Source organism: Struthio camelus, chromosome 3 (genome assembly GCF_040807025.1).
Source record: "Struthio camelus isolate bStrCam1 chromosome 3, bStrCam1.hap1, whole genome shotgun sequence".
NCBI classification, from domain to species: Eukaryota; Metazoa; Chordata; class Aves; order Struthioniformes; family Struthionidae; genus Struthio; species Struthio camelus.
This window is the reverse complement of record NC_090944.1, coordinates 8740261-9211849: the sequence shown is the minus strand read 5'-3', so window position 1 is coordinate 9211849 and position 471589 is coordinate 8740261. Positions and strand designations below refer to the sequence as shown.

Here is a 471589-nt window from a genome sequence, read left to right as displayed (position 1 = left end):
GCACCGGCGGGAGTTAAAGCAGGCGTTTCGGGATTGCACGGGCGTTCACAGCCCCGGCGGTGCCGTGGCCGGGCAAAACCTTCCCAGACCCGAAGCAGCGCCGGGCCGGGCCGACCCCAGCGGTGCTGGTGTTTGGGTGCAAACGCGCCGGCTGAGGACTCAGAGCTGTTCTCCGCTGCCAGATAGGCTTTTCTGCACCTCGAAATCCTAATCCTGCCCCCGTGTCCCACACGTTGCCCCGGGGAAAGGCTCGTGGTGAGGCCAGGGGTGCTCCACACGGCGGCAAATGGGGGCGAACGCGGCCGGCAGCTGGGTTTTTCTCAAAGGATCCGGGCTTGCAAATTGAAAGGTGGATGAAGCAGCAAGGAGCGTCGCACCTGGGGAGATGGGAGCTTAATGGAGCTTAACGGAAGCTGCCGGGAGGCTTGGCAGAAGCCAAAACGGGGCTGCTTCTCCTCATTTTTGCTTGCTGGAGGCAAGAGCCGTGGCCGGGAGCCTCCAAACGGAGACACCTCCGACCTCCTGGGGCATCCCGCGGGCCGTGCTGCTGCGAGCGCCCGCGAACCGCTCCGTTTGCCCTGATTTCAGCCCAATCACCCTCTAGCCCAGTCCCAGCCGCTCTCACGACGAGGGCCATCGCGGGTGCTGCCGGACGCCGGCGGTTTGAGCCCCGGCCGCGGGGAAGAGCTGGCCAGCCCCGGCGGGCATCAGTGGGCTGATGTCGCGATGGGCCCGGCTGTTTTGCGGTGTGCACCCAAGAGCTTTTCCATCTCTTGCGCCTGCCCTGGCTCTTTCCGCTGTCTCTGCGAGGACAGGAATTGGAAGGGAAAGCTTTATTTCTGGCCTTTCTTTGAGAGCCTGATTGGTATCGACTAGCCGGGGCGTCCTACTCAATCTCAGCCTCGCCACGCGGCGTCTACAGCTGATCGCAATCTCGTGCAAAAGCTGATTGCTAATTATCATCCCCTCTCGGGGAACGCCGGCGAAAGCGGCTCCGGAGCTGCCCGCCTTGCCAGAGCCGGCAAATGTCATCCGTCAAAGGCTCGGGAGACGGGGCTGAAGGCAACAGATTTTTTTCCCCAGGGAAGAGCGGGCCGGCGGGACGCTGAGATGGAGCCGGCAGGGGGGGAAGCTGGCACCAGCTCGCTGCCGCCAAGCCCCGGCACGGCTGTTCCCAGCCCTCTCGGCGTCCGGTTTAGCGGCGCCTCGACGGCACTGGGAGCCTCGGGTGGGTGGTCCGGATGCCCGCTGAGCTCACGCTGGACCAAGGACCTGCAAACTCGTGTCGCTGGTGGTTGCGTCCCCCCCTGTGGCGCCCACCCCAGCTTCCGGCCTGCCGGCCGGAGCGCCTCGTGCAGCCGTTCCTTCATCTGGCGCCGAGCTGCTGTTTTGGCCCTCGAGGCCGTGCACACATATACACACGCGTGTGCGCACGTAGGGTGCATGCGCGCCCACCCCGCAGGCGTCGCTGCTCTCCCACCCTTTCCTCTCCGTCACCCTCCAAGCCCGGCAGCCCGCGCAACCGTCTTTCCCTGCCGAAGCAAGACTTTCCCGTCCCTTTCCCTTCGTGCCTTGAAACTTTTTCCGTTGGTTTTGCCTAAACTCCAGAGCTTTCGCCTCTTGCGCAGCCACCCGGCGCAGGCGAGCGAGGAAGAGGGGCAGGAGGAGGTAAGCGCGGGGCTTTGCTGCCCGCCTCTGCACCGGCGCGTCTCGGCGCAGGGTCGCTCTGCCCCGCCGCCAGGCTTACGGATGTGCTCGGCTGCGCTCGCGGCTCTCAGACGCGTCGGGAGAGCGCGCTGAATCCCTGCCGGTGACGAGCCGCACGCTGCAGCATAATTGGTGTCAGATCAATCTCCTGCCGCCACCTCCGCCATGCGGCGTTTCTAAGACGCTAGACCGAGATGCGACATTTCAGCCTAAAGAGTATCCGAGCCAGCACGGAGCTGTGAGGATTCCCATGGGAACTGCTCCACAGCCTTTTTTTAGCACCTTTGTTGGTGCCCGGGGTGAGGGTAATGCATGGACTGAGCCCCGTTTATAATCATGCGTAATGCAGGTGGGGTGGGACCGTTGGAGGTCTCTGGGCCAACCCCTGCTCAAAGCAAGGCCAACCTCAAAGCAGGTCAGGCTTTAGGCTCTGGTCTGGTGGAGCTCCCAGTGTCTCCAAGGACTGAGATTCATCTCTCCTCTCTGGGCCCCGTTCCAGCAGCTGACTACCATCACGATGGAGAGTTTTTCCCTTTATCTGACTGGAATCTCCCTGGTTGCCACTTGCGGCCGTTGCCCCTCGTCCTGTCTCTCAGAAGAGCCTGGGTCTGTCTTCTCTATTATACCACTTTAGATATTTGGAGACAGCAATAACTCCCTTTGCCATCTCTTCTCCAGCCAGCAAACCCAGCCCCCTCAGCATCTCCTCATATGGCCTGTGCTCCAGCCTCCAACCATCTCCGTGGCCTCCACTGGTCTCACCCTGGTTGGTTGGTCTTCTTGAACAGGGGAGCTGAAAATTGGACACAATACTTCAGATGTGGTTTCATGAATGCTGAATACAGAGGAGTAATCACTTCCCTCAACCTGCTGGATATGCTCTTCTTGTTCAGCCCCATATGTGGTTGGCTTCCGTCGCTGCAAGGGCACGCTGCTAGTTTGTTCTCCACCATGACCAGGACCTTTTCTGCAAAGCTGCTCCCCAACAGCCCCTGGCCTCTGCTGTTGCATGGGGTTATTCTTCCCAGATGCCAGTCTTTGCATTTGCCTGTGCTCAACTTCCTGAGGTTCCTGTCAGCCTGTTTCTCCAGCCTGTCGAGGTCCCTCTGAATAGCAGTGCTGCCCTCCAGGCATATTGAACTCCTCCCAGTTTGATACCCTCCTCAGCTGAATGCTGCTTCATCACCCAAGCTGGCAATGAAGACATTAAACAGTATCAGTCCCAACATTGATCCCTAAAGGCCACTTGTGAAGGCCACCAGTAGGACTTCAACCCACTGATCCCAACCCTTTGAGGCTGGTATTTCAGCCTGTTTTCCATCCGTCTTGTAGTCCACCCACCTGGCATGTGCTTGGGCTTCTTAAGTCCTTCCTGAAATTCAGCTATTCATGTCTTTCAGGCACCAGCCAGGCCAACTTCACATCGACATGCTTAATCAGTAAGAGGTAATTTGTGAAAGGATGTGTGATCTTCAGCAAAGGCGTATTGCTCCCTGCTCCAGTGCTAATAAGTAGCTGCAGAACAGTTTGAGCGACAGCTAAATGAGTGCAATTGTGTTTTCAATAAAACTGCAATTTGTAACAAGATGACACAAATACTTTGTGGCCTCATAAAGTGCCCACCGCTAACTTCTACCGAGAGCTCTAACTCCTCCTGAACAGCAGTACTCCTGTCTTGTTGGCAATATCTTGAGCTAATTTTATTTCCTGAGAAGCATATTAAAAGTGTTATAATGCAATCAGATACACATGGGTGCCTGGGATCGATGTCAGGATTATGACTGTAGAGTATTGCTATGCTGAAGGTTGCTATGACATGAAGGTGGTGCTGTTCAGAGAAAATTACAGGCCATTTGCAAACCAGCATGAGGGCCATATTCTGCCTTGAGGTTTCATAACAAGGTGGGTACATGTGTACATGATACATGGGATGGTGACAACTAACGGCTGTGTGCCCCAGGGCAGAATAGAGCTCAGGAGGGAAGATCAGCGGGGGCTTTTGGGGTATGTGCTGGCACAGGAGAACCAGGAGGAAGGTCTGTGATCCTGACATTAAGAGTTTTGGAGGCAGAAATCTCTCCGGAATGGCAAATTCAGAGACCTCTGAAGAATAGATGTTACCGACCTTTATTTTTCTTATAGGGTTCATGTGACAAAGTTCCCCAAACCAACACCGGAGGAAAGACACGGTGCTCCAGGTGCCAGGTTCAGCCACAAGCAAAGTGGTGCAGATGGAGGGTTTCTGATCTGGTGATTATTCTCACAAAGTCCTCTGAAAAACCACGGGCTGAGGATGCTCTCCATCGTCTTTCTGTGAGCGAGAGACACTCCTCAGCTATTGTTGCTCTCCAAAAGCTACTCCATCCTCTCCAGCCCTCCGATATCAGCTCTTGGACCAAGCTGTGGAGATAGCCATGTCCTGCTATTCCTGGAGGGATTGTTATGGGCAGTGGGGTTTGAAGGACATGCCTAACTCCTTCCCTTTTTCAGATTTCCTGGACCCTGCCACAAAGTTACAAATAGACAAACTAACCCCGCACGTTATTATTTTTAATAAAGGTCCTCCTTGCCCATTTCAGGATCCCCATCACCTTCCACCTTCCTTTGGGTAGAGTCAGAAAAATCACAGAGAAACACAGGTGGGTTGGGACCTCTGGGGGTTTCTAGCCCAACCCCTGCTCAGAAAAGGGCAAACCTCAAACCGGGTGAGGCTCCTCAGGGCCTGTCCAATTGGGTTTTCAGTATCTCCAGGGATGGAAACTTCACCACCTCTGGTACCTGTCCTCCTAAGGAAAAATTTTTTCTTTATATCCGGTCAGAATTTCTCTTCTGGCAACTTGTGCCTGTCACCTCTCATCCTTTCACTTGCTGTCGCAGATTAAAGCCAGGCTCTATCTTCCCGATAATCCCTTTTTGGGTATTTGAAGGCCCCCCTTCACCATCTTTCCTAGCTGAGCCAACCCAGCTCCCTTGGCCTCTCCTCGTATGCCCCATACTCCAGCCCCAACCACCTCAGAGGTCCTCGATGGGCTCGTCCACGCACCTGGGCTCTTTGGGCTGGTCCTCAGCCCCCCGCAACAGAGGGGTCCACGCGTGGGTGCAGCGCACCCATCCCATGAAGCACTAGTGCAGCTCCTGGGCTCCTCCGCACCCTCCGTCTGCAGAGAATAATTGCATCTGGGATCGTTCAGGATGGACCACCCTGTAAATCCCAAATTCGGGCTGACGCAGCAGGGCATGTGGGCGATGTTATCACTCCCATGATGCCAGAAACCCAGACGAGGAATTACAGCTGCTTTGCTGAAGCCCTACATGAAGAGCAGCTTCTGCCCCAGAGGCTGGTTTCTGCTCTGGCCCCCGGCCCTGTCACAGCCTCCTTCTGCCTTGCTGGCACCGGCTCTGGTGCCTGTCAGACCCCCTTCCTGAGCTTGTTCAGCTCACTAAAGTGGTGGAAAACCAACCTGACAAAAAAGTGGCTATTTTTCCACCCAGCAAATTGGATCAGCCCAGCCAGGAGGGCTGGCGGGCATTAAACCCAGCTCAGGGAAGACAGTAGATGCCTGGGAGCAGGAGGATGGAGAGGCAGGAGCAAGACTGGCCTGGTTGGCAGCAACGGGCCCAGAGATGCCATGTCGCATCCCATCCTCAGACTCTTCCCCATGGTCCATCTCTTTCCCAGACCCCAGCAGGTCACTGCTTCCTTCCCACAAAACCTAGATGCTCTGTGTCCACCCATGGACCCTGATATCCTCGATGCCTGGTAGGAGTTTGCTGTGCCTGCAATTACTACAGATTGCAGCCTCAATGCAAGCCACTGAGCTGAGATCTCTACCACCTTGTCCTCTCTCAGCTGGAGCCCCCAGCTCCTGAGTTTTGCACAACCCTCAACAGCAAAGCGGAGCTGGCATTTTTGCAACACATCGGCCCCCGGCATGCCGCTTGCCCCCACCAGCACCCTGAGGCGTCTATAGCGATCTGACCCGCAGTGTTTGGGTTTTAATTGCCTCCCAAACGCCGCTGCTCAGCACATCTGCTTCCCTCGGTGAGCCGGCAGGTTTCCAGGCAACCCGAGGCATCCTCAGCAGGGCTTCGATCACTCCTCGGGAGCAAGGACGGCCGCCACTGAGGGCGAGCTGAGGCGATGCTCTGGCTCCGTCGCTGTGCATGGACTGCAGGCAGACACCTCAGTTAAGGTTTATTGATATCAGAGCGAGAAAGGAAAGACACAGTCATCTCCAAATGGGTTCAAGCCGGGCCCGGCAAGTCCTTGCCTGCCTCCCGGCAGGGTTCATCCATCCACTGCGCTCGGCATGCCACAGGCCAAGAAAGGACAAACTGTGCTTTGCGCTGGCCCTAACTTTCTGCCCACCAGAGCACAGAGGGACCGAGACATTGCCATGCTCGTCTCCCCACCACCACTCTGGTGGAGAGCAGCCCCTCACAGCTACTGATTATCCACTTTTGCTCCGGCAACATTGTGCTGCAGGGCTGAGATCCCCCTGCTGAAGGCGAGGAAGAGCTGGTAACGCAGGCAAGCTTTGCAAGTTGCCTGGCTGCAAGCAGCACCGTCACCCTAGCGCGACCAGAAAATATCCCATCCTGGGGGGGTTTTGGTGGGGAACATCATTTATTGCAGCATCAAAACTTGTTTGAAAGTCTGGGAGAGGTGCTCTCTCTCTGCATCACCCATGAATGCACCCGATGGCACTCCCAGGATGGCTGCTTCTGGCTCTCGCCACTAGGACCCTCCACCTTTCCTAGCTCATTCGGCTTTTGCAGACCTCAGCCCTGTTCTTCTGCATCAAGCACTGCCTCGATCTTCCTCATCTTCCTGCACGTCCTCTCAGCAGGTCTCTGGACACCAAGAAACGTCCCCCAGCAGCTCCCTGCTGCCCTTCCTGGCGTTTATCTCCCCCAGATAAGGATAGAGCTCCCCGGGACAGGGCAATGAGACCCCTGCCAGAGCTCTTCAAAGAGCCCATGCATCCTACCGATGGCGGCCCTGGCAGCGAGCACCTAATTTGCGCGGAGTGCCTGGAAAATTGCTTCCTGCGCAGCGCTCCCTGGGCAGCTTATTGCAGCCGCATGCCGAGACCGGGAGAGGCAGTTTGCATGGGCGACGCGCAGGGAGGGAAATCGTTTTTCTTGATGGACTGGAGAAGACCAATTGTCACTGGGGACGGCTGCCCAATAACTCCCATTTTGAGAACCGCGGGACAGAGTTAATAGGAAAAATAATCAGGAGGCATCTGAAAGCAAACAGCGTATCTGGGGAGGCATCTCCCGGGCCGGGTATGTCCTCACTTCCACTGCTCGTGACATTTAAGGGATCCGTAAATCCAAACGGCCTCTTAAGGAAAATAAAACTTCCCCTAAGCAGAAGCAGGGCCCTGCACAATGAGATACGGCTCCTGTTTCCAACTCAAAGTCATTCCCATTTCAAGCATGCCCCGGCTCTGGAGTTTTCCAGCTCCCACATCCTCCTGGCAGTTTTTAAATCCTCTCAATTTTCCCCTCGTGCCAGCTCCCATCTGCTTTACATCCTCTTTATGAAAAGGGTAGTTGGCTTTTGCTGCTAATTGCCCATCAGCTCGAATCCTCCGGCTCTGCCCCTGGTGGGAAGCTCCTCTCCTTGAGCCCTATGGAGGAAAGCTCGCTGTCGGACTCCAACTTCCCAACAGAAAGAAAATGAAACAACTGGAAAAATAAACCTTAAAACCCCCTCAGATTGGTCTGAGGACAGTGGTGGCCACTGTAAGTCCAGGCCAGAAGCTGCCATCGCCAGCACCTGTTGATCTCCTCTGGGACACCGCTGAGTGAAGCTGCCAGATTTTCTGTCCTAATTTTGCAAAGGGGCAAATCAGCCAGAAATCCCAGGCGAGCATCCGAGCTGTTCACTGCCTGGGTGCTGCTCATGGGAAAACGCCGCAGGGATTTAGTTACTGGCACCCATAGAGACCTACTGTGCAAACAGGGGTGGTTCTCCTGCCTTCAGAGCGCTAAAGCTGTCAGGCATCCCGTCCCCCGTCCCCCCGGCTCTATTAGCAAGGCCATGAGTAACGTCATCCGATGTCACGGTCTGCCTCGTGGTCCTGCCAGCTCAGCCGCGGCTGCTAGCAAGCCGAGCATCCGAACGGCATCAAGATCACCCGCAGGAAAAAATGGCCCTTTGAGGTAATCTCTTTTTCCTAGGTGAGGAGAGAAATGGGTTTTGTTTCTGTGCTTCAAGGAACAGTGATAAGCAATTATTTTGGGGGCACTGGAGCAAATCTCAGCCTTGAAAGCTTCCAAAATTACCCCAAAGGCAAGGAGATGACAGAAGAAGTGCCGGGGGTACACACCCTTGGCAGGACTTTGTTGCTGGGTGAAGCTCTTGGCCATCCCAGCAGCAAAATTTTCCCCTCAAACACCCAAATTCAGGCTTCTCCTCAGCTCCCCTCCCATTTGCTCTTCTGGCTTCAGGCTCTCTCCCGCCACGCAGCCCACAAACACCCCTCGGTCCCGTGGCCGCCACTGCTCTCCGGCACCGGACAAGTCCCCGTCATCACTGCCATTGCTTCTGCAATGCAGTTTCACCACTTTTCAGTAATTTCATAGATTTCTGTATTTTTATGCCCCCCTCCAGGCACGCACATATCTGAGATCTCATACGGGCTATAAAATGCCATCATTTAATAGCCGAGGCACCGTTTGGAAACGAAAGGAAGCGTTGAGCACGCTGAGCCGTTTTTCTCCCATATCCAGGCCTTCCTAGGGAGTTGTTACAAGAAATTACTGTGATACGATCTCTGCGCAGCTATAGATTTTATTCTCTACTTGCTGAGGCTGGGTGGCGAGAGCAGCGCCAGGCTGGGCGGCGATGCCCCAGCTCTCAGCTGGGGCTGAGCGGGCACCAGCTTGGATTTTGTCAACTAGTGTAGGGACGAGAAGATGGGGGGGGACACCAGCTTGTCTGAGAGATGGGTTAAGGTGGTCTCATCCCCAACGCATGAATGAGAACAGTTCGGACCGGTGGCGGGAGCAGGCGGAGGGCTGGGACACGTGGCCCTGCAGGAAGCACCAGCTGGGGCAGTCAGGGCATGGAGGATCCTCCTTCCTCGTTTTCTTCTTGTCTATGTGGCTGATTTAGCTCCAGATCAGGCAGATGGCCTGCTTTCTTCACGAAAGCTTCAGCCAAGGGTCCTGGTCTCCTTGCCCACTGGGTGCTAGGAAGGAACGTCCCAAACCATGGGAAAACCCGTATTTGTCTCCTCTTGGGGACCTGGGCAAAACACCTTAGCCCCATACCATAATTACTGAAAATCCCCTTCTCAGAGTGCTGAAACCGTTTGTTTCAAGGCAACGAATGGTTTCCACTGGGGAAAACCAACCCAGAACTGGGGAAAGGTATTGTTTTATTTGGAAAGGACACAAAGGAGCGTTTTGGCCTCTTCCCCACTGGCCCATCCGGGTCCCCGTTTCGCGACGTCACTCGCTGTAGACGGCGCAGCTCCGTCTCGCTTTCAGCGAGGAGAAGGGTTCCCTTCCTCGGCAGAGAAAAGCAAAGCGTTTCGATCGCGGCGAAATGAAAAGTTTTAATTTCCCCCGCTCAGCCGCCAACCCAGAAATCAATTATTCACACACGCCCGGCCGCGATCGATGCGCGTCGCGCTCGTTAGTCGAACGGCGCCTTCCGCAAACGCGCCGGAGCGGGCTGGAAATGAGGCCGAGGAGCCCCTGCAACCTCCTCCCGGGGTGATCAGCTGTTTCGGGGAGGTCAAGGGAAGGGGGATGAGCCATGGGCGGAAGACCCCCCAAGAGGGCTGGAGCTCCCCGCTGGGTGCTGCGCGCCCATACAGGTCCCCAGGCTGCCCCTTGGCGGAGACTTGGCAAGTCCCCGTTGAAACCCGTTTTGTCCTAAGTGAGGTAGGGGACGAACGGAGCTGCTGCTGCCCTGCGGCCACCGTGGGGTCCTGGCCCCTGGCGCTGCCGGGGGGTCTGTGCCCCCCGCTCCTGATCGCTGGTGCACGGGGCTGGCCCGTGCATTTCGGGACAGACACAGCTGCATGCTGGTGATGACGGGGGCGATCTGCCCCCCTCGCCTCCCCGGGGAGGCAGGTAGAAGAGGGGCAGAGTTTTTTCGACATTGATGGAGCACGCTGAGCCCCTGGCAGAGGAAGCGCCGCCGACGGGACGGTTGGCCATCAACCCTACCGAGCGCAGACCGGGCAAAGCCCTGCTGCTAAAAACAAACAGCATTTGGGTGTTTTCAGGTTTTGGGTCACGTTCATGCTTCCCCAAGGCGCTGAGGAAGGTGGTCCTGGATGCTCGGCCAGCCCCGGCGCGGGGTCCGGCGCGGCGGCGCGTCTCCGCACAGGTCGGCGGGCAGGGGAGGAGGGGAGGGTGGGTTCGGGGGGGGCCCCGTCGGCGGCGCCCGTCAGCCCCCGGGGGTGGGCTCAGCGGCGCACGTGTTTGCAGGCTGGGGAGGGAGGTGTGGGGATGCGAGTGTACACCGTATATATATGCCGGCGTGGCAGCGGCGGCGCGAGAGGCACGGATCCGAGGAGCCCCGCGGCTGACAGCGCACCCTCAGGTAGGCGATTCGCTCGGCGGCTCGGCGTCGGCGGGGGGGGGGGGGGGGGGGGGGACTTTGCCGGACACTCGCACTCATCCGGGAGGCTTCACCGCATATACGTTTCCCTCCTCCTCAAGGGTTAAGGTCGATATCTTCCCGCAGGAAGGGATGCCTCCGCTTGCACGGCCGGCCCCCGCTGTAAGATGCTGGCCGGGGCGAGCATCCTGCGAGAAAGTTTTGCCTTTGCAATCCCGCTCCCTAGGAGAAGCCTGCTCGGACCGGGCGGCGAGACAGGCAGGGACGCAACAGGAGACGGCGCACCGAAGCCCACCGCCGCCGTGGCCAAAGCCCAGCGTCTCCCTCGCAGCATCGCTGGCGGTCCCTCTCCACCTGCTATTCCCAGCAGGAAAGGTGCCGGTTAAATGACAGCTCCCGGGTTCGTTTTCCCTGCGAGGCAGAACGGGAGGATTTTTTTTTTATTGTTCGTTTTCTCCAGGGTGGGTTTTGTTGTTGCTGGTTTTTGTTTTTTGTTTTTTTTTTTTATTATTAACAAAAGCTTCGGGCTTTGTGCAGCTCTCCTGGCGACGATGCCTCCGATCTGGCTGCGGAGCCGCTTAGCTGCCGCGCCGCGACTTTCCCCGCTCCGTGTTTGCGTCGTGCTTTAGAGCCGAAACAAAAAGGGGTGGCAGGGAACTTTGCAACTTCGCCGGGGTCACCGGAGGATGCTCCCGCAGCCCTCTGCCGCGGGAGCAGCCCCTTTTCCGCTCCGGAAAAGCACAAAAGGCAGCAAAACGGTCCTCGCGGTCCCCACGAGAAAGAAGGGACAGTAGGAACGAATGGCTGGGAACTGGGGGTACCGGCTGGACCGGGCAAGAAATTTTCTTCCTGGGGGTTTTACCTCTAAATAGCCTTTCTCAAGCCGTAGCTCCCATATCCGTGTTTATAGTCTCGCTGCAGCGTGTAATTTGGCCAATTATGGCCAATTACCTGCTTGAGGGGAAGCAACAAAAGGCAGCGCTCGGTTTTCCTGCAAGCGCCAGGGAACGAGATCGTTCTCCAGCCGGAAAAAAAAAATTACCGCCGGCTCACAAAAGCCGGAGAGCCCGATTGCCGCCCGGCCGGGCCGCCGGCACCGAGGCGCGACGCCGCGGGCGTCCGCCGGCTGCTCGCTGCGCGTTCGGGTCGCGCCGCAAAAGCCGCCGGAGCTTTTGGTTTCGCCTTATTCCCCCCGCAAGGTTCCCGGCAGCTGCGTTGTGCCGGCGTCGGGCTCGGAGGCTTTTCGGCCAGGCGAGCGAAGGCCGCGGCAACGTTGCGGTTTTTAACGTCGGGAGGCTGGGAGCGGAGCGGCGACGTGGTTTAGCCGGTGCCAGTGGGGGACACTGTTGGCCAAGATTGCGGGGTTTTTTGGGGTTTTTTTGGCCGGCGGCAGCTCGGCTGCTTCGATGCTGCGTCCCAGGCCGCTTCGCCGTGCCCTCAGGATGAGGCCTTGCTTCGGGCGTGAAGCGTAGGAATAAGCAGAGGGGAGGAAAAAGGAAAATTACGCGGGGCGAGGATTTCGTTTCTGCCCCAGCGCAGGCGGCTTTTCTCGTCTCCTCCTTCCCAGCCGGCCAGAGCTGCTCTTGCAATGCCCGCTCCAATCCCCCCCCCCACCCCAGCGCAGTGGGCAAGTCCGAAAATAAAATAAAATAAATGAAAGCACATCTCCGTAACCACCTGCTTGCCCTTCCACCTGCCTTCTGCTCCCTCGCAGGTTATTAACGTCCCGTGAGCGCGGCTCCGTTGCGTCCGCTGGCCTCTGAATTATTCTTTTTATGTGTATATACCTCCCGCGTCCTCTGCCCTAGAACAATAAACAGGAGCCGGTCGCCTTGACGGATAGCCGGGCTCCTGCGTTAGCTGAACCGCAGGCCAGATTTCGAGAAAGGCTGTCGTTTTATAATAATATCATCAAGATCAGGGCAATTCAACTTCATTGAAAAACCACTAATGAGGCAGCCTGCGCCAGCAGGGACCACAAAGCCGGTTGGAAGAAAAGGGTGGGTGACACATCCCTCCGTCCCGGGGAGATGGAGAGTTTTAGTTTTAGGAGAGGGAGGGAGGAAGGAGGCGAGGGCTTCACCCCGTCCCGCCGAGGATGAGCCGTTCCCGGGGGGCAAATCATGGGATTTTTGGACACTGGTCCTGGCAGCACCTTCAGGCTCCACCGAGGTCCAGGAGCCACTGCTAGACTCAAAAATGGGCTTTATCCCTTAATCTAGCCCCGGCTGCCCCAAGTGCTGCTTGCTCCAGCATCCTCGATACGGACAGGCAAGGGCAGCTGCACTGATTTAATCTTTCAGGAAGCTCCGAAGCGCAGGGCGGGGGGATATTCCCCCGTTTCCCACCCCCTGGCCGCCGTGCCCTTGAGCCTTATCGCCGACACGCGGCCGTCCCCGCCGATTCCCCGCGGGCCACTGCGTTCGCCGGGCGAGTGCCCGTGCCCGGCCGGCCCGCGCCGATAACATCTTCCAATTAGCAGGCGAGAAAAGCCGGGGCCGTAATCGCCGCCGCGCCGCAGCCAGATGTCACCGGCTTTTGCGAGGACGTTGTGAACTTGAAACCTCTCCCGGGGACGAGGAGGCGGTGGGGAGACGGCCTGGCTGGGCGCCGCGGGTCCCCATTACGAGCATCCGTCGGGGTGCCCGCCGTGGGGAAGCCCCTCCGCCTCCTTTCCGGGCACCGCGTGGGCGCCCTTCCCGTGGCTTTGCAGGAGCCGAACCGAAAAATCACCCTCGTCATCAAGCCAGCAGCCTCATTCCCCTGGCCTGCCCGGCTTTGGGGGTGGCCCCGTCCCAATGGCCACCCCTGGGTGCCAGGGGGACATGGGGACCCCATAGGCACAGATGCGAGTGGGGGGGCCCCGGCCCCAGCCCTCTCTCGGGAGCCTTCTGCCAATCCTCTGACTCACTCTGCCATCCAGTTTTAATGAGCCTCAGCAAAGATTAAGCCTTAATTCCTGCTCCTTATCAGCTCTGCCTCATCCCCTCCAGCAAATGACAACCAGAAGCCGTCAGGCTCAGTGTCACCGCCAGCTTAACCCTGCCTGCCTGCAGCTGGGGCTGGGGAAGGACCAAAGGGGTCCGTGATGCCGGCCAGAAATCCCCAGGGATGCTCTGCCGTGGCTCCCTCCCCTGCTCCGGTCCCACCGGTAAAGCAGAGGTCGCATGAACCCTTGGGGCTCTTGCCAGCTTCACTCCACCACCAGCAAGCAAATCCTGCCGTTGTTTCTTTAGTGCCTTGTCCATCCACTCTGCTGGTCGCTGAATGGCTCAAGGATCCCGAATCCGGCCTTTTCTGGCCAGCGCTCAGCTGTATTACAAGCAAGGGGGATGTTAACCCTGCCGGCGGCGGGGAATGAGCCCTAACCCGTTGGCTTTGCCCAGCTCTGCACCTCCTCTGGCCGCTTGAGTAAGGAAAAGTACACCCTCTCTCGCCACCCCCAAGATCTCCTGGAGCCTCCTGCTCTGCTTGCTTCCTCCTTGCAAATCAGGCCCGTGAGCACCCAACATCAGCCAGCGGTGCCCAGGACGAGCTCTTCTGTGAAATTCTCCCTAGAGTAGGACGCCAATGCGATGAGGTGCCCCAAAAACGCTGCTGTGGCCTTCCCGCAGCCTTTCGCAAAGCAGCCGCTGTCCCAGCGTGTGGGGCTCCCCCTACCGTGCGAAGCAGCTCGAGGGAGTGCTCCCTGCACACGCTGGAGCCCACCTTCCCCTTGGCCTGCAGGGAAACCGAGTCAGGAGAGAGGACGGGCCCTGTAGACCCAGCTCTGGAAACACCTTCACCGCTGAGGCCCTGGATTATAGAAGGGAGAGGGCGATACGTGAAGGAGACAGCACGTTTCTGATTGCAATAGACCTGGTTAAAGCAGAAGCCCTCGGTTTCTCCTCTCTGCGATGTCCTCACTGGGGGACTGTGGACATCTAGATGTCTGTGGCTGAGTCCCCCCGCACCGCCTGACAAGGCTGTGGAGTACTTGCTTCTTCCGGAGGATTGCCTGGTTTGCAGAGCCTTCTGCATGGAGGCAAGCGAGGGCTGCAGACACCACTGTCCTGGTCATTGGGGTCTTCCTTGCCTCCAAGGAGGACACATGCTCCAGCCTAGGATGGATTTCAGCCACGTGTGGCACTTGGACAAGCCCTCTACAGAGGACCCTGAGCCTGGCATGTGGTTCTCTGGTGCCAATCAGATTGCATGAAAGGCTGGGGACCATTTTTAGAGGAGAAAAGGGATTTCTCATAGCCTTATGCATGACTTTGAAGAGGCTTCTGGAGATCTTCCCACTTTCTCCTCACTTCCTTTAGCAGGAATCCCTTCTACTGGATGCAGCTTGCTCCATACTGCTGCAGATCCACGGGGCACCAAGGGACCCAAGGTGCCACCAAAGGCAGCCCCAACTTTCATCTCGCTGTCCTGCTCTGCTTTCCACCTCCACCTCTCCTTGTCCCTTTTACTGGCTTAGAAACCTCATGGAAGACTCCAGCCAAGCCTTGTTTCACACTGATGAGGGAAGCGCATGCTGCATATGGCATAAATCATCGGTGTGATGGGCACTGTCCACCGCTGTGCCCCAATGACCCTCTTCTCCTGCATCTCAGAGACTTGATCCCTTTTTCTGGCAGACTTAAAGCAAGAGGGAGTTTCAAGTGGACCAGGCCTCCTGTTGGCAGATGTCTGCAGTCATTCATCCATCATCCCCTATGGGACCCATCCCAGCACTGCCGTGACTGGGGCTGCGATTGTGTGGCCCAGCCTCGGGAGGGAAGGAGAGCCGCTGGTTTCATGCGATAGCCTGGGCAGTGGTGGCAGAGCCAAAATGTCCTCAAAGCGGGAAGAGAGCACTCGCCAAGGTGGCAGGGCTGGAAACATGAATCTGCCACAGGCAGCCTTGCATGGCTTTGGTCAAATCACTTAACCACCGCGTGCCTCGGTCTCCCTGAGTTGGCGTTGGTCTTGGAGGCAGTGTGAGAGCTTAGGCAGGGCTGGAAACCCGCCGTGGCTGAAAGGGGGCTTGAAACAGGGCACTGCAGCTCCCTGCTTCTGCAACAGGAAGGGAGCGGACATCTGCTTGCAAGGGCTGACCTGTGTCTCAGCCAGATCCAGGATAATAAAGAGCTGGTCATTAAATCTTAATGATCATCTATTCAGGTGGAAACACCTCAGGCCTCCAGGGGCTGGGGGATTTTAATGGACTCTGGCTGTGATTTCGAACATCGGTGCTCCCGGCTTTGTGTGCTACCGTGCTGGGGCCACAGCCCTGCCACAGCGCAGCTGAAGAGGGTGCATGTCTGCCTCAAACCAGCAGCAAAGGAAGATGGCTACTGAGCTTGGGACAGGGATGCCGGGGTCCAAACTGGCCTCCAAAATGGACTGGAAAGCAAATCAGAGCATGACAAGGACTGCAGAGAGAGCCTTTGCGTGCCCAGCTCCAGCAACGCTTGGCTAAGCAGTGTCATGCTCTGGGGCAGTCTGGGCTGTGCCGCTACGTCTGCGCACTAAAATAAGCACTGCCAGGGCCCGGAGGCCAGCTAGCCCCGTCTGGTCACAGCATGAGCTAGACTGGAAAGATTTAAGTTGGAAAATGCTGGGAAATGATTTGTTTTTGGGGGTGCTGGGAGGCAACTGGGCAGGGAGGATCCCTTCCCAAGAGGCAGGATGGGTTTGATGAGGTCTGCATGTTGCTGGTGGCCCATTTAGGAGCGGGCAGCTCAGGAGCAAACACGCCGCGTGTTTTGGGAATCAGATGTCTGGGGAGCATCCAGGTAGCCAAGGTCTGGTGCATTTTTGCAGGGGGTCGCCAGCTCCCGGCAAGCTGCCCCGTGCCAGCAGCTCCGGCCTCACCGTCTCTGTCTCTCCATGCTCCAGCTGCTGCGGTTGCCACCATGAGGGCCGTGCTCTGGGACCTCCTGCTGCTCTGCTTGTTCGCCCACGTGCTCGGCGACTGCCAGCGCGACTGCCTCAGCTGTGACCGGCACGCGTACAGCCAGTGGGACGGCTTCAACGTGCTCGTAAGTCCCTCGAGGCTCCCTGCGCGGGGCAGTCTCCTTCGCTGTTGGGTTTGGGTTTTTTTTTTTTAAGTTTTGGGAGCCCTTCAGCTCATCGTTGCAGCTGTAGGAGGTGACGAGCAGTGGCCAGGGGCAGGCAGGGAGCATTGCATCACGGGGGGATGGCGCCACCCACCCGCAGGGTGTAAATAGGCCTTGGGTGCCAAAAGGTCCCACCAGGACTGGATTTATGCCGGGGACAGGTTCACAGATGCATCGTGAAATAGGAGGAGTTTAGGGGAGAAAAAAGCTCTGGTACTGTTAAGCCAGCATGAAATGCATTGCAAATGAAACAGTTAATTGGAAAGGGATGAATCAGCATGTCAGACACCCCCCCCCCCACCGCTGCCGCCATCCCCTCCCAGCTGGTTAATCTGGCCCCTGGATGTGTGGAACAAAGCTGAGTTGCTGGGCGCCTTTCTGCATCACCCCACTGCGCTCGGCTCGGCACCTCCGCACCGCTGCCAGCCCTCAACCAGCCTCTCGCATCCCAATGCAACGTGCTCCACGGAGGTGCACGCCACCGGGCTGCCCCCGGGGTGACGGCAGGGAGCAGGCTCTGCTTGCGGAGCCATTTGGGAGCACGGCTTAGGGATGGCAACGGGCTGTCCCCCAGCTCCCTGCCTCGGCTGGGGCCTCACGCTGCATGGCATCACCTCCCCAGCAGCCATGGGGTTTCAGGCCCCCGGGAGCCTTGTTGCCGCATTTTCTCATTTTCGGAGCTCGGCTCCGCGTTCCGGTCGGCTGTGTAGCAAAGCAAGCCTCGCCTTGAGCGCTTGATTAAAGAGCGCGCGGTCGCGAGATCCATTAAAGAGCGCTTTTTCACAGCCGATGATGCTTTCTTTTCCTCTCCAGCGAGCCGTGGCGATGCTCTTGCGAGGAACATTTCTTTCGCTATTGTTCCCCCACCTCCGGCCGCGGGGGCAGGATCGATCGCGTCCCCCCTGCCCGTTTCCCTGTTTATTATCGAGTCTGCAAGGTATAAATTACCGCGGACTGTGACGGCTGCCTGTCAAGGGCCCAATGCCATGTCTGCTCAGCTGCTCCTGCAGGAGCCGGCAGCATGGGAAAGCTCCCGAAAAACCAGCCGGGCTGGGAAAATCTCCCTCCTAGCCAGAGCCCGTCCAAATTGCCCAGAGGATACCCTGCCCTGGGGGTAGGCTGGGGAGAGCAGATGGTTAACGCGCCCTTAAAAGGGACCGGGAAGCTTGCGCGATCGCCCCATCTCGGTGCTTGGGCACTGTGACTCATCCCAGCCGTCACGCGCTCCACCTCACACCGGCTGCTGGGAGCACAGCAGGAGCCCGAGGCCGCCGGGGTGCTGCGGCAAGGTTTCGGGGCTGAGCCAGTGGCCACTGAGGCATGGCAGCAATAAGCACAAAGGAGGTGGAAGGCAGGGCGGAGGGTAGGGAATTGCAGAGGATGGATGGGAGCAAGATGGGACTAGTGGCTTCCAGGGCAGCCACCCCAGCATCCCTCTCCATCCCCCAGCCGAGCTTGCAAAGCAGTGCATGCAACTGCACTGTGCCCATTTCTGCTTGCCTGCACTGCTGGTAAACCCTCCTCTCCAGTGGGAGCAAACACAAGTCTCTGTCTCCAAGATCTGGGGCAGAACTCTCCTGCTTTCACCCTGAAACATTACTTTCCAGCCCGAGCCCACCTCTGCAGAGAGCTACCCTTCCCTGCTTGGTCCCCTTTCTGGAGTGTGCAGCTCTTTCAGTGCCTGCTGGTGCCACATCATTAAGCTCAGGTGATATCCCCAAGCAAGATGAGTGCTAACAGGGTAGGGAAAAGCTCATATTTCCTGCTGAATCCTTGGCAGCCAGCCCCCATTCAGTCAGTTGCAAGCTAGAGGCAGGCTGAGCAGTGATAAAAGGGCATTTTGCTTTATACCAAGTGGCAAAAGCCACTCATGGCCAGTGAGATGGAGAGGAGGTGGGCTGGTTGGTGTCTCATGGACCCTACGGCATGGTTGTACCTCAAAATAAGAATGATTTGAGTCAAGACTGCTCAGGAGCAGAGGATCCTGGAGTCTTAAGAGATTTCATTTGAGGTAGAAGTGGTGTGATGGAATTTGATACAAACCCCCACATTTTCGAAGTAGTGGCCAAGTAAGTCCCATCCAGTCTTGTGCCTGGTCCATCCTCACTCGAGACTTTGGAAATGTAAAAGTAGTCTTCCAAGGGCTGCAGAGCCGAGCCTTCATAGACAGAAACAAAAGATCCCCTGATGTTAGGGGCACACCTTCACTGTGTAGCTGCTGACTGTCAGGGCAGGAAAAAGCTGATGGAGCAAGTCTTCAAGATGCAGCTGAATCACCTGCATCCTGGCCTCTAGAGCCATCCAGGGATGGTGCACATCCGTGGTGGTACAGCTCATGCCAACCAAAGGTTTTACACCCTGGCTTAGAGGGAGCTGCCCCAGGTAGTTTAGGAACCACTCACGGAAAAGCATTAGCCTGTGTTTGCCGAAGACTCCCAAACCTTCTCCCCTGCCCCTTTCCAAAGGCACTACACCTACTACACATGCCTGCTCATGTGTACTGTGCACGTCTGGCCACACGGACTGTGTATGTCTGTCCACGTGCCCTACGCACGCCTGGCCACATGTGCAGTGCACGTCCACGCAATGATCCTAATGCAGACAGCAGCACTTGCCCTTTGCAGGAACGCTTGAGCGACAGTGAAAGACTCAGTGACTTTCATTGGAAATGAAGCATTCAGAATTACACCTGCTCATCCCTGGCAGGGACAGGAGCTGCAGGGCAGCAGGTTGGAGGAAGAGATTCCCCAAGGGCCTTGAGGCGGCACTTCCAGCTGGGCAGGCAAGGATGGTCAGGACCTTCCTCCCTGCTCATTGGTGTGGAAGCTCAGCTATGCGGAGCTGGGAAGCAGGACGGGCAGCACATTTGAGCTGGTTTCTGACATGAGGATGACCCGGAGGGTCTCTGCGAGGAGGACAGGCTCTCCACCTGTTGTTCACATGTGCTTGCCGCATGCTCAGGGTCAAGCAAGTCTGACGGTGAAAACTCAAAGACAAATGAGAGCCTTGAGCTGAACAGGTGGCCGAAGCTACCGTTGCTGACTGGAAGTCATCTAACTGCTGGCCGCAAAAGTGGTGAAACTATTTTCATGTGAATTGAGGCAACTGCGTGATGGCAAAGGACCCCAGGATGTTTATGGTCCTGTTTTATGGTTGGGCCTTAGGACCACAGTCCCCCCGATGGTATTAGGCCTAATGCCTAGGGTAATTCCTTTTGAAGCATATTTAAAATCAGCTAGTGTTCAGCTGACAAGTTATCTACATGTAACCAGCCACCTTTTATCCCAGAAGTGGAGCACTGCAGGGATACTTTGTCTATCGTCAGCAGTAGACTCTGTCAGAAGGTTTTGAGATCCAGGAGGCAGCAGTCCTGGCTCAGCGCAGGAGAAACCCTGGGGTTTAGACAGAAGGACTAGACGCATTTCTCACTGCCAGAGCCCCCCATGCTGCATGTGTATGTCAGGGCAGATAACCCCACCGCAACGACAAACCAGCTCTGAAACCCATTAGGGGTCAAAGCCAGCTCCAGCTCCAGCTTAAGCACTAGGGTAACTTACAGGAAAGGGGTAGATCCAGCAAGGCAGTGTAAGTTTCTCCGGTCCATGTGAGAAATAGCCAGCTCTGGCTCTAAGCCTGGTGAGCAGATCATGCTCTTTCCACGTGTTTCTCTGCCAGGTGTGGATCAGGACTGGCTGGGGGCACTCGATGACTGTGGCCTCCCAGGGCTGCTTGGATCCAGGTCACAATGAATAGCTTCCAGATCACAACACCACCCAGATCCGTTGCACGAAGGAAAGGATACAAACATTGCCCATGCAACGTCCTCCTCATTGGGGTTTGTCTGGTTTTTTTCTCCTGTTGACTCAGCCAGGACATGTCCTGTTGCTGCAGGGTTAAACACTCAACATCAAAAAACATAAGATTGTACCCCTTTTTTTTTGCCCCCACTAAAAGAAGAACCGAGCTTGGCCTCCTGAAAGCTCTGCCACTTTTCTAAACAATGAGAACAGTGAGAGCAGTGGGAAACCTTTGTCTCAGAGCTGCAAAGGCAGAGGTTTCCAGCAGATGAGCTCAAGAAATGCCAGCTGGTGTAGCCACAAGGACTCACAGCTTTCCCAGCCATACAAGGACCCACATGACCACATCACTTTGGGACAACTATATGTGTGTGTGTGTGTGTGTGTGTGTGTGTGTGTGTATATATATATGTGTGTGTGTGTGTGTATGTATGTATGTATATGTATGTATGTATGTATGTATGTATGGGTTTTTTTGTTGTTCTGAAGTGCCCCTCAGATATCAAAATAGGGAATTGCACATGTCTGAGAGGCTCTCTTACAATTTTCTCCTGACTGGTTTTCCCTGGGTGCTAGGTTTCACAATTACCCTTTGGCTTCCCAGGCAGGGCTAACATCCCACAGCAGTTGTGGGGTCTGCCGTCTGGCGAGCAGCAGTGCCTAAAGAGGACAAGGTCTGTCTACAAATGAGAGGATGTAGACCTGATGGGATACACCCACAGGTGCTGAGGGAACTGGCCAATGTCATTGTGAGGCCACTCTAGATTGTCTTTGAAAGGTCACGGTGATCAGAGGAGGTTCCTGAGGGCTGGAAGAAAGCAAATGTCACCCCTAGCTTTCAGGAGGGCAAGAAGGAGGATCCAGGGAACTATAGGCTGGTGAGCCTCACCTCACTCCCTGGGAAGGTGGTGGAACAGATAATCCTGGAAACCATTTCCAAACGTATGAAGGACAGGAAGGTGATCAGGAGTAGTCAGCGTGGATTTACCAAGGGGAAATCACACTTAACCGACCTGAGAGCCTTTTATGATAAGACAACTGGCTGGGTAGATGAGGGGAGAGCAGTGGATGTTGTTTATCTTGACTTTAGCAAGAAATTTGACACTGTCTCCCATAACATCCTCATAGACAAACTGACAAAGTATGAACTAGATAAGTGGTCAGTGAAGTGGATGGAAAACTGGCTGAAAGGCTGGGCTCAGAGGGTTATGATCAGCCACATGAAATCCAGCTGGAGACCAATAACTAGTGGAGGACCCGAGAGGTCGATACTGGGGTCAATACTGTTTAACCTCTACATCAGTGACATTAATGAAGGGATAGAGCCTGCCCTCAGTAAGTTTGCAGACAACAAAAAGCTGGGAGGAGTGGCTGATACCCCAGAGGGCTGTGCTGCTGTTCAGAGGGACCTTGATAGGCTGGAGAGATGGGCAGAGAGGAACCTCCTGAAGTTCAGTCAAGGCAAGTGCTGGGTCCTGCACCTGGGGAATAATAACAACATGTACCAGGCTGGGGGCTGACCTGCTGGAAAACAGTGTTGCAGAGAAGAACCTGGGGGGAGGGGAGGAGGTGGGTAATTATGGGCAACAAGTTGACCTTGAGCTAGCAATGAGCCCTTGTGGCTAAGAAGGCCAATGGGATCCTGGGCTGCATCAGGAAGAGCATTGCCAGCAGGTGGAGGGAGGTGATCCTGCCCCTCTCCTCAGCCCTGGGGAGGCCTCACCTGGAGTCCTCTGTCCAGTGCTGGGCTCCCCAGGACAAGGGAGACATGGAGCTCCTGGAGAGAGTGAGTGCAGCAGAGGGCTACAAAGATGAGGAGGGGACTGGAGCATCTCTCCTAGGAGGAAAGGCTGAGGGAGCTGGGCCTGTTCAGCCTGGAGCAGAGAAGACTGAGGGGGGTTGTCATCAGTGTGTACAAGTATCTGAAGGGAGGGTGTCAAGAGGATAGGGCCAGACTCTTCTCCGTGGTGCCCAGTGATAGGACGAGAGGCAACAGGCCCAACCTGAAGCACAGGCAGGTCTGCCTGAACATGAGGACAAACTTCTTTCCTATGAGGGTGACTGAGCACTGGAGCAGGTTGCCCAGGGAGATTGTGAGATTCCCATTCTTGGAGATATTCCAAAGCCTTCTGGACAGGGTCCTGGACGATGTGCTGTAGGTGACGCTGGTTGAGCAGGGGGGTTGGACTAGATGATCTCCAGAGGTCCCTTCCAACCTCAACCATGCTGTGATTCTGTGGTAAACATACGGGAAATTCCATATAGCCATAAGAAAAAACTTCTTTCCTCTGAGGGTGACTAAGCACTGGACCAGGTTGCCCAGCGAGGTCGTGGAGTCTACATCCTTGGAGATACTCAAAACCCATGAAGACATGGTCCTGGTGAGCCCGTGGGAGGACGGGATGGGACTAGACCAACATGGGGCTGAAAGGAACAGTCTGGGGAAAAACAGCACCTCCCGCGTAGCGGGTGGGGCTGCCCCAGACCCTGGGGAGCTGCTGGGGGATGCCGGCGGTGGTGGCGGTGGCAAAGCCGGCTGACCGTCCCCTCTCTCCATCTCGCCGCGCAGGTCTGCGTCCTGGAGTGCGAGGGCAAGGCCGTGCCGCGCGCCACCTGGGAGCTCTGCGCCGCCGCCTCCGCCGGCCCGCGGGAGGTCGAGGAGGAGGAGGAGGAGGAGGAGGAGGAGGAAGAGAAGGACGATGACAACGCCGCTGCAGATGCCGCCATAGCCCGGCCCTTCGAGCCGGAGGCCGCCGGGCTGCGGGGCGCGGGCATGCGGCCGGCGGCGGCGGCGCGGCGGGCGGCGCAGGTAAGCGCGCTGCTGCGGCAGCGGGCGGCCGAAGACGGCGGCAACGAGGCGCCGCCGGAGCAGCCGGCCGACGTGGCCCAGCGGCCGGGAGCCTGGCCGCCGGCGGAGCCGAGGCGGCGGGCGGCGCCGGCGGCCCGGGGGGTGCAGAAGCGGTACGGGGGCTTCATCGGGGTGCGGAAGTCGGCGCGCAAGTGGAACAACCAGAAGCGCTTTAGCGAGTTCCTCAAGCAGTACCTGGGCATGTCGCCCCGCTCCAGTGAGTACGACATAGCCGCCGACCTGAACGAGCACAACGAGATCTAGCCGGCGCCCGCGCTGCCGCTCTCCCCCCCCACCCCGCCCCGCCTCGCCCCGACACCCCGCCGATCCCCTTTAGAGCGGCCAAAAAAGTCAACCCTGCCCTGCCCTTCCCAGCCCCAACATGGCGCCCCACACGGACCCGGCCGCCTCGCAGGGCGGCGCGTCCCTCTCCACGCCTGCCCTGGCCTCTCTGCCGGCCCCGGGGGGGCCCTCGCGGCTCGCCCCCAACCTGCTGGTGTTATTTTTTTATGTTGTTTTCAGCTTTGCCACTCAGCTCTGTCCCGTGTCCCCCCCCTCCGCCACCGCTGCTGCTTCTCCCCCGTTTTTCCCTCAGCGAGCACCATTTTGGGTGCACGGCGCTGAGGTGCCGTGTGCGCCGCCGCTGCGGCTCCTCAGGCCGGCCGGGCGGAGGAGGGAGGGGAAAAAAAAACCCCATGTTTTCTGACAGAAAAATGTCCCCATTTTAAATTTCAAAGCGTGTTTTTAAGTGTCGGCTCCCCAAGGGGGAAGGGCCGAGCGGAGCCGGAGCGCTTCGGTCACCCAGCGAGTGACCTGCCGCCCTCCATTTTGCAACGCAGCCCGGCCCCCGCTGCGGCTTTAGCTCGGTGGCCAGGGCGCCCTTTCTGCGCACCCGCGACTTCGCGGCGGCCCTAGGAGCCGCCCGTTCCCAGCAGGCCGAGACCTGGCTGAGGCTCATCACAGGGATAGGTTTTTATCCCGACCGCCAAACCGGTCCGAAGGCTGTTTCAGCCCCCTCCCCTCCGAAAAATAAAAAAACAGGAGGGAAGGGGGAGGGGGGGAAAAAAACCCCAAAATCTCACCCTTTTGCTTTTTAAAATGAAATCGTTGAGGGAATTCAAAAAAATAAATCTCCTTTTTTTCTTTTTTTCTTTTTTTTCCCCCTCTCCGGCGTGTCCCGCCCCTGCCCCGTCCCCACCGCGCCGGAGCCCCCGGGAGAGAGCAGCTCGCGGGCCGAGGCGCCCTCCACCCCCCCTCCCAGGCCCGCTCCCGCTCTCGGCTCAGCTGCTTTTTTTTTTTTTCTTTTTTTCTTGTGTTTTGTTTGTTTTTGTTGTTTTATTTTTTTTTTTGTAGCGTTCCGGCACCGCGTCCCGGCACCTGCCGCCAGGCACAGGCAAAATTAAACCCTGCTCCTGCCCACCTAAGCCAGCCTCCACCTCACTCTGACGGACCCCAAAGCGCTCCAGACTCGCACGCGTTCAGAAATCACTTTTCTCCCTACTCGAGAGCCCGCTCATGACCGCTGTTCGCTCGGCAGCCGTTTAAGCCAGGACGCGAAGAAGGCGGCCTCCGGCGGCGGCGGGAGCAAGGATTTCCCCCCCCCCCGCCCCGGGGGGGCGGCGGACTGCCGGGAGGGATATTGGCGGGGGAGGAAAAACAAACCAAACGAAAAAATTAAAAAAAAAAAAAAAGAAAAAAAAAGGACAAAAAAAAAAATTCTGCCAGGTTTTTTGCCAAATTTTAGTCCTGCTGGAAACATCTCAAATTAGAGCCGCAAGGGGAGGGTTGGGGGCGGGGGGGGGGGGAAACGGCAGCGGAAAACAGTGCGGTTCGGCTTTGCCTGCCCCGCGGCATTTCGCACGGCCGCTGAGAGTTTTCTTGCAACGCCTTCGAGTCTTCGACGCGCCCTGCTCCCAATCCCACCCCTGTGCCTCGGTTTCCCCCCGAGCGAGGCCTGGCCGCCCGCCCCGACTGCCGCCGCGCGCGCGGGCACGAGGGTGACGGGGCACAACGCGACGCCCCCTCCATTAAAGGCTGGTCCAGAAAGCACCTGGAAACATTTTTATTTTATTTTATTTCCTTTATTTTTTATTTTTTAATTTTTATTTTTTGGAGCGCTTTCCTTGAGGTTTTTGCAAGGACTCCGGGGTTGACTTCTTTGCTCAGCGATACAGCCGCGCCTGTGTTTGCGTTGCACCTCTTCCCCTTGGCATGTGTCGTGTCCCCAGCTGCTGTCTCCGTGCTGTCCCACCACGGGGAGGTGGGGTGGGGGGCGGTCTGGCAACTCCCAGGACGACAACCGGCGCGCTTTTCCTCCTGCCTAGTTCGCCACCGAAAGCATGACCAGTAAAGCGCCTCGCCTGGGTCTCACCCGCAGCACTGCCCTCAACCCTTTGTAAAAAAAAAAAAAAGATGACACACACACAAAAAAAAAAAAAAATCAAAGAACCTGTTCTTTTTAATTGTTTCATACAAAGATTTCTCCATTAAACTTGTACATAGCAAAATGATTAATAAATTAGTTTACTATTTCTACTATATCATTGCGACTGGCAACCAATCACTCGGGTCAACGCTTGCAGCGCAGGTCCATGCCGGCCCCCGCTCCCCGGGCGCCTCCTGCCTCGGCGGCTCGCGGTCCGCAGCCAGCTCCAAAAGTACGGGTAGGCTTGGTAAGAATAACATGAGTCGCTGCGAGGTTGGCTTAAAAAGCAGGATGTTTAGTGGGGAAAAGACGCTTTCGGTGCATCGAAGCTTGAGGGAAAGAAGGGGAATGCCCAAAGCAGCTGAGAAAAATCCGATACAGAGAGCACGGGCGCTGCCGGGCTCAGCTGGGGCTTGGAAACGCGAGTTGGCTCGTGTTCGAGGTCCTGGGACTCCTCCAGTGGAGCAATGGCGTCTCCGTTGACGAAAGACAGCGCAAAACAAAACCGAAGCAGCCATTACAAATTGGTCATATCATCCCCGCTCCTCCTGCACTTACTAGAAAGTGCCTCCCGTACGCGGGGATGTTGCAGTATGTTGGGATATCGCAATAATCTTGGGAGATTCAGGAAGGGAGAGGATTTCTAGCCAGCTCCCATCACATCGCGCGTTGAATCTCCTTCACGCTGCGAGACACAAGGCGGTTGCCCAGGCTGGGAGCAAGGCTAAACGCCAACCAAACAGGCCGGGAGTGTAACGCAGCCTGCGACACCCCCAGTCCCACCATTTTCCCCTGCAGGATGCAGAGGAAAAGGCTGCCCCGAGGCGCCGCCGGCCGCGTGCGGGGTGCCCGGGGAGGCTGCCGATAGCGCGGAGAGGCCCGCGCCCTCGCTTGCGCCCTGCTGAAAGGGTGCCGGGGGCCTTATAAAATGCCGAAAGCATGAATGATGCAAAGCAATAAAACCCTAATGTAGTCGAACGGCAATAATGAGCCTCGCTTACAGGTTTCCCGGGGGTTAATGGCCCGTGGCCTTCTCCGAGCAGGGCATCCATTCCCCTGGAAATGCCACGCGCCGCCTCGCCGTCCCTTTTTTCTCTTATGGCTAGCGAAGGCCAAAGGCAGCGCCTGGCCCCTCTGCCGGGAAGGTCCCGAGCATCTCCGGGGACGCCCCAGCCTTGGGGACCCGGCTCCCCGGCTGTGAAACCGGCGGTGTCCCCCCTTTCCCAGGCGGCTGCTCCCACGGGGACGCGCTCGGGCTTTGCTCCTCGCCCCCTTGCCCACGCGGCAGGGCTCCCCGGCTGCTCGCCCACCTATGCTTGTCTGATATTACACATCATTTAACATAATATCATCATCTCTGGTGTTTTCACGCCTACTGCCTCTCTCCGCTCCCGCTCGGCTCCAATTTTTCCAACCTCGCGGCAGAGCCCGAAGCCGGGCTGTCGCTCCAGCGGCCAGAGAAAGGAGAGGAAGCGGGGGGCGAACCGGGTGGATTTGGGGAGCCAGCGGTGTCTCCGCCGAGAGCGGCGAAGCTATTTTTAGCATTGCCATGGAAACCACGTCGGCTGGGTTGCACGGGGAGCCGGAGCGGACGGAGCGATGGGGAGGTTCGGCAGCCCCACGCCGGGTGCCGGGGGCAGCGCGGGCGAGGACGGCCGAGCCGGGCTGTCCCCACCGCCCCTGCTTTGCAAAGGCACCGCGTTGGCGAGGCTGCCGGCCAACACGGCCAACAGGCCCCGGTGGCAGAGGATCCGGCTTTGGCTGCTATCTGCCGGCACTTTGCCCGGGAAAAGGACTAAGGATGCCAGAACCAGAGCCCAGGTGTGTCCCGTGAAGGTCCAAGGAGGACACAGCTCCCACCGCTCTCCAGTCAGGGTTCCTCTCTTCTGGCGCTCCCTTCACCCCCCTACCTCCGTCCCCAACCTCTTCCTGCCCTCTCCTCCCACCTTTTTTTTTTTGGTTTGCTTTTCCAGATCTCCCTTAGTAATAATTTTAATAATAATAATTTTACCAGGCTTTTTGCTGGGGCCACGCAGTGGCTTGCAGGAGAGGGCTCTGGGCTGCAGGACCCATAACCAGACACCGATACCAACTTTGGGCCATTGAAACTCCCTCAGCCAAATAGGCAGTGGGCTAAGGGACAGAGCTCAACGCGAGCCACTGGGATACGGCAGAGACTTGCCCATCTCGGGTGGACCAGATGCAAAGCGGTCCTTCACGCTCGCGCTTCTCCCCAAATGCTGAGGCTGCCCGCAGCTGGCTTTTGCAGTTACCCCTTTGGAAACCTCTTTCTTCTCCCACCGGCCCCCCCCCAACGCAGACCCCTGCCGCTCCCTGCGGCTCCCAGGTAAAAAACTTGAGGGAATTTGGATTTTTCTGGGAGGAGACAACAACAACAAAAAAAAAAAGGCAAGGGGCACTGCCATCTGCCGAGTCGAAGCCGGCGCGGCAGCTCCCAGCCCTTGGTAGACACTGCTATCTAGCGGTGCTACAGGGCGGTCCGCGCCGGAGCGGTGCCGGAGCCGCGGGAGCCAGGGAGCTCGGCGACCGGCAGGACCCGAAAGCCGAAGCAGAGACAACGAGCGATCAGGCAACTTTTCCTTTTTTTTTTTTTATTTCTTATAAAATATATTTCATATTGCTGCTGTAAAAATTACATTTCACATTTTTATTTTTACAAAAAAAAATTTTTTTTTCTTTTTCCTTTTTTTTTTTCTTTACAATAAAAATAATACTTGGAAGACAGCTGAGAAAAAGCTCCAACAAGACAGAAAGTCACTGATACGGCATGTCCCCCGCCTCGCCGGATGGCCGGCCGGAGCGCGGCGACCAGCCCCAAGCATCCTACCCACGGCCGCAGCTCCACCGAGGACTAAGTTACACCCTCAACCAACCCAAAGTTTCCTAACTTTGGGCGATAAAACTTGGTTTTCCTTTTAGGGTCCAACTACCCTCGACGCCGGCGGGGTGTCACAGTATCCAGGCTGGAGAGGGAGAGCAGCCTCCAATTAGTGCCCAAGAGAGGTTCCTATATACAGACATATACATTTGCCGAGAGACAACCTGGCCAGGCCAATGCATAGGGGAGAACTTGCCCGGCTGGATTCACCGGCCAGGGTTACCCGCTCAGAAAGGTTTTAAAGACTCACGTGCCGGGAGGAAAAGCCAAATGTTGGTTGGAAGCAAGTTAAAAAAAAAAAAAAAAAAAAAGACACCATAGAAGTCCGCTGTCATTTCTGCAAAAATTTGATTGTTTTCCTAAGTAGAAAAAAAAAAAAAATCACACGCGCTCCCAAGCCATACAAAACACCCTGCATCACCTTCTCCATTAGAAAACAAGAAAACCCAATCGCCACAAAAAGTAAGAGAGCCCCGAGCACAAGGACGATTTTGTCCGGTTAAGTCCATACCGCGCAAGCCCTCGCGAGCAGAAGCTCTGCGAATCTCCCAGCCCTTCTCAACATCCGCTACAAAACGGGGCCCCCCCCGGCCGCGATACAAAATACTCCTACGCGAGACAACCCTCGTTCGCTCCTAGGCGTTAAGTGCTATTCGCCGGGGGACGAGGGCGCGAGCCCGAGGAGCGGGGCTGGGGCCGGCCGGGTACCGGCTTTCCCGGGCGCCGGGATACTCTGCGTTTTCCTCCGGCCGCGTGGACGCTCGCGTCTGCAGTCGGCCGCTTATTCCAAAATCATTTACGCTTTCCTTATTCTCCTCTCCTCCCCCCCCCCCTTTTTTTTTTTAAATCATAGTTTAACAAAAAGCAAAGCTTTTTTTTTTTTTTTTTTTAATAATATAAAAACCTAATCTCCTGCCAGTGAAAAAAACTGATTTTTGAAACAAGAGACCGGAACAGCTTGGGGTGCCGGATTGTCCAACGCTACACCCTGCTTTCGGAGGGAGAAACCCTTTGGGAGGCTGGCGGGGCCGCCGGAAAACGGCACCCGCGACTCCAGATGGCTTATTTTAAGTTTCCTGAGTGATCGCCCGTGGGAACTGCAGGGACCCAAGCGAGAGAGAGGGGCCCGAAGGGGCCCAGGGTAAAAGCCGAAGAGAGAAACACCGACTCGGCCCTCGTCGGAGCCGGCTTTGCCCGACTTACCGGGGCAAGAAACGGCACGGCAAGAGCAAAGCGAAGCCTCTGGCCCGTGCCGTCTCTCTGCGAGTCGGGGGAGCAAAGGCACAAGGTCTGAGGAAAGCACAGATTTCTTATTACGTCTTTTTTTCCTTTTACGCTCCGTGCGCGGCTTCCAGCCCCGTTTCCAAAGAGCGTTTGCAAACTGGAAACGCAGAGAGGCACCGAGCGGGGCTCTCCCGAGCGCCGGAACTGGGGCACCAAACACCGTCTGCAAATCCCTGCCGAGAGCGATCTGCATCTTTAGCAGTCGCTCGGGCCAGGCAAAGGACGGGGAGGGGGGGGACACGGGGCTTTTTTTTCCCCCCTGCTTTCCGAAGGCCAATTGTGCATCCGCCAGTTTAACGCTGAAGAGAAGATCAGGTTCTGAAACAATATACTGTTTATATGTACAAAATTACAAACAAAACAACAACAACAAAAAGTCAACAAGCACCTGTAATACACACACATATATATATATATATATATATATATAAACCCGCTTTGCCTGCCCACCCGCCGCCCCCTTTAACAGGGCTCACGTTGATCCAGGAGGGAAAAAAAAAAAAAAAAAGTCTCCCAGCCACATGATCCGGTTTTGGTTTTTTTTTAAGCAAGGAAATTTAGTCTGATCACATGGTCCTTAACACCACCGAGGCCCCAGCCTGCCGCAGACACCCGCGCTCGGCCCAGCGGCTGCAGTCTATGGCCTATGATTAACGAGAAACGCAGCAGAAAATCCAAGCACCACCTCCGCCAATGTGGGGGCGGGGGGGAAGGGAGGAAAAAAAAAGGAGAAAGAAAAAAGGAGGAAAAAAAAAAAAGAGGAAAAAAAAAAGCCAACGGGACGTTTGCCACCCGCTGCCAGAGCCCAACTCGCGGGGCAAAGCCTGTGCCACACCTGGGAAAACGCCGCGGCAGCGAGACGCGGGCTGTCGGGGTCCCGATTCTCCTCCCGGGCCAGCGCCTTCCGCACGGAGACCACCGCTACGACGACAGAAAACTAGGAGCAGTGTGAATAGTGTAAATATAAAAAAATATATATATATATATATTTTTTTTTTTTTAATTCATAAAAACGAGGCATCTCTCAAGCCTGCCTTCGCACTTCAGCGTTTCCTGGTGCCTCTCTCCTGCAGCACTCGCAGAGGTGCTTACGTCCCGCCAGGATCCGTAGAGTTTAAAAGCAAATATTTAAGTGTTTTGCTCAATCGGGGCCACGCTGCCACGCTTAGGGAAAACCTTCTCCAGTCCTCCCAGGTTACCAGCTGCCTCTACCGGACGAATCAATACATTTTCAAAACATAACTTGCTCAGCCTAGCTTAAAAAGACACGGTGAGGACCACGGTGTCGGCTTCCAAGGAGCTGAACAGACTTCCGAAGCCTAAAATGAGAATATCGGCTTTTGCTTTAAAAACTGCCAGAGCTTTCCTAATTAAAAGACTTCCTTTCCGAGCTCCCCAACGGCACGCGGAGTCACGAGCGAACGGCGCGGCGGCGGCAGTGCGAGGAGCTTCAATTCCTGCCGTCGGGATAATTCATGTGCTGCCAGCCACAGCTGAACTTTTTTTTTTTTTTTTAAAAAGTCGTAATTTTTATCGACACTGTCCCTTAAATAGAAACGATTTGCACCTTCTAGGTAGTCAAGGGCCATGGAAAGCTGCCTCCAGCGTCTTATGCCAGCCACGACGTGGAAATTCAGGAGATTTTAGTGATGCTCTGGGAAACTTGGGAACTTCTTTGGTCCCTAGATCACCTCTAAGCTCTCCTGAACACCAGCTAACCAGCTTCCTTCCCCTCGTCGCCCTCTCCACTGTTTTTACCATAAAAAGGTGGATTTTCTTCATTTTTGTTTAAAAAATTTTTGGAAAAAAAGTTTTTTTAAAAAAAAAAAAAAGAAGAAGCAACCCAGCAGATGTACAATATACAGAAGGAGGAATTTACAGGCAGCTCTCGAGGTCTCTTCGGGAGTCGCAGGAGACACCTCCAAGGTCCCTGGTCGCAGCGCCGACAACTCGGGCGCTCCCTCGGCGGAAGGAGCGGGAGCGACTTGACCCCCGGCGGCTTTGGGGCTCAGTCCAGGAATCGCTGGCAGGCCTTTTTCCACCGGCACGCCGTGCACCACTGGTCCCGGTGCTCGATGCCGTAAACCTTCCGGCACTTTTTGGCTTCACCGCGGACTTTTCTGCAAAGGAGAAAGAAATTTAATTCATCTCCTTAGGGAAGAAGTTCAGGCAGCTGCACGTCTAACACAGGCTAAGAGCATATAACCAAAGCGGAGGGGCGTTTTAGGAAGCCACCGGCCCTCGGCTGAGATACGGGAACTAACCCATCTTTTAGCACATGCAAAAAAACCACAGGAAAACGGAGCAGCTTCAGCCCGCAGGTAGGACACGGGGCTTGCTGAAGGGCCTCCTGAGTGCACCAGCTCGGCCCACGCTCGAGCCGAGGGCTTCCAGCTTGGAACAAGAGTCCGCAGCAGGGAAGCAACTCCCCAGCGCAGCCTGCAGACGCGATGGGACGTGAACGCACGTTCCCCAGGGTTGAGAAGCCCCAAGCCGAGATCCCTTTCCTCTTCCCCTGAAAAAGCCCTGGGCTCCGTGCAGAAACCGCTCAAGAACAAGATGCCGACCCTAAGGTGTTCACCAGATGGGTGAAGGCCACAGAAGGACCTGGAGACCCCATGGTAACTCCAGCACGTGGGCAAGGAGGGAGCAGGCGGTTTCGTACCCTGCCCTAGCTTCTGAGTTGGTGTGCTTGAAGCCCAGGGAGGCCACCGGGGCTAGCTTGGAGCAGGAGCATAGTCCACACAGGGAAGGAGGGTGGTGTAGGAGCAGCAAAACCAGGCCAGCTACCCTTCCTAGCACATTGTGTCCCTGGGGGGCTCCCAAGCATCCCACAGCATCAGGCCATCCCTGGAAATTGCCTATGAAAGGCAGGGGAGCTGAGAAGATGCGATTTGCACAGGTCCAGGGTGACTGGCACAACAACAGAGGAGAAGCCTCCTGCTCCAGCAGTGACAGGCTCCACATTCGCTCCTCCTTGGTCACCAACCCCATTCACGGCAGGCTGGATGGGCCCCGTGCCCATCACTCCCTGGTTATCTCCTGCTGAACAGGGCGCGCAGCCTCTTACCTGGTGCCAAGGGACATCCTGGGAGGTGACGCGACGATCAGGTGGGACTTCAACATCGGAGTCGCTGGCTGGGGTTCACTGAAGCTGAGCGACCGGCTTCGAACCTGCAGGAGAAAAACCCCATCAAACGTCAGGCAGGACCACGTCGCCTCTCCCCCGAGCAACCCTTGGGCCCTGCAACGCAGCACCATGGAGACCTCGACAACGCCAAGGCATAAACGTGGGCCGCTCCTCCCATTTAAGCCAGGCAATAAGTAAAGAGAGATGAGGTTCCCTCAAAAGCATCCAGCCCAACCACCCCACCTTCACCTGCAAACACAGAAAGGATCACGGAGAAACCAGATGCCGGGCAGGTGGGACTCACCGGTGACAAGGATGGGAGCGTCGAAGTGGCAGTTGCCCAGCTGATGCTGGTGAAGATGTGTGGGGACACCGGGATTTGAATCGAGGGCAAGGCCTGTGGGACAATAGGCGAGAAGCGGTTCAGCGTTAGCCCTGGGGAGGTTGCGCTTGTCATTGCAAGGACGGCACATAGGGCTTGGTGTCCACCATGCCCGGCTAGCCAGGCAGTAGCCGTGCTGTCCCCGTCACCGCACAGCTGACGGAGCCCAGCTGCAGGACCAGCAACAGCCTCTTCTAACCAGGACGGAGAAGAGGCCGAGAGGGACTGAGCTAAAACTTCAGCTAGACGCAACCACGAGCAGGGAGAGGTGGTGGCGGGAACCAAAACCCTCAGAGCCTCCAGCACTCGCTCGCTCCGACGCGGGGCACGACACCTGCGACCGGACGCAGGCTGGCCCCGTAGCTGGGGGCGCAGCAACCTTTCCATCCACGCAGCTGCGTTCGGTTGCAAAATCCTCCCCACATCACTGGGATCAGCCCATATGCACGGGGGTTTTTGCACCTATCTAAGTAGGTTGCAGAGCGTGCTTTTTGCTTTAAGTTGATGCAATATCCATTCCCTGGGGCGGGAGCAAGGAGCTGACGGATCTATGTAGTCTATCCTGCTCCCGTTAGGCTAACCTGCAGCTCCCAAACAACACTCGGCTCTCAGGCAGCCCCGGGACCGCACGGGATGTCAGAGAGCCGCAGCAGCGGCCACCACGCAGGACGAGGACCCTGCTGCTGCGGGTGAGCCCAGCGCCGAGGCGCTGCACGCGGCCGTCGCTCCGGCTCTCCAGGTTTTCTGTGCCTCAAAAGCACGCGAACTCCTGACTGGGCAGCCCGGGACGTGCCGGGATCCAGCGCGGCTGCATTCCAGCCCCGCGTTATCGCCTCGCAGGAGGGTGTGTTGCATACCGCCGGGACCTTAATTGCAGGGAGCGGAGGCCGGCAGCTCCCCCCGCGCAAGCAGCGGGCAACGCGGCAGCAGCGCACGAGCCCCGTGCGGGGAGGCTGCCGGAGCGGGGGCCGCCCCGGGCCGGGAGAGAGGACGTGGTTAAATCCACAGCCAAGTCTCTCCCTCGCGCTGCGCCGCCGCGGGGTGCAAACGAGGGGTCGAAACCACCGAGACCGGCAAAGCGTCGGACCCGGGAGCTCCCCGCTGCGAGGTGGCCGCGGGTGGCGGGTCAGCCGGACGCAGCGAGGAGGAGCAGGTCGCCGGGGGAAGCAGCTAGGGTTTTTGGCACGCGTCAGCCCAGGACGCTCGGCAAGGCGACGGCAACCATCGGCCGCGCGGCGCGCTCACCTGGTAGGCGTGATCGGCCTGGATGTGCCAGAAGGAGCTGGGGGCCGACTGGCTGAGCGCGCTGGCCGGCAGCGCGGGCTCCAGCGCCGGTGGCTCCACCAGCGGGGCCTCCGGCTTGACCGCGGCTTGCTGGATGACGACGGGGGCGGACGCCGACGTGGGGCTGGCGGCCGACTCCGGAGCGGGCTCTTCTTTCACTTGCACTTCGGTGTAGTAGAAATCCTCCTCCCTCCTCCGCTGGTCCGAGTCCGCGCCGTCTCTGCAGCGGCGACAAGGGGGAAAAAAGGCGCGGGTCAGGCAGCGGGGCGAGCGCCCGCCACGTCGCCTTCCCCGAGCGCCGCGCTCGCCCTCCTCAACGCCGCCACGGCCTCAGCGACAGCGCTTCACGCTCCTCAGGAAGACCCGACGCATCTTGCACGGCCTTCAGAAGCGACGCTGCGTCGAACATGCGCCGCTGAAAACCTCCCTGCTTTCTAATGTGGTTATTTAGCACGGCTAGGAGGAAAAAACTGTAAGGATAATCCCCGAGGTTCAGCCAGCAGGGAGCAGGATCAGGAGCCTCCTCTAGCGTTGTCCCAGGCGTTGCTGCCCGCTGCGCCTCCCTCGCTCCGTCGGCTTCCCCGGCGCGCTCGCCTTCGCCGCCCAACCTGTCCCTCTGCAAAGGCGCCGCCGGGCTCGCGGGGCCGGCACAGCCCCAGCGTTACACCGGGCGCGACGGCAGCCGAGATAACCCCAGGCTCCAACCAGCTCTGGCCGCGGGGGAGTGTGCGGGGCCGAAGCGCGAGCAGGGCTCCGGCAGGTCCCGGAAAGCCCTGGGCTCACGAACATTGAGGGCGGCCTCGGCGACACAGCCCGGCCGCTGGGCTGAGACCTGCCAAACTCGCTGCACGCAAGCCAAGGCTTGCCTCCCTTTCACACCGAGGACGTTCTCCGCTGCAGAAACGGAGAAGCCGCGTCTCTCGACGCACGCAACAACGACAAACGCGCAGATGTGGCCTCCGTAGCCGGCGTTTTACCGCCCGACCGGCGCTGAAAGAGGTGCGACCTCCGCCTTACCCGAGATGCTGGGTCTTCACGTGCCGCTTGATGCCGACGATGGAGCGCAGGACCTTGCCGCAGCTGGGCCACAGGCACTTGTACATCACCTTCACCGAGTTCTGGCGGAAAGACGGGTCGCGGTCAGCCGCGGTGGCATCCCGAGCTCCCGGCCGGCAGCGCTCGCCGGCCCCCTTCTCCCTCCCTCGCCCCGCGGCGGTACCTTCCTCTTGCGCGGCGCGGGCTCGTCGAGGAGGAAGGGGTCGGAGTCCGTCTCGAAGCCGTCGTCGGCCTGGGGCGAGCTGAGGGCCTCGCTCGAGTGCTTGGGGCTGGCCTCGGGGTGCGGGGGCGACGGCGTGGAGATGTCGCTGCCGCCGCTCCAGTGCCCGCTCGTGGTGCTGCTCCCGCTGTCCGAGACGTCGCCGCTCTCCTTCCAGGGATCGCAGGCCGCCCGCGAGGCTGCGGAGAGCGGGGAGGGGGGGGAAAAAAATAACGGGTGCCATCAGCGAGCGCGGCGTGACCCCGCTCCGGGTGGGTCCCCGAAGCTCCCGGTCCGCGGCACCGACGTGGGACACCACCGACGTGGGACACCACCGACGTGGGACACCACCGACGTGGGACACCACGGGCCGAGAGCCCTGCGTCGCGCCCGAGCGCAATCTTCCCTTCGCTCCCCCCGGCTCCGGATGGCGCTCGGCGACGTCAAACCCGGAGGCGGCCGAGCCGTTCCCCGGGCCGGCGCGCCAGCTCCGTCCAGGTGGCAGCCCGTCGCAACACGACCTTCCATCAGGGCGTTTTATTAATCCGATTTCCGTTTCTTCCCCGGCAGGGTCAGGGCCTCCGCCGCCGCGGGGCTCGCCGGAGCCGAGCCGGCACGGGGAGAGCGAGCCGGAGCCGGTGCCAGCGGCGGGGCCGGCACATTTCCCACGGCCGCCGGCTGCTATTTTTAACCCTCCCGCTGCATTTGACTCCCGGGGAATGAAACCTCCGCTAAAAAAAGGAGCGACCAGGCGGTGCTGCCCTGCCGGGGACTGCCGCGCCGCCAGGGAACGCGCCCCGGCCTCCCGGCTGCCCGCGGGGACCGAAGCCTCCCTTTCCCAATGCTGTTTTATGGTCTGTTGGTTTTTTTTTTTTTTTTTAAAAAAGGGAAACAACAGAGCAGGCACGCGGAGCAGACGGCAACACTAAGCCCGTACTTCAGCCACGGCGACGCTTCGGGGAAGGGGAAACTGAGGCAGGGAGGTTGCAGGGAGCAGAGGTGGGAGCCGCTGCGGTGATTTCTCAAGGCCGCCTCCGACGCGGCGCTTCTCCCCTCACCCTCCCCGCCGGCCCGAACGCTTCCCCCATGCCGGCGCTCGAAAAACCCAGGCGGCTCGCTTCGAGGAGCGGACAGCCCCGGGGGGACTCACGGGGGACGCCGCTCTCGCCGGCCGGGGGGCTCTGCACCACCGGGCTGCAGGACAAGCTCGTCAGCACCATGGCGGCCACCATCTCGTCCATCTCCACCGCCGCGTCGGCCTTCCTGCACCGGGAGGCAGAGAGACGTGAGACCGGGTAGGGAACGGCGGAGAAACCCTCCAGGAGATGGAAGGGCCCCGATCTCGCACGCGACGGACCCGCTGGGCGCCTACACCCGCGCCCTGCGCTCGCCCTCCCAGGCACGAGGAGGAGCGGAGAGCAGGGGACAGGACGAAAAGCTCGTTCCGGGCCGATGCTGCGGGTTCAGGCAAGCTGCAGCCGCAGCGAAGGGGTTGGGGGCGCCCAAAGGCCCCCGGCACGGCAGAGCACCACCTGCCCGGCAGCCAGTCCCAACACGCTGCCGCTTCCCCCCTGGCAGAGCCGGAGTCAGCTTCAGGGCACGTGGAGGAGCCTTTTCTCTCCTAAACCACCGTAACAAATAATTATAACAAAAATAAAAAATCCCCTTAATCCTAAATTCAACTGCCCTCTGGATAATCCCCCCTCTGGTGCATCGCCGTCACGTGGCCGCAGCTGCGGCAGGCTGCGGTGGGGAGAAGGCCTCCCGGGCTGGGCGAGAAGGGCCACCGAGGACCACGGGAGCTCCAGAACCGCGTCGCCGGCGCCCGCGCGCCGGCTCTCGGCTCCCCGCCGCGGGGTCAGCACCTCGCACCCGACGCGAGGGTCGCTCAGCCTCTCCACCGTGCAAGAGCCCCTCTCCCGCTCGGAGGAGAACCTGCCAGCCTCCGGCCAACCACGGGCACCCACCTCCTCGGGACGTCAATGCTGCTGGAGACCGATCTCCGGAGCGACTCCGTGCTGGCGGCCGGGCTGGGGCCCCCGGGCAGGGGCGGTCGCTGGAGCTCAGCTGGCCTCGCGTCCTCCAGCCGCCAGCCCCCGTGCAAGCCCTGCTCGGGCAGCAGCACTTTCACCTTGTCGCTCGGCGGGTTGTGCTGCTCCGCGGCGCCGGCGCGCTCCTGCCCGTTATAGGTGACGACAACCTGGAGGAAAAAAAAAAAAAAAAAAAAAAGACCAAGACTCAACTTATTAGCGCGATTTCTCACCCCGCAAGCGGCTCCTCGCGCTCTCCCGCGCACAGCAGGCTTCTCCTGCCATCCCACCGCAAAATCCCACCGCTCCGAGCAGGACCTCACGCCGCAGCGAAAGCGCGTCTTCAGCCTCGCCTCCCACCGCAGCATTCCCCCCTCCTCTTCCTGCAGCTCCTCACGGAAACCCCGGACCTGATGCAACGCTGCCGCAACAGGACGTTGTGCCAGATGACTAACGTAACGGCGTGGGGGCTCCCGAAGGGCTTGGAGGCCAAGGAGCAGGTGCATGAGCCCCGAAGAGAGGCAGAGAGTGCAAACTTCACTCCTGGAAGAGGGAGGGAGCGCTGAGTTTGGGCGTTCGAGAGGGTTAAGAAAACAAGGTTCGCTTTTCAAGCTGGGGAAGACGACCGGTCAGCTGAGGAACTGGCTCCCTTTTCCCTGGCTCCCTTCGGAACGGTGTTTTTCCATCAGCGGGAGGATGCTCCAGCCGGCGAGCGACCGGCCGGCCCTTACAGCAGGGGAACGCTGCGCCGTGTCCTTGCTCCATCCTGTGGCGGCGAAGGGACTGAAGGAGGCTTCAGCGCAAAGGCAGAGCCCGTCCCCAAAAGTTTGTACTTCAGGCTGCCGTCACAACAAACCGGAGCGGCTGCCTCGGCTCATCCACACCTGAATCCTGCCGCTGGCAGCGGTTGTCCTTCCCTGGTACACGCTCCCGGACGCTGGCAGTCCGAAGCGTAAGAATTTCCTGGGCCAGACGTTAGCCGCATCTCCAAGCACGACGACTTTGGATGGACTTTTCTCCAATGAATTTGTCTATTTGGTTTTGGGACCTGATTTTGCTTGGTCTTCGTGACATCGCGGGGCAAGGGCTCCCCCAATTACCACAGACTTTGCAGAACAGCACGTAGATCAAAGGATTACATGAAAGCCCGAGGGGGACAGGGGAATGGCGGTTTCCTGGGCGAAGCACCCCTCGACTTCTCCATTCGCTGCTCTTTCAGAGAGGAGGAGGCGTCCAAGCCTCACCTCCTTCTCTTTCATAGAGTGTCTCAGTTTCTCTTGATGGACGCATCCATGAGTCTATTTCTGTTAATGGAAATGTATCCGTGCCGAAATATGCTTCATGTGTCTCCAGCTATTTATAGGAACAAGAGCATCTCTTTCTGGAAAGGCGGCGGGCGTTGCACGAAGAAGTCAATATGGGATGGACAGAGCGCAAACGCGCTGTGTTCTGGGACCAAGGGAGCACGCGAGACCATCTCAGGTGGGAGAAACTACACTGCAGAAAAAGGAAGTCACTGCACCAGGGTTAAAAGGATCAGGGCCAGGTTCCCAGCCACAGGACGCAGAAGGTCCTGATCCCAGCCTTAGCCTCAGCAGTCCATGTCCCTTGATGATATTCCCAGGTAGTAAGGTGCGAGGCTTCCCCACGAACCCCACCAGCTGGCCCCCTAAACTAGGGCAAGCAACATGCAGCACGGGAGGAACATCTAACACCTCCTTAGGCTCCACGAAGCAACCGACACAGAATTCACTGGTAGGCAAAAACACCACCCGTAACTATTTTTATGCCATTGCCAGCAGCAAAGCAAGCAAGAAAAATCCTCAACACTGCAGCACGTAGGAGAAAACAGCTCTCACTGTCCTATGTTTAATAAACACGGGGCAGAAGGAATCTGCCCTCCCCACAGGACAGCACCGGGCACAGGAGCCAGAAAAACTGAACAGGGGCCTTATTTACACTTTATTTTACAAGCTCTGCCCAGAAAGGATTTTACAGTCCTGCAGGTAGACGCCAAGACCCTGGCTCTACGTCAGCGGCCCGCTGCTCCCTTCTGACAACGCTGCTTGGCCAGACGTTTACGGGAACCGTTCCCGTGGACCAAGAAGCAAGGCTGTGCCCTGCCACAGACAGCATCCAGTCCAAGGTCCGGCCCTCCTAAGCACGTCAGCAGGACCAGATCCCTTCCTGGGCTAGCCATCGCACCTCACTCTTCCCCAAGAGCTGCTTTACCAGGTTGGTCAACACCATCAACAAAGCGCAGTCCAAGCACGGTCTCCAGAGCATCCACCACTTACCCTTGTACCCTCAAGCCCGTACTAAAAAGCTGCTTCAGATTGAGCTCTGCAGCTCCCACCAGCAGATGGACCCAAACGTGGGCCCAAGATGGAGCTCCATGACTAAGTTGTGGGGCTCCCTGCCACTGGATGGGGAGCATTCAGAAGCCAACGTGGGTTAAAGGGGACATTAGACAAGTTCATGAAAGAGAAATCCACTGGGAGTTGTCAAGCATATGGAAACTACCTGCCTTAGCCACAAGCGATTGGAGGTTGGGAGAACACTGCAGGGAAGTATCACGTACTCTTATTCTCCCCTCCAGAAGTCCACTTTTGGTTAGGATTGGAAACAGGAGACCGGAGGAGATGGATCTCTGCTGGAGCCAATGCAACCACTCTTACACTCTCACCCGGTCCAAATGCCCCGGGCACGGCCAAGGCCGGAGCGCTACAGCCAACGTCCATCCCCAGCTTTCAAAAATTACAGACCCACGCTGGAACGCGAACCACCAAGGGGCTCGGGACTTTCCCCCTCCAAGCAGAATCACAGAATCACAGCATGGTTTTGGTTAGAAGGGACCTCTGGAGATCATCTAGACCAACCTCCCTGCTCAAGCAGGGTCCTCTAGAGCACGTTGCCCAGGATCGCGTCCAGGCGGGTTTTGAATATCTCCAGCGAAGGAGACTCCACTACCTCTCTGGGCAACCTGGTCCAGTGCTCAGAGCAGCCCCACCAGAGCACATCGCATGAGGACACAGACAGCTGCCTTACGTACTTGCTGTCCCGCGTGGAGCTGTGGCCGGTTGGGGCTCGGGAAGCGCGACGCCCGGCTGCTCTCCTCCGCTCGCTCCTTGCACGGTCCGTCCTCCCGCGGAGCTGCGTGGGAAGACACTCGGCTGAGATCGGCCGGCAAGCCGGGGAGCTGGGTGGTCACGAGCACCCCGTCCGCCAGGGAGCTGGGGGCAGAGACGCGGGTGCCGAGCAGGGAGCGCTTCCCCAGGCGCCTGGACAGCACGCTTGCCATCTCGGACACGCTGCGAACGACAAAGACACGGGGCCGTTAGCTCCGGTGCAAGACCACGCCGGTCAACCGGCAGCTTGGTGCATCAGCCAGCCCGGGGGGACCTTCTCCCCGGCACCCTGGGAGGCAGGAGCACACTCCTCCGGCTGCTCCCATTTCTCCACGCTCTTGCAAGCTCAGCACGTGGAGCCACCCACTCCGAGACACCTCCGAGATGGGTCCCAGGCCATACCTTGGCCTGCTGGGACAGAGGCAGCTCCTTACGCCTGGAGCCCTCCAAGCCTTACAGCTCTTGCCCCTTCTCTACACAGTCATTTCTGAACCCCTCTGGAAGAAGCAACCATCTGATCCCTTTACCAAACTTGCACCTTCCCCCCTTCCCCATTGCCCGTGTTGTAGCGGCTCAGTCCAGCCCACCCCGCTGAGATGCCCCACTGGGTTATAGGGTTGCTCAGAAGAAGTAGGCGCCAGTTTTGCCTGTTCCAAGCAAAAGCCTCCTCCTCCTGGTCACGTCTGCCGTGCTGCCAGCTCCAAGGACAGCCCCGCAGATACAACCAGGATGTTGCCTTTCCCCAGATGTTCTCCACTCGTGCCGCCAGCGCAGCCGCCGCCGCCGGCTCAGACTCCAGAGGCCGCCCGCGGCAATTCCCAACGTCTCCCTTGTCCAGCTACCACCCAAAACGGACGAGGCCCACCAGCTCTGGGTCACCACCCAAGCCAACCACAGACCGCCAGCACCAAGAGCAAGGGAAGCCAACGGAGGTGCACCAACACGCCGCCGCGCCTGCAAAGCACGGTCCCCTTCGCCGCCGGGTGCGACGGGAATTCCCGGCAGAGCGGGGCCTCGGCTTGGCAGGTCCCCCTCCCACCACCCCGTACCCCATCCCCTCTGGCTGCTCCCGACCCGGCGCTCCGAAAACCTCCGTCAGCGCTGACCTCTGCGCTTGGCTCCCGCCCAGCCGAGCGCTGCGATTTCTCCTGCCCGGGCGGCTCGGGATTTCGCAACGGGAGAAAAGTTCTCCGGCGGCGAAACCACGGCTCCTTTCATCTGCCACCGGGGCCCCGGCTGCGGCTCGACGCCCAAGCGCCGCCCCAGCCGAGCTGCCCTCGCTGGGACCTCCTGGCTCCGCTTCGGGGTTGTTTGGTTTGGGTTTTTTTTTTTTTTTGGGGGGGGGGCGGGGGGAGTCCAAATCCCAACTTTATTCCCTTGGTAATTATCCGGCGTTTTAACCCTCCGCCGCTCCGCAACCGGAGGACCGCGGCTGGACCGTCGAAAGTCCAAGCGCGAGGTGGGCCAGGGTGACGGCGGCGGTGGCGGCGGTTTGGGGGGGGGGGCTCGCGTGAGAGGAGGTGGGATGGGGAAGCCGTCGTCCCGCCCTCGCTACGGGGAAGGAAGAAGGAAAAAAAAAAAAAAGGAAAAAAAAAAAGGAAGAAAAACGACAACAAAAAAAATCCCGCGCCGGGGGCTCCCAAACGCTTTTGGCGTTTCGATCCCGGGGCGAGCAGCCGGGAACGTCACGTTCAGCAAGCGATGCCCGCGCTCCCCCCCCCACCCCGAACCCCGCGTCTCCCACGGGAGAGCATCGTGCCGCGGCACGAAGTTCATCGGTGCTCAGCGGGCGCAGCAGAAGCCAAAGAGCGCAACCACCGCTTTGCGGGGGGGGGGGTCAAGGGAACAACAGAGCGTTGTTATCTCGCTCGGGGTTTTTACGCAGCGCCGTCTCCCCCCGCGGAGCCCCGGAGGCGCCGCGCAGCCCGCGCCAGCCTGGGAAACGGCCGCCTGCAAAGTCTGCGGCTCCGTTAGGGCCAAAAAAAGGTTTCGATGGCTACCGAGAAACAGCTGCGAGCTGGGACGGGACACAGAGCCGACACGGGAATTTAGGCCAGAAAGGGAAAATTCCTATTACGCGGTCGAAGCGGCGGGAAAAGAAAAGCAACGTGCAGGGCGCACGCGGGAATTTAGCCCGCGCTCCGGCGAAAAACCGCCCGGCAAGACGGCAAACAGCCTCCCGAATCCGGAAAAGAGGCAGCTGGGCGCCGGCAGCGGGCGGGAAAGCCCGGCGCGAACGGGCGGCGGAGGCCAGGAAGGAAAAGGCGGCAGCGCGGTGCCTTCCCAGCTCGGAGCCGGCGGCCTCGGACACGGCGCCCGCCGACAAGGCAGGGTCCGGATGCAGCAGGAGGCGGCCAGGGCCTGCGGGCGCCCGTGCAACGGGAGCGGGCCCGACACGCGTGCAGCGCGCGCGCCCACGCAGCCTGCGTGTGTGTGCGCGCGAGTGCAACGGCGCATGCATGCTTGCAGCGTGCACGTGTGCGCGCACGTGCGTGCGTCATGTGTGCGCGTGCGTCTGCTGTGCTGCGCATGTGCGTGCTATGCGTGTGCGTGCAGTGTTGTGCATGCGTGCACGCGCATGCATGTGTTGTGTGTGCATGCAGTGGGGTGTGCATGTATGCACACGCCTGCATGCATGCACACGCCTGCATGTGCTATGCATGTGCGTGCATGCAGTGTGCCTGTGGACATACACGTGCATGTCGTGTGTGCATGCAGGCTTGCAGTGTGCATGTGTGCACGCACGTGCATGTGTTATGTCTGTGCATGCATGCAGCGTGTTGTGCATGCAGGTTTGCAGTATGTGGGCTCACATGTGCATGCGCTGGGAGTGTGCATGCAGGCTCACAGCGTGCAGGCGTGCACACACATGCATGTTATGTGTGTGTGCATGCATGCGGTGGTGTGCATGTGCGCACCCACGTGCATGTGCAACGTGTCCGTGCATACCCACAGCACGCACGTGTCACAAACGTGCACACCCGCAGCATGCACACATGCATGTATGCAGCACACATGCAGCACACGCATGCATGCAGCAGGCACACATCGCCGCATGCCTGCAGCACGCACACATGCATGCCCGCAGCATGCACGCGTCGCACACGTGCACGCCCGCAGCGCACACGTGCCCCGCTCCCGTACATGCACATGGGTGTGCGACGCACGCCTGTGTTGCCTCTGTGTGCGCTGTGCAGCAGTGCAGCTCGCCTGTGCGCGGGGGGGGGGGGGGCAGAGCCCACGGCGCGTGGGGGGCGGGCACGGCGGGGGGGAATCACGGCACTCCACGCCCCCCACCCGAAACGGAGCCGATCCCACTGCGCACGCGCGGGGAAGGGGACGACGGCGACGACAGAGAGACACGGGGCGCGCACCAACACCGCCCCCCCCGCGGCCTTTACCGCCGCCGCGCTCCCTCCCGTCCCGTCCCGTCCCGCCCTCCCTCGCTCCGCGCCTTGTTTTGAAATTCCCCTCCCCTCTCCCCCCCCCTCCCCTCCCCGCCCCGCCCGCCGCGGCCCGGCCCCGCCGCGCACGTCCGCGGCTGCCGCCAGCTCCCGGCCTGGATCCCGCCGCGGAACGGAGCGCGGGCGGGAGGCGCCCGCCTGGTAGACGCGGTCCCCCCCCCCCTTCCTTTTTTTTTTTTTCCTCTTTTTTTTTAATTTCTTTTTTTTTTTTCCCCCTTCCTCTCCTTTTTTCTCTCCCCCACCACGCCGGTTCCCCTCCCGGCTGCGGCGTCGGGCCCCCGCGGCGAGCGGCACCCCGCCCACGCGCGAGCGGCGCCCACGGCGGGGCGGGTGCGCAAGCAGCGCACCTGCGCAAGCGGGCACCGCGCCCTGCACGTGGCGGTGCCAAAGCCGCCGAGTTTCTCCTTGCAAGCGCCCCAAAGAATTAAATAAATAAATAAATAGAGCCAAGCGAGGCGGCGATGGCCCCAATATTTACGCTTTTCCTCTCCTCCCCCCTCCTCGGCCCCCCCCCCAAAAAAATAATAATAATAATTAATCCCCCTTTCCCTTTACCGCGGCCGCGCTACTCACCGCGAGCCGCGCCGCGCCCGCCGCCGGCCGGGTTAAAGCTCCCGGGGCCGCGCGGGTGTAAACAAGCTCCGCACATGCTCGGCCCCTTCCCGCGCATTGGCTCCTCCGCCGCCGCCGCCGCCGCCGCCGCGCCGCCCCCCCCCCCCCGGCTCCCTCCCCCGCCGGCGGCGGCCGCGCTCCGCCGGGCGCGGCGCTTGGCAGCGCTCCCGCTGGGCCGGGCTGCTTACTAAGCGCTATTGGCTCTTTTTTGCAGCCCTCCCCTCTTTTTTTTTTTTTTTTTTCCTATTTTAGTTTTTTCTTTTAGTTTTTTTTTTTTCGTTTTTTTTTACTATTATTTTCATTTTTCTATTTTGATTCCGTTTTATTATTTTCATTTCTCTATTTTGATTCCTTCTTATTTTTTATTAGTTTCTATTTTGATTCTTTATTTTCCATATTTTCATTTTTCTATTTTGGTTCTTTATTTTTTATATTTTCATTTGCCTATTCCAATTCCTTTTTTCTTATGTTCATTTTCCTATTTTGATTCCTCCTTATTATTTTCATTTGCCTATTCCGATTCCTTTTTTCTTATTTTCATTTTCCTATTTTGATTCCTCCTTATTATTTTCATTTGCCTATTCCGATTCCTCGTTATTTTCATTTGCCTATTCCGATTCCTCCTTACTTTTTATTATTTTTTAAGCGGCAGCGTCTCAGATTCGCCTCTGCCGTTTAGCGGCCGGGGGGGCTCTCGCCCAGGGGCCGCCACCCGGCCGCGGCCCCTCCACCACCATCACCCCGACGCGGCCGGTGGCGGCCACCAGTTCCCCACCGGAGACGGGGCATCGCGGTGACAACCCCGCACCCGATTCCGGGGCTTTTCGTCCTTTTTCCGAGCTCTGCCCGGTGGGTTGGGACGAGCCCACGCAGGCCTCGGAGGTTCGTCCTCCGCCCGGAAAGCCCGACCAGCCCCCTGGAAGCGAGTTAGCAAGAATTAAAACCAACATCGGCGATTCTCCGGTTGGGGGGGGGGGGGGGTTATACAGCAAGTTCAGCGCTTCGACCGCAGCTTTTCCAGCTTCCTGCCCCAAAACCTCCGCTTCTCGCCCCCCCCCCCCCAGCCCACGACCCCCTTTCCCGTTTTTGCCGCTCGTCCCTCCGTAGCGAAAGCGCTTTAGGGCACGGCCCGCCGTCCCCCGCGACGCTCTCCCCTTTTACCCAGGACCCCCCAATAGCGAACAGCATCGCGTCGGCGCCCCACCGCCATCCGCTTGCAAAGACAAAACCGGAGCGAAACCCATCGCTCCCGATCCAGCGGGGGAGGGAAAAAAAAAGAAAAAAAAAAAAAGGCATCTCTGGGAATAAGCCGAGACCGACTCTTCTCTTAACGCTAAAAATGAATAATCAATCACACGCGTGCTTCTGCTGTTCGAACGGGAGCCGCTCGCCAACGCCGCCACGCTCGACCCTATGTATTTTTTATTACTGCGACGTCTCGCGTCAGCCTAGCGCCAGGCTGCCAAGGATCGCGCGTTCGAAGGGAAACGCTCTCCGGATAAGCGTTATCGCCGGGGGTGGGCCGGGTTTTTTTTTTTTATTATTATTATTATTATTTCTAGACGCAGGGCGAGCAACAGGCAAGGAAAGGAAGATCCCTGCCCCGAAGGGCAAGCCCAGGGCTGAAACGATAAGTTCCCCCAGCGGCGGGGAAGGAGCCCGTCCGGTTTCAGAACAAGGCTTTGAAAAAAATAAATAAACAAACAAACCCGCTCGTGCCCCGAAACCAGCTCACCCTTACGCTTTTACATTAAAGATCAGCGCGGCGGGTGCCTGACGGCGGTAAATACCCACTAGCGCAGAGCAGCGCTCGGCGCCCGTCGCTACATCTGACTTCCAGTTTGAGGGAGGGGGGTTAAAAATTGGAAAAGTTAGCGCGATATCCTTCGCCTCCGCCGGAAGAGAGACTCGCTACAGGCCTGTTTCACCTATCCCCTTTAAAACCTCAGTAGAGGCAAGTCAATTTGTTTTAACATGTGTTAACCAGTAGAGATAAACTCTGGGCCCGTTTCCAACTTAGGGGGAGGGAGGAAAGAAGGGGAAAAAAAAAAAGCGTATTTTTACCATCTATTAAAAGTACTAACATGGAGAAGCTCGATGGGATTTTAATATGGTTGTCCAGGATAAATTCTCGAGCCGGGAACGGGTTATCATCCGCTGGTTACATGAAAAAAACTTAAACCTGTCTCTTGTCCACGTTAATGAACTCCTCACAACCTATCTATCTTTTTCGCCTGCTGAAAAGATAAAACTTGGGACGTGAAGGCAGAGCGATGGGGTATCGCCTTCGAGGCGCCCAAACGGGATCGGGAGGCAAAATTTTGACCTCGTCCCGGCGACGGGCTCCTAACCTCAGTCCTCAACCTGCCATGTCTAAGTCGCCGTAATACGGGTTAAACGCCAAGTTATTACAAGGGCGACAGGTGCCCGCCGCAGCTTTGGCCTGAGCAGCTCGCGGGCTGCGGAGGCCGCTCGCCGCGGGAGCACGCGGCCCCCCGAGCCCGTGGCTGCCCCCCACGCCCCCAGACCCCCCCATGGCTGCCCCTCACACCTCACAGGTGCCCCTCAAACCCCATAGCTGCCTTTCACCCCCCCACATACCCCATAGCTGCCCCTCACCCCCACATACCCCATAGCTGCCCCCCAAACCCCATAGCTGCCCCTCACCTCCCCACACACCCCATAGCTGCCCCTCATCCCCCCCACACCCCATAGCTGCCCCCCAAACCCCACAGCTGCCCCTCACCTCCCCACACACCCCATAGCTGCCCCTCATCCCCCCACACCCCATAGCTGCCCCCCAAACCCCATAGCTGCCCCTCATCCCCCCCACCCCATAGCTGCCCCCCAAACCTCATAGCTGCCCCTCATCCCCCCCACACCCCATAGCTGCCCCCCAAACCTCATAGCTGCCCCTCATCCCCCCCACCCCATAGCTGCCCCCCAAACCTCATAGCTGCCCCTCATCCCCCCACACCCCATAGCTGCCCCCCAAACCCCATAGCTGCCCCTCATCCCCCCCACACCCCATAGCTGCCCCCCAAACCCCACAGCTGCCCCTCATCCCCCCACCCCATAGCTGCCCCCCAAACCCCATAGCTGCCTCTCAACCCCCCCACACCCCATAGCTGCCCCCCAAACCCCGTAGCTGCCCCTCATCCCCCCCACACCCCATAGCTGCCCCCCCACACCCCCACACCCCATAGCTGCCTCTCAACCCCCCCACACCCCATAGCTGCCCCTCACCTCCCTCACACCCCATAGCTGCCCCTCATCCCCCCACATACCCCATAGCTGCCCCTCACCCCCCCCACACCCCATAGCTGCCCCTCACCCCCCCACACCCCACGGCTGTCCCTCACACCCCACATACCCCACGGCTGCCCCTCACCCCCCCACACCCCACGGCTGCCCCTCACACCCCACATACCCCACAGCTGCCCCTCACAGACACCCCCCTCACCCCCCATAGCTTCCCCTCCCACCCCCTACCACACCCCCTCGGCCGCCCACCCCACAGCTGCTCCCCCCTCCCCCGGCTGCCCCTCCCCCCGGACCCCGCCGCCCCCGGGGAGCCCCCCCGCACCCCCTCGGGCGTTTCCCCGGCCGCCGGTGCCGGCTGGCAGCGGTTCGGCCCGGCTCCGCTCCCCCCCCCCACCCCGGCCCGCGCTGGCTACGTGCAGTTCCCCACGTGGCGGCCGCGCGCGCCCCCCGGCCAGGGAACAGCCCGCGCCGCACGTTCGCGCCCAGCCAGCGCGCGCGAGGCAAGGGCGGGGGGCCGGGCGGGGGAGGAGGGGAGGGGAGGAGGGGAGGGGAGGCCCCCCTCCCTTTCCCCTCCGCGGGGCCGCAGCCAATCGGCAGGCGGCGGCGGGGGAGGGGAAGGGGGAGGGTCCAGCGGCCGGCCGGAAGGCACCAATCCAAGGCGGCGGCGCCGCGCGGCGACCAATGCCGACCGGCGAGCGGGCAAGCCCCGCCCCCCCGCCTCCCTCCCGCCTCGGCGCCCGTGGCGGAGCTGCGGCCGGGCGAAGGCGCCAGCGCGGAGCGGCTGTGGCAGCGCGCGGGCGGGAGCGGAGGCGGGGGGGGAGGGAGCCGCGTCTCCCTCCCTCTGTTCCTCCCTCCCTCCCTCCCTCCCTCCGGCGGCAGCGGCGGCCCTCGGCCCCGGCGGCCTGCGAGACGGCTCCCCCTCGCCCGCAGCCTCAGCGCCCGGCCCCCAGGCGAGGCAGGCGCCTCCCTCCCCCTCCCCCTCCTGCCCCCCTCACGGTGGCGCAGGCCGCTGCCTCACGGGCGCCTTTCCCGCCTTTCCCGCCAGGGCTGCGCAGGTCCCGCAGCGGGGGCGACATGGCGACGGGCGGCCACGGCCGAGGTGTGAATCCCCTTTCCCCTTCCCCGGCTTGCGACACCGGCGGCCAGCGGGAAAGGCGGACGTGGGGACGGCTCCTGGACGGGCGACAGCGCCAGCGCCTCGGCCGCAAACGGGCCCCGAGGGACGGCAGTTGACTTTAGTGAAAGAGGGAAAAGTTCAGTTAAAGCTTTAGGAAAGTGCTGGGTTTTTTTGGTTTTGGGTTTTTTTTTTTTTTGGACTTTGTTTTCAGTGCAAGGAGAGTTTGGTTGTGAGGAGCGGGCGCTTTTACGTGGCGAATCGCGTGTTTCCTACCTGCCCTGGATACCCGACCCTCCTTCCCCGGAGTACAAAATGGCCACAGCGTCTACCACAGCGCGCGCTTTCCTTTTCTTTCCTATTTACCCGGACATTTCTGCAGTCTTCACCCTTGTATTGAAAAAGAAAAAAAAAGCAGTTTTCAACTCATTAACAAATGCCATAAACTCAAAGAGAGCAAATGAATAATTGCGCTGATCGAGTATCTATCGTCAGTCTAGAAAAATGTCTTCGTGACCTTGGGAAACGCTTCGCTTTCTGAAGGAATTAGTGGTTCTCTCTCCTTCCCAGCTTTACTGATTCTTGTTAATGTTGCCTTTGCTGTCGGAGTTTGGGACTGATGTCAGGTTAAATCTCAGCTGAAATGAAGGAGGTTGAACAAATGCTAAATCGGGAGAGGAATAAGTACTAACAGCATCTGTACAAATTGAAAGACTCGGTGTAGCTGCAGTGAAGTTGCACAGGCTGTTTAATAATACAGCAAAAGCAGCGTGTGTGAGTGTGCAGTCATACTGCTTGAAAATACCCCAGACTCATAGTCCTAGGCAGCTAATTCCTTTGTATACCAATAAAATAATAATAAGGTCAGTGCTGGTACATAAAGCTTGTCATTAGGTGAATGTACCTGAATCCCAAACGGAAGGTCCATCGCTAGAGCCGGAGTTCAGAAGTGCTAATTACGAGTCTGTTATATATGTGTGTGTGTGTTGCGAGAAGTCTTTTGAAACCTTGGACTGAAGATTCATCGAGCTGTTTCGCATAAGGTAGACAGCTTTCTTTGCGGTAATAATTCACTTTTAATCTTGACAGCATCTGACTATCGGGTTTAATAGCACTAATGCACCTCTAATCCATTAATTTGTTTAGTCTCTTTTCGAACCCTTTTAATTCTTTGGGTCTCCGCGACATCCTGCCCCAGCAGGTTCACCGATGGCCATGCGTTATGTGAAAGGCGCTTTTGTTTGCACGAGACTTTTCTGTGGTGTCTCCAGCTTTTGTCTTAGGAGCGTACTGCATAATTATTCCTTATTTTTCTCAGCTATATTCGTGACTCCAGAGGACTTTGTCAGATTCTTCCTCCTTGCCCCATCAGTCGTGTCATTTGCCAAGTGTCCTAATCTGCTTTTTTTTTGGTCTTTCCTTATGTGGAAGCCGTCTTCTCCTTCTGATTATCCTGGGAACGCTTCCCTGTGACTTCAGTTGTTTTGCATGTTCTTTTGGAGGCGGACTGGCCAGAACTGCATCAACATTCAAAATGTGGTACAACACAGATTTATATAGTGGCATAACGTTTACTATTTTGTTTTCTGTTGCTTTCGTAACAACTGCCAACATTTCATTCGACTGCTGCTGAGCATTAAGCTGATGTTCCCCAAGAAATATCAACAATAACCCCCAAATCTTTTTTCTCCCCCCTCTGAGAGGTAATAGCTGATTTAGAGGCCATGACTGTATGTGTATGATTAGCATAATTTTTTCCAAGATGTGTTACTTTCTTCTTATTGACATTAAATCACATCTGCCGCTTTATTTCCTAATCGCACTGTGCTGTGTGATCTTTCCCCGATTTTTCACCGTCAGTTTCAGATACAGAGTTATTTGGAATAATTTTGTACGGCCTGCAAACTTTGTCACCTCACTGCTCACTCCTCTTTCAGATTTTGTAATGATGTGTTGAACAACAAATCACCCAGGCCAGATCCTTGAAGGATTCCATCTGTTAACCTCTTTCCTTTGGGAATGGATGTGAAAGTGTTTATTCCTGTGCTTTCCCCCCCAGTTTTTAACCAGTTACTGACCTATGAGGGAGCTTTCCCTTGCTATCCCACGATAACTTAATCCTCTTAAAGAGAATTTGACAAGGAATCTTGGTGAAGCTGCACAGACCGGTAAGTGAAAAATTCCAATAAAACATATTATACAGTGGTTTAGCCTATTTCACATTCTTTAAGTAGAACTAAGACATATCTACGTTTGTTTTCTTGACTGTTTGTCCTTAGAGTTTTTCCAATATTGCTATGTATGCAATGTGAGAAACATACCCGATTTTTTTTAATTAAGTGTGCAACATTTAAAAATAGGCAGAAAAACACAATGGAAAAAAAAATGTCATACATAAAAAAAAAAAAAACCACGTCCACAGGATGATCATTTGTGACAGCTTTAACTTCAATTAATAATAAATGTTGGCTGGAGTCTAACAATGCTGAGCAGTTGAATAAGTTTGGCTTGGTTTTACCCACCCCCTGCTCTCCCTGGCATTTAACTTTGGCCTCTGTCCATCAACCTCAACAGCTTCTTCATTTCTGAATATACAGGCTCAGGATAAAGTGCTCAACTGACATTTTAAATCTATTAACACAGTTTGTTTTGTTTTGATATGAGATGAATCAAAGCCAAGCGGCCAATACCAAATTAACCAAATAAATTGGAGTTTGCCCCAGATTTTCCAATGTGTCATTGCCCTTGGAATGGACCAACCCATACTATGATCTGAGCATCTCCAGACCGGGAGAATCCAGATCTGAATCTTAATGTTGCCAATTCCTGCAAACTTGTTGCAAGCATTGTGGAATTTGATGTTTTTAAAGGCCTCAGCTCATGGGATCTGGTGATTTACGGAGAATTTGGGTGAAGGGAGGATAAAATTAAATCGATTTCTAGCTACTATGCTACTGAAGAAAAGCATGAAAACATGAATGTTGGAAAGTTAGCAAGCAAATGAAGAGAGTCCCCAGTTTTAAGAGTTTGGCTTTGATGTCTTGACTTTTCAAGCTAAGTGCACAATTCTGGTTACCTGTCTAGCGGTTTCTGAACAGTTGAGGGTGGCAATGCTAAATACAAGTATGAAAGTCCGGTGGATTCATAATCGCTCGTCGCCGTTGTTCCCCAAATGGGGATCCCTCTTTCTCATGCAATACATGAATGCCTGGTGCATTGGTGCAAATGCAGCAAATAGTCCCTGAAAATCACGGCCTTAAGAAAACCGACAGAGTCTGGGGGGGAGGTTTCCATTTTCCCATATATTGGCCTCAGTAGCAACCGCTGTCTTAGATTAACAGTACTAAAGCCCGTGCTGGGGCTTTGAAGACCTCGGGCAAAGCCTGGCTTCGTCCACCCTCCTGAACTCTCAGAGCCCAGAAAAGAGCGGCTTCATCCGAACTGCCTCCTGGGAATTGGCCACAGCGTCTCCGGGTATTATTTGGAGACCCGCAGCAAAACGATGCCAAAGACCGCGCTAACAACGTGGCAGTGCGGGTGAGGGAATCCCAGCACTCAGGAGCATTGTCTAGACTGAATTTTCACCCGTATGGACAAGGCCGGTGGGACCAGGCTTTCACATGGATCTGCAGGACCATCTGCTCCGTCCTGCTCTGAAGCAGAACAGTATGTTCGTCCAACCAGGTCTTAAAAATTTCCCAAGTCTGTGAGAAGGAGGGGATGATAGCTGTGACACTGTCCTGAATACTTTCCGCCCGTGCCTCCCAGTCAGGAAGCACTCGAGCGTGTTCCTGGCTTTAAAAACGAGAGCGACTGCCGTTGAACAAAGCGAACCGCGTCTCAACGGGACTTTGCTTGCCCAACACAATGCGAGTTCTTAATTACCTTCGCGAACCGCGGCTTGCGAAACCGCTTCTTGGTGGGTAAGAGGCCTTCGGGAGCGGCAGCGCCGAACGGTTCGGCTCTGCGGGCTGCAGGAGGGAGCCGCGGCCGAGACCCCGTCCCGAGTGGGACTTTTCAGTGACGCAGGGAAAGGCTTTGGATGGGGCCGTCGGGAGAAGATGAACTCGGTACGTGCCGTTCCCGGGACAGGCGGGAGGCCGGAGGGTTGGAGGCTCTGCGCAGCCTCCGCGTCGGGGCGGACCACATACCCTTCCTGCGCTCGGACCCAGCCGGGCAGTAAAAAACTGGTGCGAGCCTCCCAGATTTACAAGCAACGAACAGCTACGAACCCACAGATGATTTAAAGCCGCCGCGATAAACACTGTGTAGTCAGGGGCCGGACTGAGGAGAAGGGAAGTAGGTATCAGGGAAGAATAATTTACGTGCTTATTGTTTTAAAGTGAAATAATCCCCGCTTCTGTTGTGGTCGCTGTTCTTCCTTTCCATGCTGCCCTGTGGAGTTTTCCTTTTTTTGCCTTGTTTTTCAGCTAAAACACGGTGAGCGAGCCGCTTACTGCCACGTGCCTTTTAGGGTCGTCGGGAATGAAAGGTGGCGGTCTGAGGCCGATGCAGTTTTAATGCGATTTCGATAGTTCTTCCAGGTGGAAGCGTACTGGACACCGGGCGGGATGTCCAGAGGGGCTTGACAAGATTATCCTCAAAGCCTCGGATCCTGAACCGAAAAGTCACGTTGGGACACCTTTCTGAAACGCAGGTTTTCACGGCATCTCTCAGTAACAGAGGGTCACAGGAAGCTCTGTTGAGTCAGCCGGGTTTGTCGTGTCAGCATCCACTGGGGAAACTCTGACCTACACGTTTCCTACTACTGCTTTCGGCAACTGCTGTGTTTCTAAATTAAAACTCCCAGTGAAAATTGTGATATACAGCCGCGTTTCCAAGTTACATAATTCTGCTGTTTGCAATTTTGCTTCCTCCCAGATGCCCTCCAGGCTCTGCTGCACATGACACACACAAAAACGCCTGCAAAGTTTCATCCAGAGGGCGGAAATCGACTGCGCCGCGGTACCTGTTGCACAGAAGGAGCTGCGTGGGCTCGCTGTTTCGTACGTCGGCTTTTCGTTTTTAGGGAAAACCGGCGATAGGGCTTTTGCGGCGTGACGCAGCGGAGCAGAGCTATCGCAGGCAAGGCGAGCTGCGACGGCCTCTGCACGCGCTGAGCGCGCTCATTCAAAGGAAGCGCGCCCTTTGTCTCATTGCAAAATTAAAACGAGCTCAGCTCGTTTGTCCGTATATAGTGCAATAAAGGGCTGCCCCGGCGGCTCGTCCTCCGCGGCGCGGGGCGCTCGGCGGCCGCTGCTGCCACGTTTCCAATCACGATGCAAAAAAAGGAAACAGGAAAGAGCTATGTCAACATCTGCAACGAAGGCCAGGCTGGCGGTGGGCTGCACGCGGCCGCACTCCCGCGCTGGCAGCAGAGCCCCGGCCGGCTCCTTCTCCCGGCCTGCTTTTTCAGGGCGGAGGGAGCCCTCAAAAGAGAAGAGGCAAAACCTTTGCAAATTCTGCAGCCGGGCTTCGCTGCATCCCGCTGTCTAGGACAGGGCAATCCAGGTGGTGCCGCGGCACGAGCGCAGGATAAATCACAGCAGTAACGAAGTAAGCGCAGAATTGCTTCACCACCGGACGTGGGTTTCAGCCGGCGCTGTTCGGGGCAGCATCCCGGCATTGGCTTTAGCAGGTGCTTTGGGCCGCCCCACCGAGCCCACCAGCGAGGGGAAGGCGCGTTGTTTCAATAACGTGGGTGCCCCCGATGACGGAGTGTCCAGCTGCCACCGGTTCAGCTTAAAAAAATCAGGTGACGTCAGGGTGGGTTTTGCAAGGCAGCACGCGGCTGAACGCCGCGAAAAGCAGCCCGCTGGCACGTCGCAAAAGTCCCGCCGGTTGTGCTCCATCCCCCGGCGCTGAGGGACCAGGAGGCAGCGAGTTTGCTGTACGAGAAGGGAGCATGAGTGGCTCGCAACATGCTCCAAGCCAAGCTGAGCCGTATCCATCTGGCAGCCCCTCGCAGAGCTCTGGCACTCCTTGTCCTGGGATGTTCCTGGTGCTAAAAGGTTTGCATGGCTCGAAAAACTGAAAGTGAATGGAGAAATGGAAGAAAAGCCCACCTGGGGCTATCAAAGGTAGAGGTGACGCTTCTGGCTCACAAAAGTGACCGACCTGCAAACTCTGGAAAGCTGGAAGACTCTTATGGGGGGGTGGCAGTAAACACTGGTCCTGCTCTTGATCTCCTCCCACCTGAAGGGGCCGGGACACCCACATGGACATCTTGCCCCTGGGCCAGGGGGAGGTTGGGGGGACACATGTGGCCTGGGACAGCATTTGACTTCTGTTGGTGCTTGCTGAAGGCTGGTGGCATCTCGGTGTGGTTCCCTGGAGAGGCTTTCAGGACCACAAACATTTCTTCCCAAGGAAATCTCACCCTGCCCTTCCCCACCGTCCCGGGCTTATTACCCAGCCAGCTCCAGGTGCTTCGCTCTGCTTATTAAAAAAAAAGAAAGAAAGAAAGAAAGAAAATTAATAATTAACTGGCTTGTCCTTTGAGCTGCACATAAAGAAGACCGCGTTTGCTGGCTGCTGAGAAAATCCGTAACACCTGCGTGACCGGCTGCCCATCGCCCGGGCCCAGGGACAGCCCGAGCGTCTGTTTGCTTTCCCAACATCCAGGCAGCAGCCGTCGCGAGGGGGGAGCTGGCGGTCCGGGATGGCCTCCTGCCTGCCCCCCCCGCTTCGCGCTTGCTTTGCAGGAACGTTTCTTTGCCACGTGTGAATCTTGTCCTACCAGAGGCTCCGCAAAGAGGCAGCCACCGACGCAACCCGGCCGGCTTGCAAAACACACTGTGGAGGCCCCGTGGACCTGGCGTGGCACCACGGCTCGTCCAACGCCGCCTCGGACACTCGAGCACCAGCGTGGCAGAAGAGGGGGATACCCCAAATTTGGGGGATACCCCAAATGCCCGCTTCCCATGGCAAAAGCCCACCTAGGGCCTTCCGGGGGCTGGTGGCTGGCGTTTGCAACGAGCCCCGTGGCTACCTCTGCTCGTGGAGCGCTGCTCCGCAGGTCATCATCTGATCTGATGATCTCTTATTTTAGATCTCAGGTGTCTTATTTTAGGTGTGTTACAGCAAAAACCAAATAGGTCTGGAGGAACCAGATCCCAAAAAAATCCCCCGTCATAAAGATTTGCCCTTGTGGTTGGCGGGCAAACGTGCAAATGCCCTAGCTCATGTCCCATAACTTTAGGCCGTTGTAAAGATGTCATTAATGTCAACTCTCTCCTGCTGCAGATCAACCGATGGGTTAATATTTATTAAGGGCCGCGGAGCATGCCAACACACAGCGTCATGAGACAGCCGGAGGGAACGGGAGCAAACAAGAAAACCTGCAGAATCGTTTTTCCGAGCTGTCTTTCTCAACACGTTGGAAAAAAAAAAGCTAAAAGCCTAGCGCCGTCCCTTCTGCGCCGTCCCTTCTGCGGCCCTTCCATCGCCTATGAGTTAGCCCATCGCTTGGCCGCCGAGGGTTAAACACACCCGCCGGAAACAAGGACCTCCTTGGAGGGGAGGGACGCAAGGAGCAAAGAGTTGGGAGGTGGTGCTGCTCCGGCAGCTAGCCGATGTTGGCAGAAGAAAGATAATTCCTGAAAGCTAGCGCTCGCCGTCCATTGCCTGCCCGGGGCTGGGCCAGCTGGCGAGGGCTTTTCGGCCATCGCTGGTATGACTGTGTTTTAGCCGCTTATTGGACGGGTGTTTCCCACAAAGTCCCACGAGCAGCCCCCTTCCTCGTTGCTGGTAAGGGGCGTTTCAGCCCATTTCAGCTTGTGCGCAGTCTTCACACAGCTGCTGGAAAAACATATGGACCCTTTTTTTTGCTGTCCTTCTGGGTAATCCAGAAGGGTTGAGGAGCTGCTAGTCCAGCCCATCAATGCGGTTCGGGGGTGCAGAGGAAAGGCTCAGGCGCCACAGCCATGCTACAGCCGCAGGGACGCTCAAAGTGGTGGGACATGGGCACTGGGAGCTCCGTTGTCAACACCATATATATATAGGCAAATGCAAGGATGTCCCCGGTCCCCTCTGCTGCTCTGCAGCCTGGCCGGGTCATCCTTGCCCAGCAAGCCAAGGCACTGAGGGCAGGGATGGTCGGGGGTCTGAGCAAGGCTCAGGCCACCCCATGAGCCCACTTACCCCACCAGGGGTGGTAGAGCAGCTAGCGGGAGTCGCGTCCGCTGGGCACGGCGTTTTCCTCTCCTCCGGCCGCGCCGTTATCTTATCGTGGCATCGCATGGTGCACAGTCACACGTCTGCCAGGTCCCTCACCCGGGGAGATGCTGTCACAGTTCGGTGACCTTGATTTAGCATGAAGCAGCACGTGGCCTGGGGACTGCAAGGCATCCGGTGGCCGGGGACGCAAGGGGATGTTCCCAACAGCTGCTCCGGCTCGAAAGGCAGATGAATGTCTTGAACGGTGGACCAGCAAGGCCAGAAAACGTGTGCTGGAGGAGGTTGAACGTTCACCCATCCCACGGCTGAAAATTGGGTCATGTCAGAGAGTTATCAGGAAGCACTTGGCCCGCAGGCACCTCAGAGGGAGTCGGACGGAGAAGTTGTGATTTTTCCGCTAACCGGCAGTAGGATAAATCCAAACAACATCTGACATTAATCAATAGGGGATCGTCATAATCCGTCTTAGAGGCTTATTCCCAGCTCTGCCACTGAGCGGTTGCGTGACCTTGAGCAAGTCACTTCAGGTGGATGTTATCTCCTTGTATTGTGGGTGCCTGAAAATTGGGTGTCCCGGCTCTGCCGGTCACCCCAGGGCCAGTCAATGGAGAAACGTGGCCGCCTCCCAAGGGAGCTCATCTCGCCCCGGCTTGGACCACCTCAGGGTGAGATGAGTCGCCCTCAGCAGACCTCTCGTTCCTTCCACTTTCGTCTCCATAAAGGAGACCAAAGTGAGCGGGTTAGCGGTAGACATCCAAAAACAAGCCAGACGACCCTCCAGCCCCGCGTTCAGCTGGCGGCTGCAGGGACGCGGGGCCGTGTCGTGCCAGCTGAACGCGGGCACGGCTGCTGACCCGTGCCAGCCCCGACCCTGCCTGGTGGTCCGGACTAAAACCATGCCGGGGTTTTGCGTGGACAATTTAGCCGTTGTAGCTACTGAGATCACGTGCAACCTCCCGGCCTCGGCACGTCCTTCTGTGAAATAGGGCCAACGGAGGGGTGGCCGCTGCCCAAAAGACTCCTCGTTTTGCAATCCATGGCGGGGGGGAAAAGAGAGAGAGAGAGAGAGAAGAGCAAAAAAGAAAAAAAAAAGCTCGTGTTTCCTCCTGGCCGGCCGGCGCTCTCCCACCGCGGGCAGAACGTGAGCGCCCGCCGCCGCGGGGCCCCCGGCGTGCGTGCCGACGTGACTCATCCGCCCGCTTCCAGGAGCACACGCCGAACTATCAACAAGTGAAAATAGCAACGTACCCGGCTCCTGAGCCAGGAATAACGCCGGAGGCTGCTGGGTTGTTGTTATGTTTTTTTTTTAAAGTGAAATCCCTTTTTTTTTTTTTTTTTGGGTTGCTCTTTCTGACTCAGCCCCGAGCAAGCGACTACGGCAGCGGCTCCCGGGGCCGGTGGGAAGCGGGGAGCCGGTGCCCTGCGACGTGCCGGGCCGGGCTGGGAAACCGGGCTGCTTCCACCGCCGAAGTCGCCCTGTGGCTCCGCCGAGCTGCAGGGGATGTTTTTCCCCCGGGGATTTCGGCGGAGCAAAGGATGCAGCGAGCGAGGCAGGTCTCTGCAGCCAGCTCGCCGCCCTGCGTCCCGGCCCCTCGCCCCGGCTCCCAGCTTTGGGCTGCAATCCGGCGCCTCTGCTCCGGCACCGAGCCGCTTTGGTCGCTTAAAGGCCTGGCAAGACCTTTCGGGTTATTCCCCTGGGTCATTTGGCCGCTTTGCTTGAACGCTGCTCGCCACCTTTGCCCGGGCCCGGGAAGGTGCGTGCAATTCGGCTGGGGCTGCAGATCTGGTGCCCCCGGGGCACTGGGCCCAGCCTGGCTTTGCACGCCCAGGGGGTGTTTTAAAACTAGGCTGGAGAGGGCACCGGGGGCAGCAGGCAGCTCGCCGCGCCTGCTGGGGAGTTTCCTGCCGTGTTTGGCTGTAAGGGGGGATCGCGAGCGGTCCGTGGCCACCCTGGCGTGTGTGCACACATCTGTGCGCACGCATACACACACACACACGCGCGCGCGCGTGTGCATGCACATGTGCATGCAGGCATGTGCACGGCCGCACGTGCACATATATGCGTGCCTGCAGGCATGCATGTTGTCTCACACACATGCAGGCATGCACACACGCATGCGTGCACACACTTAGAAACACATGCACACGCATGTGCAAACATGCACACACCCATGCATGCACACATGTGCAAACACGCATGCATGAACACCTGTGTGCACATACAGGCATGCTCACACACATGCATGCACACGTGCACACCTGCACGCACACGTGTGCTCACATACACATGCACACACCCGTGCATGCACACACCCATGCACACATGCACACTTGCATGGATGCACACACACACACATATGCACACACATATGCACGTGCATGCCTACATGCATGCACACACATCCACAGACACACACATGCGTGCAAGCACATGCACTTGCACACATGCATGCACACGTGTGCAAACACACGTGCACACACACACGTGCGCGCCCCCCGTACCCACGTCCCAGCAGCGCGGTGCTAGTCCCGGAGCCTGACCCTTAGCGCATGGGTGGGAAAAAGAGCAGTGCAAACACGAGCGACGCGGCAGGAGGTGTCGTGCGGCCGGGGCGCAGGCGGGCGACGGGCTGCGGCGGCACCTGGCAGCACCCAGGCCCCCGGCAGGAGCCTTTCCTGGCTCGCAGCGGCTCAAAGTCCCCGCGGCAAATCATTAACGAGGCGGCGGGCAGAGAGCAGGCGTGTGCACCCTGCACGCGGGTGTGCACGCGTGTGCACCCCGCCACGGAGGCACGCACACACGCGCGTTGCCTGGGCTCCAGCACCCCCGTCCCGAGCCGTCACCCGGCCGGTGCCCGGGGACCGAGACGGGAGCCGTTGTCCCCTGGAGCCGGCGGTCCCCCCCGCCCCGAGCACGCGTGCCCCCAGCCCCGCCGCCCTCCCGGCTCCGTCCCCGTCCCCGTTCCTGTCCCCCTCCCCATCCCCCTTCCCCGTCCTGTCCCGGTTCCTACCCCTGCTGTCTCCCTCCCCCATCCCCGTCCCCATCCCCATTTCTGTCCCCATCCTCCTCCATCTTCCCATTCCTCTCCCTGGCCCTGGCCCCAGCCCCAGCCCCATCTCCATCCCCATCCCTGTCCCCATCCCCATCCCTATCCTCATCCCCATCCCCATCCCTGTCCCCATTCCCATCCTCATCCCTGTCCCCTTCCCCATCCCCATCCCCTTCCCCTTCCCGTCCCCGTCCCTGTCCCCATCGTGTTCCCATTGCCGACGCTGGGGGGTGTCGGAGCCCAGGACACTCTGGCTCTGGCTGCTGCTCGCTCGGATCCCCAAACCTGCCGGCCCGGGTTGGGGGGGCACCACATTCCCAAAAAGCAGGACGGGCCCCTCCGGAGTGTGGCCGGGGGTGGGGGGGGAGCTCAGTGCTCCCACCCGCCGCCCGCCTCCGCTCCCTGCCCTGCCGGCCTGGCTGCAAAACCGCCGGGAAGCAGGGAAACGTCCGGAGCTGCTTCACGGCGGGACACGTCTCTGCTTCCCAGCCCGCTTTGCAGCTCCCCTGCCTGTGCTTGCCCCGTCTGCTGCCCGGCTCTGGCCCCCATCTTGTCCCGTCCCGTCCCGTCCCGTCCCGTCCTGTCCTGTCACATCCCATCCCGTCCCGTCCCATTCCATCCTATCCCATCCCATCCCATCCCATCCATTCCCGTCCCATCCTGTCCCATCCTATCCTATCCCGTCCCATCCCATCCCGTCCCGTCCCATACCGTCCCATCCCGTCCCGTCCCATCCCATCCTGTCCTGTCCTGTCCCATCCCGTCCCGTCCCGTCCCATCCTGTCCCATCCTGTCCCATCCTGTCCCATCCCATCCCGTCCTGTCCCATCCCATCCCATCCCATCCCATCCCATCCCATCCCATCCTGTCCCATACCGTCCCATACCGTCCCATCCCGTCCCGTCCCATCCCGTCCCGTCCTGTCCCGTCCCGTCCCATCCCGTCCCATCCTGTCCCATCCCATCCCATCCTGTCCCGTCCCTTCCCATCCCATCCCGTCCCATCCCGTCCCATCCCATCCCATCCCGTCCCGTCCCATCAAGGGCAGCTGCAAAGAGCCGGATGTGACTGCAGCGCCACCGTCCAGGCGCCCGTCGAGCAGCGCCGGTGTGGGGATGTGCGCAGGCCCCCGTCCCCACCACTGAGGCTCCCCCGGGGGGTTTCCTCCAGCCGCAGCCCTGGCTGAAGGACTCATTGCCTTCTCCCAACCAAACTGCCCATGTCCTGCTCTCTCCCAGATGGACTCCCCCCTCCCCCCCCGCTGCCGCCGCAAGCGCCTGCCGTGCCGAGCCGGCATTTCCACCTACGGAGCACAGGGCAGGCTGCACCCCTGGGAGGGCATCGCTACCCTGGCAGGTGTCCCAGGACCCCAGCAGGGCTCCTGCACCCCCTGACCTAGCACCCTGGAAGCCCTCAGGACCAGGAGGAGTCCCAGACACTCCCAAAAGGCTCCTGCACCCCCAGCTCTAGCTCCCCTGAAATCTGCACCCCCCCCCAGGAGGGGTCCCACATGCTGGCAGGTCTCCTGCAGCCCTGCAGGGGTCCCAGACCCCCAGACCCACAGCCCCAGGACAGGTCCCACATGCTAGGAGGTCTTCTGCAGTCCAGGAGGGGTCCCAGACCCCCAGGAGCATCCTTCACCACCAGATCCCCTCACCTCCAAAATCTGCACCTCCCAGCAGGGCTTGCACACCCCTGGACCCCCAGACTCCCAGCACCCTCCAGAAAGGTTCTGACCCCAGCCCCACTGTCCCCAGAGCAGCCCCATCCTGGCACCGCTGAGCCCGGCAGCCCCCTCCTGTTCTCTGAAGGGGGGAGGAAAATCCTCTGCTCCATCGCTCTCATCCTCAGTTCCCCCATCACAATGGTGCTGGCCCTAACTCTCAGCTCCCTGGCAGCTCACGGTGCCTCAGGTGCCCGTGTCCTGCAGGAGCAGCTCTGGCCGGGCAGCTCCTACTGGGGGAATCCAAGCTGGGACAACGGTGCCTTTCCTCGGTTGCATGCTCCTGCCCCCCATCGCACCCTGCTTTCCCCCTGCTGCCCCTCCGAACCCCCACTTCCCTTCCGCACTGACTGTCCTTTGTGTCCTGGATCCCTGTCCATCCTGGATTCCCATCCGTGCTGGATCCCCCTCTACCCTGGATCATGTCCATCCTGGATCCCCACACAGCCTGGATCCCTATCTGTCCTGGCTCTCTTCTATCCGGGATCCCCCTCTATCCTGGACCCTGCCTAACCTGGATCCTCATCCATCCTATATCCCCATCCATCATGAATCTCTCTCTGTCCTGGATCCCCATCCATCCCAGATCAACAAATTCATCAGTGACCTGGATGAAAGGACCCTTCGCTGATGATCCCAAGCTGGGAGGAGTGGCTGATACCCCAGAGGGCTGTGCTGCCATTCGGAGGGACCTGGACAGGCTGGAGAGCTGGGCAGAGAGGAACCTCCTGAAGTTCAACAAAGGCCAGTGCAGGGTGCTGCCCCTGGGGAGGAATAACCCCAGGCACCAGGACAGGCTGGGGGCTGAGCTGCTGGAAAGCAGCTCTGCAGAGAAGGACCTGGGAGTGCTGGTGGACACCAAGGTGACCATGAGGCAGCAATGTGCCCTGGTGGCCAAGAAGGCCAATGGTAGCCTGGGGTGCATTAGGCAGAGTGTTGCCAGCAGGTGGAGGGAGGTGATCCTGCCCCTCTCCTCAGCCCTGGGGAGGCCTCACCTGGAGTGCTGTGTCCAGTTCTGGGCTCCCCAGGACAAGGGAGACATGGAGCTCCTGGAGAGAGTCCAGCCAAAGGCTACTAAGATGATGAAGGTCCTGGAGCATCTCTCCTAGGAGGAAAGGCTGAGGGAGCTGGGCCTGTTCAGCCTGGAGCAGAGAAGACTGAGGGGGGTTGTCATCAGTGTGTACAAGTATCTGAAGGGAGGGTGTCAAGAGGATGGGGCCAGCCTCTTCTCCGTGGTGCCCAGTGATAGGACGAGAGGCAACGGGCCCAACCTGAAGCACAGGCAGGTCTGCCTGAACATGAGGACAAACTTCTTTCCTATGAGGGTGACTGAGCACTGGAGCAGGTTGCTCAGGGAGGTTGTGGAGTCTCCATTCTTGGAGATATTCCAAAGCCTTCTGGACAGGGTCCTGGACGATGTGCTGTAGGTGACGCTGGTTGAGCAGGGGGGTTGGACTAGATGATCTCCAGAGGTCCCTTCCAACCTCAACCATGCTGTGATTCTGTGATCCCCCTCCGTCCTGGACCTCCTTCATCCTGGGTCCCCCTCCGTCCTGGGTCCCCCTCCGTCCTGGGTCCCCCTCCGTTCCTGATCTCTGACCCCGTTTGTAGGGCCGGGAAGGGAAGGGGATTCCCGATCCCTTCCCCATATGACAGCTCTGAGGGAAAACCCAAATCCCTGTGCGTATTTGAAAGCTGCTAAATTTGCCACTGGGGCTCAGATTGCCTTTGCAGGGGGATTTCTTGCAGACCCAAGACCCGCTATGCCGCTGCCCGCCACCCGGGCCGGAGGTCGGCCTTCCGCTCCCCATAATGCCTTGCCCTACTGGGGGGAGACAACTGGGCATCGCCGCCCATTTTAGCGCTGAACTCAGCTCCTCTGGTGGACATATTTGGCATATAAAAGTCCCTTTCCTTTACCTTCCCCCTCAGCTTTTCCCTTCCCTCCTTCCCTTCCCTATTGCCTTGCCTTCTCTTCCCTTTTCCTTTCCCTTTTCTTTTTCCTTCCTTTTTCCCTTCCCTTTTTCCTTGCTTTCCCTATTCTCTTCCCTTTTCTCTTCCCTTTTCCCTTCCCTTCCCTATTCCCTTCCCTTTCCCTCTATTCCATTCTCTTGTATTCTGTTCTGTTCTGTTCTGTTCTAGTCCATCCTACTCTCCACTCTTGCTCCACGACCACCGCCAGCCCTTGATTTTCAGCAGCGTTCACGTTAACAAGCGGCGACGGGCTGTGCCAAGGGCCGTGCCCGGGGACGAGCCGCTCCAGTGCTGTCCGTGAAACCCGGGACTCCGGGAAGGGTTTACGGCCCGTTTCCAGTCGAAATCTGTTTTTTTCACAAATGCCGATTGCTCTGTATCTGCTTTTTACGGCATTAGAGGCCGTAAACCCTTTTTGTATTCTAAATAGCTTAGCTGCTTCTTTATGCTTAAATAGGATTGCTTCATATTTTGGCTTTTGCAATTACAGCCGGAGTGGGAGTCATTTTTCTTCTCTTCTCCCCAGCACTCAGGCTGATCTACCAACCTCTATACGTTCCCAGGCTTTAAAGCCAGGACTCAGCCGTTTCTAACACGCAGCGCCCACAATTCGCCCAGCGATTCCTGCCTGCCGGGAAGCGCGCATCCGTTTGCAATTTACGGGCGCTGGAGGTGAGCTCCGGTCCTCCGGCCCCGGCCAGGAGCAACCAAAACCGCTCGTTCCTGCAAGAAAGAAAACGCCACGCGCGTGGTTTTTTGGCCGACGCCAGAGCGGAGCATTTCCCCGGTCTCCGGGGGGCTGGGCTGAATTGTTTCCTTCTCCAAGTGTCTGTTCCCGATTTACCGAATTCCTCCTCAATCTGGACGGCGGAGGCGAGAGGAAACGTTTGCAGATGTGCTCGGGGGCAACGCGAGTCCGAGGACGAGCAGCGCCGCCGGTCCCTTGGCCGAGGGGTTTCCAAGAAAAACAGACCTGCAAAACGGCAGCCCAGGGGGCTGGCGGCAAGGGACGGGGCTGCGGCCACGCGTCCGCGCAGGGCAGGCGCTGCGACGGCGTGCCGGGAGGTCCCTCTCGCTTGGGTGTTAGCTGGCTTTTCTCTTGAGGAGCCTCAAAACACGCTCTTGGGCCGATGGCTCCGCATGGCGCCGAGCCGTGTCCGTGCCGCGTCCACCCTTGCTTCCGGCGTCCACGCCGGGGGAAAGGCGAGACGCGAATGAGCCCTCGGAAGCTCGTTTTGGGGGCAGCAAGCCCGGCCGGCGGAGCCGACGGCGCCTCGAGCCCGGATTTTCTGCAGAGGGCAGCACGACCCAGGAGATCGGCTGCAGCCTTTGCCTCCTCCTGCCGCTTCTCGGCGCCTGCGGAGAGGCGGCGAAAATCGGTCGAATCGACCTTTTTTTTCAGCAAAACGCTTTGCAGAGTATTCCGCTGCGGATGAACTCTCTTTCCTGCCAAAATGCTTTACAAATGGTTTTTATGAGATTTCATATTTTTTTCTGCCCGGTTATGGAGAGCGGTAGAAAGTTCCATTTTTAGCAGGAAAACTCCTGAGCATTTTTCCACTTTATTTCTGCGTGATAAACTCATGGGGACCTGGAGGGGTTTGGGGACGTCCCCGGAGCTGACGTCCTGCATAGCTTTGCTCCAGCCAGCTCCGAGCCCCTGCCCTGGGAAGGAGCCAGCGCTTTGGAGCGTATAGAAACTGAAAAGCAAATAGCTTTTTCCATGGAAAGCTTGAAATAAAGGTTTTTGTTAAAATAGAGGCATTCCTCCCACGGCGTCCACCTGCAAAGCCACCGGAGAAATAAAGGTCCCATCGCAGAAGAAGGAGCTCTTTTCCACCAGGCCAAGAGCAGCAAGCTTCAGTCCTGCCTCCACGAGGGAGATGCACCAACCTAAATTACGTCGGAGTTTGCATCTCGCCTCTTTTCCCGGCGATGGCGAGAGGGATTCGGCTAAAGCGGCCTCTCTGGGGGAGCTGGGCCCGAGCCGGCGTCCCCCAAAACCGGCCGCCGTTGCGACGTGTGACGGTCCTGGCCTGCCAGCCTTTGTAATTAAACTGTATGTCTCCAGCGGTCATTCGTTGCCCTATTTTAAGCCCGCCGAAGCTGATGTGCCATTCTGACGCTCTCACTTAAAAATTTAATGACTTTTAAAATTTTCCATGCGGCTGAGAAATTTTCACCCGGTATCCCAGCCGCGCAGAGCTAACCCAGAAGGTGCGTTGGGTCTCCTCCTTCCCCTTTTCTCGCTTCGGGGCCGCCAGCTCCCGGCTTGGGCAGGAGCGGGTTGAAAAGCAGCACGACCGCAGGACGGTCACCTGCGCCCAGAAGGTCCCGGTGGCAATTGCTCCTCGTGAAGCCAAGCTGAGTTTGTGCCGTTTTTGCGCTCGATGATCTTCCCGTAGGAGCAGCCCTAAGCACGCCGTCAGCCGTCAGGCTCGCGTGTGATGGGCAAACCGAGTTTGGGGCAAAACGCTCCCTTTTCGTCACCCCGCGCCCCTCCAGCGCAGGGTTACCCGAACTCTCGGAGCACCAAGAAGCTCAATACCAATTTCCATCTTACGCTTCTGGGGCTGACAGTCGTCTTCATGCCTTCATCGAATTTCTCTGCGTGCACAAAATTTTAATCGTGTTCCTACAGATTTTTATTTTTCCTTGATCGTTTATTTAAGAGAAGCCATTTGACTAAATATCATATCTTGCCAAGGATATCTCAATTTTTACACCTTCCCTTCGGGCATCTCTGCGTATGTTTCCGGCTATATATTTTCTCCTTCTGTACACACACACACGGAGGCCTGGTAGATACAGATTAACATGGCAGTTTGTATTAAAGTTTCTTCCTTTGCTTCAGCATGACCTAAGCGGAAAACAAACCCTCCCTTGTGTGTTGCAGATTCAGAAGGAACTAATAGTTTTGGCTCCTTCTGCTTTCAAATGCCCAGACTTGAAACGCTTCTAACGCGGCTCGGTATTTTCTGACTTTCAGGTCTACACCAAGCTGGGCGCTAAAATGTGATGAATTACCTTGTTAAAGAATTTAAAGTTGCGTAAACTACATAAATGTGCAGCTGCACTGAGCATCCGAGCCCTTGTAAAGAAAAATGGGGCATCTGTAAATACCAGCAGATGTGGACAGTCCTTGCGATATTTCAGAGGTTTGGCCCGAGTTATTGAAAAGTTGGACGTAAAGCTGCGCTAACCGAGCCCTGCCGCTCGCCGGACCGGCGAAGCGGGTCAATCCCGAAGCCGCCCGTTTTCCGGCCGCGGGGTCTTTGCAAGAGCCGGGGCTCCTGGCGGCCGTGCAAGCTCGCACCTCTCGGCGGCTCCCTGGACTTGGCAGTGTCCTACTGCAAAAGTAGAGAGGCTGCAGGGAATGATCTGCTGAAAGCCAGGGGGAGAGCGGTTCAAAGGCAGAAAATTGGACTCATGAGAAGCCCCTGAGCCGGTTCCTCAGCAGCGCATTGCTCCAAAGGGAAAGGAGGAGGAGATCCGGCGCCGACCGCAAACGGAAGGACTGACTGCTGATTTTGGGCAAGAACTGATGGAAAAAAACCAGGAGTCTTCAGAAAAAGACAGTATTAAGACCCTATATGGCGCCCTGATATTTTTATCCGAGGCCTTTCTGTCTTTTCCAGTCCTGAAAAGCAGGCAACGGGATTGCACATCCTTCGGTGGCAGAATCGACTGAACCCGGATGGAGAAACCTCCGCGATGTGTTTTAGGGCTGGTCGCGCTTTAGGCAGGCTGAGGGTGGGAATCGGCACAAAACCCACCGGCCACATCCATAGCGGTAGCCGAAACGGGCCAGGAAGCGGCCTGTGGTTTCGGGAGCCGTCAGCAGGTCCTGAGAGCCGTCAGCGGGGCTAATTCGCCAAGCGCAGCTTATCTCCGCATCTGGTTATGCCGCAGTAAAGCGAGTGTCAGTTTATGATAAAAAGCTCAACTCGACCTTGAGCTGAAGCAAGTCCTCGGGATTTGTCGTGTTGAAGGGTTTAGACAAAATGCCATTCGTCTCCATCTTCCAGCCAGGCCCGCAGAAGGTTAGAAAAATATTGTGCTCATTTAATACGTTTGTGGGAACGAGGAGCCCAAGGGTTCCCCCAGGCAATGAGGCGCTGGCACGTGGGAGTCACGCGCTGGGTCAAGTCAAAGGGCCGGAGACCCAAATCCTGCTCTCTCATTTACGCCAGCATCAATCAGTAGTCCGTCCCCTTACGCTGGTGGACACGCTCCACATTTAGGCTTGCGTAGCCAAGAGGGGAGCTGGGCTCAACTACGGAGCCAAAGGCAGAGCCGAGAGGCCGAGAGCAGGCGAATGCAGGAACCCGGCGCCTGCGAGCGAGAGCAAGAGCGCAGAACAACACAGAATTGTTAAAACGCCAACTGCAGCAAAGACGATCGGAGCGGTCGGCTTCCCTGCCGGGCGCTTTTGCACATGATGGAATATAAATAAAATAAGCTGCTGGCAGAGGCGATGGTCCTGAGCACCAGCGAGGAGCCCTCTGAGCCGACCTGAGCACCTCGGGACACGGCAGTGCCTGCTGTGCCTTATCCCACCAGCAGCCCCCTGGGCAAGTGTCCGCCCTGCCCGGCACGGCAGCGGGGCTCTTGGGGACGGCGGTATCGATCCCAAGCGGAAAGCACGCAGCGGTGGGCGGTGCGACAAGAAATCGGCCGGACGGCAGGAGGAAGGGGTCACATCAGAAGAAAGGGAGCCTACCGGTGTGTCGTGGCGAAGGTGCCGTCCCGTCAATATCGCCCTCGAGCCAAGTCCTGCGCCAGGTTGCCCATGGTCGCTCGGAGGGAAGCAGGGATCAGAGCCACCGCCGCAGCAGGCACACGCGATCCAGTGAGGAATATCTGTCACGCTGCTGGAAAAACATGCGGCGGGTACAAGGAGCCCCCGAGCGCACCCAAGCACAGGCGCCCGCCCAAGCTGGAGCCTCCCGGAGAACTAGGGGAGCCCAAACATTTGCACTGCTTTGCTCTTTTAAAGCTCCTTCCTATCATCTGGAAAATCAAAAATGGCAGCAGGGAATGGGCAGCAATCTAATCAGCAAGGGACACAGAAGAGCATTGTATTCCCAGGCCCAACCGTAACGCAGAATTTCTCAGAGACGGAAGGATTTTACAAAGTGGGAAGAGCCGGGATTTCCACCGGCAGCTGCCTGTTACCTGCCTGCAGGTACCCAAACTGCAAGACTTTTTGCTACGACTACTGGGATGGTGGGATGAGAAGAGCCACCGAGGAACAGGGACCATGTTGCAATGTGCCAAAAAGGCAATACACGCATGTGGACGCGCTATCGAAACCGTGATGCAAATAGCACGGGGAAAGGTCAGGTTTTAGAGGCAACTGATAGATCCAAATGTCTGGGCTGGTGGATAGCCAAACACAGAGGCTGCTCCAAAGGAATGCAAGAAGAGGAAGAATGGCACTGATGGTCCACTTGGAGAGAGCGTGGCCTCCTGAAGGTACCTAAGATCTTCTGGCAAAAGCTACTGTTTTCTGCTGCCTCTTCTGAATGTGAAATTCTGGGAAATGTGCAGAGGAGGCAGGAAGAAAAACAGAGTCCCTGCGAGCTGATACCGGGGAAAGCTCTTGCACACCTTGTGTACGAAAAAAAGCTGAGTTTGCTTTAGAAATACCACCAGGTAGCAGCAGGCTCGTGCCATAAATCAAAAAAGGCACATTGTGCATTTTGGTGTTGCTGAGAGGAGATAGCAATGAGGATGTAGACCTTGAAAATGGCCCCATGAAAGAAATATGAAGAAGTTTCTGTAGAAGCAGTGGCTGTTGAGGAGCAGCAGAAATGCTGCGCAGCAGATCAGCTTGCCTGGCAGTGATGAGCAGAGGTGACTTCGGCAAACTCTCCAAGGAGGCTGCGACTATTCAGCCACGAACATGCTTACAAAGCTCTGCTCGCTTGCATCAGGGAGCACGGTGAGCTTTGGGCTTAAAGCAAGGCAGGGGAATTAAGCAGTGTTGGTTCTGCCTCCACCTCCAAGGGTCAAAACGCAACTCTAGCTAAAGCACCTACATACACTGGAAGACAGAGTTGAACGTTTTCATCCAGGATCCTAAGGATGGAAGATGAGCAACAGAGAAAATAGCAGTCTGCATGAAGGAGTATGGCTGAGCGAGACAAGCTGCATCATGGACACCACTGGTGGCGCTGGTCCACCCTTCGCTTATGGTAAGCAAAGCATAGAGTGGCTCGCTTGGATGCAGATACTCATTGTCTAGACCATGGAGTTGAATCCCACCCGCTCATTGCATCCAGGGTGAGGAAGCAGCGCAGGTGTGAACATCTGGGCAAGGTGCTCCTCATGTGGGCCTATGCTCACTGCTGACCTGGGCAGAAGTCCTACCAGGGGCAAGTTAAGACCTTTCTAGTCCCTAAACAATATCCTTTTCAATTGGTGAGCTGAAAAGCGGCATTCTTAAGGTCAAGGAAATCAGGCCTGTGTAAAAGTCTGCTTCTCTCAGAGTCACCCTGTACACCGTCTAGAATGAGATAGCGGGCCAGCAGGAAACATAATCCAAAAAAAGAGTAGAGGGGGGGATTTGGACTGAAATTGCCTAGCTTGGCCTCAGGTTCTGAACTTCTCTAACTGCGGAAATGCAGATCTGCAAATCTGCTCTGGACCACTTTACCAGGACGACTTTTCTAACGGGTGAGGTGCATATCTGTGCTTCGGCAACTGTCCTGTACAATGTTAACTGGAGGCTTTTGCCAAAATTGAATTGGAGGAGTAACGTTATTGAAAACCTTTCCCATAGGTGAAGCGCCTGCCCTTCAGGTGCACAAATTTCCCCAGATCCGTGGGCAAGATGGTATTTTTAATTTGACTCAAAGTGATGTCTTGGGTTACTGCCAAGTTCTAATCAATCAAAAGTGTCCTAGGGCGAAGCAGGTCCAAGCACTGAGTACAGGTTTCTCGAGCGAAGGGTTTTTCAAAGGCAAACAACTTCTCCGGCCAAAGACAAAAGCTCCTCAAGGAACGTGCGGAAGTGAGAACGGGGGCACGCGGAAGAGGAGCTGGAGCAGGAGGCACGATGAACCCGGAGAAGTCTGGGACTGACAGAATGACACCACCGAGAAAAATCCGCCCCAGAATTAAGAAAAAATATAGCAAAAACTTTCCTAAAAATGGTAATTGCTTTTGTGAGAGCTGCCAAGGATCTGTTGGCAAGGGACTGAAAATGAGATGGAATAAAAGAGGAAAGGGAACGGCACAGTGAAGAAATTAATAGTGGGAGTGGTGCCTATTCACATTTAATCCTCTTTTTAAATTTACTGTTAGAAGTGGCCGTATTTTTTTTGGAATTCATTGATAGTGACACTTTGCAATTTTTTCTGCACAGCGCCGTTCAAAACCACTCACCCTTGCCACATCCTTATGAGAAAGGTAAACAAAATTATCCCCCTTTCAACACTGGGTCGCGAGAGCAAACCCGCGGTCAGATCCACGGGCCGAGGAAATCGGCAGTCTTAAGGGATTCACACCCATTTGCATCATCTGACAATTTGCCCAGGAAAGCTAAACCGCTGCTGCCGAGGCGCTGTGACAAGCGCGCGGCAGAGCCAGGAGATGAACCGAGGAAACTTGAACCCCAGCTTTGTTCTACGAGCAAAACTCCCCCCGGTTTTGCTGGGAACGGGGTCCCATGCACGCGCAGCCGAGGCGCCGCTGAGGAGCCCATGCCCAGCATTTTCCGCGAGCTGGTCCTAGCCCTTCGGAGGGGCCTTGGGAATAAGAAACGCTGCAGCCAGGAGCAGAAAACACCGTGGGAAGGCGGACCTGCGTGAAGGTGTCTGATCCAATTTTCCCCCTTGGGGGGGATCCCTTTTGCAGGAGTGGGAATCTGGAGGGGATTTTGCACCCACTTACTCCCCAAATGTAGGGGAGGTAGGTGAGCACGGAAAGGTCAGGAAATTGCTGAATGGGGCAGCTCAGGCATCCTGGCAGAAACCCTCAGTGGGCATGCGGGGTATTTCGCCGGAGTTTTCCCAACAGCCGAATCCATAATATCGTCCCAAATAGTGAGAAAGCTCTCCCACCGAGAAGGTTGCATCCACATTGGTGTTCCCAGCACATACTCACCGGCTAAGAGCGCGTTGTTTTTCACAGCCCTCTGCAAAGGGTATTTCAGCAGCTCTCTGTGATAGAAAGTTGTATGGGGATAAAGTGTTCTCCCTCGTGAATTTGTACTTTCAATTGGATAAATGCAAAAATGCGCATGATTTTGTGTATGTGTGTGTGTGTGAACATACCAGCATCCCCCTAAAACACCAGCCAAGTTCTGGCAACGCTGTTTGTCAGCGGTACAAAGATTCATTCATAGCAGCGCAATTTCCTTTTTAGAATAAAATTTCAGGATTTTCACGTCATTATCCTATAGGTCACATAACTTGGAATACCACACGGCTGACGTCTTTTAGGATGAATATGGCTGCGTTTTCCACGGGTGGTTTAGTAGCGGCCAAGTCTGCCTATGCACCGTGCCTAGCACCACGGTATCTAGAGGTGCCGAGGGAATTGTGACCCAAACCAAAGGGAAGACCTAAAACCAAGTGATGTATAAACTGCTCCTAGCCCCGGGACATTCCTGTTTTCATTTCGCTAATGGTTTTAAATAGATGAGTTTTCTGGCCCGAGCGTTTGCTGTTAACGAAAGGTTCCCGTTCATCTGCAACCGTAGCAAAGCTGTGTTGGAGGTGGGAATGCCGGCGGATGGCACACGCGGGTTGTACCAGCATCTGACATTTTGCTAGTCTATGGCTAGAGTCGAATATAAACTAGGACGTTTCTCATTTGCTTTCTCTTGCTTAGGGCTCTAAGGGGTGGCTTGAAGGCCAAGGATAACTTGTAGGGAGTTATTCTGAAATGCCCCCGTTCGGGTCAGGGCTCAGTTTGGGAAGGAGCATCGTCCGCTCCCGGCGGTGCCCTGGCCCGGCAGAGCCGTCGGGAGGGCCCTGGGCACGGCTCACCCACCCTTGCAGCTCGCCGCTGCGCCGCCGTCAGCCCCCAAGCCGCAAGTGTGTCAGGGCTATAAAAAGCCAAAGGGATGTGGGCTTTTTTCGCTGCTCGTCTTAGCAAAGCGTAAAGTCGTTCGACCTATGTCTTGCTGAGTGAGGATAAAGCACCGACTCGTGAGCGAGGCACTCTTGGAGAGCTCACTGAAGTAGGCCGAATTACCAGCATAAATAAACCCCGGCAGCACCGACCCCCGTTTCACATGAGTGCAGCGTTTCTGCCTCCGAGGTTTGCACCAGGGTGGATTTCCCCAGCGAGGCAGGGGATGCGCTGCCCCGCTGGGTGCGGGCAAGGTGCTTCCTTGGGGATCGCCCCGAGGGGTGCCCAGGGGCCACCACCATCTCCGCGTGGGACCAGAGTCCTCCTCCTTCCTGGGACAGTCGCTCGCTCGTATACAAACTTCAGGGAAATCTGCAATTGCACAGGCAAATAATTGCTGCAAAGTCCAGCTTTTCCCCCAGAACTGCAGAAAGCGGCGTTTCGTTTGGCGTATAAAGAATTGCATTTGTCATTACGGCTGCCAAGAAACATCTCCTAGGCACGAAGTCGGCTAAACCGAGTCCTTGTCTCTTGTAATTCAGTCGCTAGTGGAGCACCGGCAAAGGAGACACAAACCGTACTTTCGACGAGCCACGATTCATGCCAATGCTGTATACTAATACGAGGTTTGCACCCATCCAGCCGCATCGGTGTGGCTGTACTAATGATACGATCCTTGGCACAGGTGAGGTCTGAGGCAGGCTGTCTGCCTATTTTGGGAATATTGCTACAATCAGGTGGCAAAAAAAACCCCAAAATTGGTGCCGTTTGAACGTGCACACTTCAAGAGGAGGGCTGAGGCAAGCTGGGCGCTCTTCCCCCCTTGCTGGCTTGTTTCCACTTAGACTTCAGCAACTGGAGAACTATTATTGGATATTCCATACATAGCAGATGGCGCTGCATTTGCTGAATCCTAAATGAAAATCACTAAAGCCAGCAAGAAAATAATATTCCATTTTTCACTGTCCTTGGCCTTGCTGGAGTCTCTCTGGGAAGAAGTCGGAGCTTCCCCGGGGAGGCCAGCCTCGCAATTTGAGAAGCACTGCAATGGCAGGGACAAAGGGGAACGAAGAAATAATAAGTATTTCTCAGACGTGAAATGTTAGATGAATTTATCATCTGCACGGGCAGAGAGCGAGCTGTGTGACTGTAGCAGCAGCGCTTCTTTGATGTAGAAGATCAAGCACAAAGATGAGAAATCAAGCCTCTAAGGGGCCAGGGAGGTAGAGTTAAGAGAAAAGTAAAAAAAAAAAAAAAAAAGAAAAAACACACAACAAAAAAGAACTTGAGCTGCGTCACAGAGAAATCCTGACACAGGGAAAAGTTTCTTCCCTCAGCTACGACGTAACCCTGCAAAACTGCATGTTTTCTCATCACCTTTTATTTTTATGCCAGGATCTGAAAGCATTATGCAACTACAAATTAAACCCTGTAATCTTTTGCTTCAGCGGTATTGCTGTCCTCATTTTTACCAGTGAGGAAGTGACTTGCTCAGACTTTGAGGTCGTGTCTGCAGTGCGGCCATGTCCAGAATTCGTGATGCCCAGCCCTGTCCTTCAGAGGCCAAACCTGGGTTTTCCATGATTGTCCCGAAACGTGTTTATCGAGATGATTTCAATAGCTTTGAAACACTTCAGCAAAATTTCCAGGAGATGTGTAGGACTTTCTTCATCCATAGAATCACAGAATGGCCCAGGTTGCAAGGGACCTCTGGAGATCACCTAGTCCAACCTCCCTGCTCAACCAGGGTCACCTAGAGCACATTGCCTAGGACCCTGTCCAGACGGCTTTGGAACATCTCCAAGAACGGAGACTCCACAACCTCCCTGAGCAACCTGTTCCAGTGCTCAGTCACCCTCATAGGGCAGGACCCGGCCAAGCAAGAGTGTCCACATGCCACAAGCCAAGTAGCGCCACCCTGATTAAGGGAGACAATATGCGAGCACCAGAAAACAGGTTTCAATCCCAGCTAATACCGCCAGCTGCCGTGCCCCTGACCACCAGCAGAGATGTGGCCATTTGCCCACCAAGTCTCTTAATACATTTGCAAAAACCAGTAGGCCTAAAATAAATAAATAAACTAGTAAAATGACTATAATTATAAATGCAATTATCATATAAATAATAATAAATTATAGGCAATAAAATATTCAAGGTAAGGACATTTCCAACCGTACACTGTGGGTTCTGTAGTCTATTCTTTGTCTTATCTGCTATTTTGTAGTCTATATAATTTTTACTTTGTAGTCACTGCAATATCAGTGTGCCCATATGTGTTCCCATAAGGGAATGTGATATCAGTAACGATACTGCATCAACCTTTTCTGACAGTATTATTTCCTCTGTTTCTTCAGTAAGAAAAGAAATTGCAGGGAGGGCCTATCTAGACTAAGATTGCTTTCTAAGAAGCGGATCAACAAATATAGCACCAGCATCTGTAGCCCCTCAGCAGATTTTCCCATTAGTGGGTTTAACCCCACCAGCTTTTCACCAGTAGAAAGAGGATGATGTGCAACTTCCCAAGCATCTCACCTCCTCGCAGTCTGGTGTTGCTGGTGCTGCCCCATTTGTTTGTAAAGACAGAGCCAAAACCACTAATAAAGCTTGCATTCAAAAAACTGAATAAAGAAATGGAAACTCTCCATTAAAAAAAAAAAAATCACTTTATAGTCTCTTTGGGCTCTCCTTCTTTTTCTCTTCCTATTTTCCACTTCTGTTGTTGCAATTTTCCTCATTTAATGTGTTTTCCTCAGCCTGGTTTTCATCCTTGTATTGCTACTTTGCTTCTTTAAAATGCTTCCAATGAGATATACTTCTTATCTGACTGATCTCTAATTCTCCTTATTCCTCACCGGTTCCTTTCTCCACCCTCTTTCATATTGGTCCTCCTTCACGTCTCTACCAGCATAGTATTCAAATGCCCTCACTTCTTTATTAAATCACCCTTAAAACACTGCTAAAGGAGCAAAGTTCTGTCGTCACCATTTTGCAGCCCAAGCTGCAAGGCCCCGAGAGACTCAGGCACGGGTTTGCCCCATCTGGTGTTAGACACCAGGTAGTGGGGTGAAAATGAGAGAAATTAGAGAAATCGGAGAAATTACAGAAGGAGTTGAACACTTCCAAAGGGGGATCAGCTTGTCTGAGAGCTCTTGGCCGTTGAAGGTGGATGGGGGCAGCTTCCTTGGGAAATCTGGGTGCCGCATTGAGTGCTGAAACAAAATAGGATGGATCTGAGCATACCCAACCACCTAGAAGACTATGGGTTTTCTCCTACAAAAGAAGAACTCATGAACTCAAGATCCTTCTTTCCCTACTACTTCTCCTCCTACTGTTCTTCCAAACTGACTTGATTTCTCCTTTTTCATCCCTGATGCGGTCATTCCCCTTCGTTATGGACATTGCACACTTTATTTCTGCACCGCTAAGGTCTCTTCCTTCCTCTCTCTGAATTGTTCTTTCATTTTCTCTTCCTTTCTCTGTCTCCTGACAGCTGCTAGGCCAGCAAAGAGCTTACACGCACGCTTGAATCGCAGCATAGCACTGGTTCCTACTAGCAACAGTAGGGGAATAGTCATGGAGCTACAGTCTTGCATCAAAAAATTGGTTAAGAGAACAGAAATGAAAAGCAGAAATAAGTGGCTAATTTTCACTTCGACTAACAGGCTAATATTGGAGCTACTTAAAATGCTGCAGTGTGCTTAGTTTTTAATGTATTTACTAAAAACCTGATTGTGAGACGAGCCATAAAGATACAATTTGCAGGTGAGATTCAGTTTGCTAGAGTCTAGAGAAAAACGGACACTTTTCAAAGGAATCTATGCAAACCAAATAAGCAGGCAACACAGTGGTAGGAAAAGTTGGGAGGAAACTGGGGGGGAACTACTCTTAAACTGCATCTTTCAGGAAAAGGACTGGTACCTCACTGTAGACACATCTGTGAAGAGCTCTGCTCAGTAAGCTATTTGATAGAAGCAAACAAGCAAATCCTTAGGATACACAAAATATAGTATATAGAGGAATCCCATCCAGCTTTTAGTGGAAATTCACAGCTGCATGTCTCTAATCCTGCCTCAAGCAGGGTATTCCAACACTGGAAGAGATTCAGAGACAGCATATGGATCCTTTTAACAATGCTCAGATGAAGACTGCATGATAAAACTCAATTTATTTAAATTAGAGAATAGATAAATAAGAGGGGACATGATAAAAGTGTTTGAAATATTAAATAGTGCAGAAGGGCAAACTGATAGCTTTCGTTCTCCCTGTCTCGTAGCAAAAAAGCCAACATTAAGGCACTAAGACACTTGTATTTGGGGTGGGGGGGGGTCTGTCCAGGACACCTGGTGATGGACCTGGAAGGACAAGGGATGCTACCTATCAAGTCTTCCTCACATCTCTTGGGTTCTTCTGAGGTTGGTGACCACATGCTGGCTTTGGATGTGCCTTTTCATACATTTGAGGAGCTGACAGTGCTCAGTCTGTCCACATTATCCCACCTTTGGGGCTCGCCAAGATTTACTCGCTGCCTTTTATCTCCCCAGCTGAGTATCTTGACACGCTGCTGTAGATGTGTTCTGAGATCTTCATGACTTGTTAATCGAGGTTCCACCACTCCTTTCCGGTGCTTCCACACCTTCCCATTCATTCTCCCCTCAGACCAATCCTAATATTTCTATGATAGTTTTCTACAGCCCCCCCGCCCCTTGCTTCAGACAACGTTCACATTGCGATGAACCACCACGATAAACGCTGTGATCTGTTCCACTACCTTGGCTCTCTGGACTTCACAATGTTTCTTCAGTTCATCTGCGGTCTTCGGTCATTGCAATCATACAGCAAGGACGTACAAAGTAGCATATATTACACTGTTGTGACTGAAATACAAATAGGACAGTTATAGAAGGTAACTAGTACAGCTGTGGCTTTGAGCGATCATCTCTTAAAAACCAGTTTGCTGGTTTTCTAACTTCATACAAAGATTTCTTGCTTAGCGTCAACTTGTCAACGCTTTAGCTTCTCACTGCATTTGTTGCACCTCACTAGTAAGCTTACCCAAGTGATCCCATGTTTGATAGTTTTGACTATATCACCGGGTGAATACTGTATGTGTTTCACCTCTTTGTCTGCACATGAGGCATTACACACACATTTCACTACAGGTGGGGTTCAGTTATTTGATGTGACGCCAGCCAAACTGGATGCAGAGAAACAGTGTATAAGCAACCCTTTCCTGTGTCATATATTTGAGAATCATTAAGTGCCATTTGGTGCCATATACAAGTGGTGATTGCCTCGTTAGGAGCACAAGATTTTTCAAATTGTATTTCAGTAGGACGTATTTGTTACAATTCAATTTTTCACATTGAACCATCAGTACATCATTACCAATCTATTGAGCTTTAATACTGAGTAAGCACTGTGACTGGTAAATCATTTTGGGCAATGCTAAAGCAGTTTGCGCATACATACATTATTTGGCAGTCATCTTTCTTTTATGCATAACATCTTAGCTCACATATCTCTTAATAACGTGGTCCCATTTCATTTCCAGGATTGGAACTTAAATCAACCTGGACATCACATTTTACATAATATATGTTTATGGTGATAGGTATTTTTGTGCTAAGAGCATTACTGAGACAGCCTTCTGTGCTATTTGTCGTCTCAACAGCAAATGGTTCATTTGTGCACAAGCTTTAGGAATGCCAATATTTTTCAGTTTTAATCCTTTTTCTTGCAAAAAATTTACATATTTCTATTGATTTTGCCCATATTTTATGACCCTAATATGACAGTATGAAAGTTTCATTTGATTCCTAAATGTGATACTCCATGTCACTGAACATGATGTGACATCTCCTAATTTAGACAGTTATTGGTTAGAGTTTCTATATCAAGTGAGTTTAAAAGCTCTAGCTCCTCAAAAAGTATCAATTAGGTCTCTCATAATGTCATATCCTATTATACTCAACCCAGTCCTGAGTCCATACTCTAAATATTTCCTTTACCTAGGAGCCATGCTTTCTGCTGGACTTTGCTTTTGAAAAAAAAAAAAATTGAAAAAAAAAATATTTTATGTAATAATAGGTGACCCTGCTACCTTGTTGCCACTGAGGGGAAGTCTTGTATTGCTAAAACCATGGCTTTCATTTTCTCTGGAACGATCTCTGAGTTCAAATGGAAAAAGCCATGATCTAAACATGTCTCGTTCCTGGCTTTCATTTCCACTCTGTTCTGGGATTTTATGTTCAGTTTAACTTTAGTTTGTGGTATCCTCCATTCTTATGTCTCAGGTCACCTAGATGTTCAAGCTCAATTATAGTTCCTCTCAGTTACACTACTTATCAACCAGTCAGAAGAAGGAAAACCTGTCCAGGTCAGGTCATTACTGTTTTTAACCCCCACCTAGCACATTCCACCCAATTCAGAAACTGTGGTCTCAGCACCTTGAGCTGTTAACAATATTCCTGATCCACTGCAACAACCTTCTCTAACCCTCAAAGCAGCAGAGAGGGATGCCATTGTCAATATTTGGAGGCACAGCCACCAAGGGCAACAGTTCCCCACGTTTGAAGCTGGAAATGCCTCCAGGCTGGGGCCATGTCTCCTGCCCTTGCTCTGCTCCAGTTCCTCTCCTGCTTCTGACTTCAGCCCTAGCAGCTGACCTAAAAGGAAAGTTATTAAACGTGCACGAACAATAAAAGGAAAACAACCAAAGTAGAGAAAAACAACGCACACTAGTCAACAACTGCTCATTCTTCCTCTGTGCTACCTACAGTGGATAAAATGGAGAATTTTTTGCTAGTGCTCTATCAGCTTCACTTGTGGCAAGGGCAACCCTTTGCCAGTTGGCACTTTGTTGGTTTGATATGACAAATAATTCACAAAAATATTCAAAAAATAATTTATAACTGCAAACAGTGCTTCCATTTAGCCTGCCAACTGTATTCCTGAAGCACTACTTTTCACTCTTTTGTCTCTCCTTGATGGCTTCCTCTACTTTTTCTTGTATTTCTGACCGCTTCTGGTGCATCGGTTACCCAGGTTAGAATGTGTCCCTCTGCAGAGGTGGCTGGTTGCCTCTAAGACCTAATTAACTGCACGGGATTTCATTGCAGCCAGGAGTTTAGCAGACCCCAAGCAGGCTAAGATATTTTTGAGGATACCAGAGATGCCCAGAACCACTCATAATGGAGGTCAACAATTTGGGGCAGCGGGGAGGATCGTTTTTTCTTCCACCCCATGCAATGCCACTCCCAATTATCAGGCACTGGGAAAGATTTTGTTTCATACCTCTAGGGATGGGGCTACACCCACGAGAAACCGAGTGATCACAGCAGCGGTGGAAGGGCAGCGGAGGTACCAGTGAGGACACGGGACCTGGACACGGTGGGGTCTCTCCTCTTTTCCCTGGCACGCGGGTGGACGGAGGCGAGGAGGAGCAGCGGGAATCTGGTGCCGAGCGCTGTGGGAAGCTGGAGAGCGAACTAGACAGACTGACAGAGCTGTCGAACCGTGGCAACACTCATGCACCTCGTGCAACTACTCATGGGTTTAAAAGTAAGTACTTAAGTGCCTATCAGCTGCACGAGGGCTTTAGCGCTCTTCAAACTAGTGAAACGGATGATACTTCAAAGGCATTAAAAGTAGGTTAAGGAAAGTATTTCAGAGACTGAGTAGATACCTGAATAAAATTGACAGACTTTAAGTGCAGAGGAGTAAACAGAGGGAGTTCTCAGTGGGATCATTTCTATAGGGTTGGCAAAAAGCTCTGTTTTATTCCCTGTTCAGGACTTGGTCTCCCCAGCGCGATGCCAAAAAAGGACGAGTTAGATCAAAAGGACGAGAAGGGAGTTATCATCCCAGTTAGAAATGGATTGAAACAATCAGTTCTTCTTACACAGACCACCTAAAAGCCAACAGCAATCGAGAATCCTGTCTGGAGAGAACGAGAAAAGACTCTTTTCTTCTACATTCAATATTATCCAATTAGCCAAGTACATTACCAGCAGAGTTCGACCTTTTGCTAGAACATGAGATACCGGCTATTGAGAGAGGCAGAAACCTGGCACTGATGCGCAGGTGATCTGACCCAGCACGGCGAAGCTGCGGCAAGCCTTGCTCCCTTAACAGAGCTCAAAGGAGCTTTGTCACCCTCACCTTTTAACCCACAATCACCGAGAAACAACACCTAGTTTCTGATTTTTAACGAGTCCTCTTCAAAGGGCTATGAAGCATATTTAAGTGCATTTTAAAATATTTGGTACTTTGGTGATTAATAATATTTAAGATGACCAACCTCCCCCAAGTATATTTTCCCCACCTCCTTTTTTAGTCTTTTGCTCTGATGAGATAAGGAAATGAGGTTACTTGATTTCCCTTTAGAGTTTATGATCAGCCGCACTATTTTAATAATCTTCACTTAGTTCCACTTTCTGTTTCTTAAATGCTAGTACAATGTGGCAGTGTTTTGGTTGCAGACTCCACAGGGAGAAGTTTCTAATGCCAACAAACGCAATTACTGCGATTTTTTTTATTTGCATTTTTTCCTTTTAAATGTCATGAAATACTTCTACCAACCTGAAGTTTTGTAAGCCTTTTTAAAAGTAATTTAATTTCTGACCTTAAGCTTCCTAATGTTGTGCGTCAAAAGTCAGCTTTTAAAAAACACTCAGAATTAGCTCGAGCAATCTTTTCAGCCTTTAAGAGGGGGATCCACATCATCTGCTCTATCAGCACTAAGCACTATGCCTGGCAGTACATTTTTGCAAGGCTTGGTATTCCCTGTGGTAGTAAATACCTGGCCTTGGCATCCCTGACTTTAAATCAACAGGGATCTGCGTAAGCACAAAGGTCCTCCAAAATCAGGATACCTGCATATAACAAGCAGTATTTCTAATACTTACCACAGCAGTACAACCTCCTTTTTGCAACCAGCTGTGTCATTAACCTGTCCAGCATCAAGAAGAATGGCGTATTTACCCCATTAAAGACAGGAATTAATAATAGTAACAATAATAACTTTAGTTAAGTATATAAATATAAACACATTATTAATCATTAACAGAAATCAGCCCATTAATAAGGCTTCAAAGCTTTCCAGGAGAGGAACCGTAGGAAACTGAGATTTCCTCTATTTTTTAACTTCGGTCTCTCGTTCTCTCTCTTAATCAAACAAAAAAGTGATTGTTTCAGAAAAAAATCCGTGGCTATTTTGTATAGATGTCCCTCTTTTGACACCATCTGGGATCAGATTAAAAGCTGAGATCTGAACCAACATCTCTGCGTCTAATCTCCTGTTGATATTTCTGTAGATTGAGAGGTTAAAAAAAAAAAAAAAAAGATTACCAGGGGCCAGCCAGTTTTTCAGGTCTGAATTATATCGGTACAATCTTAATGACTTTCTTAAGTCAAATGTAAATATGACCCCGGAATGTGGAAGCATACATTTTTGTTCTCGGAGGTCTAATAAAAACACAAAAGCTTTCTGTGTGGTTCGACACGGCATTAGAAATGCTTTGTCACATACCCCCAGATCTGAGGCAGCTCGAGAAGCTGAAATTAAAGTAAGCCGAGCTTCCTGCAGGACATTAAGTGTTTTCCTCCTAATTGTTTACAATTTGCTCTCTGCTGTGCCTGTGCTTGGAGCCGATACCATAAAAAGTCACTGACAAATCCGAAGCGGGCGCTTCGTACCGAGCTGGGAAAGCAGAAGGAGCGCGCGCGGGGGCTTTTCTAGCGACAGGCAATAACTCCGCGGCAAAAGACCCAGCGAAGCTGCTAACTGCATACTTTTGCCCTTGCATCGAGCATAAAATAGGTCATGGCAGAGGGACGCTGTGTCTTTAAGTATTGCCCAGCCTGAGCCGGATTATCATTAGGTTACGTAACCCCACTGATGAGCTGCTTTTCATTAAGGCTTCCCCCAGCAGCAGTGCTGGGAGCAGGCGCCGGCCGCGCAGCCCCCAGCAGCCGTGCTGGTGACGGTTTTCCTCGCAGCGTGCCGCAGCTCTCCTCCAAGCCCCGGAGGCTGCAGCTAGGCCACGGGGCTCGCATGAATTGCCTCGGTGTCTGAAACGTAAAACACCTACTCGACCTTAATGGGGTTATGCATTAATCTCGGCTGAAGTATGTTTGCAAAGCTGTGAAAATAAGAGGTGTTACCTCAATGCGTTAAAAGTGTTCTTCTCTTGGCTCGGAGCTGTATTTCTGAAGTGCGTCCTCAACTGAGCAAAAATCCAGACCTCCTCACTTTTCGGTGGTCTGAAATGCAGGAAATGATGGGGCAACAAACGTAGCGCACCTCCACCTGAGACCTTGGAAGGGGGAAGGAAATTTGAAACGAGATCCATTTCAGTCACATCCTCATGCCCACATCTCCGGATGCTCACAAGCACCCAGCAGTGTCCAAGTGGTCCCTCCCGGTTCAGGCACCAGGATGCTTGTACCCAGGGCTCTGTCCCTTGGGATGAGCCGGAGGACGAGAGCTGCTAGCCCTCAAGCCCTCCTCGAGTCTCCTGGGTTTTCCTTCCACGTTCTGGCTTTTAACATCTTGTAGGAGCAGGAAGCGCTGCTTGGCTTTGTGGACAGACCTCCCCCCTCCGAGTCCTTTCAGGCACACGGGCTCCCTGCAGGCAGACGTGTGCTGCAATGCTGATGACCTGCTGGTCCAGATGCCATCATCAAATGCCACTCTTATCGCCCTTCTCCTGCTGTTTGGTCCTTCCGCTGCTTCCGCACCCCGTGTTCCCCTTCATGCCCCATTCAGACCAACAACCTTCTATCACAGTTCTCTACAAGACAGCGGAGTAAAAGGTTGATGCGTATCCTTCTAGATGAGGGTAAGAGCAGAACCAAAACAAGATAGCTGAACTGCACTGAAGAAAAAAAAGATTGTGCACAACTTTTAATGCTCTACAGCTGATTTTTTAAGGGATAGGGAAGTTAGCAGTAATGGAGGTGCTCAGTCCTCCTGAAGGGCTCAGCACTACACAGAGTCAAGCCCGTATTCAGAAGTTATGTGGAGCTCTAAAGAACCATATTCATATTAAGTGAATGCAATACTATCATCAAAGATTTTATTTATCGCTTTTTACAATGCTGAATTCAGCCAAGAAGCTTTAAGGAACTCCATACTACTAATCTTAACCTCTTAGATTAACGACTGTACCATGGATGCTTGCAATGTACAAGACACTCTTAAAATAATCCGCTTCATAAACCAAAATAAAGCCTGAAAATGCCCTTTAGCCCAAGCAAATTACATGGAACGACAGGCTAAATAGTGACGGTGTAAAACATGGGGTTTATGGCCACGAAGGGGACAACCAGAAGACCTCAGAGCTGTTTCGGCTGGTGATTCCATCACTCCCTTGTTGCTTGACCTCCACTTAAACCTCTAGAACACTGCTGCATATCTGTAAAATGAAGACAATCATATCAGCTACTTTTATAAAGGGCTCAGATTAGAAAGATAAAACAAAAGTAAATTATTTGTCAGTCTAAATCGAATGGAAATTAAAGCTGCTCTCACATAAAGTCTCACCCACTGCAGTCACACTTACATGATGGGAGAGGCCTTTGGATTTAATTCTCTGAAGTTTTGAAATAATTTCATTTTGCTGATGGATTTCATCTTCGCTGTATTTCAGCGAGACATTTAATCTTTCTCATAATACGTTTTGAAGTCTCATTCATTTCAATTGCCACAGCCTGACAGCACTGTAATGTACTTAAAAATGGCATTGTTTATACCTGTATTCCATTTGAAAATGAACTTGCAGATTAAAGTAATAAAAATGGCTTTATTCTTCTCACTGTTAATATCACTGAAAACTTAAAGTGTCCCTATCGCCTGAGATTAGCTCATATATTTCTTTCTTGTGAGGAATTCATGGAGGGGACTATTCTAACATCAAGCTCTACAACTTGGTATTAGCGGTGAAGGCTGAGCATTTTCCGCCTGCATAAAAGTAAAGCGGGCATAGCCTGAGGAGGCAGTGGAGAGCTGGCAGCACAGGAAAACGAAGGGACTTTTACACAGCTTCCTTCCCTTACTGCTGCCACGAAGCGAGCAGGACCAGAAGGAATATATTAGCACTTCCACCTAGATGTGTTGCAACGAAGAGTCATGCAGCAGCATGCAGCGGCAGTCGCTGTTGCCTCAGCCCCTATTAAGTCTGCAATTAAAGGAGAATCAGAAGTATTCCTTTGTTCACTCACAGGCTGTGCGAGTTTTGCACTAGGGAATTTGTTACGGGTGCACGATCTCACAGAGCTACTCTTCTCTGTCTTGTTCCTCTACTGCTTTCCCACTCATGTCCATGTCCTTATAGGCCTGAAATTCTTCTGAAAAAACAAAAATATCAGTGCAGTTACTATTTATCTAGCCAAAGAAGGACAAAACATGCAGCATTTTATACATAAACGCACCTACAGTTAACTATGTTGCAATGAATACAAAATAGGCCAGGAATAACAAAACCCAGCTAATACGCCTGCGATCGAAGTTCTCCAGCCCTATAGCTGACAGGCGAAGGGTTAATTCAAGCTCAGCTTGCCCATCCCCTTCACAGGTGCTCAAGAGATAATGAGGCAGTTATGAAATACATGCCAGGATGTTTTTTCCAGTTGGGAAGCAGGAAACATCAGAGGTAACTGTATGGAACCCAAGAAAGGCGAACGTTTCTGAGTAAGAAAAAATCCAGATCAAACGATTATGTGGGCGACTGCATTGGGTAGGTTTGAGATGTTGTGTGTTTGACTAGGCCTTTTAAGCCCAATTTGCGCGGTTGTAACAAATGCACTCTCAACACCCTGAGGACTAAAGAGCCCCCACGGAGGAAATGGAGCCACCTGAAGCTCTGGTTTATTTTAACTATTCAACCCACTGAGTTGTTTTGCCTCATGACACAGACATGTTTGGGGATTTCACAGTTCCACAGAGAAGATGAATAGCATAACAAGATATAGCCTGAATGCGATAAAATAGTTGAAAGAGCAATTGTTAACTGTTCTCCTGGCGGCGGTTTGTGTGGAAGGGGCAGAAAACGCTGGTGATGAGACCACACAGCAGGTCTCGCTCTGTGTTGGTCTACACGTGTTGGACCACAGGTTGTTCACCGAGCTTCCTCTCAAACATGGTGACCTCCGCTGATCCCGAGACGTATTTTAGACCACTTGACGCCTCGAAGGAGAACAAGGCTCTCGCGAGACCAAGGACGGCCTTGAAGTCTTCCTTGAAGAACCCGACGGGGAACACCGAGCGACTTTGCTAAACGACGGTCGGTCAAGCGGGACGAGGAGATCGGCGAACCTCACGGGGGCCGGTTCGTCCTGGACGGCCGCGGGGGGGGCCAGCCGGCCGGTGCCGTACCAGGCCGAACACCGTGACCCAGGCCGGGTTGGCTCCGCGCACCTCGGCCCCGTGCGCTCGCGCTGAGCAACGCGGTGCGCGGCGGCCGAGGAGAAGGCGGCCGGACGCCCCTCACGCGCAGCCCGGGCGAGCGGCCAGCCCGGACGGGGGGGAAACCCCGCGACGGCCGCCACCGCTCACTCGGGGGCCGAGCAGGGCGAAACGGGCCCCGCTATGGGGGCTCCACAGGCCCGGCCAACCCCCTCTGGTACCAAAATGGCGCCGGAGGGCCCCCTTCCCCCCTCGCCGTGGCGGCCCGGCCTGGCCTCGCCGCTTCGCCGCCGCCCCGGGAGGCCGCGGGAAGGGAGGGGGGGGGGAGGGAGAGAAAATGGCGGCCGCCAGCGGCTGAGGGAGAGGGAGGAGGAGGAGGAGGAGGGATCCGGGTCCGCGGCCTCCTCCGACACCGCCTCCTCGGCCCTCCGTGCCCAGCTCCGCCCCGTCCCGCCGGGAGGGAGAGCGGCGAGCGCGCCGGAGCCCCGCAGCCGAGCCGCGCCGCCGAGGCCAGGAGGGGCCCCGGGTGCCCCGGAGCCGCGCAGCGGGAGCCGGGGCCCCCCGCCGCCACCGCCGCCACCACCTCCTCGGTCGCCGCCGCCGCCGCCTCCTCCTCCTCCTCCTCGGCCGTAGCAACCGCGGCGGCGGGCTGCTGCCAGCCGCCCCCTCCCCCGGGGCCGCCCCCTCCCCGTCTGGCCGCGGGAGTCGCTGTCGCCTTAGCCCCGCCGGAGCTCGGCGGCCTCAGCCCCGCGGCGGCGGCGGGGGGGGGGAGGCCGCAAGCGGCTGTCACCCCGGCCGCGGCGGCAGGTGAGTGGCGCCCGCCGGCGGTGGTGGTGGTGGGGGGGGCGCCCCGCGGAGCCGGGGGGGGGGGGTGTGTCCGTACCGCGGCGGTGGGAGGGGGGGCGCTCGCCTGCGGGGAGGCGCAGCTGTCACGGCGGGGGCGGGCACGGGTTTGGGGAGGGGGGGGAAGACCCGGGGCCGGCCCCCCGCCGCGGGCTGCCATGGCGGCGGGCGGAGAGCGGAGCGGAGCGGGGCGGGGGGGGGGCCGCGTCCTTCCCGCCCTCCCCCCCCTCCCCCCGCCGCGGGCAGCCCGCGGCCCCCTGAGGAGGCGGCGGGGCGCGTCCTTCCCCCCGCGGCGCTGAGGGGGCGGCGGCGCCTCGGCCTGAGGCGGCGGCGGGCAGCCGCGGTGAAGCCCCAGCGCTGCCTTTCCCAAATATTTCCTGCGTGTTCACCTTTTTTTTTTTTTTTTTAAAGTTGATTAAAAAAAGTGTAAAAACAGTTTTTTTTTTTTTTAAACCTCCCCCCCCCCCCAAAAAAAAAAAAAATCTTTCTTTCCCGCCACGCCGGGAGGGAGGAATCGGCCCTGGAGGTGAGGGGGGGGGGGGTGCAAGGCTTGGGGGGGGGGCGCCCACCCTCCCCCGAGGGGGGGGGCCCCTCGTTTTGGGGCGTTTTTCGGTGACAGCTCTTTGTTTGCGTGTCGCGTCTGTGCCTCGGTTGCGTTCGTACACCCGCAGCTCCCCCGCGAGAAAAAAAAATATATTTTATATATATATGTGTATATATATATATATATATATATATTATTTATTTATTTTTTATTATTTGCGTGTGTCCTCCTTGGCGAAAGGCGAGCGAGTTGCGAGCCGGGGTAGTTTCGCGGGCTGAAGAGAGCCGAAGGCGGCGGCGGCGGTGGTGAGGGGATGGGAGAGCGGCTTTTGCGGCGTGATTTGAGGAGGAAACGGCTGGGCGGTTAGGGGAAACGTCTCGTTTTGGGGAGGCGGGGGACGGACGGACGGACTGGGGGCGCGGGGCGGCGGGTTGCGAAGTTGGTGGCGGCCGTCTCCTCGCTGCCAGCGGCCGAGTCCGCGCCCGAAACGTGCCCCGGGCCGAGGGGAGGAGGAGGGTTTCCGTCGTAGGGACTACGGACCGGGTGAATAACGGTGACTGTCGGACGTTGGCGCGGACGGCGGTGGTGGTGGGGTCTAGCCAGGGCGACCTGACGTTTAGCTGAGGCAGATCTGCGGCGGAAAAGCTGCTTCCTTCCGAGGTAGGTTGTTCCACGCGCGAAAACCCTCCAGTTTCCTAGGTGCCTTTTGACCTTTCGGTAGCTGAGAACTGGGTCACCGCTGCCTTTGCCGGGTGACGCCGCTCCCGGTTTTACACCCCGAGAGAGGTGTTTTCAAAGGTAAAGATGTGGAGATGCAGCTCTTCAGGGCTTCCCCCCCCCCCCCCCTTCCTTACCCTGGAAGCTTAATCAGCGTGCAGTAGAGATGGTATTTGCACTACCCAAATATGGCATAGTCAAAAAAGAGTGACACAGCAAAGTATATTATAGCTGGAAATTTGGACCCGCGTGGGTGGTGCTTGCACGTTTTTGGGCCTGTCTGAAGACTTGTGTTCTTCACGTTACCGCTTTTAGGCTGAAAGAGAAGGGGGGGGAAAAAAAAAAAAAAGACCTGGTCTGTGTGGGCTGGCAGTCTGTATGTGTAAATACACGTATGTACGTAGGCATGTGTGTGTGTCTGTATGCATATATATGCCAGTGAAAGGAGTGGTACACCTGTCTGCCGTCTTGCAGCGAGAGCTCCTGTGAGCAAAAAAGGCGTTTTGCGCGCTTGTACAGGGGTGCGCCGTCCTATTGCCCTGTAGGGGCCGCGGTCCTCTGCCTGCGTAGTATTTCGGCAGACTCATAGGCTTGCGCCGTGCCCGCCTTGTGTAGGAGAAGGTGAAAAACGCGTGAGCCGTGGAGCTACGCGTAGTACGTGGTACGTATATAATAATATAGGTAGGCCTCTTGCACAGCAGCAAGGAGAGAAATCGACTAGGAGAAGGTAAGCACGGCGCTACGGACGTGCAGAGAGACTTGGCCAGCGGTGGAGTGTCTGCAGCTACTGCTCCAGCCCTGTTTGGTGAAAATGATTGAAGTTCAAGTTGCCACTTAGAGGGGACAAACAGCTCTTGATGTTAGATAATAAACAGTAGTAACTTTGGCAGTGCTATACCTGGCTCGAAGCCGATGGGCATGATGAAATGTTAAATCTCAACTTATTTGCTCAAGATGGGTATCTGCTGTTTGAAACGTGTTGCCAAACAATATGGCAGCGCAAATCCGTGCTTCCAAAACAAATATCCTTCCTGAGAGCCGAGCGTGGGGTTCGGACGCTCAGGATTAAGGCCTTTACTTGTTATTCACTACGGTTTGACTTCGCTTTTAGTGCTCGTGTTTTCCCCGAGTCTTGCCCTCTGATAACGCTGAAACACATGCTCACAATTGCATGACTAATTCGTATAATTAGTCATACGCATCCACGGTAGATTTATTGGAATAGTATCACTGTCATTCTCACGTTGTGAAAGTCTGGGTTTGGGAAGATGTGCCCTGCGCTGATTTCCTTTGGTCTCTTGGCATGATTACGGGGTGGGTTGCTTACAAATGTTTGAAGCCTTGAAGATTATTAGACTTGCTTAATTATAGAAGCATATTTTCGATGAACAGATCTGCTGGAGATCAGTACCTTGTTGCTTGCTAATCTGAGAGGGTTAATTTGCATGAGCCTTTGCAGGGGTTGTCAGAAATGAAGGTTTGTGAGTGCTACTACTAAAAATACCCTGTCTCCTGCATAAATAGTTTGCCAGTTGAAAAACAGTATATTTTGTATAAGGAAACTATTTATATGACAAGTTCTTCTTGTTTCGCTTGGTTGACGGTGTTTCTTTGAAGCGTGGTTCTTATCTCTTTGATCAAAGCGGTGGAATGAAAAAAATACTTTTTAAAGTTAGATTAAAATCCTGTCTTTAAAGGAAGAAGCAAGGGAGGCTTGGAGTAAGAGGAACCGAGTATTGGAACCGAGTATTCCTAATATTGGAACCGAGTATTCCTGAAAGGGCCGTACGCAGTCTGCGATGTACAGCAGCATGTGGCTACCACATCTACGTACGAGCTTTAATTCCTGGCAGATGCAAACAAGCAGGTTTTTTTTGGTGGTTATGTGTTATTTGTATCGCTGCAGCACCTGGGAATCCTAGTCACGGACCAGGTTTCGGTGGGGTGGGAGCGATGCGAAAAAAGAACCAACGTCGTCTCTGCTTGCAAACAAACTTTCAGCCTAAACATAAGGCAAGAGATAGAGGAGCAGAGGAAGCAACAGGACGGTGCTGGGCAGCAGCTCAGCAGCTTGGCTATTCGGGGCTTTTTTAATAGGTATTGCAGCAAAAGTGCACTTTAAGGTCTGCTAGGAGGCTAACTGTGGCACGAGCCGTAGATCAGGCGGGCAGCCTGCCAAAAGATGGGCAAGAGGAGGTGGCTGCCTGCTGCTGTGCCGGAGCCCGCTGCTCCCCTCCCCGCTGCTGCAGCCGCTTGAGCTAATCCAGCTCGCCTGGGCTGGGGAGGACTCGCAGGAGTCGCTCTGCTGGCAGGTCTGAGGTGTAGCCGCGTACCGCAGAGGCCCGCGGCACGCGTCTGAGAACGGCCGAGGAGTTTTAGCCTCTTCCCCTGGCGTAGCAGGATCCTGGAGTAGGTCTTTTGCCTGTAGCTGGAATACAAAATATTAAGGCTCGCTTGCAGACTGATTCAACGTTTTGCGTGTATAGCATTGCCCGTGGGAGTCAGGCTGTTTGGGAACAGGTTTAAACCGCTGCAGCGCTAGCTGCGTGTAAAGCTGACCATTTAAAACGCTACAGCTTTGGTGTGGGACAAACTTTGAGGTGCTTTAAGGCCTCCGAGGCCTGGTCTAAATATACAGGATGTGTCAGCACCACGCAGTTTACCTGAGCTTCTGTCATTTCCGAAGGAAGAAACTGCTGAACTGGTTTGGAGATGCTTTAAGCCTGAACTAATTTACCTGGTTGGGAATGTAGGTTAGAAACTAGGCTTCGCTTGGCTCTGGGCTAGAGCCAATATGCGCTGCAGGGAAAAGGCAGGCTAAATCGAGTGTTGTGCCGATAATCCTCCAATGCTTTTCCTGCCGTGTCCCCTGCAAGACAGACAGGTTCTCGTGCCGTTGACCCAATTGACTGGGAAGGAATTGTAAACGCGCAAAGAACGAGGGGGATTTTCCCTCAGAGGCCCTTGGGTGAGCGCGGAAAAAGCGAGGACGCGGTTTTGTGAATGGACTTTGCAGGGAGAATCCTTGCCGTTGAGCCAAACGCCTGTCGGACGTGCCACGCAGACAAGGTCGCGTTGCCTAAACTTGGCACGTTTGTAAACCTTTTTAAGTAAATCTGCACATGGATAGCCTTAAATCTGTTTAAACACGCTTACCGGTTTACCTCGCTAAACTGTGGCAAGCTATCCTGGTCGTCATTTATAAAGTGGTGCAAGCGTGTCCCCGCGGAGATTTACCTTGGTTTAGTGCAGCCGGTGCAGGATGGTGAGTTAGAGCGAGGTGCAGTGAACGTGTAAATCACCAGGTCGCTGGTGTGCCTAGTAGTGAACTCCGGAGTATCCACGTTTTGCTGCAAATATGCATAAATTGTCAGTTCCTTGAGCCTGACTGGTGGGAAGGGATCTCGGATGCCTTTGCTCTTTTCTGCAAAGAAAAAAGGTCTTTAAATATTAAAGCCTGTCTTAAACAAATATCAAAAAGTCTTAATCAAGGCTGATCCGGCAACTAGCTATTTCAGCTCGCAAATCATCAAAACATCTGCTTTGAGCTTTTTGTGTTTACTTTGTGTTTATTTTGAATTATCTATCATAGCATGTCCTATGAAGCAAGCTATTTAGCTGAGAACTGGGTTTTCTTGGTTTAGCTTTTTTATGTTTATTTTTTTGCATTTGTAACTTAACACCTAGAATTCAAAGGGTCACTTTTTTGGGTTTGCAGAGTGTGAAGACTTTAAAAATAAAGCCATATGCAAAGCGAGGCAGAAAGTAGGCTCGCCTCTTATATTCTTATGATGTAAAAGTGAACGAGGAAGTGTTTAAAAACCAAACCAGCCCATAGCTTTCCCTGCGTATGTGACATTCGGTTCTTGATTATGAACAGAGGGATAAATTTAGAATCCCCCCCCCCCCCCCCCCGCTACCATGGGATCAAATGATTTTAAATGGTATCAAACAACATCAACATGTGTAGGTGTTGATAATGTTATAGACCTGCTACTATTCTTTTTCCTTCTGGTAATTTGGCATGGGCTCTCTTAGGAAGCTAAGGGCCTGGAGAAGGGAGAGAGGTTCCTACTCACAGCAGAGTGAGCCTCTTTCCAGGAGGTTTAGAGGAGTATTTGATAATATTTCAATGCAAAAAATAAAGGGATAGCGTCGTCTGCCAGAAAAGTGTGGTGTTGAGAGTTTAACACTGAAAACTGAAAGTCTTCTTGTTTTATTCTCTCCTTTCTGATAACATCCCGCAACTCCTGGATCGAAGAAATAGGAGAGAACAGTCCTGAACTTTTCAGACCATTAAACCAGATTCGTGTGTGCATTGTACAAGAAAGCTTGCATCTGGGAATCCTTAACTTTTTTCTTATTTCTTTTAAATACCAAACTTACTGTCTGTCCCCCCCTCTCTTCTTCTCCTCGCCCTACAGCCTGTATTTTCCGCTTCATCGGAGACTTTACATCCAGTTTTTTCAACGTGCTTCAAAGATCTTTGAGTAAGTTGAGCGATGTACTTTTTACTGGAAGTGCTCTTCAGCCTTTGTCTTTGAAGTTTAAAAAAAACAAAAAGTCTGACTAACGTGAAAAGGATTTTGACGCTTGCAACCGGTTATTTTAAATCATACTGGAAAAATTGTGCGTGAAGATAAACAACTCGCTAGGGTTAAACCTGTTGCAGACTGGGATGTGTAAGCTTAATCCCTTCGTCTTTCTTGTGGTTCTTAAACTTGATTGCTGACAATGAGAGTCCTGGGTCTTCTCACTAGCTCTGTAAACAGCTGGCAGTTACGGTACTTGCTTCTTTTTTACAAGCCAAGATTTCTGAGTGGACTTTTAACAGGGAGGTTATGAGTCCACCAGACTCTTTCTTCCATGCTGTGGTTGTGAGTAGCACTCGACTGAAAGGGGAACACCCGGCAAGTATTTTTAATCATGGGAGCTGCTGAGTTGGGATTTAAGGAATGGTAGGTGGATGCTCTGGAGGCACTTAGAGTAGACGCCAGTAGACCATGCTGCGTTCTTGGGTGACTTGTAGGTTCAAATGCAGTAGCGAAACGCTGCGTGCGTAGGACTGTTAGAGTATGAGGCTCAGAGTTTACAATATGTTTATATCTCAACTTAGTGTACAGTTGAGCACAAAGTCCAAATGTGTATTAAAACATAATTAGCGTGAAGCCTAATTTACTGTTGCGTGACTAGTTAGAATTTCTTGGAATGGATTTAGCGTGTAAAACATCTCTGCTGCTGTCTCCAGACGTCATCTGAAGAGTGCTGATTGATGGAATAAGTGAGAGCCCCGGGTGAAGGCTCAGGTAAAGCACCGCATCGTGCAGGCCTCCGTCACCCGCAGTGCAGGAGTAAGCACTTAAACTGGCTCTGCCTTTGGCTGCATGTAACAACTTCTTTTTTTTTTTTCATTAAGATTATGAAAATCCAGCATTTTGGAATATGCTTTCTATATGTTTGCAAGCTTTCTCGGTACTCGATTTCAGCTATAGCCTGTTATCCCAGGAATTATTTTTTTATAAAGGTCCTTTTGAAGCGTTCTCTGTGGAAAAAAATCTTCTATGTGAGTTTTCCTTGTGGGCCTGCAATTGCTTCCCCAAGTTCACATTTTGGTGTAATTGGGCTGCTTTCTGCGTGGAATATCCACTGGACGTGATGGGAGTTGTGGGATCCCAGTGCCTCTGACAACTAGATTAATAGTTACGTCCTTAACCTTTAAAACAGTTTACCCAGGCTTGACAGTTTTGGCATGAAGTTCTGTTTTTTTTTTTTTTTTTGAAGATGCAACAGTGGTAATCTCTTTGAAGGCCTGAAATAAATAAAAAATGCTTTAATGAATTTTAAAATGCCATTGAAAATAGCAGTTGGCCCGAGTTTATACTTTTTGTTGTTGTTGTTGTTGGAAACGGAAACAATGCTGTATATACAAGGCATGCTGTATGGAAAATAACTATCTGGCAAATACAATTTCATCTAGTTTTGCTTTTCAAATTCAGTGAAAATGGGAAAAATAAACTACCTAAATCAGGTTAATTAAATCTGTTTCCATGTGTCACAATGTGATAGTTTTCTGTTCATTTGATGAATGACGTTTAAACACAGCATGACAGAAAAGTACAGTTTGATACTGCAGACGAGAACGAAAACCTAGGAAATTCCATTAAACAAATCAGAAACTATCTAGTTTGTAAAGCTGAACATTCAAAAGTTAGGAAAAACAGATGCAACTGTAATTATAATTGTGTAGCCACATGATATTTTTCCATAGATTCTCTGACTTATTTGCTGTATGGGTTGGACTAACAAAGTGGAACGGATTAAGGTTGCACAGATGATCATAAATCTGTAGCTCTATAATTTTTAGTGCTTGATTTTTGCAACCTACTTAATTTTCTTCTAATATTTTTAGATGATAAGCTTTTCAATGACATTAATTTCTCTATGAACTGAGCATTGCACATGTACTGGCTACTTTTTGTAATGCCACTGCAAGGCAACAAAATATTACTCCAGTTTTTGCTCCCGTTTTTCGGGTGGATAAAGTAGAATCACAGACATTGAGTCATTTGTCCACGTAGCAGGGTGTCAGCGAAGGGTAAAAGGCACTTGACAGGTTATTCTCGAGTACCCAGTGCACTGGACCACAGTGGCTGCGTATGCAGATTTATTAAATTGGATGCAACGTCCCATGAATTTGCCAGCAAAGCTCGAGAGGCTTGGCTCGCGTGGTTTCGCCGTCACCGGCAAGCCGCCCTGATGACAGGCATCTGATGGCTTTCCTTCTGCAGAGCAGAGGTTCCTGGGCTGTGGTATGCATATGCTTCTGGTATGCCGCCCGCCTCACAACGGGACGTGTTGGGAGAAGGTAGTAACTCCCGATGCTGAATATGAGCAAGGTATTGCGGGATCCGGGGTAGGTGGGTCTGGGTCGTGGCAGTCAGAGCTGCCAGCACCTGGGGAGGCTCAGCTTTTTGAAGTTTGCAGGAGTGCTTACACTCCTGATTGAGGATGTAGATGCAAGAGAGCTAGCGGAGGATGGAAGGAGAGAGGGGGACGAGGATGCGCAGCGGGTCCTGATTTGGGAGGCTGAGGTGCCTGGGGAAGATGGGGAGCAAAGGTTTAGCTTTCGGTGGCTGGGAGATTGTGCAGTGTCATCAGGCCGGGTCGGTGGGTTTGCAGGGATGCAAAGAGGGATGATGAGTGTAGGTGTTGTGTCCTAGCTTGTTCAGAGGGAAGTGTGCTTTTGGGTGGGGTGGAGATGGCACTGGGGTCCTCATTCTGGGGCGTGGGGAGGCGGATGGCTAGGTCCTACTGGGGAGAAACCTCATCTAGAGGAAGGCAGGAAGGGGAGAACCTGGCTTGGGAGGCCGGGTTGCCTGTCCGTCCCTAGAAAAGCAAAGATGCGGTGCTGTTGATGGCATCCAAGAAAACGACGGCGTTGGTTCCAGAACGGAGAACAGCCCTGCGTGTCGCTGTGGTTGCTGACTTACTCAGAGGTGTGCGCGTATGGCACTCCATGCAAGGAGAGCTCGGGTTCCTGACTTCTTGCTGTTGCTGCAGAACATACGATTATAGAGATATCACGGGCTTTTTGACAACAGCATTAACTGACTTCTGAAGGCTTTTTGCGGAGATATTTTGAAAAGAAGAAACATGCTTTTACTCTTGGGTTTCCTTTTGGATGCTGGAAAATACCCACACTGAGTAATTCATATATTTCTCATGCAACTGATGAGTTGAAAATAAACTCTTTATGGCTTGTGAAAACAGTTTAAATGAATCTGGTTAAACAAGGCTGAAATTTCATTGCAGAGGTTTAAGGTGTGAGAGAAAATACACAGAACAGCCATTACAAATTAAAAAAACAAAACCAAAAAGAACGACTTAGCCTGGAAATATTTTCTTTCTTCTGTGCTGCCCATCAGTCTGCTGACTGGGGAAACTTTGATACTAAAACTAGCAGAGGTTGCTGCAATTTGGTGTTTGGCAGCTTGGTGCTGTCCGGGCTCTTGCACCGCTTGATCTGCCCCTGGAGTAAATTTGCTTGCCGCACATTTAGGCACCTTTGCGAAGTCCTGCGTGTCAAAACAAAGCCCCTCACTGTCCAGAGACTAGCATGGGCTTTTTCAGCGTGTAAACACCATCTCTGTGGAGTAAGAAAGTATTCCCGTTTCACAGATTGGCACAGGCTTGTCCGGCTTGCCACAGGGAAGTTCAGAAGTCTGGTATTTGACCTCTCTGTTTGCATTTACTTATTGAACAGTTGGTCTACAGCATTTGGCTTTTGGTTTAAACGTTCTAAATCCAATATAGCAATATAATTTTAATTTGTTTACTGAGAAGGTTCTTCAAATAGGCCTCCCAAAGTGTGAGGAATAAGAAACAAATGCCACTTGAAGACAGAGGAGCTGAGTTTGTTTCAAGCTGTTTAAAAGCCTTCGGTTCAGAGATAAGTGCGTATTTTACATCCTGATCGGCAAGTTGTAATGAGATTTAGAGCACTAAATGAGTTCTCTCCTAACCCGCAAAATGATGCATGTGGTTCAGCGCAGAGCTATTGTTCTCATCAGTCCTTGCCAGTGAAATCATTGGGGAAACTGGAATTTATGCTGCAACCTGGATTTAATCAGCAAGCCGTTTCCACCTTCAGAAGAGGTGGCCTTATTGGATACGGGGCGTTTCTCGACGTCCACGAGGGTCTCTGCGCAAGGAGAGGAGCGCTTGTGATCTTGGCAGTGAAGAAGGGGCTCTCTGGACCGTGGAGCACGCGAACGGGCTGTAGGATGAAGTGTTCTCTGTGGCGATGAGTGGAAGTTATGTCTCCCAAGCGCTGGGAAACGCGGAAGGGCTGCCCTCTTTCTCCATCGGTAGCAGATAATGAAAGGGTGCAAACGAGGAGGGGTCATCGCAGAGAACGCAAACATGGAGAGCAGAGTAAGAGCTTTTTTTCCCCCCACGTTGAAGAGGAAAAAGGAGATAGTTTTTAAAAAACTGCTAATGGGGTCCCTGTAATGTGATACGCCAGCGACAGGGTGGTCCTGCACGGGCAAGCTAGGGCGGAAGCATCTGCCTTTTGGGCTTTAACCCAACCCCATCTGAGTTTTTCTTCATGCGATGGCCGAGGTGCCGTAGTAGCTCCTGGGATGGCAGGAGCTGCATCGCTGCTCCAGAGTTGCATTCAGCCGGTACTTGACATTTTTATAATGTGGTCTTGAGGGCAACAGCAGGAGAATGAAATCAAACCGAGTATTTGCATCTAGGGGAAGGTGCTGCAGTACTTTTTAAGGGGATTAGATCGCTTACGTGCAAAGGTCAGACGTCAGTGGCTATGAGTTTGTATCGTCGGGCTCCTCGTCTCAGCCTTCAGCTCTTTCTTCCTCCCCGTTCACGGTGGATTGTCAAAATGGAAGATGGTCTCCCTCTTCTCCTGCCATCAGTTGTGTTTCCAGAAGTGCCCTTCCCCCTCCCCCCCCCCCCCGCTTAATATTGAAACCAAGCTTTGCTCATTCCAGTTTCATTTCCCACTTTATTGTCCAAGGCTACCCCATCTTCAATTCAAGGTCTCTGATAATGTTATGAAAAGTCTTATCTCTGTAAGCTCCTTGAATGCATCACAACTTTTGTATACCTGAGCATTTTGAACCTCGTCCTCATTAAAGAAGGAAAAAAACCTTATCTTTTCTCTCCCCCCCCCCTCCCGAAATGACCTACAAGAATTCTCATATGGGAGAAAATCAGTATGCATTTATTCAGCCGTTCGGAGACACGGCTTTCCAGTGCGCAGGCACAGATTTACTAAAGAAACAGGACTCAACTTGTTGCATTGAAATCGCTAGCTAGTGCTATCTACAGAATTATGTATCTGATTTTTTTTTTTTTTCCCCTCAACTGATGGGGAGAGCTCTTGGACCCAATTTCTAGTACCTATTTCAGTCATTTATGTTTTGAAATGGGATTTATGTTTTGAAAGAGTTACTGCAGCACTATCTGTTAACACAATACGGAAAGGTTCGAACTGACTGTGATGATCGCTGGAGTTCCGACTGAGGATGTGCTGCCATTTGATAAAGAACATTTTATGTTTTACTGGTTCGAATATGGCTCGAGGCCTGATTTTCTTGGCTTATTGAGTAATTTACTGGTCCTTGATTTTTCTCCTATGAGAAATTCACAAGTATCTCACTTCCCTGTATCAGGGATTAATTAGCTGTTTGCAAAACATCTTGAGCCTAACTGCAAAACATTACTGACATAATTTAAAAGAAAGACCTCTCTCTTTAAAGGGAGAAGAGTTCAACTCTTCTCCCCCTTCTCCCGGCCCCAAACTGTTGCAGGACTTGGCCTTACCGTATGATCCGTCATCCCGTGGATGAAGACTCGAATGAATTTCTTCTCGCTGTGAATGCATCCTTCTGAAGGATCTGTGTTGTACTTGTATTTCAAGAACAGGCAGACCACCCCCCCCCCCCCCCCCAGAATATTTCTAAACGTTAGTGACAACTTTAATGTGTTTCGTATATTGTATATTTTAGGACTGGAGTTCTCCATAAAGATCTATTGCTTGTTGGAGAGAAGAGCGTCTGTGTGTAAAATATTGTCTTCACCCTCACTTTGCACTCGCAACTGCTCCTGCTGAGCTTCTAAGATAGACTTGAAAAGGCATCTTGGCTTGCGTTATGGGTTAACCCAAATAAACGTTTAGTAAGTAAAAGCAATAATTAGTATTTATAATAAGGTAGTGACAGTCAACCTGAATTAGCCCAAGCTCCCATTGTGCCTGGAACACAGGAACAAACAAATAAGCTGCTTTGGGGAGGGACTGCCACGATCCAAGTACGTTTGTCATTTCTTACCTTCTGTCTGACATATTTTGTAACCTAATATTTAGTGCACTCCTCTCTTTTTTTTTTTTTTTTTTTAAGAGTCACACGGGTTAATATGTAATAATATCTGCAGTCTGTGTTTTGCTTCCCTTGATCCCTGTTGGGGTGATATACCTACGCTCTGTTTATGTTCTGTCTTCAACTGTCTTTAAATTCTCATAATACGTGTTGCAAGTAGTGACATAAAACTTGCAACACGTATTATTAGAATTTAAAGAAATTAAGAACTTCTATGGACCGTAGTCTTGTTTACTGCTAGCGTGACTGTGACGAAGGATTTTCAAACTGGAAGTATATCAGCAGTTTTCATAGGCACAGTGTTGAATTAGACATTTGAACAATGATCTAATATGTGTTTACAGTAGACAATTTTAGGGAAAATGGCAGATGAAGAAAGCTTAATTTATAGCTGTGTTTAAAAAAAAGCCTCCTGTTTTCTCTAGCATATAGAATTTTTCCCTCTCAGTTGTTTTTCAGTACTAGTTGCACTTTCCCATTAGAACAAGTAAGTTCTGGGCTGTAGGTCTTATGCAGCAGCAACAGTTTACTGAACGTTTTGGGGAAATAATATTTCAATATTTAGACCTGTGCTATGAAAATTACTTGGCGTGAGCTGTGTTGCACATTAGACCCTTACTAAAGCCAACCAGGAGCTAGACAAGTAGTGCAGTCACTGTATCCCCGTCATTGTAAAATATGGCATTTTTTGTGTTTATATTTTAATATGGACTTGTTCGGTTACTACTTAGCCACTTCTTTAATATATGCCGCATAAGTAGCGGGAAGTATTTTAATAGTCAACTGGAGCATCATTAACTATTTTTCATGTGCGCCTAATTTATTGAAGCTGGTGGTGTGTGTTAAACATCCATTCATCTATAGCCTGTTCCAGATGAGTAATTTATGTTCATGGCATAATGCTCTAAATATTTAAGAATGTACGTAAAAACTATTACTTAAAAATAACGTTGCTACCTTTTCAGTGGAGAAATGCCAGAATTGTTGGCTCCGCTCTGGCGCTGCTTTGGTGCCTGTAAACGCTGTTATGCAATAATATACTGTTTTTATTGCATCAGGACACTTGTCTTATTCAGAGGAAAGGACTGATGATGGTGCTTGAGTATCGGTCAGTGGCTCAGTTTTGTTTCCTCCCCTCCTCCGTCACTGTATGGTCTCATACTCGAGTTGTTGCACTGAATTTGAAATTGTATGAATTGCTCCATTGTCTTTTCCATAGTCCTCCCGGTGATGGTATTTGAGCTTCACAATCCCTAAATTCATGTGAATTTGTCTTTAGTACCTCTTGTGAGATAGGCAAGTACTGTAATACCTGTTTTATAGACTAAAGGCCCTGGGAGTTGAAGGCCAGCTCCAGAAATTCAACTGCAGATGTTTTTTTGGTTCTTAGCTTGATAGTCTCTCAGGGGTGGTTAAAGAGGTATTTATTTTTGGGTTTTTTTCCCCCCCCCCCTCAGGATATTCCTTCAACCAAAACAAAAAATCCGAACCGACTTCAGAGGTACAAGCTCCAGCCACCAAACCTGAAAATATTTTTCTTAAGGAGCTCAGTTACAGAAGAGTGTTTGAAAAGGTGTTACGGTGGAGACGCTTCATCCATTTAAGTATGGTTGCTTCCTAAAAATTAAGAGAAGATCATCTACGTTAATGAAAGCCGTAAATTAACCGTTTTGTGTATGAGTTTATTTGGGAGTAGTTATTTTGTGCTTCCCTAGCGTAAGTGGTGCGGTTCACTCCTGTCACTGAATTACTCTCCGACTCGAAAGGAACAGTGTTTTTCCGGATTTGGCTCCTGCAGACTTGCCCAAGATCGTAGAGGATGTTTATGGCAGAGCTCAAAAAAGAGCCAAGATCTTCTGAAGTGCGGCCCTGTGTTTTAACCACCGAACGACCCGTGCCGGCCAGCGCCGATGCGGGAGCTTCTCGGGCAAAGTTATAGATGTGGAGCAAGTTCACAATAAAGTAGCAACATCTTCTGGCTTTCCTGCAGTGGCTCTTCAATAAAAGAGACGCTTAAATATATCCTGAGAAATCTCTGTAGCTTATTGACGAGTGTGTATTTAATGGGGGCACTTTGAAGAAAAGTAGCACTGTAATCCCTGAATTGTGCTGCCTGCTTTTGTTGTTGCAACGCTGAAGAAATGCCTTTTTCTAGGAAAAGAAGCCAGTGGTTTTTTTTTTTTTTTTTTTACCTTAGCATACTGGCATGATCTGCGGGAGTGAAGTTTTGTCCGGTTTCTAATAAAGCCATTAAGATGCTGCCAGCGATTAGCATCTTTTAAAAATCGGCTTTTGCCTTTGAACATCGCTTTCTGGGCAAGCGCATTGAGAGAGGAGGACGCTGGGGGCCGTTCGGCAAACGGGCTTGGGGCGGGGGCGAAGGAGTTTTCCTGAAGTGCAACTCTAATACCGTTGATTAGCTGAGTAATTCTTAAAAGAGGACGGACGGAAGGACTTGCCCGTGCTTGTGCTTTTAGGACAGTCGTTACCGTTTCCACCTTACTCGTGAGAGACGCTTCAACGGCTTAGAAATACCGATTACGGCCGAGGTGAGTAACGGATTGCGGGTTGTAGCCCGAATTGGTGGGACGAGCTGCCAACGTCGCCGGGCTCTGCCTTGCCTCCAGCTGATGCGTGTGCGAAAGCTTGTGTTTAAATCCGTGAAGTTTACATAAGCTCCTACTTTCCCGTTAGGCTGCGTAATCTCGCTCTGCTCCTTGCAGCTGCCGTTGGCCTGAAGTTCGCTCACGGGTGGCAAAACTGATAGTAAGGCACAGTGAGCGGCGACCCGAGTGTCGGTTTTGTAGTCTTTTGCCGCTGGGAGTAGCGGTTGGGTGGTACAGGGTGGTGGTCGTTGGGTTATTTTTTTATTTTTAAATTGGCTGATCACATTTTAACGTGGAAGCCCATTAGCGAAGCCCCATCCCCAGGGTTTTACAACGCACTAGTTCACGGGGCAGCAGAGCTGAGCAGTGCCCTTATCTTGGAGACTGAATCCAAGCACGGTCCTTGCGACGGCGGTCTCGGGCAAGCCAGCGCTGCTGGGTTTGGTAGCGTGACGGTGCTGTTGCAGGGCTGTTAGTGCACCTTAAGCTCCTGCGTGCACCTCTCTCGTGTCACAAAGATGCCATGTGCCGCCGGGTATTTTGTGTAAAGGGCGAAGCGTAATTTTTCTCTCGGTATTTGAAAGCAATTCCTCAAGGGACGCCTGCTGTTGCATGGAACAAGAGTTGCACGAATGGGTTTAACTGCTACTGCGTAGTTTGTCAATACTGGTGTAAATGTCTTCATAAAACCCTTGTGTAATCCTCTTAGTCAAGCTAAAAATATGCAGGGCTTTATTTTATTGTATATGAAGATTTTATCCTGAGCGAGGTTGCATTTACTTCCGACAGATGCATGTGGTACCCATCTGTCTTTTTTTTTTTTCTTCTTTTTAATGTTTTGGCAACATTTGTTTAGGTTATTATACCCTATCAGGATGTCTGAATTGTCTGTAATTCCTGCTTGAAATGGCTTAGATGACATTTCTGCTGCAAATTTAATGGATGTGCATGTGTTATGTCAATGCAGTAAAAATTTATCTTTTGCAAATTGTAACTAAAAGAATGCTGTAAATAATTGATTTCCTTGTACTCGATAGCCTGCTGAGAAAGTGGCCTTTTTTTTTTTTTTTTAAAAAAAAAAAGGCGGGGGGAAGAATTGCTTTGATCTCCCAGCATAGGGCTGAAGCGAGCTCAGCCTTCCCGTGGAGCGGTGAGTCATAGCGGGAAGCCCGACGCGGTCGGTTCGGGCGCAGAGCGCTCCAGCGTTTTGCGCCTTGCCTGTTTGCTTCAAGCAAAATGGTGAACTGTGCACGCGGTCTGAAAGCACGGAGTAAGAGAAAAGCTTCCCAGTGGAATAAAAAAAGCTGCCAGTGCCTGCTCCTACCTATTTCCATTTTGATGCTAACACCGTAACTTTGAATTTTTAAGGGTTTTGTGCAGTCAAAACGTTGGCTGTTGTTGCGTCTAGTGTAGAGGGAAGTTCCTCGTTTTGCATGCAACGTAATCTTTGGGAGAAAGCATCTCCGAAGGGCTTTGTTTGGGACAACCTGGCCACGTTATTGCTCGCAGCCTCCTCGGGAGATGATTAAGAACCTGTTTTAAAAACTGAAATAGCAAAACATCACAAAGTGAAGAGGGCCATATTTCTTGGAAAGTCTGGATCGCTTTTCTCCGGACTTGGTACCCCGGATTGCATTCTCACATTGCGTGAATCGCTTTGAGTTTCTGTCGGTTTTCCCGTGACCTGGTTTGTGCATTTCCAGGAGAATATTTTTATTTCTTTCTTGTAATAAACAAACCAACTTGCAACTCCTTGCCTTTCAAAGGGATGTAAGCCTATGGCTATGATAGCCTTATCAACAGAAAAGGGTTATTGATGGAAATGACTGAAGCCAAAGTCTGAATTATGGATAAAACGCAGCTTGCGAGCGGCAAGCTCAAGTCGCGGGGCTGAGCCGCCGCGTTACATGGCCTGTTGTGTGAAATCGGTGCATTTTACACGTTGCGTTTCTGAAGAAATCGCATGTAGCAGCCTGTCGGAAACATGACCCTGCAACAGGCTGTTAGAAGGCAGACTTCTAATAGGCCTCATCTATCAACGGGGCGGCTGACACGTACGATAACTTCTAGAGAGAAAATTAATTACCAGCGTTGGTTGAAAGTATAATTTCTGTGCAGTAGGAGTTTTTTCCGCATAGGAGTTTTTCTGCTTGCAGCTGGTCGAAGCGTACGTTCTGCCGACTCCGCTAGGGAATGAGAAGGTAAAGTATGACCTGCTGGGGGGGAAAAAAAAAAAAGAGGAGAGAAAAGCAGAGGGCTTTGCTCCAATAAAACTGTGCAGGCTGTTTCTTTGTCAACGTTCTGTAAAGTTTGGTTATACCAGGGCTGCAGAAGCTGATACAAATATTCAGAAGTAATATTAACATGCTTCGATCTTGTACAAGAGTGCAACGCGTTTTTGCAGTCTTCCAAATATGTGCTCGGTCCCAAGAGAATTAAACCCCCTCCCAGGCTGGCTTTGGTAGCCGAAGGGGGACTGCGCTGCTGAGATGAAAGCCCCTCTGGAGAGAGTCCTTCCAGCTCCCTCGCCTCCGGCGCGCGTCGGCAAGCTTACCCCGCCGCGCCGGGATCGCGGGTGACACCTTCGTTGAGCTCAGTACCACGCAGCGAGTGAACCGCCGTCTGCTGTGTTGAAATACCCTTTTTCCCCCCCCCTCCCCGTTGCTACCCGCTGACGGTGGTTTCTCCACTTGGCTCGTTTGAGTTGCTCCTGGGCCGGCTAGTGGCTGCCTCGGACGCGTGAGCGCGTTGCTTGAGCCGAGACGTGGTGAGACCCAGGAGAGAGCTCCTGCCGGTGACCTTCTGGAGACGATGGCGTTAGCGCATCCCGTTAGGGTAATTAGATCACCCGCGAGTTGCAGCGCAGCACAACATTGCTGTCCCATGAAGAGCAGCCCAGCAGAGAGCACTCGCCGGGGGCTGTTCTGTTTTGTAATCTTTCCAAAAGGAGAACAAAGAAGGTTATTAAAAGGCCACGTGCATGGCTTCGCTGGTATAGCCATATCCTCTCGCCTGCTATTGGTGAAACCTTTATTAATATGCTTTACCCTGACACACCTCCACCCTGCGTGAAGTAAACTGCTAGCAAGAATGACGTTTACTGGCGTAAGCTGCCGCCGGTACCTGGCTTGACTTTGTTAAACCCTACAGACGGCGCCGCGGCATCCGCGCAGCGTCTGCCTTGCACGGACCGCGCTTTGCAAGCATGCGCGAGCTTGCTGCCGCGGCCTGGCCCGGCCTTTCCACTCGGCGGATGACTAACCCGAGTCACAAGCTTGGTGCAGCGAGGCTGGGGACTTGCAGCTGGCGCCTTTCAGAAGCTGGGCTGGATTGCAGCTGGCCTGACTCAACAATATTTTGCTTTAACTGTGTGATTGGCCTTTTCCCCTAAAGACAGGGTGGTATAACGCAGACCTGGGTAAACGCTGCAAGCATTTACCGGTTGCTCAATGCTACCTTCAATTGTTCTAATTTTCTCCCTTGCTCTTTGGAGAATTAATTCGCTTGCTGAAATGGCAGTCTAAACGGCCACTTTTCAATGTCAGTGAAGAAATGGGTTGACTTTTGTGTCAAAGCATAATTAAAATGAGTTTCAGGTTTTCTCTCAGCTTAATTTCGAACACATAAATGGTCATTGAGGAATGGTTTATTTAAAAAAAACCAGTAGCTATATATCTACAAAGGGATGCATGCAACGAAGACTCTCAATTTAGGCCGTTTTCCTCTGAAATTAAGAAAAACTTGTCACCTCAAACAGATGTTTACATAGCTTAATCTCAACTTGTGCATGTGGGGGGAAGTAACTTGTTTCAAGTCAGTATCTTAAGTATAGTATACTGGAAAAAAATAACAAACAGGAAACCACAGCTCATAACATGAATTTGTGAGGAGCTGGAAGCTGTAAGAACCTCTGCGGCTTAACCAGCTATTTCTAGAAAATAGCAGAACTTAAATCGTTTTGAAGAGCTTGCATCACTGCCCCTGTGCTAGTTGTGGAAAAGTGAACGATGTTTATCATGTCTGTTTACTATGTTTCTTCCCAGATGATACCAGTTGCTTAGTGTTTACTATGGGAAGCTGGACAGAGCACTTTAATGTTCTCCATCCCTTGCCCTAAGGGAAAAGCGCAATTGTTTATCCCTCTTCTTGGATGCCGAGCTGGAAAGATGCTCTTCAGTAGGCAGACGGCCGTGGCGTGCTTCTCTAAGCACTTGGTCAGCAGAAGAGAAATCATTGTCAACGCGGTGACTAGCTCATAGCCTCTGTAATTGCTTGAAGGACGGGTGTTACGTGCATCACTGAAGAGAAGCCCTTGGCAGGGGAAGGTTTCGCTCGTTCCAGTAACCCTCATCTTTCAGTTTGATGTTGGTGTCTTTCCGTCTGGCCTACGAGGTCTGCGTGGTGGTTGGGCTAAGAGGGCTGCCTGTATCAAACGTCTCGCGTTGGGTCATATGCATCACTTTTAGATCTTGGTCACTTCTGAACAGGTTTAGTCAGTTTAGTGGTCCAGGTCTTAGAGCATCTAGTGTGACTGACTAGTGGCTGTGGATCATGCATGATTATTCACCGTGTCAGAAGCGTTAGCTCGTTTTTCTTCTTCACCTCTTCTATCTGTTCATTTTTGTTTCTCCTGTTGATTTTCCTTGATTTTCCTGTAAGACTATTACGTGCTTTTCGGCCTAAGGATCGTCTGCTTCAGGCTCTGCATCCGTGATGCTTTTTTCTTCTCTGCCGTCTGCAGCAGGAGCTGAGGATGCTCCTGATCCTGTATTGATGTACAAGATATCCTGTTACTCGATACATCCTGGGAATAGGATGAAAAACAGTATCAGAGGATCAGCTGAGCAGAGTTTTTTTTGCTAAATCACACTTTTGTTTAGAAGACTGCGTTTTGCCTGTTCTTCCGTACCGCAGCGTGTAACACTTGCATGCCCGTTTCAGTGTTTGCTAAAGAAGAGTCAGGAGAGTACTTAAGAATATCTAAAACTTGGATATCTCGGTTTGACTTTTAGATACAGGAGAAGAAACTGTCAGGGTGAGCTGGCGCTGAGAGGGGCGGCTGGCACGGCGTTCCCCGCAAGACAAGGTCCCCGGCGTTTCTGATGGGCGCCCCGCAGCCGGCGCCCCTTGGCAGCCATTGCCGTTGAGTCCAGGTTCTGTCCTTGCCGCTGCTTTTCTTCTTCGTCTTCCTCACAGCCCGAGAGGGGCTCTTAGTTCAACCCGCTTCGGAAGTTGGTTAAAACGTTGGCTGAGGACGAGTGCGTCCAACACGAATAAACTTTTGTTAACCGTGGCAGCAAAGCCTGTTGCCCTTGTCATAGGCTACGTTGCTGTAATAATTTTAGCAAAAGTTGTAGGTGATTTGTGGCTGTAGCGTAGAGGGGAATTCGGGCAGCTTGAGCGGTAAAAATGAACAAGTCTTAAACCCAGCGTGCAGGTTTTGCAACTGGTGTGTCAGGAATGCTTGTTATCTCTACTCTGTCTCCAGCCAGATGCAAAAGCTATTTATTTAAACTGATTTAGATAAAAAGACCATTGCAGTACATCTGCAGGCTTGGTGTTCCAGTTCCCTGTAGATGTGTAACAAGAGCTGGATTTGGTCTTGAACGTAATCTTCAGCACAGGAGCACGATGTACTGATACCAGATTGTTCGGAAACTTTTGCAAGCAAGGTTAAACCGTTTAAGAAAACTTTTGGAAAAAAAAGAGTTCAGAAGTGTTTTACTTTTGAAAGGATAGCTGTCACTTGAAGTGGATGTATATTTAGGTTAAACTCAATCTTTATTGCACATAAGTATTAAACTGCTGTCTGTAATGTGATCCAGCAGTCTCCTTTGAATGCTTTCCTAAGCTCTTTGGCACACCTCAGCTACGGCAGAAACCTGTTAAATGAATAGCCTTGGTGCCTGATACTATTTGCAGCGCGTTCTCCCCATTTTGAAATGCTCTTCGAGGATCTGGGCTCTGCTCTTTCAGCTTTTCAAAACGTAGCATCGTGGTGAGGAAATTCAGTACGTCCTCCTGCGTTGCCTTTGCCATGCTTTCTTGGACGTGGTTGCAGGTTCTGCAACCAGTTCTTTTGATCTGAGCCTATTCATTTTCTAAATAAAGTTTCACAGTCATTACTGAATTTTTTTAATAATTTTTGTACCCTGAGAGGTAAATTGCTAAACCACAGTAGGCCTCTGTAATTAGGACCATTAACAAGTGAAGTAAACAACGGCACAGGTATTTTAATGTTGGCCCTGATTTATTCCGTGATTTTGTCTGCATTCTTTTGGTATTAATAATGTTTTTAAAAAAAACGTATGAACCTTTTTTTGTGCAGTGGGCACTCAGAGTGCCTTTTACGTGCCTCTGGGCAGGCAGCGTTTCAACAAAGCCTGCAGCCTTTGAAAAGCCCCTGCCGAGGGAGCTCCTTGTGAGCTTTGCTGCAGAAACGGTGAGCGAGCAGGAAGAAAAACTACCCCCAAAAAATCACAGGACGAGGAGGAGTAGTTTCTGTAGAGGAGAGGACGCTGCTTTGAACGGTATTTTCATACCGTTCTCTTTTGCGCAGACGAAACGAGGGACAACGGAAAGAAAAGGGGAAGGAAGAAATCCAGATACAGGTATGAGAGGAGGGGAACTGATGGAGAAGGAGGGCAGGCTGACACGGGAGGAAGAAGGGTGGAGGATAGATGGTGAAGCAGTTATGCAGCCGTATCAAATTGATTTCAGCCTTGTAGAAAAATCTCTCATTGTTCCTTTGCTGTTGGGAAGGGAAGCTTGGGTAGGATGGTGCAAATTTTGCCTGTGGCTGGGCCGTGTTAGGTAGGTAAGCAGGACAGGTTTCTTCTGGCTTTGGCTGAGGAGCCGAGTCAGCATTGCAGTAATTGCTCGATTTGCAAGGAATCCAGCACTAACGCAAATCTCTATCAGAATGACAGGGTGCTCTGGAAACGTTTCTAGGTGGCGGCAGTCACGGGCAGGAGGTAAAATTGTCAATCTTTGTGTAGTCTACTGTTACGTACGTCTTTCCAGCGCTGGGACAGATGGACGGGTACTGGCTCTGCGTGCTGTAGTAGTTGACAACTTGGCACCCTTTTATCCCCGGAAATTTTAATCTCCGAACAAGGTCACTGGTGCATTGGAAGCTGGTGATCGTAACCGGTGGTAATGAGCTACTAGATGCTCGCGTTTAGTAACAGGCTTTGAGTCTTTGAATTTAGCGGTGATAGGGAAAATATTTAACTTCCTTTTTGGTTTGTTTGAGGAATGAGAAATATGAAAGATATTTGTGGGAATAGCCTCGGTTGTACGATGGTTTGGATTTGATGCGTCGGTAGTTAGCGATGCGCTTGGTACTTCTCCTCCGTGGGTGCTGGCATTGTCCTCAAAACAACAGCAGGAATTTCTGGTGACCTATCTCTGAGGTTGATGCGGGAATGGCATTTACTGAAGGCTTCTCCATTTTTTGAATATTTTAGAAAACACGTTCCCCTCGAGGGTTGGATTTGTTTCTTCCACAGCCTGCTCTTAGAGTTAAAGGAATGTGAAGGGTCCACCTGTTTTAATTACCTTTGTGTAAGGTTTGTTAGGGCCGTGAAGCAAGAGTGAATTATTGTATAGCTGGTTGCAGCAAATTAGCTCTAAGTAAAAGCTTTACTTCAGTAGAGGGGTCAGAATATATTTCACAATGCCTTTAGCAAATTGTATTCCTCTCCGGTTTTGTGTTTTGTTTGGTAGCATAAGATTGTTTGCTCATTTTCTCGTAGTTTCAGCTCCTATACCTGTACTTCACATTTGAAGGCCTTTACTAGTTATTAAACATACACCTAAATTTTATGTAGTTTCAGCACAACGGCTGCGTTGAGAATTCTGAGAGCCTCCCTTTCCTTGATTTTGGAGTCTTGCTTTGTATTGTTTTATTTAGTCTTTTGTTTGAGTGTTTCAGTGATTCAGTTAATATTGATGTTAAAGAGTCCTCTTGGATAAGGCAAGTCTGGACTTAAGATAAGCTGTTGAGGAAGAAATATGGAAAGGATGGAACGGTAGAGAGCATGCAATTCTTGCAGCATTGTTTTTCATTTTGTGATAGTTTCTTCTGACTTCTCTAGAGACTGCAGCGGTGATGTCAGCCAGGATACAGTTTATATTCTGTCTGTCACCCGAGTGATAGATTGCACTAAGTGTTGCCAGACTCATAAATTGCCTGGGAGATTGTAGTAAGTTGCTGGTGGAATTCTGCAGGAAAGAGCCAAAACTTGAGAACTTCAGGAGAAGCCTCTTGAATAGACATCTCCAGGATGAAATCTTCCTCTTCCCTTTAAGAGCTATGTAAAGTCCCATCTCTGGACATCAGAAAGGTAAAACTACTTATTCATGTTGTAGTAATTAATACAACATCACCACTTCTAGTTGTGTTGCTTTCAAAACGTTGTCTCAACAGGTTGTGTAATAATATGATTTGGACCACTGTAACTCTAATAAGGTCACAAACTTATTTATTTATTTGGAAAAAGCCTAAAAGGTAGCTTGCAAAAAGGGAAGACAAATGAAGTGCCAGCAGTGAATGGGATTTATTTTATTTCTTTTTTTCTTTTTCTTCTCGGTGTACAGAAGTGTAAGACACTGCAAACTGAAGTTTGATTTCTACCTAGGGAGTTACTTGCAGTCTCAGAACAGCTTGGAGTCCGTCATAAAGTACCCTCGTTGCTGATGGCCTCTTTTAAAAGAGGTCGGAGAGTCCGGATTCTTGATTTAGTTAGCAAAGCATTATAGTCAGGAATTTTCTTTTGCAGTATGAGTTATTTCATTGTGAGCAACACTACAAAAGTCATCTCAGAATTGTGGAGTCTTTAAGAGCCAATGCATGTAAATAGTAAGTGACAATGTAGAGCATATAGCATAGATCACCTATGAGGAGGTGGATTAGAATGGATGAAGAGGACGGTAGTAGTCAAACTTAGTGGGAAGTGAGAGCATCAACATAGCAAAGAGATGAGATTTGAGGTACGGGGTGTGCGCGTGGGGAGGCAGGAGTGGAGAAGATCTCAGACGGTATAAATTACCCGTGGGATTTGGTGAGGCTGTGACAATTTATACCAACGGAGGACGTATGCTGAGGCAGTTACTCCAGCTAGAGATGTACACAGAGGAAATTTGTAGCACACTGGGGAGTGCTGCAAGCTGTAGAAGAGACCTGAAACATAAAAGGTGCTGGGAAATGGTCACAGATCAGGAAGGGGGCTGAAGTTGTTAGAAACTACGGGGGACCTTTGTATAGTCAGAAAGTGGATTTCCCCCCCCCCCCCCCCCCCCAAATGAAGTAGGATGATCAAAACCCTTCCTCATCACGGTAAGATTCACTTTGAGAAAAGGCAGCCTGCCACTTAGCCAGTACATTTTGAAAGCGTGAGATTTCCAGCCGCCGCACAGATGATTCTGCAGCAAGGGTATCCCACGTCGTTGCAGGTGTTCGTGTTGAGCCTAAGTGGTGTTGTACAGAGCGCCAGGAGTTTTCATAGCGAAAGAAATGAAGAAATGCATTTGTCAAAACTTTTGTTTTACAGCTCAATAAATGATGTTGTCTCAAGTAACGTTTTTAAAATAGCAAGTCTTTGCTAGTAAAACGTAGAAGACGTGAACTGAAAAGCAACTAATATAATGGCGCGAGCAAGAAAGGGAAAACTTAGAAGAGTTAAAAGCAATTACCAAGTTTTTAGTGGTAAGATATTTAAAGATAACTTGAGACAATTTTGACTACTTCTCTGCGAGATTTTGTGAATTCAGAAGAAAACGAATCAGCTTGCATGGAATAGCCCTTAAACACACAAAAATCTTCCAGTCTAAATTTACAACCTATAAAGTAAATGTTTCCTAATAGGCAGTTTTGCCAGTGTTGTGGTGGGAGCTTCGTTGCCTCATTTAACAAAGCACTTGAGAATAGATGATGGGAGCAATCCTGCTTTTGTGGCGAGGGTGATGCATCTGTAGAATTTTGCCCTCTAATGTCTGCTTCCCGTGAATTATATTTTCTGCTGTATGAAGAGTTAAAAAAAAAAAAAAAAAAAAAAGCTGTAGCGAAGGGAAAATGTCAAATCAAAGCAATCACTCAAAAATGCTCCCGCTTTCATGTCCGTAACTGTCCAACCATGATGAAAAGTCCTGTTGATCCCTTTCTTCAGCTGTTGTATCGCCTCCAGCTTTAGGCGTGCAAAACCCCCTCAGCCTTGCTGCAAAAAATAAAATAATCTTATCTCCAGGCAATTTATACGTCCCAAAGAGGAAACTGGGATTTAATTCTGCACAGTCAACTTCCTGTAATATGTCTAAACTTCTGCAGCTCTGGGAAGCTGCATAACCCAGTTCTTCTCAGCGCGTTTGTGCCGAGCAGATGAAAGGACGTTCAGTTGCTTTCTTGCTTTCAGGAGACGAGATGCACTGAAAAATTAGAAGCCAGCCGAGAGTCTGAAAGATATAAATTGAGGTGTTGTGAACTCTTTTAATCATGACTGCGTTGAAATCTCTCCGTACCGTTTCCTTTGACTAATGCGGCACTCCCTAAAAGCTGATCAGACGCGCAGCTAAAGGCTAAAAACTTCAGAACTGCTGTTCAGAAGTGAAGAATTTTGCATTCTGGATTATGAAAACCTCTGGGCAGGGAAACGGCTGCTTGGCGATTTGCTGCCCTGACCGGCAAGCAGGGGGTTGTGCAGCCCATCCTGCAGGTCCCCAGGAGGCTGCTCCCGTCAAGAGGTTTTAGAGCCAAGTCCCTGGTGATCTTGGGCTCATCTTCATGGTTGTCCTGTGTGACGCCGGGCACTAAACTTTTATTTTTTTGCCTCTATTCCTTACCTGGAAGACAGTGCTAAGAACGCAGCAGAGTTCTGAAAGGAGAATACCCTGAACATCGCAAAACGGTTGATGCACCTCACTGTTGGGATTACCTAATTGTTTTACAAAGGCAGTTAAATTTTCAGGCTTTCCCACTCGAATCCTGCACACCCGCTTCCAAGACAGGGACTGCTCTCTGCGCAGGTTGCAGTAGTCAAGGTTGCTACCTTGACATTTTTTCACTAGTGCTTTAAAGTTCCTTCATGATGTTGTCAGTACACCCCCACAGCAATGTGAAGGCTGCCAAAGCGGTTTGAATGCCGTGCTAGTTGCTAATAAAATAACGAAGAGCTCTGTATCTGCAAAGGAGAAGGTGGGTTAGATCACAAGCTCTCTTGTCTCAGGTCCCTTTTAAAATAAAATTAAATAGGTTGACTAGGAATATTAATTCCTTGCCTGCAGTATGCTCTAAGGAAGGAGCCTCATAAATAGGTAGCGAGATCGCTTTGTGAAATAAGTGCCATTCTTGGACAAAAACGGACGATCGGAACAATGCCTATGAGCTAAAAAGAGGCAGGATAGGTTTGCAGGAGGTCACAAAGCTTTAACGAACTTGTTTAATTGAGAAATAAGAGAAATAAGAAATATTGAGAAATGAGGAAAACAGGGTACAAGTCTAGAAATAATTGGCTTTAAATCTTCAGAGGGCTTTGGTTGTAACACAAGCAGTTCTTGCATTGGCATGATATGCTCAATTGGTTAAAAAAAAAACCTTTTATGAAGGATCTGGATGACTGATAATAAGCCATGAGTGTAGAAACCACTACCAGCGCTGCGCTCTCGCTACAAAAGGAGGAATTAAGAAGAGAGATGTTTAAGAGCTTCAGACGTGAAGTTGTAACCAGAAGAAAGTTGCCACAAAACCTCCCTTGACAACAGAAGACTTTGAATGAGGCTGAACCCAGAAGTGTGTCGCAAGCTGGCTTCATGGTGGGAAATATCTGCGTCGGGGCCGCGAGAGCTGGTTCAGCTGGAAGGGTGGCGCGAGCCGGGGAACGATGGCCGGCAGCAGGAGGGTTAGGAGCCCTGGGGGCTGTTCAAAACCCTTGCCTGAAATCGGTAAGGGACTCACTAAGGACAAATATTCTGTCTGCAGTGACCCGTGAAGAGTAACTGCTTGGGGTCCGACATTTCTCCTGTCTGCTCTCCAAAACGTTGCAGGCCTTTTTGATCCACCGTTTTGAAAATCTTTGCTGGCTGGCAGGACGGATCCCTCTTCGTCTTTAAAACCTCCAGGATTTTTAGTGAGCACAGCTCGTAGTAGCAGCGAGGCTGGATGGAAACTGGAAGAGCAGGTCGAGGATGGTGTTCTGTGCTGGGATGGCGCCTTCCGCGCGTGTGGACCCAGCTGGTATTGGCAGAGTTGCACCCTTGCGGGCACTGCTGATGGCACCCAGCTCCCTGCTTTAAAAAAAAAAAAAAAAAGAGGAAGGAAAAAAACCCCTTCTCTATGCCTCTTTGGCTGGTTTGACACTGCTTCTGCACATTCCTATAGCCTGAGCGGTAGCATCTTTCGGTGCTGCTAGGCTTTTCCTGGCCGTGCTGGGAGAGGAACCTGCCTTCCTTGGAGAGCCTTTGTGCCGGAGCAGAAAGCCCGTGTTGCTAGGGAGTTGGCATTTGCGTGGGGCTTGAACAGCCGCGCTTTTCTGATCTCCTGAAAATTTGACTGTGCAAACCTGCTTTTGTGCTTGAGGGATGAGCCTGAGTGCTGACTGGCGTTTTCCAAGACCCCTTAATGAGCAGAAATGAACCTTTTGTCATTTCCAGGAGACTGACTCTCCATTAGTAGCAGCTCCATCCTCATCCGATGCGTGTGCATGCGTGTAAATGCGTATGTGGAGTTAGAGCAGCAAAAATATTGGAGTCTGAAGATCCTCTTTTTCAAAATAGAGGGAAAAAAATCTTTCCTGAGCTGTTGCTGCTTCTATTTTAGGGGTCTGGCTGCTCCTCTTAGAAGCAGGAATCGAATGAGGAATGCTCGTGCTGCTGAGTTGGTGGAGCTGTGCCTTGAGGGGTACCAGCCTTTTGAGAAGGTTTTTAGCCTGGTCATACTAATGCAGCGGAGGAGGAAGTTTGTGTGTGTGTTTGTGCCCGGTAGTTATTGCTCTGAGGATTCAGAGCAGGGAGGAATACTTCTGGAGGCACGTGGGACCTCCACATTGCCCGGTGCAGGATATTGCTGAGGTCCACACCTCATTTAAAGAAAAGAAAAAAAGAAGACCTAGTTTATGAAGCATGAGGTCCTGCCGCTGCCCTTCAAGGTCCTCTGGGGCCTTCTTCGCTCCCTCTTCTGGGCTGGACTGAGCATCCATGGGGCGGAGTGCGATACTGTGGAAAATGACCCCACGTTAGTGCTTCCAGGCATGTTCTCTTTGCAAGGAGAATTTGCAGCGCACGAAACAGGCTGAAGCGCGAATAGGAACGGGCACGTTTGCTCCGCGCCTGGTCTAACTTGCCGCTGGCCTAATCTCAGCCCCTTCGTTCCCTCCTGCCGGAGGCCGGAGGAGGGGAGGCTCCGCGGCGGGGGGTTTCGTGGGGTGCTGCGAGCACCCGCGGCTCCAGGAGCGCCCGAGGCTGAGCCTTACCGCGAGCTCTGCTCTGCTCCGGGGGCCGGGCACGGCTTTGGGAGCGCTCGGAGCGGCCGGGAACAGCCCGTCCTTCGCGTCAACGGCGACTCTTAGGTCTTTCTTCTTCTGGCCTCGTTTCTCTACCAGCTTCTACCAAAAACGGACGGCGCCGAGAACGCTGAAGCTGCGACCGTCGCCCAAACGCCGCGCGTGCCCCGGTGAAGCCCCCGTTTCCTCTTGGCGTTCGTTCGCGTTCTCCCAGCGCCGGTGAGAAGCCTTCGGATGGCCAGAGCCTCCGTTTGTGCTTGTAACGGTCTCCGTGGGTTTGCAGCGCGCCGCGGAGCCTCCGCTCTCAAATGGATCCCGCTCTCCACGGCTTAGTTTACATAACATCTGCGCGCTGAAGCAGAGGCCTTTTGTAAATAGGCTGAGATGCTTACTAAGCTGGTTGCCTGCTTGTCTACATAACAAAGACGGGAGTTATGTAGTGGGTGTAGAGAAAGGGTGTGACATGTACTTTAACCTATTAGGCTTGCTAAATCTGGGGGAAAGGGCTCTTGCTTTATTCAGCGGGAGAGTTATCGGCTCCGCCGCGTTTTTCTCGACGCATGACGTGCAGAGAGCGCTTTCCCGCGGCGCGGTTCGGGTTCGAGCGCGGTCCCGGCCGCGTGGCACCGTTTGCAGGGAGAGACTTCTTGGACGGTCTTTCAGCGCCTCGGCTTTCGCCGAAGCGAATGTCTGACGTCGTCCCGTGCCCGCTGGCTTCTTGCTGCGGCCGCGCTGGCTTTAAGAGCGCTTTCTCGATTTGTTTTGTGTGCCCCCCCCCTTTTTTTGGGGGGGGGGTGTTAAATTTTCTGAAACGCCAAGTGCGAAGCGATGCAGCTGTACAGCTCTGCGGTCTGACAGCGTGCCCTTGCAGAGGCGGACGAGGTGCGCCGTGTTGGTTAGCGAGCAAATCCCACAGAAAAGGGGACTACTAGAAAGCTCCCATTTCGATAATGTTGGCCCCGGATCTCATTTTATTATTATTATTATTTTTTTTCTACCTTTATCCTCTGACTCATAGCGCAAGGTTTTTCTGCAGCCGGATTTGTTGTAAATGACAGCCTTTCAAATGCGGCTGCGAACTTTCCCATAAGCTATTTCTCAGCTGTTGCTGATGTTTTGCCTCTGTAATAGTAATCTTACAGGGGCGAAGCCTGGCTTAAAAGTAATTTCTTGCTGAAGATTATGGGAAATTAAATCAGGGCTAACTGCAGAGGCTAGGCTTCAGAAATTAAAATCTCCAGTCGCTGACTGAATTAGAAAGTCTGAGGGTGATTGCTTGAGGTCCTGGTATGTCTAAGAAAAGAGCCGGTTTGTTTTGCTGGCTGATAGCAAGCTAAAAAGAGGAGGGCCGGGGGTGAGCTGGGCAGCATTTCCCGCAGGAACCGTTGCCATGTGTTTAGTTTGGGTCTTAGAGTATGGGTTGTCTCGTTTTACCTGCTCAGCCACTTTCTTCTCCTTGTGGCCTTGAGGCTATGCTTGGTATTTTTAAGTGGATGTGTTCAATGCTTTCTGAGATAGAAATACATATTGTGGGGCCCCGTACGTTGCCGCAGTTTTGCCGGTGTCTTTCCCCATAAATACCCCCTTTTCTTTTAAGGGGTTTCTAAGTTGCCGGTAAGAAGCTTGCTTCTTCTGTTTTCTGTTAATGCATGAGAGCTCCTTTTAGGAGAACGTGATTTGAAATATTTGTATTCACTAGTAACACAAGCCACCCTGGCATTCTGTAACGAAAGACAAAAGCAAAATTACCGGTTAAAGTCAGTAAAACGACAAAAAGGAATAACGCATAAATGCGCTTAATGTACCCAGTACTGTAATGAAATATTCTCCTTGCAGAGTCTTGGTTACAAAGCACAAGTTAGATTGACATTTAGCTCCCAGGTGACTTTACAAGACAGGCTGTTAAGAAAAAAAATAGAAACGCCTTGCACGCTGAGCAGACTTGACATAAGTAATGCAGAGGGAAGCAATTTGCAAAATGGGGTTGCATTTTAAATTCGCTTTTCTTTATATACTGGCGAAAAGTCCTTAAGGACTTTCTCCAGGCAACTTAGGGATCTTTTTTTTTTTTTTTCCTATTGTTGCAGCGAGGACTCGGCAGCGTTAGCGTTAGTTGGTATTAACCACGTAAACTGCTCCTGACAGGGAGAGGAAAGGATCTCTTACTGCACGTACAACGAAGCAAGAAATTATCCGTAGACTGAAGTGGTTCCTGCCAGTCGCGCGAGAGCCTTTGGCACACGTATGCCGGCGCGATGGGAAGCGCGGACGTAGTCGGGCTTGGGAATATCGTGTGTAGTGTCGTGCGATGAGGGCTGTGAAAGCGTAGCTTGTAAATGTGCAGAAGAAGAGCCCGCGGTGTAGCTTTAGAGCCGCGATAGCCTTCTGCTGGCAGGGTTTACCTCCAAGCCCCACAGCTGCTGGCGCAGCACTTCAATTTTGCATGCAGCTTGCTCAGCCAAGATTTTTTTTTTTTTTTCTTCTTCTACTATATAAGTGAAATAATTTCAAACAGTATTTCATGCCGTTGAATATTTTACTCCCTCAGAAATGAGCTTATTTTTATTAAGCTGTTTGATCTATTATGTGTTAGAAAAAGAGAGACTATTGCTTTGTCGACCCAGTCCGCCGTCGTGCAAGCTTTCCCCTCTCCCTCGAATCGTTCTTCTTCCACGTGCTGAGCAACTGGCAAGCGTACCTCTTGCTGGAGTGAAACCGGACTGGGATTTGCGTTTGCACGCTTCGTCCGTAATAGCAGCGCGGCGTTTGAGAAGCAGGTGGGTACGGCGTTTTTGTTCTCGACTAGCCTTGGTGGCTACCTCCCTTTCTTTGGTGAAGTTGCTTTGCTGTGGTTCCCGTTCTTCTTTTCTTTGCTCGATTATTTGCCGTTTGAAAGCCCAGCACTCGCCGGGTCGTGGTTGCGGGGCCTGGAGGCTGCTCTTGCTGCGTGCAGCCCCGGCGATGAAGGAATTAACGCCTGTCCGAGGCGACATCTCCGAGGCGAAGCCGCTATTTCCAACCTCGGCGCCGTCGCAGCTCTGGGAGTGAGATGCTGAGATAGGACCTCCGCTGTCTGTTGAAGGAGCTGTTGATTTCCAGTGGCATAAGACAGTCCACAATGGGAATAACAGGCTGCGATGGCCTACTGGCATGCGATGCCTTTGTGGCAAAATGTTTGACAGATAGTTATGACCGTGAAGGATCAGTCCTGCAAAAAGACGGAAAGTATAAACAGCAGATTGGTGAGCATCAAAAACAGCACGACTGGAAAGCTTGGCTTGGACTTGGTTGCCCTTTGAGTTATATGCCTTTTTTTGTGTATTTTTCCTTAGTTTTAGATGAAATGCATGTGTTAGTTACTGATGTTTTTCAGCAACTCGCTGCAGGGTTGAAGTGTTTTAAGGAGGAGGGATGGAAACATTGAATTGAGGTTGAGATGAGACTTCTGGACTGTTTCCGCTTTCGGTCCAGAAAGGCGCAGGTTGTGGCGTGTGACGTGGAGAGTTTAATATATGAGAACGACTGGAGGAAGTCTTGAGGAGGCGATAACCTCAAAAATTTAGGAGATGAGTGGAAAATTTCAGGATGTGTTCTCATAAAGGGGAATCCTATCATTTCTGATTTTACTCATGAACTCGCTCCTTCTGCTCGCCCAGGCTCCCCGAATAAAGGCTTCTGCTGGCAGGGAGCGTGGTCCTCCCATGCTGTAATTCACAACAGCAGCTTCAAAATGCGTCTCTGATTTGACTGCAAGCAGTTGACCACAGAGTAGATCTACACAGAATTAACTCAAAGGAGAAATTAGGAATAATCTTAGTATTGTGGTCCTGCTGCATCGCCTATTATCTTGCCTTTTCCGTTTTTACAGTTTCAATATATCTGCATTACTATGCATCTCTGTTAAGCAGACCTTCTGCTATGCTGCTTTCATATTCTTTTAGAGAAAAAAAAATCTTTCAACAAGCCTAAAATTACTGATGATGTCAGGCTGCATTTTCATTATACCTAGTATAGATTTTTATTTTTCCACAACACAAAAAGTCAGAAAAGGGTAAAGCGAATATATTCTTGGCAGTTGAAGCATTCAGCAATCTGGAGTTATTTATATGTTTGGAATGCAGCAGACTGCAATCATAAAATATTAATGCTACTTTATAAAAAAAAAAAAACCTCTGTAATTGTATTGCCAAACCAAAAAATAAAAAATAAAAAGGACTTTATTTAGAAAACACAAAACAGGCTGAAACATGTAGTTTGTTTGACTGGCCTCCGGATAGTGCCACGTGCGCGCAGCCTCAGTGGTGGGGCATGTCCCGTTCCTGGCAGCTCCTGCCTTCCAGGTGCTCCCACGGCTCGTGGTGCTGTGCTGGAGGGCCAAAAAGCTTGGGGAGGAGTTGTCGTGCCGTAGCTGCTCTGGGTCCTTCCGGGCCAGATTCTCCTCTCCTGCTTAGCTCGTATTGTTTCACGCCAAACAAATATTTGTTCTAACATTTATCTTCGTGTTAGAAAATTCATAGTGGTTCTGTGTCATCAGTAGCAGTGCTTTTAAGTACAGTATCAGTGTTTACCTAGCGTATTTGTCTTCGCGAATTGGTTGTATCGCCGCTAGCCATCGGGGCGGTGTGCTACTTGGCCTCTTGTCCTTCTGACTTCTAAGACTTCAACGCAACCACCGAGCCCATCATGGAAGCAGATGCTTGTTCGGGGTATGCCGCTTGTAATCCTGCTCAGAGGAGGAGGAAAAGAGAGGCAGAGTTGGGTGTAGGTCCTTCTCTTCCAAGAAACTGTAACAGCTAAGCTTGCTGGATTTCTTAGCCCACCTCTTCAGGGAAGGAGAAGGAGCTTCAGTAAGACTGCAAGAGGAAGTCAGTGTGAGGCAACTGCTTTTGAGGCTGCATTGTGGGATTTTGGGGCGGGAGGACCTGCTGAGATCAGAAGTCCTAGGCATTCGCGAGGCAAGGCATTTCCAGATTCTGCTAAATGATATAATTTCTTATTTCATGCTGGACCTTTTGGAAGCGCTGTATTTTTGAAAAATGTCATTTCTGTTTGATTTCTGTTGATGCATTTGCATCAACTCCTCCTTGGCCCCTGCTTTTCCCCTTTCCCAAAGACTGTCTGGGCTAGAGTTTGTCCATTTGTTTAAGGACAAGTTATTGAAAAAAAGAAAATACTTGCCAAGTAGAGAAGGTTCATATTCAGACCGAGTTCCTCCATTTGAGCCTTTTTTCTGTGTTTAGAAGATTCATAAACTGTTTCTTGTCCTCAGAAGCTACATGACAGGGATTCATATCTATGCTTATTTGAACTAAGTGAATAATTTGCAGGTTCTTTCATGAAAAATAACGTGTTGCAAATACCTTATTAGGTAGTACCTTTAGATGATCTCGCAGACTCTTTTTTTTGCAGGAAGGTTTAAGGTTTGGGAGCTGCACTGTTTGCAAGCTCATGATATTTAGTCTTCCACTTGCGTGTGTTGCCACGTATTTTGCAGCTGCAAATACAACATGAAAATAGTCCATGGGTCAGCAAAATCTCTTGAAAGAAAATTATATAAAATATTCTGGAGTTGAGAGGAAATTGTAAGTTTTTAGCGTGTTTTGTTTCCTCTCTCAGGCTCCTCTAGGAGCATTTCCCGTGTTTGGAAGTTAGCTTCCAACAGTAGCTGCCTGCGCTACGAGTGACCCAGGGCTGGAGAGTTCTTGGTCCCAGCCTTGCACGAAGCCCTGCGGTCTTGCATTTAACGAACAGGAAAAACAACCTTGACCGATGAGTTAAGCAGAACGATGAAGGGCAATCAGCTCAATGAATGGTCACTGAAAGCTTCATATTAAACAGGAAATTAACTTGCTGGAATCGTCTGAACCTTGAGCACCTCCCAGCTAAGGAGACTGCAAGAGATCTCCAAGGTGATGTGAGGAAGGCGGAGAGCCGCGTGCTCGATCATGGAGGCGTCCTCCGCTCTGGGACGCGGTGAGGTCGGCGTGGTGGTTTCTGCGTGACCTTGGGCCCCATGACAGGCATTCCCATGCTTACCCTGTGTCTCGGCTGTGCTGTGGAAGCTTCTCCAGTAGGTCAACCTCAGACCTGTCGGTCCAGCTAAATGGTCCGCTCTTCTACCCAGAACGAACTCTCCTCACCTCACACGGACTCCAGTACTGCTGCGAATGCACTCCATCGGGGATCAGCACTTTCCCAGCAAATTGTAAAAGTTACTGTCCAAGTTGGCTCTTTTTCCTTGCATGGAAAAGGTTCATAAGCTGGGAAGTATTAATAGGGTCGCTTTGTGGATCCAGTCTATACACAAATGTTAGCGTTACAAAACCTCAGGCCTGTGTGGAAGAATGCATTTATTAGACATTTCTTATTGATGTCAGTTTGTTGTTATCCATGAAATTAAACAAATTCTTAGTTCTTGACCTCTGCTCTCATAAGAGAGGGCTCCATCTTCTCAGAATCTTAGCTTGATTCTCACATAATTAATGAAATATCCATTTAAGCCAGGGGCAAATGTTCTTTATTTCATTAGTTGACTAATGCCGTATTCTTGGCTGCAGTCACATCTGCGAGGAGAGCTAGCAAGTTACAGGCATTTGTGTTGGATCCACCGTTTACAGGTTTTGCGCAACTGTGAAGCCATATGTCCTTATCCCATGCGTCCCTTACCCCATTTTGTTGGAGGTAGTTGCATGTTTTCTTGGAAATCAAATTTGTGAGTATCCCTTTCCAAACGCAAGGCACACAAAGGTGAAGCCAGACTACACTGTTCAGATGTGGAAAGAGATTTAGCTTATCTTTTTTTTTTCTTGCCTAATAATAACATCATCTCTAAATCTGTTATTTCCTATGCTGAGAATGAAACTCCTCTTTCTCTAATAACATCCATAGGGAAGAGGCTTGTGAGCTGTTTGCCATCTCTTTTCCTTAAAGGCTAAAGACCTACTCTTGCAGAGCCAAGGCAGCTTTCGGAGGATGTCTCAGACATGTGCCAGATGGACATCTGTAGAGCTAGCGTTCGGATCTCCGTCTTCCTTTTTAGTAAATAATACTTGCTGAACTTAGCATCTGGGTTTATGATCTAGTTTGCCTGACCCACCCTTCAGTCATTTTCTAATTTGGATTCTTCTTGCTGATTTCTGCACGGCCCCACTCTTCCGGAAGAAGATGTGTTTGGTTACTTACTGCAGATTTTCTCTGTGATGAATTTTGTGTACTTGCACCAGTTTGCACTAGCCAGTTGGATAGGTTTCCAGTGATGGCACAATCCACTTGAAGATCACATTTCTACATGGAAATAAATAAAAATATTTTCCTTTGCTCATTTAATGAAATGAGTACATTTCGTGTATCGCCAAATTCTCTGTCTCCTGGTTGATCTTTTTTCTTGCTGCAAGCAGATATTTATAAGCATATTAAGGCTTACTAACACTCGATTGGTTTCAAAATACTTATTTGTAAAAGAGCACTCTCAAGGCATATTAAGTTTAATTTCTGTCTGCCAGGGCAGTCTTTGATCTCTGGTTCAGCTCTTGACATTTGTGTCCTTTATGTTGCGTGACTGCCGAGGCCTGTGGAAAAAACCTTCAAAACGGAGTGAAAAACGCTTAGAAAACAGGATCTGAAGCCAGGGCTCTCGCGTCGATGTCAGGAGCGTCACCTCTGTTCATGAGGACTTTGGGGCTAATTTGTAAGCACTTGGGCATAAGATGAAGGCACAGAAACGCAAACTGCTGCTGCTGCTGAACCCTACGATGATGTTCGTCACAGTGCAAAGTGGAAACAACAAAAGGAAGTGATGAGCAAACTATTTTTTTCGGTGGCTTGTATTTTTTATACATGTTTCTGAAGCTTGGCATAACTTGCTGACGCTGGCCACTGCTTTCTTCTAGGATGCCCGAATTATGTCGGCAAATCATCTTCCTGGAGGTCCTGTTAGTTTGTTTTGCTGTTACTTTTTAGTGCAACTCTGTGCTCGTCAGCCCTGCTGTCCGCGTGGACGCTGATGCGCGGAGCTGCCCCGAGAAGCCCGCGGGCGAACGCTGCCCCTCTCCAATGCCCAGGGCGCTCTGAGATCGAACGGCTCCTTAAGATGCCTCGCTTGGTCCAGCTGGAGTAAAAGCATCGCATTGTGCCAGATCACCAAGGAATCCCAATTTTTCAGCCTGGCTTAATAAAGTGGGAGAAGTGCACCCGCCTGGATGCGATCCTGGGCAATATGCTCTAGAGGACCCTGCTTGAGCAGGGGGGTTGGACTAGATGATCTCCAGAGGTCCCTTCCAACCTGAACCCTTCTGTGATTCTGTAATTCTGCGCATAGCTAAGAAAACTACGCGGCTTGCTCGAGGACGTAGTTTTGGCATATTATTGGTTGAAATTTCTCCTGTTTTTGAAAAGCCTGCCCGGCCTCGCGGTGATTGCAGCTCAGCACGCTCACTTCAGACTTCAAACACTCGGGAGTTCGCTTGCTGTAACATGAGTGAAAACACAAAACGTTTGTAGCTGGTTTGCTCCCGAGATGAGTAATTTCAGCAACTAATAGGCACTTTACAGCAATTTTTTTTGCAATGGGCAGATGCTCTGACACGGCGTCCCCATGCAGATGTCGATTTGCATGGATAATGGTTGGATTTTCTTGCAAATCGATGGTTGAGGATACCTTGGAAAAACCAGACAACGCCCTGCCCCCAGAGGGATACTGCTAGGATAGTCATCCGGCACCTTGTGGTGCTGCTGAATGGCTTCAGTCTTCTGGGCAGTTTGTGTCCTGCTACCTGTCCTGTCCTGGTCAGCATTCGGGAACCTCTCTAAAACAAGCAAAAGTGAATAAATCCCTTCAAACGGAGGAGCAACATTAGAATATTTGTTAGTGTTTTCTCTGGACAGATATTTTTAGGTTCTAGTAAGGTTCTGATCACAAGGAACTTTTGTTTAATCTGAAAATTCCTTCTTGAAGGGCATTTTACACTTTTGTCTTGTGATGTATTTTCTTCTTTGAGGAAAAGCAGTTCCCTTCAGTCTGCGGATATTACTGTTCAATAACATTTTTTTTTAAAATCACGATCTGTCTACGTTTCCTTCTCAAAAAGTGATCTGAAGTGGAGAAATTAGATTTTTGCAGTAACCAAATTAAAAGAAATAAACTTTGTTTTTAAAACTTCATGGAAAGCTGTTTTAAGTTGAGGGAGTAGTTATGTGGGTAAAACCTCCAGGTCTACCACATACTAACAATCTGTTGCGTGTTTTGCTTTACAGTGTGATAAGTGACTTTAAAAGCAATCATTTTGTGTCAGGTATCGCTCTACAATTTCCATGGACTCCCTGCTGCAAGTCACAAAGCAGGAGATGTCTTTATCGTAATATCCCAGATTTGTAATTTTCCTACTGCCTCTTCAGAAATTAAATCGTCTTTAATGCTTCTTGGCAACGTTCCCAGTGATGGCAGAGCTAAAATAGCAGATCCAAAAGAACGTATGGATGAATGGCCTGGATGATCCAGTAGAAAGTCATGAGTTACCAACCGTATCTCCTCCTCAGTTTTGGATATCGTTCCTAAACAGCAGCCGTGGGGCATATCTACTGCCTCCACACGGCGCATCCATTACGGCACAGTATTAAGCTAAAGTAACTCAAACGTGAAGCAGGAGCTCGTAATTTGTGTTGTAAATGCAAATGGCAGCCTGACTCGGACCTGCTGGAAGCGTTGGAGGCTGCTTCAGTCCGGGGCAGAAAACCCCAGGCTGCCAACGCGCTGTGCTCACGGGCTCTGCCAAGCAGTCTCGCTTCCAGGTTGGATGGCTTTGAAAATTACTTTCCTTTAATTTTAAGAAATGATCCTCTTGAAACCGAGGATTAGGATGCCTCTGGCAGTTTTAGGAAGATAAGCAGGACTGCAAATAGCAGGGGTGTGTAACTCATTTTCTGTATCTTAATTCTATTATAACACACCCCTACTCCCAGTTGGGTGGGACCAGCACTTGCAGGGGGTTATTTTTATGCAGTGTATAGGGGAGAGAAAGAACGGTCAAGAGGTGGGTATTGGAGGAGGGAGGATTTGAGGCTATTAGGGCTTGGCTCCTGCGGGTGTGTTAAACAGAGAAGGGCTGGCTGCTGAACACACATTCACTGCTCCATGTAAGTCTGGTTGTCATTTTATCATACTTGGGCAGTTCAGGTCATGAAAGGCACGACCCATTTCTCTGAACTGCATTCACCCTTCTGATTGAGTGGTTGATCTTCCAGCTTGGCTCTTCTGTTGATATGTTGACATCCCATGTGAAATAGTATTTCTCTTTTTTGGTAAACTCAAACACATTTATAAGAGGATAAAAATCCCAGTTTCGAGTGTAAGAAAAAACTAAGGTGGATAGGTGACGGGTCTTGGGTGCTCAATCGGCCGGTTGACTGAGCTAGGCATGAAGCATCGTCTTCGTGTGGGTCTCCAGCTCCCAGCCCTTGCTGAGTATCCGTTATCGTGGGGGGCCTCTCCATTCCAGAAGGAGGCTAGCCTGTTTTTCATTAAAAGTACAACTACAGAAATCCTTTCCCAATGGAAAAACTCTTCTCTAATAAGGGTTGCTAAGCAGAAAGAGCTCTAATTTTGCACAGTTTTACTAGTTTTATTCCTCGGACCGAACACACCACCGCTGTAGCTTGATTTCCTTCAGTCATGAGGGCAGTCATTAACACGAGTGTTTAAACGCGGTTGTATAGCTGTTAGTCATGGTTAGCAACGTGAGCACGGCCCCTGACTTCTCTTTTAACATCGTGAAAAATCTGTTTAATCTAATAGCTGTCTCATCTGGTAGAATGATAAAATGCTTTCTTGTAGGCTTTAATTCACGCTATGACTTTCCTAGCTGTCGACGTTAGCTTGTCATTTTCTACAAGCATGTGCAATCTGTTCTTATCAAGTGCGTGTTTCTAATGCCTGTGTAAATTGTAAAAATATAAAATGAAGTTTTGCTTAAGACTTAATACATACTGTATATTATCAGAAAAACAATAGCTAATGGTACGAAGCACTTCGAGGCAAGAATGGAAAAATCTCTTAAATGCTTATAAACGGCTTTGGAAAAATAAGTACTTAGTCCCATCTAATCCATGGTAACTTGCTTGGAGGTAACCATGGAGATTTTATATATATAAAGCTCATCTCCAAACAGTTTATTTTAAAATCATATCTCGTATAGTGCAATACCTAACAACCTTACTGGCATGGGGTAAGACTTTGGTGCTGTCCCTTCGCATTTTGTGTGCTTAAAAAAGAAAAGAAAAGAAAAGAAAAAAAAGGAAACGCCACCAAAACACTCCACTAAGCCACAGGTCTGGTTATGTGATAGTCCAGCAATTTTGGCTGCTGATAAATGAAAATCTTGCCCCTGAAATGAACCACAGATGCTTTTATTTGTACCCGTTTGCATTTTGGGAACGTGACCAGAAGTCCGTGCCGCTGCACCGCTGGTTCGCGGGACTCGTCGAGGATGGGCGTATAAGGGGGCTGCAGAAACGCTGGCAAGCCGTTGGAAGACCTGCAATGACTTAAATTATTTTAAGGCTCAACTATTACAAGTCAGATGTGCTTAGATTAGCAGGATGGAGATGAAGGTGTTACATCTAAATTGAATCGAACTATTTTTTTGACTTAAGCCACTGATGGTTATATTGTTTATATGATTTATGTGATTTATTTTTACTAAAGAGAAATCTATTTCCTCTGACTGGACAACCAGAAGCTAACATTTTGATTAGTCCGTCTGGATCCACATAACTTCCTTTACAGGTCTGTGACAGTTTTTTGAAGTAGCTTATGTGGGAGCCATTGCCGCTTTATGGGGTGAAGTAAAAGAAAGCAAATCACGTGGCACTTCCCAAAAGGAGAGGTCTGTCGCGAGAGCTCCCATTTTGCCCCTGAAGAATCACAGAATGGTTGAGGTTGGCAGGGACCTCTGGAGATCGTCTAGTCCAACCCCCCCCTGCTCAAGCAGCGTCACGTAGAGCACGTGGAAGAAGAAACCCAGACAGGAGGAAGCTTGCCCAGGTTTCCAAGCTTCCCTTCTGCCTCCTGTTTTAGCCTGCACGTGCAGCCTCCGTGAAGTCAAGAAATCGCGCTGCCGGGTGCGAGAGCGTTGGGGTTGATGCGCGTAACGCTGGGGCAGGTATTTTTTTGCTGGAAACTGCAATGTTCTGTCCCTTCTTTTAATGTTCCCGTGCGGCACATTGCAGCTGGAGCGCTCTCGGGTTAGAACATAAACCTGGCTGGACCACTGTGTGGATTAAGGGTGGTGGATGCTTTAGTTGAGCTCCGCTTTGTGCGTGCGGGCGTGTGTGCGCGCGCTCCCTTTCTCGTTATCTAAATGACGTATAATCAGAGACTATCGAAATTGGTGTGTTTGGTGGAGAAATCACTGAGCAAAGCTCAGCTCTCCAGTAGGCTGCTGGAGACCTAGGGGTGCTTCCTCCCCACCCCGGCGCCTTTTGCTCCGATAATCCTCGGTTCTCCTCTTTATATTTAGTCCTTTTTAAGGATGCAGGTCTGCAGCGCTGGGTTGCCCGTGCGCGCCCGGTGCCTCGCAGGGGCCCTTGCTCGCAACACGGGCTGTTTGGTGGCTGCTGGTAGATCAAAGGGCTTTGGAGGCTGCGCGTCATCCAGGTTTCCAACAGATATTGGAGGTGACACTTCTGAGTCCTTCGCTTTGCTGTTAGCTAGTTTGTCAGAAAAGGGTATATCAAATTCTCCCCTCGCATGGAGACGCGGGGGAGTTATTTCAGGAGATAACAGTCGCTACTGAAGTTGCTTCGACAGAGCGCGTCTTTGCACCACCTCCAGCCTCGCCGCTTCACGCTGGGCTTTTTCCAGCCCCTTTCTGTTAACGCTTCAGAGGAATATTGTCTAAAAATGCCAAACGCGCTGTGGTTGCACAGGTGCTGCTGGAAAAGCAGGGAGAATTTCCCCACTCTGGCAAAGCGCTAAGCTGGTCGGGCTTGGCGGTATGATCGCGAGGACAATATGTTTCGGCTGGATAATGAGGGATGTCCGATCTCAGGAACTGTTTAGATAACCGTCTTGGACTGTATGGGCTTTGATTTGTTTGCCGTCTGCTTTTAATTCTGGAAGCGAAACACAGTTTTCGGGACAAGCGCAAGGAGCAGTGTGGAAATAGGGTTGTTCAAATTGCCACGAGCCCCAGGTGGAAATTGCCAGCGAAATCCCCTGTTGTAGGAGCTAATTGCACTGAAAGGATAATAGCAGGGAGCTTGGGCTTTAGCTTTACGAGAGGAAGCAACTCGAATGTAATGGATTTGTTTGTCTGGAGGATTTGAAGTTCGGAAAGAGAAAAAGAAAAGAAAGTTTGGAAGAAAACAGGTCTCAGTGCATTGGCTTAATGCAGTCTATTTTATAGAGTTACCTTCAGCTTCCATGCCTTCCTTCAGGAAGCTGTTTCTGTAATCATCTGCTTCTGAAAAGTGCTTTTCCTTCCCTGCCCAATGCCCTCTTTTGGTTGCAGACGGCAGAGGAAACGCGTTGGGCGCTGTATGTTCAGGGGGCTCCGGCCTGGGGGTGGGACACGAGGTTCGCGATGGAGCGCGAGCGTCTCTGTGCTGCTGCAGTCCCTTTTTTGCCTGCCGTGTGCCCAAATTACCGGAAAACGGGGTCAGAGGAGCCTGGCTGGCTCATAGCGCGGAGCAGGCAGCACGCGGGAGACGGCGCTTTTGCAGCGCTGGCTCCCGCGAGCCCGCTCGCTCCCGTCAAGCGTTACGCTCCGATAGTTCCCCCCGATAGTCGGGGAGAGAGCTTCAGATTTTCGTTGGGAATAGATTCGGGCGAATCGTTCGAATAGCTAAAGTTATGAGCGTTGATAAACTTGTGGCATCTGGAAATGGCTGGATTTTTTTTTAAATGAGAAAGCCAAAATACATGCAACAGAAGACGTAAAGCTTCTAAGTTAACTCCAGCTTTTCTGTGTAAGCCCAGGCTACTCCCAGTAATCCTTTATTCCTGAAGCAGCAGTTAGGCGTTCAGGCTGATAAGCACGTCATCTTAAAAGCTTTGACTCTTACGTTCAAAGCTGCCTGTAATGGTCCTCGCCCACCGTGGCACCTGTGCTGGGGCAGCGGCAGCGTGCGGGGTGATAACTGCGCGCGGGGGACTTACCTCCTCCTGATTCCCACCTTTCCCCTGTCTTTCCTCCTCTCCGGTAGGAGACACAAACCATTTCCCATCCTTGGCCCTTAACTTTGAAGCCTTCTAGAAACGATCTTACACCTGGAAGTAATTTAGCTTGTTGGTAATTGGTAAAAATCTTTTTTTTTTTTTTTTTTCCTCACAGCGCCATACCGAAATATTTTAAAAAGATAAATGTGTGCTTTAAAGGGTTTAAACAGCGTTATATTTTAGCGTGCGGCATTTCAAGGGGCATAGCAGTGATGAACGTTTTGCTGTGCATTTTTTTTTTCACTCATTGCAGTCCTCAAAATTACCTTTTTACTACTGACTTTTCCTTCTGTAGCTGTAAGAATAAGTTCATATTCTTATATTATGCCTATATGGAATTATGATATTCCATAATATATGAAGTTGTAATTCCAGCATAATTGTTTTCTTAGTATTAATATGCTTCGTGTTATTTAATTGTCAGCCAGGGAGTATGGTAAACCTGGTACTTTTCTGTTCGTATCTAGTCTGTTTATATGCGTTATCTGCATTGTAGAAAAATCTCAAATGTAATGATGTAAGTAACGGGGGCAGAGAGAGAACTGCAGCTTTGCAAATCTTGAAGGACCAGTTGTTTCTGAAAGTCGTCTTCATTTCTTTTCTTCCCCTTCATCATCCCAATATATTTAATCATTAAGACATGACACTTAAGAAGTGTCAGAGAAGATACTAAAATTACTTCATGGGCTTTACTTTTTAAAGAAACCTATTGAGTCAGCTTCTCAGAAACTTCTAAATTGCTTTTGGATGTAACGAGCTCTGCCACGGTTTGGATTCAATAAAGATGATGAGATACAGCTCTGAAATCACGGGACTGAGGACAGTGATGTTTTTATTAGAAACGCGTATGCTTGTTGCCGCAAAATGCTTTGCCTCTTCAGCTCGGGCTTGCTCCAGAGCCAAGAGCTCCCGGCTCTGGTAAGGTCGGTGCGTTGGCAAGCTCCAGCACGTTCCTCCTGTCTCCCTTCCCGAACCGGCTGTGCTGGGTCCGGTCACATCTCCTTCCCTGAGTCACCTCCCAGTAGCTCCTACTATGACATTTTTACAGGCTGAATTATTTATTTGCAAATGTATAGAAGGCTCCTTGAGGTGCAAAACTCAGCGTTCACGTTGCCAGCGTTGGCCGAGAGCATACGTACCTCGGATGGCTGGAGTATGGGCATGTGAACCGCAGGGAAGCGCCAGCGTGGAAAGCACGCCGGTGGCGTTCTTCCCCTTGAACAGCACGGCCCAGGCCCTCATAAAACAATATCTGAGATCTAATTTAGGTGGAATTCCAAATTCATTGAAACCAAAGGGATTAGGGTTTCACAATGTCTTTAAAAAAAACCCAGAATCATTGTTTGTTTGATGCCATGACAGTAAAGCATCCTAAAGCACATACCAAACACTGCTAAAAATGTAAGCCTGTGATAATTAAGAGCCAGAAGTCCAGGCTTCTGGATTAATAGTAAAGCTGTCACTGTTGGATTCCAGTACACCTTCACTGTGTCAACAAATTAACGAAGGTTTTTGAAATCTCACATATATATTTTACGTAGAATATCCTTGATGTATTGTATACATCATGTCCTTTTCCCTTAGATCTTTTAAAGTTCCATTTTGTTTAGCGGGGAGAGGGGAGGAAAGGCAAGAACATCTGTCCCAGGCTGCTGGTGTTTGTTATTAAGCACGTTTTCGTGATGGATAGTAAGAAAGTAAACAGTTTGAAGTAGTGCGCTGCACACTTGTAATCCAGCGGGAAGCTGCTGGAGTGCTGGGGACGGGTGGCATCCGCCACCGTGCCTGTGTGTCGTGCTGTGCATCAGCACATTTGCAGAGCTCTTAAGGGTTACTTAAGCAGTGGCCTGTTCCCTAACGGCACCCGTACAATCCTGTTTTTAACCATCGTCATTGGCTTTGAGTAGAGAAAAAAGGTGGGGAAGAATTAAAAGTCAGTCTCAGGTCCCTGAAATCAAGATCGTTCTTTGCAGCAGACGTCAGATGGGTGGTATAGCAGCAACTGCTGGTGTTGGAACTCCATCAGTTCCAACTTGAGACAGCTTAAATTCCCCTTTCGACCAGGTGCCTTCCTTCCAGCACGTGGAATTAACATTTGCACAAGTCTTCAAACCAGTTATTCTTTTCTGTTCTGGATCATCTCTGCTAGATTACTTAAAGATAACTGTAAGCATAGCCCTTCTAGAAACGTAATGCAATTTCAGCCTTTCCAAAGGGCTGACATCCAGAAAGCAAGCAGTTATCACCCTTTGGCATCAGTGTGACAAAATAGTTTGTGAATGAAAGTAGACTCTTTTTAAGATAACTCTTAGGCTTGGGAGGAAAAGGAACCTGAGCAATATAGGAGTACTGAGCTGTGGAAATCACTATTTATATGTAATTTGTCTTGGAACCAAATCTGTCCTGATGAAAGAAGCTGAATAGTCTCACTGAGAACATGGATGTTCTTCCAGAAATTAAGGTGTTCACAGAGTTCAGATTCAGCCGATGGACGAAGAATAAGAGTTTGATCTAATCTATTTCAGGAAGTTATTAAAAACTAATATGAAGTGTGCAGCGAAGGTAGTTAATGACTTGAGAGTTTTTTGGACATAAATTTGATGATTCCTTCGCTGGCTAGGAGCAGGCGACGGATTAATTCTGCAGTTACTAGCAAAACGTAGTGAACGGGCACCTGGGGTGCTAGATTGTGTGTGGCTAGAAAAATAGTTTAAGTTGCTCTTGGGTTTTTTTCCGCTTGGAGCACAGTACTGCTTTCAGGCTGTCTTCTTCTCAGCTCTCTTTGGTAATTAATGATGTTCCTACATTACATGCCAGTCAGGACTCGGACATGCTCTCTGAATTCTGGTGGGCGTGCTGAAGAAATTTCTTACCCTAGATTCGCGCAATTTAAAAAACAACGCAAAATGGGCGAGCTGCTTGCGTGTACCGTGGCAGGGGGGGCTGAAGCAGGAGGAAGCACCCTCGGAAACCTCCTCTGCTGAAGAGCTTGCTGGTTTATTCTCTTTGCTGCAGAGAACCTGCAACAGGTTCGTTATTCCCCAGAGCTCAGAGCAGTAGATAATGCTCAAGTCCTGACACGGGGGAGATTTCAGCTTGAGTAACTTCTGCTGCCTTTTTTGAATACTAGCTCCTTCCTTAAGTGTACCAGCTGGCTGATGGTAGCCAGCAAAGTGCTGCTACAGGTTTACAGCTCTTGTGAAATTTTGAGCTGGTTCAAAACGATAGCAATTTGCATAAACACCAAGACTGAGAGCTCTGCGCTTTGTGTTGCGAGGAGCCGGGGTGCATGACGAAGAGCCAGCGACGGTGTAGCAGATTGATGGCAGGGTTGAGTGTACGTGGGTACGTGAGACTATTCTGGAGACCTGCCGAGAGATGCTCTTTTATACTCAATTTTGAATACATAAATACAGCTCTTCCTTTCCGTGGAGGACTTCTTGTCTTACGGGCCACCTAGAGAGAGTTGGGGTTTGTGAACCCAGCAGCCCTCTCTCGCTCACTTCTCCTGGCTTCTCTCTCAGTAGGGCCCAAACCCAAATTATGTAGCAGTACAATTCAGCCTGGCCTCTTCCGTCTTTCAAAGACCTCCAGGGAGGACTACCAGACAGTCTGTCAAGATCCCCAGAGGGCTGAATGGTGACCCACGGCACGTTGTTGCTGCTGCTGCTTTGCCCCAGCCTTGGAGCTCCTTCTGCCTCACTCCTCTCGCCTGGCTGGCTCCAGCAGGGCTGGCTGGGAGCCTGGACTAATAAGCCCAGGTATTTCCATCTGGAGCTGCCCTAGCCTCAAGTCGGTGAAAATCTGGCAGGGCTGATACTGTGGGCGCTGCGACGTGCCTCTCCTGCTTTATGGGGAGCCCCTTGCTCTTTGGAAACGGGCACATTAATTCCTGGGTCTGGATCCGTAGCAGTCGGAGCCACCTACAGATGTAACTTCAGCAATAGCATTGCCGATTATTGGTTGGCCAAACTAACAAAACCAATCAATTTCTTTTTCAGATTCCTTTTAAAACCCATTTTACACTTTCTGCTTTTCATTTAAGCCTTGCAGTTTCAACTAGGACGAGTAAGATCCCCAGAAGACCTGGCGTATGTTCAAAAACCTTAGAAGTACAGAAAGCTGTTTATTAAACTTCCTCACGAGTAGATAAGACAACTCATTTTACTGGAACAAATTTACCTTTTTTTTTTTTTTGGTTGAGTTCTTAGCTGTGTGAAATTATTCTTTCCAAATACAGTGATTGTTTTTTTGACCTTTTAATTTGCAACAGTTAACTGGCAAGCAGATTTAGCCCTCTTGCAAAATGGCTTCTCTCTTTCTCCTGCAACGCTTATTTGGTGTTGGGTATAACTCAGGCAGCAGTATATGAAAAAGTAGACAATGAGAAAACAGGCTTTCCAGATGTCTAAAAAAGTATATAACTTGCTTAAGCAGAAATTAAATTTAAACAGCACCTGAAAGTGTCTACTTTCGGGGGGAAAGTAGAATTAGCACTGCCTTGGAACTGTTGTTCCTAAATGTCCTTATTTTAGGGAGGTTAAATATCCCTTGAAAATGTGGCATTTACCCTGGCCCAAAGACCTTGGAGTTCGGAGGAGTTGCAAAAAAATATTTGATACTGCCTCTTACTTGTAAGCAGGCCACTCTCTTTATGGAAATACAGAGAAGGAAGGTCCTTTGTGGGAGGCTCTCTGCAGTCTCTCGTAACAAAGCTGTTCTTTTTTTATTATTAGTTTTTAGCGTGCCCTTTTAAATCTGGTATTGCAGTGAAAACAAGTAAATAAATTACAGATTTTTGTCAACGCACAATAAACATCAAGTCCTTCCTTAGCCCATTCTATTTGTTTTATATAGTTGGGTATAATTTATTACCTACGTTTGCTGAAGCTAAATTAAATAAATTTATAGATAAAAGATAAAGAGGATCCTACGGTCACAACATAGGCCAAGGGTATACAGATGTGGAGTCATGAAATTCTTGTTTCCCTCGGTGGTGTAGGCTAGAGCTCATTCATTTAAGTGATAAGAAGAATGCTGTTTCTGATCCTGGCTCCACGAACTGCCATGTATGCATTTAATATAAAACAGTCACTGATAAAATATTTGGGGTCTTACGTAAAGTCTAACAAGGGCGATATTGAAAGATGCGTGTTTCACATGCTAAATGATGACTGCTTCAAAGGCGCATCACAGGCTGTGGGAGACCTCCAATTGCAAATAGTTTATGCCCATGGCTGGACATTCAGTAGAAAGCATATGACTTTGAGGGACTGGAAGATGATGAAAGGCTTTGTCTGAGATCCAGCTTGGATTAAAATGGCAAGAGATTGTTTCTTGTGGTGGCTGGAACGTATGAAATGGTTTAGTGGATATATTTTCTCAAATACATGTTAGCAGTTTTGGGGGGGCCTTGCTAGATTTTAGCCTCCTTTAGACTACTAAAAACTCAGAGTAGGTGTGCGAATGGAAAGGCTAATGGATCCAGTAACCCAGCTGGCACTCCTATGTGTGTTTGAACACTTCTTCGCAGGATTATGAGAACTTTTGAGATGCTGTGTGTGCGTATATAATATAGCTGTGTAAAGGAACTGGTTGAAGATGGTTTGGGTGGAAGGGACATCAGGAGGTCATCTGGTCGGAACCCTGCTCAAAGCAGCCTCAGAGGAGATACTTAACGAGGTCTCAGATAACCCACGTCTTGCCTTCAACTCAAACCGCTTAAAACTAAGGTGCAGTCCATTCTGTCTTCTTATGTTGGCTGTTTGTTCTAAAGAGTACTTTGTTGGGTGGCAGAACTGGAGGAGAAACGTGGACACCCTGAAAGCAAATCACTTCAAACAATTCACTGAAAGTTGTCAATAGCTTGAGCAAGAAATGCTGAATATAGGATTTTGGAAGAAAAGAGAAGAGCAAAGATCACCCGTCAGTGCAAACTTTATTGAAAGGGCCTGACTTTTTGTGTTGAAAATCTCTAAATACAAACTGCTTCTAATTAAAAGGCCTTTGATGAAAGGGAAAAAAACCCTGAGCTGCTGTTGTGTATTATCTATGGGTACTTATTTCTAATTTCTGTCCTCCAGATATGTTTTTAGCTTAAACTGAAGGCATAGTAACTGAAGGTATAGTAATACTTGTAAAGTGTCTTTTATTATTGTCTCAAGGTACTATGTTTTGGAAAGAAAAGGCAAAATACTACTACTCTTAGTTCTTACTGTGATTCATGGACTACTGGCAGTGGTCTGCAGATAGGAGGCATAGTAATGGTGGTTTCTCCGGTCAGCGGTGGGTGATTGATTCATGGCCTACAGGAGAGGAGACTTCCTGACCCGCAGAAGCATAACAAAACCTTCGTATAGTTGGGAACAAGAAACTGTGGATGACGTTGGAGAGCCTGAGGCAGTAGAGGGCTTCTGGCGGGGAATTACATGCAGCAGTTCCTTGCTGCTCTCTGAAGTGGTTCTATATCCCAGGAAGACCTAGTGATGTCTGGCTTCACAGATCTGCTTTCTTCTGTGGTATGGATTCAGATCATCCAACAGCCCTGGGACAGCATAGCCCTGCTGCTAATTATGCCACATAGCTGCAGTATGGGGGTGACTTTGAAGCTACTTTTAGTGGCATTTAGTTTAAAAGCCACAGTTTCTCCAGCTCTGGAAAAGAAGAGACTGTTAATGTTATCCAATATGACCTCCTCTAAGAGAGGCCATAGGACCTCCCTGAGTTCAGCTTTGTTTGAAACGGGGTTTGTTGTTCTTAGATGTCTAGTAGCATTTTGAGAAGTTCACAGTGGTGGAGAATGCACAGCAGCACTTACTGAGCTGTTTTAAGACCCCATAATTGTTCTCGCTCCTAATATATTGTGCCCGATGCCTCATCTGACTTTGTTTAGCTTGGTGTGCAGCCACTAGATCTTTGTTTCCTTTTGCCTGCTAGTCTTAAGTGCCCGTTACCTACATTTTTCTCCTAAGACTCGTGTTTACAGATGGCAGTGCAGTTGCCTGTGATCTTCTCTTTAATAACCTGAATAGCCTGTGCTCCTGCGACCTTTCGCCATAAGCTGTGTCTTCCCAATCCTTCAACATTCTTGCGAGTATTTGCATTTTAATTTGTGAATCTCCCTGAGTTCTTGGAGGCCAGAGCAGGAAGTTGCTATTTTAGTAGTGGCTAAAATATAGTGTCAGGCGCAGGGGGAGCATAGCACCTGCATTCAGGATTTCTCTTTTTGTACGCAGGGATGATGTAGGGCTGCTGCTAAAGGGACCAGTGCTGGCAAGTCATATTCAGTTGTGGATCACCATCACTGATACTTTTTCCAAAGTTACTGCTTTGCAACGTTCTGTTTGCTGTTGTGTCACGTAAGACTATAAGAACGACAGTAATGGATCAGGAGAAAGATCTGTCTACCCAATACCCTGTTTCTAAAAGCAGAGACTCCAAAAGGACAGGAGAACTGGACAGACAAGTGCAATACTTCTCCACTTCTCCAGCCTCTTCATGTTTAACATCTCCAGGACTTCCTCAGCTAGACATGATTTCTGTTAGTAACCATCAGGAGATTTCTTCTCTGTGACATACCTGGTCTTCCCTTGAGCTCATGCAGATTTACCATGCGCAGCATCCCGTGGCAAGGAGCTGGGCAGCTTAGCCAGATAGTGTGTAAGGATCTGCTGTCCCTTGCTTGGTTTTGGGTTTACTGCCTGCTATTTTCATTCGTTCCCCCTTGTCCTTACGCTGGAAGATACAGGGACAGTCAACTGCTGACCGCTCTCTCCAGGCTGCTGGTAGCTTTATAGGCTGCTGTTGTGTCCCTCCTCTGTCATTCTCATCTGGATTGAAAAGTGTCTTTGTTCTTAGGTGCAGGCTCGTGTTTGATTAGAAAGACATGCAGCTCCTTTGCTTGCCGTCGCTTTGGTAAAAGATCTAGATCTTGCACTCGTCAGTGTTTACAGCTTTCAGCGTCCGTGGGCTGCGGTGGCTTCCACTCATCCCTGCGGGGAGGGGTGGGGGGAGGATAATGCAGGTCACGAAGACCGATTCTTCTGGGATTTCAGTGCACTGACATGATTAATGATGATCTAGCTATATTTTATGACTTGTCAGTTGGCCAATTATTAATCTATTTAATGTATTCCGTGTTATGTAATGTAATTCCAGTTATTTGAGAAATCGTACTGTACAAAGGTAAATGATTTACAGAGCTGCAAATGTGTTGCATCAGAGCTCTTACAGGTTGCAGCCAAACTTGGGATCTTGACAAAAGCACATACCAACTGATTTAAGATGTATGGCTGATGGCTTATTTACTTCCTCTTAACTCCTAACCAGGTTTTAGGTGAGCGTATCCCTCATCTTCCTGGGATGTCAGTTGGACAGATAGCTTCCAATTGAATCTGGTCCTCCTGCTCACCCGTGTCAAACGTTGCACAGCATCAGGTTTCCTTCAATTTTATGGACCCTCCAGAGCTGATGCTTGCTAAAAACTCAGTTGAAAGGTCCAGAGGGCTTCTCGTCCAGCTCCTTTAAACCCCCCCGGGATGCAGGTTAAGATCTCCTGGCTTAAAAATGACCAACTTCATTACCTGTTGTTTCACCTCTGCCTGAATTGTTGTTTGGAATAGACAACCTTTCTGTACCACCCTGTGACACGACGAAACCATCTGGTTTCCTTCTTAATTGATAAACGGAATATTTATTGCACTCTTCTGCCCTTCCCATAGTATTATTGGTAGTTGTTATGTTTCTGTGGAGTAACAGTCCTCAGCTGTCATTGGAATTCCTTGTTCCTGGATGATTTTTAAAACTTAGTATACTAAAAGCTATGAGTAATAGGTTTTTTTTCTTGTGCCATTTCTGCTGATTCATATCACTTCTTGTTTCTGGCGTATTTTAATATGCCAGCAGTTTAGCCTTTATGCCACTTGTTCTGTGTGTTTTTATTGTTAGAGTTGCTTTCCTTTTCATGAAAGCCAGCTTGAGATGTGTGTTTTGGTTTTTCAAATACGACCACCTTTCCTTCTTAGCTTCAGGAGCTTGATCTGCGCCCCGCTTCCTCAACCCCCCCCCGAATCTAGAAACGTATTCTTAAGGTTTCCATTATTGTTTATGTTTTTCTGGTTTTAACATTCCCTCCTTTGAATCATTCGATCTATTTACTTTTCAGGGTTGTGAAAGCAGGCCTCTCAGCAGGCTGGGGAGAGATGGTGTTGCTTTAGGTTTTGGTCTGTTTTCACACGAGAAACGCGATTGTTGCAATCGCTGACACCGTGGGCGCTGCCCATGCCCAGCTTTGATCAGTGTTTTCTTGCCTGTCCAAGAGGCTGTCGTGAGCGTAATTAAAATGCGGTTTCAAGGACAGAGCTCTTTAATGAGCTGGGACATATATATATTATTTAGCAACGCAAAGAGTGTTTTCTGCCGGTGGGATAAAACTCTCAGGTTGGGCGCCTCGGTGGTGCAGTGGGTTGTGTGCGTGCAGGTGGGTCCAAAAACGGGTGCTGGAGAAGCTGGTCATGCCTCCGCGATTTGCTCAGGTCCCGGGCGTCCCTGTGGCTGGCGGTGTTCCCCGTCGCTGCCGGGGTGCGAGCCGAGAGCAATTTAGCGCCCTAAGGTCCACGTTGGCCATCTCCATGGGACGCTCATGGGCCTACTGCTTTTTACTGACTGCAGGGGGAACCCGAAACTCCCAGCTCACGTTTCCAGCGGCTCGTAGGTGTCTAAGTTGATTAAGATTAATTGCATCCTAGAGCTACTGCAAATAAAAGTTCAGAAGTGTTGTGTGGCTTCTGCCTCTCCCGGTTCGATTTGGTACCTGGCGAGCATGGCTGCTCCCTGCGCTTTGGGGAGCTTGGAAACCATTTTCTTGACCTCATCTAGATGCTTCCATAGCTGGTTCTTCTTTTTTTTTTTTTTTTTTAATGACTCACTTTTTCGTTAGAACTGAGGCAGTGCTTCGTAGTAGTGTTCAGAGTGCAGTTTTAGAAACTTTTATTTTTCTACCACGTAAGGTATTTGGAAACCGCAGCTTTGTTAGCGCATTAGCATTTGGAAAGAGAAAAACAAAGTTCAAACTGGTGTGACTCCAGGAGAGTTCGGGGCTGAAGAAAACGCACGTGCTGCAGTCTTTTAATATCTTTTTATGGCATGTGTGTTTCAGTGGAGAAATATTATCTATCCTCATCGTAGGTTCAGAGGCTATGGGGCTTGTCGAAGATGACACGGAAAGTCTGTGGAGGAGGAGGAACTCGAGAAACCCCCTTGATCCACTTCTAGCTTAATGCTTAATAACAACAGCAATTTACTCTCGTACCTTTGTGAGGCAGGGAACGCTCTAATTATCTTTGTGTTTTATGAGTTCGGTGGTGGTCTGTGGCCTGTTGGCTGTAAACACCAACTGTAATTTTCTGGTGCTAGGTTTTATCTCCCGTCCCGTGTAGCTGATGTCTCACCACGGCAGATCTGCTACTAGATCTGCGCTGTATTTTTTCTGGAGGGTAGTCTTTATTTCTTAGGAGTGGCGCTGGCAAAGAGGGAGGGGAGAATTAAAAACACCCCTCAGTAGGATTATTAAACTTCCACTTATGTTTATTTCCCCAAGTGACTTGAAGCTTGAGGAGCTCTTGCTGCCTTGATGAATTCTTTTGCAAGGAAATAAAAAATAAGACATCATGAAATGTATAGGATTGATAAGGCTAACAAGCTATTAATGATGTGAGTTAGTAGTTGACCTTAACTCCTGTGTTTTTCCACTGATGCTGAAAATTGCATCTTGTGATATTTAATTATTTGGGAAATAATGCAAACAAACTCTCTTTTCTTCCTCAGGATTCAGTAGCTGATGCTGGTCCCCTATCAGAAGAGTTCGTTTGAAGACTGCCCATAGACAATCGATGCCTGCGTTTGCTGAAGTTCTAGGATTCTTCTGTTTTGCTGTTTAATTAACTGAAGAGTCCATTGTTTTCCCATGAACCATCTTTCACCTCTGGAAGAGAGAGGTAAGTTTTCAGGTCTCTGTTTTTTTCTTTCCTCTGGCAAAAAAATGTTTAAACCTGTCACAGAGGTTGCTTTTGTTGAAGCACCTCTTCATGTGGAATTAATTATCGAGGATGCTGAAAGCAAAAGTCATTGTTTCTCTCTGTCCTTGGCATCCTTTTGGGTTGTTTTCCGTACATGAGATGTGTGCTCAGTCTGCATTGCATTGGTGGCTATGAGAATTGTTTTGAAAGCTCATAAAGATGGAATTATTGCCTGAATCAACCGGGTTGTCTCAATATGCTTTGCAAAATTGAATAGCTAATTGCAGCTGTGGCAGAATGCTATGCAGAGGTTTTGTCCTAAAGAATGCCACATGTTTTTGGTAGGCCATGGTAGGCTGGCTTGTAGTGTTCCAGGCTTCTGAACTGGCAAATTGAGTCCATAACTAGAGATTTTAAAAGTCACAAAGTTGGGAAATCATAATGTTTTATGGCAAGGACTAATACAACTTCCAGAGCAAGAACAGTGTACTCAGCATCCTCGGAGCCCTTCCTTGCCGATGCATGTAACGACTCGAACACTTCTGTGGTCTGCCCACAGTCAACAATATCTTAAAGGAAAATTGTTATAATGGAGTGATAACTTGGAAAGGCCGTAGAATATATTTAGAAAAGAACAAAATGGTAAAACAAGTAGCAGTTGAATGTGGATCAACTGCAGCTGCTGTGTGAGTATGGGATTTGCAGCCACCCTCCAGTGGCAGTGCATACTGCTGTAGATCCTGAGGCAGGGAGACCTGTACCCCTGCTAATTCCACTGAAAAATCAGCTTCTAACTGACATGCCGTGAGGCAAAAATTATACGTATCACTACAGCTGCCTTTGTTTAATGAGCATTTATATTGCTTGTATTCCAACTCCCTGTATGAGCTTAGCTGGTCTTGCGAGATACTTCTGAGTGAGGCCTTGTTTTGGGTGGTGTAGAAGGGACAATGAGATATTTCCTTCTGACTTGAACATGAGTTGCTGTTACACTCTGCTTCTGTGCAGTAAAACATGGTAAGATGCTGGTGTTGATGTCCTCCACAGGCTGCTTTGGGCTGAGGGAGCTGGACCACCTGATTGCTGTATTCGCTGGTTCCCTGAGCGGTGGTCGGATGATCCCTGCAGCAGGGACTGCTGTGATTTTATGATGTCAGTGTCACTATTCTGGAGGCTACTGTCAACTTCCCCCTGCCTGTGGAGCAGGAAAGGTCACATGCAGAGTCTTCTGCTTCAGTGCAAGAGGAGCTGGATTTGTGCAAGGGGCCGCTGGAAGTGGTTTAAACCAAGAGAGTTGAGTTTTGCATGGAAGCAGGGAGAAATGCTCAGCTCATCTGTGGGGTGGACAAAGCAGGGGTAGATACCACCACCTGAGCTGGGAAAGAAGTAATGGATAGCACGGGAGCCTCCACCTCTCACATGGCCCCATCTAGTTTGGTTGTGATAGTCTATTTGAGAGCTTCCTTGTGTGTTTTGGGTAAGTTTGGGTAAGCTTTGGGTAAGCTCCGTGCCTCAGTTTCCTCCGTTTGTGATACAGATGATAGCATGGCTGTCAAACTCAGATGTTATCACGCTCAGGATTGCTGTGTGTTACTGTTGACTACCCGTTAGGTTTGGAGTTGCCCGTGGGAAGAGGGCTCTGTGGTCAGTGGATAGCAGGGCTGTCCGTGGGCTGAAGTTCCCATGAGTATATTTGTTAAGCTATAAGAAACCAACAGAGCCCCAATTGAGTGATAGAAGTGGTGCTCAGAGTTAATTATTAAACTGTGCTGGCAGATTTATCTAATAAATAAACAGTGGAATTCGGGATTTTTCAACCACAAAAAGATCACCTTTCCCTCTGGACAGAGGAGCTACGTTTTCATTGGAAGTGGGTGAACCATATCACCAAGAAACAAAAACCTGAGCTCCTGGTACTCTGAGCCTTCATTCTTTTTTCTCCAGTATGTGACCAGGGGCAGTCTTTGAGGTGGTGAGAGCACAGGATCACCCAAAACGTCCTCCACTGCCAACCTCCTGCTTTTAGGGCCTGGGCTACTGCCTGCCCTGGTCTTGCGACCACCGGCAGAGGCACTTCCGGTCGGATCGAACTGTGTCCCAAACCGTGTCCGGGTAGCGGCCGTGAAGGACCTGGGCTGTACACAGCTTTTCATTTTCTTCCTCTCTTCCAGGCAATGAGTATGAATCACATAGCTGGTGGTGGGCATGCGTTACCTGAGGTCAGTCTGAACATCAGGCAACTTCCCAGATGCAGCCCAGCCAAGTACGGGTTAAATTCTGAATTGTGAAACTGCATATCTTTACAGAGAGGAAAACGAACCAAGAAAATGCAGTTCTAGATTAAATATAATGACGAGGTGCCTTCTTGGATGCACTGGTTTTCCCCCTAATTTAGGAGACACACACTACCCGCCCCAGGTAGTTGCTGGGGAGAGCTCTGCCTTCACCCAAGGTGGTTCCTCCCATCCGGCTTTTTTTCACCCGCCTTATTAAACTTCATTTTTTTCCTCTAGCAAATGGACTTTTTGGCTTTGTATTAAACCAGTGCGTGATGACTGAGTTCCCTTCCCCTTTACCCTGCGATGGGGCTTTGAGATGAAAAACCGTACATACGATAGCCGGGACGCTCCCTCCCCCGCCCTAGCCCTAGGTCTTTGCCGAACTGAACCTCCCATTTTATTCCTTAATGATCATATTCTTTCCACTTTAAATAGATTTCCTGCTGTTAACAATGTTTTCAAGTGTTGCAACACTTCATAAATTGCATCTCCTGAGAGGTGTTTACTGTACGCGCGTTTCCTTGAAGCCGTAACCTCTCGCTTGCCGTTTGCTTTTCGCCGAGCCCGCTGCAGAAGCAGAAAGGATACAGATGACAGACCTGGCAGTTGCAGGCCTCCTAGATCAGCCGTTCTCCTACACCTTGTGTTGGTTTGAGAGGGTTATGTTGTTTCAGCCATGCGTTTGCAGTGCGGTCGCGCCGATCAAAACAGAGATGCGCGCAGCGCTTTGGGGACCTCGGGGAGAAGGACTCTCCTGCAGTCGCGACGGCGCGCGGGAGGGCAGAGCCCCGGCACGTTTCTTCTCGTATTCGTAGCCAAGACCTAAAAAGCTTAGACAAAAAGCGTTCACGCTATTAAAGGTGTCCAAGTTGTTGGGTTTTTCTTTTTGCACTTGATCATTTGATTCTGCTGCAGCCCTTAGCTCAGCGCTGCGAATCGTTTGCTTAGGGCCGAAATGCCTTTCTGTTAGATGTTTATGTTAAATGTTGCAGAGGGGTCTGCGCAATGCTGAAGACAAAGGCTTCAGGCGTACGTGGAGAAGAAAGCCGTTCGTAGGAGTTCACGTGCCTGCTGGTGACTTTGGCTTTGCGATAAGGAATTAAGGAAGAATTGTTTTGATCAGGGAGATGTTTTAATTTCACGTCGGAGAACTTGTTCTGCTCTTTTTTGTTTCTAAATACCCGTAGGTGCTAATGTTTTCGCCTGTACATCCTATAGTTGGACAGTCAGATTGTGTGCTTTGTTTGTAGAGAAAATATTTGGGACGCCCACCTCTTCCAGGAGGTAGAAATTTCTGGTGCTTCGCGCTTGAAAAAACTCAAATGTCTAACTAAGGGTTTGCTGGGCCTGCGTTAAATGTTGCTTGCTGCTTGACCGTATCTGTTTTGGCCACTTTGTCCTGACGGCCACTGTCCCGGACTAGGTTGCAGTTTTGCTTTTCTTTTGGAACGAGCCACTTCATCAGGGTTCCTTGCTGTCTCTAGCAATTGTAAGCGAATGAAGCTTTTCCTTAGGCTTTCAAATATCTATTCAGATCCAGCTCTAATTCTCAGACCAGAGTGAGACCCCATGGACGTCCGAGATGTCACTTCCCCGCTGCCGTTGGTCCCTCCTCACGCAGCTGAGATCGCAGCTTCAGGGCGTGCAGCCGACGGGATGCTTTGTGCCGGCGCTCCTCCTTCATCAGCGCCAAGTCCGCCAGGCTGCCTTGAACCGTGTCCGGCGGCCGTCTAACCTGAGCTGGCCACGCTGTGCTGGAGCAAAGCGAGGAGCGTTCACGTGAAGCCTTCTGCTGGCTCAGCTCTGAGCACTGGGCCCTCTTTGCAGGGACGACAGCGTGGTGGGAACCATCTAACCTGCCCCAGCCGTTTCTGCAGTGCTCAAGTCACCGCAACCTTTTTCGCGTGCTGCTGCTGCGTTAGCGTAGAGGCAGAGTAGATGGGGTGGAAATGGGGTTGCGTATTGGTTGAGCAGAGTTGTAACCCGCGTCCAACAGGACAGCAAACGATGCTCGGTATGTTAAAGGCTTTTTAGTCTGCTGGCTTCTCCGCTGCCCTCAAGGAAATTCTGCTTCCTGGGCTGCAAAGATGATGTATCGTATAATTGAAAACCACACACTCCAGCGGGTCCGTGAGTTTTTTGGACGTAATGATTTGCTGTTCTTTGCCCAACGTAGTATGTGCTGTACAAGCTCTTCCTGTGGATGCAAGGTTATAAATTGATAGCTATTTACTTTTTTCCGTTCTTTTAGCTATTTTGGTACGTCTTTGTCAGTTTGTGTTAGCCGCTTCTCCGACCCTCTCAAGGGCACCTCACTTCAGTGTTCCCAGTTTGCCGCCGGCCCTCCCGAGGCGCGAAACGCCTGATCCCGGGCGCTCCCGGATGCGAGGCACGGGCTGCTGTCCCCCCGGCCGTTGCCACCGGCGGTCGGAGAAGCAATAGATGTCCTGCCGTTTTTCTGTTCGGAGAAGAGGTTTATCCAGCAGCTGGTTGGACTGAATGAAGCAGAGGCCTGTTCATTCAGCATAAAGGCATTTAAGAGAAAATACCGTATATAAATACTTGCGTGAGAATTTGCCTTACTGGGCAGCCTCACATCTTTGTGGGTGTAGACCCTGGCTGTGGTCGTGGTGTGATGGCTGTCCCCTCCGGAGCGATTCCTTCCTTCTCCAAAGCTAAGGCTGTTCTTCTGCACAGGTTTCTGTCTTTTGGCTTAAGCCTCTTGAATTGAGGCTAAACCAGCTTGGAGCAGAATAATAATAATACAATAACTATATGCTAGGTGAGTAGCAGGTGCTGCTGGTGGGTACCCATGTTAATGCCTGCCCCTCGCTGTCTTGCTCTTCTGAGCAGCTTCTGTGGCAACGTGGGACAGGCCGGTATCTGGAAAGGGGGCCCTTTTATCTTCTAAAAATAACAAATAAGTTTGCTCAGAGCTGCCTTTTGGTTTGTTTTATTGCTTTTGATCCGTCTTGGAGGGAGGAAACTACAAAGGCTTGAACCCTTGGTAGAGAGTATTTGTGCTTTTAGTTAGAGATTTTTTTTTTCCTCCCCACTTATCGCTTAAACACATTTTTAGTGCTGAAAGGGAGTTGTGTAACCGCTTGTGAATGATTCAGGAGTGGTGAGATCTGTTTCTGATAAACTTTTGAAAAATAAACACGGAACCCCCCCGGCCTACCTGTTGGCTGAGAAGAAGTGAGAAGTTTTCTGTTATTTTTATTTCTTGATGTTTGTGCATAGCTTTCATATGCACCAGCCAGGTTTTGCTAAGTATGTGGCTCTGTTTGCTTCTCAGAAAGAAAACTGTCAATACCCCGTTCCTGGTGTTTGAAGTTGAAGGTACATGTTAATAAATACACACACGTGCTGCCACCGGCGCTTTTCCCAGAACTGGGGACCGCCGGGAGCCGCTGCGCTCCGATGCGGGGGGGAAGGACCGGGATTGAAAGCATTTGCTGGCCGTTTTGCCTGAATGCTGGATTAAGTGATTATTATCTCCTCTTGAGTCAGCCCTGGGAGCTGGAGACGGCAGAGTCATCGACAGTACGACTTTCCAAGAACCAGAAATACTGGTAGATAATTTTCATTACACAACCCGCCCAAAATCCTGCTGGTTTGGAACGCCAACCGAAAGCATTCCTCCCCGGCGGATCGCTCTTGCCTTGCCTGAAGGCTTGCCCGACACGCCAGCCTCTGAAAGCGCCTTGAATGATGCTTAGAGCTCCCAAATACATTGCTGGTAGGACTCATCAGCCGGCTGGGGTGAAATGCAACGCGCGCAGGGAGCGTGCGGAGAAGCCGTCGGGTGCCCCCTCCGGTGGGCTGGAACGGCTGCAAGAGGCTTTCGCCTCCCTCTTCGGGCACGGAGGTAGTTAATGCAGAGGCGTTAACTCCCTGGACTCTAATAGATGCGAAGGCAAGTGATGTTTTTTTATGAAATCTGGTTTTTCCCATCTATTTGCGACACTTGCTCTCCTCCTGAACTTTCAGGCACCTTGGGGAGTTTTGAGTGGAGGGGTTAGGGCAGCGCTGGCTGCTGCAAGGAGGAGGAGATGGTAGGAGGATGGAGCGAGCTCCGGAGAGATGCTGTTTTTTCTTGCAGTTTTGCAAAGACCTTAGACTCTCCTTGCAGACTTCAGAGAAATCTCGTGAGGTTAATAAAGCCTTAGCTGCAACGTGCTTCCCCTGCCCACCTCTGCTTCCTTTGCCTTGTTATCCCGGCGTTCCTAGGCATACATTTGTTCAGTAGAGCTGTCACACCTCCCCGCTACCGACGAACTGCGGAAAGGATATTACAGTGTATTTGGAGAAGTTGAAATGAAATTTGAAATCAAAGGGGAACTGCCCCATGGCTTGTTGGTATCCAAACGTCACCTGGGAGCGTGCGTTTTCCTTTCAGAAGCGCGAATAGCTTGTTGAGAAGGGACCGGCTTCGTCCGTGGGGAAATTGTCTACTGTCTTAAGCCCAAGTGTGCAGAGCGCGAGGCTAACTAATTAGCAAATTTTAATAACAAAGAAACGGTATAGCGGATGGGTTGTTTGTCTTTTAGCGTTATAAGTAAAGCCGCAGGTTTGTACAGCTGAGCAGTTTCTGCACATCTCTTAATGCGTACCAAACGAAGGGAAAATCTTTTATTAAGATACTGGCATGAAAGTCTGAAAGTAACAGCAAGGTATTGGAAGGAAGCCTTAAATTTGGGGGAAGCGCAATAGTGAAAATTTTAGAGACAGACAATAAGTAAAGCTGCATGCTTTACATGGCAGGATTAACCAAAAAAACCCCAACACCAACTCCGACAGAGATTCCTGGAGGGACGCGGTACGAATCTGAACGGGCAATTCAAAAATCGTAATTTAAACGAACGAAAGGATGACAAACAAAATCGATGTTCTTAGGCCAAGAGAAGGTCATTGTTCGAGGAAGGGGCCGAGGGCGCGGGCTGGCGCGGCCGGGAGAAGGGGCGGCCGGCGGCTCCCCGGCTCCGGTGCGGGGACGAGCGGCAGCGGGTGCAAGCTGGAGCAAGAGGAGTTTGCACAGGATGCAAGGAAAACCTTGAGGAACGTCGCGCTCAAGGAAACGCCACCCAAACCCGTGAATTGCTATTCGCCGCTCCGTGGCCGCGAGCCCGAAGCTCCCCGGGGTCCAGCTCCGCCGGCCGAGCGCAGCTCTGCCTAATTGCTGCGAAGGCTGGGGGCACGAGGAGCGTATTCCCCGGGCGGCGGCGGCTGCGCGAGTCGGGGAGGACAGGTCTTTGTCTCCTCGCGTTGGCCGTCCCCTCGCCTCCTGCAGCCTCTAGCCCCTCTCTCCTTTGTCTTTAGTTCGTGAAAGTAAGTCAGCGGAGACCCAAGGGCATGTCCAAGTGATGACATACAGATACAGCTGCAGCTTTTTTTTTTTTTTTTAAAGTGTAATAGCGTTAATGTCACAAACGGGCTGCCTTAGCTCTGCATTGCTGTGGACTCCACCTCGCTTTAGCCGGAAAGTGCAGCTGCCGCGAGAACGGGCCGGGAGCGTTGGGCAGCGCGCGTGAGCCGGAGGGACAGCGCCGCCGCAAAGCACCGCGGTAATGCCGTCGTGTCCGGGCTTCGCCGGCGGGTGAAGAGCCTGCGTTAGGACTAGGCGTTGTTTGCGGGTCGCTCCCGGAGAGGGCACGCCGTGGAGCTCGAGACCCTTTCCGCCCTGCCGTTGTTGACGCCAGCGTTGGCAGCGGGCTCTTTCATCCGTCGTCTGTCGTTACTGTACGCCAAGTCTGGTTTTGGGGTGTTGCAGTGGTCTTTGAACACGACGGAGCGATAATAGAAGGATGATGGGCTATAAGCAGTCTAGGAACTATTTGGCGTGTTAAACCTGAAGGACAGGTAAATGTGCAGCTGTCAGCCATGATCAGAGCATCTGCAGACAAGCAGAGAAGTCATCCTCCCCCCAAATCCTTCGGCATACCACTTACCCATCAACACCGTGCCCGTACGTGGAAGTAGATGATTTCAGTAAGTACTGAAAGCTTATTAAAATTTTTTAATTAACTCATCAGCGGACTAATAAATATATCATGACAGCTAACTACATGTCTGCTTTGACGTCCAAGAACGGCATCCACCTCGACCGAAGACGTGGTGAGAGCCGTTCGTCTCGCTCATGAGCGCTGCGCTTGGTTACGCGGGACTTTCTCTTGCAGCGGTGGGAAGTGTCCGCCTCTGACGCGCTCTCCTTTGGAAGCCGGGCTTTCGGAGAGAAGGACAAAACCAAAAAATATTTTCGTACCGCCTAATTCTTTGTTGTTCCTAAGGGCAATTTAGCGAATGAAATGACTGATTGCCCTGACATTGGGATAGGGGAGGGAGACTTGTCAATTAAATTGTCGGCTCATGCTCGCTCTTTGCTATTTATTCCTGTTAGGGCTGCAGTTCTCAAAAATCATAGTTTGGTGTTTCCCCCCTCCTGTTTGTAACGGTGATTTCCTAAGACACATTAGATGCGTGCAAATGATCTTTCTGCCTCGCGCCCAGTTTGGGTCCAGGCGTGGACTGGTGCAACCCAGCCGCACTCGCCGGCCTTTGGGAATACCTGCTACAGACTAATTTGACCCGAATTTCTTACTTGAATGGGACTTGGTGTCAGTGAAAGTTTTGTTCCTATAATGGTCTTAAAATGCAGTATTTCTGAGGAAAAGAGCCCTCGGGGACAGACATTTTTAACGTTAATATAATTGATGTAATTCGGCTGTGATTACCCAGGTCCAGTAGCTGCCATCTCCTGCAGGAAGGATCTCCGTTCCCAGCCTTCGCCCTGCTGCAAGCGCCGTGCTGCAGCTGAGGCTTTTCATCGCTTTGTTTCCACAGGCTTTAATTACGGAGGGGAAAGGCTTCAAATAAAAACAAGCCCGTTACTTGTCTCATAGTTTGCTGGTATCAATACGGAGCTGGTGGTATGCTTGTACCAGCGGGGACTTTGCGGTGCAGTTCTGGAGCCGTCTCCTTTGCCCGCGTTTGTGCAGCCGTAGGGACTGCAGGCGCGTGGGTTTAGCAGTATCGAAATTCAGCCCCTTCCACATTTACGCATCATTGTGAACTAGTAATTTTATTGATTTCTTAATGTTTTAATAAATACTAGGTACTTTCTTTTTCGCATTGAGTTTCATCTTAAAAAAAAAAAAAAATCGCAGGCAGCTTCAGCCGCGTTGTTGCAGAAACGGTTTTGCAGTGCTGGCTTTACAGTTTTCACCGAGAGCGTGCTTGCTGTGTGCCCAAGTTCTGGTGCGTAAGCTGGCCTTCAAACATCTGTAATGTTGGAGCAGTGGCCATTTGGCAAAGTAGCACTTGAACACTTTCTCCTACTTTCAGTATTCATCATTTTTCCAATTTGTGCAGGAAGATGATTTATCTCCTACTGGATTCCAGGGGGACGGCGCCAGGTTTATAGCCAGGTAGCCTTTTCCCATCCCTTTTCTGGTTTCCAGCTGAAGTTTTCTTTAAAAGATTGAAGTTTTAAGCCGTCTGGACACGCTCCTGGGCGGTGTGCTCTAGGTGACCCTGCTGGAGCAGGGCGGTTGGACTAGATGATCTCCAGAGGTCCCTGCCAACCTCAACCGCTCTGTGATTCTGTGATCTCCTGCTTGCGGTCCTCATGCTTTTTTGGAGCCGTTTAATCGATCGGTGATAATTTCTTGCTTTGTCCAATGACTCAGTAATCGTTTCTCTGGCGCTCTTTCACAGTGCAGAATTTTTGGGAGAATGAAACAAAAATGCGCCTGGGTTACTTCTAGCTCGCAGCCCTTTGTCACTCACCTCTGTGGCATACTCTGCCTTTCAAGGGATGCCCTACTTTTTGGAAACATTTGTTCTTATGTGGAGCAGCCCAGCCGTTTTGCTGTATTTTTCTCTAGCGCTCGCCTATTTTTGCAGCGTTGAAACATCTCGTTTTAAGGACCAGCAGGTAGCATGGGGAAAGGGTTTTAATGTAGCTTCTTCTCTGGCTGTAATGCTTCACGAACATCTCTTTCCGTCCAGACTTTGTCCCTCTTTCCACCTGGGGGGATTGTTTTCGCCCTGCCCCTTGCTCCGTGCTTCCTGGAGCACCCGGCGGCCTTGCAGCGCCCGCGACGCCCGGCACGGCGTTAGCGGGGCTGGCGCTGGCGGCCGGAGCGTCTTGTCCATCCGTGTTGCGGTCTCGAGGGCTGCTGCCGGGCTCGGCCGCGGCACCCAAAAAACGTCACCTGTCGTTGGGTCTGGTGCTGAAATTCCGCTATTTTCAACTGCGCGGAGGGAGATTTTCCAGCGTGCACCCGGCAGGGGCAGCTTGCAAAATAACTTTGCGTGAAGCATGCGGCCGGATAAGCAGCAGCCGCGAATGCCGGGTGGGCCGTGCCCTCCATTTCACCAGCTAATTGCAGATCTCTCCCGCTATTAATATCTGTGATTTAATAGGCGTCATTCTGGACTTATTTCTGCAGCACGGTGCTTCCGAAACTCTCCCAGGGCGCGTGTGTTTTAATTGGGTTAGCCTCACGCTCCCTCCGAGCGGGAGCTGATCCCCCCCGACCCCTCCTGTTTCCCCGCTCGCCTTGGCGCGTACGCGCGCCCCCTCGTCTTTGGAAAAGCCGTTCCTTTTCCCTTTTTGTTGAGATTCTTGCACTCTTTTCTGTGGCGTGAGATTGCCACAGGACCTGCCGCAGAATTGTTGCAGAGTTCACGCTGCCGTCCGCTTCAAGGAGAAAGCTGAGAAGGGACCGTGAGTAGAAATGATGTAATGAAGAGGCAGATCGATCTTGCTCTGGTAAAGCGAAAAGGGGGGGGGGGAAAAAAAAGGATAAATGGGCTGTTGGATAAACGTATTGCTAGACGGCCGCCGCAGCATCGCTGCCGCGCCGCTCGCCCGCCCTGCGGATGCAAAGTGGTGCAAGTGGAGAGGGAGGTTTACACGTACCCTGGGCTGGGGGTCAGGGTTTGGACCTGACGCCAGGGACGGGTCTTTAAGAAAAACAAACAAAGGACCAAAGACCTTAAAAATCCTCGCGTGCCTCAAGCGCGTTGCTTGGAATAGATGTCCGCGTGAAGATGCACCGCGCTAGACGGGTCGAGAAGGGGACGAAAACTCGAGCGCAAACTCAAAGGTAGAGAAAACGTTCCTAGAGTTTAAAACAACGGTGGGGGGGGGGAAAGCGTGGCTTTTTATTTGTTAAACGCCTGGATGGAAAAGAACTAGGTAGGGACGTTTGCAAACTCCGCAAACGCGAGTCACCGAAACGATGTCCGGGTCATCCGTGAGCCCCCTCTGCTCTCTTCTGGCAGGAAGGCGATAACTGGGTGGTTTGCCCTCTTTCGCCAAATCTCCTTTAAATGCAGGTTCGTGCCGTGTGAAAATATGAGCTGGCTGGCAAACTCGCGGTGTCCCTTAAAGCCGGAACGCGGTAGCGTAAGTGTAGCTGGATACAGCGCTTTCGCTTCAAGCAAGCAGAAACGTGTGCTCCGGCTGCGTTGGGACTGGCGTACGCGGTGGATCGCCGAGGGCACGAGGAACGGTCCGGCTCTGCCCTCCCGGAGCCGGCCTGCCGGCGTACCGCATGTTTGCATACAGCCTTGTCGAACGTGTTTCCTTGTACCAGGTCTTGAAGGTTAAGTCGCTCCATAAGCTCGGACATGCCTTGAGAACTGCAGCGACTGAAAGGCTGAGCGATGCCTTCTTCTGCGAAGACCGTGCCTGAGGAAGCGCCCGCATTAAGAAGCCACGCGAAGGCGTCGCTTTGCGTCTTTGGGCTCCCCTGCCTCGGCAGCTCTGCAAGCTGTATCGCGCCGAGCCGAAGCGAAGCGGGGCTCGTCGGCCGTGCAGTTACCCAGAGTAACCTTCAGCCCCGGCTACGGGAGGTGGAGCGGCGGCGGCGCACGTGCGGGGCTTGCTGACGTGATGTTTGCTCTGCATACACGCACCCTGCTGCTCCTGTCCTGGACTCAAACACCCTAAAGGGCGGCAGGCCTCAGTGCAAACAGGAGATTCATGACCTGCGACGCGCGTGTCTTGCCCTCGCGTTTTGCTGGGGAGCGCCCAAGTAGGATATACGTGCTGGTAAATGCTTTCGTACCTGGGTGGGGTGGAGGCGGGGACTTGAGGCTGGAGTTTTGGCCTCTCAGATGGGTGCTTTCAATCTGTTTGCAAAGGTGCAGAGCGTTAGCAGCTTCCTTTGCAGCCCTTTGGAGCTTGGGAAGTTTAGCATCTCCACATAGCAGGCTTGGGAGGTGCAAACAGCACTCAGAAAATTGCTCAGTTAAGCAGAGGACGGCTCCTCTCCAGGGCAACGTCGGATTTAGCTTCTGTAGCGTTTCGGCCAAATAATAGCAGTTCCACTTCTTGCCGATCGGTAACAAGAAACAGTAATTAATACAACATTAGGCTGATAAGATTTTCCTTCCTGCTGTGATTCGTTTTCGTTCTTCGAGCATTTATATGATGGCTGAGAGTACATTGGCCATTCTTGTTCCTCCCAGACTGGCATTTAAAAGCAGGGTATTGCAGTATGCTATTGCACGGGGAGTCAGATGTGATCTAGAGATTAGATTGCAGTCATCTAAGGTCAGAAATTTGCTTTACCATTGACTCAGTACTTGATCTTGGGCAGGGAGCTTAAACTCTCTTCCTGTGTTTTCTTCTCTGAAAGCCCATATTCTTTTCCATTATCAGAACAGTAGAGATTTATTTGAATCAGAGTATGGGATTTCTGCTCTCGTCATCCTCTCCCAGGCCAGAGTATCTTGCATGCAAGTATACGATTATGCAAGATCATATTTTATTTTTATTTTCTCTCCCATATCGCTTCCAAGGCGCAGTAGCTCATGTGTCTCAATCCCAGGGAGCATTTTAAGTTGTCCTCTTTTTTGGTAGTGCATGGGCATGAATCGGAAGACGACTTGCTCCGAGTTTCACCCCGTCAGGATCTTGTCTGCCCCATCTGGATCTGTTTACAATCCTAGGGAGATGTCCATGTTTTGAGACGTGCTCTTTCAGGTTGTGTTTTATCTTTATTAATTATTTGGCATTCCAAAAAGCCCAATCTCCTGTACAGCCCCTCTAAAGGGCAGAGCCAGCTACATCTCAGCCCAGGTTGGCCACAAGGCTGAGAGTAGCCTGGTGTTGTCTAAGGCCAGGAGAGGAGAAAAGCTGGCATTCATCCACGGCAGAAGTTTCCTGCTGAGAACATCAAGTACCGACTTAACTCTTTCTTTTTTAAATTAAAGATCTTCTTACCATTTCCTTAATGCTGCTATCTTAACTCCCTCTGACGAGTGGCACAGTTGGTGAGATGGGACAGGGAGCCTCCCCGTGGTCCTGCTTGGGGAACAGAGCTTCGAAAATAAAATGGTCCGTGGAAGGGAACGGATGTATCTTTCCGTTCCCTTCTGAGGCAAAACTGGAATTTGCCAACATGAGGCTGTTACAAAGATTTATCCGAACGAACAGGAGCGTGACTAGCACTCCTAATTTTCTTTAAAAAACAAAAAAACAAAAAAAAAAACAAAAAAACACCCACAGCTTTGGAAGGAGGAGCCTTCTCTTGAGACTTGTCTGCATGGGGATTTCTGGATAACGAATGGATCTTCTTAAGCCAAAAAAACCACAAAAACCAAAAATCCGGTCTGCAGTAATTTGCGCTTTTTTTTTTTTTTAACCTTTTTCTGCTGCAGAGAGAAAAGACTGGCTTTTGAGCAGGTTAGGTGTCTCCGGGTTATCTGCCCTTAACCTTGAGAATGTATTCAGCCCTTAAAACACAAACTGCTCATGAAGACAGTCTCATTCGAGTTTTTCCCTGCATTTCTTCTCAGCTTCTCAGCTGTTGTTGTTGTTTTTTCTTTCTTTCTTTTTTTTTTTTTATTTTTAATGCCAGATAGTAGTATTGTGAAATGAATAAGATATTTTGATATGGTCACCACATCTATGGAAATATGAAAGTTTGGCAATAAACTGATTTTTCAGTCTACATCCAGGGAGAGGAGACATCCAGGGGAGCAGGTTAGGATGGACTTAGTTGGATTCTGCCGAAGGACCTGTTGGGCCATAAGAGAGGAAAATACCGACCACTTAATTTAAGCATTACTCTCAGAGATTTTTTTTTTTAAGGGGGTTATGCTCTGTAAAGCAGCAGAATGGACCCTTGAAACAAAAGTACTTTGTATTTGTCAGGCGATTTCTTTCGCCCTACCCATCTTTTAAAAAATGAAATCCCCAAACCCACGGGATGTGGCCAACGCAACAAGCCGCTCTGGGCAGCCTCTCAGGGTGGCTGCCTGGTGTCTCAGCCTTGCAAGGACGTTCCCAATGCCCTAGTTTGACATGTATTGTTTTTTATGAGTATGCATGCTGGTTCTGCAGCAAAACCTCTTCTGCGAGTGGTTTCCTGGGCCTGTTTTAAGCGCAGAGCCACGCGTAGACTGAAGCAGAGCTCAGCATGGGTTCCTGTGCATGGCCCCTTCCGAACCGCGACTTGGGGAGTGGGGCAGTGTGCAGGTTCAGTTTAGAGGGAAACCCTCTACCAAGCCCCCTTTATAAAAATCGAACAGGAAACCCCAAAGAAACCCCGAATGCCTTCCATGCTGCGCTCCCATCACGTGAAATCTTCTTCCTACTCTTGCACATCGCAGATGATTTTGTTCCCTACAGCATATGCAGCTGGTATCCTTGCAGTGTTTTGCAAGTTTTGCCAGTGGATTTTTGTTGTTTAAAACACAATTTAGGATATTTCCGATGGCCGAGGGCATGCTAGGGGATTTTTGTTGTTGAGCGAAGGAGGTTAGTGAAGGAACTTCTCAAATTTGTTTCCAAGCCGAGCATCTTTGCTTGCCTCCTTCCCTGCCTGCTGTGTGTGAACTTTTGGCACAGAAAATGGGTGCAGAGCTGCTTAATTTTTTATATTGCTGAGGTGCTGCTGACTCCCTCGGGTAGCGCTGCGATCTGCTGGGGTACAGCAGAAACCTCGGATGGTCCTCACGCGTTTGGTTTCTGCTGGTCGAGGGAGCGTTCCCAAATCCCGTCCAGTCAGTTTGACCTAACTCTGCAGTCTGGCCCAAGAGCTACGGCAAGTTCACCTAACAAACGCTCTTTGTACGTTTTTGCTGTATCGCTGGCCTTTCCTTATCAAACGTGCTTTTTATCAGTTACTGTGGCTATGTAGAAGCAGGTTCTCATGGTGGAGCTTCTAGGTGCTGCAGCATTAAACCTACTGGGGATAGCGTGCGTTGCCTGAAGACCTTGCTGAAAGGCGAGAGCTGGAAAGACGGTGCGCGGGCTCCTGCCAGCCCCACGGGGTTTTGGGGCTGTGCTGTCGCTCACTTCCCTTGCTGCCAGTCCCACCAGGCCAGCTAATTTCGGATAAGCCTGCGGAGGGGAGGTTTCTGGATTGCCACAGTTAGGAACCATATTTAATTAACAACATGGAAGGGAAGTTTTGGTATATTCGTTCTCCAAGGCCTGAGGCACAAAACTCTTTTTCTTTCTTCTTCTTCTTCTTTTTTTTTTTTTTAAATCACTGTTTCTATAAAATGCCGTTTATTTCACATTGCTAGTTGTAAATAGGGAACGTGCCGCTCTCCTCTGGCCAGCAGCTTGCACCGTCTTTCTTCCGGTGCGTGGCAGAGCAAGCGCTGGGCACGTGGTTTTCTAGTGAAATGCGTTCTGGGCAAAATCTTCTGCTGTTTTGGCACAAGCAGAAGGCAAGAAATCACATGTATTTTTATCATGTCAGAATGCGCTGACTATTTTTACTCTAATCGTTTTGCTGGCTGTGCTTTTTCGAGAGGTGGGATGGGCAGCCTTCCTATTTGCGTGTTGAAGGCACCGGGGTGTTTTTACAAGGTCTAACCTTACGTAACTAAACTTTTGCTATACTTTGAGGAACTATTAACTCGCTCTGCGATTTCGCAATTCCTTGCTCGCTGCCAAATCTATGAAATTTCTCCAGGATTTAGCCCATCCCTCTTGAGCGCAATTAAGAGAGCCTCTTTAACACCCGCTAACTAATTATTCACGTGTGAAAGGCATCATGTTGGCTTTGTTCACGTCGAGCGGTGCCTTATGTCTGCTCGGTGTCGAAGGATGCTTGACGCGGGGAGGAAGGCACTTCTGGGAGGCTCTTTCCGTGCAAGTCCAAAAGTGGCACTAGCAGGACAAAGTCCTTGTTATTTTGGTGTCCGAGAGAGCCGCGCTGTAGTCGGGTGGTGCAGCCCGGCGTAGGAGCCTCCTGACCTGGCCTTGTCCTGATGCGCTGCTGTAGGAAAGCTTTTTCCTCCTCCAGCGTCTGCCTCTACCTTGTATTTCTCATGTCTTCCTAGGGTTAAACAGTCCAGGAAAAGCATTTTTTTAGGTATTTGTGCGGGGCCTGGCCCAGCAGGGACCTGGGCACGATGCAGACGCACGATTCACCGAAGAGCCGCAAAGAGCCCGATTTTCCCAAAAGCGCACCAAGTGGATTTCATCGGTAAGATTTGTGATTAAAACCGTTTCCCGTGCCACTTCCGAGATTCTCTGGATAGCTGCAGCCCCTCTCCATAAACTGGATTATGCACGAGTGATATCTCCTGTTTCCTTTGCTGCGCTCGGCGCGCCGGTCTCCGAGGCCGGCCGGCCGGCCGTTGGGGGAGGCATGGGCCGGCGAGGGCTCCGTGGGATGGACCCGCGTCTCCGGTGTCCGTCAGCCTCGCCAGCACGTACCGAAACTGTAAACGCCAGGAAAGGCTCACTTGAACACATGGCGGTTTCTTCCTCGTTTAGCAGCCACCATCTTTCTAAGCAGCTCCAGAAACTGCACGTAAAAATCCAAGCTGAAATCGAGAGAGAACAGGGAAAATAAAAATGATGGTGATCCTAAAACGCCTACGCGGCCCTGGCTTAAATAGACAGGGCAAGGCCAAGGGCGTCTCTTTATCGCGAGCATCACGCAGGCCGTTGCATTTCTGGCTCGAGAAGGGTGAGCGCTGTCAGATTGAACGTAACGTCATTTCGACTGAACGATGGACAACGAGCCTTCTTGAAATTCCCATCAGGGAGGGATTTTTTTCTCCCCCCCCCCCCCTTTCCATTCTTTTTCCAGGCTGCGTTACAATGGCAATCACTGCGGACCGGTCCACGGTAGATTCAAAAGGTTTTAATCCTCGTCTAAATCGTCGAGATAGTGTTGCACAGCGGTGGACGCCTTAGAGCCACCCAAAGTACGACCAGCTGTTGGCGCTTACCGCGCTTTTCCTGCTACCTGCGGCCGTTCGGCGCTTGCCGGTGCGCTGGGCGGATGAGCGAGGAGTCACGCGGAGAAGTCTGCGTTATTTTCCAGCGCCAATTATTAGATCAGCAGATGCTCGGGGGAGTGCTTATTAGCGAATGTCATGTTAGCAGTCCCAAGGTGTAATTACGCTTGCAGATTTTTCTTGCTGCAGCCGCGTTGACAACATGCTCCGATTAAGGAGAAGAGGAGGGGAGGGAGGCGCGGGGCTCGGCGCAGCCGTTGCGCTCTGCGATGCTGGAGGGGTAGAGTTTGTCTAACAGCTCGGTCTTCGGATAGACCAGGCTTCCCCAGGTGGGGCCAGTTTTGTGTAGGAGCGTTGCCTCTTCGGCCGCATCAAGGGTTTTAACCGCGGCCGGGCTACCGAGACTTAAATGTATATGATTATTGGCAGTTAATGGAATTAAAAAAAAAAAAAAAGAAAAAAAGGTGTGAACGGTGGACAGGCAACGTGAATAAAGAGTTAAGAGCGTTGCTTCGGATGAGTTGGCTGGGGAAAAATAAACACAACCTGGTGTGCGTTGTTAGGGCCTTATGTACGGTATATAATTAAAACAACGGCCACGAACGGGAATCTTGCGAAGGCTGCGCTTGGAAGGAAAAAGAAGGGTTTTCGAAAAGAGCTTTTCAGCGCTGGAAACGTCAAGCGCCGCTAAGAACCGGGTAACGATGAGCCGGTGAAGTGTTTAATTTTTGCATAAGCAAGAACGAGCGTTCAAACTGTACGTTCAAGTATTTTGACACGTAGCAAGGTAACCGCCGTGAAAGTTAATAATTATCTTAATTCTCTGTAATTTTTAATTTATTATTTAACAGGCGCGCAGACAGGTCTATGGCAAGAATGCCTTTCTGTTCTGCTTGCTCTTCAGTTAAATCTCATAAAAACACATTTCTGGGTTTTTACCACCATGTACAAAAATGGATGGAAAACCCTGAATCTCACTGGTTTTAGGTATACTTCCCCCCCCAAAAAAAGCCTTAACGTCGGGATGCCAGCTTAGGCGGTGAAATGCGGTGATGACTTTTGCAGAAGAGATTAGCAAATATGCTTTGCAATTTGTGAGGGGAGTTTCCATTTTGCGGTCGCAGGACAGCCCTGGGCTCAGCGCTGCCGCCGGCTCCCTGCCCTGGCCCGGCCCGCCGCTGGACGGCTCTGGCGTGGGAAAGCGTGGAGGAACGGCTGCTGTTCAATCGAGGTTAAAAAACAAAACAAAACAAAACAAAACAAAAAAACCCCAAATGCGAATCATAGGGTGTATGGATTTCTCCTGAAAGTCAGGGCCAGAAAGGAAGAAAATCCATGCGTCAAAGTTGCGGATTGTAAGGGATTAAAAAAACGAACAAAAAAATTATCCAAACGCAAAACTGCGGCGACAGCTGTTCTACGCAGAATAGGTTACATTGCGTCGCGCGGCTCCTGCAACGGGCCGCTTTCCCGGCCTTTTGCCAACCGGCCGGAGGAACGCTCCTGGTAGCCCAACTCACGTGTTTGCTATTTTTTTCCGGTTTTGCTTGGTTGGTTTTTCTTTTTTTTTTCCCCCTTGCATCGTGCAAGCCTGCTGCCCGGCCGGCTGCGCTGTGCGCGCTGTCGAGGTGCAACATACCCCTTCAGCTATGTGAAAACTTTTAATCCGATCCGCGGGCGGCATGCCTTTATCGTGCCGCGATTACCCTTGCCGAGAAGAGCGGCGGGACAGGAAAGGGCCGCCTGCCCGGCATCCCGGCCCGGCTCCCTCCTTGAGGCTCCGGCAGAAAGTTTGGAAGCTCTGTTAAAAAAATAACTTGCTGCTTCTTCCTAAGTCCCCGGCTCCCGTGGGTGGTGACGTCTCGGACGCTCGGGCCGGGCTGCAGCGCCCCCGCTCACCTAGCGTCCGGAGGGATCGATTGCGGTGTACCATGTCTAATCTGTTACATAATTATGCACTGTAATTGTAGTTTTTGCCTGAATAAACTGTTTAATTAGGACGCAGGCTTCTAATACTTCAGGGCGTGCTGAACAGCAGCCGAACTGATTACATGCCGGGCCGGTGTAGCGACCCTGAAGTTATTCTGTAAGGACCCATAGCTGCGTTTAATCAAACGTTGGCTAAAACCAGCTGCTGGGTGCATAGTTTTGGCCCGTGCTAAGTACCAATTTAACGATTACCGAGCGCTGCCGAAAACAGCCGTGTATTAGCCGGGCCCCCCTGCCCTGCGTTTCCCGCGTCCCCCCCCGGCTGGCTCGCTCTCGCGGAAGAAGGTCGCTCGACAGACGCGATGTCCGAGCGCTGCAGCCGTTGCGTCAGTTCTCCGCCTTCGGCAGGTTCCCTAAGGCTGTTTGTAGCGCGGCCAACTCGCCTTACCCCTACGTTAACGTTTTTAGGGTGTAAACGTGGCCGGTTGCAGCGGATCAGCCACTTGGCAGCCCCGGAAACCTGCCGATCCCATGTTAAACTCGGCGTTGGTCTGTCCTAGCGGGAAAATGGCTGGCGGTGGCAGCGGCCGCGCCGCCGCTCGGCGAAACGCGCGCTGGAGCTGCAAAACCTGGCGTTTGCCTAATTAATTAGCAGGAGCTTTTAAAAATCACAGCAGAATATGCCGTAGAGGAAAAGGGCGACTTCTGCGGTCGTGGTCGTGACAGCCTCGCTAACCAGCGAGCTCAAGAGCTGGCCTCGGTGTGTTTTTAAGTGGTAGGCTCATCGCTTGAGATTGCTTAAGCCTGCTAACTCCGAAGATAGTTTGGAAAATATCCAAAGGCCACAAAATTTGCATGGAAGCTTACATGCTCTTACATAAGCAAAGGAAATAAGCGTACACAGGGATGGTCGCTTGAACTTGTATCTCCTTTCTTAGAGGAAAAGTTGCTGCATATTTCATTCCCGAGTGGTGAATCGCATCCCTGGGAATTCGCGCTCCTTGTCCTTTCCCTCACCCGTGTCGCTCCGTGTGCAACGAGTTACGCCGGTAACGACTGGTACCGCTTCCTCCTGCCTTTTATTTGTCTAGATCTTGCACGGCCATTTCTCTTTTGTCCAAACTTCTTCTTCTTTACAGAATACTTTCCCAACTAAGCGGTCATGTTAGCCTCCATCCTCGCGTTTCAGGCCTTTTTGTCCCATCAAAGTGAAGCTAAAATAAGTAAATAAATAAATGCAACCGTTGGGTGGTCCGCATTCCTAAAAAGATTGATGGCCAAGTCGCTGCTCTGGGTCTGTCCCTCTTCGCCGTCTGTCACTTCTATGCATTCTTCTGCATCAAATCCAGATCCTGATCGCCCAAGCAGGTCTGCCTCAGCTACCCTTTGGGGGAGTTTATGTGGTTTCAGGAGTCAATCGGTGACAGCCTTATTGGAGGAGGGTGTCATGCTCCATGCTCTGTAATGCTGGTGGTGTAAATCTTGGTATTCATGTGAAACATCCAATGATAAGATAATGTAGAATACGTTGTTTATCTAACTTGGCATTAACGAAGAAGATGGGAGATGTCACTAAACGTAGCCACCTGCCGCTGAGCTAGTTGTCAAGCTGATGCCTTTTATTGTCAGCTGAGAGAAAAACGTGCTTGAAGATTGCAAGAGAGCTGGCTTTTTTTTCACAAGAGGGATCCTTCCCTAGAAGTGCCCCTTCCTCTGCGGGGATTGTGCAGGGGGCTTGTGGTGGCCAGTGCGGATGGAGGTGTCTAAGCTGAGGTAAGATGAGTCCCATCTAAGGTGCTTGCAAGGAGCAGCTAGTAGTGATTCAGTGATTAGATGATGGTTGCCATCTCCCTTAGTGGCCTAACCTCTAATGCAGAAAAAACGTGACATGCTTGGTAGCTTGCAAACAGAAACTGTGAAAAGAGTAGCTGATAACCGCTGTTAACCTTTCACAGGTTAGGTAACCTTCAGCGTGGAGTTACGAACTAAGTAAGTGACCTCGTTTGATTTCTGCTTTTTGGAAGAAGAAATGTGGATACCAGCTTTCCACTACCAGAGTAGTTGCACTTTGATTACTGTCTTATCGGGATTTCTCATCCATCTAATTTCTAGGTTTGTAATTGTTTGTAAAGGTGCGCAAGTAGGAAAGGAGGGAGCTTCAGTCCTTGGTCTGAGTGAAGTTCCCGGCTGGGTGACAATTTGAGAGTTCCTCGTCTCCTGCTGTAGTTGTTATAAATTTGGGGTTCCCCTTTACTACCTTTTGACAGGGCATGTGCAGTACACTTGCTCTTCGAGCTGCTCTGCAGACCCTGGCACCAAGTGTAATCTGTGCAAACTGAGATCTTCCTCGTGCTCAGGTCATCCATCCCCCTGGAGTTACGCGGGGTTTGCTGGGATAGCTGCTGCCTTTTAATAGAGCCACTGATCTAACATGAGAAAAGCAGACAGGTTTGTGGTGTACAGGCTGTCCTTTGGGTCTTTTATGTTGAAAGTCTTAAACCCTTCTGGCACTTCTTGTTCTCTCTTCTCTCCTGTTCCAGCTGCAGGAGAGAGCCTTAGCGCTGGCGGGCATCGCTCGGGCCCTGAAACCACCGCTGGCCCGGGGCAGCTCCCCTCTGCGAGCTGCTGCGTAGTTATTGAAGACAGACCTTCAGAGGAGCTCCACAGCGGTGATGGACAAAGCTGGGCTTGCAGATTTCTGCTCGAGTAAAAGACGTGTCTAAAAAACAGCTTAGTATTCCTAATTCCAGCTCTTACCAGAAAGCCTCAAGAGGGGACTGGAGCGCTGCAAGTCTTGCCCTCTCTCGATGGCAGGCTCCTCGCCCATTAGGTGGGGTTTGCCAGTATCTAGACTGGGTTGTGCCGCTGCTTTTGCAGAAACCGTGGGGATCCCAGTAAGTCCAGAGAGCTCCATCTCGGAGGCCTCATCTTCTCAGAAGTTCCCAGTTCCGGTTCGCAGGAACCTCACCAGTTTCTGCTAACATAGCTGCGGGAATCGTTTCTGAAAGTGGGGCAGAAAGTCAAGAGTAGTAGACAATAAAACCTCCTTTTCTTGGTATTATTCATTAGCTTTTAAGTCTTCCTTCCTTTCTTAAGAACATAGAGCTCGGTCTCTTCCTCTCGATTTTGAAATCAGGTGACACCTGGTGATAACCATTCATGAGGTTCCCTGCAGGCTGCTGGGCCTCCTGCGCGTTCCTCTGTCTGTCTCCCCCATCCTTTGCTCTCTCTGTATGTAGTCCAGAGATACGTTTTCCTTCCCGGCGTCATGACACCTGACACACAAATTTAACAGCCGCGTAATTATGTGCTAAAAGACAGCGTGGCTTCTTATTCAGGCCTCCACCTCCAACTGCGGGAAAGCATCCTTTAACTAATTACGTTTGTGCATGGGTCCCTCCTCGAGCTCTTGCACTGCGGAAGCAGCAAGCGCGAAGCAAAGCGTCTACAGCGATGCCTCGGAAGCCACCTGGGGTTCGCAGGCTTGGGCAGTCACGCAGGGCACGTTAGCGAGAGCGAACCAAACGGGCTTTGCACTGGGGGACAGCGCTTAACCCGTCCCCGCTCAGCACTGCTGCTTGCCCTGCTTCCGCTCGGTGAAGTGAACGCTCTGCCTGGTGCTTTTACGGTCGAAATTTGGACGATGTGTTTTTTCCGATGCCCGGCTTGTGGGTCTCTCTCGGCTGCTTCGCTGCTGCGAGAGGGAAGGGGTCGACACGCGAAAGGTCTCTCCCTCTCCTCCTCCCCCCAGCAGACCTTGCACAACAGTAATATGATCCCAGGGGAATATCGAGACGATTCGAAGGATTAGATGGGACCGGATCGTTTTTTAAGGGGGCACTGTATGGGTGAAAAGCACTTGCTTGAAGTAGTGATCTTTATCACTACTTGACCTGTTGTTGTTGCAGTTTTGCATGCATGGACACGCGTGGTGGCGGCTGCGAGTGTGGAGCGTGCCGTTCGTCCCTGCTGTGTGTACGGATTGCTGGGGGCATCCTGGAATCATGTTAAAACACTTTATTTCTCTCTCTTTCTTTGAACGATAAAAGCGCCCGGCTTTGGATCCGGCCGCTTTCATGGCCGTGCCCTCCTTTGGGTTTGCAGAATATTCCTGGAGAGCTTTCACGTCCGTAAAGGCGAGCGGCTGGAAGGCAACGCCGCAGGAACGTCTTGGGCTGACACCTCGCAAAGCTTGGCGGCCGCTCTTCTACCGAGCCCGCGTTCGGAGCCTGACCGGTCTTGCACGTCCCAGGTTGATTCGCGGGCCGGCCGGGGCGCGCGGTGACGGGGTGACGCGTTGTCACGCAGCAAGTCCGACGTGCAGTGTTCGCCAAGGCCGTGGCGGCAGCGACGCGCCCGAGGAAGGGGGAATTTGGCTCGCTAGTGACTTCTTGTGGCTGAACGCCGAGAGCCGCGGTCATGCCCCCCCCGCCCCGTCACCGGCGCGGGAGACGGGACGGCGGGCGCGCAGGCGGCCGGGTCGGGCTCGCGCGCGGGTCCCGTCCTTTCCTCGAAAGGCGGGGAGAGACGGGAGACGCCTCTTTGGCGGCGCCGTGCGCTGAAATAATCCCGGCGGGTTGGAAATCGCCTCCTCGCTTTGTAAATCTCGTTCAGGGAGTGGCTGCGCTTGCAAAAAAAAAAAAAAGCCCCAAATCCCTCTTCTGGCATGGGGTGCATCTTCCTCGCAGTCCGGGCTGACGCGGCCGCGCTAACATTGCTTCGGCATTGCCGCTCGCTTTTGCTGTTAGCTTCTGTAGGTACAGGCTTGAACCTGTAAAGAAGAAAAAACAGGACGTTTCCTCCCTTATTCCTAGGAGCAGGATGCTCCGGTTTGGCATCCAGGCGCGATACCTGCTTTGCTCAATATTGAGCGAAAATCCATCTCGCGCCAGCTCCCGTGTGAATCCGAAACAGTCCCGCCGTTCTTCCCTTCCTTGCCTGTGACTGGGCTCGTGCTGGGACCCGCACTGGGGCAGGGAATGCGAAAATCTCTCAGCATAGAGCCGTTCGCAGGGTCAAGCCCAGTTTTAAAAAAAGACCCAAAAAACCAAAAAACCCAACTTATAAACTTGTAGTGCAAGCGTGTCCAAAAGAAGTACTGTCATGCGGCTGGAAACAGACTGTGGCTGAGCTGATGTGAAGCGTTTATGAGCTTAGTGAAATTCCTTCGGCAGGCTTTCTTACTATGTCTTGAGCAGAGGAGGAATTTCTTGATCCGGAAACCAAAGATGTACTGTTTGCGAGTGTAATAGAAATTCATATATGTTCATAACATTTGGTTAAGATGCAAAGCTTTTATAGTACCGAGGCTCTTTGGGAGCCATTAAAAGTATTTTTAAAAAGACTTCACCTCCTCCCCTCTTATTTTTAAAGAAGAGTAAGCAATTTGAGATATAAAAGAACTTGTAAATACATTTCACTTTTAGCATAGCTTTACTGACCAGCTCACTTTTGGTTTCAGTTTCCGAATTCCCAAGCAACATGATATTTTTGGACTTTAGCATTAAAGCAACAGTTAGAAAATCGTTTCCGCAGCCGGTGCGAAAGCCCGCGAATGAGAAGAGGAGAACTCTTGCTGTTCTTGAGCTCTGTGCCACGTTCCAAGAGCTGCCAAAAGTAATGATTTTATTGCAAACTTTGTAATATGTGAGTCTTTCAAGCCTCAGCCTTCCAAATCAAGCTATTTTGGGAATCTCAACTTTTGTTTAAAATAGAAAAAGAAGAAAAGCAAGTTCTAGACTCTGTGTTTGCGTAGAAAACCTGGTGTCAGTTAAGGCTCAGGTGTTGCAGACGAACGAAAGGAACTTCTTGCTGGGCTTCGGAACCGCTAGTTTTTATTTGGCTGTAGGGCTTTGGGGATGATGGATTTTGGGGCGTTTTGTTTTGTTCTTTGGGGCTGGTCGTGCTGCATTCCTGCTTCCGTGGCGTTAATTAAGTAGCATTCTCAAGCTGTGCTAATTGTCGTTCACATGGGGCCGGAATAACAATGCTTAGCCAAAAAATCCCTTATGCAGCTCGGGTGAGGACCCAGATGGGAGCAGCAAGAGAGAAGGCTGTGTTCATCCATGTCCAGTGCTGTCCCACGCCACCGGCTGCCAGGGCCAGTGCAAGAAACGATGCTCTTAGGTCCAACCTAGGCCCAGCAAACTTCACCCTTGGTCCAAGGTAGGCCACTGAAACTACCAGGCGGCACATTGGGAAGTGCCCGCTGGTGGGTCCTTCACCTCGGAAGTGGTGAGAATTTAGCTGTGGTGTTTGGGGAGCAGGGCACTTCGGTGAAAAAAACCTCTTGAGCGGCAGAGTCATTTGTCACTGCGTTCAGCGTATCTTCCTCGTCCTTATCGTCCTACGCAGTTTGGCATGCAGAGTTGCTTACTCCCGGCAGGAGCTGCACAACCTTAGCTTGGCGGCATTCGGGGTATTTTTTTGCTGAGGCTCCTGCAGATTTGATTGCGCTAATCTTCTCTGCAACCTGAAACCGAGTTTGGGGAAAGTGGCTTTCGAGTCGTGATTGTTTTGACTGCGTGATTACACCGGGCGTTTTTAGGGACGGTTGTTTCTAAGTCGGGAAGGACGCGTAGCCGGAGGAATGCTCTCAAGGTCAGGGGCTGTGATCTACTCCATTGCCGCGCTCCTCGGGCAGGCTCCTGGTGGCCAGCCCTTAGCTGCATCAACCCGAAAACATGAGCTTTGGTCCAGACTCAGGGGAATCCCGAGTGCGGTGGTGGACCCCTCGCAGGTGTTGCACGTGCTGGCCTCGGAGGCTGCTGTGTCCGCGCCCCTCGGTCCTAGCGGCGGGATAAGTAACCTGCTGGCTGCCGTGCCAGCAGACCTGGGCCCTGGGCGGTCTTGCTCAACGCGGGGAAAATGTTGCTGGACCTGCTTGGCAAGTGCACACGGTTGAGCAGAGGGAATATCAAATTCGAGAGAGTAGAAGTTAGAGGCGATAAACTGGTCGCTGTTGAGGGGGGGAGGGAGGGGGCCGAAGCGTTGTAGAAGAGAGGAGCATTGGCTCCACCTGAGAGTTGCCTCTCCAAGGACTTCTCTCCACCGCTGCTGCAAGCCTTCTCCATCTCTCATGTCCCCGGGCTTTCGTCCGTCTGAAACCCGTCTGTTCATGTTTCAGGAATAAAAGACTTTCCCCCCTGAAATTTCTCAGGAGTTGGGCTGGGTGTGAACACGGGGTAGCGTGAGTGTAAGGACACACGTACCTCGCCTCGCGGCAGCTCTGCTTCATGAGCGTAGCGAGACCCTTCGCCAACGTGGTGCGCCTCTGGGAGGGCCAAACCCCCAAAGCTGGCCTCTCTGCTTCTTGGAAGCAGAGGAGGGGCCGCGCTACGCCGTTCTCCACCACGAGCAACACGTTCCTCAGCAGCGGCGTAGGTTGCAAAATCATGGCTGTGTTCACGGGTTGCTCTTTAACTTTTTAGTTTTGCTTTGTAAATATGAGGTGGAGGTACTGCTGAAATACTACATGATCTGAATCTGGAGATGATCTTGACTGGGTAGATGAAAACTGAGCGGTAACCAGGGAAGAGGTGAGCATGGCTATATGGAGTACTTTATTCATTTGGCTCTCTGGTCACCTGAATAGTTAATGGACCTGGACAGAAAGAGGGTGGAGAAGAAACTACGTGTTTGGTTAGGGACCTCAACTCAGCCTTGAGATTTGGGCCAGCACTACTAGACTCTTGTAGGCCTTTGGCAAGACGCTTAAATCTGGCTGGAGGCTCTAGTTATAAAATGGAGATGGTCGGGTTTTTTTTTTTTTTTCCTTTTACTTGTCTAATGTATTCAGGTCTTGACATCCAGGGCAGGGACAATCTAATTCTGGGTATTTCTACCGTGCCAATCATCATAACGCTCTGCTCTTGGATCTTCTCGGTACGGTTGTAATACACAGCTCGTGCAGATTTGGAGCAGAGATCTCTAATCTGATATTCCCGCTCTGATGGTGGCTGCTTAGAGGAGATGCAAAAATCCCTGGAGCAGGCACCCTGGATTATCCTGCCCTGGGAAAGTCTTCCTCCTAATCGCTAATGGCCAGGACATACATTTATGCTCTGAAGAGCAAAGATGAAGACTCTATCTCAGAACTATTTGTTATTAATCTAAAAATTACAGTGCTGGTGTTCTTATTAGCTATCAAAACGTCTAGCTTGCTTTTGGATTTTGCTAGTCGCTAAACCTGCAGCCCAGGTGAGCCTTTCCTCTCACATCTCAGTGGATTCATCGTTGACTTTAATGGCAAGGTTTGGGTGAGAAAAACAAGCAAGGGCTGATTTGGAAAGAGTGTCCTGAGACTGCATAGCCAAAAAAATCTGCCGTGCAGGTAGAGCTAGCTGTGGAGGCACAGATGTCTGCAATATCTGTAAGTACTCTTTCTCTGTTTAATACAGACAATAAGAGCTGGTTAGTAGTTTCCCCGCTTACTGAGTGAGTTTCTTTTAATCCGTTTAATCGGTAGCAATTTGAGCATTCGTTTTTTATTTGCTTTTTTCAAAACAGTGCTTGTAAGTAGGGCAGCAGTGAGATATTTTGGTGCTCGGGGTTGGGAGAGGACTTCTGTGCCCTATCTGCTGAGCAGCTCCCTGTCACGCAGGCAAGATCTCACCTCCGAGAGGCAAAGGCTCTGGGGTCCTGCTGAGCTGTGCAAGTCTCGGAGCGCCGGTTTTACAGCAATACTGCTGGTCAGCAAAAAGAAGAGGTTCCCAATGCCTGCTGCGTCCATTGTTCAGTGAGCGCTAGTTGTCCCTGCCACTTTCGCCTGTGCCCTCCTTTTTTGCTGCCTGGTGAAGATGCAACCCTCAGCTTAATGCAGAAAATGGTCAGGGGGCTGGGGTGTTTTTTGTGCACAGAGTTCAAGATTAAGCCTGTGCCTGTTTGAATCTTTAGAAAATAATTAGATTGAGATCGCTAAGGGTTGATGAGTTTTGTCCCTTTTTACGCATGTGTCTCTTGCCTTCTTCAGCACTGTAAGGGTATGCTCTTCTGTAATGCAGCTATTTTATAAAATTGCTTTGCCAGTAGTATATAATTTTGATCTAACTGCTGTTGATGGCAGCGCAGAGAAGATCATTGGCATGCATATCTTCCTTCGAAAAAAAGTCATCATAGACCAGGCTGGCTTTTGGCATTCTTTGGATGATGGCTGGGCGTAGGGTGGCCCGGCTTGCCCTGCACCTTTGCAGGTATGTGCTCTTTCTGGGTTGCATCATGCTCTCCGCACAGTGCTTAGCACCTGGGCTGTAGTTTTAGTCTCTTTTTATGAGATTTGCAACGGGAACCAAGAGACCTCGATGTTCCTTGCGGAGGATCCATCCTACCTGTTGAAGATGCCGTAGGTGCAATGGGTTTCTAAGCGTGCTGGTGGTCAGACTGGGGTTACTTCTGTCGTGGCACCAGTGCGCACGTGTAGCTCCGCGGTTCAGTGGGCAGTGCAAAAATGCTTTGCACTTCCAGCTAAGGAGTCCAAGAGTAATATGCACATTAATAAGTTACTTTCTTTCCCCTTTTCCTTTGGCTATTGGGAAGCATTATCCTGACTTTACAGGATGGAGAGGGAAGGGGATTAGAGGGGATCGCACGAGAAGTCCATCTCCACACCAGGGCGAGAACCTGGCTTTTGTGATTCTCAGTGCTGAGCCTTAGTCGTGAGACCACCACCATTTTTCAGGGTTTATTGTTACAGGTATTGTTGAATAGGAAGAAAACGCAACTGAATTAAAACAACGATGCCATCGCCGGAGCTTTAATTCAGAAACGTAACAAGGCTTTTTGATGTTGCGGCAGCGCGAAGGCCTTGCGTCTGTTCCTTCCCTCTGGGCAATAAACGGGGATCTCCAGATGATGCCGACTGAAGTGGGTGCGATGACCTCCTCAGCAGATCGGCTCTTGTTTACCCGAGACGCAGGCATTAGGCCCGTTGTGCAGGGCGCACACCGCCGTCACAGCTGGCTCCCAATTAAGTTTGGTTACCTAAGCCGTTACAATTAGATAAGAATAACAAAGGCGATACATTTTTACAAGCGAGACCTATCCCGGGGTGTCTCTTGATTGTTTTCTCTTGTCGCCTAATTGAACCCTTAGGACCTCTCTGCTCCACGGGAGGTAAGTTATTTTCATAACCAGTTTATAATTATTCCTGTTGCGGAGCCTCTTACGAGGCATTGAAACTGAAATCGGACGAGCGATGAGGTCTCGATCCCTTTCTTGGCGAGGGGAGGGCTTGCGCGACGCCTGTTGCTTCCTACGGCGATGTCTGTGAGGGGCTTTGGGGCTTTGGGGAAGCGCTGCGAGCGTTAATAACGGCGCGCTTCTGCAGTCGGACGAGCGCAGGTTGAAGCAGCAGTGCATTGATTCAGAAGGGATCGGACGGCAGGACCACAAACCCACGGGCAGATCCCATTAGTGCACCAGCAGGTTATTCATCTCCCCCCCGCAGCGGTAGGTTCTGCCTGTTTCTGGGCTGCAGGTGAAGAGTCTGGTGTTCAGGGAGGCTCGCAGGCAGGGAATTGTCCTTTATTTTATATATATATATACATATATACACCCACACCCACACCCTTTTTTTTATATATATGCACATACATGTTGCATATTGCAGTAGATCTTGCTCCCGACTCAGTAAATGTCTCCATATATTTGTAGGAAGCAGAGATAAAATTGTGTTTCCCCGTTGTATTGGGGTGCTCCTCTGTCCGGCGTGGACAACGCCGAGCTCTTCCTCCCAGAGGACAAGCGCGTTTCAGCGGCAGGTTTTGGTCAATCTCTGCAGGTGTCGTTTTGAACGGGTTTCCCAGGGTCGTCCTTCCGGTTAACTAGCTCGCGCTTATCCAGAGGAGGAAGTTTGGCGATGCCTGAGGTTCTTCGGTTGTGAGCTCGTTGGAAAAATTCAGGCGTTTGTGTTTGGATGGCTTGGTCACTGCTTCCAATTCATGAGGGTTTACTAGACACTTAATGCGTTTGGCCATGGGCGTTTTAGGGATTCAGCGGGTGGAAGCCTGCCCTGGGTTTTTTTCCTGAGTTTGTACTTCTTTCTTCTTGCTGCTGAATGCCAAGACTGCACCACTGCCGAGTTTATAACACACACCATCCGCTCGGGAGAACATCTTTTGTTTTTGTCGCTTAGCAATTCCAGGCTGAGTTTCAATTTCAACAGCAAAATTCACCCTTGCCTTACCCAGAGCTAGCGAAGGCTTTGCATCGTTAGATGTATTTTCTAGCCATTATATTGCAAATTATATGTATGTAGATAATGTGCATGTGTGTGTGTGTGCGGTTATCCTGGAGCGCGGTGTGAAGCGGATGATACGATGTTTAGATAATGTCACACGTGACTTTGAGATAGTCCTTTGGGAAGAAATGCAGACTCTTACTCCAGAACATCCTGGCTGAAACCCAATCTGAAATCCGGAGAAAAAGGTTCAGTTTCAGGGTATTCCTGAGTGGGTAGAAGACTGGATTACAAAACCAGCTAGCAAATTGCATAATTTGCCTACTTTGTGTGTGCGACACCCGGAGCTGACCTGTTTCTTAGTGTTGACTTCATTTTCTTTATCCTTAAAGAACAGAGCAGACCTTTAAGACCTCAAGGTGGATATGTGCAGAGGAATTTGGAGCTGCTCAGGTGGAAATTTGGGTGGGTAGAAGGCAAACTGTGATTTTAGCCCTGGTAATCGTGTTTTAACGTTCAGACGTGAGCGATTTGTTTGCTGGCCAAGCTGGTACTGAAAATGAGCTCCAGCCTGTTACCTAGTAACTTCATTTTCAAGTTGATTTGTTGGTGGTGCCCTGCAATGTTAGACTAGCAGCACCAGGTAGGCAAATGCAGAGGGACGTATTGTCCACCTCCCTTTCAGGGGAGGGCACGAGGAATTTTTGGTTGGTCGTTTGAGAAGTGATTACGCAAACCAGACTAATCCTGAAGTCTGATTGTAATCCGTGTTTCGCTTAAAAAAAACCCCGCGTCGATGGGGCGAACTCGCAGGTGCGGTTGTTGCGTTCGTCCTCCCGGTGGTGCTGGTGACGGGGGTTGGTGGCAAAGGAGTAGCCAGGGCAGCGGTTGTCCATGTGGCCACCACGCAAAAAGTGGGAAAAGGTGTTTCGTTGTCGAAGCTTCAGCTCCTGTGCATTTGCTGCAGCCACAAACGCGCGCGTGCACGCAAATGCAAGGGTGGGAGCCGCTGCCGTAGGGCGCCGACAGAGCCACCGTAGGGTACAAATCTAAGAGCGCTGGGGCTGAATTTTGTTCTTTCTTCCTTCGTAAAGCCAGGCTTTGGACTGGGAGGGAGCTTGGGCTTTTAGGGGGTGGTGGCACAGGGGCTGGGAAAGCATCTCGCTCGCAAGTGTAGCAGGCGTGCCCTGAAGAACGCGACACACTTCGTTAAGTTCAGTTTTTATTTAAAGTTTGCTCTTTTGGACTGGAGTAAATAGAAACATTAAGTGCTGACAATCGCTTAAGCTAGACATTTACCACGAGCTTCATTTCCCAGATGCAGAAACGGAAATAAGAATCTAGCCAATTTTTAGGTTTCTTACAGCTTTTTTAAGTGATAGAAGAACACTGGGCTGGAACATCCTGAATTTGCCGGCTTCAGCAGACACACAGGCTTAAATGCACATTTTGCTTTTGTTTTGTTTTGTTTTTCTTAAATAAAGCAAAGCAATTCTGCTCTTCCATTCAGATGTTCACCTTGAATGCTCTGCGTCTGCTGCTCCCTACCTGGAGAGGATGGGAAACCTCTCTGGAGCTGCCTGTCAAAGGATGTTACTGTAATCGCGTGGACTCGGAGAAGTGCTGAGCCTGGCGCGGTGGCACTTCGTTCGGTGCCGCGTCCAGCTACCGTCCACGGGCGCTCGCAGGTGGGCCGGAGAGGTGAAGTGTGTGTCAGTCTTCAGGGAGAAGCTTCAGCTTCCCAGAAGACTTTCTGGCGCCACTGAGGCTCACGGAAGATGAATCTTTTGGTGGAGTGTTTGTCTATAAATAACGTGTAGGTTATAACAGTGATTTGGCTTGAGCGAAGGGCAAGGGTGTTGAGTTAGAAGGAGTGGTAGTGACTGAAGCGGGTGGTGAAGTTGAACGGTCTGATTTTATTTCATTTATAAAGGACTTGGAGTTAAATCTGAACTTCTGCTGCGAGTCTGCTTTCTTGCTAATGTCAGGTTTGGTGTGGATGTAGTAGGATGGTTGATGGTCAGTGTAGGGTGATTGGTGGCTTTCGTATAGAAAGCATAACGCATTAAGTGGTGACTCTGGAGGTATCTGTTAGTCTAAGCTGATGTACGGGTGGGTGTTGCTAGGTCAGCTCCCTGTGTCAATAAAGGCTCGTGCAAGCTTTTCCAGGAGGGCTGCTGGCAAGGTCTTGCTCAAGTTAGGTCAAGCTGAGAGTTTATTCAGGCAGGCTAAAAGCTGAAGGACGTTCTCCCTTCCTTCATTCACCATGAAAAAAATAGTTGTCCTTGAAGGCCTCCTCTCAGGGTCATCCGCTCACTGCAAAGTGGTCTACATCTCAGATAAACTAAACCTCGTTTTCCCTCTGTAACCTGAAAAGACATCTTTCAGGATGCTGTTAATCAACGTGGCTTTTAAAGGTGTGTGGCAAAAGGTTTGTGTGTGTGTCTCTCTGTCTCTGTCTTGTCTCTCTCTCTCTCTCTCTCTCTCTCTCTCTCTCTCTTTCTTTCTCTTTACCAGCTACCACTTCCGGTATTATGTTAGGGCTAGGCTTACTCAAAATTTGTGCATACTACTTGTTCACTTTTTAGGACTCACTTAAACCAGGAAAGCTTACCACTGCTGGCAGGGGAGAATTCCCATGTGTGGTGTCTTCCAACCGTTAGATGCCATTGCCTGTAGCCGTGCAAGATCAGGCTTGAGGTATTTTGAAGGGACTCTACAATGTTTTGCCCATGATCATGAAACTTCAGATTTCTCGGGATGCCTGCAAATGGGAGCAGCTGGACCACAGCGTCTCACACCTGTGTCCTAAACGTGCAGAAACATCACGCTGGCGGTTCGTGCTTCTTCGTTGGTGTCTTGGATCTAAGCGTTACTTGAAGCTTCAATTTCTGAGTGCTTTGGGCAAAAACTGCTCTTCACTGTGCTTGTGCCAGTTACCCCATCAGGGTGGATGAGATGCACTGGGTGCTATTGCTGTTGAAATAAGCAGGAAAGCCAGAGCTGTGATTTGTTTGGGGTTGCGTACACTGCTATTTCTCTCGAAGACAATCATAAAAGTAAATATAAATGAAAGCGAAACCTCCGTTGTGAGTACCCCGTCTAACCAACCTGTAGGAATATTTGGCAGAAGAACAGATTTGACTTCATTTTTTTAAATTTCCTTTCCTGAAAACCTCTACTTGAGCTGGAGGTTTAATAACCTGCCAGGGTTGTCATGCTTCAGAGTAGTGCTTTGTGGTGGGCTCTCTGTGATTTTGGTAGTGCCAATGGGTTTATAGGGCGGAAAGCTCATTAAAGTTAAAATTTACAGGGAGCTGGATGTCATTTCCCCTAGATAAACTGTTTAGAGCTCAAAACCTATGCTTGATTCAGGAGAAAACAATGAGAAACAAGTGTTTGTATAACGTCAATGGAGAGTCGAGAGCAAGGTGCGTCACTGCAAGCCCCGCGGTGTGATCTGACAGTATCGCTGAATTGCCACATGGTGGTTTTTTTCGTCTTTTTAATGCAGAAAGGTTCTCAGTTTCCAGTGTCGATTAGCAAGTCTTCCGCAAAAAAAAAAAAAAGATATTTGTAAGTAGGTCAGCCTGTGTTTGGAGAGTTGTCTTAGTGGGAATGGCTGAAGGTCAGGTATAGTTACCGGCTTGTTGGCAATTTTTTAAGCTGGAGGCGTGAGTTGTCGCTGTTGGCAGTGGGTAGCCTTTGTCTGGGATTTGCCAGCGGTACGGGTGATGGATCGGTGGTGCGAGTGCACCAGGGCACAGGGCTGCCGGCAGGGAATTCGCTTCCCTCCGCTCTCTTGTTTTCCGCAGGCTTCATAATTAATCACCGTGCTCAGGAGGATGAGCAAGAAAATGAAACTTGGGCTCCTTGCAACACTTCGGTAGCTCCTGCGAATTCTTCTTTGTATTCTAGAGCGTTTGTCGTCTTCTACTCTGTAATGGGAGATCTAGTTTTGTGGAGTTTACTTCCCCTTTTATGGTGACACTGCATTAGTTTCTTCCCATCTGACTCTTTCAGATTGCCCTGAAAAAAATGCGAATCACTGCATCGAACAGAGACTGTCCGGGGATCGCTGAACCCCCCGTTAAACGTTTTGTGTGGGGGGTGCATCCCTCTGCCCGAGCCGGCTTTTGCTGCCTTGTAGGAATAAGAGGAGACAGAGTGAAAAAATAGCTGTCCTTGCTGAGGCCGCGGGGGTACTTGGGGTAGTGAGAATACCAAGTAACGAAGCGAGAATTTGGTGGTTACGCCCAGGTTGACACCAATGGGCTCTGCTGCTGGAGAGGCAGATGCAGCTACGACAAAGCCATCTATTAATCATTCATTTAACGCAGCAGCTGTAATCAAATTCATTGCTGGAGCCGGGCCATTCCAGAAAGGGTATTTTTCCTGCTGAAGTCATAAAAATGATTGAACAGCTGAAGGGGTGGAATTTGTTGGTAGACTCTTGAAGCTTAGCATATTTCTCTTCTTTTCTTGCGTTGTATCATGCCCTTATCCATTCCACTAAGGAAATGGGTATTTTCTAGGAGATGCAGCGTAAGAGTTAAGCAGTATCAGAAGAGGTTCCGAGACTACAGAGAGCAAAAAGCTGGAAGTATCCCCTCAAAAAAGAGCTGTACTTTGGGATAATTTAGTCAGAAACTTGTTTGTTGAACAGGTGAGTCGGGTTTTGTCGTTAGCAAGGTTTGTTCCGCAGAGGGAGAGGGAAGAGGGTCTTCAAGCGGATGCTGGAGTTTTGTTAGAATCGCACCTGAGTTTCCGTTTTGCTACGTTCCCCTGGTGCTGTCTTTGTACAGTTGTAGCGCACAAGGTCTCTGGAGTCGATGCTCGAGACCTTGGTTAGGCTGTCGCTTGTAGCTGCAGTACCTGAGATTTTTATATTTGTTTGCGTTTTTTAATATGCCTCAACATTATTACTCCACCTCCTCTGACAGTTTGTCATGCTCTTTGTCTCCTTTTCTATGTGACTGTTCCAAGTCCAAGATCTTGCAGACCAGGCCATGCACATGACAACATCCTCCCCCGGCAAAACATGCCACCTCGGCGCTATTCTTTAATGGAGTTAAGTTATAATCATAACTATATCGCTCTTTGGTTCTCCAAGACTTGCTTCCGCATCTGCCTCCGGCACTTTTTCTCCGTCCACCCTTTCTCATCGTTTCCTTCATTGGGTTTTTACGTTGCCTGATATAACACAGCTGAGGTGGGTTCAGGCGTTTTCTCCTTTGCTGACTCCTGGAGCAGCACTTCTGCAACTCTCCATCCTCCTGACGGGCTTATTCCAAACTTCTGGTTAAGGCTTCCTGCCTCCATGGCTTTTTTAGTTCTTTCTCCTTCTGTTCTTTGACGTCCGTAGCTGTGCTGTGCAAGTCCTGGTGTGCAAATGATTCATTCACCTTTGGGTCTGATGAAGAGAATTGGGAGAAGAGAATTGAAGAGAATTGTCCAGCGGAGGGCTACCAAGATGATTAGAGGGCTGGAGCATCTCTCCTATGAAGAAAGACTGCAAGAGCTGGGCCTGTTCAGCCTGGAGAAGAGAAGATTGAGAGGGGATCTCATCAACGTGTACAAGTATCTGAAGGGGGAGTGTCAAGAGGATGAGGCCAGCCTCTTCTCCGTGGTGCCCAGCAACAGGACAAGAGGCAATGGGCAGAAACTGAACCACAGGAAGTTCCATCTGAACCTGAGAAAAAACTTCTTCACTGTGAGGGTGACAGAGCACTGGAGCAGGTTGCCCAGAGGGGTGGTGGAGTCTCCTTCGCTGGAGATATTCAAAACGCGTCTGGATGTGATCCTGGGCAATATGCTCTAGGTGACCCAGGTTGAGCAGGGAGGTTGGACTAGATGATCTCCAGAGGTCCCTTCCAACCTAAACGATTCTGTGATTCTGTGATTCTGTGGGATGCTGGTCTTCCTCCACCAGCGATGGACAACGGGGGCAGCAGCGGAGGAACCTTCTCCTGAGAACCCGTAGAGCAGATACCACGCTGGGGGCAAAACTGGAGTTACTTGGATTCTGACCAAAACAGCCATTTTACAGCCCAAACACGCTAAGGTTCCTCTGTTTGTGCTAGTCCAAAAAATCACCTCTAGCCCTCGACAGCGTCTGCGGGGTGACTCTTCGCTGCACAAAGATGCAGCGATGTCCCTCTTCTCCGGCCTGCACGTCAGCGGCCGCTTGAACCCGGGCCCGTTCCCGTCCCTTCGCTCCAGAGCAGAAGGGTGACCTGGCGACACGTTTGCTCTAGGAAACTGGGAAACGAAGGGCTCGCCTTGCCTCGCGCGCTGGGCGGTGCGAGGTCGGACGCCCGGCCGGGCTCCGGTGTCCCACGCCGGGCGGGATCGCGCGGCCGGCGCTTTGGCCACGCGTCCCGGCCGAGGGCCGCGGGACCGCTGGCGTCGTCCTTCAGACAGGTCCACGGTGGCATCGCAAGGAGCCGCTTTGCCGAGCTGTGCAATTAAAAAACTGGTTTGAAAGCCCGCTTTTGGGGGAAGAGCCGCCGTGTCCGCGGCCCCCGGGTTGGGACCCCGGCGGTGGATGTGCCTGGGGGCTTGCTGATGTGATTCGGGTGAAATGCTTTTTTTTCTTGTTGCCCCTTAGTTTTGCTGGCTGCGCGCTGGCAGCTCCTCCGTGCCGCGGCGGAGGGCTGCGCGGCGGAGGGCGCCTGCAGCTCCGGCGCCGCCCTGGACGGGCGCGGGGATTAAAAAGCCGGCTTGGGGCCGAACCCTGGAGAACGGTGCAGGCAGCGAGGACGTCGCTTTGGCTTGCAAGAGATTTTGTTTCTCCTTGTTGGACGCGAGCCTCGCTGAGACCGTGCTAGCTCCGGTTTTAATCAAAGCAAACTGCAAACAGCGCTTCCTTTTTTTCTTTTTTTTTTTTCCCTTTCTTTCTTTTTTTTTCCCCCCCCCCGTTTCTTTCTTTTTCCACCCCCCCCCCCCCCCCGCTAAAGCGGCGCGCTGCTGCGCCGGAGCCAGCTCACGCTCGCCGTGATTAGCAGGCAGGCGGCGTGGGAAGGGAGCGCGGCGCCCGTCATGGCAGCGCCGTGCGCCGGGCAGCCCGGCGGGCGACGGCGAGCCGGCGACAGCTTCCCGGCAGCAGCGTAGTCGCCCGCGCGCCGGCTCGCTCGGCCGGGCGGCTCGCAGGTAAGGAGAAGCGGCTCCCCTCTCTCCGCCCTCCTCTCGCAACCCCCCCCCCCCCCCCCCCCGGGCTCCGGGACCGGCTTTCGGCGAGTTTTCGGCCTTTCGCCGGGAGCCGCTGGCCGGTCGGCGCCCGAGCGGCCGCTCTGCCTCCCGCTGCCCGCAGCTGCGCTCGGAGACCCTTCGCCGGGGAGCGCGCGGGGATGCTGCCGGCGGCGGGGACGAGCCTTGGGCGTCCCCTTTTTCCAGGCTGTGTCTACCAGCGCAAAGGGAAAACCGGCTCATGAATTATATTTACGTTTTCCAAGGCCGCCTTACCCCGAGCGTTTTACCTCTTTTATTGATTGGACTTATTAAGAGTGCTGCCTGCCCTGCGCCTTTGCACGTGCCCTTGCTGGGGTTTGGGAAAGCCGTGCGCTTTCGGAGTAACGTGCTAAGTAGAAAATTACATATTTCGGCTATGACCTTGAAAATCAATGTGTAAATGTTTAAGCCGGGTAGATCTGGCAGGAGTCCTCGCGGCGACTTGCAGAAGTAAGGACATTAGTTTTAAAAGAGAGAGAGAGAGAGAGAGGGAGCGTGTTCCTCGTTAAAAGAAAAAATGCTGGTTGCTTAATGTTCGTTAATCATTGATGGGAGAAGTAAAAGCAGCAGATGAAGTTAATGATTTCGCATGTACATGGGGGGGGGACGGGACTGGGTTCTCTTTAGCAAACCGCCGCACAATTTGAAGAAACTCTTCCCCTGGGTAGAAGTTGCTTTCGATTGCTGTGCAGCTGGGCTCGCAGCACCGCTCTGCGCTCCAGCCTCTTCGCTCCGCAAAGGCTTTGACAGGTTTTAAAAGAACTAGGGAGACAGATTTGAGAACCTAATTAATGCGGTAGATGTACATCTCCTCGGTTGCCAAAATGGTCTAATCTCTGACGCGGGAAAAATGGTGAAAAAGGGCTGGTTGGCAACGGCGGACCTGCAGGCGGAGTAGGCTGTGCACGCGATTTCTGGAAGGTTTGTCTGCTGTTAGTCTAGATGAAAGTATCGACAACCTGCGTGTTCTCCTGTGCAAGCACAGAAAATCTGAACATGAAATCCTACCTAGGTCGACGCGGAAAGGAGCGTTTACCGACACAGAAAAATGGTTGGTGTAAGAGCTGGACTGTACGTGCAGCAGAATACAGTATCCATGAAGTGCCCTTCTAGATGCTGCACTGCCCTTTTTTTACAATATTTGCCTATACTGTAGGATCGGAGTAACCTGAACTCTGGATCGCAAGGTCGGGAGTTCAAATGCTGCAACGGAGTTTGGGTGCAGAACGGAGTGGCGCGCCGTAACGTCCCGCGCTGGGGTTTATTCGAGCACAGCGCAGCGCTTCGAAAAGAGCCGGGGGAAAACCTGCTGTCCCCGTCCCCTGTCGAAACGGAGCTGGCTATAAAATCGGTGGCTGAGCAGGACCGCTTGGACGCCTACCGTGTTAACTTGCTCGCCGGCCCCGGGAGCGTATCGGCCTGCGTGTGGCAGCACCCACCGCTCCGGCAGTGCTGGAATACGCAGAAGGAATAAAAACGCAGTCACTGCCTCTAGCACGCTGCGTGGGGGAAGGTATTTTAGTGCTTTGCACAGTAAATCCTACATCAGCGGTGCGTTCGTTTTTGATGTATGTCGTCGTAACGGGCTGGATTGATGGAGAATATTGTTTAGAGTTTATGCAACCTGTAAACCTTTAAAAAGCTGCATAAATTCTTGCCAGAAGCCCTGCTACACCTCTCTGGAGTGGCAACAGAAAATTGCCATTTCCAAACCTCGCTGCCTCTCTTTTCAGTTGTTTTGTCTCTGATGACATCAGCTCATCGCCAAATAGCACAAGAATAATGTCCAAGTGTTTGCTCTCATGATGCTGCTCCTCAGTCTTACACTGCTGCCTGTATTTTCAGAGGTCTTTTGTTATCCTTTTCTATTCTGTTATATATGTAGGTCTTCAATCAAAAGGGGCACCGTTGCACTAAAAGAACCTCTTTTTCATGAAAATCTTATGAGCCAGACCGGTAAGACAGAGTAGCAGGAAGTGTTCTGTGCCTTGGAGATGGCAAATTGGCTTTGAAGATGGTGCAGGGAGATGATAATTTGCCGAGGCAGCCGAGAAGAGCTGTGACCTGAAATCAGGCCCCCCAAAATCTCAGGCTCACGTTGGTCACAAAACTGCTCTTTCTCTGTAATAACGTAATAGGCAGCGTTACTATATTTTTAGCTGGGTACCTCTTGCCCAGCCTTTAATAGTCTTACATACCTGTTCGTTATAACAGTGACCGGGGAGAGATGTTGATGAACAGCGAGTGTTGTGGGAAGTCATTGTAGAAGCAGTGTAGCAAGTCTCAGTGCAAAGGGATCTTAGTTTCTAATAAACCCAGTCCCAGGCTGACGGAGAGGCCAGCCATCGAGTCCTCCCGCGTCTCCTGGGCTCCTCCGAGGTGAGTGACCAAGAGCTGGCTTTGGATGCGCCGTTCCATGCCTTCGAGGAGCTGACCGTGCTTGGTCTGTCCGCCCGGTCCCACCTCTGCAGCTCACCAGGATTTACTCACCGCCTTTTGTCTCCTGACACGCTGCCGTAGACTTGCGCCAAGACCTTGATGACCTGTTAATCGAGGTACCATCAATGCCTGCCATTTTTTAGCCTTTCTGCTGCCACTTTCTTCTGGTGTTTCTACCCTCGACCTCCCTATTCCTCCTCTGTTCACACCAGTCCCGACATTTACCGTTCTCTACAATTTTGAGAGTTCCCTGATCCTTGATTTACACCTCACAGCTCTGATAAGAGACGCAGGGAATTAACTAGCCTTATGCTAGTTGTTACCAAGCACTGTGGAGAGGGAAGTCATGGCTTTTGGGGAGCGCCGTGTGAGTCTGTGACTTCCCGAGATTCCTCCTTGGGTTGCGGCAGGGAGTGGAAAGGAAGGAAAATGTCAGGCTGAAGTGCATGACCTTCAGTTCCAGTATTCGGAGGGGTCACCCTGGTCTTGGGCAACAGCTGATAGTTGCTGTCATTGGCGCGTGCTGTGCTCAGCGTTGAGAGAAAGGACCGCACGTTGAGTGGAGGATGCGCGTGGGTGCTGGCTGGTCTGGACCCTGATGGAGAGGAGAGGCCTTAGTCTCTTCTGCGCCGGAGTGGGAGCGTGCCTCTTAGCTGCGACGTGGCTTTGCTCTGACGTTGCCGGCTAGAGTAGCAGAGAAGAGGTTGCTTCAGTGCTAACATGTCAATCCCAGCAGAAAATACAGGACTTTACTGCCTACCCATTGCCAATGCTCCGGCGTTTCCCTGCCCGCCGGTGACCGTACGATGCTCGGGGTGTTGGTCGTACGTGTCTGGAGTTACCCGCCGCGGACGGGCTGCTTTCTGCACAGGAAACGTGGGATTCTCCGACGCCGGCGCGGGATACCGTTGCGGTGGCAGCCCGGGACTGGCTGCTCCTCCGCCGTTGTGGTGCGGATGGATGGCGTGGGCTTGGGCGCGCGTTAAACGCCGAGGCGTTTCCGTGCGAGGGAGGTGGAGCTGGCGTGTGCCTCCGAGCGCTTTATTTTAAGAAAGGTGGTTCTTCTCCGATGGGCTCGGTGACAAATGGTGCTGGGCAGCAGCAGGGGAGCCGGCAGGGTGCTCTGGCTTTGCCGCGGGGGAGAGAGGGCTTTCCTTGTGCATGGCAGCGGCCAACGCGTCAGGCTTGAGGTGAGCACGAGCAGCAGAGCTGGAGGGGAGGACAGACCCCCCCCCCTTTTTGCAGCTAGGCAGTGCTTCAGGAAGGCAGCCGTTGGGCAGGAAGGTTTGGTAATCAAAAACGTCTGTGTTAACGGAGCCGAATCCCGGTAGGGTCCCGGCACGCTTCGGATGTCCGCGTTGCGGGCGAAATCTCTGCCGCGCGGGCTCAAGAGATTTTTCTGGGGTCGTTCAGGTGAATGTGGCAAGCGGGCTTGAATCTTCTTCATCGCGTTAAACGTGGGTAGGTGCGCTAGCTGCCTGCTTGCAGTATCAGAAATGTTTCCAGAAATGCCTGTTTCCACAGTGCCCCATTTTGCTGCTCGGAATTAAAGCTTGAAAAGGAAAAAAAGAAAAAAAAAAAAACAGTAATCAGCTTTTGCACCATCAGGATTGCGCCCCAAATGACAGCGTGAAACCTGAGCTAGAAGCCGAACGCTTCCTAACAACTCATCAGGCTTTTAAAATTTTCGCACGCCGTACGGCGGGCGTCTTCGTTGCTTAATTAGTTTGCCTTTCCTTATTCTTCCTGGCAAAAACCCATCGGCATCCAAAGGTTGTTCAAAGGGCGCAAAGTGGCGCAATTATATTTGCTCCTTTCTACCTTTCCGAGCAGGTTTGCATCGCTGACATCGTACTCCTGGGAATGCCGTGCTCAAAAGTCCTCTTGTACAACGCTTTTGCTACCGGTTGGTTTTGAGCGTGTTTTAGGCTGGCTTGTCGCAGAAGCGTTTGTTGCGATGCCAAACGCGGTGACTTGGGGCGGGGGGGGGGTTTGCAGGAGCCCGGGATTGTCGCAAGCTCTCTCGCTGCCGTCGCGCGCGCCTGGGGCGCTCTTGGGAGTACAACTGCGCGAGTTTTAACAAAACGTGCTTCCCGAGCGCGCCGTCGCTTGCGACAAGCCCTTTCCGCCTGCGAGACTCGGCCGCTCTTCCCCGAGCGCTCCTCGGCGGCCCTGGGGCTTAGGCAGGGGATGGCGTTTGGCGCCGCCGAATCCCGCCCGGTCTCTCCCAGCCGGCTCAGCCCCCAGCCCTCGAGGCAGCGCGGGGCTGCAGGCCCCTTTCTCCCGCTTTGCACCTTTAGGAGACGAAGATCTCTTTAGCCAGCAGGGCTGCAGATGAGGGGATTGGCCGGAAAGCTTAATTATCCAGGCTGCTTTGAATTAAATGGGTGGCTTCAACCGTGAAAGTAAAATATTTGTAATTTGAGGCACCGGCTACAATAGCTGCGTCCTGGGCCCGAGATGAAAGGTCTCCCCGGATCTGATGGCTGGAGGTGGTGCGGGCGATGTTGTGCCTGGCCGTTGCTGGGCTCTGCCGCGGAGCTGCGCCCGACCGCGCGCTTCCTCCCCGTCCTCGTCCGCTCTCTGGTGTTCGGCAGCAAAGAATCTGATGTACAAGGTAGGCTTAAAAAGCTTGTCTTCTGATTCGTGGCTTAGCCAAGACTTGGTAGCACCAGGACGGGTGGCTTGGTGGCCTCCGGCGTCCGCCAGCTGTCCTGCACAACCCGCCAGCTGTCCTGCTTTCGACCCGCCTCGCCGGAGGCTCCGGAGGTCCCCAGGTAGCTGTCGGCCGGCGCGCGCGGCGAGCCCGTCCGAGGTGAGCAGCGCGTTCGTACGAGAACGGCCGGAACGTGGCGCGCGGTGGATTTTATGAGTTAACACGAGTTGTCCGCTTTTGCAGCAGCGTTTACGTGAGCCGCTTTGGTTTGCGCGCCGCGGCGAACGTACGGGCACCGGCTTGCCCCCGGGAGGCTGCGTCTCCTGCCCTTACGTAGCTCCGGCGGCGGAGGGAACGGAGGAGCGGCGCAGGACAGCCTGAGGCTGCGTCTGCACTCAGCGCTTGCAGGCTTTTGTCTGTTTGTACAGCGTCATTTCCAGTAGCGTGTCTACCCTGGACTGCGGTTCGTCAGCTGAGCTACTTTTGCCCGTATCTTCGCAGCGATTCGAAGTAAGCGCCCCGTCCGCCTGGTCGGGCAGCTCCCGAAGCCGTTCCCCGCCGCCGGCAGCGGCGGTGAGCTCTGCAGGGGCCGGTGCTTCGCGCCCGCCGGGCGGCGGGATTTGTGCCCGGGCTGCCTCCTCGCCTTGTTACCCGCTTGTCCTCCAGCAGCCAGAAGGTGCCTTTCCGAAGCGCTCCCCAACAGCGGGCCGGAAGCGTGCCGGCCGGGAGGCCGCGAAACGCAGCGTTTCCAGCAGATAACGTCGTCGGGCGCCTTGGCGTCATCGCGCCTCTCCCGGGTCGGCCGCTGTTTTAACCGCGCCACCTGCGTGCAGAAACACGCCGGTCTCGGGTTGCGTTTTCCCGTGGCGGCCGTGCTGTCGGCTGGTGCCGAAACCGTCGCTTCCGAAGCGCTTCCGCTTGGCGTATGCCAGGATGGCTGCCAAAAGAAACAGTCCTGCCTTATTTCCACCCCGCTTGCCCTCTCCCTCTGTCGACATGCAGCGACAGCAAACCCGGCAGGGAACCGATCCAAACCGGCGGCGTTCTCCTTCGGTTGGCTTTCTTCGCCCGTTCTTTTTAGCCAGATGAATTTTGCGATCCCGTTTATTGCCCAGCTGCGTGTGCCGGCCTTGGGAGAGGGTGGCGAGGCAGACGGGGTGCCCCTGGCCGTCGGCGTGCAGATCCGGGGGCGAGCGGAGGCATGACCGCTGGGTAAGCGGGAATATACCACAGATGCCTTAACTCCTTGTACGCCGGAGCGCAAACGTAGCGTCCAGCTGGGCAGCGGCTGGAAATACGGAGAAGCGGTGGCAGGGGGTGGCGCTGGGCAGGATGCACTTTAATGTCAACTAGGTGTCACCTCTGCAGAAGTGCTCAAGATAATTATGTTTTTCTTCTCCTCCCTCCTGCCACTACATTCCCTGCTGTCTCATTTACCTCTTAATTATAGGGCATCTAGCTGGGTTTGCAAATACCTGAGGGCAGGGATGCGTGCGGTTAGGAGGTGCCTGCTGCCGCGTCAGGTAAGGTAGTAATAAAGACTTAATAATGATGGTTCAAGCCGTGACTCTGTCTCCGTTGTGCAGCACTGTTGCTGGGTTTTTTTTTTTGTTCCTTTTCCTCCATATGGTTACTCTAAACTATCAGCTGAAAAGAGAGGGAGGTCTTTGGAAAACTGAGCCCTACACAAAATAAGGAGATGAGAAAAAGAAGAAATGATTTTTCAAGTGGCACTTGCCGCAGCTGGTCCGGTCCCGTGGTTGCTCTTCCTCCTCTGAGAGCGGGTTCTCCAGCCCGGTGTCTCGCCGTTCCTTGCTCTGCCCTCTCCTCCTGTCCTGCCTTGGCATGTCGTTCCTGGGGGTTGCGGTAGCTGTTGGCCTCTGAAATGCCCAGCTTAGAGATGGAGAACTGAAAAATATCTAGGATGGGTCTATGTAAAATAAGAGCCTCTTGCTCCAGTCTCTTGTCTCATCGCCGTGGCGTAGCGGCCTTACGCTCCAGCAAGCATAATGGAGTTGGTAAGTGAGGGCTTCTTGGAGACCTACCTAGCGCCTGATCCTTGCGAGGGCATTAACAACCCAACCCGAGCTGAAAACCAGCAGCTTTTATCAAATGCCCACCCAGGGAAACGGCTGTTATTTGTGTCTTTGCTCCCCAGGGCTCCGTCGCTGGTGCGGTAGTACCTGCACAGGTGGAGAAGTTCTGCTCTCTCTCGGTAGATATTAGACCACAAAGCTGAATTTCTGCATCTTGCTAGAGCATTTGAGTGTCTCTCCAGAGACAGGTCCTGGCCTGCTGCGTGACCTCAAGCATACCGTCTCCATCCCCATGTCTCGGGCTTTGTAGCGTACTTCGTAAACCACTCCAGGATGCGGCCGCTGCCTCTTCTCTGCAGCACCCGGTGTCAGGGATCCCTGTTCTTGCTTGGGACCTCTAGGTATTGCTATCCTGCAAATAAATATTAATGAACCCAAGCCACCTCCTCCTGGTTTATTAACTGTCGTTTGTTGCTCTTCGGAAGGTTTCTGGAAAGCTCTTTCTTTTTATGCTCCGCCTACTTACAGATGCCTGAATATTTGCACTGAGCACGAGCAAGCAGCTACTCCTCTGAGACTCGCTCAGGCAGTTTTGTGCTTCGCTGCGGCTCCCTGCACACCTTCGCCCTGCCGTGGAGGGTCTCCTGCCCCCGCCGCACGTGAGGGTCTGTCTGAGAGGCAGCTCAAGCTTTAAGGTAATGTAGCCTTCGTTCCCGGGGCTTGGTTCAGCGCCGTGCAGATTGCGGTAACCTGGAGCACAATGTAGTTTAAATGCAGGAGGAGTGAGAGGCCTGGGGGAGCAGGTCGGGCTCTGCAGCGGTGGTGCGCAGTGCACGGCTCAGGCTGGCGCGAAGCCCTGTGGTCGGATGTTGCAGCGCCGGACTCTGTGTTGGATGGGGCTTCTGCTCCAATACAGGTCTGCATTTCTGACGAGGTTGCGCTGATTGATTTCTGAAGCGAACTACTTTGCAGATGCTTTCACAAAGTGCAAATAAGCCTTTTGCTGGTCTACTTCACCCCTCTTCGCAAAGCAAGATCTTAATTAGTTTAAATGATTCATGTACCTCTTCTGCCATGCTCCCTGGGAAATTCCTTGACAATCTGACTTTTCCCATGGTCCAGATTCTGCATCCCAGTGGGTCCTGGTTTGAAAAATCTCACTCTTTGCAGAGCTGCTGAGCCCAGCGTATGGACTACTTGTGCACGAAGGTACTGCGCAGGCTGAGTTTGGCCAGCGATACGTAGTATGTAATTCAGACCTGTGGAATTAGAGCTGCTTCTCCTTTTCACTGAAGTTTGGTCAAACACCACTGTTGTTTTAATCTTTTTCTTACAAATCCCTCTAATCGCTTTGTTGAGTATGGTGCTCTTTTATGACCACTTGTTGATATCTTTCTGTTGAGAAGGTGATCTCAACTGTGCATAATTCTCTGTTTAGTTAGCTAATTATGCATAGATAGCTACTGATGCTGTCTAAAACCTGAACCCTTCATTCTCCATGCTCTGATGACCCTGTTCAAATAGGCATGAATGCTGTGTCATGCCTGTATTTTGTATAAGCTTGCATCCAATGTCTTGCTCAGTATCATGAGTAGTTCTGACTCCCGTTTAAAAAAAGAAGAAAAAAAAAAGACCACAAACCAGTAAATTGTAGCAAGAGCCATTTCTCCATGCATCTTAGCTTATTTCCCCCTCAGGCTATTGATTAGGACTGTGTTTGATTGAGTTTCAATTATATTTCCTGCTCATATTTTTTAACTCCCTGAGTTGCTTCATAATCGGTTTTTGTTCTCAGTGGTGGTTACATCTCTTTCAAATCTTTGTATTGTATGCAAATTTCAATGGCTCTCTGATCCCTAATTGAGTTATTAAATACAAGAAGGCTTAGCCGATATCCTCTGAACACGCCATTAGCCACCTCTCTCACACACTGCTTAGCCATTTTTCAGGTCCCTGTTTATGGCCTGCAAGCCTTTTCCGGATGATGAGAGAAGAGCTCATGTTCAGACCGGTCTGAGTGATTGGAAGGGCTAAGCTCTTCATTGTGCAAAAAGCCAAATGAAGTTGTAATGTAATATAAAGAGCATTTGTATCTGAGTTATGATCTGCTCGATGGAGAGGTCTAGCATGATACATTGCTTATTGTTCATGTTTTCAAAACCCCACTCCCTTGCACGCACTTGGGGAACTAAAAGGCTGCAGCCGCCTTTCTTTATAGTGGGGTCAGCACCAGATGACAGCAGTCTTCATCTGCTTTGGCAGCAGAATAGAGGGTGATGTATTATCCAGAATAGAGCCTTTCCTTCATCCTTGCTGGGAGAAGGATAGTGCATGTCATCCCACCTTCTAAAAATAGTTAGGAGCACAGTCACTGTGGGTGATCTGCTCTGCTCTGGCTCAGTCAGAAGTTGCGGTTCTGAAGCTGATTGAGGTCCTCCAGCTTGTGGTAGGAAAGGTGCGTGGTCATGAATGGTCTTTGAGAGCTTTCAAATCTGAAAATCAAATACAGGCGTTCGGCAGCTTCGTCTGCAGTGCATCACTTCAACTTTGGTACACAATAACGAGAACAGATGTGTCTGCATCTTGAGAATGTTTCTCTAACACCAGTAATTCAGTTGTCTAGGCATTTCCATGCCCACATCTTCTCCGTGTTTCATAAGAATTTGACTTCATTTTAAGGAGGCTGTTAATCTTTTATTCTTCAAGCTACATTTTTATGTGTGGGGTTTTCTTCCTTCTATGTATTTCCTTCTTTGTCCTTTCAAAATATTTATTTTTGGTAGAAAAGAAACCAAATTCAGTGTATGTTTTGATTCTAGCTTACTAATGGTTTTACTTCTATTGAAAAAGCTGCAGTACCGCACTTTGAGTTTGTTGTGCTGATATGGTTAGTTACGTGAGGGTAGGACACTAATTGTGAAGGTGAAGCACTCAGCTGCTTTGATGGATTGTTGCTTTGGTCATGGGTAAATTAATGCTCAGTCATAAAATACCGGTGAGCAAAAGCTTGTGCTTGCGGTACCACTGGAGAGGGATACCCAGACCTGTTGCCGTTAGCATAGATAGGATTGTTTGAGAAAGCAGAGTAGAAGTTTCCATCCTCTGAAGTCTTTTAAATGCACTGGGCTAAAAATGCCTTTTAGAACAGCGATTAATAATTTGTTTAAATACCTCGGGCGTGGTATTCCTAGGTATACCTAGGGAGCTGGCCTACGGAGCCCAGTTCTGCTGTCTGTGCTAGTTTTTACAGCGTTTTGCCCTCCTAGCTCTTCTGGCCGCTGCTGCACTGGAGGGCTCTTCGCCTTCGGGAGCATCTTGGGGCCTGACGTTCGCCTCTTCCCTCTGCGCTTGCTTGAAGCGAGGTGGTGGCACCCTGGCGCTTGGCACCTGGAGCCCCGCTCGGGGCTCAGGGAAGAGTTAACATGTGCAACAGGAGTAAAAGAGGTTGTGGAGTCTCCGTCCTTGGAGATATTCAGAAGCTGCCTGGGCGTGGTCCTGGGCAATGTGCTGTAAGTGACCCTGCTTGAGCAGAGGGGTTGGACTAGATGATTTCCAGAGGTCCCTGTCAACCTCCACCATTCTGTGAAAGGCTGGGAGAGGAGAACTTCAGAGCCTCCTGCCTCCACTGAAAAAATTGCGTGTTGCTGGGCTTGTCTGACAAATGCCAACAATTGCAGTTAGACAGCAACGTATCTAAATGTCGCTCTAAAAAATGAACCTGACCATGGATTCGGGTGTTGGAGACTGCTAAGCTTCGCTCAGCTCATAACTGGAGAAGGGAAGTAAAGCTCACTTCACACGCACGCACACCCACACGCACGCACACCCACCACAATATCAACGAATCATGTTTGGGGTAGAGAATCGGTCCTCGAACCTTTTGCGATACACTTCAAATGTGGACAGCGGATAAGGACTTGAGGAAGCAGATGGCTGCTGTATCTCCACATTGAGGCAGGCAAGGTGCCGTCCGTCTTTACCATAAGTTTCTCTAAAGCTTTGTCTTCGCCAGTCAGGCCTTTAAAAAGAAATCTGTGGTTTACAAGAAAGAAGTGTACATTTTTTATACTTGTAAAAAATCCTAGTGATGACCAACACTAACCACAAATGGTTAAGCCAGGGGATGATAATATCCCTGCCTTATGGGTTTATCCGCAGATAATTAGAGATCAGGCACTCTAGTTAAAATTCCATAAAAGGGTATGATCAGTAGGTTAAAAATATATTCTTTCACTTTCTGTGTGTGTGTGCTTGCTGCATCTTGGTTGGCTTTTGTGTTACCTTAGCTATCTTAGTTGTAGCCACCTAGACTTTTTTCAAGGAAGCCAGCTCAGAGCCTACATCTTTAGAACTGGGAGGTGCCAGTCAGGAAGTGGGCATCAAATCTACTCAAATGGATTAATTTCTTTGCAGTGAACCCATAGCAGTTTTTTCAAACAAATTCTATAGTGCAGTGCTTTGTTTTGGTAAATGCAAAATTCTCTCCAGTAGATAAAACGTCATCCTTTGGAAACTGACACTTCAGACGTTTTCTTCTGACTCTCTTCCTTTCCATGAGCGCTCAGAGAAGCACAGTGTTCCCACAGCATGGGGCTTTCGTATCCCTGCGTGCAAGGGTGAAGAGCCTCAGAAGTTTTTGCGGCCTTGTGTTGGACCTGCCCTGCCGTTTGGCTTGGCCTTGTATGCGATGGCAGTAGAAGGGATTGTCTTCAGAAGACTTGTCCAATTGGAGCGTGTATTGTAACTCTTCTTCAGGAAAATTGTTCCTGCTTCTTGTTAGGACTCCTGTTCTTGCTGTTCGAGTGCCTTAAGAGAAGCAGACCAAAGACAGAGAACGAAAAATAAGAGATCTCAGATGGTGGTAGGAGAGGCAGCAGACTGTTCAGCCCATTGCACGTTTTCTGCTGCTTTCCGTCAGAGACACCTGTGAATACTGCTGCTGATGGGAACCTGCAGGAGAAAGCAGAAGTAGTCCAAAATGTTTGGCTGAAAGTAGGAGAAATGCTAGCCAATGAAATAAAAAAGAACAGAAGAAAAAGACAAAGGAGAAGAAGAAGAAAGCCTGGCCAGAAACACTGTTGGTATAATAGCCCTCTTTCAGATTTCTTCAAAGCATGATTTCAAGATTAGTCATTAGATCTGAGGCTCCAGCCCTCCAACAAATTCAGCTTATTGGTATTTCCGGTCTTCTTAATGGCTGTCTTTCATATTGCAGTCAGTGTATGGTGTCTTCCCTTCCGTCTCGGCCGCCAGGACTCTTGAGTTTGCTAAAGCGCCTCGCTAAGACACAAAGGTATGGATAAATCCCCCTCGCTGCTTTGCTTTAAGCGAAGGCACGTCATGAAGGAGCTTCCCCCGGAGCGTTTCCTCTGCAGTCAATGCTGGAAGACGCACAGCTGCGGGGGGATGATCCGTCCCATGTAAGCTTTTGGCTTGTGACCGTACCCTTCTGTTGGCTGGAGAGCGGACCTGGAGCGAGCACCTTTCTTACGTGGCTCAGCTGACGAGAGGCTCACGTCCCTGACGTTTTTCCTTGGGCGCAGTGGCAGCGGTGAGCGTATAGTTTGCTCGAATGGAGAATTGAATGTATTGTGGTGGTGCCGAGGTTGTCCTCCCGAGGGCTGCTAAATATTTGCCTAATGCAGCATGCAGACCTTGGACCTAATGTTGGTAGCAATAGGTTTACCAGCCATTTTGGTAACGTTTATTTTCAGACGCTTCTGTACTGTGATCGTGGGTAGTCCTGCATGGACAGAGCCAGTGGGAAGCGCTGCTGGCTTGGCAGGACTTGCAGTTGAAGTTGACCCAGAATGGCGATGGGTTGGTAGGCATCAGTTTCTGTATTTTAAGGAGCGAATTTTAGTCTCTATCATTCCAGCGTAAATGATAATTATATACGCTTTGTGCTCCAAAGGTGTTGAGTGGCTTGGCGGTTGTTTCATTAACGTGCACAAATAGACGCATCTGAGCTGTTTGACACTGAGCCGCAACACATCCGAAATCCTGTTAATTGTGTCCCTGGAAAGGAGGGAGCCGGAGTCCAGGCTTGGGACTCGTGCACAGCCGCTGCCGGGACGTGCTTTGCAGCTGCTGGTTCACAGGGGCCATGGCTCCAGCCGCGATGAAAGGGCTCTTTCAACGCCCCAAACTGCAGAGAAAACTCTTCCCTGGCAGGGCAATGGGCAGTGTCTCCGCTGAGCGGCGAGGGCTGCAGTTTGACGCCATACCTTCCCCAAAACGCTCTAACGCATGCGCTGCTGGATGGTGGGGTTGCTGGAGCCCCACCGCCGACAGTAATGTGGCTCCTGCTTGGCCAGTGGAGAATCGAGGTTCCAGTTTTAGCAGCTGAAGGCGTTTACCCAGGGATGGCCTCGCGTGTGTTTTCCCTGGAGGTCCAATAGCTGTGACGCTGTCGCAATGACTGTAGCACAAGGGAGGCTCCAGGTCTCAGCGGCAAGGCTTCTGCAACAAGCTCGTCTTCTTCGTTCATATTTGCCGCTAAGCCCTCGCGTGTGGTTCTTTAATCCACGCATTTGAGGCGTCTGAGACGTTATGCAAATACAGAAATATGAAAAAATGAAATTATATGCAAATGAGTACATCCTACAAATATCGGGTGGAAGGGAGCTCTAGGCCAGCCTCCTCCTGGCAGGAGGACAGCAGACCGGCTCGCTTACGCGTTTTGCAGTCTGCACAGAGGCACGCATCCGCAGAGGCGTTTTTCTGTTTCTTATTAGAATTAGGTCCAGTTGGAGCAGAGCTCGTGCGGCCTTGGAGTACAGATCCCCGAGTCTGTACCCTGAAAACCCTGGAAAGGGTTATTTTCTCCCTCCGTCCTACTCGCACCGTCTTCTGTTGAAGGTGCTGGGGCCAGCGTCGTTTGGGGAGAGCTGCGGGCTCGCAGCTGAGCCCTGCCGCCAGCCGAGCGCCCTTTCTGCTGCGGGAGGTTTCCGTGACATTGCATTGGTGGCATCGCTGCCTGCGCGTTACTGTATAACCAAGGCAGACGTACAGTAATTTTTATGAAGTCACATGTGCCTCTACCGCAATTTAATTTGTGCTACCTGAGAACCCGATGTATTTGTACGTGCTGCCAAATGCTTCTCTCTCCCCATAGAGAAAATTGTGTAATTGCAAAGTGTAATTCACAAACGTAATATGAAACTAAGTGTGTAAAGTTCTGTGACTACGGGGGAATTAATGTTATTTTTTCCTTTCAGAGGCTGTATAAATTAACCCACTTTTCTTATCAGTTACGGGGAAAAAAGGTTACGGTTCTTGTAGTTTGGCTTTGTACCTTATCTCTGCTGTAAACGCTGCCAGGTGATACCTAAGACTGCACAAAGGTGGCATCTCTCGTGCATATCCGTTTCTGCACCTCTGAGTCACTGTGGTTCATATTAGTTAGTTATTTGCAGCATACTCTCATGATTAGTGCAAAGCATTTGCAAAAATAAAAATAACCACATCGATGTCTTGACATCAGCAAAGATCAGAGTTCCTTCCTACAACGTGGAAAAGCGCGTCCTGTCCCAAAGCGATGACAGTATGAACAGGCAAAACAGATGGAAGATGGGGATGGAGAGCTGCATGTTTTGCCCAGCGTCCTGTAGCAGAATGAGAAATGAAGCCTGCCTACAGACCCCTCCAGTGCTTCTTCAGTGGGAGATGTCCTGCTTCTCCCTAGTTAATTCTGCGCAGATCAAAATCCTCCAGAGTTTGCAATGTTTAGGGTCTGAACTCAGGCCTGGTTTTGATTTTAAATCCTACCTTGAATCTGAATCCGAATTGATTTTTTTGAGCCGCTGTTTGTTTTTGTGTGAGCACGGAGCACCAAGATGAGCTCTAGGAGCATCTCCTTCAAGAGGCATGCTGGGTGCTTGTCCCTTCCCGGTTTCACCGCAGGCGCCCGGCTCCGTTTGGAGCGAGCACGGATGAGGCATTGCAGTATTTGGGGAGATGCCCCTCATGCAGAGGCCCAGCACGAGCCTGGGGTGCAGTGTGATTTTTAAGCATAACATTGTCGCTTTTGCCATCTCCTGGCTAAATTTCACCTCCTCTTGCCGATAGGAGTTTATTTGATGACCTCACAGAATCACAGAACGGTGGAGGTTGAAAGGGACCTCGGGAGATCATCTAGTCCAACCCCCCTGCTCAACCTGGGTCACTACAGCACATCGCCCAGGACCCTGTCCAGAAGGCTTTGGAATACCTCCAAGAATGGAGACTCCACAACCTCCCTGGGCAACCTGCTCCAGTGCTCAGTCACCCTCATAGGAAAGAAGTTTGTCCTCATGTTCAGGCAGACCTGCCTGTGCTTCAGGTTGTGCCTGTTGCCTCTCGTCCTATCACTGGGCACCACGGAGAAGAGTTTGGCCCCATCCTCCCTTCAGATACTTGTACACACTGATGACAACCCCCCTCAGTCTTCTCTGCTCCAGGCTGAACAGGCCCAGCTCCCTCAGCCTTTCCTCCTAGGAGAGATGCTCCAGGCCCTTCATCGTCTTAGTAGCCTTTGGCTGGACTCTCTCCAGGAGCTCCATGTCTCCCTTGTCCTGGGGAGCCCAGAACTGGACACAGGACTCCAGGTGGGGCCTCCCCAGGGCTGAGGAGAGGGGCAGGATCACCTCCCTCCACCTGCTGGCAACACTCTGCCTAATGCACCCCAGGATCCCATGGGCCTTCTTGGCCACCAGGGCACATGGCTGCCTCATGGTCACCTTGGTGTCCACCAGCACTCCCAGGTCCTTCTCTGCAGAGCTGCTTTCCAGCAGCTCAGCCCCCAGCCTGTCCTGGTGCCTGGGGTTATTCCTCCCCAGGGGCAGGACCCTGCGCTTCCCTGCACACCCTCAAAATGGTGTGTTTGGAAGGAGTGCTTCTTTTACAAGCGCGAGCGCTAGGCAAAAGATAAAAATTAGTGGAGTGGTATGTAAGTGACATTGTACAAACCTCACCTTGACTCACCTTTTCAGAGGGTTTCTCTCCTCGTTGCTCTTTCTCTCCCATGCCGTATATTCGCTCTTCTAACCTTGCTACTAGCCTTGCTGCTTCCAAAAAATCAGAACGTGCACATGACGCAGCCTTCGGGGGAGCGTATGGGTAAAGTGGTTGTGACTACTCCCCGTCCCCTGCCTCCCTGCCCGTCCCCTAACAACGTTTCAGGCAGCTCAAGGCAAGACAAGATAGTCTGGAAAAATTCCCTGGGCTCCAGTGCTTCCGGCTGGAAAGCAACATAGAAACTCTCCTGGAAAAAAAACGAGGCCACGGCAAGAAAAACATCTGCTGGATGCTGTCCTTGCGCTTCCCAAAGCGGAAAACGCTCGGGAGTCCAAGAAATCTGGTAGTGCAGTAGTTAAGCCCAGATCTAAAAGGCTTAACCCTCGCAGCCTCCAGCACTGCCTCGGCTGGAGGGAAATCATCCGGGCTGGCGGGAGCTCTCGCCAGCCGTGGGAAGCGGCTCCAGGGCCCCGCAACTCCGTAGCCTCTGGCTCGCTTTTGGGGCTCGGTGTCCAAACCCTGCCCGTTTGGCCACACGCCACTTGATTTCCGCATCTCTTTTTTCCACCCCTCTAAGCCCAGACCTTTTTGCCCCGTGTTTGTATTTTTGATTACGCTGAGCCCTGGTCCCGGATGAGAGAGAAAACAGGTACTCGCTTTTGGGCTCGCTTCACAAACGCGGTCCTTAGCTGTGCTTGAAATTTTCGCTCTTTTAAGGTGTTTTCTGTGGTTGTTCAGGCTGTGATAGCGGCGTTGCGGAGCCCGCGTTTCCAAGCAAGATGCAAATCCTCTGCGCTAGGTGCTGTGCACGCACCAAATTGCCCAAAGCGGAGCTGGAGAAGCCGGTGACCTAGCTTAGAAATACGTCGTGCTATCGTGTGCGCTCTGGCGCGGAGGAATAAAAATGAATAGGCAGGTGTGGTTGTGGGGCTGCTGCCTGCTGTAGCAGTGGAGATTTGGGGCAGAGGTGGAAAATAATGAATTTAGGCGGAGTTGGGTGACTTGGGTGAAAGTCTTCACCCTCTTTCTTTCTTTCCCCTTTACATCTCTTTTTTTCCCGCTGTCTCGCTGCGGAGGAAGGTCTTTGGTGTTTGTGTGACATTTAGCCCCGATCCGCGTTGCGTAAAGACGTGAAGAACAATAAAAACTTGCCCAAGCAACGCTTGGTTGTTTTGTTTGGTGTAACTCGGGCAAACCCAACATCGACTTTCCATTTATTGGCTGTCCTCGCAGAGGGCACGCGCGTACCCGGGAGAAGCGTTTTTTATATATAACCCTCGAGAGCGCTTTGGAGCCCGCCTCGACTGGCACATCGCCCGGCTCGCCAAATCTTGTTCAACCCGTAGGCTTTCAGCTTTTCCCTCCCGTGGACGGCCGCGTACCTGTTAACAGCAAGCAACTGTTTGGGTGCCTCTTTTTGCGCGTATAATTATACAGATGGACGCGCTCAGGCAACGTGCGCTGACGTTCACGGGCGGCTCGGTACGAAAGCGGTTTGGGGGAAAAGAGCTGGTGTAAGGAGGAAATCTGAATTTCTACAGGGCTTCTAACGAGCGTAACAGAATAAAGCGCTCTTGATTTGGGGAGATGTTTAAAAGAGTTAGGAACACCCGAGCAGCGTCATCCGGGGCCGGCGGGGCTGCAGGGCACGAGGGCTGCCCCGTGCTCACGCTCGCGCCGCCGCGCTCCCGGAGGGCGATCGCCGGGTGCCGCCTGGGAGGGATCCGCGGAGGCGAGGGGCAAAACCACGGCAGCTCCGAGGTGGGTGCCACCTGTGGTGCAAAGAGGCCCAGGCAGGAGTTCGTGCTTGGCAGTGGTGACGTTTCGATTGCCGCGCGGGACGTTGCTTCACGCCAACGTTTCGAACGGCAGCGTTTGCTCCGGCGCTTCTGCTCACGTTGGTGGGTTGGTTTTTTTTTTTTGGACGAGGGAGATGCTTCAATGACATCCCATAGCTGCTTCTGAGCTCTTGAGGCGGCAAAAGGAAGGATGTCCTGAGCTGTCGCCTCCTGGGGAAGGGCTGGAGAAGCCTCTCAGACGGGGCATCCGAGCAGGACACGCTCGATTTCAACGCGGCTAATTAATCAGGAGCCTTTCGGCGCTCCCGAAATTAATGTGGAGAGACCGGGCGGGAGGCAGCGCCTCCGAAAGCCTCGCTGGAGCCCGGGATCGCCTTCCTCGGCCCAGGCAGCAGCATGAGGAGACCGGTGCGAGGCCAGGAGACCTTTTCGGCTTTTCTGCGTCGTGACGGAGCGGAAGGAGACGTTTGGCTTTCACTTTTCCCCCGTCGTTGGTTTTGTCCCGTTTTTGGCTTTGGGAGTTATCCGCAGGCTAGAGGGGGATGCGGCCGCGCGGCTGTGAGCTGCGAGTTTAACGCGGATGATTGGCACACTCGTATTCGGGGTTTCTCTAAGGTCTTTGGACCGTCGCATCTTGAAGGACGATGTCTGGTCTGCAGGACGCCGGTTCATGTGGCTCTTTCTGTCCTTTTTGCGTTTTCTAGCAACGCGCCGCGTGAAGAAGAAGCACTTGTTGAATTGCACCTTGAGCAATTCACTCACGGTCACTTATTCTGCGCTTCCGTCCCAGGGGAAGAAGGCGCTTTGCCGCGTGGCGGTGCGTCTGCTTTTGTCACCTTGTGCAGAATGACCTTTGGTCAAAGAGCTTCAACGTCATTGATCGCCCGGCCCGTGTTACCTTTCCAAAGCTAAGTACTTCTCGCGGGCAAGAGATGAAGCGGTTGGGAAGCCCGCGGCTGGAGAGCACACCCTCGACTTCTCCGGAGCGCGGCCGCGGAGGCGTTGCTAGTGCTCAGAATTAAAATCACGCAAAGAACTGCACAGGCTGCGCTGGAGACTCCATGATAAAATAATAATAATAGCTATTATTGTAATAACGATAGAAAGAGCGACGAAGATGGTCACTTGATGCTGAGAGGGGATTTTCAGGCCTAGGACTGTTGCACAAAACAGACGCGACGTTTGTTTTTGACGACTTCAGCAGCCAAAAAAGCAACGTTTCATCAGGACTGTGAGCCCTTCTCCTTTTTTCGTTAGGGATGGAGTCAGAAAAAGAAGGTATTTTTAAAAAGCCCAAACCTTGACGACGCATGCAGCAGGTTAACGAGCGACTCACTGTTTCCCATCCATCGCTGCTTCGGTGTCCGCGATACGGTTTCGTTGTTCCTTCTGTAATCTGCAGGAGTTAAAAATGTTAGCATTATGTTGTAAGCACTTCTCTGTGCCAAATTCATCCAAAATGTGGAAACGCGTTTTAGAAATAGGCAGTTCTGGTAGTATTAAGTATTCAGGGGCCAGCTCTGTCTTTTTATTCTTTCGGTGGTCGTGGGCAAGATCACTCGGGCTGTTTACGCCTGCTGGAGGTAGTGACGGCTTGTCTGTGCCAGGCTGCTGGGGATCTCTTGATATAGTTCTGAGAGCATGAGCATTAAGCCTTAGTCACTGATACGCTTTTTCTTCCTTTTAGTCATTTTTCGTTAGTATGGAAATTGCATTCCTGCGAAGGCCTGCAAGGTGCTGCTGGAATAGTGGTGTGGGCCAGAGCTTGGTCCTCTGTGCCCCCGGTTAGCAAGGCTCTTGTCACCGTTGGTGTATTCATGAGCGTCCATCCAAAAAGGCTTCCTTTTGTCATCCACTCCTACCCCACTATTTTTTTGGGTTGATCGATGTCTTTGAAGACATTGTCTCCTGGAGGAACGGCTTCAGAGGTGCACCATGGTCCTGATAAGAGGAGGGACCAGGATTGGGGCCATAAGCTAGAAACGCAGAATCAGAGGGAATGTGGATTTGGAGAACCGTCCCTCAGAAGCAAGCGTTGGTGCTGCCGACCCTTTGGCCTTGGGCGTCGCTTGAGTTGAGCCCTGGTTTCGCTGGGGTCGGGGAGCTGCGGCTGGGATCGCCTGAGCTCGCTTGGCTTCCAGATGTGCAAAAGCGCAGCTGTGCTCGCCTGCGGCATCGCTGCAACGGCTCTGACGGCTGCATCGGGCGCGCGCGGCGCCGAGCCTGAGGCCGGGCTTCGTAACGACCTTTCTGCAGCCCGACCGAGTTGGAGATGAGGCTGCTTCGGCGCGCGGCCGGCGCTCGGTGCCTGTTCACGCAGCGGCCCCACGGCTGCCAGGGCGCCCGTGCGGCGGGCAAGCAGCGCCGGCAAACGCCAGGGCAGCGTTTTGTGCAGTCCCTTCATACAGTTCTGGTGGTTAACCGTCGTGACAGCAAGGGAGCGAGCGTTTTATGGGACAGGTTTGCATCAGCGGGAACTTGTCCGAAGCCGGGAGACCGCTTCCCCCCGCTCCCTCTCCAGACTGAACTAATTAGCTTGTGTTGATCGCCGTCGCGCTGCGCTTCGTCCGTCCCTGTTTGCTTTCCGGAGCGAGCGGGGACGTTGCCGTTTTCACGAGGAGCCGGCGTGCGGAAATCAGGTCGCTGGTGCAAATCCCCCCGCGCGCGGTCAGCCCGTGCCCGCCGCGAGGGCACCTCGTCGCCGGGCTCCCGGCCTCGCTCGTCCCCACCGCCGCTTCTTCGCCGCCGAGTCCTCCCCGTTATTTTTAGACTAGGTTACATTTTTGGCCTGTCGGCCCTGGCAAGTTTTGCTGTAAAATAAACGGCTTTTACAATAAAAAGAAACACTGAGCGTGTTACATCAAGGGCTTAAGTCGAGCCAAGGATTTCAGCTAAGGCTGCAGTTTTGTCCTTACTTCACCTCTGCGGGGCGGAGGGTGGCCGTGGCCAAGGCCGGGGTCCTGCAGCGGAGCATCCCCGGCGGGCGCTGCGTCTTTGCCTTCCGCCTCTCCCGTCCTGCGCCACGTTTTTCATTGCAGTCTGCTGATATGCAAGATCGGGACCTGCTGGAGCAACAATAATTCTCGAAACTCAGTATTTTGGGTGGGGGCGGGGGGGAAGCAAGTGAAAGTTTTAATGTCGATGTTGAATTTTCTTGAGGCGCGCGTAGCGGGCTGGGTAAGCCGGCAGCAAGCCTGCGGGAGCTAGAGTGCTGCCTTTGCGGGTATCGGATCGGGAAGGACGTAATTTGAAAGCACAGTCAACTTGCCTTAAATCCGAGCGAGCCCTTGTCACCTGGCGCAGATGATGCAGCAGTTTTAGCGTGACACTGATTTTTACAGAGTTTGGGTTTTTTTCCCGTTAATATTTGGCATCGTTCCTTATTTCAAACAGGCGGAAGAGGGGGAATAAGCCCAGATCCCTGGTCCTGGCTAGCCGGTCGGCTTCTGAACAGAGTTTTCTTGTTTCCTTGCTCGCAGCTTAGAGGCAGCTAACCCGGCTCCCCGCTGCTGCTGGCAGCGCGGAGGAGTTATTGCTCGGCCGCGCTGATATTGCTAGCGTGACTTCATCTTGCTGACAGTGACGCAAGGCGTTAGCAGAAGCGAGCGCGTGCTGCAGGACGGCCCTTCGCTTTCCCTCCGCGCCGCTGGTTAAATCCACGTATCGCGCTTGGTTTGGAGCTGGCGTTTTAAACGGGGAGCATCGAGCGCAGAGATGGGTCGCTAGGTAGGTCGCGATCTGGAGCATTTAACACCGCCCCGGACATCTCCGCTGCGTGAGATAACGCAGTGGACTGGTCGCACTGGGGTCTCTTTAAGCATCCGGGCAGGTAGGTGACCCGCTGCGCTGCACAGAGCGCAAAAGCAGCCCGTCCGGAAACGTGCTTTGGCGACTCGGGGAGAGGGGTTTTTCAGAAAGCGGTGGAAATTTTAGCATCGTTTCATCACAGCGGAGCGCCGGGCCGGGCGGCGAGCGGGAGCCGCCTTGCCTCCAGCGACCGCGCCGGGGTCCTAGCAAGCTTTGCTTCGCAGCACCGCGATTCTCGCCAAAACTGCGGCTTTTCCGAAGTAAGGCAGGACGTGGGGCGAACCGGTGCCTTTGATGCCTGGTAGCGCGGGAAGGCGAGCTGGATATCTGAGCCCGTTTACTCTCTACCCACGCAGCTCAGTTCTTGTGCGGGGTCCCGTTGCTTTCTGTCGCGGGTGGCGTACCTTTTGAGAACTGCAAATGCTTCTAGAGAGTCTAAAACAAATAACGACTTTGGAGGGTAGTGATTCGCAGGATTGCCTCGCTGCGATGACTGGAAGGATCCCTGAACCGCTTTAGCAAGGCAAGTGAAGCAATGTGCCTGGCTGCTTTCTGTTCGGGGATCGGGCCTCCCTGGCCTTAATGCGTTGTGCGAGTCCTCGACTCCGTTGCGTGACACGTTTAGCCCCGTTGAGGCCATTTCAGGTAGACATAAAATGGATTTGCAGGGGGGTGGGGGGATTTGCCTACTGCGGAGGAGCCCTCTGCAAGGTAGAGCTGCCATCACGGCGTCTGGACCACCTTCTTCCTGGCTCCTGCCCCCGAAGAGCGAGGCGGGATTGGATTTCCCATGAGGATTTTCTGCTTTGGGGCGTCTGAGGCTGGTCAGGCAGGGGACAAATCCAGCTTCCCTGAGGACAGCAGGGCGGCGGGGGCTCTGCGGACACACGGGTGCTGCCGTGCCTCGCTGGGGGTGGTGGTCGCTCAGCCTTTCGGCGATGGCATCACTGCCTGGTCTGGGGAGCACCGGTTCCTAGGAGAAACGGAGCCATCCGGCTTTAATTAAATCGGCAGCGGAGGAGGTACCGTTGGTGAGCCGGGGCTCTCAGACGGGCATTGCAAGGAAATCTGTGCTCGGCTCTGAAAGCATCACGGTCCTTGGCCAAACCCCTTTAACACACCTCAAGGTGAAGAATCCAGTAGAAGTCCTGGTGTTTCGGCCCTACGTCATATTTTTATCCAGTTAAAGAAAAAAAAATACGTTATTCTTTATTGAGGAACATCCGCACGTGGGGTATTGCAATTTTATGATCCTTGTGGTTTAATATTCTCGCTGAAGCTGCTGGACCTTTTTTGTAGCGTAGACCTCTCGTTTGCCTTAGCCTGGACTAGGTTGCCCGCAATCCCTGCAAACACCTCCCAGAATTACACCCTGAAAAATAACAGTGAAGTCTCTCGGGGTGTAAGAGAGCTGGAAACGAGAAGGTGCCCGTGCTGAGAGCAGCCGTTGCGAGGAGGAGCCCACGTGGCCACCAAGCCGCTGGGCCAGCTGGTGGCTGGTGGAGGGCTTGGGCCGGTGGCGGCCCAGGCTCGTGCGCGAGGGTGGCGCAGCCCGCTCGGCCGGCCGGTTGGCAGCGCTAACCCAAGGCCGAGCCGCGGGCCGCGGAGGTGGCGGGGGCAGCGGGCGCGCAGACGCAACGCGCGGGGTGGAGCGTCCTTAGAGAGCCGTGAGTCAGAGGAGCCCGGAGGAGAGGAGAGAGAAGCCGCAGATTGGGGAAAAGCGCACGCTTGCAGGAAAATGAAACAAAACAAAAGAAATCACAGCGCTTGCATGTAAACAGAGCGCTGAGGCTGCCTTTTTGAGCGCTTCCAATCGGGCCGTGTTTTGAGAGATGGGTGCCGTTCGGGGCATGGGAGAAAACTGCAGAACAGCAATTGAAGTGATGTAAGGCCGGGAAGCTGAAAGCTGGGGAAACGGGGAAGGGAAGAGCTCGATCTGTAACGTAAAGACGAGGGTGTCGGTGGCGAGGGCTTGCTTGGCAGCAGGGTGATGGAGGGAAACCAAAAGGAGGGTGGCGTGATCAGTTGTCGTCTTCTCTTTGCACCGTTTCCTTCGTAAACTGCTGAAACGAGGCAGAAATTCGAGCACTTAAGTTCTGATGAGCTCTCCTGGAAGAAGACCTTCCACAAATAAGGATGACTTGCGTCGGATTAGTTACCTCTTCAAAGGTCGCTCGCTCTGCGTTTTCTGGCACCGCCGCGTATGCATCAATCATTCGGTAGCTGCAGAAAGCTTGTACTTAACTCTGGCTCTCTTTGGTTTGCAGGTGCAAAGTAGGTCAACATGAGTGGCCTTGGGGACAGTTCAACGGACCCTGCCAACCCCGATTCGCGGAAGAGGAAAGGCTCGCCGTGTGATACGCTGGCCCAGAGGTACGTGTGCCGCTCTGAAGCTGTTCCCCTGCCACGGCTACTTTGTCATTCTGACTGCATCGTTGTGCCCCGTCTGCTCGAGCAGATGGAGCCGGGTTTCAGCCACTCAGAAATGTTCACACTTCCCACCAGAACTTCGCTTTGCTTTTATCAGTGGCTGTGGTGGAAGATGGAACATGATGGAAATACAGCTCCCCATCTGCTCTGCTTGTTTTGAGGTGGCAAACGATGATTAGAGTCTCGTTATCAAAGTTAATGTATTGATTTTGTAAATTGAGAGCACTTGATCACACAGAGGAGCATCAAGAAAGTTTTGTTGGAGTAAATTTGGGACAGATACTTCTGACAAGGGCAGGAGGGTGAGGTCTGCAGATCATCCCGAGCCTTCTGCCTCTTCATGGCAGATTCTCAGGAAACGCACGTTTCTGTAACATTCAGAAACCTCTGTGGAGACCCTCATACTCCATGGTACAGTTGTGAAACAACTTGTGTCTGAAGTACGTTCATTTCTGGGAGCAGTGCAGCCTGCTCTGAACCTCAGCGCGCTGCAGAAACGCTCCTTGTGCTTGCGGCTGAACGTGCAGCTCCTAGCTGCGTTGCCAGTAGGTGTAGAATAAGAAGTCCTGGATATGTACGACTGTGACCTCCTGTTCGCAGGCTTTTGCTGGTGCTCTGTGAATCATCTGGGTCTTTTTGCATTGCGATGTAGCCTATTAGTAAGGATGAATTTACAGTGCCACTGCTGACTCTGTACATCTCCTACATGAGATGCTGTTTCGCTTGTGGTTGCAGAATACTGATGCATTAAGCAAGCTCCGGTTGTATTTTTTGTTAATTACAGCATGTATCTGACATGCTGGACAGTAAGTATAAAGGCTACAGTGTGCTAATAGCGTAAGGGAGGGAGACATTAAGTGGTTGCTTAAGAATTTCTATTTATTGCGGTTCTCAGTGGTCACTTCTCTCCTCTAGTGCAGCAAATTAACTGCAGAGCTCATGTACCTTCTTACAAAGCCTCTTGAACTCATGATTTAGCTGTGCCATTAAAATGAGTGATAATAATAGAGCCCGTTTTGATAGCGCTTGTTGCAGTTGTCTTCTTCCCAACAGACCCTTTAGTCATCGTGTGAAATATCGACCATTTCTGGCCGAGTCATGCCAGTCAGGGACCAAGGCAGTAGGTATTTGAGCTCTGCAGCCCTGGCTGTCTCCAGGCTGCTCTCATCGCCAGCCCTCGTGCCCCCGGGACGAAGCCTTTGTGTCTTGAGCCCTTGTCTCGGAGCCTGGTGGAGCAAGGCAGGCTTGTGCATCTCTCCTCGATGGAGCTGCCGTCTAGAGAAATGAGCATGCACCTGCCTTGGCTTGATCCGTTCTACCTTTGGAAAGAAAATCTCCTCTGTGTTTTGTTTCCTGAAGCACTCTGAAAAAGCTTTGTGCTGCAGACATCAGAACTCTTTCTAGGTACCCAAGGTAAGGAACAAGCTGGTCATAGAGAGTCCGAAACTTCTGGATGAAGAAGTGTCCTTCCTTGCCCATGCGCAGCGATGTTCTACACCTGCAAAGCACTGAAAAGTGTTTTTAGAAATGCCGATGGGAATACTTGCAGGCAGAGGTAGCCTCTAAACGCAGAACGGAGGGACTGAAGCATGATGTTAGCCAAGCTCAGAGAGGCCCTTGCCGGTGCTGCGTTTTCCTTCCTTTGGAAAATGATTTCCCCTAGCTTCCAGCGGCCGTGGGGAGGGACCTCTTCCTACTTCACCTCCTGGCCAAAGTCCGCTCATAGCGTAGTCCGGAGCAAAGTGAACTTCAAAACTCCTTTGTTAGAAACGGGAAGGTTTAACTAGTGCTTTTGATGATACTTCAGAGTCATAAAGAACAGCCCACTGCTGTAATATTCTCATGATGCTTTTATGTAAGGAAAATTGGCCAATTCTCCCTCCTACAATTTGAAAGTTGCCACAGCAACAGTGACATTAAGTTTTTTCAGGGAATGAGCTCACCCACAGCAGAGAGGGATTTTTCCCCCCCCTGCCCGCTATTGCTTTCTGATTTGCAAAGAGAGCTAGGAATTAATCTGACCTTAACCAAAATACTCATTCAGCTATTCGGAGGAGCATTTGCCTGCCCATTGCCAGGTAGCGCGCATGCCTGCCTCGGTGCGCGCGCTTTGTTGAGTGATTCCCGGCCGTCGGGTTGCTTTCGGTCCTGAACCTGGGTGCTCGGCTCCGGGCTGGGCATGGTGGCTCTGTGACTTGCCTATAAAGCGAGCCATCAGATTGGCTTGAGTCGTTTTTGCAATCAGTTTGCTTGCGGTTCTTTTTTAATTCACTTTTAGCACTTAGCTTATGAATTCTTATTTCTTTGGCATCTCGCCTCGCTTCTCTTTTTTGGTAATTTATCAAAAGAAAAAAAAAAACCACTGGCCTCTTTACAGCACATTCTCTTGAGTGGTTACGGGGTGTTAATGGGAGCACATCGTTTGATACGCTGACGGGAGGGAGAAGATGGCACTTTTTGGATAGATTTGTCTCTTTCTCATATAATCCAGTCCCTGCCGAGTGCGTTAGGTCCATAGAGGCAGCGTAACTGGGTACAGGTTAGCGCTTTCTTTGGTGTAAATGAGTCACTTCTGAAAGCCCACCTTCCCGTGCAGTTCTGATTTCCCCCATACCTTCACGAAAAGCGGCTGAGGTCACTGCCCAGACCCAACAATTTTGCACAAGTTGGAAATCAAACCTGCTGCAAGTCCGCTCCGATTGCCATAAACCATTGGTGGCCCGAGCAGAAACCCAGCTTACGTCCTCCATACCTGGCAGCTAGGTTTTCTGGTGGCCTATTTCATTTCATTTTATTTTATTTTTGGGGGGGATTCTGCTGATCCACTGTGTCCATCAAGTGAAAGGCTGTTCTCTTGTCTCTCTGGCTGGCCGTGCCTGCATGGAGAAACAAGGACAGAGCTGAAACGAGATGTTGGAGCAGGATGAAATTTGGTTTAACGAGGCCCGCATGAGCGAGGCAATGAAACGCTCAGCAAGAAAGGTGTGCATTCAGTAATCCCTATGCTTCTTAGATATTTACGTGCTATAAAATGCCCAAGAAACGATGCATGCCTTCCAGGCCTAGCTATTAAGCTGGAATTAAGAAAGAATAAAGACCTGCTTGTGTAGCCTACCCGCAGAGCTCCTGCAGGGGGGAGGGCAGGTGTTGACTTGGCAGTTTTGGACAGATGTGACTTCTCAGTAGTAGCTGCAGAGCTCTCGGGGTGTTAGGTAGGGTGGCTTGTGCTTGCTGTGTGCCCCCTTGTGCCATCTAAAATGGAGGGGAGCTCTTCTGGAAGCCTTCAGCTGGTAGTGGAGCCTCCTTGGCCACGTAGCGCGACTTGGAGCTATCTGCTGCAGCAGATGGGATGGAAAGCGCCCACTGGGCTGGACTTTTGCCTCCATGCCTGTGACTAGGGTATTCTCTTCCTGTTGCATGTCTCTTCCCGGGGAGCATTAGGGGTTTTGTAGGACCTTTGGAAACTCTGGCCATATTCACTTGCAGAATTCTGGCCTCTTTGAGGGCAAAGCCATCTCATCACGCCACGTGCATCTCATCAGCTTCTTGATATCTGGTAATTTTAGGCATTTTTAGGTAGGACTTTATAAAACAGTGTGTTGGGTGTCCTGCAGAGGTTGCAAGAAAGATGATGTGCCTTATTGGGGAAAAAAAATTGATAAAAATACACTGTAGATTCACTGACCTGTACAGCTGTGGGCATTTTGAGCTATTCTCATTTCATCCAGTAGTTGCTATAGCGGAAGGTGTGTTAGGGAAAACGTATATGTTTGTCTTTCTCATATGCTCAGGCAGAGTTTTTTGGTGCTTTTGATGCTCTATCTTTGGCAAAGGAGTGTCAAAAAACAGCAAAAGCTTGAAGCAGTTCCCCAGTAATTTGGAGGTGTTCAGATGATAGCATGGTTGAGACTCTAGCCAGGACTTGTGTTCTTAAGTATTTGTCCAGTGTACAGCTGTGGCTAGACTGAGCAGGGGAAAAATCATTAACAAGACTTTTAATTTTCCTTTCTTTTTTTCCAACAGCAATGAAAAGCGGCGACGGGAACAGGAGAACAAATACTTAGAGGAGCTGGCGGAGCTGCTGTCTGCAAACATTGGGGACATCGACACTCTGAGTGTCAAACCCGACAAATGCAAGATCCTGAAAAAGACGGTTGATCAGATCCAGCAGATGAAGAGGTTGGAACAAGGTAAAGCTGCAGCCTCTTGACTTTCATTGTCTGAAAGCTCTAGAGTGAGAATATTCTCCTGGTACCTTTCAGGCACTAAATTGCAATGAATAATCATGACTTAGAGGCATTTCCATTTGTTACAGTTTTGCTTCTCCCACTTTTATTAATGCATTAACATGAAAAGGTGTCTTTGCTCCTGTTGCTTAGCTTGCTGGGAATAGCATCTGTGTTCCTGGTGCTGTCTGTCCAGTGGCACGAGTGTACTGTTAGATGGCTTGTTACAGGGCGCAGTGTTCGTGATTCATCCGGAAATCATTCCTTAGATGAGAATACTCGGGAGTGCCTTTGAAGCCTTCAGGATCAGACCCATTAAGTGCTTATCAGCAGTACTGTTATTAACTGGTTTGTGTACAGAAAGCCCATTTTATACTTGGGTAAGAGGAGTAACAGATAGCTCTGCCCCATGCTGTGCAGGATTTTGTGAAGAACCATTTACCCTTGTCAGGTGTGTTTTCCTGCCAGCAAAATAGATTAGAGGGGCATTAATCCACCTATTGCCATTGAACGCGCACACTGTAAGCAATAAACAGGGAAGAGATGCTTGAGAAGCCATATAAAGGTTAAAATTCACCCCGAATGTCAACTTATAGGCTGAGGTATGCAAGTCCAAAGGGCTTGTGTAAGGCACACGAGAAAATAGGTGAGCTGTATTAGGGAGTGTACGTGTCCAAGGCTGGGATTTTTTCGAGTCCTTGCAGCCCGGGCTTCTCCTTCGGAGCCGTAGCAGGAGCTTGCTCTGCAGCCTGTCAGCTAAGGGACGGCCACCTCAGATACACGAGTGTTTTGTCCTTTTTGCACAAGGTGACTGCCGTTCATTTAGTATCAGTGCTAAGTAAGCTTGATCAGTCAAGTGTTTCCTTTGCCAAAACTCCCGCTGCACACTGTGAGCGTAGCGGTGTTGCCTGATGACAGATGCTGGAGTTTTCGTAAGCCTCGTAGTTGGCACATGAGCATGCGTGTGCAGGCACTCGGGCTGGTTCAGCCTCCTTTGGTTCTTCAAGGTGGTCACAGTTTTAGGCCGTATGGGCAGGAGGCATGGGTCCTCCTCGTTCAGTATTACTTTAGGCACTGGTTTGTGGAGCACGGGCTCCTTAGAAGACGAAGAAATGGTTGCAAAGCATTTGTCTCCCGTTGCGTGCGCTGCCTAGCTACGCGGCCTTCCTGAAGAAGCAGGGAGACCGTTTTTAGATTTCATTCACGTTATGACTGAATTCTGAAAGGAATTTCATAGTGGGTAAGTACTTCTGAGGTTCTTGCTTACCGCCACTTCAGTATTCATTAGTTTGCTTGACATTGCACAGCAGGGCTGAACATTAACTAGGACAAGCACCGCTCAAAAATATTGTTCCTTGAGCTTTGCTCTGTATTACCGGCTTATCTAGTGCTGCACCAAATTACTGGAGAAAAGAAACTTCACCTATAGTGGTTCCTAGCAATGCACTGCAGCAAATTTTACAGGAAGAGGTAGGAGAAATATGTCTAAACATCAGAACGTTTGTACTGCGGTCAAAGACAATTTTCTGTACTAGTGCTTGCATGAGATATCATACAGATAAGTGTTTCCCTCCCTGTGTCCTTCCTGTTTCTCCTCCTCCTCTTTGTTTCTCAACCGCAGAACGAATTAATATTTGCTAATATCGAGGTTGTGTTTTTTTTGTTGCCGGAGCGGTGTGAACGGCGAAGCAACCTCTGGCAGAGCTCGGAGACCTCGGGAGGGATTGGTTTGGGGAAGGCGGAGGGAGGGATCGCGTGCCGTCCCTCCGGGCCGCCAGCGGTGCCCGCCTCTCCGGCGCGAGCACGTCGGCAGGAGCGAAGCAGCCGCCACGAGCGCGTTTACAGCTTGAGAGGACGAGGCCAGAAAGGCGAGTTCTCTCGTGCTCTGAAGAGGAGCTAGCCAGCCCGGCGGTGAGCCGCAGCGATAGGCAGCAGGGATGAACGGGGCAAGCCGGACGGCGGAGGAGCTTGCAGTGAAACAAGTAGCAAGCCTTCTTTTATTGGCCTCGTTGAGAAAATCGCTGCGCGGGAGCAGCGCGAGCGAGCCCTGCGGACGGGGAGGCTGGCCAGGGAGCAGCGGAGCCGGCGCCGCTCGGCCCCGTCGTGCCGGAGCGCGGCTCCCCGGGAAGCGCCTCCTTGTTGTCCGCTGCGGCGTGTCCTGCTGCTCTTGAAGCTTTAGAGGTCACGTCTTGCCAGCTCTGCCCCCACCCCACCTCCCTTTCCACTGGGGCACCTCTCGTTGCTAACCCGCAACACAGCGGAGGAGCCAGAAGGAGCGCAGAGAGCTTGTAAATGCGTTGCGTGCAGCAGCGAAGCCTCTCTCCCTTCCCCCTGCGCGCTGGGCTGCTATTTAAAGTATGAAGCAAATGCTTTTAGAAAAGATTCCTAGGTTTGGACACCTTCCAATGTTAGTAATGTACAGTTGGCAGAACAAGCAGTTTGCGGCTGTGGCAGCAACCTGAACTTCATCTGCCAAGACAGCAATAAATGCAGCAGAGGAAGGGGCCAGACAGTTAATTTTTCAACGTTCATCTGTCCCGCAAAAGTTTTGAGATTTAGAGTTGTGTGGTTTCGGGAGTGCTGCTTTTGGGCCCTCGGCCGCACGTGAGCCCAGTCCCTCAACGGGAAACGAGAAGAAAGGGCTGCTGAAGTAAGCCAGGCAATGAGGAACTTAGCAAAGAGAAAAAAGCTCCGAATGTCCCACTAAATAACAGACTTGTAATGGGCTTGCTACTTTAGTAGGGCCCGGACTGATTCTCGTGGACTTCCCACCCCCAGGCTGGGGCAGTTTGGAGATGTAGGTGGAGGACGATGGAGATTGGAGAGACGGTGGAGACGGATTAGATGGAGATGGGAGAGATGGCAGAGATGGAGTGGACAGAGATTGGAGAGATGGTGGAGACGGAGGACGACAAGGCTGAAGCCTAAACTCTTCATGTTTCTGCTCTTTGCGCCAGGAGGCCGATCTGGCTGAGGATCTCGTGGTCTCCAAGCTCTCACACCACCCCTACAAGACCCTCTGATGCTCTCTGGCAGCGGCTTTCCCTGTTTCTCTCCTCGCAGTCTGCTGTGGGTACCTGCGTGGGTATCAAACCCGAAGTGATCCTCAACACACCTGCGTGTTGTGTGTTACACCAACATCCTGTCATGTAAAATGTCTTAGTTTCCTGCACTACAAGAAAACCCTTCATAATCTGTATTGGTCAGGAAAAATGAGGCATTGGATCATACAAGGAAGTCATACGGTGTGAGATACAGGGCCTGAGCGGTGCCACTCCTGCCCCAAGGAGAGGCTTGGTCGACACCGGTTGCATCGCTCCGTCCTGCGATGCCAGGTGGGGGCTTTCACCACCTCCAGAAGGGACCTTCCTTCTTCCCCAGGAGAAATTTTAATTCAGCACCTCCATTTTGTGAGGAGATGACCTTGGGCTTACGCAAGAGCTGGAGGCAGATGTGCAGAAGGGCGTGCAGAGGTCTGAAGGAGCCGGCGAGCCCGGGGCATTGGAGCCTGCTGCCGGCGGAGGGGCACCTCGTCTTTCCTGTAGGCCTGCCAACCTTGGGAGCGTCCTCTTTACGATTAAGTCACTACGTCTTTTCCCAAAAGCCCTCTACGCTGATAGGGTGCTTAATTTCCTTCCAGAGCAGGAATGGAAATGCAGCATCTTAATAGAATAAATCAAATAATATTGAACTTCTCATTACGCTGCCTGCAAACTCGAACAGCCGCAGAGGGTTGCCCTTGAAACACCTCCTCATGTGCTACAAGTAACTCTACAAGCAGGAGCCTTCGCGGGACCTCCTTCCCCCTGTCCTTCCTGTGTTTGCTCTTTGCCGCCTGCCTCCGGCTGCTCCTGCTGTGCTGCAGTATGTTACTTTTCCGCCGAAATTGGGGCTGAGAGCCGCAAGCTACCTGGAACCTGAGCTTCCGCAGCGCATCTCTCGTCCCAGCCAGAACCCTTGGGGTGCTGGTTATTAGTTTCCGTCCCTGTCAGGTCCAAAAGCCCCAGTAGTTTTACTCTGGAGTTGCCAAAAGGAAGGATTTGTTCCGGGGTTGCTGGGGTGCGTGCAACTTGCGTGTATCACCAAGGCCCCTGACTCGTCTGCGTGTCGGTTCAGTGAAGAGGGTTTTACGGCAGCGGGGGAATTATAAGAGTGAGCCGTTCCCTTTCGGTGCGTGTTGGTAGAGTTGCTGGATTTATTTTTACAGGTATGGAGGAAAAAAAAAAAATCCAGCTCTTTAGATAATGCAATTTTGTTCTGTAACAATGTTACAGAGGACTGACCTGATTAGAGGACGTTTTCGAAGGGATTAAGAATTAGCTTTCTTTTCTAACCGTTACTGCGTTAACCTGGAAAGAAGATGACGCCCGAAACAAACATGGGCTACCTCGGGCACACTTGTGCTGCTCTGTCACCGGGGAACCTATCACTGCATCAACCCCAAATGAAGACAGCCCTGAATTTATGACCTCCCCCCCACCCCCAATTTGTAAGTTAACCTACTTGGGGAAGTAGTTTTCCTTTTGGGTAAATATAGGAGGTTAATTAAGTGTAGTGTATGAAGTCATTATTGACTTTGGCTGCTCTATTGCATATGATCATTGGGCTGTCAGTGGCTTTGCTTTAATTATGTTTCCCTGCTGTCTAGTCATATGTTCAGATTTGGCCCTGGAATTATTTTATTATAAACATGTACAACTTCTAGCACAGAGAGGTCCTGAGTCCTTGGTGGGTCAGAGAGAAGCCTCTTCTGTACAAGTACTGAGTTTCTTCTTGGGTTTGTGAATGCCAGCACACAGTGACCTGAAAAAAGAGAACCAAAAAAGTCCTGCCTTTGTATGTAGCAGTGATCAGAAAGTGGTGAACTAGTGGCCTGGCAACAGACTTTTCCCATGGCGGGCAACGGCAAGGGGAGTTTTTGCGAGTCGGAGAGGAGGAGATCCTGTCCTCTGGGCCAAGAACCCCTTCTTGTCCTTGCGGTGATGCTGGCACCTGAGTGATGGGGTACGTTATTAAAGAGCATAAAACTGCTCCCATAAAGCCACGAGACAAGTAATCATGTGCCCTGCCAGGAAGCGAGTACATGGAGACTAGGACCCTTGGCTAGCTTCACCCCGACAAACGCGAGAACCCAGTGCAGAGCAATCAAAGGCCTTTGGAAAGTGTCTTTTCCAGGGCCAAGCATTACACCTCAGTCCGGGACGCTTCGTGCGCGCCCAGGGGGTGCTGCGCGAGGTGGACTCCCTTTCTGTAGTTCTGAGGAAGTGTCTAGTCCAAGTCTGCATTGCTGAGTTTGCGAATGGAGCTAAACATGAAGTTTATGGGCTTTTTTCATCCTTTAAAATGAAGGACTGGAAGGGGCCTTTGGGATCTTCTCTCTTGCGTGGGCTCACCTCTCCCCTGTTAGCTCCTCTCTGTTTTGCCAGGATAATTAAGTTAAAGTCTTCATGCATTTTTTCTGTTTAGGATCCTGTGCTCCAACCGTCTGCATATTCTTCTTTCACTGATTCCATATGAATTCACGTTTCTGTACTATGCATGGTTTGTAGGCAGTATTTCCAGTTTCTGATTAAACTTCTCAGGTCCTTAGAGCGAAGGCACTGCTACCTGCCTGTCTCTGCTAGAAGGACCTTGCACAGAATGCCTTCTTTGCCTTTTTTGTGGTTGTAACCCGTGAGTAGCTCATGGTCATGCGGCGGTGACTGTGGTTAGAAATTGTGCCTAACTTTCCAAGTTCCTGCTCCCTGGGTCTTTGTCCTTTGTTGTTCATTCCCACTGTTGAGTTCCCAGTTCTCAGTTTTATTGCTTCTCTCTAACTGCATATTCTTGCATTTTTGATGTTGAATTCTGTTTTGTTTCAGCTCTTCCCTCCCCCCTGTGTTGTAATCCAATCCTCATCCCTTGACTTTGCATCAGCAGTAAATTTATTTTAAAACATTCCTAGTTGTTGTGTGAAGATCACTAATGCAAACGTTAACTTAGGTTAAATACGGGTCTCTTGGACAAGTCTAGCGTTTTACCTGGTTGATGACGATCTCCGCATCGCTTTAGAAGGATCTGTAGTCCGTGAGTGTTATGGCCATCTCGTGCGGTGTCATAGAGGAGCACGAGCCTGACGGTGTCATCACTGAGAAACGGGCAGAACCGATGAAATGGGCAGGCGTGCAGGATCTGGTGCTTTCACTCAGGCTTTGCCTTGTTTTCATTAGATTTAGAAAGATTAAGGAATTCCAGCTGGGTTATTAACTTTGTGGCTGTGGATGAAACCTGTCAGCGCTGCGTTTCTCGGAGCTGGGCTGCGGTCAGGAGCGCAGCGTGGGACAGGCTGGAGGGGAGCTCAGGAGGGCTCGGATCCAAGCTCCTGCTCCCAACGAGCTCGGCTGTGGCATCACACCCAGCTCCCCAGGGCTACACCCGGTCGGGGCTTGAAATCCTTGAAGGACAGAGACTGCCAACCTCTCTGGGACAGCTTGACTGTCCTCAAGGTTTTCCTCTTATCCCATCTGGACTTCTCTTGCTTCAGCTTGTACCCGTTGGCTCTCGTCCCCCCACCGGAGCCCGGTTCTGTCTCTTGTCAGCCCCTCTCAGGCGCTGGGGCTGCCATCGGCTCCCCGGAGCCGTCTCTTCACTGAACTCACTCCAGTTTGTCTTGTATTGGGAGGCCCCAAACCAGACGCGGTATTTAGACGTGATCGAGCGAGCGGTGAACGGGAGATCTCATCTCTTCGCCTCCCGGCTGTGCTCCTGTTACACAGCCCAGGACACTGTTGGCCGTCTTTGCTGCTAAGACACGCTGCCGATGTTCAACTGTTTTAAAGCATTGAAATTACGTGGTACTTGTGGGTCTCATGAGTCTCTGTGAGCAAATCAGAGAGAGCTGCTCACTCACGGCACTGTGAATAGGCAAATGCGCTTGCTGCTGTGTTAACCCAAAATGGAAGACGACTCCCGATATTTAGTTGGGGAAAAATATTCTCATCTTCCTTAAGCGAAAAAGTTGCGTAAGGAGGACCCAATTGTCCACCCGCATAACAAAGGCAGAACATAAAAGCTGGCTCTAGTGCCCAGGGCGGCCAGACGAACGGAGCGGGTTGAAGACAGAAGCTGGTGGCTGGTCTGGTCTATTGGGCACAGATTGCCGTGAGGAGAAGCAACGATGGAGAGCGATCCCAGGAGGGCCCAGCCCCAGGGACATCCTGCTGCGCTCCCACGTCACACCTGAGCGCCTTCTTTTATAGCCTGGAGGACCTGCCCAGGTGGGTATTACTGTCCGTAGGATACAGTGACAACATGTCATCGCTGCTGGTCTTCTCCCTCACCTGCGAAGAAGTTCAGGTAAATTGACGATATTAAATTCAGAGAATTTGAGTGCAATTTTTGGTAGCTTTGTAAGTCTCCCAGAATCTTAGAACTGAACCTGAAACAGCAGATCAGAAACAGCTAGAGATGAGAGGTTCAAGTGCAAAAGTAAATGTACCAGAGGATAAAAGGATCCCGTATGCAGGAGAAACTAAGCTTTGTGAGGCTGGGAGGAAGTATAAGGTGGCAGAAGCCAATGTCAGAAGATGGAAGCTGTCAGAGCAAAGCTTTTATGTCCTGGCTCAACACAGAGATCCTCCAGCGGACCCAAGAGAGGACGCTTTCATGCAGCAGCAGAACAAGCTGTAGAATTTGTGCATTCTCAGAGAAGACATAGAAGCCACGTTGCTCAGAAAAGCATTAAGCCAGAGGCTGGAGAAATAGCACAAGCTCAAAGCATCCCAGAGCAGGGCTTACGTGCCAGTCGGTGTGAACGAACGATGCGCCGCAACGGCTTTTGCTCACAGCGAGGGACTTGCTCCGCAGAAAGCGCTCTGCGCCCCGGCAGTGTGCAGCGAGGGGAAGAGAGGTGAGACACCAGCGCATATGGACATGCCATCCGGTGGCATTACATTACATTGTTACCTGAATGGAAGATGAGGTTTTCCCTTCACCCACCCGGGTAACTCGACTTAAAAATGGGGGAAGAGGAGCATGCATTTGAAATTCAGTTTTGTGTACCTCTCTGGTTTAATGCAGTCCTTGCAATGGGAACTGGGACAAAGATGGTCTTGGCTGTTTTTCTGTTGATTTCTATTGTTTCCTCAAGCGATGGAGTTCTTACGCCAAGCTGAGGCAGCTCAGTAACATACCTGGGCCATGAACAAAAGTTTAGGTCTAACATTTTGGGTTTCATTGAAGAACAAAAGCAAGCAGCCGAACAGCATCTGAGGAGCAATGCACATGGAAATGTCTCCTGGATATGGAGTAAATTAAAACCGCTTTAAGGGGTTTACATTAATTAAAGGATTTTTAATTAATTAATTAAAACCACATTAAGGTTTGTGTCAAGTCTAAAAGTAGATCGTAATCTCTTCAGGCTACAACTGTCAGCCTGGTTCTGCAGTCTCTGCTGTAAATGCATTGACTTTATTGGAGTTATCCTGATTTTGTTTGCTTTAAGGGAGGTCAGGAAGGGGAGCTTTGCTTTTGTCTTACGAGAGCTCTTCGGCGGCCGCCGGGTCAGCATCGCTCTTGCGGCGCCTTGGCGGGTGCGTGGGAGAAGACCTGCAACCTGACCCCCAAGCCAGCGCTTGTACCAGCCCTGCGTGCGGGCACGAGCCGTTGCTCCCCTGCCTTGTGCCGGGAAGAGCGGAGCGACGAACTCCACTTTCATCCTGGCTCCGGTGCCAATTCCGTACTGTACCTCCTAGGGCTATGCAGAAAGAAAAACAACAAAACCCTGGGGGCCAGGGTAGACGGCAGAGGCGAGGAGGAATTCCTCCTTGGCTTCGGTCGGTGCCCCCTGTGAGCCCTGTAGTGGGAGGCTGATCCAAAGTAAATAGAGAACAAACAGACCCAGCTCGTCTCTAACTGGTTAGTTCATCCTTCCCGGAACTCCTTCCAGTTAATGAGGAGGCTCCCGCAGCTCCTCGGCAGTGCTGGGGGGCGCTGGTTGTGTTCCTCGCTCTCTCCAGCCGCTGGGAATCACTCCTGAGCTTCCCTCTTTGCATGTTTAGAAACTTGCTGCTCATTTTCAGTTGGACTGAATTTCCAGTGGGTTTTGCTGCCCTTGGCATTAGCCTGTTCTTCCTTCTGTGTGTTAATTGCTGCCCTTCCCAAACATACTTAGAAGTCGTGGCACTGGTTCTCTACCTTCCCTGGGCTAGAGTCCGACCAAACCGAGCTCTCTTTAGCTCTTTATGTCAAATAGTTAGGCTTTTCCTTAAATCACCCTAGGAACTCTTTTCTGAACTTCTTCCAATTTAGGTCCATTTTTCTTGAGTTTATTGGGCCAGACTCCATTGAGATCTTACCACTCCTTTTAGGTCGTTGCCAGCACCGCCCCAGCCATTCTTTCCCGTAGCCCCAGACTATTCTGGCTGACTGTTATCACCTCTGTCACCTCTAATTAAGGTGTCCCCAGATTTTAGCAAAAGCTCATCTTCTTGGATGCCGGGTGCATGACTTTGAAGTAGCAGAAACTAGGTGAAACTTAACAGCACACTTTGGCTGTGCAAACATCTGTTTTTTCTACCATTTGGTCCTCCTCCATATGGGCAGGTCAGTCCACCCCTGAGCTATATGTCTGTGTTTGCTCCCTGCATGATTAACGAACCTCCACAGGTTCCTGAGGAACGCTGCTAGGAAGCTCTCCTCTTCCCATTGAAACACCTTTTTTCTGAAGAGCGAGTTTCGTGGAGTTTCTCAGAAGTCTGTGCTAGACCTTAATGCTGTTCAGCACCTGCACTGATGTGGAGGTAGATGCAAAATCATGGCCAGTCAAATCTGCTGTTGACTCTGACTGGCAGGTTATTGCCCTTAGAGTTCAGACAGAGCAGTTGGATCTTTAGCGGAGCTGGGCCCATAGAGACAAAATGTACCTTGGGAAGTGGTGCTTTTGGAAGCCGTCTGGAGATCCTAGGAGAGCAGAAAGCCGTGTGACTGATGTGACGAAACACAAAGCGGACTGAAGTGGTCCCTTGGGTATCGTTAGTGCGTGTATGATATTGGTATGAAACTGGAACGCAGAAGGCAGATCTGGTGTCCGTGCTGGAAAAAGGAGGTGGCAAAGTCTGGAGAAAGTGGAGAGGAGAGCCGCAAAAATGATTCAAGGGCTGGAGAAAATGTACTGCAGCTTAGCAAGCGGAAGAGCTCTGTTGAGTACACCCCCCAAAAAAAAAGAAAAAAGCAAAAGGGTGGGGGCAGGCTGCTGACACCGTATAAGCTCTAACAAGAATGGAAAATACGGGCTGCTAAAGAGGTTTTTAAATCCAGCCTAACGCAGAATGACTCAAAGCTGAAGCCAGACAAAAACAAATTAGGAGTAGGGCCCAGATTTATAATTCTGCGAGTGATTACTTTTGGAGCAAGCTGCCAAGGGAAGCGGTGAATTGTGCAGCTCTGTAGTCGGGTTTTAGCCAGGCAGAAAGTTAAGGGCTCACTGTGGTCTGACGGGGTGAAATTCTGCGGCTGGGCGATATTCAGGAAGTTAGACTGGCTAATCCTTCTGCTTGCTGGGCACAGCGTAGATAGCCCGCTCGAAACGCAGATCTGCGTCGTGCCCGAGGTTAGGGGCCTCCCTCCGTGCTGGCGGCGGACCTAATTCCGCCCCGTACGCAGCGCGCGAAGAATCCCTCGGAGCCGAGTCCGGGAATTGCACGCCCTCCTCGTCTCTTCTCCTCGGCGTGCTTCGACGTGAAGCGTTAAACGGGCTGAACGTCTGCCTCGGCCGCTGCAGACGTTGGGGAAGTCTGTCTCTCTAGGTCCTCGGGAATCTGCTTTATATCGGGGATTGATTTCAGATACAAACTCCCCCAGGTCAGTGCTATAAAAATCGCTGCCTGCGCCGCGACACCAGGGAGCATCCTCTGTGTATGTTTATTTTCTAGAGCCCTACCACCTACAAAGCATGTCAATAAAATTTTCATTCCTCTTCTGACAGTTTTAATCTAGCTGGCAGTTTAAATATAGCACAAGGGGAAGGGGAGGCTGCTAAGAATTGCACAGGCCTCTCCAAACACTGCCTTTATTTTAACAAGTGAACATTTGGTTATTATATCCGCAAGCCTTTAAGCATCTCACACTGTCAAGAACTAATAAATCCTTTAGCACCTAACTGTAAGAAAAGGATCTGATAGGATGTAACAGGCGTGTGGATCACGCAGAGAGTCATAAACCACCTGTAGAAATTACTCCTCCTCTTGCCTTCTGCCGTGCTGGATTAGCTCTTTCTTTTTCTTTTTTTTTTTTTTTCTTTCTCCTTTGATTCAGTCTTGTTTTTAAGAAGGGCAGAAAACGAGAAGGAAAAGATCCCCTTCCTTTCAAGTCCTTTCTCCTGGGCCACCTTACCCCTCCTGGAGAGGGACAAAACCTGTTTACAGATTCTTCTACCCTAGACGACGGCAATGTCGTGCTCGCCCCGGGATGGTGCCCAAGCAGGAGTTTGGGCTGCTCTGAGTTTGGCCCCGCTGTGTTGGGGGATCCCGTTCACCGGGGGGAGGAGGAGGAGGAGGCCAGGCCATCCCAAGGGCCAACCAGTGCGGCTAGCAGCCATCCACTTGGCACGTGGCCAGCAAGAAGAGCGTTCGTCTCACCTCTTCTGGCTGTCTGCACAGAAACGCATCATCCAGTTTTCTGGGTGAGCAGCAGGGAGAGAGGGATTTCCACAGGGAGGCACTTCCCACCCGCCGTTGGTGGGGGCCAAATGAATCCCTGGAAGCACCTATCTCTAGTGACCCTCAAGAGAGCCCTGATGCCTGGAGCAGAGCAAGCCTGGAGCAGCGGGCTGCTGGAGCCCACCAGCAGTGCCGGAGCACAGGTACCTTGGTTACAGCCTGGTTTCATCCTGGTGCGGTTTGCTGCGCTAAAAGAAGAGCCAGAGCCTTGGAGAAAGGAGCTGGCGGCCTGGCGCCTGGCCAAGCTGCGGACACCGTTGGAAGGTTTTAGGTGATGTTTGCTGCTCTTCTTTCTGCCCTTGCTATTTGGGAAGCCAGCTTCCCTCCTGCATCCCAGGACACGTGTTCCTTAATTAATTGAACTGCCAGCCTCAACTAACTACCTTTTAAATCATTAACTCCATGCTACAGCGAGCGGTGCTGAACGCTGGAGTGGGGGACTCGGTTCCCGCAGCGGCCGGTTTGCCCTGGGTTTTGAGCCGCTGCGAGAGGAGGGGAGCTTGCCCGACGTGCGCCACCCCGATCTCGTTAGTCTCCGCGGCATTTCCTGTGGGTACGCAGCAGAACGAAGGCTCGCTATTGAGACAAGCGGCTGTTAGTCCTTCGTCCCCTGGGCACTCGTCTGCTGCGGGAGCAGGAACCTAAGAGCTGTGAAGATCCAGGAGGTTTTGGAGGTCGTGGTTTGGATAGTGGTTGCACTCAAAGATTTAAAGTTCATTTTAGAGATGAGGGCCTCATTGAGTAGGCGCTGTGCAGACCTACCGAAAAAGCAGGCTCCGCCTGCGTGACTTAGCCCACGTTCTCCAGGTCGCCCCTGGCCTCTCGGGGCTATTTCGTAGCCCGGAGCTACAGTTGCACCCATTGACTACATAGACGCGTGCACGTTACGGCTGCCCTTCTGGGCGGCTGCGCTGCGCTGGAGCAAGCCTGCCCTTATCTCTGCCAGATCGCCGTTGCATGGAGCAAAAGCGAGTCGATCCCTGTAATAGCTGCAGACTGCCAGTTTTCCCTTTGCAACCCAAGAGAGGCAGACGGGAGGCGCGAGAAAGGCGATTTTGGAGGAGAGGCGCTGGGTGGGGAGATGCCGCTTTGTGAGCAGGATGGGAAGTGTCAGCTCCCCCCTCTCGGCGCTCGGGTTTTACATTGTCTGCACGCTTTGGCAGGCGTTTCTTTGCCTGCGCAGTTAACGTATTTGACGTGCCTGTGCAACTTGAACATAGAGCTGATTTAACAGTTGACACGAGTGAATTTTTAATCGTAACTTTATGTGGACTTGTGTGTACAGTGCGCAGGGCTTCAAGATACTACATACCAGCGGAATAGCCAAGAAAAGACAGTCAGTCTAATTCTTTGCAAAATTAATTAAATCGGATCATTAAAGCCATGTTGTAATGTATTTTATGCCTGCAGGAGGAGAATAAAGGCTACGCCAGGGTTGAATTAAAGTTGGGGGGGGGGGGAGCTACACGCATTCTTTTCTCATCTTTGCAGAGTTGGCCACGCCGAGTTGACACAGTTTTTGAATGAATTAAATTCTTCAGATTCAGATAAAAGTTTTTTCTGCCTTTATTCCTTCCCACAGTAAGATGGAGATGTTCTACCTGCTTGATCTAAGAGCTGACTATAAAAAAGTCTGAGCTCCTTATTCCTGTTCTCCTGTCAGCATTCAGTGCTCATTAATTTTGCATTCAGTCAGCTCCGTATAATTTTTCCTGACACTGTTCAGACAACCAGCCTTTTTTACTTAAGACATCTATACACCATTAATGCTTAACTCTAAAAGGTGTGAAGATGGAAAGAAATTCCTTTTCCTTCTGTTTTAACAGCAGCATGCTTTCCTCTGCTCTCTGCGCCATTAGACAAGGCTTTTGCCAGAAGCAAAAAAACAGATTTTTCCGCTTAAGCTAGCCAAAGGAAGCAACGTTGGTGGGTCGGAGCAGGGCCTGATGCCTCGGGTCCTAAGCTGTAGTCGTGGTGCTGTCATACGCCAGTGGGGAGAATACGCTGTGCCTCGGGGCATAGACAGCTGGGTTCTTGCAGGTATATCTGGAGTCCTTGGGGAGAGAACCAGCTGGCCTGCAACTGGGGCGAGTGACCCACCGTGATGTGCGAACGTAGCACCCGTTGAAGCTAGCGCCGGTGACTTTGTGCTGTAAAGGACTCGGAGCATTCATGCGGGCTGTTGCAGCATCTCCGCTGAGAGGCTGGTAATGAACTTTCTAATCTGCTCCGGCAAGATCTGCAAAAGCACGGCTGGTTACGCGTCAGTCTTTGCAGCTGTAAAATGGCAGCGTTAATGGTGATTTATGCCTATGGCTGGTTAAAGGGAAGCAACTGTCCATCCTCCCTGAGCTGCTCAGATGGAAGGATGTCATAGAGTGCCACTTACTCCAGTGCATAGCAGTTGTTTAGGGGGAATGCAACGCTGGAATATGTTCTTTGCAGTTTACAGAAAAGGTCAAATGTGTTCAACAAGTCTGTATTGATTGATTTGCATTGTATAGTCCTAAGGAACTTTGTTGTGCTTGTTACTGTGTAGCTACATGAACAAAGATAATGGAATTCTTGCCCCTAAGAGTCTTATTCTCTCCCTGGAGAAGGAGGGGAGATACCAGCTGGAGGAGCAACCAAAACTAAGGACTTGCCCGTGGCCATGTGGAAGGTACTTGGCAGAGGCTGGAGTGAACCTGCATCGCCTGCAGTCCAGTGCGGAGGCTTCTTGCCCGAAGCCAAGAAGAGCCACGGTTAGCTTCCCTCTCCCCAGCCAGCCTCTCTGTTGGTTTGTGGGTCCGCTGGCTGATTTCAGCCAAACTTGACTGTGAGATAAAAATCTCAATGACAAATTGAGTTTCCACATTTCTTGAAAACGTGACAGTATGGGTGGGTGGAGGAGGAAGTCCGTGCCATCACTGGGGGTTTTGTGCTTACTAATGAGCACTTGTTAAAGAATTGATGACTATTTGGTCATCATATGTTGTGTTTGCCAGCAGATGTGTGGCTGGTCTGTACCTGCAGAGGTCCACGGAGGAAGTCTTCAGAGCTGAAAGGGAAACTGCATTATGGCGATGGGCAGAGAACAGGCGACAAAGGATACAGCATGGAAGGCGAGCAGACTTTGCTAGCTCTGCTCTTTATGGATTAATTCAATTTTAAAACTCATCTTTTTGCAGAAATGCAGAAAGGTACAAGTTCTTGATGAAGATAACCTGAAATTATGGATATAGCCATTTTGGAATTCTAAACTCACGTTTGTAAGACTATTTCTACCCAGGCAGGCATCTACTGAGCAGGGTGATTTCCAGGGCCTGTGACAAGCAGGTTGTGTCACGGGCTGATCTCCCCCGTGGGAGCAGGGATCCTCTTACGGATTGAAAAGAGTAACTCCTGAAAACAGTAACTCCTCGAAAACATTAAGTCCTTGCTGGACTGCTGCACCCTGTTTCACTGAGAAGCTGTTAAGAGATAATAAATACAACTGTCAATATAGAAAATGGGGGAGTGTTCGATATGGGGTCACTAGATTGAAGACCTACTCCAGAGCCAGGTTGTTACCAGCCCAAAACGGCCGTTTTCAAGGGTTGGCTTGTCAGCGTGTTGGAGGCTGCTCTAGCCCTTGTCCTGATAGGAGTTACCATCTCTAGCTGCTGTCACCTGCGCGTGGCAGGTTGCACTGAAGCGTGGTGGGATGTTGTCCCGGTTTTGAAATATTAGTTTTGAAGGGCTTTTAGGGAAAGTGGAAGGGAAAATCAAGCTGATTCTGTTCATATAGACACTGGTCTCTTGTATCTTTAGCTCCTACGGTTTAAAAGGTACCTTGAAATCACTATTTTAACCTTGATACATACCCAGTATTCTGCCGGGAAATCTGTGTTGGTGGAGGAATACAGTTTTGCATATTCTAGTCCGTTAGATTTTGTTTCCAACCACAGCGCTTTCTGCTATGATTAGTCCATGGCTTTCAGTGAGACTTTCCATGATGGTACGTACTGTGTTTGCCGCCATGGTTTTGTAAGAACAGGCTCTACGTTTGCAAGCCACAGTCAGTGGTGGAAATAGCTGCTAGACCATTGGACTTCTGCTGTTGTCCCCAGCAGCAGCACCACTTGATTGTGTAGCTCCCAGGCAAGGTACGAAGGAAGGAGCGCAAGCGTGACATGGGAGCGCAGCAGGACATGCCCGGGGTCTGGCCCTCCTGGGATTGTTCTCTGCTGTTGGCTCTCCTGCACTCAGTAGACCAGCCACCAGCTTCTGTCCTCAATTTGCTCCGTCCGTCTGACCTCCCTGGGGGGCTACAGTCAGCTTTTATACTCCCAGAGGCTTTATGGTTGGGTGGATGGAGAGGTGCGTCCTCCTGACGTAGACCTTTATATGCACATTGATAGAGGAATAAGGGTTCCTGAAGGGCTGCTCGGGTCTGTGTCGGGGAGAACATTCTCCGATAACATCTAGAAATGCTCGGAGCTGAAGTGAGTGCTGTGTTGCCAGCCCTGGAGATAGGCGGAGGTTTTCTTTCAGTGCCAGCACTGGAGCTAGGTGATGAAGTCAAATTCTGGCTTTCACTGTGAAAGAGAGGTAGAGGGAACAAAACTGATTGTCCTCACCCGTTGTGGAGGAAGGCTAGTGGATGAAAATAGCTATAATAAAATAAAATTAATCTTAGAATCCGTCTTAGAATAGGCATTGAAAAAGGAGCAGGTGAATCACCCTGTAAAAGTGCCTTTTTCTCAGCTTCGACTGTGAGGGGAGGGTGAGGTGCCAAGCTCAGGTGGAGACCTCTCCATCCCAAATGTCTCATGTTCAGTGAGATGAATCTCCCCCGTGATGTCTCAGGGCTGGAGCCTGGCATTGCAGCCCGCTGTTCGTGAGCACCCTGTGGCTTGACGCTGATAGACTATCTCGATGGGTGGTGTAAAGCGGGCTAGTGCCAGCCTCTGAAGCAGCCGTGTTGATTTATGGAAGCCAGGATCTGATCTTCTCTTTCTCGCGCTGGTATTTGCAAGCTCTGTGTCTCACAGATTGTATTTTTCCACAGTTTTTTTTTTAAATTCATAGATCAGATAGTTTCCTTCCTCCTACTGGGATAAAAAGTTATACAACCTGAGAGCTGCTGATTTCCATGCAGTGTTTTATGGGAATCTGGCGCTTGTGGAAGTGAAGACGTGAGGAAGCCGGGCTGGGTTTTCTGCATCTGTCTCCTTGGGATTATGCTGACTTTACAGAGGTGGGTGCTGGGCGCAGTTCTGCCTGCCGAGCTTGAACGCTCGCTTATAGCGTCTCAAAGGAGGTCGCTGCCGTGAGCGGCGCGTGCGTGCCCTGTACACTGCTGGGGACGGTCCTCCTCGGAGGTTTGCTTCACCCCAACCTGGGGTCAGTGGGAGGGTTTCATTGCACCGGCTTCTGCAGGTGATAAAAATATGGAAATAGTTGATGTAAAGAGCACCACCTACTAGCAGGCAAAGCTTCATAAGTTAGTAGGTTCACTAAAGCTTTTATTATAGCCCGTTGTGAATGACTTCCTGAACCAAATTCTTCAGCACAATGCTCCACGCGATGCTTTAGTCCCCACGCCTTGGTTTCATGAAGGACCCAGGCCATCTGCCATCCCCGCCCAGGCACTGCCAAGCATAGCGCAGCCCCGTCCTTCCTCTCCCGGCAGAGCTGACTAATCTTTTCCTACTCATTAATGGCTAGCAAACGGGGAGGAGAGAGCTCAGACATCCACAGGACTCGAGAGGAGGCTGCACCTGAGCGCTCAGAGGGGTGAGCTGAAGACCTCGGGTCTCCGCAGGTGGCTGGGCAAGCACCCCTCTCAGCAGGGAGTGAAGCTTGGACCCTCTGGGCTCTTCCTCTTGCTTGAAAGGTAGCGCTGGATAAGCCTTCCTGGCTGGGTAGCGGTTAAAAATGAAAAAAAGGCTCCCTTTCATACTGCCGAGATCCTCTCTCATGCTGCTTCCGTTGTATTCGTGCCATTGTCTTCTCCTCTTGCGGCTTTTTGAACCGTTCGTTCTTGCCGCACTGAAAGGGGCGTTCAGTGCGCTCAGCAAACCAACTGCCAAGCAGTTTATTTTTATGGCGGTTCTTTCCTGTTGGGTTTACTGGCCCGATGAGTCCCGTAGTAGGCACTAATTAATGGCACAGCTTTCTGTCGCGCTCTCGATCCGTGGGTGCACCGAGTCTGTTCCATCTGATTTTAATTAACTAAAAATCAAAGCTCCTCGTTTGGGGAAAATTGCAGATGTGAATTCGGTGGCCTCGCTGATCTCTTCGAAAGCGGATCGAGCAGATCTTGGCTGCGGTCCACCCGGGGTCAGCCTTTGGGGGGGAACCTGGGCAGCTGTGGCGGGCGGGAGAGAGGTGGCGAGTGCCGCGTCCCGGGGCTCGGCCATGTTCTCCAGCCGCCGCAGCAGCCTCCGCGCCGCTCCCCGGCCTCTCCCGTCCTCGCCGCCCGCCCCACGGCTCTGCTCCGAGGCCCCGCTCCCTTCCCTCGGCGTCCCGGGCAAGGCTGCCGCTCCTGCTGGCTTGCACTTTTTCTCCTTCGAGCTATTCATTTTTTTCCATGGAAAAGCCAAAGAATTTTCAGTCTTCCAACGTAAGTAGTGAAAAACAAACGTTTCCCGTAGGGACGTTTGGTTCCCCGCTGCTTTGGAGTCCGGTCCGTTATCTCAAGCCTGCGCAATTTCTGCTCTTCGAGCTGGGGCTGCTTTGCAGCGCCGTGTGCGGGCTGGGCCACTGGCAGTGAGGGCAGTGCAAAACCAAGTCTATTAAACTTTGCTTTTGCACTGGGAAAACGCAAACAATCATCCTGATTTCGGAGGGGGAAGGGTTATGTGTTAATAAGCCTAATTTTCTGAGCAAACCCCCCGTTTTGGGTTTCTTAATCTGATGTCCTGTTTTAGAGTACTACACGTGAACGGCTTTGTTTTTCAGATACGCCTTTCCTTAACACTGCACTGCTGTTGGGGGCGAGGGGGGAGTTTCAGCTGCAAAATTTCACCTCGTCTAATTTTAGCCAAAGGACAGAATCGGCTTGTATTGCCCCATTTTAAACGTGCGTCTCTAAGGGGTGGAGAGACACGAGCGCTTGCCCTGGGTGGCGACTCTGTCCCGGGCTCGGAGCAGTCGTGTCCCCGTCGGACGCTCCCCGGGGCAGGCGGTTCCCCACGGAAGCACTTGAGCTCGTTGTCACTTGGGGGTGACGTTACCCCGTCGCTGAACTGAACCAAAGCGCCGGGTGGGAGAAGTTTGGTCTTTCCCGTCTGTAAATGCCACGAGCCGTTTTATTCAGCTGGCCCCGATTCCCGTCGGGAAAATAACTCACAGCCATACGCAGCTCCAGAGAAATGCCGACGCCGCCTTTTGGCTCTTGCTAACCAAAGCAGGACTTTGGGCATTCGCCTGGGTCTCCAGCCTGGCAGGTATCTCCTTGGGAAGGGGCTGCTCATTGGGGATGAGTGAAGGCCACGCGGTGGGCCAGGAGGCAGGACAGGCTGCTGTGGCGACCGTTCGGAGGGAATGCCTCTGCGGTTGCTGCTTGAGGAGGTGGAAACTGAGGCTGGCTGCAGGTTGAGGCCGGTCCGAGGTTGTAGTGACCTGCCCGAGGCAGTCCATAGAGAATCACAGAATCACAGAACGGCCAAGGCTGGAAGGGACCTCTGGAGACCATCTAGTCCAACCCCCCTGCTCAAGCAGGGTCATCTAGAGACGTTGCCCAGGATCACATCCGGGTGGGTTCTGAATAGCTCCAGGGAAGGAGACTCCACAACTTCCCTGGGCAACGTGCTCCAGTGCTCAGAACCCATGGCAGGGTTCAGCGTTCAGGCATCTCAGGGGTGAAGTACCAGCTCATAAAGTCATGAGGCGCCATTGCTTTGTAAGCAAAGCCATCCAAGCAGGTGGGTGCCACTTGCTCTACTGCGCTTGCTCAGGTCCTGCGTGGAAACAAGGTTGGAGCACGCAAACCTGGGGCACGTGCTTGGTCACATTTTAGTATTTATTTGCGTGCAGAACGACACCTGAGGCCTCGTTCCCCTCCTGCCCCGTGCCCTCGAGCCCATTGCAGCAGGGCTTACATGAGCAGAGAGTGAGAAGTGCTCCTGTTCAGCTGATTTATTTTCAAAAGAGGAAACAGCCTCTGGGTGAGAGGGAAAGCAGGCCCAGAGATGACCCGATAAATCAAGGGGGAAAGCTGGCAGCCCAGCTCGGTGCTCCAGCCGTGGCTGACCTGCTGTGTCGCCCTCCTCGGCATGTGTTTCCCTAAGAGCAGTGGTGAGTGGATGGTTTGCAGAGCTCGTCCCTCTTACAGTTGTTTTACAGGCGGTGCACGGGTTAGGAAACCATAATCCAGAATGTGCCCAAAGTAAATTTGAAGAGGGCGAAAATCCCAGCAGGATGGGGTAGTGCTGGAGGACTGCGGAGTGGGATCTTGGGGGAGTACTGGGGGCTGGCCTCCAGCGTGACCTGAATGAAGGGACAGACTGTGTCCTCAGCACCCTTTGCTGATGATCCCAAGCTAGGAGGAATGGCTAATACCCCAGAGGGCTGTGCTGCCATTCGGAGGGACCTTAACAGGCTGGAGAGCTGGGCAGAGAGGAACCTCCTGAAGTTCAACAAAGGCCAGCGCAGGGTCCTGCCCCTGGGGAGGAATAACCCCAGGCACCAGGACAGGCTGGGGGCTGAGCTGCTGGAAAGCAGCTCTGCAGAGAAGGACCTGGGAGTGCTGGTGTGGACACCAAGGTGACCATGAGGCAGCCATGTGCCCTGGTGGCCAAGAAGGCCAATGGTAGCCTGGGGTGCATTAGGCAGAGTGTTGCCAGCGGGTGGAGGGAGGTGATCCTGCCCCTCTCCTCAGCCCTGGGGAGGCCACACCTGGAGTGCTGTGTCCAGTGCTGGGCTCCCCAGGACAAGGGAGACATGGAGCTCCTGGAGAGAGTGCAGCAGAGGGCTACAAAGATGAGGAGGGGACTGGAGCATCTCTCCTAGGAGGAAAGGCTGAGGGAGCTGGGCCTGTTCAGCCTGGAGCAGAGAAGACTGAGGGGGGTTGTCATCAGTGTGTACAAGTATCTGAAGGGAGGGTGTCAAGAGGATGGGGCCAGACTCTTCTCCGTGGTGCCCAGTGATAGGACGAGAGGCAACGGGCCCAACCTGAAGCACAGGCAGGTCTGCCTGAACATGAGGGAAAACAACTTTCCTATGAGGGTGACTGAGCACTGGAGCAGGTTGCCCAGGGAGGTTGTGGAGTCTCCATTCTTGGAGATATTCCAAAGCCTTCTGGACAGGGTCCTGGACGATGTGCTGTAGGTGACGCTGGTTGAGCAGGGGGGTTGGACTAGATGATCTCCCGAGGTCCCTTCCAACCTTGTCCTTTCTGTGATTCCGTGACTGTCTGCCTGTAAGTTTATTCCCAGGAGAAATCTGTGGTGCCGGAGCTCCCTAATCAGCCTACTGCCAACAGGAGCGTAAAAGCAGCAGCGTGGAGTTGAGCACTTCTCAAGCGCAGCTGTCGCAGCCCAGCCAGGTCTTAGCTTTACCCCACGAGCTAGGAGCCCAGAGCGTTCGCCAGGGTTATGGCAGCGTCTTGGACGAAGCGAGCGCTGTTGCCTTCCTCTGCTTAATCGCAGAGCCCTGATGGCAAGTCCATCGCACCGCGTTAGCAGTCTATATCCTGAAATCAGCTCTGGTCCTGCAAGTGTAGATGGGTAAGAAAGTTGGAAGGAGCGTGGCGCTTGGAGAGTTTGCTAGTCTAAGTCTTTACCAACTTCAGCTTTGGAGGTAAGAGTTGTTTTCCTGATCAAATGGAGAGAGCTTGGTGCCAAGAAAACAGAGTTAAAAAGCTTTGGGTTAAAGTATTCCTAAATGACTATGTCATCAAGGTACGCGTGTTTCCGGGGAGCTGCTCCTACCTGCGACATCCCAGGTGGTGGTGCCCCTTGGTACAACAGGCAGCTCTGCTGCATGACTCTACAGAGAAGTTCACAACTTGCTGTGAGACCTCTAAAAACTAGTTCAGGCCATTTTCTTCCTTCAGCTCCCAGCTCCGCACATTTTGCGCTTTTGCTTAGCAACGCCATAGTTTCCTGGCAAACACCAGGTTTTCACTCCCGCGGGGTGGAGGACGCAGAGCCGCAGAAGGTCCAGCTGCAGAGCTTTGACACTGTCCTCAGAGCGGCCAGCCGCATCCCCGTCCGAGGACCTCTCTGGTTGCTAATAGTTACACAGAAAGAGCACAGCTTAACTTTCGGCTGCCACCCTGAGCTTGCGGTGCTGGTACTGGGAGAAAGCTTGTGAACGGTGCAAATTTGATAGAGTTACTGAGGAACAGTCCCAAGCGCCGAGCTGTTTTTTCCCCCTAGCCACGGAGACTCGTTTTGATTTGCACCTAGCCATAAACTGCATCAAGGTCTTCCGTGAGTTCGGAGTAAGGCTGTTTCAGGACCCCTGCGCTCAGTTTAGCACGCGAGTGGCTGATGACTTCCTTTGCCTGTTTAACATGCTGCTGAAGTGCAGTATGTACCATCCGGGCGCTCCAGGCGTCCTCCAGATCTTTAATTTTTGCTTGATGAGCGCGTGAAGCGCATCGCTGAGCTGTGGAAAGCTCTGCTGTATCGGCATGGCCGTGCCAGCGCCGGCTGAGCCCGCTGCGCCAAAGGAGCCCGTGCAATGCAAAATTTGTGGTGTGCGGGGGGATGTTACGGCATGTCGGGTCAAAGTCCGTGCAGCTGGCGGATTTTGTGCTGGACTGATGCCTCCGAGGCCGCTTCCCCGTGCCTGCGGCATCCGCGGCTCCCGGGGCGCTTGGCAGCACGGGGCGGCGCGAGCCGTGGCGGCGGCCGCTTTCCCCGGCAGCCCCGCGCCCGGGCTCCGCCTCGGGAATTCCTCCTGTCGCTTACTCCGTACCGGCATGGCCAAAAAGTTCCAGAGTAAATATTGTAGCCTGTGCTGAACCGCGTACACAGTTTCCTTTTCAAAATATTGATGTTGGATTTCTCTAGTCTGCTGCTCAAGATGGTTTTTTCCTTCCTGCTAGCGGTCGACTGTGATTTAATTAGCGCGTGTATTTTGCTGTGATTAAAAATGACATTATCTCTTTCTCTTTTTCCCCTTCACTAGATCGAGGGGTTAAAGGAAAATGCAAAAGTCACTCCGGTGCGCGTCATCCGTCGCCTCGGCGCGCAGGGAATATGAAGTTCAGCAGTCGATATCTTGTTTATTTTTGGTAACGTTTCAGTAGTAAGAGCGTGCTTCTTTTGGCTGAAACGTGCCTTTTCCTTTGCTCCAGAGAAAGCAGCCGATGACGAAGTGCAGAAGTCGGACATCTCGTCCAGCAGTCAGGGAGTGATCGAGAAGGAGTCGCTGGGACCGCTGCTTCTGGAGGTAGGTGCTCGGCCGCCACCGGCAGCCTCCTGCCCCCGGCACGCGGCGCGCTGTGCCAAAAGGGAGAATGCAGAGCAGGAAGGCGGTTGGGTTTTATCAGCATGTGCTCGTGCTAACCGTGTCCTGGGCCTCACCAGCAGGTAAACTCATTTTAGTGCTTCGCTCGAGCACATCATGTAGAAGGTGAATCTTAACCCAGCTTGATGGAGCGCGGTGGAACGGTCCAAGCGCGTGCTTGAGTGCGCTGCGTGAAATCCAAGCTGGGCTGCATAAGCTGCTTAGTATCAACATGGAAATGCTGAGGTTACTCTACGTGGGGATGAAGTCAAGCTCCTGAAAAGTTAGCGAGCGGTCTGCTCACGTGCATGAATGGCTTTGGGCAGGTTTCCCTCCTCCTGTCCTCTGCCAAACGGGGAGAATTTCCAAGTTCCTCTTGTTTTTGGTAGCTCAGCAATAGTCAGGCGTCAGCAGGACACTCAGCGCAGGGCTCAGCCCGTGGGGCCGCGCTCGGCCGGCGTCCCCGGCACTGGGGTAGAAACACTGGGTTGCGCTGAGTCGAAAACGGGTCCGCTCGTCGGCCGCGGCGACAAACTTCGTATCCTGAAGCGATCGGCCGCATCGCCAGGCAGAGGCAGCGCCTTCCTGGAGTGACCTTGTTTGATTTAAAGTGGCTTATAAAATTGCAGGTTCGAAGACCAAAAGAGCACAGGATAATAATCCGTTTCATGTAATTAACTATAATAGCATAATTGCTGACATAACACAGTCCATAGATTTACCCTGCGATTTCTACTCGAAGCCCAATAAATAACTAGTAGGTGAAACGTAGTGTGTTTTTTGAGAAAGGCCAGATTTTGTGACACCTGGTGGTGAAGAAACTCCTCTAATTCCTTGGTGGCTGTTGGCGACGTTATCCAGACCCAGTCTGGATCCCAAATGAGGAACAGGGGAGAGAGACACCCCCCTACCCCGCACTGTGTTTTGGCCTCTGTTGCCTCTCTCTAAGAGGCTCCGCGGCGACGGGGAGTCGTCCCACGTTTCTCTCCCGTCGTGCCGAAGCGCCTGGAAGATGGCACGAGAGCCGCCGGAGCGCTACGAGTACGGCACTGCCTCGAGGCTGCCGCGCTTAGCGATCTCTGCGCTGGATCTCGCGACCAAGGTCAGCAGCGCTCAACGCTGATGGGAGCGACCGGTCCGCTGGCCGCCGCGGAGCTTTGCCGACAGAGCTGCAGGGAGCTCCGAAGCGGCACTGGGATGGCGGCGGGGGGAATTGCTGAAGAACGCCAGCCAGTTGTTGCGTGTTCCCAGCCTACCCGAATTTCTTTGGGGATTAAAGCGTGACTAAGGCGTCTGCTTTGGCAGTGTGTCAGAGCAGATGCGCCTGAATCACAGAGTCACAGAACGGCTGAGGTTGGAAGGGACCTCTGGAGATCGTCCAGTCCAACCTCCCGGCTCAAGCAGGGTCGTCTAGAGACGTTGCTCAGGATCGTGTCCAGGCGGGCTTTGACTGTCTCCAGCGAAGGAGACTCCACAACCTCTCTGGGCAACCTGCTCCAGTGCTCAGTCACCCTCACAGGAAAGAAGTTTCTCCTCATGTTCAGATGGACCTTCCTGTGTTTCCGTTTCTGCCGGTTGCCTCTTGTCCTGTCGCTGGGCACCACGGAGAAGAGACTGGCCTCATCCTCTCGACACCCCCGCTTCAGATACTTGTACACGTTGATGAGATCGCCTCTCGGTCTTCTGAGAGGGTGACCTGAGTCATCCCCGAGGTTGCCCTGGAGGTGGGAAAGTTTTGCTAGCCCCTTTCCGGGCACCCTGTTTCCTAGAGATGTGCCGGAAAACTTCCTCTTCCCGGGTGGGACACCAGGAAAGAGAACGAAAGCCAACGAGACTGAATACGGAGGGCGAAGCAGCCAGCTGAAGGCATGCCTTCAGGGGTAACAGTGCTGCAGCGAGCCAGCGGATGGGTTAGCTGGGTGCAGTATGAAGAAAGTACAGGACCCTGGTGGCATGGGATGGTAGCGGGTTTGGTGCCGCTTTGGTCTAGGTGCAGAGCAGGGGCAAACGCCCAGGCAGTTGGTGGCTTTTGTCGGCTGACGAGACGGTGCAGTTGCCCGCGCAAAGTGCTGGCGGAGCTACGCCATGACTTCTGCAGCGGCGGCCGAAGGCGCTTGAAGAAGTTGCTGAGGAGCGGTCCGGCCGTCCCCCAAGCTGGTGCCTCGGCGGGGACAGGTTCGAACCGCCAGGCAGGATCTGCTTTGCGAAGAGGATGGGAGACGGGTGCTTGCAACATGGCCTGAATTATTTGGGAGTCGGCAGCCCGGCCAAGGAGCTCGTCTGCCCAAACCCTGTTTGGGTTACATCACGTCCTGCGAGAGCAGCAGCGGGCTGAGCACAAACGTAAGGGGGAGCAGCGTGCGTAAACCTGCAGTGAATCCACATCATTTGTAGCGCAGGCTCGGGAACGCACCGCTCAGTGTCTTGCGCTTGAATTATGCCCGGGGGTTTGGTTTGACAGAGCCCGGTTTCATTCGAGCCTTGCTAAGCCCAGCTTTGTGCGTTTGGGTCACAGCGAAATGGGCCCCGCACTAAATAGGTAATATAAGTGGCACTGGAAAATCGGGAGTCACTACAGAGAAAAGGAAATTAGTTAAATCGGCTAGTTCAGGGCTAAAAGTTGTACTCCGTGCTTGCACTGGGTCTGACTGCGGCCTCGCCGCAGGAAAGGACACGAGGGCACGTTACCGTTCAGGAAGGGCTGCTTGGTAAATACTCTGTTGTGCACCGTTTGATTTAAAATCCCAGTTATTATTGATGCAGAGCGAGGACGGATGCCGGCACCGGCCTTCTGCCGCAGCAGCACGCCAAGCTGCAGGGCAGGGTTGCTCGGAGAGAGGTGAGGGGTGATGTGCCGCCGCCGCCGCCGGGACGTGCGTGCTGGAGCCCAGCTAGGGGCTGCCGGCCGGGTGCCGCAAGAGGTTGTAGCTGGGCACCGCGAGGGGTTGCACCCAGGCGCCACGAGGGTTTGCACCCAGGCACTACGTGCACCCAGATGTGAGGGTTTGCACCCGGGTGCTGCCAGGATTTGCACCCACATGCAAGGGTTTGCACCCGGGTGCTGCGAAGGTTTTCACCTGGGTGCAAGGGTTTGTACCTGGACACATGGGGGTTTGCACCCGGGTGTGAGGATTTGCACCCAGGCACGACAAAGGGTTGCACCCACGTATGAGGGTTTGCAACCAGACACTGTGAGGGTTTGCACTTGAGTGTAAGGGTTTGCACCCAGGCATCCAAAGGGGTTGCACCCGGGTACTGTGAGGGTTTGCACCCGGGTGTGAGGGCTCTTTTTTGGGTGCCCGAAACGCAAAGGCTGGTTGTCTTGGCAACCAGCAGCAGCTGTGAATCGGGCAAATTGCGGCTGAGCTGCCAGAACCGTTTCGACAAAAGATTTCTCTTTTTTTTTTCTTTCTTTTTTCTTTTTTCTTTTTTTTTTAACGCTTCCTGCTTCTGGCATTTAATGCCGCTCTACGGCAAAACCCGATTTTTAGAAACGGCGTTGCATAAAAAGGAGCCGCGGGGCAGCTCCCTGCCGGCGCGGGAGAGCGGCGCGGGCGCAGCGAGCGGCGCAGGCGGGGAGCCGGGCTGCCGCTGCCGTCGGGCCGTGTTGGTCCTCCTCTTTGGCGACTTCCTGCTGGCCTGGCGCAGGTCGGAAGGTGCCTCTCGCTCCGGGAAGGCGCCAGCCAGATGCCGGTGCAGCATCTCGCTCGGGGAGAGGGAGCCCAAGCGGGCAGACCCCGACTTGGGGGGTCTTGCCAGGCGTCCCGACTCTTCCTGTGAGCGCCGCGCTTGGCAGCAGAAGGCGCAAGCGGAGCAGAGCGGGAGCGGAGCGGTCTGAGAGGCTGGGGTGGCTCGTTCCCAGCACAGCACCCGGGTGTCCTGCGCCTCGGGGCCTCTCGGGGTGGTCCGTCCCCCTCCTCGGCGGCCACCCGCTGCCCTCACCGGCTCTGTTCCCCTTGCAGGCGCTGGACGGCTTCTTCTTTGTGGTGAATCGCGAGGGGCGCATCGTCTTCGTCTCCGAGAACGTCACCAGCTACCTGGGCTACAACCAGGAGGAGCTCATGAACACCAGCGTCTACAGCATCCTGCACGTGGGCGATCACGCCGAGTTCGTCAAGAACCTGCTGCCCAAGTCGCTAGGTAAGGAAGCCCTTGTGCGCTGGCTCTTCCCTCCCTTCGTTCGTATAAGGTGGTTTCGTTCCAGCTGCGGCTTCGGGTTTTCCTAAGGTGGTGAGATGGTTTTCCTGGTGGTTTGACTCTGGGAGGTGCTGAGCTCTGGCGCCGGCTCCGTTTCTGGGCCGTTGAAAGCTCCGGGCGCGTTGTCAGGTACTGCAGTAGGGTTGCGGTACGGGTATGGGTATGGTGCCCCGCGAGCAGCAGATGGGATATGGCACGGAGCCGGGAACTTCTTGCTCACTGGATTTGTTTGCCGGCGATCGGAGAGCACTGTCGAAAACGCTGTTATGTCCTCAGTGAAGTTCGCCTTATGACGACGGGTGTTTTTGCGTGGTTTACTGCGTACTCAAATACACAGTCCAGGTACTGATCCATAGACCTTCGCCGCGTTACACACGTCCTATAAGTAGAAAACGAATACTAGATTTTGAAGAAATAACAGCCCCAGTGGATGGGACAGGAAGCTGGTGGGCAGTATTAAAGGATTTTTCGGCTTGTCCTTCACTGCCGAGGAAGCTTTTGCACTCAGCGCCGTGGCTTGGGGATGCGGCTCGGCACAGCTGTGGGTTTTGCGCGCGGGAAGAAGGGAATCGGCTGCTCCGGGTGGCGGCAGCGGCAGGTGTGAGGGACTGACCAGCGTCAAGAATCCAGCCTCATCCTGTCGGCCAGCATTGCCCACGCGCTCGGAGGCGGTGGTGATCCCTGCGGGCTTGCGGGGAAGCCGTTACGGCCTTAGTTCAGCCCTCCTTCATTCACAGACTGCTGACCCGGGTCACTCTTGGAGCCGTTGCCATCTTCTCGGTCAGCAGAGTTGCCCACTTGGGTGGAGCTCTTCTCCAATAATAGTTCCTCGATGTTCTCAGGTGTTTACTTAAGGAGGGTTTTGAGGCATTGGTTTGGGGGATCAAGGCTGGGTGCTTTTCCAGGTCGCACTCCTCCTGCTCCGCTGGCGTGGCTGCAAGCGGCCGGGGCCACGCACCGTGCGGACGGCAATGTGACGCACAGCTGTCACGGAGAAGTTGGCTGGGCTGCTGGAGCAGACGAGCTTCTTCCCCAAGGAGGTTAACTGCAAAATTGGGGTCATCTCAAATGATGACCGTCTTGCTGCGGGGCAGGACCGCGGGAGCCCCTTGGGTGACACCGAGCACACAGGGTGGCCCTGCCGGCAGAAGGCACTAACCAGTGTGACCAGAAGACACTTCCAGCGGTGAGACTGGAAATACAACATGATAGAGGCATGTGTGTGATGGCAGAAACCATCATTCCTTGACTCGATGTGGAGATCCTTGGGTTGCCCCAAGAGAGGACGCTTGCATGCAGTAGAAGAACAAGTTCATGTAGAAGATCGAGTTGCAGAATACAAGGATGTCTTGAGCCTCAACCCCTACATTTGTAGACACTCATCGTGTTGAGCCTGTAGAGGCTCTGGCTTGGTCTTATCTCTATGGTTACCCAGTTTAAGGTTATGAACGGCTGTTTTTTTTTCTCGCGCTTGGATGTTATGAATCCCTCAGCCCTTCTGCTAGGTCAGTTTATGTGAAAGCTTCATAATCTGCTGACAGCAAAATCGCTTGGGGTGAACGCAGAAACCCCCAAAGAGATTTTTATGAAGCGTCAGCACAATCTGCCTTTAAATTGGTGCACGGAAGTTTATGGAGAAGACGAGGTTACACACAAAAATCAAAGCCAGTTCTGCAGGCCTTACCAAAAACGGGTGGTTTAAATTCCAGATTTCTGCAATTCCAAACCAGCTAAATAAACTCTGCAGAACGTTTTGCTGCTGCTGGTTTTCCCGTCGCTACTCGGGGGGGTGCGAGCTCCAATGCCTGGTCCCAAAGTAGAGTGAATTTTTGGAGCTGAGTTACCCTCCTAAAGCAGCAGTTGATAGTAGAAATGCTGACAAGCCTGTAACTGTATGATGGGGAAGTGTGGAATGGGCCGCTGTGGTTAAACCACTTCCGAGGAAAAACAGGGGAAGGTTTTTCGCTGCTGTGCGATGTGCCACCACGACATCTCCCCCGCGAAGCTTGTCGCCGGCTGTAGGGAGCGTGATCCGCGGTCGCTCTGACGGACGCCGGGAGGCCTCGCTGCTGTGCGAGCGACGGCAGTCACTTAGCTTTCCGTCGGCCACGTGAGTAAGAGGGAAAGAGGAAATTCGTTGCGCTGCGTGGACGGCCAGCTGAAAGCCCGTTTGCTGCACAAGTCCTGGCAGCATCGCTGCAAGGGGGGTTCTGCTACAAGGCTGGGAGCCTCCTGAGCTCTAGAAGAGACCCTGTGGCCCTGGGAGGCTGTTTGTGCCTCAGTTTCCCCATCTGTAAAATGGAGATGATAATACCTGCCTGCCCAGGCCATATAAGGAACAAGCCATTCATATTATGATGACTCTCATGACGACAAGTTGACCTCCGCTTGATTTCTACACGGCTGGGACCATGCAGGACGGCTTTGGTGAGTTTGCCGGTCACCCCATAGCTGGGTCTCCTCCAGGTTAAAATCAGCAGAGATCTCTTTTCCCTTTGATCTGGTGCTTGTCAGCTGGAGTCTCGGTCTTGGATGCTTAAGAGCTCATTTCCAGGTCCTCAGCTCCTGACGGTCACCGACGGATTTTCATGACGGCTTGGCGGTGTGGTTTAACGTCTGGTCTGTCTTCCACGGAGGAAGAGGGAGGTTGTTTGCCCCCGAAACGCAGCACGCCGCTCTGACGGGGATTCTGCTCCGCGAGGAGAAGCTTATGGGGGCATCGCTCGCGGTTCTCTGGGGCTGCTTGACCTTGCCGCCTGGCTCCACAGGCCCCGCGGGACGTGCATGATGGATGCAGGTGTGGGTGCTGGCGGTGCCGGCGCTGGTCTCTAGCGACCGTTCTTGGGGCCGCTCTGCAGGTGCGGACCCTGAAGGTGCTGGGAACATGCCAGCTCGTGTTGGCGATTTATCAGTGGTTGTAACTGGAGAGGGCAAGGAAGCTGGCTTTGCTGGAGCATGCTGCACGGGGAGCCAAAGCTGGGTTGCATCGCCCATCACTGCATCGCTCCGTGCCTCAGTTTACCCGTTTGCCCGGACAGTAAAATAATCCATGTAGCATGTCTGTCCTGGAGGGTGCTGCAAGGCGCAATTTGCTAACCTTAGGGCTCACTGGATTTGTGATAAGGTACCGTGGATGATATTCTTCCAGTGCTGTCCACAGAAGTCACACGGGCCACTGGGGAGGGCATTGCTCTGGGCTCAGTTCTTGATTTCTTCCACCGTGCCGGCGCTTTCCCCCCCCCGTCCCTTTATCGGAGGTGTCCGTTGGAGCAGGCAGCTCTCCTGTAACCCTCCCTCTCTCCCTCCTGTCCCCCTCCTGTGCAGTAAACGGAGTCCCTTGGCCTCAAGAAGCGACGAGACGCAACAGCCATACCTTCAGCTGCAGGATGCTGATCCGGCCCCCGGACGAGCCGGGCGCGGAGAACCAGGAGGCTCGCCAGCGGTACGAGGTGATGCAGTGCTTCACCGTCTCCCAGCCCAAGTCCTTCAAAGAGGAAGGAGAAGGTAGGGCAGGCGCTCGGTGGTTGCCCACCCTGCCGAGGGGGACGGCCCGAGCGGCGCGAGAGGACCGAGCGCCCGCGGCCGTTCTCGCGCGCGTCTCCCTGCCCGCGGCCGCGCCGCCGCCGGCACGGGATCCGAGCTCTCCGGATCCGCGCTGCCTTGTTGCATCTGGGGTAGCGCAGTTTGGCATCCATCCAGCCGCGGTCCCGGCGGGTTCGTTGTTTCTGACACGGCCCGGAAAATGCCTCGGACTGGGGCAGGGAAAGGTGGAAGATGCCTGCAGTTTGCTGCTGGCTTTTCGCTACCCGCTTTGCTTTGCAGCGGCCTTCGCTGCCTGCTTTCCATTTTATTATCCGGAAATTTCATTTTATTATCAGGAAAAGAGCTCTGGCTGGAGGAGCACCCTTGTTCAGCTAGCTGGTGTTGCACCCAACTTGGCAGCGCATGAGCTAGGCGCCCTGATGACCCGTCTCGAGAGCCCTCTCCTGCCCCTTCAAAGTTGTGCCCCTGGGAGGCCCGCAGCGTCCGGCAGCTTTTGTGGCACGGTTTTGGGCTGAATCGGCTGCCTTTCCGCAAATCTCCCAGGGGCCTTTGGATGGGCAGGGTCGCCCCAGGCGTATCAGGGCTGCTGGAGGTTTCCACTCCTGGGCGTCTGCACGGGAGAGCAAAAAAGCTCTCCTGCAAATGCCGTCGCTCCCATCTCTGTATACCAGCTATTATTTTCCAGTGCATTAGCTGAATTAATCCATTGCGGTTTACACAGGAGATCATGACTGGAAGGAATAAATTATGGTATTTTATGACCAAATGCTTTGCCTGAAGCTGACAGTTGCTGGCTTTTAGCGCTGACTTTTATTGTGCGACGCTGCCAGATCCGAAAAGCCTTTACAATTAATTTCTCCAAACACTGGAAACCCCTCTCTTCCAGCAAACTTTATGGAGTTCAGCGAGAGCCTCCTTGCTTTGAAGGACTGGATGATCGCTCGGGGTAAACGCTTCCAGGGTGGGACGTGGCAGCCGAGCACAGCAGTGTTATTTTAATTAAAACGTTGAGCTGCAAGCGGTAGCTGTAACATCTGACTCTCCTATTCCTCCTCGCTTCTCCCTGCTCTGTTTTGGCAGATTTCCAGTCATGCCTGATCTGCATTGCGAGAAGATTACCTCGACCCGCAGCCGTCCCCCCTTCCGAGTCCTTCGTGACCAAGCAAGACACGACAGGTAACGTCGGAGAGGGGCCGGCGGCGGGGTTTGGGGGCGGGGGGGGGGGGACGCTGAGCCGAAACAGCCCGGAGAGCGAGCTGGCTGGAAGCGGTGTCTCATCCCGCTTCCGTAAGCGTAATGAATCCCAGCGTGTTCCTGAGGCTCCGGGGAGGGTGGGGAGCTCTCGGTGCAGCGCCGCTGCCGAGAAATGCTGAATTTGGTGGTTTCCGTAGCGAGCTGAAAGGCAGCCGGGGAGCGCTGGCCGTTCGCCTCGGAGAGCGGTCCGTCAGCGGGCGGTCGGGGCAGCCCGCGATCCCCTGTCGTGACCGCCGTAAGCGGGAGGGGGGCACGTGGTTTGCATCGGCGCGGATCGGCTGGGGTTGGAGCAAGATCGAGCCGCGAACACGCAGGAAAAATGTCTGTATGCTTCAGAGACGGCAGCGTTACCTGCCGGGGTCGCTGCGGTGCACACTGCTAACGGGAGAGATTTTTTTTTTCCCTCTTCTTTCTGTGCTCTTTTAACACCTTGACTGCTCAAAGGCATCAGACCCGTTGCTTGCACGCAGGCGCTCTCTTTGCCGTTTAGCTCCCGAGGATATCGCGGCTGCTGATTAATGGGAACGAGATAGTGCTCACCTTTCAGCTTTGGCTTTGCTCTCAGCCAAACGTTGCTTTCCTTTTATTGTAGCAGGTCTTCGGAGAGTTAATCGTCGTCTTGGTCCTCCCTGCAGCCTTCATGACTGCATCCCCGGCTCCCTGCCCGCGCTTGCAAAGCCGCCCGCGGGTGCAAGGCTGCCTGGTTTCTCCTCCCAAGGGGAAGGCGCGCGGGCTCGGGCAGGGGGGCTGGCGGCTCTCGCCCGGTGCACGCCGGGTCGAGTCCGCGGTGCAGAGACCCCCGCGGGGTCTGCTGCCGCCTCGGCCCTCCGCTCTGCCCAGCCGAGGCGCGCGCGTGGGGCCCGGCGCGCTCTCTAGGCGCCGCTCCTTCGGCCTTTACCTCCTTTTCCTGGCCCAGCTGAGGGCATCAAGTATGTATACATACAAGTAGGTATGTATATATATCAAGTGTGTATATATAGCTGTAGATACACCTATGGATAGATAGGTATCTACAGTATATTTACATACACAAATACGCTCTTGTCGCCGCCCGCCACATACCCGGTAGGATACGGCTGGATTTTCCACTGTTGACCCGGAGCGAGACCGAGGTCTCGTGGCTGAGATGAGATGTCTGCACCGGGGTTTTTCCTGCCCGGGGCCAGATCCCTCCCTCTGGCGCTCCCGAATAGCCCCTGCGCAGCAGGGTTGGCGCAGCCGGCACGTGCGTGCTTTGAGATGAGCTTTTCCTGCGCGGCTTGCAGTCCTCCTCCTTCGCAGTCGAGCTTGTTGACGTGCGCTTGTCTGCGGGCCTGTTTGTACCACCGGAGTCGGAGCTACGCGCCTTCCTGTGCAGCAGTTCTGCGCTTGAGTAACGCGGCTCTTCTCTCTCCGCCCAGGTAAAATCATCTCCATTGACACCAGTTCCCTGCGAGCTGCCGGCAGAACAGGCTGGGAGGATTTAGTGCGGAAGTGCATCTATGCTTTCTTCCAGCCGCAGGGCAGAGAGCCATCTTACGCCAAGCAGCTATTTCAAGAAGGTAACGGGCTCCTCCGCTCTGCGCGCTCTCGCTCACGTTGAGCGGTAGTAGCTGCAATAAGAAGTTGATGCGTGGTCCTTGTTGCTGCATGAGTGCTTCCTGGGAAAGCAAATACCGCAATAATAATCGCAAAGCGCCAAAGGAAGGAAGCGCAAGGGCTGAGTAATGCTGGAGTAGCTCCTCCGGCTGGAGAGGCTGGCTGCGGAGACGGCGGCGTGCAGCTAGCTGCCGTTCGCGGCAGCTGCCTCGGCTCGGGCAGAGGAGTGGCCCAGCGAGCCAGGGAGTTAGGGAGAAGTAAAACATCAGTGTAGTCAGCTCCCGCTCGGACGGTCACGTCCCGTTGTGTCCTGTCGTGCTTCCCATCTCCTCCGACAAGCAAAGAGAATTGCATTTGAGAGCCAGCTTTTATGGCACGCTCTTTAGGTCTTCCTGAAACACCCGCTGCAGGACGCTGGGTCAGAGCTGCAAAAAAGAGCCGCGACAGTATCTGAACCACCGTCGCCTGGCCAGTGGGTCACTCTTACCTTCATCGCTTGCACGCACAAGGCTGAATCTATGGGGTTAGCCGAAACGCGCAGTGTGTGGTCGTGGCTGCTGGGACACCCGGTGTTGCCCCGTGCGTGGCCGTCCGTCTCTTCTCCCTCTGATCCAGGGCCAGTTTCTTCCTTTCCTTCCTCCATCCTCCTCCCGAGGCTTGCAGGATGCCGTAGGGTCTGTTTAAACTGCTAAGGAGGGTGCCCGTGTGTTTGTTTTTCTCCCTCAGTGATGACGCGTGGCACAGCCTTCAGCCCGTCGTATCGGTTCACCCTGAGCGACGGGACGGTTCTCAGCGCCCACACCAAATGTAAGCTCTGCTACCCTTCCAGTCCAGAAATGCAGCCCTTCATCATGGGCATCCACATCATCGACAGGTGAGCTCCCGGGGCCGCTGCTGCCGAGCGGGGCTTGACGGGAAAGAGAGTAACGCCAGGCGGAGGGGAGGCGAAAGCAGGGCCTGGGAGGGTGATCCCGAAATCAGAGTGCTGGTGCGTGGCAGTGGAAGGAGGAGCCGCTTGCGGTGCTGGTTCGGAGATCTAATTCCCATGGGGAGCCTGAAAGCCAGCGTAGCGGCAGCTCTGCTGCTCTTCACTGATTATTCCCGCTTTGCAGAGGGGGAGCGATGTGTGGAGGTTTAGAGGCATGCCCCAGGCTTCTGCCTTGCCCTGGAGAACGTAGTCAAAATATCTCAGGAGGGAGAGGCTCTGAAGAACAGGTAGAACCGGGTGAGCTGAGTCTGTGGACCTGGACTGCGTTAGAGGAAGGCGAGTAGGTTGGGTTGGAGGGGAGTATTATCGGCAGTCTTCCTCCAGCAGTGTGAGAGCGTAAGTCCAGAGGAGGTGAAATAGATCCGAAAGTAATGGTTGGAACGGGGATGTCTATCACCGCCAGTGCTTGCAAGCTCCTGCTCTCCAGGCTTCATGCCTGCGTAGAATAAAGAGGAGGCAGAAGCAGTCTGAGCTGTACTGAAGGTTTGGGCCAGGCACCGTGTGACTTCTCCTCCTCTCCTTTCCCCTTGTTTCCTCCAGGGATCACGGCATGCTCTCTCCCCAGGAGAACACGAACTCGGGGCTCTCCCTGCCCCGGGTGAGCCCCTCGCTGAATCCCAGCATCTCCCCAGGGCAAGGCATGGCCCTGCCGTCCTCCATCCCTCCATCCAACGGCAGCATGTTGGCGACCAACGTAAACCAGCAGCCAGGCTCCGGCCTCCACAGCAGCAACTCCAGCACCAGCCAGACAAGCTTTGGGTGTTCACCTGGTAGCCAGATAGGAGCCAACGTTGCCTTAAGCCAGGGACAAGCTGGTCCCCAGAACAGTAACCACACTTTAAACCTCAGTAGCTCCCCCATGAATAGTCCAGGGATTACCCCGCCGCAGTTCATGTCTCCGAGGCATCGGGTGAGCCCGGGACTGGTACCGAGGCCCCGAGTGCCCAGCAACAACCCTTTCTCCCCCACCATGCCCACCATGCACTCCCCCGTGGGGATGGCCAACAGCGGCTGCGGCGGCGGGGGCGGCGGGGGCGGCGGCAACGGCGGCAGCAGGCCCTTCGCCAGCGCCCCGCTGAACTCGATGCAGGGGCTCAGCGAAGGCCCTGGCACGCCGGTGGGCTACTCCACGCCGCCGCCCGTGCTGCGGCAGCTGAGCTCCCAGAGCTCGCCCGGCCGCCTCGGCATGCAACCCATGAAAGCCGAGTCGAAGGACAGCAAAGAGATCGCCTCCATCCTCAACGAGATGATCCAGTCGGACGGCGGCTCGAGCGACGGCAAACCCCTGGACTCGGGCATGCTTCATGCCGGCGACAGACTCTCGGAGGGGGAAAGCAAGTGCTCGCAAGCCACCAGCCACAAGCTGGTCCAGCTCCTGGCCACCACGGCGGAGCAACAACTGCGGCACGCCGATGCCGACACGAGCTGCAAAGACTCCCTCGCCTGCGCGGGCGCCGCTGGCGGCCTGGCCGCCGGCAACCCGCCGAGCAGCACGTGCCCTTCCTCCCACAGCTCGCTGACGGAGCGGCACAAGATTTTGCACAGACTCCTTCAGGAGGGCAGCCCTTCCGACATCACCACGCTGGCGATGGAGCACGACAAAAAGGATAGCGCCCCGAACCCCGCCAGCACCCCCACGGCTCCCAGCCAGCTCCCGGGAACGCCGGAAATCAAACTGGAGCCCGAGGCGTTGAAGAAGAAAGATGTCAAGGATCACCAGCTCCTGCGCTACCTGCTAGACAAGGACGAGAAGGAGCTGGCCGCGGCGCCGGCCCTCAGTCTGGACGACGTGAAGGTGAAGGTGGAGAAGACGGAGCAGATGGATCCGTGTAACACGACCCCCGTCCCGCTGCCCAAGCCACCCGCCGCAGAGGAAGTCAAGCTGGAGTCGCAGGGCCAGGTGAGTGGACCCTTGCGGATCCGGGCCGGCAAGATGCTCGCTGGACCTCGCTGCCGCCTGACGGGGGGCCTCGGGGGGGTCAGCGGTATCGGCAAGTCGTGCTTTTTAGGCGCTTCCCCCGAGAGCTTGCTCCCTCGGTGGCAGTGTGAGCCAGGCGGGAGGCGCTGGAGCAGCCTCCCGACCGGGTACCACCTTCTGCAGCATCAGTGCTGCTCCCTCTGGTCCGGACGCTCCACGTTTCGACGAGTCAGACCTCCAAAGCAGTGGTGAGAGAAGGAGGAAGGAACTTTACCGAGGTAGATGAAACTAAGGAAGAAACGTGGCACGTTGAGGCAGGTGGTGGGCCTGAAGGAAGAGGTGGCCTTTTGCAGGGCGTTTGTCCGCCGCCAAGTGAAAAGGTCCTTCATCCTGCATCTGCGGGCGCGCTCAGGGCTCGTGTCCTAGGGAATTTTCAATCTGTTGCCCTCTTGTTGGCTGAGATTAGCAATTATATGGGCCTTTTAGTTATCCCAGAAGTATTATTAAATTGAATAATCCAGTGACAGATCTCTGCAATAGAGATTTGGGTGTATAAATATTCATTACATGCAGCTATGAATAGAAGAGATTTCTTATTTTTGAAAGCCAGGGGAGATGGTAACATGGATAAGGCTGCTTAATCCTTTTTAAGCAAATAGTACCGAGAGTCTGACATGAAGAGCAAGCCTGATAGCCTGCTTACTGACTGTGTCAAATCAGGCTGCTGAGTTTTAGAGATACAGTATGAATAACAGAGCACTTGGAAAGCCTCAAATGACAAATACACAATAAGTCTCTTAATAAGGTTAAGGGCTCGGTTCGCTTGGGAGTCTCGGTCAGCTGCGCTACAGGCGAGCGGGAACCTAACGCGTTACCGCTTTCTCTAACGTCCTCTGCTCTCCGGGTATCGTCTGCTCGCTAGATGCATTAGGCAGTCCTTTCCTCGTCGTCTCTCCTCGGTCAAGATCGGCCATCCGGATTAATGGGAATTGCCGCCGGACGAGGAAGACGCAAGCGAAGCTGGGCCTGTTTTGGGAGGAGCGTTGGAGCTTGCAGGCGGGGAGCAGAACGCCACCAGCTCCGTGCAGCTGCCCCGGCGCGCTGGCTGCAGCCTGGCCGTAGCAAAGGGGCGCTCCTGCGCGCCGCTGGGCACGTGGCAGGCGTGCATGCGCTCGCCGGCAGCCGTGCGATGGCCCGGGGCCGCGGCCCGGCCGGCAGCTTCCCGCTCCGTCGAGCGGCCGTCCCGCTTGCACCTTTTTTTTTTTTTTTTTTTGTGTCCTGGAGAGGGTATTAAAAACCGCGGTTAAGTAAAGGGCTTTTGGCAGCTAACGGCGCGCAGAGCGAGCGCCCCGCTCTCTCTGGCCTCCGAGACGGCCTCGGGCTTGGAACGAAGAGCGAGCAGGTCTTAAGCGCTCCGCCTCCGGGGGCCGAGTCTGGCCTCGGCCTGGTTCGCGTCGCTCCGGCTGCTGCAGTGATGCTTGGGGCCGGGGGCTGCCGTGCCGAATGAGATGGAGAGCTTGGCGCTTGCGTTTCCTCTTGTAAAGGTTCCAGAGAGGAATTAGGAGCAGCTCAACTGCTCGGCTGCAGGCCGCAGAGTCGTCGTGTCCCTTCTGGAGTCATCCTAGGGAAACGCCACGAGTTTGGTCAGAGGCCGGAGCCTCCTGTCCGCGGAGCGAAGAGAACAAGAAAGACGCGGCTAGGACTCGGGAAGGAGCGAGGCTTAATAGGAATTACAGGAGTTAAGAAGTAGCAACCGAGCGAGAAAGGTTTTGCAAGGGCTCTTAGTCCTTCTGCTTTAAGGCATGAGCCGAACCGCCGCTAGGTTAGGAGGACACGTCCGTGCGGGTCAGGGCGTCCTGCAGCCGCCCGTCCGCACCTTCGCCGCAGCGGCCGGCGCTCGGTTCGCCGCACCGTGCCCGTAAAACCGGAGACCGAGGGTCCAGAGGTAGAATTTTACCTTTTTTTTCTGTCATTTACGTTTCAGCTGGCTTTCAGCGGCGGGTTCGCGTCCTCCTCTGGGAAAGGAGACGGAGCGAGCGATTAAAAAGCTGAGCTCTTTGTGGAAGGAGCTGCCCGCAGGAGCAGGGATTTGCTTTACAGCAAACGCGACGGGAGCGTGCGGTTTGAAATTAGGAGTTCTGACCTTGAGGAGTTTTCTCATCGGCTCCCGCCCGGACTCCTTTGACGCTGGCGGAAACGGCGGCCGTGTTGTCGTCCCGTAACCGTTGCGGAGCGGACGCGCTCTCTCCCGCTCCGTCGGCTCAGAGCACGCTGCTGCTCGCCGCCGCTCGGCTCTGCGGCGCGTTTGCCCGACGCGGGGCCTGCGGCGTTGGCCCTTCCCCCCCCCCCCCCCAGCACCGTCCGCGGCTGCTTGGAGAGGCCGCTTCCCGCGTGCGGATAGCCAGCAGTCCTTAGAGGCAAGCAGAGGAGGGGATTTGGGGGGGGGTTTTGGCACAAAGCCGGTGCCGAGGTGCAGGAACGGGGCTCCTTTCCCTCTGTAGCTCTCTTTAAAAAAAAAAAGCCGGAGGGGACCGTGCTATATTTCCGTGCCCGAGGCCGGTGCCGAAGCAGAGTTTTGGGCAGCTGCGCTAGGAAGTCGCTTGTATTTCTTAGCAGAGGCCGTTTGTTATCGTCCCAACTTCAGCCAAAGCAAATGTATGTTAAAGCAAATCATCTCCCGCTTTAAATAGCTGTAGGTTATATACGGCCCGTTCAGTAGCGGGCCGCGGGAGCCGTTAATAATTAGGCTAATTGCAACGCGAGCTCGTCTAGAAGCGGCAGCTGGGAAGAGGGCTGGGTGGGGTGAACCGCGCACGGGGGGCGATGCTCCTGCCTCCCCAGCCTGCCGGCCGGCCCGGCAGGCCAGCGCAGAGGCCGCTCGGGTACTGCGGCGGGGAGGACGGGAGCCGGAGGTGCGAGTTACCCGCGGTTATACTAAACCCGTCCCAAATCCTGGTCCCTTGAGATCCTGAACGCGCAGCGCCATCCGCTCCGGGAGGTCTCCTGGGTGCGATTCGGTGGCGATTCGTTCCCACTAAATGATTTTTTGGGTTTTTTTTCCCCCTGCCTTCCTGCCTAAAGACCCGGAGGTCCCAGCGCAGACGTTGGCGAGAGCGGAGCAGCCAGTCACGTTCGGCCGCCGCCGCCGAAATAAGCCCGGCCGAGGGGGTCCGCGCCGACGCGAGGGCCGGCGGGTCGCTGCTGCCGCTTCGGGGGGGGAGGCGCCGGCGGGGGCAAAAGCGGCTCCTGCTCTCGCTCGGTGACCGACCTGCGATCTCGTTTCCTTCCTCAGTTTGCTGCCGAACTGGAGCAGCTCGATCAGCTCCTGCCGTCGCTGGAGAAGGCGGCCCAGCTGCCCGGCTTGTGCGGGCCCGAGCGAGCCGAGGGCGGCGTGGCCAGCGTCGCCGTCAAGCCGGAGATCCTCGCGGCCCCCCTGCAGGCCAGCGCCGCCGCCAGAGCCCCCGCCGGACTCAACCGTAGGTGCCCGCGCCGGGAGCGCCTCGCTCCGGTCTCCGATGCGCCCGTGGCAGGGGAGGAGGGCAGGGGTCCCCCCCCCCGGCACAGGCTGCCCGGTCCTGACTGCAGCCCTTGGCCGTGCTTGGCACATCGGGATTTCCCCACCTTGCAAAGCTCTCTGCCGGTCAGCACCGTGCTGGCGTTGCAAACAGCCGTGACATGAGGCAGTAGGACAGGGATGCAGCCCCCATAGGGATGAAGTCACTGCAGGACAAGCATCCAGTCCCCTTGGGGTGCAGTCCCCATAGGACAGGGATGCAGTCCCCATAGCGATGCAGTCGCTGCAGGACAGGGATGCAGTCCCCATAGGGATGAAGTCCACCTAGGAGGACAGGGATGCAGTCCCCATAGGGATGAAGTCCACCTAGGAGGACAGGGATGCAGTCCCCATAGGGATGAAGTCCGCCTAGGAGGACAGGGATGCAGTCCCCATAGGGATCCAGTCGCTGCAGGACAGGGATGCAGTCCCCATAGGGATCCAGTCCCCATAGGGCAGGGATCCAGTCCCAGTAGGTGTGTGGCTGGGTTGCAACAGAGCACATGCTCAGCGGGAAATGTCCTTTAAGGTCTCAAAGCATCGCTGTCACTTCCAGATGGTGCTTGGAGACAGATGCAGCATCTGCACCTTTGTTTAGGCACCGGGGGGGTGGGGGGGAAAAAAGGCCTGATTTTTTCTCTCAAGTGAGCAGTTTTAGCAAAACGCAGGGTTTCTCCCCTGGAGGAGACCCCAGGCAAGTACTCAACTCGGGGTTTCGTGGTGGAAGTGCCTGCGGACCCCGTGTCCTGGAGCCTGAGGTGTTGTCCCCTCGGGTGGACCTCCTGCAGGCTGTGGCCGTGCTGTGGCTCTAGCAGAGGCACCGCCGTTCACCAGCAAACCGGCACGGCTGCCTGTCACATCTTCCAACGAGCAAAGCCGGTTTTTACCAGCCAGAGCCTAAATTTGCCTGGCTAACCACATCAAGCGGCTTCTGCCACCGCGGCTCATCTTGGTCGGAGAGCAGTAGCCGTGATGGACATCTCAAGAGGCAGCCCCAGCCCTACGGCGCGCTGGGCTCACGCAGAGCTGCCCTCGCCCGCCGGCGTCAATCCTGCGCCCGGCCTGCAGTTTTTGCTGGAGAAGAGGACGCGCTGGCGAAGGAAGAGCCAGGGCGAGGGGGTGCGGAAGGGAAACGCTGACGGCTGGCGGAATAACGCTAGCTATAAGCCAATTAGCCGCCGTTTAACGCGCTACCCAGGGAGGGATAATCCGCCCGTTACTTCTTCAGCGAGCGGAGATAATGAGGCTTTTGGCTGTCGCTGCCGTCTCCAGGAGAGGCCGGGAGGAAGCCGCCGACGCGGCTCTGGCGAGCCGGGGGTAAACGGAAAGCCTGGGCTGTTTTCCTGGGACTCGAGGTTGTCCGTCCGGGATCTTTAGAAGGGCCGAGGTTTTGCGGCAGAAGGAGATGGTGTAAGCAGGGGGAAGAGAGGTGCCCTCAAGGGGCAAAACGCTGCAGGCTCGGAGGGCCCTGCTATCGCCGCAGGAGCAGATGCGGGTCCCCAAAATTGCGATAGCAACTGCCGGGGGACGTGCGGGAGCTAGCATCGGGGCAGGGCGTAAGCCGTCGGGCGCTAAAGCCTCCGAGGGTTTGGAAGGAGCCGTCGGCTCGGCGTCTGCGGCCGCCTCCCTGTCGTCCCGTCCCCGCTGAGCTGAATGACCGCGAGCCTCAGGCGGGAGCTCATCGCGCCAGCCCTGCCGAGGACGGGAAGGGACGGCCTCCGTTAGTCGTAGGGACATTCATACCGTGGTGGCCCGCCGAAGGTAACGAGAGCGGGCTCGTGGTCTGCGGAGAGGAGGGAATCCCGCGCCCGTCACGTCAGCTTGCTTCCGGCGGGACGATTTCTGGAGTTGCTGCTATGAGACTGAACTAGCTGCCGGGCTGAAAGTGGTCACCAAGGGCTGAGAGACCGCCGGGAGGGCTGCGTGGCAGGTGATCACCTGGGGAAGCGCCCCGGAGGCGCTGCTGGCGCCCGGGTTTGCAAATCCGGCCGGTGTCTCCCTCCGAGACAGGTTGCTGCAACGCGCGCTCCGTTCAGCTTTCCCTTGCGCGCGCACACGTGCGATGCTTGCTCCTTGGTGGCCAACTGCAGCAGGATTGGTTAAAAAAAAAAACCCAAAAAACAACGTCTATAAGAAAGACGATGATAACGCGAGGCCTAACGACAGCATCTTCCTGTTTCATCTGACGCTCCTCTGACATCCTGCAAGCGCAAAGCCGAGTGAGCCGTTTCGTCGCGGCTCCTCGAAGAAGCCCGGCTCCCCTGGCGTCACCGTTTCCTACCAGCTTTGTTCCGTCTCGCTCAACGCCCCGAGCGCTGGTAGCGGCGGCGGCGGAGGAGACCTCTGTCCCTGCGTCAGAAGTGAAGGAGCGCTCGGTGGCTGACGCCGGGTCGGATGCGGCAGCTCAGGCAGCTTCGCTCTGCCGAGAGCAGGATGTGGTGCGCCTGCGAGCCGGACCCCGCACCGCCTCCTGCTGCGAAAGCCGGCTCGAGTTGGCCAGTGAGAAAGTGTGCTCGTCGCCGGCTTCAGCACTGCTACCATCCCTGTCCCCTGGCTGGCCGAATCCGGGCTGGCGGCTCCTCTCCTGCTGCGACGGTTTCCCCCGAGCCGGCTCCCCGCGGGGCTCCTCCGCGGACTCGCCTCTGCGTCATTGCAAAAACAGTCAATGAAGTCATGTGCTTTACTGGGAGAAGAATTAGCCCAGCTGAGCTTGCTTGAAAAGAGGAATGCGTTTCGGCTTTAGCCGCCTTGGTAAGCGCTGCCCCGGGAGCTGCAGGCCCTCGGAGCAGAAGTGGATGGCGAGAGCGTTTCCCGAGGCAGCGCCGCCGCCCCGGCCAGCGAGGCGCTTATCCCGCGGGTTTCCATCGGTGCGGATCTCCGAGGGTTAGTTGAGCCAAGATGCCGTTAAATCCCAATTCCCATTTCGAACGGGATGATGTGAAGTCCCCAGCCTCGTGAATCTCTCTGTCCCGGGCTTGGGCTCAAAGTTCTGCTAAACTGAGTTTAATTGCATTGGCTCTTCTCCCAGCGCAAATGAACTTTTCTCCAATATCGAGAGTCCGAAGGTGCTCGTGGGCGTGTGCTATTTTTTAAGCTAAACTCTCCAGTAGTAACAACTGACCTTCAAGGACGGACCCTGCAGCTCGGCTGGGTTTGGAAAACGCTGCTAGAACTGTTCTGAAAAGAGCGGCTTAGATGGGGTCGGCGTTTTTATAGCATTTGTACGCGCTGCGTATGCAGGGGCGCACACATCCGCCGTGCCTAGGCTAGCTGCGTGCGTTGTCACCCGGAAGCTCATGCCTATAGCTCCCGGGAGGGCACATCTGATGGCTGTATCTTTGGGGCCGAGAAGCGCTGCAGCTGGGGAGCCCTTGCCGTTAGGCACGCAGCTCTCAGGGACTTACCGGGCCTGGGCAAGCTGTGCAAGGTAGCATCTCCGCTCTCTGAAAACCCGTGTCATTTTTTTTCAATCCTCAAGAAGTCTTTTTCCTCTCTTCAGCATTTATTTCGTGCCAGTAAATGATGACGCCCCACTAGCATCCCTGTCCTGTCGCAGCGAAACGAAGGGAGGCGATTGAGCGGGGCTGTTTGGGCTGGGGGAGCCGTGAATTAGCCTTTCCAGGAACACGTAGGGGCTTCCCGGCGGCTCGCAGGGCCGTGCGTGCCGCTGTCCGGAGCCCCCTCGTCCTCAGCACGGAGGGTGTTAGGTGCCCGGCTATCTCCAGCACTTTCTGGAGCCTCCTCGTCCTGCTGACCGGTTTCTCCTCCACCTTTGCTTTTCCCATCAGGAATGACCGAACTGGAGATGGGGGTGCCGGAGCAGCAGTTTGGACAGCCGAGCCTGGGGGAGCAGATGCCGTGGCCGGACAACAGCATGGCCTCCATGAGCCGCGGCGCCCTGAGCAAGCCCGAGGAGTAAGTACGACGGGGCGACATAACCGCGGCTGGTCCTCCGGGCGCCGTTCGGCTCGCGGGGCCCCCGACGGGCACCGTCACCGCTTGGTTACGACGGGGTTGCGGCAGGCTGTCGGGAGGGAGGGAGCGACTTTTCAATTGTTTTCCGGTTGGGGATCCGAAAGGATGGAGGGTCCCGCTGGTCCAGCCCTGCGGTTGGTGCCCTGCCATGCCGCAGTGTCCCCAAGGGGATTTAAGACCCGGTGCGGACGCAGGGATCCTTTTCCAGCCCGCCTTGCCCGAGCCCGGCCGTGCTTCGTGGGCAGGCAGGATTTCCGCTGCTCGGCCGAGGCCTCCGCAGATGAGCGCAGAGTATCTGATTTCAGACGCTGATGAGGTCGCACGTAAGAGCTGGAGCTGAGCGAGGCGGGAGCCAAACAGCTTTTTCCTAAGGGCTAAATGTGGATTAATTTTTAAAACTCTTTGCTCAGCCCAAGAGGAGATTGGCCTAAGTGGTCTCCTCTGCTGCAGTTTGATCTTGGACTCGTGCTCGAAAGACTTAGCTCGGAAGAGCCGAGGTGGGTAAAACAAATCCCTGCTTAACTGAGGAGCGGCACGTGCAGCAGCCCGCGTCCTCGTGACCGGGAGGACGCGTCCGTCTTAAATCAGGGCGCCGTCGCCGCTTCTTTGGTGGGATACGGTCCGTGGCTCGTAGCTGGCCAAGGGCAGAGCGCATCAACACACGTCCGTCTTGCTTTTGAGCTGCAAACGCTCCTTGCGATGCTGCTTTACTTGCTGCAGCGGGTAAAAACAGCCTTCCCTTACGAGTCAGAAGGGAAAAGCGCAACCCAGCCTGCGGCCAGAGGCCACCGGAGCAGCGGGAAACACGGGAAAACGCCATGGACTGGGGTGGGCAAGGAATAGGGCTGCTGCCCCGGGGCCCTCCTTGAGCCCGAGGAGCCGCTGCAGGTCGCCCTGGCAGGAGCGTCCGCACCAAGGTCTGTCCGCTCCGTCCCGGCCTTTGCGCCAGGCTCAGCTTGCCCCGAGCCGTCCTGGGGCGCTGAAGAACTGCAGCACCGAAATGGCAGAGATCCTTCCGAAGAGCCGCAGCGGCTCCTCCGGCTTTGATCTATAAACGCTTCCATCTAGCGGTGCAGACGTAAACTGCCAATCTCAGCTTTGGCTTCAACCGGGAGCAGCGATTTCTGCTCCGACCAGAGTTTTCCGCTTAGGTCTGAAATACGGAAACGCTCGCGCCGTCGGAGGCACCTCGTCCGAGCGACCCGCTCTTCCCCCCGAGGAGGCCGCGCTGAAACCAAGTGGGCAGAGTCGTGCCGTCGCAGGTGCTGCGGGACCCCAAAACCCCCCCTTTAGATAAGGCCCTGCCTCGCGAAGGCCATGAGGACGCTGAAGGGTTTCTCGCCGACCGCCAGCAGCGCTTGAGCGCGCCGGGGAGTTTTTGCTCCTCCTCATGAGGTTGCGCCTGAATTTGGAGGGGCAGCAGCTCCCTCTCACCATAACCAGACGTCATCCCAGCTAATTTTGCAGGCTTTCCTTCCTGTTACACGCAGAGGGCACCTCTGGGCCAAAAGAGGATTGGATGAAGATTCCTAAACTAAGGTTTACCTAAAGCGTAAAGGAAATTGAAATCCTGGCTTGGGACCTTGGGCTCTCCTGAGGTTTGGGGACGGAAAAGGCGGAGGGCAAAACTGCTGGAAGCGCGCGCGTGTCCCGCAAGCTGGCCACGCGTCGCTGGCGTCGCGCCCCTTTTCTCGTTGACGGGCCCCATCACGGCTCCGTCGGACTCGTGTGTTCGGCTGCTCCCACGCTCCTTCGCTGTAACGCACCAAGGTCAAACATGCCGCCCCGGGCTCGATCCGGTTGCCTGACCGCCGGCGTCCGGAGCCGTCTGAGACGTGCCCAAAGGCTCGCCCGAAGCCCATCGTCGGCGCAGCACCGGAGGAGGGAAAGCTTGCGGAGGCGGCTGCAGAGAAGGACCCGGAGCCAGTTTCTTGGCTCCGTAAAACACGTTGTTGTCCCCGATCTCTTTGCAAACCGCTGGCTGTCCTCAGCGCAGCGGTGCGGCGTGGGCCGAGGAGATGGCGTCCCGCTCAGCTTATCCTCTAGCCACATGTTAACGCGGAGCTGGTTGAGGGTGTTTTCCCCACCCTCTCGTCGCAAGAACGGTGCGTTACTGCAGCAAACGCCGTTCTTTGGCCTTGACGCTTAAAAACTCGGTTTGATACCAAACAGCAAGTAGCTGGGCTTTGGCTATAGCCTGCAACGAGCCCCGTTTTTCACCTCTTGTCTCCCGGCTCTCCTCTCCCCTGCTGCTCTGCAATTTAAGAAATCCCAGCGCCGAGTGTTTCTTTCACTGGATTAAGTTGCGTGTGTTGGCTGCAGTGTTCCCGGTCAGATTGGCTGCAGTTCCTTACTGTACATCTGGTCCTCATCTGGAGCAAAACGGATAAACATGTCTGCTGCTTGGGAACTGCTGGCACGTTCGGCCTTCCCTCCTTTGTGCCTTCCTGCGAGCGTGATGTGCCGCGGCGCCCCTCATTGTGTCCGACCCGGCAAATCCCATTGACTCCAATTAGTCACGTCACTGGAATGTCTCTCGTTACATATTAATCTTATTCCCAAAGAATATTGAGAGCGCTTTCCAGAAATGTCGTTTTTTTTGCAGCCGAAGGGTTCCCGGTGCCTTCAGCTGCTTCGCTTCCAGCTGCTCCAGCTCCGTCCAGGCCTCCTCTGCTCTGCCTCCTGCCGTCCTGCCCAAAACGCTCGCGGGCGCAAAGCTCGGGAAAAGCACGGAGGTTGTCTCCGGCCGCTCAGCGCCGCGCCGTCCTCCCAACTCACGCCTCTCCCCTTGCCTCCTTGTCCCCGCAGCCCGTGCATCACGTCGCAGCTGGACGAGCTCCTGTGCCCCCCGACCACGCCAGAGGGCCGCAACGATGAGAAGGCCCTGCTCGAGCAGCTCGTCTCCTTCCTGAGCGGCAAAGATGAGACGGAGCTGGCCGAACTCGATCGAGCGCTGGGCATCGACAAGCTGGTCCAGGTAGAGAGATCGCCCTTGGTGGCGCTGGGGCTGGTGGGACGTCCAGGCGTGCAGGTGCCTTTGAAGGAGCTGGGTTTCCCTGAATAACAGGGCATGGCGAGGGGAGAAACCTGGCTGTGGGAAAGATAGAAAGGGATAGGGATGGAAAACGAGATGGCTTGCTCGGGGTTTCTCTTAGCGTGGTTTCTTTTTCCATTCTCTGTAGTACTCGTGCAAATGTTTCTCCCCCCCACCCAAAATGAAGAGAACCGAAAGTCTATTAGTCGTTGCAGTGCCGTAAGAAAGAAGCCCCTGGGCTTAGGCGAGGCTCAGGTTGCTCTAAGGCTGAACTGCTGAGCAGGCCCATCTTTTCACGAGTGACTTGGGGGAGCCGGTAGTGAGTTGATTTCAGAGTCGAGTATTTCCCTTCTGAATATCAGGTCCCCTTTCTCAGCGGGGGCATCCAAAATCACTAGCTGCCTTTTCCCTGCGGGTTTAGCTAGGGGCAGGAGGCCCAGCCTCTCCGTTGCATCCCAGAGCCCCTTGCTGACGGTGCGGCTGCGACAGCTCCGTGTTTTCCTGAGGACGTTTCCCAGCTCGGTTGGCACCGACAACCCGCTCCCGCGCCGGGCAGCTTCCAGGGCCGTGTGGCTGCTGGGTGAAGATGCCCTTGACTGCGGTCCCTGGTCATCCCCACCCCGCTCCAGCCCTTTCCCGGCCTAAAAACACCTGGCTCAGAGCACTGGCTCATGCTTGGACTCGAAACCCAGCTTTCCTCCCATCCCATTTCGTTCATACTCATCTTGGGCTTTTTCCAAGGCTTCGGAGGAATCTCAGAAATATTTAAAATAGTTCCGTGAAATATTTGCTTGGCGTACAAGCATAGAGAAGCAACAGGTCAGCGTACAGGTGTTACGGGCAGTTTGTATCTCCTCGGGGAGAGTTTGGGGCCCGTGTCCACCGAGGTGGCAGCCCACATCAGGAGAGGGCCGGTGGCGGGGGCGCGGGGAGCCGGGGCTGTGCCGAGCGCGGCGGCGAGCCTCCCCTCCCGTCTCTCCGCGCAGGGTGGCGGGCTGGAGGCGCTGACGGAGAGGTTCCCGCCCCAGCAGGCTGCCGCGCCGCTCCTGCTGGAGCAGAAGCCCGGCATGTACCCCCAGCCTTACTCCTCTGCGTCACCCACCGCCAACCTGCCCGGCGCCTTCCCCGGCATGGTGCGCCAGAAGCCGTCCTTCGGGCCCATGCCGGTGCAGGTGCCACCGCCGCGCGGCGCCTTCCCCACCAGCATGGCCATGCAGCCCCGGCAGCCCCTCAGCCGGCCCCCGACGGCCCCCAACCAGCTGCGACTTCAGCTGCAGCAGCGGCTCCAGGGCCAGCAGCAGGTAACGCATCCTGGCCAGTCTGGGGGCGTGGGCACGGAGGGATCTGACGTCCTGGCCAGTCTGGGGACGTGGGCACGGAGGGATCTGCTGTCCTGGCTGGTCCAGGGATGTGGGCATGAAGGGATCTGCTGTCCTGGCCAGTCTGGGGACATGGGCACAGAGGGATCTGCTGTCCTGGCCAGTCTGGGCACATGGGCACAGAGAGATTCACTGTCCTGGCTGATCCTGGTACATGGGCACGGAGGGATCTGCTGTCCTGGCCAGTTGGGGGACATGGGCATGGAGGGATCTGCTGTCCTGGCCAGTTGGGGGACATGGGCATGGAGGGATCTGCTGTCCTGGCTGGTCCAGGGATGTGGGCATGAAGGGATCTGCTGTCCTGGCCAGTCTGGGGACATGGGCACAGAGGGATCTGCTGTCCTGGCCAGTCTGGGCACATGGGCACAGAGAGATTCACTGTCCTGGCTGATCCTGGTACATGGGCACGGAGGGATCTGCTGTCCTGGCCAGTTGGGGGACATGGGCATGGAGGGATCCACTGTCCTGGCCAGTTGGGGGACATGGGCACGGAGGGATCTGCTGTCCTGGCCAGCCCGGGGACGTGGGCACAGAGGGATCTGCTGTCCTGGCCAGTCTGGGCACATGGGCACAGAGAGATTCACTGTCCTGGCTGATCCTGGTACATGGGCACGGAGGGATCTGCTGTCCTGGCCAGTTGGGGGACATGGGCATGGAGGGATCTGCTGTCCTGGCCAGTTGGGGGACATGGGCATGGAGGGATCTGCTGTCCTGGCCAGCCCGGGGACATGGGCATGGAGGGATCTGCTGTCCTGGCCAGCCCGGGGACGTGGGCAAAGAGGGGTCTGCCGTCTTGGCCAGTCTGGGAACATAGGCACAGAGGGATCTGCTGTCCCGGCCAGGCCAGGGACGTGGGCACGGAGGGATCCGCCATCCTGGCTGGTCCAGGGGTGTGGTCATGGAGGGATCCGCCATTCTCGCAAGTCCAGGGACATGGGCACGAATGGATCTGCTGTCCCAGCTGGTCCTGGGACATGGACACAGAGGGATCCACTGTCCCAGCCTGTCTGGGGACATGGGCACAGAGGGATCTGCTGTCCTGGCCAGGCCAGGGATGTGGGCAGGGAGGGATCTGCTGTCCCGGCCATGGCCCTGCGACACGCACTGTGCGATTGCAGGAGGTTGAGGGGACTGCAGATGGCTTGCGGGTGGGAAGCCCTGTAGGCGCAAATGAGCGAGGGGGAGAAATACTCCTGAAGCGGCCGAGTCTGAACCGCAGCGAGCAAAAATGCTTTAAGGTCTTCCTGATTTTTTTCTTTTTCCCCTCTCTCCGCTCTTCAGCTGATCCATCAAAATCGGCAGGCAATCCTCAACCAGTTTGCAGCAAACTCACCGGTCGGCATCAACATGCGGGCAGGCATGCAGCAGCAGATGACGCCCCAGGTAAGGGCATGGCAGCGCTGGGCTTGGGCTGGGCAGATGGGGTCTTAGCCCCCACACTGGCGCTGCCCGCCTGCTAGCGTGCCGGGGCTCCTTCCGCTCTGTTAACAGGAGAGAAAAACTACTCCGCGTGAGACGGGCAGCTTCAGGTTAGCTTCTCTAAAGCTGCCGTGTTTTCCCCAGCGTTATTCCAGCATGTCCACCTGGATAAGGTAGAGATACTTCATTATTGAGGGTGACTGAGCACTGGCACAGGTTGCCCAGAGAGGTTGTGGAGTCTCCTTCCCTGGAGATATTCAAAACCCACCTGGACGCGATCCTGGGCAATAGGCTCTAGAGGACCCTGCTTGAGCAGGGGGGTTGGACTAGATGATCTCCAGAGGTCCCTGCCAACCGCAACCATTCTGTGATTCTGTGATTGCTTAGAGATGAGCATGCTAAGGTGTTGAATGGAGAAGCATCTTTGGGAAATAGATGCGGTCCTTTAAATACCAGCATCTCTAGTGAATCTTCTTAATGATCCTACAAATTCTCAGGCCCTAAAGTTCTGCTTCGCTTCTAGTAGAGCAGAGAAAACATCTGGTCGGTACAAAGAGAGGTTGGAAAGCAGAGCTGAGCTCTGGTAACTTCATTCCGTTCCTCCAAGAAGCCTTTGAATTTTATTAAGCGTCACGATGTCTGTAGCGTTCGGTCGGGAATATGAGCTCCAGCAAAGAGGACCTGCCCATTTCCATCATGGCCCCGCTCTCGGCTGCTGCAAGCTTTGTCGAGCTCGCGCTTGCCATGCTGAAGCTTTCCTAGGTGGTTAATTCCTTCCCATCTGGTTCAGCCGTATGGGAAATGAGCCCGTCAGGAAGAAAATTCTTGCGGGATGTTTTTTGAACGGCTCCTGGTCAAAAGCGTTGAGGTGGTGGGCGCTGAACCTCAGCAGGCCAGTGAGAGCCGTTGCCATACAAGGCGCAAGAAGGGGCCTTTGGGGCGTCCCACTGCGAGCGGTGGGGGCACCGCAGCAGGCCGAGCGCTTGAGGGCGGCCGCGGCCACTGAGGGCATCCACCTGCTTCTCCGCAGCCTCCGCTCAACGCCCAGATGCTGGCCCAGCGCCAGCGGGAGCTCTACAGCCAGCAGCACCGGCAGAGGCAGCTCATGCAGCAGCGAGCCATCCTGATGAGGCAGCAGAGCTTTGGGAACAACCTGCCGCCCTCGGGCGGGCTGCCCGTACAGATGGGGACGGCCCGCTTGCCCCAGGCGCCCCCGCAGCAGTTCCCCTATCCCCCCAGCTACGGTACGAACCCAGGCAACCCGCCCACCTCCACCAGCCCCTTCTCACAGCTGGCCTCCAACCCCGAGGCGGCGCTGGCTAACCGCAGCAGCATGGTGAACCGGGGCATGATGGGCAACGTCGGCGGGCAGTTTGGCGCCGGCATGACCCCCCAGATGCAGCAGAACATCTTCCAGTATTCGGGATCAGGTAGGTGCTGGCAGTGCCCTTGGAGTGGGGGCAGCCTTGGGAAACGGGCTTTGTTGTGTGCTGCTCTGGGTGCCGGATTTGCTCGTGCGACAGCCCTGGCGCTGAGCTGGAGGTGACGACCCACCTCACGGCCGCGTCCTCGGTTGGAGGGTTTTGGCAGAGGGAAGCGTGGCCTTTGCACGTGCGAGGGCAGGAGAAACGCAGTCCATGAGCAAAGGCATTCCAGAAAATCGCACAACTTGATTAAGCACCACCAGGAGAAGGTTTTACGTAAAACTAAGCAGTTGGCTTCATCTGCTCTCCTTGGAGAGTGGTCCCGCGGTGGAGGCAGAGGCAGTGGCCCAGCTGTGGCTCATGAGGGTCTGGGCAAGCATGGACAGAGCCCGGCTCTGATGCCATTGCCATGGTCTTCTGGCCATACCAGGGCTGTTCACAGAGGGCACGCAACTTGCCTAACGCACTTTCTGGCATGGGGTCCTGGTCTCCAGTCTCCATGTCCCCAGTGGACCTTTTCCAGTTGAATCTCCAAAAAAGATATCATTTGGGCAAATAATTACTTTTTCTCTCTCTCTCTCTCTTTCTTTGAAAATAGAACTGCAAAGCAGTCCTCTAAATTGCACTTTCCTAAATGTGTGCGCCCTGGAAAAGACCAAATCCTTGCCGCGATGTCTGCCATGGGCTGCAGGCAGAGCTTGTGTTTCTTTGGCACAGACCTGGGCACGCAGCTCTGAATAAATGGGTGTGCTTGCCCAGGACTGCGTGCCGATGAGCACCGTTGCATTGGCACTAGGTCAGACGCTTGAAAATCTTTACGTTCCAGCCTCCGTGCAGGCTCTCAGCAAGGTGCACGTAATTGATGAGTAGAGAAAACTGCTCTGTGGCTGCAGCAGCCCCACGGTAGCCAGCTGAAAGCCACCGCTGGCATTCTCTTGCCGTTGCTTTGGCAGTTTTCCATCCAGGTGTGGTAGGAAAGAGAAACACCTGCCGACAGAAACCACTTTGTGGGGGTTTCCCTTGCACCTTCCTCCTTGAAATATTTGCACTGGAGTGATATGGTTGCTAGAAATAAAAACCAGAAACTCCCCGAGTGAAAGCCGAGGCTGATGCTTGTGGTTCGAGGCCAGCAGTTGCATGGGGAGGAGGAGGAGGGACGGGTGGGTGCCGGCAGGGGGTCCCGTGAGCCTCCACGGAGACGAGGCGTGATGGGGTCAGCCCCTTCCACTGCGTGGACAGCACGGGGGCCTGCGTGCGGCGGTGGTGACGCGGTCTGTCCTCCCCCAGGCATGGGCCAGCAAAGTGAGCCCGCCTTCACCCCGTCGCTCAGCCCCAGCAGCCCCCTGATGTCGCCGCAGCTTCCTCCGTCTCAGAGCCCCATGCTGCAGCCGGCTCCACCGACACCAGGCTACCAGTCGCCTGACATGAAGACCTGGCAGCAAGGAACGATGGGGAATAACAAGTAAGATGATCCAGCGTTGGAATAGGCTGCATGCGGAGGTGGGAGAGTCTGGCACGTGCAGGCTCGTGCAGGCACATGCAGAGAGCTGAGGAAGTGAAGGTGACACCAAGGTGCCGGTCACCTTGTAGGTTGTTAGCGGGGCAGCGTGCAAGGTCCCGTGCCGATCTCAGATCCTGTTCCCGTGCCATGACATCCAGAAGTCCACAGCACGTTCGTTTGACTAAGTGGACGTGTCGATGAGCAAGACGTGAAGCAGATCTTCGGTTTTTAATTAGACAGGCGGCTTGATTAGGTCTTGTGAAAGTGAATGGACTTGGGAAGGGTGACAGTAAATGGAGTCATGGCCTGCAGTTACCCTGGCTCGGCAGGCCCAGGTCACGGCATGGCCCACGCAGGTGCCTCTTGAGCAAAGCTTTATCCAGATCCAGCTCTGACTTAGGCAAGCAAACGGGAGGAATCACCAGACTCCTTGCCTTTCCTGTGTCCGCTCATGTTTGAGCCTGAAATGGGAAGAAAATCCCCCCAAACCGTCAGCTGTGAGATGCTCTGCTTGGTGTCTTGCCTGTAGCTGCGCAGCCCAGCTGACCTGGGTCAGGCAGCGTTTAGCAGGAGGTTTTTGTGCTGCCTGCGATACGTGGGAGCTTTATTCAAGGCAGGGCTGTTCCACCTCACCCTTCGATGGAGAGGTGTCGCCCCTGTCGTCCAAGCAGACATCGGGAAGGTCAGGCAGTGAGGAGGGCAACACGGAGGAGTGCCGAAGGGGAGACCTTTCGGTGAGAGCTTGGTGTCGCGTGGCCCGGGGCTCGGCATCCTTTCCAGACTGGTCCCGCGTCCAGCCTGGATTCCTGCCGTAGTGTCCTGTCTTGGCACCGTTGTTTCTCGTGCTCTGCCTCCACCAGCCCAGCACATCATGCTGGTGAGTCTTGTTTACGGCAGGAGCAGGCGGCAAGTCGCCGTGTCTCCAGGGTTTCCTCGGGCTCTTTGAGTCCCTGCGCCAGTTGAGCCTCGTTCTGCCCAGCACCTCTTCATTGTCCAGCTTTTTCTCCCTTCCAGGATTGCTACGCTTAATAAACTGTATTTTAGAATAAATACCTTGAGGCTTCAAGCAGGCTGCCACGCCAGCTCCGCTCTGCCGCTTCCGGGTGGCCGAAATAAGGTTAGAGCAGCATGGCAGGTCCAAGCCGCGACGTGCTTGGCAGCGGTTCGGCTGTTTGTGCTGCGTTTGGGGCTGGGAGCGGGACAGAAAAAGGTCCCAAGCCAGAGGGTTTGGGAGTTGCTCTCCTTAAGAGACTGCAGGCCTTTGCGACGAAAAAATAAAGGGCTATTTGTCTCCCTCGGCGGAGAATTTCTGCCTGGTGGGGGAAATTGTTGGGGGCAAGCCGTCTCCTGGTAAAGCCCAAGAGCTTTTGCAGAAGGGGAATGGTATGTCCTGCGAGCAAAGCAGCAGCCAGGGACAGATACGTGTATTTAATCCCGCCCTGAGCAGCAGGCATCCACGAGCCCTGGAGGACACCTGAGTGCCGCCTCTGCCATGCGTAATCCCGTTTTTCCTTCTCGGTTAACAGCGTATTCAGCCAAGCCGGGCAGAACCAGCCGGCGCCTGCTCAGCAGGGCATGTACAACAACATGAGCATCACCGTGTCCATGGCGGGAGGAAACACCAGCGTCCAGAACATGAATCCCATGACGGGACAGATGCAGATGAACTCACTGCAGATGCCCGGGATGAACTCCATGTGCTCGGAGCAGGTCAGTGCCGCGCGGCGCTCACTCGGGAGCGCGGGCGGCGGCGGGCGGCTGTCACTCATCCGGCTCCCCTTGGTCCTTGCTTTTTGAACTGGTCTCTCTGGCCTCGTTAGGTTAATGCTGTTTCGGGAATTTCAACCATTCAGCAATTGCAACGCTGCCCGCCTCTCCCGGCCCGGCAGATGCACTCCTGCCGGTCCAGGGTCTTTTCTCCTCCCTCTGCTCCTGGGCAGCAACAGATTTTGGCGGTCCCCTCCGTGCGTTCACTCCTCCGGCCCTTGGGCCGACGTTGCGGCCAAGGTCTCTGCCTCCGCCACCAGCGCTAGTTGTAACCTCAAGCTGTGTTGAACCCGATGCCGCCAACACCAACGAGTCAGGCTCGGAGGAAGCGGTGGCGTACGTGTGCTTGAGGGGCACAGGGACCGTGCCAAGCTGCTCCGGGTCCATGCTGGGGCCTCCTGGCTGACCCCCGGTGCTCCGGGCAGGTCCGTTTGGAGCCGCATGGCGCCGCGGACTTGCTGAAGCTGGAGGCGTGCAAGCGAGGCTCGCACAGCCCGGCGGTTTTATCCTCCTCGTGGCATGATCTTTGGCCCGAACTCCCCCCGGCTGGGCTCGAGAGGGTGACAAACGGTCCCAGCGGCAGCTGGGCCCCATCGCTGAGCGTTGCTCTTGCTTTCGACAGGTAAACGACCCAGCGTTGAGACCCACTGGCCTTTACTGCAACCAGCTTTCCTCCACTGACCTTTTGAAAACAGAAGCAGACGGGGCGCAGGTCAGTAAGAAACTGCTAAGCGCATCTCAGGTACCGAGAGGGGTTTGACGCGCGGCCGGTAGCCACGAGCGTCCCAGGCGAGGCCGCCACACTCCCGCTTGGCGACCGCCCGCCTCCGAAATCCCGCTTCGGTGTCTCTCCAACGCCATTTGAATCCAAGCTCACTGCATCGCCCCAAGCGCTTTCGGCCTTCCTGCTCGCGCCGAGGAGCAGGAACGTAGCCGGGCTGGGAAAAGAGTTGAACGTCGGAGGTGCCGAAAGCCCCGCTCGGCCCCGAGGGCAGCCTCAGCCTGGCAGCGAGCGAGGAGGGTTTCTTTCCTAGGCCGGCATCGTCTCGGCGAGGCACTGGCGCTGTTTTCGGGAGGGCTTGGGAGCCTCCCCACCGCCGCCCTCGGTTTCCTGCGCTAAAGCGGCGTTTAGTGGAGCAAAGCGACTCGGGACAGGCTGGGAAAGCTCAGCCGCGACGTCCATCCCAGCGCCCAGCAGCATTGCTCGTAGCCCAACCGAGCCAGGCGCTAACTCACAAAAAAGCCCAGCCTCCTTCCAGCGCTGCCGCCTGGAGCAGAAATATCCGGCTCCGACGCCCTTTGGGTTTTTTTTTTTTTTTAAATTCGCGTTGGTGGAGTCTGACAGCGACGACTCGATCCATTTCCTTCTCTTCAAATAGCCGTTGTGGCTTTCGTCTCCCCGGCCCGTAGTGCGGTGCCGGTTCGCAGAGGCCAGAGGGAACATGCCAGCAGCTCTGCCAACCCGCCCGCCTCAAGTTGATTAAAAACAGCCGTTTCAGACCTCGTTCTCGCCGCCGCCACGTTCCCTTGCAGCCAGGGCGACGGTGGCATGCCCGGGCCGTTGGTTATTGATTTATTTATTTTTCAAATTTTTTTTCGATGCAAATAAACGTGTGAACGTTGCCGAGCTCTGACCCGAATGAGTGCAGCGGTTTTCTTTTTATAGGAAAAGAAGACAGAAGAGTTCTTCTCTGTGGTGGCTCCAGACTAGAGGAATTCTCTAGTGAGTTTCCACTTCACGTAGTTCCCAGTCCGTCGCCGCCGGCCCCTGCCCCCTCCCCGCTAAAAGCCCCTCTTGTCTTTTGTGTCCCAGCAGGTACAGCAGGTTCAGGTGTTCGCGGACGTGCAGTGTACGGTGAATCTGGTAGGAGACCCCTACCTGAACCAGCCGGCTCCCCTGGGCGCCCCGAAAGCCGCCGCGGTGCCGCCGACCCCGCAGGGCCAGCAGAAGAGCCTCCTGCAGCAGCTACTGACTGAATAACCGCTTTTCAGAGGAATGTGAAATTTAAATAATAAGACGTACAGAGATATATAAATATATATATTATATATTTTTCTGAGATTTTTGATATCTCAAAACTTGCAGCCATTCTTCAGCTCGTAGTGTTTTGGAGCAAAAAGCGGGGGGGGGGAGTTGTTTTGTTTGGGGAGGGTTGGGTTTTTTGTTTGTTTCGTTCCCCTTTTTTCCCCCCTCTTTGTTTTTTTTCTGTTGTTTTTTTTTTTTTTTTAAGCGTCCGATGTTGGCGAAGCAACGGGGCGGGACAGTTGGTTTCTTGAGCCAAAATTACAGATGATTCTTATTTTTGTAATCAGTTGCTGGCTTCTTAATCTGGACGAAGGTTTCTCGGGGAGGCGGGGAGGGAAGGGGGGAGAAGGAAGCCTGAGGGCTGTGTTGGGAGGAAGATGAGGAGGAAGATGGAGGAGGAGGAGGAGGAGAAGGAGAAGGAGAGGAGCAATCTCAGTTTCAGCTGGATCTGTCACTGATCACATCTCGGCTCGGGGACATAGTGGGTGGGGGGGGATGTCGACGCTGGACTTCTGTGCGAAAGGCCATTTTTATTCATGCTTAAACAAAAAAAAATCCTTCTCTCCCCTCTGCCCCAGCCCGCTTGTGCGTACAATCAGCTTTTTCTAGCAATTGTGAGTTTGTCGGTTTTAAAGAAAAACAGAGTATTTTGACCCACCATTTTTTCCATGTTTTATGCTGGTTTAACGCCTCCTAGCAAAACGGAGGCGACAATGTGTATATTACAACCGGAGGAGAAAAAAAAAAAAAAAGACAAAAAAAAAAGAACAGTTCGGGGAAAAAAACTGCAATAATTTTTAGGGGGAAGGATGGGGGGGGAGGGTTCTGTCAATTATTGTAGATAAAAATTTTCTGATTAAATATTAAATAAAATTAAGCAGTCGGTTCTTTCTGCTTTGATTGTGTTTAACAGCTGAGGTAGCTTAAACTATTTAAAATAATAATAATAAAATAAGAATAATAATTGAATTCTCTGTTGGGAGATAGCTCGTTTTTTTTTTCCTTCCCCCTCCAGCCTGTCACTGTAAATAGCTCTGATCTCTGTATAAATTTGTTTCCTTCTCTTTTAGTTGGGATCGCTTTTAATATTCACTGCTGACTTTTATCGGGGGGGGGGAGGGTTTATGGCCTTTTCCCCCCCCCCCTTCCTCTTCTCTCTCTTCAAATCACGCTGGTGTGTGGAAAAAAAAAAGTGTAGCTTTGTTGAGTGACCTTTGCAAGAGTTAAATATGAGGAAAAAAAAAAAAAGGAAAAAGACTGGGTGTTGCCAGCGTTTGGCTGTTTTGTTGCTCCCTCCTCAGCGGGCCGGGCCGGAGCGGGTCGCGCAGCGCCGGGTGAGGTTGACATCCGCCCTTGGCTTCCCCAGCGGTTTCATCCCCAGAAATGAGAGAAATGGGGGGGTTTGGGGTCCCCCTCCCCACTCTGGGGTCGGCATGGCTGGCACCTCGCTGCGCCCTGAGGGCAGGGTGGCAGAAGCCCCAAGGGAGGAAACGGAGAGGTGGGGTGGGGGGGGGAGGTAGGGCGAGGAAACGGTCTGCGGCCGGCTTGGGTGTCCCCACCGCCCGGGACCCCGGCCGCCATTTCGGGAGGGAACGAACCCACACGGCACGACATGGCAGCCAGGAGGGGGTTTAATGCCGCCGGGGTCTCACACGAGGAGGCGGAGGGCGCGGAGGTGCTGGCGCACCTGGTGGCGGGGGTAGGGCCGCAGGGCCAGGCAGGTGGCCACGTCCTCGGGCTGCTCCGTCCACACGGTGTGGTCAACGCCGTGCTGCCGCAGCCGCTCCGCCAGCGCCCGCAGGGCCGCCTCGTCGGCCGCCTGGGGGTGGGGGGGGGAGAGGGGGCGGTGAGGGGGCAGCCCCTCCCCCCTCAGGGCCCGCCCACCTCATGCAACCGCCCCTCCCCCACTCACCTCACGCACTGCCCCTCCCCCACCCTGCCCCGCCCACCCCTCCCCATATACCTCACGCAACTGCCCCTCCCCTGTTCACCTCACACACTGCCCCTCCCCCACCCACCCACCCCTATTTACCTCACGCAACCGCCCTCCCCCACTCACCTCACGCACTGCCCCTCCCCCGCCCCGCCCACCCCTCCCCCACTCACCTCACGCACTGCCCCTCCCCCACCCACACAACTGCCGCCCCTCTGCCCCGCCCTTCCCCCACCTACCCAATGAAACCGCCCCTCCCCCACTCACCTCACGCAACTGCCCCTCCCCCAACCTGCCCCGCCCACCCTCCCCATCTACCTCACGCAACCGCCCCTCCCCCACTCACCTCACGCAACCGCCCCTCCCCCAACCTGCCCCGCCCACCCTCCCCATCTACCTCACGCAACCGCCCCTCCCCCACTCACCTCACGCAACTGCCCCTCCCCCACCCGCCTCCAGCAACCGCCCCCCACTCGCCTCGCACTGCCCCTCCCCCGCCCTGCCCCGCCCCCCTCCCACCTACTTCACGCAACGCCCCTCCCCCACCCCGCCCCTCCCCCACCCACCTCACGCAACGCCCCCTACTCTGCCCCGCTCCTCCCCCACACTGCCCCGCCCCTGCTCCTCCCCCGACCACCTCACGCTACGCCCCCCCACGTTGCCCCACCCCCACCTACCTCACGACACGCCCCTCCCCCGCACTGCCCCGCCCGCCCCTCCCCCACCTCGCCCCGCGGCCCGGGTGGCCCCTCCCCCAGGCCGGCCCCGCCCACCTCCAGCACCACGGTGCGCATGGCGCCGCCCTCCGCCAGGTAGGCGCGCGTGTCCGGGTGGTCGCGGTGCGCGTGCGCGGCGGCCAGCGCCGCGTGGCAGCCCTGCGCCACCAGCGCGCCCAGCGGCCACGACAGCGGCGCGCGGCCCAGGTCGCCCCGCAGCACCACGTACTGCACCAGCGCCGCCTCGCCGGGCGCCGCCATGCCGCCGTACGGCCCGCGGAGCCTGCCGGGAAAGGGGAAGGGGCGGGCCGCGCGGGGAGTGCCGGGAGGCCGGGTCCGCCTCCCGTGAGCGGCGCCGCCCTGCGCGGGGCATGCTGCGAAGCGCAACGGCGCGGACGCCGCCATCTTGTTGTACGGAAAACAAAGCCCGAGCGGCTAGGCGTGTCGGGAAAGGGCGCGGCGGGGGGAAGTGACGTAGAGGAGGTGACGTGTTTCTGGCGGCGCTGTCGCGCGCGGTTTGAGCGCCGGTTGTTAACGGTGAGCGCGGGAGTCGTTGGGGATCCGGGCCGGGGATCCTCGCTGTTTCCTCCTCCTTAATTCTCCCCGGTGAGGGGACCGGGCCTCTGGGTCGTCCTGCCTCCCCCCCTCCCCGGGATCCCTCATAGTGGGGGCCCAGGCGTCCGGGCCACGTTCCCCTCCCCCCATTCTCTCACAGCGAGGGGGACCCAGGCGTCCGGCTGCCGTTTCCCCCCCCCCTCCCCCACCCGAGTCCTCACTGGGGAGGGACCCAGGTGTCCGGGCTGCCCCGTCCCCCCATCCCTTATTATGGGGACCCAGGTGTCCCGGCCACCCTACACCCCACCCCCAGGCCCTCATAGTGTGGGGGGGGTCTCCAGCGTCCAGGCCATCCTGACCCCCCCCCCCTCCCCTTACCTACCTGTGTTGGCTGCCCTCCTGCCTGATCCCCAGCACTGGGGGGACCCAGGCTGCTTTCCCCTCCCCCTCCCTCCGAGGGTGGAGGTGACCCAGGTCTCCAGGCTGGGCTGTTTCCCCCACCGCCACCAGTCCCTCTTGGTGGGGGTGACCCAGGTGTCCAGGCTGCCCAGCTCCACTTCTCCTGTATGGGAAGGACCCAGGCTCCTAGGGGGTCACTGTATAGAGACTTCTCTGGGGCTCCGATAGCTATGCGTGTCCTGCCAGCAGCTCCCCTGGGGTTGGCGAGTCCTGCCCAGCCCCGCGCCGCAGGGAGGTTTCCTTGGGGGGCTGGTGTGAAAGCGCAGTTTATAATAACAGTGGTTTATAATGTGCTGTTTCAGCCATTATCCCGCAGGCTTATCTCTGTGCGGGGCCTACCTGGGAGCTAGGCCTCTCCTCTGGGCTTCTTGGAGTCCTGTCCCAACAGCGCAAGGAAAAGAGAGGTCCTGTGGAGCAGAGCTCTTGCTGCCCCTACGCTGCTACATCTTGGGACAGTGCCTGGCAAAGGAAGGCTTCCCTTGGCTGATATCTGCGTTTCCACTTGCTCGAGAGCGGCAGAGGAAAATGGAAGAAAGGAGAGCATATTCGCAACATGGTGAGCTGCCCTTTAAGGCAAAGGGATGCCAAGGGTGCAGGACCCACTTGGTGCCTAAGTACAAGCTCTGTTTTCCTGCAGGATATTGCTGTAAAACGCCTGGGACCAGCAGTGATCTCCTGGCTTGCCAAGTCGTGCCTTGGTTCACTCATGGTCAGGTTAGGGTAGGGGACTTCTGACAAGTCACCTAATTGCTCTGCCTCTCAGGTTAGCAAAGAAAACTGGGAATTATGGGTCTCTGGGGATGAAGACTGGTGCATTTGCTACCTTACTCTGCTCTTCAGGAAGTTAGCTAGCTGGTATGGGTGTATTTAGTGTCTGCTAGCACCCGATTCTGCTGTCTGAAAGGCCCAAAAGCCTCTTTAGCAGATATTTGCCTTTTCTCTGCCCCACTGGAGGGTTGTTGTGAGTAGTTTCTTTGTGTATCTATACTGGGCCTACTTTGTTTCGGATATCCCAGTGCAGACAACTAATAGACACAGCCTGGATTTTTGAGCGTGTCACGTTCTTCCTTGCAGGGGTGTTATCTCACCTGGAAACGTTGGAGGCGCGGGCTCACGAGTTAGCCCTAAAGCAAGAAGAAACTGAGCAGCAAGAAGAGAAACTTGCCAGGCTGAAAGCACGAGTGCAAGAGCTGAGGCTTCAGAGGGATGAGCTACGGGCTAAAGTAGACCTGCAGCAAAAAAGGGTGAGAAAGAGCTCACTGCAGAGGCCTGGTGGAGGGCTCTGGCATGCTCCTGTTCTTGTAAGATGGATTTACTGAGGTTATTTATAGAATACAGCCAGCTTCTACTTTTTATTTTCCTCTTATAAGTGACATACAGACCGAGTGTCCCCTGTTTTCAGTACACAGGCGGTACTGCTGGGTCGCCTTGCTTAGAGGTTATGTGGTCATTTCCAAACTTTTTTTTTCCCCTTTTCTTCAGGAAATGCTATCTTGTTTGTCTCAGAGCTGGGTTACCTCTCTCTAGCCTGACTGCAGTCCCTACGAGTGACGCGTTTTTCGTCAGTAATTCTGAGCTGTGGTTCTCATCTTCTGCTTTTTTAGCTCCTCGGGAAAGAAGGCGTCATGACAAGTGGTGTCCCAGATGCAGCCCAGCCCAGTGATCGTGCGGTTCTAGAGTGGAAGATAAAAACCGTTCAGGCCATGCTGCAGGTCTTCTACCTCACAGGTAATGTCCCAAGATCTGTTTGTGGTCAACTAATGGCTGCATTTCTAGGGTGCTGAGTTTTGGAGGATAAACTTGATGTGAAGTATAATTTCCCTGCGAATATGCTTCCGTTGGGCTTGGAGCCTTTAAAATCTGAAGAGGCTGGAGGAGCAATCGCGTTGTAATACCCTATCCCACACAAAAGGCCTTTGGGGCGTTGCAGAGGTTATTATTTGCTGAACTGTATCATTCAGACTGTGATCTAGATTCTGGAAAGTGTGCAACTGCCTTGGTCCTTGGGAGTTGGGCAGTTAAATAGCTGGTGGGTCTGAGTCTTCTGAGCAGGCTTGCAAAGCCAGCATGCTCTTTTCACATGTTCCTGCACCTTCTTTGTATTTTTGGTTTCCGATGAGACTTACCTTTGCTATCCCTTCTGATTGTTAGAAGGAGAGTGTGGGGAAGCAAGTCCTGCCGTGATGCAGATGGCTTGGGCTCGTAAGCGTTCCTGTCCCTCTCGTCAGCAGTGAAATGCTGTATTTCTGCACTCAGGGCAGCCTGGGACACTGGAGCAGCCTCTTCCCCGTGGCACGCTGGAGCCAGAGTGTGTTTGAAGGTGGCAGCATAACTCAGTTATTGGGAGTTTAAGCTACCACTCACTAATGTTTGTATTCATTAGGAGTCCCTTATCAAAAAGTTGCTGTCTTCTATGTCCCTAAACTCTTCTAAGCCTTTAATCCTCTTAGGGACCTCTCTGAGCTGGTGTAACTTATTTCATGTTCGGGGATACAGCTCTTTTTGCGGTCTGTATTGGCCCAGCAAAGCTTCCCTGTGGCAATAAGCTATAGCGATGCTGAGTAAACCCTCTCTCTGGACCCAAGGCATCAGTGGGAAGCTGACCAAGCGCGGCGTGTGTTTCTGCGTCAGCACTGCTTACGAGGGCACCTACCTGGATTCTTACTACGTGGACCTCATCATCAAGCCAGCGGTGCAGATTCATCGCCACTCTGTCCCGGTCTTCATCCCCTTGGAGCAGTTAGCCAAGAAGTACTTGCAGACAGACATCAAGCGCTTCCTATCTGTGCTGTCCGACCACCTGAATGCTTATGTTGGGAGGAGGTACCAGGCCGACCAGTTACAGGTACCAGTGGCCCAGCAGTGATGTTCACCTGTCCTTTTCCCTTTGGAGTAGCAAGAGGTTTTTTAGATGACCTAAAAGTTAGCATCTTCCCTTCCCGTTTCCCAGTTAAATGAGGTTATAGCTCAAAACCTATGTAGCAGTGAGTGAAGTGTCATAGGCGCAGCTCATGCGTTCCTGCGTTCTCGAACTTGGTTTTAACAAAACCATAAGTTATACTGTGGAGTAAGTCCCTTAGCTTTTACTGTGGTCTCTGGCAGGATGCTCTGAGTGCTAACGTTTGGATTAAGCTCTCCGAGGGCAAGGGTTTACTACCATTGCAGTCCTATTCTGGATGTTTGTATATGTGTGAGCGGAAGGATGGGGAAAACGGAAATAGATTTCATTTACATCTTAAAAGCTGTACGAGCGTGTATGTCTCAGAAGCGCTGAGGGAACCTAGGCAGAATTTTTACGTGGAGCTCTTGCAGGACTGGCTTTTAGACCTTCCGCCACCAATTATTGCATGGTTATAAACTCAGTTGCCTGTTTCGTTGATTGTCATGCAGTTGGATGGGTTGTTACAGGTCACTTAAAATCTGTCGTATTCCAGGAAAGCTGCCCTCTCCCTCCAAAAGTCCCTAAACTGAAATAGCTGTGCTTCTGTAAAAAGCCTCTGGAGGACATGGCTTAAATAAGTCTTTTCAAATTGGGTAATTTGTTAGGATTTCATGTACACCTTCCGATCTTTTCTGCCCAAGGCTTGCTCAAGGTACCGCTGTCCCATAGGATGGGACACACCGGCCTGGTACATAGGGTGGGGGCACTGCTCTTGGCAAGCTCCCAGCCCCCTGCTGAGGGACTCTGTTTGTGGCTCGGTGTTATAGAGGTTGTCTTTGTCCCTCCAGGAACATTTTTCAGACCATCTAGAAGGAACCTTGCAGAGGAACTCCTTGTGTAACGTGTTGGCCTTTAATTACAATGTATCAGGAAAAAAAGAGACCTTTCTGTTCAGCGCAAAGCTGCTTTATGGAGATCTCTGTCGCAGCCTCCCCACTGAAGCCATTATTTCATGTACACGTAAGTGGATGGGCCTGAGGTCTGTCTGGGGGTGCTGGATGGGCAGATCGTTTGCCCTGTAGCTCTGCAAGTGGACGGAGTTTCTGTCCAGTTGAGCGTGTGGGCAGAAAGGAGTAAGCTATCTTATTTCTTTGTGAGAAAGGGTGATAGAAGAGTTTGAGTGCAAACTCTGATGTTGGTACAGTCCCAGCAGGATCAAGATGCCGTTTCCACATGTCTAGCGGATAGAGTCCTGCCTGTGTTGGCACAGTCTGCACAAGTGGGAGAGCCCAGTGTACGAGTGCGGTCAGAAATTCAGATGTTGTCGATCTTAGTCATAGTGATAATTTGTTCCAGTCTACTTACGGCCTTGGACTCATCTCTGGTCTATGAAAAGCTGGCATGGTCTCTGAGGTGGGGTGGTGGAGGAGTTGTAGGGGAATAAGATCGAATTTTTTTAGTTCCAGGAATTTCTTTTTCTCAACGCAATTGGAGAAATGATTAGTGAGTGTTATGCAGACGCAAGCGGAGCCCAGGTGTTGAGATGTCTCGTGTTGTGCAGCTACACCCTGATCACCCCTACTATGCCATTAGGTGTGCTGGCATGTGTGTGCAGTACAACAGCATAGAGAGAGTCAGGAGTGAGGTTTATGACCCCTTTGAAAAGGCAGGGGTACTTTGAAGTACTGAACAGGTTCTGCCTGAAAAGCTTTCCCCAACACCACCTACTCCCTCCTCTTTTATATCTGTTACGCTGCCTGCTGATATGGCAAAGACTGACTGCGGTGTTGGATTTCGTGTGCGGCCCTAGCAATGTGTCGTAGATTAATCCTGGATCTGTGCTTTTCCATGACTGGTTACTATAGATGTCAAATTGGGCTGAGGAATCACTTGCCTGTTTGTCTGCTGGTGGCAGTGGAGAGCTGTGGGCTTGCTCCAGCCACCTGGGCGTCCTTCTCTGCCCAGGCAGGCTGGCTCGGCTGGGAAGTGCTCAAACCAAGGCGCAGCTAGATGGAGCTCCAAGAAGAGCAGCTCAGGAGGCCTCCTTCAGCGAGCTGCACCCACCCACGGTGGGTCACTGTTGGGCTGGAGGGGAAACTGTCCTGTGTAGACAGTTCTCCCTCTGCTTTCCCCACAGTAGCCAGCCCTTCCTAGGGGAAGCTCTGCTTTTGCTCACCAGTTTGTGTCTTCTGAGCTGGGGAAGCAGCTGGAGGGCTAACATTCCCATGTTTTTGTCACCTCACAAACAGCCCTTCAGCAGCAGGTGTTTCTGAAGCACTTGCGCTCTCTGGTGCCGTTCAGATCCCTTACAGGTGATGTCGGACACAGTGTTAGGAAGGAGAGAGAAGGGTTATGAGAAAAAAGATAGTAAAGGAGAATGGAAAAACTCCTAAGGGATAAGGGAAGAGTTCGAAGCAAATAGTTACTCTATGCTGGTTTTATTGTGTCCCCTTCCCCACTGATGTGTTGGCTTTTCTCTACCAGCGGATGCTCCCGCGTCTCTATCAGAGAAGACAGCAGCTCACTCGGACGTGTTTCGCCGCGTGGCTCTGCACAAAGCCTTTAACTCGTTCAGCAGCGCTGAAGAAAGCCTGGATCAAGCACCGTGAGCGAGTCCAACTCTCCCCAATAATGCATATTTCCTGAGCTCCCCAGCCTGTGTGGAGCGGTCTCGAAGTGCAGATGTTTTCTGTGGGGTGCAGCACTGTGGCTGGGAAGCCAGTGAGGAGCAGTTGACCCAGTTTGGGCCCTGAGAGCAATATTTCCTTGAGGCTTTCAGGTGTCCATTCCAGGTCAACTTTCCTTAGTGCCATGCTTCTTGCTTGTTGTTTGAGAGCTGCTTGCAGTGTTTCTCTGTGGTTGGTGCCATGGCCCCACAGGACTCCATAGTCACGGGAAGCATCTCGCTCTTGGAATGAGAAATTATCTTAGAACTTTGATATCTTGGCGCTTTTGGGGCAACAGCTCTGTGGATCACCACCATGCACTTATGCAGACAGCAGACCTTGAAAAGCAGGGAGCGTGATCTGTCCCCTGCTTAAAACGGCCAGGAAAAGATGTCACGTTAAAACTGGGGGTTGGGGGACAGCAGGGATCGTTATGGTAGGCCACTGAATTGGGTTTGGACAGAGATGAGCTTTGGTTGTTGGCAGCAGCACCCCGTGCCCTTCAGTGGGCTGCGTAGCTGGAGTGAAATCCCCAAAGCATTAGCATTGAACTCTCTAGAAGATTTCGCAGTGGCTTTGGACATGCTGTTTCCTTCCCTTTGGGCATAGGGCCACTTTCCTGATGTCTTGGCTTCAGTTCTGATCCAAATTTGGACCAGAATCTTTAAACACTTGCTGTTTTGTAACAGTCCTGTTTTAACTTGTAAATAAAAATGCTGTTATGGAAATTGTAGTACTTAAATCTCTTTTTAGCTTTTTAAACTTGTAAATAAAAAATACTCTGTTACGGAGATTGTAGTACTTAAAAATCTCTTTTTATTGATTTCTTTTAGCCTTTTAATGTGTGGTTTAGACAACAGTTTCCTCTCCTGTCTCATTTTTAAGCTGGTCCCACGTGTGATATGCTGGGTGGCACAGTGACTTATGGTTTTTTTGTTCATTTTTTATTTGCTTGTGCCTCTCCCTGTAACTGTTAGCTCCTTAGCCAGATTTAACTGAACTCACAGATTTTACTTTAAATGTAACCTGTGACTCACTCTGTTCTTGCTGGCTTTCAGTACCACAGCTCCAGGTAGTGATTCCTGCCCGTTGTACTCGGTTACGTGTGGAGGGCAGCTCACAAAGCTGACGTGCCATGGCTGAAGCTGCTTTAGAAGAGCTGACCGGTTGTCGGGGTGTTTGTGGGATGAGCGTTCTCCTGCTCATTCACGTTTAGATAAGCCTGGACTTGAATATCTTTGCTCCTGATACCAGCTGTGTATCCTCAAAAGGCCTTTTCTTTGCCTCTTGGTGCGCAGTACTTCTGCAGTTGTGTTTTTCCCTGCTCCGTTCAGGGTGGTTTTGACTCAAGCAAGCATCTCACAGACGTGCGCTTGGTGCAGGAGGGCAAGGAGGTCCTCTCTTTGAGCAAGGAGCCTCTGGCTCAGCAGGTGTAATAGTCGTCACTGCAGCCTGCAAATTCCTAACAAACCCAGCCAGACCATTTTGTCCGTACGCCCGGCTTCACTGCCTGGGTGCGGCCTTGCTCCTGGGGCAGTGGGCGAGGGGATGGGGTAGCTCCCCTCCTCTCCCATCACAGCAGTGCTGTCAAGGTGACTCCACCAACTCCTCTCCCCTTTTCCTAGCAGGTTTCACACTCTTCTTCGAGCTACCTTATTCCCTCTGAAAAGCAGTTAGGCACAGTGAGATGGAGACCAGCAGCCTCCCTGCTACTCACAAGCTCTTTCCATAAGCACTTTTGTGGAGGACCTTTGGAAAGCAGATTGCGAAAGCAGGGTCGTGCCTGGACCCTGCTAGGTGCACAGGGGAGATGGGAGCTAGGTACTGAGCTCCCGCGGAGGCCCACTGCTGCCTGCAGCTGGCTGGGCTGTGCTGCACGGCAGTGCAGACGTCGGTTTCTTCCCTACTCTGATCTGTTCCCTGGTCTCGATGCGTCACCCCTGCGCAGCTCCTGCTCCCCTCGGATGCGCTTATCACCATCAGCCAGGTGCTGAGACTGCAGAGACAGAGCAGCATGGGCAGCGGATGTGGATTTTCTTTCCTTCCGTATGATTTTTTTTTTGGGGGGGGGAGGGGGTTAAATTCATATATCATAATACAGTGTCCAGTGTTTTACGGTGCCCATGGGGAGCAGGATGCAGCCCTGACACCCGACAACAGCGAGGGGCAACCGGTGCTGGCAGCAGGGCGCACATTGGGCTCTAGTATCGACCTCCCTTTACGGCCCCCTCCAAAGCCAAATCGCCTCCAAACGGTGGTCAAACGCGTCTCACCGCATCCGTAACCCGCAACAAAGCAGACACAGAATCAGCCTTTGAAATTCAACTGCTTCTATTCAAGAAACTAGTGGCATAATTACACGCCGTGTGTGTGTGTATGTCTCACCCTTCTCCCATCAGCCCTGCCCCTCTTGGGTTGAAGGCATTAATAAAAGTCCTTTTCTTGGCCGGTCCCTGGTCCTCTCTTCCGTCAAGCAGCAGCACAAGTGAGAGCAGCCGACCGCAGCGTGTGCGAGGCAGCGTCAGGCTGAGAGAGAGCCCCGCCGCGGGGACTCAACGGTCGCAGCTAAAAATATAAATGTCAATCTGTACTTTTTATATATATATATATATATATATATATTTATATATCTGAAATACACAATATTTTTTTCTTCTTCTCCGAGTCAAAGGCGACACGCTCTCTCTTCCACCCCAATCTCCTAACTACAGTGGCTTGTGGCGAGGACAAGCGTTGCATGAACTAAGAGCGAACCCCAACCGCTCCTGCTTTTCGACTGCCGCTCCCGGCACGCAGGAGAGACGTGGTGTCTTCCCACCCGGCCCTGAGTTTGGATCTCCTCGTGCCGAGCGCGCCGCGGTGCTACTTTAGCGTCACGCCGTTCCTCCCCTACCTGGCGCAGCTGCCCGCCCTGCAAATGCTGAGACGCCCCAGTGAGGGCCGTACACCGCCCCACCGTGCCCGTCAGAGGCCGCGGGCATGCGAGCGTCTCCTGCCTGCTCAGCCGCAGACACGGAGATGAAATCGAGCGCATCGCCAGAACCAGAAACCATGGCGTGTTTGGGGGTTGGTTGGAAAGGATGCCGGGAGGCGGTTCGGTTCTTGAGTTCGGTTTCCAATCTGGACATTGGTCGGCAAGACGCGGCCGGCGGCCGTGCGGTGCGAGCGGCAGGCACGGGGAGCCGTCTCCCCTCCGCGCCGGGGAGGCGGTGGCTGTGTTCCCTAGCGGACGCAGGACACCCGGGGTCCTCACGAGCTGTCCACCACTTGGTGGGGCAGGGTGACAGAGGAACCGTTGACGAAGGAGCCCTGCTTCTCCCGGCCCTTGAGGAAGAAGGTGAGCAGCTCCCCTTTGCCCTTGACGTAGATGGCCCCGCGGCGCACAAAGCGGAAGCCGTATTCCTTCAGGATGAGGTGGGTCTCCTCCACCACCTGCGGGGGCAAGCGGACACAAGGGGAAGCCAGGAGGTCCGTACCTGGCACCTGAAACTGGGTTGTCATGCAGGGGTGTCACCTACCTGTATGTTCCCCATCACGCCAGTGGACTCCATCCTGCTGGCCACGTTGACCGTGTTGCCCCAGATGTCGTAGTGCGGCTTGCGGGCGCCTATCACTCCGGCCAGCACGGCCCCCTTGTTCATGCCTGCACCAGGGCGGCTGGACGTCACCCCCGCGTTCAGGGCAGCGTGGACAGGACGCCCCATGTGAGCCCGCGCCTGGGACGCCCCAGCAGGGCCTGCAGGTGGGCTCTGCCTGTGCTACTCTGCCTGGGGCAGAGAAGTCACCGCCCAGCCCCACTGCCTGCAGCTGCAATCACGTCTCTAAATTATGGCTGCTGCCAGATGTCCCTCTGCTTGCGGGAAGATGAGGGTAGGAGGGACAAGGATGCAGAGGAAGGCCGTGCCCTCCCAAGGGGGACCTGGAGGCCTTCACCTCCCTTCCCCATGGCTGGACTTGCCTATGCGGAGCATGAAGTTGTTGAAGGACTGGTAGTTGATGTTCATCAGCGTCACCTTCATGGCTAAGGCAAAGTCGGCCAGATCAGCTAAGTGCTGCCAGCGCTCCTTATCCGAGAGGGACTCCTTCTGCAAGGGCAGTGGGGGGGTCAGGCGTACCCTCCCTCCTCGTCCGCCCTTCCCGCCGCACGCCTGGCTGTGGCGGTGCCGGCCGATCCCCTTACCTTGGTGGTGTAGCCGTTGGCGTTGGCGTCGGGGGTCACTCCGGAAGCAGCCATGTAGGTGCTGCCGATGGTTTTGATCTTGGTGATGCACCGGAACTGGGGTTCGTCCAGGAGCTGGGCCACAGAGACCAACCCTCAGGCACCCCGGGGCCACGGCATCCCTGAGAGCGGGCCAGGCCAGGGACACGGAGACCCAGGGCCTGTGGGGTGGGAACACGGGGACCCTCTGCCCCCGGCTCCTGCGAGCTGCCTCTTCACTTTGCAACTTATTGTGGCTGCCTGCAGGACCAAACGGCACCCCAGACACTGCCCACCAGGGCATGGTGTAACCCAGGCCAACGTGCCAGGCCCCGACCCATCCCCAGGTAGGGCTTAGCCCAGGCCAGGGCATTTCTGGGCTAGTTGGGTTGGGTCGTGCTTGAGACGAACGCGTGTGGGCAGGAGATACCCACATGCGCCCTGCAGTAGACATTGGCCAAGGGTAGCCTCACGCAGCCCTGGTGGCCAGCTACAGCCCAACTTACCGCGTCGAAGTCAGAGATGATCTCGTTGAGGAACCGCAAGCACTCAATCCCCCCGTTGTTGATGCTCTCCTCCGTGTAGAAGTCGGCAAAGTTGGGGAGGGAGGCAAACATGACGCCGATCTCATCGTAGGACTGGCTGTACAGCTCCTGGGGACAGCACAGCAGTCAGTAGCGTGAAACCAGCACCTCCAGCGAGCCCACACCCTCCCACAAAGTGCCCCCAGCCACCAGTTCATCTTGCCATGCATGAAAAAAAATGAGGGTGACCTGCAGGCCTCTCCTGCTATGGCAAAGCCATCACCTTCCTCCAATTGGAGCTGCCCAGCTAGAGCCCTGCACAAGTCCAACAGAGCCATCTGGGTCTGGATGCCAAGCACAAGAAGTTGGTTGGAAATCGCTAAGTTTTACCATGCTCTGGGACCCCCACAGCAGCCTCTGCTCGTGGCACCGGGCTGCACCCACCCCGGGCGGCTGCGGAGAGCTGGTGTCTGCTCCCCCTTGTCCCCTCACCTCGTCCCGCTTCTTGGAGCCCAGGAAGTGCCGGGCCACGTGCTCAGGCAGCATATTGGTGACGAGGGCCTCGTTCCAGCGCCTCATCTCGTAGACCCGCTCCTTCTGGTCGTGGACATCGATCTTCCAGAGGAAGAGGGTCCTGGCCAGCTTCTCCACCTGCAGGTGGGAGGGAGAAGGGTGCCACGGCACTGCCAGGTGCCCCCTGGCCGTGGGGGCTCCTCTTGGGGGGGGGGGTGCTGCAAGCCTCCTGGATGGTACAGGACTGCCCCAGCGGCGGAGATGTGCTGGATGGTGGCTCAGGGATGAGGTCAAGCCCTGATGGGAGATGTGAGACCTGCTCCAGGGGAGACAGAGCTGCACCGTGGTGTCCCCAGGGCAGGCACGCATCTGGGGCCACCACACTGCTGCCACTCGCTGCAGCAGTGCCATCCTGGTGTGGGAAAACGGGGTGGCTTTACAAGCTGGTGAGCTACACAGAGGGGGCCAAGGCATCGATGGAGAGCAGACCTTTACCACAACCAGGTGCAAACCCTCGGTGGGTGCAGAAGACCCAAGGGCAGGCGTGGGGCAGGAGGTGGGCGGGCAGGTTCCTGCACGGACAGAGGCAATCCCATTGCAGCCCTGGGGAGGGGAGCGGGGCCGCAGCACTCACATGGCGGGAGAAGTAGTAGAAGCTGAGCATCACCACAAAGATCATCGCCGTCATGGAGTACTTGGAGGGCACCAGCACGGCTCTGCCGGGGAGATGCCAGCGAGGTGTGGGTGGGCGGCAAGCTGCACCCAGCCGTCCCCATGCTGGGCCACCCTGCGCGCCCCCACCGCGCGCCCCCCCCCGTGGCCCCTTACGCGCTGTGCTGGCCCCTCCGCTGGTCGTACTGGTCAAAGAGGTGCTCCCAGGCGTAGATGTTGACAGCACCAGCCGCCCCGGTGATGAGCACCATGAGGGTCAACTTGACCATGTGGCTGACCTGCACCAGCATGATGGTGGCCACCAGGGCCAGCAGGGCGATGTAGCTGTAGTAGGTGGGCTGCTCGCCGCAGCCGCCGGCCCGCGGCGCCGTGCCATTGCCGAGCCCGGCGTAGTCCTGCCAGCAGCTGAGCTGGGGGCCGGAGGGCAGGGTGAGGATGGGGCAGCCCGGGGCAACACGGGGGCTAGTCACTTCCCCGTCAATGCTACCAAAACCCGCTTGTTGCCGGTGACCATCAGCCGCACTCAGAGCCGGGCACAGTTATGGGCTCCTGATGAAGGCATCAGGCACCGGGACCCTGGGAGGTGCCTCCACGGGCCTGGAGGTGGCTCACCATGTCCACGATATCAGCCATGGTCACGATGACGATGGCCGCCATGGCCCAGGTGTTGCGTGCCCAGCGAGTCCGGTCGATCCAGGTGGAAAAGGCCACGAGTTTTTTGGGAAAGACCTACAGCAAGGAGAGGAGAGACGTTTGTCCGGGCAGGAGACAGCCCGTATGCAGCCACGTAGACCCTCCTCTCCATAGTACCTCCAGCCTTCCCCACCCAGCTAAAGCTATGCAGCTGCAGCAGATGAACCCCTCACACACGGGCACAGCTCATCACACCCACCGCACTGAGCCCCTCCGGTGCTGCGAGGCCTCAGCACCGCCCAGGACGCGGCCGGCCGCGCTCTTACCCTAGGGAAAATCGCAGCCAGCGAGCAGACGGTCAGGATGAGCAACAGGATCTCCCCCACCACGAACGTCACGTAGTTGGCCACCAGCCTGCAGGGAGCACGGGGAGGGGGACGTGTTGGATGCCCTGGGGCGGGGGGGGGCTGGTCGGACCCCTCTCCGCCGCCCGGACCTCCCATCCCACTTCACCAGGGGTCGATGCAGATCTCCACCAGGGCGGTGAAGAAGAGGACGACGCAGGAGCAGCTGAAGGCCGCGCCGCTCTGCTTCTCCTTCTCCACCGAGTAGCGCGTCTCCATCTCGGGGTCGATGAAGCGCATGGAGAGGCGAAACGTGCTCTTCCCCTTCGACCTGCCGGCGGTACCGTCAGCGCCCGCTGCGGCGATGCTGCGGAGAGGGTCGGGGTCGGAGGGGTTGGGGGGGGGCCGGCACTCACGCCTGGACGGACTCGCGCTCCAGCAGGGCTTCGTTGAGCAGCTTGTTGAGCTCCTGCTCGTTCTGCGAGGCGTCGATGACCCGCTCGGCCAGGTCGCGCAGCCGCAGCCGCCGCCGTGGGTTGGGGAAGGAGGGGTTCACCGCCTGGGCCGGGGAAGGCAAGCCGTTGGCGGGTGCCGTTTGCACCGCGGGATGGGGGTGCGGGGAGTGGGGGGGGGGGGGACACAATGCAGTGCCGGCGGCAGCAGCGGGCGCCGCACCTCGCCTTCCTCCTCGGCGCTCTCCGGGCCGCCCCTCACCCCGGCATCGGGCTCGTCGGGCTCATCAGGGCCGGCGGCGCTGCCGTTGGGTTCCTTGGCCTCGCCGAGCAGTGGCGAGCCGCCGTGGGACGAGGTCAGCGACAGCTTCTGCAAGGAGGCAACGGGCGCGGGGCCTCGGGCAGGCTGCGCGCCGCGTGGCGGAGCCGCCTTGCATCGCCACGGGGGGCTTTGCAGCGCCGCCGGGGCTTTGCATCGTCATCAGGGCTTTGCAATGCCGCCGGGCCCTTGCATTGCCACTGGAGCTTTGCAGTGCCACCAGGGCTTTGCATCTCCGCCGGGGCTTTGCATCGCTGCCGGGGCTTTGCAGCACCCCAGCGCCCCACTCACCACCCCGTTGATGCCGTTGCGCAGCGGCTGCTTGGGCACCACCACCAGGTAGGTGACGATGCCCTTCTCCTTCAGGTACTCGCAGCGCGAGCCGCCCTCGCCCGGCTCCACCTCGAACTCGCCCCTCAGGCAGTCCATGGTGCTCTGGGAGATGTGCACGCGCCTGCCGGGCGGCGAGAGCCCGCTGAGCGCCCGCCGCTTTGCAGCTTGCACCCGCCGGCTTCGGGTTAGGGGGGGAGGCAAAAAAAAAAGAAAGGGAGGAGGAAAACAAAACAACAGCAACCAACGAACTCACCCCGGGATGCCGCCCGCCTCCATCTTGTTGGCCACGGTGACGTCGGTGGACCACACGTCGTACTGCCAGCGCTTCTGGCCCAGAACGCCGCCCAGCACCGTGCCGCTGTGCACCCCGACGCGCATGTCCACCGCCGTCCGCGTCTTCTCGCGCACGTAGCTGCGGGGGCCGGAGGATGAGGCCAGCTGGCAGCCCCCCCCCCCCAACCCGGCCCGGTGCCCCCCAGCTGCCTGGCGCATCCCGTTTGCTGCGAGGAGCCCAGCACTGAGCTGCACCGCGGCGCTGGGGCGTGGGAAACTCTGCCTACAGCCATGGGAAATACCCATTCCCGGCTCTTCCCCGGTTCTCCAAAATAACCCAGGGCGATGCCAGGCAGTGCACGCCGAGAGGGACAATTTATCCTTGCAATAGCACCCAATAACCCGGGGCGATGCACACCGAGAGGGGATGTTTATCCTTGCAATAGCACCCAATAACCCGGGGCGATGCACACCGAGAGGGGATGTTTATCCTTGCAATAGCACCCAATAACCCGGGGCGATGCACACCGAGAGGGGAAATTTATCCTTGCAATAGCACCCAATAACCCGGGGCGATGCACACCGAGAGGGGAAATTTATCCCCGCCGGCATGTACAGCAAGGGCCGCCGGGGCAGAGCCGGGGCTCGCGGCGCCCTTACGAGATGGCTTCGACCATGGCCAGCCCCATCATGATGGAGCAGACGGCATGGTCCTCGCGGTAGTCGGGCAGCCCGCAGATGCAGTAGTAGCAGTCGCCGAGGATCTTGATGCGCAGCTGGTGGTGCTTCTGGGGAGGGAGGACGCGGCGTCAGCCCCCACCGGCTGCGGGAACGCGCCGGCTCAGCTCCCCGGCCCTTTCCCAGGCGGCCGTCTCCGGGCATCCGGGAGGAACGCAAATAAACTCATTTTTCCATTCCCCTCCCGCGTCCCTGGAGGGCAGCCGGCAGCTTTCCAGCCTGGCCCGGCTTCACCCCTTTGCAAGCTGCTTTTTGGCAGCTGCAAGAAAGACAGAGCCCCACGACGTCCTCGGCTCCCCAAATCGCTCCACCCCTGTCTTTATCCCCCTGCGTCTCCCCGACGCGGCTTTTGCCTGGGGTCACCCCAAGGAGGGAAGGCAGAGACCTGCCCCGCTCGTTGCATGCCAGGCGTCACCCCTTGCCCGGCCAGGGAGGGGCGGGGGGGGGTCACTCACCGCCGCCAGCTTGTCGAAGCGGGCGAAGAGCTCGTTGAGCAGCTTCACCAGCTCCTGGGCGCTGCAGGACGACGACAGCTGGGTGAAGCCCACGATGTCGGCGAAGAGGATGCTGTGGGAACCCGGCGTCAGCACCTGCTGGGTCTCCATCGGGTCCCCGTCACCGCCCAGGGTGGCCCCGGCGCGATGCCGGCATCCGGCGCAGCCCGCCGGCCCTACCTGACGTTCTCGTGCCGGTACATGTACATGGTGTTGAACTGCTGCATCTCCTTCTGGCTCGGGTCCTTCTTCATGTCCTTCAGCATCTCGTCCGCCACGTGCTTGGGCAGGATGGAGAGCATCAGCCGCTCCTGGGGAGACGGGGGCCGGTTCGCTCTGCTCCCCGCGCCGCGGCCTTCCCACCTCCCACATTGCCGTGTTTCGGTGGGTTTCGCACCTTCTCCCACCGGCCAGGGGCGAAGCAAGAGCTTGGTTGGCCCCGGCCTTCAGCGTCCCCCTTGGCCACCCGCGGCGAGGCAATGGGGGCGGTGGGAGCTGGGGCCGCAGCCGGGCAGGGAGTCACCCCTACTGGTCCTCAGCAGTGGGGATGGAGGTGGGATGCCTGTCTCACCGGCACGGTGCAGGGCTGTGCTGCAAAGCTGGGGGCACACGCAGGAGGGGACACGCACGGCGTAAACGCATAGGCTAAGCGCAGCCTGCAAAGGCGCAGTGCAAATGCAAAATCACAGAACTGTTGAGGTTGGAAGGGACCTCTGGAGATCATCTAGTCCAACCCCCCTGCTCAACCAGCGTCACCTACAGCACATCGTCCAGGACCCTGTCCAGAAGGCTTTGGAATATCTCCAAGAATGGGAATCTCACAATCTCCCTGGGCAACCTGCTCCAGTGCTCAGTCACCCTCATAGGAAAGAAGTTTGTCCTCATGTTCAGGCAGACCTGCCTGTGCTTCAGGTTGGGCCCGTTGCCTCTCGTCCTATCACTGGGCACCACGGAGAAGAGGCTGGCCCCATCCTCTTGACACCCTCCCTTCAGATACTTGTACACACTGATGACAACCCCCCTCAGTCTTCTCTGCTCCAGGCTGAACAGGCCCAGCTCCCTCAGCCTTTCCTCCAAGGAGAGATGCTCCAGGCCCTTCATCGTCTTAGTAGCCTTTGGCTGGACTCTCTCCAGGAGCTCCATGTCTCCCTTGTCCTGGGGAGCCCAGCACTGGACACAGGACTCCAGGTGAGGCCTCCCCAGGGCTGAGGAGAGGGGCAGGATCACCTCCCTCCACCTGCTGGCAACACTCTGCCTAATGCACCCCAGGCTACCATTGGCCTTCTTGGCCACCAGGGCACATGGCTGCCTCATGGTCACCTTGGTGTCCACCAGCACTCTCAGGTCCTTCTCTGCAGAGCTGCTTTCCAGCAGGTCAGCCCCCAGCCTGTCCTGGTGCCTGGGGTTATTCCTCCCCAGGTGCAGGACCCTGCACTGGCCTTTGTTGAACTTCAGGAGGTTCCTCTCTGCCCATCTCTCCAGCCTGTCCAGGTCCCTCCAAATGGATGCACAGCCCTCTGGAGTATCAGCCATTCCTCCTAGCTTGGGATCATCAGCAAACTTGCTGAGGGTGCACTCTGTCCCTTCACCCGGGTCATTGATGACTACATTGAACAAGACTGGACCCAGGACTGACCCCTGGGGCACACTGCTGCCTACAGGCCTCCAACTACACTCTGTGCCAGACCACAACCCTCTGAGCTCTGCCACCTAGCCAGTTCTCAGTCCACCTCACTGTCCACTCATCCAACCCACACTTCCTGAGTTTACCTAGGAGGATGTGATGGGAGACAGCGTCCAAAGCCTTGCTGAAGTCCAGGGAGACAACATCCACTGCTCTGCCCTCACCTACCCAGCCAGTCACTCCATCAGAGAAGGCTGTCAGGTTGGTCAATGCAGGCGCAAATGCGCAATGCAAACGCCGGTGCAAATGCACAGTGTAAGCGCACGGTGCGAATGTACGACGCGAAGGCGCTGCATAAAGGCGGGATGCAAACGCACGGTGCATGCACCGCAGTCCGAGCACTTCCCTCCTGTGAAGGAGGGAGAGGAACAAGGCGACATTTCCACGTTCCCAGAGCCTGGCCACCAGGGCAAGCCCAGCCTGAGGTTTAGGCCAAGGATCTCTCAGTCACCCGGGGCAAAGGAGCGGAGGGATGAAGTCGCATGCGAGATCAGAGCTTTTCTCCCGGGCAGGGAGCATACGCGTGGGGCAATGCGGCGTCAGTCCCGGTGGCGCTTCGCTCACCGTTGGGCGTTGCTCGTGATCAAAACTGGGAGTGCTCGGACTAAGGGATCTGCTTCTGCCAACACCCGCGTCACGAGCACGCCAGGCATCAGCCCGGGTGGCTGCGGGAAAGCAGCCGGGGGCTTGCACGGGTCCCAAAGCAGGGAGCTTCCTGGCGCCCTGCCATGCTGGCCGGGACCCACCGACGTGCCGGGCTCTTTGCTCCGGGAAGGACCCGGGAAGCCAAATGCGAATTTGCAACAGAAGCCCCACGTCCCCTTTGCCTTCCCGGCAGACTCCAAAGTCTGGCCTTGAGCCTTGTTTCTGCATTTTTGCAGCCCCTGATTGCCCCCGGTGCCCGTGCAGCCCCCGGAGCAAAGGACAAAGGCAGCAGCGATGCTACGTGGAGCTAAAAAGCGATATTTCTTCCTGGAAAACGAGCAGGGATAAGGAAAAAAAGTGATGAAAGCAGAGCAAGAAGGAAAAGCGCTTGCCCGGAGAGCTGCGCTTTCCAGCGGGTGCCAAATAATGTCATTACGGCCACTAACGCAGCTGGGCACGGCCGGCTGGATCGTGGGCATCACGCCGGAGCGGCGCACCTCTCCGGGGGGCTCCTGGGTGGGTGTGGGCACCGAAGGGTGCTGAGGCCGGCGCGTCCTGCCCCGTCCCACACCCCCCTCCCCGGCTTTGGCCCGAAACCCCCGGAAAAGTCACCGGCATCCGTCTCCCGGCCGGCGGCGCGGGATGTCGGCTGGGGCTGCCATGGCAACGCGGGTCCCAGCCGGCGATGCTCGGCCGGGGATGCCAGGCGCAGCCTCCGGCGTCGCTTGCCCCTGTTTCCCCGGCTGGTGCCGAGGTTTTTTGCAAGCGGGAAGAGGACGGGCGGCCGCCCGAACCCCCCGTTACTCGCAGGGCGGCGGCGGGCGCGCCGCGCAATTCGCTTTTGCCGAGCCGAGCTGGGCGCCTCGCCACCAAGCCGCCCGGGGAGGCGGGCGGTTTCCAAGCGTTTTGCAACCAAAACCAGCCTCCCCAGGTCCCCGAGACCCCCTCGGGGGGGGGGGGGTCTGACCCACCTCCAAGGGTCAAACCACGCCAGGGCCGATGATAACTTCGCAGCCCGCCGGGTGCCCGCAAGGCAGCGCGAGGACGAGGCGCAGGCGGAGAAGGGCGCCGGCACCAACCCGGCACCGCACGTGTCCCCGTTGCCATTGGGAGCAAATTGCCGGTGGCGAATGAACCAGATAAGAGACGGGCCGGCGAGGCCCCAGCGAAGGCGCTAAAATTAGCCGCGCTCATCACCGGACGCCGGCTGGAGGCAAGGAGGCTTTTAAACGACCTTGGGGGGGGGGGGGGGGGGGCGGCGCGGCGCTGGAGCGGGGACGCGGGCGCCAAGCGGCAAACGCCTGCCCCGAGCTGCGGGAGCTGTGCAGCCGGCCTCCTACCTGCTGCTGGCTCTGCTCCTCCAGGTTGAGCTTGACCTCGAGCGACTGCCGCGCTTCGAGGAAGGCCTTGCGGTGCTTGCGGTCGGCCATGTAGTAGGACATGGTGCCCACCGTGATGGCGCACAGGTAGATGGCAACGTTGGACAGGAGCTGCGGGGAGGGGATGGAGAGGGAGGGCGGTGAGCACGGCCGGCCGCCCCGAAAACACCCGCGCGCCCACGCAACACCCGCGGCCCAAACCTCAAGAGGTGCCCTTGCCCGTCTCCCTGTCCCACCACCCATTGCAACGGCCACAAACGCAGGTGCGAGCTTGCACGGCCGCCGCGGGCACCGGGATGCAGCACCCCCCCCCCCCGCCCCCAAACCCCTGGGGCATTTCCACGTTGCACGGAAAGCCGGACGGGCCAGGGGCCGCGGGAAGAATTCGGGTTGTTTCATCCGGAAAGGAGAAGGCTGCAAGGGAGGGCACCACGGCGGGCTGCAAACACCCCGAAAGGAGGGGAGCCCCCGGGGTACCCCCCCGCCGTTTCCGAACAGCCTCCGGGTCGTCACGGCAACGGGTCGCCGGGGGTGCCGGGTACCGGCGTTTCTCCTTAACCCCCCCCGCCCGGGCCGGCGCGGACCCGCTGCGGTGACACCCGCCGGCCGGCTCGGGCTATTAATAGCCGGTCCCCGGCGGGAGCCCCGCGGACGTCGGCGGTAATCAAGCGCCCGATGTTTATTTCTGGACGCGATGTTCCGCTTTTGCGGCAGGCGGAGACGGAGGCGACGCCGCGTTGCCAAGGTTTTCCCGGCCCTGGACTCTCCGTACCGCAGGAACGACTGACGCGGCGCGGGAGGGAGGGGGGGGATGCGGGATCGGTCTCTCCGCCGGGATGCTCCAGGGTTGGGGGGGGGGGAAACGTTTCGGCACCGGGAAAGCCCCGGTGTGGCCCCCCCGGAGCAAAGCAGAGATAAAACCCGACCCCTCCTCAAGAGGTTTCCCGCGGCGCCCAACCAGCCCGGCGTAACGTCTGCATCCTTGGGAGCAAAACCCGGGAAAGCGGCTGTTGCACGAGGATTTCTCGGCCGGGCATCGCTGCGGTTGGGGGCGGGGGGGGGAACAGGCCGCCGGGACCTCCCGACCGCGGTGCCAGCGCCGAGCCCGGGCCGAACCGGCGCCGTCGCTTAGCTCTGCTTTTTGCAGCAGGGAGCCGGACTGGAGCATCACCGCTTTGCCCAGCATCCTCCCACGTAGCGCACATCATTAACGGGGAGAGCGCGTGCTCCCGAGCGGGGTTTTTCCCCCCTCCCCCCCACCACCATCGGCCGCTGCCGTAAGGAGCCCCCGGCCCACAAGCTCGCGGCTCTGCCTTTGGAGCCGGCCGGGCTGCTGCCGTCCGCTCGCTGCCGCCGGGCGAGCGCGGGACGTCAGCCGGAAAAAGGGGTTGCAGGACGCCCCGGCTTCACGCCGGTTTGGGGTAGCGAAGGCAGGTCCGTCCCGAGAACCGCCAGGTCCCCTCCTTTAGGGGCGGCCGTGCCTCGGTTTCCCCAGGGGGAACGGGCGCTGGCTCGAGCCCTGGGACGCAGGGCTGGGGAAGAAGCCGGTGGCAACCCCACGCGCCGCCGCCACCGTACCTGTCGCAGCAAAGCGCCCTGGTCCAGGGCGTCCTGGCGCTGCTGGGCCACGGCGACGCCGAGCACCAGCGTGTGGACGCCGCAGGAGACGGCGGTGAGCAGCACGATGGGCGCCAGGCGCAGCGGCAGCGTGATGAAGAAGGAGAAGACGAAGAAGGCCTGCCAGCCCACCGTGTCGCTGGCCTCGCGGCGGCGGGCGAAGTCGAGGCCCAGGTAGCAGAAGACCTGGCCGAGGATGAGCACCCAGAGGACGTAGGGCAGGAAGCGGCGGGCCAGGCGCTCGGGCAACAGCCCGGATTTGCAGAGGGCGAAGAGCAACGCCTGGGCCGCCAGCCCGGCGGCGGCCGCCACCGCCGGCGCCGGCCGCTCGGCCGCGCACGTGGCCAGCACGTAGCAGTCGAAGAGGGCGGCGAAGACCACCAGCACCAGCAGGGTCTCGTGGCGCTGGCGGCGGAAGTAGGTCTGGTAGAGGTTCTCCAGGGAGTCGGGCGCGAAGGTGAGGCGCATGAAACGGGGCAGGCAGAGGCAGGGCCCCGAGCTGCGCACCGTCACCTCGTGGGTCCGGCCCACGCCGCCCTCGGCGTCCGACGGCAAGCTCACCGAGTAGTCGGCCGAACACTCGGCCGAGTACTCGGGCTCCGAGAAAGCTCCGTTCCTGGGCATCCTGCCGGCTTCTGCGCCGCCGCCCTGCGGGAACGGCTGGCCGCCGCTCACCGGCCCGTCGCCGCGGGGGTCTCCCCCCGCCAAGCCTTCGGCCTCGGCAGCCGAGCCCCCCCCCGCCAAGCAGGGGATGGGAGACGCTTATGAAGAAGTCCGGGCGCCGCTACCGGCCCAGCTCTCCCTCCCCGAGGCCCTCGCGCGCGGTCGGGCGGGCCCCCAAAAAACCCTCGCGCCGCCTCCGCGCCCCTCCTTCGAGGGCGGCGGGAATCGGGGGTCTCCCCGAAAGCCGCGCTTGCCTTTCCCAGCCCGGCCGCTCCGGCTCGCTCCCCCGGCGCCCCGCGGAGCCTGCTGCAAAAGAAGGGGAAAAAATAATAATAATTAAAGGGGGGGGGTGGAAAAAAAAAAATCAAAGACGTTGGGCAAAAAAGGGGGAAGAGGAGGAAGGAGGGGGGGGGGGAAACCCCAAAAGGGAGGAAAAGGTGCCGGGAAGGAGGGGGGGGGAGCAAAGCCCCGACTCGCACCTGGCCGCGCTGCTCTCCGCCCCGGAGCCTCCTAACTGTTGCTCGCAGCCCGGGCGCGGCGGCCGCGGGGGCAGGGGCGGCCCCGACCCCGGCCCCGGCCCCGGCTCCGGCCCGGCGGCCCCGGCAGCATCCTCCGCCCGCCGCTGCCGCCGCCGCCGCCTCCTCTGCGCCTGCGGCTCCGCCGATGCCGGCTGCGCCGGGGTGGGGGAAGCGGCCGGTGGTGTTGGGGAGGGGAAAGGGGGTGATTTTGGGGGGAGGAGGGGGTGGAAAGAAGGGGGGGGTGCGGGAGCGGGACCCCCCCCGCCCCCGGCCGCTGCTGCGCCCCGGTGCGTCTCCGCCCCCCCCCCCCCCCGCGCAGCGCAGCGCAGCGCCCGGCCGTAACCCTGGCGGCGCCGGGCCGGCCCCGTGGCCCAGCCCCACTCGTGGCCTTTCCTCGGCCCCCGGTGCCCGCCCGCGGCGTGGGGGGAGGAAGGGGGGAGAGGCACGGCTCCGCCTCTGCCCGCCCCCGCGGTCCTCTGCGCCGTCTCAGGCACCCTAAATCCCCCCCTACAAGAGGAAGGCGCGCTTCCTGCTGGCGCCTCCCCACTCGCGACACCTCCCCACTCGCGTGTCCCCGGAGTGGGTTTTTTTTTTCCCCCAGCTGAGGTTTTTCCTCGGGAGCCCACGGGCTGCCGGCTCCGTCCTGGCCGTACACATCCCCTGCCCCGGGGAAGAGAGGCAGCATCCGGCCAGCCCGCGGCAGAGGCGAGGCCGTGCGGGCCACGGGGAGAGACGGGTCGCGCCGGCTGCGGTTCGGAGCTGCTGGAGATGCTCGGCATCAGCCTCGGACCGCGCTGGAATCGCCGGAAGGACCTGGAAGGATAAGGAGGCTTCGCCCGCCGCTCCCCGTTGCGTCCCCCTCGCCCGAGCCTCAGGCCCACAGCTCGGAGGTGTCGAGAGGCAACCTCAGCTGCTTCTCCAGGGGAAGTAATTGCTTCTGTGCGGTAATTAATACCCAAATGAGAGAGCTAAAGCTGCAGCTCTCGGGAGGGCTCGGGGCTGGTCCTGCTGCGGCTGAAGAGGAACGCAAGCGAGCCGGGGCGGCGCGGGTCCGCGCCACGGAGCCGGCCAGGGCCCCAGGCCAACCACCTTGATTGACGCGTGTCTATCCTGCCTGGCTACATCCACGCTGCTAAGTTAACCACTGCCAGGGCCAAGGATGTGACACCTTGGCCACCCATGCTGGGCCAGCGTGCCCGGCCCCAACCCTCCCTGGACAGGGGCTAGCCTGGGGCAGGGCCATCCCTGGGGCAGTTTGGACAGGCCCTGCTTGGGAAAAGGTGATAGCAGAGCTGTGAACCACTCTGGACCAACTGGTCTGAAGGCCAAAACGGGGACCTGGCACTGGTTGGTGACCTAGGGTAGGTGCAGCCTCATCTCGGAGGTGGGTTAGCTCCCCAGGCGCTCCCTAAGCGTGTTACTGGGTATGAGCCTCGAGCGGCAGCAAGGAGCAGACCTGGCAGCAGCTGTGGGCCGTCACCGGCCCCGTGGCGCGGCTGTTGGAGAGGAGTGTGGACGGGCACGCATCACCCGGGCAGCTCGCCAGATCGGAAATCCTCCTGTCCTCCCCACCTGCCAGCTCCACTGAGCGCTGGGAGACGGGCAGAGCGCAGGCAGGCAGCGCCCCTGGTCATCTGTCACATGGATGCCGAGATCTTCGAGGTAGCTCCTGTGTTGTGGGAGGCAGAGCAAAGTCCCGCTCTGGTTGAGATCGGGATCCTGGAGCCCTCACTGCAGGATGGACACTTCAGTGGCAGGACTCGCTCTTCGCACGAGGCAGGAAGAAAGCGGGGGCTGGATCATGCCAGCCTCGGGTGGCAGCAGGTCCAGTCAGAGAGAGGTTAGGGAGCCACATTTCGGGGTCCTGATGGAGGGGGACAGGAGGAAGCACACAGCACGAGCGAGCCCCGGTGTGGAGGTGCCCGTGCGCAGAGCAAGGATGCAGCTACCCCTCTTCCTCTGCGCGTTTATGGGTTCCCTGAACGGAGCCGGGGTGGGCTGCAGGCCCCGCCGCAGCAAGGTGCATCCCACATCGCCTCCCAGGCTGGTTCCTCCCCCTGCTCCCTCAGCCCAGCTCCCACTCCTGCAGAGCTGATTCACAACCACCATCACCCTCGAGGGCAGTTCTTCACCACCAGCCTCAGCCAGACCCGGCTGGGGAGGAGAGAAATGAGTCAAAGGGCAATTAAACATTAACAGCAGGCAGTCACGGCGGGAGGACAGCTCACAGGGCTTCCTTTGTTCCAAAGGGGGTTTAATTTATAAAAATAACACAACTTAGAAGGTCACTGGCATCGCTAGACGTGACATGCGTGTGCAATCATCTCCAAACATCTGGTCAGCTCTGTAAACAGACAGGAAAAACCCCAGCCTGGCAGACAGAGTCACCTGAGGAGCAAACAGCATTTCTGCAAGGAGAGTCTGGGCACGGCACAGCAGACCTGGAGAGCCCCTGACCGACAGGAACCGAGGAGGCATTTCAGCTACTCCAGGCACCCAGATCTCTCCCTCAACGCAAAGTGCACCATTCAGCAGCAGGATTGTTTACCCTCCTCAATGGAAAAAGTGCAGAAAAATGGGTTTCAAGCCAGAATCAAGTGGTTTCCTTCGCTAGACAAGTGGGGAGGTTTCCAGTGAACTCTGGAGTGCTATGAAACGTCTACAACAAGATCCTCTGTTAGTGTAACTTGCTGCAGCTCCAATGCCCGTCCTGCTGATCTCCCCCAGCCCAGCTTTCAATACATCTGGGAGAGGATAAATAAAGCTATTTTAAACACTAACCTTTCGTAGCAACATCTCCCCCCTTGGTCATTTCTACGCTGGAGAAGCAAAAAGTGTTTCCCAGCAGGGCAGCTTATTTCTGCCTCCCAGCAACTTGGCACCAGAAACCAGGGAGAGATCGAAATGATGCTGGCTTCACAGTTCCCCTAGTGCTTGCTGCCAAAAGGGGAGGATCTATTATTGATTTCTAATACATTTTGAAAAGGAAACACAGAAAAGCTGCCTTGAAGTGAAAGGCAATTGCACTGACCGCAGGAGAAAACACTTCTGAATGAGATACGTTTGGGGCAGGGGTAGGACGGACACACACACGCACTCTTAGTGGCTTTGAATAACTTAGTGTCCTCTCTCTCTCTCTCTCTAACACACACACACACACACACACACACTCAGTGGCTTTCATTTCATAACTTAAGTGTCCTGTCCTTCCCTGCCAAGCTCACACAGCAGCAAAGAAATAAAACGGGGTCCTGCTGAAATTGTGGGACCTTAAGGGATCTCCTATTTGCGCTCCCCTAGAAGCCTGGCAGCTCTGACCTCTCTCAGCGTCGCAATGGCCAGATCTCAAGCCTCCACACACACCGCTTCTTGGGGTGACCAGCCACGATCTGTCTCTATCAACAGGAATATCCAGAGAAAACAGTAACTGTGTGATTAGCATGGAGCGACCCAGACCCACCTGCTGATTAATGAGCAGAAACAGACCCGTTATCCTACCAGCAAAGCAGGGTGATACGTCACCGCTGTGAGAAAACAGGGTTGGGAGAAAACATGCCCCCTTCGCTGCTTGCCTAAACCCGAGACAAAAGGCCAAGCGAGCAGGCAGATCGACGCACAGCCTCGCACGGGTCGCGGTGCTGCATTTTTCGGGTCGCCGTCTTACCCGGCCACTCCTAAAGCGTTCCCCTCAGGGATATAACTCAGTGCTGGATTTAGCTCCCTTCGAGCAGGGCTGCAAAGCTGGCTGCTATGTACAACCGCATGCAGATCTGCGGTGTGGGCGAAGCTCAGGAGACGAGGCTGCTGAGAGGGGGAAGAGCAGAGCTGACGGAAGGGGTGTGCAGCCACGCTGGGACCTGAACTACCTCCTCTTGGGCAGCACCTTCATCCTGCCTGCAAACAGCCAGGGCCACCTACAGCACAGCTCCCCCCGGGGCTGGCGGCACCTACCCGGAGCTCGTCAGCACAGTGCAAACAGCTAGCAGAGGGTCCGGAGAGAGGGAGCGCTCGGCTTGCGGGACCGCACCCTTTGGGGCCCTCTGTGCTGAGTTTAGCTCAGGGAGATGGAAGGAAGCAGTGGCAGGAGCCTCCACGCTGTAATTAGGAGGTGAGTGCCCTGGGGGAGAGCCCGAATCTTGCCAAAGCCTGGCAAAAGGCACTGTTCTCAGCACCAAGATAGCCCAAGGAGGAAGAGGACAGGCCAGGGAGGAATGGGACATGCCTTCGAGCCTGCTCCCCCCTGTGGAGGCTTCCTCAAGCAACCCCCTTTTCCTCACACTGCCGAAAACGGTATCGTTGGGTGTCAATGAGAGGAAGGAGCCAGCCTCACTCAGGGAGCTGGACCATACCAGCGTCGTGCGGTGCCTGTGCAGCTTTCAGCCCTGGCAGCCTTGCAATGGTGGCTCTAGGATAACCTGGAAGGACCGAACAACACACAGCCCCTCCGGGGTATTCACCACCACACAGCGCCAACGGCAACAGCTTTTGGGTCAGACGCTGGGCTCAGCACCTGGGCACAGCCCCCTTGTCCCACCCTGCGAGTTAGCCTTCGGCATAGGGCTGAGGTTTGGCCCCTATCCCTTCATTCATTTCCATCCCACACAGCTTTGCAACCGAACTGGCTCTGCCCTTACTGCATCCGCTAGAAGGAAAAACAACGGGCAGGTCTGGCTGACGACAAAGCCCCTGATCTGAGGTGGCTAACGGAGAAGCCCCGAGGCCGTGATACAGCCCTGAGCCTCCCTGGGCGCGCGTGGTGTGAAGAGCAAACCCCGCGAGAGCTGGCTGCCTTGCCAGGCCTTAACACAGATGGAGAGCCAGCCCCAGAGCTGCCGCAGTCAGGTGAGCTACAGCCACAGAGCAAGGGCAGCGCTTGCGCCAGGCTGTTGCAGGCAGCTCTTGCTCTGGCGATCAGCAGCGAGAAGCGATAGTTTAGGGCTTCGTGACCGAATCCCTCCAGGGCTGGCAGATCCCGGGAGGTGTAACACAGCTGAAAAGGCTGCAACCCCGCTGCTTTCAGCGCTGCCATGCTGCTTACGCTAACCACAACCGGAGGTCCCTCTCGCCTCCTCAGCGCTCTGCCCTTTTTGTGGCACGCCCCAACCATGCTAGGGTCGGATGCAGTCCTGCTCCCAGGGCTGGTGCTGGAAACGTCTGTGTCCATGCCAGCGGGAGGTCTGAGGAGGAGAGAGGCGACTCATGGACGTCCAACTGCCTGGGAGCTAGTGGGGAGGAGGGGAAGGTTTCCAGCTTTGGGTAGCTCCGTTCCCTACTTGATGTTTTTGAGAAGCGCGGTCCGGGCGTTCACCACCGCTTTGAAGGCATCCTCACTGCCGGGAGCCACACACTTATCAGGGTGGAGCAGCACTGCCAGCTTCCGGTAGGCTTTGTTCACTTCCTCCCTAGGAGACAAGACAAGAGCGAGGGGACCCAAGTAGCAGGCAGCCCGGCTCAGCCTTGTCCCGGCTGTAAGAGCAGAGCAGGGCCAGGAATTCCCCAGTGCTAAACACCCCTGTGCAGATGCTTTTGAACCCTTCCCTCGCTGGCACGGAGGGTTTCCAGCCTTACGGAGAAAGAGCTGAAGCAAAGCGCACAGGGCACTTCTCAGCATGGCGCGAGCAGAGGAGGGGGAGAACCCCTCTCGTGGGGCAGATTCACCTTCCCCACCTCGGCTGCGCAGGCACGAATGCCAGACACGTGCCTGCGACACGTGCCTTGGTGTGCAGCGTCTCTGGCACCACGAGGAGAAAGCTGGGAGACAGCGTGGGGGCACACGCACTCTGACTCAGCTTCGCATCAAACTGCCTACGCACTCCGGGCAAAGGCATCACACATCATTTCAGCCCTCTAAGCCTTGGGTGTCTGGTCCAAGGCAGACGCCTCGGCTCTAGCTACGGGCCGCGGACAGAGGGTGGCATCTCCAGAGGGAGGTGAACCTGCACGTGCTGGCGATCTCAGTGCAAACTGCTCTGCGGAGCTGCCAATCTCTCCCCATGGATGAGAGGAGGCTGGAGGGAGGAACACCTCCATTTCTGGCAGCTGAAGGAAGGATGCATGAATCCCAAATGATATAAGTTACCCAAAGATCTGCTCTCCAGGCCCTCCAAGGTAAGTATTTGTCATGTTCCGAGAGAGGAAAGAGAAGCACAGCTCTGGGGGTTTGTTTGGGCTGCCCAAGTCATACAGCAGAACTGGGAGATCCCAGATTGCTCTTACCCAGGCAATGACCAACTCCACCTGGCTAGCGGTCCTCTGAGGAAGACAAGGGAGAGCTCCTCTTGTGAGAGTACCGTTTCCAGGTGGAAGAACTGTATCAATCCCTTTTTGGTCAGGTGGGCAGCAGCCTTACAGTAGCCTAAAAGCTTCTCCAGACCTGGAGAGCAAGGAGGATAGAGCTGCTCCTAACACATCTGTCAGTGAGTAACCGGAGATGGCTCAGCCTGGAGGCTGAGGCAGCTGACAGGGCTGAAGATCTCAGGTGCAGCACTCCTCCCTTGCCTTAAGCCCGGCTTCTCTGTTAAAAGGGGAAACGCAGTGCTCCGGACAAAGGGTTTCTTTTGCATTGCCTCAGTTTTGTGCCTAAATACAAACAGTTTGTGCCTGGCTGATATATAAACCAAGGTGAGTTTATCAGCAAGTAGATCACTAAAAGATCCCAGCTGCAACCAGCCTGCAGCTGCAGGATAAGACAGTCTATGGATAGTCTGGTGCACACTGAAGACTCCCTCACCTTGTGGCTCCAGGTTTGACCCCCAGCATGTCCCAGCTGTCCTTGCTGTTACGGATCCTGCGAATGGCATCCGCCTGCTCTTTGGTGAAGCCGACCCCCATGCTGGAGGGGGGACGCTTCCCGCCGTTGTCACACAGGTCGATGATGGCGGAGTAGAAGGTCTGCGGACGCAAGGAGGAGTTAGTGAGAAAGAACCATCACCAAACCAGAGGCAGTGATGGTGCCCTGAGACCCCACCGCCCTCGCTGACTGCTGGCTCATCATCGGACGCATGGGGGAGCATTTGCACAACTGCTGAACGCCCATGGTCCATTCCCCACTGCCTGCGGTCATGGGGGGCTGGGATATCTAAGGTAAGGGGAGATCTGGTCCGTGCTAGGACCATGGGACAGGCTGAGGAAGAAGTCAGGCCACCCCAAGTGGCTCTGTGCTCATCTCTCATCCACTCCAGCTCAGTGGCGGACCTGAAGAGCAGAGGTGGGCATCTCTGCACTGTGTTCGCAGCAGAACGAGAGGGATGTCAGCTCTGAGCAACGTCGGAGGGCCGGCTCAGGACTGGGAGGACCAGCACTAACCTTGAGCTAAAAAGTTATGCTTTCTCAGGGTGGTGTTTCATTAGGAAGACCCCTTCGAGACAGAGGGCCAATAGGTTTTGTGGGATCCAGGCAGTTCAGAGGATATTCTGCCATCAAACTCCAGCTCAGTATAGTGTCTCTACCCTCATCGTCTTCACTCCAAGTTACCTGGAACATCTCGTTGATCCCTTCTCCTGTTTGTGCTGAAGTCTCAAAATAAAGAAAGCCCCGGCTCTCTGCCCAGAGCCGCCCCTCGCTTTCGTCCACGCTGCGGTGCTTGGTGCAGTCAATCTAGACCAGAATAAAAAGCAGAGGTCAGAGTAAGGCCTGGGTCTGCAGTGACGGATGGAGGAACGCAGCTCCGAGGCTGACTGCCTAACAGCAGATAAGGGGCCTGTCTGTTTGGAGAGGCTGTTTGTTTCTCTTGAAGGAACAGAGGCAGCACGGAATGAAAGCACAGAAAACACAACTGAAAAGGCCTTTGAAAGTCCATCTAGTCCAGGGGTAGGGTTGGCTCTACTGGATCCTTTCCTGACGGATGTGTGGCCACAACATTCTCAAAATCCTGCTGAGATGTGGTCTTCAGTCCTCCTCTAAGGCACGTCTGGCTCTTAGAAAGTCTACCCTATTACCTAGCAACACTTCTTTTGCTGCAGCTGCAGCTCAGTAGCTTAGGCTTAAATTGGGAAGAGCACTGAGGGCCTGAGATCAGGGTGGCGCCACAGCCCAGCTCCTCAGCATGGCCTACCTTGTTCGCACAGACAACGAAGACAATGTTCTCCATATTCCCGTGGGGGCCCAGCTCCTGCTTCATCTCCGCCAGCCACGCATCCAGCGCATCAAAAGAATCCTTTTGTCCGACATCGTAGACTAGGATGACCCCCTGCGTATCCTTGTAGAACTCGTTCCTCACCTGCCAGGACAAACGCAGGGCGCTGGCACCAGCGACAGCCAGGCTGAGAGCGCACAGCCTGGCAGAAGAGCCTGGCCCCAGAAACCAGCCCTCAAGAGATGGGCGATCATCGTTGTCTGGCACCTGTGATAATCAGCTCGTCTCCACAGGCGCAAAGGAGCACAGAGGCACAACGGCAGGCAGGGAACCCCAAAAACCCAGCCAGAGACCTGGTGCCCCCAGGGCTGTCCCAGGAGAGCCAGCAGTCCCGAGTGCCAGGGGTGACGCTCATTGCCACGAGTCAGCGGGAGAGGGTCTCCCCCGATCCTCTCACAGACTGAGGGGGGTTACTGCCTAGGGGTATGGGATTCCTTATGGGGTGCAGGGAATGCACTTTGGGATTGTACAAGACTTATTATGGGATGTTTAGGGGAGGACCCAAAGGAGAGGAAGCAGAGGAACCAGGGTGGTCTGGGGAGGAGCAAGCATGAGAAAACAGCAGAGCAAGGGGATAAAAGGGGCCAGTCGCCTGTAAACAGGGCCTGGTCGTATGCTTGTCCGGCCATGCCCCGATCAGCACAGTCTGTCCTGTCGTCTCATTCAACTCCATTTCTAATTGTTTTCCTGGGTGAGGGACTCTGTTCTATGCGCGTGTGGCAGTGTGCAGAGGTCAAAGTGCCAGTAACTGGAGTTGGACCACAGGTCACTGGGGCCTCTGTGCCTGGGGTGCCAGCAACGGGAGAGACCATAAGGTCTGGGGATCAACTGAGAGACCCATTTGCATGCGCCTGCATCTCTGTGAGGCAGTTGGGGGAGTGAGGATCCAGGGGCAGCTACTGGATGGACTGTGTATCCGAGCCCAGTTCCCGGAGGAATCCACAGCGTGTCTGTCTGCGCGTGTGCAAGAGGTCTGCACCAGCAGCTGGGATGGCGCTGTGAACCTTGGGGACTCGCACGCCCAGGTGCCAGCAACTGGGGGCTCTGGGGATCCTGGGCCAGCTGGGATTACTGAGCCTAAGCCTAATTACTGGAGAGATCTGTGTTGTATTGATGTGCATATTTCCCACTAACGGACCTTCCTCCTCATCAGAGGCTGTCGGTGCTGTACGGGTTTGTGTGAGCACTGAGTATTTCTGCGCTCATCTGTGTCTGGCCACATGTATAAGTATATATCAGTAGATACATTTGGTGACCCTGCTTGAGCAGGGGGGTTGGACTAGATGATCTCCAGAGGTCTCTGCCAACCTCAACCATTCTGTGATGGGTTGTATAGGTGTGCCTGCGTGTGCACGCACTGGGAATACACACTCAGCCTTCTCTACTGGTTGGACCTGGGGGTATGGAGCTGAGGCAGCCTCGCCTCTTTTGGGCTACCGGATCCGGCAGTCCCTAACAGCATCCTTTTGCGTGGTCAGCATCCCCCTAGCACCAGGGGGTCACTGCTCACAGAGATGGAGAGGGGTTTTCGAGTGCTGGCCTGCGTTAGGTGTCTGGGGCTGGAAGGAAAGGAGCGTATCCTAGTGGAGAAAGCTCCTAAGAAACGTATTTTGAAGTTTGCCACCAACTTTTGACAGAGCTGCAGAAAGTTGAGGGGTGCCGAATGCTTCTGAAACAGGCAGGCTGAAGGCAGCCCTTCAGCATGCTGCCAAGAGCCGGGTTTGCCTTACCTCGTAGAAGAACGGGTGCCCTGCCATGTCGAAGATGTTCACTTTGATCTCTCGGTCTCTGACCTGCACTCTGAAAGGAGAGGTGGGAAACACTCAAGAGGGCTCCACCTCAGCCCTTGCACAGGCTGTGCCCCCACCCAGGAACACCCCATCTCTGCCAACCCTTTACAGAGAAAGAGCTGGGTAACCAGAGCCAGAAAAGCAGAAAGAAGTTCCGAGTGCTGGGGTTTAATGGCCAGAAACCTGCCCCTAGAGCCAGTGAGAGAGGGAGGGCAGCACCAGCTCTGGATTTAACGTGGCAATGGGGAGCTATGCCGCCCAGCGGAAGGTGAAATGCAGATTATCTGACTGTTGTGGAAGCTGAGCGGCCTTGGCAGAGGCTGGCTGCACACCTCGGCACACCTGGCTCGGGGCACGCGGTCACGCAGGAGCAGCAGGATGGAGGACGGCCTTGCTGCGCGTTTTCCCTCTGCCCCTGCGGGGACCGGTGCCGGCTGCAGCAGACCCGCGCCTGCTGTCTGCGGCCATGTGGCTCGCCCCACTCCTCTTGCAATTGTGGCTTCTCCCTAGAGCAGTACTCACTTTGTGACACCATAGTCGATGCCAATAGTCGCCAGGTATTTGGGAACAAACCTCTTCTCGCAGTAGCGCTTTATAATGCAGCTCTGGAAGAAAGGAGACGGGAGAGTACCGTATTGTGGGTTCCCATTACTAGTGAATTTGCCTGCTGGTTAGCTGCAGAGACATTAACTCTGCCCTTAGTCCTTAAATTAACCAATCAACTCATCTACCTTTCCTGAGAGCAGTTTTCTTCCTGCCAGAGGGAAGAAATAAGATCCCAGGCCCTGTCTGAGCGTTTGTTATTCCTTGTCTGTTTGGGCAAGGAGGCTCAAAGCCCTGGGCCTGACCCGCAGGACAAGTCCCACTAAAGAGCTGCGGATTGTGCTGAAGTGACTGAGAAAGGGACACATCAGACGTGGAGACAAGGACAAGCCGAGTTAGGACACAGGGCTACGTGCAGCGCTGTGAGTCATGGCACGGACAGCTCTGCGGTGCACCTAAGGGAAGACCATGTGGTCCAGGCATTTCTTACCTCACAAACTCCCGCACAGCCAGACAAAGGCACATTCATTGTGCCTGTTACAATAGAAGTTCCAGAATTTAAAGCTTGTCTTTGGAGATCAAAGGGGTGTGCCAAGAAACTCTGGTTTATTCCCCTACGGAAAACACCTAGCCTCAGCAAGCTGTTTGTTCAGCGGCCTTACGGGAGTCAGTTCCCAAAGGGCCATGAAGAATGTTTTGGCAGTCTGAGCGGAGAGTGCAAAAAGTGCCTGCAAAGTCGCACCAGATGCCTCCAGCCTGTTCTGCCTCTGACCTGGCAGATGAGATGCTCCTTAGGGAGAACAAGAGAGCTGGCTGCTATCTGCTGTTCAGAGAGATAAACACCACACAGATGAACATCACCTGCCACATCTTCACTCACTCACTCAGTTCTGCAAGATCCTACTGGAGTTCCTCACCATCAGCGAGGCATTTGTCTGCCCGGCGGGAGTCTTCCTGGTATCAGCAGTTTAAAAGGACTGGATTAATTTAGCAAACAAAAAGGGCAGCTCCTCAGAGCGGAATCTGGCTGGGAAGAGAAATGCTGTCCTGGGGAACAGCTGGGTCATTCACCACAGCAGGAGGATGGTGGGCTCCTGGTGAAACCCTGACTAAAGCCAAAGCTGGAGAGTTAAGACTGGGATCGACTCAGATACCTCCTAGGTGCCCTTGAGGAAGGCTCTAGGGCCTTGCATCCCTATCTCCTGACCGCAGCCACGGAAACAATATGCCTAGTGCAGGAGCGCTGGTCGCCTTGTCGCAAACAAGAGATGGACATCTCCAGAGAGACGACTGAGACCTCGATGGGCCAACTCGCGCTCCGGAGGTGCCACCGGCTACACGGCGTTTGCAGGCGGGGGGGAGGAGGGGGGAGCCTGGAGCAGGGAGGGACATGGCCTCCAGAGGGAGCGAGGCCTCGAGGCGGGGGACAAGCCCCCACCGTCCCTCCGGACAGCACAGCACTCCCGGCCCCACTACGGTCCCCCCGGGGCCGCCGGCTCCGGCAGCGCGGGGGGAAGAGGGAGCCCCGGTCACAACCTCCGCCCCGCAGTCCGCCATGACACCAGCCCGGAAACCCCGCCCCGGAGCGCTCCGACCCCTCCCCCGCCTCGAGCCAGACGGCCAATCAAAGCGCGCTCCCAGGACCGAGTCCCGCCCCCGCCGCTGCCACTCACGCCGCCAACGCCGTCCCCGTTGGGTGAGTGGTGTGAGGCGCGCACCAATCGTCCGCCGCTCACCACACAGCGCCCGGGGCTCGCGCGTGAAGCCCATTGGCTCTCGCGCCGCCGCAGCCCGGCGCAGCGGCCAATCCGCGGCCTCGCTGCCAGCCCGGCCGCTGCTACCGAGCTCCTGATTGAGCCGCCGGGCTGTCAGTCAGCTCCCGCCCCGCCTCACCTTGCCCACCTCCGCGTTGCCCATGGAGATGACTTTGATCCGCAGCGACTTGCGCGTCTCCTTCCGCTTCGGCACATTCGCCTCCATGGCCGGCCGGACCGGGACGAGCCCGCCCGCCACCGGGCCGGGCCGGGCCGGGCGGGGAGAGGGGGGTGCGGCGCGGAGGGCCGAGGGGCCGCCGCGCCGAGCCGGGCCGAGCCAGGCCGCGCTCGGCCGCGCTCGGCCGCGCTCGCGCGAGGCTTCCGAATTCTCGCGAGACCTCGAGAGCCGGCGGCAGCCGCCTTCGCCTGGGGGGCGGGGCCAGGGGGCGGGGCCAACGGCCGTAACGGCCGTAACGGTCAGCGGCGGGCGGCGCTGAGGGCCGGGCGCTGGCGTCGCTGCCTGCCCCCTTGCGAGAGATGGGTTTGGTCTCGGTTAGGAGCTTTTGGGGTCGGTGTTGGTTCACCGGGGGAAATAATCTCTCCTCCGGGACGGGTCTCTCATGGGAAACCCTTCATTTCCTTCTTCAGGGGAGGACGACGCCGGTTGCTGGGACGGGAGGTGCCAGGGCCTGACAGCAGGCGGCACCGGAGCTGGGAACGGTTCTCAGCACCCTGGGACGTAGCCCACCAGCTTGGGTCGGGGTGCCCAGGCCAACGCATCCAGCCGTCCCCAGGGGGGGCCCATGTTGCACGTAACATCTTTAATTGCTCCTCGTTGTCCGTTGAGATCCTGGCAAGAAAGGGCAATCTTTGCATCATACCCAGAAGCAAACCCCAAGGCGCCGGGAGGGGGACGCAGCAACTCTGGCCACCCCTTCACCTAGCCTGGCTGAGGACCGTGAGGCAGGAGAGCCCACGGATGTGTGCAGGGATGTGTTCCCCTGGGCGGTGGTGCATGAGGAGCTGTTGGCAGCGTTTGAGTCCCCCTTCCCAGGTCTGGTCATGGCTGTGTCTTGGGGAGGAGATCCCCACACAAGGCTTGGTTTGAGCATCTCTTGGCTCTCTGGGGACTCGCTGTCAAGGTAGGGATGCACATGGGAGGGGATTTTCTTTGGCCAAAATGCTCTGAGCTTAGTGATCCTTCAGTCTCCCGTCAGCATCCTGCTGGGAGCAGTTGTCTGGCTGGCAAGAGTCTGGAGTTGGGGATGATAGAACGCTTCCATGGAAAGGCGAAGAAGGTGACTTTTCTCTTAAAAATCTCAGAGCAGGTTGATTGCACTTGTTTCTACCCACGTCCTCACGCGCGCCCACATGTGGGTGCTGGGGTATTGCCAGGGTCACTAGAGTGCAACATGGATGAGGGATGTTGGCTGTTGAGTCCCTGCAGCATCTCCTGGCTTCCTCCTGACCGGTGATGAGGAGCTGCTTTTGACAGATCTGTTATGTGCTTTTTGGGATCTTCTGCCTCATTATCTCATCTCATAAATCTTCACCAAAAGTCCCAAGTCTCTGTGTACTTCTGTTTCCCATCTCTGGGTGTTTTATGCCTCCAGCTCTGTTCTTCATTTTCTTGTCACCTTATCTTTAGTTCTTCATCTTCCTGCTGTCTGCTTGCCTGATGAAGCCAGGCACACGATGCTCTGTGGCCATTAAAGCCGGTTCCTTTAACCCTTCCTGATACATTCACGTACAGATGTTTCTGTTCATATGGATGTTAATGTTTCTTACAATTCCTTGGCCCGCTTGGCTGCTGGTCGCAGGCTGTGTGCTGCTCGCGGGGGATCTTTATGGAGAAACGCACTCTGGGGATCCAGGTCCACCTTGTGGGTTTTAGGAGGCCAGTAAATCCCTCCTCTGTTACTGGGGGGGCCCACGGGGCATCGCTGCTTTGAAGGAGGAACATGTTGAAAGGTCTGTGCCCTCTGTGCAGGTCGGGCTTGACCCCATGGATGCGGTAGGGGTTTGTTACTCATTTTGGTGCAAAGTCCGTCTTCTTCCTAGCTTCTTCCTGTGTGACAGGCGGCCTCCCACGGTCAGCACGCCGCGGGTTGCTGTTCCCCATGTGTGCCGTTTTGGCTGCGGCTTTGCGCGTGATGCAGGCTCCCACCATGCTTGGGAGGGCTGGATCGTGTGGCCTTCGGGGAGCTGATCGAGTGGATTTAACCCTTCCTCCTCGAGATCCCAGCAGGGAATGTCTCTGGGCAGCTCCTCACCTCGGCCTGGGGCGCTGCAGCCCCTTCCCGAGCCCCGGGGACCCTGTGTGCTCAGTGGCAGTGCGGGAGATGGGCGTTTATTTAGTTCCCACTGCCACGCCAAGGCACATGTTCTCCAGATTGCAGCAGCACGAGGGGCGACCTTGGGGCTTTCTTTGGGCATCTCATTCTGGGCCACGCTTGCCCTTTTGTTTGGAAAAGAGATCGGTGGAAAAATAGAGTCACTTTTTCCTTTTTGCATGCCAGACGTGCCCTCTGTGGGCTTTTCTCTGTGTCAGGAGGGACACGGCCCCCTCCGTGCTTGGGCAGGAGGTGGAGGGAGATAGCTGAGCACCACGCCTAGCTTCTTGCCTGAGTTTGGGCAGAAACCCACACGCGGCACCAGCTGCTTGTCAGCTCTGGCTGCTTCTTTTCTCACTGGTATTAAAAGCCCTCAAGGACTAGGCCAGGAAAATCAGAGGGCATAAACTGGGCACAGTCCTTTGGAGACACCCGTAGCCTCGGGTCCCTTCCCAGGGCAGCGCAGGTGGTCAGACAGGGTGAAGGGCTCCCCACGCGGGGATCGGGAGCAGCACCGTCCCTGTTGGATCGACCCCTGAACGAGATGCTCAGTGTTGATGTATCTGCGCTGAGCCCTGTTTGCTGATGCAGGCCGAGCTAGTGTTTCTGGCTGGCAGAGGCTGGGGTTTTTTTTTGCCTCCAAGGCTGGGTTGGCCCTGCCACGGTCACCCTGTGCTGTTTGACAAGTCTGGCGCGGTTGTGTACGAGGACGCGAGGTGTCTGTAGCGCCGTGGCGGTGGCGGCCTTGCACGGGACCCTGGCGATGGGGTGGCCCGTGGGGTCGAGCTAGCTGGGAAGTTAGGGCCCGAGAGGCACAGCGTGACTCAGTTTCCCCTTCTCAGAGCCAGGGTGTTGGCATGCTGGGTTTCCCCAGGTTGGGAGGCCGATGGGGTGACCCACCGTGCTGGCCCCAGCTCTGGGAGCCGCGTGGGTTGGGCAGAGTACCTTAGCCCTTGCAGCCCCCAGTGTGAGCGCAGGGGCTCCCTGAAGGTCTGCAGGGAGCTCCTCCTCCGCGCAGCAAGGGCTGGGGAGGTGGCGCAGGGTCCCACCAGCAAGGACTAGCCTGAAATCAGCCCAGAGCCGGCCAGGAGAGGTGTCCCTCAGGCTCTGGGGACCTGTTGTCTCGCCACCAGCATCTCCTAGAGCTGGGGCGTCTCCGGCTGATACTGGTAGAAGGAGCAGCGCTGCTGAGAGGGGTGCTCATCCAGCTGCCTGCGGGTGCGCCCCTTGCAGACCGAGGGGTGGTGGTGGCCAGTCTTTCAGCAGAGATCCCTTGTCATGTGCGGGTGGCATCACTTGCCCTGCCCGGTGCTGTTAACAGCGACACGGTGCTCCTGCTCCTTGATCCTCCTGCACCGGGCTCGTGCGAGAAGCAACACGGACACATGCAAGACGTGACATGTTGCACACGAGCGTGCAAGAACCAGCAGGGCACGCGAGCAGCCGGATGCGTGCGTGAGCAACCCGTCCCTTGAGCGTTGCACAAGCAGTGCGAGGGCGTGTTGGTGCCAGAAGACACGGTGGGTGTGCAAAACTGGCGCAGATGCCCCGCGGCCGACGTGCTGGAGCAGCTATGGAGAGCTGGCGGTCGCCTCCCTGGGGTCGGGGCCCACCCCGGAGAGCCGGCTGGGACAGGGACGTGTGGCCCGGTCCCCAGCCGCCGCTGCCTTTGCTGCGGCAGCTCCGTGGCCATGGAAACAGCCGCGGCAGAGCGGGAGGGATGCGAGGAAGGAGGGAGCAGACAGACCGGGGACGGACGTGCCTGACAAAGGAGGGCCGGTGGCCCAGGCGCCGGCGTCACCGGCTGCACGTCTCCCTGTCGTCTTCCCGGCATGACTATTGCTGCTCCGGCTGCCTCCAGGTTGCTGCGGTCCCCGAGTGCTCGCGAGCGAAGTCCCCTCCGAGCCGTCCCAGAGCAGGCACCGGCGTCTCGGGGGACAGCGGTCCGTCCCGGTGCTGCTCCGGCCCGCGATGCCGAATCCTGCACGGCGTTTCTGAGCCCTCGGCGGGGAAGGGGACACGTGTCCTGAGAGCACCCCTGGCCCCGACCGACTCGGCATCCCCCCTCCCTGTGCCCGCTTGCTGGCGGAGAGGCGAGGGGCCGGACGGATCCTGGGCGCGGGGACGGTGACCGCGCCGTGCCGGAGAGACGTGCTGCGATCCCTGCCAGCCAGGCTGGCGTGTCTCGGGGTCCCTGTCGCGGCGCGACCGAGCCTGGCGATGACAGGTAGGGGCTGGCGGTGGGGAGGGTTTAACTCTTCTCCTCCCTCGTGCCGGAAATCGGGAAGAACCACGTGCCGGAGATGGGCTGGATGCGCGGCCTGGCCTTGCCCATCCCGGCTGCGGCGGGATGGAGCAGTCCCCGTCGGAGCCGACGGCCGGGCCGCGCTGGGGGGGCAGGATCCGGCCCTGGACACGGCGAGGACGCTGCGGGCCAGCGTGCCGGCCGGCACGAGCGTTCATCCGGCGTTCCCGGGAGCGGGGCGCTGCCATCCTCCCCCTACGCACCCCAGGGACGGGACGGGCTCGGGATGGGGCTTCTCGGTCCTGGATGGGGGGATCCACCGAACTGGGCGTCCTGGGAGAATATCCCAGGGAAGAGCAGCGTGCCGGCCCCGCGGCGCTGGCCCGCTTCCCTTCGCGGTGAGCTGACGGCCTCAGATGCCCGTGAGCAACGGGATGAGGGTTTGCGGCCGGGGCGTTCGCTGCGTCCGGCTCTAGCTTTAGGCTCTTCCCTTCAAACATCTCCACCGCCCGGGGAATCGGCAACAGAGATGCACTCCAGAAATACTTTAATTAAAACGTGATTTCCCCGCGAGGAGGATTGCGAGGCGCCAGCTACTGCCTAATTAGAAAGCGAAGGCCTGGCCCGATCGGCGCGGCGAGGGCTCGAGGAGGGAGCGATTCACGGCTGGGGAGAAGAGGCAGAAGAGGTGCAAATGGGTGGGAAAGAGGGGAAACGGGGTCGGGCCGGGGGCTGGTAAGGCCTTTTAGTGGCCGCCTGCTTCGTGGAGCGGATTCAGGTCGTGCAGCTGGAGCCGTCCGAGGCGCTGGGGTACGGTGCTGTGCTGGGGTGCAGTGCGATTCGCCGTGCCGTGCGGGGCCAGGCTGCGTGGGGCGGCGTGCTGCTGTGCCGCGGGGTGCAGTGTGCTCTGCGTTGCACGCGGCTGTGCCGTGCCATGCTGCGCGGTGCAGTGCAGTGCTGTGCCGTGCCATGCAGTGCTGTGCCATGCCATGCTGCGCGGTGCAGTGCCGTGCTGTGTTGTGCAGTGCTGTGCCATGCTATGCTGTGCCATGCCATGCTGCGCAGTGTGGTGCATTGCTGTGTTGTGCAGTGCCGTGCCATGCAGTGCTGTGCCATGCCATGCTGCCCCCGGTGTGGTGCATTGCTCTGTTGTGCAGTGCTGTGCCATGCCATGCAGTGATGTGCCATGCCATGCTGCACGGTGCAGTGTATTGCTGTGTTGTGCATTGCGGTGCCATGCCATGCTGTGCAGTGCGGTGTATTGCTGTGTTGTGCAGTGCCGTGCCATGCTATGCTGTGCCGTGCCATGCTGCCCGGTGCAGTGTACTGCTGTGTTGTGCTGTGCCATGCAGTGTTGTGCCATGCCATGCTGTCCGGTGCGGTGTACTGCTGTGTTGTGCAGTGCAGTGTGGTGCTGTGCCGTGCCATGCTATGCTGTGTGGTGCACTGTACTGCTGTGTCGTGCAGCACAATGTGGTGCCATGCAGTGCTGTGCCATGCCATGCTGCCCAATGCAGTGTACTTCTGTGTTGTGCAGCGCAGTGTGGTGCTGCGCAGTGCTGCGCAGTGCTGTGCCGTGCCATGCTGCCCAATGCAGTGTATTGCTGTGTTGTGCAGCACAGTGCAGGGCCATGCAGTGCTGTGCCATGTCATGCTGCCCAATGCAGTGTACTTCTGTGCTGTGCAGTGCAATGGGGTGCCATGCAGTGCCGCGCCATGCCATGCTGTGCAGTGTATTGCTGTGCAGTGCAGTGCAGTGCGGGGCCATGTGTGGTGCTGTGCAGCGCCCTGCGGTGCCGTGCCACGCTGTGCTGCGGGGCGCACTGCTGTGTTGCGCGGCCCCATGCCATGCTGTGCCATGCTGTGCAGCGCGGGGCGGTGCTGCGCCGAGCCGTGCTGCATGGTGCACCACGGTGTTGTGCAGCGCTGCGCCGTGCTGTGCCGTGCCCTCCTGCCGGTGCCACGCACAGGGTGCGGGGTGCGGGGCCAACCTGCGGGCACGGGACGGGGTGCGGTGCAGGATGCAGACGGGGGCACAGGGCAGTGCGGACGGTGCAGCCTGGTGCAGGGTGCAGTGCGGTGCTGGCGGGAAGCGCTCCCACTCTGCCCAGTGTGCAGACGTCACCGGGGGCAGGGTGCAGGGTGCAGAGCATGGTGCAGGGCATGGTGCAGGGTGCAGGGTGCAGGGTGCAGAGCATGGTGTAGGACATGGGGCAGGGTGCAGGGTGCAGAGTGCAGGGTGCAGGGTGCAGAGCATGGTGTAGGGCACGGGGCAGGGTGCAGAGTGCAGGGTGCAGGGCACGGGGCAGGGTGCAGGGTGCAGAGTGCAGGGTGCAGGGTGCAGAGCATGGTGTAGGGCACGGGGCAGGGTGCAGGGTGCAGAGTGCAGGGTGCAGGGTGCAGAGCATGGTGCAGGGCATGGTGCAGGGTGCAGGGTGCAGGGTGCAGAGCATGGTGTAGGACATGGGGCAGGGTGCAGGGTGCAGAGTGCAGGGTGTAGGGTGCAGAGCATGGTGTAGGGCACGGGGCAGGGTGCAGGGTGCAGAGTGCAGGGTGCAGGGTGCAGAGCATGGTGTAGGGCACGGGGCAGGGTGCAGAGTGCAGGGTGCAGGGTGCAGAGTGCAGGGTGCAGGGTGCAGAGCATGGTGTAGGGCACGGGGCAGGGTGCAGGGTGCAGGGTGCAGAGCATGGTGTAGGACATGGGGCAGGGTGCAGAGTGCAGGGTGCAGGGTGCAGAGTGCAGGGTGCAGGGTGCAGAGCATGGTGTAGGGCACGGGGCAGGGTGCAGAGTGCAGGGTGCAGGGTGCAGAGCATGGTGTAGGGCACGGGGCAGGGTGCAGAGTGCAGGGTGCAGGGTGCAGAGCATGGTGTAGGGCACGGGGCAGGGTGCAGAGTGCAGGGTGCAGGGCACGGGGCAGGGTGCAGAGTGCAGGGTGCAGGGTGCAGGGCACGGGGCAGGGTGCAGGGTGCAGGGTGCAGAGTGCAGGGTGCAGAGCATGGTGTAGGGCACGGGGCAGGGTGCAGGGTGCAGAGTGCAGGGTGCAGGGTGCAGAGCATGGTGTAGGGCACGGGGCAGGGTGCAGAGTGCAGGGTGCAGGGTGCAGAGTGCAGGGTGCAGGGTGCAGAGCATGGTGTAGGGCACGGGGCAGGGTGCAGGGTGCAGGGTGCAGAGCATGGTGTAGGACATGGGGCAGGGTGCAGGGTGCAGAGTGCAGGGTGCAGGGTGCAGAGCATGGTGTAGGGCACGGGGCAGGGTGCAGAGCATGGTGTAGGGCACGGGGCAGGGTGCAGAGTGCAGGGTGCAGGGTGCAGAGTGCAGGGTGCAGGGTGCAGAGCATGGTGTAGGGCACGGGGCAGGGTGCAGGGTGCAGGGTGCAGAGCATGGTGTAGGACATGGGGCAGGGTGCAGGGTGCAGAGTGCAGGGTGCAGGGTGCAGAGCATGGTGTAGGGCACGGGGCAGGGTGCAGAGCATGGTGCAGGGCATGGGGCAGGGTGCAGAGCATGGTGTAGGGCACGGGGCAGGGTGCAGAGTGCAGGGTGCAGGGCACGGGGCAGGGTGCAGGGTGCAGAGTGCAGGGTGTAGGGCACGGGGCAGGGTGCAGGGCACGGGGCAGGGTGCAGGGTGCAGAGTGCAGGGTGCAGGGTGCAGAGCATGGTGTAGGGCACGGGGCAGGGTGCAGGGTGCAGGGTGCAGGGTGCAGAGCATGGTGCAGGGCACGGGGCAGGGTGCAGGGTGCAGGGTGCAGAGTGCAGGGTGCAGAGCATGGTGTAGGGCACGGGGCAGGGTGCAGGGTGCAGAGTGCAGGGTGCAGAGTGCAGGGTGCAGGGTGCAGAGCATGGTGTAGGGCACGGGGCAGGGTGCAGGGTGCAGAGTGCAGGGTGCAGGGTGCAGAGTGCAGGGTGCAGGGTGCAGAGCATGGTGCAGGGCACGGGGCAGGGTGCAGGGTGCAGGGTGCGGAGCACGGGGCAGGTGTGGGGTGCAGGGTACACGATGTGGGGAGCCGAGCCGAGCCCTGGGGGGCGGGGCCGAGCCGAGTCCTGGGGGCGGGGCCGAGCGGAGCGGCCCTGGGGGCGGGGCCGAGCCGAGCCCTGGGGGGCGGGGCCGAGCCGAGCCCTGGGGGGCGGGGCCGAGCCGAGCCCTGGGGGGCGGGGCCGAGCCGAGCCCTGGGGGCGGGGCCGAGCGGAGCGGCCCTGGGGGCGGGGCCGAGCCTTGGGGGCGGGGCCGAGCCGAGCCGAGCCGAGCCGGGCGGCGGTGGGGGCGGGGCGGGCGCTGCGGCCGGGCCGGCGGGAGGAGCCGCCGCTGCGTTGCCGCCTCCGCCCGGTGCGGGGGGCCGGGCCGAGCCGAGCCGGGCCGAGCCGGGCCGGGCGAGCGGCAGCGGCCATGTACGGTGAGTGCCCGCGCCGGTACCGGGCAGCGTGCGGAGCCGGTACCGGCAGGGGCAGCGACACCCCGGACCGTGGGGACATCGACCCTATTTCTTGGGAGCGTGCACCCCGGTATAGCCGGGGGGGGGGGGCAGCCAGCGCCGGCGGCAGGTGCGGGGGTGTCGGGCTGCCCCGGGGTCGGCGCGTCTCCCTCCCGCACCGTGCGCCTCGTGGGGAACAGCTGGCGGGCACAGCTGGCCGCCGCCGCTAATCCGCGCCGAGCTGCCCTTTCCTTTTTTTGGGTTTTTGTTGTTGTTGTTATTATTATTATTTCGGACGGGTTGGGGCGGCCGGGTATTAAATCCTCTCTGCCCCGCCGCCCGAGCATCCTTTCCCACGCACGTCGGCGGAGGGAGCTGCCCGGCCGCGGGGGTCGCCGAGCCCATCCCCGTGGCCTCGAGCCCGCCCGCGGGTTGTTTCGGTCGAGCTCGCTCTTGGCCGGGTCCCGGGGGTGAGTGCGGAGAGGGTTTGGGGGGTGGGCAGGGTGCCCGTGGGATGCCGCCTTTGGAGCGGCCCGAAAGGTTGGGAAGCCGCCGGCCAGCGGGTTCGCCGTGACGGGGGGCGAGGGCTGGTCCCCGCCGGCAGGACGCCCGGTTTCCTCTCCTCGTCGCGGTGCCGGCTCCTCCGTGGTGGCCTCTGTTGAGTCATTCAGGTCTCCCAGCTGGTATTTTTCCACCCGCAAAACGAGGAGGGGGGGGGGGGGACATGCTTCCCACCCACCCACGCCTGCCTCCTGGCACGTCGTCCCCCTCCCTTGTCACCCCCCGAGCCGGGCCGGCCACGGGCAGGGGGACGCCCGTCCCGCTCCGGACTCGGAGCATCCTCACCCTGCTGCCGAGACCTGTCCGTCCGGCGATGCTCCTGGCCGAGCTGGCGAAGGAGGGTGCCCTTGGCAGGAACCAGCTCAGCCCAAAAGCTCTCGCCGGTGCCTGGTCGCATCCAGAACGGTGCTTGGGGCTGATTAATATTTTATTTATTTTGGGGGGGAAGGGGATGATTTCTGCCACTCGCACACAGGAATTTGTGGGGAGCTGCTGTCGTCATCCGAGCTCTCTGCAGCAGCCCCGAGCACGTAATAATCCTCCCCGCTTGGGAGCTGCGGGGGACCCGGCCCCGCTGCATGTTTTTTTGGGGAAGGGGAGGTCCTGCCAGCCAGCGGGGGGGACAGCCGGCTGCTCCGGTCGCCCCTCGGGCTCGGCGTTTGCCTCCGGGTGTGCGTGCGGTGGGGAAACGCCGAGCCGACGATCCCGGCGCCGAAGCCGGGACCGTGCCTGTACCCCGGTGCCCGGCGGTGCCGGTTCGTGGCGGCTGGAAAGCGTCCAGGAGCCCGAACGCTCCGCCGGATGCTTCGCATGAAAGGTGCGTTAGGCATGCCCGGGATTATCGGTGTCTTTTTAATCTCTCTTTTAACTGTCTCTCGGCCTGCGGGAGGGATTAGACGGTTAACGGGGGACGTTTCTCACCCGTGGGCCGGGAAGCGGAGGGGAAATCGGGAACGTCCGCCCCCCCCCCCGTCTCCGGGTTCGCGGCGCGGGAACCGGGGTGCCAACCTCCCCGCACCGTCTCCGGGAGGGGGCTGCCTTTAACGCCGAAACCCACGCGAACGGCTTTCCGAACGGGGAGGACCGGCGGCGCCCGTGGGCCGGGCCGGCGCGGGATGGATGGAGCCAGCGTCGCCTTGCCGCCCGCGGCCGCGTCCAGGACGGATGTGCCCGCGTTTCCGACGCGCTCCCTCGCTGCGCTTTCCGCCGGGGCTGCAAATAGAGCAGGTTCCCTTTTTTCGGCGGCGGCAGCTGGGACAGGGGGAAGTGAGGCTTTTCGGGCGCCGGCGAGGTGGCACGTCGGGCGCTGCGGCGTGCCACTGAGTCACGGCCGCCAGCCGCCCGTTCGTACGGTTTCGCATTAAATAAGCGGCGCTCCGTGGGACTGGATGGCTCAGCGGGGGGACGTGAAATGCAATTAAGATTTTTTTTTTTTTTTTAATCCCTGTGTTTAGTTAAAAAACGCTTTGCAAATTAATTCAGCGCCCTTGGAGGAAAAGGGGGTTGCTTCTGGTGCTGGCGGCGCTTTCCCAAGCCGCGGCTCGCTTACGGCTCAGCTTACGCCTGCGGCCGAATCCGGGAGTTTTATTCCCAAATTGGATTCGAAGGGCCCGTGCAGGCTTTGACGCCCGTGCCGCAAGAAACCGCGCAGGAAATGGTCCTTGCGGAGATGCTCAGCTCGCGCCCGAGCCCTCCACGGTGCCGTAGCTCCGCCGCGGGTCGGCCCCGGGCGACCGCAGCCCCCCTGGGGCGGCAAACAAGGCAGAAAAGGGGGAAGGCAAGGGCGACAAGAGGCGTTTCCCCACCGCTTCGGTCCCTCTGGCAACGAGGGCGTTTGGGAGGGTTTTCTGCCAAAAAAGCCACCCGGGTGTAACACCCGCGGACCTCCCGGCTCGGCCCCCGATGGGTCATTTCCTCCGCGTGCATGGATTTAATGCCCGAGTCTAATCACCGCTGCGAAACGTTAATTAATTTGGCCGCTACTGAAGCTGCGGAGCCGGACCGGCAGGCTCGCTGGAGCAGCGACGCGGAAACAACGGCGGGCCAAAATCCGTCGGCGGTGTGAGCCGAAGGGTCCGCGCTGATTTACGTCCCGACGTCGCCAAGGCAGGATCTGCGAGCGCCTCGCTGCCGGTTTTTCCCAAGACCGGGGCACGATCGCTGCGTGAACGGCTCTGCACCTGCCCGGACCGAAACGCAGCGTTTAACCCTGAGTTTAAGCCGACCCCGCGGGGTCCCCCGTCTCGTCGGGGCGCCCCTTCCTCGGCGCCGTCCCCGGCGCCCCGTTGGGCTCTTTTAAACGCGATTAGTGAGACGGAGCGGCTTAAAGGGCAGCTTTGGCGGCCCTGGGAGCCGGGCGGATTTGCATCGTGGATTTGCGTGGGCGTGCAAAGGGCGCTTGGGTCCCGCCGGAGCTGGGAAAAGCTGGCGGCGCGGAGAGAGGGGTCACCTGGAGCTACCGGGGCGCCCTACACGGGATGAGGGGTTTTGCATGGTTTTTAATTCAGATTTATTCGCGATCGGTCGGAGTGCCCTTATGAAGTCAGTTGCAGGCCTCGAGGAGCGCGGCCGTGAGCTTCCTCCGCGCAGCGTTGGTTGCTGAGCTGCAGTTAAAGCAGGGCACCTCCCCAGTTTATTTAAGCGGCTGCTCCCGCCCCGGCCGAGCATCCTCGGCGGCGATGCTCCGGCCGGGCTGGTCCTCGTCGCCGCTCCGCGCCGCCCCGGGAGACGCTCCGCGCGGGCCGCGGCAGGTACCGTCCCCGGACCCGGCTTCGCCGCCTGCCACCTCTCCCCGGCGCGGGGCGGCGGGGAAGCGTTTCAAGCTGCCGGGAAACCTTTTGCGTTGCTTTATTTTATTTTTTTTTAATTTCTTGCTTTGCCTGGGGCACTTGGTGGGCGCCCGGCGGAGCGGTGCCAGGCGCTGCCTTGCTCGGGGCTGCGGCACCGGCCCGGAGCTGGAAAAAGGAGTTAAGCTGCGCCTGGAGGAAACGCTATAAAGGCAAATCTCCGCCTGCCGCCCCACCGCCTGGCAGAGGGCGGGTTAGGCGACGGCGGCGTTGGGCTTAATTATGCAATTATTATCGATGGGATCCTCGCTGTGCCTGCTCTCAGGCCTCCCGAGCTCCTGCCTAGCTGCAAATCAGCTGTTTGGCATCCCGAGACGCCCGGGATGGGGCGTCCAGCCGCCGCGATGCCGAGCGCACCCCTAAAAGCGGGGCCGGCTGCGGCCTTCGGCGACTCCGGCGTGGGAACCGCGGTACCCCCGATTCTGGGCGGGTTTTTTTCTGCGGCTGCCGCTCGGGGTGAGCGCGGCCCCGGCTGAGCCGTCCCTCGTCCCGCAGGCGTCTGCGGCTGCTGCGGCGCCCTGCGGCCCCGCTACAAGAGGCTGGTGGACAACATCTTCCCCGAGGACCCGGAGGTAAGAGCGAGGCGGGATGCTCCGCTCCGACCTTTCGGGGTGCGCGATGCCTCGAAACGCCCGCGGGGGGGAAATCCCGCCGGGGAGACGGGCGACGCGTGGCGGCGGCGGGGGGACCGGGTGCCAGGCGGTGACGTCCCGCCGCCGCTGCTCTCTTGCAGGACGGGCTGGTCAAGACCAACATGGAGAAGCTGACGTTTTACGCCCTGTCCGCCCCGGAGAAGCTGGATCGCATCGGCGCCTACCTCTCCGAGCGCCTCATCAGGGACGTGAGCCGGCACCGCTACGGGTAAGGGTCGCGCGGGAAGCAGATGCCTGCCCTCCTTCGAAGGGCTCCTTCCCTCGGAAACCCCTCCGGGATGGGTTCTCCTCGTCCCCGCGCGAAGCCGGGAAGAGAAAGGGCTGGCGGTGGTCGAAGGAGGTTTTTGCGTGGCCTGCGAGCGGTTTGCGGGTCGGGGTTTCTGCCTCGGCAGAGCTTTCTGCGTCCATGGAAAAACGCTTTGCGGGTTGCGTTCGGCCGGGACGAATCGGCGTGGGAAGAGGACGCGCATCGGCGCCCAGTGCCGGCTCCTGCCCGTTGTTTCCCACCTAAAGCCGCCTTAGCCCCGGCTTTGCACCGCCGCGGTTATTCCCCGGCAGCTTCCCGCCGAGCGTCTGCAGCAGCCTCGTTCTCCAGGAGCAAACCCTGCCCGTCAGTGGCCTTTCCCTGCCTCCCGGGTGTTTCAGCGCAGCTTTTCTGGGGCGCCTCGGTCCGACTCCGCCAACGGCGCGGTTCATCCCGTCCCCTTCTCCCCAGCCGGGATGCTGCGATGCTCCCAGCGCTCCCCCGTGGGATGCAAAGACCGTTAGGGCAAGGGACACCCGCAAGCGGCACGGGAGGGATGCAAAGTGCCGCTGGCCCCCCTGGTCCTGGGGCTTGGTTGGGCGGAGGGATGCTGAGAGTAGCCAAGTCCACCTAAAAATCTCCCGGATGCAAGCTTCTGCCCTCCAGGATTACCCGGGAACGAGGTTGGCGTTAGCCTGGCTTTGCTGGTGAAGCCTGGGGCGTGCTGGGAGGGGGGCAGTGGTGGGGGGGGACGGTGCCCCCGCGGCCGCGGGAGGGTGACGCTCGCCTGCTGCGCCCCGCAGGTACGTGTGCATCGCCATGGAGGCGCTGGACCAGCTCCTCATGGCCTGCCACTGCCAGAGCATCAACCTCTTCGTGGAGAGCTTCCTGAAGATGGTGGCCAAGCTGCTGGAGTCGGAGAAGCCCAACCTGCAGATCCTGGGCACCAACTCGGTGAGCGGCCGCCTGACGGGTGGTGGTGGTGGGGTCCTGCTGACCCCGCTCCGTGGCTTTCTGCCCTCCCCGGGTCGCTGCACGGCACCGGGACGGGCAACAGCCCCCGTCAGGACAGGGTTTGGGTTCGAATGCTGTTTTCCCCCTTTGTGGGGTTGGGTGGGGGGGGGATTTGGGGCTGGGTGGCCTCCAGGACTGCGGCGGTCACCTGCGGCTGGGGCACCCGGAGCGTCTCCGAGCTAATTCCCGCGGGGCGCGCGTGCCTTTGCCTCAGTTTCCCCTCCTGACGCTCTTTACCCGCGTCCGCCGGGAGGCTGAATGAAGGGGAAAAGGGACGAGCCTCTGCCCCGTAGGCGCCCCGCGCTGTCTGCTCTCGGTGGCCCGTCGCTGCTCTCGGCCGCTTTCGCTAAACGAGCCCGAGGACACGCGGGGCTGTCAGCAGTTTTGGGACAAGAGACCAATTCAGGAGGTGATGCCCTGCGGATTTCGGGAGCTCTTTGTGCGCTGAAAAAGGGGTGGCTTAAACAGAGCCGCTGCTTGCAATAAACAGCTTAGCCGGACCGTTCACAGCCGTTCGGAGCTGTAAAACGCGGGGAGAAGACAAGCGCGGCCGAGTGACGGGATGCGAACCGCTGGTGTCCTCCGAGCGGTCAGAAGCGGCGCGCGTCCTGCGTCCCGAAACATCCCTGCAGGCGCGAGCCCAGCTCCCGAGCCGAGGCGGGGATTCGGGGAACGCAAGGGTCCTCCCAGGGGCCGACGTCCCTCCGAGGCCGAGCGTCCTCCCGGTGCGAAACGCAACCCGGAGCAGCTCCGCCGTGAGCGGATGCTGTCCCGCAGGTTTCCTCCCGCGCGGAGCAAACCGCCTGCCTTCGAGCATCCTTGGGCACCGCGGCGGGGAGCAAGGATGCTCCCGGGCCCCGAAGAGCTGTTTCCTTGGCGTCGCTCTCGCTGCGGTCCGGGATCGGTAGCGGATGCTCGAGTGAGGAGCCTGGAGCAGGAACGAGACTTTGCCGGCTGCTTTTTTTAGGAGGGAGTGGGGTTGCCGCCCGCTCCGCCTGAGTCATTCCCGCGGCGTGAAGCCTTCGCCGCGGAGGGGGCGATCGCGGGGGGCCGGAGAGCCGGCTGGGCAACGCGGCCTCCCCCTCCCCGTGCGAATAAGCCCAGCGCGTAATCCCCGCGATGAACATATGGCGCGGCAGCCTATAATCCACTTTGGTTTCTCCATCCTCGTTATGGGGCAGCCGGGCAGCATCCTTCCTTCGGGGTGGGAACCGCCTGATTTCCAGCTCGACGGCGTTCCCGTTTTGTTTTTGATCTTTAAATTTAGCAGCTCTTCCTCCCCCCCCCCCCCCACCGCCCTCACCACCTCCTTCGCTTTCTGACGCGTTCAGGTCTGATGCATTCATCGGTGGCTGCGTTATCCCTTCCCGGCCGTCGTTTTGTGTCGCCGAAGCGGCCGGGTTTTCCCCCCTCCTCCCCGGCCCCGCGTGTCCCAGCCGCTTTTCGGCTGCGGTTGGCTGGCTTGGAGCGTGGGAACCCCGCGCCGCCTGGCAGAGAGCAGGACCAGTGCAGAAATAACACCGGCGACCTTTAATCGTTTCAGGCTATTTTGTCAGCCGGCAAAACGGCAGGCGAAGCTCTTGCGCCGGGAGGCGGCGCGGCGTGGGAGGTTGCTGGCCTCGGGCCGCTCGGCAGCGGCCGAGCGGGGATGCTTGGCCAGAGCCTTGCTCCTTTGCTGGAGCCCTCGGCCGCTCGACGTCCCCGGGCTTGGCCGCGGTTTGCTTGTTTGGGAGGGGGTTTTACGCGTGTTTTTTGGCTTTCCCTCACTTTGCGCTGACTTTCTCCCCCACCCCACCCCAGTTCGTCAAGTTTGCCAACATCGAGGAGGACACGCCGTCGTATCACCGCAGCTACGACTTCTTCGTGTCCCGCTTCAGCGAGATGTGCCACTCCAGCCACGACGACCCGGACGTCCGGACGAAGTGAGCGCGCCGCTAGCGGGGCGTCCGCGGCCGCCGGGCAGAGCGTCGCGGCGGGGGGGGAGCTCCCAGCCTCGCTCCTTCCCCGGGGGACGGGCCGGCTGCTCTCCGGAAAGCTGCCTTCGCGCCCTGGTAGCGATTCCCCAGAGCTGGGTGCTCGCTGGAAACTTAATTTGGATTAACAAGACGATTGCCGTCGGCCCCCGCCGTGCCCTGCTGCCGGCTGCTGCTCCCCGACGCCCAGCAGAGCCCGCGGACGGGGTTACAGCCGTGCTGGCTGCCGCGCACCAGGGTTTTTTTTTTTTTTCCCCTCCCCTCCTTAATAAGGAAATAATGCAGGAGGCTCGTTATTTCCGCCTGACCTTGAGGGCACCGGTGATGCTGCCCAAATTGCCTGGGAGGCTGGAAGGGAGAAATTCTGCAGCTCCTGTAATTAAAGAGGAGCGGCGGCGCCGCTTTCCCGGCGGCCCCGGTTCTGCCGAACGGCCCGTCCTCGGGAGCTGTCTCTCGGTCGGGTCGTTGCCTCGATGGCATCTGCAGGACGCGTTAGGGAAACCTGAGAGCCGGTTATTTTCCCGCGGGTAAACGCTTGCTGTCGTTGTGCGGGCGTCAGCGGTGGGCACGGAGGGGCTGCTTCCAGGGAGTCTTGCTGCCGGCGGAGGTTTTTTATCGCTGACTCTTGCAGGCTAAACCTGAGTCCGGATATTTGAACCCAGAGATGCAGATGGCGAAAGGCGTCTAGGTTTCCCTGCTGCCTTGCACCCCTGGGTGCACCTCAGCTCTCCGGCTGCTGGGATTTGGGGGGGGGGGGGGGGTGCAACAAAACCCACCATGCATTACCGTATCCGGAGAACAGAGACCTGCCGGAGCCGAAAATAATCCACTGGAGAGGCCGGACCCGCTGATGCCACCCTGCATCGTGGGTAGCGCCCGCTGCAGGGACGAGCGCTTGCAGCTCGCCCGGGGGGGCTTCCCGGGGGAAAGAGGACGCGTAGGAGCCGGCTGCTGCCGCCAGGACGGTTTTAGCCGGCTGCGAGCGTTCGCCGCTCGCGTCCGTCGGGCCGCGGGGAGCCGCGGCGTGCTGGGGTGCCCGGCGGGAGGATTGCCGCCCCGGCGCGCCAGGCCCCGAGCTTGGACGTGGGGCATCGCCCTCCAGCGGGGCAGCTTCGCCCGCGCCTCTGCGGCTGCACCAAAAATAACGCGCAACCAAAAATAACGCGCAACCAAAAATAACGCGCTCTCTATACGTTACATGCACGCGTATGACACTCCTGTGCCGATCCGTTCGCCAGGATCCGGATGTCCGGCATCAAGGGGCTGCAAGGCGTGGTGAGGAAGACGGTGAACGACGAGCTGCAAGCCAACATCTGGGACCCGCAGCACATGGACAAAATCGTGCCCTCGCTGCTCTTCAACCTGCAGCGCGCGGAGGAAGCCGAAAGGTGAGCGCCCGCTGCCGCCGGCGCGGCTGCTCTCCGCCGGCTGCCGCCTCTACCTGCCTCCTGCCCGCCGGCATCGGGGGGGGGGGGGGGGAAGAAAAAAAAACCCAAAGCGGTGGAGGTGGCCGGGGTTTGGTGCTGCTTGCCCCGCCGCTGCCGCGCTCAGCTCTGCCCTCTGCTTTGCCCCAGCCGCTCGCCCTCGCCGCTGCAAGCCACCGAGAAGGAGAAGGAGAGCCCCGCGGAGCTGGCGGAGCGGTGCCTGCGCGAACTGCTGGGCCGGGCGGCCTACGGCAACATCAAGAACGCCATCAAGCCCGTCCTCATGTAAGTCCCGGCCTCGTGCCTAGTCCCGCACCCCTCGTTTCAGGCTTGGGGAGTGGGGGGAAACTGAGGCACGGCGGTGGGGATGGCGCTTTCAGGCTGCGCCCCGCCGGTTTTTGGGCGCAGCGGGGAAGGCGGCGCTGGATGGATAACGTACGGTGGAGAAAAGTCGCCCCCCCGTGCGTTGGGTGCCGCCTGCGCCCCTGCGGCGTCGGGGGCACCTAGGGGTGCTGGAACCGCCGCCGTTTCCGTCCTCTCCGCAGCCACCTGGATAACCACTCGCTGTGGGAGCCCAAGACCTTCGCGATCCGCTGCTTCAAGATCATCATGTACTCGATCCAGGTGGGGGACGGGGGACACGCTGGCGAGAACCGAGTCCCTTCTCCCCGGCGTCCCCGGGATTAACCCTCGCCGCCTTGGATCCGAGCGGCCCTTTCGGTGGTTTTCTCCTGCGCCAAGGGCTGCGTGCTCTTGCTCGCTGCTGTAAAACAGGCTCCCGCCGGGTGCCCCGTCCCGTTTGGTGGGGTCGGGGGGGGTGGTTCGTGCCCCGCGGGCTGCGGGAAGGGGCTGCGCCCGACGCTCGCCCTCTGCCTCCAGCCGCAGCACTCGCACCTGGTGATCCAGCAGCTCCTGGGGCACCTGGACGCCAACAGCAAGAGCGCGGCCACGGTGCGCGCCGGCATCGTGGAGGTCCTCTCCGAGGCGGCCGTGATCGCCGCCTCCGGCTCCGTGGGTAAGCGGCGGGGAAGGATGCCGCGTCCGTCCCGTCCCCCCCCGCCTCCCCTGGCCCTTTGGTCGCCGCCGGAGAGGCAAAGAGGCGCGAGAAATTGGGGCCGGGGACGGAGGCGAGAGGGCAGCCGCGATGGCCGTCCAGGCGCGTGGCTGGCGCCTGGATGCGATGCCAGCCCTCGCCGCGGTGCCGGGGGCAAAGGCACCCTCGGCGCCCCCTTCCCCGCCTCTCGGCCCGCCGTGCTGCCGACGCGTCCTGCCCCCCCCGCCCCCAGCGCCCCGTTTCTCCTTTCCCCAGGCCCCACGGTGCTGGAGGTGTTTAACACCCTGCTGCGGCAGCTGCGGCTCAGCATCGATTACGCCCTGACCGGGAGCTACGACGGCGCCGGCAGCGTCACCACCAAAATCATCAAGGAGCACGAGGAGAGGATGTTCCAGGAGGCCGTCATCAAGACCATCGGTGGGGCGGCCCGCGCTGCGTTTCTGGCCCCCGCGCGCCCGCAGGCTTTCCCGCGGCCGAACCGCGTCCCCTCGGGCGAAGGGGCTGTGATTTATGCGCGACGGCGGGTTATCGGCAGGTGGCATCGCGGCGATCCCGGCGGGAAACCGCAGCCCTGGCGAAGGGGAGGAGGAGGAGAGGGCAGGCGGGAGCAGAGCCCTCCGGGGACTGGGATGCGCTGCCCTCCGAAAGCAGGAGACGGAGGATGGTCGTGCCCCGTGGCAGCGGGGCCAAGGCAGAGGGTTTTGGGGAGGAAGAGGCGTTTTGCAGGGCCCGTTGTAGCTGGAATTTCTCAGGACTTTGGAAAGCCCCAAAGGAAGGAGCAGGGGCGCGAGAAGCCGCTTGCGGGCGCCAGCTCCGGGTGGGCCACCGGCTGCGCCCCGCACGCTGCCAGCGCGCTCTCCTCCCCGCAGGGTCCTTCGCCAGCACGCTGCCCACCTACCAGCGCTCCGAGGTGATGCTCTTCATCATGAGCAAGGTGCCGCTGCCCTCCCTGCACCAGGCCATCGAGGCCAGCAAAACCGGGTGAGAATGGGTGCTTTTCCCTCCCTCCTCTGCCTCGCTCTCCCGCGAAGGCTTTGGACACGCGGAGCAGGCAGGCTTGCGCCCGGCGAGGATGGGATGGTCCCACCGTGTCTGGAGCCGGAGCCCGGTGGTGGTCCTTCAAGGTCGGGGTAGGAGGTAGACGCGTTTTTGGACAGGCTGAGCTTTGCGAGCTCCCACCGGAGACTAAGGGAAGGTGGCGCTGCTGGATCCTTGTTTAAAATCCTTCGCTGCCCGGCGGTGAGGGATTGAGGCTGCTTGAAACGTTGGAGCATCACGGGGAGAAGGGGATCGATACGGGCAGCGATGCTGCGGGTGACTCCCCCGCTCCGGTTTGGGGACCCGTCGAGAGATTTGGCTGTCCGGAGCTCAGTCTTGGGGCTTCACCCAAAATTAGTAGGGAAGAAAGAATAAAAATTAGGGGAGCGACCTGCGAAGGAGGACCGGCCGCTCTTGCGGCTGCTGCCTCCCCGGGCCGGCGCCGCGGCCCCTCGAGCATCGGCCCCTCCGAGCTGCGTCGAAGCTTTTGTCGACGCCGAGCGGGAGCCGGCGTTTGCAGCCGGCACAGGAGGAAGGGCAGGAAAACACCCAAACATAACTGCCGGAGAAGTGTGGGAACGGGATATGAGAGAGCTATTTGGAGCGAGGGTGACGGCGCTGAGACACGTAGGTAAAGCAGCAAACAGATTTGCGTGCTATATTTATCTTCAAAGCAACGGTCTGGCTGTTCCTGCTTGTCGCTGATGGGAGAGAGACTTTGCCGGCTGACGGGAGCCGCGCTGCGAGCCGGCAGCGATCCCCGTCGCCCGCTCTGCCTCGCGCTCCCGCGGGGGTAATTTCCCAGCACCCAAATTCGCTCCCGGTTGGCACGAACCTTCTCCGTGTCAGGCTGGACGTGCCGGGCTGTTTATTGGAGCAGCTCGCGAGCTTGCTCCGGGAGAGTGAGTAAATCACATTTGATGCTGTCTGAAGGATGGGGCTTGTTCTGGGGGTGTAGGTGAGCCAGCAGGTTGCAGAGGAGCTGCCACCTGCAATTTGTCCTCTGGGGATGCTGCTGGTTGTGGTGCACGTCAGGCCCTGGGCAGAGGTGGGCAGCGGGTCTTGGGCGATGGTGCAACTGGGACGTCCCTCAGGAGCTCTGCATGTCGCAGTACGGGGTTGGGAAAGAGAGCAGAGAATTCGGGATTTCATTTCTTTGCATAAAATAATGCGCAGCCCGCAGAGGGTGCAAGCGCTGCCTGGTTTCTGGTGCCTGGAAGGATGAATGCAAAAAAGCAGCATCGCTGCAGGCTGTTGCGTCTAGAGCCCCATTCACCTGAGCGCTTTGCAGCATGGCTGAATGCCATGGTGACTCTTGGGGAGCCGCTCCTGCCCTTTCCCAGGCTTTTCCACCCTTTGGGTGCAGAAGGAGGGTTGATTTGTTTTCACCCAGATTTTAACCATTCGTTTCTTCTCTCCCTGGCAGCGAGAACCGGAATCGGCTGACGCAGATAATGCTCCTGAAGTCCCTCCTCCAGGTATGGACAAGTCGCCGTCCCTGCATCCAGGGAGCCTAAACTACTTGGTCTTCTCTGCCTGCAGTTCTCCGGTGTGTTTTAACCCCCCAAGCGGCATTGTCATGTTATCCCTCTTCCTCCTTGACACCACAGGTCTCCTTGGGCTTCCAGTGCAGCAACATGCTCACGGCCCTTCCCAGCTCCTTCCTGGACAGGCTGCTCTCCGCTACCCTCATGGAGGATGCTGAGATCCGCCTCTTCGTCCTTGAGATCCTCATCAGCTTCATCGACCGCCACGGGAACCGCCACAAGTTCTCCACTGTCAGGTATCTCCCAGCGTCTCGAGCATTGCCTCCTCGGTAGCTTTGTCAGCTGTGGCGCGTCCCTGCAGGCTGGCCTGCGCTGGCTTTAGTGAGCTGTGCTCCAGAGAGGAATGAAGCTGGATCCTGAGGCCACTGTAATCCCAGATGAAGATATCTCCTTGGGGTTTGATGAGGTCCTGCTAACCAATTTTGCACGTGCTTTTTTGTTACCAACTCGGCCTGGTATTTCCGAGTGCTACTGAGCTGAGATCCTATGGTGATTTGACTTGATACTCCTGAACATCTGAATTGCTCAACTGGATTTTAAAACCCACTACTGGTTTTGCCCCTCGGTTCCTCTGAGGCAGCTCGTTCCCAGGCACGTGGGAGGCGTGTGGGGAGTCCGCGTCCTCCCTCCATCTGTGTCTGAGCTTCCCCTTCCCCTCGGCGTTTCCTTGCAGCACCATCAGCGACATCTCTGTGCTGAAGCTGAAAGTGGACAAGTGCTCGCGCCAAGATACCGTCTTCATGAAGAAGGTAGTGCTGCGGTCTGAGGTCGAGCTATCTTCGCGTGGACTGGTGGGAGGACTGTGCCTCGGTTTCCCCAAATCCCATTGAGCAGGTGCCTCTCAACCCGAGGATGTCCCTAGGTGGCATTTGATCTCCATCAGGGCTTTGGCCTTTGGGGTCCTCCCCAAACCTGCTCTTTTCCCCAAGGAACGACTACCCCAGGATGTGTTGCCATCCCAAATGCTCTTTATCAAGGAATTTTCAAACTTTCCTGATTTCCCATCCTCGTAGCACGCCCAGCAGCTCTACCGCCACATCTACCTGACCTGCAAGGAGGAGAGCAACGCGCAGGCTCACTACGAGGCGCTCTACAGCATGCTGGTGCTCATCAGCATCGAGCTGGCGAACGAGGAGGTCGTGGTGGACCTCATCCGCCTGGTGCTGGCGGTGCAGGTAGGCTCGTGGCAGAGCCGGGCTGAACGCCTGTGGGGCGCACGGACCCCATGGTGGCCCTGTGGCAGGGTCTCCGGTGGGAGCTCGTGGAGGGCGTTAACGAAGCGGGCTCAGAGGTTTGCCTGGCTGAGGGCTGGAGGTGGCCTTGTGGTGGTGATGCTGGCCAGGGACAGCAGCCTGCAGTGAGGGGCTGAGCCAGTTTGGGAGCCCCAGTGGGGATTTTACACCAGTTTTGGAGTCTGGGCATCTGAGCTGGGCTGTCCCAAAAAAAGGTGATGGAAGGAGTGACGGAGCCTCTGGGAGGGGGGATATTTTGAAGTTGGGGACTCTGAGGACGGAGGATGCGAGGGCGTCCCCTGCTCCCAGCTTTTCTTCCCACCACGAGTCATGGCACGCAACGGGATGGGGTCGGCCCCGTGGAGAGAGACCCTGGTTGTCCCAGGGGCCTCTGAAACACCATGGTGGGACCCCTCTCCCGCACCTCGGCCCTGTCCGCCCTACAGGCTCTGTCTCTCCGCCGCAGGAGATCGCCCAGATCAACGAGGATAACCTGCCGGCGTACAACCGCTGTGCCCTCTACGCCCTCGGCGCAGCCTACCTGAACCTCATCAGCCAGCTCACCACCGTGCCCACCTTCTGCCAGCACGTCCACGAGGTGCGAGGGCCCGGGGCCGGGGCCACTCTGGATGAACCCGGGGACCGGGATGAACTTGGCTCCCCTCTTCCTTTTTGCAGGTCATCCAGATGCGGCAGAAGGAGGCTCCGTATCTGCTCCCCGAGGACGTGTTTGTGGAGAGACCCAGGTAAGAGGCTCTGCTGGAGAACGCCCGCTCCTGCCGGCCGGTCCTGAGGGATCGGCAGCCCCGAGAGCGCGGGCGCTGGTGGGATTAGCCGGCATCGGGCTCTGCTCCGTCCCGATTCGGCTGTGCCTTCCCCTCTCCGGCGGGAGGACGGGTGCAGCTCCAGCACGTGATCGCCCCGCGCCTCTGCTCTGCCGGCCCGAGGATGCCCCCGGCGTGCTGTGTGTCCCTGGGCTGGGCTCCCCGTCCTGCTGGGACGCCCTTGCACGGGCGGCGTTCGCTGGCGAGGTCCCTTACGGCGCGACTGCCCCGAACGCTAGTGCCGCTGTCTCGAGACGGCCCCCAGCTCGGGACGATGCTCGGCGGCTGAGCACAGGCTGGACCCGAATCCGTCGCGCTGGGTCGGGGCCGCTCGAGGGCTTTTCTGGTTCTCTCTGCTTTTGTGCCGACGGGCGCGGAAACAACGCGGCGCGTCCTGCCGTGCTGGAGCTAAGCGAAGCCGTACGAGCCCCCCCTTTCCTGCCCCCTAAAGGGCTGGCCACCCCCACCCCGGCGCGGTTTCAGGAGAGTTGCCGCTGTCTCCGCTGGGTTTTCTCCCTCCCCGTAGGCTGAGCAGGAGCCTGGACCGCCTCGGCCCTGAGGTCTTCTTCCGGCAGAGCAAGATCAGCGAGGTGCTGGGAGGCAGCGGCTACAACTCGGACCGGCTCAGCACGCCCTACATCCCCCAGCTGACGGGTACGTGCCTCCCTGGGGCGTCCCGTAAAGCCCCGGGGAAGGGGACGCCGTCCCCGAGCTCCACGCCGTTACAGCGGTGCAAAGCGCTTGTCCATCTGTCCTCCTTCGGAGGTTGCAGACTTGGGGAAACTGAGGCACGAAGCGGTCGGGGAGCTTCCTGGGGTGACCCCCCATGCACGGCTGCCTGGACTCGAGGAGCCTGCAAAACCCCATCGAGACTCAGGCCTCGATCCTGCTGGTTCGGATGAGTTTGGGTGGATGCCCGAGAAGATCTAGCGGTGGCACAGAGCGCGGGGGCCGTGTCCCTCGGGGGCGCTCGGCCCCGCTGCCCCTTGCCCCGCGCGCCCACCGCCCCGCCGGCAGAGCCGTAGCCTGGGCGCCTGCGCTCAGCTCCTGCGCCCTTTGGCTTCCTCCGCAGACGAGGATCGCCTGTCCAAGAGGAAGAGCATCGGCGAGACCATCTCCCTGCAGGTCGAGGTGGAGTCGAGGAACAGTCCCGAGCGAGAGGAGGTACCGTGCCGCGCCGGGGCAGCAGCATCCCTTCGGCACCGCACGTGGTTGAGCCCTCTCTAATTTTCCCTTCGGCTGCACGAACGAGCTGCCGATACCCCCCCGGCCGTGTCCGAGCTGGTCCCAGCCCCACCGTCAGCCCCCGGCGTGCGGGAGGAAGGCTCTCGCTTTATTTTCCCTGTTTTGGAGCAACGGGAGCCTTTGGATAGGCGCAAGGCTGGGTTAATCCAGCCTGGAAAACCGCTCGAGCAGAGCCCGGGTTGCCAGGAAAGAGGCCCGCGGGCCCCGGACGAGCGGCGTTTCGAGCCTCGGCTGCTTTTCCCCCTTCCTTTAGAGAGCCCCGGCGGAGGAGATCACCTACGAGACGCTGAAGAAGGCGATAGGTAAGCGGGGAGGGGGCCGGCGGTGGGGGGTACCGCCGCTCCGGCGTGCCCCCGCGAGCCCTCGTCCCACCGCGCTTCGGTAGACGGCGTCGCCGTGGAGGAGCAGGAGCGGGAGCGGAGGAGGCAGGTGGTGGAGAAGTTTCAGAAAGCCCCTTTCGAGGAGATCGCCGCCCACTGCGGCGCCCGGGTGAGTTGGTCCCCGGCCTCCCTTCGGCCCCCGCCGCCGGCTCGCGGTCCGGCTCGCGGGATGCTCAAGCCCTGGCGCGGCCGCGACGGCCGCCCTTGCTCCCTTGCAGGCCACGCTGCTGCAAAGCAAGCTCAACCAGATCTTCGAGATCACCATCCGGTGAGTCGGGGCGGCGGGGTCCCCGCGCGGCTGCCCCCGCCGCCCGGAAAGCTGCCGCCGCCGCAGCGGGGTGCTCGCCGGGTGGCGCCGGCTTGGAGCGGGGGGGTCAGGGTGACGGAAGGGACCAAGGGGGTCCCTCCGCTCCGGGAAGTAGGTGGCACGGAGAGGCCACCACCGTGCATGGATCTCCCCGTAGGTCGCCCGCGGCCGCCGTGCCGAGCGCCTTTTCCCACTTTCTTCGGCTTCTGGGCCGAATGCCTCCACGAAACGTCTCCTCCTCTCTCCCAGGCCGCCGCCGAGCCCCTCGGGCACCGTCACGGCCGCTTACGGCCAACCCCAGAACCACTCCATCCCCGTGTACGAGATGAAGTTCCCGGACCTGTGCGTGTACTGAGAGCGGCCGAACCGGAGCCCCTCGCAGCGGGAGGTCGGAGGAGGCCGCCGCCGCGGCGCGACTCGCGCCGGAAGACGTCCCGGGGAAAACCCGCGTCCTCGGCCGGCGGCACGCGGCGGCGAACCCCACGCCGGGCTCCCTTTCGCCGCCTCCGCCGTCCCTTTGCCGGCGGGCTCGGTGGCGCGGGAGGCTCGGGACGGCGGGGAAGGTTTCGGCGGCGGCCACCTCCCCGCTCCCTTTCGCCGGGCTCGCGGCGGAGGGATGCGCGGCGGGCGGCTCACGCGCGCTCGGTTAGCAAGCACCCCGGCGCGGCGAAAACCGAGCCGCGCTCGCCACCGCCCCCCCCACCGCCACCATCACTGGATGTTGTCACTTTAACCCGCTGTTTTCGCGCTTTTCGGATAGGAGAAAACCGGATCGGGGCCGAGTGGCAGCCGTGGCCGCGGAGAGCTGGGCTTTTAGGGACGTTCCCGCGCGCTGCCCTGCTTCCGCCGCTCCTTCAGGGGTTTCGCTCCCTGCCCCAACGCGGAAGCGGCTCAAAGGGCTTATTTTCCTCCATCTGCTTAGGAAAACCGCCAGCAGCGCCGCCAAAAATCAAAGCTCGCCCTCGGGGGCCCTGCTGGGAGACGGCGCTGAGGAACTGGCGTTTCGGCCCCCCCCCGCACCGCCTCCGCGAGGGGCGTCAGATATGAAACCGAGGGAGGATGGACGAGTCCGCGGGAGCCGGGCGGCAAGCCGGGGGGGGGGGCAAACACGTAGGAAAGGGGCAGGAACAGGCCCTCGGGCTCGGGAGGCGGCGGGGGCTCTTCGCGTCGCCCTTTTTTTGCGAAGCGTTTCGGGGTCGGGGAGCGAAAGCGGGGGCTGGCTGCGCCGGCCCCTATCCGGCCATGCCGTGCCGGGGCTGCTTGGGAGAAGGAGGCTTTGCTCACGTGGCTGTTTGTTTGTTTGTTTGTCCGTTGTCCCCCTTAATTAAGCAAAAAAGCACGAAAATTTGTAGCAAAACGCAAGGGGAGAAGCTGCTAACGGGAGCGGGGAAGGGGGTCGGACGGGCTGCGGACGGCTTTGGGCTGCTCCCTCCCGGCCCCGGGCTTCTGCCGCCCTCGCTCGGCTCCGCGTTGAATTTTTTTTTGGGGAGGGGGGGGGAAAAAAAAAAAACCCCAAACTCCACCCGTGAATGCCACAGCATCAGTGACCCCGTTTGTACGTCCCGTTCAGCGTAGATACTCGTGGATGTATATATATATATATATATATGATGAAGCATCTAGCTGTCCAGCGGGCCATCGGGTGCACGCGCCCCCTTCCCAGCCCGCTGTTGCGGTTTCGGGTGCGGCGGCGGAGGGGGGAACCGGCCCGGCGCCTGGAGGCATCTCCCAACGCACCGTCTTTCCGCCCTTTTCCAATAAAACGTTGATGTGGCCACGCTAAGCGGCTCTGCTCTGTCTTGCGCCGGCCCGCGGGAACCGCGGCCACCGCGTTGGGTGGCTCCCGGAGCCGGGGTGCTCCCTGCACCTGCCGCGGCCCGACGTCCCCATTTGACACTTGCAAAATCGCCCGTTTTCCCCTTGCCTGACCCCATCCCGGCTTTTTGGCCTCCCGCCACCCCCGCCACCTGCAAGATTTTGGTTTCCGGCTGCTTTTCTCACCCCTTGGCCACGTCAAACCCTTTGGCCAAAGCCGGCGGCCGGGCGCGGAGACGGGCGATCGGCTTGCCAAAAAAAAAAAAAAAAAACCCCAAAAAAGTATTTTCAGAATTCGTTTTCATCCATCATTTACAGTATTATACAGCTGAGTGAAAACCCGAAAACGATCCCGCGCGCTGCAGACCGGCCGGCCGCGCGCCGGCGTGTTTCTCCCGGCGCCGAACCGCTGCCGACGGAGGAAGAGCACGGGAGCGATGTGTTAAGCGGTGATTTCCCCCCCCCCCTTCTTTTTTTTTTGTCCCCCCCCGCCGGTTTTGGCCACGGTGTCTCAGGGAAAGGCATGCCCGCGGGGCGCTCCCCCCGGCCCCGTCACTGCCCCTTTTTGTAGGCGCTTTTGACGATGGCGTTTTTGAAGAGAGTCACCAGCGGCGCCCGGCCGCGCTCGGAGCTCATGAAGCCCCCGTAGCGCTTGTCCTTGAGGGGCGCCTGCCAGCGGAAGTGGCGCATCCGGTAGGAGCCGCCGTCCTCCTTCTCCGCCTCGCCTTCCTCCTCCTCCTCGCCTTCCTCCTCCTCGGCGGCGGCCGGGAGCATCGCGGCCGGCGGCAGCGCCCGCCTGAACTCCAGCGGGAAGCCCTCCGAGGTCTCCTCCTGCACGCCGTTGGGGTAGACCTTGACGGGTCTCCTCTTGCGCCCCACCGGCTTTCCCCAGCGGAAGTGCTCCATGGAGTAGGAGCGCTTGCTCTCCTCCCTCTCCGGGCCGCCTCCTTCCTCTTCCTCGCCGGCGCTTCGGCGGGCGCCGGGGGCCGACGCCGAGAGCGGGCCGCCCGCCGGCTCTTCCCGCTTGCGCCCGCCGCCGCTGCTGCTGTTGCGGCGGCCGAACTTGTTCCAGCGGAAGTGGCTCATGACGTACTTGCGGACGCTCTCGGAGAGCGGCTGCAGGTGCCCGTTGCCCGGGTACACGGGCGCTTCGGCCGACAGGTCCGCCCGGCACGCCGCGGCGCACGCCTGCCCGGGCGAGAGGGGGAAACGCTGCGGCCGGGCCTGCCTCCCACGCCGCGGCGGGCTCGCCGGCCCCCCGTCGTCGCCGCGCGGGCCTCAGCCGCGGCGCGTAACGCAATGGCGTGGGCGCGCGGGTGTCGCGACTCAGTGGCCCGTGCCTAGCTGTTGCGACTCAATTGCATGTGCACCTAGGTGCTGCAACCCAGTTGCACGTGCCTCGGTGTTGCAATTCAGTTGCACGTGCACCCGCATGTTGCGACTCAATGGCTTGTGCAGCCGGGTGTTGCGACTCAATTGCACATGCCTGGGTGTTGCAATGCAATTGCACGTGCGCCCGGGTGTTGCGACTCAATGGCATGTGCACCTGGGTGTTGCGACTCAGTTGCACATGCCTGGGTGTTGCAATGCAATTGCACATGCACCTGCTTGTTGCAACTCAATGGCATGTGCACCTGGGTGTTGTGACTCAGTTACACATGCCTGGGTGTTGCAATGCAATGGCACATGCACCCAGGTGTTGCGACTCAATTGCACGTGCCTGGGTGTTGCAATGCAATTGCACCTGTGCCTGCATGTTGCGACTCAATGGCGCGAGCACCCGGGTGTTGCAATTCAATTGCACGTGCACCCAGGTGTTGCGACTCAATGGCGCACGCCTAGGTGTTGCAATTCAATTGCACGTGCACCCGGGTGTTGCGACTCAATGGCTCATGCCGCCAAGGTGCCCCGGCTCCAACCCTCCCTGGGTGGGGGGCCACGGTGTAGCCCCAGCACCCCTGGGGTGCTTTGGGTGGGTTGGCAGAGATGCCAAACCAGCCCTACACCGCTGCAAAAAGGGGACCCGCAGGGGGACCGGGCAACCCTGGGATGCCAGGTGAGTCGGGTCCGGGGAGGAAGCCGCGGTTCGTCGGGTCCTCGTGGCAAACTCGGCCCCTGCAGAGGGGGAGCCCTGTGCCTAGCGCCCTTCGGCGCAGGGCGAAGGCGACACCCCGGTTGCGGGTTTGCACCGCGCGGGAGGGATGCTGGAAGCTCCATTTTACTTTTTCAGCATCACCCAGCGGCCAAGGCGGGAGGCGCGAACCCACCGACGCCTCCGGGCCACCCGGCCCCAAGCGTCCCGCGGTGCCCCGGTCGGCGGGCGCCTTGCACTTACCAAAACCCCGGCCTCGGTGGTGAGGTCCTGGCATTTGCCGCTCTCCCAGCAGGGCCCGTGGGCGGCGGCGGGGTGGCCCAGCAGCAGCCCCAGCAGCACGGGCAGGCTCCAGAGTGGGCTCGGCATCCTGGCGGGCCGCCTGGGGAGACAGGGCAGGGCGGGCAGCCGCCTTTGCAAAGGGCCCGCTGCAAAAAACCCCTCTGCTGGCGGCGGGGAGGGGGTTTTCCTGTGCTTCCTTCCATACACTTTTCCCAAAGTTTTTCCTCCCTCCTCCCCTTTTCCCGAGGACCTAACAGCTCCTTGCAAAGCGGCTCTCCCACCTACGCTCGAGGAGCACGAGGGTAATTTTGCAGAAGGAGAAGGCAGCCCGTAGAGGAGCGAATCCGCGCTCCGAGCGGGCCGCGGGGTCCGTCCCGCTGCTCCGTGACCGGGGAAAAACCGGCAGTGCAACCACCCCCCCCCTCCCCAACCCGGACTCCTTCTCTTGCTTCCCGATTTAAAAAGCATCTCTCTGGAGCGGGGGGGTGGGGGGGGGTGTCTCGCGCTGCGCCTGTCGCCGGTGCCAAAGCCCGGCTTAGCGAGTGATAACCGCTGTCTGCCAGGATGGCTGTCGTCTCCCCGGAGCCGCCTCGGCGTGAGTTATGCTGCGGGTGGAAAGTGCTCCGAGGCTGTCTTCGGGCTTCAGCCCACCCCTCCTCGCAGCCTGCTTGCGAGCCGGTTAGTGCCCAAACCCGGTCTCCCTCCCCGAACGGGGATATCTGCCCCGCGAAGCCCCTCGGACAGCTGCAAAACCCCTGGCGTGCTGGCAAACGGCAAGGTAGGATTTATTTATTTATTTATTTTCCCCCCCCCGACAGCGTTAAACGAAAAGGCAGCTCTTCGCCTTTTCTAGGAAATCGTACCAAAGGCGACTGCTTTTTTTAGGAAGGGCGAGGGCTGGGCGGTGTTTTAGGAGCCTCCCAGCGGGGCTCGGCGGTCCCGGGCACGGCGGGACCTTGCAGTCCCGGCCGGCTCAGCCCGCGGCAGCTCCCCCAGCCACCGCCCGGCTGCCAAAACTCACGCCGCCCCCGGCAGAGCCGGCCGGAGACCCCCCCCCCAGCACCCCTCCTTCTTCTTCTTCGGCTGCCCGACGGCCGAACATCCGCAAAGCGGCTAGTTTTGGGGCGAGCTGCCGGATGGCAGCAAAGCCGTGCACCCGGCGATACCGGCGTTTGGGTATATATGAGTTATTTGGGACCATCCCGTCGCCGGCGATGCAATTAACTGTTCAGGTGGGGTTTGCCAAAAAAAACAAAAAAAACAAAAAAAAAAAGTATTAACTCGCTGCAAGGGGGGGGGGGGGGCGTCTCCAGGAGGAAAAACCCCATCCCACAGGCAAAAAGACAGACAAATCTGGCCGTGGCCCCGAGGGAGCAGTGACATGACCGATCCCTCTGGCTCAGCACAGGGTAATGCAAACAGCAGCCCCTGAACGGAGGCAAGCGGCGAATAAGGGCAGGGACGTATGAACTCGGCGCTGAACAGCCGGCGACGTCCCCGGGGGCGGCAGCACGGAGCCCGCCGGGACCCTCGCGCCGCCGCCGGCGCGACCCATCACGGCGACGTCCGCAGCAAAGTTGTCCTTCCCCGGCGCTTCGCTGGCCGTCGAGGTCCTTTTTTCCTCTCCTTTTATTTTTTTTTTTTTGGGGGGGGTTGGGGGGGAAGGTTTCCAGGCTGGGGTGCTTACCTGTGGCTGCGCGCTTGGGAACCTGCCTTCCTCCTCCTCCTCCTCCTCTTCTTCCCACGCTGCCCGCGTGAGCGTCTGCAACTTCGCCGCAACCTCGGCGCTTTTTATACCTCGTGCCGGGCTTTGGCGTGGGGCGTCACGTCCCCGGTGATCTTCCGGGCAGACCTTTTGAAAAAGGGACCGGGCTGGGGGGGGGAATAGCAGGCAGGAGGAAGGGGGATGGCCAGCGGGGACGTTCCAGGTAGGGAACAAAGGATTAGCAACCGGCTCCTGCAAGAAAAGGCGGCCGCGCCGTCCGCCGGGGATTATCGTCTCCCCGCGAGCCGCAGCCCGGGGCTCGCGCCCGGCCGAGTTTTGCTGCTCGTAATTGCGTTTGCAGCTCGGGGTTGGGTGGGCGCGAACGACGAGTGCTAGGCGAGGAGGAATTAGCCGGTGACAAAGGTGGCGGCGTGGGAGATGCGCCGGACGGGAGCAGCGGGAGGGTCGCCTGCTCCGGTGGGTGCGATGGATTTCGCTTTATCTCTCGGCAGGATAAAAGTGGATTCTCCCCCCCCCCCCCCCCCCGCCTTCAAAGCAAATCTCTTAGGGCAAGAGAGGCAGCCCCCGACCTGCTTTCTAACCCTAAGAGGGTCCCAGCTGGGGCAGGGCGCACGCAGACCCGCGTGCCCAGGCGGCCGACCGGCAGCTCTGCGGGAGAGCGCAGACGGGGCCACCGTGCCGGCAGCTTCGGGTGCAAAAGCCACGCAACGGGAGAGCGTTTTGCAGCCTTGCTGATGTCTTTTCCAGAGCTGCCCCGACTGCTGGGTCCTCTGCCATGGGGGCCACGTCTACGTGCTTGGGGGGGGGTGAGGGGGGACTGCTATAAAACCCAAGGCTGTGCAAGGCGAGGTTTACAACTCGCTTTCCGTGCCCAGACCAAACCTTGGCCTCGCCGTGGCGAGCTGGACCGGCTTTTGGCCAGGGATGCTTTCCCTCTTGCATAACGGACCACGGCCCAGCCTGACTCATGCTTGCAATGGGGTTGGCCTTGGAGGCTGGGTGTTTGAAACGAGGTGCTGCTAGAGTTGTGGTGGCTTCCCGGCATCTCCTTCAAGCGCCGTGACCAAGCTTTGCACGGGCGAGTAAAAAGGAGGGTCCTTTCTCTAAAACGCATGCAGGGAGGGAATGCGCAGTGGGGCAGGAGAGCTGGGCAAGCCTGAAAGAGGACTGGGGGTGGCGGGAGGTGGAGGAGATCGGAGGGGTCTGGAAACTCAGCTGCATCTCTTTATAAGCCAGCTGAGCCAGCCAGGACCAATTTTCCAGCCCTTGGGCCAGCTGGCCTGGCATGGCTTGCGTCTGGAGGGCTAAAGTCTCTTTTCCACCCAAAATGGAGTAGCTGCACTCCAACCACCCCAGGGACGGCCCTGGTTTGTGCTTACTCCTGACCCTGCCTGGGGATGGTTTTTTGGGGCAGGACTCATTGCCCCGAAACTGTGCCCCAAACCGCTCTGGCTCATTCGTGGGCAGTTGAACAGTGATAGCGTTCAGACCCAGCTTAGACCCAGGTTGGTTTACCAGTCTATGCACGAAGCCTTTTAAACCCAGCGTCTTGTGCGGGAGCATGCCTTTGAGGCGGATTTGCACCCTGTGCACCTCAGACCTCTTTGGTCCTAACATCACCTCCAGCTGCTGGCTCTCCACAAGCATCCTGGGATAACGGGCCCCGTCCTTGGACGCACTTTGGGAACGCGGGCTCCAGGATCACCGCTCCCACAATGGCACCGGGCAAATTTTGTGATCTTCTTTCCCGTTGTTGACTTATTCAGGTGGAGAAGCACTTCTGTGCTGGGATTTTGCTTTCCCAGGGCATAGCAAAACCCAGGACCATGGGGTAGTCCTTGAAGGCCAGGGCAGGAAGTCATATCGCAGGGGGACCTCAGGGTGGTTTTTCCTACGGTCCAGACCGGTCTTGATTTTTGTCTGGGCTGGGCTGGTCTTGACTTTAGTCAGTCGAGAGGTAGCAATGGGCCATGGGCGTCACTCCCGTGTGTCCCCCTGTCCTGAAAACAAACTGCAGGGTATGGAAAAGCCACATAGTGAGGTTTTCCTGTGTTCTCACCAGTAGGGACCCAACATGGTGCTATCCTGGGTGGGCTGAAGATTTGCTCATATTTCCCTGGGCATGGCCTTCTGCAAGGAAAGGAGGGCTCCCAAAGTGCACCTCCTGGAGAGAAGCAGCCCGTAACCACCCCCTCTGAGGGTCAAAAACAAGACAAGGGTAGGGCACGGGCTGGACCGACGTCATGGCAGAGGATTTGCTCCTGTGAGCACAGCCTGGGGACGTGGGATTTGCCTTCGGACCAAGTGCCTGGCTGAGCAAGGTATGTTTCCCCTAGAGCAACATAAAGAGAGAGCAACATGTCCAGCGCATGACTGATCCACCTCTTCTAGACATCTATCTTAGGATGGATAATCATCCTCTGGAGATGCTTCCCACTTTCAAAAGGCCAGAGAAGAAGCCTGGGGAGGCTCAAAATAATCAAAAAGGAGGTGGATTGTCTTTCAGCAGACTGCAGACGTGTTCCTTTCCTTGCCAAAGGATATTGGGGGGGGTAAAACAAATTTACCTGAGTTCCCTGGGACTGGACAAAAAGCTCCATAGAGGGTTACTAACAGGCAAAGCACAAGGGGTTCAAGAAATATCCTGACCTAAAAATAGCTGCAGGTTAAGGTGGTATTAAGAGGAGGTATCACATGAGCTTGCTCCGTTTTTCTCTTCCTTGGGGATCTGTTTAATGGTGTTGCCTTAACAATACTGGCTTTGACAGCCCCTTGATCTGAACAGGACAGTCGTTCTCACTTTAAATCAGCTGACAGCATTTTCAACCCAAGTCTCACAGTGAAGGAGACCACCAAGAGAAGGCAGGAGACACTCATGGCATTGCCGGCATAACTGGAGGGTCAACTCAAAAGTCCCTGGTACTTCTGGGTAATAATAGCTGGGGATGTGCCCTGACACAGACAGAAACGTTCAATGCATGAGTTAGTCGAACAAATGCTGCTGAGGGTAAGTGAGTGCTCGGGAGCGTTCAGCAAGGAGGGAAATAGGAAGGTCCTTCCTCCCTTGTAGGCATGGGCACCTGCTGAGCTCCTATCTCTGTTTGCTCTGCTTTGGCGCTGGTGGGGATTTGGCCCCAGGGCTAGACCCTGTCCCAGACCCATTGCAGCCACCCGGGCAGGAGGAGGTGGGCAGGAATGGACAAGGTTGGGGCCGGCTCTGAGCTTCGTGGTCCCCTCGGAGCTCTGGGCAAAGGAGCAAATGTGCCTTCAGCGATAACAAACCGAGGAGATTCTGCAAGCTTCATGCATGGACGGGAAGCAGCTCTTCCACCCGTCCACTGCACTGGTTTTACCTGCGTTAGCATTTCAGTTTGGTTCATGCCTTCTCCGGACCCTTTTCATCTCCAAATCCAGGAGCTGCCCTGTGCCACAAGCAATCCGTGTCTTACTGCAGTGCCCGTAACAGCATTAGCTCCTCCGTTCTCCCTGACAGATCCCCTGACTTGCAATATTTTTCCATGACGGAGAGCTATTCTGAGATGCTTTATGGCTAAAATGGAGCTATGATTTCCACTTTAAAGGCTCTTTCATCTTCATTAGGCCAATCTGAGTGGTTTATTTTTATAAGGAAGACCTGAAATCTATTTACAAAAAGCCGGAAACCTCATTGAGCGGAGCGGTTACAGGTGAAGGGCTGAGATGAAGGATTCCTCTCCCTGGCTTCAGCAGCCTGGGCTGGATGCCTCTGCTCTCTCTGGCCTCAGAGCAGCCCTCACCAACGACTTCCGCTTGCAGACCTCTCTCTGCCAAGCTGGCCAGGTCCCACCATACAGAGCAGCGTCTTGTACTGCCGCTCCATCAGCCCCTTTTTCCCTCAAACTAGAGGCGAGTTGAGTGCAATGTTGGGACCTTAGGTCAGAGCCCTCCAATTTGGAGACATCCCCATAGCAGCTAAAGAAAAAGATGGGTGCTGTGTTGACTGGAGTGAACTAGCTATGCTCTGCTAGTTCGATGTGATCTGAATAGAGCCAAAGGTGTATTTTGAAGTTGCTGTTCCTGAACTAGTCCATGTTCAGGAAAAACCCACCAGGATATTCAGTAGTGGTCCTGGATGTATAAAGCTGTATAAAGCCAAGATGTCAAGGAAAGGACCATGGAGTGGAGCAAATCCAAGAACCTCATGATTTTGTCCCCGGAAGAGCAACACGCTCAGGGCATGCAGCCCTGTCCCGGTGGCACGGTGGTGCGTGGTGGTGGGCGAGGCGTCTCTGGATGAGCGGGCTGATTAGCCGTGTGATTTTTGGCCTTTCCATCTCAATCTGGAGAACAACTCGCACCTCTGTGTGAATGAGCTCCGGGGCCAGGTGTGAATCTGGCGGCTGTGCTCAAATCCAGCAGGCGCGGAGCCGGAGGTGACGGGGAACCGTCCCCATGGGCACAGGGCCGTCAACAGCCACGTCACGGAGGCCAGCGCTGCTCTTTTGCACCTGAGTGGCAAGAATGACTCCTTCCTTGAGCGAGCAAAGCCTCTCGCTTGCCCTCAGGTAGCTCAGATTGGCTTGATGTCAGTGCCTCTGGTTTGCATTATTTTTTCAAGGTTATTTTCTTTTTGCAGCATCAAAAAAAAAATCAATGCAGGTTTGCTGGTTGGGAGTCCCAAAAAGGGCTAAATGTCTGCCTCTGGTGGTCTCCCGCATGTGCACTTAAAATTTTCCTCTGGCTTATTTAAAAACAAATGTGCGGCAGTGGTTGGAGAAATGAAGGTAAAAATGACAGTCCCTTTTGCAGCTGCTCGGCACCGGCCTTTTTTTGGACTGGTCTCCTGCTGTGTTTCCGATCCCTGCTCCTTTCGAGGGTGCAGCCGGAAGAACGGGCGGTAGCGCTAAGGCCCGCTCGGGAGTTTGGGGAGTGCAGCTCGCTGCCGCTCCCTAATGCACGATAAAAGCCACCTTTTGTGTAACCTCTCCGGCTGGAGCCGTCAATTACACGATGCACAAAAGGAGCCTTTCTGCCAAGGCCGTGTGCGCTCCGTCGCCCCATGCACGCTGATGTGATTTCCAGCTCAGGAGTTGAGCTGGAGGCTGTGCTGAGTCGCAGGAAATATTTGGAAGAGAAGAGAGGTTAGAAAGGGAAGGGGTGGGGGGGGAAGACTTGTTCCTAAACCTGAGAGGTTCATGCAAAGCCTCCAGGGTGAGATGGGGCTGCAGGGGCGGTGCGGCCGTCATGTCTCCTGCTGCTCAGCAGTGGTTGGGCGTGAGTCTTGGCTTTCTAGGACCAGAATGAGTCCTGTTGGGGAAATGAAGGCAGTCCACATCCATCGCTGCCTCTCCAGGCTCTGGGTCATCCAAGCAGCCTGTTTCAGAGCCAGCCAGCCTGAGGGCTTTGAACCATCTGGACCATCTTCCTCTCATATTTGCTCCCCAAAGTAGCTGCACTAAAGGCTTTCTCAGAGTATAACGAGCAAGGCATCCAGGTGAAGTGAAAGTGGGACTGTCAGTGCAAAAACACCTCCAGTGTTGCATTGCTTTCAGATTTTATAGCCAGAAGAGACACTTGCTGATGGCAAATCTGAGCCTTGGAGTCAGGGACCAGTAAATCTCCATCCCTGGAGATATTCAAAAGCCATCTGCACTGGGGTCCTGAATAACATGCTCTAGGTGACCCTGCTGGAGCAGTGGGTTGGATGAGATGATCTCTCGAGGTCCCTGCCAACCTCAACCATTGTGTGATTCTGTGAAATTGCTGGTAGGATTAGGGCCCTTCCAGTGCAGAACTGGAGCCAACCACATCTGTGCTCACTTGGAGCAGTGGTTTTCCAGCCAGCTTTGATGAACGGGTCCTCCTCCCTCTGAAAACCTCCCTGCCTGCATTGTATCTACAGGGGGCAGCCACTGGACCGGGTGGTGACATGCAAGTTGTGAGCTTTGCTCTCACAGCAAAATGCTACTTTTGGCTCAATTATAGTGTTACTGTAGGAGCAGGAGCGTCTCTGACGTTGAGGACCAGGTATCCACCACTGATTCCTCGGCCCATCACCATTTTAAGTTGACCTGAGGACTCCTGAGCTCCACAGCAACAGCAACCCAGAAATGCCTCGAGTTGAAAAAAATTCATTTCTTTGGCACCTTATTGGATCACAGAGCACGTGAGTCTTAGTGCACAGAGGGGAGCCCTTTTTTTGCAGGTTGCTTCCTTTCTAATAGGGTCAATGATTTTCCCGCTGACTTGTACAAAAGCAGGATCAGACTTCCTAAAATGGAAGGAAGAGATGTTGGTGCTGTGCGTTAACCTGTGGAACTCTCTGCTATTTGCTATTATTGGTGCCAGTACCTTCTCCTTGGGGCTATTTGCCCCACGTCTACTACATCGGGCGATATCACCTCCCCCAGGTACCTAAGGCTATGCTGCTGTGGGAGTAGTGCTGGAGCAAGAGTGAATGAGGGGTCAGATACGGTTCATTTGGAAGGTGAGAAGCACAGGCTGTGAGGTCTTCTGCAGTGAGCAGTTTGGGCTTGACAATGTCAAAATGTTCTAATACCCCCAGAATTCCCTCATCTCTCTCGCCTTAGTTTTTCCAGTCAGCAAATTCATTGCGACTGGCCAAATCCTTTCTGGGAAGCCCTTCCCTGCATTTCTGTCTGGATCCCCTTTGACATTATGACAAGAATCTGCAGCTTGATTTTTCCATGACTTTGGAAAGTTGGATTCTGGTTCATTTTGGCTGTTGCAGCTGAGCTGACTGCATTGTCCGAAGGGGTTTAAGCTTTACTCCTAGGATTCCTCCAAGGGACTAAGGAGACAGTACTCTCCAGCAGGGACTGCGCTGGCTCAGAGGAGGCGCTCAGCCTCAGGACTAATGCCTGATAAGACCCACGATGCTTTCTCACTGTTACTTTCTGCTCTACTTCTTCTGGCAGATGAGTCCAGTGCTTGGGGTTTTTTACTTTGTACTGTTTTGTCCTTCATGCCAATCTGCTTGGACACCAGTGAAGGGACAAATAACACTGTGACCTTTCTCCATGGCACCTGATCTTCTTGAGTAAGCCAGCCTTTCCTCTCCAGGATGCTAGAAACAAGGCATCTCCTTCACCAGGGTGAGTAAACTCCCTGTGCTCCGTTTCAGCTTTCCCGCAAGCACAGTGATGCAAAGCAGAAACTCATGATCATCCCTCCCCACCATTGCTATTTATATTCCCATCGTTAAGTGTGTCTGAGGGAAATGTAGCGGATTTTTCTTGGAAATGCAAAGGATCAAAAATACCCCTGTGATGCCCCAAGACAGACATTGATGTACTGGAAGTACAAGTCCAGTGAAATGGTCATAGGGCCAAAACACATGAATTGCAAAGGGGAGCTGAGAGAGCAGAATTGTTTAGCCTGAGGAAGAGATGGTAAAGGGGGAGGTGATTGCTACCTATAACGATCTGATGGGGGCTATAGAGAAGATGGAGCCAAACACTTCTTGGAGGGGAACAGCGATAGCACAAGAGGTGATGGGCACAAACTGGAACGTGGGAAGGTCCACCTGGGCATAAAGAAAAAAGCTTTTCACATGAGAGTGGGGAGTTGGTGAAGGCCCGAGACAGGGACTAGAGAGGTGGTGGGATCTCCATCCTTGGAGACATCCCACATTCCGCTGAATAAGTCCCAGAGCAACCTTTGAAGTTTGCCCTGCTTTGAGCAGGGAGTTGTTGGACTACCATGGATTGCAGGTCCATTGATGGACTGTAAGCCTGGTGGGGCTGTAGCCCCGGCAGGGAATTACAGGGAATTACATATACATCACATTGTATATGAATAAGTCTCTTTTCTCCATGAAGGCTCAGCCCTCTCAGGTCTGGACTGCTCTACTAGCAGCACTGGAAGAGAGAGCCTATCTCTCTCAAACTGGGCATGCAGATGGCCATCAGCAGTGAAGCAGGACATAGCATAGGAAACTCTCCCTGAGGTCCACCTCCAGCCCTGGGCGATGAGGCTGAGCAGTGATTCCCCACAAGCCATACAGTTTCATGTGACAGACCCCAGATGCAGACCCTGTCAAGGGAAACCTTGCTGGTAACTGAAACTGTGGCTAGGATGGACAACTCACCACAGTACAGGGCGAACTGTCTTCTCAGTCAATTCCCATGGGTGGTAACAACAACAACAAAAGGTAAATAGATGCTGCACCTTGCTTTTAGGCTGAGCTTATCTCACTTCCTCCTGGATGTGGAAATTGTTCTGCCTTCTCCTGGGCTGGAAGAACCGAGTTAGCAAATCTCTGCCCTGGGGAGGGACACAGCGTGGGGCTATGCTCCTCCAGGACTTGCTTGAGGTGGGTGTCCCGTCCTTGCTCTGGTCCTCTTCCCGGGAAGGACACCCCTCCTGCAGCCCCTTCATGGGTCCCAGCCACCCATCTGAGGACGCGGAGGTGCCCTTGGGGCCGTGGGTCCCTCTCCAGTGATAGTGCAATGAGCCCAGACAGTAGGCTTGGATGAGGTGCTTGACTTCCAGAAGGCTAAAACTGCTGGCAATAAATCCTGGCTTCCCTCCAGGGCTGTGATCAGATCATCCTCTCTGTCTTGGCATGGATGCACCCGGCCAACGTGCAACCCATCCCTGGGCAGGGGCAGGGCTGAGCCCAGAGCAGGGCCATCCCCAGTCCTATTTAGCATTTTGTCTCCTTGTTTACGCTACCTTTCTTCTCTTTTTAACCCAGTTGTATACCTGTGGAGACGCACACTTAGCCTGGCATGACTGCACGCACACGCGGAGGTAACCCCAACCACACACACATGCACCTGCTGCCCTCCACAGTGGCTGTGCACATGCACGCACACATGCTTACACACCCAGAGCCAAATCCCTGATTACTGCCCGTGCCCCAAAGAGGGATTACAGCTTCTTAGAGGAGGAGCTTGCCTTTAGCAGGGTTTAAGTGCCCAGCAGGGACTTCCTGCAACCAAGAGTCCATCATGCATTTAGGGGTCCTGTGGGATGCAGAGGGATTGCACCCAGCCCCGTCTTCAGTCTCCCCCTGCATGACGCTAATCGGGGCCTGGGAAGGTGCAGTAGGAAGTTTCCTAATGCAATTGGTGAAGGCTGGTGCCAGGCTCTCACTGCACGGCTCAGCAGCAGAAGGCTGAAGGCAAAGCTGGTGGCCACAGGGATTTTATCGCAGCAGGGAACACCATAAAGCTCAACCTGATTCAGCTGGGAAGGGCCATGTCAGACCACCCCAAGCCTCTTGCTCAGTGGTGCGGGAGGCTGGAAGGCTTTTCCTGATCCCGGTGGTGACATGCGAATGTGCCCTTGGGCCTTGGCTGGGTGCCCCGGCATCCCACTGGGCACACTGCTGTGCTCCGCTGTGCTAGCTGGGGTTTAGCAGGGTGGTGCAGGGTGCTGTGCTGCTGCTGTCAAGCAGAGGGGAGAACAAAGGACCCCCTGCCGGGTGAGTGTCGTACCCAGCTGGCAGCAAGTTTGAGGCTGGAGGGGGATGGATACAGCAAGCTGGGAGAGCCCCTGGGGCGCATTGCACCGGGTGGATGAGGAAGAGCCCGGTACATCCAGGACAGCCGCTCTCCAAGTTGTTTTCCTGCTCTCTGCAACTTCAGCACTCTTTAAACCACAAAACTGGGGGAGAAGTTGTTTTATGGGCATGACAGGTCAAGAGGGGGGATTTGGGAGGCTGCAGAGAGCCAAGAGAGGCGCAGCCCCATGAACGGCCTCATTCACCCCAGTAAGATGCTTGTTCTGCCCTGGCCTGGTGGAAGATTAAAGCCGAAGGAGCTTAGCAAGGCCCCTGGGCAGAGCCAGATCCCTGCAGGATCTCTGAGACCTGCTCTTCGAACATCGCCTTGTTTCCCTTCCTGAGGGCAAGGTCCTCCCTGGCTCCAACTGGATCCTGAGTCTCCAGACCAATGAATCCAGCCCCAACGCATCCCCGGGCAGGGGTTGGGGTCAGTCTGGCATCCCCAGGATGGTTCAGATGGGCCCTGACTGGGAGGTCAGGCATTGGGGATTTGCACCCAAAGTTTGGAGGCTGATGGAGAAGCTGAGGCTTGGTAAACTTGTGGTGTGTCTATCTGCTCCTGCCTCCTTAAGGGAGAAGCTCTGACTTTTCCTGATGTTTGCGGAGGCATCACCGTGGGTGGGTGGGAAGCCTGCTGTCTGCCCTGTCAGTCCCAGAGCAGCTGCGATGGAGGAGCACCAACATTTACCCTGATTTAAGGGTTCTCTGGTGGTCTTTAGAAGCTTCTGAACCATCTCTTACTGCCAGTTATTTTATTGTGAATCATGTAGGTCTTTTAAAATTGATTAATGGTGGTAGATAATTAGGATCACTGAAATCTTAAAACGGCAAGCGTGTGGAATGGGTAGATTTGGGTCAATTTGTCCCTTCCTCCTGGAGGCCAAGGCAGCATCAGGGGATGGTAAATTATCTGGGGACACTTGGGTGGTCTCTTCACTCCTTTGAGCAAGTACCAAATGGGCAGGAATGAGGAATGGACAAATATTGCATTTTTAAACTGTTCTCCCTCAAAGAGAGACCCAAATGAGAGCTGGTGGGTTGTTTGCACACCAAGCACATGTTCAAGCTCTCGAAGACTGGCCAAAGGTCAGTCACAAGGGTCCAAAGTCTGCAGTATATGGGCAGTGGCAGCAGGAACCTTGTCTTCTCTAGAAATGAGCATGGACAGACATGGCCCTTGCCTGATACACGAGAAATTTAAGAGCTGTGCCGATCAAAGACTATGGGCCCCCCTGCGTGCTGTGCTCTCTCACAGACGTTATTTAGAATTAGAGGCCTCCGGTCTAAACACAACGGGAATGTTGATCCCAGGTGGTTATCTGCATAGCATCAATACATTGCCCATCATACCAGGGCAGGAAAGAGTAGAAAGAGCGGGAAGAGCAGAAATCACATGCCTGCAGAAATGTGGTGTGGCTGTTTTGCTCCTGTATTAAGGGGAAAGCAGAAGAGTTCACAGAAGGGGATGGCAGTGATGCGTCATGGCGCTATTCTTCACAGCAAATAGAGGAGATGCTTGCTGAACAGTAGCTACTCACCTGGGTGCTTGAAAATCAGTCGGATGGTGCGACCTGCATCTATGACCTTGGAAGGAATTGGCCAATGAGTTCTTGGGACACTTGGTATTGGTTTCAATTAGTCCAGGGCCGCTGGAGGAGATGCAACCCCGCAGTGTGCCCAGCCTGGGTGAGTGCTCCATGCAGTGGAGGTAAGTGGAGGAGGCTCCATGCAATGGGAAGAGCAGAGGACACGTGTGGGGAATGGGTGTCTGGCACTGCTCCCAGCTGGGAGCTTGAGGGTGGCACGTAGCAGCCCAGGAGGATGGCTGGGAAAGGGGTGAGGTGGAAGTGCGCTGGGGAGGATTTCAAGAAGAGAGCTGGGAGGTCTCGCCACATCGCAGAGAGCATGGTGTGTGATCTCCAGCCCATCCTTGGCAAGGGGCTTGTCCGAGAGTGACTCCTATCCGCTCACCTGGACGTGGTGAAGAGGAAGGGGGCACAAACATCTCGAACGGTGGGAAAGGATGCCGAATGCGGGCGGGCGAAATGCCGAGCTCGCAACCCCGGGTCTTTCACATCCGTCATCTCTTTGGAGACTATTAGCATTGCAGCCACCTGCCCAGACTTTCTCATTGAATTTAGCTCCCCCTCCCTTCTCTGTCTCCTCTTTGCTAAATGCTCCCCAAACAGCTCAGATATGAATTGAAGGGAGAAGAAACGTCTGCTCTTTGTTTCCCTCAAGAGGTGACTTTGCAGGCTAAATCCGCCCTGCGCGGCCAGCTGCCCCGATGGCGCTGCCGAGTAGGGCCCATTTTCACATCTTGCTTTGTGAAGGAGCAGCCTTGAGCGAAACACCACTCGAGGGGCATTGAACGAAATGTACGTTCACCTCTTCCATGTGGCACTCAGCGCCCGTCTCTGCCTCTGACGCTAATGATACGGACGAGGTTTTCTGAGTATAATGGGGATGAGAAATGAAAGGGAAAGGGCCTGGGGGAGGGGAGGTTGGATCCATTTAGGAGCCCAAACATTATTGAAAGAGTGCCTTCTGAGTGGCCGCACAAAGGACCTGGCTGTACCTGGCTCCATCCTTCCTCCACCTCTTCTCCCCCGCCACCTCCGGCCCTGAAAAGGAAACCAGAATTGTAGGGCCTTAGCGAAAGATGAGGATAATGGATTTCATTATAGACAAGCATTTTAAATGTCTATCCACTTGTACGCAATAAAGGCCTTTAGCTAATCATGCTGGAGAAGCTCTTGGCTGGGATTTGAGAGCAAGACGTTCCCCTTGCCCGATTCCCTCATGATTCCCCATAGACAGCCAGCCGTGGGGTGCAATTCATCCTATCCTCATGTTGGTGTCTACCATCGATCAATCGCATCCTATTTCTCTCCATTGACTACGGGGATACTCTCCTGGGTGGATGAGCCTGGAGCACAAATGGCTACGCCTGGTCGGAGGAAGCTACCCTTGCTAGCTGAGTGGGGTTCACTGGTGCAATGGACGAATCAAGCCCAAAGAGGCCAAGTTTCAGCCCTAAAAAGTCTTCATGGCCGTTACAGCAGGGAGCCATGGGCTGTCCCTCATGCCTGGGCAAGCGTGTGAGTGGCAGGGAGGCTAAATCTCTAAACTCAGGTTGGATGCTGGGTACCCAACCCGTGGACAACCTAAAAGGAGAAACATGGATGGAGAACATGCAAGTCACTAGCTCTGAGACCTGCTTTTCAGCCCCAGCTGCAGAGGTTTATTCACTTTGTTTCTCAGCGAGCTGAACAGGGATCCGAGACACCCAGTTGCCAGGTCTCCAAGCCTCAACTTTTACCTCCCCCAGGATAATGTCACGTGCAGAGTTTGTAAATTATTCACAACTCAAGGGGCATTTTCCTGCCGAGGTAACATTTTCTCACTAAACAGATGATTCTGTAATTTTGAAGAACAAAGTAGCTCCATTTCTCCTAGTGCCCTAGCCTATCCTGGGGCCCTTCCCTGCCCCAAGCCCTGGTTGGGCTGGTCTTGGCCAGGCTGGGAAACCCTCTTTTCCCAACCAGAGGCCATCCAAACTGCCCTGAGGATGCTCTGCCCTGGGCTAACCCTTGCCCCCGGCCAGTGTGGGTTGGGGCCAGGCACGTTGGCTCGGCCAAACCCGTTTTAACAACTTTGTATGCAAGATAGTTCTTGTGCTGGTGCCTGAGCCCTGCTGCTGTTTAATTACTCGTGTCATGGCCATGACACCCACCGGGAACACCAGCTTTCCAACCCTGACAAGATGCACTTAGTGCAATGGCACGAGCTGGGCAAAGCATCCTGCTGCTCCTGACACAAAGCATCCTGGCAACTTTGTTCATGGAGGGATTACTCCAAAAGCTGAACTTATCAATGTGCCTTGGGAAGAAAGGAGGCACTGAAATATCCTGCACATACCAGAAACAGCTTCCTCCAAGAGCTCGGACAGTCTGGTTGGCCGTAATGGCCCTGTGCCTGACACTACGTGATGCTCTGAGCACCCATGAGCAAAGGGGCCAGAGGGCAAAGGCCATTAATGCATGCCTGCAGCGCTCTCCCAGGTTTTGAGCTTGCACGCAGAAGAAATCAGCTGCTTTTCAGTGCTGCCTCGCTCCCCACTGTCTCCACTTCACTTGCTACTCGGCTCAGTGCAAACAGACCACATCGCTCAGGAGTCTAAGTTCAGCTCCAGCTCCCTTTCAGGAATCCCCTTTCCCACATTGATATTTTTCTGGTCTTTTTTCTCCCCCCAGTCCCCATTTTCCCAGCCTCTGCCTGTGGTCGCCCTCACAAAGTGCTTCTCCTGCCGCTCCTGTCTGCATTTGCTTACGGCAGAGCTTTGCCCATTGATCTCAGGGCCTCTCTCACACAGCTGTACTCTTATTTATCTGGTGCTGCTATCAAGGCTGAGCATCCGCTGCACTCACACAACTTCTGACAGATGCAGGGCTTATGCTTCGGCCTTATCTGCTTCAGAAGGAGCAGAGATTGGCCTAGATGGAGGCAGCATGTGAGAAGAGGTGTGCTTTCCCAGCAGTCTAGGTCCCAGCTGCCATCTGGCAGCAATTCCACAAGATGAGCTGTTCTCGGGAGACCTCAGCCGTCCTGGGCTTTCTCTCGATGAGCAAAACCTTGGGAAGAACAAACAAAAAGTCTTCACAGGAGTGGGGAGAGAGAGTAAATGGGATGTCTCCATCAGTGTTGGTGACTGTGGCTCCATTCCTCGTTCAGGGAGAGATATTGGTCCTCCTAGGTGTGGAATGACTTCTAAAGCAGGCCGGGTGTTTGCTCCCTATGCAGGCTGGTTTCTCCTCATTCACCAAAAGTGTGTGTGTTTGGGGCAGCATCCATTTGTCCCAATGCATTGCTGCCAGGGCACTCGCTTGTAAAAGCCGCCCCAGGTTGCAAACAGGCACATGGATGCCGGCTGTGTTGGAGGTGCAGAGGTCAGCTCAGTGGCCTCACAACAGGCCCTGAGCTGGCGGGACTCACAGAGAGGTGGCATCTCTCTGTGGTGCTTGGAGCCCTCGGCTTTGCCATGACCAACACCCTGCATGAGACAAAGAAAGTGAAAGCCCATCCATCTAGCATTTTTGCAAACTTTTGCAGGTGGAGGGTAACGGAGGTGGCTCAGCAGGGCTGGCTGAGGGGCTGGAGGTACCCTATGGGAGATGGGAAGGGCCCTCCAAAGGCTGGTTACTTGGCTTTGGGGTATCTGCTGGAGGACTGGTAAACCCATGCCCTCCACAGTTTTGGGTCTCTCCAATTCACTGGAGAAGAAGTTTGTTAGTGAAGTTCCCCTTCTCCAGGCAGTTCCCCTGCTTTTTGGGACCATCTGAGCTGGTCTGAATACGTTTCTTTGTTGTGAGTATAGTCTGGAAACTCTTTTATAAAGTGAAAAAAACACCCCAGCAACACACTCTTTTGTCCAATATAGAAATCTCTGGTTTCAGCTCACATTCCTACGGTGAAATGATTAGCATATGTAATTAAGCAAACCCATTGACATTTATAGATAATTACTCTTCATTCTCCCAAGAAACGGACAGCATGAGGGAAAAAAAGATCAAAATTGCCACTACCCTCCAGAGAAATGCTTGAAAACAGATCCATGTGCCCAGCACTTCCATATGCCGAGTTTGTGCATAACTCAGGGACAAAGCCTGGGAACTGGGAGCAGGACTACCCTTGTACTGCTCAGCAAACCCTCTTTTCTTTCACCATCCCTTGCAGAGGAAAAGGGCAAGCCCTGGGCTAGCGAATACAATAAATGATGCTTGTTCCCTCCCCGAGCTCCTGTCCAGGCTGACGGAGGCCAGGCTGGAAAACTCTCCCCTCCCAACTGAGGCTCATGCAAGCTGCTTGGAAAGGGGCAGGGTCTCACCGCTGGCTCCCCAATGAACGACCCTTCTCCCTGAAGCACAGCCTCAGGATGGGACAGGGATCTTCTTGGAAAGGAGAAGTCATGCCAAGATGCCGGCTTAATCTCCCACACGCTAAGAAGGTCACACTGGGACCTGGGCTCCTCCTTCCGGTGAACTGTCTGAGACTTGCAGCTCTCTTGGCCCTATTTTTAGTGCCGTGATAGGATCAGTGGGAATAAGCATTTAGTGTTCCCTGAAACACACCCTGCTTCCCATGGCTGGTCCATGCTCACTGCTGTCTCTTCTCACCACTGAAGCCAGCCTAACCAGGAGTGCGCAGCCAGTCCTTTTGGAGGTACGTAGGGAGAAACCTTGGCAGGAGACACTGTGATGCTGTAGCAGTGAACTGAGGTGTTGGGTGGGGACGAGGGAGGCAGCTCTCATGGCAAGGAGAGCCTGATTCCTCTGCGGGGAAGAGGAGCCCGGGGGTTCCCATGCAGCAAAAGCTGGAATCAAGCATGGAGCTCAGGGACTGAGCTGACGGTTCTTTGGGAGCTCAGTGCTGCTGCCAGCGACATGCGGTTAAAGGGGAGATTACGGAGGGCTCCAGCTGGGAGATCGCATGGGGAAGGTTAAATGTTTGAGCTTCACCCCAGGTCCTCTCCAATCCTCACTGCTGCCTACTCCTTCCCCAGACCACCACCCCCACTTCAACCTGCATTTACTTGGGCCCATGGCCAGAAGAAAATGCTCCCCTCCCAGCTGGGGCTCATCCAAATTGCCGCAGTGATGCCCTTCGCTGGGGTATCCTCTGTGTCTGTCCCGGATGGATTAGTGGCCTGGACCCCCCATGCCTGGCCTGACAGGATGGGTCCCCGTGTAGATGGGCACCATTCACTTGGTAACTCAATTTTTAGCTACATCCTCCAGGAAAATGTCATGCATGGGGAAACAGAGCCTGAAATCCTCAAATCACCTCTGTGCTTTGTCCTTGTGAGCACAGGCTGCCAATGAAGCTAAAAGAAGTGTTTCCCAAGCAGGAACGTAGTCAACAACGAACAAAAACTTGAACCTTGAGGCAGGGCAGGTGTCCGGGCTTTTCTCTGGAGGAGCAGGGTAGGATGAGAGCTTCGTGGCTTGCTGTAGTGGTCTGTTCTCCGCTGGGTCTCCGCTGGGTCTTGCCCAATGGTGCAGTGGGATGTCTGGGGCAGAACCTTTCCATTTGTCAAGGGAGGGGGATGAGAGGCCAGTGGAGCTTGACAGAGCTGTGAAGGGAGGGTTGACTGCTCACCCATCGACTCCACCAAAGCCCTCGTAACTCTAGTTCCTAGTTCAGTGAGTGACAGAGCTTACAGTCCCAGCTGATTCAATAGATGAACATGGGCATGAAGCCTGTTTTGCTTTGCCCTCTGTTTCCAGGCCAGAGGAAGAAGGGTTCACCTCATGGAGCTGCCTGCGGATTGGGCCTGATCCTGCCTGGATTGGGGAATGCCTCCCAGTGCTGACAGTGCCAGCCAGTACCATCTGTGGAAGCCAGAAGTCCTGCATGGGCAGAAAGCCCTGTCTGAAGCGCTGAGAGCCCTCAGCCAGCCCTCGGTGTCCTCCAACAGTAGCAGCAGCTCTGGGGGACAGCAGTGAAACCCCCACCAGCTAGGTGAGTGGGGACTCTCCTTCTGGAGCTGGTCCCAGCTTGGTGGCCACGAGGTAACAATGAAGAGGAAGCTCTATGGGGACAAGCAGGTCCCTTGCCTGCAGTGACCCCTTTGGCAGGAGCTCTGGGATCCCTGCTGACGTCTCCCTTCCACAGAGCTATCTCCTCCCTATACCGTGTGCTGGCTGCAACTTAAACCACTAGCTCTTGGAGGAAGAGTCAGTGTTATGCATGTGGGTTTTTCCAAGAGGCTGTCTTTGATGATGAAACACACGGGATTGTCCCTGGGGACCATCTTCACCTGCCTCATGGGGGTTTGCCCTTACACCAGCTCAGCCAGGCTGGGATTGGTATCCCTCTTCTTCGTGGCCTCCTTGAACGGCCCCTCACTGCAGAAACCCCTAGCTGTGGCCGAAAGCTATGGCTATGATGAGGGGCTCCAGGAGGGCACCGGCCTGATCCAGTGTGGCGAGTACAGTAACCAGGTGCTGCCAGATGGCCGGTGTAAGATCATAGCGACGCTGCCACAGCTGGACGAGCAGCGGTGCCCAGACATGTTTCGCTGCACCGATGAGGTCTCCTACTGGCTCCACGAGAATGAGGAGCGCAAGCAGCAGATTCTTGAGCTGCGGGAGCTGATCTCGGAGCTGCAGGAGGAGCTGAGGAACCACCGCCACCGCATCAAAGTCCTGGAGCTCCAGGTAAAGGACTTCCTTTCGCAGACCCACGGGAGTAGGAGCATCTGGTCCTTTCCCTCCCTCCCCAGACAGCTAGCTGGGAGAGGATGTGTGGTAAAACATAGGGTGCTGTTCTGGCCACAGACTGAGATATCCATTACAGCACCTGCTGCTCATGTTATGTTGGTTCAGAAGCCTTCCAGGGTTGATTAGCCACCAAGTCTTTGGTGTAGTATCTGCTACTCATGCAGACAGCCAGTATTAGGGGTGAAGAAATGTCTCCTCCTGCTTTGGACCCATCTGGGATGGGCTCGAGTTGCTAATCTGTCCCATTGCCCATAGCAGGATCCCAAACTAGACCCCAAATTTTTACTTGGCTGGTGATGAACCATATCTCTATTGGCTATGACTGAGCAGCAGTAGCTCTAACCTCCAGCCTGTATCACCCTTTCTGCAGTCTCCTCTCTGCGTGCTGGTGTTTGTACTGCCTCAGGTCCATTCATCAATCCTGCAGCCTGAACCTTCGTGTAGTCTGTTCTTTCCAGCCTCTTGTTGCACTTCTGAAGCTCTCGGATGTTTAACACTGCCTTGTGATTTTGCTACCAACTCTGTGCTCAGTGTAGCACAGCTGCAGTTACAGACCCAGGGTCTGGAGGGAAGAGACAGTTGGGTCTGCCCCAACAGGCAGGGTGCTGCCACAGTGATGAGTACTTTGGGTGAAATGAGTGTGAAACTCAAGTGTGACTCTCAGTGCGGGAGCAGCTTTCACAGGGTGGTAAATAGGAACAATGGGAAGAAGTCGAGTGTATTTTAGCTGACAGTAGGAGACATTTCCTGGCTAAGATGTCTCATTAGCCTTTTGACTAGACGCACTAGAAGAACTAGTAGAAACCCAATATACTGGAGTCAGTTGGAAGTGCATTGGATAAAGCCCTAGAGACCGCCATGTAAACAACAGTCTTGTCCTTGCTCTTGGGAGACCTGAGGGCTAATACGACCTGGCCCTGGGAATCAGTCTGGTTCATTTGCTATTTGGCTGCATTTCATTATCATCCATGATCTTCCCTTGGACTCCCTCCTTGCAAGGCCTTCTCTTCCGAAGGTCTGCACGCGTTATTGGGGTTTTATTTCCACGCCTCATTTCACTAAACCTTTTTGTCTGCCCCTTGCACATGAAATGAGTCACTCTGTCTTCTGTTTCACCATAGCCTAGAGACACTCGCAGCACAAGGTGATGTCAGCCTTTACTTTCCTCCCCTGCAGGTCTGGGTGTGGGCCCCAAACCCTGATCTCTCAGGTAGTCTGTACATCCTAGTGACACGCTGTCTTTGGTGCAGGGTCCCTTCCTCCTTCCTATGTGGGCACCAATGCTGCCTTCTCATCCATCCTCCACTTCTCCTCTCCCTCTCTCTTTCTTTCTCCTTGCATGGAGACAAGCTGGTGTGATAGGTCTTCTGGTCTCTTGATGACTCACGTCCTTCCCCCGGCGACATCTAGTCCCTTAGGACTGTTTAATCTGTTCTTCCCCTCCCGAGCTCCCTATTTTAACTCCAAATCATAGCCCTGTTCTGCCTAGAGCTACAGCTCTTTCACTGAGCATAGCTCTCCAGCTCAGAGCCAAGGAGGAGGATATTAATGCACTAAGACTTTCCTCTCAGTGTCATTGCTCTTCCTCTGTTCTTCATTTCCAGGATCTGAAATGACCCCTCTAAATGCAGGGTATTTAGTCTGTGGCAGTTGTATAGGGTCTCTTTACAGTCAGAGAAAAAGCAGAGGAAAACCAATCTCCCTCTGAAGATGCTAGTTACTCCGTGTTGACTGTAGAGGGAGCTGAGGGGATCGATGCTTGATGTTCAGGTGGAGGAAATTAGGAAATGTGGAGCAGCAAAACCTGCCCAGCCCTGTGGACTTGGGGACACAGCGCTTCCTACTTCCTGGCTGCTGCTGCCCAGCTGGGTGCGCTCTCAGACCCCCGGGGTCCCTCCAACCTGTCTGACAGATGTGGCTGCTGCTGTTCCCCTTTGCAGGTCCAGCCAGCAGTGAGGCTGAGCATGTAACCCACATAGGTATTACACATACACACATGCACTCACAGGGTTAAATTCACTAGGGAAACATAAACACACCCTGGTCTTTCCAGCTGCTGGCATTTAAACCTTACACATGCATATACATCCCAGTCCCTGCAGTTTCTGGCACCTAGACCCACAAGCCCTATGTCCCGTGGTCCCTCCCATTGTTGGTACCCTGACAGCTCTTGCACGCCAGTCTCTCCAGGTGCTGGCACAGAATCACAGAATCACAGAATCACAGAATCGTTTAGGTTGGAAGGGACCTCTGGAGATCATCTACTCCAACCTCCCGGCTCAAGCAGGGTCCTCTAGAGCATATTGCCCAGGATCACATCCAGACGGCTTTTGAATATCTCCAGGGAAGAAGGCTCCACTACCTCTATGGGCAACCTGCTCCAATGCTCTGTCACCCTCACAGTGAAGAAGTTTTTTCTCAGGTTTAGGTGGAACTTCCTGTGGTTCAGTTTCTGCCGGTTGCCTCTTGTCCTGTTGCTGGGCACCACGGAGAAGAGGCTGGCCTCATCCCCTTGACACTCCCCCTTCAGATACTTATACACGTTGATCAGCACCTCGACCTACAGGTCCTGTGACCTGCAGCTTCCTATCCAGTTGCTGGCACTCAGGCCTTGCAGCACTCACACATAGGTTAGAGAGCGAGACTACACGGAAAAAAAGAAAAAGTTAAGAAAAAGATTTAATAAGAATATTGCAGTCATCAGGTGCAGGGCTCAGGCAGACAACTGTACTGACTGGCAGCCGGCTTACATGCAACTAGTGCCTTTCATCCTCCTCCTCTCTGTTTTCCCAAGCTTGTTCCTCTCCAATCGACCCTGCTCCCTCCTTTCCTCGCCTTTGGCCTTTCCCACAGTAAGTTTTACATAACCCTAGCAGCCCCTTCTGATATCCCATAATAAGTTTTGCACAGTCACACAAGCCCCCTCAGCTATCCCATAATACTCATGATAATCATGTTTTCCCCCTTCTGATCAGTTGCCAAGCTCAGGTTGACCCTCTTCAGGGCTGTTCTTGGGTAGTTCCTTGAATGGCTGATGAAACAATGGTCGAAGAGTTCTGGTGTTCTTTATTGCCTCTGTTGTCATGTTAATTTTTGTGTGTCTGCATGACTCATTTATTATCACTTCCCTTGCTATGTGTTATTTCTTTGAGCAGAAGCAAAGGTTAGGATCCCTCTTATCCACCTCTAGTATGCCCCATGAAGAACTCTCTATCAGAACTGGTCCTCAAGCTCCCTGAATGGTGAATGTAGAGACGTACACACTCCTAGGACCTCTTGGAAGTCTAGTTGAGGGTGAGATGAGTTGGGAGAGCTCGTTTCTCTTTGCTGACCAAAGGGAGCCCAGGGGAGCAGCTCCGAAGGAGTTCTGCCTGTTGTGGGGCGATGCTGAGGCCCCTCACCCATCAGACCACAGGGAGAGCTGAGGTGCTACTTGCTACGCAGGATGAACCTAGGTGTCCCGGAGCAGCCAGGTTCCAGTCCCTACCTAGATGTCTCCAGCTGCTTCATACCTGGGACACAGCACTAGCAATATCCGTGCCACCATGATACCACCCCGTTCAGAAAGGATCTGTCTGCTGAGGTGCTTTGAGGCTCCCTTGGGCCATTTGTAGGGTTTCAGAACTTGAGTGGAAAAGGCGCTCCACAACCTGATGTGGCTTTGAAATTGGCCTTGCTTTCTGCAGGGGCTTGGGCTAGGGACCTCCAGCAATTTCTTCCAACCTCCGTTTTTCCAATGAGTCTAAAAGAGAAAGTGCTGGAAGAGCTGGAAGAGCTGGCCTGTGAACAAGCAGGAAAAGAACAAAGCCTAGAGAGCTTAGTGGGAAGTTAGGAGTGTGTCCTGTCATCCTGCAAGCACTGGAGTGGGAAAAAAGCAAGAAGCGAAGCTGAATGCGGAGAGGGGAGCTGGCAGCTGACTGTGGCAGGACCTCTGTAGTCAAATCAAGAAAATCAGAGACAAAAATGATTGGTGAGCTGGTTGTCTCAGCTCCCTGCAATCTTCTTAGGGGCTCTCCCGTAAGGAGTTTTTCTGCTGCGTTGGTCTGGCCAGTTCCCAATATCTATGCCAGCCTGAGAGGCTGGTTTTCCCCTGCAACACCAAACACCTCCTGGCATCCCCGGGAGTCGCCCTACTGAATTCTCTGCTGTGTCAGTTCCCAGCATCTGTAGATCGCCTCCATCTCCACTCCTGTCGCTGAGGAGCTGTTGCTCCCTTGGTCCATCCTCATAAATCAGCCTCTTGCTGCTGCTAGTTTGTCTCCCTCAGATTTGTCATCAGTATTTTTCTGGGAGCTCTGTGTGGGTTTATCTGTCCGAGTGGAGTCGTCTATGTGAGCTCAGCATCCCAGGAGCATTCCTGAGTTGGCTGAGAGCGACAGGTCCTTCCAGGTCATGGTTCCTCTCAGGCTGACAGGGACACCCTAAATGGGTCAGATGAGCTGACCCTTTCCCTGCGCTCTTTCTGCTTTGCTTCCCTTGAAGCCTCCCAGCTTCACAGCAGGCCTAACTGGTCCCTGGTCTCACCGTTGCCTGCTGATTAGAGTCTGCTCTGGGTTCTGCGTGTGAATCCCCCCTCCAAGAGAAGGAAGCCAATAATTTAGGTCTCCTATTTCTTGGGAGCATTTCCAATCACTCAGCTGTGGCTGCCCAAAGATACCTCAAAGGTATCTTGAAATCCTCCTTCATAGCCGATGCAACAGGTCAGGAGGATCCATTTCTCCTTCCTGCGTGCACTAGACAGTATGGTACCGTGAGCAAAGGGAAGCCCCTCCAGGTGAGCAGCCCTCTCTGCACCTTTGCACTCTTGCATTGCAGTTCACTTCAATTTGCATTACTGGGCCATGTCAGCCTCTGCCGCAGACCAGGACCCTGCTGCACTTGGTGCTGTACAGAGAGACAACTCCTGCCCCACTGTGGTAGGCAAGTGGGAGCAGTGGGATGCCACCAGGAGGGAGAAGAGGTGAAGGAAGCAGATAGCATTTGGGCCCAGTCGCGGTGGTCTAGCTGTGGCATATTTTTCGCAAGCAGCCAGGAAAGAAGGTATCAGCTGTGGAGGAGGGGACTGTCTGGGAGAAAGCATGATGGGGTTTGCTCGGAGAGCTGATGCGTGGGTGAATGAAGCTGGAAGCAGCCGGCTGGCGTCGGTCACGGCTCGCAGAGCAGGTGTGGGGCGGCCGGATGATTTACGACAGAACCAGAGACAGTTCAGTCCTGATAAGGAAAGCGTATCACCGCACACCGTAATTCCCTATTTGCTGCTCTTGCCCATCTAGCTGCTCTGGATTTTGGGATACAAGCAGGCTTTCTATTAGTTATTGGTCAAAAAATCCAGCAGTGAATATGCTATCTCATGGGAAAAACAGCCACACACATCTCGTGGCAGGAATGGGTGGCAGGGACCAAGGTATGAGTCATGTCCTTGGAGCAGCTGGAAGGGAAGAAAAAGAATGCTGGATGCACAAACTCCTTCTAGCTGAAAGAAATCCCAGACCCTCAGCAGCATCGCTGCAGTTTTGCAGGTAGTGGTGCTGCTGAGCGCAAGCTCTCTCTGTCCCCATGTGTGTTTAATAAGCCACAAGCTTGCACTGCCACCTAGAAATCCAGAGGCTGAGGTCTCAATGGGTCCTGTTCCACACCCCCATCTGGGCAGCCGTGTGTTATTACAAAGCGTGGTGGGCGCCTTGCACACCTTTAGTGATGTAGCGGGTAGCACTGATGGCTATGGGTACATGTACCCTGAACTGTGGAGATAACTGTGATACGGAGTCACTCTTCCCCCTCGTGGGCAATGCATCTGGTCCCTCAGTGTTGTGGGGATGCCTGTGGGTGAGGAGGGAAGAGCTGCACAGGAGCCTCCTGGTGAAAAACTGCCCCCCCCGAGCAGATATGGGTTCCTAAGATGGCCAAACCCATAGGAGGGACTGGGGAACAGGCAGTAGAGGTACTGCATTGGCCAGGGGAGAGGATTTTTCTGTGGCTCCTGTGGATTTTTGGAGATGCTGTTTAAGGCCTGCTCTGCCATCTAATGGACAGGGAGCACTGAACAAGTGAGGTGAGCATGTCTGAAGTGACGGTGCATCTGGAGCGCATCTTGCATGTGCCAATGGGGTTTGAAGTGCCCATCTCCTGGCATGGCCTGCGGGCATCTCCAGGGAGCTGGGGCATGCATTTAACACAGGATCAGAGACTGCTCATCCTAAAAACAACCAACAAAAGGGGCATGAAAGGGTCTAGGGTCTTGTATCACACCCACCCCTTACACACAGTGGATGTGGTCATTGCTGTTTGCAGGTCACTGGTCATTACCCAAAAAGCAGGAGCTGGTTCTTCATGCAACGTGTAGATAGGCTGTGGAACTCCTTGCTGCTGGATGCTAGAAGTTTGTATGTTTGAAGGGGAGACTGGACAACTTCGTGGAAGGAAACTCCAGTGGTGGGGGTTTGCTAAATGCATAGGGGCCACATCCAGGTTGTGCAGCCTGAGTTACAAAGGGCTGGAGGCTGGGAAGACATTTGAAGAGGAACCCTATACGCTTGCCTATGCAAGTCCTGCCTGCATCAGATCCTGGGAAAATCAAACTGTCCCTGTGTCCCACCGTGGGCCGGTGGCTAGTGCTGGGAGGAGAGCTGAGGGTGCAGGTGCCACGTCCACCCTGGGCTCCTCAGTCCTTGGCGGGGTGCGTGTTGTGAGCACTCCTTTGCCTGCTTGCTCCTCTGCGTGACCGTTGCTGAGCGTGGGTCTCAGGCTGTCCTTGGGCTCTCCGTCCATTGCTAGCGATCCACGCAGCCTCTGTGTTTCACCCTGCCCACAGCACGAGGAGGCGGCGAGCCGCAACCACACTGTGGAGCAGCGCGTGCAGGACCTGGAGCAGCGCTACAGCGAGGCCAGCACCTTGCAGCACATCCAGGCCACGCTGCTCTATGACATGCAGGCGCAGATAAACAACATTTCCGTGCTGACGGACTGGACCCGGCGCATCCCTGGGTGCCTTGGCCCCGCCGAGATGAGGCTGCAGGAGGAGATGCACCATCCAGGTGATGGGGAGCTGCTGGGACTGGTTGGGTAGGAATGGTTTGTTTTTATGGTCTGTCCTGAGGACTGTTGTAAGAAAAGGGCAAGGGAAAACTGCTTTAAATCCCCTCTGCATTGGCCAGGAGTCTCATCTCTCCCAATCGGCATTTCTGAGGTAGCCAGGAGGGCTCCTTGGAGAAATAGACACCTCCTGGGGTGCTTTCCTTCCAGTCTAGGAGAGTGATCCTGTCTTTTGGCAGCTCCTTTTTCTTTCCACGGATTGTGTGAGGTGCTCACAGCGACCAGCTTCAGCTTCAACAACCAGGTTGGCATAGCTCCCATCATTACTCCACCTGCAGTTAGCTGCATGAACCTGCCTCCCAGCTCCAGGAACTGTATTTTTCCATCAAAGAAAAGAAACAAGAAATTATTTTTATTTCAAAAATTCATATCAAAGTATCAGGGCTTTGGTGAAACCCTTCAAGTCTGAAATCCAGTCATTCTGTGTTATTTCTCACACACCCTTTTTAAACGAACGAGTTTAAACTTATGCCAGGTTTTGGATTGTTTTCTTTGTTAGTTCCTGGAATGTCTTCCTTTTTCTAATGGCAAGCATGGGAACCTTAAGTTAAAAAATTCAAGGTCCAGTTTGACCAAAACCCCATTTTCTGCTAAAGAATCCATTGCCGTCAAAACATTTTGACCAGAGCCTACCACAACCAGGATCTGGAAAACTCAGCCTTAAGAACATGGAAGGGAAACTGGGCTGTTTTTTCAACCTGTTTGATTTTCTGGGTCATTAGTAAGGGAGCTATGGTGTTTGAGGAGACAGGACCAGCTGCGCCAGGGCAGACTGGCTAGCCCCAAATCCTTTCTCTCCCGCAGCAGATCTCCAGGAAGAGTATTAGAAAAGGGCAGGGATGAAGCAACCAACCATGCCACGGACTGTGGCTCAGGGTCTTGTAGAGATAGTGTCTTACTTTTCCAGCGAGAAGCAGGCTGGGTCCGGTGACTCATAAGACACGCACAGCTCCACACGCAGGAGCTGCTAATGGCTTTCACCTACCAACCTTGATCTGATTTGAGCTGGTGACGTCAGCTGGAAAGTCATGTTACTTCTCCGTTGAGTCAACTAGTCTAAGTCTTTTCCACTGTGCTAGTTTAAAGCTCTTTTGGCCATCGATGACAGGGTGGAAGTAATATTAATAGCTCTGCTGATACCTGGTTCCAGTTGCCTCTAAGCCCTTCCCAGAGCAAGAGCGCTCTGCGCAGACACAAGGCGTGAATGGGTGTCCGACTTAACATCCCCATCACGTGATAGCCACCTCCAAGTCAGAGCTGGGATTAATCTCAATAACCTTAGGTAACTGGGATACAGACTTCTGTGTGCACAAGTCAACTGGCCAGGAGAACCCCAGCCTGGGTGCAGCCAACTGAGGCGGCTCTTTTAGCTGATTAACTTTAGGTGGATGGGGCTCTCCCTGATGCACCAGATGCTTGCTGGATCTAGATTGCCTCTCCGTGACCTCTCCTTGCTGCACGCAACTGGTTTCTGCTGTGTGCTCCCCTGCAGCAGTGCTACTGGTTGGCCTGGTTTATGCTACTGCTAAGGGATGTCTCCAATCTGCCACCAGCCCGTGGGAGACCTCCCAGCCACCGATTGCTCCCATCATTGGGCTTGGATGTTGCAATGACCTCCTCAGACTTATTTTTCCATCCCCAGAGAGTTTTCCTTGGTTGCCAGGCCCGTGGCCTCATCCATGCCACTTGCCTCATGGAAAGGCAATCATCTACCACGCGTGCTCTTTGCTTCCGCTTCTTTGGGCCCCAGACCTCACCATGCCTCCAGCCTGGTATCAAGGCCATGCTAGGCTTCAGGCTGGTCTAGCTGTGTCAATAGAAGAAAAGGGAACTGTCTGTGTTAGATCTTATTTCGCCTTTCTTTCCAAACATGAGATTCATCTCACTAGACTATAGCCATCTGTAGTGAGGTTCAGCTCACAAACCAAGAGGCTTAGCTTTGGGTGTCTGCATATATGTGTCCCATATGAGCTAAGTATTTAAGATATCTAGACAGACTGTGAATGGACTGAGGAAAGCAATGCAGTGTGCACTTTTCACTGCCGTGACTAGGATCTCAACTCAGCTACCCGCATGCAGACACCTAGTACTGCTTGCGATACTCTTGCGTCTGAGACGTCCTCATAAGTCTGGCAGATACAAGACAGGACCTACAGGAGATGTGCAGCTGAAAGACAGCCAGGGTACCCCAGGGCATTGCAAATGTCATCGTGCACATCTGTGCAGACAGCTCAATGAGCCGGCAGAGGGAGATAGGGAAAGCGATTCTGCTCTCCTCTCCTATGTAAAACTAGGAAAAATTTCCCTCTGTAGAAGTCAGTCTCTAGAAGACTAGCTGAGACTAGCTGCCTTAAAGTTGAGATGGCTGGTACCAGACAAAATGAATCCCATCTGACATATCCCAGTTAAAAGCATCTTTAGATTCTCCAGGACACTTTTGACCCCTTCCCTTATAAGACTGATCGGGGAAAACACCCTTACAGCAGCAGTTTAGGAGAAGAAAAATCCTTCCACTGTTAGCTACACTGACCACTGCTGGAGAACAAGGCAATTCTTTATCAGTGTATAAGACCTTTTTGGTATGGAATATAATCTAACAGACCTTGAGCCTAGCAAAATGCACAACATTTCTGTGTTACTGTAAGACACCGTTTAAAACGTGCTTGAATTAAAGAACGTTCCTCAGCTGCAGCATCCTAAGGGCAGATCAGATTGTGCTAAGGAACCTTATCACTAATAGTCCGTTGCAATCAGGCATGAAGCCCGTATGCTGCAAAGGTTTCAAGTTTTGGCACTTCCCAGAAGAAGAAATCTGGGATTTTTTGTCAGGTTCTGCATTACGATTGCATGAAAATAATGCTTGGTTTGGTTGCATACCCCTTTCTCCATGCTATTAACTAAACACCATGACTCTGCTTTCTTACTTAGAGGTAAAGCACGCAAGGAACTGCCCCATTGACTGTGCTTCCGTCTACTACAACGGGCTCCGGAGATCAGGGATCTACAGCATCATGCCCTCGGTTGGAGGGATGCCTATTGAAGTATTGTGTGAAATGGACACTGAAGGTACTGCAAGAGGCATCTACAAAATCTCCCAGCAAAGCTGGGAACTTTTTGGGTGGGATTTGTCTTACACAAGAGTTGTGCCTTGTCTGAGCTACTTCTAGATTAAGTTACAGTCAGTGAGAACAGCATCTCCAGAAGGGATCTTCTCCAAGGATGGAGGACTCAACTACTAACTGAAGAGGGGGTCTGGATGAACAGTTCAAATCAGACATTTTGACTGGGGCTCAGTTGCTTAAATATAGGCATTTAGTGCCCTTTGAGATGTCCTTACGTATGCAAGACATTTGCAAAGAACTAGTGGATATGACGCAGGATGTAGGGAAACATATGTCCCTCTGGAGGAGCAGATGGTCACCAGGGGGCCACCTGGGGCATCTCTGTGTGCCAGAGGGCTATAAGTGGGCAACCCTTAATTGTAGCTACTGAAGTGTGAGGGGGATGAATCCCTCCCAGAAATATTTTGGAGTGTGTGCGAGAGAGCAGGGAACCTCCCACATGCTTTCTGTCTAAATATTTGGAAAGAGCCTGTTACTGTCATCTCTGGGCACTAACTTACTAACAAAGTAAGTTGCAACACTTTAGTGTTTTAAGAATAGTGGTAATTGTCAGAGAAATGCAGTGGTGGATCTTCAGCTCCTTGCCCCATGGGCCTGCTCCAGCCAGGATGGATGTGTCACGTCAACATATTCCAAGCTGGAGGAACTGGTTCAGTTGCCCACATATAGACATCTAGCACTATTTGAGATACCCAGTGGTATTGCTAGCTGCTGCTCTGGACGGGCATAGGTCTCCCATTGACCTTGTGCATATCTACCAGCCTGTGCAGATGTCTCAGAGACCAAGGCAATAGATGACATATCAAACGGCAATAGAGGCCATTGATTAAGTATCTAAATGAAACTCCTAGTTCTTATGCTGCTGAGGGCTACTGCTTTGGTAAAAAGAGGAGCTGGACAGAACAGTTTCTCCCAGTGGGAGAAGGCCAGCATAGAGGCTCTACAAGTGATTGCTGCTTCGGGACACAAGTCTTCATTAAGACACAGGCTGTTGATACAGTGTGGTCTCTATTATGTCATTGCTATTATTTGTATGACCATCATCACAATCTTGGACACTGCAGAGTGACATACCGTAAAAATGCCAAATAAAAAGATGGTCCCAGTCCCCTCAAAGCTTACAATATTGGAATAAAGTGAGAGAGGAGAGAGGATTTGGACAGATGGGAGAGCAGATGGAGGCAGTGAGACAATACTGGGAGAGAGCTCATGTACCTCTGTGGTGCTGCAGGAACAGTACATAATAATCTCAAAACTCCAGGCTCTCTAGTTTGTTCCAGTCCCAAAATGTTTCCCTCCCTAAAATTATCAGCTGTCTCTCATTTAAAACTACCTTAGATCTGGAATGACCCTCTTACAGACAACAGGGGAATATCATCTTGGAATCGGTATGGGAGAAGCAGAGCCCCTTTCCATGAGCTATGGCTATACCTCACATATTATCCCCATGCAGCTACCAACACTGTATTTTGCCTGTTGGTGGGAGGGGGTATGGCAAGGAGACACCCCTCTGAGTTGCATATGGATCCTTTGAGGTGATGCCGATAGGGACTCTGGCCCATGCGTGGGCGTTGGGGCTCCCAGACACTCCTTGGTGGCTCCCACGTTATATTTTCTCTCTCCCGGCAGGTGGGGGCTGGACAGTCATCCAGAAGCGTCAGGATGGCTCAGTTGACTTCAACCGGACCTGGAACGAGTATAAAGAGGGCTTTGGGGATCTCAGTGGCGAGTTCTGGTTGGGCAATGAGAACATCCACAAGGTGACGAGCCAAGGGGACTACTCTCTGCGTATTGACCTGGAGGACTGGAACAACAAGCACAAGCATGCCTTCTACCAGGTCTTCAGGTAGACTGTGGGATGGCCCTCCCCAGTTCTTGGGGAAGCTTCTTCCTCAGTAGCTGGTTCAAAGCTAGGAGATCCCATTGCAGTCGGAGTGACACTCTCTAGGGAGCTTTTTGGACTAGGTCCTCTTTTCCCTGCCTTGTTTTTCCATGAAAACTTCTCTCCAGGTTGGAGTCTGAGCTCGAGCTAGCAAATGTGCAGCGCTGTTCACCTGTGACCAACATCCATGGCTCCAAGGGAACGCAGCTGTAGGAGCACAAGGAACAATCTCCTACAGCTTGGGGGTGTAGTTTCTGCTGAACTTATCAAGCCCCATGTCAAAAGCAGAGTTTTGCATCCCCCGCTCTTGCTGGGCAGGTCCATCAGCATTTCCCTGCTGTGATGGTTGAGAATCATGTTTTGATTTTTAACGCTCTGTACTCACGGCTTTCACCTGTTGTTCCTTTACCATCTATACCGTCCTTTACCATCTATAGCTCTTCACCTCATCTGGTGTTTTTATTTATCAACATCAGTCATATCCTTTGTTCAACCGAGTGACCAGGTCTGTCTAGACTGTTCCAGATGAACCACTTCCCTTTCTCCACTGGAAATGCCTCGTGGGTGATTATGGAATAACTTGTCATGGGAGGATATGCAAGGGAGTACATGCCTTTAAGCATTGCACCTTAATGACATTTGAAGCTTGAGGGCTTAGAGTAGACCGAAAGGCTGCTGAAGCTGCTGGAAAAATGCTCATTGACTGATCGTGCCTTAGAGCATTCTCCACTAGCAAATGCTTGCTCTGAACAGTTACCCTGGATTTTGTCATCAGGTATCATGTTCAATGGCAGTGACCTTCAGCCTTTGCTGGCCCAGGAGCAAGCTACTGATTAGCTCAGTTTATGGGAAGAGCAGGATGCTTTTTCTGTGGAGAAGAGGCAGTACTGTGTAATTGGAGGAGCTGTTGTGCCAAAGCTGCTGCAGTCTTTCATTGTGGTTTTAGAGTCATGGTCGGCCCAGCTCAGACTCCTAACAAATACCCTGAGTCATGACAAAAGCATACACACCCCACAGAAGGGTGAAACACAGCATCTTTGGCATTTAAGGGTGATGAATAATTGCAGGGAACCTGGCCAGAGCAGCTCAATGATTGCTAGGGTGTCTACACTAAGAATGCAATATCCAGGTTGGAGAGGAGACTTAGGCACTCCCAATAAATAGTCTGACCTGTGCCTACTGCTTGCAGCATTGAGGACGAGGCAAACTACTACCGCCTGCACGTGGATGGGTTCAGCGGGACGGTGGAGGATTCTTTTGCCTGGTACCACAACAAGAGGAGCTTCAGCACACCTGACTCAGGGAACATTTGTGCTGAGATTTCCCATGGAGGCTGGTGGTACCACCAGTGCTTTTTCTCCAACCTCAACGGGGTGTACTACAAGGTAAGGTGGAGGGAGGAGGACACAGATGTCAGCATGCAAGGTCCAAGGCTGGGAGGGAGCTGTCAGTCATCACATCACAGCAGTCCTTCCACGCTTGACCAGCCCATGTTCTCCAGGGAGCGATCAAAGTGAATGCTGGCACCAAGTCAGTCCAGCTTCTTCAGTGTCACGGGCCAGGTACGAGTATTGGGACACCCCTGCAAACTGCTCTGGGGCAGTGCAATGGCAGCTCCCTGACTGGGTGGCTTATGTGGCATAAGACTGAGGGACACCAGCTCCCTTGGGAGCATTCAAAAAATACTTTCTGTATTCTTTTTACTGTGTCTTCTCTAAGCTGTTTGCTCCCATGCTTTGGAGCATCCGGTTTTTAACAGTTCCCATCTAGATGACTCTTCTATGCACTTTCCGCGTCTGACTGTCCTTTCTCTGTATCACAGGGCGGCCGATATTCCATTAAAAACCGCAAGATACTGGGGCCGGATGGTGTTGTGTGGTACTCGTGGAAGGACACAGACTACTATTCCCTGAAGAAGGTCGTCATGATGATTCGACCACGAACTTTTCGGCCCCACATCTCCCCGTGAAGGAGCCTTTGAGGCGATCTTCGTTTCTTCTAGTGACGAATCCTGGAAATGGGGGGCTGGAAATAGTTTACTTTAAGCAGAAACTGATGCTGGAGATGCCTGAGGGACAGAGCCACCGTCCTTCTTGCTGCCCACTTGCTTTTGGGGCAATCTCAAGAGAATTGAACCAACAGCAGGAGCATCAAGGCCTTTAACACATGTTGGGATGGCAAACGCTCTCCTAGACCATCTAGGGAGGGTGATGGCTGAGAACAGCTTTTCAAAGTCAAGCACAGGGATGTGCAAGGGTGACTCTAAGGTGCTGAGATGGTCTTTGGGGAAAGCAGGGAGAGCCAGCACACATCGTGCAGGGACAGCATCACAGGCAAGAGAGGAGGCAGGTCTGCAGTGGCCCTCCCTGTCTCTGACAGGGATTTTGTGTTTCGCAGATGGACCTTAGCTACCTGCAATAATTATATTCCAAGTAAAAGGATTTAAAAATCAGAATGCTGGAAGTTGCCATTTTCCATTCCATTCTCACATCTTCTTCCCTCCTCGGGCAAAGAACTTTTGATGAATTTTGTAACCTTAAAAATGGTCTGCAGGGATGACTATACATGACTTTCAGTCGTCTTCTACTGCCTTATTCTGGATAAAGAAGATGCAAGATTTCTTGTTGTTGTCTTTTATTTGTTTTTCATTTGAAGTTGCAGCAAGATCCCCTCCTTTTTTTCCTGACTTCGCCTCCTTGCAGGGTCTAAAGATGGAGACTGTGACTTAGCTTCAGCCCTTTTTGTGTTTGGTGATGAATATTTAAGTAGATTACCTCTTTCCTGTTTCATGAGAGCAGATGAGTTCAAAGAAGGTTCAAAGAACAAGAATGGCAGATACATTGGAGACAAAGTGCTGTTCCTCTGAACTAATTATCTCCTGTTTGGTGCTGGGTTGGCTCCCTGATAATTTCTGTAGCTTTCATTCTGTTCTGGACTATGTTCTTTCACCTATATCTTCCTTTTTCACTGGCAAATGGAGCAGGAAAATTACCTTCTACACATCCTAAAAACTAATATCTCTGGCTAATAAAACAAGACAATTTATCTTTCCCTTTGCTAGGTTTGCCTTGGTAGTCTTCCTGGATGTGTCCAAGATGTGTTTGATGATATCCTGGACCAGGACGGGCTGGTCTACACTGACACTATACCATCACTTGCAGCGAATATCCAGACACTTGTACCATGCTGGTGGCGGGATGGACAACGTCCTTGCTTTGCGGTGCTTGTATCTGTGGTAATGCTGTTACTCCAGAGTCCAACCCCCCTCCTTTACATTCCAGGCTTGAGACATAACTAATTCGAAAGGCTATGATATTCATTGATTAAGCAACCCGCTACTAAGAAACTAATAAATCACTTGAATAACTAACTAATGATCACATCATCATTATTAATCTACAGTTTTGTTTTGCACATCGCTAAACACAACAGTAAAGGTATCACTCTTGGATCAAATACAACTAATACTAAATTAGAATTTTACCAACCTTCCCTCCCCAAACCTCTTAGTCCTAAGGTGCAAGTCTTCCTCTTTACTCTCCCATGCCAAGTCTTTTGGACACAGTCCTGATGAAGAGCCTGGAGAGTTGTCTGAGGGGGTCCCTCCAGCAACTGGGGTGGATGGGTCTACAGGTCATTGTCACCACCACCTCTAGGCACCCATCCTCCTATCTCCAAATTCCCCAGCCTCCTTTATTTTTACCTGGTTTAATACCTTATCGTCCATTTTTTCTATTTCTGGATCCACCTTTTTCTTGCTTTTGCACCTCTCTTTCTCAGCCCAGACTCCTTCCAAATGAACAACCTATTCCTAACTAGTTTTTCCTCTTGATTCCAATTCTGCTTCATCCATATTCAAATTTGGTGTTTTTGATGGCAACCAGAAATTTGGTGTCTCTGGTGCCTCTGAGGTGCTGACACAATCTTGGCCTTCTATGGTATTACTGATGTGGTTGCCTGGGTACAGTTGGCCTTGAGAGCCTCTCTGCTCCAAAACTCCCGTACAGTTATTGGGCTACAAACAGGAGAGATGGGATCAACTGGAGAAGGCCTATCCAGATCTCTTGCCTCAGGGTCTGGCATGTACCATGAAACATCTCCTTGAGATGTTCATAGGAGGTACCAGGCCTTTACTTTGTGCTTTCCCCTTGAGGTCCTGGCTCTGCCCAGTGGATGGTGCTTTGGGAGGAGAATCTGCCACATCGGCAACTAGTCTCCATTGCCTCCTCTGTGGGCACGGACTTGGTTTGAGATAGCCAGGCTGGAGGCTCCAGGCTGGAGTGTGGAGTGTCTCCTGTTGTTTGAGACTGCCTGGGCATCAGAGACAGGCAAATGGGGTGGGCAAAGGTGATATGGGACCTATGGGACACAGAGCCCTTCCGGAGCAGCAGCTGGGAACTTGATGGGAAACCTTAGTGGGGCTCAAATGGCTTTGCATGCCTGTGTATGGGCAGATGAATGAGGAACGTTACCCGCAGCGAGGCTGACACCAGCTCTGTGTCCACCCTTGCAGATTCCCAAATCTAGCCAGAGGAGTTCTGCCACCGAAGCTGGGTGAGATGAAGCTCATCCCTGAACACTTGGGTTCCCCCCAGGGAGCCCGGACTCCTGGGTCCTCACGCCTGATAGCTTATAGGGCGTGGGGGAGTGGGGATGCATGTCCCGGCCTCTTCCCTGCTGTACAGGGCTGGCAATCTTGGAAGGTGATTTGCAGTGTGCGCTGCAAAAAGTCAAGGCATCTGCTGGCTGCTGCACTTTTGGCAAGCTGCAGCAGCGATGCAGGAGATGGACTGTGCTGCAGTGATGGGTGCTTGCAGCTCCCCTCTGCAGCTCTCCTGAGACTGCCCAGGAGCTGGCCCTGATGTGGCTTGAGACAGGCACGGCGTGAAAGTCCATGGGGATGAGGCCAGCTACGGCACCATCACCTGCTTGGCTCCTGGATGCTACGGGAGAGCTGGGGCTAAGTAGTTAGGGCTAAATGTAGTTTCATCACTCCTGACCTCCGGCTCTCCAACACCATCACCTCCCCAGCAGCGCAGGAGGGTCATGGGAGGACTCAAGCTGGGAAATACCCCATGCAGACCATCCTGTGCTAGGAAGAGAACTAGGTTTGATCCTTTCCTTGGCCTTGGGCCAGGATGGGCTTCCTGACTCTGTGCTGGGTCCTCCTTCCACTCTCTTCCCCTTTGCACTCAGACTGACCCCTGCCTTATTAATTTGGCTGAGCCCATTATAGTGCTGAATAAAGGGATATGGGGCAGGAAATTGTATTGACAGAACCACTTTGAGTGCCATCACAAGGCAGACACTCTGCTGGGTCCCATACTTTGCTGCACTAACCAGACAGCTCTGCACACCCGTGTACACACACACACACACACACACACACGCACGCGCGTGACTGCTGCTTTGGAGCAGCTTGTGGCTCTGCCCAGACTGTCACTGATCTCTATTTGTGTGCATGTCTTGGTGGGGGAGGGCAACTACACAACTTGGTGTTGTTTGAGGGGCTCACAACTACGCAAGACAGAGTAAGGTATGGGAACAGTTTACATTTGACAGGTCAGGTCAGTGCAAATACTTCTGTCTGTATTATAATCAGGACCCACTGGATCTACTACACATGGAGAAGGTTTACGAAGGCCACCGGCCCATGCTCGATGTGTCTCCACTCCTGTGGCTGGATAACTCATCTGAACTGAGACTGGAAGAAATGCAGGGAAGGGCTCCTGGGGTGCTGGTCATCAAAAAATCTGTGGTGAGCTGTCCATGGCCAGAGGGCCAGGTCTATAAATATGCCGGATGTGGGGAACAAGAGTCAGGGAGGGAGAAGAACGGGGAAGTTAAGGGTTAGCTGTTATAAGTCACTAGGCAGGAAAAGCTGGAAAGAAGTGAAAGCTGGAGAGGAGAAGATTTAAACTTGTAGGGAAGGGGTTATCTAAGGTGGACTGCTGTGATGAACAAAGCCTGGATGCAGGAAGAAGAAACAGCTCACATTGCAGTTTACCTCAGCCATCATTATCTCTCCCTTGATAGCAAGGAGAGAAAAATCAGCCCCTGAAACTTTGTTAAAGCATTGATCGTGTTCATCAGGATATGGGCCAGCTCCACATGTGTTGACCCCACTACGATGATCGTGAAGGTGCTGTGCCTTGCTGACGTTACATTTGACTGAGCTGAAGTTTTATCTGGTCTTTGCAGAACAAGACCTGCACTGGAGGCCCCCAGTGCCAGCACTGAGATCTCGGGACTCAACCCAGCCTCTCTGACAGATGTGTCCACACACTGGCTCATCCCATACTAAGATCTGAGTTGACCAGCCTGCCTGGAGGGACACAGCTCATATCCGCAGCCTTTTGGTGGCATTAATACAACTGACTGTGCCCCTACCACCATCTTCTTACCCTTGTGCCTAAATTCCTACCCTAGTGATACCCGCTGGCTTCCCCTCAGGGAGAGCTGTCTGCTCCTCCTTGCTCTGCTCTCCGCTTCTTGGATACCTTCCTCAAAGCTTCTGGGTGCTCTTTAAGCCTTTTGGAAGAAGCTCTCTTAGTTTCTCCCTGTCTTCTTCCTTCTCAAACCAGCTTGAGTGTCCCCTTCCATCGTGTCACTGTTCCTGATTCCCTTGAGGTCCCTTGGTACATGTGCTGTTATAAAACATAGCACAGAGCCCTTGGGAAGAGCAGTATTTTTTGTTATTTTTACTTGTTTATACAAATAAAATAAACTGAAGACAGGAGTATTTTGTTTGTTACGGGATGACCCAGCTCCTACCAAGCCTGATGATGATCAGCCTCAAGACTCCCATTGCCAGGTTTATGTATCTTGCTTTCTCCTTGACCCTGTGGCTTTTCTTCCTTTCCTGGGCATAATAGGCTCTTCCGGTCTTCCCAGCTCTTCCACACAGCTTTAGGGGGTTTGCTAACTCATGTCCCACCACTTCATATGATCATGGCACCTTCCTCAACACTGACCCATGTGACTTATTGGTGTTCTCTAATACAGCTCCCTTGCTGTTGTACCTGAGCGTGGTAGGAGCTCCTGAACATAGCTGCTGCGTTCAAAGGGAAGTCTGGATCCCCTTCTGGGATCTGTCTTTATGCTGGCACCGAAACCCACGCCCGTCAACTTCTTGGTTAGGCACCTATCTCCTAAGGCTTCCCCGTGGGGCCCAGGATGAATGGACAATTGGCCCCTCCGAGATGCTGGTTGTAAATTTTTGTGCCATCTCCTCTCTCAGGCTGAGCAAAGATAGTAGAGGAGTTAGTGCCATTTCTCCCTTAGGGTTTGAGAAGAAACCCCCAGCTCCTCTCTTGGCATTACAGACATGACATTTTGCTTTCTCCTACTCGGAGGTAGGCTGATGGGTCATTTGGCTTCAGTGCAGACTGTGGCATGTGTCCAGCAACCTCCGTGCTTCCTCACGTTGCCAGCCAGCTCTCCTCTCCTCACCTCCTAGCATATGGCTGAAATTCGTCAGAAACTCACTGCTCCAGGTCTGAAGCAAAAGAGCTTCACTGCTGCATGCCATCTCCCACCCTAATTTCCCCCATTCCTCCACACCCCACCATCCCACACCCAGGGCAAGAGACCCTGGGATGCCACTGCACAAAAAAAACACACACAAGACACTGCACAGATCATGAGAAAACGAAAGAAATGCCAAGGCAGTTTATTTACAACTGTTGTATACAAAAAAAGGACAGCTCGTGCCACAACTAGAACAGCCCCCTCGCTCTTTGCTCATCACCTTCTTCCACGCTCCCCCTTCCGGCAGCCCCTCCTGCCCTGGGGGCTGCTCCCCACCTCGGGTCCTCGGGTCTGGGCAAGGGTTTCGCAGCACAATGAACAAGAGATGCTCTTTTCCCCAGACCTGCCCACGCTAAATCAGTGCTTTAAAAGTCTTATCTGGCAGCAGTGGAGATCGAGACCTCAGTTAGCATCAGAGTTAGGGACTGATGATGTACCAGCGCCTAGCAGTACTGGGACCACTGCCTGCTAGCAACTGGGAGCGGAGGGGCTGTTCCCCCACCTCCCCGGCAGAAAGCAGACTCTCCACCTCTCCCAGCTGGAAGGGATCCCAAGCAATGTCTCTGCTTTGTTCACCCTTGCCCCAGCCTCCCTGGACACAAAGATCATCCTGGGATCACACTGTCTGCTCAGCAGGACCCACAAAAGACCTCCTGGGCCATTCACAAGTCAGGATTAGGGTTTGGTGGTGTCCCAAGCTGGCCTTCCTCTTGGCCTGGAGTCATCAGGAGGTGCCATGGCCATCCCCAGGGACTCCCATGCCCACCTCTCCCTTGCTCCCAGTCCTACTTTTCTTATGGACACTGCCTTCTTGCACTGTCCAGAGAGGTGTCTCCACACCACCTCTTGGATCTCCAGTCTGGGCTCCCTCAGCTGCTCTCTTCCTTCTGCTTTTCCCCGCTCCTTTCAGTGCAGTTTCCATTGCCCTACTCTAGTTTTCTCTCCTGCTCTAGCTCCCCACGGGGGTGATTTCTCTCTTCAGATAATCAGCTGAGCCTCTGCAAGCAGAAGGCTTTTCAGCTGCTCTAGAGCAAAAAAAGGGATTTCATCCAAGAGTTCCTGGGAAGATGTCTCAGGAGGTTTCTTACAAAAAGTAGCTCTTTGGGAAGTCATGGGGCTTTTTGATTTCACCGTTTCAAAAGGAGCCTCAGCATCTCCTACAACTGGATAAAGCCTTTGGAGTAAGTGATTCTCACTCTCCGATGACCTTATTCCCAAACCCTTCCCCAAAATGGTGCTGCAAGGTCTGTGGGCAACTAATCCCTGCTCTGGGCAAGAGGCCTGAAAGAAAAGGAGGGAGGGACACCAAGAGATGTTGCTGCACATCAATGGCCAGACATCCACTGGGGTGGGAAGGAAGAGGAGAAAGAAACAAAGCTCGAGGGACACAGGCATGCACGCACGCACGCTCGCCCCACGGTTGCAGAGACCACTGCCCCGTCTGCCCAACACGGACCACCAAATTAAAGTCACACATGACGCACATTTCCCCCTTTCCCTCCCCACCCGCTCTGTCCCCGGACCCCCTTGGCCACCTCCTCTGTTTCGCTGGCCCTTGGCGGGCACGTTTACACCTCTCTGTCAGACGCGGATGGCGTGCGAGTAAGTGCGCGTGAGACCCCGGAGAGGTTTCCAGCCGGACGTCCTAAAGCTGGTGCACCAAAGAGGCACGCACCCACCCACCCCCCTCCTTGCTCCTCCCGTGACGCCTCCCTCCCCACCCTCCCCAAAACGAATAGGATGGCTTCACTGATCAATTCTTTACATTCACAAACAAAGAAAGCAGAGGAACATCCCCTTCCACCAGTTGACCTTGCGCTGAAGCAGCCTCTACAACCTCCCCGGAGCTGTCAGTCCAATCCGCCATCACATGGGGCTCTTTACCTGGAAGCCTCTTCTTTTAGCTCCTTGTTTTTCCTCACTTCCTCTGCGTGTTTGTCCTGTGGGGAGGTGGAAGGGAGAAGGGAGGGGGAGACGGGTTAGGTTGCCGGGCTTCGGGCCTCGCTGGTGGGCAAGAGGCTTCGGAGGGGTTCGCAGGAACGAGAGCGTTCGCCAGGCCAGGTTCGTCCCGGGAGGGACACCGATGGGTCAACATCATCCTCTCCTCCCCCGGGGTGTTTTAAGGACTGTGGAGGCACTCAGGGACAGACAGACAGATTGTCCTTGCCCTCTAGCTAGGAGGTAGACGTCAACCAGACAAGATGGGAGCCCCAAGGAGATGGGGTTGGCTCGGATTGTCCTTCATTATCTTGTGCTCTCTGTCTCTGACCCAAGGCTAGCTGAGGCGTTTGGAGAAGAGCACTGAGCGAGCTCCTTGCAGAAGGGCTGTTTTGGAGGGAGCTGGAGGTGGTGAGGGTGGGACCTTCCGTGCTGAGGTTGGGAACAGACCTGCTTCAGGGAGAGAGAAGAGGTCTGCACATGTTGGCAGGGTGGAAACATCTCCTAGCACAGGCATCATGGACTCCTCCAGCTCCGGCCGGGGAACTGGGAGGTCCATGGCCACTGGGGAAGAGCCTAGTGGAAGATCTGTGACCCAGAAGGTGGAAAAACCACTAAGAGCAGGTCAGGTCCACCATGGAGGGGGACAGGGTTGTTCAGAGGAGAGCGAAGGCTTTGCACACATGGGGCCAGGATATGGGCCCCAGCTCTCCTTGGAGAGCGGCATATGCACCCACTGGCCACCATGTAGCATTGGGGCTGCTCGTGAGCATATGGACATGTCAGGCTCGGTGGGGTCCCGAGGACTGAGTAGCCCCGCAGTGGGACGTTGTGCTTGGGTAACGCCATGCAGCTGGAGGGGAAGAGGGGCACTCTTTGGTAGTGTCCCTGGGGAGGATGGGGGGGAGGTAATGTCACCCAAGGCCATGTAGGACTTTTTGGACCTCTATCCCAGCACACACCCCCCTTCCTTGTCCTTCCCTCCACCCCTCACCAGGCTCTCACCTTCTCCTGCAAGCGCTCCAGCATGGCTGCTAAATGGGCCTCACGGTTCTCTTTGTTGGACTCCATCTTTTGCGCCAGCTTCTCTTTGGCCATTTTGATGAAGTTGTTGTTCTCCTCAATGGCCTTCTGCATGACCTCCCGCTCGTGCTCCCGCTTCTCTGCTAGGTGCTTAAGGAGTTCAGCCTCCTGGTACTGCATGGACAAAGCAGATAGGATGGCCATGGGTGATAGCTACTTCACAGGCTGCTGACCCACGTGCATGCACCACCCTGCATTCAATCCCACAGAGGGATGCCTTCTAGCAACCAGGATGGGGGATGCTGGTTGTGATGAAACGGGTACTTATTTCCTCCACATCATGGCTTTTGCAGGTGGATGGGACATGCTGAATGGGTGCCCCGACTATGCAATTGCATGTCCCCGTGCCTCCCCACCATGCACAAGCCATGGGCCATACCTTCCTCCGCTCCTCAGCCGCCTCCAGCTTCTTCTGGATCTCCTCCAGGGAAGGGTCACGTCGCCGCGGCAAGGAGGCGTTGAACTCAGGGATGCCATCGAAGGAGGGAGGCTTCAGGATCACCTCGAAGGACTGCCCCGAGGTGCGCTTGTTGAGCTCAATGACTTCCATGTCGGAGATGACGCACCAAGTGAGGTCTACCGTGTCTGTTGGGAGACAAGGATAGGCTGAGGGCTGGCTTGGGTGCAGGGGCACCCTGAGACCTTGCATGCCACTGTGGGCAGGTGAATCCCACCCATTCATTCAGCCAGGTGTCCCTAGCGGGGAATATTTGGGCTTGCTGAGGGGCTGGCAGGTCCCCCCAAGGAAAGACGTGCAAGCAAAACCCCTCATGGGCAGCACTCAGCCTGGCTTTGAGGCACAGAGTCTCAGGCACAGAGTCTGCCTGAGACTCAGGCAGTGGTGCCTGAGGCCCGTTTCCAGCTGCGAAGACCGCCTGCAGCCAGTAGCGATGCTGGGCATCTCCCTCTATGGCCGCTGTCATGTTTGGGCCTGCTGACATGAATCAGTGTGAATCAGCTGCCTGCCTAAAAATACTGAGCCCACGCGCAGCACTGCATGCAGCTGAGCCCCGGTGGAGGGGAGCTCCGGCCAGGTGGCTCTCAGGGTGGAGGGGTGACCGGTGTGGTGCCCTGTGCAACCCCAACTGGGTGTCCTGCACCCAGCTGATTGCATTAAATGAGAGTCACGGGTTTGAGGGCAGCCCCACTTGTGCTAATGGGAGCTTTCTGCAGCCCCCACTGTTGGTGCACCCCAGGGACACGCTCCTACCTTCATACGTGTACGCTGGCTTGTTCAAGGGGTCCGAAAGGAAGCAGGAGCAAAACAGGGAGACGAGGGGCAGCTCCTTCATCTTCTCCTTGTAAGCTGGGGAGAGACCACAGGAGAGGAGGGTCAGCCAGCACCGAGGGGTGCAGGGGCATCTTGGCAGGCATTGGGGGCGTGTGACCACCCTGGGGCAGGGGAGTGGCTGGGATGGGGCACCAAGGTCTTCCCGAATATTGCAAATGGGCTGATGCAAGCTGGGGGAGCAAGGCTTGCAAAGGCACTATCCCAAGGGGGAAACTGAGGCATGCAGTGAGTGGGTGCTTTATTTGTGGCCACCCAGGTTATGTTTGTCCTGGTAAATTAGCCATGTGTATATCCCTACGTCTGTCCACACTAGGGTGCCCAGGGCAGGGGTTAGCCTGGGGCAGTTTGCATGGGGACCTGATGGGCTCAGGGAAGGGCCCTGGGCTCTAGGGTAGAGGCAGCCATGGGGCTTGGCAGGAGAGAGCGATCTGGGCTGAAGTAGGCCAGGCGCGTGGTCCCAGCTGAGCTGTCCCCTGCATTCCCTCCATGGCCGCGTGACGGTGTCCATACCAGCCAGAGTCATGGTGTCACGTTGCTTGGGTGTCTGCAGCCAGAAAGCTCCTGGGGGCCTGGGGAGGAAAGAGGCCAGATGTCAGCACCAGGGGTGTCCATGGGAGGCTCGTGGGCATCGCCTAACCCAGCCCTCCCGCTGTGGCTGCCCTCCTGCGGGCGATCCTCGCTAGGCACACGCACCAGTGTGGTGTGATGGGCATGCACCGGTGTGGGGTGATGGGCATGCACTGAGGTCGTGGGCATGTACCAGTATGGTGTCACGGGCATGCACTGGTGTCACGGGCATGCACTGGTGTGGTGCGATGGGCACGCACTGGTGTGATGGGCATGCACCAGTGATGCACGAGGGGCATGTACCAGTGTGGTGTGATGGGCATGCACTGGTGTCATGGGCATGCACTGGTGTGGTGCGAAGGGCACGCACTGGTGTGATGAGCATGTGCTGGTGTGGTATGAGGGTCATGCCAATGGTGTGATGGGCATGCACCAGTGTGGTATGATGGGCACATACTGGTGCAGTTGAGACGGGCATGCACCAGCACGGTGCGATGGGCACGCACTGGTGAGATGGGAACAGGGTGGTGACATGGGCACTATCCGATCCGATGTGCACGTGCTGGGGTGACGAGCACACCCTGGGGTGGTGTCATGGGCACACCCTGGGGCCATGGGCAGACACCGGTGTGAAGGGTGCACCGTGGGCTGATGGACACACCCTGCTAGGGTGAGGTGGGCACAGGCGGTTGTGATGGGCGCACACCGGTGCGAGGAGCGCACACCGGCGCGATGGGCGCACGCTGGCATGACACGATGGGCGCAGCTGGTGCAACGGGCAGAAGCTGGCGCAGTGCAACCGGGCTCCCATCGCCATCCCCTACCCGGGGCCATGCAACCCACACGGGTGGCAGAGAGCGAGCACGTGCACGGCCACGCCAGAGGCAGCGTGCACACGCGTGCGCGCTCCACCGGGCGCACCGCTCCCGGGCAGCAAGGAGCATCCCCGCAGCCCACGGGAGCACGGGTCGCACGGTGACGCCGGGAAGGGACAGCAGAAACCGGGAGCCAACTAAAGCACGTGCGTGCTTGCACCGCGCCGTGAAGGCTGTGCACGCAGCTCCCTCCCCACCCCCCCAAAAAAAACCCCCACCCCCACGGAGGCTGTGCATCCATCCGCACACCCACGCGCCACCGCAGAGGCTGTGCACGCAACCCCCTCCCAAGCACCGTGACGGCTGTGCAGACCCACGCACACCGCCACGCACACCCCCACTGGGGCTGTGCATGCACACACACACACACACACACACGCACCAGCGGCGAGTGCAACCCCTCTGCCCACCCATTGCGGGTGCAGGAGCTGAGGGCTGTGCCGTGACCCTAGACCAGCCGTGCTGCAGCTCTCACACGTGTCTAGAGAGGCTCAGGCCTCAGCTCACCCCTTCCTGGGCTGGGGGGGGGGGAGGGGGTCCTGCTCCATGCAGATGGGCTGGTGCAGCAAACGGGGTGTTGGGGTCACCGGGAGGGTTTTCCGGTGGAAACAACCCTTTCTGGTTTTGCAAAAAAATACAAAAATGAAAAGGGGTTTTGAGTTTGGTGTTTTGGAACCACCTTGTGGAAAATGGCTTGTGTTTCTAAGGAAAGGGAGGGGGGAACAAAATTCCTTTTTAAAATGGGGAGACTTAAACTGCTGGAAACGCTCCATCCTGCCCATTTCCAGGCGAGCTGCTCCGTCTCTTTACAATACAGCTGGGCACTCTCTACGCGGGGTCCCCCCACCCCAGCCGGCTGAAGAGGGGGGATTTGTCTTTAAGCAGCTCGTGGGGAGCCTGGAGGGGATTCTCCGGTGTCTCGTGCGCGGACCCGCGGCTGTGCTGGAGAGCGGAAAGCCCGGCGGAGACCTGCCCGGCAGCCTCCGAGCCTCCCTCCTCCTCTCCTTGCCACCCCAAATTCGCAGGGCAGAGAGCCGAAGCGGGGGTCAAGCCGGGGGGTCGGTCCCCGGCGGGTGCCACCAGCAGAGAGGACAGCGCAGGGACCGGCACGGCTGTTCCCCAGGGCAGCAAAGCGGGGGGGGAGCAATGGGGCTGTGCCTGTGTTGGGAGGGGGCTTTTCCTTCTCCTTCCTCTCCGCACTCATCCTCGCTGGATGCGGCAGCTGTCCGGGGTGTTCGCTAGGCTCCTCCGAGGGGTAAATCCCTCTCCGTCCAGCTCCTCTTCCTTCCGCACTTACAAAAAAGCAGTGAGCCCAGGGGAGGGCTCAGCCCTGGGGCGGTTTGGGCCTTGCCTCTGCTGTCTCCCCCAAACTGCAGCCTTGCTCAAACCCCCTCGCGGTGGCGGCGGCACGGGGAAGGCTGCCGAGAGCGGTACGGCTCCGGGGTGAGGCGCGTGGCCGGGACCTCCCTGTCCGGCAACACCTCTCCCCTGCCACAGCCCCATCCTGCCCCAGAAATGCCGAAAAGGGGTTGTGCAACCCGGCAGGAGCCGGAGGAGCCAGGGAGAGAGGGGTGGTCGGGGGGAGGGGGGTCCCCAGCTGGAAGCCATCAGAAAGGCAGGATCCCAGGCACCTCCTCCCTACCCGAAATAAATATTTCAAGGCCTGCGGAGAGCAGGTCACCTCTGCCAGCTTCCTGCCACCATCAATAATTCAGCCCGGCCCTGCCCTCCGGATGCTGGGCTCGGATGCTCGGGGTTGGGGGGGCATCACCCCGACCCTCGAGACGGTGTTCAGGGTGTTTGGCGAGACCGGGGAGCCGGAGGCAGGGACGGCCGGGCGGGTCCCGCAGCCCCCGAGGGTGCAAGGCAGGAAAACACCCGGGGGGGGGGCTGCACCCACTTGGGGTGCACGCAGCCCACCCCAGGGTGGGGGGCATCGCCCGGCCGGGCTGGCGCGGGGAGAGCTGCAGAGGGCTGGCGGGTGGTGGACAAAAAGGGATGTTGCAGCCAGAAGCGAGAAAAATCCCCCCCCTCCACCTTGCAAAAACCAACCAACTTTTGCAATGTAAAAAAAAAAAAAAAATCCCCCCCTTAAAAAAAAAAAAAAAAATCCAATCCCTACCCAAACTTGCCCGCTCCGCTGGGACACCCCCGCCCCCCACTCCTAAATCCCCACACCCCCCTCATCGCCGACCCGCCGCCACTCACCCCACCGCCGGCGCCTGGGCTGCCGCCGCTCGCCGCTCTCCGGGCTCATTTAACGCGGAGCGCGGGGGTCTCGGGCGAGCAGCCCAGCCCGGCGCCCAGCGCCCCCCATGACATCACCGCGGCGGGCGCCGATTGGCGCAGACCCGGCGCCGCGCTCATTGGCCCGCGGCCGGCGGCGGCGGCCCGGCCTTGCCCAGAGCTGCGCGAACCGGGTACCAGCCCGGTGACATCACGCCGAGCAGCTTTAGAAAGAGAGAGAGAGAGAGAGAGAAATAGATATATTTTTTTTTTTCCCCAGGCTTTGGGAAAAGGGAGGAGGTGGGAAAAAAAGAAGAAAAAAGGGGAAAACGTGGAATAATAATAATACTTAAAAAAAAACAAAAAAACCAACCCCCGTGGGGGAAGGTAGCGATGCTCGGCGGGTTGCAAGCGCTCGGCTTCGGAGGGCGGCGCGGCTTTTCTCGCTCCGGTCGCTGGAGGGGAATCGCCGGCGTCGCTGCCTCGGGGGTCCCGCGTCGGAGGGATGCTGAGCCGGCTGCCCCCCGCCACCGGCAAAGCAGAACAAAGCCCGCGCGTGACGAAGCGGCAAAGGCTCAGGACGCCGCCTGGCGCATCCGCCTCCCTGCTCGGAGGGTCCAATCCTGCCCAGGCCGGATGGTCGCAGGGCCACGGCGGAGACCTGGCGGCGGGAAGGGGCAGGAGAGCCCTTGCACTGCCTGCTGCAGGCTTTAACGGGCTTACCGCCCCGCTCGGCGATGCATCGTCCCCGTCCGCCTGCGCTCTGCAACGGGCATGGGGGCAGCTGCGGGGCGGCGAGGGCCCCCCGGGAAAGCGCGCGCCGGCCGTGGGCTTCTTCCACGGCTTTGCCGAAGGACTCGCGGATGGGCAGGGTGGCCCAGCTGCAAGCTGCAAGCAGGGCGGCGCGGGGTGGCGGGGCTGGCGGAGGCGGCGGCGAGGCTCGACGTGCTTCGACGTGCAGCCGCGGCAGCGAGTGTGTGCTCGACGCCCGTGTGAGCTGTTCCCCAATCGATGGGGCGAGTGCATGCACGCTGCACCGTTGCTCCCCAACCGATGGGGCGAGCGTATGCACGCAGCATCCCTGCGATGCTGCTCCCTCCTCGTGGGCTCTCACATCCCGCACCAAGGTAGCGCCTGAAAATGCTGCTCACGCGCATCCCTGGGGGAGCAACGGTCCCATCGGTGCAAGAGCATCACTGAGGTGTCGGACAGCCGGGATGGGCTCCGTCTGCCCCAGCGGGGACATCGACAGCAGAGACTTCCCCGTCTCAGTGGGTACATGGGATAAAATGCTATTATCGGCTTGCTGGGGAGAGGATGGGCAGTCCCGGCCGCGGCTGGTATGGGGATGTGGGGCTCAAGCGCCCCTTTGAGCCCCGGCACGACTCCTCCCAGCGGAGATGGCCGGGATGTAGCGCTAAGCAGGAGCCGGTAATAAGGTGAATCAGCATCGCCAGCGTAATTCGGCACCGGGCTCTGGGCACTCGGTTCTGCTCACGAGTGCAAGAGGGGCCCAAACCCCGAGGACGGGAGCAGGGTTCACACCAGCCCTGCTTGCACGTCTGGCTGGCAACGCGGGAATTTTTACGGGAGCCGTCCAGACGTTTTGAGACCCCCAAGCAGCCTGTGGGGCAGAGGCCAGGGCGGCTCCTCCAAGGGGAAAAGCCAACACACGGGATGCACTTCAGAGACCCGAAGCCAATGTCCTAACTCTTCTCTGGGTGCGAAAAGACCGGCCTTTTGCCCTCAGTGTGCAATGCACGGGGCTCACCCGCAGCCTGCAAAGGATTTTTGCCGAATTTGCAGACAGGCTGCTCAGCCTGTTGCCAAGAGCAGGCGTGCCGGGAAGGCATCCGTGCAAGAACAGGGTGCAATATTTCCTTTTGCATTGCAATATGCAATTTTTCACCTGAGCCCTTCCAAGGACTGTGTTCGTCCTGAGGAAACCTGCCTCTGTTTCCCTGGCCCTCCTGCCTCTGTTTCCTTGGCCATCCTGCCTCCGTTTCCCTGACCATCCGGCCTCCGTTTCCTTGACCATCCGGCCTCCGTTTCCTTGACCATGCGGTCTCCGTTTCCCTGACCATCCTGCCTCCGTTTCCCTGACCATCCTGCCTCCGTTTCCTTGACCATCCGGCCTCCGTTTCCTTGACCATCCTGCCTCCGTTTCCCCGACCATCCTGCCTCCATTTCCCTGACCATCCTGCCTCCCTTTCCTTGACCATCCTGCCTCCGTTTCCTTGACCATCCGGCCTCCGTTTCCTTGACCATCCGGCCTCCGTTTCCCTGACCATCCAGCCTTGGTTGCCCCCGTGGCCACCAGCCCCCGCGGGGGTTAATGTCGGGCCGATGTCACTGGGCTCTGGGAGGTGTTGGATGGAGGGAGGTGCCGGAGGGAGGGAGGGAGGGAGGGAAGGGAAGGGGGGCTGCCGAGAAAGGATGCTCTCCAGCCCGGATTGGGCAGCGATGACATCATCGCCTTGCGGGCAGCCAATGGCAGCGCCGCCTGCTTTTCCGAAAAATATGATAAATCTTGGCCGCTGCGGGCGACGGGGCTGGCGGGGGTCTCCTTACCGCCTGGCTGGGGGGGCCGCCGGGGGAGAGCGATGCCTTTACGGCCACCGAGCCTCCTCCCAGGCCCCCCGGAGCAATCCTGTGCCGGCGCTGGCCGTCCCGCTCCTTCCTGAGCCCTGTCGAGGTCGAGCCTAAAAACAGCTTTGTGGATCACGGCTGGCGCTGCTGGAACTGGGCCGGGCCGGGGCCGGGGGGAACTGGGCCAGCTGGGCACCTTGTCCTTCCCGGCGGCGGAGGGAAGAAAGACTAATAATAATCATCAAAAAAATAGCGAAACCCTCGTGGTTGCGAGGCGGCTAAACCCGCCTGTTGCTTCGCTTTTGCTTCCCGTGTTTCCTTCCTCCCCGCTCGACCTCCTCGCTCTGCTCCTCCCGGGGAGGAGCCCAGGGCTTCGTGCTGCGGCTTGTTGGGTTTTGGGGTTTGGTTTTTTTTTTTTGGCAAGACGGGCACCAGCCCTGGCGCAAATGGCTCGTGGGAACCTCGTCGCCACATCGCCGCGTGTCACTGTCCCTTCCCCGCCCCCAACTATCCTCTGGCCAAAAGGCAAAAAGCTGCTCCCCTTAAAAACCTTGCTCCAGCACCGGAGGTGCGAGCAAGTGCTCAGTTCTGGGGAGACACTCTGCATCCCTGCAGGTTTGGGGGCTGCAGGGTCACCTCCCGGGCCAGCTCTGGTGGAGATACCTGTGTTAATGAGAGGAACAGCGTTTGCTGCCTTGGTTTCCAGTTAGAGCCATTTCTCTGTGGGAATGAAGTTCAGTTTAGGGGAAGAAGCAGGTACCATTTATTGCACTACTGTGCAGAGCCGTAGGGAGCCAAACAGTTCATTACTTCATATTGTTTCCTGCAAAAAATGTTTTCCGCCAAATGATTCGGAAAAAGTCAGAACGTTTCAGCTTTGCCATCCAGAGCGATGCTCCATTGCGCTCTTTACTGCCGTTTTTATTCCAAGCCTCTGCTCTAGCGTTCAACATCGCCGCCCCCGAAATGCTCCCTTTGGGCCTGACAAAGGGAAACGGTTCGCCCCGCTCCAAACCAGGCAGAGGAAGCAGCTCTGCTGGCCTCTCGCCCTTCCCGAATGGTGTCTGTCTTGTTCCCAACCTGCCTGCAGGATGCCCAGATTTGCAAGCGCCGTCCCCATCCCCGCGGTGCCACCAGCCGGTCGGGGCGGCCGGGGCTCCCCCTGCGCCGCAGCTCCTCTGATGTCTCCCTTTGGTTTTTCCGCTGCAGGCAGCTCTTCCGCGAAGGAGCATCCTATGCAGATGGAGCGAAACCATGGAAACCACGCGGTAATGCCATCCTCCGGGAGCAGAGGGCTGCGGAAAAGCCCTGGATCGACGCCCCGCGACTGGCAAAGCGGCGGGAGGCCGCCAGCTCCGGGCGCTGCAGCGCGGACGGCGGGGTCATCCGGGGAAATTATTTTCCCTTACATTAAAAAAAATGTGGGAAATAAACAGCGGGCGAGGGAGACGATGCTCATGTCTTGCCCAGCTGGGGCGTTTCGGGGCAGCGCGGCTACCCTGGCCGCGTGCTGACCGCGGCGGCGGGGGCTGTGGCTCGCCAACGGGAAGACCAAACCACGCTTCCTTTGGGATTTGGGGAGGAAGCGGAGGACAACGGCTGCGCCGCCGAGCCCTGCCCTGTGGCCTGGACCAGGATGTCCTAGCACCCGGCAGGACTCTCACGTCTTGGCCGGCTGGCCCAGGCGGTAGCAACCTGCGGGACTCTTACGGCTCGGTGCAGCGGGGTCGATGCCGTTGTGCTGGCAAGATTTGGATGCACCGTGCCGGAGGTGCACATCATCACCTGACTCCCGGAGGAGGAGAGCGGGCACTAAAGCAAGCTTGCAAGAGAGCTTCAGGCAATAAGCTCAAAAGGCCCCAGACAGCTTAATTTGTTATTCACAGCTCCAGAGTTGAGGGAGATGCAAGCTCCGAGCTCCCTGGGCTGCTGCGCTGATCTCTGTGCAAACAGACCTGGAGGGAGGCAAGGGGAAACTCTGCTGCAGGGAGGCAGCAGAATCACTGATCCCGGGATCCGTGCACACCCTCGCAGGGAAATCCCTGACCCCGGGATCCATGCACACCCTCGCAGGGAAATCCTTGACCCCGGGGATCCGTGCACACCCTCGCAGGGAAATCCCTGACCCCGGGATCCGTGCACACCCTCGCAGGGAAATCCCTGACCCCGGGATCCATGCACACCCTCGCAGGGAAATCCCTGACCCCGGGATCCATGCACACCCTCGCAGGGAAATCCCTGACCCCGGGATCCATGCACACCCTCGCAGGGAAATCCCTGACCCCGGGATCCATGCACACCCTCGCAGGGAAATCCCTGACCCCGGGATCCATGCACACCCTCGCAGGGAAATCCCTGACCCCGGGATCCGTGCACACCCTCGCAGGGAAATCCCTGACCCCGGGATCCATGCACACCCTCACAGGGAAATCCCTGATCCCAGGATCCATGCACACCCTCGCAGGGAAATCCCTGACCCCAGGATCCATGCACACCCTCGCAGGGAAATCCCTGACCCCAGGATCCATGCACACCCTCGCAGGGAAATCCCTGACCCCGGGATCCATGCACACCCTCGCAGGGAAATCCCTGACCCCAGGATCCATGCACACCCTCGCAGGGAAATCCCTGGCCCCAGGATCCATGCACACCCTTGCAGGGAAATCCCTGCTGCCGAAGCCTTCCTCAGCTCTGCTCCAGCGTGGAGAGGAGCAGGCTATCAGAGATGTTGGGGAACGGCCACGCAGAGCAACACCAGAACAACAGACTGTTTATTAATGATAAAAGAGGAGGCAATACACATTTGCTTTTTTTTTTTTTTTTTTTGGAGCGCCTACCCCTAAAGAGGGTTGGGGGGGAGCCCCAGGGGCGAGGACTAGACGGGGACGTCCTCGTAGACGCGGACGCGCCGCGGGCAGAGGCGGAGCGCCTCAGGCGGCGCGTCCGCTGGCGTGCCCCCCACGTAGAAGTAGGGGAAGACCTTGCCGTTGAACTTCTCGTGGAAGGTGTAGATATGGGTCCGCCGGTCGGCGTCGTAGAAGGAGAGCTCGCCTTCGTCACAGTCCAGCTCCACGCGGATGCGCGCCAGGTCGCCCAACGCCGCCTTCGAGCGGGCTGAGTTGGAGGCCCGGCACGTCTCGCCGTCAGCCCCGGGCAGGCGGTAGATGTACCAGAAGCCGGAGCGGGCGTCGTGGTGGAAGGTCCAATGGTTGCCGCCGCACGGCCGGGCCACCCCCACCCGCCAGTTCGCGATGCCGCCCAGGTCCACCTCCCAGGTGTGGAAGCCGGTGGAGAAGCTGCGGGAGCCCAGGATGCAGGGCGCCGAGGTGAAGCGCTCAGGGTTTTCCACCAGCAGCTTGTAGCCCCTGTTGGTGACGCTGGTGAGGTCCTCGGAGACTGAGAGCCAGCCGGCCGCCGTGTTGGGGTCGAAGCTGAAGGGGACTGCGATGGGGACAAGTGCGTTAGGGGGGCCAACGTTGTCTTCCCGGGTGGACGAGCTTACAGAGGGGCTGCAGCCACCTGGAGATACCCATCTACCCATGCTTTCCTTTCTGGAGGGAGCCAAAGGCTGCCGATGAGGAGAAATGCACCTCCCAGGCCTTCCTTTTGGGGGTGTCAGTGCCCCAGAGCATCCCTTCGCCCTCCAACCCGCCTCCCAAGGCCCAGCAGCAGGCTGCAGTGGGCATTTCTGCTCCACGCTCCTCCTCTTCAGCCTCTACTGATGGAGACCCACCACCTCCACCCAAAGGCTTTCCCTGCCGCCCATCACCCTGGCTGCGGGGCAGCCCCGACCGTCTTGGAATGGAGGCAGAGGGCTCATCCCCTCCTCTCTGGCAGCCCGTTGGGCGCTGGAGGGCTCCCGGGGCAGGCGCGAGGGCAGGAGGGACAGGGGCGCGCTCCGCGCCCGGCGCCTCACCTACGGTGATGATGTCCAGCATCTTCCTCCAGACGTCGTACTGCAGCGAGCCCAGGTACTTGGCGACGTTGATGAGCATCCCTGAGGGCACGGCCTCCGGCTCCTCAGCTGTGCAGGCGATCCTAGGGCAGGACGGCAGCGGGTAGAGACGGGGACGTGCGGGGGACGGAGGAGGGAATTGGGCTGGCTCTCAGAGCACCCTGGGAGTCTAGATTTCGGCAAGGACTTCACAGCATCCCCCCTTGGCCCCCCAGGCTGGACTTGTCCCGGCAGGGTGATGTGCACCAGCTCTTGCCCTGGCATCCGGGCAGCTCCGGGGTGCAGGACGGGATGCTCAGGGGTACCCATGGGTGCAGCACCAGCCTTGGGGACCTCCAGCACCTTGTTCTGCTGGAGGACCCGAGAGGCCAGTGGCAAGGTTGATGGGGACTCCAGCGTCCTAGTCCGGCTGCCCCTTGCCCCGTTGGGCCCCAGGGAGGGGACGCGAGGACTCAGCAGCCCCAGACACGCGTCCCCCCTGCACAGGGGACGCGGCAGAGGTCAGAACAGCGCCGGGACCTACCTGCGCTTGCGGTTCTTGTGCATCTGAAAGAGAAGGAGACACCGCGCGTCAAAGACCCGCTCACCAGGGATTGCAAAGGTCGGGCGGCAGCGGCGCCCGGCACCGCCGCGGTCCCCACGGCCCCGGGAGGGCTGAGGGCAGCGCCTTACCATGAGGAAGGTGTAGTCGTCCTCCTTGAGGTCAGCCTGGAGCTGGCGGGCTTCGTTGAGCAGGGCCTGGCTCTCCTCCGACAGCTGCTTCATCCTGCCCTCGATGAGGCCCTGCTTGCGCCGCGTCTCCTCCTGCAGCCGGGCCAGCGCCGCCTTCTCCTCGGCCCGCAGGAACTCGTGCAGCTTCTCAAACTCCCTCCGGATCTGGTCCTCCAGCCGCGCCGCTTCCACCTGCGTCGCGTGCGGGGACGTCACGGCTCCGGCCGGGAGACTTCCCGCGTCCCCCTGCTCCGACCACCCTCCTGCTCCGGCTCCTCTCCGTCCTCCCGCCCCAGGCGGCTCGTCCGAAGCCCTCCGGCCGCAGGAAGCCAGCGCCGGTGCTCGGTGCCCGGCCACGCACCTGGTTGTGCTCGGAGATGGACTCGTAGGAGCGATGCACGGCCCCGAAATCCTTCACCTTGTCCTGCAGGGAGGTCTCCATGTTCTTCAGCTTGGCCTGCGGGGAGGAGACGCCCTGAGGACCCTCGCGAGCCTGAGCCCAGGGTTTCGGAAACGGAAAGACAAGAACGCCGACCCCGGCAGGACGAGGTTAACCGGCATCCTTATGCCATCCGCCGCCCCTTGCCGTGCTGCGGCCGGACGAGCGGGTCGCCCAGCCCAGGGTCTCCGCCGCAGCGCGGGGGCAGCTGCCACCCCCCCGGCCGGGTCCTGCTGTTTTTAAGTCTCCGTTTTAATGCGTCGTCGAGGCTCCCGAGGGAGGCGCAGCGCCGCCGGCAGCCCGCCGAGCCGGGCCCTGACTCACGGCGGCCGCCCTGCATCGTTCGAAATCTGGCACGTCCCCGGCGGGCTGAGTCACCAGCCGGAGGCGAGCGGCGGGACCTGGCACGGCACCTCGCTGCCGGCCCCGTCGCCGCCTCCCCGTGCGGGGACGGGACTCGCGGGTCGGTTGTCCCTAGCATGGTCCCGTGGTCCCAGGTCCTTCCTGGAAATGCAGGATGTCTCACCCCCCCCCCACCCCCCCCCGTCACCCTCCCTTCTCCGGCTCCCGCCAGCCCGGGAAGCAGCGGGGACGTGGCAGGAAAGCCAGCAGCCCGGCGGGGCGTGCGGTTGTGCAACTCCCCCCTCCCCTCCACCCCGAAAACGCGCTCCCAGCCCCGCGGCGTTGCTGCAATAACCGGTGCGCCCGGATCCAGGAGGAGCAGAGCAAACGCGGGAACTGGGCTGCTCTCCAAAGCCCTCCCCGGGCCATTTCCCGCGGGCCTTCGGGACGAGCTGCCGTTGCCCCGAGGACGGCGTGGCCCCGGGGTAATTATTAGCTGCGGATAGCGTCGGGGCAAGGCAGGGGGGCCCCTGCGCCCTCCCCGGCTGGGACGCACCCTGCATAGCTGCTCCCTCTTTCATCTCGGCCCGCCGGGAGCCAGCCCGCCTCGGTGCAAGCGCCCGGTGCACGAGCCAAGGACGTGCGTTGGCGGGTACATGCTGGGGCGCGGGGAAGGCTGCACCCCCCTTCCCAGGAAACCCGGCAGAAGCCAGGATGCCGTGTATATCTCCATGCACAAGCATCACCCGGCGATCGGGATCTCCCCCCCCCCCGTCACCGACCCCGACCGAAGCGTCCCTCGCTCACCCTGAAATCCGCAGCCGCCTCCTGCACCGGCTGCATTTTGTGCCCTTGGTGCTGCTTGGCGCTCTGGCAGACGAAGCACGCCAGCTCCTTGTCGTCCAGGCAGAAGAGCTTGGCCTCCTCGCGGTGCAGGGTGCACAGGGCGGCCGGCCGGCCCCGCCGCTGCCCTTCCTCCTTGAGGATCATCTCCACCAGGTTGTTGAGCGTGTGGTTGACACGGAGGTCGTCGAGCGAGGAGGTCTCCTTGCACACGGGGCACACGTGCTGCTGGTGCTCCCAGGAGCGGCTCACGCAGCCCTTGCAGAAGTTGTGCCCGCAGCACAGCGTCACGGCCTCCCGGAAGGGCTCGTAGCAGATGGGGCACAGCAGCTCCTCCTTGAAGGTGGCCGTGGAGGACGAGGCGAGGGCGATGGAGCCGCTGGCCCAGGCGCTGGCTCCCTTCTCCATGACTCTGCGGGAGGGAAGGAAGGAGGGATGGAGGCAGACCAGAGCCAGGCTTGGGAGAGCCCCGACTGGAAAAACAGCCCTGCTCCTGATGCAATCGGCTTCCTGCGGCTCTGACTCACGCCGGCAGCTCCCTCCCCGGCCGAGCACCGGCCTGAGTGACACCGGATCGGGCCACTGGCGGCGGTGAGGGGCGGGCGGCACCGGCGTGCCGCCAGCCCGGGGGAAGGGGCCGCCGGAGGCCGGACCCCGCTGCAGCCCCGGTGCCCGGACCCGCATCCCTAGCGCAGACCCCCGTGACCGGACCCGGATCCCCGACACAGCCCCGGTGCCCGGACCCCGGAGCAGACCCCTTTCCCGGACCCCGACACAGCCCCGGTGCCCGGAGCAGACCCCTTTCCCGGGACCCCGACACAGCCCCGGTGCCCGGACCCCGGAGCAGACCCCTTTCCCCGGGACCCCGACACAGCCCCGGTGCCCGGACCCCGGAGCAGACCCCTTTCCCGGGACCCCGACACAGCCCCGGTGCCCGGACCCCGGAGCAGACCCCTTTCCCGGGACCCCGGTACAGCCCCGGTGCCCGGATCCCGGAGCAGACCCCTTTCCCGGGACCCCGACACAGCCCCGGTGCCCGGATCCCGGAGCAGACCCCTTTCCCGGGACCCCGACACAGCCCCGGTGCCCAGATCCCGGAGCAGACCCCTTTCCCGGGACCCCGGTACAGCCCCGGTGCCCGGACCCCGGAGCAGACCCCTTTCCCGGGACCCCGACACAGCCCCGGTGCCCAGATCCCGGAGCAGACCTCTTTCCCGGGACCCCGACACAGCCCCGGTGCCCGGACCCCGGAGCAGACCCCTTTCCCGGGACCCCGACACAGCCCCGGTGCCCGGACCCCGGAGCAGACCCCTTTCCCGGGACCCCGACACAGCCCCGGTGCCCGGATCCCGGAGCAGACCCCTTTCCCGGGACCCCGACACAGCCCCGGTGCCCGGACCCCGGAGCAGACCCCTTTCCCCGGGACCCCGACACAGCCCCGGTGCCCGGACCCCGGAGCAGACCCCTTTCCCGGGACCCTGGCACAGCCCCGGTGCCCGGACCCCGGAGCAGACCCCTTTCCCGGGACCCCGACACAGCCCCGGTGCCCGGATCCCGGAGCAGACCTCTTTCCCGGGACCCCGACACAGCCCCGGTGCCCGGACCCCGGAGCAGACCCCTTTCCCGGGACCCCGACACAGCCCCGGTGCCCAGACCCCGGAGCAGACCCCTTTCCCGGGACCCCGCACAGCCCCGGTGCCCGGATCCCGGAGCAGACCCCTTTCCCGGGACCCCGGCACAGCCCCGGTGCCCGGATCCCGGAGCAGACCCCTTTCCCGGGACCCCGACACAGCCCCGGTGCCCGGAGCAGACCCCTTTCCCCGGGACCCCGACACAGCCCCGGTGCCCGGACCCCGGAGCAGACCCCTTTCCCGGGACCCCGACACAGCCCCGGTGCCCGGACCCCGGAGCAGACCCCTTTCCCGGGACCCCGACACAGCCCCGGTGCCCGGATCCCGGAGCAGACCCCTTTCCCGGGACCCCGGTACAGCCCCGGTGCCCGGACCCCGGAGCAGACCCCTTTCCCGGGACCCCGACACAGCCCCGGTGCCCGGACCCCGGAGCAGACCCCTTTCCCGGGACCCCGACACAGCCCCGGTGCCCGGACCCCGGAGCAGACCCCTTTCCCGGGACCCCGACACAGCCCCGGTGCCCGGACCCCGGAGCAGACCCCTTTCCCGGGACCCCGACACAGCCCCGGTGCCCGGATCCCGGAGCAGACCCCTTTCCCGGGACCCCGACACAGCCCCGGTGCCCGGACCCCGGAGCAGACCCCTTTCCCCGGGACCCCGACACAGCCCCGGTGCCCGGATCCCGGAGCAGACCCCTTTCCCGGGACCCTGGCACAGCCCCGGTGCCCGGACCCCGGAGCAGACCCCTTTCCCGGGACCCCGACACAGCCCCGGTGCCCGGACCCCGGAGCAGACCCCTTTCCCGGGACCCCGACACAGCCCCGGTGCCCGGACCCCGGAGCAGACCCCTTTCCCGGGACCCCGACACAGCCCCGGTGCCCGGACCCCGGAGCAGACCCCTTTCCCGGGACCCCGACACAGCCCCGGTGCCCGGACCCCGGAGCAGACCCCTTTCCCGGGACCCCGGTACAGCCCCGGTGCCCGGATCCCGGAGCAGACCCCTTTCCCGGGACCCCGACACAGCCCCGGTGCCCAGATCCCGGAGCAGACCCCTTTCCCGGGACCCCGGTACAGCCCCGGTGCCCGGACCCCGGAGCAGACCCCTTTCCCGGGACCCCGACACAGCCCCGGTGCCCGGACCCCGGAGCAGACCCCTTTCCCGGGACCCCGACACAGCCCCGGTGCCCGGATCCCGGAGCAGACCCCTTTCCCGGGACCCCGACACAGCCCCGGTGCCCGGACCCCGGAGCAGACCCCTTTCCCGGGACCCCGACACAGCCCCGGTGCCCGGATCCCGGAGCAGACCCCTTTCCCGGGACCCCGACACAGCCCCGGTGCCCGGACCCCGGAGCAGACCCCTTTCCCCGGGACCCCGACACAGCCCCGGTGCCCGGACCCCGGAGCAGACCCCTTTCCCGGGACCCTGGCACAGCCCCGGTGCCCGGACCCCGGAGCAGACCCCTTTCCCGGGACCCCGACACAGCCCCGGTGCCCGGATCCCGGAGCAGACCTCTTTCCCGGGACCCCGACACAGCCCCGGTGCCCGGACCCCGGAGCAGACCCCTTTCCCGGGACCCCGACACAGCCCCGGTGCCCAGACCCCGGAGCAGACCCCTTTCCCGGGACCCCGACACAGCCCCGGTGCCCGGACCCCGGAGCAGACCCCTTTCCCGGGACCCCGACACAGCCCCGGTGCCCGGATCCCGGAGCAGACCTCTTTCCCGGGACCCCGACACACCCCCGGTGCCCGGACCCCGGAGCAGACCCCTTTCCCGGGACCCCGCACAGCCCCGGTGCCCGGATCCCGGAGCAGACCCCTTTCCCGGGACCCCGGCACAGCCCCGGTGCCCGGATCCCGGAGCAGACCCCTTTCCCGGGACCCCGACACAGCCCCGGTGCCCGGAGCAGACCCCTTTCCCGGGACCCCGACACAGCCCCGGTGCCCGGACCCCGGAGCAGACCCCTTTCCCCGGGACCCCGACACAGCCCCGGTGCCCGGACCCCGGAGCAGACCCCTTTCCCGGGACCCCGACACAGCCCCGGTGCCCGGACCCCGGAGCAGACCCCTTTCCCGGGACCCCGGTACAGCCCCGGTGCCCGGACCCCGGAGCAGACCCCTTTCCCGGGACCCCGGTACAGCCCCGGTGCCCGGATCCCGGAGCAGACCCCTTTCCCGGGACCCCGACACAGCCCCGGTGCCCGGACCCCGGAGTAGACCCCTTTCCCGGGACCCCGACACAGCCCCGGTGCCCGGATCCCGGAGCAGACCCCTTTCCCGGGACCCCGACACAGCCCCGGTGCCCGGACCCCGGAGCAGACCCCTTTCCCGGGACCCCGACACAGCCCCGGTGCCCGGACCCCGGAGCAGACCCCTTTCCCGGGACCCCGACACAGCCCCGGTGCCCGGACCCCGGAGCAGACCCCTTTCCCGGGACCCCGGCACAGCCCCGGTGCCCGGCTCCCGGCTCACCCTGTGGCCGCCTGCCCGGCGCAGGGTCGGGGGGGGATGTGCAGCGCCGAGCACCCCGGGGTCGGGGGTCCTACGTTGGTGGGTGGCAGCCCTTGCAGCGGCCCCTCCGCTGCAGCAGGCGGTGCGGGGCGCGGCGGGGGGGGCACTGGCAGCAGCCCGGGACCGAGGGGGGCTGGCGCAGAGTGGCGGGGTGGGGGGTCCTGCGCCCCTGCTCGGTTTGGGGGAGGCAGGGCTGGGGGGGAGGTCCCTCACTCCGCTGCCCGCCCTCAGCCGTTGAGCCTGCTCCAATGCAGCTTTGCCCCCCTCCCCAGCCCTTTTTTTTTCCTGCTGCTGTTGGGGGGCATCTTCCCAGGTCAGCTGAACTGTCCCCCCTCTCCCCCCCGTTTGTCCCGTGCCTGTGCACGGCGTCGGGGTTGTGGGTTTAGCTTTCTTCTCATGCCTCCCCGTGTGTTTGGGACTGCTAAAACCCACTGTCTCGCCTCCCTCTGCAATTGGGAGAGCTGGTGGCCTGCTGGTCCCTTCAGTCGGGAAGGGGCCTCCCGGGACATCTCCTGACTCCGGGAGATGGAGATCCGGAGGAGGAGCACGGGGGATGTGTCTCAGCACCCGGTCTCTGCTCAGCCCCGCAGACGGGTGTTTTCCAGCGCCCGGTGGTGCCTGCTCTTCCCCGTCCCAGACAGGGTGCCTGTCCCCGGCTCCCACCTTTCCCTGCCTCCCGCCTCCTCCGTGTTTGCGTTTCTGCTTTGCGGACTCTCTCCCAGGTTTAATCTTGAAGACACAGGGGATGGCTCCGATCCCAAGGCCGCGCTGTGTCCCTGGCCGGGGCTGGCAGCGCTGCTCAGCTGGCTGCTGCGGGATGCCTGGGCTGGTGGGGGGGGGGGGTCTCACATCCCTCAAAACGTGCCTTCAAGTGGGTGCTTTCCAGCAGGGATATAACAGCGAGCGGGGACAGAGCAGGGAGCAACCCCGCAGCAGGCCCTAAAGCTGGCTCCGGCCTCTCATGGGAACCAGGAGGGGGATGACAGCTATTCAAGGGCACAGATACCGGTGAGCAAAGGTGGTGTTATTCTGCTGCTCTGGTACGCAGGCAGGCTGTGCCCAGGACGAGAAACTGCTTGTGCTTAGCCAGAGGTAGGTAGGGGAGTCAAGGGTAAAGCAAGATAATTCCGGCTACAGAGCCTATAACGCACATGAAGTGTAACCAGAGCATCAGAAGGGCATCACGGGATGCAAGGCTGTCTTCGTCCAGGTAACTGCCTAAGTAATATCATTTTGGACCTAAAGTGCCCAGTGTCAGAAACTCCCAACTTAGGTATGGATGTAGAACTGGGACCAATGAGGGAAAAGTAACTGAGGGTGCACTGGTCATTTGGGAGAGACTGAGGGGAGAAAAGGCGGTGCGGGCGCTGCAAAAGGCGGTTTCAGGACAAGAAAAAGTGGGGAATAACATATACAATCAGGTAAAGAGCAAAGGAGGGTGAGGTCTCCGATGGCAGGAGCAGGGATGCCTACAGGTAGCGGTGATGGTGACCTGTGGCCCAAGCCCCCCGCGATGCCGGGGGGCTCCCCGTCAGGGCTATGCCTGGAGGAGCTGGTGTGGGAGCATGGAGGAAGGAGGGAGAGACCTGCACATGGGTACGAAGGGCCGAGGGGAAGGCAACGGGATTGTAGCTTGACAGTGCTTGGGCGTGATTTATAAGATTTCTTTACAGTGACATAGTTGTGAATTAATACCACTCTTAAAAGCGATGTGCTGACTAGCCCACTTAGGCATTCTTAGGTTCTTACAGGTGTTGCTCAGTCAATAAACATCAAAACACTCTGCATCAGGTCTCAAGTCTCCTGTTTAAGAGGGAAGAGTTGGACCAGGGCAGCAGCAGGGACAAGGCACGGAGCAGCCCCATGGCCTGCCCTCTGTGCCAGCGCTGCCACGGCCCCCATTGAAGGGGCCGATCCCACCAGGGGGATCCAAGCCACCGTGCCCCAGCAGCCGCCAACACTGGCAGGTTCGAGGTATCTTGAGGTCCCCCTTCTCCAGGGCTGGCAGGGAGGCTTACAGCTTCGCAGACATCTCCCAGGCCACCGAGTTTGGCCGTGGTGGTGGGACCGCCGGGGGGCTTGCAGGCAGCTACGTCCCCTGGCGCTGTGCGCTCTCACAGTGGCCTGCTGGTTTATTTTGTGCTGATGGCTATTGACTGGGGCTGGGGCACTTCTCGCTTTGTGCACTGGGGAGGAAGTAGGCTCCTTTCTCAGCTCGCTGCAGAGCTAAGCTGTCAAAGACCCACCTGTTCTTGGCTTCAGGGGTGCAAGACCCTCACTCACTAGCTTTGGGGCTCTTGGAGCTGGTTTTAGGAGGCTGCTGGTCCCAAATGCCATGATGCTGGGCTCAGGCCAAGAGTGACGCTGAGGAATTGTCTCCAGTCTCAGCTGCTGGACCACAGGATCAAGACACTGAAGGGGGCCAGGGAGCCAGATCCTGTCTCAGCCTTGTTGGAAGGGTCCCTCAGCTGTACTGACTCACCAATGAGGCCCTGGCTCTCATTGAAGGGGCAGGGAGAGATGCTGGTTTGAGAGATTTGGGGAGGGGGAAGGAGCTAGTTTCACACAGGCCCTGCCCCAACCCCAGGGAAGTGCTGGCAAGGGGCCCTGGCCATGGAGGAGCTGGTCTCAGACTGGCCCCAGGGTGCTCCCTGGCTCTCTTTCCTCACTACCATGGGCTGCTCTGATCCTGCTCCCCCCTCTCCCCCCATCAGCAGAACGGGATGGTGCCACATCCCTGCTGTCTGCGAGCAAGCCAGGGCTGGGATGGTGCTGGGTCCCTGCTGCGCCCAGGAAAGCCTGGGATGGAGAAACATGCATGGGGCGCTCTGCGGGACCACCAGCGTGCCACAGCCACGCACACCAATGCTCAGGGACTCGCTCCCAGCCTGGCTACACACACACACACACACACAGTCCAATCTGGGCTGAGCATACCGCACGTGAGGAGCAGAGCAGGAGAGAAGACAGCATGGGGGAAGGAGGGAATGAGACTCCTTGCAAGAAGTAGCAGAGGAGGGCAGGTGAAGCGGCTCTGCCTCAAGTCAGTGGCAGCCCCGTATCTGGGGGAAGATTCACCATGCGGTAAGCAAGCTGGTGTCTGGGCACGGGGCAGCAATGCTGCCTGCCCACGCTCAGGGCACAGTGGTCAGGGGAACCAGAGGAAAAGGGCCCAGACTGAGCCCTTTAGCATAGCTCGAAGGCTGTGACAGGAGGTGGGCTAGTGGATCCTGCACTGGTTATATGCGACTGCTGCAATTTCCTTGACAATTTCCAACAGCCAACCTGCGATCTTGAATAAAAAGAGCTGCAGAAGGTGAAGACATCAGGCTTCTCTGTAAGGGAGAGGGGTGGACTGGGGCTCCCAGGAGGATGCTGTCAGGCTGATGGGGGGAGGCTGTGAGCAGGGTAGTGTGGAGTACAGCATTGCGCAGGGGTGGTGGCTACTGCTTGGTGGGCTCAGGTGAGCCGACAGAGCTGGGAAGGGTCTACAGAGCTGGCGGTGGCTGCAACCTGCTGTCAGCAAGCCCACACAGCCCCTGGCTGGAGATGACGGCTCTTGCCTGGCTTTGGCTCCACGGAGGGAAGGGGCAGGGAGGGGAGGACACAGACCATATGGCTTTGAGACAGGAGCAGGGAAGCACTTTCCCACAGTGCTGTGAGTCCCCAGGATCGGGGGAGTGCTCAGCTGTGACCCACCAGCATCTTCAGAGGGGAGAGGAACCCTCCTTGGAGATCACACACATGCCTGCAGCCCAGGTTCGGAAGAGGTGTATTGGCTCCTGCCAGGCAGCACCAGCTCCAGACACAGCCTTGGCTGGGGGCAGAGAAAAGCCGTGCCCTGGTCCCAGGTGCTCACTGCGCTTCCTTGGGGCCATGCGGCTTCAGGTCCATCCACTCCGTGGGAGGGGAGAGCAGCTCGCTGTTCACCTGTGGGAGGAGACACCCTGAGCCTGACAGCACTGGGCTCCGGGGAGTAGCCCCAACATCTGTGAGCTCCACCGGAGCACGTGCGGCGGGGACAGCTGGGAGCAGCCCGAGGACATGGCCCGGGGTTCATCTGCCCTCTTTCCTGGTCCCCCAGTGCATGCCCTGTGGCAGGGTTAGACACCAGCACCAGTTAATGCCCCAGCACCAGTTAATGCACCAGTTAATGCCCCAGCAGACACGTGGCACCAAGCGTGCCCAGGTTGGGTGGTCTGCTACTGCCCTGGTAGCACTGGCAGCATCTTGCAGGGCACACCAGGACCCTGTGAATGTTCACTCTTGGGTTTTCAGGTCCCCTGGGGAGAGGGCAGGGATCCTCCAAAGTCCTAGCTAAAAAGCCAGAGCACTCCTCAGCTCTGTCTATGCTAATAAATATTACAGCAAGGGCTGGGCACTGCCCTCTGGTTGTCCACACTGGGACAGCACCGAGGCCAACCCATCTCTGGGCAGGGGCACTGGGAAAGGGCCATCCCTACGGCCATCTGGTGAATGGCCAGCCCTGCCTTTTGTGTCCACGCTGGTACATGCATAGCCAGTGGATGTGCCAGCCCTCACCTTTTGTCAGGCTGTGCAACTGGACCTGGTCTAGCTCTGTGGGTCCTATGGGCTCAGGACACTCTTGCTTCCCTTCCTGCACGCCCAGTCCCTAGCTCCGAGCATCCTCTGCACTGAGCATACTGCCAGCAGGACGCGAGCTCCAGTCTGCACTCAAAGCTAGTCCGGACAGTCATATGCTCAGCCAGAGCACCAAGGTCTCGAGGGTGCAGGGGCAAGAGGAAGCTCTACTCACCTTGGAGTTGACATACTGATCCAGGAGCAGGCACAGCTCCGAGTTCTGCTGCTGCAGGACAGCTACTTCGGTGATCAGATTGGCCCTCTGCGCAAGGATGTTGCTGTGCAAAAAGGATGCTCTGACAACAGGGAACAGCAAAGCCTTGGCCCCAGGGGCAGACAGGGAACTGCTGGCAGGGTCTCTGGGGTCTTGACACAGCCTGCAGAGCCACTCCCCAGGGAGGAGCAGAGTGAGTAGGCCACCTCATTGTCACCGGTGTTGTGCGTCCCTCGGCTGGTCCCCAGCACGATCCCAGCACCAGCCCCACACACCAGTGCTGCTCTCCTGCCAGGCTGGCCTGGCAGCACCCCCAGCTAGCCCTGGGTGCTGTGCCTAGCTGCTCCAGGCTCAGCGCCTGTCAGCCACCGTGGGGACATTGCGAAAGTCCTGCCGAGCTCCTTCCCACGTGGGCAGCTGGGTTTGGCAGCCCGCTCTCCCTGCAAGGCCTGCAGGATCAGCCTGTGCCAGCACCGGTGAGGCTCCCCCAGCCAAGCTGTCAGCCTGCCCTGCCCCCAGCAGGGCTACCAGGCACTCACTGATATTTCTCCAGTGCCACCATCAGCGCATCCCAAAGCTTCAGCTTTGACTCGGGGATAGCATGTGCCAGAGCGTCCCAGTACTCCCCATCCTTGGTGCTGTCCCGTCCCTGTAGCAAATCCTTTGCTGAATTGTCCTTCCCCCTGAGGGACAGAGAGAAAAGCTCTGGAGCTCCGGGTTCAGCTCTACGTGGGTGAGCAGCAGCCCTGGACCCCTCAGCTGCACTGAGCACTATCACCATCATCACACGAATGAGCACAACCCCACAGCTGTTGTGAGTGCCACTGGCTCCTGCTTGTCTCGGGGGTCTGCTTCTTCCCTCTGGGCTGCTGTTCACCTCCTGCCCGGTTGTTCCCAGCCATCCCTCACCCCAGCACTTCCCCTCAGAGCTGACCTGCACCAGGAGCAACCCCTACCCTGGCAGGACCCTCCATACCCCTCTGTCAGCTTGCAGAGCAGGCAGGGGCAGCTGTGGCTCCAGCCAGGGCAATACAGTCTCCCCCATTCCTGCACACATCCCCACAGACCTCTGCCCCCTCCATGCTCCCAGCCCTGCCTGGCTCCCTCCCAGCACTGCTCTGTCCCTGCCAAAGCGCCCCTGCTCATCGTCTCACCTCAGCTTGTCAAAATCCCGCACAAATGCTTTGAGGATCTTTAGGATGTCATCAGCGTGGACGGACGCGGACGGAAGGGAGTCCAGGGAGCTCCGAGGGGATGTCAGCTCAGTCCTCTGGGAACTGGATCCATCATCTGCTGTGTCCGCAGCCAGATCTGCGGCATCCGCACTGGCTGGGCCCTCCTGGCCGTGAGGGGCAGCCTGGCTCTGGAAGGCAGGCCAGCAAGATGGGCTCTGCGCCCTTCGCGCTGTTTCCTCCTCCCCACAGCGCCGCATCCCCCTGGGAGCTCCCAGCCACCTGCAGCCTCATTTTCTCACAAACTTAGAGAGCGCAGGCAAAAAAGAATATACAGGAGGCCCCATTTGTCTATGGCAGAAGCAGATTTACAACCCACTGGCCTCATTCCTGCCTTAGCCTGTGTCTGCACCAGCAATAAAATGGGCCAGATATTCTCTGATTTGGAGGTCAACTGGCATAGCCTGGCTAAATCCCTTTGGGTAAAAACTCACTCTCCAGACATTGTGGTCTCATTCAAACTCCCTACTGTGATCAGTCCATCTCCGTCTCCACTAGGCTGCGACCCTGTACCAGGGCTCTTCCCTGCCCTGAACCCCCGGCCAGGCAGGCCCTGGCCAGGCTGTTCAATTCTCCCCTCGTGACCAGGGCTCATCCAAACTGTCCTGGGGATGGCCCTATCCCCAAGCTAACCCCTGTCCCTGTGTAGGGATGGGTTGGGGCTGGGTGCCTTGGTTTGGACCCCCCACACCAGTCCTGGTGGGCAGTGTCCCTGGTGGGTGGCCAAAGGGCAGTGCCCAGGCCTGGTACTCTTCACCTCCCTTGTCTAGTCACAGAGAGATGCTTCAGGTCTGCTGAGCTGGGCTATCCCGCGCTGTCTTCCCTGGATGTTCAGGAGATGTTCTGCTCCCCCTTCCCTGGTCCCCCTGCTCTGCCAGGCTTTCCTCACCGCTGTCCCTGTCTGTTCCACCTGGCTGACAGCCACCTCCTGGGCTTTGTACTTCAGGAAGAAATCCACCAGCTGGTACAGGTCATCTTCACTGTCAATCCCGAGGACCTGGGGAGCAGAGGAGCCAGGTTAGAGTCCCTCAGAGACATCACGAGAGCGGGAGCTAAATGAACAGCATTTCCCAGGAGAAGAAGCTGTGCCTCTGTGGAAGAGGAGGTCATTCTGCAGAGACAGAGGGATGCTGCTTGACTACACTTGGTGAAGGAGTTTGATTCAGCTTTAAGTCCCAGATGCTGGGAATTTTGCCAAGGCTCCTGTGGGAGGCCCTGAGGAGCTGACAGCCATCTCTACCTCTTCTGCTGACCGCAGCACAGGGCAATGGCTACGCGAGACCTGTGCAGGAGCAGTTAGTAAGAAGTGGTTTGTGTGGGATGGGGGTATCTGTGGATGGAAGAGTACAAATCTCAGTGTCTGAGAACAGGCTGGACACATCGTCCAAATCATCAGCAGTATTGGCTCGGGCTGAGAGGTATCTGGCCAGTTCAGAGCACTTTCCCACAGTGCTCCTCTCCCCTCACTTCCACAAAGCCTCCTCAACAGCCCAGCTGAACATTCCTTGGGCAGCTCAATCCTATGCCTCCTTGTCCTGTCCACATGGACACAAGGCAGACGTGACTCCCTCTCCTTGTGCAACAGCCCTTTGCCTCTTCAAAGGCCATTCCTGTCTCGTCTAGATGAAGCAAGTCTTGTTCCTTTCAGCCTTTCCTGGCAGGTCATGCTCCCCAGCCCTTTCTGGACTCTTCTGGTTGTTGCCCACCTTCCAGGGGACAGGGACCAAACCTGGAGGCAATTTCCCAGCAGTGGCCTGACCAGTGCAGAGCAAAACCCCATGATTACTACATTTATCTCATATCATAATGACTACTCTGTGGCTCTGTGTGTGACACTTGCCTTCCTACCTCCCAATACTTACAGGTCTCTGCAGCCCAGAAGAACAGCTGCCTGGCCAGCCAGCTCCCACCCTTTGGGCCCCTGATTTTTCCTACCTATATATATCTGTCTCTCCTGAAATGCAACCATTTTCTTGGGCCATTTTTGGGACGCTGTGTCCTACATACACGGCTTTCCCACACGATCCCCAGCCTTGCCACAGGAAATGCTTCCCTGCAGCCGTTAATGGGCCAACCCCCAACTCACGTTAAAGATGGAGTCAAGCTTCACGAGGGTGCGCTCATGCTTCCCCAGTGGTTGCAGAAGCCTCAGCAGCTTGCTCTCAATGAGGAATCCCTTGGGTGATATGCAGAGAAAAGGGAACAGAGAAATAGTGAGTGTCTCCATCTGTGCCCAGAACCCAGCCCCAGCACAGCCAACAGGCAGAGAAACAGCCAGGAAGCCAGAGCAGCCATCCTGCAGCTGCAGGCAGAGCTGGGAAGGGCGGCAGAGGCTGGGCAGCATAAGGATGTTCCTCCCCAGCCAGGAGGTTCTGGAATAGGCACCCAGCAGGAGCAAGCAGGGAAGACGGTCCCAACCTCATTGCCTCTTGCTGAACAAGAGCTGCAAGGGCAGAGAAGGGCCTGGCGCTCATTAGTTCATCAGCACAGCAATGGCCATAAGGAACTCCTGATCTGAAGCCCGTGAACGTCTCCGGAGAAGGGGCACACAGCCTGGACCACCAGATGTGGCAGTTTTGCTGGCCTGTGCTTATTCTGGCCAGGGGAGCATGCAGCCCTCCACCATGCACAGATGTAGTTAGGCACCTCTTTTCCAGTGAAATCCAGGTGCGCACAGTGAATTCACAGGTGGATTTGGGCTCTCAAGCCTTTACCCCAAGATCTGGGGATCAAAAGAGATCAGCAACATGAGCTGGAGCAGCCAGGGCACAGCTATGCCTGCTCTCGGCCTGCCCTTCCTGATCAAGGCATATGCTACACCTGTCACGCACCGACTCATCGCTCACGAGCTCCAGGATCCTCTTGATAGTCTTCCTGGAGACATTTTGCAGAGGTGTGACCCTATCCTCAGCATCTTCTGGGTTCTCTCTTCCTCCTTCTCCACAGGCCATTTCTTCCTTCCCCTTCTCTCCCTCTTCCTCCTCCTGTCCCCCACAACGGCCCTCTGAAACGCAGAGAAAGAATGGCGAGCAAAAGGTCTTTGTGCTCTGACTGTGCTCCCCATGCTGGCATGAGTCACATCACTGGAGGAGTCACGAGGGGAATCACAGTTGTGCCCTGAGACCTACAAAGCCTCACAGAGGTCCAAGGATGTGAGCTGACTCTGGGCTGGCTCTTCTGGAACTGGGAGCACTGGGCCAAGTACAGATCTCGAAGATGGCTCGGCAGGAGCCAGCTCAGAGCGGGACACAGGCCAGCTCCTGTCTGGACTTAAGTAGTTGGTAAGATCCCACAGCAGAACCCTTGGGATGGAGTGCAGACTCCAGACTTTGGCTTCACTGGTTTCTATTGAAACTACTCTCCATCAGCATCGTATTTACTGCCACAAGCCTTGAACAGGACCCCATGTTCCTGCCTGTTATACCCTCTTCCTCCCTGACAAGCACTGTATTAACGTCAGCCCTGAGTTCTTGCAAAGACAGACACAGAGGGGCCACAGACAGAGCCAGGGCCCTGGCCTTCCCTGCAGCGCAGACAGTGAGGCCCAGTCCTTTTCCTTCTTGGTTACCTTCCAAAGCGATGCTGAGCTCTAGAGAAGGGGGATTTACCCAGGTCTAGAAAGGGCTCTCTGACCAGCGTGGTAAAGTCTCTGCTGAGCGCTGACAATAGCCCCTTAATCTGTCTGTGCCTCAGCCTCCTCCTCCAAGCAATGGCAAAGAAAGGAGTGACAGATGGGGCTGTCAGAGGGGATGGGAGGGTCTTCCAGTGCCACAGGGGCAACAAGGGAACCGAGGCTGGGTGTCCCACCTGTCAGCATCTCTGTGGCGAGTTTCATGGCCGTCCTCTTTGCCTTGTAATGCTTGAGGGGGCCGACATTGTTCAGGAACCAGTAACGAGGCTCTTCCCAGGGCAGCCCCAGCTGCTGGGTGTGAATGATGCGATCTGCATCAAAGGCTCTCCGTATCAGCCTTTTGGCTTCCTCCTCGTTCATGAGCCAGACCTCCACGAACTTCTCAGTGTCGCTGAAAGCAAAATGCCTGTGCAGAAGGGAGACAGCCCGTGGAAGGAGGCTCAGCAACGAGGCAGCTTCCCTCAGTGCCTTGCTCAGCTGCTCTGAGACCTGCAGCCAAGTCTCATGGTGGGTGAATGGCCAGGCCTCCACACACACCTCACCTCATCATTCTCTGCAGCTCCTTGCACTGCCCCACGATGCGCTCATAGTCAGCTGCCAGGCTCTGGTTCTCCTCCCTGAGCTGCTTCTCTTGTTTGGACAGTTTTCTTCTCAGGTTATTGAGCACATCATGAAGCCTGGGAGGGGAGAGCAAGACTAGGAATCTCTGAAGAAGGCTCTCTGCGCATATCCAGCTTGTATGAAGGCTTTGGGACTTGGGGCTACCTACCTACTAGCGACTACCCTGCACCAAGGCCTGAGCATGGTCCCTAACCCAATTGGCACAGTCTGGCCATTGCCACCCTGTCCAACTTTCTGACCACCCTCATCCAAGCTGTCCTGGTGATGGCCCTGCTTCAGGCTAACCCCTGTTCCTGCCCAGGGATGGGTTGGGACAAGGTCTGTTGGCCTGTGCTAGATAATGGATTCCAAAAAACATGGCATATGGAAGGTGAGAGCAGGTAAGGCAGAGCCCATCTTCCAGGGACTGTTTTTTACCGGTTGAGCTTCCTCTTCTGCTGGGATTTGATGATGGTGTTCTCCTCATCCTGCTTTTTGAGCACCTGCAGGTTGTACTCCAGCTTCTCCTGGTTCAGCTGATAGATGGCTTTCACCTTCTGGAGCTGCCTCTCCAGGGTCTGGCATTCCAAACAACATGAAAACAAGACATGCCATGAGCACGATATGCACTGAAGCCTGGAGCCTACTGATCCTGCGTCCCCAAATCCCCTCTTCCCATGCATATTTCTCTTCAGCCTGCCTGGCTGGCCATGTGGCATGCTTTGAAGCTGAGGTGAGGGATGGAGGTGCTGGTTGTCCATGAATGCATGGTGCCTGGCCATGTCCTGGGAATGGAGAAAGGACTGAAATTGCACTCAGCTCTCCAGCACTGGGGCACTAATTTGGGCCTCTCTCCTCAATCTATCTGCTGATTTTCATGATGCTTTTAGGAACTGCTTGGACCTGAGACCTCTACCCTCCTACCAGTCTGAGCTGGAACTAGCCAAGAGGCTCAGAAATTATTTGGGAAGCTGGAGGAGCAGACACACAGGAGGAGTAAACTCCAAGTCTTATGGAAACCAGGGCCTTTAGCACTGCAGCATTTGCGACGGCACTGTCTCACTGTATAGTCTGGAGAACAGAAAAAAGGTAGTAGGTTCCCTCTTTACTCCAACAGCCGCAATGGAGAGGTCTCTCTCAGCTCCTCAGCACCCTGTTCTCTTGATAGCCAATGGAAAGGAAGAGGCACTTCCAGTGCTGATTCCTCCAGTCTCCTGGAGCTGCTCCTTTGGGCTGAGAGACATCACACCCTACCTATAACCACTGCTCTCTGACCGCCCTAAAGGCCATTTGTAAACAACTGCAGGGGGGAACATCGACGTGTGTCAGGCACACACCTGACAGGCAGCATGCCCTTGTGCATGGGTGAGTGGTAGTGTCCAGGCCTGACATGGTTTAATTCACTAGTACAAGTGTCTCCTGCGTGCGAGAGGAGGTAGTGCAGAAATCTGATACTGAAAATCTTACAATGCAGTGCTTTACTGGTGAGGTTTATAAAGACTTCTTCCATAATAGAAAGTGTTTTGAATTAAGCTGCTGCGTAGTCCCATATTAAACCATCACCTACAGGCTCAGATGGGCAGAGAAAGGTCACAACAATCTGCACAAGAAAGAGACTCGGCCCTTCATCTCCGTGGGCTGAGGCCGGGGAAGCCTTGTTCTCTGCCCAGTGGGATCTCTGGTGGCAGTCCTGAGCTGCAGCCTAGAGAACAGGAAGGATGCTGGTACCTGAGTTAGCTAATTTAGAGCTACCCTAGGTAGCTCTACTTACAAGAGAGCACGTATGTCTCTACGTGTGCAGAGGCAACCTGGAAAGACATCCAGAAACAGTCCCACCTGGGTAAGAAGTTGATTTAAGTTATCCCTAAAACCCTGCACCAAAGAGCATGGCACAGTCACTGTATCCAATGTTCAGCAAGCCCTTGCCATCTCCATGTTTTCCTTGCTTGAAATATCAACATCTCAAACCTAAATCTGAATGCCGATTTAAATTTCTCTGCCAAAATTCAAACCCATGATTTTTTCTTGCATCTGTAATGGACACAGAGAAGAGACCATTCTCCTCCTTTATTATAAAACATACGTACGCATTTGAAGACGTATCACCTCCCCACAGAAATCACTTCCCTCGTCTAAACAGCCTCAGACTCCCAACCTTTTCTTATGGGTCATTTGTCTCAACTCCCTTTGGTCTGTCCTAGACTCTCTCCCATCTCCTCTAGTGGGCTGCAAGCCCGGACATAGGTACAAAGTAGAAAGGAATAATTGCCTCCCCAGTCTTACGTTAAACACTCCCACAACTACAGTTGAAGACGGCAGGTGCATTTTTGCAAGAGCACCACATTTCTGCTTGTGAACCTTGATCTCCAAAAGCGCTGCCGCCTCCCTTCCCCAGGCTTAGAGCAATTTGTGAATGTTACATGCTCTGTACTACCCTCCAGGTTATCAATGTAAAGATGAAGAAATTGTCCCGCTGGACTTGCCCGTCCAGTTTGACAGGTACCTGTTGACAGTTACACTTCACACACGCTTTACCTTCTACAGATTGTCTCTAGCCCGTATTTCCCAGGTTTTCCTCTGAGGACATCACATGGGAAATATCAGGGGGCCTTACTGAAGTCCAGATGTAACATGTCCCATTTCTGCCACGCAGGCCTTGACAAACAACACGTGACAACTTGCAAGAAAGGTGTCAGCTGCAGCAGGGCCCTCCACTGAGCTGTGAAGTCTAAATAATACTGGGGAAACCAAGTCTGACAGCCTAGGAAAGACATGGGAGCTGTAGCCCAGCTGACTAGCAGGACTGCAGAAAGCCACAGATGCACTGCTTTGTTCACAAGGTTACTTGCAGAGAGCGCAGTGGGTTAAAAGGCATCCATATCTAGGACAGCCACAGCTACAAGGTTTGCCTCTCAGCTGCAGGGTAGCATGTCCCCCCATGCTTGTTCAGCTGGTGGTGTGCAAGGGCTGTGCTCTTCCACTGCATGCCTGACTAGCTGAGTAAGGGCAAGCTCACAAAAACTAACACCAAGCGGAGACCACAGGTGTTAGAGAAGTCATGGGTTCCTGGCTAGACATCAGAGGAAAAAGCTCACATCTCCTAGGCCAAAGACCCTGACAAAGGAGGAAATAAGGTTGGTCTGACGTGGCCTGGTCTCAAGATAGCCATATTTACTGTTCAACTTATCAATGATGACACCAGAAGTGGCAAACCCCACAACCTTCCCAGGTGCTTCATGCGTCTTAGAGCCACAGCTCATGTGTTACAGACCTCTGGGAGCCAAAGGCAGACAGATGATGATGTGTGGGGCCCATAGGAAGGAGAGAACAACAGCTCCTGTTGACATGGGGCTGGACTGCGCCTATTGAAGAGTCAAGGTGGCCAGATACCAGTCGCAGCTCTCCTACTAGCTAGTTGCTCTCCACAGCCAGCTATACACCAAAAAGCCCAGAGGGTCTGCTCCACTGCCCTCCCACATGGCACACACCAGCCCTTTCTGTACCTGCACGTTATTCTCCAGCTGGCTCTTCATGCTGTTATACTCCTCCATACCCTGCACCTGCAGCTGATTCAGCTGCTTCTCAAACTCTTCCACCTTTTTCATACGGGCAGCCAGGTCTTCCAGCTATGGGCACAAGAAGAGTCCTATCCATCAGCAGTAACAGTTTTCCCCCATGACCACAAGTCCTTGGCCAGCCTAAAGCAAAGCCATGCGCAGACAATTCCCAGGCAGAGCAGGCTGCAAACCTGTCCTTCTGCCCCGCACGTCCCTGAGGAACCAGCTGCCTTTTAGCACATAGTGTCTTTGGAGGCAGCCCAGCGCTGGAGAGCGCTGCTCCTGGCAGCCTTTATAAACCTCAGGGGCACTTTACCTCCTGTGCGTTGTGGGCCTGAATGCCTGCCTCCCATTTCTTCCTATTGTCGTCCAGCAGTTCTTGCCGTTCTAGCTCAAAAGCTCTCTGTAAAGGAAACGGAGCCCTTCAGCATCACAAGGTCCTGCTTCCCCTCTTCGCTAGCCCTGCAGCACTCTGGGCCAGCAGCCTTCAGGAGATGATTGGCTCCAGACTGCTGCTGCTGTCCGCTGAACACACACTGGCCTGACCTCCGTCCCAGGACCCCACCAGTAGAGACCTCACACTGCGAGCCCAATGGGATCACTACTACCAGCCACCCAGAGCCGAGATAGATGCTCTGGGTGGCTGGTAGTTCTTCAAGTTCACTGACAATCATTCTTCCATGATTAGCAGAGGAACTTGATCAGACAGCCACTTGATTTCACCTGGGAAGACATTACATTAAGAGGGAGAGATGCCCTTGCTCAGCAACAAATGCAGGCCTGGCCTGGGTAGTGGGACCTTCTGGCCTGTGCTCTGCAGAAAGTCAGGCCAAACAACCACAGTGTTCTCTTACAGCTTTTAGAGAGGTGAACAACCAGCCATCAAGCAGCAAGAGCTTTCACATGCTACTGACTTGCTCTTCACTTACACAGTCGTTCACCAGAAAGGCTCCAGCATCATGCAGGCTGACTCCTAGCACTCAGCACCACTCAGTGCTCTTGCTTTGCCTGATTTCAGCCTCATTCACCTCACATCCTACTGCTCTGGACAGTAGTCGGCCTAGCCAGTGCAATGAGCCTGAGGCCTTTTTGTGACAGATATGGAGAAGTGGCTGCAGGTTTTCTCACTGCACTCTTCCTCCAACAAATGAACTGGCTACCTCAATCTGTAGGAGTTCATGACGATAGGTTTTCAGCATGTTCCTGATCTGCTCCTCCATTCTCTCCAAAAGGAGGTGGATATCATCTGACTGCTTCTTAAGAGCATGCACATATTGCTCGTCTTTGCTTTTCAGCTCCTGGAAGAGAAGAGTAGATGCTGAAATCAGAGAAGTATTTTGCCAGGAATCCTCAGAGGCTAATTGAGAGGCTAACACCCAGACACTGCCTTTCCCAAAGTACAGCAGATGATAAGGGCAAAGGGCCAGAGAATCAAGAACAAGCTGCAGGGAAGCCTATTTCCCTCTACAGAGACGTTCCTCCTCTCTGCTCGTTCCCTGTTTTGTTACTGTGCAGCCTGAGAACTCCTTGTTCGCCTTGCTACTACCAGGACACGCACCTATCCCTGCACTGGCTGGCAACACATGGATCCCAACTCATGAACCATCCCAAAAGGCTGTCGGAGGTGGCCACCCTGTCTGTTGACAGGGGAGGTTAGCAGTGTGGATGGGGGGGGGGGCTCTGAGCCAGGCACTTTTCTGTTACCCTTACAGAAGAACCATTGCTTGCCTGGGGCTTGGTACTGAGGGGCTGCAGAGCTGGACCGAGGGAAGACCACTGCTTTAGAACAGCATCCTTCAGAGCTTGAAAATGCCAGTCCCTCCTGGCCATCCCTGCTTGGCCCCTACGCTACCTGCTGCAGTTCACTGATGAGCTTGTTCTTCTCCTCCAGGACCATCGTGCACTGCTGCTGCTGCTGGTTCAGCAGCTGCCACAGCTCCTGCGGGATCGTCTTCTTCTTAGCCAATTCCCATTTTGAGGTGATTTCCTCAAACTTGCAGGCATTAGTCTTGGCTTCATTCTCCAGCCTCTCCACCCTGCAGGCAGGAGGGAGCACAAGGCAAATGGGAGCTGAGGCAGGGAGGGCATCGGGCAGTTCAGCTGCTCCAGCCGCAGCTTGGTGGCCCATGTCACATCCAGCACCACGTAGGAGCAATTTCCTGCGTAACTCACTTTGAATTCAAAGTGGCATAAAGATACCCATGGGGCAGAAGCTTTCTGCAACCCCAGCTACACAGTCCACCCTGATGCTCCACACACTCAGAGCAATGATGACAGAACCGGCAGATCCAAGGCTGCTAGTTCATTAGCTAATTCATTAGTCTCAAGACTCTCAGTGTGCCAGCAAAGGCAGGAGAGGGGCTGTGTCCTGTCCTGCCGCTCTGTACCAGTGCAGATATGGCCCTGCAGGATCATTCCTGTGAAGCAAGAGCAAAAGCGTTTAGACCATCAGGTCGAGCGATGACAAGGGACTGCCACATCACCCTGCTGTTGGTGCAAGACGTTCCCTAGCACGCACTCATCTTAGCAGCACAGTCCCAAACCCTCTCCTACTCCACGGCCCAGCCTCAGGGCACAAGGTGGGAGCTGCCGGCCAAGGCAGTCTGCTGCACGGAGATGGGGAGCAGGAGAGAGCTGTGCTCTGTGCTGCCGAGGGGCAGAGCCAAGCTGTGCAAGCCTCAATCCCAGCGTTAGACACCTGATGGGACTACACTCAGCATGCATGGCCTCTGTTTAGCCACACACAGGCACAGCAGCAGGCTGCTCCTGCACACCCTTCTCTCTTATCACCCCCAGACCTGTTCTAGGGGCCAATTTCTGGGCACAGCACCTGGTTCCTTAATAAGATTCCCAGTGGGAAACCATCTGAGCAAGGGACAGGCAGCCTGCTACAACTGGGCTCCCACAAACTGTTCCTACACTGCCCTCCAAAGGCAACTAGGAGGGAGGACTCTTGTGTTTCCTGACAGAGCCACACTCACTGAGTCCTGGAGACAGGAGTGGAAAAGCCAGTCCCTTGGAGACAGTTCCGCTTCTCTGGTGAAGCAGGACAGGTTTGCACAGGAAGCCACAGGGACAGGATCAGAGAATAACTGAAGCTGGAATGGCCTCAGGAATTCTTCCAATCCCAGTGGGAGTAACTTCAATATCAGAGCAGGTTATGCAGCACCTTGTCCAGGCAAATTCTGAGTATCTCCAAGGAAGAAGTTGCCACAGCATTATGGGCTCCTGTCCCAGCATTGGACCACTCTCACTGTGAACATCTTAATATCCCATTTCTCAAATCAGGACAGCCTCAAATTCTCATTCCTCACACAGGACAGCCTGGTGTGGCTCTCCCAGCACATTCTCATGATATGGCTAATAACTACCCTTATCTCTACTGCGGGAGGGCAACTTCTGGAAACAAAAGGTCCTAAGAGGCAGTGGTCTGGCCGTGACCCTTGTGCGTGATATGCTGCAATTTGCAGCCTCTCCGAGCAGTCTTGGCAAAATAGACTTCTTCATAGCTATGGATTTGCTCTTTGCTATGAATTCAGAGCCTCTCTTGAAAGACTTACTAAAGTGGCTCCAAGTTATTCACTTAACTCATTTGAGGTGCTTCAGCCCACAGACAGTCACTTCAGGGACACTCAGGATCACGCACACAATCAGTCCGGGACCCTCAACTTTTTCTGCTCATTCCAGGTGAAACCACACGTCACTGGGCATTAGGACACATCCCTGATTGACTGGATCACTCGACCAAGGGGCCACGGCATTGGACTACAGCTGGAGCACGGTTCTTTTACTTAGATACCTTTCAGCGCAAGGTAGCATGTCCCCTTGCCCCGTAGCACCACCTCCTCTGTGACCCTCAAGCTCAGCAGAGCTCACTGGCAAACAAAAAGCGAGAGCAGCTGTGCCTACACTTCTGGATCAAGGAAATTGCAAATGCATGGGATAAAGCCCTCCTGGTGGGAAGTTAAGAGCCCAGCATGTTTCTCATACTCTAGAGCTGAGGATGTGATGGGTCTGCAGGAGATCAGTAACCATCTGTAAAGAGTCAACTGACCAGAATACATGGCAGGCTGGGACGAGGAGACTCCTTGTGTGCCTGGAATTTTGCCTTTGAACATAAATTCATCGTAGCCCTAACTCTTAAGTTTTAACAAAGCGTCCCTGGGTAACCAGAGCTGGGATGTCCCATGGTGCAACACGGCCATTCTAGAAGGTGCTTAGGGAGCAGTACAGACATCTCCTTCCCAGCAGCACAGACCCACTGCACAGTCTCTTACCTGTGCAGCTTCAGCTCTGCCTCCTCTGCCCTCCTCTGTGTTTCCCTCGAGTCAACAGCCACCTGGATATTTGTCACCAGCTGTGTGCCATCAAAGAGCAGCTTGGCCAGCCTCTGTGAAGGAGATAGCACACATCTCTCACTTGGAGGCCTGAGCTTCATAAGGAGGGATACTGGAGCAGTCTTCATCCTGCCTGGCCAGGGTCCAGTTCCTGTCCCCACACCGAGGTGCCTGTGTGGACCCATCAGCCCCCTCTTCCCATGCTACAGCAGGGTTTGATGTGCACTGGAAGGACCTCAATGCACCCACAGATCATCATCTGGAGAGCCCTGCGGGCCATCAGCACCAAGAGAAATGGTCCCTTGCTCAGAGCACAAATTAGTTTTTCTTTCCCTGCGAACATGGATGGGGCTGAGCATGACAGGATTTGGGTTTGGATGTGCCACCACCAGTCCTAGATCCCTCTGATTGATGGGCAGACTGTTAGAGGGAAATTACATCCTTGGAGTCTTGCCCAAGAATCACAACCCATCCAGTCCTGAAGAGTTTGTATCACTGCTTCTTCCCACATAAACGCTGCTGTGTGACACTAAACTAAAAGGAGAGCAAAGTCAAAAGTCTACAGGCCAAGGACCTGAGAGGACTTTCCTATTTCACTGCCGCACCTGCCTGCTCTCCTCAATCTGCTTGTGGCTTCTTCTCTGCTCCTTCTCCTCCTCCTCCTCCTCTTCCTCAGCTGTCTTTGCCTCAGTATCTTCTCCAAGGGCCTCCCTGGGCAGAGAGAAGCAAAAGGGGAAAGGGATAGAACATTTGGCACAAGATCACCTTCCCAGCACCGAAAGGCCCACAGCTCTGTGTGTGGATCCCAGCGCAGACTGTTGAGTTCACCATAGCAATGTTTGGAGCAAAGATCTGACCTCATGGGTTTCATGTCAGATCCTGGGTGCCAGATCTCAGATCTTATTCGCAAGGTGAGAGGGCCCCATTTTTTTCACAAAGTAAAAAGGAAAGGTGATGCTGTTAAAAGCTCCACCAAACACACTTTGCTCTCTCCTCCCCCAGCAGGTCTAGCCCCAGGGTAGGAGGCCCTCCAAGATGTGGAAAGGAGGGAGGCAAGTGTGGACCAACCTGCCTGAGGGAAAACTCGTCCTGGCCCTCCCTTTCTGGAGCTTGAAGCAGAGCCTAGGTCTGGTTAGTGCCTGCAGCACAGCCCTGGGGGTCTGAGCCCAAGGGTTTGCTTCCCAGAGAAAGAGGTCAGGGGCTGAAAAGGTTGCATCTGAGGGAGTCCTTTTGTCACTGTGGGGGAGCTTGGCTCAGCCAGGGTCTCTGGATCCACTTCAGGGCTGGGTGAGGGGGTGGCACTGACCTCATTCTAATTCCACAGTCCAACCTAAAAGGAAGGCTCTGGGAGAACGAGCCTGTTCAGGGTGGGAAGGGTGTTACTGACCCAGGCTCAGCCTGGGGGGGGTAGGGTCAGCAGGCATCTATGCTACATATCATGTTCTGGTTCAGTCCAGTTTGGGCTAGAGATGGTGGTTACTGGCCCAGTTTGGTGGTACTGGCCAGGACTCAGTCAGACTAGCATGGGCTCTGGAGGGGGTGGCATTGCCCAGCCCCAGTTTGGCAGGGAGGAAGGGGGAGTTGCTCCAGGAGGTCTTGTCCTAGGGAGGTCCCCAAGCCTGTGCCAAGCCTGGGCTGGGGAAAGATGGAGCCCCTGAACCAGCCTCGGTTCAGGAGAGGGTGGCAGGCACTGCCTGTTGCTGGTTCTGTCCCCCCCTGCCTGGGGGGACAGCTACAGTTCAGGGAAGGATCCCAGTTCAGCCTGTATTTAGGGGAAGGTTTGCTCCATTGCTGGCAGATCCCAGTTTGGGGAAGGATGGGGATGTCACTGACTGGGGCCTGATCCAGGAGGCTACTGGCTTGGTACCAATTCGTTCCAAAGGGCAGAGGGTCACTGGCAGGGGGAAATTCTGGGGCAGGGGTATCACAGGGGTAGCTGGGCACAGGAAGGGAGGCCACAGGCCCCTCCTGAGGCACAAGATATTAACCCGGACTTGGTCTGGCAGCGAGTGAGGAGCGCTGACCAGGTCTGTGTCCAGGCTGCAGGCGTCTCTAGCCTGGTACTGGTTTGGGATAGGAGGTGGTCCCTGATCTGGTGCCATGTGGCAGGGCATGTCCTCAAGCTGGTGCTGGTTCAGGATGGGGGGTGGTCCCTGACCTAATGGTGGCTCAGGAAGCATGGTGGTCCCTGTCCTGGGGTCATTTAGCAGGGACAGGAGATGTCCTTGACTTGGGGCTGGTTTGGGAAGCAGGGTGGTCCGCCACCCAGCGACATCTGTCAGGGAGCAGGGAATGTCTCTGACCTGGTGCTGGTTCTGGATTCAGGGCAGTCTCTGACCCAGTGCCAGAAGCAGGGGGAAGGTCCTAGATCCAGTGAAGGTTAGCATGTGCAGGTCCCTGACCCAGTACTGGTTTGAAGTGGGGTCGTCCCCAACCCAGTACTAGTTCGGGGTGGGGGTCCTCAGTCCAGTACAGGTTTTGGGGAAGGGGAGAGGAGGGTGGCAGGTCAATGACCTCGTATCTGTTTGGGGTGGATGGTCCCTGACTGGGTGTCGGTTCTGGCTGACGGGGGTTGAGGACTGGGTGCCAGTGTGGGGGTTGTAGGGTGAGGCCCCGATCTGGTGCCAGTCACAGGGAGGAGGTCACCCACGTCGGTTTGGGGGGGCTGGTGTGGGTCTGAGAGGGGTCTGCCCCCGGCGCCAGTTTGGGAAGGGCTGGTTCGGCAGGATGCATTTTTGACCCAGCATTGGTTTGCCAGAGTGAGCAGGGCGCCGGTACGGGCGGGGGGGGTCTGGGACCCGGTGCCGGTTAAAGGGGGCAGCCCCTGGCCCCAGTATGGGGTGGGGGGGGTCAGTTCCCGCCCGCTGCCGGTTCTGGGGGGAGGCCTGGACACAGTGGCGCTCCGGAAGGGCCCGAGCCGGAGCCAGGAGGAGGTAGAAGGTCCCGCACCAAGGATGGGAATGGCGGGTGGGGGGGGGCAGGCCGGGACCCGGTTCGCCAGTTTCTCACCGGCGCTTGGCCTCGAGGCGAGCAGCGATGCGGCGGCGACGCGCCGCAATGCGCTCCTCGGGCCCGGGGGCGCTGAGGGCCGGGCCCGAGCCCGGGCCCAGGTCCCGCCGCCGCCGCCGCCACCATGGCGCCGCCGCCTCCGCGCCCTCACCGCGGCTCATGCGGCCCCACGTCGCACGGCAACGCGGCCACCGCGCATGCGCGCTGCCGCCTCCCCGTCCGCGCCGCCGTTAGCGCTGCCCCCGTCGCATGGCAACGCCGCCACCGCGCATGCGCATCTCAGTCTCTCCCCCCCATCCCGCGCCGCGGCTCACGCGGCCCCGCGTTACGCGGTCACGCTGCCACTGCGCACGCACGTCGCCCGGCAACGCAGGGGCCGCCAACGCGCATGCGCGCTGCGGCAACGGCTGCCTCACGGGTGGCCGCGCTGAGGGGTCGGGGCGGGAGGGCGGTAGGCGCGGGGGCTGGTGCTAAGGAAATGCGACACTGCAGTGACACTTCACTGGTGTCCCGTGTCACGGGAGTCACCGTGTCACCGACCGCTGACAGTTGTGGGCGGGGCAGGGACAAGTTTGAGTCTGCTCCGGGCAAGGGGAGCCCTCACGCAAGCTGTGCCTCAGCGCTGACAGGCCAAGGCCAAGCACAGAATAGGCAGTGGGGATGGTTGCGTGGGGAAGAAAAAAGTTTGAGAGTATGTGTGAGAGGATAGCAGGAGAAAAAGGGTGAGGGAAAGCCAGCCCTGTGTCCTGGGCTGCATTGGGACCCCCAGCCAGGACATTCCCATGAACATTTTCCTCGGTGTCCCTACCCCGAGGAGAGCGCGCTGTCCTCAGAGCAGCAGGTTTCACCCCGCGAGGGTCCCCTCCTGCGGACGTGGTGCCCGCTGTGCCAGGCTGCTCAGTGGTGTCCAAAAAGCCAGGGCAATACTTGGGCCTGCTGAAGCCAGGAGCTTTCTTCCTCTGTGCTTCACAGCCGGCATCCTTCCCTCCTTGTCCTGGTGAGCACCAGGTGCTGGCAGTGGAGGAGAAGGGGTTGTTCTGCAGTCCCAAGGCAGCCAGGTGTGATCATGTCAGCCTCATCCCTGTGTTAGAGAAGGAAATTGTAGCTGACTTAGCTTCAGTTCAGCATAAGTCTGACTCTTGCTTAGCATAAGTGCCTAAAGTAGATGAAGCCTGCAGGCCTCAAGGCCAAACTGTCAATGAACTCACAAACATTGCTGATGATGTAACATTGCTGAGGATGTAACTGTACAACCAATTCAAACTAGCTAATAAAGATACAAAACTAGCTAATGAGGTCACAAAGTAGAATGCTGGAGACAAGATAGGATGCACCTGGGTTGTGGTTGACCTTCAAGAAGATAAGAGACTGTGGGAAACAAGGACATAGCAACCAGCCTGGGATGAAGGCCAAGACCAGACAGAAGAAGAGAGACGCCAATCAGAAGGAGAGGGACCACAGACTCAGTAAAGAAGATTGGAGGAGACCTTCACTGACAGGCAGGGAAATCAAACTGTAAAGGGTATAATTACCCCAGAATTGCTTTGTTCGGGGTGCCTCTCCGGAGGCACCAACTCGAGCTGTTGCTATGCTGTACTGTCATTTAAATAAATAATTAATTTTGCTGCAATACGTGCATGAGACTCTGCTCCTCGGAAACCTACAGTCAAACTGTTTCCATAACACCTCGTCACCTCAGCTCTCTCATCCCAGAGCCAGAGGACCAGGTTCCCCAGCCCAGCACAGCCATGCCACCTCTGAGATTTGCAGAAGTTGTGGTGGCTCCATCTGCACCAGGAACTCAACCTTGACCGGGCCTGGGCAGTGTGCTTTGCCCCGTCCCCCAAGGATGTCCTGTCCTGTTCTGTGCTCTGTCCCCCTTGTTCTGGTCTCCCTTCCCTGTGTCCCTCTTGTGTCTCTCTCTTGCCACTGGGAGAAGCTCAGCTTGGGTTTTAAGCAGGTGTACTGGTTGTGTGTGCTCTCTGCTCTTAAGTGGGCTGGGTGGGACAGGAGCCATATGTAACTGAAAGGCAAAGGGTGTTGGGGAAGGGAGTCAGGCTTGTTCAAGGCCTTTGGAAGGGCCACACAGATGATTTAGGGACTTCCTGATACAGGTGATAGAGGAGCCAATGAGGAGAGGACCTCATACTTACAAACAAGGAAGGGCTGGTTGGAGACGTGAAGGCTGGGGGTAACCTTGGCTGCAGTAACCATGCCTGGGTGGTGCTGGATTGGGAGAGGGAGGATAGGCTATGGTGTGAAGGCACAGGCTGAACTGGGGTCTAACACCATCCCCAGTGCTGGTATGGGGCAGGAGCCCTGAATTTTCGATTGGTTGGTGGGGGTGGTGTGTCTCTCTGTCCGAGCATTGTTTTATGTTGTGCATGGGTCGTGAAGCTGGCAGTGGTAGGCGGGGGGGGACTCTGGGCATGCAGATCCATCTCCCAGCAGTGCTTTGTCTCATGGCGCATGGCAATATGCCCCTTGGGCTCATGCTGCTCTGGTCCCGCCATGTTGCTCAGCAAGACTGGCACCGCACATGCGGAGTCAGGGAAGCCCTGCACGGCAGTCACACCAAGAACTGGTGGATGGCGGGTAGCAATGAGGTCTGATGCTGAGGGAAGCAGGAGCATCAACATTCAGGGTCCAAAGACCCTCGCTCTGGCCAATGGCTCTGAAGGGCAGAGCCGATTTCGCCAGTCAAGGACGACCTCGGGGTCATTGTGAGACGTGGGCATCCCTCATCCTCCATGTTATAATAGTGATTGTGGTCAGGTCCCCAAGACATTGATGTGGGGATGATTTTTAGGCCTACGGGTAGGAGAGTGGGAGAAGGTGAAATCTTGGGGGAACGGCTGGGAGTGGGTCAAGGGAATTCACTTCAAGGTTTGGTCAAGAAAGATCAGGCTCCTCACCCATAAGTTCCCACATGTACTTTTATTACAAGCATTGCTTACACGTCCATGACCATGGCGTTGAAGAGCGCATGGATTTCAGCCTCACGAGCACGCAGCTGGTGCTGCTGCTCTGCTCCAGCGGTGCCTGTGGGTGCTGAGCTCTCTGCTCCTGGAAGCCAGCCCGGCTTCCTCCGGACGCGTCTGTCCACCCTGCTCCGCAGCCCGCTCCACCATCTCTGCAGGCGCTGCATGTTTCTGCCCTGCCCCACGCACTTGTAGTCAGTGAAAGGCACAGGCTTACAGGCAGCTCTCCGGAGCCTGGTGAGAGCAGCACGGGAGGGTGGCTGTGCCCATGGGGGCAAGGGCACCGTGGGGGTTGGTGATGGAGAAGACCCCCTCTGCCCAGCTCTCTGCAGGTCTGTCGTGCTGGTGGAGACAGAGCACGTGGATGCCTGCTTTGCAGGAGGAGCCCTTTCCTTCCACCCAGCCTGGCCCTTGAGCCTTCCCCCTCGTGGCTTCTGTCCCTCCTGTGTCCCCTGTGCCTCTGTGAGCGGGGCTGCTGCCTGTGACAGAGATGACAGCCACAAGCCCTTGCTGTCCGATGAGCTGCCGTGCAGAGAAACACCTCGCTGCTTGCAACCTCTCCTGGAGCCGGCCATTTGTGGGAGCTTCTGTGTTATTTCCCATTTGTACACTGCCTTCCTGTTGATTGTCAGCTCAAAGCCCAGCCCCAGTTGGACCTGGATGTTCGTTCCCTCAATCTCCATGTTCACGAAGAGGAGGAAAGCAGCCAGCATGGCCATGTCCTGGGCGGCTGTGGGCCGGTTGTGGTGTGGGCAGCTGTTAGTGAGGCACCAGCAGCACTGCAGGCAGACGGGGTATTCCTCCATCACGTCTCTGCACAGAAGGGGAGTCTCACGCGCCATTTTTCTGCTCATCAGCTTGCCGAGCAGATTGACAGCAATTTGGGTGGTGTCAAGGGACCTCCTGAGGCATCTGGCAAGCTCTTCCACATTGGCGATGGGAATGCAGGTCCCTGAGGGTCTTGGAGCTCGTGGCAGCACAGACAGCTCCCTCTGGACTGGTGACTCCTGTGTCGCAGGGCATCTTTCTTGGGAAGTGCCTGTGCTCTGTGTTGAGAGCTTCTCAGTCATCAGGCACCCATTCCAGCAGCACTGGTTGGCCAGGAACTCTTCCAAAGCTTTGTCCTCCTCACATGCTTTGCAGCAGCAGTGTATGTCTTTGGAGGCACGGGATAAGCCTGCCCCAGCAGGATAAGGCGGCTGAGGGAGGTGCCAGGCATCTTCCTCCAAACGGGAACGGCTGTGCCAGGGGAGAAAAGGGCTGGAGTCCCAGCCAGACTGGTGGAACTGACTGCTGGCAAATGTGCCCTTGCTCAACCTGGGAAGGAGGAAGAAGGTGAAAGGAGACCCCGGGGCTCCTTTTTGTGCATGGGAGGAATCCTAGTGGCTTGGAGGCCCTGAAGTGTCCCGTCCTGGTTGTCCAGGACAGCCCTGGCTCTCCCCCGCTCAGTGCACTGATGGGCTTCCTGACCCCAGGGCTCCCAGAGGGGTAGCCCTGCTGTTTGTCGGGGCTCTGCTTACCCTTCCTCTCGGCTTGCTGCAGACTCCTCTGTGTCTTCTGTGGGCAGGAAGGAGGCTGCTTGAAGAGGCAGAGAGAGAGTGAGTGAGAGGGCAGCACCTCCGTGGAGGCCCAGCCAGGGCAGAGGCTGGTGGATGCGGACGGCAGGGGGATTTCTTGGCAGAGAGCTGCTGCGGAGTCCGGTGCTACTCTGGCACAGAGGTTACTTACCTCTGTGTTCCTTCTTCCTGCTTCTCTGCCTTCCCTTCCTCTGAGAAGTCCCCTACACACCAAAAGCAAGCACCAGGTTAGCAGGGACCGTCTCCCCTCCTCCGGGATGTCCCATGCTCCAGAGACATCAACCTTAGGCAAGGTAACTCAGGGTGCAGGCAGGATTTTGGGGAGGTCTGTCAGGGTCCCATGGCTGCAGGAGCTGCTCAAGGACAGAGTGGGTGAAAGCAGGCAGTGTGTCTTTGCCCTGACAGCGCCTGGGGATGTCCCCACTGATCTTGTGCTATGAGATGGAGACAGGAGTGTCCTCAGCAGAGTCCAGCTCCAGGGGAGGTAGCACAGAGGGTCCATGGTGGTGGCCTGGCCGGGTGGGCTCTGGCCAGGCTGTTTAACTGCCCCCCGAAATCAAGACACATCCACAGTGCCCCAGGGATGGGCCCTGTCCCAGGCTCAGCCCTGTCTCTGCCTGAGCAGTGCTTGGGGCGATGCCACACCTGACTCCTACCTTGGGCTGGAGGATTCTCCCTCCAGGCATGCAGACCATCAGCCACAGCATCACCAGGAGGTTACAGGCAGAGGGGACTTTGAGCAGGCACAGCACCAAAAGGCTCAGGCCCACTAGCTTGCACACGACGCTCAGCCTCCGAGGCTCCATGCTGCCAGCAGAAGCGCGCCGCAAGCGTGCAGCCTGTCCAGTGCTCTGCCTCCGTGTCCTCCTCCACAAGTGCCTTCCAAAACACAGCACACAGCTCTTAGCAGAGGTCCTCTTGCAGTCACCCTCCCCCTCCCAGACCAAGGGAGGCCATCGGCCCTCAAACTCCTGCTCCCCACCGCCCCTCCAACGCCCCTCCACCAACCTCCCTTGCCCTGACCACTCTGCTCTGGAGCTCACCCTGCACACGCTCCTGCGCGCCCCAAGATCGACAGCGTCAATCTGCCACCAGGAGACGAGCCAAAGGCCGCCGAGAGCAACTCTGCAAAAAGCAGGGCACGGTCCGCTCACTCCGTCGGCCTTGCCTGGCTGCCCGCTGCCGCGGCTGCTTTCCCACGTGTGACGCGGGGACACCGTGTCGTGAGCAGCAAGGGCGCAGAATGGTGCCCGAGCGTGGCTGGGCTTCGCTGTGGGGACGTTTGCCTGATTGTGGCATTTGCAGTGGGACATGTTGAGGGAGGGGGAGGCCAGTCGCAGGTGGGAACCTGGCTCCTTGGGCGGGCGCTGCTCAAGGAAGGAGCGTGCAGCGGGTGGTGGACGCTGGGGGGGGGGCGACAAAGCCAGGGAGAGCGCCCCGAGGGGAGGAGAGACTGCAGAGAGACGGAAGGAGCCAGCTCTTACCCCGCTGCCTCGCTCCTTCGCCCCAGCTCAACACCACGCTCTCCACCTGCTCGCGCACTCGCTCGCACACTCGCTCGCTCGCTCGCTCGCAGGCAAAGTGACAGCGGCACTTCCCCCAGCCCCACCTCCAGAAAGCCCCTGGGGACTGTGATGTGATGGTGACATGGTACTGTATGTGATGTCATGGGTGGACCCCCAGCCAGGACATTCCCATGAACATTTTCCTCGGTGTCCCTACCCCGAGGAGAGCGCGCTGTCCTCAGAGCAGCAGGTTTCACCCCGCGAGGGTCCCCTCCTGCGGACGTGGTGCCCGCTGTGCCAGGCTGCTCAGCCCCGCGGCCTTCCCACGCAGCAGCCCGGCCGCAGCGGCTCCCGCCTGCAAGTCCCTCCGTCCACAGCCCTCAGGCTGTCTCCTGGGTTTTCTCAGTCCAGCACTTATTTCCCCTGTTGCGGCCCAAAACGCATCTGTGCCCATAGCTCGATAAGTAACTCCTTGCTGCAGCAGTGCCCCCGGCTCTGGCACTACCCCGGCCATGCACACAAGCCCCGGCACAGCCACGGAGCCGGGTGCTCTGCATTCGCCCGTGGGCTCGGCCCGCGCGCCGAGGCTGCTGGCTGCCTCGGGACGGGTCCTGCCTGTAGGACCATGGGGGAGTTTCCCAGCCACCCGATGGTGGGTCCGGCCCGGGCTGGGCGACCACCTCAGCTGTGCTCTGCAGGGCTGGCCCTGGCTGCCATTTTGTGGGGAGAGAGGTCTGCCCTGGCAGCCATTTTGTGGGGAGCAAAATCCCCCACTGGTGGCCATCTTGTCCTGGCTAAGGAGAGGACACCGAGCACTGCTGGAGCTCGAAGGTGGTTGTGTCATGGGTGGCACCACAGCTTCTCTTCTCCCAGCGGCCAAGCCCTGCCAAAACCTATATTTTCTCTAAATGTCCTCTTTTTGGGTATGGTGTGTGATGAACATACTCAACAACAGACCGCGCTCCCTGAAACTTCACCCTCTCCCCCGATGACCTTTCCAGCATGCGACAAACAACACTGAAAGTACCAGTCAAAGCCAGTATGGAGCAACTATGAACCGATGTGATCAAATTGTGAAGTTAAAGGCCAGTTCCTGCCCAATGCCAGATGTGCTCTGCCAATGATATTTGGGCAACCATGGGAAGTGTGTCAAACTATGACTGCTCAAATGAATATGTAAGACCAAATCAATTGTATAAATCAGATACCAGTGAAACCATAGGTGTTCCCCCGTTATGGCTTGTCCCAGGGGCACCTGGTGCACACGATTAAAAGTTCCGGTCTTTGTAATCCTATACTGTGCGTCCAGTGTCTCTCTCCTCAGTCAGCAAGCACATCACGCTTTCGCGAAAGGTGACAGGGCTGAGAGCCTGAGAGACAAGAGCAGGTGGTTGTGAAGGCCCCAGGTAGCAGCTGGCCCCAGAGAGTTCCTGTTTTGGGGTTTGATATGGAGCAGTGCACACCAGGCTGTAGCTGGGGGACCAGCGGTGGAAAGGGGCAGGGAAGATCTCTTTGGTGCATGGGCATTCGTCCATACACCAGGGAAGGCCAGCTTGGAAGCTGCCTGGCTCCTGGTGGCGCCGGGGCTGCTTTGGTGTCCATGGTCTTGGTGGGCCCCTGCAGCAGCCCCTTGGGGTCGGGTGTGATGGTCATGGCCTTGGCAGCAGTCTCCCCACTCGCAGCCTCCTCCTCTCTCCATGGCAAACCCAAATACAAATACCATGGCAACCTCTTAGCCACAGCACAGGCAACTCCAGTGGTGTCCAAAAAGCCAGGGCAATACTTGGGCCTGCTGAAGCCAGGAGCTTTCTTCCTCTGTGCTTCACAGCCGGCATCCTTCCCTCCTTGTCCTGGTGAGCACCAGGTGCTGGCAGTGGAGGAGAAGGGGTTGTCCTGTAGTCCCAAGGCATCCTCTGGGCCACCAAGCCACAGGCTGGTTCTCACAGGGGAACCTGTTGGTTAAAAAGGGGTTTTAATTAGAAAACTCCTTCCATGTGTTCTCACTGTCGAGGAAGCTCTTCATAGTTCTGGGCTGGGTCAGAAGAGCAGCTGTATTTCCAGAGCGCTATAATGGAGAGCAGACAGCAGCATCGCTCACAGCAAGCCTCACCAACATGGTGGCTGCTTCCGCTGCACATGGGGCCTTTTATGGACTTTCTTGCCTGTTCCAGAAGCTTCCAACCAATTAAAGATCGTAACCTGAAAGCTCTCCTTTTATGGAACGCTATCGCTATGCTCCCTTCGTGCCTCAAGGCTGGTTGCATCTGTTTTTTCCCAGTGACCCTGCTTATGGCTTGTCCGTGAGAGAAAGTGCTGGAACAGTACAGAAACATGCATAATAGGCCTCAGCCAAAGCCACATTTGAACTCCCAAACAGTAGATAAGGCCCCCACACATTACCTAGTCTGTATATTTTCACAAACTACCCCACCAGTGACCTTGTGCTATGAGATGGGGACAGGAGTGCCCGAGCACGGAGCCTGGCCCCAGGGGAGGTGACATGGTGGCTCCAGAGCAGGACCCGGCCAGGCAGGCTCTGACCAAGCTGTTTAGCTGCACCCCAAACTGGGGCCCATCCACCCTGCACCAGGGATGGGTATCCACCCAGCTCCTTGGGTGGCGCTGCCCCGAGGAGGGAGTGTGCGGCGGTTTGTGGGCACTGGGTGCTCCCCCTACAGGAGCTGAGACCTGGCACTGTCAGGCCATGGCAAAGCCCATGGCCATTCCCTGGCAGAGCCCCACCCCCGTGTCCTGGGCTGCACTGGGACGCTCAGCAGGGATGTCCCCGTGAACATTTTCCTTAGTGTCGCCGCCCAAGGAGAGCATGCTGTCCCCAGCACAGCAGGTTTCACCCCACGAGGGTCACCTCCTTCGGATGGGGGTTCCCAATGTGCCTGGCCACTCAGTTCTCTTTGATCCATGAACATCCGTCCATACACTGGGAAGGCCACCTTGGCAGCAGCCTCACTGTTTCCAGCCTCCTCTTCTCTCCATGGCAACTCCGGATACAAATACCATGACAACCCCTTGGCAACAGCACAGGCAACTCCATGGGTTTCAACAGCCAGGGCCCCACACCCGGTGGATACTCAGGCGTGCTGGAGCCAGGACCTTTCTCCATGTGCATTTCACAGGCAATGTCTTCCATCCTTGCCCTAGTGAGCGCCAGTGTCTGGCAACGGAGGAGAACAGATTGACCTGCAGCCTTGAGGTGGCCAGATGTGGTCATGTCAGCCTCATCACCTTCACCTCGGCTTGCTTCATCCCAGAGCCAGGGGGATCAGGTTCCGCAGCCAGCACAACCATGCCACCTCTGAGGGTCTGATCCATCTACATGTCACCTTACGAAGCAGCAGCACACATGGGAATTGGTCTTCTCAAAAACCTTTGCTGTGAGTTCAACTGACACCTCTTGAGGCCAGTATAAGCAGGTCTCCTGCTTGTGTCTGCGCAGCTTCTGAGGTGTCTTGGTGGGGCTGAAGCCAGGTGAAATGGTGATACTGGGAGATGGCGGATAGTCTAGGGACCATAGGCACAGGCAGAATTGAGGTTGAACAGCAGAAAAATGTCAGTAGGTAATTCATACAGGATCTTATTGGCCCTGGGATATGCCATACTGCCTACGTGGCCCTTTTGAAGCTGTGGTGGGTGGAAGGATGGCTTTACATCATGGAGCTGCTGTGGCTGGTGTCTCCCCATCATTGAGGGCTGCAGAAGTATCAGCTTTCAGGGGTTACATAGGGATGTCTGCACTAGGATCCACTCGGCAGTGAAAACCTGCCCTTATTCCTGTTTTAAGAAGGTTAGGGCCAGAGCTACTTGGGAAAGGGATTTTTTGTCTCCTATAAATGGAAAAAAACCTGAGTTTCTAAGTAAATAATAAAAATAACTGCTTTCCTGGAATTGAGATCTGAAAGCATCAGCTCTCTCCCTCCCACAAAAGGCAAACATTGCACAGCTGAAATCAGAACACTCTTCCAGATTCATCTGAACATGTCATTCAAACACATTCCCAATGTTTTAGACCTCTGATACCTCTCAGGGGCCCAGGCCCAGGCTGCCGGTTTGTATTTGCAAAGAAGAGGGACCCAAGATTTCCTTCTGTTCATGCCATTTTGTACCCTCTTCCTCAAACCCAAGTTCAGAACGACATTTTGAAAACAGTGTCGGGATTTTGCATGAAAAAAATCAGTCACATGGAAAGAGTTTTCTAATTAAAACCCCTCTTTAACCAGCAGGTTCCCCTGCGAGAACCAGTCTGCGGCTTGGTGGCCCAGAGGATGCCCTGGCCCCTATTTAGGTGGTGGTGCAGCGTGGTGCTCTCCTCACTCGGCCCTTGCAAAAGGCAGCTCGGACCCCAGCTCTGCCTGGGACCACTGCATTTCATCTGTGCTGTTTTCGGGTACAGGCATGAGGGCAGCCCTGCGCTCCCTGGGGCGCTATGGGGAACCAGAGGGTATTTCTCCACCTCGGGGTGGCTGGCCTCAAGATGGCAGCAATGACATGCAGCATCCGTGTACTAGCTGCAGCTGAGGGGGGACCGCTCCGTCCAGCCCTCCTGTTCAAAGGACACCCCCAGCTGCCTCTCCCGGCATCGTCCCCCCACTTCTTATACGTGACTCTGGCGCATGCAACTTCTTCTGCTCCTTTCCGGTCTCCCCAGCAAGGCAAACATCCGCGTGAGGCTCTGGAGCTGCAGCTGGCTTCCTCCTCCACCGCCTCGACCCTTGAGCCCCATCCCTGCTCCCTGGCAAAAGTAAGTTGGTGCCTTTGTCCACCGAGCAGCCCCACACTGGGATGCTTGAAGCCATTTTCTAAGCTTCGCTCCCTAGTGATGGGAGAGGTGCTATTAATAAATCCTGTCAGATTTTATCGCTTCTCTCCGTGCCAATGAAGAGGGTGGTTTGGGGAAGCAGGGAGGAGGGGGGGAAACCTGTTTCTCTTGAGCATTTCGTAGCTACAAGCTCGCCCTCGGTGCAGGAGCATGGGATGGCTCAGCAGGCTGTTGAACCAGCTTTCCTGTAAGTCTCTAGGGCTGAATCCGGCATGGGCTCTGGGTGGGTCTTGGGTCAATTTTTGGCACAGATCACAGGGAGAAGGGTGGCTCTGGTCTGCAGGTGTTCTGCTGGCAAGGGCGCTGGAGCGGCATAGGTGCCTCTCACAAACTTGAGTGGAGCCCAGGCATCTCCTCGGGAGCGTGCAGACAAGATGGGACCAGGGCAAAAGGATGGAGAGGGGAAGGCATGCAAAAGGAAGGGGTCAGCAGGGGACCCGGTGCACCTGCCCCTGGTTCATGGACTCGCCGCAGAGGGGAAACGGGTCCCTGGGAGCCGGTGGTCTCTGCCCTCCGCTAACCAGCTCAGTGGGACCGATTGCCCACCGGGTGCTTCCCTGCTGCAGCCCATACTGGGCGTGCAGAGGTAGCTTTAGCCCCTTGATGGTATTTAAGCATTTAAATAACTGGGCTGGCTTTGGGCAGGAGAGTGGGTGCAGACTGTCAGCGCTGCTCTGCACGCAGCGCCGTCAGCGTGGGAGACGGAGCTCGCTGCCTCGGGAGCTGGGCGCTGCAGGTGGCTGGGCCAGGCTGTAAAGGGGGTGACGGTGACTGCCCCACACCAACACCGAGCACTGCCGGCCCCCAAAAGCACCTTGCTCGTGCCCGCAAGCCCTTTGGTCTCTGTGACTCTTTCCCCATCTCTCTTGGCGCAGAGAGGTCCTGCTGCCCCGTGCGCGTCCGGCTGCCAGCGTGCCTAGGAGGGATGCTCCGGCTGTCTTTCAGCAGCTGTAGTTTGAGGGAGCCGTGTCTCACACCCCGCTGGTACAGGCTAGCTTGGGCTTTTTGTAACATCAGTCACTACCAGGCATCACGCCTCGAAGCGGGGGGTTAATTTGGGGGAGCAGGGGAGGAGAGCGAACGGTATATGTTTTTTCTAAGCGGAGGAGGAAGGACGAGGGAGGAAATGGATGGGAATGAGACGGGACAAGACCTATCTCTGGACGTCGGGGCTGGGTCACACAGGCGCTTGGGCGGGCGAACCGCACTTGGGCTGCTCTGACCCCCGTGCGCCCCCGAGGTGCCTCACCTGCAGGCGTTAACGCCGGGGTGCAGGGTACAGCTGCGACTGGTTCCCCAGCCACCGCCGTCCCTCCTGCGCCCTCTGTGGCGACGCCGCAGCGGGACTCTCACCCGGCTCTTTCCCGAGGCAAGAGACGCCGATGCCGGGAGGGACCCGGGTGCGTCCAGCGATGGGGCTGCGTGACGGGGTGATGGCGCTGGCCGGCAGGGATCTGCTGAACGAAGGGCAGGAGGGTCCCCGGGAGCCCTGCAGCTTCTCTGCCTCCCCGTGACCCTGCGGGGCCGTTTGGCCTCACCAGCGATGGAGTCCCAGAGTGGAGGAGATGTGGTGGCCGTGGAGCAGGGTCTGGGCCACTCCTGCGGACCTCCCACTGCAACCCGGTTCCCCACCCCGAGACCAAGCCACAGAGATGTCTCGTGTTGGGCGGAGGAGTCACGAAGGGGGGCTGCTACGGGGGGCAGGTTGCTGGTTGGGGAGTATAACTTTTTGGGAAGTCCCCGTTAGCCAAACAAGGCCCCTGTGGTTTGCAGCTTAAGCCACCTGTGGCTCCACCACGTGCCTGAGATCCGCCGAGCTGATGGCTGAGGCGAACGCTTCTGCCTAGGGTTTAAGGAACTGCCTGACCAGCGAGCGATGTGGCTTTGCCCTCCCACTTCCCCCCTCTGTGCTGCAGTTCCTGCTCCGCGGGCTCATGTCACCCCCAGCTCCCCCCCGGCACCCTCGGCAGCAGCACCGGCCTCCCGGGGGCCAGCCGGGGTCTGCTGTGAGCCGGCATCGCTCTTCTCAGGGGCAGGTGGTGCATCCCGGTGCTTCCCTCCTCTTCCTCCAGCTCTTCCTCAGCCCCCTCTGCGTCCCTAGAGCTGTCCAACCCCCTCTGAGGAGTGACGTTTTGAGGCCGGGGCCGGGGCCAGGGCTGGGTCTTTTACGGTCCTGGGAGGCAGGGTCTGCCGTCCAGCTGGGGAGAAGGTCTCCAGAAGAGCTCTTTTAAGTGGAGATGAGCCCAGGGCATGGTGTTAGTTGGCTGTAGCAGAGCTCCGTGGCCCCTTTCCTGCTCCGGGAAGGCCATCTTGGCCGTCCAGGCTGTGGTTTAGGTGAGAGGCAGCGAAAGCTGCCGTGATGGCAGGGGTCCGGGGAGGTCCGCAGGGCTCCTGCGTCGTCTGCAGGGGGGACCCACGGCGTGGATTTGTTGCTGGCGAGCCAAGCCAGGGGGAAACCGGCTGTACCCCCGGCCTTACACCTTGGGGACAGGCGCTGCTGTGGCACGGGAGGTGCAACAGCCCCACGTGGCCACGTACGCCCCATCCGTTTGCCCGTGGACGTTGGCACAGAGGCTCTTGCTCCATCGTCTTTCCTGCCGCCGCCGGTCCTCCCGTAGCGCAACCTGCGGTCGCCCCCACTCCGGGCTCGGAGCGGGAGAGACCCTCGGCGACGGGACCGAATGAGGGCAGCCTGCAAGCTCTTCCAAGGTACGAGAGCAGAGCCTGCAAGCTGTCCCCCCGCCCCCGGTTAGGGCTGCCTTGTCCTCCTCGCCCAAATTTCCAGGTGGTCCCAGCTCCCGGCGCGGCAGCCCTGGGCCAACCGGCGAGCTGGCCGGTCCCGTCTCGCCGGGGGGCAAAGGCTGGCGGGTGAGCAGGCCTCGGCCGTTCTCACCTCCCTCCGTCACCCGTCTTTCTTTTTCCTCCTTGGGCACGGCGGAAGTCGCCGGCTGCGGGCCGAGGCCGGCAGCGCCCGCCGGGCTCGGCGAGGCCGCGCGCAGGAAGCGGCCGGCGGGGAGGAGCGGTTTCGCCACCGGTTAACAACCCCGCGGGGACGGGATACCTGCCGCGGCCGGCCCTCCCCCTGGGCGACGGCTGCCACGCTCGGGAGCGGGGCCGAGGTGCCGCCCGCGCCCTCCTCAGCGCCTTCGCCGAGGTGAGCGTCTCCGGCTGCTTTCGGGGCGCCGCGGCGGGTTGGGCCGCCGCGGATGCTTCCTGCTTCGGGGCGACTGTGGCAGGGCTCGCGCGAGCGAGGGAGAGAGGGAGGCAGGGCGAAGAGGGAGGACGGCGGAGAGAGAGAGAAGCCAGCCGGCACCAGGAAGTGCGAGCCCGGCGGGGCGCGCGGCTCAGCTCGGCGTCGCGGCCTCCGGGCAGGGAAGGAAAGCGAGCTCCTCTGCCGTCCCGGCGAACGCCCTGCCCGCGGCCTCTCGGCCCGGGGTGGGAGGACGCGGAGTCCCCGCTCCGTGACCCCAAGGCGCCGCCACGCCGGGCTGCCCAGGTGCACGGAAAGGTAAGGGAGCTCCGTTAACCCTTGACGCGCCTGCTTCTCCCCAGCCCAGCCGGGACGAGGCTGGGGGACGCGTGGCCGACGGGGTCGCCGCTTCGCCACGACGCCAGCCTGCTCGGGGTAGGTGGCGGGGGGACGGGGTGGGGACACAGGGGTGGACGCGGCGTTATCGTGGGGCTGGAGCCCCGGCGACGTTCCCCGGGCGCTCCGGCCAGAGCAAGACTTGCCCCGAGCCGCCCCGCGCCGGGTGGGGGGCGGTGGGACGCGGCGCGGTGTCGCTGGTGGGACGGGAGGTGCCACGGTGCCTCGACCTCTGCTGCCGGCGTCACTGTTTGCCCAAAGGCGGGGTGGCTTTCTCAGCAGCACGGCTGTGCCCGGAGAACGTGGCCGCCTGTGTTTACAGGCCCGGCTCGGCGCGTGGGCGTCTGCGAGGACGCACCGGGCTAGGGGAAGCGGGGAGATGGGCCCCCATGTGCCTGAGATGCCTGCAGACCTGACCTCCAGGCTGCTTCGGGTAGCCCCCATGTGCCTGAGATGCCTGCAGACCTGACCTCCAGGCTGCTTCGGGTAGCCCCCATATGCCTGAGATGCCTGCAGACCTGACCTCCAGGCTGCTTCGGGTAGCCCCCATGTGCCTGAGATGCCTGCAGACCTGACCTCCAGGCTGCTTCGGGTAGCCCCCATGTGCCTGAGATGCCTGCAGACCTGACCTCCAGGCTGCTTCGGGTAGCCCCCATGTGCCTGAGATGCCTGCAGACCTGACCTCCAGGCTGCTTCGGGTAGCCCCCATGTGCCTGAGATGCCTGCAGACCTGACCTCCAGGCTGCTTCGGGTAGCCCCCATGTGCCTGAGATGCCTGCAGACCTGACCTCCAGGCTGCTTCAGGTAGCCCCCATGTGCCTGAGATGCCTGCAGACCTGACCTCCAGGCTGCTTCGGGTAGCCCCCATGTGCCTGAGATGCCTGCAGACCTGACCTCCAGGCTGCTTCGGGTAAAAAGGAGGTTTTTCCTTGTACTTTTTCTTTCCCTGAGTGACCCGGGGCTGTGTCACTGCAGCAGTGTCCGTCCCCCCCAGCCCACCCCCACCTTGGGGACATACCGCTCTTCCTAACCCGGTCCTGGGGCTGGGGGATACAGCAGGTAAATCTGCGCCGTGTCCAGCATCAGCTGGGAAAGCCTGGCCCCGACTCCAGATCCTCCCGGATGGGGACGGCCGGGGAACGCCGCCAGCGTTTGGCCAGGGATCGGAAAGGACTGGGGGGGCTCGGCGGGGCCGTGGGACTGCTGCTGGAGAGTCGCTGAAAGGAAGCAAGGGGGAAGGCTGGGCGTGAAGCACACGCTTGCCTCGTGGAGCCGTGGGTGTCCGGACCAAGCTGGACAAGGCATCCCGGGGTGCCACCCCAGGTGCCGAGAAGTTCAGCGCTGGCGGCTGGGCCAAAGCGTCATCTCAAGTGGAGGCTTCCTAAGGTTTCCTCCTAAGACTAAGGTGTCTCAGATCCAAACTGTGGCCAGCACGGGGGTCTTTTCCAGGACAGATTGGCTCTGTCGGAGAGGGAACAGCCGGCTTCGGTGCCCCGTTGCATCCTGCGCGTATTCCTGCTTGCTCTCTTTGCCGCTGGAGGAGAGCAAGGCATGACTTCGGGGCTCGGCGGGGAGTGGGAGCGCAGCGCTCCTCCGCGGCCCCAAAACGCTACCCAAAAATGCAACGTCCTTCCCACGGGCATCCCCACGGCGTGGCAACACGCGGAGCTGGCTCGTGCAGGAAACGCTTGCAGCCCTGCCGGGGACGCCGCGGCCGCGAGGAGCCCAGGCGGTTCCCGGGCGTCGGGAAGCAGGAGGACCCACGCTGCGGTGGGGAACCGGGGGTCCGCAGGCCTGATTTGCACCGCTGTCTCCGGCCGCCTGCTTTTCCTCGCCTTCCCGTCGGGCCGTTAACTCGCCTGCAGCGCAGAGGCTCCTCCAGCCCGTGGGGGCTGGCGAGCGACGTCTCAATCGCTTTATCTTTTCCTCGGCACAGTTGTTACTCACGAGCAGAGACGTGAACCGTTCGCGGGAAGCCTCGCTCGTGCTTCGCCTCGCGAGAGCGTAACGCCCGGGTCTGCTGCCCCCCCCGTCCCCGCACCGGGGCGGACGGGTGAGCAACCCTCAACCCTGGGCCGGGCGGCACGAAACGACCAGCCGGAGATGTTTCCTCGTGGAACCGGCCAGGGCAAAATTGGATTTTTCTCTAGGAAAAGCCTTCTGGTGTAACCGGCAGGGAGGGGAGGCGTTTCGGCTGTGCCCCCCCCCCACCGCAGCCCTGGCGGCCGGGAGGTGGGTGGCCGCACGGCAGCGTCACGCCACGTCACGCCACGGCCGCCGCCGGCTCTTTGGGGAACTAGTCGCAAAGAAGGAAACGGGAACGTGAAAGGCAGCTCCCGTGAGCCACCGGGGAGACCTGGCCCAATCGATTCGGTTGGGGTATTTTTTATTTTTTTTTATTTTTTGTTTTTCCGCCTGCAGACGTTCGGCTTGCAAATTTTTAGTGCCAAAAAAAAAAAAAAAAAATCGCGAAACGGTCGCTTCGGGACGGCTCGGTCGCCGTCGGCAAAAAAGCCAGCAGCCACCTATGGAGGAAGGCTTCTCGCCAGCCCTAGCTGCCAGTAAGGCGGCTTAACGGAGGCGCTGACGCTGAGCTGGGACGTCCGCGGTGGTGAGGACGGCGCGGGCTGGGAGTTAGGTGAGCTGGGACTCGAGGAGCTCGACCTGGGCTCCCGCGCAGCGTCGCGGGAGCCTGAGCGCGCCGGCCGGCAGGCCGCGGGACTCCGCAGCGGGGCGTCGTGCGGAGGAGGAAGAGGAGGCGGCGGGATTTCCTTGCCGCTGCCGCCGGAGGCGAAATACCTGGCTGTGCTGCTGGGGATCCGGTGCGCGTCCCGCGCTGGCCAGCGAGCTGCCGGAGAGTCCCCCGAACGTGGAATTTCCACCCCGGCAGGAACTGGGCCATTTCACCGCCTGGTTTTATCTCCGAAGGTTGAAGCGCTCAGAGCTTTCAAGCTGGAAATCCCCCTCGCAACCCCATCCCCAAACCCTTCCTGTTGCAAAGATAGCAACGGGCCGTCCGAACGGCATGGGGGGGGGGCGGGGGATTTCGGTACCGCTCGCTCGGATGCAAACGCGAGCGCTTGGCTGCGCCGGGCGCTCGGAGGCAGCGTCGCGCCGAACGGAGCTGCCCCCCTTGCCCTGCTCGGCTAGATTTTGGGAGCGCGGGCGCCGGCGGCGCGTCTCAGCACGGGGCGCCACGCTTTGCATCATCGGTTTTCCCGGGGCGCCAGCTCAAAGGAAAGGCTCGCGGTGAGAAGTGGGGAAGGCGCAGCGCAGCGTGCTCGGACTGGGTAGAAATCACGCGGTTTTGGGGGCAGCTAAAGACGAGCGAGAGAGAGGAGCTGTTTCGGGCTGGCGCGTCTCCGGCGCGAACCCTCTGCACCGGCAGGGCGACGGAGGGCGGAAGGGACCTCTGCGGGCCCTTTAGCATGCTTCGTGCCTTTTAAAATGTATTGTCACTGTTTAAATTTCCCAAGAGAACGGCTGAAAACTCTTTGAAGGGTAAAAACATCCCCTTTGCGTTGCGTTTTGCGGGGATGCTGCCTTCCAGGGGCCTGCGGAGCTGCACGGTCGCTACGGCCGACGCTCGATAAAACGAAGCGCCTGCGTTACGCTGCGGGAATGAATTCCCCCGAGCGCGGCTCAGTTAACGCAAACTCCCCCGCGGGCTTCGGCGGCGGAGCTTGGTGCTTCTGAGAGGGAAATGAGTTTTGAAGGGAGACTTGCGGGTACATTCGGAGCTGGCGCTGGGCAACTCGTGAGCCGGGCCAAGGGCTGCAGACAAGCCGAGCGGACTTGAAATTCCCAGGGCACTAGGGGAAGGGCTGGGATTTGCCTCGGACAAGCCGCAAGGACCGGCAGGGTCCAAAGGAGACCGGGCGCTTGCACGAAGTGGCCGCTGCTCGGTGCGTCTCCCTGCAGGACGGCGCCAGCTTTGCCATCGCTTGCAGGACCCGACCCGCCTGCTAAAGGCCCCGTTCCCTGCCCGAGAGGCCAGCGCGCCGCCCGCCACCCCCGGGGCGGCCCTAGGGGACGGCGGCGGCGGGGGTTATTGCAGTCCCAGGATAACGTCCTGGCCGCCCCGTGCGACCCTGCCGCCGATCTCGGCGCGCCGATTCCACCTCGTCCCCCCCGAGCGCCAGCTCCCTCGCTCCGTCCCGGCCTTCCGACGGGCTTCGTCCCAAACCGTCCCGGCCCCCTGCGGTTGCCTCTCCCTCCGTCCCTGCCTCGCCGAAGGATGCAGGAGCGGCGCGCGGGGCGGCGGGGAGGGCGGACGGCGTGGGATTTCGCTCAGGTTGCCTGGCGACCGGGATGCTTAGCGGACCGGCGCGAGACCCGCCGGCGCGCTTCCCCGCCGTGCCACCGCCGATGCTGCGAGCTCTCGCCCGCTTCCCTTCCTTCTCGCCGAGAAAGGTTACCGGGAAATACGCCCACCCTCTTCCTGGGAAGCTCTTTGCCCTCCCCGAGGGGAGGCTTTTGAACGCCGCTTATTTTTAGCCCGGCGGGCGTTTGGCGAGCGTTGCCGGTTGGGTTTGTTGGAGGGAGGGTCGAGGTGCTCTCCGTCCTCTTCGACCTCCTCTCGCCGGCCCTCGGCCGCGGGGCGGGCGGCATCCAGCCCGCGCGTTGCCCCGGCGGCGCCGAGAGCGCCCCACGCCCCGAGCATCCCCGCTAAAAACCGCCCTCGAGGCCTTTCCGAGCCGAGGCTCTGCTGAGCTACGGGCAGCTTTGACCCGTTTCCTTACGCCACGGTCGCCTCGACGTTCTGTCCAGGAAAACCCGACGACAGCAGGACCGAGCACTAGTTGCCTTACGAAGGGTGAGAGCGGACGGGAGCGCCAGGAGGACGCGATGCTGGACCGTAAGGCGTCTGCGGTGGCCCAGGTCCTTGGTAGGATGGGTTGGATGCCGGGGGCTGTGTCCTGGGCTCTGCCAGGAGGGAAACGCTGTTACCCTCGTTCAGCTGAAGCTTTGATGGAGAACTGCTTCGGAGCTGCCTCTTTCCAAGGAGTTGCTGTTGCTGTTGAGGGCTTTCAAGGGCGCAGACGCTGCTTTTTTTTCCGGGCTTGTAAAGCAGAAGCTGTTCCCGGTGCGCGGGAAGGGCGCTCATCGCCGGCGGCCGGCAGGACACGGCGCTGGGCCGTCTCGGGGAGCAAGAGAGGACCCGCCAACTCAACACAGCGGTCCGTTCGCCTCGTTTGGGCATGATGAGAAAATAACAGCTAAAGACCAAAAAGTTCAATATGGATTTCTCCAGTTTGATCCCTGGAGGATCGGCAAGGACCGACCGGCCTTTGGTTTCCGTCTGCGACCCTCTTGGCGCAGGGGCTGGCGGTGCAACGCGGTGGCATTGGAGGCGCAGTCCCAGCGCTTGAAGCTCCCAGGGTCGGTACAAGCTGTTCGGCTGAGACGTTTAGGGAGGAAGCGAAATGCTCCTGGCTCCTGAGCAGCCCAGAGCACGGGGCTGGGGGGCTTTGCATGCGGCATATACGCGCAGCGCGTATGCAGTGAGTCTGGCAGGTCTCAGCTGAGCGCTTCGGGGTGGGATTTCCGGGGGGCAACCACCTCGGCGTGCAAGACCGACTGAGACGGGTGCAGGTCCGGTGGTGGTGATGGTGGGACGCCAGGCCCTGAGATCCCCTCCCTGGTGTAGATCCCAGTGCCACTCTGCAGCACGGGATGCGCGTCCTGCCCCGGCGAGGGGGGAGCCTAGAGCCGGGCTGCTGGCGCTTGGGATGCCGCCGTGCCGGCAACCTGCCTTCCGGCCCAGCGACCCGCTGCCTCCGAGGATGCTGTCCCCTCCTTAAACGTGAGAAACGCCTTCACAGATGGTCCCTGCCTCATCCCTTCGCCGGCTCCAGACAAACAGCGTGCCTGCGCGCCGGGAACACGGAGATCTCTTTTTTCCCCCGTGCCTGAGTCACCCGCTTCAGCCGAGCTGCCGAGCGTGGGTTTGACGGCAGCTCTCTGGGTGTTATTTCTGATTCCCCGGCAGAGCTCTGCTGGTGCCCGCCGTCCCCGGCTCTTCGCCTGCATCCAGCGCTTCTCCGAAGCTTCTCGGTGAGGCAGGTCGTTGGGTGGCCAAGGCCCCCCGCAAGGCTGGGGGGTCGCGGTCCGAGCAGCGGGCTGGGTGATGGGATGCGGGTTCAGGCTCATCTCTGGACCCAGAACCAACCCGTGCCACCGGTTTTCTCCATCCTCGATGGATGGGGCTCGGTGGTCCCCGGCCCCCGGTGCCATCCCTGCTGAGCCCCAGGGCTGACATCAGCCACCTTCCTTCGGATGCTGTCCCTTGGCTCCCTCCCAGAGCGTTTGCAGCCCCAGGGCCGGTGGCAGCAGGAGGAGAGGGCAAATGGAGGGAAAACCGCCCTGCGTGCGAGTCTCCGCTTGGCAACCCTTGACAGGTCGATGCGGGCTCCTGAACGCTGCGGCTTGCGGCGCGAGAAACCGTCTGGGTTTTCTTTTTCCCCCCTTTTTCTTCTTGTTTCTATGAGCCGAGGGACGGCCATGCCCTGCCCTGATGCCGCTGCTGCTCTCATCTCCTGCCCACCTTTATTTTTTTGGGGGGGGGGGGTGGGTTACTCGGGTGCACGGGCTGAGCACGGGCAAACTCGTGACGCGGCGCCGGGGCAAGGGAATCGGCAGCGCCGAGGGTGGCCGGCGCTGGACAATGCTGCGGTGGGATGCGCCGAGGGGAACAGGGGCCGGGAGCAGGGAGACGGCCACCGCGGTCAAGAGGCCACCGTGCCTGTCCCCGAGCCGGGGGCGCCGGGACGGGATGCTCGGGCCGCGGCCAGGGCTGGCACCCCTTCTCCAACCAGTATGGCCAGGTCCGCACGGGAAAGTCCCCTTTCCCGCGGTTGCACCCGTGCCGGCATCCCGTACCCGGCCTGACCCCCGCTGGCAAAAGGAGACGAGCCAGAGCCAAATGTCTCCCTGGCGCATGTGTGTGTGTACATATATATATATGTATATGCACTGACTTATATAGCTACTATAGGAATAGCTACAGCAAAGCCTGCAGCAGAGCGCTTCTGCGCCCGCCGCGGCACCACGGTGCTGCTTCGACCTCTCTCTATTTTGAGCCCGGCGAGCAGGAAACGCGGGGATGCTGCGGCCGTCCCCCCTCCCCGGCCGGCCTGGCCGGGGGGACGAGACGGCCCCGGGCAAGGGGACACGGTTTGCACACGCGTCGCCTGCAGGGCGACGGGGCTGTGCGAGCGCGTTGCAGAGGATGTGGCTTGCGGCGCTGCCGAGCGAAGGCAAACCCGGCGTGAAAACGCGTGCGAGTGCAAGCTTGTAGGTTTTTTAGGGTGCCCGGCACCCCCTGTCTCCAAAAACCTTTGCTGTCGGTCTGTGGGAAAATGACTCTTTCTGTCTTTTTCTCTCTCATTTCTTTTCTTCCTTCCTTCCTTTCTCTTTTTCCTTTTCTTCCTCTCTCTCCTCTCCTCTCCTCTCCTCTCCTCTCCTCTCCTCTCCTCTCCTCTCCTCTCCTCTCCTCTCCTCTCCTCTCCTCTCCTCTCCCTTCCTTTCCTTCCATCCCTCCTCCTCCTTTCCTTCCTTCTTTCTCCTTTTCTTCTTTCTTCTTTCTTTTTTCTTTTGTCTTTTTTCTTTTCTTTTTTCTCACGTCCTCCTTTTCTTTCTCTCTCTTTTTCTTCCTTCCTTCCTTTTTCTCTCTCTTTCCCTTCCTTCCTCTCTTTTTTCTTTCCTTCCTTCCTTCCTTTCCTTCCTTTCTTTTTCTTTCTTTCCTTTCTTTCTTTCTTTCTTTTTTCTTTTATTTCCTTCCTTGCTTCCTTCTCCTTCTCTTTCTCTTTCTCCTTCTCTTTCTCTCTTTCCTCCTCCCACCTTTCCTCCCTCCCTCCCTTTCTCCCCCCATCCCACACTGGGATCTCCCTGTGTCCCCATCCCACCCCCCCGTGTCCCAGTTCCCTCACCCCTCCCCGTCCTCCCCCCCCCGCCACCCCGAGGGCCCCCGCTCCCCATCCCGCAGGGGGATGCCCCTCTCTGGCGTCCCCCGCGTCCCCGTGGGCCGGCGGTGCGGCACCCCCCCGCAGTGGTGCGTGTCTCTCCCACAGGGAAGGGATGCTCTGCTCCTAGCGGCCCCGGTGTCGTGAGGATGTCGGCCATCCCGGAGGCGTTGGGCCGCCAGCGGAGCAGCTCCTTCCGCAGCCTGGCCGGGACGTTGGAGAGCCCCATGGTGATGCTGCCGCTGGAGGCCGACCGCCAGGAGATGCGCATCCTCAAGGTGTGCTTCTACAGCAACAGCTTCAACATGGGCAAGAACTTCAAGCTGGTGAAGTGCCCCGTGACGACGGAGATCCGGGTAGGTGGCGAAGGGAGCCGTGAAAGCGCTGGGGTGGGCTGCAGTGGCAGGAGAAGGAGCCACTGTTGTTCTCCAGGGTCTGTGCATGTCCCCGCCAGCGTACGTGCGCATACGTGCACACGTGAGCGTGCTGAGCTGCGCCTGCTCTGGCCGGGCCGCGAATATCCGCACGCCTCTTAGTGCTCGAGTTCCCTTGCAGCGGCCTTCCCCGAGAGCCCCGGGTGAACTGGGGTTGCACGAGTGGAGACCCTGTGCCAGGCTGGTATCCCATGGCTTTAATGTGCCAGGCTGGTATCACATGGTTTTAACATGCCAGGCTGGTATCCCATGGCTTTAATGTGCCAGGCTGGTTGTCGCATCACTATAATGTGCCAGGCTGGTATTCCATGGCTATAACGTGCCAGGCTGGTATCGCAAGGCTTTAATGTGCTAGGCTCATGTCGTCGCATGGATATAACATGCCAGGCTGGTATTGCATGGCTTTAACATGCCAGGCTTGTGTCCCATGGCTCTAACATGCCAGGCTGATATCGCATGGCTATAACATGCCAGGCTGGTATCGCATGGCTTTAACATGCCAGGCTTGTGTCCCATGGCTTTAACATGCCAGGCTTGTGTCCCATGGCTTTAACATGCCAGGCTGGTATCGCATGGCTATAACTCACTGCTCACCGCAAGAGCGAGCCCCAGCGAGCTGCGGCCGGCCCCGTCGGTGGGCAGCAGAGAGCAGTGGGCATGTCCAGGCTGCTGTTCCTCTCACCCTGGAGAAGCCATGAAGCCTGGCGGCAAAGCGCCAGCGCCGAGATGCTTGCTCCCGTTCCACCTCTCCCCAAAGCCTTGTGCCTCCCACCCGTCCCGGGGCTGGGCCCCACGCCAGGACCTGCTCGGACCCATCCTGGTGGCCGAGGGGTTGTTTAGCAAGCCTGAAAGCCTGGAGGGCGCAGCGCGGTGAAGCAAGGCTGAGCTGCTTATCTGCAGGTTGCGGGGTCAGATCTGCCTCGGGTGGCTCCGAGATGCTTATCGCAGGGTGCCCTGCAGAGCTCAGCAGACCTCTGACTCACGGGTGGGAACACAAAAGCCCTGCACCCCTGGAGAGGACAGCAGGGCTTGTTCCTTTTCCGTACCCGACCTGGGAGCCAGGCTAGGGGGCTCTCAAGCTGGGGAGCTGCCCTGGTGCAATGGGTGATGTTACGTGCTGTCTGGGGCTGAGTCCTGGGGGCAGCACATTGCCATAGACTTGTGCGGAGGTGACCGAAACACCACCTCCGTGGCTGGGGTTTGTTGCTCGGCCAGCAGGACATGCAAAGCCCTGCTGCTCCTCCCGTCACACGGAGGAGCTCGTGGCATGGCAAAAGGCTTTGGAGAGGAGCACAGCAGCCATGGGAGCAGGCGGGGATGCTCTAGGCTGGGGAAGAGGTGTCTGAAGGCAAGGCAGGAGAGAGAGGCCATGAAACCAAAGTGCTCTCACTGGTCCCTGCTTCTCCTGTGCAAGACCTGAGACAGGAGGAGGCTGCTCCCCGCCGGGGAGAACAGACAATCGCAGAGACCCGTGGTGTCCAGGCAAGACAGAACAAGCTCCTGAGAAAGAAATTCACTGAGGGCTCCTGAATACATGAAAATTACATCTGGCTTTGGAGGCCCCTTGGTCACAAATAGTTGGAGACTGAGGCATTTGAAGGATGGATCAGCTATTCTTTCCCCACACATCCCTTCCTGCCAGTGAAAGCCTGGTAAGGACGCAGGGCCAGCGTGAGCGGGGCTATGCACTGCCGGCAGCGTCTGCTTTGGTGCTTGCTTGTGGGGAGATGCTGTGCATCAGGCGTAGCTCCGCTGGGGTGTAAAGAAGGGAGCAAATGATCCGATTAGGTTTTCATCCTGGACCGAAACACATCAAGGAGCTTGGGCAAAACACATCCAGGCTGAGGGGTTGTTGCAAAGCGGGTTGGCCAAGGCCAAAGGCATCTCTGGAGGCCAAATATGGAGACCCTTGGCGCTGGTGGTTATGCATGGCACTGCGTTCTTGCTACAGTTGCAGGTGTATTTTCTCTTCATTTTTGACCTCTCTAAGCTCATCTGTTGAACTTGTAGGCTTGATGTGAAGTTCCTAGGGGAGGAAAAAGAAAAGGCGTTTCTGGGGAAATTCAGCTTGAAAGTGTCCATGTGTTGCAAGGACACACCTGCTTTAGAAATATGTGTACGCTGAAGACGCAGGAACTGAACTCAAGTAAACGCTACAAATCCAGTGCCTCCCTTATCCAAGCATCTCTTGGAAATGAGCACAAAACAGCAGCAGCCCATCCCTTGTATAAAGAGGGATCGATTTACCCCTGCTGTCACCCCTCTGGCTGCGTTACAGGGATGGCAAGGGGCTGGCTGCCCGGGAAGGACAAACGCTCCCAAGCAGTGTCAGGGGATCTGCAGTAAGGATGAGCAGTCAGAACTTGTTTTTTACATGTTCCTGTCCTGTCCCGCAGAGGGGACTGCACTGGCTGGAGGCTGGTCATGGTACAAATGCAGGCAGGTCCGTGGGGACCTGGAGCACAAAGGGCAGCCGGCCATGTGGGTCTCATGGCTGCTTTTCCCACCCCCTTCGCCAGGAGGTGATCAAGTCCATCCTGGTGAGCGGCCGCATCGGGCCTGACATCAAGCTGGCCGAGTGCTACGGGCTCCGCTTGAAGCACGTCAAGTCGGATGAGATCCACTGGCTGCACCCGGACCTGACGGTGGGCGAAGTGCAGGAGAAGTACGAGTGTCTGCACCTGGAGGCCGAGTGGAGGTAGGCGGGCAGGGACCCCCGAGGTGGCCATGGCATCTCCTCACCCGCCGTTAGAGGGAAAGCCAGGCTGGGGGGTGCCAGCAGAGCTGAATGAGGGGTGCTCCTATGTTGCCAGGTACGATCTCCAAATCCGGTATCTCCCGGAGGATTACATGGAGCGCTTCAAGGAAGACAGGACCACGCTGCTCTACTTCTACCAGCAGGTCAGAGGTGTTCCCAGGGTCCCCCAGGCCCCCCAACCCCAGCAGGACATCGCTGCGCCCAGGTGTGCCAGGGCTGTTCTGGCCACCCAACCTGCCTCCAGAGCCGCTGTCCCAACACCGGGGGGGCTTCTCCTCCTCCCGAGCCCCATAAACACATGTCCATGAACACCAAGACCTTGCATCCGGTTTGCCTTTACACCATCTCACTGAGGCTGCTGAGACCCCGCAGTCTGCAGCCAACCGCTATGGTCCCGGGCAGCTGCTGGATCCATGTGTCCCCAGCAGCGGCTGCCGGTCCCAACCACACCAGCTATAGCAATAAATCTCTTCACCCTGCTCCCTCCCCTGCTGCCTGTGAGCTCGGGGCGCGGGAGAGCATGCGCGCGGCAGGACGTGGAGGTGCCCAGCCAGCGCCTCCGCAGCCTCCTGATGCCGCGCTCTCGCCTGCAGCTCCGCAGCGAGTACATGCAGAATTACGCCAGCAAGGTGAGCGAAGGCATGGCCTTGCAGCTGGGCTGCCTCGAGCTCAGGTACGTGCCTTCGGAGCATCCCGGCGTATGCCTTCGGGAGCCAGAGAGCTCAGGGAGGATAAGACAGCGTTTGGATGGACCCTCACGGCGGGAGGGGGGAGTTTCCTGCACCGAGCTTGTTGGGGCTCTGCCCTTAGAGAATAGGTCGTGGCAGGAGTACCCGAGCACAGGGACAGAGGGATGCGTGGGCGGTGGCTGGGCGGCTCTCCGTCTCTCTGATGTCTCTCCCTTCTTGCAGGAGGTTTTACAAGGACATGCCTCAGAATGCCCTGGATAAGAAGTCCAACTTTGAGTTCCTGGAGTGAGTAGGCACAGAAGGGCCTGCTGGGCTGCTGTCCTTGGGGTCCCCCAAAGAGTCCCCCTACCTTCACAGAAACCCTTCTCCCCTAATCCACCCACCCTTCCAGCTGGGACCCTGCAGACGGGTCTTCAGCGCAGACCCTCCTCATCCTCCTGGGGCCCGAGGTGGCCCTGCTGAAGTGAAGGGTGCAGCGAGAGCAGGATGGGAGCCCTATGTCCCTGCCCCAGTGGGCAGCGAGCTCGCTCCCTTGCCCGTGCAGGGAGAGCAGTGGCTCCTCGACAAGGAGCACCCCGTTGCCCGCAAGCTGGGACCCTCCCTTTGCCTGGCACACGTCCCCCCCACATGCCACGCATCATTGCTCTGTGCTCCGCACGGATGCCCCCGCGGGGCCATTAATGTGCATGGGGGTCTCTGCTTTCCAGGAAGGAGGTGGGCCTGGACCTGTTCTTCCCCAGCCAGATGCAGGAGAATCTGAAGGTGAGGGGTTTGCGTCCGGGTGCGTGTGTACGTGGATGTGTGTGTTCGTGTCTAAACATGTGTATGCCCAAGTCTGCGTGCACATGTGCAAGGTAGGTATGCATGCACGTATGTGGCTGGGGATGCTCATGGCTGTGCACCATCGTGCATGTGTGGCGTTGCAGGTGTGTGTACGTGCCTATCTGCCACGCTTGTGTACATGTGGAGGTCTGCACACACGTAAAGGTGCATTTGCATGCACATAGGTGTGTATGTATCTATGCATGCACCTATGGCTATGTGTGTTCATGTGCGTGTGTCAGTGTGCACTTGTGGATTTGCAGACCTGTGTGCATGCCTATCTGCCCACACATGTGAAGGTGTATTTGCATGCACACACGTGGATGAGTGTGTATGCATGCACGCACACGGCTGTGTGTGTGCATGTGCGGATCCGCACATGTATGTGCATGCTTATCTGCGCACACGTATGGAGATGTACACACACACGCACACGGAGGCATGCTGGCATGCACATGCGTGTGTACATGTATGGGCGTGCATGCAGATGTACCTGAACATGCATATGTGCAGGTGCATATTTGTAGCTGCGGGTGAGCGTGCCTGCAGGCGCGTGCGTGTGTGCGTGTGCCAGGCTGTGCTTGCTCCTGCTGCGCCCCCAGAGGCTGCCTGCCGCTGGGCCATGCCTGGGGCGGCTAGCAGCTGCTGTGCCCGCAGCCCAAGCAGTTTCGGAAGATGATCCAGCAGACGTTCCAGCAGTACGCCCTGCTGCGGGAGGAGGAGTGCATCCTCAAGTTCCTGCACACCCTCGCCACTTTCGCCAACATCGACCAGGAGAGCTACCGCTGCGAGCTCGTAGTGAGTCCTGCGGCTGCCCTCGGGCCGGCTAGCGGCAGCCTGGACGGTGCCCAGGCATCGTTTGGGACGGCGCGCGCTGGGCTGTCCCCAATCAGCCGTGTGGGCAAAGCCACCCCGCCCTGGGGGCCGGAGCCTTTCAGTAGGCAGGGGCGTGCTGGTCCCTGTGCGGTCCCTCCAGGCTGGAGAAGGGCTCTGCTTTCGGTTATTTAGTGCACGGGTGCAACCACGTGAGCCCTGAAGAGTCTCCTCAGGGACTGACTAACGCCTGGAAATTACTCACTGTCCCCCTCAGCGGAGGCAAAAAAATCCAGATCCCCCAGGGAGGGGATTCCTGATCCTGCAAACACCCTGGTGTCACATCCCAGAGGGGAAGTGGCAGCCTGGAGGGAAAGTTCAGTGTTTTAACCTGTTCCCCACAGTGGGGTGGAGGGCCTGGCCACCCTTTTGAAGGATGGTGACAACTGCAAGGGGCTGGGAGTGCAGGAGGGATTTGGGGTGGCGGGGACCCCCGGGGCTTCTTCCACGCCAGCAAGTGCAAGCGGGTCTGGTGTGAGCCGATGTCCGGGAAGCTGAAGTTTGCTGAACCCCTTTGGAGTGAGGAGGAGGTAAAAGACTACTGCCACGGTCTTCCCTCGGGCTGCCTTGTGTTGCACCCTCTGCCAGGCCCCTCTCTGAGCCAGCACCTCTCCAAATCTCTCCTTAAAAGTGATTTTTCCCGGGTGTCCCACACTCATCATGGCAGGTGGGGAGGGAGCTGGTTCCAGAGGGACACCCCCCAAATTTGTGTCCTCCTTCTGCCTCCCTCGCAGCAAGGGTGGAACATCACTGTGGACCTGGTCATCGGGCCCAAGGGCATCCGGCAGATGACGAGCAAGGAGGCCAAGGTATGTCGAGCGTGTGCTGGGTGGCACGGCCACGAGAAGAGAGCCAGGAGCCCTGCCAGAGCACAGTGGCATCCTGATCAACTTCTGCTCCGCTGAATTGGGAAGGAGCCAGGGTGCTCACGGCACGTGAGTGGGGTTGTGGGGTGCCAGGGTCATGGAGGAAGTACCAGGGAGAGCAAACAGTGGCTGGACTGAGCCAGGACATGTCTCTGGCCATGTGGGTGTGTACGTGGGGATGAGAATATCACGGCTGTCTGAGTGCATCCTGGGGGAACCTGATGGCCTGGTGATGCCCTTCTTCCTGCAGCCCACCTGCTTGGCTGAGTTCAAGCACATCAAGTCCATCAAGTGCTCGAGCGTGGAGGAAGGCAGGGCCGTGCTGCAGCTGGGGCTTGCGGGCACCCCCCAGGTGAGGAGGAAGGGCTGCCACGGCACCTGCGTAAATGCCACACTGGGCTGGGGGCCGGAGGGTTAAACACAGCTGTATGAGTGTGCTGGGCTTTGCTGGGCTGTGGGTGGGATGGTGGTGCCATGGGATGACACGCTGTCCTGTTAGGTGAAATTAGGCAGGACTTGGTAGATGGTCTCATGGGCTCTGGGGTGGATCGGTGCTGGGTGCGTGGGCTGGGGAGTGCTGGGGCACTGGGAAGGATGGTGTTGGGCCAAGCGGGGAGGGAGGTCTTGGAGGTGCTCTGAGCTACCCTGAGGCGGAGAGGAGAGGGAAGAGAGCCCAAGCTCCGACGTCTCCCAGCCCTTGGCTCCGGGTGCACAGGGCTGGGCCATATGCCAGGCTGCCAGCTCACCTGGACCCCTGTCTCTGCTGTCTCTCCTAGTCCCTGGCTATCAAGACATCCTCTCTGGCTGAGGCAGAGAACATGGCCGACCTCATAGACGGCTACTGCCGGCTGCAAGGGGACCTGGAAACCTCCCTCCTTGTCTTCCCCCGCAAAGGTGAGCACCCTTGTGGAGCACCAAGCCCAGCAGTGTCTCCTGGAGAGTCAGGAGCAGGGACTCCCTGGGGAGCTGGGACTGGCCCAAGGGCTGGCTGCCTTCCCAGCAGCCCTCATTTACTGCCTGACCACTTCCCCTGAGCCCTCGCAGCTCTGCGGCACCCGCTAGGCCCCTCTCCACCTCAGACTTTCACCAGGGCCCTGGCATCATTGACAGCCGTCTTGAGGCTAGATCATTCCAGCTGAGGTCTACCAAATTTGCTCCATGTGTGATCAAACCCAGCTGGTCCCTAGCCCAAGGGTGGTGGCATTTCCAAAACAGGGGGAGCTGGCTGCTTTCCTGCAGACTACCTCTCCCCTATCTGCTCTCAACACTTCATGGGGAGATGGCAGGGTGCATGGGGTGACCTGCCCCACATCTGCCCTGGACGCAACACTCTGGCCAAGGATGGGTAGGGGGAGGCCCAGGGGTCCCTGTGGTCTGTCAGGAACAGCTGCTAATGGCTTTCTGCTGTCCAATCCGCAGAGAAGGAGAAGAGGATCAGCCTGCCGCAGATCCCGACCCAGTAAGTAGCGTGTGGCCCTCGGATTGGGGCTGCGACCCTGCCTGTTAGCCCTGTCCTGGTGTCTCTCCCTGCCTTGTTCAATAACCTGAGCCTCCTTCTGCCCCCTAGGCACATAGAGGAGAGAAAGTCCATGTTATCAGACAGCATAAGCATGGGTGAGTTTTAGGCTCTTTTCCTTCCTTCCCACCAGCCTGGAGGTGCCAACAGAGCTGTCCCACAGCCTTTCTGAGGCAGGGACATAGAGGCATGGAGGCTTTTGGATTTGGTGGAGCCGGCCGCCCCTGGACCTTTGTATGTGAGCAGCACACTCAAAGAGATGCAGCCGAGCATCCTACTGTGAGCGTGAAAGCCAGGCCTGCATCCCACGTGCCCCGTGGGATGTGGTACCCTGCAGGAATACCGAGAGGCCTTGACCATGAAGGGCCAGACCCTTTTGGGACACCGCAAGAAACGTGTGCACCTGAGTAGCTGTCTGAATCACTGCCTGAAACCTCTTTCTTGCCCTAGAATCTGATATTTATGCTGAAATCCCTGATGAGTCCTCAAGGCCAAGGTCTGGAGGTAGGTGTCACCCCCGCCAGGTGCCCCATACTGGGCAACGTGGAGCCGGAGCAGGGCTCCGGGGGCAGGACCCCACTGAGCTTGCATGGAGACATGTGCCTGCTCCCCTGCTCTCCCACCACACCTCCTACCGCATCCCCCATCCCACCTCCTGTCACATCACCCATCATGCCACCAACTCCTGCAGGAACTCCCACATCCCCCATTTCACCCCATTTCTTCACACACACACCCCAGCCAGGATAGCCCCCTGTCCCTACATGTCCTCCTCTTCCCCGTCCTCCAATGCCCCAATGAGGTCCCCCCTTTCCTTCTCTATTTCTTACCCTTTCCCTACCCCAGTTTCCCATCCTGACCTCACCAACCCCTCTCCACCCTCCAAAAGCAGGGAGCAAGACTGTGCCCACATGGCACACTTTATATCCACCCTCTTCCTCAGAGGGGCTGAAGGAGCAGGAATTGTTTTGCGTGCCCTGAGGTAGGATCCATGACTCTGCCTTTGGCGAGCGGTTGATGGAGAGGGGTACACAAGGGTCACCAAAGTCTGCTCAGCATGAGGGCTTTGCCCACGGAGGGGCAGTGGGGTGCAGGCGGCTTCCCACGTGGCTGCTCCCAGGAGAGAGGAGCTGCCAGCACCCACTGGTCCTTCCCTGTCTCCCCATCCATGAAGCCCAGTACTATGGGATCTCCCGGGAAGACATCACACTGGGCAGGATCCTTGGAGAAGGCTTCTTCGGAGAGGTGTATGAGGGCATCTACACCAACTCAGTGAGTTTTGTCCCCTTTCCATTCCCCGCCAGCCTCATCCTCTCTCCTTGGTGGTGACGGCCGAGGGAAGTGGGGTAATGCATGATGGGCGCCGGATGAAAGGGGGAACTTTCCCTTGCTTCTTGTTGCAGAAGGGGGAGCGGGTCAATGTGGCTGTGAAGACTTGCAAGAAGGACTGCAGCCCGGAGAACAAGGACAAGTTCCTGAGTGAAGCGGGTATGCCGGGGGTCCTGCTGCCCTTTGGGGTGCCACAGCCAGCTCTGAGTTCCTCCACCTCAGGCACAGCCAGCTTCTGCCCAGCACAGGGCTCGCACCATAGCCTCCCACCGTGTCCCTTCTCTCCTCCTCTGAGATCCCTGCACAGGGCTAGGGCTGGGCAGCAGGATCCTGGCCCAGGGGCAGGTCACTGCTTGCAGGACTCTGCCCAAGGGCTCGGAGGTGAGCAGAGGGGATGGGGGAAAGCTGAGAGGCAGGTTGTCCCTCCTGGATATCCAGCTCCATCACGCTAGAAGCACTGATAGGTCAATACCGACCAGTGCTAGAAGGGGGTGGGAAGGGACATCCTGGGGCCTTCATATCTTCGCTGTTAGCAGCACCCCGACTGGCAGGGTTGGAGTCAGCCTGAGAAAGGCAACGTGGGTGGATGGAATAGGCAGCTGATCTGAAAGGACTGGAGGGGAAGTGCTTGCAGGCCAGATCCAGGCTGCAAGGGGCTACAGAGGGAACAGTCTGCAGGAGATGAATGTGCTGGGGCCTAGAGGTGTTTGCAAAGCTGCACTGGTTGGGTGTTAGAGACAGGATAGCAGGACATTGTCCCTGGCAGCTTCTGTTCCTGGTTGTCTGCCTGGAGACTTACTGGTGTTGCAAGGCAGAACGGAGTGGGAGAGGGAAGTGGTCCAATGTCCTCTCCCCTGCGACATGCCTGTTCTCCAAAATATGTGTGTTAGGGGAGGGGTGACTAGCAGGGAGGGGAGAAAAGCTACTGAAACCCTGCATGAAAGCAGACAGGCACCATCTGACTGCAAATCCCTGGTAGCTGGAAATCAGGAAGTTTCTCCAGCCCCAGCCCTGTTGTGGATGTACTAGGATATCCCTGGCAATTCCTGCTGCCCTGTGGCCTGCCTGCCCCGGCTTTATGGCAGAGACCTGCCCCTACACACCTGGAGGAAGGTCTGGGTTCCCGGAGCAGGCACCCCACGTGGCAGGGCTCGGTGTCTGATAGCAGTCTCCCTGCAGTGCTGATGAAGAAGCTGGACCACCCCCATATCGTAAAGCTCATTGGCATCGCGGAAGAGGAGCCCACCTGGATTATTATGGAGCTCTACCCCTATGGAGAAGTGAGTGGGGTGGGGGAGCCATACAGCGAGGCAGCGGGGCTGAGCGGACCCTCTGCCGTCCTTCCTCCCCACGGCCCCACGGCATGGCGCGGGGTTGCACAGCCTTGCCCCTAAACCCAGCTTTGCTTTACAGCTGGGGCAGTACCTCGAGCAGAACAAGCACTTGCTGGCTGTGCCAACCCTCATCCTGTATGCGCTGCAGATCAGCAAAGCCCTGGCTTACCTGGAGGCCATCAACTGTGTGCACAGGTAACACAAGCCGAGGGACAAGGCTTGGCCAGGGGCCTGTGTGGCAGCTCAGAAGGACCCAGCACATGGAGAGGGGCGTTAGGGAAGGGAGTTCCTCTTGGGGACAGCAAATTCCAGCATGCTGGTCTTTATATTGGGAATGGATGGGCCACTACTTGGTAGAGCAAGGAGAGCAGCTCCCTCTCTCAAGCTCTGGCCCATTGCGATGTGTGGGAGTATTGAGGTGCTAAAAAAGATGCTGCTGTGCTGTCCTGGTGGGGAGGCAGTTCCCACCTACCGTGCTTTCCCTGGAGAGGCAAGCCCCCTCTTGAGAGCCAGGGGAGAAGGAGAAGGTCAGGATGCTGAGAGAGGAAAAGAAAGGTAGGGACCTGAGGCTGGGATAGGTGAATGTAAAAGCGGGACCATGCCATGTGGGCAAGCTGGGTAGGAGAGGCTGGCAGTACCCTGCACTGTGGACCGGGGTGGGGGCATTTTGCAGCCAGGCGAGCTGGTTTTCCAGGTGTGAGCTTGTCTCCTGGCCTGAACAAGGCTTGGTTCATCCCTTCTCCGGATGCCTCCTTCTCCCCAGTCAAGAGTCTCTCTCCTTGCAGGGATATTGCGGTGAGGAATATCCTGGTGGCCTCGCCAGAGTGTGTGAAGCTGGGTGACTTTGGGCTCTCCAGATACATCGAGGAAGAGGAATACTATAAAGGTAAGGGGTGTGTTATGTGCTTGGTGGTCCTGGACGCAAGAGCAGGCATGCAATGGGGCTCAGTGCAATTGCAGGAGGGCTGCAAGACAGGGAAGCGAGGGGTGGTGGGAAGGGGCCAGGGCTGGCATAGCAGGGGCAGGTGGCAGAGACCATGCTGAGGTTTTGTCCCCCTGCCCTGCCTGCGTGTGGCTGTGGTGGGCCTGCCTCTCCTCCTACCGTGCTGCCCACCCAGGGCTGCAGCCTCACCGTAACACAGCCACTGTCTCTTCCTCTGCCAGCATCCGTGACCCGTCTCCCCATCAAGTGGATGTCACCGGAGTCCATCAACTTCCGCCGCTTCACAACAGCCAGCGATGTGTGGATGTTTGGTGCGTGGTGGGATGGGGACAGAGCAGGCTCCTGAGAGCTGTCCACCCTGCAGGGCACTGCTTAACCCGTAGGGCCAAATTCTGCTCTCGGATCCCTGGTGTAAATCTGGAGCAGTGATATTATCCCAGATTTGCCCTCTGGGAAAGATACCTTAGAAGAAGGTTTCCAAGACAGAGCTTGGGCCTTCCTGCAATTCAGCCATCACTAATAATAACTCCTCCAGGGAATTCAAGACCTTGGTCTCTGGTCAGGAAGGCTGAGTTAAACTCTACCCCTTGCAAATATCCATCTCCCTGCCTATCGGTCCCTCTCCATAGCCTCTAAGTGCTCATCTGTCAGTCTGTCCAACCCTAATAGTCCTATGCTTACCAGCACACGGGAGCTCCTTGCAGATCCCTGGGAAAGGAGGTAACTCTTTTCTCTGCATTTTTCACTTGGGGAACAGAAACACAGAGGAGTCAAGTGACCTGTCTGGAGTCACGTAGCAGAGCATGGAGCTGTAACCAGGTCTCCAAAAGCCCGAGCGAGTGGTGATTCTGTGGCTAGTTCCCATAGTATGAGTAGAGCTTGCTCTTCTACCTCATCGTTGTGTTAGCCACCCCATCTGCGCAAGCTGTGCCTCCTCACGCTGCCCGTCCTGAGCTGTGGCCTTTTGTGCCCCCAGCTGTGTGCATGTGGGAGATCCTGAGCTACGGCAAGCAGCCCTTCTTCTGGCTGGAGAACAAGGACGTGATCGGAGTGCTGGAGAAGGGTGACCGCCTGCCCAAGCCTGACCTCTGCCCGCCCATCCTCTACACCCTCATGACGCGCTGCTGGGATTACGACCCCAGTGAAAGGCCCAAGTTCAAGGAGCTGGTCTGCAGCTTGAGGTGAGCAGGGTGGTGGCGATGGGGTGCCTGATGAGTGACAGTGAGGTGTGATGGTTTGACCGTTTGGCGGACAGATGGGCAAAGGAAAAATTGAACCCGTGCGAGAGATCAGGTCTTGAGTTTTCTGGCAAACCCCAAACTCAAAAGACTGCTTATGACCCTCTCCCCAACTCATGGTGGTGGTGATTGGATTGCAGTGGAGATGGTTTGCTTCTCACGGACAAAGGAGTCTTAACCCTTTTCTGCTCATAGTTTGAAAAGCCATTTTGAAAAGTTACCCATTTTTAGTTCCGAAACAGCAGATAAATTGACTGCCTGAAGCTTTTCCCAGTTTTGTAGCAGCTTCCATATCTCACTACGTGCCGCATAGGTTCCTTCAGAAGTTTTGCCCAATTCACTCTTTAATCTAGCATTTTTTGAGCTGTTTCCTTTCCCAGGAATCAGGTGGGAAGGAGCTGAGTGGGGCTTCTGAGCCTGCAGCCGGTGCTGGAGCTTCACAAACTGTACTGGTGGCTGGGGAGCCCAGGAATTGGGACAGGCTGCACAACCCTCTGAGGGAGACCTCATGCCCCAGCCCACTCTGCTTTTTAGGTCCAGCATGGCAGCACGACACAGCAGTGCTGCTGGGGTATCTTGACCCTGTTTGCAAAGGGGGAAGCGTCTCAGCCATGCAAACAGCAGGGACCAGCTGCTGCGATGCATTGGGGTGGGTGACCAGCTGGGGCTGAGATATCTTCTCCCAGTCCTTTCCCTTCACTCTTCCCATCCCTCCTTGCTCCCTCATGTTTTCCACGGCACATCTAGTTTATGAATCCCCCAGCGCTCCCCAGCACTGAGGACATGTCCCTGCTGGATGGAGCTATGCTCATGCTCCTTCCTGGGGGTTTCTCCCTTCATTTCCCCATGCAGCGACATTTACCTGATGGAGAAGGAGCTTGCCAAGGAGCAGGAGAGGAATAATCGCCACCGGCCTCCCAAAATCATGGAGCCACCTTCGTTCCAAGAGCCGCCACCAAAGGTGAGGAGAGGGCAGAGCCCAGCACGGCCAGTATGGGCAGGACACTGGGTGCCAGCCCCTCTCTGGGGATGCCCGAGGGTGCTGTCTCCAGCTTGGCAGAGCTGTGGTTTCACTTCCCCCTCACCCCAAGGATGTGTGCAACACCCTGAGGCCGGGCAGGCAGCCCGGCTGGCCCTTGCTGCAGGGGAAGATGAGTCTCCTTGAGCTAAGCTAGCCAGGAAAGACATTTTATTCATCTGCATTTCTCCCTCTTCCTCTCCTCCCACAGCCCAGCAGACCCAAATATAAACCACCACCCCAGAACAACCTCCTGGCTCCCAAGCTGCAGTTCCAGGTAAGGCTCCATGGCTGGGATGAGCCAGCGGGGACCTGAGCGAGGGGTTGACACCAGAAAGCAGGACCCGGAGCTCGACCTGTGCTCCAGCCCTTGGGGTGCAGCCTTTGGGTCTGAGACACGTGGCTGCCAAGCTACTCCATGCCACCGCCGCTGCGCCACCGAGCGCTTCCCTTTGCTTTGCAAGCAGGACGCAGCTCCACTTGGGATTTAGCCCTGCCCTAGCCATGCGGCTTGCACCCCGTGTTTCATCTGTGCCTTGGAGCTCGGAGAGAGGCTTTTGCCCCAGGGAAGGGCAGCGGGGCAGGTTGCCACGCAGCCCGGGCCGGTTTGCATATGCAGCTGCAAAGAGAGGAGATGTTTGCTGCTCCCTGGCGTTACTGGGGGCTTAATTTCATGGTCCTTCCCATGGGGGCTCAGGGAAGGTCGCTGCTCAGCCTTAGGAGCTGTTGTGGGAGCTGAGGGGCAGAATTTAGACCTTTAAATTTTTGCCTAATGTCTCATAGGACTCTGAAGTGTAGAGCGTGGCCCCTGAGCGCTCGCAGCGCTCCTGTCACTCTGGATCAGGTCTCACATCATCTTGACCGCTCTGCTGGTCCAGACGCAAGAGCATGCATTTGGCTGGGGGCCTGAGGTCTCTGTCCCAGGCTTTGGCGAGTCCTTTCCCCTCGTGCTGTCTCACCCCCAGCCCCTTCCCTGAAGAGGGCTGGGCTGGGTGGCAAGGGTGCGAGATGCAATAGGGCAGGCTCTTGTGCCATCCTTGGGTATCACCGCCAGGATGCCACCGCCTTGGCAGGACAGTGTCTGGCCCCATTCCCGAGCCATGGTAGGCATTGGAGTGGAAGGAGATCCATCTCCTCCATGCCTTGGTGCAAAAGCCCCTCTCCCAAGTGCTCGCCGCTCGCCGTTCTGTCCGTCCATCCGTCTGTCCATCCGCACTAACCTCCCACGGCTTGGTTTTTGTGCCCTGCGCCGTCCCGCTCCCCGTGCCCCTGCCCTCCCACAGGTGCCTGAGGGTCTGTGTGCCAGCTCACCCACGCTCACCAGCCCCGTTGAGTACCAGTCGCCGGCCAGCTCCCTGCACACCCCACCGCTCAACCGCCACAACGTCTTCAAGCGCCACAGCATGAGGGTAAGAGAGGTTCTCTCCAGCCTCGCTGCGCCCAGAGGACACTCCTGCCCCGAACCATGGGCCACCTCACCCCTGGCCCAGCAGGGACTCTGCATGCAGGAGAGGAGGGGGCTCAGTGGGAGGGCAAGGGATGCACCGTGCTCTGCTTCGTGCCGCTGCCACGTCTGTTGCTTCAAGCTAAAAGCTGTTCCCGACCTGGCTACGGGAAGGCCAGATCCTGCCAACGTCCTGCCCTCGAGGGCTGTTTTCTGGCTGCTCAGGTTAAAGGGATGGTGCCTGCTCACGCAGACCTGCAAAGGCCCCCAGGGTGTCTCCAGCCCCCAGAGATGCATGGCTGCATGCACATCCAGGTGAAGGCCTGCCGGTGGATGAGCAGGTCTGGTGCATGGCTTGCATGCAGAGAGTGGGGTGCTGGCACTAAGCCCTGCTGTCACCACTGCCTCCCTCCACCAGGAGGAAGATTTCCTCCGGCCCAGCAGCAGGGAGGAGGCGCAGAAGCTCTGGGAGATGGAGCGGCTCAAGATGCGGCAGGTCCTGGACAAGCAGCAGAAGCAAATGGTAGAGGATTACCAGTGGCTGAGGCAGGAGGAGAAGTCACTGGTGAGTGGCATGGGGCTGGCATTGGGGTTTCTGTGGGGCTCTTCCAGCTACTGCCCCCTCACGGAGGCAGTGGAAGAGCCCCAGATTGCTTTTCCTTGCTTTAGCCGCCAAGGCGCGATGCAAAATGTCCCTGCTTATAGAAGGGCCTTCGGTGAATTTTTCCTGTGCTTTGCTGAATATTTCACAGCATATGTTTTTCATTTACTGCAGCCATTAAGGTCATTTTTCATGGCTGGAAAACTCAGTTTTCCCTGAGAAGAGTAGCTTCTGGAGTAACCAAAACGCTTGCACCTCTTTATTTTCCTCACTCTTAAAAATTTCACAGAGATGCTATGGGAAATTAATATTTTGAAACTTAGGGAATTCTTAAATACTTGCGATCTCATCTTAATGGGCTTTTGTAACACTTTTTAAATAAGGAATTGAGATAGCTAATGGGTGACTAATGCACCAGCTTTTAGTGAGACAGGCTTGGAAGGAGAAAAAGGTCTTTTATTAGATCGACTGACGTAGCTGGAAAAGAAAAAGCCCAACTTTCACCACCTCCCAGGTCTGGGGGATGAAGCTAGCTTTAAGGTGATGAGCAGCTGGAGGCAATTACTTAAATTAAGCTTAATTATTCTGAGCAGCAGTTAAAGGTGGCTGGTGGTCCTGAAGCAGGAAAGCAGATGGGGACAATGGGCTGGGATAGAGCTGGAGGTGGGGAGCCCTTCCCTGCGGAGCAGTTAGCTGGCAGTGGGATGCAGGAGGAGCAGTGATGGGCTGTAAAGCCAGAACTTTACCATGTCCTTGGACCTAGCAGAGCAAAGAAATTGGGTTGCCATAGTGTGTTTTCTGGATTTCCCAGAGACTGGTCCTGAGAGATTGGCAGTATTTTTTCCTGGCCTCTGTCAGACAATGCAAGGAGGGAGTGGTGCTTCTTGTCCTGTTCTGAATGGGGGTGATAGAATCAAAATTTGAGGAAGTCTTGCCAGGGAGGGAGAGGAGAGGAGGGAGCAGCTATGTGCAGGTCAGCCCCCATGTTTCTCTCTGGTTTCCATGCTTTCCTGTCGCTGCGGATGCACAGCAATGAGCGTTGCAGCCTGGCAACCAAAATCCACGTGAAACCACAGGAAAGCCAAAATCACTGTTTAGCAGTGCAGAAGCCAGCTAGAACAAGGGATTCACCCAAAGCAGCCCTGTGAAAGGCCTCCTGCTGTTTCTCCCGCTGGGAGAGCGTTTTTCCTGGGAAGCCTGGAGGCAGCTCCCCAGTCCTGCTCGCCCCCCTCTAAAACTATGCTGGAGCCCAGCCTGTCTGGCTCCAGGTGAGATCCCCCATGAGCCCTGTACCACCAGAGGCCCCATGGCTTTCCCTTGATTTCGGTGCCTCTCACAAGGCTCCTTCCCCTTTGCAGGACCCGACGGTGTTCATGAACAACAACATTCCTCCGGTGAGTGATGCCAACCCGAGAGAAACAGAGTTGTGGTGTATTTGTGAGAGTGGGTGCACCAGGGTCCTTCTCCTGGAGACTTTTGGAGATGTTGGTATGCTTTGGTATGGATGGGCGATAGATAATTACAGGTTATGGGGTGTTACGGAGTCCTTGTTGTCCCTTTTGCTCCTTGCTCTAGGATATCTCGGGGCTGAGGGTGAAAACTGCTTTCAGCTGCATAGAGAAGCATAGAGCCTTGGGCTGAGCCTGCTGGGAGCATTCCTCTACCTAGTGTTACTCGTGTCTGAGCTCCCCAAGATGTGCCCCTTGGTATTTCATTGGGAAAACGTGTCTCGAAATGTCAACGGGTGAAATTCTTCTGGTTCGGGCCTCCCCCGCAAGAAGTCCTGGCATGGCCCTGTCATGGGGGGGGGGGGGGGATGCCCCCCTTGCATCTTTGCTGCCTCTGAACGCAAGTTAGTGTCTCTTATTTGCTGCTGTGTTTCTTTCCTTCGCAGCTGCTTCCAGAGAAGGAGACGGATTACAGTGAGTGCCTACTGCTGACCCTCCCATCTGCTGCCCCATGGGGAGCATGGGGCTACCTACAGCCCTGATTTGGGGAGCACCCGCTGCTCTCTGTGCGTGGCACGGCTCTGCCAGGGCTGCACCCTTACGCACTGGGGCCAGCGACGGGGCTGGGCTGCGGCACCTGCCTGCAAACAGAGGCCCCTGCACTGAGCTGCTACATGCCTGGGGGCTGCATCCTTCTCAGTTATGGCATCCTCTGCTTCCATAACCCCCTGAAAGAAATCCCGGATAGCAGAAAGTAGCTCTACCTGCTGTGCCCAGCCTGGGTTTGGGGACATGAGGGGATCTGATCTAGGTTCAGGGAGCCTTGCGGGTCACCTGCTCCACGTGGGAGCTGAGCCCAGGACACAGCCCCTTTCCCCTGCCTGTTGTGGGACAGCAGGACAGCAGCACACGGTGGGGCTGATGTCTCCTGGGAAGTGGTCCTGCTGCCCCGTGACGGGCCCAGTTTCAGGGTGTCTGGCTACTGTGGGGGAATGCTGCTGTGGGGTGGTGTGGCACATGGCACAGCTCCCGAGGAGGGTCTTCAGCATGCTCGTGTGTCCAGAGGGCCTGCTGGAGTGACCCTCCTTCCTTTCTCTTACTGACGGCATAGCGGAGTTCACGGGACCACCCCAGAAGCCTCCAAGACTCGGGGCACGGGTAAGGCCTCCCCGGACCATGATACCATGTTCCCAGTTCTCCGGGATGCCCCGGGGTGTGCAGGGACTGGCCGGGGCTGCCCACGGCTGGCAGTCTTTCCCTCTGGGTGTCTGATCCCATCATGTCCCTGTTCCCCAGCAGTCCATCCACCCAGCCCCCACTGCCAACCTCGACCGCACGGACGACATGGTGTACAGCAACGTCATGGAGCTGGTGCAGTCTGTGCTGCAGCTCAAGAATGAGATCAGCCTCCTGCCCCCGGAGGGGTACATCCTCGTGGTGAAGGTAGATAGGGAAGGGAGGGGGTGACACCAGGGCTTCCTCAGTGGAACAGGAGAGGGAGTCGCAGACCTGTCTGCCGAGTGGCTCCCACCAAGCATCCTTCCCAGGAAGACCTTATACAGAGAGAAGGGAGCTTTTCCAACATGCCTTGCTCCTTGGTCCTTGAGTCAATGATGGGAGCATTTCCAGCTTGTTTTGCTCCTCCATGAGTCCTTGAGTCAATGGTGGGAGCACTTCCAGCATGTCCTGCTCCCTCATTGGGTTGTTGAGTCAATGGTGGGAGCGTTTCCAACATGCTCCACTCCCCAGCGGGGTTGCTAAGGCTGCAGCGTGGCCTGCTTCCAGGCATCGTTTCCTACTGTGCCATGCCAGGAGGAGCTGAACGTGCTCCTGTGCCTGGAGCTGTCCTAACCCTGCCGTCCTCCCTGCAGAACGTGGGCCTGTCCCTCCGGAAGCTGATCGGCAGCGTCGATGAGATCCTGCCGGTTCTGCCCGCCGCCTCGCGCACTGAGGTAGGGCCCGTGCCGTGCTCTGCGGGGCCAGGGACAGGGGAGAGGGAGGACAGTTTCCCAGACTCAGGGTAAGGATGGGTCTGGTGTGTGTTAGGATGCTAGTGGAGATGGCACCCCTGCAATTAACCCCTGCATGTCATGGACAGATTGAGGGAACCCAGAAGCTGCTGAACAAGGACTTGGCTGACCTCATCAACAAGATGCGCCTGGCCCAGCAGAATGCCGTCACCTCGCTGAGCGAGGAGTGCAAGCGGCAGATGCTCACAGCCTCCCACACGCTGGCCGTGGACGCCAAGAACCTCCTCGACGCCGTGGACCAAGCCAAGGTCCAGGCCAACCTGGTGAAGCTGTGCTTGGAGTGAGAGAAGGGGCAGAGAGAGGGAAGGAGAAGGGTGGAGGAGAGAAGGAGAGAGCGTGCGCTCCCGTTGGCAGAGATGGGAGGAGAGCGTTGCGGAAGAGCTGGCTTTTGTGCATCTCCTGTGGCCTCACCATCCTGCCCTCCCCATCCCCCCTCCTCCTGCAGCCGCTCGTGTCTTTAATATCACCTTATCGATCTTCTGAAGAAAGGTGGTGTCTGGTGACTTGTCCCTTGAAAGGGCTGGGGTGGCCCCGGCTATCCCCAAGGGAGGCCAGCGATCCTTCCAGCTTCATGGGCGCCCTGCTCCCCGGCTGCTGGGGGATCCGTGCGTCCGTTCCCCGGCCCCTCCAAGGCCAGCCGCAGGTGGCGTGTTGTGCTGGCGGCCTGGACCCAGCTCCTTGCCTTTTTACTTGGGGAGCCGGTGGGGACGGTGGCTGGGGGAGCTGGCTTCCCGGGAGCCCTGCGTGGCCGCCAGCTGCTCCTACGGGATGGTGTGCGGGTCCCCGGGATTGTTCAGAGCGACCACCAGTGGTGACCTGCAAAGGGACTGATGCATTTCCTTGTACATTGTATAGAAGAGATTATTTAATGACAGTGTGTGGATCTGCGCACCTCGCTGGGAGCAGTTCTCGCGCCCTTCCCTGGAGCGCGGGAAGGACAGGACCCTGCCGACCGCAGCCTTCAGTCACACAAACCGCCCATGAGAACAGTATATCTCTCCAAGCTGCTCCATGTAAGCAACAACAGCAAAGAAATCTCTGTTCGGTTTGTGCTTGAGTTGGAAATTGTATGGTTCGGGCTTTTCCCCAGCATCTTCCTACAACGCTGTTCGTTCTGGCTGAGATAAACCATGCACAAAGTCCAGCAGTGCCTGTGCTTTCCTGGTCCCCTTGTGCTACAGGGGTATGTCTCAGGCCCCTGTCTCCTTCTTAAAAACCCAGGAAGGGCCATTCAGGTCAGACCACCAAGTTGTCTGGCCCGGGGCCCTGTTTTCTGCAGTGAAATCTGTCCGTGTTTAGCATCCTTTAGCAAACTTCTCAGCTGTGGCCTCTTGGACCAAGGCCGATCTTCAGCATCCACAACACCCTGCAGCGAGGCTTTCCCTTGCTTCTCGACCCCTTATACCACCTCCTCTGGGTCTGCCCCCTCCAGCCTCCTTGGATGCATTTGGCACAGGGGTGCTGGGTCTGCCGGGGCCCTGCCTCACGCAGGGACGCAGTGGCAGCATGCACCAAGTTCTCCATCAAAGGATAACTAGTTATCCTTTGATGGATAACTCTTTACACACATGCCCACCCAGGTCTATAAAGCCTCAAGGCCTGTGTGTACTGTCTTAGAGATATGCGTGCATGCACACATGCCTATCTATGCGCTTCTGCATATACACACATGCAACCAGCCATGCCTGGGCACTTGCTCCCTCATGCATCCCTTTTCTCAGCCCCATGTGCGTGTTCTTCTGAGGCAGCCGGCATGCAGTGAAGGATGCATGAAAGGCCGTAACGTCCTCGGCACGTTAAGAGCTCTCAGTGGCACCATTTATTCCAGCCCAGTTTGCTCTTAGATGCTTTTCCTGAAACCCCTGGACTGCAGGCAGCACTGTAATTCCTAGTTCGGTCTCCTGGAGCAGAAAACACAGCAGCAGAGACCTGGTGTCTCTCAGGGCGCTGAAGAAGAGACTAGATCCCTTTAAAGGCTTCCTCTTCTAGTGTATATTGGAGCTAGAAATTGAAAGCTGGGTTGTAGTCACCAGAGCAAAGTGGCTCTGGACCTACAGCCTGAGGCAGGCAGGGGGTGGAAGAAAGCAGCCTGGTGAGCTTTGCTGTGGGCCAGAGAGGCCCATTTGCCCGGGCTTTACCAAGCCTTTCTAATTCAGCTGTCTCCACCTCTCTGCTCTCTCTGAGCATGCAGCTGGGAGGGTGAGAAAGCCATGGGCTTGTGGGTTACAGAGGGTTTCACTGATGAAACTGCAGTTGCAGCCAGCTCCAACCGCACTTCCCACCCATGGCCCCAGCTGCACCCCAACTGTGCGGGTGCCACTGCCAGGGAAAGGCATGCTCCAGCTGGATGGGGCCGCAGAGCTCGCTCAAGGGCAGACGCCGGACTTATAGGAGTATCCTTGCTACTGGAGGGAGCCATCGCTAAAGCACAGTGCCCGCTGTGGCTGCTGGGGAGGAGGGAGCACGCATCCCCCCCCGGCCCCATCGTGGCCCCTGCCCGGCCATGCCCCTAGATCATCCCTGCTAGGTAGGGTGGGAGGAAGAGCCCCATGGTCCCCAGCAAGCAGACAATGATGAACATCCAGAGGAAGATGCGGTCTATCACCATGGCCACGTACTTCCAGTCGTCCTTCACCTGCCAAGCAGAGAGGGGCCGTGAGCGTGGTTGTGGGGAGAGGATGCCACATGCGCTTGCGAAGATGCTCTCAGGCTGAGGAGACAACCTGGCTCTCCTCTGTCCTGCTGTTTGCCTCAGCTCCCCGCAGTGGGATGGGGAAATACCCCGTGCTGAGTCTTGGGGAAACCCTTGGAGCACCGGGGCTGGGGATGAACCCATCTGGGGAGACTGTGCAGAGCCCAGGGTATTGCAAACCCCACTGAAGGTTTCCTGAAACCATCTGGCTGAAAATAGGCATGCATACCGCTGAGCTCAGTCTAGGCAGGCCAGGCTGTGCTATCCCTGGTCTCTGAGGGCAGGATAGTGTGGACTGGCCGGGGCCTTCAAACATTCCTGATCCAAGCAGGGGGGAGGCGGTGCTCCACTGCAAAGCAATAGAGCAGCTCACCAGCCCCTACCAGCCGCTCTATCACATCTCCATCAGGGACAAGCACCAGTGGCTGCCCTCTGGTAGCACTGGGGTGAGGGTTCCCTGGCCACCCCTAGCCCACAGGGGCACCCACTCACCGAGTACTCAGCGTCCTCCGCTCGCAAGTGGTCAGCAATGTACTGCACCCCTTCCAAGGCCTTCAGGATGCCGGGGGACAGCAGCAGCCCCTTGTCTGCACCCGCATCATCTCCCTTAGAGGGCACTCTCTGGGCTGGGCCCTCTGATGCCTTCCTGACTTGGTGCCCACAGACATAGCGGCACTGGGCACCCTGGCTGCGGGAGCCCCCCTGGGGCATGCGACTGTGGTACGTCTTCTCCTCCTCCTCCTCCTCCTCCTCCTCCTTCTCCTCCTCCTCCTCTTCCTCCCACTTGTCATCCACATCCGTTTCCAGCCAGCACCGGGAGGTGCTGAGCCTTGTCCTCTGCAGGTCATACTGCCCCGCAGCCCCATCACCAGGAGGCAGCGCAGGAGGCCGATTCATGAAAAGCCACCGAGGGATGAAGTTCAGGAAGAAGCTGCGCACCCAGCGGGGCATCTTGTGGGTGCTGGAGGAGCGGTGGTGGACGTTGAGGACGAAGACAGTGATGATGATGGAGAGTGTGACAAAGATCATGGTGAAGAGGAGATACTCTCCGATCAGAGGGATGACCAGGGAGGTAGAAGGGATGATTTCTGTGATGAGCAACAGGAACACAGTGAGGGACAGCAGGACGGAGATGCAGAGTGTGATCTTCTCCCCGCAGTCAGAGGGCAGGTAGAAGACCAGCACAGTCAAGCAGGAGATAAGCAGGCAGGGTATGATGAGATTGATGGTGTAGAAGAGCGGGAGGCGGCGGATGGTGAAGCAGAAGGTGATGTCAGGATAGATCTCAGTGCAGCAGTCATATTTCTTGGAGTTGTAGGTGCCGATGGCATTGATGATGGCCCACTCGCCACTCTCCCAGTAGTCCTTGAGGTCCACGTGGTGGTCCATGTTCTCCAGGTCGATCTTGGCCTTGTCATAAGTCCAGGAGCCAAACTTCATCTTACAGTTCTGCTGGTCAAAGGGGAAGAAGGTGACGTCGATGCTGCACGAGCTCTTGTAGATGGCAGGCGGCACCCACTTCACCCTCCCATTGGAGAAGAGGTGGGCCTTTGTCATGTGGGTCACAGCAAATTCACCATCGGCGCTGCATGGGGCAGAGATACATGAAGGTCAGAGGAGGTAGGAAGGCACGAAACCGAACTAAGGTAAGGGAAGCAAGTGCAGAGAGTCCTAGCCATGCCCTACTCTCTGGGGTGAAGCAATGCCCTAGAGTTTCCCCCAGGAAATAGGGGCAGGAGTTTCCCACCTGGCTGAGCGCTCAGGAAAATCAGCTCTTGGTGCTGATGTGATGCAGTGGCCCTATCGTGCATCCTTGCACAGCGCCAAGTTCCCCCCTGAAGGCATCACCTAGAGCATGGAGATGGGCAGGAGTGTGAGCACCAGCCATACCCTTGCTGACCCAGACTGATTTGCACCCGTGCCAAAGGGGCTGGGATGGGGGCAGGAGCCCTGTGGGGCCAGGAGGAGATGGGGGAGGCTGGCCCTGCGGCTGCCCCTTCTCGCCAGCGCCGCTCACTTGTTGTAGAGCACAATGTCAGGTATCCAGATCATCTCAGAGGGCACACGGATGGAGGTGACGTTGTCAAAGTCTGCCGGGTTCCAACGTAGCTTGTAGTCACTCCACTCCTGGAGGTACATGGGGAGGGAGGAGCAGTGTCAGGCTGCTGTGAGGTCTAGTGGGCACCAGCACAACCCTCCTCCTCCTCCTCAGCAGGGTTTCTCTGCCCCAAATGCCCTCCCAGACATGCTCCTGCCTCTGCCCTGCAGAGGGAATAGGCTCCTACCTGCTTCAGCCAGACATTTATGGTCATCATTTGGTTCTTCTCGTCCTGTGGTGGGAAAGAGGGAGTACATGAGAGGAGATGGATGAAGAGAGCTCAAGAGCTTGTCCTATCACCTCAGCCCCTAAAGAGCTGCTCTCGCCCAGCCAGTTTACACAGCCAAGCTGCCCCTCTTCGGCCCTCCACCTCCACTGGCCTCTGGGGTTCAGCTACTGGAAGAGGCTGGTACCAGTATGAGTTGAAGGAGAGACTGTATTTCACTGGGAATATCTGCTCACTAGATGGCAGCAAGAAACAGCATATTGTGGTGCAGAGCTGAGATGCTCCACCAGCATGGTGAAGTGTGGCTGGATGGGCAAATGCACAGTGCCATGGATGGCTGGGTGGACACATGGGAGGAAAGAGTGAGGTGATGGACGGATGGACAGGCACAGGGATAGTCCCAGGAGTAGGTAGGTGGGTGGGTGGATGAGGACGGAACAGGGATGAAGAGCTATGCAGTTTTTCTTTGATGCTCTCGCAGCCATCAGGGGCAAGAAAAGATCTGGGATGCTCCAGGAGGGTCTCCATGCAGCCACCACTGCCCCCTGCACCCCGATACCTCCTGAGGTGTCTGCCTCGTGCCAGTCCCCAGGGCTGCCTCTACCCCTGCAGGGGCTAGGTGCCCTCCAAGGTGGAATTAGCTTGTGCCAGGACAGGTGGAAGGAGCTGAGCCCAGGGAGCCCCATCTTCAGATGTCTGCATGGGGCTCACAGATGCAGCACAGGACTTAGGAACTTAGGAGACATCAGTGTCTTCCTAGTGCAGTGGCAAATGGGGCAATCTGGGGCACCTCAGGTGGCTCCAGAAACTCCTGTGTGCATCTCTGCCGGCTGCAAGGGATGCCCGCATACCCGGCCTGGGCAGGCACTGACGCTGTGCACAACCGCAGGCAGTGAACAAGACTTGCCTAATATCTCCTGAACTCTCAGGATTTTCCTCTCTGGGACTCCAAAAGCCATTGTCCTGGACTTGGACATCTACAGGCACTCAAAGATACCATGCTCTCCAGAAGGTGGGAGAAGGGATTTCCTTTTCTGACTCCCAAAGCAGGAGTCCTGGATGGGGCACGAGAGCTGCTGCAGTGGCATGGGGCTGGTGGGGGGACGCAGCGCCCAGCCAGATACGCACCACATCGATCAGCTGTGCGATGGACAGCCCGAACCTGACGATGACGACGTCGGAGGCGTTGGGCACTGGCCGCGACCACCGGTTGTAGCCGGTGAAGAGGTACTTGAAGAGGCGTTCCTCGGCATGGGTGTGGGGCTGCTCCTGCATGCAGGTGGCTGCGGAGAGACGGGGATGGGTGGGGGCTTGGGCTGGGGGCAGAGTTCACCTCACCTCCCTTGCCACAACCCTGTGGTTAAAACAGGGAGCACAGCTCCACCAAGGTGGGTTGGAAGCGAGGAAAGCACAAAGTCCAGATACCTAGAGTAAATCCCACTGGAAGTGTCACCCTCCGTTTTCTGGGGCAGCCTGACCCAAGTGCAGTATCTCGATGTGGGGCAGGGACTCAGGACGCTGGGGTCCTCTGCCCCACTTTGCCTCTAACTCAGGGTGACTCTGGGCAAGCCTCTCTCCTCTTCTCTGTGGCACGCAGGGGCGTTAAACCCCACCGGGCGGTGGGCAGAGAGAAATTAGCCCCTGCAAGGCTCCCCTGTGCTCCTCCTGGAGAGCTGAGGACTGCACAAGGCTAACCCTGGCATGAACATTGGTGAGAAAATCCCAGTCTACGATGGCCAAGGGCACTTTCATAGCCCCGCTGCCTGTTGTTACTGGTGCTAACTGGTTCAGTTTGCAAGCTGGAGGCCCACAGCTGACCCAGTCCTTGGGACCGCTGCAGCCTTCCTAGAGCCCTTCTCCTGGCTGGGCTGGAGGCCAAGGGGGGAAGGACTGAAGCACTCTTTGCGGTGCATAGAAAGAGCTGGCATTGGTCTACAGCGCTGCCAGCTCACCCACGTGTCTGCGTGGCATTGCTCGGGTGTCCTTGCTCGCTGCCGAGCTCCATAAATTTCTTCTGGTGGAGAGGCACTTTGCATGATGAAGTGTGGCCAAAGAGGAATTGCGAGGGCGGCTCTGCCCTGAGACCAGCCGGGTGTAGAGCCTCGTAGCCAGAACGGGCCCCGTGCCAGAGCAGGAGAAGCAAGATGCCCAGCTCCTGAGAGGCCTTATATTGACAGGAGATGGAAGCAAAATCTTGCTAACTTGCATAGGACGGAGCTGGGGTCCCAAGGCTGCGTCCCCTGGGGGAGAGGGGGGGGTCTTTGCAGTGCTGTTAACCCAGAGCTACGTCTCGGAGCAGAGCCCCGTCACATCAGAGTGAAGTCAAGCTGTCCCAAAAAGACAAGACCCTCATCCTAGCCCCGTGCAAGAAGGGTGCATGGAGGAAGGCAGCACGCCTGCGTGGAGGCTGGGACAATGAGGCTGCCTGGGGGAAAACCAGGAGAGAAGGGGTTTTCCATGTGCACGTGCTGCAGCCCCCTCAGCTTCCCCTCCTCTCCCCTCAGATTTGCCCCTGGGGCTGCAATAGCCTCTTGGAAACCCCGGGGAAGGTAGGGCTCACGGAGGGAAACGCCGATACCGCAGGGAACGCGGGAGCCATCCTTACCCGCCTGGAAGGTGACGAAGCACCACGCGAGGAGGGTTGGGAGCACCCGGGAGCGCCGCTCCATGCTGCCCGGGGCCGATGGCTTTGTCCCTCACGCTGTCACCCGGAGCCGGTCTCCCCCGCACCCCAATTCCCCCGAGCGGCTCCTTCCACTGGCGTGGGGGTCCGGAGTGAGCAGCGAGCGGCGAGCGGGGCTCAAACAGCAGCATGGGCAACCCTCCGATGGGGTGTCCAGCGTCTCCCTGCCCGCTAAGGAGCGCTGGGGCCGGATGAGCTGCGGACGGAGCTGGACGTGCGCTGGCGCTCAGGGCTGGTCCGCACCCAAAATTTCATCGCTGTTTTGGCAAAGGGAGAAGCGATTGACAGTGTCAGAGGCCAAGTCAGATGGACCATGCAGCGGACCGTGGAGGAGCACAAAGCCGGAGAAGGGCAGGACCACGCGACCTCCCCGGTATTGGGCTCGTGGCCCCGGTCTCATCTGTGCTGCTGACGCAAGCCTGGGGCGCGGGGAGGTTGGGGGAGAGTTGCATATTTTTTCACGGCCCCTCACACCTGCCGGGTCTATCGAGCCATGCTGAAAATTACGGTGAGCAAAACAGCTCCTTTGTGTAATGTCAGAGGTGCAAGTTGCAACTTTCTGCAGGAGCCTGCTGTGATAACCGCAGCAGCAGCTTTGGAGCAGGGCAAGCGCTGCAGCTGGAGAAGACCCGGTGGCAGCCCCCTCCTCCCGATACCCGTCCTGCGGCCATCCCCGGGGCTGGCTGCTTCGGCGAGAGTCGCTTCCAGCTGCCAGAGGGATTTCTATTCAGCCTCAGCTGCTGCCCAGTGGCCTGGATCATTGCAATGCTGTGATCAAGGGAAAATACCCCATTTCACAACGGCAACTCGGGAAGGCAGGGCGCTAATCTGGGGAGCTCCTATCCCAGCTGGGGACCCGGCCGCCAGTGAGATAAGTGATGGAGATGACTCAGTTTTTGCTGGATTTCAGCTTGACGTGAGATAAGCGTTAAAAGGCAGAGCCTCTGTCCCCAGGCAGGCAAGGTCCCGAAGCCAGGAAAGGTCCCAAAGCTGCTCAAGAAAGGAGGAAAGGTGCCTTTTAAAGCACGCAGGCTCTGCAGGGACGGACGGCCGTTAGAGGAATCTCCCTCCGCGCCTTAACGCAAAGCTTCTGGGCGTCCCCCCGGAAAGCGAGCCAGCAGCGCTCTCTCCCCGGGAGCGCCAAGGCGTTACCTATACTGCTCACTTCTGAGACGAGGGGTCATCTTCTCACCACCCACCCACCCACCCATCCATCCATGGAAGTGCTCGATTCCCCGTCTCAGGGAGGAGGGAAACAGCTTGCAGAGGCACCGAGACCTCTTGCTCGGGTGTACGAGGCGCCTGCCCCAAACCTGCCCCGTGAGCCCAGGAGCCATCTCTGCACACCGTGCAATGACCCGCACGGGCGATTGCTTTCGTCCCTGAAGCCAAGGTGCTTCCTGGAAAGCTCCCAGCCCCGCCAAAGGGGGGACGCGCTGATTTTTGTGAACAAGGAGCTGCTTAAATTCATAACTGGCACAGGAAAAGCAAGAAACCCTCTCTAGCTCATTGTTATCCTCGGCGCAGTTTTCAACTTGTGCCTGGGCTGATGGATACGTAGATGGTGAACGGGGTGGGAAACAAAAGGAGAAACAACGGCTGCTGCGCTGAGCTGAGGAGACAATTACAGCTGTGCCTCCCCTTGCTGAGATACCTAAACGTACAGGAGAGCGCAAAAGTGATGCTGGGTGGGGGGGGCTGCTTCTGCCTGCTCCCTCGTTGGGCTTGAGGATACAGTGCCATACAGCAAAAAGTTGGGGATTTTGTGCCTGAGACCGCTTTGGAGGTGCCCCGCGAGGCACTCGCGTCCTTGCAAAATGCCGTGCGTGTGTGCGCGTCGGACGGCTTTCCTGGAGGGGTGCAGGAACCCCCCTCCCCGGTGGGTGCCAGCGGCTCAAGGACGGACATCACGAGCAGAGGATGCTTACGGGCATGGGAGCTTGGCTGAGCTCTCCAGAGCCGGCACTCAAAGCAGAGAGGCGGCAGCAGCAAGAGATAACTTGCAGAGAGCAGCAGAGATTGCGGCTCTGATACGTCTGCCTGCTCTTCTGCCTGGAGTCCGAAGGCTGGAGATTGTTTCAGGTAGGAACTTCATGCACAGCTGGAAAACTTTCCCTGCCTCTGCCTTCCCATTGCTCCGAAAACCAGGGGCACAGCACTTCTCCCCTCCTCACCTTGCAAAGCCCGGGGGGAGTCCTCTTACCTGCCACGGGGAGGGCCAAGAAGGGTCCTGGGGGCTCCGAGCTCCTTCCGTCACGCTGCGCCGGCCAAGGCGTGGGGATGCTGCGCCGGGACCGCTCCGGCGAGGACTGGGCTCCAGCGAAGGCTGCCGCGGCTCTTACTCGAGCCGGTGACGACAGGGGCTGGGCGAGGAGGGAGGGCCGTGGCGAGAGCTGTCAGGGCAGGGGAAGGCGGGGAGGTCCGGGGGGGTGGACGGTGGGGAGGACGGCTGCCTTTGCAATCAGCCTGGGCGCCTTCACAGAGCCGCTTCCCCAGGCTGGGAAAGCGCTGGGTTTGCCAGCGTTTCCTCAGTCTCTTGCAAGGCGCCGATCAGCCGGGGAATGGGCAAGGGGACGTCTTTCTCCTTGTGCAAGGACGGGGCATCGCACGGGGCTGGGCTGCCTGCGCTGCTGCTGCTGGGGAACCTGCTGGGCCCGGGGTTGCCCCGAGCTGGGGGGGTTTTGGTGCCCACCTGCCCGTGGCAGGGTAGTCCTGGGGAGCGTGGACGTCCCTGTGGCCCTGGCTCTGCAGGGGCTGCCTCGGGCAGGGAATCGGGGCTGCGTGGTCTCGTCAGCCCCCAGGCTCGGGAGGTTGCCAGCTCCTCCCAGAGCAGCGCCTGCCTAAGCCCACGTTTGCACCCAGAAAACGCTGCCAAGGGGATGGTTGCAAGATGGGGAAGGAAAAGTCAGGGCAACATCTTACATCCCCCTCCCAGAGATCCTTTTCTCCTGCAGCCTGTGCACGGGCAGCTGGGCACTGAGTCACCCCCTGCCTGGCTGAGGGGTCCACGGGGCACAAACGTGGGATGGAGTCCAAGACGGGAGTGGGATGGAGTCCATGGGGTGCAAAGGCAGGATGGAGACCAAGATGAGACTGGGACGGGGTCCATGGGATGCAAATGCAGGATGGGGACCAGCATGGAACCAAGATGGGGTCTGCAGGGTGCAAACATGGGATGGGGACCAGCATGGGGCCAGGATCACAGAATCACAGAATGGCTGAGGTCGGCAGGAACCTCTGGAGATCTAGTCCAACCCCCCTGCTCAACCAGGGGCACCTACAGCACATTGCATAGGATCATGTCCAGGCAGCTTTTGAATATCTCCAGGGAAGAAGACTCCACAACCTCTCTGGGCAACATGGTCCAGTCACCCTCAGAGGATATAAGGTTTTCCTCATGTTCAGATGGACCTTCCTGTGTTGCAGTTTGTGCCCATTGCCTCTTGTCCTGTCACTGGGCACCATGAAAACCATCTGGGATGGGGTCCTCAGGGTGCAAACACAGGATGGGGACTGGCACGGGACGAGGATGGGGTCTGCAGGGTTCAACCGCAGGATGGAAACCATCATGCGACCAGGATGGGACTGCCATGGGACCAGGACAGGGCTATTTTGGAAGGATGGATGGTTCTCTGGATGTAGGAGGGCAGGAAACACCAATCTTCTCCCTGCTCACCAACCTCCTGGGTGCAGACTCAGCCCTCTCCCAGAGCTGTCTCTCCTTCCTGCCTTCTAGGAAATTTAATGCATAACCTCTGCATCCCTTCCTGCAACTGAGGCCCAGGGCTGCAATTTCAAGCCCTGGGGGACCTGGAGAACTGTTTGCTTCCTTCCTTTTGGGAGATAAATGAGGAGGCAGACCCCAGAGCGGAGGGGGCCTGAATTTGCTGCTCCCCTCATCGTGCTGCCTGATGCAGGACCCCATCCTGAGTTTCCTCACGTAGCCCTGGCTGAAATCAGGGCCGTGGTGGCCCAGCCATCCTTGTATCCTTGGGGTGCTCGATATGAGAAACGCATGAGCAAAAGAGACTGCGGAGCCAGTGCTCCAGCATCCAGCGACTCCCCCCGCCATCGGGAGCTGATGGCAAAGGTGGAGGGGCTTGGTGTTTGAAGACGCTCGGTTTGATCACCCGTAGCTGGCACAAGGGGGAGGGAGGACAACGGAGCGAGGTCTGTTGGAGAGGCAGGAGTCATTTGGGAAAAGCCTGCTGTGCCTGGGTGCCGCAAGAACCTGCCCAGGGCCCTGCGCTCCCAGCTGGGAATATCGACCCGGGTCGGCCGGTGTGCAAAGCAAGGCTGGGGGAATTAGGGAGAAAGATGTATCCGGTAAGATTGCAGTGAATTAATTAGGGGGGGGGGAAAAAAAAGCCAACTCCATTGATTTGCTGAGGAGGAAAAAAACGGAGCTGGCTCCCGGCAGGGCAGCTGCGAGGGAGCTGGGGCCGGACTGCGGCCGGCGCGGGCGCTCACTGCGGCAGGACCAGCTCGCTCCAAGCCTGCAGAGACCCCGTGGACGGGGTAGGCTGGGCTCCCGCGCCGGGTCTGTCGGGTCCCTGGGGCCAGCAGCACGACCCAAATGCTCCTGGGGCCACGGGAGCAGCTATTTCGGAGGTGGAGGGGCAAATTGCACTGCAGATAGCAGATGAATGCATAGTGTCCCCTTTTTCCCTTTGACAGCGGAGCACGGAGATAACACAGACGCGGAGATAACAGAGGCTGCTCGACGCCTGGTACAGCGCAATGCGTCTTTATTATGCCGGCTGCAGCTCCGTAAGAAGTGCCGCTGGTGAAGCCCAGGGGTATTTGTCCCTCTTGCCTGGCCTTGGGGTGGAGGCTCTTGCACCATGGACGGACGGGGGCACTTGCATCCCCCTGAGCCCTCCAGCCCCCTCTTATAACTTTCTAGCTTAAAAACAGGCAGGGTTTGTCTGCCTCTAGCTGTTTTCCGGTGCTACCTCTAGGCTAGGAGGGCCCTAAATTCCAGCTTTGACTTATTTCTGGCCAGTCCTTCTCCAGCGTGTGATCCAATGCTTTCCTGCAACTTCTCCTGCCGCATGCATTTATTCATAAGCTCAGCCCTCACCCATCCATCCTAGGCGGTGACAGCGGGTAGATCACCGTTGAGGCAGAACCGAGTCCCAAAACACCCGGCTCTGGCTCCCTGGGGTTAGTTTTTAGCAAACTCTGGGACACCAGGGAGCCCCAGGAGCCCGGGCGAGGGCTCACAGCATCCAGGTAAGGCAAGCGAGGTGACGCCGGTGCCTTACATGTTGGCGTGCAGGTCCAGCCGGTTGCAAACGGCTGTGGGAAAAGGGAGCCCGCATGGCAAAAGCACTACGAAGAGGACCGAAGGGGTGGAGAAGGCCTGCGGCAAGAGGTTTCACGCTGGGTCCGTCTAGTTTCTTGCACAGAAGAACGGGAGAAGAATTGAACGCGGCCTGGCGATACCTGCGAGGCAGAAAACACCCGAGGCCGAGCAGGGACGGACTCTGCAGCGCCGGGAGCCTTCGCCGCAGGGCTGGGGCCTCGGCTCGCTCCCCCGCGCCGTTACCCCGAAGACTGCAGTGCGGATAGAGGGAAAAGCAGGGGGACGCTTCTCGCTGCCCAGCGTTTGGGAGGGGAGATGGCAAATCCCAACACGCTCCGGTACCACTCGACCCGGTCGGGTGCCTTTAGCTTTGCACAGATCCGCCCCCAGCTCTGCTGCATGAGGGCTGAGCTCCGGCGGGATACATGCAGTGAAACGCACGGGGCCAGACCCTGCCGGGTCGCGCCGCGGGAGCCGGGGCAGCCCGGCAGAGGATCAGGGCGGCGTGTGTCTCGGGCGGGGGCAGCGCGGAGCAGGTTGTCACCCTACCCCCGGGGGCGCACGGTTCGGCGAGCGGCGCCGAGGCCGTTTTGCAAACTCCCCGCTCGCAGACTCAGCCCGCAGGTCGCGGCGCCGGGCTGCGCGGCATCCCTAAGAGAGCAGCCGCGGAAACGGGCCAGCGTTGGCGCAGCGCACGGTCCTACCAGCACGCGCAAGCAAGGCAGAGCACGGCGGAGCCTGGGCTGGCGGCGTCTGTAAAGTGCAAAGGGGCTTTTTTCCTCCATCGCCGCCCCGGCTCTCCTAGGGCTCCCCGGCGCTGTTGGCGGCCCAGGCGGCCGAGCGCTGCAGGCGCTGGCTCAGCTCGGCCTGGAGGTGGTGGGAGGCGTCGTGGAGCTGCTCGGCCAGGCGCCCGGTGAGCCGCAGCATGTGCGCCAGCACCCGCACGCCCTCGCGCAGCCTGCCGGGGCGAGAGAGAGCAGGGCTCAGCGCCCGGGCGTGGGCGCGCGGGCTCCTTGCAAAATCCTTGCAAACTCGGCCGGCTTGCAAAGCGGGACGATCTGCTTCGTCATCGTCACGTTACAGCTCAGCTGCGCTAATTCTTGTTAATCATTAACGAGCAGAAAGCCCTTTCCCTTGCGTTCTTCCCGCCTCATCCCCTACTTAAGAGCAGGATCGTGCCTCAGGAGGACTTCTAGCTGACCCCTTTACAGCTGTCCTCATCATCTTAAATCAAAGCTTGTGCCTTTTCTGGTCCTCTCTGCTTGGGTTGAAAGCAAGGATAAATACAGGGCAATATAAGGACCAGGAAAGAAGGGAGAAGCGGGGCATGCTGCGAGGGCTTGGGGACCACCAATGGCACTAGTCACTCTTGGGTGCTCTGAGCAAGACCCAGTTTGGGTGTCTGCAGCCCAGGGCTGATCCCACCCATGGAGTCTGGGGACCTTCATCCTCCCGAGCGCTTTCGCTCCAGGGAGCGAGGGGAGCATTTCCCCCGCCGCGTCCCCTGCTCGTCCCCCCACTGCCAGCCCTGGCGCTGGCTCAGACACTTACTTCTGCCTCTTCTCTGCCGTCTGTGGGTGATCGGCTTCGGCCACATGTGACTCCAGCTCCTTGCGGACGTTGTCCAGGCTCTCCTGAAACTCCAGGTTAGCCCCGTGAATGGCAGGCAATGCCTCGGAGATGATATCCTGGTACCGGGCTGGGCCATCCTCCAGCTTGGCTGCCGTCTCCACCTCCTTCAGACTGGCCCTGGTGTCCTGCAGGAGGTTCTTGAGATGATCCAACTCATCCTGGGTGGCGGATGGAGGCGACCCGCTGGGGCCGCAAGGGCTGGGGGTGTGGAAGGTGAGGCCGCAGAGCTCAGCGTTTTGGCGGGGGTCCCCCGGTTCGGTGAGGTCGTCCTCTGGCATTGCCCCGCAGGCTACCGGGACCAGCACCCACAGCCCGACGACGAAGCACCAGGCACCCTGGGGCACCATGGTGTCCTGCGGGGGGGCGGGGGGGAGGAAGACGAAGAGCTCAGTGCCCTGCCACGGCCGATGGCACCTGACGTTTAGGATGTTCTGCCCGACACCAGCAATAAACCTGCTGCTGCGTTTGCCCACGCAGCGGAGCTGGTGCACGCGGGCGCAGGAGAGCACTGGCGAGCGCGGGGCGGGTGGGAAAAGGACAGAAAAGGCTCGTCGCAAAGAGCTACGTTGGGAGACGGGCACCCCAGCAGCACCCTTGCCAGCCCCGCGGCCAAGCGGAGAGCTGGCTACGGCCCTTGGAGACCCTCGTGGGTGGCCACCACGCTCGGGTGTCCTCCACCGGCGGCCGCTTGCAGATCACTCAGTGTGGCAGGCATGCAGCCAGGGGGGAAACCGAGGCACAGAGGCGGCAATCCAGCCACGGAAAAGGTTGGAGACGTTTCCCCAGCGGGGACCGGCTTGGCTTTGGCGTCGCTTCAGGCAGTTTCAGCTAAAAGCGCGAGGTTTAGCCCAGTCGCGCTACGAGTTGGCCCGGTCTCAGAGCAGCCAGTAAGGCGTAACTTTGCTGGCATTTCGCTGGCAGCGGGACTGCAAAGCAGCGCTGGAAACAGAGGCTGGGCTGGTCCTGCTCCTCTTTCCTGCTCCACGTTGAGCGGTTTTTGGCTCGGTTTGTGCCCAAGGAAATAGCAGCGAGAGAGCGCCAGGCCAGCAAAGCGCTTCCTTTAACCCCGGTCTCCCCCCCTCCGCCGCCACCCCGGACCCCCATAGCGGTGGGGTGGGGTTGTTTTTTTGTTTGTTTGTTTTGTTGTTTTTTTAACCGAGGTGAAGGCAGCAACGCCTCCCGTTATGCAAGCTCCCTGCAGCCAGCGTGCAGCACCGTGCACGGGCCAAGGTGGCGGTGCTCGAGCTGCTCCCTGTCCCCCCCCCCCCGCCCCAAAACGCCCCCGCAGCCAGCTCCCTCCCCGCGGGCCGCTTGGCGAGCGGGGGAAACTGAGGCACGGGGAAGGGTGGGGGCGGCGGCGGGCAGGACTGGCGGCGCTCGGCAAGCTGCTCTGCCGCGAAACGGCTCCCGCTTTGCAGCTCCCCCTTCCCACCCGCCGCTTTTTTTTTTTTTTTTTTTTGGTTGGTTTGCTCCGTGGTGACATTTCCCCGCAGCAAGGAGAGCAGGGGCGAGACGATGGGACCGGCTCGCGGAGGAGGCATGCGGGATGCACCGAGCCTTCATCCCCCCCCCCCCCCCAAATCCTCCCATCCCCACCAAGGTCCCGCTTACCGAGCGCTCGGTGACACCCCCCCCTCCCCGACTCGGCGGCGGGATGCAGCCGCCGCCGCCGTGCGCCCCGCTGTCCCCGCCGCGCAGACACACGCGCGCGCGCGCGCGCACGCGTGCACGCGCGCCGCCCTCGGCCGGGCACACGGCCCGGGCCCGCCGCTCGGCCTCGCCGCGTCCAAAGACATCGGCTCGCCCGTCCTCGGCCAGGAGCCTCTGCCCTTTTTTTTTTTTTTTTTTTGGGGGGGGGGGGGGGACGCACACGGTTTTAGGGTGGAAAAAGCAAATTTCCGGCCAGCTGGCTGCAGAAATGCCCTCGGGGGGGGGGGGTGTTTTCTCTTTTCCAGCCCCAAATTAGTTGCTTTCCGGAGACGGAGGCTGCGGCAGGTGGCTGCACCCATCGCCCGCGAGCGGGGCCGGGAATTAAGAGGCGTCGTTGCCCTCCGCCTCCCCGTCGCTAACGAAGGAGTCGCTAACGATGCGCTCCCCTCCTGGGCGCCATCGGCCCGACGGTGCCCCCATGCCGGTACCGCGCTGCTCTCATCCCCTTCCCTCTCCTGTCCCCCCCCCCCCCCCCGGCTGGTGGAAATGCCCTGGTTTGCTACAGAAATGGAAGTGGTGGTGCAGATTGGGTGTGCGTGTGTGCGTGCAGGTGTTGCGTGCGTCCATGTGTTGCGTGCATGTGTTGTGTGTGCGCGTGCATGTGTGCATGCATGTGTGCACGCATCATGTTATGTACGTGTGCATGCGTTGTGTGTGTGCACGCGTGTGTGCATGCGTGTGTGCATGCATCACATTATGTGCGCATGCATGCGTTTTGTGTGTGCATGTGCGTGTTCATGTTGTGCGCGTGCATGTGTTGTGCGCGTGCATGTGTTGTGTGCGTGCATGTGGCGTATGTGTATGCATGCGTGCGTGTGGTGTGTGCATGCATGTGTGCATGTGTTGTCTGCACACGTGTTGTGTGCATGCGTGTGCATGTGCATGCATTGTGTGTGTGCATGTGTGCGTGCATGTGGTGTGTGCATTCATGTGCACACTCATGTGTGCATGCATGTGGTGTGTGCGCACATGTGTGCAAGCATGCGGTGTGTGCGTGCATATGTGCACATGTTGTCTGTGCGCATGTGTGCGTGCGTGTGCACGTGCATGCATTGTGTGAGTGCATGCATGTGTGCATGCATGCACGTGCACATGCACGTGTTGTGTGCGCGCATGTGTTGTGTGCATGCATGTGTGCGTGTCTGCATGCATGCGTGCCTGTGGTGTGTGCATGCATGTGTGCATGTGTTGTCTGCATGCATGTGTTGTGTGGCATGCGTGTGCAT

General features: G+C 55.6%; 15 protein-coding genes and 3 long non-coding RNA genes across 62 annotated transcripts; 7 read left to right on the top strand and 11 right to left on the bottom strand.

Moving 5' to 3' along the window:
* Window positions 1-10229: 10229 nt before the first annotated feature.
* Window positions 10230-24747, top strand: PNOC (prepronociceptin). Its single transcript, XM_068936764.1, has 4 exons — window positions 10230-10279; window positions 16163-16305; window positions 22750-22833; window positions 22930-24747. Exons 2-4 carry the CDS (start codon window positions 16180-16182, stop codon window positions 23290-23292), a joined length of 573 nt encoding a protein of 190 aa, XP_068792865.1. The 5' UTR covers window positions 10230-10279; window positions 16163-16179; the 3' UTR covers window positions 23293-24747.
* Window positions 24748-28065: 3318 nt separating this feature from the next.
* On the bottom strand, window positions 28066-45022 carry ZNF395 (zinc finger protein 395). 5 transcript variants are annotated; one of them, XR_011139943.1, is made up of 12 exons: window positions 44883-45022; window positions 40770-41028; window positions 37655-37887; window positions 36838-36950; window positions 35652-35887; window positions 35450-35550; window positions 34394-34652; window positions 33071-33163; window positions 32707-32810; window positions 30472-31756; window positions 29556-29642; window positions 28066-28711 (listed from the first exon to the last, which is right to left on the bottom strand). XR_011139943.1 is itself a non-coding variant. In XM_068936761.1 (10 exons), the coding sequence occupies exons 2-10, from the start codon at window positions 41016-41018 to the stop codon at window positions 31645-31647; spliced, it is 1500 nt and encodes a 499-aa protein (XP_068792862.1). In that variant the 5' UTR covers window positions 41019-41028; window positions 44883-45022; the 3' UTR covers window positions 30433-31644. The 5 variants fall into 5 exon arrangements, 3 of the variants coding, with proteins under 3 accessions (XP_068792862.1, XP_068792864.1, XP_068792863.1); XR_011139942.1 differs by having other exon boundaries at window positions 28066-29642; XM_068936761.1 differs by lacking the exons at window positions 28066-28711; window positions 29556-29642 and having other exon boundaries at window positions 30433-31756.
* Window positions 45023-49575: 4553 nt separating this feature from the next.
* Window positions 49576-54121, top strand: LOC138066658 (uncharacterized). Its single transcript, XR_011139944.1, has 2 exons — window positions 49576-53369; window positions 53835-54121. It is a non-coding gene; the product is annotated as an uncharacterized lncRNA (long non-coding RNA).
* Window positions 54122-77424: 23303 nt separating this feature from the next.
* LOC138066657 (uncharacterized) lies at window positions 77425-84089 on the bottom strand. Its single transcript, XR_011139941.1, has 4 exons — window positions 83473-84089; window positions 82215-82258; window positions 80602-81247; window positions 77425-78182 (listed from the first exon to the last, which is right to left on the bottom strand). It is a non-coding gene; the product is annotated as an uncharacterized lncRNA (long non-coding RNA).
* An 80-nt stretch (window positions 84090-84169) lies between these two features.
* LOC104152732 (uncharacterized) lies at window positions 84170-87198 on the bottom strand. 2 transcript variants are annotated; one of them, XR_696040.2, is made up of 3 exons: window positions 85741-87198; window positions 85531-85656; window positions 84170-84725 (listed from the first exon to the last, which is right to left on the bottom strand). It is a non-coding gene; the product is annotated as an uncharacterized lncRNA (long non-coding RNA). The 2 variants fall into 2 exon arrangements; XR_696042.2 differs by having other exon boundaries at window positions 84172-84725; window positions 85745-87198.
* Window positions 87199-87386: 188 nt separating this feature from the next.
* Window positions 87387-265021, top strand: NCOA1 (nuclear receptor coactivator 1). 14 transcript variants are annotated; one of them, XM_068936754.1, is made up of 22 exons: window positions 87387-87520; window positions 140854-141023; window positions 202885-202990; window positions 207071-207237; window positions 230245-230339; window positions 234359-234536; window positions 237918-238097; window positions 239217-239312; window positions 240791-240931; window positions 241695-241842; window positions 242497-243856; window positions 247167-247350; window positions 251216-251342; window positions 254211-254379; window positions 255465-255737; window positions 257097-257198; window positions 258265-258664; window positions 259946-260120; window positions 261686-261869; window positions 262549-262638; window positions 263593-263649; window positions 263740-265021. In XM_068936754.1, the coding sequence occupies exons 3-21, from the start codon at window positions 202902-202904 to the stop codon at window positions 263635-263637; spliced, it is 4203 nt and encodes a 1400-aa protein (XP_068792855.1). In that variant the 5' UTR covers window positions 87387-87520; window positions 140854-141023; window positions 202885-202901; the 3' UTR covers window positions 263638-263649; window positions 263740-265021. The 14 variants fall into 14 exon arrangements, with proteins under 14 accessions (XP_068792855.1, XP_068792853.1, XP_068792852.1 ...); XM_068936752.1 differs by having other exon boundaries at window positions 255423-255737; window positions 263743-265021; XM_068936751.1 differs by having other exon boundaries at window positions 255423-255737.
* On the bottom strand, window positions 263959-266889 carry PTRHD1 (peptidyl-tRNA hydrolase domain containing 1). Its single transcript, XM_068936760.1, has 2 exons — window positions 266659-266889; window positions 263959-265771 (listed from the first exon to the last, which is right to left on the bottom strand). Exons 1-2 carry the CDS (start codon window positions 266860-266862, stop codon window positions 265601-265603), a joined length of 375 nt encoding a protein of 124 aa, XP_068792861.1. The 5' UTR covers window positions 266863-266889; the 3' UTR covers window positions 263959-265600.
* Window positions 266628-273890, top strand: CENPO (centromere protein O). 4 transcript variants are annotated; one of them, XM_068936755.1, is made up of 7 exons: window positions 266634-266697; window positions 267918-268171; window positions 268690-268859; window positions 269220-269343; window positions 270201-270460; window positions 271345-271516; window positions 272981-273890. In XM_068936755.1, the coding sequence occupies exons 1-7, from the start codon at window positions 266678-266680 to the stop codon at window positions 273103-273105; spliced, it is 1125 nt and encodes a 374-aa protein (XP_068792856.1). In that variant the 5' UTR covers window positions 266634-266677; the 3' UTR covers window positions 273106-273890. The 4 variants fall into 4 exon arrangements, with proteins under 4 accessions (XP_068792857.1, XP_068792856.1, XP_068792858.1 ...); XM_068936757.1 differs by lacking the exon at window positions 266634-266697 and adding an exon at window positions 266883-267138; XM_068936758.1 differs by lacking the exon at window positions 266634-266697 and adding an exon at window positions 267081-267207.
* Window positions 273891-275458: 1568 nt separating this feature from the next.
* ADCY3 (adenylate cyclase 3) lies at window positions 275459-289210 on the bottom strand. The gene is made up of 21 exons (XM_068936739.1): window positions 289123-289210; window positions 287942-288949; window positions 286325-286474; window positions 282836-282966; window positions 282617-282728; window positions 282084-282211; window positions 281404-281562; window positions 281109-281271; window positions 280722-280868; window positions 280463-280605; window positions 280216-280377; window positions 280029-280116; window positions 279682-279798; window positions 279226-279479; window positions 279032-279113; window positions 278377-278535; window positions 277867-278013; window positions 277343-277456; window positions 277121-277247; window positions 276681-276805; window positions 275459-276594 (listed from the first exon to the last, which is right to left on the bottom strand). Exons 2-21 carry the CDS (start codon window positions 288602-288604, stop codon window positions 276412-276414), a joined length of 3354 nt encoding a protein of 1117 aa, XP_068792840.1. The 5' UTR covers window positions 288605-288949; window positions 289123-289210; the 3' UTR covers window positions 275459-276411.
* A 644-nt stretch (window positions 289211-289854) lies between these two features.
* On the bottom strand, window positions 289855-301697 carry DNAJC27 (DnaJ heat shock protein family (Hsp40) member C27). Of its 5 annotated transcripts, XM_068936738.1 has the most exons (9): window positions 301522-301697; window positions 299608-299690; window positions 299026-299095; window positions 297215-297379; window positions 296635-296757; window positions 295892-296052; window positions 294435-294563; window positions 290618-290830; window positions 289855-289974 (listed from the first exon to the last, which is right to left on the bottom strand). In XM_068936738.1, the coding sequence occupies exons 1-8, from the start codon at window positions 301606-301608 to the stop codon at window positions 290638-290640; spliced, it is 1011 nt and encodes a 336-aa protein (XP_068792839.1). In that variant the 5' UTR covers window positions 301609-301697; the 3' UTR covers window positions 289855-289974; window positions 290618-290637. The 5 variants fall into 5 exon arrangements, with proteins under 5 accessions (XP_068792839.1, XP_068792838.1, XP_068792834.1 ...); XM_068936737.1 differs by having other exon boundaries at window positions 289855-290830; XM_068936733.1 differs by lacking the exons at window positions 289855-289974; window positions 290618-290830 and adding an exon at window positions 290838-294338.
* A 3726-nt stretch (window positions 301698-305423) lies between these two features.
* Window positions 305424-328486, top strand: EFR3B (EFR3 homolog B). 3 transcript variants are annotated; one of them, XM_068936732.1, is made up of 23 exons: window positions 305424-305942; window positions 314270-314346; window positions 314508-314635; window positions 315475-315625; window positions 317486-317607; window positions 318897-319046; window positions 319233-319367; window positions 319628-319706; window positions 319962-320097; window positions 320392-320553; window positions 321006-321117; window positions 322601-322652; window positions 322785-322957; window positions 323395-323470; window positions 323735-323896; window positions 324420-324551; window positions 324632-324699; window positions 325304-325431; window positions 325850-325941; window positions 326276-326324; window positions 326408-326511; window positions 326621-326670; window positions 326959-328486. In XM_068936732.1, the coding sequence occupies exons 1-23, from the start codon at window positions 305936-305938 to the stop codon at window positions 327062-327064; spliced, it is 2451 nt and encodes an 816-aa protein (XP_068792833.1). In that variant the 5' UTR covers window positions 305424-305935; the 3' UTR covers window positions 327065-328486. The 3 variants fall into 3 exon arrangements, with proteins under 3 accessions (XP_068792833.1, XP_068792832.1, XP_068792831.1); XM_068936731.1 differs by lacking the exon at window positions 305424-305942 and adding an exon at window positions 310227-310349; XM_068936730.1 differs by lacking the exon at window positions 305424-305942 and adding an exon at window positions 311616-311745.
* A 321-nt stretch (window positions 328487-328807) lies between these two features.
* Window positions 328808-332656, bottom strand: POMC (proopiomelanocortin). Its single transcript, XM_068936423.1, has 3 exons — window positions 332586-332656; window positions 330860-330998; window positions 328808-329712 (listed from the first exon to the last, which is right to left on the bottom strand). The coding sequence occupies exons 2-3, from the start codon at window positions 330983-330985 to the stop codon at window positions 329077-329079; spliced, it is 762 nt and encodes a 253-aa protein (XP_068792524.1). The 5' UTR covers window positions 330986-330998; window positions 332586-332656; the 3' UTR covers window positions 328808-329076.
* Window positions 332657-349421: 16765 nt separating this feature from the next.
* LOC104154087 (angiopoietin-related protein 7) lies at window positions 349422-365133 on the top strand. Its single transcript, XM_009690303.2, has 6 exons — window positions 349422-350354; window positions 357229-357451; window positions 360438-360575; window positions 362261-362477; window positions 363703-363898; window positions 364336-365133. The coding sequence occupies exons 1-6, from the start codon at window positions 349881-349883 to the stop codon at window positions 364480-364482; spliced, it is 1395 nt and encodes a 464-aa protein (XP_009688598.2). The 5' UTR covers window positions 349422-349880; the 3' UTR covers window positions 364483-365133.
* Window positions 365134-370153: 5020 nt separating this feature from the next.
* Window positions 370154-378132, bottom strand: STMN4 (stathmin 4). Of its 3 annotated transcripts, none has more exons than XM_068936729.1 (6): window positions 378006-378132; window positions 374866-374924; window positions 374275-374370; window positions 373444-373649; window positions 372987-373178; window positions 370154-371983 (listed from the first exon to the last, which is right to left on the bottom strand). In XM_068936729.1, exons 2-6 carry the CDS (start codon window positions 374876-374878, stop codon window positions 371924-371926), a joined length of 567 nt encoding a protein of 188 aa, XP_068792830.1. In that variant the 5' UTR covers window positions 374879-374924; window positions 378006-378132; the 3' UTR covers window positions 370154-371923. The 3 variants fall into 3 exon arrangements, with proteins under 3 accessions (XP_068792830.1, XP_068792828.1, XP_068792829.1); XM_068936727.1 differs by having other exon boundaries at window positions 370154-372434; window positions 378006-378111; XM_068936728.1 differs by having other exon boundaries at window positions 370154-372431; window positions 378006-378111.
* Window positions 378133-383366: 5234 nt separating this feature from the next.
* Window positions 383367-387546, bottom strand: TRIM35 (tripartite motif containing 35). The gene is made up of 6 exons (XM_068936724.1): window positions 386867-387546; window positions 385640-385735; window positions 385240-385470; window positions 385091-385113; window positions 384529-384650; window positions 383367-384053 (listed from the first exon to the last, which is right to left on the bottom strand). Exons 1-6 carry the CDS (start codon window positions 387308-387310, stop codon window positions 383488-383490), a joined length of 1482 nt encoding a protein of 493 aa, XP_068792825.1. The 5' UTR covers window positions 387311-387546; the 3' UTR covers window positions 383367-383487.
* Window positions 387547-392049: 4503 nt separating this feature from the next.
* Window positions 392050-412411, bottom strand: DRC1 (dynein regulatory complex subunit 1). The gene is made up of 17 exons (XM_068936723.1): window positions 412225-412411; window positions 409821-409926; window positions 409156-409268; window positions 406731-406914; window positions 406039-406176; window positions 405195-405281; window positions 404825-404947; window positions 401760-401899; window positions 401264-401398; window positions 400898-401127; window positions 399922-400094; window positions 399177-399266; window positions 397980-398087; window positions 397013-397221; window positions 396398-396541; window positions 395820-395922; window positions 392050-394972 (listed from the first exon to the last, which is right to left on the bottom strand). The coding sequence occupies exons 1-17, from the start codon at window positions 412383-412385 to the stop codon at window positions 394898-394900; spliced, it is 2319 nt and encodes a 772-aa protein (XP_068792824.1). The 5' UTR covers window positions 412386-412411; the 3' UTR covers window positions 392050-394897.
* Window positions 412412-422891: 10480 nt separating this feature from the next.
* On the top strand, window positions 422892-455158 carry PTK2B (protein tyrosine kinase 2 beta). Of its 16 annotated transcripts, none has more exons than XM_068936716.1 (31): window positions 422892-423043; window positions 434780-435027; window positions 437625-437803; window positions 437919-438006; window positions 438457-438536; window positions 438775-438837; window positions 439260-439314; window positions 440032-440172; window positions 440982-441056; window positions 441364-441465; window positions 441890-442007; window positions 442533-442572; window positions 442681-442727; window positions 443080-443133; window positions 443804-443901; window positions 444033-444117; window positions 445138-445238; window positions 445372-445487; window positions 446078-446178; window positions 446457-446546; window positions 447212-447416; window positions 448326-448434; window positions 448703-448768; window positions 449775-449900; window positions 450354-450500; window positions 451895-451930; window positions 452431-452458; window positions 453087-453142; window positions 453281-453427; window positions 453856-453936; window positions 454083-455158. In XM_068936716.1, exons 2-31 carry the CDS (start codon window positions 434821-434823, stop codon window positions 454296-454298), a joined length of 3057 nt encoding a protein of 1018 aa, XP_068792817.1. In that variant the 5' UTR covers window positions 422892-423043; window positions 434780-434820; the 3' UTR covers window positions 454299-455158. The 16 variants fall into 16 exon arrangements, with proteins under 16 accessions (XP_068792817.1, XP_068792811.1, XP_068792809.1 ...); XM_068936710.1 differs by lacking the exon at window positions 422892-423043 and adding an exon at window positions 423200-423308 and having other exon boundaries at window positions 453096-453142; window positions 453284-453427; XM_068936708.1 differs by lacking the exon at window positions 422892-423043 and adding an exon at window positions 423200-423308 and having other exon boundaries at window positions 453096-453142.
* On the bottom strand, window positions 454860-464082 carry CHRNA2 (cholinergic receptor nicotinic alpha 2 subunit). Its single transcript, XM_009690293.2, has 7 exons — window positions 463917-464082; window positions 461636-461970; window positions 460159-460313; window positions 458992-459036; window positions 458724-458833; window positions 457199-458291; window positions 454860-456649 (listed from the first exon to the last, which is right to left on the bottom strand). Exons 2-7 carry the CDS (start codon window positions 461697-461699, stop codon window positions 456524-456526), a joined length of 1593 nt encoding a protein of 530 aa, XP_009688588.1. The 5' UTR covers window positions 461700-461970; window positions 463917-464082; the 3' UTR covers window positions 454860-456523.
* Between the last annotated feature and the right edge of the window lie 7507 nt (window positions 464083-471589).

What these genes read in the sequence shown, in the direction of transcription:
- ADCY3 (XM_068936739.1), bottom strand. Translation starts at nt 288,604, where the DNA reads ATGCCCAGGAACGGAGCTTTCTCGGAGCCCGAGTACTCGGCCGAGTGT. An exon ending in GCAACGGCATCAACGGGGTG is followed by an intron (nt 280,869 to 281,108) that starts GTGAGTGGGGCG and finishes GCCTCCTTGCAG; the next exon opens with AAGCTGTCGCTGACCTCGTC. An exon ending in TGGCTGCGATTTTCCCTAGG is followed by an intron (nt 279,799 to 280,028) that starts GTAAGAGCGCGG and finishes TCCTTGCTGTAG; the next exon opens with GTCTTTCCCAAAAAACTCGT.
- POMC (XM_068936423.1), bottom strand. Translation starts at nt 330,985, where the DNA reads ATGCCGAGCCCACTCTGGAGCCTGCCCGTGCTGCTGGGGCTGCTGCTG. An exon ending in CCACCGAGGCCGGGGTTTTG is followed by an intron (nt 329,713 to 330,859) that starts GTAAGTGCAAGG and finishes TCGCCCGGGCAG; the next exon opens with GCGTGCGCCGCGGCGTGCCG.
- PNOC (XM_068936764.1), top strand. Translation starts at nt 16,180, where the DNA reads ATGAGGGCCGTGCTCTGGGACCTCCTGCTGCTCTGCTTGTTCGCCCAC. An exon ending in GGGACGGCTTCAACGTGCTC is followed by an intron (nt 16,306 to 22,749) that starts GTAAGTCCCTCG and finishes CTCGCCGCGCAG; the next exon opens with GTCTGCGTCCTGGAGTGCGA. An exon ending in CCTCCGCCGGCCCGCGGGAG is followed by an intron (nt 22,834 to 22,929) that starts GTCGAGGAGGAG and finishes TTCGAGCCGGAG; the next exon opens with GCCGCCGGGCTGCGGGGCGC.
- NCOA1 (XM_068936740.1), top strand. Translation starts at nt 202,902, where the DNA reads ATGAGTGGCCTTGGGGACAGTTCAACGGACCCTGCCAACCCCGATTCG. An exon ending in TGTGATACGCTGGCCCAGAG is followed by an intron (nt 202,991 to 207,070) that starts GTACGTGTGCCG and finishes TTTTTCCAACAG; the next exon opens with CAATGAAAAGCGGCGACGGG. An exon ending in AGCTGGAGTCGCAGGGCCAG is followed by an intron (nt 243,857 to 247,166) that starts GTGAGTGGACCC and finishes TTCCTTCCTCAG; the next exon opens with TTTGCTGCCGAACTGGAGCA.
- PTK2B (XM_068936706.1), top strand. Translation starts at nt 423,272, where the DNA reads ATGGGATGGCTCAGCAGGCTGTTGAACCAGCTTTCCT. An exon ending in GCTGTTGAACCAGCTTTCCT is followed by an intron (nt 423,309 to 434,779) that starts GTAAGTCTCTAG and finishes TCTCTCCCACAG; the next exon opens with GGAAGGGATGCTCTGCTCCT. An exon ending in CTGGGCTGCCTCGAGCTCAG is followed by an intron (nt 438,537 to 438,774) that starts GTACGTGCCTTC and finishes CCCTTCTTGCAG; the next exon opens with GAGGTTTTACAAGGACATGC.
- CHRNA2 (XM_009690293.2), bottom strand. Translation starts at nt 461,699, where the DNA reads ATGGAGCGGCGCTCCCGGGTGCTCCCAACCCTCCTCGCGTGGTGCTTC. An exon ending in CTTCGTCACCTTCCAGGCGG is followed by an intron (nt 460,314 to 461,635) that starts GTAAGGATGGCT and finishes GTCTCTCCGCAG; the next exon opens with CCACCTGCATGCAGGAGCAG. An exon ending in TAAATGTCTGGCTGAAGCAG is followed by an intron (nt 458,834 to 458,991) that starts GTAGGAGCCTAT and finishes ATGTACCTCCAG; the next exon opens with GAGTGGAGTGACTACAAGCT.
- TRIM35 (XM_068936724.1), bottom strand. Translation starts at nt 387,310, where the DNA reads ATGGAGAAGGGAGCCAGCGCCTGGGCCAGCGGCTCCATCGCCCTCGCC. An exon ending in CCATCTCCGAGCACAACCAG is followed by an intron (nt 385,471 to 385,639) that starts GTGCGTGGCCGG and finishes CACGCGACGCAG; the next exon opens with GTGGAAGCGGCGCGGCTGGA. An exon ending in GCTGGACATCATCACCGTAG is followed by an intron (nt 384,054 to 384,528) that starts GTGAGGCGCCGG and finishes TCCCCATCGCAG; the next exon opens with TCCCCTTCAGCTTCGACCCC.
- DNAJC27 (XM_068936733.1), bottom strand. Translation starts at nt 301,608, where the DNA reads ATGGAGGCGAATGTGCCGAAGCGGAAGGAGACGCGCAAGTCGCTGCGG. An exon ending in TCGTTGTCTGTGCGAACAAG is followed by an intron (nt 296,758 to 297,214) that starts GTAGGCCATGCT and finishes ATTCTGGTCTAG; the next exon opens with ATTGACTGCACCAAGCACCG. An exon ending in GCGCTTCTCAAAAACATCAA is followed by an intron (nt 294,339 to 294,434) that starts GTAGGGAACGGA and finishes TCTCCTCCTCAG; the next exon opens with ACCTCCCGCTGGCATGGACA.
- DRC1 (XM_068936723.1), bottom strand. Translation starts at nt 412,385, where the DNA reads ATGAGCCGCGGTGAGGGCGCGGAGGCGGCGGCGCCATGGTGGCGGCGG. An exon ending in GCAGAGCTGAAGCTGCACAG is followed by an intron (nt 406,915 to 409,155) that starts GTAAGAGACTGT and finishes TCCTGCCTGCAG; the next exon opens with GGTGGAGAGGCTGGAGAATG. An exon ending in CGCCACAGAGATGCTGACAG is followed by an intron (nt 400,095 to 400,897) that starts GTGGGACACCCA and finishes TCTGCGTTTCAG; the next exon opens with AGGGCCGTTGTGGGGGACAG.
- ZNF395 (XM_068936761.1), bottom strand. Translation starts at nt 41,018, where the DNA reads ATGGCAAGCGTGCTGTCCAGGCGCCTGGGGAAGCGCTCCCTGCTCGGC. An exon ending in AGGCCGATCACGCCTACCAG is followed by an intron (nt 33,164 to 34,393) that starts GTGAGCGCGCCG and finishes ATTGTCCCACAG; the next exon opens with GCCTTGCCCTCGATTCAAAT. An exon ending in AGGATGTCCCTTGGCACCAG is followed by an intron (nt 31,757 to 32,706) that starts GTAAGAGGCTGC and finishes TCTCCTTTGCAG; the next exon opens with AAAAGTCCGCGGTGAAGCCA.
- PTRHD1 (XM_068936760.1), bottom strand. Translation starts at nt 266,862, where the DNA reads ATGGCGGCGCCCGGCGAGGCGGCGCTGGTGCAGTACGTGGTGCTGCGG. An exon ending in TGCGCACCGTGGTGCTGGAG is followed by an intron (nt 265,772 to 266,658) that starts GTGGGCGGGGCC and finishes CCCCACCCCCAG; the next exon opens with GCGGCCGACGAGGCGGCCCT.
- CENPO (XM_068936755.1), top strand. Translation starts at nt 266,678, where the DNA reads ATGGCGCCGCCCTCCGCCAG. An exon ending in GAGAGCATATTCGCAACATG is followed by an intron (nt 268,172 to 268,689) that starts GTGAGCTGCCCT and finishes TCTTCCTTGCAG; the next exon opens with GGGTGTTATCTCACCTGGAA. An exon ending in GCAGGTCTTCTACCTCACAG is followed by an intron (nt 269,344 to 270,200) that starts GTAATGTCCCAA and finishes TCTGGACCCAAG; the next exon opens with GCATCAGTGGGAAGCTGACC.
- LOC104154087 (XM_009690303.2), top strand. Translation starts at nt 349,881, where the DNA reads ATGCATGTGGGTTTTTCCAAGAGGCTGTCTTTGATGATGAAACACACG. An exon ending in GGAGGAGATGCACCATCCAG is followed by an intron (nt 357,452 to 360,437) that starts GTGATGGGGAGC and finishes TTTCTTACTTAG; the next exon opens with AGGTAAAGCACGCAAGGAAC. An exon ending in GCCTTCTACCAGGTCTTCAG is followed by an intron (nt 362,478 to 363,702) that starts GTAGACTGTGGG and finishes TACTGCTTGCAG; the next exon opens with CATTGAGGACGAGGCAAACT.
- EFR3B (XM_068936730.1), top strand. An exon ending in TCTTCCCCGAGGACCCGGAG is followed by an intron (nt 314,347 to 314,507) that starts GTAAGAGCGAGG and finishes GCTCTCTTGCAG; the next exon opens with GACGGGCTGGTCAAGACCAA. An exon ending in GCCATCAAGCCCGTCCTCAT is followed by an intron (nt 319,368 to 319,627) that starts GTAAGTCCCGGC and finishes TCCTCTCCGCAG; the next exon opens with CCACCTGGATAACCACTCGC.
- STMN4 (XM_068936727.1), bottom strand. An exon ending in CGGCTGAGGAGCGGAGGAAG is followed by an intron (nt 373,179 to 373,443) that starts GTATGGCCCATG and finishes TTGTCCATGCAG; the next exon opens with TACCAGGAGGCTGAACTCCT. An exon ending in TGGAGCGCTTGCAGGAGAAG is followed by an intron (nt 372,435 to 372,986) that starts GTGAGAGCCTGG and finishes CTCTCCCTGAAG; the next exon opens with CAGGTCTGTTCCCAACCTCA.